The sequence below is a fragment of the Natrix helvetica genome (genome assembly GCF_964273705.1).
Source record: "Natrix helvetica genome assembly, chromosome: 3".
NCBI classification, from domain to species: domain Eukaryota; kingdom Metazoa; phylum Chordata; class Lepidosauria; order Squamata; family Natricidae; genus Natrix; species Natrix helvetica.
In genome coordinates, this window is record NC_138549.1 from 470 (window position 1) to 569,344 (window position 568,875).

Consider the following 568,875-nt stretch of genomic DNA (forward strand, 5'->3'; position numbering starts at 1 on the left):
CATTGTGGAATGAAATTCTTCCCTAGCCTAGGATTGAAGTAAAGGATAAACTGTATTTTGAGTTAAGCTTGATTCCTGGTGACCATCAAAGCAAATCCATGTAATTTTTCTGATGTGATAAAACACCCTTCTTCAGTCGTGCACCACAGTGCTGCAGCAGGCAGTGATAGGCAGGTGTATCTCAACAAGGACTGAATAGGTGAGGATGGAAGTGCCAGCTTCCCAGTTCACACCCACAAGTTGTCTGCAAGCTTTCGAATGAAGGCACAGTGATTAGAATAAAAGAAGCAGGAGGCATCTATTTAGGGCATTAAATCCAGTGCAGGAGTCCAAATTAAACTACTCCCAACAGGTATCTAGTTTTTCAGCCACATCATATTGTGGATTATGGATAGCGCTGGTAGCATAAAAGTTCAATTTACCTCTGAATTGGTGATAGCTTGCCTCCAAGTACCAATTTCAGGGAGCAATTTTACCTCCTCAAGTTATATTTAAGAACCAGTTTGGGTATCAATATGCTTAATATAAACATGGACATAATGCTTTTGGTCCATACATTTTCCTACTATCACGATCGTAAAGAAATTTGTTCTATCAGAAGTCAGAAACAAAGTTGTACAACTATTGGTAAAAGGTATTCAATGGCCAAATGCTAATGCAAAGTGCTTTTATTTGCATTTTTTCTTTATATTTATATTTCCAAAATGTAATTGACATTTGTTCTGAGGCATGACAAGCTAAGAATTACTCCATGTAGTCCAAAGCCTCTTGAAGTGACATCAACAATTCTATTTATAACAAAAATGGGTATATTGCATCATTTTTATTGCTCTCTATATAGTATATTGTACTATATATAAATATATATTGCACTAGCCAAATTGGTTAGTGGTTAAGCATCAGGCTAGAAAGCAGAGGTTGTGCTGACAGTTATATACAAATTATAAACATGTTGCTAGAATGTATAAACTTTTGTTGAAATTTGAGACAGAAGAACAAATCTATAATAAAATGGGCTAAAGATGCTGGTTACAACATACAAATGGATCGATGGGAAAATGGACACAAACACACAGTATAGTTGAACCCAGAGGCTTTTATTTTGGAATTAATGGATACACAGCTAGAAAAAAATACACAGAATGACAGCCAGATTATTATATGCTCAAAAATGGACAGTTTCAATACTACCCATTATGGAAGGAATACTTGGTGAAGATGATTGGACTTTCAGAGATGGCTAAATTGACTTCCTTGATCAGAGAAAAGATCACATCTGCGTTTATGGCTTATTGGACACCCCTGATCGAGGTTTTGCATGATACAGAAAAATGCACTTACCATTTGTAGTTTTGATGATTAGAAAAAAATGGATAATAGAAAAAAGTTAGCTTTTCTTTTTACTAGAGATAACTGTGTAACTGTATTTGTATTTGCTGCAAAGAGAATCAGAAACTGCCTCTTTCTGTTCCTCTTTCTTTTTTTCCTGCAATTTGTCTTTTCTTTCTTTTTTCTTCTTTTCTTCTATATTAGTTTTTGTTAGTTTGTATCTTCTCTTTAAAACTTAAAAAATATATATTCTAGGGATTTGGGGATTTCAAGTTATATTCTGAAACACAGTCTGAAGTTAGGAGGATGGGTTAATACTTCTTGCTTTCCTCTTTCTCCTTCTATATTTTAACTACAGGTATTATAGAGGACTTGGAATGATGTCTGGCATGAATGTGCAAGGCCAAAATTTTAGTCTCAGGGGAAGGGAAAGGAACAGGATGCTCTTTTGCCTTCAGGCAAACCGCTAATCTAACTCAAACTATGGAGGTGGGAGACAAGCACCTCTTTGGCTTGGATGAGGGATTTCTCAGTGGGAACCACCAGGTGAGGATCCACTCCGACACCCTCCCAAGAGTCCTCAGAAGAAATGGTGGATCTAGAAGTTGGGATGGTGACATAGAGGCCAGTCCCGTCCACTTGAAATGTCTGAGGGGGGAGGCAACCCCCGCTGGTCCTTTGTCCGATGATCAAGGCTCTGCCCAGCCTCTTCATGATAGACACAAATTGTTCAGCAGTCCCAGCAGTTGCAGAGCTGGTGAGAATGACCACGCTCTTTCCAGAGCCATACCTTTGACCTTGAAGAGACAGGAGAAGATGCGGAAAGTCACCCACAATCTCACTGGACGGTAAATTTAGAACTCATACTAAAATTAATGTCCCTCTATGAATTCATAGAACGAGAATAAATAATGTAATTAATGCTATGCATACACTGTACAGAGCAGTGTTCCTCAACCTTAGCAAGTATATGACATGCGGACTTCAACTCTCACAATTCCCTAGCTAGTTAATATATACCACACAGGTAGTCTTCAACTTACCACCATTCATTTAGTGAGTGCTAGAAGTTACAATGTAATTGAAAAAAGTGACAATCGTCTTTCTCCCATACGATCATCACAGCATCCCCATGCTTGTGCAATCAACATTTGAGCACTAAGCAACCGGCATGCATTTATGATGGCAGTAATATTTGGGGTGGTGTGATTGCCACTTGGTACCTTTCCGCTTGTCTTCTGACTAGCAAAGTCAATGGGTGAAGTTAAATTCGCTTAACGACCCCATGATTCACTTGGCTGCAATGCATCTGAACCCTGCCCCTGTGTGCTGGACTGTCTATGAGGCCTCTCTCCATAGTCTGCACCATAGGTCCTGTCCCACATGATGAGCCCTGCTTCTAGGGGCCTGGTGCTTAGGAATGACTAATCTGCCTTTGGCTCTCTGTGTCTATTTTGCTCTGGGGTTATTCCAGTCCATCACCCATGTTTGCCATAGGTTAATATTTGATAGATTAATGTGCTATCTTTAGACACAATGTGTGGTAAGTGAAGAGATACATTCACAACTTCAGACGTTGTTACCTAAAAGTTGGGAAGGAGTCCAAAGGTCACTGGTAGTATTATTTGGTCTGTAGTAGACTTTGTCCAGTAGAACTGGATGTCCTTCATCAAAGAAGTAAGAGCACAGAGTTGCTACAGAGGAGATGGGCCCTCCAGTGTTGTACCTGGTGAGGTATGGAAGACGTTTTGAAAAGTAGGCACTGACAAGAAAACCTGACATTAGCCCCCCTCCCCACATTACCACAACTTCTCGTCTCTGAACCCCTCAAAGAAGTTTGAAAATGATCCACAATTAAATCTTGAAATGCTCAGAACAAAAATGTCTTGACTGCCTTAAGTGACAGCCATAAAAAAAACCCACAGACAGAAAATTATAACTCTTTGATTCCATATAACAGTCATATTACATTTTCTAGCCTGGATCTCATAACCCAACTGCAGTTAAAAAAGAAATTAGCTGTTTGTCTCACGCTTCCCCATACCTGTTCTTATGTCTTATCTGGTTTTTTTTTTTTTTTTAATTGTCTGCTTTATATGTAAAAAAGTCAAGTCACAATTAACCTAGAAATATTTGAAATCCTGCAGGCCAAAGCAAGACTTTGTGGTCTACCTAGAATAAAAAGTAATTAGTTTTATTATTCCAATATTCCTTTGGGAGAAATGAACTGTCAGATTTCAGCTGAAGACGTGCTAAGACTGTAGAGCTTTTAATGTGTCCAGAAAAAGGGCCTAGAAGGAGACGTGGCTCCTCCCTTTCATCCTGTGTTTTACATTGATACTAGCTGATCATCTACCATTGCCCGGGTATTTATAGACATCGGAGCGTTTGTCTGACAGAGAGCCATTGAGAAGGGCCTTTCTTCCCCTTACTCCCCTGCCCATCATCCCTGCCCTCTCCTCCCCCCCCCATCTGCTCCTCTTTCCTGCCCTGTCTACAATCCTGGCACTTTGCCCCAAATCCATCAGGCGCTTTTCCATCGGTCCACTCGAGGAGAACGTCATGGCTGTCATTCCAGAAGAAGCTGCAAAGGAACTGACATCTACAATTAAACAATTGCCACTCTAGGATGCCGCACTCGCTCTGCTTAACGGCCCAGGCTCTCCCTTCTCTCTCCCATGACATCACAAACAATTGCCATTGTAGGACGCCACACTTGCTCTGCTTAATGTGCCTGGTGTTCCAGAATATGCTGGAGCACACAGGCACACACACCAGAGGTGTCTCTCCCCCCACCACAGTATTTGTTTCCAGAGGGTGTCATCTGTGTACCAAGTTTGTTTGCAGAGTTCCAGAGCTCCAGAGTTATGTTGGAACACATACACACATAATAATATCATATCATATCAGGAAGAAGAAGGAGGAGGAGGAGGAGGCTTTCTAGAAACCTGTAGTATAACATCAGATATCCTGATGGTGCTAGGTGTATGTTTTGTGAAGGTCTGCAATTGCATTGAGGAAAACATTGCTGCATCTTCCCACTGATTTATTTCAAATTTAGTAGACTGGAGCTTCTGTACCTCGATCACACATATTTTGGGATAAATCCCAGGAGGTCAAACTTTGGGTGAATTGTTATTATGCCCTCTATTCCAGTACCCAACCTCCATCCTTGCATTTGTCTTTAAGGGTAGATAAATGCATTTCCTCCTGCAAGGAACCCATAGCTCATAATATGGTCAATGATGGCCTCTCAAGACACACCGCAATTATGTCAGGCCCAGGAATTAAATTTGACAAATACCTTTATAGCAAAGCCTATATTTTGGAAGTTTTATCTTTATTGCTTATTCTGCTTAGGGCAGATTATTTACCTCATGTCGATGATTAGTGCGTTAGTGTGGACAACCTTCTTCCAGATCTGTTCCACCATCATCTCAGAGAATTGAGGCCAAAGCTCACTCTCCCCAAATGTATCAAATCTGAGATAACCAACATTATTCTCAAACACTTTGGTTTGGAACGAAAACTTAATGCGGTCTTCTAACATTTCGGAGGAAAGAATCTGAAATATTTTTTAAAAATAAGTAATTAATTTTCAAGAATAACTCAAAAATTATGAGAATCCACCTTGCATTAAAATAACACATCTTGCTGCTAGAGAGTTGGGGTGATCAGGACTGAAACCTTTACTTAGTCTACATCATAGCACTATGGCAAGAATAAATAAATAAGTCAATGAAAATCACTAGAACTAAAGTTGATCTCTTCAATGGCCTTTCTAATTTGTATTTTAATGAAATGATTTTCAGGAACTAGTCATACTGGGCTTTCTGGGACAAGTGTGTTAATATTATTTTATAATTTTTAAAATAATCTTATTTATAATAAGGATACTGCTTGATTAAAAACAAAATCAGAATGTAGTACTATACCAACCTGTTAAGCTCTGTGCATGTAATTTCAATTTATAGGACAGTTAAGCATCAGCATAACATAAGTAAAGTTTCAAGTTGAAAAATAAGATTTAAAATGTGAGATAAAATAATAATAACACAATGAGAGTCCTAGGACAAAACTAGAGTACGGTTACCCATTATCAGTATCTAAAATATTACATTCAAGATTGTAAGTGTGAGAAAAATTAGGAAAGGCTGCATCATTGCTAATACTATAATTAGAGTAAAAGTGAGACTAAAATTCATGAAGCTACTGTTCATAATTATAAATACAATTATGATAGTAAAATCTGAAAATCACTATGATACTTACTAATTAACTTAGCTTCTAAATGTCTGTCCTAGTTTTCATTTTGCTAAAAAAATTAAAGACATAAAGACAAAAACCAAAACTACCTAAGGAAATTAATAATAAGATAATGTAACAAAACACAGTAAACTAAATAGTATTAACTGAGCTGTTAGAGTGTAAACTTAGATGAGTGCTACTTGAACAAATCCAGTTCTTGAGGCAAATCCAAAGGGATTTATTCCATCATTGTAAACATGAACTCTCCATTCACACAGGTTTTATGTCAGTAGCTAATGAAACAAGCCAACAGCCACTTACCTGCATGGGCACGATCCCTGGAATATGGTTGCGCAGGTGCTCGGGAACATGGGTTATTTTCAAGTGTTTATCTCCAGAAAGAGCTTTTAGGTCAGCTGCAATTTTTTCAGCAAGCTTCATTTCACAATTGATCTTCTGGTACGTGTCTCTTTTGACATCTTCAGAAAGTTTGTCTGCCACCAGAGCCCCAACATCAGCAAAAGCATAGTTGTCAGCCACCAGTTTGGCCACCGTCTGCAAAATGCTGGGGAGGTTGGAGCGCAAAGCAATGATGTTCAGGGCGGAAGTCATGGCTTCTGAAGCCTGATTGGTGACATGCGGCTGTACGCCAGACAGGCTCCACACTTTGCCCGTGACGGGACTCAGCACCACCTTGCTGGGGATGGAAGCATATAAGGGGCTGCTGCCTAAATGATAAACATTTGCAGACAGTGAGCCCCCCAACGTGGGCTCCCCAATGACCGTGGCCCGATTGAGATCCTTTAGAGAGCGAGCGAAGGCTTCTGCTGCTGATCCACTCACGTGGCTAATTAAGATATAGATATCCTTCACCGACCCATATCGTTTGCCAGAGATATGTGGTAAAGTCCACACCTCCATGCTTTGAGTGGTGCTGCGGTCAAAGAGCGTGTAAAGATGCTGCTGGGGCTCACTGTCAAAGAAATAGGAACAAAAGATGGGCACTGCGGTGGAATAACTGCCCGTGTTGTAGCGCATGTCAACAATCATAGCCTCTGTGGTCACAAGCTTGTCCCAAATGTGCAACAGTTGGGGTCCAATGGCCTTCACCGTCTCTGCTTCAGCCATCAGGTCAAAGCGCAGATATCCTACATTGCCAGGCAAAATGTCTACCTTGAACAAATCCTCAATTATGTAGCGGATCTCCTCAGGGGTCAGAGTCTTGTTAGGAAGTTGTTCCTGTAAGAAAGATTCAACATGGTTGTAAGATGTATGCAACTGGTGATCCCCAGAAGCTTCTTGAAGGTCAGTGGTCAACTGTGAGGCAAGCATTTCAAAATCCACTGCTGTGTGATAGCCTCCTTGAGCCAGCTTGGAGTTTAGTATGCCTCTTGCCCGTGTGGCCACCTCTGGTATGGCGTAATGTGCTTCAAGCAACAGCCCCAGTTCCTCAATCAGCGCTCCCATATCTCTGTGGAATACCAGCACTTCTTGGGCTTTCTCCAAAGCCTCATTGGCCAGCACGATGGCATCAGGCACCACTTCACCATCCAGCCAATATTCACCATGGCGGTCAATTAAGGTGATGAATGGCACATTGATAAAGAGGCCACAGCCTTCCTCTTTTTTTACCCTGAGTATGCAGAATTGGCGTGAGTGGGCCAGGCTGCCGGCAGTGATTTCACCAATCAGGGTAGCCCGGCCGAGGGATTGCATCAGGTAGGCAAACTCCTCTGCCGTTGTAGCTGTGAGGTAGCTGGTGAGTAAATAGATGCCACGCTGGGTCCCATAGGGCTTGCCTAGCAGTTCAATTCTACTGTTGTAAACATGGGTCTGGTTGGTGAGTCTGTTATAGGTGGCAAAGAAATGCACAGGAGTGGCAGAGGGATCTTGGAAGTAAGACAATAGGACTGGTACAGCGTCTGAAAATGGTCCACCCTGGTTGTAGCGCAGGTCAATGATCAAATAATCTGTTGCCTGCAACGGTTCCCAGACTTGATTGATGATATAGGGCTCCAGCTTGATCAGCACTCCAGCATCGGGAAACTGATCAAAACGCAGGTAACCCACATTTTCAGATAGCACTGACACTTGAAACACAGCAGCCAGGATTTGTTTGAGTTGTTCACCATCCAGCAGCTCTGTGTTCATGTCCGTTGGCTCTTCAGTTGCCATAACAATAGCCTCACCGGTTGTGGTAGTCCACAAGAATAATCGTGGGTCTTTGGAGACGCTTTGCAATTCAGTATTTAGTTTGAAAGCCAGATCTGTTACTGACAGGATGGCTGAATAATCGAAAGCAGAGAGTTGTTGAAGTAACGCCGGCACCTGTTCAATGATGGAGTAATTGTTCTGCAAGATATGCATCAAGTGACTGATGCTGTCAGGAATCGCTCTGCGAAAGGACAGAATGGCCAGGGCATCACCCAGGGCTTGCTCCGCTGGAACGGCCACACTTGGCATCACCCCACTCAGTTCCCAGCTCTGGCCACCGCCACTTAAGGGGCTGATAGAACATGACACGGGAACAGTCATGTAGAACTGGGAAGCCCCAATTTGCAATTTCTGGAGGTCCAAGGAGCCGCCTGCTGTCCTTTCGCCCACTATGATGACCCTGTGCATTTGCTGCAGGATATAAGCCACATCTTCGGCCACCCCAGAGGTGTGTTTACTAGTCAGCAAAACGACTTCCTTGTTCTTACCGTATCTCATGCCCAGCACTTTTGGAAAGGTCCATATTTCCACAGTGCTATTAGAAGGCCGGTTGTAGACAGTGTCCACGTGCAGTAGTTTGTCCTCATTGTACAAGTAGGAGATGATGAATGGAAGCCCCGAGATCTTCCCTCCAGTGGTGTAACGCAGGTCTAAGACCAGAGCTGATGTCTCCATCAAGGGCTTCCACATCTTTTCTACCAGGAAAGCACCAATTTGCTGCACCATGTTCTCCTCGATGATGTAGTCTATTCTTAAGTAGCCTACATTGTCATCCAGCACTTCAGATTTGACTGTGTGCTGGATAACCTCTAAAAGTGCTTCTGTTGGTAGAGAAGCATCCGCTTCTTGCTCAGGGACTGCAGGAGCCAAAGCTTCGTACGATACTACCAGCCGTGGATCGTTCAAAGTTCCTTGAAGTCCAGCTGTCAGAGCTGTTGCCAAGATTTTAGGATCTGAGATATTCAAAGTCTCCCCACCCTTGATGGCTTGTTCAATGGCTTCCTGCATTCCCACCAGATTTTCTGGAAAACAATAATTGTCCAACAGAATCTTGGCCATGTTCAGCACCAGGGTGGAGTGTGAGACACTCTCAATATGGATGCTACTAAATATAAGTGCCATTCCGAACAATAAATTTCTTCGTATTATTTTCATGCTGTTAGAAAAGTGCAAATGAATTCCAAGCGATTTACAGACTGTGAGAAATGTAGTTTCTTCCTACTTGGTCTCAGAAGTGAATATTAAATCAGAGAGATTGAATATCCATTTTAGCTGACAGTAATCTTTAAATCTAGTTCTAAGCCTTTAATCTTATTAAACTGGAGGGCATGTAGCAGGGTGCAGCTTTGTTTTGTAGTACAGCAACCACCTTATGAAACCATTGCAACAGCCTTCAAATTGTGACTAGACCCCTCAGTTATGTTTTCATAATGCTTCGGTTCATTAATTTCTGAGTCAAATTCTGCCTGCTAGAATCTGGATCAGACTGTACTTGATTTTAAATAATTCATGTGACTAATCTGGATATAGTAAACAAAAATAAATTAATACAATTAGGTTGTTAGAATGTTTCAGTAAGCCGTTGAATCTGACTTTTAGGTTAAAATGAATGTGTTGTTAGCTGTTTAAAACAATTAACAATCTTTATGTTCCACTGACATAAAGGAGCCCTTGTAGTACATTATTTAATAATATTGGCAGCCACAACAACACAAAGGTTCACACAAAACAAAAACATTCTACATAGAACATTCATTTTTGTCATTGAAATTCTCTTCAGCAATGGCAATTGTAAACTATCTTAATATTGTACCTCTTATAAGGGCGGACATTCATTTTCCAAGCTTGTGGGTTGGTTTTTGGATGTTTCGTTGCCGGATTAGGTAACATCTTCAGCAGAATTTAGGGGATATCAATTTCAAAGTTCTTCTGCTTATAATGACTTATAAATATAAGAAATAAGGTTTTTACATTAAATATGAAGATAGCTCTGTGTGTAGAACAAGACAGGGAATGTTAGTAATAATTGGAAAATTCTATTCAGAGCTTATACAAAGATCAAGATCACTCAGAAGTAACAACACCCACAAGAGAGGAAATGCCAGATATCCTAGTGGAGGAGCTATCAAGTGCCATAAAGTCAATGAAAAATGGCAAAGCTTTGGGAAATGATTGTGTTACATTTGAAATGCTGAAAGCTGGTGGTCATAGTTTACACAAGATACTAGTAAAACTCAAGATGCCTCAGAGAAGAAAAAATACCCAATGCATGGAAAAATTTTGAAGTGATTCTTATATGCAAGAAAGGGGCCCAAGATGATTTAAAGAACAACATGCCTTCTTTCAGTCATCTGCAAGGTTTTAACCAAGATAATAATAAAATAATATTGAGAACATTAAATGATGCACAGCCAAAGGAGCAGGCAGGGTTCAGCAGTGGCTACAGCACAATGGATCACATCCAGGTTGTTCAGCAAGTCACTAAAAAGCACGAGTATACCATGCCTCGGTGCATGGCTTTCATCGCCTATGAAAAGGCATTTGACTCAGTATTCCAGCAAGCAATAAATTAAGGCATTGCTCTTGGGGTGAAGTAAGACTAAGGTCAGGATGGACTTTCTTCTTTGGCCAACTAGTTTGTAACGGACCAGCGTTTCACCTGCACTTGTTCCGGGGACTTTTTCAGTGAGGGACATTTGCTTCATTACAATATTAGCTTGACTGATTAAAAAAACTAGATACATACAGCACACACCCATCATGTCATTCACTATCAGGCCAAGAAGCATTATGCCAAGATCTGAAGAAGAGTAAGAAATTGTATTTTATGATTTAGCTAAAAACTTTGTTATTACCACTGCTCCTGGCTGTACTCTGCACTATCCCCAGAATGCTGCTAAATCCTGAGGTGACTTTGATCTTCGTAACTGTAATCAATTAGGATTTACTTGAAATACCACCCCTGAACATATGGCTGCTGGTTTCAAGACAAATAGATCTTGACATACTGAAACCGTTGGCGTTATTTCACGTGCCTTGGATGCTTTTGCTAGTGATAGAAAGAGATAGAAAGAAGGAATCACAGCAATTCTGGCCAGAGGGCACTAGGTGGGTGCAGGAATGTGTTTTGCTTTTAGGGAGATGTGACGGCACAAGAAGGTCTTTGTCTGCAACCTAAGAGAGAGAAAATCAAATCATCCCTTCCTCTGCTGATCACATGACCCCAGTTAATCATGAAACACTTACCCTAAGCACAGGAGCCCAGCGGGAGTTCACCCATCTTAACCATTCCACCCAGCTTGAAAAGCAGCCCCCACCTCCTGCGGCTGCTGAAGTGAGTTGGTGGGCACCACTGGGAATTGGTAAAGCAAAATCCCCTTGTCTTTGGTTACAGCAGAAAGTGTGTGGAGGGAAGGGCATTTATGCTGTAAACAACATTATTTGTACTTGGGAATTTCATAAATAGTTGCCCCTGATTCCCTCGGTCTCCTTAGCAATACTTCTTTAGGTATCTGGAGTAAATCACAGAGACTGACTTGTAAGCACATTGAAAACTGTGCAATAATTAACAGCAGTCAGCATAGATTTGTCAAGAGCATGTCTAAAAACAGAAATAAGGTTCGTCGGACTAACCTTATTTCATTTTTCTGACTGACTTTCTTAATAGGCTGTGGGAATACTGTAGATGTTACCTCCATCTTAGCCAGGCATTTGACAAAGGCCCCCAGGTAGTTAAGTGTGGGCTGGATGGTTTGGCAGTTCATTGGATACACAACTGGCTTAAGAAGCAGCCCGTCCAGCAGCTGCTCTCGACTGGCTGGCCAGAGGGGTCAAGTGGGATATTGCAATACTTAGTCCTTGGCCTTTTCAGGCAGTTTATTGTTAAAAGGAATGATGATCAGCTATATAGGTAGTCCTCAGTCAACCTGATCCATGCATATACCTTTGTGAAGGAAGGCTATTTCCTCCGTGGGGAATCCTGGGGGGGCTTTTTGATCCTCATGTGAAGAAGTTGTTCCTGACAAAGGCCAAGATTCTTCTGGCCAAGATTCTGCTGGGTTGCTCAGTTGTGTACATGCACAGGTCTTTCCTGCTGATTTTAAGAACTTTATTCATTTTTCTTTTACTTTACTTTTTTTATAATTATCAATATATGGTGTTTGTGTGGGTGTGTCTTTTTAGTGTATTTTATATATGGCCATAAAAAAGATTGATTATTGAGGAGTGCTGATTTTTAAATACAAATTTTCCATGATTATTCTCAACTATTTTTGAGTAAGTTTAAAATTTACTTCTAAAATTTAAAAAAAATAGGTTGAATAATTGATTCCTTTTTCAAAACAGGAAGTGAAGGTTCAGGATAGAAAAGTTGTAGAACTACAGCTGGTCAGAATTGTCACTACAAACAATATTTTCAACCCAAGAAAACAAACAAAAGCAGCCGAGGGAAGCGCAAAACTCCACATTTCATATGAACGTAATTTTAATGTACTGCTTTGGATTCTTCTCGGTGATGTGGACAAGATATATGGAGGGAATATCACCTTTTCCCCACTACATGAAAGGGATCCTGGAGACTTCTCTTGAGACGGAGGAGCTGAAGAACTACAGCCTGGTCTCAGGCGGAGCCTTTGAAGCTAAAGTAATGGAAAAAGTAGGGGGCTCTAAATTCCAGATTTATGCTCAATCCTGGCACATCCCAGAAGTTATTGATCATTTGGACCCATTTAACTAGAGCTCCTGTATTGGCTAATAAGGATTTCAAGATTTATATTACGTATTAATATAAATATGTGACATTTTTAAGTTTTGAACTTCTTTTTATTATTTTATATTTTCTTGACTATAGGAAGCCCATGGGGATGGAAAGACAGGGTATCAATTAAAATGGAAATTAATACATAAAGTAAGAATGTGAGTCTCCCCATCCCTACTGTTTCCATTTATCAACACATTCACTCCCTTTCAGTGAGCAGGAAAAAAAAGGGGAAAGTAAATGGGCCCAAAGGCTCCGTAGTGCTCTCTGAGAGCCATGTGGCTAGTTTCCTTGCCAACGTTTCATTTGCCAGGTAGGGAATATCATCATGCAAGGCTATCATCTCTATAGCACCGATGATGTTGCCTAGTTTGGGTCATGAAACATCTGCAAGGAAACAAGCCAAGCTCAGAGGGCATCAAAGACCCCTCATTTCAACCCTGAGCTACAGTTATTCTCCTTTACCTTTACCTTTATTTTCGATTTTTATACCGCCCCCTCTCCCCAAAGGGACTCGGGGCGGTGTACAGTAAAAAACAGATAAAATAGAATACAAACATACAAACATAAAAACATAGAAGAGGAGGCAATACAACACTGTACAGGTAAAGCAAATAAAAACAGTATATCAGCAATCCTAAAAAATACCCAATTAAAATTTCCCAGTTAAAATATATCTGCCAGGAGGTATAATAAGGTTATGAATGGTCCAGGCCGGCTAAACGGAACAGGTGAGTCTTCAGTTTTCGTCGAAAGGAGGGAAGGTCGGTGGTGGTTCTGATATCGGGGGGGAGGTCATTCCAGAGGGTTGGGCCCATCACAGAGAAGGCTCTACTCCTAGGTGCCGCCCGTTGGCACTGCTTAGTGGACGGCACCCGGAGAAGCCCCTCCCTGTGAGAGCGAATCGGTTGTAGGGAAGTTTGTGGGAGGATGCGATCCCGCAAGTACCTAGGTCCTGAGCCATGGAGCGCTTTAAAGATGGTGATTAACACCTTGAAACGCACCCGAAAGACCACAGGCAGCCAGTGCAGCTCGCGCAGGAGCGGTGTTACGTGGGAGTACCTAGTACTCCCCAAAATAGCCCGCGCGGCTGCGTTCTGGACTAGCTGCAGTCTTCAAGCGCGTCCCAAGGGAAGCCCCATGTAGAGGGCATTGCAGTAGTCCAGCCGAGACGTCACCAGTGCATGAGTGACCGTGCGTAGGGCATCCCAGTCCAGTAGGGGGCGCAATTGGCGCACCAGGCGAACCTGGTGGAACGCCCCCCTTGCCACGGCTGCCACATGGTCATCCATTGACAGCCGGGCATCTAGGAGGACGCCCAAATTGCGCGCCCGTTCCACAGGGGGCAATTGCTCACCCCCTATGGTCAGCGATGGAATCAACTGACTGAACCGGGGTGCCGGTAGCCACAGCCACTCAGTCTTGGAGGGGTTGAGCTTGAGTCTGTTGTCCCCCATCCAGACCCCGACGGCTTCCAAACACCGGGTCATCACCTCGACAGCCTCGTTGGGGTGGTCTGGGGTGGAAATGTACAGCTGCGTATCGTCAGCGTACAGATGATACTCCACCCCAAAACCACGGATGATCTCCCCCAGCGGCTTCACATATGCGTTGAACAGAAGGGGCGAGAGGACCGACCCCTGAGGCACCCCACAAGTGAGTGGCCTCAGAGTCGACCTCTGCCCCCCTGCCAACACACATTGCGTCTGGTCGGAGAGGTAGGAGCCGAACCACCGCAAAACGGTGCCTCCAACTCCCATCCCCCCCAGCCGGCGCAATAGGATACCATGGTCGATGGTATCAAAAGCCGCAGAGAGATCTAATAGGACCAGGATAGAGGAACAACCCCTATCTCTGGCCCTCCAGAGATCATCGACCAACGCGACCAAGGCCGTCTCCGTGCTGTGTCCGGGCCGGAAGCTGGACTGGCATGGGTCTAGATATTCGGATTCCTCAAGGTGTCGTGGGAACTGCTGTGCCACCACATTCTCTACAACCTTCGCTAAAAAGGGAAGGTTGGAGACTGGACGATAATTAGCTAGCTCCATCGGGTCAAGGGAAGGCCTCTTGAGTAAGGGCCTCACCACCGCCTCTTTCAAGGCGGCCAGAAAGGACCCCTCGCTCAAAGAGGCGTTCACCAGGCCCAGTAGCCAGCCTCGTGTCACTTCCCAGGATGCCAGTACCAACCAGGAGGGACACGGGTCCATTAAACATGTGGTCGGTCACAGCCGTCCACGCAACCTATCCAAATCCTCGGGGGCAACAGACGCAAACTCCTCCCAGAGTGGTCTCACAAGACTCACTGTTGGCGGCTCCTCTGGTCCACTGAAGGGGGCCCATCCGCTCCGGATCTGAGCGATTTTGTCCTGCAGATATTCCCCAAACTCCTCTGCTCTGCCCTGTAAAGGGGCTTCCCGCGTCCTCTGTGATAAGAGAGAGCGGGTCACCCGAAACAGGGCGGCAGGGCGGTTATCGGCGGACGCAATAAGAGTGGCACAATGCCTACGTTTGGCCACTCTTAATGCCACAAGGTAAGTCCGTAAATAGGCTCTTACTTGTGTTCGGTCAGATTCGGAGCGTGAGGACCTCCACCTCCCCTCTAGGCATCTCCTATGGCGCTTCATCACCCTCAGGTCCTCGGTAAACCAAGGAGCCCGGGTGGGTCGTCGCCGCAGGAGAGGCCGCAAAGGCGCAACTCGGTCCAAGGCCCCAGCGGCCGCCCTATTCCAGGCGGCCACTAGGTTCTCGGAGCGAGAGCGGGTCAGGGCTACAGGGAATGGCCCAAGCTCCGTCTGGAACCTATCCGGTTCCATCAGGCGCCTGGGGTGGTACCAACTTAGACAGTTTGGTTCCGCCTCCTCGCGGTGGGGAGTAGCACCAGGGAAGTCCAGCCGGAGACATGAGTGATCTGACCATGACAGGGGAGTAATAGTTACATCCCCTCTTCCCAGATCACTCGCCCACTGTTCAGATACAAAAACAAGGTCCAGAGTGTGGCCACCTTCGTGTGTGGGGCCCTGAATTAATTGGGTCAGGTCCATGGCTGTCATGGAAGCCATGAACTCCCGAGCTACCTCAGATGCTTCCCCCGTCGACGGCAAGTTGAAATCCCCCATAACCACCAGCTTGGGGGTCTCAACTGCCGTCTCAGAGATCAGCTCGAGGAGCTCGGGCAGGGCTGCTGACGTATAGCGAGGAGCCAAGTATACAATCAGCAAGCCCCACTGCCTCCCTGGGCCCCATTTCACACCAAGGGACTCACATCCGGGTATCTGAGGAACAGTGAACTCCCTCGGCTCTAGACATTCCCGTATAACTACCGCCCGTTTACTTTATTGGTAAACGGGCCTCTCATGAGGGCCTCTCAAGGCACTTTCACGGATGAGCCATGGAAAGGCTCAGAATATTCAGAAGGTCAAAGCTTTATGGAGACTAGAGATAAAGGATTCCATCCCTCTGCAAAAGTCATGTAGTTCTGTATGTGATCACTCAAGCAGGTCTCATCAAGAGATAAAAATAGAAGCCAGATGCATAAGGGAACTGGAAAGAAGATACTGGCTGCTTAGTCAAAGGAAAGCACCAGCAAGAAAGAGCTCAGATGGAGATTCCTTCTAGGATTACCTGACCTGCAAAAATCCAGGTGACCACTAGATAGCAGCAAAGAAATGCCGAACGCAAATATCTTGGTTTTCTCACATAGTGATTGGCAGGGTTTTTGCAGCCCATTACGGTGGTGTGTCTTCTAGCAGCATGTTTGGGCCAACATAGATTGGTAACGCTGACAATTTGGGCTTTCAAATATCTGTTCTTTAAATCCCAGCCCCCAAGCCCCTTTCTATGGGATGGCTGGGCTCCTGTGTGGTTGGAATAATAATAATAATAATAATAATAATAATAATAATAATAATAATAATAATAATAATAATAATAATAATAATAATAATAATATTTAATGCTTCTAGACCGCCCCCTCTCCCGCAAGGGACTCGGGGCGGTGTACAGTTCATACAAAATATAACAGGATACAATAAAATTAAATTAAATATGTACAGTTGACAATTGACATGGAGGAGGTTAAAATGTAGTTAAAAGAACTGTACAAAGCAGATATAAAATAAATTCAAACCCCTAAAAACAAATACAGTAAATTAAAAAGCCCCTAAAATAACCAGATATAATACATTTGCCAGGAGGGACAGTTGAATTATGCCAGGCCTGCTAATCGGAACAGGTGGGTCTTCAGTTTTTGCCAGAAGGAGCGGAGGTCAGAAGTGGTTCTAATGTCGGGGGGGAGGTCATTCCAGAGGGTTGGGCCCATCACAGAGAAGGCCCTACTCCTCGGTGTCGCCCGCTGGCATTGCCTAGTGGACGGCACCAGGAGAAGTCCCTCCCTGTGTGAGCGTATTGGCCGCAGGGATGTATGTGGGAGGATGCGATCCCGCAAGTAACTAGGTCCCGTGCCATGGAGCGCTTTAAAGATGGTAACCAGCACCTTGAAACGCACCCGGAAAACCACAGGCAGCCAGTGCAGCTCGCGCAGGAGAGGTGTTACGTGGGAGTACCTCGTACTCCCCATCACAGCCCGCGCGGCTGCGTTCTGAACTAACTGCAGTCTCCGGGCGCGTCCCAAGGGCAGCCCCATGTAGAGAGCGTTACAGTAATCCAGGCGGGACGTCACCAGCGCATGAGTGACCGTGCGTAGGGCATCCCGGTCCAGTAGGGGGCGCAATTGGTGCACCAGGCGAACCTGGTGGAACGCCCCCCTTGCCACGGCTGCCACATGGTCATCCATTGACAGCCGGGCATCAAGGAGGACGCCCAAATTGCGCGCCCGTTCCACAGGGGGCAATTGTTCGCCCCCTATGGCCAGCGATGGGATCAGCTGGCTGAACCGAGGTGCCGGTAGCCACAGCCACTCAGTCTTGGAGGGGTTGAGTTTAAGTCTGTTGTCCCCCATCCAGACCCCGACGGCCTCCAAACACCGGGACATCACTTCGACAGCCTCGTTGGGGTGGTTTGGAGTTGAAATATACAGCTGAGTATCATCAGCGTAGAGGTGATACTCAACCCCAAAACCACGGATGATCTCACCCAGCGGCTTCACATATGTGTTGAACAGGAGAGGCGAGAGGACCGACCCCTGTGGCACTCCACAAGTGAGTGACCTCGGGGTCGACCTCTGTCCCCGTCAACACACATTGCCTCCGGTCGGAGAGGTAGGAGCCAAACCACCACAAAATGGTACCTCCGACTCCTATCCCCTCCAACCGGCGCAATAGGATACCATGGTCGATGGTATCAAAAGCCGCCGAGAGGTCTAATAGGACCAGGATAGAGGAACAACCTCTATCTCTGGCCCTCCAGAGATCATCAACCAACGCGACCAAGGCTGTCTCTGTGCTGTGCCCGGGTCGGAAGCCGGACTGGCGTGAGTCTAGATACTCGGATTCGTCAAGGTGTCGTGGAAACTGCTGCGCCACCACATTCTCTACAACCTTCGCTAGAAACGGAAGGTTGGAGACTGGACGATAATTAGCTAGCTCCATTGGGTCGAGTGAAGGCCTCTTAAGCAAGGGCCTCACCACCGCCTCTTTCAAGGCGGTTGGTAAGGATCCCTCACCCAATGAGGCATTCACCAGGCCCAGAAGCCAGCCTCGGGTCACCTCCCAAGATGCCAGGACCAACCAGGAGGGACACGGGTCCATTAAACATGTGGTGGGTCGCAGCCGTCCACGCAACCTATCTAAATCCTCGGGGGCAACAGAATCAAACTCCTCCCAGGATGGTCTCACAAGACTCGCTGTTGGCGGCCCGTCTGGTCCACTGAGTGGGGCCCATCCGCTCCGGATCTGAGCGACTTTGTCCTGCAGATATTCCCCAAATTCCTCTGCTCTGCCCTGTAAGGGTGCCCCCTGTGTCCTCTGTGACAAGAGGGAGCGGGTCACCCTAAACAGGGCGGCAGGGCGGTTATCCGCGGACGCAATAAGGGTGGCGCAATATCTACATTTGGCCACCCTTAATGCCACAAGGTAGGTCCGCAAGTAGGATCTTACCTGTGTTCGATCAGATTCGGAGCGTGAGGACCTCCACCTGCTCTCTAGAGTCTCCTGTGGCGCTTCATCACCCTCAGCTCCTCGGTATACCAAGGAGCCCGGGTGGGTCGCTGCCGCAGGAGAGGTCGCAAAGGCGCAACCCGGTCCAAGGCCCCAGCCGCCGCCCTATTCCAGGCGGCCGCTAGGTCCTCCGACCAAGCGCGGGTCAGGGCTACAGGTAATGGCCCAAGCTCCGTCTGGAACCTATCTGGCTCCATCAGGTGCTTGGGGCGGTACCAGCGTGGACCGTCTGGTCCCGCCTCCTCGCGGTGGGGGGTAGCGCCAGGGAAGTCAAGCCGGAGACATGAGTGATCTGACCATGACAGGGGTGTAACAGTAAAATCCCCTCTACCCAGATCACTCGTCCACTGCTCAGATACAAAAACAAGGTCCAATGTGTGGCCTCCTTCATGTGTGGGGCCCTGAATTAACTGGGTCAGGCCCATGGCTGTCATGGAAGCCATGAACTCCCGAGCTACCTCAGACGCTGCTCCCGTCGACGGCAGGTTGAAATCCCCCATAGCCACAAGCCTGGGGATCTCAACCGCCGTCTCCGAGATCAGCTCGAGGAGCTCGGGCAGGGCTGCTGATGTATAGCGAGGAGCCAAGTATACAATCAGCAAACCCAACTGCCTCCCTGGGCCCCATTTTACACCAAGGGACTCACACCCGGATATCTGAGGAACAGTGAACTCCCTCGGCTCTAGACCTTCCCGTATAACTACCGCCACCCCACCACCCTTACCCAGGGCCCGAGGCTGATGGAATGCACGGAAACCTGGTGGGCACATTTCCACGAGGGGTAAACCACCCTCGTGGCCCAACCAGGTTTCCGTTATCCCTGCAAGGTCTAGCTCCCCCTCAGAGATCAACTCATTAATGAGGGGGGCCTTGTTGGTTACGGACCTTGCATTGCAAAGCATCAGCCGTAGGCCCGGGCTCTGTAGTTCCTGGCCACCTAGGTTGCGGGGGTTGGTGCAAACGACCGGGCATAGCCAACAACCACGGTCTCCCAACCAACCTTGTGATCTTCTCTTGTCCTCGCATGGAGAGTGATCCACTGTGCCTGGACGGAATCGCTGCCTTCAGTAGTTCTCTCGACAGAGCAGAATAGTTTGATGGCCAGGGAGCTCCTTACACTTTTTTCAGATGGGACTTGGATGATTAGCAAAGTCCTTATTTTTCCAACAAAGTTTCTTCTCTTTTATATCTGGAGACCACTCAGTTAACATGCACATTTGGGCCGGGCTGGTCCTTTAATGTTTGTTTTAAACTGCTCATGTTTTAGGTGAAATGTGACAGGTTGACATTTCATAAATTCATAAAGCTTCCCTTTATTTCTCTCCTTGTGACAATGGAATAGCCCCTTTCCCAAAATATTCATTTAGTGCTATTTCATTGCTCATATTTATTCATTTCTTTATTACATTATTTTAGGGATGCTAAATGTTGGGTTCCTCTTACCCGGCCTTGGCATCTTTGGGGCCTGGTTACTCCTATCCTTTGTATCTTTTTGACCCAACCAGAATGTATAGTTGAACATTATGACATTTAGAGTGCTAAATCCCACAATCTAGAGAAGGTTTACTCCATGAAACAACAACTTGTTTGCAGTCCTATCCTAACTTCCTTCTTTTCTACCTACTTCTAATGCAGAGGTGGGTTCCTACCAGTTCGGACCGGTTCGGCCGAGTAGGTAGTAACTTGGTCGTGCAAGTGCCCGAACCAGTTCTTTGCTTTTGCGCATGTGCAGAAGCATTTTTTTACTTTTGCACATGTGTGCATAGCATGCATCAGGTGTGCGCATACCTGAAGCATGTCCCTGAGCAAACTGGCAGTAAAAGAAGCTGGAACCCACCCCTGTTCTAGTGTCCTCTGTCCTATGACAGGTGGGTGAGGGTAGGGAATGTCACAGATGCCAGTCTCACCAAATCTATGATGGGTTTTACAGTAAAATAAAGGCAACATATCGGACTCACTTTGGGATAAAGGAAGGTCCCAGAGTGCATTTCATGTACCAAAGTTGCTTACATATTATACTTTAATAATCTTTATAGTAATCAGATTTCAATATCATTTCTAAAATATTTTTTCACTGCTTGGAAAATAGTTACACTGCTAGAAAAGTATTTCATAATGCTTTTCTTCTACATATTTTTTCTATGATGGAAATGTGAAAAAAACACTCCCTCTCTTTGGGGGTTGGAGAAGAAGTTACAGTTCTGTAAACATATGTGGTATTGGCACAATAGTAAAAAAAAAAAAACAACAACTCCTGCCACTAGATCTACTGTGATGAGTGGTTCGTCTTCTGGAAATAGCTCCTGCAGTCAATAAGTCCCCACAAATATTTACAGTACAGTTGATGAGCACAGGCAGAGTTTTTTAATGATATCTTCCTAAAAATATACAGTAAGTATATCAAAGAAATGTTGCAGGGAGAGAAAGATCTATGTGCCGGAGATTCAGTCTAGAAATTAATGATTCCATTCTTAGTCACTGATTTACAACAAGTGCCATTCTATGAGAAATTCAAAGAGAAAGGGCTGCACTCGCAACTTCATGTTTAAAGTGAGTGAGAGGGCCTCTCATACTACCGGCAGCCACATTCTGCTACTTTCATCCCTTCGTATTCGTATTTCAGGGTGGGGGTTCCAGCCTCATCTTTATAAAGCATGGAGATGGCTTCCAGCTTCGTGGGAACACAACAGGCCTTGACAGCTTTCTTGGGGTTTTTGTAGTGGACCAAGGTCTGGACAATCGCATGCTTGGTTGGGGTGACATTGTCGGTCAGAGGATAGAAGCAGCCCCCTTTACACTGAAACGCCTCATAATCTGGAGGAGCAATGATCCAGTTCCAGCCGATTTCTTTAAAATTCACATGGAGGGTTGTTTTCCGGCAATGGTTGAGCTCAATACTTCGTTTACTTCTGGACAGGGAGTGATGGGTTCCGTGGGCAGGCCAAGAATTCCACCTGTGGGCAGCGTGGCCTTTCACTAAACTCTTCAGCACATCCTCCTGTTCATGTGCCACCATTTCCTGAAGTTCTGCGTGGTTTGCTTTGACTCTTTTGCCGTGATCATTAGAAAACACTATCAAGGAAGGCAGATGGTTTGAATCAGGAGCCACGCTGATGTTCAGATGCTCACAGTTGAAACCACTTGGATCGTAGCTCTTCATGGCGGTCTCCAACCGGTTGACAGTCCTGGTCTTTTCTGCCTTGACCCATTTTTTCACAGTGCTGGACACATCAAATGTCACCCAGCCACATCCCTGGATTTCTCTGGAGGCAAGGAAGTTCCTTACGCCCTCTGCTTCCTCCCAGTTATCTCCTTCATGCATATCATAGATTACTACATTCCCATGAACACTCAGAAAACACTCTGACTCTTTCTGACATGCAATGTGGATCCTCAGTTCAGCTTTAGTTACTTCTTCATGCCATGGGATGGAAACGTTGAAGAGCAAGATATATTTCTGATTTATTTCCAATGAAGACAGAGAAGAAATATCTGATGGAGAAAATGATAAACACTCTTATAATGATGATTGACTTTTTCTAGCAAGAAAGGAATTTCAACCTGAAGATTAGTACATCCAATGCTGAATCTTCAACATTACATTACCAGTATTACTAAAATGCTAATATGAAACAAAGTAAAGGAATTAAATTATGCTTATATTTAAGTAAAAGGTACTATTAGAAATATGGGGAAATGGACATATCTTCCAGCATATTGTAAACTGGCTGGAATCATTGATTGAAATGAGTGACTACAGAAATTGAATAAATAAATTAAATAAAGTATTGTTGATGAAAAATATGTTTAAAAATTTCTATATGTAAAAGAAAAACCCACCTGACATAGCGGTTAAGGTGCTGGACTAGCAGCTGGGAGTGAGTGTTTAGGTATGCAGGTTGACTTGGTGATTTTGGTCTCTAGCCTTCCCTTTTAGCCCCAACTCTACCCCACAGAGTGGCTGTTGCGAGGGGGGGGAATAGGGGAAGGAAGTACCAAGGGACTCTGCCCCCGCCCTTCAGTTTAAAAACATCTAGAAATTGCAGGGAAAGGAGTTTTGCACAATGAAAAATCAGACATCCTCAGAAACACAACGTTTTTCCAAATAAATAAAAAATAAATCAAAGTAAGTAGCTGTATTGTTCTAATGACAAGAACTTTGTGGAGAGGGCTGAGTTGACAGATTCTGCCTGTCAGAGAGTCACTGAATGGGCTACCATGACTGAGGGGGCCTCAGACCAGGCTTTCCTTGGTTCTAACCCAACACTTAAGCATTTTGCTACACTGGCCCTCTCTAAAAAGAGATTAGGGGATTATTTCAAAGAATGGGCAATTTGCATGGTTTGGGTTTAAACAATTAGTATCAATTGGGAAAGTTATCAGCCTAAAAATCTGCTATTGTCAAAAGGACAAGATTAAACTCGGTAGACTTTTATTTTTTTTTAAAAACCCTCTTAAAGGCTTCTTGGAGACTTTAGAACTTTATATGGGCTCCAAATCTATGTTTTTCAAAAGAGATTGGAGGCATTAGCTGGTCTCTTTGCCTAAAAGTGTGAATGTTGGGTTTTGTATTTTTGTTGATGATGTGTTCAATATTTTAACTGTAACTTTGAATTGGTGGGATGGAGAGAGGAGGCATTATCTAAGGGGGAATGGGAGATTTGCCCATCTTTTCCCCTTCCATATAATCTTGCTTAACGTATTTATTACATTTTTAAACCACCTGTAACACTTGGATGGCTCTATGTTAATTGATCAGTTAATATAATGCCTTTCAGAAGAGTTCTATGTTGATCAACTTTTGGTGACAATGCTCTCAAACCCTGCTTTGTCCTCAGTTTTAGGTGAATTGATCTGTTTCTGAATCTCCTCTGAAATAGCAATTGCAACCAAACAGTAGGATCCTAACATTTGTTTTTGTTTTTTTTTAAATTAAGTACTTAAAGACCTCTTCCTCCGGGAGCAAAGCTGAAAGCTTTTTACTCCACCTAGCAATACTGCAAAAGGATGCTGCTGATAGCCAAGACTGATCTATAGTTCAACCCTATTAATTAGAAAAATCTTGAAACATTGGGCCGTTATCAAAGCCAGATAGTTTTGTCTCAGGAGAACATGCAGCTCAGGAAGAAACGAAATAGCAATGGCTTTCTTTTGATTTTGGGACCACACACGCACGCACCTCTGGCAAATGTTTGTGACTCCAGAGGTTTCTAGAACACCCAGAGGTTACTCCCAGCCACACTGCATGCTTTAGCAGAACCATCTACCTGCACTTTAAAGAAACTATAGAAGTACTAACATTCGCCTGAGAAACTGATGCAAATTACATTGGTAATTTATCTTTCAATCATTTTAAATCTTACATTATAAAAGAAAACAAGTGGAGAATATAAAAAAATATTTGAGTGGAATTTAGGATCCCGACTGCCATCTCAAAATACTCTAGCTTACCCATTGAAAACTACTCATACCTTCAGGTCTAAAGCTGCGCACAATGTTGGCAATGGGGCTGGAGGACTTGTCCTGGGTGTATCTGTTATATAAATCAATCATAAACTGGGGTGGTTCCTCTTTGATCTTTTCTTGTGAAGGTATCTCTGATAAGTTCAAGTTCCTTAAAAAATCAGCTTTCAGATTCTCCAGAAAAGCCTTAAAGTTGAAATAGGCCTCTCCCTCCGTATTTCCAAGTTCACCAGAAGATTTGTGAGAATTCTCCTTTGTGAGTAAGCTGTGCTGGCTTCCCATGAGAGTTCCACTTTGTAGGACAATGAGGATGATGTACAGAAGAGTCCAGGCACCAAAATATAACATCTTGTTAAATTTCCAAGGCTGGGGGACAACAAATGATCCAGAATAGCAAAGTTTTGTGTGATGAAGTCTGAAGAACATGCTGTGAATTTAAAAAAAAAAGGCCTGTCCCTTTCTAAAGCTGGGTTTCTGCTGTGTGTTTCCCCTCCAGCCCTTTGTGGATCCTCAGATTGGTTGTCCCCTTGCCCTTATCTCAATCATTGATGTTCCAGTTGAGCCTCTTATCTATGGAGGCTCTTCACTAATGAAGATTCTATAAACATCAGGCAAGCACAGATGGCTCGTGGCATCCAGGAAAGAATCTATGTTTGTTTTGGGGTCATCATTGCCTAATTATGTTCCTTTATCATTTCCTTGCCAGCAACAATACATATTTTAAGATTCTTTGGGGAAGGCATATGGTAGACTGTTTTCTTGGTTCCCACACCAAGCAAAACCAAAATGAGAATGGAGGGGAAAAAATCATTTTGATTAGCTTTCATGTACACTTCACCCAGGTTGAGGATTTCTATCTTTTCCGTTACATGGTGCAACAATCCCATCGTTATGTAAATATCTGAAATTTCCCCCATTATCTTCCCACTGCAATTGCTTCTACACAGAAGGCTTTAAGCTGTCTTTTCATTCTTCCTTCGTTAATCAGTGCTGTGTGTGTGTATGCCAAGGCAGTTAACACCATGACAGTTTTCCACACCCACAACAATCGGAGCTGAAATACTGATGACCTTCCAAATATCTCCCCATTCTGCACCATGGCGTGGGGCCCCTTTTGCACAAGCACAGGCAGCATTGCATGGGTGTCCTTGGCGTGGGACCCCGGGACACACAAATGCTTTGAGGAAGGATGCTGTTCTTGTGGCTTCTCCAAAATGAAAGTCTCCTGGGTCAATTACGCCTGTGAAACCTTTGTGCTCAAGACAGCTTGAGTCTTTTCTGAGGCTGGCCTTCCATGTGTGGTGGATATTTCAGTTTATGACAAACCATGGAAAATCTGAATGTTAAAAAGAAAAAAAAAACATTTTGGGCAAAACCAGAACAGAGGCAAACAACAGCAACCCTTATCCTCTGTCCTTTGACTGCTATCACACTGTAGTTGCCCCCCACCCCCACCCCTGGACCAGAGGACGTAACCAGATCAAGCCAAAGTTGATTTGTGGGTATTATTTTATTTATTTATTTATTTATTCGCACTTCTAGACCGCCCCCTCTCCCAAAAGGGACTCGGGGCGGTGTACAGTCCACAAGCAAATAAAGGAAGTGTGTTGGCCCTTCCTTGGCTCCCCCCATATTCCTCTGCTCCCCTGGGCTTGGACCCTCCCCAAGCAGCAGAGGGGAGAACCCCCAGTGGCCCTCAATATCCCATCCAGGGGTGGGTGGGTGCCAGAGGAGCTGTCAGCCCTCAGTGTTAACCTTAACAAAACCCAAAAGAGATGACGGGGGACAGGAAACCTATTGATTGGGATGCTCTAGGTATGGGAGAGATATTGATTTTTTATTTCACACGGTCCATTAGATACAGGGGGACAATCCGTGCCCACAGATGTTGCTCCTTCCTTTGATTTATTCTCTGAGTTGGACTGAAACATCCACCAGACCCAAAAGTGTAATTTACAAAACTGTAAATTATAGTTATTTTGGTTTAAACAAATAGCAACACATTGCTTTTTTCCATAATTCAAGTTGATATAACTGTTTAGCACCTAAAATTAAAAACAACACACACTACTATACCTTCCATTTTGTAAAACAGTATGCTTGGTGAGGAGGACGCCATAGAAGTTTAATAATGAATAGAAATAAACATTTTTTAATAAAAATTACATTAAATGTTTTAACAGGGTGCCATTTCTTTCTCAAAAGCTCCTCACTCATTTGAACATCCTTAGAAGAGCAACTTGTCCTCTGACGTTTGCACGTTCTTGTGCAATGGGCTCCTTCAGGCCGTCTATTGGCCTCTGGGCCTGATTTCTGGTACACCCTGTGAATTTGAAGAAGAGAAAACCAAACTTTCCTTCTACCTAATTCAGAGTATGGACGCCTCATCCCACCGGTTGGAAGGAGAGCGATGAATTGGTTTTGCTGACAGCCTGAAGCTCCTTCCCTGACCTGCTTCAGGCAGCCAGTGGGAAGGAACAGAAGGACAATGACGAAAGGACACCAGACGACTGACTGACGGGAGGCTTACATTCTATTAGCCTCCGATGACAGTCAGAGCTGATTTATCAAAGCAGCTCAAGCAGGACAGCCCTGGTGCCTATCACGCTGGTATATTAATCAGGGAGAGTTAATCTGCGAGAACATTAATGAATACAAATTGCTCCCAAAGGCCGAGGAGGCATTAGATTCCCTCTCAGTAATCGTGGTTCCTATTATCTTCCAAACAGAGATTCCTGTCAGGCCACTCAAGGATGGTCAGAGATGATGAAGACAAATGATCCCGCTTTGGAGGAACATGCTTCCCTCAATTAGCATCTGAGTGCCCTTAATGTGGAGGATAGTTTCATCAGAGCTCCATCTTCAGAAACTGGACGCAGCTGCTTGCAACAAATTATTTAAATTATCTAGTTATAAGGGATATTTTTGCAGATACCTGTGTGAATATATATTATGTACTCACAAATATTGCATCCTTTATGAGACCTGAGGACAGCTAATTGGGGGGGGGGGGCTGGGGAGGGTTGTTACATTTTACAATACAGGGAATTTGTTCCTTAAGATATAGGCAACGAAAGACCAGGCAACAGGATGTATTGTACAGATGGGGCCCTGGGGATCAGAGGAAGGGTCATGCAAGGAGATAGGCCCCAGGTGTGGGTGTCATGGACATGAGAGTGAGGAATACGAATTCTGAAAAACATTTTCTCTTCATTTCTTTGCCTTAAAACGAACAATGAAACAGCTTTATTTCATTTTGCTTTTCTGCAATACAGGCATGCTAACTGTTGCTAATGGTATGGGGGGAGGGCTGTCGGGGAATGGGGGGGGGAATGGGAGGGCTGCACAGTCATAGCGAGGCAGACGCAAGCCACTTACCTGTCAGAAACCACTAAGCCAGGATATTGGAAACAAGAATAGCTCGCTTATAAGAAAAGCCTCAAAGCCTTCTAGCTAGAACATGAAACTAGAAACTGGAGGAAACTAGAAAATGGATTCGTAACTGGCTGACCAACCGCACTCAATGTGTAGTCCTCAATGGAACTGCATCTACATGGAGGGAAGTATGCAGTGGAGTACCCCAAGGCTCTGTTTTAGGCCCAGTACTCTTCAACATCTTCATCAATGATTTGGATGAGGGAATAGATGAGGAACTCATCAAATTTGCAGATGACACCAAGCTGGCAGGAATAGCCAACACTCCAGAAGATAGGCTTAAGATACAGAAGGATCTTGACAAACTTGAACACTGGGCACTATCTAATAAAATGAAATCCAATGGTGAAAAGAGTAAGGTTCTACATTTAGGCAACAAAAATGGAATGCACAGGTACAGTATAGGTGGTACCTTGCTCAGTAGTAGTAACTGTGAAAGGGATCTTGGAGTCCTAGTGGACAACCATTTAAATATGAGCCAGCAGTGTGCAGCAGCTGCCAAAAAAGCCAACACAGTCCTAGGCTGCATCAACAGAGGGATAGAATCAAGATCACGTGAAGTGTTAATACCACTTTATAATGCCTTGGTAAGGCCACACTTGGAATACTGCATTCAGTTCTGGTCACCACGATATAAAAAAGATGTGGAGACTCTAGAAAGAGTGCAGAGAAGAGCAACAAAGATGATTAGGGGACTGGAGACTAAAACATATGAAGAATGGTTGCAGGAACTGGGTATGTTTAGCTTAAGAGAAAGAAGGACTAGGGGAGACATGATAGCAGTGTTCCAATATCTCAGGGGTTACCACAAAGAAGAGGGAGTCAAACTATTCTCCAAGGCACCTGAGGGTAGAACAAGAAGCAATGGGTGGAAACTAATCAAGGAGAGAAGCAACTTAGAACTGAGGAGAAATTTCCTGACAGTTAGAACAATTAATCAGTGGAACAGCTTGCCTCCAGAAGTTGTGAATGCCCCAACACTGGAAGTCTTTAAGAAGATGTTGGATAGCCATTTGTCTGAAACGGTATAGGGTTTCCTGCCTAGGCAGGGGGTTGGACTAGAAGACCTCCAAGGTCCCTTCCAACTCTACTATTGTATTGTATTGTATTGTATTGTATTGTATTGTATTGTATTGTATTGTATAAACTTTGCAAGATACCGGTGACCTGGGGTGAGTGACAGGTGATGTGACATTTAGCTTGAGGGGGGCTGCAATACAGGTAACCAATCAATATTATATGTTATGCATTCCTTTTGGGGGGGGGAAAGGGGTGAATATGATCCACCCTTGACTATAAGAATTGCTGTAAAACTGTAATCAGGGCCTTGGCAGCTTTCAAAGCCAGGCTCCTTATATCTTGGTACCGAAAAAATAATGTATATTCTTGTATCACACCTTGTGTTTGGTGATCCCTCGGCTTTGACACCAAGCTAAGGCCCAGTTTTGGAGTCAACAGCAGCCTTGCCTTGAGAAAGGAAGGGGGCTTCTCACCTTTTGAGATAGAAAGAGGAGGACCGCCTCAGAAGACGACTGCCTTCCTTCCATGGAGGCTGTGGAAATTCAGAGGGAGGTGAGGTTACAGGTAGCCCTCAACTTACAGCAGTTTGTTTAGTGACCGCTTGAAGTTACAACGGCAGCGTCAACAGTGACTTACGACCATTTTTCACACTTAAGACACTTAAGATCCCCATGGTCACGTGATCAAAATTCAGATGCTTGGCAACTGACTCATATTTATGACCGTTACACTGTCCTGGTGTCATATGATCACATTTTATGACATTCGAGTCCCTTTCGGGAGAGGGGGCGGTATATAAATGCTAATAATAAATAAATAATAAATTCTAACAAGCAAAGTCAAAGGGAAAGATTCACTGAACAACCGCGTTACTAACTTAACAACGGCAGTGATTTACTTAATAACTGTGGCAAGAAAGGTTGTAAAATGGAGCAAAACTCACTTAACAAACATCTCAATTAACAACAGAAATTTTGGGCTCAATTGTGGTCGTAAGTCGGGTATTACCTGTATACATATAAAGCTATAATCGCCACATTGCTTGGTTAAAATGTCCAACCCAGACTCCAGATGGGGAATTTCCTCCCTCCTCCCTGGAGGATAGCGTCAAAGCCCTGCCCCTTCCATGGAGCCAGAGATGGCCAGTATGGGGGGGATGCTTACCGCTGGCTCTTCCTTCAATGCAACTCAAGCAGCGCCTTGTTTGACCAGAGAGTGGTCGAGTGGAGGAACTGCACTGTGTGAGGGAAGTCTGAATAGTTGGAGGCTCTCCATTCCCTTTGTTCTTTCCACAGTCACCTCAGTTGGACTCCTTCTCCCTCAGCTGCTCTCATGGTTACAGAGATTATTAAGGCCTCCATAGGCAATTAAGCTATGCAATTAAACCACCAAAAAGCCATTCGTGGTTCTGGAAGACCACTGCAATTATACACTAGCCTTACATCTTCTATTTATGGGGAAATGTTGGCTTATTCAGCTATGTTTGAATAACGGATTGCCTGGACCTATTTCAATAAATTCTTTACTTGGTTTTTGGACTGCTTTAATCATTAAGGTAGGTGATTTATTCCAGCAAATAGATGACGGGGAATCTGATCCTGTTCAACCACCCAGATTCTTATTGTTTTCAGCATCGTGGTCCTCAGTATCTTTCAGGACCACTTGACTGCGATGGGCCAGGAGTCCTAGCTGTGCAGGGATTCTAGTCCTTTCAGCTCAGAGGCACATAGAAGATGGTGCCGGAAAACTTCAAACAATGTAGGTGCTTGGCCCATTGTCAATTTCACTCTTCTGATACTAGAACTAGATTGGCACAAACAGGATCTCAAGATCTCTGATAAGTAAATTGATTGGAGGGAAAAGCTATTAAGAATGTTTGGTGTAGTAACAGACTAGTCTGCTTTCAAGTTCTTTGTTCCTGTCATCTTTTGATGTCTTTCAAATTCACACCTTCGTCCCCAAAGGTATTTCACCTCTACCAGAAACTGTAGGGCGGGGTCATTCAGAATTGACCTCTGGGAACAACCTCTCTCCAGCCCTACCACCTGACTCCACAGAAACGGCTGAAGGGGCAAGATGGCTGGGGACAAGCGGAGGTGAAATCCAAACGAGATGGAGATGCTGCTGGTAAATAGCACAAGGAGGTGGAGATGAGATGAATCCACTTCGCTTCTGCTTCTATGTAAGACTCTCCTCTCCTCAAAATGCCTTTTGCTGTTGTTTAAAACGCTCCCTCTATATTCTGACAATGTCTTTATTGCCCAATCTCACAGTTCAGAGATGAAAAGAGCCTGTGTGGACCTTAACCTGAGAGAGCCAAATGCCTCGTCTCTCTCACTCCAGGGAGAATCAAAGAGTGGAGCAGCAGGAAGTAGGTGGGAAGGAGGAAGGCAGTCCTGCAGTACCGTATCCTTGGCTGGGAGAAAGGGGGTCTTCCTGGGTTCTCTCGGAGGGGCCCTACCTCCTCTTCAGCCGACTTCAAGCAGCAGGACAGGTCCTCTCCCTGACGGCTGCTGATGCCATTTCAAAGCAGGAAACACTGAGAGTGACAGTGCCATGATCTGAGTGAGGAGGGCCGCTTCCGTTCATTTTAGAATGAAGTGACTTGACATTCAATGAGAAGCAATGAAAAGCCACATATGAGTCAAAATGACAGAATCAGGACTTATTTGACGGAGCCCTTGTTTTCAACAGCTCCTTCCAAGCCCTCATCCGAGAGTTTTATGCTGAAATGAGCACAGCTGACTGGGTGAGAAGAAATTTAATATTGTCTGGCAAGAACTGTCTCCCTAGGTGCTGTGACAGGGAAAGGCACGGTGTGCTCCCTGGGCCAGGCATCTCTTTGCGTTAACATCAAGAAGTGACAAATAGAAGAAAGCAAAGAACAGATGGTGGCACATTTCTGCACTGCCTCAGCGCTGGCAGCCTCAGGAACAGCAGCGCAGGACAACTTTAGCAGCCGTTTGTCTGTTTAACCAGTGACATCACCAACGTAAAGAAAGCCCAGGGGATGCAGATGTCAACAGGTTACGACCCAAATCAGGTATGATGTGCATAGCACCCCCTCACCCCCGATGATGTCACCAGCATCGTCTCCAGCTGAGTTCAAGGCAAGCCATTTTTAACTGCAAGTTCTAGGTCTAAGTTAAAGTTATTCAATTATTTCTAGTCTTCAGACGCTCAACTGGGTGATTGTAAAGGCTATTCCTACTCACACAACATATTTATTTATTTATTGTTATTTTTTTCATTTTTTAAGCAAATAGTTTTTTATGTTTTCCCTTTCAAATTTATTCATAGATATACATTCTTATAATTGCTATTTAGCATTTATCTATTCATCATTAATCTCTATACTCATTTTTACACACACACACACACACACACACACACACACACATTATATATAGAAACACCCCCACAGCATGAATAAATGTGACGATACCTCCCACCTACCAGACATCTAGAAAGCAGCCCTAGTCAACAAACGAGCCCCACCCACCACCCAGGCCATTACAATACGAAACAACAATAGACACACAGCCAGCACCAATCAGCACCAATCTACCAATCATGATACAACAACACAACCAATCATTCCACTTACTGAAACAAAGCCAGCACTCCACACACACACACACCAAGATTTATAGAAAGACGGCAGCTCCGATCACACTTTAAGGCCAAAACCCAGCCTGAAGATGGCGAGTGAGACCTCGCTGAAACGTTGCCAAGACAATCTCAATCTTACACGGGAAAAGACCCGAATACAACAAGACCAGCATATATATGCCTTCTTCTTTCTTCCTCTTCTTCCTCCTTTCTTCTTCTCCTCTCTTTCCCCTCTCCTCCTCCCTTCTCCTCTTTCTTACCATCTCTCCTACTCTTAATTCCCCACCCTTACTTCTCTGCTTTACCCTTTCTTCTTTTCCCTCATCTCCTTTCCGTTGTTGCTCTTATTTATTTTCTCTGATGGGTTCTCGAGGTTGCGTTTCAGTAATCCAAACTTTAAATTTTCATATAAATAATTTTCTATGTTTACATTTTATTTCTAATATTAGTTCCACTTATGTCATTTTTGGCTTGTATATTTACATTTTAATGTTTTCTTTTTTAAAAAAAACAAAGTTTTATTGGTTTTTTGGTGTTTTACAAAAGGAAAAGGTATGGGGAAAGTTACAAATTGTGGCAGCCGCAAACTGCGGTGTGTATACCCCCCCTCCAGACTCATGTTATACATTTGCATAGCATTCAAATATTACATTATAGCATATAGTCAGTGTGATAAATTCATTAATAATTTCAATCAATTTATATCATGTGGATTTTCTTACTTATTTGTGTGATCTGAGCTTTCTTGATGTTGCCCCGTCTCCCCCCGTTGGCAGTGCTCCGGCCCCTCCCGTGTCTTGTGCATCTACTGGGATGTTTTAATGTTTTCTTATTTCCCCTCCCCCTAATTTAATAATGTGTCACCTGAGTTATTTATTTCATATTTTGTTCCTTTCTCTTTCTATTTATATCCTTTTTCAAGCCAATCATAAAATCGCCCCCATGTTCTGTAGTACACTGATTCCTCTTTGTCCTTTATTCTCAGTGTTAATCTATTCATTTCTGCACAATCTAGTGTCTTCTTTATTATCTCCCATTCCAATGGGATTTTATCTGCTTTCCAATTTTGTGCAAATACAATTCTAGCTGATGTTATTATCTGTACAATCAAATATTTCTCTGTTAGAATACTCAATAAGAATACCTCTGGCTTAAACTCTACGGGTTGATGTATCATTTTCTCTAACCATGTTTGTATTTTAACCCCATAGCTTTTTGCATCCCTGCACGTCCACCACATATATATGATATGATCCTGGCAATTAATGACATTTCCAACATTTAGCTGATTTAGCCTTAAACACTTTTGCTTTCAGGTGGCATGTGCCATCTATAAAACATTTTATACAAATTCTCTTTGTATGCTGTTACCATTGTCAATTTATAGTTCCTTTCCCACAGTTGTTGCCATTTTTCTAGTTCTATTGTATATCCAAAGTTTTTTGCCCATCTTTTCATTGTTTCTTTAACCTCTTCTTCTCCTAAATTTATTCTGAGTAGATAACTATACAATTTTTAAATCATTTTTTCATCCGTTCCCATGAGTATCTTATCTAGTTCTGAATTTTCCATATTAAAATCATACTCTTTACTTCCTTCCCATACCCTGTTTGTATTTGCATTTGTTTAAACCATCCTATATCAATCCCTTGTTCTTCTAATTCTTTCTTCTGTTTAGTTCTCCCTGTGCTGTTAGTATATCTTTGTACCTAATAACCTTTTTCATACTATTAATATTTGGGTGTGTTAGAGCTTCCACCGTTGAAAGCCACATAGGTACTTCCATATAGTGCTTTTCTTTTCACTTTTTCCTATACTTCATATAAACCATTTCTTACATAGTGTCTCTGAAAGTAACCCATGCATTCTATTTGCAACTCTGGTTTCTCTTCAGATCGTATAAATTTTTCATCTTTTTCCCCCCAACTTATTTATTGATGTATTTATCAAATGTACTTGTTGCCCATCTTGCAATTAGGGTGACTCTGAGCAGATGCCCATGTATGTTTAGAACTGAAGGGTGTTGGTGGCCACAAACCCAAGTGCAAAAGTTGTCCCACCTCCCAGAATGCTGGAATATTTTTGTCACATACTTGACATGCTTCAAGATACTGGAACGAATGCAGATAACGGGGGGGGGGGGGGGGTTCCTGGTTCCAGACAAGACTGAAATTGTACCAAGACGAATGTGCTCGCCTGCTGCACTTGGACAGGAGGCTCTTTGCCCCCGTTTAATGCGGGGCACTCTGAAATCGTTAAGATTCTTTTCAGCATTTGGGCAGGGGGAGGAGCGGAGGGGGAGTGTGAATCTTGTGGTTTCAGCATAGGAAGATGGGTGGTTAAGCAATATGGAGTATGTTTGGGGAGGGAGGGAAAGAGAGAGAGCGAGAGAGAGCGAGAGAGAGCAAGAGAGAGAGATTGAGATTAACTGTATGTGCAAGCCATTTAATATCTCTGTAGAGTTCCTGTTTGGGAACACAGCAGAGATGCTAATAGATTTTCAAAGATAGTTATTTCAGAATAAAATATTTTGAAGCACTAAGAAAAATCTAAACATTGTCTCTGATAATTATCCTTTTTGAAATAAGATGCCATATATGCTGCAGGACTATTTTTGTCCTTTTTTATAATCCTGGGAGAAGGGGCATGCTTTTCTAAAGATATCTGATGGCCAGAGTATGGAGACGTGGTGAATCTTCAAGAGGAGATAAATATATTGAACAAAATATTGTTGGAGCTGCTCCTGTGCTTCCACAAATACACAGAGGGGGAACCAGATGGTTGCTGCTGATCGATTGATGAGTTAAGACCCAGGTCCTTTGAAACCACTTTTCCCTAGTGGTTCATGCTGTACACACACACCCTCCCTCGATGCTGAATGGCTTCTGAATCACAGTTAAAGGACCCCAATTCTTGGGAGAGGGCCAAGAGTCCTGAAATGCAGCAGTTGAGAATTGGGGGTGGGGATTGGGCTGCCAAAGACTTTCTGTGCCCTCTCATATTAAAATGGGCAAACAGGAAGGATTTCTTTTTCCTTCTTCTGAATAAAAAGTGCCCACACCCTACTTGTGGTCAATGATGCTCAGGGAAAAGTTGCACCCTTGGCTGTAGGTCAACCACAGATAAAATGGTATGCAAGGAAACAGCGACATCTGCTGGCTTGCAGTGTTGCTGAGAACTTGAAAATGTGTACATTGCTGTCACCAACAAAATGATGAATTACTATCTGATCGGGTGAGGAGATCCAACTTGGTGTAGTGATTTAGGCACTGGGCTAGAAAATGGGAGACGGTCAGTCCTAGTCCCGCCTTGGGCACTATGCCACCTTGGGCCAGTCACTCACTCTCAGCCCTCGGAAGGAGACAATGGCAATGGCCACTCCTGGAAAACCTTGCCAAGAAAACAGCAGGGGCTTCTCCAGGGGCAGTCTCTTAGGATCAGACATGATTGAATGGAGTAGGAAAAAATATTTCAATGTGGTACTGCTCCACAAAGATTACAGTTAGGGGAAAATTTCCCGAGGAAATTTGTTTCACAACCACTTCACTCAACAACTAAGATTCCAGTCACAACCGTGGGTCATTAAGCTTAAGCAAGGACTACCTGCAAATGGTTGCAAGGGTTTGGTTTTTTTTAAAAAAATTGAGCTTAAGACAAAGCCCAATCTCTGTCACTATAATTATCCTGACTATATTTAATTAATTTCATTGATTTAAGAATAAGGCTTCAGTTTGGGGTTTATTGTATTTGCTGACTGGCCAAAGTCAGTAATTAAAGTATATTCAATTTTATACAATTTTAAGTATTATATTAATTCAAATCTAGTACAAGAAGATGAAATTCTGCAAACCGGGAAAAACATGTTGCATCAAAAAAAACATAAGACATGCTTACATAATACAGAAGGAAAACACATCACAACCAAACAGTAACATTTTAAAGGTTACAGCATCAACTCAAGTTACAATAATCACCTAAAGACAAATCATACTTTATTTTCCAATGAAAATATGGGCCCTTTCATAGTTGCATTGACAGACGTGATCCTGAGACCAACTGAGAAATGTGATAACTCTTTCAATGTTTCCATCTTGTGATGTCCACATCACGTAGGATGTCATGAAAAAGGAAAAACTGTTTTATGATTGCCTTTTACAGTGACATCTAAACATGTCAGAATTGTAAATTATTCAGCCATAGTAGGAACATTATTTCTATGTAAGCCATTTATTGCCTCTGAAAATGCTACCATCTCTGCAGTGGGGGATAACAACCCTGATCTTACTTCTCGTGTATGACTGTTCTCATGTATGATAATACCACAAGGCTTTGTCACACCAGTGAACAAAAGCAGACTCAGAAATGCCTACGGGAAGCAGTAATAATTGTATGTGTGTATACAGGTTGTTTTTTTTTTGCTGCTCAAATATTTAAAGCCATATGGGATGAACTATTAATTTAGGAAGAGTAGCATGAAATATTTTTACTAGCTACATACCCTAATCAGCTGCCCATTTAGAATCACTTCCAAGTGGTGAAATTATACTTTTAGTATTCTCATAAAAATGTTTCAGTTTTAAAATGCTACCGTATTAAATTATGAAAGGAACTTTGAAACCGAAAGACATGAAGTTTTCATGAAAGAAAGAAGAGTTGCTTGAATCAAATCAACTTGTTCCTCCACTTCTTCCTTTATGCCTAAATAAAATATTGATTTAGGAAACACGGCTAGAAAGGGAAAGAAATTAGTTCATACATGGTTAGGACAGTATTTAAAAGCCCCCATTTGGAATTCAAACAAATTAGAAGAAAATTCCCTATGATTTAATCTTGTAGTTAAGATAACATTATTATCTAAGCTTTTGTTTGAGTTTTCTTCTATCTCCTTCTATCCTGGTGCAACTTGTTCTAACACTAACATTTATCCACACTCTGGATTTCAGAAGTCTTGTTTTTATCATTCAAGCCCAGCTCATCATCTTTCTTGAAGATTTTGCCTGCTTTAAAGGGTGAAATCAGAGCTCCCTTTTCTGGTGCTGAAAAAGAAATAGGCCTCATGTGGCCACGTGGTCTCAGAGCCCCTAAAAGATACACACACCCCTGTGGTTCAGCTGCCATTCAGACCCAAGGGAAACTACCGCATTCATGTTTGGTGCACCAAGACTCCCCACGACAGAGACCAGCAGAGCTGAATTCAGTCACAAGCAGCCTTGTTTATACAGCTAGCGCTCTGTCTACACGGACTTTCCTGTGTTGGGTGGATGCCTTAAGAGTTCGTGTTTTCAGACCCTGAGGTGGACCGCAACCCGGTTTTTACAGCGCTTCTCTTCGCATTTTGAGTTGCAATTAAGAAGATGAGTCTGAAGTCTTGGATAACTACAGGCTGTCCTTACTGGGAATCTCTACTCTGGATGTTCTTCAGAGCTTCAAGAGCTATTTCATAGCAAAACATGTACTGTTCCTGGGTAAAAAGAAGGAGAAAACAGCCAGTTACTTTCCCAGCAGAGGCTGAAGGAAATAGATAATCTATCGGGTTTCAGCACAGTCTCTGCTGAAGTAGAGTTATTTGGTGTCTGTCGTGGTCAAAACAGTGAGAAAGGGACCCTTTGAAGACATTGCAGTGCTGGTGTTCTAATAAACAAGAACTCAGCCGTCTGCTGTGTCCACTTTTACTTTGCTGCTTGTCTATTATCTGAACGTGTGCTTTTGTTCTCCCATACGAGCATTTTCCTCTGTATCCGTACGTATGTGTTATCCACTCTGTGTCTTCCCAAATTGTTCTCCTAAACTTCTTGGAGGGAACGGACCACTTGGCCTTCTTCCCTCCAGGCAGCGGCTTTGCTTGCTATGACATCTCAGCAGCTCATTGGAGGAACATCTTCACTTAAGCAGGGAAGCAATAGATAGGAGCACCTATCTCCTAGGTAAGGGGAGGGGGGGGCTGAGAGAGAAGTTCAGACCTGCTGCAAGGAGAGGGAATCTGATCTGCCTCAAAGGAAGTCATCAATTCGAATCTTCACACCTCTAAAGTGGGAGGTGCCAAGAATAGTAAGAAAATGGGAGAAGGCGGGGGGGGCTTCACCATCTCACCTCCCCCCCCCCATGGAAGTTTGGACATCTCAGAAAGCTAAAAGCAAGTCAAAATAATACAGGCATCTGGCGGAAGGAGTACACCTTCTCCTTCTGTCCTCATATCTGATCTGATGCTGTGAAGCAGACCGGCTTTGCGTCCCGTATCCACTTGGGTGGGGGGGATTCACTCCGATGGATTGAATCTGAACTAAAGCTCCCTTTGGCAATCTGGCACAAACTTGGGAGCTGGCCTATCCTTCCCAAGCATAAAATGTGGCCACATTTTGTATACTTAACCTGGCTTGTGCAAAAAAGAACCAGCATTCCTCACCTTGGTTTGGATCATTCCAAAGCGCTGGTTTCTCATGTGAGTCACTATCTGCTTGATGTCAAACTGCAGCATGAGGAAAAGAAAAAGGCTATTTGTTACGGGCATTGCATGGAGCGTCTCATTGTTATTAACAATTACATAGCAATTTCTAATTTGCAGCAATGTTTTAGTTACAGGGACAAAGTTTTGCAGATCTCCAGATACCTGGTCGGTGATGGTCCCTGAGATATTTGGGAAGAGCAATTCACACTCCTTTGAGAAAATAAGCCAACTTCTAAGTGGTTCTAAATGCTTTAGAAATGCAGAGCTCAGACCCAGAAGCAGGCATTGGGTTCAGATGAAATGGTGCCTCTTGCTGTTTCTATTTTAGAATCCTTTAAAGTAATCACATACAGTTCATATCAGCCAGGCAGAAATAGTTTCCAGAGGGCAGGAATAGCCTTGGGACTGGAAGGACAGAATGACAGAGCAGGAAGACTCCTTTGCTTGGGATTTTTCTCATCCATGTATTTATTTATTATGCACCAGGGGAAGATCTACTGAGAAATCTATGAATTGGTCAGTCTCGACCAATCAAGTTCACAGCTGAGCTGGTATATCTGGGGCTTAGTCTGGGAGGAACAAAATTAGAAGGTAAAAGGAAGGTCCTCCTTTCCCCTTGCATTTGATAAGGCTGCAGCCGGGCTGGCCAATCACTTGAAGGATGGTGGAGATTGTGTATTTCTAGGCCTGTTACATTTTATGCTGCTGAAGCTTTAAGAAGGAAACCCTCTTCCAATTTTCTCTCATTCTTTGCAACAGGATAAGCACAAACACGTTCGCTTTGGGACTTACACACAAATCCTTCTCTATGTAAATCAACACAATATCCACGCAAAGCAGTACCCCGCTTCTTCCAATCCCAGCACTGCAGTGAGCAATGACCGGGCCGGACTGGTGAGTTTTTCTCATGTAGCGAACAAATTTGACCAGGTGCTGTAACGATTTGGGAGTCCCATGGTCTGGCCAGTTCGTAAACTGGAGGTGCTGCACAACCCGCCTTTCCTGTGTCTGCAACAGAAAGAAACAGGGGCACATGGTCTGGCCAGTTCGTAAACTGGAGGTGCTGCACAACCCGCCTTTCCAATGTCTGCAACAGAAAGAAACAGGGGCACATGGAGGAGCACTCTTGGTGCAATTCCTAGAACCAGAGAGCCAGAAAGGATCTCAACACAGGCTCTGCTGGATGCTTCCTCTGGCAGGGGGCAATTGAGCCTCTGGGCCAAGATCTCCGGCTGAGGAGAAGCCCCCAGGTTGCACGGCATCCTTTTCCTCTGCCTGGGAGCCCCAGAGCTGGAAAGGTCCCCTTGCTTAAGAGGGAGCGCTTTTGCAATTGGACATACGTGGTGGCGCAGTGGTTAGAATGCAGTACTGCAGGGCTAACTCACCGCCCACTGCAAGGAGTTTGATCCTGACCAGCTCAAGATTGACTATGCCTTCCATCCTCCCAAGGTGGGTTAAACGAGGACCCAGATGATTGGGGGCCACAGGCTGACTCTGTAAATTGCTTAGAGAGGGCTGCAATGCCCTGTGAAGCGTTATATAAGTCTAAAGGCTACTGCTATTGCTATTAGCAATGTCATTTCAGGGACAGACTACACACACTGACAAGCAGAGCACAATTTTGTTACAGCTGAGCTACAAAATTATAAATGTTTTGCTTTGCCCAAGATTAGATTCATTTCTAAAATGCCTAAAATGTTTCTTATCATTGGCTGCCACGCTATAAACACATCTGGCCAGCTATTAATTGAAAAACCGACCGCTACGTTGCCAGTTGTCCTGTTTATTGCGTTTGGGGTGCCTTACCTGTTTGTGGATCATTTCTATGATTCTAATGACAAAATAATCCAAGATTTGGTAGTTGAGTAGTTGCAGCTGAAAGCGAAGTAAATCCAAAGAATTGTGAGGCGGCTCAGGCCAATATCGGTGGCATTTGGACACTCCGTGTTCCTGTTCCCTTGTGATCATCGCAATGACGTTGGAGTTGTTCTCCCAGACCATTTGCCAGAAGTCATGGGTGGTGGAAAGCAGCGGGCCCTGCGTGGAGATGTACCAGAGGTCTTCTGTGCCCACCGGCACATGGATGTAACTAGCATTGATGTAGCTCTTCGCCTCTCCAATGGGTACACGGGTGGCATCATCTAGGAAGGGAAGGGAGGGGGGGGAAAGGAGGGAATGGGGGAGGAAGGAGGGAGGAAGAAAAGCAACCCCAGTGGGCTATTTCTGTTTATTCAGTCGCTGAGGTATTCATACAGAGACATTGACAGAGAAATACAATATATCTGTTTAGATGTTTATATATAATGCTGTTTTTTCTGATTTTCCCAATTCATTAGTTGTCCTGGAAATAATACTATTCAAAAGCACCTTGTAAAAATTGTAAGGAAATAAAATGCTGCAACCCCTTCCCCCCCCCCAAATAAGATGTTATAAATTAAGCAACAAATGTAATTCAAAAACTTCTGGCTACTGACACGCAATGGTGCTTAAAGATTTGTGGATCCTTTTGAGATTTCAGTATTCCTGCTTAAATATGGCCTAAAATGTGATCTTAAAACTAGGCAAACAATAAAAAATGTGATACTTGTTCATTTATTCTTTTGAGCAAAATGATCCAAAGCTGCATATATTTGCGGCTATATAGGGCAGCAGCTCGGGGGGGGGGGGAGTGCATCTAAAATGGCAGCTGCAGAGCCCCCTTCTTGGACCCTTCAAGGCCACCGTCCTTCTGCCCTCCTATCCATGGCTGCTCAGTGGGGGAAAGAGCCAGAATCCCCCCTCCCCCCCCCCGTTACAACAGAACTGACATTGTGCAGTCCAATCATTAAATATGGAACTGGGCGGGTCTTATTTAACTTGGTCTCAAATTGATATTCACCAGCCTGTCACTGAGCTGCCAAAGCAGAAGGTGCTGGCCTTGCAGCAGAGCCAGTGCTGCGGCATGGATGCCCACTGAGATCAGACTGGCCCCTCTGGGTGGCCTTTAGGGACCCCCTGGAAATGAAGCTTTCCAAGCAGTCTTTCACAAACGTCATCCCTCCCCAAACCCCGGAGGTCTTGTGGCCCCTACTCTCCTAAATTGGTTTTTGTTTTCAGATTTGGATGGTGGTTTTTTTTTTCATCCTGTTGTTTTTAATTACCATATTGTAAACTTCAAGAGATTTCAGTGGGATGAAAATAGTATAAGAAACGAAAGAAGTATTTCTTACATGGAAGAATATCCCGGTATCTGTTCTTTTCCCGGTTTTCTGGGGCTTTGGCAATCTGGCAGTCATCCAGGGGCTTCAGGTGTTCTAAACTCTAACCCAAAGATAAAATCGGGTATAAGCACTTGTTTCTTTTAGTCAAAGGAGTGGTTGAAAGGGGTCAGACAAAATGGGGATTGTTTGGATTTGCTTAGCACACTATACAAAACCAGTGACTTATTCAATATGTTGCAATTAACAAAATATGCTTTAGTTTAGTTCCCTTGGAAACCTTTGATTGGCCAAAGCTCTTTGCTCAGTACAAACGTGGTGATAAAACATTTGCTTTATTGTTAGATACTTCCCCCTCTAGTTGTTGCAAGGACAATAGTAGTTTCCAGTCAGGTCCTCTCTTTTCAGGCGGGAACAGAGAGAGACCTGATTGGCTGAAGCACTGGACAGCTCCCCTTTAAAAAGGGAGCTGCCAGACCTCTCACTCAGTGGATGCCTGTACTTGACCAAATAAAGAGCTGTTGTTATCTTTAGCCTTTTGTGCCTTTCATTACCCAATCTAACATTTATCTTTGTATGTTGTATAAATTGAGCTCTAGAAACTGATACGATTCCCCCCTCCCCATTAACCTTTACTTTCAGGTGTGTGGTTTTTCTAGGTTCAAAACCAATCTAAACATACAACGAACATCATGTCCATTTTGTAGAATCTGATAGGAAGGAAAACCACAGCAATGAAATTGAGGAATTTGTATACAAAATGGGACCTGTAAGTCCATTTCCTGGAAACTGTTTCTGCCTGGACTGTAATAACGAATGTTTGGCTATGAGGTAAAGAGAACTCACCAAAAACTCCTTCAGGATCTCCTGTTCTTCCACTTGTCTTTGAATCTTCTGGATTAGTTGTCCGGCATTATGTCGCAGGCCACATTTCAACCGTGTTGGCTTCACCAGGGCCAGTTGGGTCAACTCCTCCTCACTGACCACCGACGGCCCTTCAAAGGATCAGAAAATGGTTACCAGTAGAAGAGGCTGAAGGGCCTCTAGAGCGCTATCCAGACCACGCTCACTTCCTTCTCCATTCACAGATTAAGCTTCCAAGGGCTGCTGGAGTAATAAAGAGCTAGGGTGGATGCACTACCCTCAACCGGCTCTCCCCAGAGGTCATTCCCAAAGGGCGAATGCCTGGCACATCAAGAAGAGCTAGGGTGGATGCACTACCCTCAACCGGCTCTCCCCAGAGGTCATTCCCAAAGGGCGAATGCCTGGCACATCAAGAAGAGCTAGGGTGGATGCACTACCCTCAACCGGCTCTCCCCAGAGGTCATTCCCAAAGGGCGAATGCCTGGCACATCAAGAAGAGCTAGGGTGGATGCACTACCTTCAACCGGCTCTCCCCAGAGGTCATTCCCAAGGGGCAAATGCCTCTGTGAGGGTTTCATCATTGGACCTGAAACCTGACTGAAAGAGGTCCAGGTAATCTGTTTCAACAAGGACCTTAACTGCCAGGCAACCAATTTGGGAAGGACAGACCAGGAATAATCCAGACAAGAAGACATTAAAATGTTAGAGTTGTGAATGAAAAAATATTGCAACCTTTTAACTTGGAATCCTAGCTGAGTAATAGAGATTGGAGAATTTATACAGGGATTTCCCATGGAGAACCAGTTCGGTCTCGTGATGAGGGCACCAGGCCAAAAACCAAGAATTCTAGCGCAAGTTAGGCATGGAAGCTGGCTGGGTAGCTTTTGGGCAGTCTCCCCACTTCCCCATACCCCCCTCCCTCCCTCTCTCTCAGCCCAAACTACCTTACAGGGTTGTTGTGGTGGTAGGAAAAAGGAGGATTAGGTAATCCTCCTTGATTTGAGTTATTTGTAAAATAATAAAGGTGGGAGATAAAGAAACAAGCAAAAAAAATTCAGATCCGTAGAGGGCAACTTGGCCAAACCCCTTCCTTGCTCTTGCCAAACAAAGTGCATGGTCCCAGGGGAAGACCTTGCTTTGAAGGAGGCTTTATCTTGACCTGCTCATTATAATCCAAAGCACACTTTCTACACGGGGGAGGAGGGAGGCCAGACGGAAGAGGGCTTATCCTTCGATGGCACTGAAAGATCCCCATAAGCCAGATACTAAGGCGGATGATACCTTGGGGCAGCATGGTCAGCCTTTGGACTTCATCTTCATCACTGCTGTCACCTTCTGTTCCTAGAGTTTCCGGCCTTCTTTGTGCCTTAGCGTAAACTCTCTGAGGGCTTTAGAACAGCGTTTTATTCATTTAAGAATTGCAGGTTATATTCAAACCCCCAGAATGAAAGCCACTCCAAACAAGCATTAGCTTCCCCCTCTCCTTTGCCATAAAGGGTTTTTCAGAAGGAACATAGCAATAAAGACCTTGAATATTGGATTCATTCATGGGTTAAGAAATAGGCCTGGCAGGGACTGTCAGGAGGATTCTGGCGCCCGAGTGTCCCAGTTGGTGAATGCCCGAGGCAAAGCACGTGCCATTTGGGGACAGCTTGTATGCTGGGGATGCAGCCTCTTCCGTTCATGAAGGCCAGTTGAGGCCCTCCATTTAGTATAGGGTCCACCCTAAAAGAGCTCTTACCGATTGCCTCGAGGCTTTCCCTGACCGGCAGAGGTAAGGAACTGAAACTACAGGTGCAGATGGTCCTTGCTTAGTGACCCCAGTTGGGACAGGCAGCTCTTTTGTAGTGTAGAGGAACCTGCTCTCTTGAAATCCCTCCGCAATCTCTCCACTTTGTAAGGACAGGGGTGTGGCAGGGGTGTGGGTGTGGGGGTGAGTGAGGGCGAGGCAACAGAGCCATCGCCTAAGGGAATTGCTTGCCTTGTCTCCGTCCTCCGCCTAGCAGAGTGGGGAGAGATTGAAGAGGAGATTTCAGGACAGGACAGTCGGGGGCTGCTTGCACAGTGTCCCTGTGGCTCCTGGCCCCACATGCCAGGGCAGCTGCGTTGCTTTTGATGTGTAAAAGAGCAAGCAGCTTTCTCTCTTATAATCCACCCACCCCCTCCAATCTCTCTTGATGCGCAAGGGGAGGGGGAGGGAGAAAGGGAGAAAAACAACAACCACAGGTCAAACACAGGACAACCCACACTGACCGCAATGACTGAGGAATGTCACACACGGTCATAAATGGGATGTACAGTTATCTTTACAGCACCATCGTAACTTTGAATGGTTTTTGAACAGATGGTCGTTAAGCGAGGACCACCTGTATAGAAGTGATGATTCTTCAGTTTGAACTTCTTGATGATTTCCCTCACTGGCTTCATACGGAGGTTAAGAAGGAGCCCAGTGACAGAGGTCCGATCTTTGTGTCCCTCCCCCACCGGGCCATCGCCTGGGACTCCTCCATGCAGGAGAGCATGACAGGGCCGGCAGCCGAAGGAGACCTGCCTGGCAAAATGGAAGGGGGCATGACTGGGGCTGGGCCTCTTTGCCTTAAGAGATTCTGCTTCCTTCTACATGCCTGAAGGGGAGCCCCTTTAAAAGGAGAGACTGCAGGGCATCTGTTGTCGGTGGGCTAGACGCACCCGTCAGAACCTCCTGGCCAAAGACAGTGGCGCTTGTGACATAAACAACGAACTGGCAAGTACAAGTCTGAGGGGGTGGGGTGGGTTATAATCTCGATGGGCTTTAAACTCCTACCTGTCAGAAATGTTTTCAGAATTCCCTGGGCAATCCTCTTTGGTTGCAGAGAAGGCTCGGTTATCTGTTTCCTTAAAAAATAAAGCCTTAATGAACAACCTTTAAAAAGGGCAAATGAAGACAATCTTAGACTATCAATATAGGCCCATAAACGGGATACTTGTAACTTTTCATCCAGCTAGCAAAATCTTTTATTTGTTTTTAATTATACTTGACTCCAGTTTTCCTTACAAAATATCCATGAAGAGATTAGGGCAGAGAGGTTAATGCTGGAACGGTGCTGAATATTTTGGAATATTTAGAACATACAGTAATGAAAAACAAAAGCTGTGTGGATCTTTTCAGATGCAGAGAAAGCTTTTGACAATTTGAACTGGATATTTCTGTTTTAAAATTTCATGAATTTTGGAAAGAATTGTACAAAACGGGTGAATTTGATTTATACTTCACAGACAACTTAAGTAATTGTTAACAAAGTGCTCTAAGGAATCTTGAGCTTCACTTCTGTACAAGTAGTTCAGAATACAGTAAAATGTATACGACTGCATGGATAGGATGCAGCAGCTTGCAGTTAAACCATGGGGTATATTTTAATTACTCCTGAACATAGCAAAAGAATGCATGTCCACATTTTGAAAATATACCGAATGGCAAAATTTAACCTATAGATTTTATACATGTCTTTTACTGCTGCAACAGTTTGGCTTTATGAACACTTTTCATCTAGTGCCGTTAAAGTATCTAAAAGCGTTCCAACACTGTGATATAAATGAATATGGTTGTTTCTCTTTTCTTACCTATGAAGGATTCCCATGTGCCAAGGGGCATTGCCTAAGGAAACTGACTTAATTGTTAAATTTTACAGTTTCAGGAACACTTCTTCTTTGTTCCAAATTTTTATTTTTTTAATAAAATAAAATAAAATAAAATAAAAAAGAAACCTGGAACGATTCCCTCATCCTTGAAATATGCACTCCTGCTGCTAGGTTCACACACCTTCCCTGGATGTCTACCATCCAACAGTATTAAGACCCATAAACATTGTAGGTCGTGGAAAGCTACAGTCCCATTCCTCCCTCACCTGATGGCTATATGGTTGACGGGTACTGTCCTGGTTTTGAGCAGCTTTTCCACGGTTTTGGCCGATTCCTTCCTGGTCTTGACTGGATCCTTCCATGTGATAGCTTGCTGCACTTCTAACATTCCCAAGCCACCATATTCATCTGAACAGAAGAATCAATATTGGGCACTCTGAGTGAAAGAAGAGAAGCTACAAGAGCTTACTGTGCAAAGCCTGAAGGTGTGAAGGCCTCTCACCTTCAAGTGACTTGAACGGAGCTGGCACAAGTGATGGGAACAGAGAAAACTCATCTGTATCCTGAGCAAAACACAAACAACTCACTCTAGAGAGGGACTGGGCTCCAGGCAGGCATGGACACCAGAGAGGTGGGAAGGGGGGGGGGGGGCTAATGGGGATGTCAGTATAGGGCGAATTCAGAGGGATGTAAGTTCCCCATCCTAGCTTGGGATGATGACAGCTGTATTCTAGCCCATCTGTAAAGCTGCGTTAACTCCTCTAGAACATGAATGTCTGCTTACAATAAAAGACATTTTCCATTTATGAGAAAAGTAATAATTAAAAAAAACCCACCATATTGACTTGGTGTACCAAACTATTGACAGTGTAGGTGAAATGAACCAAGTAAAGAATTATATTTTGTCCCTTGACTTGTTTAGGCCATTAATAGATCATTTATAATTAATTCATGCAATCTGCATTTCTGGCTATTAGCTTCAAAACTTGGCCAGGGCAATACACATCAACACCAAGAGCTATAGAAAAGGCAGAAGCTCATTTAATCTTCAGGAATTTAATTCAGATCGAAAGAAGAGAACAAAAACCCACCCTCAATATACGGCATTTGTGCTAGTTCATAGTACCCATAAGATGACCGGGTGCTCTGAGCCTTCACGGGGTCCGTGGAGCTGGCTTTCCAACTGCCATACTACGAGGTAGAACCCTGGGCCTCTGTGACGTCATCTTCGGTTCAGGCTGCAATTTTCTTTCCAGTTGCACTTTGGAAACTGCAAGCAGCGTTTAGCCTTTGCTAGAATTCTGTATTCAAAGATTGGCCCTTTAATCCCAAGATCAAAACCTTCTTTTTTGTTTGTGTTGACTCCTGGTGGTAATTGACTGGACAAGCCCCTGCCGTTTTCTGGGGAAGAATTCAGAAGTGGTTTCCTGCCTTCTTCCTAGGGCTGAGAGAGAGGTCCCAACTGGCTCTGAGCCTAAGGGGACTAGAACTTTCCAGTTTCTAGCCTGGTGCCTTTAAAACCATGGCACCAAAGTGGCTGCCCAAAACGACAGAGACATTAAGTGACAGGCTTTACAATGGGGGGCAGGGGGGGGTGTAAAAAGACAAAATTAGCACAAGTTTGATGAACTAAGGCTGAATTAGCAAAAGTTCCAAAAGCTTTCTAAATATTGAGGAATGCAGTAAATAACACTAAATATTGCTTGGGCAGTCATGCCAGTGAACAGATGCCAACAGGTCCTTCCAGGGGTTGGGACGAAGTGCTGAGTGACGCGCAGTAGAGCTGTGTTCGAGGCCTGGTTCTCTGCAACATATTTATGACATTTCAACTATTTATTTTTATTGCTTTTAAATTAATACCAAAAAAGCACTTTAACAAAAAGTGAAGGAAATACATATTTCATCAGTTATATACAAATTCCACATCTATAGGAAATCTTCTCATAATTCATCAATTTATTTATATTCTGAGGAAATTCCACTTCATATTTGGAAAATATTTTCAGAAAATAAATTCTGTTTATATAATCTTGCTTACCTATTGTCAATTATTAAATACTAGAAAACATAAATTTGGTTTAATTTTCTGATTTGGCCAATTTTGGAATATGCATATATAGCACCTTTGGTTAGATGGACAGCACTAGGATGTAAAAATATTTAAACTCTGGAAATAATTACCTCATTAGAAAGTTATGAATATAATACAAAAAAAGATTCAACTCCTTTTCCCATGCTAAATTGATTTATGGGGAACCCCAACTTTAAAAATTGGGAAAGAGATGCTGATATGGAAAAATTGGATGGAAGCAGGGACAGTGCCTCTGAACCAACTGATAACGAAGACGGGGTTTTTTTTTTAAACACTTGTTGTGTTAAGAGACAAATACCACCTATCAGATGTAACACAGTGTCAATGTTTACAGCTACATTTGCTAACAACATCATTGTTTGGACCAACGTATCTATGAATGACTTGAATGAGGAATTAGAAAATAAGATGATCATGATCATACCTGCAGATAACACAGTCAAGGTAGCAGATGGCAAGCAGGATTTAGTGGGATCCTGACAAGCTGGAAGAATGGGCAGAAACCGGGAAGATGAACCTCAGCAAGAAGAAATGCAGAGCTGTCCAGGGGGACCCTAGCAGGGAGCGCTGCACATGAAAAGATCCTGGGTATTTTGCTAGATCATAAGCTCAACAGCAGCCCACAATGAAGGTGGCTGCAGAAAGAGGAATTGCAATCCTAAACTATATTTACGTATATATTTATGAAACTAAGTTTTGTAGCCAGGTAGCTGACAGATAATGACTCTGGGCAGCTTACAACAGGCGTGTCAAACTCGATTTCATTGAGGACTGCATCAGAATTGTGCTTGACCTTGGGGGAGACCAAGGGGGTCATGGCCAGCTCAATGTTACTCATGTGATCAAATGCCACTTTTGCTAGGAGGTTGCTTTGCTAGCACTCTGCCAGCGAAAGTGGAGCGCATGAGGGCTGTGCACGGCCCTCCCAGGCTACGTTTTGGGCTGAGACAGTCTCCTGCAGCACTCTGGGCTCCATTTTTACTGGCAGGGGCACTGTGGGCCAGTACTTTGCAGTTTCCAGGGCGGCCTCACGGGTCAGATCTAAGCACCCCACGGGCTGGATCCAGCCTGCGGGCCTTGAGTTTGACACCCCTTACAACATTATACCCACAGAAATATAATGTCAAAATCAAGAGAAGCCGATTTTATCCTTCATTCCACTGAGGTCATACCCAGAATACTGTACAAAAACTCTGGCTTCAAATCAAGGATGGTAGAGAGAATAATTGAATAATTATGTCCTCCTTTTAAAAAAAAATATCTTTCATAAGAATCTCTTATGAAAATCTATCAGGTGCAAACGGGACTTCCACCTGTGTTTTTAAACATCTTGCGTTTTCTGGCTTGGTCCACCCAGTCCAGATTCCGCAGAGCCACGTGAATTGGAAGGGACCTTGGAGATCTTCCAGTCCAACCCCTGCTCAAGAAGGAGACCCTAAACCATTTCAGACAGCTGGCTGTCCAATCTTTTCTTAAAAACCTCCACTGATTAATCACCTACAACCTCTGGAGCAGAGGTCACCAAGTGGTCTGCAGATCACTGGTGGTCCATGAGAAAATTTTGGTGCTGCGTGGCGCAGGCTGGCTGAAGCAATGGGTATCGGCAACCCACATCTTTCTTCCCCCTACTGTGTCTTCCTGTTGGCTGAACCCGCCAATGGCTGGTCACGCACCTACCCCTCCCACCCACTCCTCGCCTGGCCTGAGAAAGGAAGTGCAAGGGATGGAGATTTGCTCCATATTCCAGAGTGAAACTTCATTTCTTGTTGGGTCTTGTGGGTGCTTCTTCCGGCACTTGTTGGGAGAGAGAGAGAGAGAGAGAGAGAGAGAGAGAGAGAGAGAGAGGGAGAGAGAGAGGGAGAGAGGGAGAGAGGGAGAGAGAGAGAGAGAGAGAGAGAGAGAGAGAGAGAGAGAGAGAGAGAGAGAGAGAGAGAAACAGGAGCCAAGTTAAGTGCCTAAAAGACCCCATCCTGCCACTTGCAGTCCAGGTGCTTCAGTGAGCAGCACACCAGATTCGTATTAATGGCCTAGGATTTAAAATTATGAATTTAGTGGTCCCTGAGGTCTGAAAGGGTGGTGACTCCTGTTCTGGAGGGAAGCTTCTTCCACTAGTTCAGTGGTCGGCAAGCCGCGGCTCGCAAGCCACGCGCGGCTCTTTACACATTTTAATGCGGCTCTTCTGCGTGCCGGGCGCCCGCTCCCCTCCCTCCTCTCGGACACTTCAAAACAAGCGCCCCTTTCCCTTTTTTCGACCCACAATGATTAGGGAGGATCCTGAAGTCGGGCGGGGACGAGAAGCGAGGAGGCAGAAAAAGAGACGGAGGCCAAGGAGCTTCCCCGCAAATACCCGCCCGGCTCCCCGGTTAGATTTTTACTGGGAGGGGGCGGGGGGAAGCTCCTTGGCCTCCGTCTCTTTTTCTCCCTCCTCGCTTCTTGGGGCTCCACCAATGGGGGAGCAAGGCCCGCCCAGCGCCAGGCTTTGGGCTAACACAGAGGTCTGCAAAGTTGGCTCTTTTAAGACTGGTAGACTTCAATTCTCAGAATTCTGGGAGTTGAAGTCCACCAGTCTTAAGAGCCAATTTTGCAGATCCCTGGGCTAATGATTGATGCCCTTGGTGGACTTCAATTCTCAGAATTCTGGGAGTTGAAGTCCACAAGTCTTCAAGCTGTCAGGTTTGAAGACCCTGGTTTTTTTTTTTCTAAAGGGTTGGGGGTGCGAGGGTCTTGCAACTTGACAGCTTTAAGACTTGCATGCTTCAATGCCAGAGTTCCTGAGCCAACATGACTGGAGGAGGAATTCTGGGAGTCCACAAGTCTTAAAGCTGTCAGGTTTGAAGACCCCTGGGTTTTTTTTTCTAAAGGGTTAGGGGTGCAAGGGTCTTGCAACTTGACAGCTTTAAGACTTGCATGCTTCAATGCCAGAGTTCCTGAGCCAACATGACTGGAGGAGGAATTCTGGGAGTTGAAGTCCACAAGTCTTAAAGCTGTCAGGTTTGAAGACCCCTTGGGGTTTTTTTCCTAAAGGGTTAGGGATGCAAGGATCTTGTAACTTGACAGCTTTAAAACTTGCGTGCTTCAAATGCCAGAGTTTATTGAAACTAAAAACAGTGTACCATCCTATGTATTTTCGGTTTTAAAAATGTGGCTCTCAAAATAAATTTCAATCGTGGTTTTGGCGAGATTTGGCTCAGTTGAAAAAAAAGGTTGCCCACCACTGTACTAGTTGATTGTTCTCACTCTTGGAGAAGTTTCTCCTTAGTTCCAGGTTGCTTCTCTCCTTGATGAGTTTCAATCCATTGCTTCTTTTCCTGCCCTCAGGTGCTTTGGAGAATAGGCTGGCCCCCTCCTCTTTGTGGCAGCCGCTCAAACACTGGGAGACTGCTATCATGTCCGCCTGGTCCATCCCCCATTCCTGCAACCAGTCTTCCATGCTTTATTTTCCAGGCCTTTAATGGTCTGAGCAGCTCTTGTCTCCACTTCTTCCAAAGTCCCAACATCTTTTTTGCAACGCGGGGACCAAAGCTGGAGGCGGGATTGCAGGGGGAAGGGGAGGGGGGCTTTAGTATAAAGAGTTTCTGTGGTATTTCAAGTGATTCTGATTCTGTGCCGCTGTTTATACAACCAAGGATGGAATTCGGGTGTTTTGGCCTCCTGCCTCACACGGCTGGCTCAGGTGGAAGTGACCGTGACTCCCCCCCACGCGGTCGCTGTTTCTGGGCCAGGTTTCGACCTTTTCCCAGGGGCCGCCCGAGTCCCACGCTACTATCTTAGAGGCCTGCAGGCCAACCCCGCCCCCACACACAACACCCCGCCCCCATCCCGGGGGGGGGGCTCCTGCACAGGCGCAGTTCGTGGAGATCCCCCTTTCCTCCCTCCCTCCCTCCTAATGCGGGACGCGAGGGCGGCGCAGCGGAAGGGGCAGGCGCAGGTGGCGCGCGATGACGTCAGGCGGGCGGGCGGGCCTGTTGGCTGGCGCTCCAGGTGCCCGTGGAGGGGGGAGGAGGAGAGGAGGAAGGGGCGGGGCGGGGCGGGGCGGGGCAGGGGCGGAGTCGCTTCCGCGGAGAGGAGGAGAGGCGGCGGCCAGAGGGGCCGCATCGACGGCAGCAGCGGCTCCTTCCTTCCTTCCTGTCGGCGCCGACCCGGAGGGCGCGGAGGCGGCGAGCGGTGCACCTGAGCGCCCGGAGGCTGCTGGGCCCGTGGCCGGAGCGCAAGGCCGAGCGAGGCAGGCGCTCGGCCTGTCTGACGTGGGCGAGGGGGTCGGCCCAGGTGAGGAGCGCAGAGGCGGCGGCTTCGGGATGCCCGCGTCCCGTCCTGCGGCTGCCCCCCCCCGGCGCCCCACCCCCGCCCAGCTGTTTCTTGGCCCTCCGGCGGCCTCGGCCGCCTCCTCCCTCCCTCCCTTCGCGGCTGGGCTGGGCTGGGGCGGCCGTGCAGGTGCCGAGCGGAGGCGCTGATCGGATGGAAACGGACTCTCCCTGCCGGCGGGGGCAAAAGAGGGTCCCTTCCTTCCTTCCTTCCTTCGCCCTGGAAAGGAAGTCCCCCTGGTTGTTTTTAGAGTCAGGTTTTGAAATGAAAAAGAAATCCATGCAGTAAAATGGTGGAGATGCAGATTGAATGGCTTCTTGGCCTGAAACATAAATGGTGGATTAAATGATTCCTCCTATTTATTTTGCAATCAGCGCGACCTGTGAATGCAGAGCTGATGATGATGATGATGAAAATAACGTTAAGCGCCAGTCGGTCCCAGAGTCGAATTTCTAGGCCAGAGTCTCTCCCTCACCTGAGGCTGCCTGGCCTCATTCATGCCTGGGGCTTTCCCTTCCAAATGTCACTGGCCCCTTGCCCGTTCCTGGCTCTTTAGCACAAAGTGGAAAGGCCCTTTGTGGGACCCCTGGCCTCCCATTAGCCAAGCATGACAGATACGTAAATGTACAATGTAATTCCTTTCATTCTTACCTGGAGGGGACAATTATCAGTAAACAAAGGATGTCAAATGATCTGAAACAGGTAAATAGATACAACATTGAAGGAGATGTTAAGGAGAATGTCCCATGGATGTACCCCCGGGTCCTCTGTTTTCCAATACTTACATTGTTAGCATAGGTGAAGAGTTAAAAGGTTTATCAGTTTGCATATGATACAGAATTGGGTTGCTTATCTAGTATTGTAAGAAAAACAGAAGCCAAATTCAAAATAATCTTGATGGATGAGACAAGTGAGCTGAAAGTAACAGTGATTTCTGTGTCCTTTGCATTTCCTTCCAGGTTTTGTCTACAAATTAAATTCACAGTCTAGAATGTGGTGTGCCTGCCTTGCTGAGACTATTTGTGAAAAAGATCTCAGAATAGAAGCTGATTGCAAATTGAATGTGAACGAGCACTTCAAAGATCGGTGTAGTTTAAGGCTGCACGGTAGAAGTTTGGGAGTCCTGGGCACTACATTTTAAAAGCAATTCCAAGGAAGGCCATAAAAGGGTCTAGAAGACCAAGACCAGAAATTGAAAGAATTGGAAACATAGCTTTGCCAGAGAAGGCTGATTAGAGATGATAACACTCATTAGATCTCTGAATGGAGTTGTCATATTGAAGAAGGCTGAGACTTCTTTTTTTATCGTTTCAGAATGCAGGACTTGGAATAATGGATTTAAGCTACAGGAAGGTTGATTCAGGTTGAATTTTAGTCAAAAAGAAGAATCACTAATGGTAAGAGTAGTGCAGCCAATTGAGGAATTTGGTAGATTCCTTTACTCTTAACTGTTTGTATATAATCAAAAACATAATTTATCTGTCGGGTAATTTGGATTCCCACATTAAGCATGGCATTAGGCTAAATGGCCTCTTCCAACATGGTACAATTTGAAATGGTGATGTGGGACAAGAGGCTTTTGAAGATGCTTGAAAATATTCAGTAGGGAGTTTGGTTCCCCCCCTTTTTTTTTTCTTTTTTCTTTGCTAAGTAATTTGGGGTGACCTGCCTCTGGATAGGGTAGAACTGGATGGGGGTCTTGTTTTTCCTGCATTGTTGCTTTGTGGGACTGTTACAGACAGGGCCGGATTGAGATGAAAAGAGGCCCTAGGCTATTCCACTTATGGGGCCCTTTCACCTCCCATTTTTAAGTTTGTAAATTACATGAGAGATAATAAAATACATCATTACTGTGATATATATCAATATATTAAATGAAACATGTTGTAATTGGTACTAACATTTATAAAAAATGTGGCACGGATAATAAATAAAAATAAAAGGCCCCTCTTGATCTTGAGGCCCTAGGCTGAAGCCTAGTTAGCCTATAGGAAAATCCGGCCCTAGTTACAGATGATTGGTTGCAAAATCAGGTTACATTACTCATAAATTCTTGACATGACTCCATGGATGTAGGAACAACAGGTTGGGATTGTAGAATCATTCATGTGAATGTGCAGTTTAACTCAGATTGGCTTAGAAATGAAAGCCAAGTTGTCTTGGAGTTGAACACAAAATAATTCTGCTCATTACTTAACTAATATAAACCATGAAGTATGTACCTGAGGTTCCTACGTGTTATTTGGTAATGTTCTTCTTTCATTCATGTAGTGAAGGAAAGCAGAATAGAATAATGTGCCATTTTATGTGAGTCTGGAAAACGTTGATTTATTCATTGCAGGTTGGTGTCTTTTAGCTTACGCTCTTCAGGCATCATGAGCAGAAGCAAGCGTGAAAATAACTTCTACAGTATTGAAATTGGAGATTCTACTTTCACTGTATTAAAGCGATACCAGAATCTGAAGCCGATTGGTTCAGGTGCACAGGGGATAGTATGGTAAGGCATTTTCCTCAGTGAAATAATCTCTTTTTATTGAAGAAAAGACAATCAAAGATGGAACAGTGTCGATTTTCTTTCTAGGAAGAAGTAGCCTATATAGCAGCAATGGCAAACCTTTTTTGGCTTGCGTGCCATGAGGGGGAGTGCAGGGGGGCCATGCGCGGGCGTGCCATACCCATAATACAATGTGCAACTCCCCCAGTGTGCATGCATGCATGAGCGGCGCTCCCCCCCCCCATTTCTTGCATGCTTTTTCCGCTCCAGAAGCTTTATAGGAGCCTGGGGAGGGCGAAAACAGCCTCCCTCGTCCCCCGGAGGCCCTCTGGAAGCTTCAGGGATCTTCAGGAGACTTCCCTGAAGCCTCTGGAGGGCAAAAAACAACCCTACGAGCAAACCGGAAGTCCGTTCCCGAACTTCTGGTTTGCCCATAGGGCTAGTTTTTTGTGCTCTGGAGGCTTCAGGGGAGCTGCTGAAGCCTCCGGAGGGCTTCCGGGGGAGGCTCTTTTCCCCTTCCCCAGGCTCTTGTAAAGCTTCAAGCCTGGGGAGAGCGAAAAATGGCTTTAAAAAAGGCTGAACACAGCTGTGCCCTGACAAATGGGTGCCATAGGTTCGCCATCCCGGCTATATAGGATCAACTCCCTGCTTGCCGTAAAGGATCCAGCTTTTATTCTGGCTTTCAGTCCCTTTCATCCAACATGCTGCCATCATTTTGACCACCCCTGCTTCAGAAGAGTGAAACTGTGTTTTCCCCACCCAGCACCCTTCCTGTGCATTTTACTTCTAGTCTTGTCTGGAAGAGAGGAATCTCCCTACCCCCGGCCGCCCAATTTCTCCACCAGACAAAGGAGCTTCTTCTTAGAGAGAACCAGAGTTTCAGATGGGAAGCAATAAAGAAGAGGAAATTCCAGCCCGTTTCCTGACAGATGGACTATCACTGGTCCATGGGAGGTGGCTCCTGGGTCTCTCTGGGCTCAAGAAAAGAGAGGAGATTCTTTGTTATGGGGCCTTTCATTCCAAGGTGGTTGTTTTTCCTCACATGAAGTTGCTTTTAATTCCAGATGGTGCTTCAACAGGGTGGTACATTCTGTTAAATGCTTTAAGTGTTACTTTTGGGTAGGGAAAAAGGTAGATGGCAGCAGCCATGTTGAATGGAAGCCATTGAGGATTGAAGAAGAGACGGGCTCTATTTTCTGGAAAAATCAGAATCCTTTAGTGCCATAGAAGAGAGACCCTGTCCCTGTACTCACTCTTCTGAAGAAGAACACAAATAATTATAGCTTATATTGTAGTAAGTGTAGAATTTACTCTGCCTGATCTGGCTTCAGATTTCCGCTTGGGTTCATGGCTAAAATTCATGCTTCAGCTCTTGTGTATCCCCTTATTGAATTCTGTAATTTCACCAAAACTGAAATTATGTACTGTGCTAATATAATGTTGATAAGTACCTTTTGAATCCATTTCTGGCGGTGCCTGGTTGCATGCTTGTGAGCAATGGCAGTTTTCTTTTATTCACAGTGCAGCTTATGATGCGCTTCTTGAAAGAAATGTTGCAATCAAGAAACTCAGCCGACCGTTTCAAAATCAAACACATGCTAAAAGAGCCTATCGAGAACTGGTCCTCATGAAGTGTGTAAACCACAAAAATGTAAGTCTACTTGTGCAGACTTAAAAATAATATCAAAATTGTACTTCAGGAAGTGATTCTTTGGCTGTATTTACAATTCAAGGGTAAATTAAGAAGACTAAACCACAAGGTATTGGATTTATAATTTAAATTGGTTTATTGCAAATCTGTCCTGCCTTTTTTGTTGAAGCCTAAAGTTGTTCCATTAGGTCTCCCTTGGTTTTATTTGCATCCTTAATAGGACATTTTTCAAAGATCATGTCTCTTTTGTCTGGGTGGATATTATAAAGCTGTATACCTGGCAATAAGTTGAATTAGGAGCCAGTTGAACAATTTTCTCTTAGCTTCTTTATGTTTTAGAAATTGTGCATAGTTAAGGAAGAGGGGGGCCCCTCAGATTTGCCTACATAATCCATTGGTTCTTTTGGGTATTATTTTTCTCACAACATACACTTGTCATCTGAGTTGTTTTCTGGTTTGTTTATTCAAGTTAATTTTGCACTAACTCTACTCGAGAAGGATTTTCTCTTTCCATTGTAGACCATCAAATTCTAAATCTGGGCGTTTTTCAACATCAAGGATAAAATTGATCGGTATTGTAACCTAGGTGTAAATTAGCAAACAGTATAGAAATTTTAGTGCTCTAAGACTAAATTAATCAGATTCTCCAGTTTTGCAGCTTACTTTTTATATAAGTTGTAATCAAAAATTGTGTGCTTATTACTGTACCTTTTTTTCTTTTTCATAGATAATTGGTCTGTTAAACGTGTTCACTCCACAGAAATCACTGGAAGAATTCCAAGATGTGTAAGTATGAATTTCGGGAAGCCTGTGTTAACTATAATAACGCACAACTGTCGATACGATGAGACCTTCTGCCGTGACTTCACTGCCTGTTTCCCCTCCCCCCCCTCCAAAGTTACATAGTGATGGAGCTCATGGATGCCAACCTCTGCCAAGTCATCCAGATGGAGCTTGACCACGAACGGATGTCCTACTTGCTGTATCAGATGTTGTGTGGCATCAAGCATCTTCACTCAGCTGGAATCATACATAGGGTTAGTGAGATCATTTCTGTTATTTTAGGTGTAGTGTGATCTTTTTAATCTTTATTAAGTAAGTAGATATTAATATACCTGAAAGAACACCTGGGCCAATTTTATTAGCTTCCTCTTAAATATAACACTTGACTAGTAATTGTGTCATTTTCTCTTAATTAACTGGATTTATTCTTAAATCATCTTCTCGGTACAACTTAAGTCTGGACATGGTAAATGTGACTGCATTCTAAGATGGATGCTTTTTAATCACTAAACATTCTGGATTTAATGGTGACTCTGCTGTGAAAAAAGCACATTTCATCTGTCTTCTGAATTAAAAATGTTCAAGAATTCTACTGTTTGTGCAGTTCCCAGAAGGAGGTGGTGCATAGCCAACCAGAGGTGCTCTTGGAAAAGCTAAGCAGGGTTGCATCCAATGAAGCATTTGGATGAGAGGATTAGGAAATATTAGGGCTCTGCCCTGAAGTCTACTTAGGAAACTATCAGACAGGATTTGCAGGAGCCTCCAGTGGGTTAACGGTCAAAGAAAGAAACTGAGGAAGGGCCCACCCAGATAGATCGAGCCAACTGAAAATGGTGGCAGGAAGGCTGAACTTTCAGGCTTGCAAGATTCTGTTAGGGTCCCCTTAGAATAAAGTAGAATGAGTTCATCTCATCCTGTTTTCTGTCTGGTTTATCTGGGAAGGCTTAACCCAGGGCTTGAACTCCTCCACAGAAGGAAGACTTTACTTTTTTGTATAACTTCCATCAGTTAGTGCAAATGTGTTGAATTCATTTCCTGGAGAGTAGGAAAGGACTGCTGCGTAGAATCGCTTTGGAAGCGGTTCCATGACTAATCCCTGTTCCTTATTAAATGAAAAATGCAAAAGGTGTTATATCTTGTCCTGGAACGGCCAGTGCCAGCAATGGCCTTTCCTGCAAATTTCAGAGCTGTGTATTTTCCCTCTGAATGGTGAAAGAAGAACATATGTAATAACTTGCACAAATTATTAAAGAAGAGTAATTTTGTGCTATTTTCACAGAAATGCTGCTGAACGCGGTTATAGTTGAGCTGATTTTTTTTGTACCCTGCTTTTGATATTTCTTGGAGGAGATCTTATATTTCACATCTATCTCTTCAAAGGATTTAAAACCTAGCAATATTGTGGTGAAAGCTGACTGCACGCTGAAGATTCTAGATTTTGGGCTGGCCAGAACAGCCGGGACCAGCTTCATGATGACTCCTTACGTCGTGACGCGCTACTACCGAGCACCAGAAGTCATCCTTGGAATGGGATACAAAGAAAACGGTTAGGAGTCTCACGTTTCGGTTCCCAGACAGCATCTTTTATAATTCCATTCCTTGGGTTTCTCTCTCATCTTTTCACGTGCCTCATTTTATCTTTTATTTAGCTGTTAAAACCTAATGCATTATCAGAATGTGCCTTGTGTTTAGTCTCAGGGTTTCATGTTGGAAGCACCTTGGGAAATGTTACATTGATGGTATTGGGGCAACAGTGCTTATTTTCTTAGTTTCTCTGTTCTTCAAATGTGAAAAATAACTTCTAGTTCTATAAAGTGGCTGAAATTAAGCTTAACTATGCGCAGGAAGTCCTTGCTTAATGACAGCAGCTGGGCCTGCGGTGTCTGGGTCTAAGTGACACGGTCTTAAAGGGCATGGTCACGTGATGGTGCTGCTTAGTGACTGCTGTGGCACCGTTTTTCGTTGCCATGGTGAAGCAGATCCTCTGACACCGTGACGGGCGGGGGCTGTCCCCGTGGCTCCTGCAGGCAGACGAGCAGGTCAGCTGCTGGCCCCACCTGCCGTATTGGGCAGCTGGAGAGGGTTTGGTTAGCGCTACTGTTAACGCTGCCCATTTTGAAAGAAGGATAGAAGAAGAAAACTACTCTATCCATTATTTTATCGGCCCATTACACGGAACAGACACACAGGATAAGGGGCCTTTTTATTTCGCGTGCTGCCTTTGAGCTTCCCCTGCTTTCATAGCTAGAAAAAAATACTTTTGACCCAATGCCATTGTTGTGGGTTGAAGGAATGAGGGGAAGATGTCTCTGTTTCTACTAGGGCTCATAAAAGGATATATATTCATGGTGAAGTTGTGTGCTAATTCACATTGTTTACAGACAGTCTTGGAGGTAAGCTTCAAAACAAATGAATTATTGCATGTGATGATCTGTCGTGTTTATTAAAAACTTTGCTATTAGGGAGGTTTGCTTTGCTTCAAACTCGTAAGTCAATAATAGTTTAATGCTCCAAATATCCCATTCAAGTTGATATTTATACATACATATGTTTACTCATACAAATAATGTAACATTTTAAATATACATTCTAGAAGAAGAAATTATAAATTATAATTATAATTTATAAATGTTTTTGTAATATCTGTGCAAATATATTTTATTTTAAACAAACCTATCCTACTCTGAGGTGCTTGGTGCTTGGTGCTCTCTGAACTACTGCTAGTTAAGAGTAATGAAATGTCTGCAAGAAAACAAGCCATCTCAGAGAGCACCAAGGACCCTTCATTTCAATCCTGAGCTACAAATATTCTCCTTTATTGCTACCTTCCTTTCAAGGTGGCTTCTAAAAGAGATTTAAATACTACACATGCAGAGAGGGAAAAGGCAGAGAATGGCTGAGGTATCGGTGCCAGAAGACTCCTTACATGTTCCATCTGGCACATACACACACACACACACACACACACACACACACACACACACACACAGGCGTTGGACTATGGAGTCTTGACTGTTGCTTAACGATGAGAATAGCAAAGGTGGGCTGCTCCCGGTTCGGCTGAGCCGGTAGTGGCGGCAGTGGGAGGGTCCGCCCACCTGCCTGGATGCTCCTGCGCATGTGTAGAAGCATTGCGAGCGCACATGCACAAGCAAACCGGTAGTAAACTGGTTAGCAATCCACCACTGGAGAATAGTCAAATAGGTTGACTTATTGCCACTCTAGGTATCCAGTGGAGCCCTTTTGAATACTTCTGAGGGTTAGTAGGATAATTACTTTGCTAACCGTGCTTTTATAAACCATGGAGACATGCAGAAATATACTTGAAAAATACTTTGAAGGCCAAGTTGGTCATCTTCTCCATGATTAAGTGCTACCATTTTTACAGCCATTGCTTGATCTCTCGGCTGATTTTAACAACGCAGACTGCAGTGTTTTCCTTGATGAGCTCCATGAATTGGGAATTGGGAATTGCCCTTTGCATGAAAGAGATTACAAAAGATGGTATTGGAAGGGTTAAGGTCTCTCTGGCATTCTCTCATTGTTTGCTTTCATCTTGTTTGTCTGCAATTTCGTTCTTTTTACTTTACTGAAAGGAATTTTGTTTTGATGAAATACAGTGTAGGAATACTTCTAATAGGTAAGTAAGTTATAGTATATTAGAACATTTTCCTGGTCCCCAAAGGATTTCTGCCCAAGGAATTGTATAGATGCCGAGAGGGGTCTCGGTGGATTGCCCTGTCTTTGCTCAAGCCCACCCTGCTCCCTCGGCCTAAAGCCGAATAGTTTTTCTGTAGATGAACCTGGATCTCCCTGGCTCATCCCTAAAGGGCTAAGCAGGGAGGGATCTGGTTAGTGCTTGAAAGGGAAACGCCAAAGATTCCCAGGGCTGCATTCTAGATTAGAAAGTTGGAGAAGGAATGGCAAACTCTCCTGGTTTTGTTGCCGAGAAAACTCTGTAACCCAGGAAGCTGCACTTGACTCGGGGCAATTGCTCGCAGTCTTTCCACACACATACTGTTTGTGTGTAAACCAAGAGCATTTCTGAACAGCCTTCTGAACGGGGCATCTAACAGGGCCACCTATATCACCACAGCATGGGTAACGGTTGCTTACCTCAGTGCAAGAAAAATAAAAGCAACATTTCCTTCACCTCAGTTTCTTGGCCCATGGTGGAAGTGGCTCATGATCGCCTCCTCCCAGGAGGCTTTCTCACTTCCCGTTTCAGCCCTGGAGGGAGGGGGAGAGTCCCCTTGAGGCAGTGGTGGGTTTCAAAAATGTTTGGAACCTACTCTGGGTGTGGCCTGCTTTGTGGGAGTGGCTTGCTGACCATGTGACTGGGTGGGAGTGGCTTGGCGGCCATGTGACCGGGTGGGAGTGGCTTGGCAGTCATGTGACTGGGTGGGAGTGGCCAAGACGATGTCACTGAATTCTTTGCCCCAATGGATGAAATCCAAAAGTATGAAAGAAAACACCAATTATGTAAGGAAAGATCACTAAAATGTATAAGGAAATATTATTAGTTCTTGATCATTATTAATGTGTAGATAACTGCGGGACATTACACATCCACACCCACACAAACTATAACAGTGCCAGGAAAACACCCAAAAATAAGAATCCCCCCCCCCCCAAAGACTGCCAGTGAAACCAGTTTTTTTCCCCTAACCCTAAGGACAGGAAAGACAAAGCTACTGTAATAAAAACCATCAAGGCATTGTAGGAAATTATAAAGGACAGTGCCAGGAACCTCACAGAACCAGCAGCCACCTCAGAATTACCTAAACAACCAGGGTGAAACACACTAAATCTGGCAAACTGCCTTGCACCAACCTGGCCTGCCCATAGAAAAGCAGCCACTTTGAGACACATAAACCTGGTCTGAACACTTAAAAGCAATATATTGCATCACAAAGAAAACATTTGCAAAAAGGAATAACATTTCTTGTAGTAAATATATTTTATCAAAAATAAAAAATAAAAATTTCCCTAAAAATAATTTAAAAAAAAGATATTCTATAAATAAAAAAATTCCTTAAAACCATTGTTAAGTATTCCGCACACAATAATTTATACTGTAACCATTTCAAGCTATTCTACCAGCAATAATTTATACTGTAGCCATTTCAAGGTATTCTACCAGCAATAATTTATATTGTAGTCATTTCAAGGTATTCTACCAGCAATAATTTATACTGTAACCATTTCAAGGTATTCTACACACAATAAATTGAAGTAAACCATTTTAAAATATTCTACATTCAATACTTTTCAGTAAAACGATTTAAAAAAAATCTGTGCACTACACATTTTAAAATATTGAGTATAGAATTTTTAAAAATGGTTTATTTTAATTTATTTTGGATAGAATCTTTTTTTAAATAGTCTAAGACAATTTAAAAAAAGAATCCACACACAATAAATTGAAGTAAACCATTTTAAAATATTCTACATTCAATACGTTTAAGTAAAGTGATTAAAAAAAATTCTATGCACAATAAATAAAATATTCTTTTAAAAAACATTAAAAGAATAAAAGAAAAGAAAAACAGGTCACTTACCAGAAGGCAGAATCAGCAGCTCTCCGATGCGATGGATGAAGCAGGGAGCAGGCAGGCAACGAGGCAGCAGAACAGGTAAACCTACCGGACTGGAGGAACAAAGGGTTGTCAGTTAGCTAGGCACGCCACCTGGCAGGCTTAGCCAGCCAGGTGAGGATGGAGGGTGGCGGGGGGCTTTCAACTGCGTGGTGTACACCAGCTCGCGAAAGCTAGCCTGCCGCCGCTGCCGCCCACCTGCTTTTGGCCATGCGGCATACGCCAGCTCGCGGCTTTCGCAAGGGAAGACCTTCAGACCTTCCCTCGCAAAAGCTAGCCTGCAGCCGCCGCCCACCCGCTTTCGGCCGCGTGGTGTATGCCAACTCGCAGCTTCTGCGAGGGAAGGCCTGAACCCGTGTTAGAATCTATTCGTAGCAAAAGCTGCAAAAGCTAGCCTGCTGGCACCACTGCCGCCGGGCCTACCCACTTTTGGCTGTGTGGCGTATGCTAGCTCGCAGCTTTCGCAAGGGAAGGGCTGAAGGCCTTCCCTCGCGAAAGCTAGCCTGCCGCTGCCCACCCGCTTTCGGCTGCGTGGCGTACGCCAGCTCGCGGCTTTCGCAAGCCTTCCCTAACGAAAGCCGCAAAAGCTAGCCTGCCGCTGCCACTGCCCACCCGCTTTCGGCCACGTGGCATACGCCAGCTCGCAGCTTTCGCGAGGGGAGGCCTGAACCCATGTTAGAATCTATTCTAAAAGAGACATGAAAGAGATGCAAAATGGGATCAGCGCAAGAAGACGTTATCCCACCACACTCTCCCTCCCTCCCTCCCCCCTTCTCCCTCCCTCCCTCTCTCTCTCCTGTTTTTCTTGCACAAAAGGTATGCTTGCCGTGGGAGTCCTATGTGTGTTCTAGAAATACATTCACGCCTTGATCTCATGATTCCTTGTTCCCTTTCGTTAATGCTTTCTTTGCCGTAAGATGCAGTCATGTCCTGCTGCTTCTTTTAATTTCCAGTGACAGTTTGCTTTGCTTCTTCTTTTTGTGCTACAAACATAGTGGATTTATGGTCTGTTGGGTGCATTATGGGAGAAATGGTTTGCCACAAAATCCTCTTTCCAGGAAGGGACTGTATCCTTGTGCTTCTGCAGCGGGATGAATTTTTGGTAATTAATTTCTTCTGGTAACTGTCTTCTCTCCCCCTCTTTTATTTTTTAAATGTTCCTTCTTGGGATGTAAGTTTGACACAGTGTTTGTTTCTTAAAGCCCTAATATTTATTTATGATAAATATAAAAATTAGAAATTGGTTCTGTTAAGGCTGCATCTAGCAGTAGGAAATAGTCTCCACTGGGATGGTGGCACATTTTCATCCATTTACGTCCCTCCTGCCTCCCTCTTTGTTGTCCCTGGCCGTTTTGTTTGTGTGTTTCCTTCTCAAACTCCCTTTTTTGTTTCCTTCCACTCAGTTAATGTCATTGCGTTTTGATTTCAGTTGACATTTGGTCAGTGGGGTGCATCATGGGAGAAATGATCAAAGGTGGTGTTTTATTTCCTGGCACAGACCGTATCCTTCCTGCGGCCTTGAACAGAAATCTGAGCAGACAAATAATCTCTATCATTTTTCTTTTTAACACAAATAGTAAGTTTTACACGCAGACACCCAAGATGGTGGGATGGCCTGATAAGTTTTATTGGCAAATATTTTTTCATACAATTTGGCATAGAAGAAAAATTGTCTTTTATTAAGAGTTCAGTCAGCCAAGAATACCTCGTCTGAGTTTGATCTTAAACTATATTTGGGCTTACAAAGAAATCTGTTTTTGTCCCTCAACATAATTTTCATCTTCACTTCTTTGCATTCTAGCCAAACTTTCAAGTGTTAGGCTTTCTTTTCTAATAATGTTGCTACCCAACATTTTGCTAATATTGTATGTGAAAACAGTTTTGATTGTTCCTCTTCCGGGGGGGCGGGGGGGCGGGGGCGCAGAGTCCTCCAAGTGTAGATGCCTCAGTTGTTCCCCCTGGATTTTATTCTTCTGACTGTTCGGCACGCCTGTTACCAGCTATTTTAATCATCATTTTTAATAGATCAATGTATTTTAATAGTCACCCCTGAATGATGGTGTCACAAGTTAAATTATTACATCTCCAAGAGACTGTTCAGCTGAAACTGACATGTCCAAAAGTTGATACAATTTGAATGGACAGCATCAGATAACACCATTTTACAAATTGGGATAGAGATTACTAATCTTGGCAATAAGTGTGGGAAGTTTATATGCTTATTTCTCATTCAGCAAAGACCCCTCACCTTTGGCACAATACACATATTTTGTACAACAAATCTTAGGTCCCACTGCGGTGCAGCATATAGTGCAGTAAGGGACATTTTCTTTCCTAAAACAATTCTTGGCTAAGGGAAAAGGACAAATTTTATAGAGAGATATTATAGATTAACATCAGTAGAAATATCTTCCTGATAATTATTAAATGTTTTAATTGAGAACTTTATAAAAACATGGTTAAGTTGCATAAGGTATGGCAGGCAAATGGGGGTGGGGGGGAACCCTCATCTTCAGTGGTTAGGTGGAGTTCCCTTGTACCAGGCATGAGCCACACAAGCGCCTGCCTTGACACCCCACCCCTGCCAGCCCTTCGTGAGGAGGAACCGCGATGCGGCAAAAGCACATTTGATTCACAGTTGAACGCCTCCTGCTTGGGTGGGGCAGAAAGTTTGTGTTGAAATCTTCCAAGTTCTCCAGCTGGCCCAAACCTCATCCCCAATTCTGGACCTCTTGTTTTAACTATTTAGGAACACAGCGAACCAGAAATATTTATCCTGAGTCTACCGGCTCAGAATTTGCCAACATCATTAGGATTATTATTATTTTTTTAAATGGCACACTTTCAATAAAGACACAACTTCTCATCACATTTTTTCTGTTTGTTGTTGTTGAATTAAAATTGAGAAGCCACTTTACAGTTGATATGTGTGAGAAATGGATGAGTTTCTTATATTCCAATTGCAAATGCTTATTTTTGCTCATATATGACTCTTCTACATTTCTGCATCCCAGACATGAATTTACTCTGCTTTTTGTAGACCAGCAAAACTAAAGAGTGGAATTGCTATGGAATTCTCAAATTCTTTTTTCTTGTTCTTCTCAACACTTTTTTTTGAGCGAAGGGTAGTTTTAACATAACCTTTGTTTGAACACCAAATACATAGATTTTCTTAGCTTCGTGATTTCAGATATCGATCAATGGAATAAAGTTATTGAACAGCTAGGGACACCCTGTCCCGAATTTATGAAGAAGCTGCAACCAACAGTGAGGACGTATGTGGAGAATAGGCCTAAATATGCTGGCTATAGTTTTGAAAAACTCTTTCCAGATGTTCTCTTTCCAGTTGATTCTGACCACAATAAACTGAAAGGTAAGATACCGTTAAATTTTTCTCCTGCAAATGTTGAACTGTCGTCTTGGGAATAATAAAAGTAAAAGACGCATTGGACTGCAGGCTCCTGTAGGTGGAATCCAGGGTCTTTTTTTTAGCATTGGGATCACATCTACCTCGTTAAATGTTCCCTATATTCTCCTATAAATAATTAGCTCACCTGAAAATCTTTTATATGTTTTATATGACTATTCCCAGTCTTACCTGTTGTAGAATAGCAAAAGTTCATAGATGAAGGCAAATGAGTTTCTGGCTTATAAAAAAGAACATTATACTTTCCTCACATTCACACTATTTGACTATTACATGCCACTACCAATATACCAGAAGTAAGTAAGTAAAACTGGTGGCCTGTGGCCCTTCGTTGAAGGAGTTTTCTCTGCTTTGTTGATGACATGGATGCCAAAAACTTTCCTGGCCCATCAAGTATTTTGCCTTTGGCCACCAACAGCCGCTGGAACCCTAGGCACAGACTAGCCAGCCAGCCAGCCAGACCCGCTTTTTCCCTTCTCCAAGACTTGTGAAGTTATCAGTGGTCTTCAGGAACAGCTTTTCCATGCTGCTCCGTGGCCATTTCAAGAAGTATCTCCCCACTTTCTGTTTGTGGAGGGAAATCTGCTCAGCCAAGAACCGGGCTTTGAGCTGGGCAGCGAAATGCCTCGAGGGAGCCACTGCAGCAAAAGGCCTGAGGCAAAAGGCCTGAGCGGGGGTGGGGGGGGTGGAGGGAGGGAGGGAGGGAGGGAGAGATTGACCCCATTCCCTGCAAAGAGAATCGCCAGCGCCACCTTGCCTTTTTTCTGCATGCCAACAACAAGGCCTGGCTTTTGGCAAGAAGGTGACTTCCCCTTCTGGGTAGAAGGAGCCCACCTGTGGCCAGGTCCTTTCTTGCCCTTGAGCGGTTTAAGGGAACTGCAGCAAAGCCAATGCCAAGCCTAGAGTGCCTCCCGCTGCCCCCCCCCCCCCGGGGCAGAGAGTAGTTGTGAAGTTGAAGAGGGGGAAATGTTACCTCCTGCTTCTGCTTGCTCTGAGCCCTGCTATGCTATGTGTGCCTTGAACATGGCGTTTGACCTGTCAGAAGTGGGCTCTGATGTCCTGTTGCAGAGCTTGGGTGATAGGTCATCAAGCTGTCATTTCCAATTTGAAGACGAGCTTTATAGACTGCCTGAAAATAGCCTTGGTGGCACAATCATGCTTTCATACTTAATAGAAACTAGGCAGTGAAAATGTTTGTGGAGTATCATTTAGACAGTTTGTAGGTTGAATTCAGTCACAGAAAGAGAGATTACATTTTCTCTCCCTTCTCCTTTGAGTTCGATAAACTCTGGTGCGATCCAGAATTAGATGCCTTGGGAGGTCTCTTGACCACTCTGGGCTTTTCATGCTTCGGTTGATGTAGGGGTTGCGGCCAATAGCTGCTTCTTGGTCAGTGGAGGTACAAGTTGATAGGACAAGAGAGGATGGTCTTATTTTGCCCGAGGAGGCAGAGCCAACAATCTTATCATGTTAGAAAAAGGAGAAGCCCTCCTCCTCCTCCTCCTCCTCCTCCTCCTCCTCCTTTTAGTGCCAGGGATGTGAAGAGGGCAGTTTCTTGGGAATGACTGCCACAAAAGTAGCCCCATCCCGATCTCCTCCCAGTTGTCCTCCCTGGCTGTATCCCTTCGGCCGATTCGCTCACACAGAGAGGGACTCCTCCGGGTGCCGTCCACTAGGCTGTGCCAGCGGGCAACGCCCGGGGGAAGGGCCTTCTCTGTGATGGGCCCGACCCTCTGGAATGACCTTCCCCCTGACATTAGAATGACCACGGACCTCCGCTCCTTCCTCCAGAAGCTCAAAACCCACCTATTTCAGCTAGCCGGCCTGGCCTAATTCAAGCTTTCCCACCTCAGTTTGTATTTTTAAATTTTACGGTTTGGTTTTAAGGTTAGGGTTTTAATTTTTATAAACTTGTACAGGGGTCTGTTTAATCCGATTTTAATTATATTTATTATCGATTGTATGGTTTTAATTTTGTACCTGTACGCCGCCCCGAGTCCCTTCGGGGAGAGGGGGCGGTCTAGAAGTCTAATAAACTAAACTAACTAAACTCCACTGGTAAGGCCATCCGCGGGTTAAGGGGCATTTCTTGTCATTCCTTAGCAAGGAAAGAAGGAACGGCGGGAGCTTCTGGCTCCCCTCTTGGCTTCTGAGTTTAGATGGATCAACCTCCTTGGGAGGCCAGCAGGGAGAAGGCCGAGGCGAGAGAGGGAAAGTGGAGCTGGCAGAGAGGTCACCGTCTGGGTTTTCCAAAGGTCTCTTCCCTCAGGCCCAGAGGTCGGGCAGTGCCTCTGATGCCACTATGCCAGCCCCTGCCACGCATGCTCCGTAGACCATTATGGTTGGCCACACACGGTCAGCCAGGGCTTCGGCCTGGGGTTGAGGTTTGCATTCCCCAGTGAGTCCTGGGATAGAGAGATGTTGGGGTCCGATGGTGCGAAAGGGATTGGTGCAGGGTGCGAGTTCTTCCACCTCAAGCTGCCTTTTGCCAGAGGAGGCCCAGGTGGGGCTCCAGATGCTTTGGGGTTTCACCTGTGACTGTCGGGGCTCCCTCTGCTTTCTTTTCCCACTTCTAGGGGTTTGGTATTTTGTGATTCTCTCCGGTTCTTTCTCCTCTATTCTGCTGCCTCCTGGCCGACTTTTTTGGTTTCCCTATTGACAGTTGTCACATTTGGGTGTTACGCGACAGGTGCTTATTTTGAGTTCCAAAGGCCCAGAGAACTTTAGCTTCTTCGTTTTCTATTACTTTCTCTATTTTGTGGTCCCACCGGTTCTTGCTCACAAGCAAACAGTATTTGTTGCAGCTATTCCAGTGCACCCGTTGCTCCTTTGTCCCGCTGCTGTTGTTTGCAGTCAGCCTGTGCGAGATCTTCCTGCAGCAGCTAACCAGGGGATCCAGTGTTTTTTCAGCTACTTCACAGGTGCTTGTCTTCTCAATTCTGGCTTTGCGGGCATTTCTTCTTAAGGGCTTGGTCTTGTGCAGCCAGAATTTTACCCCTCTGGCTCTTTCCTCAGCCTTTCCTTCTGCTCTTAGCCACTTAGCCCGGTCTTGCTGTTATCTATTTGCCCGTTATTTCTTCCTCATGCACTGGCTTTCTCTTCCTGAGCCTCTGTTCCAATCTCTGTTCGGTTTCCTTGTACGCCATATGGGTCTCTCCGGTACTCAGTCTTCATGGGTAGATGCAAAGAGGGGCACCCCGTGAAGCAAGTCGCCTGTTCAGCGGGGCTAACTGGTCTCAGTTATCACAAATGTCTCTTCGTGTTGTACCTGAGTCTATTATTTCCCCATGTTCCCCACCCCCACTGCCTCTATTTTGGGCTAAATAGACTTTTAATTTCTTTAACTGCTCCACCTAGGAGTTAATGTCCAGTCCCTCTTGGAACGTAGAAAAAGAGGGTTAGAAAGGACCTTGGAGGTCTTCTAGTATGACCCCCTTGCCCATGGCAGAAGACCCTAAACCATTCCTGACAAATGGCTGGCCAGCCTCTTCTGGAAAACCTCCGGGGGGGGGGCCCACAACCTCCAGGGGAGGCCTCTCCAATTTGCTCCAGTTTGCTGATAAGGTTTTTTTTTCAATTGCAAAGCTGGGCACAGTATTCCAAATGGGACCAAAGCAGAGTGGGGGTAATTGCCCGAATAGGATGTTAATACATCCTAAAATTGCCTTTTTTAAAAGCAAAAAATCTTATTTTTTTTAGAGAGAAAAAAAGATAAGTGGCATGACATGTTTGCAACTAATTCATGCTTTCATCAAAATTAGAAAGACTGGAAAAATAAAACGAATTTTTAATCAGTTGCCTATTATAGTCTTACTGTTCAAGTTTTAGAAGGTTAAAAAAATGAATGATAAGTACAAATATGTATAAACATAGTCTGAAGAGAGCTCAAGCTCTTTCTACTTCTGCTATGGCAGCTTAGAAGTATGTTTGTCTCCCAGTTTCTCTCAAAAAGAAGACTCTCTTACAGGCTTATTTTTAGAATTTTCTGAAAGAAGCTTTCCTTTTCCAATTAAGGCAGTTTTTGCATCCACATCCTCTTACACCTAATGGTTTCTTTCTTGCCCATGATCCCGTTCTTGGGATCCATCTCCTGAAAGTCAGGATGGATCCATGAACCACAGCAGTTGCTTCCGGAAGCTTTGGCTCCCCTTGGTCCTATTTCTCTTCCTCCTCTGCCCAAGGCCGCCCCCCCCCCCCCCGAGGTTCCCCTTTTTTCCAGCCTTCCCGACTTCCTCTAACCGGGAGCCCAGCGCACACCTTCGGCTTTTTTTCACCCTGGAGAACCCCAGCTTCAAAACATGGCCCCTCGGTGAAAGATCCCAGCAGAAAAGGCTGGATTCCTGGCAAGACAGACCGCACAGGGTCTCGGAGAAGGGATTTCGTGGAGTCTTGATTGACCCCCGGGCTTGGCCTGCTGCTGCTTGGGGGGGGGAGACGTTTTGAAACCTCTTTCCTATCAGATCCATTTCTCCACTGATCAAGAAGAGGACACGGGGGTCATGCTGAGCAGACCCACAAAACCCCCGCCCCTCCCCCTTTTGGGTGAGGGGCATTTGGTTTCCCCCAGTGTGTGTGTGTGTGTGTGTGTGTGTGTGTGTGTGTGTGGAGTGGGGTGGGATTTAGAGAGGTTCTCTTGAAACTAGCCAGCCATAAGTCCTCTCAGCCTGAGCTTTGGTTTTGAGGACGTACTGTGATAGCTTATTATAGCTGAAATCCCATCCTTTGGCCAAGGAGTTTCCTCCTCCCAGGGTGGAGCTGAGCTGTGTTGCTGTTGTTGGCCCTGCTTTCTTGAGGAGGAGAGGACTTAATTCTTTCCTGTCCTATCAGGTCCCCCCTTTGCTGACCAGAAGGATTCCTCCTGGCAAGTTCACATTTCAGTTTCCCCTTTTAATTTCATCAGCTCTAGAGTTCTGCTAAGAGATTACAAAGCTGATAGGTAAATACTGTGGGTCTTGCGTCTTTAATAATGTCATTTTTTTATTATTTTAGAGTCTCATTATCAGAAGTTTGCAACCAATTTAAAATTGTAGATCATGGGACTATGTTCCCCCTTGACCTGGTCTTGGCCTTGTTCACCCCTGGAACCTCAGGGAGAGCTCCAGCTCTCCCTGAGGTTCCCTGGGTGGGGGAGATTCTGCCTGAACCTGTTTGGGGGGTGGAGGGGGAGGGGCGCTTACTTTGGTCCTCCTGGCCACGAGCCCTGGCAGCCGTGGCTGTTGGAGAAAAGGAAGCAGCAATAGCAGCTCCGGTTGTCCAGCTGCTTTGCCCCCAGCTGAGAGGAAGCCAGACAGGAGGCTACTTCTGAGGCTGGACACCCAGCAGGAGCAGAGTCTCTAGTTGCCAGGGGTTTCCCCCCCTCCCCAACCAACTTTGAAGAGGAAGGGGATTCCTCTTTCCCACCTCTCTCCCCTGGGCATCTCCAGGAGCTCAGGAAAGTCGTGCTCCTTTTGTTCTCTCTGGAGGCCGCCTGGCCTCTTCTCTGTCTACATCAGCTTTAAATCAGCCACTCCTAAGAAATTGGACTGCAGCTCCTCCTGATCAGTGTCATCAGTTTGGGTGTCCCCCCCCCCCCCCTATTTTATATATTACTTTCTAAAATGTTTCAATGTGTTCTGTATTAAACCTTGCTCTTGCAGCTAGTCAGGCAAGAGATTTGCTGTCCAAAATGCTGGTGATTGATGCCTCAAAAAGAATTTCGGTGGATGAAGCTCTGCAGCACCCTTACATCAACGTCTGGTATGACCCCTCAGAAGCTGAAGCCGTAAGTCCGGCCCTTTGAACTCTGGGCCCTTGGTCTCTGGGAAGGAGGCTCTGGGATGGAAGAGGGAGGCAGACGGGACAGGGGTGGGGGCAAAGCTGCAGGGGCTCTTCAGGGTGGAAACTGGACCTTTGCTGTATAACTGAGGTGGGGGTGGAGCTTATCCGTAAAAGAGTAAAAGAGCCAAAAGAGAATCTTGGTCTTTTTAAATGATTGCTGATTGAATGGCATAGAATTACACAGTGGTGCCTGTCACTTGAGGAAGTTATTGAGCTAGGCTTACTGCATACCTGTTATTAAACTGGTTGCACCTGTTGTTTCGTTCAACTTCAGCTAAGTTGTTGCACCTTTCTTCTGTTCCCAGCCTCCTCCAAAGATACCAGACAAGCAATTAGACGAAAGAGAGCACACAATAGAAGAATGGAAAGGTGAGATATAAGTGTTTTTGGTGTTCAGCATTAGCAGAGTCAGATGCCAGTAGAGATGCAAGGAAGGAGGGTTAGGAGGAGTGCTGAATTGTGGCATTTTAAACATCCACCAACAAGGGACCTAGGCAGAGGCAGCAATGACTGGTCTGTGTGTGTGTGTGTGTGTGTGTGTGTGTGTTTTCACAGGTCTACTACCAGGTTGGGGAAGGGGGGGGGGTTAGCGCATGGAGGTGGACAACCTGCTACCTGTCCTGTAACCTCATTGCCTTCAGTGGGAGGCCTTTCTACTCTGCAGCCGTCCACACCAGAAAGAATCCAGGTCTTGTTTCCCTGCTTTCTGGGTTGAGTGTCAATTGAGTGATTGATAGTCAATCGTAATATTTTTTTATGAATAGCCATAATAACCAGCCCCTTTTGAAAGTGACATGAAACCAGATCAGCTCCCTAGGGTGCATAGTGTCCCAAAGACTGGTGGGAGAGGAAAATTGGGAGAACTGGAGACAAACTCCAGGGCCGGGAGGGGGGTGGCAGGGGGGGGGATCAGAAATCATGTGTTTGTGGAAGGGCAGGCCCCGGAGACATTGGCTGCATGGGCTTGGTAATGGCCTTTCTCAGTGAATGGGTTGACCTTCTGAAAGGAAATTCTGTAACTACCCCATGGATTATCTGGGACTGAAACAATCATCTATTCTATACAATTGTGTAAAAAGCCTGCAAAAATATTAATTATCGTGTTCTGCAGGTGCCAGCAAGCTTTTGTTCCGTATGTCCTGTTAGTCCCATTCATTTAAGTGGCTCCATGGTTCTTAAAGGAGAATGGAATTGAAGCATGGGCCTTGCTTGGCCTGTCTGATCTGTTCCTTTGTGGAGTTTCATCTTGCAGAAGGTGGCTCTCTTTTTTTACAGATGAAATTGCTTCTCTAGATTGCTTGAAATACTTTACAGATAACACTTACAACTGCTTATTTACAGAACTGATTTACAAAGAAGTTGTGGAGCTGGAGGAGAGGACCAAGAACGGAGTCATACGTGGGCAGCCATCTCCTTTAGGTTAGTTGCTACGGGTCTTCTTCGGTTAATGCCACCTGTAAGGAAAAAGGGTCGTTCTTGTCCAGCCTTGGTTCACAAAGACCCTATCTTGTCTGAATGTTGCGATTAGGCCTGCTTCTTATTCATGTAGGCAGTTACATAGCATTTTGTATGTGTAAATATACATGTTTGCCTTGGACATCAGAGTAATTGTATGCAATGGGAATGCACACCATTTCTCTGCAAGACTGTTGGCAATAATGTCTACCTATGGGAGAAAAAGCAACTCGGCGCAACTCTTTAGCTGGTAGGATCTGCTTGCATTTATTGGTCATCAGAAATGCTCCAGCTCTCTTTCCATTTCCCAGGCTGGAAATGTTATTTTCGCTGAGTTGTCAACAAGCTGGGAAATGTCCTAGTCCAGCGATGGCGAACCTTTTTTGGCTCGCGTGCCATAAGTGGGGGGAGCGCAGGGGGTCGTGTGGGTGCGTGCCACATCCATAATGCAATGTGCTCCCCTCCCCAGTGCACATGCGTGCACTACAGGCGCTCCCTCCCATTTTTTGCATGCTTTTTTGCCCTCCCCAGGCTCCGGAGGCTTTATAGCAGCCTAGGGAGGGTGAAAACAGCCTCCTCCGCCCCCCCGCCCTCCCCCGAAAGCTTCAGGGCCCTTCAGGACGCTTCCCTGAAGCCTCCAGAGCAGTCAAAACGAACCTCCAAGCAAACCGGAAGTGACTTCTGGTTTGCTCGGAGGGTCTTTTTGAGCGCTCCGAAGGCTTGAGGGCCCTTCAGGACGCTTCCCTGAATCCTCCGGAGCAGTCAAAACGAACCTCCAAGCAAACCGGAAGTCCATTCCTGAAGTTCCGGTTTGCCCGTAGGGAGCCCGTAGGGAGCTCATGAAGCCTCCTGGGGGGGAGCTCTTTTCACCCTCCCCAGGCTCCTATAAAGGCTCTGGAGCCTGGGGAGGGCGAAAAATGGCTTTTAAAAAGGGTGAACTCAGCTGGACAGCGCACCCATGCATGCTAACCAGCTAACAGGGCAGCGCCTCACGTGCCCTGACAAATGGCTCCACGTGCCACCTGTAGCACGCGTGCCATAGGTTCGCCATCACTGTCCTAGTCTCTGGTAATTTTTGCCCATCTGGTGCGATGTAACCCTTACGATTAGACCAGGGCTGAGAGTCGCCCAAGTCACCCGGCTGGCTTTATGGCTCAAGCAGAACTAGAACTCATGCCCTGCTGGTCTCTCATATGGCACCATTCAGCAGTACCTCAAAGAAGCTCTCAAAGTGTCCCGTTAGGACAGGGCTGAACCAAAGTATGCAGTTGTCCTCCCCGGCTGTAGGAAGAAGATTGTGGGTAATCAGGAACCGGCCAGCGGAAGAGAATCTGACCGGAGGAGTGGGGGATCTCTCTGTAACTGAAGTGGTGCTTTCTTTCTCATAGCACAGGTGTAGCAACCATCAATGGCCCTCGGCATCCATCTTCATCCCCATCAGTCTGTGATGCATCTTCACTGTCCACTGACCGGACTCTGGCCTCCGACACTGACAGCAGCCTGGAAGCCTCCGCGAGTCCCTTAAGTTGCTGTCGATGACGACGAATGGATGTAGGAGAGAGAGAGCTAGCAACAAAGATCAGTGGTATTATTTTGGGGTGTTTTTAAAAGTAATTGTGGGATTAATTTTCAGAGTGCTAATTTTAAAGTAAAATAGTAAATCACGATGCTATTCTGTAATTAATTGTACAGTATGGAACTTAATTTTTATTGTTTTAAAATTGCATGCTTTACTACTGTGATTTTTGATTTTATTTTTTCAGGATGCATTTATAAGATAGGTTTATTAAATGTAATATTGCTATTCAGTTTGTATCACAGCTTCTTTCAAGGTCTTTCAGATTTGTTTTTTTTAGAGAATCTCTATCAGCAGAGCCATTTTTCAATCTTTTATTTCCAATTGTTGTTACTCGTGCGATTATAGGCTATAGAATAATGCCTGGATAAGATCTTTGAACAAAAATGCTTCTGTAGGGTTTATCCAGGAAACGCTGCCTAAGCCAGCTGTCTCCAAGGAAGGCTGTGTATCCATTTGCCCATAGGGAGGTTACTGGCGAGGGGGGGGGTGAGGAGTGGGCATGCCAGCGATCCCAGGGGTGTGGCGGGCTGAATGTTGCCATCAGCCTGCCTCACCTCCTTTGCACGAGGCCTTTAAGATAATCCGCCGTTTATACCTGGAGTGTCTTCACTTCTCCACTCATTTGTTGCATTAAGCTTAGGAGCACTTCTACAAACCAAAATGTTGTTCCCCCGCCCCCCAATGACAGTTTTCCTCTTGACCTGTAGCTGATACTTCTGGATCCGTGGTAAAAGTATTCAATGAGTGTACTGTGTACGCTCTGGTGGGGTGTCAGCCTGTGCAATACTTTGTGATGTTGGGTATTAGAACTACCCAACAGAAACCACCAAAGGCATGAGGACTGCAACTAAGATCATGTTTTGGTTAATTTCCTTCCAAGAAAAAAAAAGTGTAGAAATGCTGACTATAATTAGAAATGGTTTTGCTTTCTGCTGAAATGAGTTTCAATACATATCTTTGAATATGTATTTCATTTTATTCCTCTGATTCAAATTCCGACTTCATTGTGAATTTAAAATTGTGAATTTAAAAAAATGCAGAATTGAGAATTGAGCTTGTACTATCTGCATTGTGTAGATAGAAGTCATTTCTGTTTGTTTTTATTTATTAAATTTGTATGCTGCCAGCTTTGCCTCTTGGCAGGTTATAGTAACTTAAATGTCCATGATTTGCATAATTCTACAAACAGCAAAACATACTCAGCAAATGTGACACTGAAGGAGCCATGACAAACAATAACATTAAAACAGACACAGCGCAGGAAGCCAGACCGATTCCTCGCAGACCTAAAACAGTCTCTGTTCCTCAGCCCAGGGACAGTTGCGCCACACCCGCAGATCTCAGTGACAAGAGAAGCAAAACTACATTTGGCTTCTGAGGGCAGTGGGAATAATTAAATTTTAACGTTTTCTGGAAAGCTGTCACTTTGGGAATGCAGCATAAGTGAGGCTGTATCCTTTGTTTGGGCCTTCCGGTGAAAATATTTTTTCCTGGCTTTAGCTGCCTTCCCATCCATTATCGTGGAAAGGTGGAGTCTCCCATTATATTTGGGGGGGGGGGGGGGGGAGAACTCAGTAAGAGAGAAATAAGAGAAAAATGGAGAATTCTGGATATCGAGGTGTAGCACCAGAAGTTATTTTACAACATAGCACCAGTTTCTGATCAGGCAATTATTTCCAAATCTTATAAAACTTGTCAGCACGGACAATTACATGCAAGGGCAGATACCCAGAGCATAAATTGAATAATTCACATGCCTTATTTATTGCGCCTACTGCCGCCTCCATTTTGGTTCAGGGATACGACGGATCTGAATTGGCCCTTGGGGAGAAAAGAAGCAGAATTCCCTCTGAGAATATGTCTGATTTACAGTCAAGGCAAAAGCTTGTGAGGGAAGATTATCCAGTTGATGATACAGAGTGGCAATACGAATAGTCCTAGCAAATACTTCTATGAAAGGAGAGCATTAAAAGGGCAACTGAAAAGTAATTTTAATTTTGCAGACCAGCCAAGTATTATTCTTCCATGCTGGAGAAGGATGATCCAGAGCCATCACCGCTCTTTGTCACCACTATGTGTGCACTCTATGCTGGATTTAGCCAAGCAGTTGTCGTGCTGTCAATGAAATCCTTTCGCCTCTTCCTCACCAATCTGTGATTTTCCATTTAGGTCAACAACGGTGATGTCCGTACGTAAGGCGGCAAAGTAGGCTCGCATCTTTATCTGTAGAGGGCAGGGAAAAACTGCTTGGCTGGCCAGTCGAGTGCGGAGGGAAGCCGCCCACCTTCACACTTTACCCCACTGACTCCCTGCAGTGATTCTCCCCAGTGTTGTGAAGAAATGCTCCATCTCTCTTCTTGAAGGAAGTGGTTTCTCTCCTCTGCGTCTTTCCTTGCCCGCTCAGAGTTCCTCAGCTTGATTTCCAGCATGGCCTGCTGCTTCTTCTCTTGGATTAGCTCTTCTTCTAGTCTTGTCACCAGCTTTTTCAGTCCTGTGCTTGCTTGTTCCCTTCTTAAAGGGGAAAGAGAGCAGGAGTTAATCACACAGCAGCAGGTGCATTTTTAACAGCTGTGTCGTCAGAATGCCTGCGAAAGTCACGTCTCCGTGTTAAGAGATGTAAGATGTTTTTTGGCCATCCTTCATTTCCTTTAGCCACTCTCTCCGCCACTTGGCTTACCTGGCGGCCCTTGGCTTGCATGGGCATCTCGCAGCCCTTGCTCATTACTCTGCTGGGTTTGGAAGATTGGCAGGTGGCTGTGAGGGTAATATTAAAGGCCCTCCTAATGATGATCATACTTTATCAAGATTATTAACCCCCACTCCCCCCAAATACACGTCCCAGAGCATGTTTGCTGAAGTTGATGTCCCGCACAATCCAGGTCAGGATTACAAGGTAGAGGAAGGTGAGCAGTAAGGTTTTATGGAGAAGGGCAAAGGGCCTCTAGGAATCTGCATTGTGTACCACAGTTCCTTGCATCACTGCCCAGGCAGCCAGAGAGAGAGAGAGAGAGAGAGAGAGAGAGAGAGAGAGAGAGAGAGAGAGAGAGAGAGAGAGAGAGAGAGAGAGAGAGAGAGAGAGAGAGAGAGAGAGCAATTCTGCCTTTTATTCTCGGCTGTTGCATAACCAACTGCCTTGGTCTCCTGCTTCTCTTCCCTTGCCTTTGGCTCTTGCGTACCTCCTAAAAGTGATCTCATATTCAGATCTTTGTTTTCGTAGCTCCACCTTCAGTGATGAGAACTTGCAGGGCTTCTGAGCAGTGATTGGCATCTCCAGAAGCAACAGACATGTTGCGTTCGTCCCTGCTTCTGCCACAGCCTGCCTCTGGCTCACCACTGCTGCTCTCCAGAGGTAAGGGCCTGCCCGGAGGGTGTCCCTTGGGAAGAGGTTCAAGGCCAGGCAGGCTCTCGTCTTGCACATGGCCTAGGGGGTGACGGAATCCACAGTGAGAGACAGACCACTGGAGGCAATGGAGCCCCTGGGGCTGGTGTTGCTACGAGCATCCTCCAAGAGAGGAAGGACAGGGACGTTGTCATAGGTGGAGAGCCTTTGGCAGGAGTCGGAATCTTGGCCTTGGCCTCCCAGGTGGCCTTGAACAGCCGACCGTCCACAAACCAGCCAGTTCTTGTGGAAGGAGAAGCAGCAGCTTCCCAAGATGGATCTCCTTGACGGGTGGTAGAATGGCCCAGCCATTCCTGAGCCTTTCCCAGGGGATGAGCCTTGCTTCCTAGGCTTGGGGCTGCTGGCCGGCTGGTTTCCTTTCTGGCTGCAGTCTTGCCTGTGAGGCTTAGTTGCAGAAGGCCTGAGAGGTGGAAGCGAGCAAATAGGGCTGCAAAGGCTGTTTTCTGTCTGGCCACTCTGCAAGTTCCAGCCTAACCAACTAGGTGGACGCTGGAGATCAGCTTCTGGTTGGACCGAATCCTGAATCCGAGTGGGATCAAATATCTTCCCATGCTCACTTACCAGTATAGCCATTAAGCCCCAAACCAGCGAAGTACCTGTGAGATAAACATTCAGACAGTCATGTTAGGGCAACCTGTTTTGCAGAGAAAGGCATTTACTCAACATGAAGGCATTAAATAACAAGGGATTCCTATTTCCTTGAAAGTCCAGCATTCCATGCCCTTCTGGTGTGGTCTGGATGGCTGCACAATTAAACGGCTATTCAAGTGGGGTGTGGCGGGGGTTGGTCCTGGATTTGAACTCATCATTTTCAATAATGATGTAGATGAGAGAGAGAGCTGAGGGAGTGCTAATCTGGTTTGTAGATGACCCAAAATTTGAGTGGGAGATCCGATACCTTTCCCTTTTCCGTGGAGTATCTTGAGTAGTGAGTTCAGCTCCTACCACAATTCGAGAGGGATTCAGCCAAAGAGAAACGAGTTCAGAAAATGGCAGTGAAGAGGATCAAGGAAGCAGAAGCTGAGATTTACAAGGAGAAAATGAAGAGACGGTTTGTTTCAACTTGAGAAGAAAACACTAAGCAGGGAATAGGGCAGCTTTCTTTTGAAGGACCTGGAAGGATATCACAGACAAAACAACAACAACACAGAAGGCAAATTTCCAAGGTGGGATATTGAATAAAGACAACAAATTCATAACTGCATATATTCCTATGGATAAGAATTAATCGGATGTATAGTTTGGTATTGTAAAAGCGAATCATATATACATTTTCTTCTAGGACTATGTGACCTTGATTTAAATCAGAAAACAGAATGAATGCCTTCCAATACAAATACACATTATTTGCAAAATAGTAATTTTTCTGAGTGAATTTAACTTTTCATATCAGATCAAACTGGAAACCTAAACTGAAGATTTGGATTAGAGTCTGTCCACACAGCCTGAGTCAAATCATCCACTCAACAGCCGAGGACACATTTGTTGGGGTTTTGCTTTCTGTCCCTTTGTAAATTTCTGGTATTCCACGTTCAATTCTTCTCAAGTATGAGCAACTGAATTTGCAGGTCCTGGTGTTGCCCAGTGGTGTCCATTTGCCGCTGGGGCTGGACTGCTGCCCTTTGGGGGTGGGGGTGTTCTGTCCAAGCCTCTACAATATATACGGATGCAGACTTGGCTGTCTGCCACAACTAAGGAGGGAGATAAGCAAACCCTTGGCTGGGAGCCCAGAAAGCTATCTCTATGAAAAAGACTTGAACTCATGAAATTCTCCAAATACGGTATTTCTCCATGGCTGGATCAGCAAATTGTTGTTTCCTGCAAAATTCCTCTCCCGTCGCCCCACTTATAAGCTCTCCTGGAGGGGCCAATCAGTAGCCACCTGTTCCTATTTCCTTCTGTGACCCTTTTTCCAAAGCTGCTCCCTCCTCCTTGCAGCCCTACGGTACATCAGAGACAGCCTCCCCCTGTTCTTCCTCATTGCTCCCTGACTCAGATGCCACTTGGTGGCCAACAGGCCTCTCTAGTCCCTGCTCTGACTCTGAACACCCCCCCCCCCAGAGTCTTCCTCAGCCTTCAGGGCAGTCCCATAGTATTCATCGCTGTCAGATTCCACCAACAGCTCAGCCGGCCGCTGTTGGGCCACAACAGAGGGTGGGGTGGGGGGACACAGGCTGCCTACCTTCCATCTGAGCCACAGGGTCTTCCATCTGAGGCCGAAGAATGTTTGGTTCAAACACCGTGGCAAGGTTCTGGATGCTCATCTTGTTATGGCTGGCATAAGACTGAACTTCATTGAGAAACCTTGAAAGCAGCCCTCCCTCCCAAAAAAAATCAATGAAAACTTTATAATCATCAGCAATTCTGTGGCAAAGACCAAGATTTCCAACCTTAACTATTGTGCCTCCCATGACCAAGCTATCCCCATGGATAGTTTGGACAATGGGCTCAACTCAGCTTCCGGAGATGCCTCCTTGGGGAGGTGGCCAATCAGGGTGGGAGTTGGAAATGCTGCAACCTGGCAGAGAAAGTTTTAAAGTTCCCCGATTTGCACAAATGAGCCCTGACCCAGACTGGGAGCCAGTCCTCTGGGTTAAAATCTTTCTTCTGACCACAACTGGCGGCCCAGCCCTGCTTGCGTGTGGCCCTACAATCCTATGCAGGTCCAGAAAACATACAATTAACACTCCTGTTTTCTGCCTCAGTCCTGACTTCTGATTATTGCCTGGGCAAGTCCATGCAACATTCTTGGCACCCTTTTCAGAAGTGCTTTGCCATCGCCGCCTCCTCCTTTTTGCTTCCTGGGGCTGAGAGAGAGGGAAAAGCCCAACGTCACCCAGCTGGCCTTCTGCATAAAGTGAGGCTAGAACTCCCAGTCTCCCAGTCTCCATCCCCGATGCCTTCACCACTGCACCAAGCTGGCTCTCAACACTATCACTAGATAGAATCTACGATTTAATATGGTTCCATTCTCCTGTTTGAAACTATATCTCAATAATTAAAATTAAATATATATTCTGGGTTGGGGTTAGGGTTTACGTCAGTTAGCTTTATCCCCAGTCAAAATAAAAAGGGAATCTTTTCTGATCAATTTTAAAACTTAATTGATGATACTAGACTTTTTCCATAGAATCTTTGTTAAATCACGAGCTTTGTATAATTCCTGACCAGATCTGTTACAGAGACAGCCCCATGCTTGTATTCCCAAAGGGAGACTGAGGAAGGAATACAGAGGTCAAGAAACCTGTTCTCAGATCATAAACCTTGTGATGAAGGTGCCTTTTATTTCTCTCCCGAAATCCCTCATGAGCCCCAGGGTCTTTTCTGGCAGAGATGCAAACACCCAGTGGTCCTCTTGGCAGCTGCCTCTCCACCAAACAATTCTGAACCAAAGAGCAGCAAAGGGCTTTTCCTTGACCTGCAGCCGTGATCCCCTTCCCTTCCCTTCCCCTGCCCTGGACTTACCTGCAGATAAACCTCAGGAGGTCGTAGTTCGCCTGAGGAAGGGAGCGCGCCTGTTTTGTCAGTTCCCGAGTTCCCTGAGGGATCACACAAATAGGAACAGCAGGTGCCGTTTTCCACACAACAGCTGAGCAAAGTGTGTGTGAGAGAGAGAGCAGGGGGAGGGAGGGAGGCTGCATTGCATCTCTGCCCTTGGGCCGAATCTCTTGAGAGCCTGCAGCCTGAGTTCAGGAGTTCCTCCCGGGTCCCAAAGGCTGAGGACGTCCCCCTTTTCCAACCCACGGAGACCTTTTTAGGGACCCCCGCCAAAGAGTCTGCAGTATGAAGGAGGGAAAGGCTGAAATGAGGAGGGAAGCTTTTGCTTGTGAATTTTTCACACCAAAAAAGCAGGATAGAGGTGGGCCCAATTCATTGTCAATATAGAGCTTTATTTTTATGAAACTTAAAAAAACATTTTAAAAACTTATAAATTAATAGCTATTTATAATTGTCAGTTTAAACTAGTAAAGCTCTTTCATCCAAGAACGTGTAACCTTTTCTGATACAAACTAGAAAATTCCTTGTTTTGATGCCCAATCTCCGATGCAAGATGAATGCCTGAATAGGATTTGGCTCCTTTGATCCAGTCTACAAGGGAGGGGCCAAAGGGCTTCAGACTTTGCACAACTTTAGCCATCCCCCCCTCCCCCAATCTTTAGACCGTTCTGCTGCTGCTGCCGCCTCAGCATCTTCCTCCTCCTCACTTGAAGGCAGCAGGAATGAGGTGCAACCTACAGCTGCAGGAGAGAAAGTCTTGGTAATTCCTAAAAGGAATGACGGGCTCGGGAAGCTCTCAGAGGTATCTCTTCAAGAGGGAGGCTATGGCATGGACATCCGTATTTCTGCAAGAAAGGCCAAGGAGGGGGTTCTGCAATAGGCAGACAGAAAAAAACTGCTGCCCTGGATAAAGATGGGATGGGACAGCTGATGCTGATGGGCTTCAAACTTCATTGATTAAAAAAAAACTTGTTGAAGGGACGGAATGATGACTGGAGTGCTATACTTAGGGGACCAGGCAAGGACACAAGCAGCCCCCTCGCACTCTAGGGATGGGACCCTGAAGTGGGAATTTCCCTTGGGCAGAATGAGAGACAGCGAAGGTGATCAGGAAACGGAAGTGGCAGGAATTGGGCACTCTTTCTCCCTCCTCCAGGCCATTCCCTTCCAGCCCAGTTAAGAGCAGCACTTGGGATATGCTATACACCCTGAGCTCCAGAAAGTGATCTTGCCTTGAATGCTGACAGGCAACCTCTGGAGTGGAACACTGCACGCCTCCCACATTAGTAAGAGCGGATGCCCATTGGCCCAGTCCCTAATTCATTCATCATTCCTTCTCCTGCTTGAGCAAGGGGTTGGACTAGAAGACCTCCAAGGGCCCTTCCAATTCTGTTACACCTGTAGAACAGTTACAAAAGCCAGTTTTGGTAACCAACCCACCACCCAGTGCTGAGGGTGTCTTATTATAGGAGCCTGTGCAGCTGGAATTGGAGGCGCAGTTTTGCCGTTGATCTGCTCCTTCCGGTGGGCGGAGGGGCCCAGTCCGTGGCTGTGAGGGAGGAGAGGCTAGCCTCCCTTCCTTTCCAGGAAAGGCACGTTTGTCGTCTCCCATTTGCCCTTTCAAATCTATGTCCTGCTGCTGGGTGAGGACACTCAATTCTCTCTTGCTACCCCAAACAGTAGGGGAGATGCCGCTGACGTCCTGCCATCATCCTCGGAGGCTGTTGGGGTCTGGATGGGGCCAAACAGATCGAAACAGAACCTAGACAAGACCCTATACTATTTCAGGCAGGTGGCTATCCAGTCTTTTCTTTTTTAAAAAATAATATTTACTTTATTTTTTATTTTCAAAACAAACACAACACATCCTTTTTTACATACTGTAGAAAGTGTATCAGTTGGTTACAAAAAGGCTTTTGTGCATCTCTTCCACAGTCAACAAACATAATTCATATTAACTCAAGTATTTTAACTCAGATATTTATACATTACCATCATCATACCTCCATTTTCATTTGACTATGATTGTTTAAACGTCCTTCATCATAAAATATACCAAGATTTAATACATAACCATATACTGGCATTTCATTTACTATTTCTAAAATCCTCCAATAACACGGAATCCTTATGTCCTATTCTACCTAAACATCCATAATATTTAATAACAAAATTTTGTAATCCTCCTTTCCAAATCACTGTTTACAATTTATATCCAGTTTCCTTATGTTGTATCCATACCTATATATACGTTACCATTATCCCTCCTTTATTTAACTAATAATCAAGACTTAACTGTACCTAACTTAGTTCTTTTTTATTAACCTTTATATATAATCCAAAAGGATTTCTAATCTTCCTTTCATGGGTGCCATTCAATATTCATATCCAATTATTACTTATCACAACACTACACATTGTATATATTATCATCATTATCAATTATTTATTTAACTATATCTATTGTCACTAAATTTCACTAAGTTTAACTAGTTTTAAATTATACTCTTCCATTTATCAACTTGTATCTTTCCAGTAGCAAAACAGTCTCATATCTTCTGCCATTTGTGGTGTCAGTCCTCTAATCATCTCCTTAATCAAATTTGTATGGACTCCTCTTAGCAACTCCTTGCTTGTAAAATCTCTCATGTAATTTCGACGCCCTTCTTCTGTTTCCTTAATCAGCTTATCTTTGATTGTCGGTAGTGTTATCAATGATATTGCTAATAAAATTTTTCTCTTTAAATCCATAAATTCTTTTGTTTTTTCTTCTTCTGTATTTTGACATCTGGGGTAGATTTCCCCTCCATTTAATTCCTCTTTCAGTATTCCACCCTTTCCATTTTTAGAGATAAACCAATCACCATAAATATCAGCAAATTTAATTTATTTATATTCATTTTCCTCTTCGATTTTTAGGATTTTAACCACTTTTTCCATTTGATAAACATCTCCAACTTCATCATATTTTGCTGTTAGATGCTCTAAGTCTTCCAACTTCTTCTCTATCCTCTCATATGTGTTTGATAATTTCTGTATTTCTGAGAATATCTTTTGCAGTCTTAAAGTTTTTTCTGCTGTTGAAATTGTGCCATTATCTCCAGCTAACAAACACTGCTGCTCTAGCTTGGAAGGTTAACAGGATTAAGCATAGATTCACAATAACGTTTTATTTTCACTTTTCTCTGGTTAAAGATATACTTCAAAGGGACATTGTATGCTTTTCTTCTTATCACTCTCTATAAACAAGCAGTGAGACCTTGGAGTGCCAAGCCAGGATAATCAGTGAGAAAAGTAAGAGTGTTTCGTTTCCAATACACAAATCTCCAGCCTCCGAGTAGCAGTGTTATTGTTGCAATTTTCTTTGTTTCTTTTTGTATCTTTTTTGTATTTCAAGTTTTTAAAAAAGTCCGATTCTTGAATGAGTTAGAAGAACACCCACAGTAATGAAAGAGGAGAATTTTAGTCCAGAGGTTACAAAGAATAATAAAAGGAAAAAAAATAGAAGAAAATTTAATCCATTTGTTTTAAAAGGCTGGCATAAATTCCATCCATGAAGATAGCATTTAAAAAGTAAGATAACCCACTGTCCCAAACCATTCCAAACTTAATTCCACCGCTTATTTCTTCTGTTCTCCAATTTAAATTAATTTAAAGGTTTTTGGGGGCAGTCTCTTTTAAAACGGTAAAAATTTCTCACCAGCTGGAAACACTTTCTCTTTCAGTATCCTTCCGTTTTAGAGCCGCCCCGACTTCATCAGCCTAATGGCTGGATTTTTTGTCGCCGGCTTGGATCGAACAGGGACTTTGCGATGTCCCTGAGATCAGCAAGACGTAGTCTTCCTGTTCACTGTCTCTGCGGGACGGTTTAGGTCCGTTTGGACCACCCAGTGGCAAAAGTATCGATGGTGATCTCAGAGCATTGAGATCACACGTCGTTTCGTTGTGACATTGGCTCCTCCTCTCCTGTCCAGTCTTTTCTTAAAAACCTCCACTGTTGAAGCACCTACAACATCTGAAGGCAAACTGTTCCACTGGTTGATTATTCTCACTGTTATGGAATTTCTCCTTAATTCCAGGTTGCTTCTTTCTTGATTAGTTTCCATCCATTGTTTCTTATCTTGCCTTCTGGTACTTTGGAGAATAGGTTGACCCCTCATCTTTGTGGCAGTCCCTCAAATACTGGAATACTGCTATCATGTCACCCCTAGTCCTTCTTTTCTCTAGACTGGCCATACCTGTTTCCCGAAACCATTCTTCATATGTTCCTCTAAGATGGCCCCAGGGCAAGTCACTAGAACATCAATTGAGAGCAAACCCCACTCCTTACTAACACTGATGATGTTATCTAGTTTGGGTAATGAAACATCTGCAAGAAAACAGCCAAGGTCACAGACCACCAAGGAGCTCACAGATGTGTATCTGTTACACAATGCAAGATGAGCCTTGTAGAACGTGACATCTTGGAGAATATCTCTCTGGTAGAAGGTAACACCCAATCAGCATGTTGAATGGCCACTCTGGCTAGAGGAGATGAGAGTAGCATCTAACCCACCTACACAGCACCATATTAAATGAAGGTTTGTATGGTTCTATACTTGTTTTATTGCCACGTTGTTTCACTCTTAATCTTCTACCACCCTGGGACACAGCTTGGGAGGATCTCATAATACCCTGTTTCACGGAAAATAAGACCTCTTCGGATAATAGGCCCAATCGGGCTTTTGAGCGCATGTGCTAAAATAAGCCCTACCCCGAAAATAAGCCCTACCCCAAAATATTGCAACACAGCAGCAGCCATGAGGTGACCACGCTCTCCGCCTCCTGCACCTCTAAAATAATAAGACTCCCCGAAAATAAGGCCAAGTTCTTATTTTGGTAGTCAAAAGAAAATAAGACCCTGTCTTATTTTCGGGGAAACACGGTACCCCTTAAGCCAGGGGTGGGGCTCCATTTCCCACAGAAAACTCCGGGAGCCACAAAACCTTTCCCGTGCCTGCCTATTTCCTGAGCGGCTACAAAACTAGCACATGTAGTTGAATTTCTCCTGAAACTTTTCTTTTCTTGGATTTATCTATGGTTGGCCTACTGGGGGTTGAAAAGCTTAATAAATACACGTGCCAGCGGATGTCGCACATTGGCGGTTGTGGCTCATATTTTGAGCAACAGGGAGCCGCAGCAGAGGGATGAAAGAGCCATGTGCGACTCCAGAGCAGCAGGTTGCTGCCCTAAGCAAATGAAGGAGCCATCCTGCAGTTCCCAGCGGGGCAGAGTTGGCTCCTAGTCTGGCGAGGGCCTTGCAGCTCCCTCAGCGGGTCCTTGGGAAGCGACCCGTGTACCTGTCAAACCGGGGCTTCTTCCCACCGTCAAAGGAGTCCTGGAGGTCCTTGACCAGATTGGCCTGGCCAGGTAGGCGGAACAGCCCCCCCCCCCCTCGGTCAGGCCACGCGCTCAGATGAAGTCCACACATTGTTCCACCAGAAGGGGCACCAGGTGCTACCCAAACCCCTTTTCGTTCCGGGTTCCAATTGCCATTTAGTTGTTTCATTTTGTTTCAGTAAATGTACATGTCATTGTGTTTAGTTATTTTTGTATACCACCGAGTTATGTTGTCTGACCATATAAATGTTCTCATTAAACAATAAACCAATAAATATTATGTACCCATTACATGTCCTGCTTAGGGACATACACAACAACCAAATAGGTGGAAAATAGAAAGGGCTCTTGTGATTATGGAATCAGTATGATTGAGTTTGAAAACATGGTTTGTATATCTAGCATGGTTTCTTAAAATGAGGCGGGGAATCCTTGACATTGTAGGCCATGATGAGGAAAGGGAGGCTGGAATCTCAAAGCATTCGGAAACAGGTCAACGCCAGGACTTTGGAGAGAAAGGGAAGGAATAAAAATCAACTTTGCTCCCCTACCTGGGCTTGATATCCTTCCCTGTGTTGTTAGGCATGCTCAGACTTTCTATCCCGGCCAGCTAGATCTTTCACTTGCCTTCTCCACAACACCCCTCTGGACTGTCCCTTCTGCCTTAGGGCTGAGGAAAAGATCAGTTGACCTGCTCTGACAAACTCTCCCAGGACACATCTGGGGAGTTGCTAGGGTGAAAAATCTCTCTAGGCAGGCTCAATTCCTGACATGTTTAGCAGAGAAGAAAGCAGGCCCGAGCCGTCCAGGGCCGGTTGAAGGCTTGGAAACTCTCGAACTCAGCACCTGGCTGGGTGACCCTGGCGTGAGGGCCTCCCCTTTAGCAGTGTCTGCTTGCAAATGTCCCTCAGACTGCCCATCAAGAAAGGAGAAAGAACCCAACGCCATCCACGACCTTTGAGGCCGCCCCAAGCTTCCCACCGATGCCGGGGGAGCTGGCCTCCTCAAGGAGACCCGCCTTCAGCCCCAGAGAAGCCGGTTCTCACGCAATTCCTGGCTGGGGGCGCATTTCCCAGCTCTGGTTTCTCCAAAGGAGAGCCGCGATGTCCAACGCAAGCCTGGTGGGAACCTCCTGGCCGATGAAAGGAGCCGGTGGGCCCCCAAAGAACCCTGGAAGCGAAGGGCCCGCCGGGTTAACCAAACGCCCCCCCCCCCCGATCAAAAGCGCGACGGCTGCGCCCAGAGGACCCCCACCCCCTCCTTGGCCCGGGTCGGAGTCCAAGGCGCCCCAGAGAGAACTGGCGGGCAAGCAGGAGGGAACCGCCCGCGTTGAGGAGAGCGGAGCGGGACCAACCCTGGCCGGAAACCGCGGCGGCCCTGGAGGCTCTCATCTCTGCGGGCGGCGCAGCAGCCAGAGCCGGGGCAGGCGGCCAGGAGGCAGCAGCGGCCGAGTGGGAAGCCGGGCATGGGGCGCGCGGGGCCGGCGGCCGGAGCGGGAGAGCAGCGGCCATCTCCCTGGCTGCGGAGGCCGCTGCCCGCCCATCCCTCTTCGGCCCCGCTCGGCGCCAATTAGGAGCAGCCGCTCAAGTAGGGGAAGTCTCTGGCGAGGCCCGTGGCTCCCCTGGGCAGGCCGCATCTTGCCCGGTCGCCACCTCCTCCTCCTGGCTGGCGGCGCAGGGGGGGCCCTCTTGCTCCCAGGTCCCGGCCGTCGCTTTCAAGGCTTCAGCCTTGCTGGGATTCCGCGCCCTGCTTCTTCCAGGGCCCCGTCGCCCGTCAGATGCCGGCTGCGGCACAGACGACGGAGCCTGTGCCGCCAGCGGGCCCCGCGGAGGTCAGGACTGGAGTCCCGAGAGGTTTCTTCGGCTGCAGGAGGAGGAGGCGCAGCGGAGCTTCCCCCCAGCAAATCTTCCCGGTGTTCTTTCGCAGCCAGCGCAGGTGCGGGCGGCACAAACGGCAGCTGTGGACAGACTCGGAGAGGTCCCAGCCGAGAGAATCCGAGCGGCGCCCCTCGGGCAACGGGACCGGGGGCGCCTTCAGTCCTGAGTCCGAATGAAAAGCCCGCGGCAGATTCGGGGATGCGCCGCCTCCCCACCGCGCGAGGCGGGAGAGCGAGGCCCCCGAGCGGCCCAAGGCGTAACGGCAGCGGCTCAGAGGTGGGCAGGAGGGGCGCAACCAAGTAGCTGGCCCTGGGCACGGAAACCCCTGGCTCTCCCTGCCCCTTTCCTGAATGGTTTCCTGTAGCCCCCGCCCTGATCTGGCTCAGTTTCTATTTTCCCAGCTTCTGGCTCTGTTCTGTTTTCAATGTCTTCCTCTGCCAACAAAGGGATGGAGGGACTGTCCTGCCCCATTTCTCTCCAACTTTCTAACATTGGGGTGGAAATGAGGGGGAAGAACAAGGGCTCTGTGCTAGCAGGAATTCTGATAAGTGAGGCTGCTTGAGGATTTCCAAAGAATGCAACTCTTAATTGTTGCTCAGGCTGCAGTGTTACTCATGCCGGTGTTTGCAAGCTAATTCCAGAAGTCAAGTGTATTCATCAATGCAGCTAATTAACCCTCTGCACATAATAGCTGGTTGCTGTAGCATTTAATGGCAAATCTACGACAGCCCTTCGTTACTGCAGCCGGCGTCTTTCTCATGTGGCCAAGAAAGGGTTGCTCACCTCCCAATTAGTTGATGCTCCAGGTCTTAAGCTGTCAAGGAAGCAGCTGCTCAGTAGAGTCGGTTAAGCTCAGGCAGGAGAATCATAGCAGCAAATGGCCAGACAGCCAGAGGGTGAAGCTCTTACATTAATGGGAGTGAGAGCAAGAGGCTCTCGCAAAAGAAGCCGCGGCCTTTCACAGCCGTTGCCAGAGTTATGACAATAATCATTCCGTCATTAGAGCAGGAAGGAGAAAGTCAACCGTTCTGGGGATTCCTTCACGTGAGAGGAACCAGCTCCGAGCACAGGCTCTGACCAGTGCCACTCCACACCAGCCCAGCACTGTCTCTCGAGACTCTGATCCAAGGTCTGCTCATCCAGGCCCTGCCGTCTTCTTAGAGAAACTGACATCAGGCCATGGCGCTTAGCATCCCACAGAAGCGGGGTAGTGGAGAGTTGTACCAGGAGTTGCCAGTCTGGGCGCAGAGGACAACGGCATTAATATTTTTGTACATTCCTGGAAAACTAAAGTTATCCCCCTCTTTAAGCTAATTGTCCCCCTCTATAATTTATCCTGTAAATTACTATCCAGGGACACATTTTGACCTGATGGATACATACACAGATGTCTTGTTATCCAGTTTGATGTATGCAGCATTACACAAGGCTCAGAAAAGGAGTAACAAATAGTCAGGTAAAAAAATTAAAGTATGAAATTAAAACAGGAAGCATTATACGACTAAGTGAGCAAAAGGCCATTTCTCCATAGCTGTCTTCATTTCTTCCAAACAAACTTTTAATTTCCCAGAAAAGACCATATACTGCTCTGAGCTTCCTCCCTGAAGTGTCAGGTGTAGTGATCACTGGCCTGGATTGAAGCTAGGCCCAAGTACAAGATAAGTTTCGCTTTTCCATAAGTTTCTATTCCTGAATATTTACAAGATTTCCTGTAAATCAGGTGACCATGAAGAAGCTATGTGCAGTATCATGTTTCTGTATATGTGGCAGTAGTTATCTATGCATACGCTTGGCTCTTTGACCAATAGAATGTTACTTCTTTGTGTAAGCTTCCTAATAAAAGGGGTCGGACGGAGCAATCTGTGTGCACCCCACCTCGAGGACTTCATGGTGTCGAGTTGGTTTTGAGTCAGGTGCCCCCGTGCTACGCACGCACCCTCGCGAGGGTCCCCGGAGAAGCAAGCCTCCCCCCGGTCCTTGCAGATGGTAAGGACCCCGAGCACCAGTGAAACCTCACAACTGGTGACCCCGACGTGATTCCTGTCCAGGTTTGCGTCGCCTCCACCCCCCCGTCTTACGCACCTGGCAAAGGCTTGATCATCGTAAGTATGGGGACCTCACTTTCAAAAGCTTCGTCAGTGCATAGGGACGAGCTTTTTACCTTGGTGGAGAAGGCAAATTGCTTGCAAAAAATCAACGGCACTACTATCTACCCTCTTTCCAAAACTTCCTTAAAATTTTTTTTTCAGTATTTGGAAAAACAGTGCCCGACTTATCCGGCAAAAGGCACCCTCCGACGTTCGTCTTGGGAACGCCTCGGAAAGTATCTTCATGATTATCCCCGTGCCCCTCCGGATATTTTAATTACATGGCGTGCTATAATGGCCGCTCTTACTACACTGTATCCTAATTCCACCGCCCCTGATGAGGCTTTTCCTTTTTCTTCTAAGGATCCCCCCCAATCCTCTCCGCCTCCTTATATCGATCCTTCTCCTCCTCCGTCCGCACCGCATCCTGCTTCCCAGCCTTCTCCTCCCCCTACCCCTTGTCGCGCCCCCCCTTGTTGCGGCTGCCCTTTCACAAGTTCCTTCGGAATCTCTTTCTTTGGATGATATTTCTGCTTTTCCTGTTTTTTGGCAGCGTCCTGCCGCCGGCGCTGGCGCTCCTGCCGGTGCCCCCCCCGTTCCTCCCCAATATGCTCCTCTGTCCCTCAAACTTTTGAAAGGTCTTAAAGAAGCTGTAACACAATATGGCTTGCAATCTCGCTATGTTAGGGGCATCTTGGGGTCTATTCCTCCCGGCGGTAGTGCTGATCTCCTTCTTGCCGATTGGCAGTCCCTTTTTCAAATGATTTTGACCCCGTCTCAATATATGGTTTGGGATTCCTCTTATAGAACCTCTGTTCGTGCTGCTATTCAAGCCGCCGCCCTCCCTGTCAATGTTCTTGCTGACGATGTATTGGGAGAAAACACCCGTTTTACCATCCAACAACAGACCCTGTCTGATAGAGCTGCCTTTCCTTTTATTAGGACTCATGTTTTAGCTGCTCTTGCCAAAGTGGATGAGGAAGGTTCCTCGGCTACGGCCACCTTTACAAAAATTGTACAGGAACCAAGAGAGTCCTATGCTTCCTTTATTTCTCGCTTGCAAACCGCTCTTGAGCGGCAAATTGACAATGTAGCTGCCCGTAATGAGATCTGTCTTCGCTTAGCTTTTGAAAATGCTAACTCTGACTGTCAGGCTGTTCTTCAACCCCTTGCTCATAAACCCAATGTAACTCTCCCTGAGTTTCTTCAGGCATGTCGTATTGTTGGGACGACTTCCCATAAGATGTCTGCTTTAGCTACTCAACTTTCTGCTTTTTCTACCCCCGCTACTGTTTCTGATGCCTTTCCTATCACCACCTCGCGGGGTAACTGTTTCAATTGCGGAAAACCTGGTCATTTTAAAAATCAGTGTCGCGCCCCGGGAGGTGGGGGCGCTCCGCAGGGAGGCGCGCGGGGACCGCCCCCTTCCGCGCCTCCAAATAAACCTAAGACAATTTGCCCGCGCTGCCGCAAGAGCTTTCATTGGGCTTCGCTCTGCCGTTCTAATCCGCCCCCACCCCCTCAGTCGGAAAACTGATTGAGGGGCGCGCAGCCAGCCCCACACCAAAGGCTGCTTTAACTCACCCTGAAATTTCTCTTTCTCATCTTGCAGTTTTTCCGGTAGAACTTTCTGAGGACATTACCTATGATGATCCTGGTTCCGTTTTTACTCTTCCTTTAACAATTACTACAATGAAACATATTCCGCCTTCATTCCCTGCTCTTCTTATGCCTAACTCCACCCTCACCATTGAAGGTGTGGTTGCGGCTCCCTTTCTGTATGACTCCTCCTCCTTGCATAATCTTTCTCTTGCCGCTATGGGCGATCGATGTTTTACCTTGTCAGCTCATACTATTATAGCTACTCTTATCCTTCTACCTCCTCCTGATCCCTCTCTTTTTGCCTTACAGCAATCTGTTCAACTTTCCAAACCCACTCTTCCTGTCCTGCTGAACGGCCGCTCCTTTTCCGGTCTCATCGACACTGGAGCTGACGTTTCTGTCATCCGAACTTCGGAGTGGCCCCCCTCCTGGCCACTTGCAGACACCCTTTCTGTTCAAGGAGTTGGAGGAGCTCAGGCTGCCCAGGTTAGCACTCAGTGGCTTGCCGCTTCTACTCCGCAATCTTCTACTACTGCCTATCTCAAACCCTACGTTTTGCCACTTCATTGTAATTTGTGGGGAAGGGATCTCCTTTCGCAACTTCATGCTTCTTTGCATATCCCTTAGCTATGTTTTCCTTTTCTCTCCCCCTTGTTCTTAAATCTTCTATCCCAATTTGGATTGATCAGTGGCCATTGACAAAGGAGAAATTAGATGTTTTACATGATCTTATTCACCAACAGTTAGCTGCTGGTCACATTGAACCATCTTCTAATCCTTATAACGCACCTATTTTTGTTATAAGGAAAAAGAGTGGCAAATGGCGCCTCCTACAGGATTTGAGGCGAATAAACGTTGTTTTGCAACCTATGGGACCGCTTCAATGCGGCTTACCCAACCCAAACTTGATCCCACAGGGTTATGACTTGATGGTTATTGATCTTAAAGATTGTTTTTTTTCTATTCCTCTCATGCCTAAGGATAGAATTTTATTTGCCTTTACTGTACCTGAGCTTAATAATTCAAGACCCACTAAACGTTATCAGTGGAAGGTTCTCCCGCAAGGGATGTTAAATTCCCCCACAATATGCCAGTATTTTGTGGACAAGGTACTTCAGCCATATAGGGAAAAGTATCCACGATTTTTAATCTACCACTACATGGACGACATTTTGGTCGCGGCTGAAGGACCCAAAGGTACAGTCAACAAAACCTTTCCTTATCTTACTTCTCTTCTTGCGCAGTCCGGTTTACATGTTGCACCTGAGAAAATTCAATCACAATACCCCATACAATATTTGGGTCACAAGGTATTGGCTTCCAGTGCCTCTCCTACCATTCCGCTTTTAACCCTTCCCCAACCTGTCACCTTGGTACAGCTGCAGCAATGTTTGGGTACGCTTAATTGGGCACGTCCCTATCTTTCTATTCCTACTTCTGTACTTTCACCCTTATTTCAAACATTGGTGGGTCTTAAACATCCAGCGGACTCTATCCAGCTCACTGACTCACAGCTTGCTGCATTGTCCGCAGTTAATTCAGCCTTGCAGCAACAATGGGTGGATAGAGCGCTATCTAACCACCCTCTTTCTTTTGCACTTATATCTACACCTGCTCTTTTTACTGCCGCTGTCATTCAGATATCTGATTCAAAACAACTATATATTTTGGAATGGATTCACCTTTCACATACTCCCAGAAGCTCCTTAACCACCCGAGCGTCTCAAATGGCCCAGCTTATCGAAAAGGGCAGGAGGAGGACTAAAGCCCTTATGGGACTTGATATACACACACTTTATTTACCTTTCAAGCTAACTCAATGGGAACCTCTTTTTCAAAATTCAGACGCATTGCAAGATGCACTGGAGGGATGGAATGGGATCCTTTCTTGTCACCTGCCCCCTGATTATAGACTTGCTTTATTTAAGACCATTCCGATTACCTTTACCACCCCTCTGGTGAACAAACCTTTGAAGGATTGCCTTTCTGTCTTTACGGATGGCTCAAAAACTGTTGGATCTTGTGTTTGGCAATTAGGCTCGGAATGGCACAAACGCCTTACCACACACCAACCCTCTGCTCAACAAGCTGAGCTGGCTGCATTTATATTAGCACTTACACTTTTTTCCAACCAACCCATTAATATCATTACTGACAGTCTTTATGTGGCACAGCTAGCTTTATGTATATTTGATTCATATATTTCCCCTGCGACCCCTCCCCCTTTAATGAATCTTTTTTTGCAGTTAAAAGATTTATTGCAACAACGGCGACATTTTCTTTTTATCGCCCATATTAGAAGCCATCAACACCTCCCCGGCTTCTTGTCAGAAGGTAACCATATGGCCGATGAAGCATGCAAGCTTCTTCCTATTCAGGCCTCAGATAAACTACCCCCCTTAACAGCGGGGGAAAGTCATACTTATTTTCATCAAAATAAAAAGGCTTTAATGAAGGAATTTGGCATTTCAATACAAGAAGCCACAGCTATTTTACAACAATGCCCTACTTGTAGCCTTCAATCTCCATCTATTCCTCAGGGTGTCAACCCAAGAGGTACTCAAGCCTGTGAAACGTGGCAAATGGATGTAACTCAGTATTTCCCCTTTGCCCCCTGGAAGTATATCCACGTTTCCGTGGACACATACTCAGGATTCCTTATGGCCACCTTGCAAAGGGGGGAGAATACCAAGCATATTATTAATCACTCTATTCGGTCTTTGGTAACGCTGGGGTGTCCTAAAACTTTTAAAACAGACAATGGTCCTGCCTATAGCAGCTCTGCTTTTCGAGAATTTTGCCACAGGTGGTCTATTGTACACAAATTTGGAATTCCGTTCAACAGTAAAGGTCAGGCGATTGTTGAACGACACAATAAAACATTGAAAAATGCTTTAGACCGATATTTGGGGTCCAAAGGCGCAAGCCCCCCGACTCTCCCTGTGTTACAAAACATTCTTAATTTGTGTATATATACTTTAAACTTTCTTAATTTGACGGGCACCCCCCCTTCAACCGCTGCTTCCCGTCACTTTTCTAAACCTCCTATTCACGATTCTAGGCCACTTGTTTATTATAGGCAACTTCCGGACCCGGCGTGGAAAGGACCTGCGAAGCTCATCACGTGGGGCAAAGGATACGCTGCCATACAATTATCGGATCGAACCTTGTGGGTGCCCGCTCGTTGTGTCCGGTCTTGTCATCTTGATATCAAAAAGAATGATCCTGCTAATCCTGATGATCTTCACTTGGACGTCCTATTCTCTGGCTGAATTTCAAGCCTATCCTTATGTTATTTTGCCCCCCCCTGGTGTTTCTGTTTATTTTTCCTCTTTTAACGATTCTCCTTTTGTATATAATTATCACTTGCAATATAATGATATATCTTTGCAACATTCTCACCTAATTTTTTCTTTATTTCCACTAACAATAGGCTCTTATTCCTGTTCGGGATCTTATAAAGAGCAATATTTTAACCACACTGTTTCTTTTTATTTTATTTGTTCACTATATACCTCTTCTTTACCACCTGTTTTTTTTAAATGGTATGTTTTTTTTCATAATTATACCACACGACATTTATCGTTTTTTGTCCATATAATTAGCTGCTGTCATGGTTTGCGTTTTCCTGTTTTTTGTTTGCGAGACCCCCGCACGGCTTTATATAACCAGCGGCCAGCTGGACTTTTATCACCCTTTTTTGCTAGAATACGGAGAGCATCCCTCTTTTTACTGCCTCCTCCTGTCAAGATTATTACTTTTATTAGAACCTGGAGATACCACAACGATGCATTTCCAGGACTAACTTCGCAGGTTTTTACTTGCTTTCAAAGGTCTCCAAAGACAAACCGAGGCACTATATGGAGGTGGTTTTTTAACAACACTCAAAGCCTATTAGACTCTTCCAAATATTCCATCATTTTTATTTTTAGAGCAACTCATTTACCTATAAACTCAGTTCAAACACTGGACTTTGGTATCTATCAATGTGAGATTATAAAAATGGCTAAGGGCTTTGCCACATCCTCTAGGTTGTCATTGCTTTTCAGACAGGCAAAAGAACCCAATCGTACCTTGTTTCCTGCTCCTTTCCAATCCCGCTATCAGCGAGAACTTAAAGACTTTCAAAACCACCACCGACCACAAAATTATACATGGACTATAAAGGACTTCCAAGGACACGTACTTTTCACAATTTCCAATCGTACTAATTGGCCATGGTTTCCAATCCTACAATTTGACTTTGCCGAAATGGCCGTGGGAGCTACAGCTTTTCGGAACAAAACCTCTTGCCGAGTTAGCCCGAAAGAACTATCCCGCCTTTATGTTTACTTTTGCCCCAAACCACGGTCGATATCCACCTCTGACCGATGTGGCGGAATAGCTGAGTCTTATTGCGGAAGTTGGTCCTGCGTATCAACTGGGGACATTTATTGGGACCCTCCTGAAAAGAATGACTATGTTTCTATTGTATGTTCGAAGGGCAAACCTACCCTGCCCTCCTGTAATGACTGGCACTGTTGTTTTCAAAAACATAATCCTTTTAACATTTCTTTTACACAAAATGGACAAACTTTACCACTGACTACGTGGATGAGGGGGTCACAATGGGGAGGAAGGGAATGGAGTAGCAAAGGGGATTATGGTAATGTTTTTACCCTTCAGGTTACGATCGCTCCTGTCAAGTCTCCCCCAGTAGGACCCAACAAGGATGTCATTTCTTCCTTTTTGCAGCCATCAGGGAAGCCAGGAAACCCTTTATTGTCTCTTATTTCCTCCTCCTATTTTGCTCTTAATAACAGTCATGCCTTTCCTAATGCTGATCCGGAGTGTTGGATGTGCCTTTCTTCCCAACCACCATTTTATGAGGCCGTTGGCTCACCCTTCCCCTTTGTAAATGCTACTTCAGATACCACATGTCGTTGGAGTAATTCTTCTATTACTGTTTCTTCTATTATTGGTCAGGGTTGTTGCATAGGCTATGTTCCCTCTAATTATTTACAATATTGTATTAATGCTTCTACAGATTTATATCATCAATGTATGATTTATTTGCCTAAATCTCGGATGTCTTCTTCTGTCCAGTCATCTGGTATTCATGGGGGTTGGGTGACTTTGTTTTCTTCCAACCCCACTGCTGATTTTTCAAATTATTTTACAGGATACTTTTTTATTCCCACCAATGGCTCCATTTGGGCTTGCTCTACAGGAGCCACTGCCTGTGTCCAAGGAGACATTCTTCAACAACAACGCTCCTTTTGTATCCAGGTCCACTTGTTGCCTAAGATATCTGTTTTTTCTAACTCTCAATTCATTGATGTCATGGCCCCCTCTCACTATTTTTTGAAAGCCAAACGAGAGATCGTTACAGCACTCACTTTGTCGGTCCTTTTGGGCCTGGGGGCAGCAGGAGCTGCCACTGGAATTGCTGGTCTCGTGGTTAACGATCAGCAAATTCGCCGCCTTAGCACTGACGTTGATGCTGACCTCCAGCGCATAGAAACATCCATTGTGGCCCTCCAAGACTCTTTGACCTCTCTTTCTGAAGTTGTCTTGCAAAACAGACGTGGGTTAGATCTTTTGTTTTTGAAAAGCGGGGGATTATGTGTTGCCCTAAAAGAAGAGTGCTGCTTTTATACAGACAGCTCAGGTATTGTACTTGACTCCATGGCAGAATTGAGCAAACGCCTTAAAGAACGAGAAAGGGAAAGGCAAGCCACACATAGTTGGTATCAAGGTCTGTTTACTCTTTCCCCTTGGTTGACTACTTTGCTTTCTGCCATCATAGGCCCCGTAATATTCCTCCTTCTTGTTTGTACAATAGGACCATGTGTGCTGGGAAGACTGCTTAAATTTTTAAAGAATTGCTTACAAAATTTGGATGATAATGTTGCTGAAACACGTAAAATGGTTCAATTTCTTAGTCATGTGGTTAAACATTCAGGTGATGATGCTTAAACAACCGCTTTTAAATTTCCTTGATAATGAGAGCGACTTAGAGGGGGAACTAGATGCCAAAGAGGTATTTGGTGAGAGCGGTAGGTTGGAACCGAAGGGTCTCAGCCTGCTACCTCAGACCTGCACTCTGGAGGCATCGAAAGCCCCTGGTTTTGAATTGCTTTAAGAAAATAAAAACAGAGGATATGTAGCGATCACTGGCCTGGATTGAAGCTAGGCCCAAGTACAAGATAAGTTTCGCTTTTCCATAAGTTTCTATTCCTGAATATTTACAAGATTTCCTGTAAATCAGGTGACCATGAAGAAGCTATTTGCAGTATCATGTTTCTGTATATGTGGCAGTAGTTATCTATGCATATGCTTGGCTCTTTGACCAATAGAATGTTACTTCTTTGTGTAAGCTTCCTAATAAAAGGGGTCGGACGGAGCAATCTGTGTGCACCCCACCTCGAGGACTTCATGGTGTCGAGTTGTTTTTGAGTCAGGTGCCCCCGTGCTACGCACGCACCCTCGCGAGGGTCCCCGGAGAAGCAAGCCTCCCCCCGGTCCTTGCAGATGGTAAGGACCCCGAGCACCAGTGAAACCTCACAGTCAGGCCTTAAAATTCCTCCACCTGTTATTTTCTTTAGTAAACATTAAGCAATATTTCCCTTACTTTAGCAACTTCCAGCTCTCTGGACTTCAACTGCCAGAATTCTCATCAATAGCTCTGCTGGCTGTGGAATTCTGGAATTCGAAATTCATTTAGCTAGAAATGGTTGAGGTTGGGATACTTCCACAGTTGCACCAAGGCAACTACAGTTGCATTAAGGTCACATTAGTTTATTTTCTCTCGTTAAAATTTATCAATGACCTGCATTTCTTATCCATTTTCTCTGCCAAATTAGTTTTCTTTCTTGGTCTTTGATAGATTAATCTCAGATCCATGCTGCCTCTCGTATCGTATAACCTAACATTTGCTGAAGATGGTTTGGGTTCTTAGCAGATGCACGCACAAATACAGAGAAATCCGCACCCTCAATCAACATGCCCCTATTACACAGTCAGTAAAGATTCTTTGTACCTTTATCTATAAATGCATGAAACAACCAACCAATGCCTGCTTTAGTGCTGAATTACATATTCCATTTATTCTTTTGTATACTTTGTATCCATCATCTATCAATGTTTCTGAGTTGAACAAGTTCCAAAGGATATCCAGTTCCAAAACTGTACAAAACCCAACTGAGGCCCACTCGGTCCCTTTATTGAACATTTCTTCTACATCAACAAACCGACATTTGCTTCTCCTTACAGGAGAATTTTTTTTACCAACCCACAAAACTTTCATCTTCATATCCTGCCCAGCCTGAAGCTCCACAGCTACTCACTCTGCTTTACTATGATAATTTTAAAACTAACTGACTCACAGAAATGTGATAAGAAACAAAATAAGACGGAAGGGGGGGGGGGGGAATGGATTAATTGAAAATAAAAAAAATATTCCCTCGGGATTTTTCTTAAATGGTTGCTTTTCAATAAAAGTTTATTTGAAAGAGAGCATTTTGCTAAGAGGGGATGTTTAATGTCCCTACCGAGTTGGACTCGCCCAGGCTCTCCATTTACTCTGAGCCTAACAGAGGTTAGGACTTCTGAGATTTTATTCAGAGGCTTAGTAGTTCTGCCTCCTGCTCCCCCCTAGAACGGCCCTGTGGAGTCTGAGGGCTGGCCAAGGATTCGAGGGGGGAGGGAATTTAAAGGTTAAGCTGAGCCTTTTGGCAGAAGGATGAAATAGAAACTTGGTATTAAAGTTAAGCAATCCTTTCTGAAAGGTGGCTAAAATCAGGCTCCTTCTGAAATCTTTCTGTATTACATTCCCCATGCAGTCTTTTTTTTTTTTTAATGCAGAATAGCCAAGAGGCTCAATTGCTAGAAAATGTTTGTTGTAATGAGCCTGATTAGCCACAAGATGTCAGGATTGTCAAACTGAAAACGTACTTCCTCAAATGTGAGTTAAATTGTTGCAAGAAGTTAGTCAGATGCTCTCTGCCCTGGCCAGAATGTCCTGCTTTTACAGGGAAAATGTAGTTGTAGGAAGCATTTACACACTTCTTACATGGTTCAGTAAATAAAACTTATAATCCCATCCTATTTTCACTTCTACAAAAAATCTGCCCACGCACATATTTGTGCAATGCAGGTAATATAAATGAGGAAGGGAATAGAGGACTGTCCCCCAGAAAGGCCTGATATTCATTCAGCTGTCATTGTCAAACATACAAACGATTCAGTGTCACTTTTGTTCACCAAAATACTTTGTTTTTCTTCTGTTCAATCGAGTCCAATATTTGGAGACTGACAGAAATGATTACCATTGCCTCCTTCCTAGGGCTGAAAGAAAGTGACTGGCCCAAAGTCACCCAGCAGTCTTCATGTCCAACCCGAGAATAGAACCGAGGAGTCTCCTGGTTCCTAGCCCGATGCCTTAACGACTACACCAGGGGTGTCAAACTCAAGGCCTGTAGGCCAGATCCGACCCATGGGGTGCTTAGAGCTGGCCTGTGGGGCCACTCTGCAAACAGCGAAGGACCGGCCCTCTGCGGTGCCTCTGCCAGCAAAAACAGAGCTCTGTTTTCACTGGCAGAGAGTTGCAGGAGTCCAGTGCAGCTGAAAACAGAGCTTGGGAGCTCGTTTTCACTGGCAGAGCAATCAGACCACCACAGGCATGGCCGACTTTGAGTGATGTCAAACTGGCCACGCCCACCCCAGCCTCCTAAGGTCAAACACAACTCTGATGCGGCCCTCAATGCAATCAAGTTTGACACCTTGCACTGCACCAAACTAGCTCTCAAAGTACTTTTTAAAAAACATAAAAATTGATACCACCATGAATAGGGGCAACTTAATTTTGTTAGATTGAGTTTTGAAAAGGTTTTATGTATGCAGTAACATCCTTCATGGGAATCTTACATTTCTTGCAGCCCAGCCTAAAGTGACTTAAAATGTCATCCAGCAATTGAGCCAGTTCTTCTTCCCTGGCCTATTCATGCCTAGCTGGGGATCTTGGGCAAGATACAGTTAAACCCGAGCTGCTAATGAGAGCTTTATAAAGCCATCTTACTGTAGCTGAATTGGCCTGGCGTTTCCTTGCCTAGCAGAGTCTGCAAAATCGGCATAATCCTTCAAAGCACTTCATTACACCGACCTTCAACTTGATGGCGCCATGAATCTCTGCTTTGAAATAGTTAGAAGCATTTGGGAAATTACCCATCTGATCGCCAAGGAAGGCAAGAGGTCTTCAGGTCAAGCAGATGCCCGTGACTTGGGAAACCCAGAGTGAGTCACCAAGCCCTGGCCACACACCCACACACAGGCCGAGTGAAAGCACCATGGATGCCTGGAACGGAGTGACGGACGGTGAGCTGAGAGCCTCCGTGCCTGAATTAAATGGGGAAGACATTCTCCTAGATCAACAGAGGAGAACTTTTAAGTTGTGAAACTGGGGCCCCTTGAAGGCTTGAATGCCGGCAGCGGCACGCGAGCAAAGCTTGGAGGTATCTTTTAATATAGCTGTCTCATCCTCCAGTTGCACCACAATTAGTGTCTTGCTCAAAATTTGGAATTCCCACTATTGTTTAAATTGATTCACACTCAGCTCACCATGGTACTCAGCTCTTGAACATTGCTCTGGACTTCTTTCTTTTACTTATAGGTCTGGCTTGCTAAAACTGCACAACTGAAATATTGTGTAATGACCACACTGTAAACATAATCTCCCATTTACCTGTAAGTCTTAGCAAGGACTCTGTTGCCCGAAGAGTGGCTCTTTTGCATCAAAATTCCAGAGACAAGTCCTCTCCTGCAGGGCTCAGTCAGCTCCACCGTCCAGGTGGAATCCATATCATCCAATTATTCTGAATCACCTGGTGCTGCGGGAGGCTGCTTTTCCTGTGTCAGAGAATTACCCTTGAGAAGGTGGTGAACTGGACTGCAGCCTTTCAGTACCCAAAAATTCACATCCAGAGGGTGGCATTGGAAGACTGAATGGTGGCACAGTGATTAGAATGCAGCATTGTAGGCAAACTCTGTCCACTGCCAGGAGTTCAATCTCAATGGGACTCAAGGTTGACTCGTCCTCCGAGGTTGTTAAAGAAAGGACTCAGATTGTTGGGGGAAACATGCTGACCTTGGTAAACCTCTCAGAGAATGCTGTGGAGCGCTATAGGGTGGCATGTAAGTCCAGGTGCTATTGCTATATTCTGAATATCCTAACCCAGGCCGTTCTGTAGAAAGGGGTGCAATTGGGAAGGATGTAACCATACATCATAATTTAGGTTTCAATATATTCGTTCTCCCAGCATTTTAACTAATACTTTAAAAAGAGATCAGATGGGGAAAGAGAGCAAATTAGAACAGGTGAAGGAAGTTAGAGCAGCTGATTGAAAACTATATATTAGTTTCTCAGCAAAGTAATCTTTTAGTGAGAAGATGACGATAAAAGTCTCCACCTTTCACAAGGTACTGTGGATAGAAGTGACCACTACTGGAGTTGGCAACTAACAGATTTGCTATTTGGGCAGATTTTGTGGTGCAGAATCATCCAGCCCCCCCTTTCCTTTTTTTCTCCTTCTGCATTTCCTTCAATGGGTAAGAAGAGTTATTTGCTTGGCTCAGCTGGCAGTCCCACGATTGTTGCACGGACAGGTAAATAATTACTTAGATAAAAATTCAGGCAGTGAATCCCTGCTATTGTGAATTCTAAGGTGATGGGCGGGTGGGCCTCTTTTCCAAGAAAGGAAACATGGCTGTCAAAAGCTCTGGTGCATTTCAAAAATGGAGAAGCTCTAAGAAACTCCCTGCCACAGTAAACAGATGGAGGAACCACTTCGAAGTGAAAGAAAGAAAATCCCAGTCAGAAAGATAGGACAGCTTCCTCTGAGAAAGCATCCCACACATTCCGTGGCCACAGGGCTCGGTTCCATCATTCGTTTCGGGGAGGTCAGTTCCGCAAAGCCTGGCCAGATAACCCCCTCCCCTCGTTGCCTTTTCTACCTCCAACCCAGCTCTGATCTATTTGTGCTTCTGAACTTCTGCTTTCGCCAGGAAATACGCACGGCTGCCTAGTCAAATGAATAAGAGAGGAAAGTTGTCAAAAACTGCTTTCCTTTTCTTGCTTGCTTGAAAATGCAACCAGCTCAGGACGAAACTTGCACAGGTATGTCCAAATTTGCAGATTTTCAGAAATTGCTGTCTCTGTAACGCTTGTAGAGTTGCTTTCAAACTAAACGTTTGGAAAGAAGCTGCTATTGCTGTGTAGAACAAGACACGTGGTTTTGTGTTGTTTTCTGGGAGGAGTTGAACTTGCTAGTTATGTGGAATTGGAGAGGTCACGGGCACTGTGGGTCCAACCACCTGTGTTTAGGTCTGTGTCCCTTCTGCTTGGTTAAAGCCTCTGGGGGAGGGAAGTGTGTGGTTGTGCTGTGATGAACATTTCTCTGAGGTAGGGGGCATTAGTGAGAAAGTGTGGGGATGCAAGAGCCCTACCTCTAGATCCGGCCCCAGAGCTCTCCCCTGCATCCATGACTATATACATTTCTGGTCACCACAATCCAAAAAAGATGCCCTAGAAAGAGTGCGGAGAAGAGCGAACAACAAAGACAATAAAAAGTCTGGAGGCTAAACTGTACGATAAATGGTTGTGGGAACTGGGTACATCTAGTCTAATGAAGAGAAGGATTAGGGGGGACATGATAGCAGTCTTCCAGTACTTGAGGGCTGTCACAGAGAAGTGTGTGTGGGGGGTGGGGTGGGGTGGGGAGCAGCGCAGTTTCAATTATTTTCCAAAACAGCAGAAGTCAAGACAAGAAGCAATGGGTGGTAATTCATCAAGGAGAGATCCAGCCTAGAACTAAGGAGAAATTTCCTGACAATGAGAACAATTAACCAAGGGAATGACTTGCCTCTAGAGATTGTGGGTGCATATATTTACATTTTAAGTTTATCTTGGCATTAACTTGGATTACACAGTCTCCTTTAAAGCCTTGTTTGCTCTCCACTAAAATAGAAATATTAGAGATTCCAAATGGCTCTTCTGCAGATATTTAAAATTTAAGTTTATCTTGGCATTATCTTGGATTACCCAGTCTCCTTTAAAGCCTTGTTTGCGCTCCACTAAAATAGAAATATTAGAGATTCCAAATGGCTCTTCATTTTGGAATTCTAGCATCCTCATGCATGTTCCTAAAATGTTGTGGTGATTCAGCATTACTTGCAGAAGAAAACAAAAGGCAAACAGTCAAGTTACAAAGACGAACAATTTGCCAGGGCCAATCAGGGTGCTGGAGTTTTAACCTGTAGGAACTTGTGTGCACGGCAGAAAGTCTTGTACAGAGCACAGAGCCTGTCCTTAAAGTGGGCTTTTGTTTCTTGGTTCTTGATGTTTCCTTGCCCTCCATAGTGATGTTAATGGGATGTTGTTGTTACTGTTGTTACTGTTTTTTAAACGTCTTCTTGTTTTCATCTTAGTTAATGTTAATTTGACTTTGCACAGATTCACTTGAGCAATTGCTGCCATGTCTGTAGTTCATTTTTTTGCCCAAATTCCAAAGGTAAATCGGAGGCCATGTTTAGCCATTTATACTGACAGTCTTTTGTTGCTGAGGCCAGAGTGGATCCGGTGATAATACATAAGGCAAGGGAGGGATTCAGCAGATGGTAAGTTGCAGGTAGCAGGAGGTCGGTTTGCAAGATCTTTAGAACATGCCTGGGGTAAAATATTAGACTTCAGCTGTGCTGATATGCTACTCTGCTTCTTCTTAGTTGTACTAAAATGTGTTAGGTGGAAACCATGATTTATCAAGCCATTATGGTATTCGTGGCCTATCTGATGATGTGTCTGGCACATGAAAGACCAAGTCTTGACTTGGAAAAAGAATATTTTTCTTGTGTGTTTATGAAATTCTGAGAAAGGGGAAGGGCCTACAGGACCAGCTCAGAATGAAACTAGTCTTATCAAGTGGGTGGGTGCAGACGCTCATGGAAACAGAGCTATTTGTTAGACATTAAGTTTTATATATCTCAAGATTTTTCAGAAGTGGTTGGCCACTGGCTCCTTCCTAGAGCCAAGAGAAAGTGACTGGCCCAGATGGGACCAGAACACATGGTCCTCTGGTTTCTAGTCTGATGCCTTAACACTTGCACGAAATAGGCTCTCTGTTATTATACTGTATTTGGTTATTATCTTTATATCCCAGGCAAAGGAATGTTGTGGGAAACCATAACTGAAATTTTGGCCTTTGGAAGATGGCCACGGTGCAACTGCTTCCCTATCCCAATATGTCTATTTCCCATTCAGAAACAATCCACTGCCAAATTTAGATGGCACCAAAGTGTGCTTTAATTATGAATGAAAGCACTACAATGTCTTAGATATATGAAGACCATGTCAAGTGTTGATATTGCTTTATACTGAACTGGTGAAGACACACTTGGAATGCTGTGTCCAGTTTTGGTCACAATGATTAAAAAAATGGTTGACACTCTAGAAAGAGTGCAGAAAACAGCAGTACAGATGACGGGGCTTCTGGAGGCTAAGCTGTACGATGAACAGTTGTGGAAAGGAGGCATACCTGACCGTTGAAGAGAAGGATTAGGGGCATCATGATAGCTGCCTTTCAGGGCTTGAGGGGCTGTCACAGGGAAGAGAGGTTGTTGGCCTGTTCTGCTGGAAGCAAGCTGGAAGATCTTTAAAGGGAGATGGAAACTTAACAAGGAGAAACCCAACCTAGAACTAAGGAGAAATTTTCTGAGAATGAGAACAATTAATCAGTGGAGCGGAAGTTGCCTCCGGAGATTGTGTATGCTCCATGACTGGAGGTCTTCAAGAAGAGACTGATGGCCATTTATCCAGAATAGTATAGGGCAAGAGGTTGGACTAGAAGACCTCCAAGGTCCCTTCCAATTCTGTTATTCTATGCTTTTGTTCTATTTTCTTCCAGATCATTTTGACCAAAGCATGGAACCTGTGCTAGAGCTACCAAAAGCATTGGAAGAGAAAGCGGACTCCCCAGATGAGCATGGAAGCCAGGATCCCACCCTTCCCGAAGGAGGCAATGGGACAGCGGTCAGAGAGAGTAGCAAAGAGCCTCCATGCCAGCAGCTCTCCTTACGAAGGGAGATTCTGGACCGACATGTCTTGGAGTACATGGAGGTGGCTCTTTTCCTGAGTCCAGAAGAACAGCAGAGGCGATGGCTTCCCATCCTGACCATTTTTTTGAAGGTTAGTTGGATTTCACATTATTGGGTATTTTCAATAGAAGGACGCCCAGTTGATATCCAAAGCAAAAAAGAAAAAAAGAGAAGAAAAAAAAAGAAAAGAAAGGAAATGGCCTACCTGAAAAGGTACCAAGGAAGGTGGGAAACCCTTTTGCTTCCATTTGGAAACAGCAGCTGCTTTCAGGTTGTGAGGTAGCTTCCTTCTGTGGATTGCTTAACAGCAGCTTGATGGGTCAAGGTCCCTCAGAGGCAACACTGGAAGTCTTGGAAAAGTTTAGCAGAGAGAGGAAACTGAAGCTGCTTGAAATGGTGTTGCAGAATTGCTTTAATTCCACTCCACACTCTTGTGATCTCTCATGTCATTATTTTTACTTCATTTATTTTAACAAAAGGCAACATTCAGGCTTCTTAAACAGAATGTGCCTATGTGTAGGAACATACGTAGATTTACTTCACCCGTGATTTGTGTTATGGAAGTGTCAACCTTTTGCTGAGGTGAAGCTGAAAACCACAGATTTTCAAGTCTGCTACATTTGATTATAAACTTTTTAAAAATCATTGTTCCTGTTAGATTTATTTGGGGACAACGGTATGATTATGGCGGCTGAGTTGTTGAGGAGCATGCACACTCAGCTCCATAACACCACAGAGGCATTTTTGGTTACAAATGATGCCGCGGATCAGATGGAGCTGAACAGGGGTTATTGTTAAGGGTTCATTACAGAGCGCAGCAGTGTTGCTTAGCTGTGGCTTTTAAATAGCATTGAAGGAGCAGTTGGCACCCCATCTGCCTAAACTCTCCTTTGCTAGCAATCACTGACTCACTCCCAGGTTCTTCTTTGTACGAGCACATTAAGCAAAGTTCCCTAAATTCAGCATGGGCCTAAGAGAAGACTGCGCCTAAATGACAGCATACAGGCTTTTCATACTGCTATCATTTCAGAATATTCTCCTTTTGCTTGTTCTGATTTGTGACAATTTAGTTTTGGTGTTTTTCTGTTGTAGTGTGTTGTATTTTTATACCGATGGCTCATAACCCAAAAAACAACCTGTAAAAGTACAACTGACCAGAACAGCAATTGTATTGGGAGTCACATGGCCTAGATACATGCAGGATCGCATCCTGCCCCATACATCCCTACGACCAATCCGCTCACACAGAGAGGGACTTCTTCGGGTGCCGTCCGCTAAACAGTGTCGGGGGGCGACACCCAGGAGCAGAGCCTTCTCTGTGATGGGCCCAGCCCTGTGGAATGACCTCCCCCGTGACATCAGGATTACTTCCGATCTCCGCTCCTTCCGTGTACAGCTGAAGACCCACCTCTTTCAATTATCTGGCCTGGCTCAACCGTAAATTTTTTCTTATTCCTCCTGACAGTCCATTCAAATTTTTTAAATTTTTAAATTGTGTTATTACTAATGGGGTATTTTAATGGTGATTTTTAACTGTCTAAATGTGATGTAATTTGTTACCTCCTCCGTGTATGTATGTCTTTGTATATGTGTATGTTTATGTGTTTGTACATATGTTTTATGTTTTATATGTTTTATTGTACGCCGCCCCGAGTCCTGTCTGGAAAGGGAGCGGCTAATAAATTCAAATTTATTATTATTATTATTATTAGATATCAATGAACTAAATACGTGTTAGGGCATATTTGAATTAACACCCGGTGCACATGGAGGAATGGGGTTGCATGTCTCTTTTCTCTTTATTGTCCACCCGTTAATGCTGTTCGATGGACACACTCCTTGTGAGCTGTAGATCCTCAAAGGTTATAATGATGAATTGGGCCTTCTCTGCCTTTAAGTTAAGAAGAAGGCCCTGAGAGGTGGAGAGCAGCCACTGGGAGGATCCAGGTGCTGAGCCTGTCCTGAGTAGGGATGTCCAGTTCAAGATGGCAGTTCGGATGACCTAGTTGGCTTCTATGGCTCCAGGAGAACCCATTCTGCTGGGAATGCAGTAGTAGTTAGAAAGCCACGGTAGTTATCCCACATTCCTCAAAGAAGGACAAATGTGAACGTAAGAACAAAAATCAGGGAAAAAGTCATTCTGATAGGAAAAATTACCAAGTCAATGCATTGAATGTCAATTTTTTTTTTACATGGAAAAAAAAAACATTTTAGGCCTGGGAGCAGTCAGATGGCAGCATCTATTTTCCAAATATTCAGCTTTTAGCAAGTGAAACTTCCAGTTTTCTGGTGAAAGAACTCAAGACGAAAATGAATGGAAATCCAGCAGGTGAACCTCTTTATGTATTTAACCTGCAGCCCTCTCTCTCTGCTTTCTGATTTATCTTGTTGTTGAGAAGATCTGTGCCAACCATGTCCAGCAGACATTAAAAAGTCTTGTCTTTATAGCTCTGTTTTGTTCAGGCCAGGTCAGGATACCAGTTCATTCCTTTAGGGTACGATGGAATGAATGATGAGGATACGGAATGGGAGAATTCTATAAAAATTGTAAGTGGCCACAGACTAATAGCTAAAACAGGGCGAGAAGATTAATATTGTACTAGGTAAGATTGCAGGGGAAATTCCCAGGGTCAGCAAGGACCCAGGAAATTATGCTAGAACGGCTGTAATTTAGTGGCTGCTTTATGCGGCAGTTGTTTCCAGGGTGCTGAATGGATTTCTGAATGGTTGCGTTGTAAGCACACAGCCAGAGTGTGAGGATGTTTCTGCAGCCGTGTTGTTCTTCACGTTTGTCTGGCTTCTGTCCCCATTGGCACCTCTGCCACCCACTGACCCTCTTGCTCTTTTCTTGCACGGTGTGAATGTCGGCTGCCACAAGAACAGAAGACGCTCGACTGCTTGTGTGGCAATTTCTGCAGTGGAAGGGAGAGCTGGATTCTGCCGGTTACCTGCTGCTAAAATCAATCTACTCACTTTCACTCTACACCTGGGTAAGAGAGAAAGGCCTTCCTCCTCCTCCTCCTTCTTCATGCATGTTGGAAGCGCCGACGTCAAGGCCGCCCGAATGCTCCGCTCACTTGTCTGACTCAAATCAAATTAAAGCCTTGATTATGGTTATAGGTCAGCACAGGAAGGGTGGAGTGGTCAATTAAAAAGCATAGAATCTACATCCCAGTCTAAAAGAATTGTGAAAAGTGGAATATATGCCTATATCTGTACCTGTAGCTATATCTATATAATCCTTCTTAGTATCTCTTTTTCTCCTTGAAAACTCACTTTTCCACTTCTCGTCCAAGAAGCTTCTTCAGCTCTGAAGAACGAAACTATTGGCTAGGCATTGAATAATTGTGAGTCCTGCAGATACATGGTGGCCACCTTTTGTCCTAAAGAATTTAAGGATGTGTATTTTCAACCACATAGTCCACGTAGGGCTTTCCTCCTGCTGACAAAGTAGAGGACTAACTCCCCAGGTGCTTGAAAATCTTATGGCCATCGAGGCTGCAAGGGTGACTCTTGGGGAAGCAACCATGGTTTCAGTTGTGTGGCAGCTGAGTGCCAGTTCTCCTTCCATCCATTCCTGAGGTCTCCCTCAAGGCCAATAGGTGCTCTGGAAGTACGGCTGCCTTGGCTGCATAGAGTAGGACTCGGCTGAGTCTTCTGGATTATTGCTAGAGCATTGAGGGGGGGAGGCAGTGCACAAGCTAGCAGGCATCTCCACACCGGGAAGAAGTAGATGGACACCAAACTTTAGAAAAAGTACCAAAGGGAAAATTGCAAGAGGAGGTTGATTAAAAAAAAAAACCCGAACAATTATCTGTACCCCTTTTCTCACCAGTCTTATTCTCCCCACTAACCATGCTCTCTGGGCAGATTCTGAAACGAGCATCAAACATCGTGTGTATTTTCTTTTGGGGCAGGAACAGGAACTCCGGTGGAATATAATCAAGTCTGGGCTGCCTGTGACGTTGCTGCAGTGCCTGCACCTCTTCTTTGTCTCTGCCGGTCCGGAAGTGGCTCCTTGGGACAGGGGAGAGGAGGAGGAGGAGGAGGAGGAGCAGCAGGCCCTGCGGGAGACCCAGGAAATGCTGGCGCAGGTGGGTGGGGGGGGGGGCAGCTGGGCCTGGAAGGGCCCAGTCTAAAAATAGACTAGAGCCGGATGTTTTTTGTTTTAAAAAAATATTTATTTGAATCAAATAGTGTTCTTATTGTTCTTGCTTACTTTCAGACAATGGTTAATATTTATGCAGAAAAACAAGGAGTGGAGATGCTTCTCACCTCTAGTCATCTTAAATCTTTGATCATAGCAAGATCCTCCCTCTGGGATCAAGGCAGCCCCGCTTGGAAGCAGCCTACAGGCCAAGTGCTACAGGCGATTTCAAAGGCCCTTTCTGAGACCACCATTTCATACCTGCAAGGTATTTATTTATTTATTTATTTATTTATTTAAACTTATTAGTCGCCCCCTCTCCCCACAGGGACTCGGGGCGACGTACACAAGCACAGTGTCGTACAGAGGAGGTAAAAAATAAATAAATAATTACAATACTAAAAAAGGTTAAAACCCCAATAACATTAATAGTTTAAAACTAAAATTAACAATTAAATATGACCTAGGGGTGGAAAAGTTGTCGAGTTATGCCAGGCCGGCTAGCCGAAACAGGTGGGTCTTCAGTTTACTGCGGAAGGAGCGGAGATCGGTTGTTGTTCTGATGTCTGGCCCTGATTTGCCCTGGCCTCAATTCATGGGCCTCAGTCCCTCATCCTTGCTCACTTAATGAGGTGTGTGTGTGTGTGTGTGCGCGCGCATCTTGCCAGGACATCCCCCGTTTTGATTCTTCATAATTACAAATGAGTCTTTGTTTTCTAATGGAGCAGGATTACATCCCCCTGTGTTTTGCACAATGTGTTTTTCTTTCCTTAAATGCACAGATCCTGTTTTACCAGCAAGAGCCTGATAATTATTTCTAAATTTTCTGGGCAAAACATTTTCTGTGTCTCTTGTTTTGCAGCTGTTACTTTCATCCACAGAGGCAGCTCCTTTGCTGGGCTGCATTCCCTTGGAAGTTGCTTCAGTAATCAGCTGATCTTGTTCTCTGCTCTTCGAACTAATAAAACCTCTTTTTAAAACAAATTGTTTCATCAGTTGAAATGTGGCCATTTCGGGTGGTCATTTTCTTTAAGGACCGTTGCAAGCTTGCAAGCCACAGCTGCAGGTTCCCCAGCCTCTCTTGCTGGTCTTTCATGTTGTGTGACCAGGGAGAAGTTTCTGGAGCCAGCTGCCACCCCAGGTGCTGGATTGGTTGACATTATTTGGCGTTATTTCTCCTTTAGCCTTGGGCTGCTGTCTAACTTTTCATAGGGTTTCCATTAGATTAATCCAATTTGAATAATCCAGCAGGTTGCTGGCCCTTTGCCTAGATTCAGTAAGGCTCTAATTATATTCTTACACTTACCCTTTCTAAACATTATTTTTTCAGATTCAAAGGTTATATTTTGGTATGCATGAAACATGATGTAAATTAATCTTATGGTGCCAGAAGAATAAGTAGAAATTTCTGTAAAACAGAGTGAGGATGACTATAATCTTACATGTGGAGGCTACTTACTACATGCGGTGTTTTTCTGTCTACAGATTGCATCAAAACTTCCATTCACAATTTGTCAGAGCTTGATGATTCCTCGCCCACTTGGGAAGTATGTGAATCCATCAATATTATCCTGCATTTTGTGAGGAATTCCTACCTGATTTCCCCAGCCTTGCTTTTGGAGTTTGAGAACAATGGTGGCCACCAGCTGCTGTTGAAAATTTTTTTAAGGCAAGTCAATTGATAGCAAGATGTGATGCTGGCAGATTTCTCGCCTTGCAGTTTTATTTAGGGGGGAAATACTTTCAAGTACCTTTTAACATTCATGTATCCTTGTAAATGCACATTTTTTTTTCCAGTGATGGAATTGAGGTGTTAAACCATTCTGGACAAAGACTACAATAACATCTGGCATCTAAAATATGCCGATTATTCTGTTTTCTTGTATGGACTTTCCCTTTGAACTCTGGCCAATTGCTCTTCAGGCTTTAATAACTTTATCTCACACTTCTTGCAAACATCAATCAAAGCTCGTGCCTTTTTCTAGGTAGGTTTGTCACGTTCAGGACAGAACAAAAGAGCACATGATTTGTAGCATCAATAGATCAACAACTGTAGGCTCATCCTTGCTAAAGCTGAGCAGTGCATCCCATGGGGCTTCCCCGTCCCTTCCCAGTGAACTGTCCTGATGCAGCACTAGGACTCCTTCCCCATCAGTGGCCCCGGGAAATCAGAGAATGCCAGCAGAATCCCTTGGAGAGGGAAACCGGACCCTTTGCCCCTTCCAAAAACCCCTTCAGGAGGATACCAACCCTTTCCCAAAACCCAGCAGCCGACTGACCAACCAAGCTTTAAGGAGAAAGAGGTATTCTTCTAGGGCTTCACAGATTACAAGAAGTGATAGTATCACTTTGCACCACACTAGTGAGGTCACTTGAATACAGTGTCCAGTTCTGGTCCCCATGATACAACAAAGGTGTTAAATCCAAGAAAGAGTGCAGAGAACATCAAGAAAGAGGATTAGGGGCAGAGGTGGTATTCAGCCGGTTCAGACCTGTTCAGGCAAACTGGCAGTGGAAATTTTAACTAGTTTGGAGAACTGGCAAATGCCACCTCTGGCCCTGGCCCTGCCCACCTGGTCTCCCGGTTGCTGCTCACCCTGCTCACTTGGTCGCTGCTTGCCCCATTCGCTCACCCCACCCGCTCACCCGCCCCACCCTGCCACTCTTCATCTTGCCTACTCGTCCACCATTGCTGCCTGCCTTCCACTGTGCCACTGTCTAGGCCACCTCAAGTCCCAGTTGAGTCGACTCCCGGCCAGGTCTACCTGCCTCCACCGCTGCTGCTGCAAGCCCCAGTCGAGTGCTGGCTCCTGGGCCGTCCTAGGCCACCACCTCAGGGTGGACACAGTGAGGCTCAGCTGCCTTTCAGACCCGGCTCTCGCCATCCTTCCACCCGCATGTCACCCACCTGCTCTCTCTCCGCCTCGGGTCACAGGATGCGCAAGTCCCTATCTCAGGCCTTCCCTGGGGCCTCTGCCTGCATTCCATCCACCTGCCCTCCGCCTTAGGTGTGTGTGCGTGTTTGCTGTGTGTATATTTGAGGCCGAGAAGGAGGAGAAGACTTGGCCAAACTTTTCTGCCTCCCTTTGCAGCGGAGCTGCTCGGAAGGCAGCTGCTGCAGTCTGTTCCTTTTAAGGTATTTTGACATAGCGGGGGAGGGGGCATCATAAAGGGACAGGCCACAGGAGCTGCCTTCCGAGCAGCTCCGCTGCAAAGGGAGGCAGAAAAGTTCAACCAAGTCTTCGCCTCCTTCACAGAGCATGTACATATCACACAGTGCCGGGACCTTCTGTGAGGAGACGGCGCACCTGGGTCAGCCCCTCCAACACCGTGAAATGTGTGCCTGTTTGCTCTGTGGGTATGAGGCCCGAGAAGGAGGAGAGAAGCAGCCACGTTGAATGCTGTAGCAGAGAGAAGCAGCCAGGTTGAACACTAGAAGACTTGGCCGGTTCTATGGACGTGGCTTGGTGGGTGTGGCTTGGTGGGGGTCATATGACTGGGTGTAGCCAGCTTGATGTCACTTGCAGCAAGGTGCCGGCCCACCTTGCCATGAGTGACATTGAGCTGGCCAAGCCCACTCAGTCGCATGACCCCTCCTCCCACCAAGTCACGCCCACAGAACCAGAGGTAAAAAAAAAAAAGAATCCTACCACTGATTAGGGGGCTGGAGGGAGGTTAAGGGAGCTAGGTATGTCTAGTCTATCAAAGAGAAGGATTAGGGGGGACACATAACTGTCTTCCAGTATTGAGAGGCAGTGCCAGCGAAGAAGGGATTGAGTTATTCTCCAAAGCACTTGAGGACAGAACAAGAAGTAATGGGTGGAAACTTGCTAAAGAGAGATCCAACCTAGAACTAAGGCGAAATTTCCTGACAGTGAGAATCAATGGAATAGTTTACCTCAGGGGTGAAATTCAGCAGGTTCTGACAGGTCCTGGAGAACTGATAGCGGAAATTTTGAGTAGTCCGGAGAACCGGAACTGGGCCCTGAGTGGGGAGGGAATGGAGATTTTGCAATATCCTTCCCCTGCCACGCCAACCAAGCCACGCCCACAGAACCGGTAGTAAAAAAAAAAAAAGATTTTCACCACTGGTTTACCTCCCAGGATTGTGAGTGTTCCATCAGTGGCGGTTTTCAAAAATTGACTGGGCAGCCATTTGACTGGGATAATATACTATAGGGCAGCAATGTGACTTCTGGTTTGCTCGTAGGGTGGTTTTTAGTCCTCCGGAGGCTTCAGGGAAGCCTCCCGAAAGTCCCTGAAGCCTCCAGAGGGCTTAAACCGACCCTCCGAGCAAACCGGAACTCCGTTCCCGAACTTCCTGTTTGCCCATAGGGCCGTTTTTTTGCACTCCAAGGCTTCAGGGAAGCTCCTGAAGCCTCCGGAGGGCCTCTTGGGGGGGGGGAGGCAGGGGGGAATCTTTTCGCCCTCTCCAGGCTCCTATAAAGCCCCTGGAGCCCGGGGAGGGTGAGAAATGGCTTTTAAAAAAGGCTGAACCCAGGGCTGAACTCAGCTGACAGGGCAACACCTCGCGTGCCCTGACAAACGGCTTGATGTGCCACCTGTGTCATGCGTGCCATAGGTTTGCCATCCTGGCTATAGGGTCTCCTGCCTTGAGCAGGGGGTTGGACTAGAAGACCTCTGACGTCCTTACCAATTTGGTCATTGTGTGATTTTTATGTTCTATGATTGCGTGTAAAATGATTCCTCTGCCAATTAAGTCTTCCAGTTGTGTTTCCAGATATGAAGGGCCACTGGACAAAAAAGAAAATGCCAGCATCAAAGAAACACTGGATTTAGTGACACAATTGACACTTTATGGGGAAACTGAACTGAATGTTTCATGCAATATAGTATATCCACAACTGCCACAGTTTAATGACAAGCTGCCACAACTGAATGAGAAACTGTCCCTTTCTTCTGGTAAGTAACTCAGGTAGGAGTGAGTTAGGATAAATGGCATACAAATATAATAAAATATGTCATATAGAAGATTTTAATATAGCCTAATAAATGGAAGGGAAGTGGGGAAATGGCCAATAATGCAAAATGCCATGTATTTTCAAGAATTGCAACATAATTTTGTTTCAAGAGAATTGATATTTTATATTTATTGCATTTACGTTTTCTGGTTTCATTGTTCCTTATAAAATGGAAATTAAAAGCTGAATGTTTTGGGATAGACTTGAGCAGAGATATTTTTATTATTAAAAAGTAATAATAAATACAAATGATTACTCTGCCTTGAGTGTTTATAAAAGTAAAAAATGGACATAAATTAGATAAAACAATAAATATCCTTTATCTCTGTCACGAGTGCTATCAGGTACAAACATACTTCTAACTAAAGATTTCCAAATTCAATTAAATTCTTCTTTAAAAAAAATATCACACAATTAAATAACAGCTTTTAGAATATGTTGCATTTATTGAACATGTAAGAGCTGTGGTAATGCAGTGGTGAGAATGCAGTATTGCAGGCTAAGTCTGCCCACTGCCAGCAGTTTGATCATGAACAACTCAAGGTTGAACCAGACTTCCAATCTTCCGAAGGAGGTTAAATGAGGACCCATATTGTTGCGGGCAACAGACTCACTCTGTAAACCATTTAGAGAGAGCTGCAAAGCACGATGGGACAGTATGGGTGTCTTTATTGCTCTTGCTCATAGTAAAGTGCAAAAGTACTTTCCTTCATGCTGTGTTTAAAGAGAATATGGGTGGGAGGGAAAATGGCCGGACGGTGTCCAAGAGACACACTATGAAGCCCCCTTGGAAAAGATACGCAGGCGTCACCTGAGGAACATTAAGAATGGCCATCAGGAGGGCCTCAAGGAAAGCAGACAATACTTTCTTTCTGCTCTAGAGATCTATACTAAGACAAACAGCTGCAATATAATGCATTTTCCTGGACTTAGCAGAAGGAAGGGAGCAAAAGTACTTTGAAAACTGTCACATAAATTGTTGATAGGATTATTGTTTCCCCAGGAAAAAGAATAAGGAACTTGAAAGCTTTCCAAGTACTAGAACTGCTTTTTCAGAAATCCAACAACCCGAATCTCTGCCAGTACATTCTGCTTGTCTTGAAATCCATCTGGACGTGGGACCCCATGAATTTCTTCCTGCTGGAGTGGTCTCTGCAGCCCATCTGCCAGTTTGTGGGGTTCATCCCCCATAAGCCCTTCCGGGTCCAGGCTCAGTTCTTCCAGCTGGTGGAGTCCGTGGTGAAGGACCTGTCTTATCTCCCTCACGAGATCTTGAAGAAGATCCAGTGCTTGATCAATGAGAACGCCCAGCCCTCGTGCAGCTCGCTTGCCTTGGGCTGCCTCCATAGCATCACACAGATGGACCCCCTCTTGACGGACATCTTCAGGGATTCCGGACTTTTAGGAATGCTGCTTGTTCAGTTGCGTAAAGAAGCCAAAAGGCTGATAAAGAAAGGTATCCTCCTCTATATTCAATAAATACACTAAATCTTTTCCAAACTCTTCATGCTGGGAATGGATTGCCAGCAGTTCCACCCCTTTCTCTGGTTGCCTGTGGTCTATAAGAGCCCCACCTGAAATTTACCTTTGCGTTGATCCCAAATTTGGCTGCAACTCACATCTGGACAACCTGTCCTGTAGGATGCGCTGCTGCTTCCTCCCGCTGGACCTTCTTTTAGTGCCAGCAGAGGTTGGACCTCCTTCCCGCTTTTTAGGGGAATGAAACATTTGCTAGGAGAAACGCTTCCTTCCTTCGCCTTTCCCTCCATCATTCATGATATATAAGCAGCTTTCTGTCACGGGTTAATCTGAGACATTACCCGCTCAGGGCTTCATTGGACCCTTCCCCCCCCCTTCCTCCTATTTTTGTTGTTTTCCCTCAACCTCCCCCCTCCCTCCTTATATAGGTTCCGTTTTAACTTCAACGCAACACACACACCCCAATCTCCTTAACCAAATCCTGATGTTTCTTCTTTTTCGCACTGTTTGTCTTCCAAATCTGTTGCGTCTCCTCACCTCCTGAGACAGCAGGTCCAAGTAAGCTCTGTCATTCTGAGACTGTATTTTCCTGTTTGTGGAAAGGACAGCCATCCATGCCCAGCACTACTCACGAGGAAGTCGATCTGGTTTCTTGTCATGCAGGAAGCATTCAAGCAAGCCTTCAAGTGTCGGAAGGGGAGGGTCTCCTCAAATGGATTCTGAAGATGGCAGCCGCTCTGGTGGTGGGATCTGTCAGGAACACAGGTAAAGGGAGAGGAGAACCCACCCAGTTTCACTGGCCCACAACTTCATCCGTTGCTTCTTCAGCCTGGAGCCTGGAGCCAGTGGATAGTCCAGTCACCTGGTAGATACATTTGCTTTCCCAGTCTTGCCACGGCTCTGGTCTGTGGAAGATTCGTGATTCAGGAAACTCTCCATGAAAATAAGAACCAGCCCTGGGAAAGAAAGAGAGGCAACCTTTTCCCCACATTGTTTTCTAAAGACAATGTCCTAACATGCGCAGTAACTTAGGGACCTGGCTATGGATTCAGAAAAATCTTACAATTTTAGAGAAGCTTTAAGACGATTGCAAATTAATTTGTGCAACGTAAAGCATGCTAATGTTGGGTTAATTCAACAGAGGAAATGCAATTTACTTTTCCTTTTCATTGAATCTTAAAGAAGGTCCAGATAACAGAAGGGTAGTTCTCTCTCCATTTGTGTCTTTCCCTTCATTTTTCAACATTTTCCTATCTTTCTTAATCAGAAAAAAAAAAAACTCGAAAGGGGTGGGCAGAACTGAAAACATTTTCATGGCCATTAGAATGGTCGTGACAGGCCCCTTCAGAGATGCGGCCCCATCTTTCAGTGGAAAGAATCCATAGAGTGAGACTGGAAGGCAGAAATGGGCTGCAGAGAACGGTGATCCTTAGGACCCAGGCGTAAATATTCTGGAATTATTTACAGGATGCATTTACAGCAGCATAAGGCAATCTGCACAGCGGCAACAGCCACGGTGCCTTACTCCAGGGAGGAAATACTTAGAGCAAAAGATTGAGAAGGAGACTGCACCAATTTTGGCACATATTAACAACACTGATTTTTCAGGGTGGGAGAATAAATATCTTAACATTTCACTTAAGCCATGGGCTTTACTCCTTTCATACAATGTTGCATTCGTTGTACTCCTCAATAAAATTTAATTATTTTAGTAACTGATCTCTGAACCTGGTCATATATTATAAAATAATCTATGAAATTATTATCATTAAGTAACCATCCTTCTGCTTGGAACATGGCTTAATAGCAGGTTATACGTGTAATTTCTCAGTGATTCTCAGGGACTACGGCATGGTGCCCTACATCAAGATTTATGTGGATAGTGAGCTGTACCGAAGTGAAGCCGTGAACATCCTGGAGCAGTTGTCCATCGTCAACCCTGAGGAATATATGAGCTCCATTGTTGGGGCTCTCTGCTCCTCTACTCAGGGTGAACTACACTTCAAGCTGGATCTACTTAAAGTAAGGAATAGTAAATGCCAGATCTACCTTATATGAAAAAGATGTTCCTCTACTAGGGCCATGAATCACAGGGAAGGTCTAAACTATGGAAATATCGTTACTTTGCCTCATAGGGAAATAATTTATTCAAATGTGTCAGCCGTCCCTAAAACTGACCTCTAACTGAAGACTGAAAATACAATTGGCCATGAGGAAGAATTACTTGGTCATTCTAAGTCCTGCCCAAAGAGTGGAAGTGATATGTCCGCCTTCCTTGGAAGTCTTTCCAAAGAGGATGGGAGGGTACCCATTCTAAAATCTTTAGTAGCTCCTGCAGGGATCAGGGGTTTGTACTAAGAGAGTTCTACTGCTTCTTCCAACTTTGTGAATGATGTAGATCTGTGTATCTGGCTATTGCTGCCCCTGAAGATATGGGCCAACATTGGATACATTTCTTGGCTTCTAAAAAGTTTCCTGCCGCTGCAATGGTCAATAACTACCTAAAGAAGGTAAATGGTCCATTAAAAGGATCAGGGCAGAAGACTGTTAAGGGTGATTATCCTTTTCAGTGGGCTCAGGAACAGCCAAGGTTTGGATACAGTCCTCAAGGACCCCAGTCTGGTGCTTTTATAAGGCCAAGAAGGCTTAAAAATAAGATGGGAATGATTATTGGAGTAGAGAGAGCAGATTTAGCTGGTGTGGCTATTTTTATTTCCATCATTATCTGGAGGTCTCCAGATGTAAAGTGGCAGAGAAGAAGAGGACGAGGCTGCTCTCGGGGAGATGACCTCCTTGTCCAATTTCCACAGGATCCATTTGGCCACCGTGAAGAACAGAATGATAGTAAAGAGGCCCTTTTATCTATGACTTGCCATGCCTGTTATTTGGCAGGATACTCTTTAAGGCAGAAGGGGTAGAAAGACAGGAGCAGCTGGTAACTGATTAGTGGAATCTTAGATTTTTAATATAATACACTATATTGCCATATTGCACTGAAAGCTATATGTAGAGATGGTTGTTCATAATAACAATTTGACTAGATAGTGAAAAGGGTAAGTGTGTCAGGCAAAAACAGAATTAATCAAACCAATCAAACTTTTATTTATAAACCGCGCCCTTTCCTAAGCAGGACTCGGGGTGGTGTACAGTCATTATTAAAAACCATATACATATCAAAATAGAATACATAGACATAGACATAGACATAGACGGAGGAGGTAGAAAATATACTGTACCATATTTAATTAAAATACAAATAAGATTAAAATTCCCTTAAAAAATCCACAATAAGATGTTTGCCAGGAGGTGAAAGATGGAGCTATAAATCGGCTAAGCCAGCTAATTGGAACAGGCAAATGCAAAACAGAATTAATTAACCAAGTACGCAGTAAACAATTTAGAAGTTAGATTTAACTTCCCATGTTTGGGATAAGAGCCATGGTGGCACAGTGATTAAAATGCAATATTACAGGCTAATTCTGCCCACAGCCAGGAGTTCGATCCTGACCTGCTCAAGGTTGACTTCCATCCTTCCTAAGTTAGTAAAATGAGGAACCAGATTGTTGGGGGCAAAATGCTGGCATTGTAAACCTTCTAGACCAGCGATGGTGAACCTTTTTTGGCTCGCGTACCATAAGGGGGGGAGTGCAGGGGGGTTGTGCGTGGGTGTGTTGCACCCATAATGCAATGCGTGACCCCCCCCAGTGCACATGCACGCATAAGAGACACTCCTCCCCATTTTTTGCATGCTTTTTTCACCCTCCCCAGGCTCCAGAGGCTTTATAGGAGTCTGGGGAGTCTGGGGAGAGTGAAAACAGCCTCCCACCCCCCGGAGGCCCTCTGGAGGCTTCAGGGACCTTCAGGAGGCTTCCCTGAAGCTTCTGGAGGGCTTAAACCAACCCTATGAGCAAACCGGAAGTCTGTTCCTGAACTTCTGGTTTACCCATAGGGCCGTTTTTTTGCGCTCCGGAGGGCCTCCCGGCGGGTGAGGCTCTTTTCGCCCTCCCCAGGCTCCTATAAAGCTTCTGGAGCCTGGGGAGGATGAAAAATGGCTTTTAAAAAGGCTGAATTTAACTGGCCAGCTGACAGGGCAATGCCTTGCATGCCCGACAAATGGCTCCGTGTGCCACAGGTTCACCATCCCAGTTCTAGAGTGTGCTGTAAGGTAGAATGGAGCAGTATATAAGTCTAAGTGCATTGCTATTGCTATAAACCAAATTTTATATGTATGTATGTGTATATGTATATGTATATAATTATATAATTATATAAAGACAATAGCACCTGTGGAAAGGAATTTTTCAAGAGTCCAATCATCCAGCAGGTTGGTGAAAGTAACTTACCTTAACCTAGAGACTGATGCTACTACCAGTCCATGATACCTACTGATGGGGAAATGATTTATACGTCCTAGGGCAAGTCTATTTTCCTGAGGAAATGTGAAAAGAGGCAGTTTCTATACAGAATCTCTTATTGCTGAATTATTAGTTCTGGGAGGGATTCAACCTCCAGAGTCTTTACTCAGAATAATTTGAATCCCATTGATGAACCTTTTTCTTGTGTGCTCCTGATTCTTTATTTTCATTTTTCATTTTCCCTAGAAGGTTGCAGAGGAAAAAATTAAAGCTATAGCTTCCGTATTAGAGATAGTGGAAGGATTAACCCCCCACCCCCACCTCATACCCGGATCCTCTCTGAACCCGCCACAGCTACAGCTATGCTAGCATTCTTCTTATCGCTAAGTTTGCTGCTTGCCTGAAATGATATAAAAACTAATGCAGCTTTGATGCCTAATTCTGACAAATTATAACTATATTAATACATAATACGAGAGAATGAATTTACTATCTGTAGCCTTTGGGATCATGATTACATTATGTTCAAATTCAGATTGATTTGCTAATTTATATTTAGCTGTTAAACCCCAAGTGCAAGTGCTAGAGAGTTCCAGAGCGGCAGGCGGTGGGCAATTATGAGGAATAACGAAGAAACCCATGCAGAAATAAATTCGGTTAGCTGTAACCTAGTTAGGGATTTCCACTCCAGGCAGGCCTGTTACAGATTAAAGCCAGAAGAATAGACAATTAAATTGTAATAGAGTTAGAGCCAGAAGAAATGCGGTTATGACTGACCTCTCCAGATTGTGTCAAAGCCATTCTGATACATCAAGGTCCACTTTATTAGGTTTATGCATCTTCAGGAGTTACTGCCTGGTGTGATACATTAGCATGCAAACTGAATGGCAGTAACTAAGTTTCCTCCTTGGGTCTCTGGCACACACCCTCCCCTCTTTTAGAGGATGAGGAAGGTAGGCGTAGGGGAGAAGAAGAGGCAGAATTGAGAAGTTTGCATAGGATGAAATTTTGAAATCATATATCTTTAAAAAATTAAAATCCCTCATACAGGAAACACATAGCTCATATCCTCCTAAGTTCACAAAAGACAATTTTCTTTTTTTCCCCCAATCAATTTTTTTTATTTTTTATATTCTTTATACATACCACTGCATGAATGGTATGGTATCTGGCTATCATACATTTCAGTACACATACACATAATCTTATTACTCCTAAATATTACATTTCATTTCCATTATTTCATATTATTTATACATGCCTTTTGTTATCACCTTTCATTTCTAAACCTTCTTTCTGTCCTTTTGTATATCTTAATGCATTAATATATAATTGCTATTATTCCCCTCTATTTTCTATCCCTATTTTAACTCCCCACCTTCATATCGCTATAATATTCAAATATGTGTTTTTCACCTATTTTGTTATTTATATTTCCTTAATTAAATCAGAATTGTATCCTTCATTCTTCCATTATTCAATATCTCCATATACAGTTTTAGTACCAATCACAATCATTTATACATTTAAAGTACTTCTATTCATAATCTTTCCAATTCTTCAATCCCTGTAATTCTACTACTTGTTCCTTGTCTGGCCTTTGGATGCTTTGAAAAATAGCTTGACCCCCCTCCTCCCTGTGGCAGCCCCTCAAATATTGGAAGATGCTATCCTGTCTCCCCTGGTCATCCTCTTCACTAGACTAGCCAGGCCCAGTTCCTGCAACCGTTCTTCATATGTTTTAGCCTCCAGTCCCCTAATCATCTTGGTTGCTCTTTTCTGCACACTTTCTAAGACAATTAAACAGTGGAACAGCTTGCCACCAGAAATCGAGGGTGCTCCGTCACTGGATATTTTTAAGAAGTGTTTAGACAGTCACTTATATAAATTAGTATAGGTTCTCCTGCTTGAGCAGGGGGCTGGACTAGAAGACCTCCAAGGTCCCTTCCAGCCTATTCTATTCTATACTATTAATACACGTGTGTGTGTGTGTATTCCATTTAGGTTGCCCTCATGTCTTATATTGCATCTGTATTTAGTCAATCTCTTTTAGCCCACTGTCCAGAGTTCATAACTTCAAAAAGCAAAACTTCCTAGTCACAATTTTAAATGTCTTATCAATAGTCAGTCCAATCAATTTAAATTCACCAGGAGATTATCCACGCCTCTTCAATTTACTTTATATGTTCAATAATATTCAATGATGTTCAGGGACTCTTAACTGAAGTCCTTAGTTAATAATCAAATCCTTAGTGGTCTTAGATTAGATCCATGTCCAACAAATATTTTCAGCCTTTTAAAGTAATTATTTCAAAGCTTGCATATTTCCCTTTGCATCAGTAGGTGGTGCTCTCGTTGCTGTCTGCTTCAGCCTCTCTTCAATGTTATTGACAGTTCCAATTTCAATTATTTTAAATTATAAAATTGATAATTGGGCAATATTTGTAAAATGGAATTTAGGACTTTAATTCCAGAATTTTAAAATACTCTCAATATCACATCTTTTAACTTTGAGAACTAAGTTTATATTTATCATTTAAAAAGCAATTTTTTCCTTCTTCAATTCTCTGGTATTTTTCCTATGTGCCCATTCGCCGCTTCAACAAATAGCTTTAAATATGCTTCCCCCTTGGATTTCTGGGGTCAACTTCCAATAAAAAAAATTTTCTCAACCAGATCATACTCCATTCACTTTCTCCACTCCAGCACAGTCTTGGGTATTCCGGCTGTCCCCTGCTTCATGGTGGCCATATTGGCTGCCACTGCTCCTCATCTTCAGATGAGGGAGCTTTCCAAGTCAGGGAGGAGAGATGCGGCTCTCCTCTACCTGCCAGTGATCCCCCTTTACTTCACCACCCCTTCAGGGTGGCTATGGTCCAAATTTGGACTCTTTGATGTGGAGAGGTCGGAGCCAACCGCGGAGCTCGTTGATCAGGCTTCGAAAGGTGCCAGAAGTAAAACCAGAAGCTCTAAATTCAGGAAAGACAATTTTCTGATGAAGTAAACTGTAGTTCACAAAAGATTATGCCTTTTAATAAAACATGTTACTCTGAAAAGGTGTTACCAGATGCCTTTTGATGAAAGGGTAAATCATTTTGTCTTATGATATGATAGCTGTAGCTTATGGTCTGACATTGTATGGCCCAAATGTCCTGGCTATAAAGACTCAAGCCATTACCCTCATGCAATTAGACTACTGCAATGCATTTAATATGGGGCTGCCTTTGAAGCTTGCCCACAAGCCATTGTTAGTTCAAAATACAACAGTCTACTGCTTGATTGGTCCTAGCCACTACAATCATAAAATTCCTATTTTAAAGCCCAAGATTGGAGCTAAGGCTTATGAATTGGTGGCCAATAGGTTTTCAGGTGCAATTCAAAGTGCTTGTTATTATGTATAGAATCACATGCAAATTAATATTTACTGTATGTAGCTGTTCCTATGCTAACCAGAGTGAGCCTGTCTGAGGGGCCCTTCAGGGAGAAGCTGCTTCTGGTGTCTAACCTCCAGGAACTGAGACCAGAAAGTGTTGTTTTTCTGTCATGCTACCCATATTATTAACAAAAGGGTAGGCTGAACCCTTCTGCAGAGACTTTCTGGAAACAATCAATTTGGAGGGCTTTAGTCAAGACCAGTTTTCTCTGGAGTTGGCTGCTGTTCTTTGCAAACTTTGTATATATGGTGATAAGTTCTTCTTTCCTTTTTCTCCAATGCTAGTCTCTGCTGAAGACCCTGGTGAACCCCAAGGGTCGCTCCGCCTTCAGAACCAGCAGTGGCTTCAATGGGCTGTTTTCCCTTCTGGCTGACATGGAAGGTGCCTTGCAGGACCCGCCTTCAGGTGTCTGGGCCTCCTTTGGCCACAGCCACATACTAGGACTGATCCTATGCATTCTCCAGACAATGGCAGCCGCTCTGTACTTGGACCCTGCCAATATGGGCTTCTTCCAGGAGAATGGTCTCTTTGAGAGGATGGCGGAGGACCTTGGCATGCTTGGCTGCTTTTCAGCACAAAGGTGGGGACAAATTCCTATGCAGCTCAACAAACCACGATCCTTTGTTGAGCTTTCAAATGCAGCTGTTTGCTCACCTGAGCTTTTCCCAACTCGGCTAAAAAGCTGCATCCAGATATTCAGCTTCCTTGATTCCATGGCCAAGATGAACCCCTTCGACCTCAAGAGCTGCTTGGAGGAAACAGATCCTCCCACATTGGGCATTCGGGATGGGACAGAAAATCAGCAAGAAGATTCTCCAGGGAATCTTTGGGACCCTAGAAAGTCTAGCGAAGTAGCTGCTGTCCAGCTGCCAGAACCCCAGAACAGGTAGGCCGTTGATGGTTATGATATAGAAAGTTGAAAGTACTAATTTGGATATTCTAATTATCCTATTTCTTACACGTCTTGGGGCCTATATTTTCATGAGTGTACACATTTATAGATCACTCCAGTGTAGGTTTACCGAGAATACAAGCTCAAATGATGTAATGTTAATTGCAGACCTAAGTATACCCTGTGTTAGTCACAAGGAAGGGGCACAATTATTTCAAGTGCAAAGGAGGTTATTGACATTTTTTCTTTGCTATCACTTGCCATCAGCAGTTCCTCTTCTAAAGTATTTTCCCATTCCTTTAGAGAAAAGTGGTTTGAAGAACACCTTGGATAGGACAAAAGGGTAGCCTGCAGTTTGCTTTAGTTTCTGAACACCATGGAAGTCCATTCCAGTTCATGCATATTTGGAAAATATAAATGTAAATGAAGCTCTGATCAAACTGACTGGCATTACTTCATAGCCTTCTGGATCTTTCTGCTTTCAAATAATGCTTAATTATAAGTAGAATTATATATGGATATCAGTCTAACTTAGTGTTCCTCACTTTGGCAAGATGTATGAATTTCACCTGCCAGAGTTCCCCTGCTGGTGGGACAACCACACATGATAAAGTTGCTAAGGTGGAGATTACCTGGACTCTCGGCCCCTCTCAGCCCCATGGTGTAGGTGAAGCCAAAAAGGGAAGACCACCCCACCCCAATCATTCCTGGAAGCCTGCCCAAGTTTCTACTAATTAAAATTAAAATGGGTTTATTAAGGGAGTTTCTTGTGCATGCTTAAGTCTCCAGAGTGTGCAGTCTTTTCTTGAACCCCCCCCCCTTTTTTTTTTTAAGATTCAGCTGCATATGTTATCTAGATATATGGGAAGTCTTTGATTGCATAGATGGACTGTTTGTTGACAAAATTATAGATATTTAATGTTGGATCTAAATTGCAAAATATGATATTTAGCAGCCTATAACAAGTCAAATAAGGACCAACAATTTATCACAGTGGTTCCCAAACTTTTTCAGTCTACCTCCAACTTGGTTCTACAAACTGATCCTCAGTGCCCCCCACCCAGTGGTGGAATTCAAATTTTTTTACAACCAGTTCTGTGGGCGTGGGTTGGTGGACATGGCTGGGGGAGTCATGTGACTGGGCGGTTTGGATGACGGAAGGAAGATAGCAACTGTAAAATTCAAAACTGTAACAATTAATTGCACATTTATTCAAAATCCAATTTAAAAAAATTTGTAGTTAATGTTAATTCAACAAAATTGTTGAACATGATCCAGTGATACCAGGTTTTCAAAGTCTGATAGTCATTTATCAAGAACCTTAGTAACTAGTAACATAGTAAACTTAGTAAAATCTAGTAACTACTTCACCGTTCAGTAAATTCTTAATGTGATGGATGGGCTTGATAAAGTGATACCAGTTTCCCAATGTCTGGTTTTAAGTCACTTAGCAGGAGTCTTAAATCTCCACGTTCAGTAATCTGGAGTCGATTTCTTTGCTTGGAGAGAAGTTGGATAACCACACTGAAGCCACGTTCCACCAAATATGTTGTTGGAAATGCAACAAGGAGCTTCTTAACCACTCTCCATAGTGCAGGATAGTGATCAGAAATTTCTTTCTGTAACCAAAACTCTTGGTACGATTTCTTGAACTTTGGCTTCAGCTCAATGTCACCAACATTTGCTTGAATTATTTGATGAGATTATTGCATGGTACCTAGGGATTCTCAATATGGAAAGTGAGAATGGGAACATTTTAACAGATCTATATGTTCTTGGGTTATAATTTTAACTAAAGAACCATGGGGAAATATAGACAATGGAGTCCAATCCCCTTCCTCAACAGTTTGGAAGCAAAGAATAACTCTAGCAAAATGTAGCCTTTTACCTCTTTGGGGAATAATCTTCTTCTTCTTCTTCTTCTTCTTCTTCTTCTTCTTCTTCTTCTTCTTCTTCTTCTTCTTCTTCTTCTTCTTCTTCTTCTTCTTCTTCTTCTTCTTATTATTATTATTATTATTATTATTATTATTCCCAATACAACTCATGCAAAGGGTCATCCACAACTACATTACATTTTCTACACTCATATTTGTGATTCCTTATAACTTCTTTAAGCTTAGTACATTAGTGACATATATATCACTAATGCAGTTTCCTATCTCTTCCATTGATGTAATCAACACCTTATGTATTGAATACAAGTATATCAAGTATAAGTTAAACATGAATTGAAAAACATCTAATCCAAATGTATAAACTGTGAATTTATTATATAATCACAGGCAAACATTGCCTAAGTCCTCTACCCATGCACATTATAAGACAGATAAAACTATCTTAGCTGGCTGTTGTAAATATCACTCTGCTAATTCAACAAAAAATGCTCCTGCATGAATCCTTAATGCAGAACACAGCTAAAAGTGATTTTAGCAATTTTCTTCCCAAGTTAATTCAAAATGTATAGCCAAATGTTCCTCTATTTTTTCCCCAAGCACTAGGGAGGATTGTATTCAAAACCAGACACTTTTGCTCTCTGTGTGTGTGTGTGTGTGTGTGTGTGTGTTTGCTTCTGGTTTCCAGAAAGAATTTTACCTGTTTTTCAAATTTTGGTCCCATTCGCATCTCTCTTAGGATTCAGCAGCCTTGCAAGGATCCCTGGCTTGCTTATAGCGCAGGGCTGCATGGCCGCCTGCAAGCACAGGCGTGGGGGTGGGGATGGTGGCGGGAGCTTACCTCCTAGGTGCTGGCCGCACCACGTAAACTACCGCCCGTCACCCCGGGGAGGGGAGGTCTGGCCGCCAGAAAAGGGCTTCTGCTGAGGTGCCCCGTGCAGGCAAAATAGCGAGCGAGCGAAGGAGGATCAGGCAGGGCACCAAGGCCCCTTCACCTCCCTTTGCTCCCACTTTGTCTTGATGAGGTCGCTGCAGCTTCCGGGCACAGACAGACAGAGGTAGCCAGAGCGGCCCAGGCGAGCGAGCGGGCGAGTGATGGAGGATCAGGCAGCTCATTCGCTCGCCCGCCCGCCTGGGCTGCCCCGCTGCTCTGGCTACCTCCGTCTGTCCGCGCTCGGAAGCTGCGGCGACCTCATCAAGACAAAGTGGGAGTGAAGGAAGGCGAAGGGGCCTCCCTTTGATCGCTCGCTCCCCCTGCCCGTCCGCACTATGCTAGCCCTGCCCACCACTCACTGATTGGCTGACTCACCAATTGCCCCACCCACCTCTAAGAGCCCTATCTATAGAAAGCCAAGTAGAAAAAAAGGTAACTGGGTTTAGATAGGGCTCTTAGAAGCGGGCAGGGCGATTGGTGAGCCAGCCAATCAGTGAGCAGTGGGCAGGGCTAGCATAGTGCGGATGGGTGGGGGGAGCGAGCGATCGAGCAGCTTCCAGATGGGTGGGGGTGAGTGAGCGAACTGGTTCTAAATGGCTTGCTAGAGGGGGCTACCTCCAGCACTCCTCTGCCGCACCCCTTGCCTCTTAGCGCCTCCTGCTGTCCCCTGCCTCTTAGTGCCCCCCTAAGCCATCCCACCGCCCCCTAGAGAGTGGTACCGCCCACTTTGGGAACCACTTATTTATCATAAGGAGAGGCACCAAACAGTAATATTTCTTTTTCTCTTTGCTATTTTTCTATCATCTTGGGAGGAGCCATAATTCATTCACAAAATTATGAAAAAAGGAGGCAATTAAAGTTTCTACTCATTAATTTTGTTATAAGGCGGTTTCAAATAAGTAGACACTTCTCAAATGTTGGGAAAACTGAATGCCTTTTTTGGTAACCTGGATGAAATAAGTCCTTTTACTCAGACACAATGAAATGCAAGCCAATCCTTACAGAATACTACAGAATTAGGGTTTCTCCCCCCTGCTTCAGAAAGGAAGAACTGAATCACAAAACATGTTCCTTCCCTTTTTCTCCCGAGGGAAAATGCCTGATGGAACTCCATTGTGGAGCTTTGCCTTCCCTGGGGGTGGCTGGGAGGGCCATCTTTTTCTGGGGTATCCTTGGCCACCAAGGAGGTTGCAAATTCTCCTCCCCTCAGAGTTTTCAGAAGCATTTGCTTTCCTGTTTTTATGCAAAGAATGGACGAGAAGGACTGTGACCTGGTTCCTACTCTTTCGTCTTGAGGTACACAAATGTACAGAAATGCCGTAGGTGTCCTCTTCTCTTTTCTCTGAAGGCCACAAGGTGAGGATTCAGTGATCGTGTGTCCTGGAGCCCTGTGTGTCATGGTGACACTGATTGGCAAACTCTACAATGAAGCTGACCCTGAGGTAAGTCGACAGGTGACTGATGCCCCCGAGGGAGACTCAACTTCACACAGGTGAGATTATATAGCATAGCCTAGCATACTCATTACTCCTTTCAAAATACCGTAAATAGTTTTATGCAAAAGAAAAAAGTAATGAAAGAAAATGAAAGAAAAAAAGAAAGGAAATCTATTCTACACCCATCCGATTTACAGTGCCCTCTTTCATCTGTATTCATATCCACTTGATACTAAAGCCACCCAACTGCAAAAAAAAAAAAAAAATAAGGAATCAAACATTAGCATCCTCATCTGCAGCCTAAGTTATATGCCAAGTATAACTTGCAAGGCACTCCCAAGTATGGAGTCTGCTGGTGAGGGGAGAGTCACCTCATAGGAGCAGCCATGATGGGGTGGATGGAACGGCGGACATGTTTGCCCTCAGACTTCATCCTGACACAAAGTTGTGGGCTTATTTGCTGATTTGTAATTGCATCTCCTGTGCCCCTGTCAGACTCTGGGAGGGATGTGTAGGGAAATCAATCCATAACAGCTGGGGAAACGAGACTACTTTCCTGTCACCATTAATTTTTTTCACTAAAACCCTTTTTTCCTGGAATGAGCATCTCTGAAAACGGCACATTTTATTCAAAACAAGGCAATCTCATTATTGGCAGGACTGCCGTCATAATACGAACAATCAATTCCTTGTACTCCATTATGGCTCTATTGAATTTGTGAGGGCAATGCGGATTTACTGAGCCAAGATCTTCACGGTGTCATTCTTCCCCTTAACCTTGCTTTTTTGCTGAAGCAAAATTATTATTATTAGGAAGAGCAATATTTAAGGTACAAAAAGCATTACTGTCTACTTAGAAAATCTAGTTGACTCTTTCCCAATTGCTGGTGAATTAGAGGCCCCAATTCATGAAATTCCTTTGCAACCCCGACTGAAGGGACCAGGAAATGGCCCTGAATGGGTCGGTCCCTTGGGTAGCTTTCGCTCATTCGCTCAGGCAGGTCTGAGCTGGCTTGGTGGTGGCCATCCATCAAAAGCCCATCACAGATGACAGATTAACTGGCATGGCAGACCTTCAGATATCTTTCTCATTACCTTGGTTCTCAAGCAGGATCGTGGCTCAAACATGAATGGACTGCTGATCTTTAGCTGAGCAGAGAAAAATGAGCCTGACCACCGTCTTGGCTTGGGTTATAGGAGAGCGTTATAGTATGTGTGCCAGACATCCCAGAATGTCACTGTTTTATTGTTCAGATTTATAATTTTAACAAACAGATTTACCGAAACTACTCCATTTATTATAGGTCTACACTACTTGACACAATTTTTATTTATGTACTAAATAAATTCAACTTGTTTTACCCCCTGTTAGATTAGGATGAAGAAGGTGGCCATAACTATCCCCACCTTTTCTTTAAAATGTGTATTCAGTTACTTTCTGCATATTCTCTACTTTCCCAAGTTTTAAATTAGCAATTCTTTCTAATTGGCGTAAATTACCCATTTTCCACTTAGCCATCAGAATCCCTACCTTTCTACAGCGGAAAGCATGCTCTGAATCAGGGGTGGGGGGAACCAAGGCCCCTTTATGACTTGTGGACTTCAACTCCCAGAATTCCTGAGCCAGCCATGCTGGGAGTTGAAGTCCCCAAGTCATAAAGGGCCCGTAAAGGTTCCCCCCACCCCTGATCTAGAAGATCCTCTTATGAAGCTGGATCAGTTTTAAGTCCTCTAAGCAGCCCAGACTGAGTCAAGGATATCGAAAGAATATAGACATAATCAATCACCTTTTTTCCCTCCTCCTTCCCTCCCCCCCCCCTCCGCCCTCTCCAAGAAATGTAGCAATAGGATCCAGATTTATCATATTTAGGAACCTAAATAAAATTTGGCTTATTTTTTTTAAATTTACTTTCGGTTTTTATCCTGCCTTTTTTCCATCTACAACTTGGGGGTGAAGATACGTAATGCTCTTTCCTCATGTAGTAGGTTTCCCTAGAACAACCCTGTGAGGTGGGCTGACAAAAAGCGACCGGCCCATTTGCCTGACTGATTTCTCATGCTTAAAGTGGAGAAGAACTCGCAGTCTTCCAGCCAGCAACTTAATTATTAATTAATCTTAATTTTCAACCTATCTAGCATCATTTTGGAGACAGCACACTACAATGGACATAAACATCCCTGAACATAATCTGCTGTTGTCTGATCACATTTATTATCTTAGCCTTTTTCCAATAGCCATTTCAGTTAAATTTTGCATTTATTCCCTGTCTGTTGTATTTTATGAACATTTATATCGTATACAAAATGCCCTATTTCTAATGTCTGATTGTGAACCTGTGTGCTAATATCAACCAAAAATTAAATGTTCAGCAGCCCACCTTGCAACTCTAAAATGCTCCAGTAAAATTAGTGTGCAATGGAGATAGCACACGAAGAGGCAACTAATTTCAATAATATCTAATATGGAGCAATGAATGAGCCTTTGGCAATTTTATATTATTTGTAAACTTATTTATTAACTGTGTGTTGTGGCTGGCCAACCCTGGGTTCCTACATCATTTCTTAAATTTTTGTTTAGAAAGCCAGACTCTGATTTCTGCAATGACCCAGGGCCACTCTGTGTCCATTATGGCTGCCTGTTACTGGTTGCCCTGGTGTTGGCAGCAGTCCACTCACGCCTGTTCTTCTTGCCCTGCCTTGGCTTGTTTCAGTTGTCCCTGGAAATCCAATTCGCTGTGGCTGACCATATTCAATCCTTGATGGTCTTGGAGAAGAACCGCCAAGTGGCTTGTGCAGCTGGCCTGCTGGGCAGCCTCATCAGCTCCTGCCCAGACGTTCTGCATGATGCACGCAGCCCCCTCCACCTGCCTCTGATCCGGCTCTTTGAGAAGCTGGCCTCCCAGTCCATTCAGCCCGAGGCCTTAAGGTGATGTGTCGGTGTATCACAACCGGTACCTGTTGGGCAACCTGGGGCTTCAGGACTTAGTGACTATTATTTTTGAGTGCTGAAGGTGGGGAGTGTAATCACCTCATGGCTGCTGCTGTGTTGCAATATTTTTGGGGAGGGCTTATTTTAGCACATGCGCTCAAAAGCCCGAGTGGGCTTATTATTCGGGGAGGTCTTATTTTGGGGAAAACAGGGTATTTGTATCTTGCCTGTTTTATTTTTACAAATAACTCAAGGTAGTAAACATATGAAACACATCTCGTACAGTAGTTTCTGTTTCTTATTTTATTTTTCTTCATTGTGAAGTACAGTATTGGTAACATGCTGCAGAGATGCAGCTGGTAAGACTCTGAAACTCCGCTAAAACCCGTGGCAGCATCTTTCAAGACTCCTGTCCTCAAGAACCGCTGGCCAATGCCTCCGGCAGCCTTGGGTTTGGGGAACACACAATGAAGATTTTGAAGCAATTCTAGGACCTTCATTCCCCCATCTTTTGCACCCACCCCCCACCCCCGCCATGCACCTCCTGCATAGATGCCTCATCCAGGTGTTCCTTTCCTTTTGCAATGGGTCATTTGTCCTTCGCTTGATCTCTTTCAGACAATTCCTGTGCCTACGGATGATGCCCCTTCCTGTTGCTCCCCCACCCCACCTAAGCCTCCCCCTGGCATCCCTAAGTGACAGAGAGGAGTTGGGCAGGGTCCAGAGGAGGGCAGCCCAGAGGAAGGTGGATCTGCAACCCAAACCCTGTGAGAAAGAGCTAAAAGGTCTGTTTAGTCTACAAAAAGATGAATGAGGAGGCATGTGGGAATAGTTTTCAAATATAATGAAGAATTCTCAGAGGGAAGAGGAGATGGACGTGTTCTCTGTTGCTTGAGGGGAAAAAGTCAACACAGGCAGATCTCACTTAACATCCATCTGTTCAGCAACCATTTGAAATGATGAGGGTGCTGAAGGAAGCATCCCACTCACAACTGTGGAATGCCTTGTTGGCCTTTTTCTTGTTACTTCTCTTCTTTATACTGTGCTTCTCAAAGTTCCCAGTTTGAAACCTGCCGTAGCGTCACTAACTTGGTATCTTTCTTGTATTAGGTTCTGGAATAGCTGCACGGAATGACACCACAAAGCAATCTCTGTTGGGCTCCGATCCCCCCGAGTGCTCTGCAATGGCTCTTCAAACGACTGTGACCCTCATTTCCTTGACAACCCCACGCAGCCTGCATCTGCACAGCCCCTGCCTGGCCCCTTCCTTTGTGGAGTTCGACATGTCCCTCGATGGATACGGGTAATATAGGATTGACTTCTGCTTCCCCTCGCAACATTCCTCATCTCAGCCTCCAGGTCCTTTGCCTTTGGTTCCATGGAGTCTAGTTCAATTTGTGGATAGTTCAAAAATTGATCAACCAATCTGTTATTTAGATGCCTAATGCTTTGTCATCTAAAGGAATATCATCCATTTATGGGGAGAATAATAATAATAATAATAATAATAATAATAATAATAATAATAATAATAATAATAATAATAATAATAATAATAATAAATATTTATTTCTTAGCCGCACCCTCTCCCGAAGGACTCGGGGCGGCGTACAATGAAACATATGAAATAAATATGGACAAAACAAACATATAACAGAGACATATACCGAGACATACACAAGGAGGAGGTCGGCTGATAAATAAAACAATTAAAATACAATATTTAAAAACCCCTAGATAATTAAATATAATTAAAATACCCAGTAAAAGCCCGTCAGGAGCGATATGGTTAGATCAAAGTTGAGCCAGGCCAGCTGCTTGGAATAGGTGGGTCTTAAGCTTAATACGAAAGGAGCGGAGGTCAGAGGTATTCCTAATATCTGGAGGGAGGTCATTCCACAGGGCTGGGCCCGCCACAGAGAAGGCTCTACTCCTAGGCGCCGCCCCCCGACACTGTCTTGTGGACGGCACCTGGAGGAGGCCCTCTCTGTGCGAGCGGATTGGTCGCAGGGATGTATGGGGCAGAATACGATCCCGCAAGTAACTAGGTCCTGAGCCATGGAGCGCTTTAAAGATTATTATCAAAACCTTGAAACGCACCCGATAGACCACAGGAAGCCAGTATAGCTCACGCAGGAACGGTGTCACATGGGAGTACCTAGTACTCCCCATAATTACCCGCGCGGCTGCGTTCTGGACCAACTGTAGCCTCCGGGTGCATTTCAAGGGAAGCCCCATGTAGAGAGCGTTACAGTAGTCCAAGCGAGACGTCACCAGCGCATGAGTGACTGTGCGTAAGGCGTCCCGGTCCAGTAGGGGGCGCAATTGACGCACCAGGCGAACCTGGTGGAACGCCCCCCTTGCCACGGCTGTCACATGGTCATCCATGGACAGCCGGGCATCCAGGAGGACGCCCAAATTGCGCGCCCACTCCACGGGGGCAAGTTGAATGCCCCCAATGGCCAATGATGGAATTAATTGGCTGAACCGGGGAGCTGGTACCCACAGCCACTCCGTCTTGGAGGGGTTGAGCTTGAGTCGGTTGTCATCCATCCAGATCCGTACGGCTTCCACACACCGGGACATCACTTCGATGGCCTCGTTGGGGTGGTTCGGGGTGGAAAAGTACAGCTGAGTATCATCAGCGTACAGATGGTATCCCACCCCGAAACCACGGATGATCTCACCCAGCGGCTTCATATATGTGTTGAAGAGGAGTGGCGAGAGGACCGACCCCTGTGGCACCCCACAAGTAAGGGGGCGTAGGGTCGACCTCTCTTCTCCTGCCAACACACGCTGCGTCCGGTCAGAAAGGTAGGAGCCGAACCACCGCAAAACGGTGCCCCGGACCCCCAGCCCCTCCAGCCGGCGCAGCAGGATACCATGGTCGATGGTATCAAAAGCCGCCGAGAGGTCTAATAGGACCAGGATAGAGGAACAACCTCTGTCTCTGGCCCTCCAGAGATCATCCACCAACGCGACCAAGGCCGTCTCCGTGCTGTGACCGGGGCGGAAGCCGGACTGGCACGGGTCTAGATAATCATTTTCCTCCAGATGTCGTGGAAACTGGTAGGCCACCACACTCTCTACAACCTTCGCCAAAAAGGGAAGGTTGGAGACAGGACGATAATTGGCCAGCTCCAAAGGGTCCAGGGAAGGCTTCTTGAGCAAGGGTCTCACCACCGCCTCTTTCAAGGCGGCCGGGAGAGACCCCTCGCTCAGCGAAGCATTCACTAGGCCCAGGAGCCAGTCTCGTGTAACCTCCCAGGATGCCAGTACAAGCCAGGAGGGGCACGGGTCCAATAAACATGTGGTGGGTCGCAGTCGTCCACGCAATCTGTCCAAATCCTCGATGGCAACCAAGTCAAACTCCTCCCAGATCGATACCTCAAGACTCGCCATGGACGTCTCCATTGGATCACTGACAGGAACCCAATCTCTCCGGATTTGAGCGATTTTATCCTGCAGATATTTACCAAATTCCTCTGCCCTGCCCTGTAGGGGGGCCTCCCGCGGCCTCTGAAACAAGAGGGAGCGGGACACCCGAAACAGGGCGGCAGGGCGGTTCTCCGCGGATGCAATGAGAGTGGCACAATATTGGCGTTTGGCCACTCTCAATGCCACAAGGTACGTCCTTAAATGGGCTCGTGCCTGTGTTCGATCAAATTCGGAGCGAGAGGATCTCCAACGACTCTCTAGACGTCTCTTGCGGCACTTCATCACCCTTAGCTCCTCGGTAAACCAAGGGGCTAGGGTGGATCGTTGCCGCCGGAGAGGCCGCAAAGGCGCCCCCCGGTTCAAGGCCCCGGTAGTTGCATTATTCCACGCAACTACCAGGTCCTCTACCCGGGGGCGGGTCAAGGTTACAGGAGGTGGCCCAAGCTCCGTCTGGAACCTATCAGGTTCCATCAGGCGCCTGGGGCGGAACCATCTGGAACTTTCCGGTTCCGCCTCCCCGCAGCGGGAGGTAGCACCAGGGAAGTCAAGACGGAGGAGTGAGTGATCTGACCATGACAGGGGAGTGATGGTTAAGTCCCCTCCTCCCAGATCACTCAGCCACTGGCCAGAGACAAAAACAAGGTCCAGAGTGTGTCCTCCCTCGTGTGTCGGGCCCTGAATCATTTGAGTCAGGTCCATGGCTGTCATGGAAGCCATGAACTCCCGAACCCCCTCTGATGCTTCTCCCATCGATGGCAGGTTAAAATCCCCCATCACTAAAAGTTTGGGGGTCTCAACCGCCACCGATGCGATCAGCTCGAGGAGTTCGGGCAGGGCCGCTGATGTATAGCGAGGAGCCAGGTATACTATCAGCAGGCCCAACTGTCTCCCAGGCCCCCATTTCACAACAAGGGATTCACATCCGGACGTCTGTGGCACAGTAGACTCCCTCGGCTCTAATTAGATAACAGGTGTAGTTCAGAGCAACTTTAGGAACAGAAGTTTCTCATTTCCCTTTTTCGTTATTGTTCATAGTTCTATAATGTGTAATGGGAAATATGCAAAGAAATATCCCTGTTGTTAAGTCATTGAGGAGATCCTTATATATCTAGTGCTGTTTACATACATGAACGTTCATTCATGTCCTTCTTAATGTGTTTTGAGCCAACATTGTTTAGTGCAGACCAAAGATGCACAATTGTATTTTTGAGTCTGGTCTGGGGAAGCCCCCTCCCCGAAAGGACACAATTGAGATGGATTGAATAGGGATAGGATAAAGTGTAATTTGACCTCATTTAAATTTTTGAACACTTAAATTTAAATGCAGTTCATATTATTTTCCCCACATACATATTTAAGGGGAGAACTACATATTTTTCTGGCAACATTTGGAGCACATGTGGGGCCCATTAAGGTGGAGGGCGAGTTATATTTAACCTCAGGGATGAAATGGTACCAAATGGATGTCAAATTATGTAGCCATTTGAATTTCATTTAAAGGTTGGAAACAATATTTTTTGTGGCTCTTAGGGTTACAGTACTGAATAACTGTTACTAAACAGCAAGGAAGTCAGTCTGCTTGTATCACTTCCTCATATGTTCTGATGCAATTATGCAACTTTTAATGCACATTTTGCTATAAAGGAGAACAGGGAGCATGGAATTGCAGAATTCAGAGAAATACAAAATAAATCTTGTGTCAATCTTTGAATGGTCAACTAGCTAAACAAAATATTTTAGGTTTGTTTCCTAATATGCTAGGGAACATATTGGTTAGTGCAGTTGCTGTTTATTTGGGGTGAATAGCAATCCAGCTATTCCTCAGTGGCTGAAGAACGGCTATGCTCCCATTTAGAGGCTTTCTCTTCTGAATGAGTGGAGGAGAAGCATATCAGTGGAGTCGGTGGAGCTACCCAACCTAGAAGACCTTTTCTCATGCCAAAGTGTGTGTGTGTGTGTGTGTGTGTGTGTGTGTGTCTGTCTGTCTGTCTGTCTGTGTGTCTGTCTGTCTGTGTGTCTGTGTGTCTCCAGCCTGGCTATGTCCAAAACATATTGTGGGCATGGTGGAATTCAAATAATTAACAACCTGTTCTCTGCCCTAATGACAAGTTTGGTAGGCATGACTGAGTAGTCATGTGACTGGCTGGTTACGTGACTTGGTGGGTGTGACCAACTTGACATCACTCACATCGAGGGCTGCTTCACCTCTCCCGGCCTCTCGTGACCGTGGAGCTCCTGCAACAGTTGTAAGTGTAAAAAATAGTCCTTTAATTCCTTGAGGAATTAAAATAGTAAAAATGCAATGATAACTATCAGCAGCCAACTCTTGCTCATCAAGTTAAATCCTTTAGCAGAGAGGTCATTTAAGCTCTCCGGAAAGTGCGATTCTGCTTCTGGTTGTTGAGAACGACGGATGTGTTTGTCTGCCCTGCGCTCTCTTGGTGGGCTCCCCTCGGCTTGGGGGGGGGCACAGGGTGCCTTGAAGGGGTGCCCTGCCTTAGGGGCTGATCGCTGGGGGTCCCCAGGATTGGCGGCGGCCGTGGGGGGGTCTCTGGCATTGCCCCAGCAGCCGAGAGGCGAGAGGGGGTGCGCGACGGAGCTTCTACGCTCCTGTGCGTTTTCGTTTTGAGGCAGCTGGATGATCGACAATTTGAAGGCTGCAGCTGAAGTGCGGTGAGATGGGAATCCTCCCCAATTCTCCTTTTGATATTTAAATGAAAGACCATCAGCTTTCTAAAAGACTTTCAATCTTCTCATGGGAAGTGTGATTGGAGGGAGGGGGATTTCCCCCCCCCCCCTCAGAAAAGTGGCTCTGGATTTATCTCCTCTCTCTCGGAGGAGAGAGAGTTTTAAAAGGAATCACACTCATTATAAGCAATGGTAAAATGACTTTCTTAATGCAATTGTGAAAGAAAAGTGATGATCTGACTTCTTTAAAAACTTTGAAAACTTTTGACTTGTTGCTTCCTGATCTCCGGGGCTGGCGAAGCAAGATGGCACATTTCCTTCGTCTTTATGCTCTTTGAAATTAGACTCCTCCTATGAAAATTGCTGGCATTATACTTTTGCCTCCGTGACTCTCAGAAACATCTCTTGCTACATAGTATCTTGGATTTGGAATAACTGAGTTAATTGACTTGACTTGAACTATATAGAAGGTCTCTATTCCTGTCTGGACTGCCTGCCTCGTGGTCTCTCTTGGTTGTGCTTTTCCACAGTCGCCATTTCTTGTATGGACATAGAAATCTCTGAGCTTTTTTTTTTTTCCTATATGATGGCTCCGAAGAAACCACCACCTGGGAAGCCAGGATCTGCCCCAGCATCTTCAACATCCAGCCAATTGGACAACAGTTACTAACATCGTTTCTACAACCTAAAGCCCCTGAAGAGGAATCAGTGACTCATCAGCTGCTTCAAAAGATTTTAAAAGGGCAGGATGAACTGAAAAATCAATTGAGAGAAATGAATGAACAACTCAGAGAAAATCAAAACCAAACTGCACAAAATAAACAAAGACTAGACGTTTTGGAGGAGGGGACAACTGAGATGAGGGGGGAGGTGAGGGTGGTCCAGAGAGGAAATTTAGAACTTGAGAACCACATGATAAAAATGGAATTTGAAAGGATGTCTTTTTTCCTTAGATTTCAAAACGTAATTGAGACTGACAATGAAGACGCGAAGGAGATCATGACAACAATGTTAGCTGAATATATTAAATAGATAAACAGCAGTTAGGATGGGATATTGACTTGGTTTATAGAGTTAATTCAGCTTATGCTAGAATACACAATGTTCCAAGAGAGGTTCATATTAAATTTCTTAGAAAGGCTACAAGAGATGAGATTCTGGGGACACAAAGGGGGCAAACGTTAAAATATAAGGACAAAGAGATAGCCATCCTGAAACAAATCCCGAAGAAAGTAAGAGATAAGAGGAAAAAATATTCACCATTAGCAAAAAAATTATTTGATAAGGGATTTTGGTTTCAGTGGCTTTTGCCAGAAGGTATGTTGATTTTCTGGGAGGGCACCAGAGTTAGAATTAATACAATTATGGAGGCGGAGGCCTTCATGGAAAAAAACAAAGCTCTCCTAGACAAAGCGGACAGTACACAAGAGATGAAGGAGGGAGGGGCTGAGGCTTTGCTGGCAAGCGGGGGGGAGGAGGCAACAATAAGAAAACTCAGATCACAAAAGTAAATTAGAAAAAACATTGCAATTGCTGATACAATGAATCTTTTTGTTAAATACAAAGTAAATGATTGAAATTATTGAAAGATATAATGTAAAAATAAGCTGTCAAGATTTAGTTAAGCAATAACATTCTGTTTATCATTTTGTAAAAGTTATGAGACTTGGGGGGAATACCATTTCCTGCACGATGTAGCTGTCAAAATTTGTACCCATACCCATTACCCCTTTCCTTAAAATTTTGTAAAACCAATAAAACTTTTTTTCAAAAAAAAAAAAAAAAAAGCTCTCCGGAAAGTGGGTGGGCACACTTGGGCTACAAAATGCTGAGCTAAAGAGATAAATTAACAAACTATATAGGGGACCCAGGTTTAAGCCTTCCAAGCTTGTCAAGATCACAATAAAATTAGTACATGCCAAGATATCTAAATAAACTTCAAGCCTGGTGCCATGTTACTAAGCCTTATTATCATAAGAAAAAACTAAAACGAATTGGAGGCTCCATACCCCTACCTCCTTTTCTTTTCAATCTTACTATCAGTGAGCAATCATGTGCCTTGGCCACTCCAAAGATGCTTTTTCAAGAGGCAACTGGACTTTCTGGAAACCAAGCATTTCTTCAAAATGCTGATCATTGCATCCCGCCTGGAAGAACTCCAACAGGGGAGTATTTCCTCCCAAGAGCAGTGTAAAAAGCTTAAAACAACCCTTACCCTTTAAGAAAGTCAAGTCCCTAATAAAGCAAAGCAAAGTACCAGTAAAGAAAAAAATCTCCAGAGAAGCTCAGGTGACTGTAAGTCTGGGCATACTGCCAAGAACCTTTAGCTGTTACAATGTAATAATGGGTATCTGGAGAGGCAGTTTCTGTAAGCAGGGCAATAAAGATTAGGCTAGAAACAACACCAGAATGTTTTCTTCCTACCTTCTCTACAGGATTAGCCCTGTAAAGTGAAAAAAAAAGCCACAAGAGATTTCTTCCAGCAACCAGTTCTCCAAACTGTTCAGAAAGTGAACAAACACTTCTCCTGAATAAGTACAACCCAGTTGAATCCCACCACTGATTGTTGGGCTGCCATAACCCCACCAAACCCTGAATGAGCTTTAGCATGCACCAAGTCCACCCACATCCAGGCAGGAGGGTCCAAACCCACCCACCCACCCACCCTTGTCCCTGTGGGATCCTCTTCCAGCTGCAGGTTCCGGGGTGTGCTGTTTACCTTTCGCACATCACTTTTGGCAAGTGCAGTGGATGTGTGCTTGCCTTCTCCTGACTGCCGTTGTTGCCAAATCTGGTCCAGAGCCAGCTGCAAGCTTGGTAGCTTTGGTCAGCACTTCAAGGGTTGGCCACATGCATGGAAGGGATCCCCCTCTGGACCATGGGGGCTCTTCTTTCTTGGGGATACCTTTGTGGGCTGAGAGGGCTTTGAAGCTGCAGAGCAACACAAGGTCTTTGCTTTGGGTAAAAACTGTGTGTGTGTGTGTGTGTGTGTGTGTCTGCTTTGAGAAGTAAATTGGGGTATTTCATTTAAAGTTTCACACCACCATTATCTGTGAAACTGTAAAGTGAGGAACTGCCACTCTTCAAAAAATGTATGTATTTAATAATCATAGGGATTACAAAACAGAAGGGGATGATTCAGGAGTAATTGGGAGAGAGATTTTGCTTGTAAGTTTGTAATCATTTATCTCTATTTCTATTCCTTTAAAAAGAAATGGGTGTCTTACTGTTTTTATTTTCTTGCGTTTGCAGCTGTTTGTTTATTCCAAGTATGGCCACCATTCTAGGCCAAAGCACTGAACACTCTGTCTTGGGAGGAACCGGAAAAGGTAGCTTTTTAAAATACTGTCTTCAAAATGTTGGCTATAATGCAATGGAGAGCAGTGCATACATGACTCAGACGTTGGAAGGCTTGAGGCCTATGTTATAATCAGATTGTGTATGTATAGATGAAAATCTGTGCATATGTGTATCTATGTATGTATGTATGTATATATATGCATATATGAGTGTTTATAAAGTCTATGCCTTTCTGGGTGTGGGTATATATGTAAGTTGTTCAGTGATTCCTCTTGAGATCATCCTGGAGAAGGAAGGATGGGATCAGCAATAGCCTTTGAAGATAATTCCCTCTTGTGTCAAGCCTGCAGTCATTTTCCTTTTAGGATCTTTGGCCTGCCACACATTCTATTATTTTACTATGCTGTTTCAGTAGTGGGGTAATTGGGAGGGGGAATAGTAAGGAGTAGAATTGTAGAATGTGTTGTTGTCAAAATAAAACATTCCTTTCTAGAAGCACAAGGTCATTCTTTCTCTCTGCACCTCTGCACCTGACCGGAAGTGGATGGGTGGAAATGCCAGTGTGACAGAAGAAGATTGAACCATGTGATGGACTTGTGGGTGTGGGGACAAGATCACGAACTTTCAACTGGGTGGGAAACCCAGGAAGCTTTCAGATTCGGGTTTTCCACAGATGTACCAACATGTCTCTCTTATTAAATTGGAACTTTGAGGAAATCTCTGTCATGGACTCTGATTTAATTCTGGATGATATTTGGAACGCTGACATCTTGGTCAAGAAAGGCCGGGCCTAAAAGCTTCTCTAATTCATTGTAGAGAGTATTTTTGATTCAAGACTTTGAAATGCTTAATTTTCGTTGAGTAAACTGGATGTCTCTATCATACACTCTGCTCTTCCTGTGGAAGTTGTCTGTTTTGTGAACCTACTCTTTCTAAGGGGCTCCATTGCTCTTGGCAGTCTCTGGTTTATCCCTTTCTCTGTCCTCTTAGGCATCAGGCGGTTCCCCCCACCAGATGGCCTCACTTTTTCCTCCTGGTTTCTGATCAATAAGATGAGTTCTGCTCGCGATTACCACCCACTACGTTTCCTTACCTTGATGCGTCACATGGCAAGAACCGAAGAAGTCTTTGCTTGCTTTGCAGTGAGGTTTTCTCCTGTAGAAGGTTGTCTAACCATCTCGACTGAGGAAGTGGCATTCGAAGATTTAGGTAAGGGTCTCAGGGCCAGAGGGCCTATGAACAGCCTCAGGGAAAGCAGGTTGACCAAGGCCTGACATGTAGAAAACTTAAAATCCTCAAGCCCCAGGGGTTCTTGGAAGATTCAAACCAACCTCTGAATTTGTGCCCAGAAAACAGTTCTTCAACACGGGCATACATGCACCAGGCACATGCTTTTCGAACTCTGTGTTAGATCTCCTGGTGGTTCTCTAATCAAGATATGGCCAAGCAAATACTTGAAACTTCAGTGAGCGGTGTGGTTAGAGAGCTTTTTTCCAAGTGCATTTCTGGAGTGCATGATTCTCGTCCTCCAGGGAGTAAATGAAGCCATTCCTGGTCATTGCTTAGATTGCTCAGATTGCCGTAATGCCCTTTCTCTGTCTCTCTCTCTCCCTCCCCTCCTCTTTCTCGGCTGCGTTGAGTCCTTTTGCAAGGTCCAGTTGTCCAGTTACAACTGTCTCTCTAAACCGTCAGAGCATACAATAGGCTGGCTAAAGTCTCCCAGGTCCTTTGGAATGAGTCCAGTTGCAAGCCTGACATCTGCCTCCAATCCTTTTAAAGCAGCAGCAGCAGCATCTGAGCAGCTGTGTAAAGAGTTCCACACAGGCGCTGATTTCATGCCTCTCCGTCAAGGTCCTTACAGGACTTGAATCCAAAGCGCTAGAAAGCCCTAGTACAAAACATGCTTATTCAAATCCCCTAATTATCTTGGAACTGAAAAAACGAAAGGATCATCTGCCCTCATCATGTCCCAATTTCCTCTAAATCCAAACTTGTATCTGTACAGAAGAAGTCTTGTCAGTGCCTGCTTTTACTTGGCAAGGCATTGCCTGTGATGTCTGTGTGTCTGTGTGTCTGTGTGTGCGTGTGCGTGTGCGTGTACGTGCGCACGCGTGCGCTTGTGCTTTGGGGCTGCCCTTGGTTGATGTCCAAAAAGTAGCCCTCCGGTGTTCAAAAGGATTTTTTTCCTAGAAACTCTGTAACCATCTTGCCCCAAACATTTCCCCCTGATCTTGTGGTGGAACGTTTCCCTTTGGTTTCACTATAATGTGGCAAATTATTCCTTTTTTTTTTTTTTGTGATAACAGACACGATGGTACCTGAAGATGAGACCTCTCTCCTGTGCCAGGTTCGGTTCAGATGTGCTCCACTGCTCGTGGCCGGACAGTGGCATCACCTTGCTGTGACGGTGGCAAAGGAAACAAAACAGATCTGCACCGTCTCGGCCTACCTGAACGGCAGCCTGGTGGGCTCTGCGAAGGTGGGACGCCTGCAAAACGCAGCTCTTTCTTCCTTTGGACTCAGTATGTAGGGTTCGTTTGTCTGAAGTTCTGCTCCGTGGCAAAGACCAGGTCTGAAAAAAGAAGGGTTAGCTCATTACTTTTCATGCCACAATATTTCTTTTCGGCTTGTCTTGTATGGAGGAGAGGGCGATTCAAGAAAATTGTGATATTCTGCAATATTCCAGTAAAAAAACCTCTAAAATATATAAAACTAGATGCTTGAAGAGAAGGTTCAACATGTATGCATACATTTCAGTACACAGTTAGTTCAATCAGAATAGAGCTGGAAGGGATCTTAGAGGTCTTCTAGTCCAACCCCCTGCTCAAGCAGGAAACCCTATACCATTTCAGACAAGTGGCTGTCCAGTCTCTTCTTAACAATCTCCAGTGATAAAGCCCGTACTACTTCTGAAGGCAGCTTCTGTTCGACTGGTTGATGGTTCTCACTGACAGGAAGTTTCTCCTCCGTTCTAGGTTGGGTCTCTCCTTAATTTCTCCTTGGTTTCCATCCGTTGCTTCTTGTCCTGTCTTCTGTGTCCAGGCTCCTTTTCCAGAGAGAAAGCACTACAAGGACCTCAGCCGTTCCTTTTTCTTCTACTACAGATGCAGTACATCCGGGCACTGCCAGGGAGCTTCACTTCTATGGACCCTGCTTCTTTTATCGATGTCTTTGGCTTTGTGGCTACACCACTGATGTGGAAAAAGAGGTCTTCCTTGTCTTGGCGCCAAGGCCCCATGTTCTTATTTGAAGAAGTTCTCTCCATGAAAACTTTGCAGCTTATGGAAAAACTTGGTCCGAGATACTATAGCAATTTCCAGGCTGTGGAACTTAGAGGTAGAACTTATAACTGCAGGGACTTGGCAAAAAAGCTCTTGTGTGATTGAGAACTCACTAGATCTGGTTATGTGACTATTCCAGAGGTGGTATTTAGCCAGTTCTGACATGTTCTGGAGAATCGGTAGCAAAAATTTTGAGAGTGGGGAGGGAATGCGGATTCTGCAGTATCCTTTCCCTTCCACGCCCACAAAGCCACGGCCACAGAACTGGCAATAAAAAAAAAATCGAATCTACCACTGGACTGTTCCTATAGTAAATTTGCCTTTCAACTTGTGTTGGACTCAGTCGTGGAAAGTTAGAGAAAGCAGATCCATGGAATTATTTTGACATGATATACAGAAGGACAGTGGCTTCAACAGTGTAGATGTGGAATTCTCAAAGCATCCAGAAAACAAGACTGTGAGATAGAAATGTTAAATGAAATAAAAATAGACTATCGTGGAAGAAAAAATTAGGTTTAATTAAGTCTGGGCAATAGGTCAGCCATTGACCTGCCAACTACAATTCCTTCCGCCCCCAAAGGATTTGCAACCATTAATATGGAATGGTTGAAATCAGTCCAAATAAATGTAGACACCTGTTTTTGAGGAAATATAATTTTGCTTCAGAGCATCCCCTGACTTGTTAAGTGGGGGGTGGGGGGAAGTCAAGCAAATCAAGGAGTTTGTTGATTTTTGGAACTGGAGATTGATTAGCTGAGAATTTCTGGCTTCCTCTGACCCCTTGCATTGTCTCTCTGTGTGCTTCCTCCTTCAGGAGAAGGCTCCTATGGCCATGTGCAGGTGGCTCCTTTGGTGGTACCAGAGAAGATTTCCTTTGGAATCAACACCAGATGCTCATTTTACACAACAGTTAAAGGCATAAAAGACAGCTGTGGTGAAGTGGACGGGCGCCTGGTCGCTAAAGAGGTAGGTCCTTTGCATCATTTGGTGCACAGAAAAATTAGAGATGTCCCGTTCCTCAGAGAGAAGTTGTTGATGCTAATGAGACCTGGATTCCTTCACTGAGTATGAGAGGATGGGCATCACTGGGGATGTATGGTTTGGCCTCAAATTATTTTGATTGCAATTCACAGAAAGTCAGCCAGATCTTGTCACTTGCTGAGATAAGATAGATAAGAAGAGGGGGGAGAGGGGTGTTAAAAATTTTTTTTGGGAAAGAGTGTTTCCCTAGAGATGACATATTTAGATTAAACGGTGCTTTATTAGTACAGCACAAGGCTAATCTAATCCTTGGTCTGAGGAACGGAGACTCACTGAGGCCTTCCTTTGGGCTATCCCAGTGGAGGTTTTTTTCCCAGTTGGAGATATTGGTGCTCAATGTCATAAAATTGACATTTTCTGTGAGAAATCTACACTTCTTCCCTCCCACTGACATGTGGCCATTACAAAAATCAGCTGTATCCCACCAACCGCAGCTTTAGTGGCGCATCCGTCTAAGGCTCAGGGCGCTTGACGAATGCAGCCTCCCCGCCTCCTCCTTTGAGCTCAGAGCTGGACACCTTGTTTAGGGCAGCTCTGCTGGAAAGCAGAATAGATTGTAAACATATAAATCACATAGCATAATATTTGAAATGTTTAAGAAAGAAATCAAAACATGTTTTGTGTTTGTTTGTCTTCTAATACACCATGCTTTTGCTTTCTTTAGCTGAAGCTGTCCTCTCGTGATAATGTAACACCTGTTTTTATGGCTCAAAATACTGCTGCAAAACTCCCTGGATGCTTAAGAACAATTGGTGCCATTGTGGTGGGCCATCACGGTAAGCCAAAATGCATCCTGAATTTATAATTCCTAATAACATATAATTTATAATAACATTTGTAAAGTGTCAAACATCCAGAGGCACTTTGGTGGGGTGGGCAGGGTAGAAATGCGATGAATGGATAGATAAATAAAATCTGTAAAATGAAAGAACAGAAATATAACAGAAATGCAGAGTTGCATCCTATAGAGAAATTGCAGCTTCTTAACATGTATTCGGTTTGGTTTGGTTTTATTGGACTTATATGCTGCCCTTCTCCCAAAGGACTCAGGGCGGCGTACAACGTGAAAACACATATAACAAAAGTTTAAAAAGATTAAATAGGCAATCCAATAACCTTCCATTTACAATTTAAAACAAATTTAGGATTAAATTAAAATTAACAATTTAAAATTAATAATTTAATTTATTCTATTCAGTCCCACGCCTAACCCTAACGCTCATTCCACCACCCGGCCTGCAAAATGACACAGAAGAAGTCTTTGCTATCAGGAAAGGATGCCTCTGTTCTGTCCCAAGCCTCTACAATATATATGGAGGCTTAGTTGTGGCTGTCTGCCACAACTAAGGAGGGAGATAAGCAACCCCTTGGCTGGGAGCCCAGAAAGCTGTCTCTATGAAACAAGGCTTGAACTCACGAAATTCTCCCAATTTTTCTCTACGGCTGGATCAGTAAATTGTTGTTTCCTGCAAAATTGCCCTACCGTCGCCCCACCTATAAGCTTTCCGGGAGGGGCCAATCAGTAGCCACCTGTTCCTATTTCCTTCTGTGACCCTTTTTCCAAAGCTGTTTCCTCCTCCTCACCGCCCTATGCATACATATGTCAGGGACAGCCTCCCTCTGTTCTTCCTCACTGCTCCCTGACTCAGATGCCACTTGGTGGCCAACAGGCCTCTTTAATCCCTGCTCTGAGTCCGAACATCCCCCAGAGTCTTCCTCAGCCTCCAGGGAAGTCCCATAGTGTTCATCGCTGTCTGATTCCACCAAAAGCTCAGCCGGTCGCTGTTGGGCCACATCACTATCCCTCATTGCAGGGCCCTTCCCTCGGATTTGACGCTCAGGGTGTGGCCTAGATGGGAATTGATCATGGAAGGCCAGCACCAAAGCAGGTGCATGCACAGAGGTCGCATCCTCCCAGGTAAAATCCTCCGTCCCATAGCCCTACCAATCAGTTATTGGAACCGTCCTTTCATCCATCGTGAATCCCGGATACTGGCAAGTTTGTACTTGGGGCGGCTCCTCATTGTCATGAGGTTCTGACTGGGGATGATCTGGTTGGCAAAGAGGACAAGCCTGCCGTTCAGGAACAAGGAGAGATCGATGAAAGAGCAGATGGACTCGCATCGAACGTGGCAATGTCAGGCGATAGGCGACCAGATTGATGACTGCTTCAACAGGAAACGGGCCAAGGTAATGGTGGTCTAACTTCTTGACCAGCCCGTCTGACAGAAGGTGTCTAGTGGACAGCCACACTCAATCCCCCACAGTCAACGCCAACGTCACGGTCCGAGACCTGTCCACAACTCTCTTATAATCCTCCTTGGCTTTATCCAGATATCATCGCACCACTTGATGGACCGCCTGTAGTTCCAATAGAAAGTCCTTAGATGCAGGGACTGGTGAGTCGATTGGTGTGAGGGAAAAGAACCGAGGATGATATCCTACATTGGCCAAGAAGGGCGTCGTTTGCATGGATGTGTGCTGTGAGTTATTGAACGCAAACTCCACCACTGCCAGGTAGTCCGCCCAATCATTTTGCTGCTGGTTCACAAAACAGGGCAGGTACTGCTCCAAGATCCCGATCACTTTCTCCGTCCCTCCATCGGTTTCTGGATGGTGTGCCAAGGACAAGCAGATTTTTACATCCAAGGCCTTCATCAGCCCTTTCCAAAACTGGGCTGTAAATTATGCTCCCCTGTCCAACACGACCCTGTCAGGTAGGCTGTGCAGCCTGAAAACATTTTGGATAAACATGCGGGCGGTGGTGCGGGCGCAGGTCTCTTCGGTGTCGGCAATGGCTGGAGCAGCCCGGGGGGGGGGGGGGGGCTCTGTCGCTGACTTGGCCTGCCCACACCGTACACAAGACGTGACATAAGATTGTACATCATGTCATAATCGGGGCCACCAGAAGGTATGGAAGAGCAGGTTCAAGGTCTTGAAGAGGCCAAAGTGCCCCGACGCAAGATAATCATGGCACTGGGATAGAATAAGTTCCCGAAGTGGCCCCACTGGCACATAGAGTTTGCCTCTGTACCACAAGAGTTCATTGGTGAATGTCCATGGGGAGGCAGGCCTCACCTCTGCCTTCCATTGTTCCACCCAATTGTCATGCTGCTGCCCTTCCCGTTTCTAAGGCCGTAAGTCCACAGGCTCCTGAACCACGGAGAAGGACTCTACGGGCAAAACTGTCCAGGGTGGAATCTGGTGTTTGGTACAAGAATACTCGGGTTTCTGCAAGAATTCATCTGCCCTTTGGTTGCACGCAATGGGGATGTATGTCAGCAGAAATTAAACCGTGCAAAGAAGAGGGACCACCGAATCTGGTGCTGGTACAATTTTTGTGCGGTCTTCCAAAATTCCAAATTTCTATGGTCCGTCCGGACTTCAATTTGATGTCTGGCCCCCTCTAAATTATGCCTCCAGGCCTCAAATGCCACCTTAATGGCTAGTAACTCCTTCTCCCAAATGGTATACTTGCGCTTGGAAGAATTGAGTTTCTGCAAATAATAAGTGCAAGGGAAGAGGGTACCGCCGGAGGCGTGAGCCTGAAGTAATACTGCTCCAACAATGATATCTGATGCATCCACCTCCACTACAAACGGATGCTTCAAGATGGGCTGTTTCATGAAGGCCTGCTTCAAGGCCTGGAACGCTTGTTGCTCAGGGGCACTCCAGTGAAATGGAACTTTCTTCTGAAGGAGCTGAGTGAGGGGCGCAGTCAGGGAAGCAAAGCTGGAGATAAAGGTCCGATAATTGTTGGCAAACCCGAGGAGTCGCTGGACATCCTTCACTTGCTGAGGAGGTTGCCATCTATGCAGAGACTCAACCTTGCCCAGCTCCATCACAATGCCTTCAGGAGAGATACAATGCACCAGGAACTAGATGGTGGACTGCCAAAACTGGCACTTCCCCAGTTTCACATACAAGCGATTCTCACAGAGCCGTTGTAGGACCAGGCGTAGGTGCTGCCGATGACTCTCCTGGGAGGATGAATAAATTAGAATGTCATCTAGATAAATAACGACAAACTGGTCCAAAAGGTCCCCGAAGATGTCGTTCATAAAATGTTGAAAGACGACAGGGGCATTGGTCAGCCCAAAAGGCATGACCGTATACTCAAAATGCCCGTACCTGGTACTGAATGCCATCTTCCATTCATCTTTGGGCCGGATTATAGGCTCCACGCAGATCCAATTTCGTGAAAACTGTAGCCTCTCTGAGCTGTTCAGGAATAAGGGGCAGAGGATATTGATTGCACACTGTGATAGAATTAAGTTTACGGTAGTCACAACATAGTCTAAAATCTCCGGTCTTCTTTTTGACCAACAAGACTGGGGCAGACAGTGGCGAAGACGAGGGTCGGATAAAACCCCGAGCTAGGTTTTTGTCCAAAAAGTCCCGCAATGCGGCCAACCCTGGATCTGATATCGAATACAAATGACCCACAGGGAGCGGCACATCTGGAATCAAATCGATGGGGCAATCATATGGCTGGTGCGGTGGCAATTGGTCTGCTTCTTGTTCACTGAACATGTCTGCAAAATCTGCTATGTCGGAAGGCAAGCACACCCCGGGTGGATTCAGCAGCTGGCCTGCACAGACTTGACGGGTGTGATCCACACATTGCAAGGCTGGAAAAGTGACAAGGTTCTGGGACCAGTAGATCTGTGGATCGTGCACCCGAAGCCAAGGCAAGCCCAAGACCACGGGGAAATGCAGGCCAGAGGTAATGTAGAACTGGATGGCTTCCTCGTGAGCCCCGATGACCAGGTGCAAGGGTTGCATGGCGGCCTTGATAGGCCCAGACAGAAGCACCCGGTCGTCAATGGTCTCCACAAGCATAGGAGGATCTACTCAACACAAAGGGACTATATACTTGGTCACAAATGCCTCGTCCATGAAGTTTGTTGTAGCCCCGGAATCGACCAGAGCATGTACCGGAATCCCCTGCGGACTACTGGACAGGACTATTCATGATGCCAATATCAGGTGTCAGGGAGGCCCGCAAGTCACTGTCTCTGAGCATGGCTCTGAATTGATGTGCGCCCGATCCAAGTTCTCCCTTAGATCGGGCTTGGGGCGTTTCCCGACAAAATGTTCTAGGGCTGCCATGTGCCCAGGTTCCCCACAATAAAAACACAACCCCCCCGACCGTCATCTGTTTTTTTCCGTTATCGACAAGCGGGGTTTGGCTGCACCTAATTCCATGGGCTCCTCCCATGGAGTTGGAGTTGGCGGGAACCACCCTGTTCTCCTGGGATGTGCAGTGACTTCCCCACCTCTGCAACTGAGCATCAATCCAGAGACACAGATGGACCAGTGTGTTGAAATTCAGTGGCCTATCCACACGCACCAGCTCATCCTGCAATTCTTCCGACAACCCATCCTGAAATGTGTCCATGAGGGCTGCCTCATTCCAAGCCGAATCCTGGCTAAATAGCCTAAACTTGTTGATGTATTCCTGCAAGGAACGCCGGCCCTGCTTCAGAGTCTTCAGACATTGGATAGCCTTCTCCATCTTAATGGGTCCTCATACATTAACCTGAGGTGGTCACAGAAGCCCCTGAAGTCATCCAGCAAAGGGCTAGCCTAGACCAGCAGTGGGGTAGCCCAATGAGCTGCGGAGCCAGAGAGAAGTCTAATCATAAACCCCACTTTATCTCAGTCCGTGGGGAAATCCTCTGCTCTCAAGCTGATAAACAGCTGGCATTGTCCCAAAAAAGCCGGAAACATGGCTTAGTTGCCATTGAATTTATCAGGCACTGCAACCGGGCATTTCCTCTGAGGTGGTGGTGGAGCAGTGTGAACATGGAGCTGAGCCACCTGGGCAGCCAGCACAGCTACCTGTTGCGTGAGCTGCACATTTTCTGCACGAAGCTGCTCCATTTTAAATTATATTTAAATCTGTTTTAGAGGGCAGGACACAAACTGTTCTGTACCAAGTCTCTACAATATATACGGACGCAGACTTGGCTGTCTGCCACAACTAAGGAAGGAGATAAGCAACCCCTTGGCTGGGAGCCCAGAAAGCTGTCTCTATGAAACAAGGCTTGAACTCACGAAATTCTCCCAATCTTTCTCTATGGCTGGATCAGTAAATTGTTGTTTCCTGCAAAATTCCCCTCCCGTCGCCCCACCTATAAGCTCTCCGGGAGGGGCCAATCAGTAGCCACCTGTTCATATTTCCTTCTGTGACCCTTTTTCCAAAGCTGCTCCCTCCTCCTTGCAGCCCTACGGTATGTCAGGGACAGCCTCCCTCTGTTCTTCCTCACTGCTCCCTGACTCAGAGGCTACCTGGTGGCCAACAGGCCTCTCTAATCCCTGCTCTGACTCCGAACACCCCCCCCCCCGAGTCTTCCTCAGCGTCCAGGGCAGTCCCATAGTATTCATCGCTGTCAGATTCCACCAACAGCTCAGCTGGCCGCTGTTGGGCTCAACAGCCTCTTCTGTGGTCAGGGACCTCTAGATTGCTGGCTGGTCAGGAAAGTTAAGATTGTCCTGATCTTGAGGGAGGCATTCAGAAAAAAAACAAAGAAGCAGCAGCAGCTGCTGTGTGGGTGAGAACAATATTTGCAAAAGCAGAATGTCATTCCCTTAATATAACCCACCTGGACAATTATGTGATCCACTACTTGTTGGGGTTTTTTTGTCTGCACCGGATCCTGTGAGGAAGGGTTGCCTCTGCTCCAGAAAGAGCTGTGAGTGGATCAAGAAACCCATGCTTTGTGCTTTTTAGGACAATTGTTTCTACTCCGCGGGCTTTCCCCCCCCCCCCAATGTGTAAAATCCTAATATGAATCTGACTATTTAACCACCAGCAAACAACTAGCCTGATAAAATGCTGTCCCAAAGACAATACAATACAATACAATAGTAGAGTTGGAAGGGACCTTGGAGGTCTTCTAGTCCAACCCCCTGCCTAGGCAGGAAACCCTATACCGTTTCAGACAAATAGCTATCCAACATCTTCTTAAACACTGGAAGTCTTTAAGAAGATGTTGGATAGCTATTTGTCTGAAACGGTATAGGGTTTCCTGCCTAGGCAGGGGGTTGGACTAGAAGACCTCCAAGGTCCCTTCCAACTCTACTATTGTATTGTATTGTATTGTCTTTGGGACAGCATTTTATCAGGCTAGTTGTTTGCTGGTGGTTAAATAGTCAGATTCATATTAGGATTTTACACATTGGGGGGGGGGAAAGCCCGCGGAGTAGAAACAATTGTCCTAAAAAGCACAAAGCATGGGTTTCTTGTTAAATGCAGGGCAAAAATTGCATCTTCCTTTAGCAACTAATCTTTCTAGTAGTAAGCATTTGAGGTCTGATTTGCATTACTGGTGTAAAACGTTTACTAGACTTATGTAAATCTGCAGGTGGCATGAGAAAATATTTGATTTTCTAAATTATTACTATTCTTATTATTTTCTGTTATTTCTACACATCTCTACAAAGTTTTTGGCTGCTCATTTTATTCTGGGCAGGCTTTCAGTGATAATTCAATTCCTGTCAGCCTTCTCTCTCTCTCTCTCTGTCCAGGGACCCGTGTCTTCCAGTCCTGTCCGGCTGTGGTCAGCCTGAGCTACCTTGGCGGCCCTTCTCTTCTGCTGGCTCTGCTGGCCAGGGCTCAGGATGACCACGCGGTTTATGCAGCCGTCAAGGTCTTGCAGACCGTCATGAGCTGCAGCGCAGTGAGTGAACGACTGATGGGGGATGAAGGCGATGGGTATCAGGTGAGACAGGAGGGTCTGTCTTTCTCCGCAGCTTTTAGAATTGGCGCTTAAATGGTTTTTCCAAACTCCTGATTCTTAGGCAGGCAGTGCTTGTGCATTGATTCAGAAATGCAGTACTTGAACAGCAAGTATGTTTGGCCACCTGATTTGTGGCTTGCACTGAAATTCATTACAAAAAAGTTGATTGTCACATTCTTTCAATATTTTCATACTCAAAATTAATATGAATATTCGTTCTATTGTTGGAGGAGGACATAAGGCGTTTTCCCCAGTCACCTTCAAAAGTTTTGGAGCTTGGAATTTTGAGTCCTTCTAATGAAAAAACCTTCCCCTCCCACTAGCAATCTTGGTGGCAAGAATTCCCTTTGTTTGCTTTATTGTAATCAGAAAGCCCAAATCTTTTAGTTCCTCCAGTGGACGAGCAAGTCAGACTGAGAAGTCAGAAGGCCAATTAGTCTCATTTCCTGGAACGGATGGATTTTCCCAAGTCTTTGTTTGGTGGCTAAAGCTCTTTTCTTAAGGAGAAAGTGGACAAACAGAGTTCTTGTCCTTTTGATCTTTGAAAAATGGGAATGCTTAGAGAATTCTGAATGAGGTTAAAGTTGACAAGTTTCATTACTTTCCATGTATTGTGACTACCTTGAATCTTCATAATGTGGCGGGTTTTCCATAAAATTAATTGTCTACATTTGCAATAAAATGGATTTTAATAGTTGGCTATTGATGGCTTATCCAGTGATAGAAATAAAATACTGTGGAATAAGCCTCCCTTTGTTGTGGCTTTGGGTGATATTCTTTTACAGATTCTGGCATATCTGTTGAAAAAAAAGGCCCACCTATTAAACAGCAGAATTCTGCATCTCGTTCTTTCCATTGGTGGCACCATGGAAGCTGGCTTAGAACAGCCGACAATCAAAAACTTGGAGATCTTCCAACATCTTGTCTGCAATTTTGAGGTGATGATGCTATTGTTTGTTTGTTTATTTATTTGTTTGTTTGTTTGTTGGAAGCAAGGTATGAGTAACCTGTGGCTTATGTGTTGCTTTTAGCCCCTGGAGAATACAATCTTCCTAAAATTTTACTTCCAAAATTTGATGACACACTCTCAATAAATGTAGAAAAAATTCCCCAATCTTTTTGGCAGTAAAAAAAATATTGTGAACCTGCTTACTTTTGAGGCATCAGTAATTAAAATTACTCTATGCCGTGGCAGTCAGCCTCTCAAAATACATATCGGAAGGGAAAAAACCCTTACTTCTGGCATGCAGAGATGTCTCCTTCCTAGAGAGGTAAGGGAAGAAGAGAGGAATAGGAGAGAGGGCAAGGAGGGGGGAAGAGGAGGAGAGAAATGAGGAGTTGAAAGAGGGGAGAGGAGAAGGAGAGAGGAAGGGAAAGTAGAGTAGGGAAGGATGACAGAGGGAAGAAAGGAGGTAGGGAGGGGGAGGAGAGAGGGAGAAGAAAGTGATGGATAAGGACAAATATGGTGTACGGAGAGCAGAAGAGCCAATAATTGTTTTTTTGAGAGTTGATGGTAACATTTAATTTACAAATGATGTAAACATTTAATAATACAAAACGATGCTGGCTATGTAATAGTATACATGTGATTACATGTTATGAAAATGAAAAAAAAAACTTTACTAAAAAGAAAGAGATGTTTCTTTCCTGGGAACCCCATTAGGTACATATGAGACAGTAGAACCTGAGCCAGTAATTCAGGTCATATTATATCATATATCATATTGTATATTATTTGTTAGGTTTCTCCGTCACGCATGTCATCGAGGCGACTCTAATGGAATGATCCTCTCTATAAAGAAAGCCCCTGACACAAAATATTGCCAGGAGTTCTAGATTTCCCCACAACCTGCCAGTTTCCCATGTGAAAAGAATCCTTCATGCGGACTCGTGTTTAGGTAGACCACGACTGAGCTGCAACATTTTGGACAACTAGAAGGCATTTCCTGTTTCCTACAATCTAGGGAACCCCCACATCTCTTCAGCATGCAGACCAAATGGCCTCTCTTTGTTGCTTTGCTTGCCTTTGGCTTTCAGCTGTGGTGCCCTGCCTCGGAAAACCTGGACCTCCCTCTGTTTAAACACCTCACGGAAGTTCTCCAGTCCTCCAGGTACAGAGAGACCTACTAAGCTAAGTGGGTCAGCAATTACACATATCCTGGGCTCACATGGCAGCCGTGCCGTGACTGAAACTCTAATTATGGGGTCTATAAATCCATAGGAATACCTTTCTCTTAAAAAAAAAATAACAATGACCCCCCCAGGCCTTACTGCATATTTTCACATTTATCCATATCCTCCTGCACGTCCTTATAGAAGCGTCATGCAGTGTCCGGAGAGTCCAAAATGGCCTTCCTGCCTTGTAAATGTAAAAGCCTGAAGATTGGTGAATCCCATTTCTTTTTGATTGAAAAACTCTCCAGGATTCTGATAATCCTGTAGTGATTTCTGTCAAAGCAGCACTTACTCCCTGTGCTGTGCAGCTCCAGGCATCAATTGTTTCTTTGATTTGAACTCTCTTTGCTGGCCAACCCACAAGAGAAGAGCCGAGTTGATGCAGAGCAAACGGTGGCCTGGCTGAGAATCTGATCTGGCGGCTGGCATCTTGAGAGCTGCCAAGACAACATCAGAAGCCAAAAGTTCAAAAGCAGAAATATAAATAATGTTGTGGCTACATTATCCTCAGGAAAAGAAAAAAAAAATCTTTTTTTTTAAAAAAACTTCTTTGTCTTTTGCAGAGGAAAGAATTTCACCTTGACCCCCGTCCAGCAGGTGCAGATGGTTCCCAAGCTTTTTCTTCTCCTTGGGGATCCTGGGATCCCAGCCTCTCGCGTCCGTCGGATCTGTCTCCTCCTCCACCATTCACTCCAGGGCCACTTCAGCATCCAAGATCTGTGCTGGTATTTCCACCCAGCTCCTGCAGCCCGTCAGTGGCTAGCAGCCCTGTGTTTATTTTTATTTATTTCTTGGATTTCTAAACCGCCCCCTCTCCCAAAAAGGGACTCGGGGCGGTGTACAGTCAAATGCAGATAAAAATACAATAATATAAAACAGTTAAATACATTTGGATGGAGGAGATAAGGCTGTACAAGAAATAAATATACTATAAAAACCCTAAAAACATCCCCAATTAAAATACCCAAACCCAATTAAGATATATCCCCGGGGGGTAAAACTAAGAGAGTGCCAGGCCAGCTGATTGAAAATAGGTGAGTCTTTAATTTTTGACGGAAGGAAGTGTCCCTTGGACGGAAGTGTCCCTTGGGCTTAAGCAAAAAGACTTTTCCTCACTGCACAGTTTGCTTTTCTCCAGCCACAAAACAAAGACTACGCCTCCCCCGCCCCTTCACCAGCTCAATCAGTGGCAGGGAGAAAGAGCAGAGGGACAGTTTATCCATGCCAGGTCAACCTTAGAGGAACCGGGATGGGAGGGGGGCGGCTGCAATGACTCTGCTCACCCCTCGGTTCCCTTCTCAGCACCCTTCTTCTTTCTACCAGAGTGTTAGCAACTTTAAAAAATGGGGACATTAATTCCTGCCTGCGCATTTCTAACAGCTGATGTTGGTGAGGATAGGAAGCCCTGCTTTGTGACATCAGAGGAGGCTTAGCTTCCCTTTATGACAGACTTCTTATTTTAGACTCATGAGTAGCCTCGTCTTCCTTCTTTGTGAGGATGCAGGAAAACATCAGTAGCAGCAATATTTATTTCTCCTGTGAGCCACCCGTAAAATATTATTTTGGGGTTCCTCCTAAGAGTGATTTGAAGGTCTTCATGTTTGCAATTAGATCTAATCGATCTATGTTTTCTTGTTCAGGATTGGCTTATTCTTGGTTTACACTTTATGTCCTGCATCTGTTGATGAAAATGAGACCTTCTCCAATAATATTCCAGAGCCATTTGTTCAAGGTATGAAACAGAATTGTGTGTTGCTAAAAAAATAGAATATTTTTATTTCCCCGTGTAATATGAAAATAAGGTACATAATGGCTTGCATCTTTGACATCTGGAGGTGGACAAGTGATAAAACATGCTTTGCAATACAGACTCAAATCCTGAAGTATTTGCGTGGGACATCACAATTTCATTGCATCATGCCTTGTTCTCAAGCAAGTCTGCTTGTTTCAATATCCAAATCTTAGTTAATGGATTGTCTAGTTTATTTTGCCGTGGACTGTTTGGGTTACATGTCAAGAAATAGCATGTGATGTAATACTACCGTAGCCCTGATGTCTCTCACCTTTGAGAGAAGAAGAAGAAGAAGAAGAAGAAGAAGAAGAAGAAGAAGAAGAAGAAGAAGAAGAAGAAGAAGAAGAAGAAGAAGAAGAAGAAGAAGAAGAAGAAGGAAAAGAGAGAAAGGAAGAGCATGAAAATGCCTCTCTGTCCAAACTCCTGTCTGCTCTTCCTGTTTCCTTGCTTGGAGTTTAAAAAAAATCCTCCTTGGAACCAAAATTGAAATACATAGAAAAAACTTCCAAAAGCCACTTGTTTCTTTTTTTATTATTTGCTGCTATGCTCGTAGCTAAGAGCGTAAAATGTCTATGTACAAAAAGAAACATTTAACTCCATTTTGCAGGAATGGAAAGAAGACAGAAAGTTCTGGTGCCACGAGAAGCTTTCTGCTGCTTGCTTTGCCCTGGAGAACCGCTCATTAAGCTGCCTGCCACGGGGAGGGGCCGGGCGCTTCCTCTGAGGGAGGGAGGGAGGGAGGGAGGGAGGCGGCCCCATTATTCCTGCCCGAAGAGAGAGGGCAGCGGTGCTTCACCTGACAGGAAACCCCTGGAGGCAAAGCAGCCTACTAGGGCAGGAAGGCATACCATCTAACAGTGGGTCCAAAGGCAGGCTGCATTGCCTTTGCCTCTTGCATGAAATCTGTTTGCAAAGAAAAGGCTTCCCTTTGGATAAAAAGGACATTTTATTTGAAGGTGGACTATAAACTTCAGAATAAAGCCTGATTACAGAGTGTCCATTCCTCCTAAGAGACCACGTATTAGCCGTACAAGATAAAATAAAACAAGGGATGGTCTCATATTTGAAGAGTTTCTTATTACCAGTCCACGTGAATGATCTGCTCAAGCTCACTTCATTTTGTATCGTGCATTTATTAGCAGTTAAATATATTCATATGCAGAATTTCACATTCATTCTTTGGATTGTCTGATTTTTAGACTTAACTCAGGCACCTGGGAAAATGGTCTGGCTTCGAAATCAGTTGTTGAGCATGCTGCTAGATGTACTACAACCAGACAAACTTCATTTGTCCTCTGTGTAAGTAAGAACGTCTGTGCGTCTGTGTGTATACAATCTTCTTTACAGCGGTTAAAAGTATAATGATAAATGTACTTCTTATTCTAAAGTCAGAACATAACACTTTTTCTTTCTATAATCTCTCCTGTCCACTAATCAAAACTATAAATCACTTTATTTAAAATAATTAACTGTTTAATCAGCAGAAAATGACACAGATACTGAAGTAGGGAAAGTTAAGGGGGGAATGGGAGAACAATATATTGCTCTGTTTTCTGTCCTGAATGCTTTCTGCTCTACAGTCTGTAATAAAGATAAACAAACAAAAAAGGAAGGAAGGAAGGAAGGAAGGAAGGAAGGAAGGAAGAAAGAAAGAAAGAAAGAAAGAAAGAAAGAAAGAAAGAAAGAAAGAAAGAAAGAAAGAAAGAGAAAGTTTGGATCTTATGACAGATCCAAACAGGATTATTATGAATTGCCCAGAGGTGTTAGAATTGGCAGTACATATTTTTTTTAAACACACACACACACCAATCCATAAAGGGCAGGACATTGGATTCCGTCTCCCAGCAGGATCCCTGAAGCTGCAAGGAAGCTTTTCCTTCTGGGCAATGGGAGCCAAATGAGGGATCCTTCCACTGCCGCTGCCTCCGAGGGAGCCGTGGCTGGGGAGGCAGAGCAGGAGTGATGAAGGCTGGGTCTTCCTCCTGGCAAGTCCCTCTCCATCCTTGATCCAGCGTTGGGGAGGCCTCCTTTGCTTCAGAGATGCGTGAACCTCAAAATCCATTTCCACCTTGGGTTGCTTTTACTTAATCAGAGGAACCTATTTCTATGGGAACAAGGTTAAGATTAGGCTGTAACTGAATCTTTGATAGGTTTGGGATAAGTAAGAGATTTTAAAAGCACAACAGCAGCTGAGGAGCTAGCAAATGTTTTCAGTTTCTGTTGTTCTAGTAAATCCACCACGTAACACAGTTACAACAAATAACATTTAAGAGTGTTTCCCTCACAGGATCCAAGAAGAAATGTTCCAGGCCTTGGGCCCCGACTGGTTCCTGATGTTTATGCAAAGCCATGTGCATAAAACCACAATTGTGCTGGCAGCCAAACTGCTGTTCCATTTCCTGCACAACCGCACACACCTGCATGAGTTCAGAGAGGGGATGATGGCAGGCCTGTGGCTGAAAAACAGCTTAGAGGGGCTGAATATTTTGACTGGTAGGCCCTCAATGCTTCTGGTTGGCTTGCAATGGGATGCTGAGGCTAGCTGTGGATCATGACTAATTATTTCAATAAATCTATCATCTCTCTCTCTCTCTCTCTCTCTCTCTCCCTCCCTCCCTCCCTCCCTCTCCCTCTCCCTCTCTCCCTCTCTTTCTCTCCCTCTCCCTCCCTCTCTTTCTCTCTCTCCCTCCCTCCCCCCTCCCCTCCTCCATCTCTATCTATCCTCTGTCTCTCTTTGATTTCTATAGAATTTATTAATTATTTTAAAATGTTTTTGCTTTTGTTAAAAATAGCCCTGACCAAATTTGAAGGAAATCTAGTAGCCCAGCTTGGATGGCCAAGGGATTGTGGATTGTGTACTAATATCACTTTCACCCCCTCCTCTTTGGGCCTCACCTTTCACACTTTGGGTTTTAGCTGTTTAACTGTTCGATCCAAAAGAGAGAACCATGCTTTTGGTGTCTTATTTGCTGGCCCATACAATTTAATTCTGGCTATTTGGTTGTTAAACCAAAATAAACCAGATCCTGGAGAATCCAGTCTCCCTGCTCCCCCCCTGCCCCCCATCTCTAGAAGCTTTTCTGCTGAGATCACCCACCCACCGACGACTGTGTTGTGTAGCCTTTCCTTGGGTAAATAAGAGCAGAAGACAGTCTGGTCCCTTCCTGGGGACTTACTTGTTCTTCTTTTATCCTGTAAGTCAGGAAGTTGGCAGGCAGTTCAGAGAGAGCCTGAGAAAAAGTTCCTTCTTCTTCTTCTTCTTCTTCTTCTTCTTCTTTGTTTTAGACAATTTGAAAAGTTCTCCCCAGTCGTTTGAATACCAGCCATATCCGCTCTCTGGATTAATGGGGCTAAAGATGTTCCTGAGCAGCTCATCCCACATTTCTGAGATTTGCCTCCTTCTCTCAGGACTTCTTCTGGACACACCAGGGTCTAAGCCACCTGATGAAACTCAAGTAAGCCACTGCATTGACAGGGTGAAGCATGGGGAAAGGGTTTGTAGAAACTGAAATAGCAAAGCGAAAGGACAGAAACCTTAACTGTGAATAAACCCTCTGAAGGAAATATTCACAGGAAAGGCAACAGAACGAGAAACGTCAATATTCAATAGAGGAATCTTCCTTAAGCTGCTGAGACTTCATGTCATAGAGAGCAGCCTCGATTATCCCCGGTGTAGCCCCCTTCCTGGGAATCAAATCTCTGCTGAAGCTCATTTTGGGGAAGGGTTTCAAAATTCCCATTGTATACGATCACAATTATTCTGTGTATTGTTTACATCTCATGCCTATCAGCCAGGGGTGGTACTGGTTCGCTGAGCAGGTGCTTTGCACGCGCACTGCTCTCTTCGCTCGTATGTGCCTGCCACACATTGTTTGCACATGCACAGTTGACTAAAAATTGTTCTGCGCATGTGCAGAAACTTGCCGGCAACAGCAGAGGAGACTGGGGAACCAGTTTGGGGGCGTGGCCAGCCTGGGTCGCTGCCAGTTCTTTGACCCAGGCCAAAATACCACTACCAGTTCGGCCAAACCGGGAGCAACCCACCTCTGCTATCAGCTATCAAAACCTTATTTGAAACAGGGCCAGCTCATACAGCTTAGAGTTTTAAAAGAATCACCATGTAAACCATTACGTTAATCTTTTGATACAGTCCCACAGTCACATAAAAACAAATCTGAAATATTTCTGTCTGCGTATATTTTTCTTAACTATCCTGACATGGTTGTTTTAGTTTTGGATATTGTGAATATTTGAATACTAATTTTATTGTGCTGGTTAATCACCACCATAAAGTAAGATATTTCCTGGTGACGAGAGATGTTAACCCGTAGAATTAATTGCCACATGAGGGAATAAGGTCCCCTTCCCCAAAGCAGGGCTGGGTGGCCCCCTGTCCTTAGGGTTAACAAAGGAAAGTTTTATTAAGGTCTGTGATACTATGCCACGCAATCCACCTCTCACAGCTAGTTATTGATTAAACTGCACAAAATCTCTCTCTCTGTGTATGTGTGTGTGTGTATACACATTCAGGTATATCTTGTGCAATTCTTTGGGATGACGATGTGCGTATATACATTCTTGCAAAATAAGCATAACAGAAAAAATGCTGATATAAATGGTCCTCACATTTTGCTTTCTTTGCTTTTCTTTTTCAAAAAGTGTATTAATGAATACTTTTCACTAACACAAAGAACCTTAAGGAAGAACAACACATTGAGAAGTGTTTTTTATTCAGGCTATGCACATCAAAGGAGTTTTTCTCAAATGTGTGTTGTGATATGAAGATGCAAGTTCTGCTCCTGATTTTTTTTTTAGTGTCATAAGAATTGGCATCTCAGTATCTTGATTCAGGTTCCCTCCTCTGCCCATATTTTGGATAGAATTTAGAAGTAAAAATCACGTTGTAACCTGAGGACTGTTTGGAGGTTCCTCTTTTTCAGAATTCTAGGCTTCCGGGCTGATAGTTTCAAGAGGAGCCACCCGCACAGTTCCTGCGTTGTTATTTAGCAGTGTGGGGAAGTTCATCCTGTCTTCTGTTTCATGAGACGTTCATTTTCCAGGCAGATTTGGGTGCAACGTTGGAGTGGCTGCTGTGCCACCATCAGACAGAGAGGGTAGTCAAAGCTGGCTTATGTGCAGAGGCCGCCATTCTGTTGCTGGAGATGGTCTCGTCCCTCACCAGTCAGGTGAGTCCTGTCCTGGGGATGTCGCAGGCTGAAGCCCCACAGTCGCTCGGGAGTAACGGAGGGGTGAAGCAGCCCCAGTGGCTGATTGCTCTCTATTTACACACACCTGAGCTTAGGCTGTTTTGAAAATTTAGAACAAAAGAAAAGAAAAAGGGTTAAAGAATGTGCCAGTAGACAGGGAACCTGGTCAGCAGGGTCACTCTCCGACTTGAGCTTCTGCCATGTAGAATCTATTTGGATGGGGGCACATTTGCTTAGGATGCCAATCCCTGTTTCTCCACTGGGTTTCAGTTCATTTGTTTTATTTAACCAATCTTCTTTTCTGCCCTTCTTGCCAAAAGTGATCCTTGACATTGAATAAAACGGAGTATAAATGTTGAAATAATAAAGATCGCAAATTTAAATTTCAATTAAAACTAAACTAAGGATGGAGACGGAGGGAGCAAAGTACCCAAGGAGGAGGAAAAACATCCCTAAAACAGGATGGAAATAAGGAACGAGAAAAGAAAGACAGATTGCCCCAAAAAGGGAAAAAGAAAAAAACAATCAAACTAGTTTTCAGTTCAGTGGCAGAAAGCCTTTTTTCCCAAGTTCTTCAAAGGTGTCCAAGCTTTTCTTTCTCTGCTTTTATTTCTACATTCCACTCATTTATTTTCTCTTCCCTCAATTGAAGTAAAACCTAAATAATTGAATGGCTGTTTGATAAAAGTTCATATTTTATGTCCCCCTTTAGATTCCCACAGAGGGAGAGGATTCCTGGCAAACTGGCTTCATACAGAATATCCTCCACTTCGTCCACCTGGTGTACCAGAGGTACCCCCAGGATCCCCTCTGGTCCAGCTCTCCCTTCCTCCAAGCCCTGGCCTTGGCTGCCTTCCCCTCAGGGCCACCCCAGGTAGGAAGGGCTGCTCTTCTGACCAGGTGGCCAATTCCATTCTGTTCTGTTCAATAGGTGGGTTCAGCAGGCAGCCAGCACCATAGAAGTCAAGATAATTGTGGTAATGGAACAGACCACAAGTTGGTGTAGAGATGGACAAGATCTTGAGGAATTGGAATACTTGATTTTTTAAAATTGGATAAATCTACGATCCAGACAATATTATTCCTCTTATGGCTGAATCTGAAATTTGATGTTCAAGGATGATATTCAAATCATACCAGACAATTAGATGACAGAAAACAAATTGATGCATAATCCCAATTGAACTGAAGTCTCCAGTCAGTCAAAAGGGAAATGAAAGAACTGCTGTCTTGGGAATCAGTTTGAAGGCAAAGATAGACTATAAAATTAATCAATAAATGATTCCTACTTTCAACTGTGCTTGGTCTAACTCTGCACCTAAGCCTGGGCTGTACTTTTTAGGCAGCATATAAATGATCTAGACATGTTAAGGCTATTTCTAATATATGGGGAAAGGGTCATTTTTTTTACCAGCTACATGTTGTCCTTCTAACCTGCCTCTCTTCCTGGCTCAGGGAAGAAAGTTGCCCACACGTTTGTCTCTCACCCTACAAGCAGCCTTTAATCTAAACCCCTGGGTGGGAAATGCCAGGAAGCCACCCTACAAGCAACAGGGGCTCAGGATTTCTAAAAGAGAAGCAGATTCTTGGAATAATAGTTTGTAGCTGAAACCTGAAATGTGTAAAACCATCTCAGAAATCAGGTGGTGGTGGTGGTGGTGGTGGTAATGATGATGATGATGATGATGATGATATACTTTATTCATTTAACATGAAACTCAGTCAACTGAACATTTAAAAAGGCATCTCAAATACCATTGACTGATGCTGATGGTTGATACAGGCTGCGCCAGCGTTAGGGTTAGGGTTAGGAACCTGCAATTTGTTGATGTATCTTAAAAAATTCTTTGACATGGTACCAAGTGCCCCAATGACAATGGGCATCACTGTTGCATGTTTCATCCATAATCGGGTAGTTTCGATGGCCAGGTTGTGGTATTTCGTGATTTTTTTCCAGTCCTTTTTCTTCAACTCTGGCATCTCCTGGTACCGCGATGTCAATAAATAGTATGTTTCGGTTTTCAACAACTGTGATATCTGGTGTGTTGTGTTCCAAATGATGATCCATCTGTATTCGAAAGTCCCACAAGATCTTCACCTTCTCATTTTCGAGAACTTTTTCCCCTTTATGTACCCATGACGTTCTGGATACAGGTAAATTGTATTTTTTACATAGTGACCAGTGGATTAATTTAGCAACTCGGTCATGTCTAGCTTTGTAATCAATTTGTGCGATTTTGCTGCATTCACATATTAATGTGAAACAGTTTTGACTTTGTCATTGCAAAGTCGGCAGTTTGGATTGTTGGTGGATTTTTGTATCTTTGCTTTCATGGCATTAGTTTGTAGTGCTTGTTCTTGAGTAGCGAGTATTAAACCTTCCATTTCTTTCTTGATGGTTCCCATCTTAAGCCATGTCCACGTCAAGTTGTCATCATGTTGTCCTTCAATGTTTTTCAAGTGTTGTCCATGCAAAGCTTTGGTTTTCCATATACTTAATCTGTCATCCAGCTGTTTTTCCTTATATTCTGCCTTTGTTTCTATTGTTTTTATAATGTTCTCCGTTTTCGCAGCCTGCAGCGATTTTTCTGTACTTTGGTTGTTGTTGTTGTTGTTGTTGTTGTTATATTATTCAAATGATGGGAGGAAGCGTGGAGGACAAAACAGGAAAACGTCACCGATGCTGCCCACTGCTCAGTAAGGACCCCCTTGCTCTCGCAATTGCTCTCCAAGCAGCCATCCGGCTGTGGGAACATAAACTGAGAAGGTCCTAATGTGCCCTTTGAGCCTGGAAAACCAATTCTGAGCGAGTCCAAAGTGGTAGCTGGGGAAGGGGCATCTGGATTTCCCCGCAAAGGACGAGCTCGCTTGCAGAGTGTGGCTCTGGGATACTCTTGTTGACAAAACCCATCTTTGTCTCTTTCCCACCAGATACGGTTTCAAAGGGCTTTTAATTTATGGCATCCTTTATTTCTGCCATTGCTCATTATCTGCATGCAATTTCATCTAACATCACGACTGCTGTTTTATTACATTTTAGCAATCTGTCTTATTTGTGGTTTTATGTTGATATTCCAGTTGTTGATCTATTTTTTCCGTATGGGGGATAAAATGTAAGTGTGGAAATACAGCAGAACCTGCCGGTCCCATGCTGGGATTGCTCATGTTTCCCTGTTTTTCCAAGATGGCGGAGGGGGAGGGTGTCCCATCCTCACAGCACCGCTGTTGCCTCCTCCCATGCAAATAACCCTGCTGGTCTTTGTGATTCTTGGTTTCAGCCTCCAGCCAGGAAAGACGTTTGGGACTTGGTTCAACTTCTCCTGATGGGAATAATGCTGCTGGACTGGAGGGACAAAAGTTGGCACCCCCTGGAGCTCATGCTTGAGGTCTGATGCATTTCTCTGCCCCTTCAGTTGTGGGGTGAGATGGAGGGAGGAGAGTCAGAAGCTCCAGGATTGTCCCTCACTTGCCACTGACGCATCCATCCTGCCCCTTGTTATTTGCATTGTTACTTAGGAAAACTCTGCAAGTAGAAACGTGTGATAAAACAGAGGGCAAGCGAATGCTTTAGCTCACCTTTTGCTGTATGTCCCATGCATTCCGGAGTTTTTTCAAGGTTTTGCGAGGTTAATTTCCTTGGGGATTTTACGATATACAAGTATGGCTCTCTGTGCCATACTACAGTCTGGATAGTGAACTATAGAGTATTACCACCAACCTTTTATTGAGGAAAAGGCCTGGTACTGGAAACTGCTGTCTCATTCTTATTCTCTCATTCTTTGAAAACATTATCTGAAAACCTTTTCATTCATAATGTAACCTTCCTAAGAACATGGGGTGGGGTGGGGGAGGTTGTTGCTGTTTGTTAATAATGCTAACCAGTAGCGTTCCCTGCAGACTCCATTGTTTATCTATTATCGCAATACAGGCCTCTCCAGAGAATGCTGCTATTGAGCAAAAGATGCACTTCCAGACAGAGCTATTGCTTTCCATTATAGAAATTGTCTACAACCTTGGCCAAAATTACAAGGAAACCTCCAGTTTAACAGGTAAGTGTCACTTGCAGTTCAGCCCTCTTCTATCTCAATCTACCTGACACGCACAGAACGTACTGTGAGGTCCCTGCAGGTATTGCTGAACTACAGATCCCAGCATTCATTTTTGTTTTGCAAACAGCCATGCTAAGTGTTGGAAGTGGCAATAGGTTCTAAGGCTAGGCTGTCTGTAACGTCCCCCTGCTCCAGTCTGGATCCCTGCGTTGAGCAGTGGGCAGGGTGGGGCAGAATTCAAAGGGTTCCCCCCCCCTTTGATCCTTGTGGGTTGTATTAGATTCTAGCTTCAACTACAGTGGTTTCCACCAAGCTCCTCTGTTCCAGCGGGAACAGAGGTTTAATCCCATTGGTCGAAGGGTTTGACAGCTCCCTATAAAAGGGCTGCTGTGAGACTCAACCTTCGGTGGATTGTTCTTACTTGTTATACTTTAATAAAGAGCTGTTGTTGCCTTTAGCCTTGTGTGCCTTTCCATTACCCGATCTAACACTGGCGACGAGGATGGGATTGGAAGGCAACTAGGCGAGCCAAAAAGAGCGTAGCAATCCAGCAAGTACATCCAGCCTGGAGCTCAGCGCAGCTTCGAGCAGCCATTTTTGAACGGCAAACTCAAAACGCCCTCAGAACACAAAATGGCCATGCACGCCCCACCGACTCCGTATGACCCAGTCACCGAGCACTGGGACTCGTATATGCTACGGTTTGACTGCTTCCTCGAGACCAACGACCTCATAGGCCTTTCTGAAGGCCGCAAGAAGAACATGTTCCTTGGATACTGTGGCCGGGAAATGTTCGAAACGGCGAAAGACCTTTCTGAACCAACGCCGCTACAATCGGTTGCTTGGTCCATGCTCCAGCAGACGCTGAGGACCCACTATACCCCCAAGATGTCTAAGCACGTTCACCGGCATGAATTTAATATTCGGAACCAAAAGGAGGGCGAATTGATCAACGAGTACGTTGCAGCACTATGAAAAGCTGCAGCGTACTGCGAGTTCAGAGACCTAGACGAATTTATTCTTGACCGCATTAATTTACAGAGGAGGTTACTCACTAAATCTAATCTCACTCTACAAATTGCCTTGGATGAAGCCAGGGCATCCGAATCGGCCGTCAAATCCACTGAAACTTTGCAGCGCCAAAGCGCTCCACGAGACACGCGAAAGAGTACACGCGTACATCGCAAGGCTGCAGAGGCCGAAAGCTCAGAAGGCAAGGAAGATGACCGCAGCCGGCGCCCAAATTCAAACTACGTCTCCCGCCTTGCGCTAGCTAGGGAGGAAATCATGCAAGATCGGCTTGTCATTTCTGCAATGCTACCTGCCAGCGCTGCAAGCAAAAGGGGCACATCGTCAACTGTGCCGGAGCGAACTCCCTGCTACTACCTGGCAGCCAAGAAGTGCACCAAACCGCCAGGAGAGGTCCAACCAAGGGGGCTGGCAGAAGCCACCACGGCGCTCAGAGGGTGACACTAGAGTCACTTACCACACCTCAATCAGCCAAGTCCGCACCAGGCAGCCAAAAAAGCTGAAGGTCACAGTCCTCATCGAGGACTCTCCATGTGAAATGGAGATTGACACCGGGTCATCACTGACCATCATGCCATGGTCAACCCTCAAGCAGCTATCCCTAGCCTAAAGAAACAGCATCTACGCACCCCTATCATCCGCCTTCGCGATTACCAGGGAAACCGGGTCCCCATTGTGGGCCAAGGCACCTTCCGGGTGAAATTCAAGCATTTCAGCGGCCAACTCCCAGTGACAGTGGTCAGCGGCAACCTGCAAAGCCTCCTGGGGCTTGACTGGTTCGAAGTCCTGGGCCTAGAAGTGACCGGTATCAACGCCTTGAAAGGTGAGGGCGCCGAAGCCATTTTTAAGGAGTTCGAGGATGTCTTTGGAACCAGTCTGGGTAAGTATGTGGGGACTCCGATCTCCTTTAATTTGGACCCAAATATAGCCCCCATAAGGCTAAAACCCAGGAGAGTACCTTTTTATTTTTATTTATTTTATTTATTTATTCTTCGCATTTCTAAACCGCCCCCTCTCCCAAAAAGGGACTCGGGGCGGTGTACAGTCCACACAACACATAACAGGTAATAAGTACAATATAAATATAAATATAAATATACATATACAGATGGAGGAGGTTAAAAAATTAAAAGAACTGTATAGAAGAATAAAATATGGCTCTAAGAGCCCTAAAATCAATTAAATTTAAAATACTACCCTTAAAATAACCAGTTGAGAGTATACTTCCAGGAGGTAGAAGTTGTAAATTATAATTATGCCAGGCCAGCTAATCGAAACAGGTGAGTCTTCAATTTTTGTCGGAAGGAGCGGAAGTCCGTGGTGGTTCTAATGTCGGGGGGGAGGTCATTCCAGAGGGTTGGGCCCATCACAGAGAAGGCCCTATTCCTTGGCGCCGCCCGCTGGCATTGCCTGGTGGACGGCACCTGGAGAAGGCCCTCCCTGTGAGAGCGGATTGGCCGCAGGGATGTATGTGGGAGGATGCGATCCCGCAAGTAACTAGGTCCTGTGCCATGGAGCGCTTTAAAGATAGTAATCAGGACCTTGAAATGCACCCGAAAAACCACAGGCAGCCAGTGCAGCTCGCGCAGGAGTGGTGTTACGTGGTGTTATGTGGGAATATCTAGAACTTCCCATGACAACCCGCACGGCCGCATTCTGGACTAGCTGCAGTCTCCGGGCGCGTCCCAAAAATTGATAGGGAAATTGACAAGCTCGTAGGCCAGAGAATCCTAGAACCAGTTGATCACGCACGCTGGGAGACCCCTATAGTGATACCTGTCAAATCTGACGGGTCTGTCCGCATCTGCGCGGACTACAAATGCACAATAAATCAAGTGTTGCAACAAAGCGCTTACCCTGTACCCATTCCACAGCATCTACTACATTCTTTAGGCTCAGGAAATTTTTTTGCTAAATTGGACATGGCGTAGGCATACCAACAATTGCCTGTAGAGGGTGCTATGGTGGAGGCCCAAACCATTGTGACGCACAGGGGTGCATTCAAATGTCATTGCCTGCAATTCGGTGTTAGTATGCCCCAGGACTGTTCCAAAGCGTTATGGAACGGCTTTTGCAGGGGATTCCAGGAGTTGTCCCTTATTTCGACGACATCTTGGTATCGGCTGCAAATGAGGCACAACTTTTCAAACGTTTGCGAACAGTTTTGACTAGAATTAGAGACAAAGGCCTCCGTCTCAAAAAAGAAAAATGCCAAATTAACGTTCCAAGGGTTGGATTCTTAGGTACCTAATCGATGGTTCTGGGACACACCCGACCACCCAAAAAATTCAAGCAATCCAAGACGTCCCTACACCTCGCAATCAAACCGAGCTGCAGGCGTTCCTCGGGCTCCTTAATTTCTACAGCGTCTTTCTTAAACAGAAAGCCACCGTTGCTGAGCCTTTACACTGTCTCCTGGCAAAGAACGCGAAGTGGTCCTGGGGCAGAGCTGAAGCTGCTGCATTTGCCGCAGAAAAAAGACTCCATTCGGCAGACACTTTTCTAGTACAATACAGCCAGACCCTGCCATTGGTGCTGACCTGCGACGCTTCTTTGTTCGGCGTCGCCGCCATCCTCAGCCACCGCATGCCCAATGGAACCGAGGCTCCCATAGTCTTTTACTCTAGGACCTTGTCTGCTGCTGAGCGAAACTACAGCCAGCTGGACCGTGAGGCTTTGGCTGCATGGCTGGAGTAAAGAGTTTCCATGAGTACCTATATGGCCGTGATTTTGAGCAAATTACAGACCACAAGCCGCTACTGGGTTTGCTTGCTGAAGACTGACCTACCCCAGTGTCATTATCACCGTGGATGACCAGATGGACCATCTTCCTAGCTGCCTACTCCTACCGTCTCATCCACTGACCAGGCGCCACTTTGGGGCTCGCCAACGCTTTGAGCCGCTGCCTGCTGCCTGAACTTCTTGCTGACTCTACTACCGAGATGCCAGTCCTCCTCATTGACTGCCTTGAGACTGGTCCTGTCTCGTCCAGTGGAGCCATTCCATCCAGCCTCCAATGGTCAGGCAGAGAGAATGGCGAGATCTGCAAAAGAGGCCCTCACTAGAATGGGCCTGGGAGATTGGCAAACATGGGTTGACCACTATTTATTAATGCAGCACATCACACCCAGTGTCACTACAGGGGGAAGCCCCTCCGAGCTTCTCATGGGTCGCTGGCTAAGGTCCCACTTAGACCAACTGTTAGGGTTCTAAATATCATACAGAAATAAATCATTGTCCAAGGCAAAACATCCTTAAAGGTCCAATTTATTCTACAGGCAAGTTAGCACCTCTATGGAAAAATTCCAACTCTGAATTACATCCTGAAATTCCACCCAGTTGAAAGTTCATGATCTATCCCCACACCCACAATCCATCACATGTTCCAATCATCATCTTCCACGCTGGCATCTACACCCCTCTGGTTCCAGTCAGGTGTCGAGGTGCGGAGACAAAAGATGACCTTGGCTTCTATAAAAGAATGTCAACAATACATTCTACAATCCTACTCCTTTCTATTCCCCCCTCCCAACTACTACACTATTGAAACAGCATAGAAAATTATAAGAAAGTGTGGCAGGCCAAAGATCCTAAAAAGAACATAACTACAGGCCTGACAGGCGGCCTCTCCTCAAAAGAAAAATGTTTCCTGCAAAGAGAATAACATAAAAGTTAACATAACAAAATTAACCACCTCTTCTCCACCCAGGGGAACCCTTTGACTTCTCGGGAAACTTCCCATTGAATTGCTTTACTAACTTCTCTACTTTTAGGTTCCCACTGTTCACCCAATTAGCTTCAGACCAAGGGTAACCCTTCCAATGCACTAAGTACTGTAAGCGACCCCTATTCAGCCTGAAATCTACAATTTTTTCCACCTCAGATTGTGTTTCCCCTTCTATCACTACAGGAGGAGATTGAGCGTGGGTGGATGCTCTTCTGTTAGACCCAATTACTGGTTTCAACAAGCTCCAATGAAATTCTGGGTCAATTTCCCCTAGACTTCTGGGTAGACTGAGTTGAACTGTAACTGGGTTAACTATCTTCACTATTAGGAATGGACCTAGAAATTTTGGACCCAATTCCTTGCTAGGCATTTCTAATCTTATGTATTTGGTAGATACAAAAACTTTGTCCCCCACATGGTAGGGGTTTAGGAGTGAGCGATGTTGATCATCTTGCTTCTGGTAGGCTTCTGCCGCAACTGCTAGAGCCTTCTTCGTATTCTCCCATCCTTGCTTTAGCATGTCCATCCATTCACTCAAAGACATGAAAGAAGGAGGTTCTCTAGGCAACTCAGGCATGGCAACCACTTCCATGCCACTGGTAATCTGGAAACCCGCTAATCCTGTGCTGCTGTGGACCGCATCATTGTACGCCACTTCAGCGAAGGGTAGAAAGTCCGACCAGTTGTCTCGCTGATAGTCCACAAAACACCGGATGTATTGTTCCACCACCGCATTGACTTCCTCTGCTGCGCCGTTCATGCTGGGATGAACCTCTGAGCTCAGTTCTTGTGTGGACCCAATGGATCTCAGGACCTCTCTCCAGAACTTGGCTGTGAACTGGACTCCGCGGTCTGAAATGATCCTCTTGGGTACTCCGTGCAGGCGATAAATGTGTTTCACAAACATTTTCGCTAATTCGTTTGCGGATGGCAATCCTGAGCAAGCAATGAAGTATGCCTGCTTAGAAAACAAATCAATAACAGTCCAAATTACTTTATGCCCACTGCTGTCTGGGAGTTCCATGATGAAGTCCATTGTGACCTCTTCCCATGGCCATTTAGGGCTCTCTGCTGCAGGTGCTGTAGGTTCTGGGCTCTTGGATTCAATCATCCATGGCTGGCCTTTTTCCTCCTCCGAGGCCTCCCACTCTTCGTCACCTGAAGTTGGGGATCCTCTTCCAGAGGTCGGTTGGGCATTTCCCCTTCTGAGGCCTCCCCCTTAGTTGGACTCTTTGTCACCTTCAGTTGGGGATCCTCCTCCGGAGATTGTTTGCCCTTTTCCTCTTCCGAGGCCTCCCCCTTGGTAGGACACTTCGTCACCTTAAGTTGGGGATCCTCTTCCAGAGGTTGTTGGCCCAGATGACTTTTCTGTGCTGGCATCTGGGGCCCTCTCTTTACCACCATGGCGATTGGTACACACATTTGTTCTTCGGCAATTCCCTCCTCCGAGGCCTCCCCCTTGGTAGGACTCTTCGTCACCATAAGTCGGGGATCCTCTTCCAGAGGTCGTTTAGGCTTTTCCCCCTCCGGGGCCTCCCCCTTAGTTGGACTCTTTGTCACCTTAAGTTGGGGATCCTCCTCCGGAGATTGTCTGCCCTTTTCCTCTTCCGAGGCCTCCCCCTTGGTAGGACACTTCCTCACCTTAAGTTGGGGATCCTCTTCCAGAGGTTGTTGGCCCAGATGACTCTTCTGTGGTGGCATCTGGGACCCTCTCTTTACCGCCGTGGTGGTTGGTGCTCACATTTGTGGCATTGGGGCTGGAGCCAAGCACTCTGACGCTCTGTGGCCAAGTTGACAACAATGGTGGCATTTAATTGGTCCCCACAAGGAATGGAACCTAGTTACATCTCTAAACTTAGGAACCGTTTCATCACACTGCCTTGCTCTCCAACTTGCAGCTTCCCCCTTGGTAAACCCTTCTTCCATGGTGGAGATTGCTTCTCTGTAGGAATGTGGGGTAAGAACCTTTTGGGGCATTGCAGATGCACCTTGTCCCGCTTCCCATCTTGCAGGCCTGGCTTTGGTAATCCCTTCTTCCATGTTGGTGATTGCTACTCTGTAGGAAGGTGGGGTAAGAACCACTTGGGGCCTTGCAGGCGCACATTTTCCCGCCATCCACACTGCAGGCCTCTGTTTGGTAATCCCTTCTTCCATGGAGATTTCTTCTCTGTAGGAAGGTCTGGTAAGAACCTTTTTGGGCCTTGCAGGGGAGACTGGAACCGGTGGGGAGGTCAATCCCTCGGTTGGCCACTGCCCAGCTTTCTGCTATGGTGCCACCTGCTGAGGGAGGGCAGGTGCCCACTGGCATCCCTCCCATCCATGACTTGAGGCTAAGACCCATCCCAGGGTTGCCTGCTTCACAGGTTGCAGCTCAACCAATGATGGCTGGCTAGGGGGGTTTATGTGCCAAGGACCCTCCTGCCGGCTTGGAGGAGTTATGGGCCAAGTAGGTGCCCTCTGCTGGCTTGGAGCATTTCCCCATGCTGATGGCAAAGGAGGTGGCCAGTAGCATCTCTTCCATCCAAAATCTGGGAAGAAAACCCAATCTGGTTTTGCTTCATTTACTGGTTGCAGCCCCATTTGTGGTGGCTTGCAAATGAAAGATGCTGGCGAAATCCCTTCTTCCTGCCTCGGTTGAAATTCCCATTTTGAAAGGGAATCTTTCTCCCAGTTAGTTGCAGGGTAATAAGCCATTTCATTTATTGCCGTCTGGAAGGAGCCCAAACCTCCGTTCTAGTGTTTTTTTTTCTCCAAGCCTTGCTTCCAAGCTGGGGGGAAGGAGGGGGAGCATGCACTCACGTTTTGCTGAAGAAGTTTGGTCTGAGACTTTCCTTCCTCTTGTCGGTTCTCCTCCTGCATTCCTCCAGATGCAATTAAACTGGAAGCAGCATTCCATTGCCTTTGAAGTTCCGGCACTCAGCTTCTTATCACCAAAAGCTTCTCATTAATTCTTCGCTGATATTTACGCTGTCCCGGTCAGCGTTGGGAATGCCGCGACCCCCATCACCAGCTCTTCCATCACCAGCCCCTCCCCCATTGAGAGGGGGAGGGTGCTAGTGAAATATTTTTAAAGGGGAGAGTTGGAATAATGTTAGGGTTCTAAATACCATGCAGAAATAAATCATTGTCCAAGGCAAAACATCCTTAAAGGTCCAATTTATTCTACAGGCAAGTTAGCACCTCTATGGAAAAATTCCAACTCTGAATTGCATCCTGAAATTCCACCCAGTTGAAAGTTCATGATCTATCCCCATACCCACAGTCCATCACATGTTCCAATCATCATCTTCCATGCTGGCATCTACACCCCTCTGGTTCCGGTCAGGTGTCGAGGTGCGGAGACAAAAGATGACCTTGGCTTCTATAAAAGAATGTCAACAATACATTCTACAATCCTACTCCTTTCTATTCCCCCCTCCCAACTACTACACTATTGAAACAGCATAGAAAATTATAAGAAAGTGTGGCAGGCCAAAGATCCTAAAAAGAACATAACTACAGGCCTGACACCGACTACACCCCAATTATTCTGCCTCATCGCCCCCAGACTCCACAAGCAGGATTTGGACATTTACCTTAAGGGATTCAGTATACACCCACAACTATGCCGGGGGAACTCTGTGGATTCCTGCCAGAGTGATAGGCATCACCGGGCCTCGCTCTTATCTTGTAGAGCTCGAGGATGGTCGGAATTGGAGAAGGCATATTGACCAACTCCGTGGCTGCCTCTCCAATTCCACTCTTAGACAATCAGAGATAACTCCTGCATGAGTTAGCCAAAGCCCTACCCAAACGGAGCAAACACTCACTCCTTCCACAGACAGCTCAAGCCCGAGGGTACCGGGAAACTTATCTGGTTATGTTGCAGGCCCACAGCAAGCTCCGAGCGAACCGGCTCTAGAAGCTCCAGCCGCGGCCTGTGAAAGGTTCCAGGAGCTTCCACCAAGCGGAGCTGTTGAGCAAACAGGTCCATCTGACCTGTCCAAAGAACACCCTCCAACTGAACTGTGCAGGTCTGGCAGAGCTACCCAAAAGCCAACCTACCTGCGTGACTACGTAACGAGTAGGATTATTCCATCCAAGAGGGGAGGCCTTCAACTACAGTGGTTTCCACCGAGGTCCTCTGTTCCAGTGGGAACAGAGGTTTAATCCCATTGGTCAAAGGGTCTGACAGCTCCCTATAAAAGGGCTGCTGTCAGACTCAACCTTCGCTGGATTGTTCTTACTTGTTATACTTTAATAAAGAGCTGTTGTTGCCTTTAGCCTTGTGTGCCTTTCCATTACCCGATCTAATAGGTTGTGTGTTCTTGAACATTTGTGTCTTTGACAAAGTACAGTGGAGCTTAGACAGAAGGAGGCTGTTGATACCTTGCTTACTCATAAATAACATAATAACTTCTTAATCCAAACATTATTTTTAGAAATAAAAGTTTCTTCACCGAAGGCGTACATTTTTCTAATAGTTTAGACTGCTTGGTTGTCGAATATAAGGACTAATGTTTATATTTTATTTTATTTATTTATTAGATTTAGCAGTACAGTATATTTATTAATAAATACAGTAACAATAAATATAAAGCACAAGGTAACGTTTTTCTCTTTTTTTCTTTCTTAGTTTGTATTTTGTTTTGTTTGGGGTGGTCTTTTTTCTATATTTTTTAAAAATTGAAGATTGTTCCAATAATTTTAGAAAAACAAAAATTAAGAAGAGACCACATAATGTTTTATCAGAAAAAAATCTGCAGAAATTTCCTTGTTTTTGATTGCATTTTAGAAGTTCAACCTTCTCTTCCCCCTTGCAGGAAATGGGGATACCAGGAACGTTTTGGAATCTGCCAGGCCTTATTTCCTAGTAAATGTTTGCTATTTTACTCGGAAGCTGGTAAGCAAACTTCACGAGGGAGTGCTGGTCGCAGAGCCGAGGAAGACCATCCTTTTCATCGCAGAGCAAGTGCAACTGGTAAGGGCTCCTCCCCCGCCCCCCCGCCCCAGGTGCCATTCTCAGCCATTTCTAGATAGCAGCAGATGCACCAAGTGATGCCACTGTACGCTTATTAGGGATGGTTTCCACCCCAGGGATGCTTCTTCTGTGACAACAAATAGTTACCCTAAATTCTCTTCAAAATTTAATTTCCATTATGAGGGGATTGACAGCTTGAATGCTCACACACGCTCATGCTTGTTGGTGAAGGAAAGTAGTTGGATGAGAGAAAATTTTGCACAAGGCAAATGGACATTTAAGAATCATTATTGCATATGCATTTCAGTGCACATTCTCACGTGCCACAGATTAAAAACAACAGAGAAAAAAGAAACATTTTCATTTGTATTTGCATGTGGCTGAATGTCTCGAAGTACAAGCAAAGACAAATTCCTTGAAAAACAGAGGAATAGACAGAGTTCCTCATTCTGCAACATTTTGTGGCAAATCTGGTTGCATAATTGCTTTTAAGTGTCTTAGATTGGGATTATTTTAAAAATTTTCATATTTTCGTGGACATTTTGGGTCATATCCCTAAACACAGTGCATTCTGAGCCTCTTGACTGTTTTTTGACAGGTAACAAGAAAGCTTTTTCTCCACAAAGAGTCAATTATGAGCAACTTGTACAACTGTTTGAACCACAGCATCTTGTACTATTTATCGAATTCTTCTTCTGGGCCCCAAAGTCTCCTAGAAGTTTTGCAGACCCTTCAGATGCGATGGGATGTCATCTTTGCAGTGCACAATTCTAGCCTGGATTTCATCGCAAGCTTTTTGTATTGCCTATTGCAACTGAACTCTATCAGGTACGGCCGTGTTTCCTTACTCTGGCAGAACTGTTAGGCAAGGGAACCGAAATTTACAGAAACTTATTTTCAGAGAAAATATGTTTCCTCAAGGAGAGGCATTTCAAAGGTACTCGTTGAATTGTGTCAGCATGGTCAGTGTAGATTTGATCTTGAAGAAACTCCAAGGGTTTAATCTAGAACAGAGGAACAAATATGCTGGATATAATAATAATAATAATAATAATAATAATAATAATAATAATAATAATAATAATAATTTGGATTTATTAGCCGCTCCCTTTCCAGGCAGGACTCGGGGCGGCGTACAATGGGCATATAAAACATAAAACATGTGTACAAACACACCAACATACATATAAACAAAGACACACATGCACGGAGGAGGTAACAAATTACAACATTTAGACAGTTAAAAATCACCATTAAAATACCCCAATTGTAAAAAACCCAATGTACAATTAAAATTTAAAATTTAAAAAGACAGTCAGGAGGAGTGAGAAAAATTACGGTTGAGCCAGGCCAGATAATTGAAAGAGGTGGGTCTTCAGCTGTACACGGAAGGAGCGGAGATCGGAAGTAATCCTGATGTCATGGGGGAGGTCATTCCACAGGGCTGGGCCCATCACAGAGAAGGCTCTGCTCCTGGGTGTCGCCCCCCGACACTGTTTGGCGGACGGCACCCGGAGAAGTCCCTCTCTGTGTGAGCGAATTGGTCGTAGGGATGTGTGGGGCAGGATGCGATCCTGCATGTAACTAGGCCCTGTGCCATGAAGCGCTTTAAAGATCATAATCAAAACCTTGAAACGCACTCGGTAGACCACAGGAAGCCAGTGCAGCTCGCGCAGGAGAGGTGTTACAGGGGAGTATCTAGTCCTCCCCATAATCACCCGCGCGGCCGCGTTCTGGACCAACTGTAGTCTCCGAGTGCATCTCAATGGAAGCCCCATGTAGAGAGCATTGCAGTAGTCCAGGCGAGACGTCACTAGCGCATGGGTGACTGTGCGTAGGGCATCCCGGTCCAATAAGGGGCGCAATTGGCGCATCAGGCGGACCTGATGGAACGCCCCCCTTGCCACGGCTGTTACATGGTCATCCATGGACAGCCGGGCATCTAGGAGGACGCCCAAATTGCGCACCTGTTCCATGGGGGCTAGTTGCACGCCCCCGATGGCCAGAGATGGAAGCACCTGGTTGAACCGGGAGGCCGGAAGCCACAGCCACTCCGTCTTGGAAGGGTTGAGTTTTAGTTGGTTGCCATCCATCCAGACCCGTACGGCCTCCAAACACCGGGACATCATTTCGACGGCCTCATTGGGGTGGTTCGGGGTGGAAATGTATAGCTGAGTATCATCAGCATACAGATGATATCCCACCCCAAAACCACGGATGATCTCGCCCAGCGGTTTCATGTATGTGTTGAACAGGAGAGGCGAGAGCACCGATCCCTGTGGCACTCCACATGTGAGTGGCCTCCGGGTCGATCTCTGCTCCCCTGCCAACACACGTTGCGTCCGGTCAGAGAGGTAGGAGCCAAACCACCGTAAAACGGTGCCCCTGACTCCCAACCCCTCTAGCCGGTGCAACAGGATACCATGGTCCCTGAGATACAATGACTTCCATAAGGACCAGTTTGCTTCTAGTCATGTTTTGGAGAGATGCCTCTCACTTTTGAAGCTTATTTCAAATCTGGGGAAGACTTTTGTGATGTTCCTGAATTGGGAGGGGGTATTCCAACATCATGTGTATGGAACTAAGAAGTCCCCATCACGAGAGAGTAAACTTTCAGTAAATATGTGATTATTCTTGGTAAATAAATAGTGTCACCTACTTACTGTCGGACCACAAATTTGGCCCATTTCTTGACCCCAGCTGTCTCTTGCTTTATTCTGGTTTTGATTCTTGGATAGTTTACTGGGCCAGTTTGCCATTTCCTTGCAAAGTCTTAACAACTCTACTTGGTCTTGGGCAGGAGAGTTTTATCAGACGTTTGCATCCTCCTGTGGCATCAGGAGGAAAGTCTAAAAGATGAAATAACACACATGGCAACAAAGAACTCTGCTAGCTAGGTAGAAGGCCATTTTGCCTTCTAGAAGAACCCAGAAGCTGTTTTCGTTTAGATTTGGGAAGCTTCTTCATCTTGGAAATGACTGCATCAATCCCTCACTGATGGAACAATAGCACCGCGTCTAGTTTAAAGAAAATAATAAAGATAAAAGGGAAAAGGGAAAAGGGACCCATAAATGGAATCCATCCTAGGGACATAGAGGCAAACACTTCTTGAAATGCTGTGTTTGGCCAAAGTAAATCCCAAATAGCAGATATTGGAGCAATTTGTCTTTTAGTTGTTGTTCTTGGTTATTAGAGTTCTTAAAAATAACCATGTATTTTAAAAAGTTCTTTAAAAATAAATATATTAGGATTAAGTCGCATTAAATCACCCACAGCCCACCTTTTTTTGCTCAGATGGTGGTCTTAATGAACCTGCTTATATTTTAGCCAGAGGTTTGTTTATTTTCTGTGTTACAGCTGTCATGAAAATGGTGAGGCAAAACGGATGCCGGTTTCGGGTTGCCCTATTTTTCTTGGCCCGAGGAAAGAGGAGGAGGGGATCGATGATCTTTCTGCCCTGAAGGATGGTAAGCATGACATGATGGCTATGGGAAAGCGGGTGGAATAGGGACTCATCAAGAGAAGAAAAGAAAAGGAGAAGGCTATTGTAGATGTCCTGCTTGGCTCTCAAAATCTACCCACTTCCAAGAGTCTATAGAACCAGTCCAAGAGCTCGCAGAGAAAGGACAGTGTTTCATCTGGATCTTCTAGGCTAAAGGAAATACTGAATTAATGGCTTCCAAGCAACAGAAATTACACCCAGGCCAATGCAGCCCACACAGATTATGACTTTTCTACTAAGGAACTAAGCTCAACACTCACCTACTGTAGACTCTTTAAAACATGGGTGCATTTTGTAATGTCGATATAGAAACCTTGTCACCCAAATTGTTTACAATTTATTGCCTGGAAACTAAAAAAGACAATTTTACATGAGATACTTGGAGAGATATGGGTCATTTATTATTTTAGTCATGTTTGTTGCTCTGACTTCTACATACCTTCTGCACAGGCAGTATCAAAATCTGGAGGGCTGCAAGTGATTTTGCTTTAAGGATAGACATGTCCTGGTTCCCATAGATATCCACAAAGCTACTGATCAGACTTACCTTGGCAGATCCTTCAATCCGGAAGTGATGCACGATGGCCCTTTTGTTGATGTCATACTTTCACCCCAAAACATACTTGCCTTTTATTTCATTCCAGTTCAGCAAGAGATCCAGAGGGCAGCCGAGGAAATCTGGCTCCGGCTTCTTTCTAGGAGAAGAAAAGATTTAGAGGATGCCTACAAAACCTCTTTATTTAAAGAGAAAGGCGATGGAGAAGAGAGAATGAAGATGGAGGACGTAGCTCCTCTTTGGGAAGAGGCCATGAAAAAGACCTGGCAGGCCTTTCTAGGTCTCTGCTCTTGAAGTATACGAAGTCTTTAAGGGAAGGGGCTTGGCCTTTGGGGTGATGGGTCCACTCAGGAGCCATTGTTAAGCACGATACATGCTACCAAGGGAGCGGTTGACAGGCCCCATCATGATCTAAGCTGCTTCATTCGTCTGGTGGACTGTAACCTGTGGTGACAGGTGGGGGTTCAGAGATGTCCAAAACACCACAGAACTGGATACAATGGAGATCTTGCTAGACAGCAGAAAGAGTCTTAGAGTTTGCTATTTGGAAAACAAACATCCAGGGCAGAGGAAAATGCAACTGGCTGGGATGCCAGCTTTGCCCTGGGCCTTGCCAAGCCTGGGCTCCTTGGGGGATAATGTTGAAGCCACTGAGGTGGCATCGATGGTCAGGAAGAGGGGTTGTGTGGCACCTGAAGCGATACAACAAAACATTAACTGCGCTTGTTGCTCCTTTCCTCTCTGTGGTTCCAGCATCGGGGGAAAAACCCTCCCAGAGGAAAATTCTCATCAATGTGTCCAGCAAGACGAGTCCTTTGAATGAGAGCCTGACTTCCGGCAGCAACCCGAAACAGGTGATAGACAAAACTGGCATAAACTGCCTTTCTAAATCCTTGTGGGAACCTCAGGTTCCCTCAAAAAAAGCACAAAGAACGCAGGATAATACCTTGAGCTTCCTGACTTGTAGTCCCTAGTCCTGCTCTATTTGCTGACATGCAACGTGTGGCCCAAATAAATGTTTCCCCCCTCCCCCCCCCCGGGAAGGCCAAGGGAAGTGAAGGGTTTGTGGACAAACTCAAGGCTGGTTTCGTAGCTGCTTTTGTTGGCTGAGAAAGAGATTCAGCCTAAGTAACCTCCTTCCAGGTGTGATGGGAATGCACGTTACTGTTCAATGCTGGCACCGTCTATTTGCCTTCGGGTCTGTTTAATTATTTCTTAAAATTAATTTTGATTATTACAGCTGATTACACATCAGTGAGCAAAGTAATTGATATTTGTTAATGTATCCCAAGGAACATTTTGTACAAGTTGTATTTGCTGTTGAAGGTTAAAGACTATTATTGGTTTTTCCCTAAATGTGCCCACATCATTAGTTCTCGTAGTAGGAAAGGATGCCATCTGGAAAAGGCCGAGTAGACGCATTATTCAGGCACAAGTGCATGAAATTGAGGTTTCTGCATCTTCTGTCTTCCTTTTCTAAAAAGAAAATGCTTGTAATTAAAGGAGAAGCCGCATTACAGGGGAACATTACTCATTTTGTGTTGTTTTCGGTAATGTCAGCAACCGACACTTCAAGATTTGATAGACGCTTCCCTGTAGTGTGACGTGCAACTGAGCCTCCAACTCTTGCCTCTCTTTCTGCTCCAGGCAATTGTATTTTTCCCCCCTCGTGCTTTTCAAGAAAATTAATTGTACAGCAGGCTAAATAACTGATAGGAGATCTTTGGGACTTCCAGAGCCACAGACAGACAGAAGGATAAATTCCTTATAGCAACTCTGGTGCACCCGAGGGGTTTTTTCCTGTGCACCTTGGAAAGAAAAGAAATTAACAATGTGGATGATTTATATTTCCGTTCCCTCCTAGATTGTTTCGTTTTCCCACTAGGCCTTCTCCCTAAAGGACAATGATAAGCAAGCCAGGTACAGAGGGGAGGGCAGGAGGAAGATCTGACCCCTTTCGGAGCCTTAGAAGATCAGCCCTGGCCAAAGCCTCCTTTAGGAAATGAACTTGGTGGGCTGCCAAGGGTCTTTGGAGGGCCTTGCCACCTGCTGCTTTGTTTCCCCAAACTCGGCCCGTACGGAGACAGTGGGGAGAGGAGGCGGGTGATGGAGGTCCAGGCAGACAGAGGTCAGAGGCTGACTTCCAGGGCTAGGAACTGTACAGGAGCTGAGCGGTAAGACAGAGCCACTCCCACAAAACCCAGGGCCAGGTTTATTGCCTTCTCATCTTTTTCTTAATCTAAGCAAGTACCGTTGATACTGCCAGAAACATTCCCAGTTAGAGGTTTGATCCCTGTGTTAGGCATCCCCTGCTGGAATAGATCTCAGGGGACCAAGATAGAGGGAAGTCAGTCATAGTAGCCATAAGATCATGTTTTTTTTTAAAAAAAAGAGATAACCCTTTATTATTAAAACCAATATATGGGTATTTTAATTAGAAGATATTTAACAATATTCTGACCCTGAAGAATGAACTGAGGTTGAGCAGATGTTGCCTCACATCTGACATTCCAACTGGAGTGGTTGGAGATGGCCTTGCCCTCAGAGAGGTTGGTCTCCTGCCCCAAATGTCTCTTTCTGGCTCCAACTCTTTCTGGTTTTCCTTTTGGCTCTGCCTCTTTCTGCCCAAAAGACGTGACTTTGCCCTGATCTTTCTAGACCTTCCCTCCCTTTGGACCGAAAGCTTCCCTGAAGGGTTTCCTCTCAGAATAAAGGCCTCTCCCCTGACAGGTCTGAATCAAGGCTTCTCTCCCGCTTTGTGGAAATCATTTGCCCCCAGGAGAAATTTTCATAAAGTTTCTTCTTTCACTAGTACAACCGATGGTGTATGAACCCTTAAGCAGACTAAGTACCTGCTTAGGGCACTAGGCCCAAGGGGGCACCACAAAGTTGAGGGGGGAAAAAAAACCAATGAAGATTTGTTCAGTGTGTACAAAGGGTGGGGTGTGGGGGGCACCAAGATTTGTCAGTGCTTAGGGCCCCAGTGAGCCTTAATCCGCCACTGAGCACAACCCTCAATATGGAGCATTTTCTTACAACTCAAACATTCAGCTATTCTTCCTTCTGGCAAACAGAAACATGGACTTCAAAGAGAAAAATGTCCACATTTACCTTTAAAAACAAACCGTGTTTATTTTCCCAAACAGAAAAGGGGAAATAGTTGTTTTTACCATCCAAGCAGAAATTCTTGTACATAGAGCTAATAATTTTCTGCTGACTTGCAAAGACATCGTAACTTTTAACCATTTCTTCTGCATACATGTTTTTAGATGTCTGCCTTACCAATTAGTGATATAATTAGTGAAAGGCTGCCTGAGTGTCATAGTTGGGCAAGTCCCCTTTGCCCACCCAAATAGATCAAAGGAAGTTGAGGCAACACAACTCACAATCACATCTACCTGCAACTCATTTATTTGGCTTGTTTTGGCTTGGCCAAAATATGGTGTCCCTGATCCGTTTTATACTGAGTTTTGAAGGAAGCACATAATGCTCCTGTGACATATGTGTAGTGCCCTCCGAGACGTATTTGGTAAAAGTCACAAGAATTTCCAGTGGCTGCTTTAGGAAGTTATCCATCCAGATGTGAGTTTTGCCTGCCATCCTTTTCACAGCCGGTGCTTCACCAGTATGTGGAGTGCACAATGTCAGTATCCTTTTCAAATCTCTTTATCATAATGCCATGTGTATTATTTCGATCAAACAAGCAAATTTATAATTAATTATATTTCTGCTAATCATTTGTGTAGCATCTTTATCTTCATAATAGAAAGATAATTAATACCACTGATTATCTAATTAAATTCATTAAGCATCTACTGACAGTGCTCTATGAAGCTGACATTATGTTCCATTGTCAACAAAAGTTTTGATTTCTTAGGAAGTAATTAAAATGTAAATTAGCATGCCATTAAATACACAGGGGGACTTTTGAATCTGATATTCATTTCAGAACTGCTCATGGCAATGCATTTTTTTTCTTTCAGTGCAACAGAGACAATTTGCTTTTAATGATATATATTAACTTTTTCCCCACTGCAACATGAATGTCTTTTTTGATATCTAGTGTAGTTCACAGCCAGAGTAGAAGGGACACTTCTTTAAAATTGCTGTTTTGCTGGTAAATCTGGGTGATTTCTGTCGATGCAGGAAGAGCTTTTCCGTCTGCATGATCAGAGCTTAGATCAGACCACAGAATGCCACCAATAACACTAAGGATACCATTGCATTTTCTTTTCTTCATCTGTTCCTTCTGCTGCAAATCGTGGAAGCCAAGGAAGTCTGCCAGTTGCTTTACTATAGCCTGGCACAGACCTTGAAGTTTGCCACTGCTGTGGAACAAATTATTTCTACTTTTTTTACATTCTATTCTTGCTGAAATATGCTAATATGCTAATGCTGCCTTCTTGAATTTGGGCCCCTGCTGCCACCTTTCAGCCCCATCTTCTACCAGTCTTAGCTCCTCTTTCTTTGGTTCTGCCTCTTTCCCGATTCTACTTAACCATCAACTGGTGGAAGAGCCTGCCTGCAGAAGTTGCGGGTGCTCCGTCACTAGGAGGTTTGCAAAAAGAGACCAGACAGCCATTTCTATAAAATACTATCCGGTCTCACGCTTGAGCAGGGCTACCAGTCCTCCAAGGTCCCTTCCAACTCTGTTATTCTGTTTTCTTTCATTCATTCGTTCATTCATTTTCTACCTTCTGGTCTTCGTTATTTCCCATCCCCCATCTTCGATCTTTCTTCTTTTCTATCTGTGCCTTCACTCTCTTGGAAGCACAGCCCCCCCCCCACCTCCCCTTGTTAAATAACTGGTTCTCCCAGACTGCCAAGGGTGGGGCCTTCAAAAGTTTGGTCCATGACAGAAAAGATTGCAAGATTCCCACCTCAAGACTCCTTAGCACAATTTTAAAACTCATTTAAGTTTTACTCATCAAAAATACAATAATACAATACAATAGTAGAGTTGGAAGGGACCTTGGAGGTCTTCTAGTCCAACCCCCTGCCTAGGCAGGAAACCCTATACCATTTCAGACAAATAGCTATCCAACATCTTCTTAAAGACTTCCAGTGTTGGGGCATTCACAACTTCTGGAGGCAAGCTGTTCCACTGATTAATTGTTCTAACTGTCAGGAAATTTCTCCTCAGTTCTAAGTTGCTTCTCTCCTTGATTAGTTTCCACCCATTGCTTCTTGTTCTACCCTCAGGTGCCTTGGAGAATAGTTTGACTCCCTCTTCTTTGTGGCAACCCTTGAGATATTGGAACAATGCTATCATGTCTCCCCTAGTCCTTCTTTCTCTTAAGCTAAACATACCCAGTTCCTGCAACCGTTCTTCATATGTTTTAGTCTCCAGTCCCCTAATCATCTTTGTTGCTCTTCTCTGCACTCTTTCTAGAATCTCCACATCTTTTTTACATCGTGGCGACCAGAACTGAATGCAGTATTCCAAGTGTGGCCTTACCAAGGCCTTAGAAAGTGGTATTAACACTTCACGTGATCTTGATTCTATCCCTCTGTTGATGCAGCTTAGAACTGTATTGGCTTTTTTGGCAGCTGCTGCACACGGCTGGCTCCTATTTAAATGGTTGTCCACTAGGACTCCAAGATCCCTCTCCCAGTTACTCCCATTGAGCAAGGTACCTCCTATTCTGTCCCTGTGCATTCCATTTTTGTTGCCTAAATGTAGAACCTTAAAGCACAAATGTTTTGTTACAGACATCAATTTATTAATAATTTTTGTTTTAAATCAGGATTTTACTTCATATTTAGAAAAATGCAGGAGAACTGGCCAAGAACTCTATGCAGTTTTATGCAAGGATCATGTTGAGGTAAGAAACGAAAAAGTCACCTTGGCATGGAAAACAGAACGTGGTTGGGCGCATCAGAGAAACATGATTGATTACATTGATTGCATTTATACCTGCAACCATCACGAGACTCTTGAGAAATTTACATTGGTAAAAATTGAGAAGGAAAGAAAACGTTAAGATTGAGAAAAGAACTCATTCACTACCTGAATTTCCTTCTAATAGGGGATTTGATATTTATCTGCTTAAAATAGAGTGAAGTGATGGAGTAATTGTTCTCCAAGTAATTACAGGAATAAGTACTTCCTCATTGAGAGAGCTAAGAGGATTTGACTCGCTCGGTGTCCCATTCTGCCTAGGTGAAGTTTTGCAGAGCAAAGTATTAAATGCAGTCATCTCTACTACCTTCAATTTATTTAGTTTCAATTGAATTTAAATAAAATCACAGGCGGTTTATGGTTCCTGGTAATCCTTCAAAAGCAATAGGCCTCCCTCGGTCCCAAAGGAATGGTCGGTCCCTGCCTTCTCACAGAAGGAATCCCGCCACAGGGGGTCCGTGGTGAGGTTGCTGGGCTAAAGGGAGGAAAAGCGCTGCCCAAGCCCATCCTTAGCTACAGGGTGATTGTGAGTTTTCCTCTCAGCCCAACCTGCCTCTTGTGCAGAAAAAAAGGGGAGGAGGAAGGGAACTCAGGCACCACCTGGAGCTTCTGCAGGTAACAGAGTATTTGCACACCTCTAATCAGTGCTCCCTTTCTTTCCAAGGCAGAGATGCAACATCTGGGTGGGAGCAGGAGCAGGAGCAGGGGGGAAGACTTTGCTGTCAGTGATTCTCTCTCTTTCCTGCAGAGGGCGCTGTGCCTATGCTCGAAGTCTGCCAAAGCCTGGGCTGAGCTGGAGGACCGGCTTTTTAGGGAGGGGGGCCTGTGGAGGCCCGCGGTAGCTTCTCCTGTCACAAGGTGGGTCCTGGATGCCTACGAAGGTCCTGCTCGGATGAGGAAGAGGATCCAGTTCAAAACCGCCCACCGTGCAGCGGAGCCGTTGCAGAACAAGGTAACCTGCTTTCGGGGCAGGAGACAGGAAAATAGGATCCGGTTTCCTCTTACCAGGACAGAGGAAAAGAGGCTGCTCTGTGTTACACAGGAGCCCAAAGCCTCTTGTTTAGTCTCCTGAGCTACAGGCTGGGAGCTTTGCTACCTGTTGATGATGCTGATATTATGTGAGGGGAAGCGGTTACTGCCGTTCTTGGTTTGCAACACAAAGGCCTAGGATAACCCTGTAGAATTTTAGGCCAAGAAAGGCACAAACCAGACCCGTCAACCAGTGACGTGCGGTGAAGTTTATGGCTAGTGAGGCAGCAATTTTTTTAGACTTGTGGACTTCAACTCCCAGAATTCCACAGCCAGGCATGCTCAGTTCCGATTTAAAGCAACAGCTTTAAACTTATTTAAATAAGTTTTCTTCCTTCTTTTTCTTTTACCTTCCCCTCCTTCCTCCCTCTCTCCCCCCTCCCCCCTCTCAAACACACACACACACACACATACACACACAAAGAGAAGTTGGATTATAGTGTTTAATTCCATGTAGCTGATTTCCAGGGCAAAGGAGGAGTTATTTTTGCCCTGTCCAATGGCATTTTCTTTGATAAAAGGGACGGAAAGTTGGTCTTTGGGTTCCCTCCTTGAATGAGAGAATCCGTTTTAGTCAAAACGTTCAAATGTAATAAAATGATCTTCCTGTCTCGATCTATTTCATTGGAAAAGATGCCCGCCTGAGGAAAGAGCCTTTCACGTCTCTGAAAGCCAGCCCAGGGTGGGATCTCTCCAGGATGGGCGCAAGACCGATCCATGTTCACCAGCAAAGGGCAAAACCCTCTTCCATGGCCTCATTTCCCACCCAAAGCTTCCCCGTTTCTTCTCCATTCTTTTGCTTTCCGCAAAAACAGGGACGCGCTTTGGGAAGGCGGGAGCCCAGAGGAGCCCACCGGCGCCCGCACCACCCGCTCTGGAAGCCAAACTGCCAGTCGGGACTTCCCAGCTCAGCTGCTTCCCGGGCGGGTGGCGCCTGCCAGACGGGACGACAGGAGGTGTGAGGGAGCACGGGCTCCAGGGGCTCTGAGCGTCCACCTGCCTGAGCTGTGCCGCAGGCGAAAGAAAGCGCTTTAGTCAGTGGGGTGTCAGGGGAGAGGATAGAATCTCTCCTCCTCTCCCCTGACACCCCGCTGACTAAAGCGCTTCCTTTTGCCCGCCTGAGCTCTTCCGCGGGCGAAAGAAAGCGCTTTAGTCAGTGAGGTGTCAGGGGAGAGGATAGAATCTCTCCTCCTCTCCCCTGACATCCCGTTGACTAAAGCGCTTCATTTCGCCCGCCTGAGCTCTTCCATGGGCGAAAGAAAGCGCTTTAGTCAGTGAGGTGTCGGGGGAGAGGAGAGAATGCTCAGGCATTCTCCCCTCCTCTCCCCCACACCCCGCTGACTAAAGCGCTTCCTTTCGCCCGCCTGAGCTCTTCCGCGGGCGAAAGAAAGCGCTTTAGTCAGTGGGGTGTCAGGGGAGAGGAGGAGAGATTCTATCCTCTCCCCTGACACCTCACTGACTAAAGCGCTTCCTTTCGCCCGCGGAAGAGCTCAGGTGGGCGAAAGAACGCTTTAGTCAGTGGGGTGTCAGGGGAGAGGAGGAGAGATTCTCTCCTCTCCCCCGACACCCCACTGACTAAAGCACTTTCTTTCGCCTGTGGAAGAGCTCAGGCGGGCGAAAGAAAGCACTTTAATCAGCGGGGGGTGGGGGAGAGGAGGGGAGAATGCCTGAGCATTCTCTCCTCTCCCCCGACACCTCACTGACTAAAGCGCTTTCTTTCGCCCACGGAAGAGCTCAGGTGGGCGAAAGGACGCGCTTTAGTCAGCGGGGCGTGGGGGAGAGGAGAGAATGCTCAGGCATTCTCCCCTCCTCTCCCCCTCACCCCGCTGACTAAAGCGCGTCCTTTCGCCCACCTGAGCTCCTCTTCCTCTTATATATATATGAAACTCCCTCGTGGATATTATTATTTTATATATTATTATTTCATGATGAGAGGGGAGGCTCTGCCTCCCCTGCCTCCAATGACCGCACGTCCCTGCCGTCAACTGATCCTGGGATGCAGAGCAATTACAGGCAAGAAGAGGGCAGGAAACAGAATTCCCTGCCGCTGGCTGAGATGACGTTGCAGTGACTTAGACAACTGCATGAAGGAAATAAGCTGATGGGATGGTGCAGTGGTTAGAGTGCAGCATTGCAGACTAACTCTGCCCATAGCTAGGAGTTCGATCCTGACTGGCTCCAGGTTGACTTAACCTTCCAATCCTTCTGAGGTGGGTAAGATGAGGAGCCAGATTGCTGGGGGCAAAGAGGCTGACTCTCTAAACCACCCAGAGAGGGGCTGTAAAGCCCTGTGAAGTGGGATATAAGTCTACAGTAAGTGCTACTGGCTGCTGGCTCCAGGTACACCCAAGTCGTTCCCGGGGCAGAAGCAGCCCGGCTCCATCGCCAGGTGCCACGTCTCCATCTTCTGTGCCTTGCAGCTCAAACCATTTCTTTTTCCAGGCCCAGCAGACACAGAAAGGTGCATCTGCTCCAGCTTGTGTGGGAAATCAAGGTAATGTTCCCAGATGAGAGGCTGGGGCAAAAGAGAAGGGGCTGGCCTGGCCACACGGACCACCCAGGCCTGGCAGTCTGTACTAAACCCAATATTTCCAACCCTCCCCTCCCCGCCTGCTGGCATGTTTTGTAAGAGCGGGCAGCAAACCCTTTATTTTTAAAAAGTGCTTTTATTTTCATATGGCAGAGTCCCTACGTTTTGTGATTAAAAACAAAGGTGATAGTTTCAGTTCAGGAACGGAGCGTCTAATATAGGACATTCTGCACCCTTTATGCCTTTTCCTTTAATGCAGGTGAACGGCCAACCCTGAGTAGAGAAGGAGAAGCAGGTCGGGATCAGCTGACCTTTTTTCCTGCCCTGGGTGAACATCTCCACTCGGAGGAATTCGTGGAATTTGTCTGCGTGGAAAGGAAAATTGTCCTCCAGGAATTAGTCCAAGATGAAAAGGTACAAGCAGAAGCAGCACAGCCGGTCTGTCCGGGGCACCTGGGCAGGGCTCTCTCCAGGCCCCAAATTCAGCCGCTTCCATGTTCTCCTGTTGCAAAATAAGGGGCCAGGCGGGAGGGTCCCTTCCCCTCCCTCCCTCCCTGCCCATTCCAGTCAGGAGGGAAACTGTTCATCAGGAAAGCAGCCTTACTTCCCCCACACAAGGCAGCCCGTTTCTGCAGCCCGTTTTATGGTAAGGATTAATTAACTTTGTAACTGACTCTGCTACTGAAGAAAATTATTTCTTATTATTATTTTAGTATAAATAAGGCTCCGTGAAAGAAGGAAGGCCGTTTAGAAACGAGTATTGCTCAGTCAATGAGTCTTAATTTTTTATTGGTAAAATATTGAGCACTGGAGGAAAAGTTGAGATGGCTGCACCATTCAGCTGCATCGCCATCTTCCCTGCTTAGGTTACCTGCCGGCTGTCCGTGGTTGTGATGGATGGACATGCAGCGTCGGAAGGGGCACTTCTCCTTGGCCGTGACCATTTCTACGTCTGCAAGCACTTCGCCCTGTCCCACCTGGGAGAGGTTTATTGCACCAGCCATTGCTTGTCCTGGTGAGTGGTTCTCTACCTGAGCGGCACTGGAGGCTGCCCGACCTATTGCTGGCTACTGCGAAAACAGGCCCCGTCCACCTGTGTCCACGTCCCAGTCCTTCCCAATTTGCAATGGGAAGGGGCAGAGGAAAGAGCCCCTGCCGAAGTAGCGAGAAGAGTCCCCAGTTCAGGCAGAACCGTAACATGTGAGGATGTTTCTTATTCTGGTTTGCTCTGAAGGGCTGACATACGTGCAGAAACTAAAGACACCTGGGAGGGAAAAAAACTAAGAGATACGAGGGTCAAGGATAACCGAAAGATGATCCTAATTTAAGTCGTTACATCACAGTCTGTGGGGATATTTCTACCACCAAAAGGTGCAAGATTTTGCAAACCCAATTGCGGAGGGATATTTTCCCCCCCTTTTACTTCTGCTTGATTCGTTGCAATTCACCAGGACCTGAGCACCAGGTCTCTCCTCTTGCTACCGTGATTCCTGAGAGATGGAGGGAAAGGAGATGCTGACCTCCCCCCAGGTGCGCCCAGGTCCCAAAGGGGACAGGCTGGCTGAGGCCTCAGGAAAGGGGCTTTTCCTTAGGAGAGAAAAGGCGCCAAATGGCTTCCTGCTTACAGGGGAATTGCTGGTGGCTTTTTTCTGACTCAGGCTGAGGTGGCCTGGAACAAGTTGTCCTCTGTAGGTTTTGGGGCAAGGCAGAAGAGGACAACTTAGGCCCTCCTTCTTTGCCACTAGTGGAGTCCAGTTAATGATGTCATGGTTTATCTAATGCCCATTTCCCATGGTTGCTTCTAGCATCAGAGAGCCATTCATTTATAACTTGTGCTACGCAACAGAGGCCACGCCTGTGGAGCCCACGTGTTCCTGCCATTCCTACAGGGACATTAGGGAGATCCGGCCGATGCGTTTCCTTCTGCAGGTAGGAGCCGTCTGTCTGTTTGGGCTTTCCTTTGAGTATGGGATGTCTAATGAAGACACACAAAGTTTTGGATGGATGCTCAGTAGGTTAGAATGAAAGAAATTGTCAACTATTATATAAATGCACAAACTGTTAAATGCTTCCTTGGATGGCAAAATTCCGAAACACCTGAATGAATTCCATACCTGTGTTTGAGTTGATGTGCTCTAAATCTTCAACTCGATTGGGGACAGACCAAGAGTAATAGCACCAATAGACCAGTGAAGTATAAACATTTTTTTGAAAAAACCCAAATTTGTATCCTGTCCGGGTTTTTCCAGGCTAAAGGAAGTGGTTTCTGATAGTTTGAAAGTTCCTCCAAGCTTGATTCTTCCTGTCAGTGAGATGTTTGAAGCAATAGCACAACTGGAAGCGCATCGATGAGCAAGCTCAGCAGAAACCATTGTTCTTTGAGCAGAAACCTTATAAGGTTTTCAACATCGGGATAGTCGATTGACTGCCTGAGCGGGGGGTGGGGGTGGGGTGGGGAAGTTAACCCGCAGCAGGGATGTGCCAGTGGTTCTGAGCCAGGAACCCTTTGGCCTTTGGGTGGGGCCTGCCAGAAGCCATGCTCCCAAAAGCAGTGGCCAAGTCCAGGAAACGATCCTTTCAGCCGGTCAAAAGAAACGCCCTTTCTAGATCTCCTCTCTAGTCGTATCCTTAAATGTAAAGATCAGGGGCAATTTTTGAAGATGCCCGGAGGACAAGCTTTATGTAACTGTCTGATCTGCACCCCCGACAATGAATCCTAGGGACAGCAGCACGGGGATCCTGAGATCCCTGGATCTAGTCCGGTTGGCTAGATGATTGCCGCTGAAGTCGCTTAGAGAAAGAAACGTTTTCGCCTTCCTCTTGCAAGCTGACCAGGGCCTATTTGGTTTGTCTTCACAGGAGATAGCCCTGGAGATCTTCTTAAACAATGGCTATTCCGTTTTCCTTGTATTCCACAACAATGACAGGAAAAAGTTCTTGACAAGGTACCTTTTGCATAAGCTATGAACATGCTTTGCTTCCTGCCTGGTCCCAAGAGGTTTTCTTCAGGAGTTCGCTAGAAGTCTTGTTTTTCCATAGACGGTGTTTGCCTCACTGCTTGCACTGTTTGAGAAACGTTCATTCTGTGCAACAGGCAACCATATGTCCCAGGTTGCCCCGGCACCAATGGCCTTTGCTCATTTTTGCATCATTGTTAAACATTCTACAAAGGCCCATTGGTTCATCTCCTTGTTCTAGCTGTATTAATATAACAGATAGATTTGTAGACCAGTGTTTCTCTTTTATCTGCAGAATACTAAGACAGGCAATTGCTAGGCCCAAACCCATTCTAAGTGTGAGCCTAGCAACTCGGCTTCCTGCCTTTGCCAGGCAAAATCTGGCAGGCTTGATGAATGGCTCTTTCTGACCTCCTTAGAGCGATGATAAACGCTGAAACAACCATGAGATATGAAAAATCAGGTGGACCTAAGAAATAAATAACTCTTGGAGAAAAGACCAATTATATTATCGTTTCCTAATTGTTTCCAACCCAATGGAATCCTGGAAAGAAATGATTTAAGAAGGTTGAGACCTGTTTATCAACAGATGCACTTTCTGTAGACTAAGTATAATGGGACCAAATTCAGTTTAAAAAAGGTCAGATTGTGCTGTAAAAAAAAAGTCCCGGAGGTAAATGCCCCCCACCCTACCCTCCGTGCACCCCTGGCCAGGCAAGAGCGGGGCCCTTCGGAAGGCCGAGGAGGCTGGCCATTGCTCCATTCAAACCCCCTCCCCTCCCGAGGTCTCTCCTGGTCACATGACCCAAAGTGGGTCCTAGGCAGCCTTGAAGGGTCTCCCAGGTAAGCAGCCCCACAGATGCACCCAGGTGCCACCTAAGCAGCATAACAGGTAGACCGCTCCTGGGTGCGGCTGATGAAGGATGGAGCGGGGAAGATCCCCAAGGACCCCTCCCTCTGGCTTTCCCTACCTTCTTTACTAGGGGTGGGGTGGGGGTGGGGCTACATATTTGTGTGCTTTTTTTAGAAATAGCATCCCAAAGTGCAGTGGTGAAATTCAAATTTTTTTACTACCATTTCTGTGGGCGTGGCTTGGTGGGCGTGCCAGGGGAAGGATACTGCAAAATCCCCCTTTCCTCCTGATCAGCTGGGACTGGGGAGGCAGAGAATAGAGGGGACAGTCAGAGGTGGTATTTGCCCGTTCTCCGAACTACTCTAAAATTCCTGCTACCGGTTCTCCAGAACCTGCCAGAACCTGCTGGATTTCACCCCTGTCAAAGGGGCTTCAATCCTATCAGTGGGTGGCAGTTACGATGTATGTCCATCACAAATCCACAGAAGCTTTCAGAATTAATTGTCTAAAGCTCTCACCTTTCAGAGGAATAAAGTTAACTGTTTTTTCCCCTCAGATTATGTTCAGTGAGATCAAAAGGCGTTGCAGACGAATCTACTAATATAAGGTATTTTTGCATGTCCTAATATATAAGAAAATGAATTAATTAAATGTTGTAGCCTTTTGTATTAGCACCTGCCTGACATTTACCTCAGAAAAACTGGATTCCAACTTTGGGGGACAGATACTTCTTTCTCTTGCAATCAGTTTTACTGCAGTTAAGTGAACCACACGATCATTAAGCAAATCTGGTTTCGCCAATTGACTTTGCTTGTTGGAAGCCAGCTGAAAGGTCACAAGTTGTGATCACGTGATTGCAAGGCACAACCGTTGTGAATGTGAGCCAGTTGCCAAGTGCCTGAATTGCCATCACAGGACGTGTGTGTGTGTGTGTGTGTGTGTGGCAACAATTATAACTTCAGGGGCAGGTTGTAAGTCACTTTTTCCAAGGCCGTCATATAAGCACGATTAAATAAACAGTCGTAAGTCAAGGACTACCTATACAGGTATAAAGTAAATTGATTCGCATTCTCCAGTGCTAGCCTTCTCTTCAGATTTTGTTCTTCCGTGACCATTTATTATTGGGACATATTAAAATAATATTTAAATAACAAATGAGGGGATATCCAGTTAATGGAGGAACCAGTTTGTTTGTTTGTTTGTTTGTTTGTTTGTTTTATTGGATTTATATGCCGCCCTTCTCCCAAAGGACTCATGCAGAGCATGTGGAAGCGTCTAAAGAAGGAAACAGAAGATGTTTCTTTCCAAACAGAGAAGATTGCTGGCCTATTGTCATTTAGAGACTGGTGTTCCTGCAGAAGAAGAGAACATTAATGGTTTCTATTGGAGATGATTACATTTCTCCTTTTTTATTTTTTATTTTTTTTAATAAGTGCTAAACGCAGTATTACAGTAACAAAAATATATGGGTATTCCAAGAAGAAAGTTCAGTGAAGAGAATTACCACATTTACAATGTTGTTCGTTTCTTAAACCAGCCTTTGATGGCCCCAGAGACTGCCAGATCTTTTACTACATACTACATCTAAATCCTATCACTCCATACATCATTGGAGCTGTAGGCTCTTGTCTTAATTTCAGCTATTTTGGGTGCCTTTGACCCTTGGCAACATCTGAGCAAATCCCTGCAGTTTTCATGGCAACATTTTGGGAGATCATTTGCTCTTGCCTTCTTCTTCCTCCTACGGCTGAGAGGGAGCGTCTGGTCCAAGGAGACCCTGCTGGCATGTCCCTCTCGCTCTCCTGGCCTGTAACTACTACACCCAACTAGTTCTCTGGCTTTAGCTATTAAGAACAGCTAATTCACGCTGTTTTGCTTGGAAACCTGAGCTTTAAAAGCATTTTTGGATTCAAAGCGTGTGGTTTACTTAAGATTTTTCTCCCTCCCTTCACTTCCTCTAATCTAATCTCAGGAACATAGTCTGCATTTGCTTTTCAACAAGTACTCAAAAGACTTAACAGAACATAGATTGCAGGATGCATGTGTAAAAGTAGAAGCATTGTATTAAAACTAAAATAATTTCCCAGCCAAAGGTGAGAGGCTTGGAGGGTGGCAGGGAGCAAAAACACCTCAAAGCCTTGGGAAGCCCAGGAAAAGACCATGCTAGAGAGATGAGCTTCTGAAGAGCCCTTCCTGCCAATCTTAACAACTAGCTAGGTTTACAACATGAGATCCTAAGCCATTTAGGACTTCCAGTGTTAGTATCTTAATATGACAGCACAGAGATAATATGATTTCCGTATTTGCACTACTTAGCAGACAAATTTGTAAAATTATTGGCTGAAGGTTTAAGTTACATTTGTCTCTTTAAAAGCTTTTGGGAAAGTATACATTCATCACAGCACAGAAGTTCATTGCTCCTTGAGTGATTGTTACAGTCCAATTTTTGACCTGTGTTCAGTGTCTTCTTTTGCCCCAGAAACCCCATGCTGAAGCAGCATCCCTGGTATGTGGGGAAGGAGTGCCTCATGTATTTTGGAACTCCCTGGCTGCTCCTTTGAGAGGATATTCTGTGGGGACATGCTCTCTGCAGGAGCGTCTTGGTTTTTACAGAAGACGATCAAATGCCCTGCATAAATGTGACTCAGAATCACGCATGTCCATATCAATAATCCATGATGCACACGAGACAGCATGCAAGCAAGGACTAAATGCCAGACAACTGAATGCTGGCACATTGTCGCTTTCAGAGAAGAGTTTTGTTGCTACCCAATAAACCCTAGGGCAGGGCTTCCCAACCTTTTCTCTGCACCACATCTCTAGAACGCTTCTGATATGTTATTGAACCCCTTAAAAAACAAATAATTATATGCATATAATTATACAGGTGCACTATAATTTTGAAATTCTAAACCCAAGTTTTCGCACTCCCTGGAATATCGCCCCACATCTCCGGTTGGGACCCCCTGCCCTGGGCCTATGAAATGGCTCAACAGGAGTAGGAATCAGGGATGACCTGGGTGGGAATATGGTAGAACCGAGGCAAAAGGGGCTGAAACTTTTTCAAGCTCAGGACAACAGGATAACACTTGGAAGCAGCTCTAGCAGACATCGTGTGAATTACAAGGAGGAGAAACAGCACAACTAGATTTTTGATCTCATGATGGCCAATCTCATGACCTGAATGCCCTCTTAGGCCCCAGGCGGTAAACCTCTTTTGTTCTGCTTGCAATGATGCACCTTCTGAGTTTCTGAAGGTTTTGTGTCCTGGCCAATGTTGTGTTTAAATGCTAGAGAAGGAACTCATTTGGAAATTCTCAATGTACTAATTCATCTGACATTGTAAGATACAGAGAAACTGCAAAACTCCATTATGGGTTGAGCTCAGGCATAAAATAGGACAATTTAAACAGTAATTTCCATGTGCAATTACCAAGGTTGCCAGCATTAACTCTTACAAGCACAAGGCAAGAAAAGGCCTAGCGCCACATCCAGGAACACTTCAGTGATTGATGTGATGCTGAAGGTTCACAGCCAAAGGGCTGCCCAAATACTCTTTGTCAGGTAAAACTCAAAATGGAGTCAGAGGTTTTTCCTTAGACCAAATACCTGAAGAGGTTTGAAAGGGGCCAAAACAACTGCCGCCCCGAGTCCCTTGGTGGAGAGGGTGCGGCATATAAATTAGATTAATAAAATAAATAAATAAATAAAATTGCAATTGTTGTTCACGTGTTGAGGTGCGAGATGTGATCTGTGGGCAAAAGAGAGACGTGCTGGAGCAAACAGCCTGGTTGCTCTCTAATGATCCTTGGGCCCTGACTGGATTAAGCCAGGAGCAAGAATTGCCAGAGGAATGAATTTCAGCCCTCTGTGATTTTGCTGGCTCTGGCTCCTACGTATTGGTAGTGCTGGAAAGGTTTGGGACCTAGGGGGCATCCTCGGCCCTTCTGCCCAAGCTCCGCCTGGAACTGGAAAGGGAAACTAGCCTGGTTCTAAAATGCAGAGTTGGCCCTTCCCTTTGGTGTTGGCAGCATCCCGCCTGCAACCATCTCGGGAACTTCTCTGCGAACCAGAAGGGAGGAGGAGGAGGAGGAGGAGGAGGTCTCCAGCACTGGGCTACCTTGGGATGCCTCCTGTGCCTGCTGCCCAAGGGCTCAGCCCACCTCTCTTGTATCAGAAGGGGGCGGGGGGGGGGAGAAGTCTTCACTGGAGCTGGGGTACCTACTGGAAGGTCATGACGTCTGCTTCCAGGGGCAGCTGGAGAGAAGGTGGGAATAGCAGATTTTAGAGTCTGATATCTTGCTGTGGGGAGGCGTGGTAGATTGACAGGTGTGTGTGAGAGTCATAGAGGTCCATGTGACCCAGAGCTGTTTTATTAGTTGGGCGGTTCCTAAGGAAGGGAGGCGAAGTCGCTCTGTGGGGGCCACACTCTGCACTGCTGAGTCCTTCGGCTGCAGATGGGCCTGCCGGGCTCTTCACCTCCACTCACCCTGGTTCTCCTTTGCCAGGGAGTTGGGGGTCATGAGGTTCGAGAAGTTTGGCTTCCTGAGGGGGGCAGGCACCGTGTTCTTCAGCTTGTTGAGCTTGTCCCTCTCTTCTTGACATTTCCTCAGGCATGGCGGGCAAAGGTCTTTCTCTTCTACCAAATAGAGCGTCTCAAGGCGTTTGATGTTATCAATAAAGATTTCCTCTTCGGTGGGTCCAGGAAATGGGTTCCTCTTGGAGTTTAGCTTCTTCAGTTTAGGGAGCTTTACGATGCTGTTCGGGAGCAGCGTCAGCAGATTATCGAACACCCCAACTTCCTGGAGCTCCTTCAAGGCTCCCAGGGTGGTTGGGAGATTGTCAATGTGGTTGAGGCCGAGATTAAGGTTCCGCAGGCTCTTGAGCTGGTTGAGCTCCATGGGCAAGCTGCGGGCGGTGAGCTTGTTGTTGGAGAGGTTCAGGAAAATGAGGTTCTGTAGGTTCCCTATGGTTTCTGGCAGCTTATCGATCTGGTTGCTGTGCAGGTCCAGCCAGCGCAGGTTCTGGAATTTATCGATCGCCTCCGGGATTTTCTTAATCATGTTTCTGCTGAGGTCCAGCTCATCAATGTCCTCCAGTTTCAGGATGCACCTGGGAAAGGTCGTGATGCCCATCTTGCTCAGGTCAAGGCGGCGCTTCCCGTCAAAGGTGATCTTTATGCAGGTCTTGGCGACCTTCAAGGTGACCTTTTTCCCCTTGGGGGGTTTTGCTCCTCCCTTGGCCATCTCCCTCACTGAAAAGACAGCAGCAGCTCGGGGGGCATGAAAAGGCGCTCCGTTGAAGTCAGCTTGATGTTGAACCCTGAAAGCACACAAAGACATGCAGGCACAGAGTTAACTCGGAAGGGAGGCTCTTTATGTGACCCCCCCGTCCCCCCCCCGTCCCCGTCTGCCATTCTGCAGGGCTGCTGAAACCTGGGCTGCAATGGGGACATCGGGGGCCCATGCCAAGCTGATCAGACAAGAATAGAGGGGCACCTGTTTTCTCCACCCGTCTGCGGGGAGCTGCTAAAATGGGTTGAACATCAACATGCTGAAACCTGGTCTTTGATATTGCTCCTCATACAACACTTTTTCTATCAATACACATTCTGTTGCTGCTAATCAGAAAGTGTTTACCATTTCAAAGCTGGGATTGTCATAGAACTAGAATAATATTCTTTTATCCTAAAGAATCTTAAAGGAAACAAAAGTTGTGCAGCCCCCAGCAGAGCCTGTGGTTTTAACTCTTCTTGCTTGGAACTGTTGGGACATGGAATTGACTTGGAATTCCAATGGCTGTACAACCTCAGGGAGGTAAGATTCATAGTTTATAAGGCTCATCCACTGGCTACTGCAAAGGAAGGCCATTTGTACCTAACAATATAGGAATGAAAATCGTATTCAAATAATTAGTTTTCAATGACACTAATTTACACATGATAGACTCTGACACCCTTTAATATCAGGTGTTTTCATGATTAATCTCTGTGGTTAAAGCAGCAAGTAGAACTGCTCTGTGCCATAAACCCATGGATTATAGCCAGCCAATAAAAGGATTTTTAAAAAAATTGTAGCAAAAAAGAGCTAGCCAGTTTGGTATATTTATACCAAACTTTTGAGGAAAGCATTATATGTTCCTTTCATTAGACAAATTCAGTGGGAGTGCCTACATTTTCCACGGAAAGGAAAAGTCCTGGCTCATGCTTCATTTTATATTCCTCCTGTATACACCGCAGCGGTTCAGGGCTGGTTTTTGCTCCCCATAGCACAGTGAGGAGACGCATCCAGAACCAAAGGATTTATAGGGGAAGCAGAAACCTGCATCACAGATGATGGATCTACCACTTGGGGAGCAGAGATAGAAACTTCAAGGTTTTCAAGGATTCTTTTTTAGAAATAGTATTACTATTAGAATAACAGCAGGCGTGGATACTCCGACAGGAGGAGGAGGAGGATGGGGCACTTGGACTACTACTGGCTCGGCTGATTCCTTGCCATGGCTCTCCCTGGCAGCGGCAGTGGCATCAGCAGCACCTACCTGGCCCTCCGGGGTCCCCCAGCCTGCTCCAATATTTGTTCCTGGGGAGGGCAAGGGAAGGAAGCATTTGTGAGGTCGTCAGTCAGGGCTGGCAAACCTCACAGCCACCTCACAATGCATCTCCTCTGCCTCCCCTTGACTAAGCTGTCCTGTTTTGGGTGATCCCCCCAATGAAGGAGTCAGAAAAAGTGCTCGGAGGAGGGATGCCCTAATCCTAATCCCCCCCCCATGGCCCCCTCACTCTCCTTACCTGGGACTCCCCCAGCCTCCCGCATGAGGATGACCCAGGCTGCTTGCTGGGATTTCGGTCGCCAAGCAAGACGGTCGTGTGACATCTTGCTTTGCGACTGCATTGCTTAGCCATCCCAATTGCTGCCATAAGGCAAGGACTCCCTGTATTCCCTCCTCCCCTTGCTTGCTCTCATGACAGGTGTCCTCCCTCCTCCTCCCAAGGCTGCTCTCTCTGCCTTCACCCACTGAAGGCCAGGATGCCTTCCGCTGGCTCACTCGCTCGCTCGGCCCTCAGCCTGGCTCCTGGAGGCGGCCAGGGCAGAGCAGTTTTCAAGAAGAAGCCCTCCCCGCCCCCTCCCCCTCCCCTACCCCCAGGACAGAAGGCCAGGAAGGGCAGGGATGGCTGCCGGCTGCTTTGCAAGAGCCGAGGAGGTTCGGGTTGGCTTAGCCCCAACTGATCCCCCTGCATTTAATTGTGAAGAGTCAAATCACTGTTTTGATAAATGATTGTTTGTAAAATAACATAGATGTGTTTAGAACGCAGTTCTCCATTAGAAGGCTTTCGTTACAAGCGCTCCGGGCTTTTTGGTTGCTCATTAATCATGTACGAATCCAGGGACATCCAGGGAGATCAGAGGGAAGTGCTGGCTCTCAGTTTCTCTCAATAACCCATTGGAACAATACACATGGCAGGGTGTGTGTGTGTGTGTGTGTGTGTCTGGGCCAGGTCCCTCCGTTCACCCCCAAATTTCTCCGGAGGAAGGAAAGAGGTGGCGAGGGCATTCTTGGGTCACCTTCTGGCCAGGGGGTGGCTCTTCTTGACTTTTCTGAGGAGCGAGTGGTTCACAAGTATTAGAAAATATTTTTTACAAGAGCCCCACTTCCTCTGAAATCTGCTATGGTCTTTTAATCGCTCACTTTTTAATCAGAATTAATAAAATGAGCAAAGAGAGTAAGAATTAGCCCAACTCCTGCCTCAGGGCTGCTTAGTGCGTTTAGGCAGGTGTAGATTAAGAGGAAACCACCGGGAGGAGGAACGGAGGTGCCCTGAGGCTAGGGTCAAAAAAGTCAAGATGCTTTCTAAAAGGAAGATTTCTGAATCGGGCAATAAAGTCTTTGGAATTTCTCCTTCGTAGACCTGGTTTTTGTTTAAATGCTAGAATCCCTAAGCCAGCCTGCAGCATGCAGGGGACTTTCCCGCAAGGCCCCATGTGAGCTGCCAGATCCGAAGCCCCGGAGAACTCTCGTCTCCAGCAGCTGCCAGGTTTTTCCTTCTTCTTGACGAGGGAAACGCACCTCCTCGAGTTTGAACCCGAGTGGCCAGAAAGGCTCCCCAGCGGCTTTCCTAGGGGGACACAGCTGTGAGCAAAGCCTCCACACCTCAGGACGACCAAGAAGGATGGGAGCCCATTGAGAGCCCCTGTCTGACCCCAGAGCGATATAAACCTCCCGCCGTCCCCTTGCGAGATTGCTGCCTCTGATTGACTACTGCGATGTAGCTGAGAAACTTTACTTATAGCTCTGCTTCCTAATGACCAGCTGCTTTAAATTAAATGGAGTCTGCAGTTCCCAATCCGGACTTGTAAATTCTACTGTACACAAAGAATCAACAAGAAAATGAGTATTTTTTTAAAAAAAAAACAGAAACTACATAACGTTGAATGGAATTGAACGCCAGCTAAATTACTACTATTGGGCCTGGCCCCACTTTTTCTTGGCAAACCCATTTTTCCAGGAATCTTCTCTGATTAATGGGGACTTTCTCTGCCAAAGTTTGTTTGTTTGTTTTGTTTGTTTTATTGGATTTATATGCCGCCCTTCTCCCAAAGGACTCAGGGCGGCGTACAACATTAAAAAACACATATCACGAAAGTTAAAAAGAAATTAGATACATATCCATATAAATTTGGAGATAAATCTTTGAACTGCATGGAAAACTCTCATCTGATTTTGCTGGCCCATCAATTCTAAAACCAGAACCACAATTTTAAACAACTGGCAACCTGCTTGCTTCAAGAGAGAGTGACTTACCCGGTTCCTGTGATATTGTAGTCGGCTGTTGTGATGCCGCCTGTGAAACTTGGTATCTAAGCGACAGGAAATTCCAAGCCCTTGGAGATCACACAACACGGGCCTCGTTTCCAATGCCAGCTCCACCTGCCGGGCCTGGGAAGGCAGCCCGGCCTATTCAGAGCCCTGGTGTTGCAACCGTTCCAGAGTGGCCTACAGGAAGCTCCACCACAGCCGTGATCATCGCGCTGCTCCGACACCAGTGACACAGCAGAGGAAGGTGCCTTCTTCTGTGTGGGACACGTGGCAGCAAGCGTGGTACTTTGCCTTCCATGCAAGCAGAGAGTCACAGGAGAGCCACTGGCTCAGGGCAGGGAAGAGAATGAAATCACTTCCACCCGTGGCTGTCCGGCTGCCGATGGGACCCCTCCTGGTGAGCTCTCAGTGGCATTCTTGTAGGCCTGTTTGATGCCACGTCATGCTGCCAACTCTCATTTACCTGGAGATGTAAAATCCTTTCCACACATTCAATTGCCAAGCCCACCCACCCACCCACCCCCTCACTTCTCCCCCATTTGTACTGCATAGATTTGCAGGAAGTCCTCCCTTAATGACCACAATTAGGACTGGCCATTCTGCTGCTAAGAGACCCGGTCCGTAAGCATGACATCACGTGACTGCAATGGACTTACAGTCTTTTTTTTTTATTGTTTTAATTAGACAAATAACACACACACAAAACACTCTTCAATACAACTGCCAGCTAGCATGTCAATTGGTTACATTTGAGTTCCGTGCATTACTACAATCATTATACTTCATTCACATTAAATTGTGCATTTTAAATCAAAAACGATACCCACATTCTCCTTTAGCTACATTTGTTTTGAGAGTACTTTTATCAAGAGACATTCGTATTTATATTATTCAATGGATAAACATTTTAACACCGACAACCATCTATGAGAGCTACCACATTCTGTTTATTTATCGCCTAGGATTCCTATTTCTTTCCTCCATCCACCTATACCATTTATCCCATATCTGATAGAATTCTGATTCTTCTTTTCCCTGGATTTCTTTGGTTAATTTGTCCATTTCGGCACAGTCCATCACCTTTCTTATTATTTCCTCTTCGCTTGGGGTTAGCTTGTTTTTCCATTTCTGGGCATAGGCAATCCTTGCCGCCGTTATTATATGCAATATTAAGTACTGGATTTCTTTTTTGTATTTTGTAGGCAGTAATCCTAATAAGAAAATTTCCGGTTTCCAATCTATTTTAAATCCCGTTATTGCCTCCAGCCACTTTTGGATCTTTTTCCAATATTTTTTAGCCTCCTCACAGGTCCACCATAGATGATAGTATGTTCCATGTATTGATTCGCATTTCCAACATTTTGGGGATCTATTTGCCGATATTTTGGCTAACCTTGTTGGTGCTAGGTGCCATCTGTAAAACTTTTTATACTGGTTTTCCTTATATGCGGCCGAGAGTGTCATTTTTAAGTTTGTTCCCCAAAATTTTTCCCATTTGTCTAATTCAATATTGTGTCCAAAGTTCTGTGCCCATTTTATCATTTGTTCTTTCACAATTTCCTCTTCCATTTTGTATTTCAGGAGAAATTTGTAAATTCTCCCTATTGACTTACAGTCTTGATAGAGGAGAAGGTCTCTAGCTCAGGGCTGAACCGAGGGGTTAGTTTTCTTGCAGACCTTTCATGACCCAACTAGGCCACATCATCAGTGCTGGTAGAGAGTGGGGCTTATACTGACCAAGTTTGCATGCAGATTTCAGACCCAAGCTGAATCAGGCCTTCTTTGAATCTCAGCTCTCCAATCAAATCAAGGTCGATTTGTACAAATCGGTTTTTGGTCCCATTAGAAAAGGAAATGTGAGTGATGCAATGTTAATTATTATTATTTTTTGCAGAAAACAATCAGAGGAAAAAAAGTCCTTGCTGTTGAAGTGGCAGGTAAAATCTTTTCTTGGTGCTGTTCCACTGAAATCAATCCATCCATCCATCGCTTGAAGCTATTTCCCCCACCCCCCTACCCCCATGAAATTTGGCCAAAGGGATATTCCAAAAGTCTTTGTCCCAAACAAAGTTTTCCTTGTTGGATTACAGTCCTGGGCCAATTTGTTTCTAATTAGTCACATTCAGATTAAATACTTCCCGGTTGTTAATATCTGCACTCCTCTGCCGTGGCTAGCAACTAAGGCAAAATTACCTTGGAGCGATGGAAAGACCTATTTTGGGGTGGCTTATTCAGAAGCATCTGCTATCATAGCAGGAGACGTCAATGCTTCGGTGAGTTCAAACTGCATATACGGTTTGATAGTCTATCACTGGATGGTGAGTGCTGGGGATAATTATACTTTGGCTTGGAGTCAAAGGATGGATTTTGTGATGCGCGGAAGGGCTACGCTTTGCCCAAATGGCAAATAGACTAGAGAAATGATTCAAAAAGAACAAATGGAGATGAACGTAGCCATCAGATGACACTGTATTCGGATTCAGTAGGTGTGTTTAAAGTCCAATCTTCAAGCTCCTAACTTGAACTTTCAACCGGTTGGTTCAAATCCAGCTTTATTTGGTAGGAAAGGGCCATCCAAGGCTTCCGTGGTCTTCCTTAAGCAGGAAGCAAGTTCGGTTGACTAGATTCAGGTTTCACCAAGTTAAGGTAGCAAAAATATCAGCCAATGGATCAGAAGCAGCTGATGAGCAACCTGATTCAAACCCCGTGGGATCCTGTATCAAGGCCACATTCGGAGGTGTTACAGACGTCCCACCTCCAAATGTTGGTTTGATCTTGAATGCAGGAAGACAAAAAAGCCCAGCTGCAATGCACAGAGGGGAGGGGAGGCTGCCCTGTTCTTCCACAAACATTGTGGACCACATCATAAAGCCTTCATTAGAAATAAAAAGATGAACAGCCTGAGAGAGAATTGATAGCAAATCATATTAGCTGTTAGGTTGAAAAATTCTGCCGATTTTTGGCATTGGATTAGGGGAGGCTTTGTTGTTACACAACGGACCCACAGTCGACTGTGGAATTTTAGCAGGCGTTTGGGAGAAATATTTGAGTTCCATCTTTGCAGCAGCTTCTGGAAATAAGCTGCTAATCGAACCTATTACCAGAACGGCCCCCTCTCGCCTCCTCAGAGGTAATTCAGCCTGTTTCCCAACTGGAATCAGGAGAACTGTTGGAAGCTCACACAGAATTGCAAGCCCCTCTCCTTACAGCCTTCTTCCACCCTGTGGACTATATGCCCATAAGACTGAGGCTTCTGACGAGCCTACTTAAAGAGAGAGAGAGAGAGAGAGAGAGAGAGAGAGAGAGAGAGAGAGAGAGAGAGAGAGAGAGAGAGAGCCCCTCCCCCCTCTATACCTGACTTATAGATCCTGGGTTATGAAAAGGGAAGGAAAAGGATCAAGCAAGGAGTTTGGGACCTTTGCCTCCCAAGAGAGAGAAGAGACGCTATCCCGCATGCGTTCTTCTATGCTTAGCCATTGGGTACCTTTCCCTTCCATTCGTCGAGGCTGGTGTGGGCATCCAGAGCAGGAAGGGGAATGAGGGAGTTTGCTTTTCTTCCCAAACCTGACTACAGGCATCCGTAGAAAAAGGCACAAAACAAAATGAGAGAAACTAGCTGAAAGTAACCCCCATCCTGGAAAAATATATATTTAGAAAACAAGGTAAGGAATGCATTCATTTTATGGGAGGCAGCCCAGCCACTGAGCCCATCTTCCTTCTTTTCATGGCCTGGCAGAGGAGAGAGATCAGCAACTTTGAGTACCTCATGTACCTGAATTCTCTGGCGGGACGGACACACAGCGACCTCATGCAGTACCCAGTGTTTCCGTGGGTCCTTGCAGACTACCAGTCCCAGGTGAGCCATTTCTCTGTTGGGCTGAACTGGAGCTTTCTTGAAAGAGAAAGTAGATAGGATGAGAGGGAAGTCCATAGAAAGTGGGTCAGGTCAGCCACTGCAATTCTTGCCCCAGGTGGTGGCTCACTCAAGGGATGTGCCCGTTACCTTCCAGACTCTGAACCTGACCAATCCAGGCACCTTCCGTGACCTCTCCAAGCCCATGGGGGCACAGACGGAGGGCAGGAAAGAGAAATTCATCCAGCGCTTCAAAGAAGTGGAGAAGACCGAAGGTACAAATCTCATTATCAGTAGGGTGTACCCCAAATCCCCCCCCCCACGTCTTTTTGGCAAGAAAGTCTAGAACAAAACTGGGAGCGGCACGAAGGTTGTCCCCACAAAACCAAGGGGAGAATTAGGAGCTGAGTCGAATGGGAGTGGGTGGGTGGGGGGTAGCCTGAGCAAGCAAAGCCCATTAGAACTGATCTTGTCTAGCACCTTCCTGAGTCCCCCGGTAGCCCTGATCAGGGGCCTGCTTTGCTTAAAGATGGGTATGAAAAGTTGCTTGATAAGACATGTTATTTACACATTTCAGGGATTGTTTGATTTTGAAGAAATCAAAACAAATTGATTTATCCAGAAACGAAGTCCATAAATGGCGGATTTTTCCTGTTTGTAGGTAACCTCTCGGCTCAGAGTCACTACTTCACCCATTACTCCTCCGCCATGATTGTGGCTTCCTACCTGGTTCGCCTGGAGCCCTTCACGGAAACCTTCCGATCTTTGCAGGTGGGCTGAACTTGGGGGGAGCCTACCAAACATGGGTGACGGCACCCTTGGCAAAGGCTCTGGTCAGATCTGGAGCTTTTGAGCTGCTCAAGGCCCTCCTTGGAGGGAACGTGGAGGAGTTATGCCCGAGGATTGCCTAGTAAGTTAGTGGAGAACCCAGCAGCACAGCAAGAGGAGGATTCATGTAAAAGTTATTCAGTCTTCACCATTAACTCTTAATTTCTCTGCCCCCTCCACCCCCCCCTCCCCAGTTGCCTACCAGTGAAAATACTGCACAAAACGTAAAACAGCCTATAATGTCCCTTAAAGCAACTGAACAAGGGCTAGATTTAGATTCACCTTCCGTGCAGTGCAGGAGTTTGAAAACGTCAGGCTAGTTCTAGGGCTCTTTCAAAAGAAGTCCATCCTTTGGGAAACGCAGGAGGATCTGTGGAGGCTCTGTGGGTCCAATTTTCATTGCTAAAATAACCATGGAGCACAAGGAGGGGGGGGGGGAAGGTAGGTGCGGAAATGTTCCTGCAGCTTCCTAAAGTGCAGCCCCCCACATCCCTCACCACGTCATCAACCAGATCATGGCATCAGGAAAGGGAAAGGAATTCAAAATGCAAAGAACTACGGACAACTTACAAAGGAAGGTGAGCTGCTTCAGCAACAGGGGGGGGGGATGAGGAGGTGCCATCATGAGGGTCAGCCCAGCAGGAGCAAAGGACCCGGGACCCTTCATCCCTCACGGGGGAGGGGAGCCCTTCCTTTGATCTGGGCCTTCTGAAGAAGCCAAAGTCAAGGTCAGGCAAACCCTTGCGCCAATTTCAATTGATAATCGTTACTGGCCTGGTCGTCTGGCAGCATTTCATTTCTGTACAGTTAAGAGGGTTAAAAAGGTTTAAAAGCATAAATGCTTTTAAAACTAAACAAATAAAAGGGATAATTCACTCCAGCACTATAAATGCAAAAAAAGAATCCTTGGAAAAAACCCAGGGACGCTTAAACTAATAGCAGAAATATGAAAGTACTTTATGAATAAAGCGCTCCTGTTAAATAAACTTCATTATGCTTTAAGTGTGAAGCTGGAGCCCATCGGTGGCGCATGGGTGTGCAGACGGAGGCAGAAGGGGCGCAAGTCGCCGGACGAAAGACATGAAAGAAATGGGCGACCTTCAGCTGCAGATCCCTCCTAGTCCTAGAGACAGACTTGTCTAAGGAAGGGACATAATACAATGGCATGAGCTACAGAAAAAGCCTTCGATTTCTATTATTGTTATAGAAAAAAGTAAAAGCAAATATTTTAAAACATTAAAAAACCGTGACAGGCGGAAAGAAAACAGAAAACAGTTTCTTTTTAACTTTTGGGGTGTGTGTTTTTTAATGTTGTACGCCACCCTGAGTCCTTTGGGAGAAGGGCGGCATATAAATCCAACAGAAACAAAACAAAACAAACAAAGCAAAGAAAGGGATGGCAGGCGAGGAAGGTTCCTGTGTTGTGGCTGGAGAATATTCCCAGCTCCATAATCCACAGGGAAGTGCTAAATCCCTGGAAGGAGCTTCGTCCAGCTGTGCTCATGAAATAGGCCTTTAGCAACCTGGGCTCTGCCTGGTTCAGGGAAGACAGGGAGCTCCCAGGCCCCAGAGAAGGGCTGGGGGAGGGGGTTGTTCCCGCGTGGGCTAAAAGCCTTGATAGCGCCCCCCCCCCCCATCTTTCCTGGGGAATCCTCGCATTCCCAGAGAAAGAAAGCTCACTAATTCCGATACAAATGTATGCAAATACAGTTATTAATATAAGAAATACTGCAAATCAGTTATTGCTTTCTTTATAAATAATACAGCCGTGCGTTTTAGAGATATTACTTTCTCCAAAATGCATTAGACAGCTGCGAAAAATTACATTTTTCTGGATGGTAATATCTTTAACCAGATTTGAGGCACTAACAACATTTTCTATGTAGATATTATTTTTATTTAATACAGGTAACCTTTTTATTACCAATCACATTGTCTCTCTAGAGATTGTCATCAGCTCTCATAAAAACGGAAAAAGCAGATGAGAACGTGTCAGTCTCATATTCTGGCCGCAATGTCGTATATATGCAGATCAAAGCCAGAGGGCTCCGGGGGGCTTCCGGAGGGAGGGGGACTCGTTAGCTGGCGCTTTCTGCAGAGTTGACTTGTCTTTGGAGTCACTGCAGTTTTGGCTGGAAAGTAGCCCCCGGGGTGAACCCAGCAACAATGACTTTGCAACACCCCCCACTGACCTGCTCACCGTGCCTGGCCCTTGCACAACCCCACAAGGCGGAGCAGAGAGTAGTGCAACTAGGGAGAAGGAGGCTGACATGAAGGAGGCGGATAACTCCCCCTGCGGCTTTCCAGAGGAGCGCATTGGGGACATGATTTGCTTCACTTTGGAGGGAGCGCCATTAATGTGCTGACGAGACTGTAAGTTCCAAGAAATCCTTAAGCGAACAGCAGCAGCCGGTGCAACTACCTTTCCGATTTGCAGAGCTGGGCCAGTTAAATCGGAAAGCCCCCTCCCTCACTGTGGGACCTTGCAATTGTTTACAGATTCCAAATAATGAAACAATGACTATGGAAGGTGCAACGATCTGAACCACCTTCCAGTCAATGCTGGTATCCTTCTTCTGGAAAAAAGAGCAGCGTGTAAATGTTTCCTCTGCCCAGCTAAGATTCCTCCTTGCCAAACTCTTCTCTCCCGGGAATGTTACTACAACCAGCTCCCTCTGCCTGTTTCAGTGCCGCTTTGAGGTCCGGGGATTTTGAAATCCATTCCGTGGCCCTTTCCCTTCCTTTCCTGGAAAGCATTTCCTGCATCAGGAGTTCTTGAAACATCCAAATTCTTTTCGGCTTCAGTTTCTGGGCTGAGGAAATATTAGCTTTGAGGTTATGTTGAAACTTAGGGAAGCCACACTGGCTTTCACCTGTACAATATTTTCTGTGCACTTCAGCACTGTCACACACTCTCTGGAAGCACAATAGAAGTGCCACCACGATTAATGGCTAGCAAGGAATTTGTTTCTCCGCGCACTTCACTCCTTTTCCTCCAAAGGTGCCTTGCATGGCGATGTCCAAACAGTCCAGAACATTTCCAAAGCATTTTGTCAAAATCACAGCTTGCCATTCTGGTGGATGTTGATTCCCTTTAGGCTGTGGCCTAAGGCTCTGGGTGGTGGCATGGCTTCACTCCTCCTCCTCCTCTCCACAGGGAGGGGACCTGGACGTTGCAGACCGCATGTTCCACAGCGTGAGGAGCAGCTGGGAGTCGGCCTCAAGAGACAACATGACGGATGTCCGGGAACTGATACCTGAATTCTTTTATCTCCCTGAATTTTTAGCAAACCACAACCACATTGACTTTGGTGAGTGGGCATACGCTGGGTTGGCTTTCCTTTCAGAAAGAATCATGGGCTCTCCACAGCCTCAGAGCGATGGGGATGGATTTACCCGTTGAGTGAAAGAATCAAAATTAAAGCATTCTAGACCAGAGATGGGTTGCCAATTTTTCTACTTCTGGTTCAGGGTTGCTCCCATGCGTGACTTTTCTGCTCATGCACACAGGAGCACAGTCTGGGCGGGTGGGCAGAGCCCCCCCATGCCACTACTATGGGTTCCCCCGATCCGGGCCAAACGGGGAGCAACCCACCTCTGTTCTAGATGAACCTGTGCTCAACCATGCAAATAATGTTGGTATTTTGAGCTGGCTGGATGTCCCATTAAAACGAATCTTTTTTTTTTTAACTTTATGAGAAAGGGGCTCCCGCCTCAACGCTCCTCTCTTCTAACCCCCCCCCCCCCCGGAGGTCTTTCTGGTTCTCCTCATCGGGAGATTCTGTCTAGAGAAAAACTGGAGGGGTCACGGTGGTCCCCAACTCAGCAGTTGAACCCACTTAAAGCCCACGTCGGATGTTTTGGACCTGGGATGGTCACCAAGGGTCTTGGCCCACCACTGTTGCCTTCCAGATGTTTTACTTGTTGCCAGCAGCTTCTCCCACCAAATCCCAGTTGTGCTCTGATGAGGGCTTCGGAAGCTTAATCTATACCGTTAGGTCCCTTTATAGGTATTTCTATTTGATCTCAGGCGGAGGAAAGCTTCTCTGTGTCAGTTCTCTTGGGCCACCCGTGTCTTCTCTTCCGTCCCTTGCAGGGTGCTTGCAGGATGGGACACGGCTGAATGACGTGGATTTGCCACCTTGGGCAGGAGGAAATCCTCACCGGTTCATTCGGCTGCACAGGCAGGTCTGTATGAAAAGGCCGCTTGGAAGGCCGGCAGTGCTGGGCCCAGGACCACACGTCAGAGATAGAAGTCTAATATTCTCAAAATATTTCTCTTAGTCTAAAATAAAGATCAGGAGAAATCTCTGAAAAGAAACAGGATTCCCCTTTTGCAGCCGTTACTCGGAGCCTTTATTGCAACAGAAATGACACGCGAGTCCATTGGGGATCCCCAGGCCTGTAGATTTCCTGGAGGGCCCCCGCCCTTGCCTAGCCCCCTCCCCACCCTCACCCCCTTGCCAGAAGGGACAGGGTGCCTCCCTGCTCCCCCCCCCCCCCCCGGGCGACTGAATGGCTTCGCTTGGGTTTCAGGCCCTGGAGAGCGACTTCGTCAGCAGCCACCTCCACCACTGGATCGACCTCATCTTCGGCTTCAAGCAGCAGGGCTCAGCCGCCGTGAAGGCCGTGAACACCTTCCACCCCTACTTCTACAGTGATCAGGCCCAAATGGGCAGCACTGAGGACCCTCTCGTCAAGAGCACCGTCCTGGGGTTCGTCAGCAATTTCGGACAGATCCCAAAGCAGGTAGGAGGCAACCAATGGCCCAGGTGCCCTCAAGCCACCACGGAGGGCGTAGAGATAGCAAGGAACGGGGTTGCTTTGATCTCACTTTGAGGTGCGCTGCTATTAAGGGATTTCTTGGGAAAGTAACCCGATTGCCAAAAGAAAGTTGGGTTGAGAAAGTTTGTTTTCATCCCCCAGCCACCTCTGAAGCAATATGGAACCTCTCCTTATTAATATCATAATTAATTCATCCAACGATGGTTGTAGGACTCCAGAAGAGGACGCCAGCCAGGGTGCAGATCCTGTCTTTGTGCTAACTTTTCTGATAGCCTCTCTGAGTTTAACACCATTTTAATAGATTTTGTTTTGTTTCGATAATTTGGAAATCATAGATCAGCTTTTCTTCACTTAATCAGTAATCAAGGTTATTAAGTGCTATTGCTTAATTCCTCAGCTCACTCTCCGGACTTGAATCTTTTCTCCTGCCAAGTTTATGAAGGCCTTTCCGTGCGAATGTTTCCATCTCGCTCTCTAAATCTCTCTACCTAAGGAGGAGGAATCCCCGTGTGGCGAAATCTCCGTGTGGCACGGAGGGTGGGCAGAGCAAGAGGGATCATAGAAGCAGGCAGGAATCTCCTTCCTTGCACAAAGATAAACCCTCCAGCAAATACCTCTACCATCACTCAACAACAGGACACAAATAAACGTTACAACGTAAATACATGTAATGGGTTCGAGTGTTCCGCCATGTTCCTACCGCAAGCGGAAGCCCTGACTGTGTACCCAGATGTAGAGGAGGGGGAAGGCAGGGTCCTGTAAGAAGGGCAGGCACCCGGAGTGGCTTTCAAGGGAGAAACGGGAGCTTTGGCTGACTCCCTAGTCTCCAAGAAGTCATTCAGGGCCCAAAGTCCAACCCTTCCCTCAGGTCTCATCCGGCCACCTGGGCTGCTTCTGTGGAGAACGCTTGGCAGTTGTGGGTTTAGGCCCGTTTCAGAAACGGCCTCCTACGCAGAGGGACTTTCCCGTGGGGTTCCTCTTGCGGTGACATCCTCTGCGCCGCTTCTCAGAAGCTCCCTGGCATTGAAGAGCCCCTGCTCTCCCTCAGGGACCCCTTAAAGGGGAGACCTGGCTGAGAATTAAGGTCGTCTGTGGAGACAAAGGGAACTCCTTCAGTCACGTGGTTCTCCTCCTGGGGAGCGGAAGGGGCTTCATCCTTGTAGCCTGTGTTAGCATTAAGGACCGATTCATTCTGGATAACTTTGGCCAGGAGGATGGCTAACGACCCAGAAAGCCAATAATACATTAATAGCCTCCAGGCCGTTAGTGCATTTCTCCAAGCAAACGGCCCCAAATTATCTGCTGAGGAGTCAGTTCTCTCTGCTTTGCAATATAAAGCATTGGCATCAGGAGCATTTTGCTTTGGCCAAAGGCAAAGGCAGAGCTGCTGGGTATCAATGCATGGTGCTCACCCCCCCCCCTCCCCCAAAAGCTCAGCTGAACAGAAGTGAAGGTGGTGGGGAAGCAGCAGGGGTGGGGGGGTGGGGGGGTGTCCGTGCCAGGCTATTCTCAGACCAAATCATGAGTCCTTCTCTGCTCTGTGCTTGACCAGCACTTGCTCGGGCTCTTTCTGTTCTTTAATTGTCCTCTTGACCCCTCTCGTGGCTCTCCTCCTTACTGGCCTCTCGGAAGGAAAGCAAAGATTGCCCACCCGTTCTCATCAGCAATGGAAGCTTGGTGTCCGTGTGTGCCCCCCCCCCCAGTGACACAATATAATTTTACCCTTTTAGGCATTTAGAGTAATTTTTTTCAGAGGGTTTTGGTTGCTCCCGTAACTTCTTTGCATGGAGAAGTAAAAGGTAATTTGTAAGAAAAGAAATATTTTAAAAACATGCAGTGGGGCTCCTGCTGCCTGTGTGTACGTTACATTACAGGATTCATTGATTTGCTGCAATTTGTTTGTTTGTGGTTCTTTTTCATTCTCAGCTTTTTACAAAACCACATCCCTCCAGAAATGCTGTCAGCCTAAGGAAACATTCAGTGGGGAAAAACAGCTTCCTCTTGGCTTCTCCAGCGCTCTCTGTCAGTCATCTGCATCACCTGAAGCGGTCATCAGTCGTTCCCAGAGGTATAGGCGGGCTAAACAATGCGCAGAGAACACCCTGATGCCTTGTTCGGGACCCCCCTTTGGGGCCTTCAGAGCAGCTTCTAAGCCTTGGCAACTCTAAGAGGGGAAGTGGGGGAGAAAGAGAATTCTAGACCTTGGATGAACACAAAACTTCCTGGAACAAATTCAAGTAGCAGATTTTTTCCCCTCTTTAAATGTGTTCTGAAGTTGTTTTCTTTCTTTCCTGCAGAGGCCCCACATGGGCCTGTTGGTCACATTGTATGTACAGAAAAGGGGATTTTGGCTGTGGAGAAGAAAAGTATTTTGCTTCCTCCACTATGGAATAAAACCTTTTGCTGGGGATTCAGTGACTTCACCTGCTGCCTGGCTGATTCTGGATCCGAGAAGGTAATCATGAACGATAGATTGCCACCTGTTGGTGCATCTAGTGATGGATAGGCAGGTGGGCGCATTTCACCCTTTGCCTATGTCCCGTTTCCTCTTTGGCCAGGGGGAGCATGCCTTCTGTCCGCCCCGTCCACCCCCCCCCCCACACACACACAGATGGAAAGGTCTGGGGAACTTAGCAAATGTACCGAACGTTCTGGAACAAAATCATCAATACATATGTTTTGCAACTTATATTGGACAGAAAGGCAAGACATAATTAAAAGTAATAACAACTTCAATCTGGATCTCTTTATACTTGAATATAATATATATATATATATATATATATATATATATATATATATATATATATATATATATATATATATATATATATATATATATATATATATATATATATATATATATATATATATAGGGAAGCCTGTCGTTTACTTTCTGCAGCATCCTTTCTCCTCGTGTGCAAAACAAAGATGAGCAATATAGTTAGCATTTAAAAAAAGTTACAGCCACAATTTTATCCGTGGAATTGTATGGGTCAAAGGGCAGAGTAAGCAGCTCCTTTTCTCCTTAGCTTTTCCTGCCGGAGAGTCCTGTCTGTCACTGTTCTGACTATATTAATATCTACATAATAAAAATTATGTATTTGACTACACTCGGTTTGAGCTTTCCCATAGAAGTTTGGGGTGCCGCACTCTCTCTCTCCATCCATGCTATTTCTTCTCCCACTTCCTGAACTAAATCTTGGATGATAGGAAAGGATTGTTGATCATTCTCTTGACTTCTTTGCCCTCTGAAATGTATCGTTAAAGAAAGTGAGAAATTTCCTGAAAGGACATTTGTTAGAATTTGTCAGATGTCGCGGTAATTAAAATTTCCAGTGAACTTTGATTTCATACCTCTTTGAAAGACCTGCTGTTTACCTTTGGAAGGATTCAGCAGCATTGTTTCTATTTGTGCCTCCACTTATTTCAACCTGAGGGGAGGGTCTCTGCCTGTCTTTGCCCCACCCAGTGCCCTCCCCTCCTCCTGTTGTCTCCTTCCAAGCAAGGCTCTGGAGGCTTAGGGGAGCCAGGATTGCCTCTGCCTTACAAGCTACTCCCGCCCCACCAGAGCCCAGAGAGGTGGCCAGTCAGGGAGGGACACCAGCCACTGTGTGGAGAGTTCTCCTGTGGGCCAGGTGCCACAGGTGCGAGCAGGAAGCCAACCTGGTTGTTTAAAAGGAGAAATGATGGTATGAAAGGCTGAAATGAAGACAAGTTACAATAAGTGAAAAATCTCCTTCCCTCTTTCAGCAGAGTAGAGCAGATAAGAGGGGTGCATTTTTCCGGTTAATAAGCAATATGAAACGTTCTATTTTCAAAGAAATATACTCATTATTATGAATTCACTAGCATTTTTATATTATAAATTGATTGTTAGTCACTAGTGTTTGTGACTTGGACAAAGAAGCCAGTATCAGTGGAGGCTGCAGGAGGAAGGCACAGACTTTATATGCAAAAATAATTGATAGACCGCATTTTATAGAAAGACTGGCAAAAAACCCCAATATTAAACTGTTTCAGAATTCATATTTGCTTTTCAACTTTTTTGTATTACTTTTTTTGAAGCCTATTTTATTAAAACACACAAAAGTATAAGTCTTGCAATTGTGGAAGTGTTGTATCCATTTCATTCCGCCTCTTCCCTTGCCTTCCTCTCCGCTCCCCTCCTGCCTTGGGTGCTCCTTGTTCCATGCAAAAGATAACTGTCCTGGAGGCTCCGGCTGACTGGGGTGACTGCCTCTGCGCTGTGTCTCCCACACCCAGCAGGCTCATCACGTCTGGAAGCAGCTCCGTTGTCTGCGTCTGGGACCTCTGCAAGACCACAACGGGAGCCATGGCCTTACGTCTGAAACAGGTGGGTCACCCCAATTCCTCTTCTGAAATCAAATGGTGCTGCTTGGAGCAATACCTGCAGAGGGTTAGCGGGAATCAGAGGTTGACTTCTTTTCCCCCGTATTTCTCTTTCTCATCTCCCCACCCACACCCACCCGCACCCCCAGGTATGCATGTCCAAAAACAACCATTCTAATTGTTCTTTGCTATATTCCATTAAGGGCTTAAATTCTTCTTCCTTAGCAAGAATGAAAAGGAAGAGAAATTGGTGGAGAAAAGAGAAAAATTAGCAGGATTAGCTCTGATTTAGGAACAGGGTTTACTTAACTATTAGTCCCCATGAGTAAAAGATAAAAGAACTACCCAATACTTTACCCAATTAATGAATTAGCTCCTTTTGAGGGTCAGAATGCAAGAAATAGTACAATTAGTTGAAGGTTAACATTAAGCAAACTTAATGTGTTGCATAAATGCTGCCACTAGATTTTTTGCTGCCTTTATTAGTATTGGAATCTTCTGCACACAAACCATCATGAATTGATGTGGTCTGTTATGACGATGATGATATTGAGGTAACAAAGACTCAGCTTACTGGACTGGCCGTTATGAAGGCAGTTGTGTGAAGTAGGTTTCAGGCTTTATATGTGTTAAATTGCTTTAGGAAAGAAGATTATGCACCATTGTGGAAGAAAGCCAAACAGGTAGCATATAAAATGATTTATATATAAAATGAAATCTGTAGATGCCAGATAGATAGTTAGATAGCTGATAGGTAGCCAGATAGCTACATACAGTGGATAGCCAGCTACAGTGACGTGCGGTGAGGTTTATGGCTGATGAGGCTGGTGACGTCATCAAATGATCATCATGAAGGGAGGACTGTGACGACTTTGATCTTTGCAAGCGTGCAAGCAAAATACCCCAGGATCACGGTGGTGGGGACAGCAACTCCTTCCGCTGCGCTGCGGAGAAGAGCCACGCTGTGCTCCTCAGCGCTAGCCTCAGATCAGCGCGAGCCACGGTCCCCTTCATGTTGGCTCAGGAAGGAGGGGAATGGGACCGCTGGATGGATGGATGGATGGATGGATGGATGGATGGATGGATAGATGGATAGATAAGATAGATAGATAGATAGATAGATGGATGGATGGATGGATGGATGGATGGATGGATGGATGGATAGATAGATAGATAGATAGATAGATAGATAGATAGATAGATAGATAGATAGATAGATAGATAGATAGATAGAGGCAGCTGGATGAATTTACATACTTTGGTAAGAAGTGGGAAATGGAGGAATTTTAAGATATATAAATTCTAATAGGAACAGGGTATGTGGACTGTAATATTGATCTATTGCAAGGATTTAATATTTCTTAAAATTATGACAAATGCTGTCTGTGGGAGCTCTTTGTCAAGTGACGGAGAAAGTTGGGAATGTTTGTGTGGGGGAGGCAATGGGGGGGTGCTTCTTCAGAGGTGCATAGAGTAAAAAGGGGAGAGAAGGGGAGAAACATTAACAGGTGGGTGAAGGTGGATCAAATGGAGGATTCATGTGTACTGAAGTATTTGGGTCATATAGAGAGATTGAATGACCCAACTATTAAAGAAAGAATTAAGGATGAATTGGTTCAATGGACTTGATAAAATATGTACAAGAAGAAGCGGTAAAAAGAATAAATGGTAGAATACGACTGGTTTGTTAAAACAGAAAGATGTGGAGTGGAATAGTTAATATAAACCGTATTTGGTTAGATCACCTTATCTTTTGCCTTTCTTTTGCTTATCTTTATGTAATACCACTCATTATGAAAGGAAATAGCATGGTGGGTGCATGTACATGCATGTTTTATTGCTTGTACTAATTGTATTTGATTACCCTGAGATCTATTGATCTGAAGAATGAACTTTGAAATAAATGCCTATAACCTTCATGAATATCTGGCCATTAAGAGCCTTTTCTTTCACGAAACTATCTAATCCCCCTTTGATGCCCTTGAACAGCTGTGCCAGACTGCAGCTCCTGAGCTCATTTGTTGAATTGCCAAGGTCCCACGGCAATGGCACGGCCACGTGGGAGAGGGAAGAGGACAGGCAAGGCCCTGTCCACAGCAGCCACCCAAGAGAGGGAGGGAAACGGCCTTCCTGGCATCCCTCTGGCCCCGATCCATGTGGCTAGGAGCCTTCTTGCTGGCAGAGGGGCCAAGAGGGTGAGGCTGGCTGGCTGGCTCGGCCCAGCTGTTCTTCAACCGGGGGAACCGGTTCCCAGGTGGCCTGGAGCAGAGGCCCCTGCTGCGCTTCCGGAAGGCTCTCCGGAGGCCGTTCAGATGTCCCCAGCCGGCCTTCAGCAGTTGCTAGAGAGGATTTCCTTGGACTTTCTACACCCACCAGTCAGTGCAGAGGTTGCCCCTCGCTGGATGGAGGATGGGGCCAGAACTAAGGAGGGGGTGGGTGGGTGTCCTTGTGCATCAGGGAGGAGTTCTTGACTTCACCCACCTGACTCCCACGGCTCCTCCTCTGGAGGGCTTTCAGTTGTATTTGGGTTTCTCAGCAGGGCACCTGGAAGCCCCCCGGGATCTTGCAGACCCTTTCGTGGCCCTTCTCAGACCTCTTGGCTTTCTTTAGAAATGTTTATACACGATTAAAACACGGGATGCTCGCTTGCCTTACAGCAGAGGGTCCTACCTGATCTTGGCCACCCTTAAATGAGCCCCAGAGGGAAAGGGTGGCCGTTGGCAGACGGTCCACTTCCAGATAGGGCACCGTGAAGCCCCCCCCCCAGACTTTCTTCCCTCCAGCCAGTCTCCAAATTCCAGAGGTGCCCAGCAGTGCAAATGGTTTTGACTTCCGGGATCAGAATATTTTTACCCCTCTCTTCCAAGGGACCCTACAGAGTGTAAATGGGGCCAAGGTCTCCCTCCAGGGAAGGGCCAGGAGAGCCTCGGATTTCTTTCCCTGGGCACCTGCTTAGTCGGCCTGTGTTTTCCTGCCCTTTCGACTTCACTGGCCTGGGGAGAAACGGAGGAAACGTTGCCTATTTCCTTCGGCACAGGCACACCCTTGTTGTATCTTTACCACCTTTTTTCATCTTCCAAAGTTGCCCAGAGTGGCCGCCTTCCTCTGCCTCTTCCCAGCGTCGTCGTCACACCCTTTCTGAGATGTAGAGACCAAACATGAGTGAGTGGGACTGGCGACCGTAGCCGCCAACTAGCCAGAATCAGGCAGGCAGCAATCTCCATTTAATCCTCGCCCTTGACTGACGTGATTAAAGAAGCCGGTAGTCCTAGAGCAGGCTTGGTCATTCTGTTATTTTCTTTTAAACTGTGTGGCTCTAATATTTTATTTATTTATTAGGCTTATAAGCCGCTCCCTCTCCTCGAAGGGACTCGGGGCGGCGTGCAATAAAAAATACATATCACATATTGCACGGAGGAGGTATAAAAACTCACAACATCAATTATCACAATTTATAAAATAACACAATAATAATAGAGTTAAAAAACATTAAAATACCCTAAAATTTAAAATTGCCAGGGGGATTAGAAGATAGAGCTATAGTTGAGCCAGGCCGGCTAGTTGGAACAGGTGGGTCTTGAGTTTCTTGCGGAAGGAGCGGAGATCAGTAGTAGTCCTAATGTCGGGGTGGAGGTCATTCCAGAGGGCTGGGCCCATCACAGAGAAGGCCCTGCTCCTGGGCACCGCCCTCTGGCACTGCCCTCTGGAGTCCCTCTCTGTGTGAGCGAATGGGTCGCAGGATATGTATGGGGCAGGATGCGATCCCGCAAGTAACTAGGTCCTGTGCCATGGAACGCTTTAAAGATGGTGATCAACACCTTGAAACGCACCCGGTAGACCACAGGGAGCCAGTGCAGCTCGCGCAGGAGAAGTGTTATATGGGAGTATCTCGTACTCCCCATAATTGCCCGCGTGGCCGCATTCTGGACCAGCTGTAGTCTTCGGGTGCATCTCAAGGGGAGCCCCATGTAGAGAGCGTTGCAGTAGTCCAGACGGGACGTCACCAGCGCATGAGTGACTGTGCGAAGGGCGTCCCGGTCCAATAGGGGGCGCAATTGGCGCACCAGGCGAACCTGGCGGAACGCCCCCCTCGCCACGGCTGCCACATGGTCGTCCATAGACAGCCGGGCATCTAGGAGGACGCCCAAATTGCGCGCCCGCTCCACGGGGGCCAGTTGCTCGCCCCCAATGGCCAGCGATGGAATCCACTGCTTGAACCGGGGGGCCGGTAGCCACAGCCACTCCGTCTTGGAGGGGTTGAGCTTAAGTCTGTTGCCTCCCATCCAGACCCGTACGGCTTCCAAGCACCGGGACATCATTTCGACGGCCTCGTTGGGGTGGTTCAGGGTGGAGATGTACAGCTGCGTATCGTCAGCGTACAGGTGGTATCCCACCCCAAAACCGCGAATGATCTCACCCAGCGGCTTCATATATGTGTTGAACAGGAGAGGCGAGAGGACCGACCCCTGTGGCACCCCACAAGTGAGCGGCCTCAGGGTTGACCTCTGCTCCCCTGCCAACACGCATTGCGTCCGGTCGGAGAGGTAGGAGCAGAACCACCGCAAAACGGTGCCCCTTACCCCCAACCCCTCCAGCCGGTGCAATAGGATACCATGGTCGATGGTATCAAAAGCCGCTGAGAGGTCTAATAGGACCAGGATAGAGGAACAACCCCTATCCCTGGCCCTCCAGAGATCATCTACCAACGCGACCAAGGCCGTCTCTGTGCTGTGCCTGGGTCGGAAGCCGGACTGGCGCGGGTCTAGATAATCAGTTTCCTCCAGGTGACGTGGGAACTGTTGGGCCACCACACTCTCTACAACCTTCGCTAAAAAGGGAAGGTTGGAGACGGGACGATAATTAGCTAGCTCAGTTGGGTCCAGAGAAGGCTTCTTGAGTAAGGGCCTCACAACCGCCTCTTTCAAGGCGGCTGGTAAGGACCCCTCACTCAACGAAGCGTTCACTAGCCCCAAGAGCCAGCCTCATGTGACCTCCCAGGATGCCAGTACAAGCCAGGAGGGACACGGGTCCAATAAACATGTGGTGGCTCGCAGTCGCCCACGCAGCCTGTCCAAATCATCGGTGGCAACAGAGTCAAACTCCTCCCAGAATGGTCTCTCAAGACTCGCCTCGGACGTCCCCCCTGGCCCACTGAGGGGGACCCATTCCTTCCGGATTTGAGCGATTTTATCCGGCAGATATTCCCCAAATTCCTCTGCCCTGCCCTGCAAGGGGGCTTCCCGCGGCCTCTGTGACAGAAGGGAGTGGGTCACCCGAAACAGGGCGGCAGGGCGTTTGTCTGCGGACGCAATAAGAGCAGCACAATGTCGACGTTTGGCCACTCTTAATGCCACAAGGTATGTCCTTAAGTAGGTTCTTACCTGTGTTCGGTCAAATTCGGAACGGGAGGATCTCCAGGACCAGTTTGGTTGCAAGGCTCAAGTTCTGATGCCCTGATACTGAAGGGGCAATCCTTCTTCTCTGCCTCAGGAGCTTTTATTTCAAGCCCTTTGGGCATTGCCTCCCTGCCAGGGCCTTCCCGAAGGAGGAGACAGTGCCTGGCTGCCTTCTGCCCCTTGCCAAGTGGCTCTCCTCCCGCTCAGCCCCCCCCGGGCACCGGGGAGCAGGTGGGGAGGGGTCCTGCAGGCCTAAGGCTGCCCTGGGACTCGCTCCCCACTCCCCTCGTGTGTGTGTGTGTGTGTGTGTGTGTGTGTGTGTGTTGTGCTCATTGCTTGCTTTGCTCCCCAGCCTCTGTACGGACACATGCAGCCGGTGACCTGCCTGGCCGCCTCTACGGCTTACAGCCTCCTGGTGAGTGGCTCTGCGGACGGATCCTGCCTCTTCTGGGACCTGAACCGGTTGACGTGCCTCACCAGGCTTCCTGCGCAGGAGGCAGGCCTCTCGGCGGTTGCCATCAATGATTCAACGGTGAGGCCTTCATTTATCATCCTTCTTCTGACAAATCCATGAACATTTCATGATGACTTAATGGGTGCGCTTCTGCGTGAGAAACCATCCCGAGGCGCGACAGATTGATTTTTTTTCTTTTTACAGAGGTTTTTAATAGGATCCTGAATGTTGAAAGAGGGCACTAAAAGCAATTTCTGAGTCAGAGGAGGAGGAGGAGGAGGAGGAGGAGGAGGAGGAGGAGGAGGAGGAGGAGGAGGGCTGCTATCTGTGAGAGCTTTCAGCTTCCATGAGAGTTTGTGTTCTGGTGTGTTTGGTTTCATGCAATCCTCCAGATGCCGTTGTTAGATCCCAGTTGGTGAAATGGCAAAAGCTTCTCCCCTCCCCTCCCCTCCCCACCCACCCAACCCCACCCAGGGTTATCTGGCGTTGTCTGCATCACCCAGGTTCATCTTGGGTGACTAAAGTCGTCTCCTAGCTTGCTAGTTTCTGGAAAGCAGCAGACACCCCCCCCCCCAAGAAATGTGTAAGTTGAAGCAGGGAAATATACTTGCAGGGAAATGATGAGGGTGCACAAAACAGCAGGTGAAGGTCAAGGCAGAAGAAGAGGAAGAGACTTTGGAGCTGGGAATGAACAGAAAGGGGAAGAATTGGGCCACTGTTCTTTCCATCCGTCCATCCATCCACCCACCCGCTGGACCTCTCATTCCCTATCAACAATGACTGGGACCGACCATGGAGAAAGGAGCCAAACGAGCCCAAACTCTGCTGCCCAGACCCAGCTCCAAACCCCACAGCCTGCCCCAAAGGATGTCCTACTCAACGGCATCGAAGGCCGCTAAGAGGCCAAGGAGAGTGAGGGTGGGTGCGCTGCCCTTCTTCCCAGGTGCCACCAGGGCTGTTTCTCTGCCATCCATAGCCCAAATCCTGTCCGGAAGGGACTCGGGGCTTCATCCGGGACCCCCTGAAGCAGCCAGGCACCCACTTTGCCCACCATCCTCCCTGAAAAGAGAAGATGGGCGAGACTGGGCAGACTTTGTTCAATCGCTCCATTCATTTTGAGTTTTTGCTTTGGTGCCCCTCCCTCCCTCCCTCCTCCGTGTCCCCTGCCTGGGCTCTTCCTGTCTGACCAAGCCCGCTTTCCGGCGTGGGTCCATGCTGGTTGTCTGACTTCACTTGTGTGACAGAAAGGCCTGAATTGTGCTTGGGATGGTTTTGCAGGGCGAGGTGGCTTTGTGTGCTGGAGGGACCCTGGGCCTCTGGACGGTCAACGGGCAGCCTCTGGCCAAAGGAAAGGCCCCCTTAAGACCTGGAGGAAGGCTCTCCTGCTGCTGCTTCTTTGAAGTGAAGGATTGGGATGCGCAGAGTCTCATTGTCACGGGGGATACGGATGGCTGCGTGCAGGTAGGACCCTCCAAGACGGACAACCCACCCACCCCCTCCAGGAACTCCCTGTTCTGTCCCAGGAGTGAAGATTAGTCCACCTGTGGGGCTACAGCAGGGGCTGGTTCTCAGAAGGCTTTGACTAGGGCGCCTCGTGCAGACGGAGGTTCCCGCCTTCTTCCCTGGCGCTCTTCTCTTCTTTAGGTAGGCAGGCAGGTGGGTGGGTGGGTATTCAGAAGCAAAAGACGAACGGGAGACGCTGCCTCCATGGGGAAATAGTTGGCGAAGAATGGATGAAACGGCCTCCTCCGTCACATCCCACCTCTTCTCCCCAGTGAGGGAATAGCACTAGCACTAGCCCTTAGACTTATATACAAACGCTTCACAGTGCTTTTACGGCCCTCTCTAGGCGGTCTACAGACTCAGCCTCTTGCTTCCAACAATCTGGGTCCTCATTTGACCCACCTCGGAAGGGTGGAAGGCTGAGTCAACATTGAGCCTGGTGGGATTTGATCTGTCAAATTGCAGGCAGCCGGTAGGCAGAAGAAGTGGCCTGCAGTACTACACTCTAACCACTGTGCCACTGAGGCTCAACGTGGAAACGAGTGGTTTCAGCCACCCAAGGCCGTGTTTTTCAGGGGAGCCTGCCCAGTTCCAATCGGCTGGGTGGGGCTCATTCTCCCATTGCCAGGTGGGAGCTCTCTATAGAGCCTGGGGCTGAAAAGGCCGTTGATAGGTCCCCTCCAGCGTTTAGTAAAACTGTGACTTTAAAATACAAGGCCACAAGGGAGATCTTCCTCCAAGGGTGCAGGGGTTTGAGGTGTGTGAGGACCAGTTGTAAAGGACCCTTTTCAGTGCTGGTCAAACGGTGGCTAAACAAATGGCTCTAAGCCGGAGGATTCCCCCCGAGGGGGGGTGTTACTTAACCCGTCCCCTCCTTCCTCCTTCCTTTCTCCCACCTGGCAGTATTTCCAGCCAGAGGCCAGAAGCCCGAGGCCTCCCGGCCGAAACAAGCCCCAAACTCTTGTCTGAAAACTGAGTAATCTATTGGGGTTTATGGAATCCACTTGGTCAGATTTCTCCCCCCCCTCCTCCTCATGGACCCTTCTGACTGGTTGTCCTGGACGTTTCAGGTCTGGAAGCCTGAAGCCGCCTCGCCTGGAAGCCCTGGAGAGCAGCCGCTGGGAGAGGCTGAGGCTGGAAAGCGGCAAGCCCAGCGGAGTAAGCACACAAACCAGGCTTGGGAAGCATAGAAGGAGAGGGCTGCCGGCCTGCAAGCAGCCAGCAGGGGGCTCCCTCTGCAAAGTTTTAGCCCACTCCATCCTTGGCTGTTGCTGCCAAGAGAAAGGCAGAAGTCCAATTGGTTTCCCTGGGATGAAGGCAGCAGCCTTGGCCCCCCCTCAGGCGCCTGGCCAAGAGAGCAACAGCTGGCTGGATTTGGGGATCTGCACATGTTTCACATGCAGGCGTCTGCCTATTTGGGAGATTTCTGTACACATACCAGCAAGCCTTTTCCCTCCCTTTGCAAGGCAAATTTACAGGCAACACAGGCATGAGGATATGGTCAATTGGAGATGATTCCTTTTACGGTCTACCTGTGCGATTGCCAAGAGTTGCCACCGACCGGGTGACACGCAACCCTCAATCACGATTCATGGACCGTTCTTCAAGTCCGGCCCTTGTTTATAAGAGAACCTCATTTCCCCACTTGTATATTACCTCCAGAAGGCCAGCCATGGTTCAGAGGGGGAGCTGCGTCGGCTGGGACTGTGCCTTGCATCCCTCCGGAGGCCATCCATCCTTCCTGGGACTCCAATCCAAAGATGGCCCCGTGCCTCTTTGGATAGCAAGCGGAGCCTCAATCCCAGCAGCCTCCCTTCCCTCCAAACCAATTGGTTCTTGGGGTCTTTTCAGCCGCAGCAACAGCCAGAGATTCCTCTGTTTGTTTGGTAACACTGGAAAGAAGAATTCATCCAAAACAGCAGCCCCCCAAAAATAAAGCTGAAGTCACCGTGATTATTTGCACCGTATTCTTGGCATTTAATGACTGATTGTAGAAGGAGGAGACTGAGCTAGGCTGACTTGAGGCCGTTTGTTTGAAGCAGGCAATGCTGGGCTGCCTTCCATCCCCACGGCCAGGGATCCCGGGAGCTCTCGTGGAGCCCTGGAAGAGGAAAGGCCGGTGAGGAATTCTGCTGAAGCAGGCAGGCAATTTAAGAAAGCAATAACACACAAATCCAATCCAGCCACAAATGACAGAACCACCACGCTCAGCACATGGCCACTATCCTAGGGCGGGAAACCCAGGTGGGAGCGGCGGCCCTTCTGGCGGCCGGGCAGGCGGGGACGGCATAGATCAGGGGTGGGGAACTGTGACTCTTTTGCGACTTGTGGACTTCAACTCCCAGAATTCCTGAGGCAGCTATGTTGGTTCTGGAATTCTGGGAGTTGAAGTCCACAAGTCGCAAAAGAGCCACAGTTCCCCACCCCTGGCATAGATCCTTTCTCCGGGGAACGAATTCTAAACAGCCGCGTCCCCCGCGCTCCTTCTCCCCTCCGCCACCCTTTGACGCTCCCTCTCTCTCCTCCCACAGGCGGCCGAGGGGAGGAAGCGGCCTTGGTCCTCCGGCGGGAGCTGCTGCTTCGCCCGAGCCCCCCCGAGGGAGCCCCCCGGCCCGCCTCGCCCGTCACAGCTCTGGCAGCTTCCAGGTAAGCCTTCCGACTGCGCTACCTACTAAGCTCGCTAGGGGGCGCGCGTGCTACACCCTCCGCAACTCCGCCGGCTCGGAAGCTGCGGCTGTTCCTTCCCAGCCAGGCCGACTCCCCCCCCCCCCTCCCGCAGAATCCTTTTAACAAGGGGTTTCCCTTTCTGGAAGCCGTCTGTAACAGTCGTTCGATGGCCCCGTAGTCTCCCGGTGCAGGTTTTGTTCATAACCTAGGGAAGGACCCAGGATGGGCAACCCCCCCCCCGCCCCCGGTCCTGTCTCTTGCAGCAAGAAGACCCCACCCAGCCACCCCGGGTGAAAGGAAACCCACCCTGACTGGGATCCCTTTAAACTTTGGTGCCATTTGAGCTGAAAAGTAGAGGGAGGGTTTTAGCAGCAGTAGAAAAAAGAAGGTAGAACTTTCCAATGCAGTCAGTCTGCAGTCTGCAAGCCCCCTCCCACATTTCATTCATTTGTTCAGCCAATGTATCTGGCCACCCATCTCACAAAAAGTGACCTAACAGTTGAGGGCATTTGAGCCTCAATCGGCTGAGAGGGCTAGGCAGGGCACTCTTTGCCCAAATCTTTCTTCTTTGGGGGGGGGGGGGGGGGGTTGCCCAAGTCTCCTCTGAGCAGCCTTCTCAAAAGAGGGGCAGACATTGGGAGCCGGGGCAGGGGAGGGAAACCGGGGTCCTTCCGTCTTCCCAGCAGCCTTAGGATTAACGTACTGGGGATCCCCAGGAAGGGGGACTGAGAGGGGACTGAGAAATCTGCTTCGGAAGCAGTGATCTCTGCAACCAGGGCCGGATTTTCCTATAGGCTAACTAGGCTTCAGCCTAGGGCCTCAAGATCAAGAGGGGCCTTTTATTTTTATTTATTATCCGTGCCACATTTTTTATAAAGGTTAGTGCCAATTACAACATGTTTCATTTAATATATTGATATATATCACAGTAATGATGTATTTTATTATCTCTCATGTAATTTACAAACTTAAAAATGGGAGGTGAAAGGGCCCCATAAGTGGAATAGCCTAGGGCCTCTTTTCATCTAAATCCGGCCCTGTCTGCAACGTTAAGGAAAATCATGTTTAGCTAGAGATATTGTGAGTTTGGTTTTTTAAATTTTATTTTATGTGTCTGCTTAAGCCTAACATTTTGTCGGTATTTATTTTCTCTGTTTATAATTTTTCATTATCTTTTCCCAATCTAGCCTGTAACCAGATTTATGCTGGTTAACCATGCAAGTGCTAAACAGATCTAGCCTTATTTAACTTTTTCAAAATCAATCAGATGTCCAAATTAATGCATAAAGTATTAATTGACCTGAAGGGAACCACTTTAGAACACAACCATATCCTATTGTACAGTTTCCATTCAAGGTGCCACAGCACCCAAATGATCTGAAACCTTCTAGTTTCTCCTTAGAAAGACATGTAAGTAAATTATTGTCATAAAACAAAACAAAAGGCAAACCTAGTGGCTTGGAAGTCCTTGATCACGGTCAGGCAAAAGGCTAAATATGTTTCAGTCTTTGAAAGAAACACAAATGATGTATGATATTATGAGACCTCATAAAAACACCAGTTTACAAACACAATACTCTCACATAAAGTTGGGAGTCCCCCATCTCTACAAAAAGGCTACCACCTCTCAGCTGCATCTCTGATTAACCAAATAAGCATTTTCCAGACGGACTGGATGAGAGTCGGGATATAAAATAAGTATGGAAGAAGAGAGGGTCACCTTGAGGAGGAGAGAGATAACAATCTAAAGGTTATTTCTGTTAGTATTTCCTCCAAAGCTGTTCCAGGAATTTTCAGATATGGATCTGACTTTAAAATGTGATGGATAGCATCCCCCCTCCACCCCCCCCACCCCACCGTAATAATTATTTTGGGCAGAAGCATTGGGTGTGATTGCTGTGCTCTCAACCATGTTATTCCTAAAACTCTTCCTCCTCCTCCTCCTCCTCCTTCTGTCTCTAGGAATTATTCCAAGCTTCTGGCTGGCAATGAAGATGGGAAGGTCTGCTGTTGGTCAATTGAGGAGTAGAAGGAAGAAGTACGATGTAAATGTAAATCACCTCAGCCCTTAGCTGAGCAAAGGATGGGATGGGTCCGTCTCGCCTTAGTTGTGGGGCCCTGAAATGATTAACTCAGGTGGGGCAGATGGGAGAAATTTTCAAGAATATTTGGCCCCAAAGTCTCTCCTCCATTGTCTTGCAAGGCTGAGGTAGCAAATTCCCATGGGCTCTTTAAGAAGCGCCCAGAGCGGGATCTGTGGGGAGATTAGGAAAAGGCAACTAAGATGGGGGGCGAAAATTCTCCTATCTTGGAAAGCCTCATTCTGCCATCACCAGCACCAAGGAACAAATTAATATATGAAAATGTTTAGCGCACCTCCAACTAGTGTTACCTAAATATTATCGAATAATGCGTTATTTATTATCAATATTTTGGCTTTCCTGAAACTTTAGCAATGGAGGATTAAGTTTCACAGGATTCATCCTGATATCTGAATTTCTGGCAGTTTCTTTTGTCCCTCCCACTTTTTTTAAAATGCCACTAACTGACTAACGGTAACCAGGGTGGCTGCTGTGGTTGTCCGTCAGCCGGTCTGAGTTGATTCACTTCTCCTGGACCAGAAGCAGAGTCCAAACTGAATGGTGCCAGAATTGCTCTGGGGAAAGAGGAGGCGGGAAACCCACTACCCTCGGGGGTTCTGGGGTCACTCCTACTTTGGTCTTGACATTTCCATTTCTAGTTCAGCCCCCAGGGGATAGCTGCCCCTGCCTTTAGGGCTTGGTGCAGGGCGTTTCCTCAGGATGTTCTCGGCAGAGGCTGTGGGGTTGCTCTTTTTGCTAAGGAAAATAAACTTCGCTCACAGGGTCGGATCTGAGCTGCCTGTAGATGAACGAATGATTTGGTCAGCAAAGGAGGTTGAGCGAGAATGGATCATTCCCATATTCCTCCGTATGGAAAATCAAAGGTGGCTCTTTCTGCACAGGCACCTCAGAGGCACGGAAAAGAAACCAGGCCGTGGCCCCACCTAAAGCGGCCATCCGATGGGCATCAGCAGAGGGTTTTTTGTTTTGTATTAATCTCTGCCACGAGTCCAGGTTTCGGCCGTGGCCATGAGACGTCTCCCTCTCAGCAGCCGTCCTGCAGACAGGGGTCTGGCTTGACCCTCAGCCTCCCAGCAAGGCTTCTGCCTCAGAGCTCAGGGGCACTAGAGGCCGCATCATCCCCTCTTTCTCCTGCCTCCCCGGCTGCCTTCTTGCATTAGCTCAGTTCTGCCGCTGGCTCACGGCCAGGCCTTCTTGCGGGATCTCCCTGGAGCCCTGCTGAGACAGCCGTGTCCCTGGGATCCCCCTCAACTCCATCTCCCCATGGAGAAGTAGGAGGCCCACAGCTGCCCATTGGTCCCTGCTTTCCTGGCCGTTCGTCTGGATGGTGGCAAGGGCTGAACAGCCAGCCAGCCACCGACCTGCATCGTTCAACCACTGCAGGAGGGTCCTTTATCATCTCCGACTGAAACTCTCAGTCACGTGGTGGTGGTGGTGGTGCTGCTGCTGATGCTGATGCTGATGCTGATGGCGGCGGCGGCCTGAGTAGAATACAGAGTGGCTACTTTGCGTCTCCTCCTACACAAACACCTCTGCGTGTCATGGCCTGAGCTGTGATAAGTGGGAGTCAGGCTGGTGGAAATCTACCCGAGCCTGCCTAATTGTCCCAAACACAACGGTTCACTAGAGTGGAAAATAGTTTCCATCTATCTAAGTGAAGAAGATAATGACCTTTTAAATAACAGGAGCAATTTTATCTCAATACCGCAATTACTGTGAACTCTCAAAATGCCAAAGTGCCGGGCACTTTCAAAATAACTTAATTTAGACATTTATAGCTCTTAGACACTGCTAGTTTCTTATCTAACCTAATTACGGGTTGTTCAGGAAATGGCAGAGCATGCCAATTAATGTTATTTTTTATAGAGATAGATAGAAGGGCCTTTGGCTCCCTCCTTCCTCAGGCCTCCTGCCGTCCTCCTTTGCCAGCTGTTTTTCCAGCCCCTCCACTAAGGGGGCAGCCAAGCTGAGTAGTTAAAAGACACGCACAGATCCCCCAAAACAGGCCTTGGTGTTTGCGAGAAGACAGGCGTCTTCTGTCCATTGGCCCTCTTGGCAACCAGATTCTCTGCCAAGTGGTGGAGCACCAGGGGCAGGAGCCGGCCGTGGCCACCTCCTACCGGTGACCTGGGCTCTAAAAAGGAGAGCGGGGAGGAAGGGGCCACAGCTAGGATAGCCGTTGCAGTTGAAAGTGAAATGATATGGGGCCCTGAGAAACACCCCTCTGGCTCAGGGTGTAAGAAGGGGGCCCACGGCCACCTGTGGGGTGCCGGGTGGGGGGGGAGCGGAACTGGGGCTCTGCTCTTTGCACACAAAAGGCTGCGTGGTTGTTGTTGTTGTTGCCACCTCTGGGTTCAAGAGGATCCCTTCTGCCTTGGCCAGGAGCCCCGGAGGACGGGAGCTCCTTACAGCAGCTGGAGAATGCAGGAAATCCCCCCTCTCCCCCCCCGATTTAGGAAACAGGGTCGCCAGACTGAGTGCAACCTTTCTCTCCACTCTCACGCCTAATATTGGGAGTCCTGGACTTTTGGTTGCTCAGCCAGCAGCAGCCCATCAGCCCTAATTGTTCTGCTGTTGGGCATGAAATGAGAATCAGAAGAGAAAACAAGGCCTTGGTGCCTGGGGAAGCAATGTTGCCGTATTCATCGCCATTTTAATTCCCTTCCGCTTTTCTTGTCTCCTCAACAGCTGGATCCTTTTGAATCCCAGGTGCTGATGGGAGCAGATTAGAGCTTGTGTCGTGTTAGAGATTGCATTGACTATAACCATCTTCCTGCCTGAGCCGACATGCTGAGTTGACGTCAGGCTTCCAGTTCTGGGGAATCTCCCCCTCTGGAGCGGTTCTCTGAATTCATGGCTTCCGTAGCTATGAGCTCAGCTCCAACCACCTTTGACTCACACGTTGTGCCATATTCATACTGATTTGGTCTTTTGTTTTGCAACTCATGCTGTTTGAATGGGGTGTGTGTGTGCCTTGTTTCACCTGTTTACCATGGACAACCTATTTATGGATTGGGTTGAAAGACTTTCTCTTCTCCTGCTGAACTCCTTACAGGTTGTTGGCCCTTTTGAGAGTACGGGGCAGAACGGATTCCTCGTGTTTTTAGCAAATAACAAGAAACATTTCTTTGAATGCGGCTCCTGTGGCCACTTGCGTGATTTAAGAAGCCATTGCCATCTAGCCCATGTTAACAACTGTCGGCTGGTCTCCAACTATTCTGGATTTAGAGAAGCCGGTGAAGATGGTGGTGCAGCAACACAATTAACATTTGGATAAAATCAATTATCTCCAATCTTTCTACTAATTTTTACACCCACATTTTGCACAGACACGGCTTTGACCCCATGATGAATGGCCTTTCCCTAGAAGGAGATAGAAGATGTGAGATTTCTAGCCTTTGGATTAGCCTTCCTTGCTTGCTGGAGAAGGGGAAAGGTGTCGGAGAGGCAACTTTAAAGGCTCCACCTCCCTGGGATGGGGCTTCTCTTAGCTGAGGCACAGCCGTTTGTCTCCCTCTTGTTTAACCTCTGTGGGACTTTGTTGGGGAGGCTACTCCACCTACACGGAGCTGGTTGCCTCAGTCCAGAGATGATCCTGGAGGCCTTTCCTGTGAGCCCAGGATTTGGTGTCCCCTTTTGGTATTTTGGCATCTTCAAGCGGCTCGGCTGGGGCTGCCTGTAGAAGAAGGATCAGGCAACTCAGCTATCCCTCCATCCGTGAAGACTCAGACCCTTCGGAATGGTTTTTTACAGGCCAAATGTTATACAAAATGTAACGGCCTCCTAAATGCTGAGAAGTTCTCTGCCTCCCCACCTCCTCTTCTCCCTCGGGCTGGCCTTTACATGGACAAAAATACCCGGCCTTTTTTCCATTATTTTTATAGGTGTTTTTATCCATAATAAATGGTTAGGATCGACAATCTGAGAGGACAGGTTTCTTGCCGAATCCTATCCTTGCTCTTGCGCTATGGATTATTATACTACAAATAGTATAATTATACGTGTTTCAAATGTGTATAATTCACCCTTTAGATATATAATGTAGGAAAACTATATCAAGATCGATACTTAAAATAAACTCCACATTTAACTGGGCGAATTCTGAATCATGTTTCATAAGATACTTGCTTGCTGTAAGTTAATAGAGGCGACCCTGAGGAGGCTAGTATTACGGTTATCTAATAAATGAATAAAATACTCTTACATCGACCTCAAAATGGCTCCCACACCTAATGAACCTATTAGGCAGTTTCACAACAGAGTAGTTTTTATGCCAGGGATACCTCCTCTCTCCCACAGTGCGAGCGCGCACACGCACGCACACACGCACACACACACACACGTAACTGCTCATACTGATGTGATTGAGAATGTTTGCAGATGGTGGTAAAATTTATTGTGGAAGAACAGGCCATATTTAGCAGTAAAAGGTGTCCAAGGCTGAACTCTCTAAATGGCGGGACACACAACATTGACAATAAGGGCCTGACTGGGAGCAGCTGAATGGAGCTCAGTACCCCTCCGCTCTTTTCCAACGGCAGACGCAGCACAACTTCACCGATTGCTGAGCTGTCCTAGAGAAGCCGCTCCCCACCCCTAATCCTAATCTATTTAAGGCTATTTAAAAATACAGCTGTCCAGCCTTCTTTTTGCTGGGACGTGGGGGTCAGGATGCCTGGAGGGCCAGGAATTCATGTGGCCGGAGCCAGGAGAGCTGGTCCCATTTCGTGAGAGCCAGTCATCCCAGAGCTTGGCCAGAAGTGGGAGAGGGGCCACCTGCCCAGTCTGGGCTTTCATGGAGCCCGGGAACAAGATGGGGGTGGGGGCTCTGAACCGGGGGGGGAGAGCTACAGCTCCCCTCTTCTCATCTGCCACCTGACTTGGCCCTTGTCCCCCTTCTCAGCTAAGGAGCCTCCACTGCCCTCCCCAAGTCAAAGCAAGGCTCCCCTCCCCGGGGCCCTGATGGGGCCCTCTTGGCTGACAGCCCTGAGGGGCCGTGCTGAAGTCAGACACGAGATTGGTTGAATCCTCTGTTTCTGTTCCCTCCCACTTCAGCGTGTGATTGGCTGATGGGAAAAACATCCACCAAAGGGTGGCCGAAGTCTGCTGATCACAAAACAATTTGACACCCCCACCCTTACCCCCACCACCCCCGTCCAAACCTTTCTTGTGTCCCTCCACCTTCTTTGATGGAGGAAGTGGCCAGGTGAGAGGCAAAGGCGGAGGCTGGGCTGCCAGAGCATCCCCCAAAGAACAAAATATCCGTTTCGAACAATGGCAAGTGGTGATGCTCAGAGAAAGCTGAACAATGTAGCTTTTCTATGCAAGAGTCCTAGCATTAGTGGAAATAAGCATTTTGTCTTATTCCGTTATCTTTCTAAACTCTGATCTTATCAAATTGTTGAATTGATTATGCTCTGCTCTGCTGGGCAATGACCACACTGAAGATTTGATTGCTGGAGGGCCCAATTATCCTACACATAAACCAGCACACACACACACACACACACACACACACACACACACACACACACACGGCAACAGTGTTTTGTCTTCCTGCAGCTCCACCTAGTCCTAGCCCATCACCCATAACTTCTCTCCCCCCACTTTTCCTAGGGCAGGGGGCATTTCAAAGCAAAATCTGGGCCATAACTTTTATTGCCCTGGTTCTTTGCAAAGAATTTGCTTGAAGACTGCAAGGAAAGCAGAAACATCTCGCTAGCCTCACAAATATTGTTAATTAAATTGTTGAAGTTGGATTATTGTTTACTGACCCTTAAAATTAGTAAATACAGTACACTGGCATCAGGTACACCATACCAATAGTTGGATCCTCCTCAACTTAAAAAAGAACCTTCCTGAAAGTGACAGAAAATCTAAGGGTTGTGGACATGTAGGTAACATTTGTAAAACAGTGATTTGCAAGCTGAAAGTTGAGCAAGAGAAAGTGGCATCTGGGAGGATGGGGCCCCTCAATTTGGTCAAGATCTGCAAGAGTTAGGTTTTCCCAATATAAAATTAAATATTCTGTTAGGTCAAAGAGTTTGTCCAGCAAGCTTGATGTTAAATCTGCAAAACATGCAATTATACTACTGAAAATTTTGTAAAGCTAAGAAACTTCTCTGCAAGCATTCCTAAATTACTCTGAGACCAGCTTTTAATTCTTTGCTTGGATGGGTCCAGCTTAGAGGCTACTATGTAAGCTGCTGGCCTTTTAAATGTCACTAATATCAGCAATCATATGTTATTTTTCTACATCTTTGCCTGTATTTGTTATTTTCTGTTTTAAATAACAAACCTGATTAATTACTTCTACTTTCATACTTGTTGGGATTAGTCAAAATAATGACTATTTTGGAAGGATAAATGTACACAGCAATAGGATGGATGAGCTCAAGTTACTTTAGAAGACTGGAAGGAAAGAAGGAAGATGTGCCAACCATCCATCCACGATTTGCAAGATTGAATTTCATGTCTATGTGTGCACAATATACATGCCAATAGTGAAATTATATATTTTGACAGGAAGGAAAAGAACATCCTTTTCTGGAATTAAACTTCCTGGGATATATACTTACAGGTTCCCCATTTTTATAATTTTGGTTCTGCGTGGATTGTTAATAAGTTGTTAACTTTTAGGGCACCTCCAAACAGCCAGGGTTTCCCCCTCTACACCTCCACCCGGCTGATTCCATTTTGAAATCTGTCTGACATTGATCAGATAAAGTGCTCCTGAAATTGATCTCTGCTGATTGACCATTTCCATCAGCAGGATGTGACCCCCGTGGGCATCTTTGCATGTTGGGAGTCAACAGAGGACCAGGACAGAGACATCTGCATTTTCGTTCTTTTGCCAATAGCTCAGCATGCAGTTGTCTCATACAAGTCAGCTTTGTGGCTTCTTGTATCTTTTCAAACTCATCTCCAACATGCATCATTTCCTCCTCCTGACAAATGTTCACAAATAAATTCACTTGAACAATTCTGCTGCTTCTTTTTAAGTTGACATCTTGTCCTTTTTGAGCAGAAACTCTGCATTTTCCTTTTATTTTGAATAGAGTGTAACTAAAGGAGGCCGTTCTGTATTCTTAGCATTCCTTCGGCTCATTCAGTTTTTGCTTAGCTTCATCAGCTCCAAAGTGTTTCCCTTTCACTAAGTTACTTATGTTGCCTTGTTTGGTTTTCCCTGCTGGGCCTGCAATTTAACATTTGTTTTCCTGGACCTCCCACCCTCTTTCAGGGTCCTTGTCCCCTCACTTCTTCTGACGTGGAATTTGACTTCAATATCCATTTCTTTGAAGTCCAAGAAAACCAAAGCCCAGCACTGGGTCATCACTCCTCCCCACCCACTTCCTTCCATGAAGCCGGTTGAGTTTTCCAAACAAATCACTCTGCAAGGCTGGAAGAATAAATGTGGGCAGAATCTGACCCATGGGAAAAAATGGACTGTTGTTAAGGGCCATTTGCCGACATTTGGTCTGTTTTCAACAAAGGGCAAAGGAGAAGACTTTGGGCTTATTTAGTCAAATTTTGGTTGTTGTTTTATTTGTGACACTTCCCAGCATATATTTTTTTCCCTCTTTCTCCTTTTAGTTAGTTTGATATAGTCTTTATTATCATAAAAGTTCTTAAAGTTGTGTTGAACCATACATCAACTATTTGGAAATGTGGGTCTATTGTGCAGGGCCCATAGTTTAAAAACTGATTCTGTCAACCCTACTTTAACATCCCATTGAAAATACATGTTCGCTTCCCATGTAGAAGCCTGTTTAGATCAACGCAGTGGGAAAATGGGCTGTTCCCTTTCTGACAACCAAAGCAATATTGTGGTGTGTTTTTTTAATAAAAAAAAAGTCCCATGGGCTGCAAAATGCCAAAGACACCGACAGAAGAGACTGATGGAAGGCCAGTTTTGGAAGCCCTGGGAAGCCATCTAGGATGTTCCTGACCAGCTGCTAGGAGATTCTGTCAAGGCTAAAGAAAACCAGGAGTGGCCCTGACACCGAAGCCGACACCTCTGCCGGTGGTCCTGTGCAAAGAGCCCCCAAGAGGGGATCAGAAAGTTGGCGGGAAAGAAGGGCTGTTTTTATCAGGATGTGAGCAGGACCATGGATGGCAGCGGGAGGAGAGCCCCCATTTATATGCACAGATCACAGAATCATTGAGTTGGAGGAGACCTAAGAGCTCACCAAGTGCAACTGCCTGCGTACTGCAGGACTCTGCTACAATTTTATGCTATAAAACTAAGAAATCAGCCTTTTTTAATGGAAACATTTATTTATTCAAAAATACATCTTCATGGTCTTAATAACACGGAAAAGGAACCAATGTACATTTCTTACATGCATAGAGTTTTTTTTTAAAAAAAATCCTGGGTCTGTAAAATTGCCCTGTTTTATAGTCACATTCATCTTCAACTTCAACTTAGAGCTGTTTCCCAGCCAAAAAAATATTCCATATTTCCACGATCAAGTTCTGATGTAAAGGCACAGATTAACCTCCTGTTTTCTATTAATTCTTATTCCTCCAGTTTTTCCAAATGTTTATTACGCCAATCATCCAAAGGAAAGATGTTATGCTTTTCCTGTTGGTTCCTGAGAATGTTTTTATTCACCTAAAAAGATTCCCCTGAAATCTTTCAAAACAAGCTGTTTCCACAGCCTTCAGTGTCCCATTCCCACCCCACCCAACCCCCCACCCCCAGGTCAACAGGCCCCATCTCGGGTGCATCATTTACACGTCGTTCTCCTGAAAGAGGATCTGAGCGTAGACGGTGGTGGACGCCACGCCTTTGGCCTCCTGGTGAGGCTTCAGCAGCTCCAGCTCAGCATAGGTCAGGTTCTCCTCTCTGCCCTTCAGCTGCAAAACAAAAGGGCCACCTGAATCCATCGTCCGAGGAGGGACCGGCTGCCCTTCAACTTGGCCCAGGGAGGCAAGAAGGAAACAAGGCCAGACCAGAAGTAAGAACATAAGCCCAAAATGCCCCCCGAACAGGCTTTCTCCAGCACAAGTGGAACCAGCTACTAAAACATTGAGGCAGGATGAAGAAGCGGGAAGTGCCGGGAACGGAAGGCTGGGGGGGGGGGAGGGAGAAGAGTTTTCCCCTTTGCTCCTGGGAGTCTCTCCTTGGCACAGGGGGGCACCGGTTGCCTCTATGGAAAAGAGGCCCTGAGTAGAAGAAACGGCCCCAGAAGGCACCCAGGCAACCTCTGAAGTCCAGCTCTGAGGCCTGGAGCCGATTGGCCAATTTAGCCCTTCACCTGGGGGGCATTTCTGCTTCCCATCAAATAAAGCTGGCCTTTAGTTATAATTCTCATTCAAATTCCAGCCGAACCATGATGAATTCTGAAATGGCACAGCAACACCCAGCTCATGTAAATTTTAGAGCTAAGATTTATGAAATTACATCGTCCAGGTGTATTATTATATTATCTGGAAATTGCATTGTTTTCTTGGGTAGATTATATCTTTATTCCTCCTTTATTCTATTAAGTTTGGATATGAAAAATAACCCTCGATTCCTCCAATACAGGTCACTGGGCAGCCCTGGCTGATGTGTTACTTTCATACATTTTTATGATGTTCCTATAGTAAACATAATTTAATAAAGCCAAAACACACTAAATAAATAATTGCATCTAGAAAAGCAATAAAAGCAAATAAAATTAGTACTTTCATAAGTGGAAAAGGTACTTCAATTACTGCTACAAGCAACGGCACACCATAAAATGTGTAGAATAATTTCCCTTATGCATATTTCCAGTATGTAATAATTTGATTGAAAATATGAAGAAACACACAGGAGGTTCAGAACCACTGTGCACATACAGTTCTCAACTACATATAATAACTGAACGGGATTTTCCAAAGTCCGCTTCCTAAGCAGAAATCTCAGGCTGGGCCCCATTCCGCTTCCTGGGTTACCACGGGCAAGTTCAAATAGCTTAAAAAAGAGCTACGCATATCAACTGTAAGGAAATCCTACATGCCTCCTGCATGCTCCCAAGCCCGCAACACTGAATGTCTCCAATTGCAGGGCATTCCGCCTATTCAGCTAAAACAAAATACTGGCCCAAGGTAATATTGCTGACAATTTAAGGCACTGGGGGAGTGAAGAATTTAAGAAGAAAAGTCTTAAAATAAGACAGCAATACAGTAAAAAGTAAACATTATGGACACCGCTGTCAAATAGCGCCATGATTGACAACCGATGATGCTGTAGCTGTTCTTGCTTCGACCCCTGGCATTACAAAGCACATCTGCAGCTGGAAAGACCCCATCTAGGGATGCAAAGAAGAACAGCTAAACTCATCTCAGCCCTTCCTCTTCCTCTCACTACACTTCGTACTAGCAACAACCACCAAGACCGTTTGGTATTTTGCACTAGTATTATTAATGAAAATCTGCATATTAAAGTATGGACATAAATGAAAAAGGAGAGACAGAAGGGAAGCTAAGAGGCACCATCGCTCCCCCAGGCGACCTTTGGGCTTCGGGCACTAGGAGCCGCTCCTTCCACTTCCAAGGCAGGTCAGCATCCGGAAGGGCATTTTTTAGGCAACTGGGTGAGGTCATGAAGGCCCGTAATCCACCAGATGGAGTTCTCACGAGGGCCTCTAAGGAAGTTCATGCTTCTTCCTGGAGGAACCATTGTGGGGCGAGAGTTCAACCCTTTCTTTCCACAATAGTCCCAAACATGATTTAATAGAATTGAAAGAGGTGGATCTCTTTCTTTCTTTTTCTTTCTTTCTTTCTTTCTTTCTTTCTTTCTTTCTTTCTTTCTTTCTTTCTTTCTCTCTTTTCTCTCTCTCTTTCTTCTCCCTTTATCTCTCTCTCTCTCTTCTTTCTCCCTTTATCTTGCTCTCTCCCTTTCTTTTTCTTTCTTTCTTTTTCTCCTTCTTTCCTTCCTTCCTTCCTTTCCATCCCACCTCTCTATAATTTCATTTTGGAGATGGCTTTCTTACCTTACATTCTGACAGAAAAATACATTTTGAAAGATCCTCAGTCCCCATTCTCTTAAACAATCAAATGATGACCTCAATTTTGTAATTTCCCAGTGTCTCTAATTGATAATAATGGAAAGTTGGGAGCTAGGCTGCTGCCTTTCTCCTGGAATTCAGGGAGAGAAATTGCAATTTTATATTATGCAAAACAAGACTATCCCAAAGAATTCTTAAGAATAAAAGTTCATCTATAAAGGAGTAACCTTCACTTGTATAATGAAGGGATGAAATGTCTTATGCCGATTCTCTCTCTGAGAGTCCCAAGGAGGTGTTCATTTGGGAACTGCCTCTGGAGCTCACAGGTGGGAGTCATTTTTCCGTCTCTCCTCTCGAGAGTTTGCTCCTGGAAAACTTAAATGCAACAATGGAAAGAAATGGGATCCTTCCTTTCCCATGACACGCGCAGTCCCTCTCCAGCTAGAAGAGCGATAGGACCCGGCCGGGAGACGAGGGAAGCTCCCCAAGATTTCCCAGGGGAAAGGGAGACAGAAGCTTCAGGGAACTTCTCAACACCACAAGGAGGGCCCAGGAGGGCCCCACAGCAGCAGAGAAGGGTCAGAGCCATGACCAGGGGCCACGTGTGTACAAGCAATTGCTTTCTGAATGCTTGGAGCAACACTGATCACAAAAAGTGGAGAACCTTGACATCGCCAAAATTATAGAAACCAAGAAAAACAATCTGTAAATAAGAAACCCCAACAGGATGCTATGAAAATGAAACTGATGTTGAGGCTGGTATACGAGAAAGCAATAAAGTGTGTACAGTACATGGCCTTAAACTCTTTAGATGAAAAATGGACAAACAAGGAGCAATTCAGTTCTGCAGGAGCTTCCGCGGACACCAAGAGTCAAAGAAAGGACGTCTAGTATGCAGACACACACCCCTCCCCCAACCATCCTGAGAGAAAAGAAAGAAGAAAGGGAAGGGAAGGGAAGGAAGGATAAGAGGGAACCAAATTCACACGTTAGATAAGCCACAGAAATTAAGGACAAATCTCTACAGTGCTACTCACCAAGGTGACCTTCCTTTGTGGTTTCAGAAGTTTAGGCTTTGAGAAGGCGTGGGATATTGGTGCTGTAAAAATAAGGACACATCATTTGCCTCTTGCTGCAATAGGGATACAGGTAAGAGTGAAATGCACAAATACGGACATCTGCCACTCATTCAGCCCCCCTGCAGCTGGCCAGAGTGCCCCTCCATGCGCCTTTTGCATTTCCCAAGATGCCTCTGGATCTCATGTGCTTCCTTGGCAGTCCAGAACCTCTTTTCTCCACCCGTGGCCGTGGCTTTGGTGTCTTCTCGGGAATGTAAACTCAGTTGGGCGAAATGGAAAGGCTTCATCCCAAACAGCTGCTGATCGTCCATTCAGGGCAATTTGGAAATCATATATAAATGAGGAATAAAAGTTCTGGGAGATGGAAAAGAGAACAGGGCAGCCCAGAAGAACGCAGCCCCTTACCTACAACGAGAGAATGAGGATACAATGTAAGGATTGGATCTCGGGAGACCATCCAGCCCAACCTCCTGCCAAGGCAGGATTCCTCTTTGCCAGCATGCATGGCAAATGGCCAAACGGTCAGCGCAGGAGGGAGCCTTCCTTTGGGAAACCCCAGTCAGTCCCTCAGGGTCAAAGTGCTCGTAACCTCGCAAATACCTTTGGCAGGAACGGCTGGGGGTGCCTCGGCCGCCTTCGCCCCTTTCCTCTGGGTGGGGGGCCCTGGAGACCCAGCTGCCTTGCTGGGACTCCCTGCCTCCTGCAAGCTGGAAGGTGAGAGAGAGAGAGGGAGGGAGGGAGGGAGAGGGGGGGGAGGGAGTGGTGTGTGCCAGGAGGACTGATGATGTTCGGGTTCTCTTCTATTTGCTGTCTTTACCAATTCATTTGATCTAATTAATTCATTTATTTATGCATTCAAGCAAATAAAATGGAGAGCGTATGTTTGCAAGGGGGAGAGTAATCAAAATCATTATAACTGGGATAACAAAAATATAGCCTGGAACAGGATAATTAGCACAAGAGTAATCTGCATTCACTCCAAGCCTCTGGAGCGTTTTCAGCCTTTCCCTCTCACACACGGGAGGTTAAGTCCTGCGAGGCATCCCCAGGCTCCACAGAGCTCCACAAGGAGCCTCCTCAGCCACCACACCTCACCTGAGGTGGCCCAAAGGATGGTTCCGCCTCACGAAACACGATAAAGGAAGGGAAACTGTGCCACGCCTACCGTTGGCACTTCGACCAGGGCAAATAGCAATAACCATGCTTAGCTATGAAGACTCACTCACTCTCCCACCTAGGTTTTTGTTTTTTAATGTTGTACACTGCCCGGAGTAACGGTATCTGAGTTCGGTGGCTATATAAATTTGTTTAATAACAAATAAATAAAAATATTTCAACAATGGGGACAATGAAGAGCCTGAGGAAATAGGTTAAACAGGGACACACAGGTGGCCCTTATTCCACAACAATGGATGGTTATTATTCCTCCTTCATGGATTTTATGGCATTGATTAAAAGGCACTCAAAATAATTTCCAAGACTTAAAATATATTTTTCTCAAGCTAGGAGGACAACTAAATGTCAATGACATTTTTGTAGGAAAATTAAAGGTGGTAGCTCTCAAAAACAAGCTCCTTTCCTACCTCTTCCGAGGAGATTTCACCAAGTTACGTTTCCCTGTGAAAAGAATACAGAAATAAGAAAAACTGAAATTAAGAAACATATTGCTGTGTGTAGTAATTTTCACTTGCATGTGATTTCTGGAGGACTGATGATCACTTTGTTTTCTTTGTTCGTTTAAAACACGGAAGGACAGCGTCTAAATTTTCTATGCAGAACTTAGGAAGCTCTGTTTATGCACAATTCGGTATATTACAAATAACTTATCAAATTTAGATACCACCCATCTCAGTATCTGAGCCACGCTGATGCAGTGGTTAGAGTGCAGTACTGCAGGCTACTTCTGCTGACTGCTGTCTGACTGCAATTTGGCAGTTCAAATCTCAGCCTTCTGAGATGGGTAAAATGAGGACCTAGATTGTTGGGGGCAATATGTTGACTCGGTAAACTGCTTATAGAGGGCTGTAAAAGCACTGTGAAGCGGTATATAAGTCTAAGTGCTATTGCTATTGCTAAGTGACTCCGGATGGTTTACAAAGGTCAGTTTGAAACAAGCAAAGTCAAAGATCTCTTGATCATTTAATATTAGATACAATATTTTGAGAGTAATCGAAGAGAAATTTACAGAACATTTAAAGATAGAAATTGAATAGACAAATAGACTAAAATGCAGAATTAGTAAATTCAGTGGCAATAAATTACAGATGAATTACAGAAATCTTTTATATTGACAATGGACTCACCGTTGGCTCGTTTCTTGTTGCTCAAGATCTGGCAGAGGATGACCAGAGTGAAGAGGAGGATACTCAGGATCCCTGCCGAGCACATCAGGACCGCATAGACAGAGAGGTCTGGAGGGGAAAGGCGAGTCAGCTGGGAGACCTCCTCCTCCACCCACTCCATCTCAAAAGGTGTGGAGGTTCAGTGGTGGATCACGTGTCTACTCCCAAGTGCACAGGGCTCTGCCACTCCAGGCGCACCCCAATTTCTGCTGCGGAGCCAATTGACCAACTTAATGGTTTGTATCTTTCCATACATGCATAATCTGTTAATATTTTACACTGCTGATTTTTAATGTGTCCTGATCTTTGATTGCAAAAAATGTTACTGTATTTGTCTGACTTCATCTGTTTGGTTTCTCTTGTTTTTCCCGTCTATTCCAGGGAAAAAAATAATTCTCTGACCCAAATGCTGCTGGTAAATCAGTGTATTAAACTGAAATCAGAATGAGGGAAGTAGCAATCTCTTGATATAAGCTGCAGTTTTTACGGTTTTGTAACTTATTGGAGGTGAAGATTCTTGTGTGCGTGTCTTTGTGTCTGTATTGTAGCTTTGATCTCTCTCTTCTCAAAGTCCACTTAGCTTAGTCCATTTAACTTTTTAAAAAAAATTCTCTTTATATTTAAACGTTTTAAACATGTATTCCCTTACCAATACCTTGTCTTTTTATTTTTAAACTTTTAAAAGTAAATGTGTTTCACTTTATCAGTTTACTGATTTTTTCCATTTTTTCTTTTCTCACAAAAATACTGGTTTTGCTTTTTAGACAAGCAGTTTTCATATCCATGTTATCTTTAATGGCCTTTTGGGATGTTAATGGCCAGAGAAGGCCAAGAGGAAAAGGATCTTTTCCAAACTGAGTGATACAACATCTGAATTTCCTGGAAGTAACCCATAATCTTCCTGATAAGAAGTTTTTGTTTTTAATTAATCAGAGGGCTAGGCTAAATATACAATTGCGGTAATTGAAACCAGCTAGAATAATGATTATAAATAATAAATCCCCAAATTTCATTACATCTGATACTATTTTTAAATATTGATTATTATGCTCCAACTAAGGGCAAACCAGAAGTTTTACATATGGTGGTGCTGAAAAGTTTCTTCTTCACACAAATGTAGCTATGGATCATTTTTTCAATAAATAAAAAAGTACAATATTTTAAACTAATTTGTTTAATTGGTTTCCCTTTACCAAGTTTTAGAAGGTGTGGAGAACAGATGTTTTATTTCATATTTATGCAGAAATATTGAAAATTCAAAAAGGTTCACAACTTTTAAAGAGCCCTATAGATATTATAGGGACACCACGGTGGCTCAATGGCTAAGACGCTGAGCTTGCCGATCAGAAAGGTCGGCAGTTCGGTGGTTTGAATCCCTAGCGCCTCATAACGGAGTGAGCTCCTGTTATTTGTCCCAGCTTCTGTCAACCTAGCAGTTTGAAAGCACATAAAAAATGCAAGTAGAAAAATAGGGACCACCTTTGGTGGGAAGGGAACAGCGTTCCCTGCACCTTCGGCATTTAGACATGCCGGCCACATGACCACGGAAATATCTTCAGACAGCGCTGGCTCTTCAGCTTTGAAATGGAGATGAGCACTGCCTCCTAAATTCGGGAACGACTAGCACATATGTGCGAGGGGAACCTTTACCTTTTACCTTTATAGATATTATACCCGCCTTTTGAGAATGAACTGTGAAATTATGACATGATTTTAATCAAGTTTTGAATCCTTTGCATGACCAATCAAATACTGTTCCAAGTAAACAATGAAATGTACTTCAAGCTTATTTACAGAAATTTGTTGACTGTAGTAACACTTTTCTCCATATATATAGGCACACTATAAAATCAATATAAAATAAAAAAAACTGGCGAAGAGAAAAGGACAGGGAAGCATGGTCCCCCTTGCTCAATTTCTTCACCTCTCAAACATTTACCTGTGATACATAAACACTATTTACACTCACGCTGGTAATGGGAGAGGCAAAAAACCGACAGGGGTCCAACTGGAAACGTAATGGCTAAAAGCATCCTTGTCAAAGACCTCCAGCCACACAAAGTGTTGCCCTTGTCCCACTAGCAATTCACACATTCAGCTAAATTTTGGGACAAGCATCTTGGTGTTTTAAATTAAAGCTGCACAAAACCAGGTTTTACTAGATCTGTGAAGAAAAACAAAAGAGGAAAATTATACTTAACCTTCAAAAAATGCCCAAGCATTGTGTTTTTCCTCATCCAAAAAACGGGATGGAAACACTGAAAAAGAAAGAAGGAAGTGATCACCTGCGCAAAATAGTTTTACATCTAAAAATAAATCTAATATCGACTTTCACTTAATTTGGAAACTCTTTAGAGATTATAATTCTACATATAAACGTCTGCCACATTTTAAGTCTGTTTCTCACGTAACACAAGGTTTTAAAACATTAGATTATTTTTGGCTGATTTTAAGGTTAAAGATAGACCTCTTCTCTTGCTAATCCCTCTTATTCTGACTGATAATTCAATTTGGCTGTTTTCGTCACTTTCTAGTTTGACTTGTATAAATAACCATTAATTCCAATTTAATGACACGTGTACAAACAATAGTGGGTGTTTTTTCTTCTTTTTCCAACATTTTGTAAATTCTCCTGCAATTTTATATTTTGTAAAGTTTTATTCTTTTTCTCTTTCCTTTGTCCCTTCTAATTCTTTTCTTTTTTCAATTTTTCAATTCTTTTACATTAAAAGGATGTCATAATAGAACCTGAAATGTTTCCAAAAATATTAAAGAGAATCCATATAGCATCATCAAAAAGAACAATTGAAAATAATCAAGGAGACTAATCAACTAATCAAGAAACTAATTAAGAAACTAATCAAGGAGGGAAGCAACCTAGTGCTAAGGATAAATTTTCTGACAAGTGAGAACAATTAAGGAGTGGAACAGCTTCCCTCCAGAATTTGTGGGTGCTCTGGAGGTTTTCAAGAAGGGACTGGACAGCCATTTGTCCAGAATGGTGTAGGGTCTCCTGCTTGAGCAGGGGGGTGGACTAGAAGACCTCCAAGGTCCCTTCCAACTCTATTGTTCTGTTTAAATCTGTTTAAAGGGGTATAAGGGATATGGAATAGATTTGATATAGGGGCAGGGTATTTTCATGAACACTGTTTGAAACTGATTTCAAGAACTGGAAAAATACATTCAGCATGCTACAAATTTTATCTCCTTTTAAAAATCCCAAACAATACTGCAGATCCTAAGTTGCTTATTCCTGTTGCTCATTAACTGAGTCCTGGGCAGGCCTGCAAAAGTGTGTGTGTGGGGGAATTCTCCCCCAGAAGTCTGCCAAATTCCTGAAAGATAAGATAGGCAGGTAAATGGGAACAACAACCCAAGGATACCAAGAAAGGACATCTGTGTTGTCATATACCATCCCCAGGGACAGCAGGGGTCATCCCTCAGCAAGAGAGAAAGAAAGTAATAATATGTCACACTAAAATCCGTGACATGAAATTGCATAGAGGTTACAGCTCTACCACATACAGTCATGGGCTTTTTTTTTTTTTTTTAAGAAAAATGACCCCTTTAGAGTAGAGTTGAAGCCGAGAACCCACCAGCGATGGGAGAGCTAGAGAAAGTCAGCTGGTGGCTGAACTGGGCTTAGGGAAGAGAGAGGAAGGTGACCACATATATCATTTCAGTTGTGAAGCATGTAATTTTCCTCCTCCCCGTTCTTATAATTGCTTCCACCATCCTGAAATTAATGGGGGAAAACATTAGTCATTTCTGAAAAAACAAACCCTGCATAGTTTTGCATTTTAAGTCCTCTTAAGTCACGTCTAGAGGAGTAAAAAGCAATGTCCACCTGATGCTTACTTGCCTGTCCTTCACTGAGGATCTTATGCGTTTGACCACAAGGGTCAGCTCATTCACACGGCTTCACACTACATAGTACCTCATGCGTTCCTATCAGACTTTGACAGACAACTAAGCAAAAGTGAAAAGACACAGAATTTTTATTGAAACACAACTATTAGGGAAGTTCAGATATGTATGCACCTATTTTTTTTTAATATTTGTGAGATTTCACAAATTCTCTAATTTTTATTTATTTTTTGGCCAGATGCGGGTTGTGGTAAGCACATATCCAACCTGTATGTATTTTTCTGGCTCACAATGAATATGAGTACATATATGAATGTATGAGTCTACAACTGCAATTCATTTTTTTCTCTCTCCATTTGTTGAAAGTATTGTTTGGGTGTATAGATAGTCAATCATTTTGCACAACAATCTGTTTGTTCTCCTTTCTGTTTGAAACTTCAGGAGAAAATAAAGGCTAACCATTCCAGTCAGCCAAGACAGGAAACACGGTTTGCGGCTTGGCAACCCAAAGAGACAATCCGTCCCTGGGACTCAGCACAGACAAAGTGGTCGCCTCACTCTTGTATAGTTTATCTTTATTGATTAGTCGGTTGACCAGATCTACTCTCACTTTGTAAATATGTGGGTGTCAACGCAGGCCCCAAAGGATTGGCCCTTCCACTGGGACTCTGCTACCACCACCTTGCCTGTTTCAAGGCCTCTGCAGAGAAAGCTCAAAGGCTGATTACACAATTTTTTGTTTCATAAAGAGGAAAACCACCATCACATAATGAGGGGGAAAAGATGAGGTAGATTCAGAAATGGCAGAATAGGAGCTCATGGCGCTTCTACTTCATGGACCACAGGGAAGCCTTTGGCTGTGGAAAAGAGGCGGCTAAAGTTTATGAGAGAACGCCCGAATGTCCTCCGGGGAGAACCTTTGTCACAAACAAGAACCTCCCAAAAGAGGCGTCTCTGGAGAACAGAAGAAAGGGGTTCAAAATAAAAATGGAAGAACAGAGAGAAGCATAAGGCCCACCCTTACTTTTTGTAAGATGGGAGGACATATACAAACCATAAACAAACAAACAAACAAACAAACAACAGTTTCCTTAGCAACCGTTTAACATCTGCAGGGAACCTGTAAGAATGGAAAGGATGCAAGTCAAAGTTTGAAGATGTAACAATGCGACCTATTCAGGGGACACAACTTCACTAGCTAAAAGTTAGGAACTCCTAGAAATGCTACTTGTGAAGGTAAAAAGTGAAAATGAAAGTCTAGTACAAGTAGTCCTCAACTTACAACAGTTTGTTTAGTGACTGTTCAGATTTACAACGGTACTGAAAAATGTACTTATGACTGTTTTTCATAGTTATGACCTTTGCAGCACACCACTGATCCTACTGGGATCAAAATTCAGATGCTTGGTAACTGGTTTGTCCTTGTGACCCAAGGAGGCTGCTGTGTCCCAAAGTTACGTGATCCCCTTTTGCGACCTTTTGACAAGCAAAAAAATGGAGAATTTGGATTCACTTAACAACCGTGTTACTAACTTATCAACGGCAGAATTTCACTTAACAACTGTGGCAAGAAAGGTCATAAAACGGGGCAAAACTCACTGAACACATGTCTCACTTAACCAAAGGAACACTGGGCTCAGTTGTGGTCGTAGGTCAAGGGCTACCAGTATATCAGGTGTTAAGAGGACAAACGGAAAAGTCGATCATGTTTGGTGAACTTACAGTTGACAATGAAGAAGTGGATGTGGAAGGTAAGTTTGTTTTCTTGGGCTCAAGAATAGATAAAGATGGACAGTTTTGTGGAGAAGTAAAGAGGACACGGAACCTAGGGAGAAAGACAAGGACACATTGAGATAAGAAGATCACGGAAGATGGCCGAGACTTTGCGGAATAGCATAGCATGGCATAGCATGGCATAGCATGGCATAGAATAGAATAGCATAGCATGGCATGGCATGGCATGGCATGGCATGGCATAGCATGGCATGGCATAGCATAGCATAGAATTCTTTATTGGCCAAGTGTGATTGGGCACAAAAGGAATTTGTCTTTAGTGCAGATGCTCTCAGTGTACATAGAAAGACAAGATACAAGATGCAGCCTTCCATACCGACCATTCAGCAGCCCACTGATCTCTCCCGCATAAAACCTAGCCGTCTTCCAACAGCTGACAAAGAGTCCAAGGGAACAACGCTAAGCTCCCTTTCAATTTCCAGCAATTTTTATTAGCCCCCTCCCTCATCACAATAAATAAATAAATAAATAAATAATGAATCCTCCACACGGTCTTTGGTCTACAAATCTTAGGCCTCAGGGAGTTTCTTTTTGAGGCTTCCAAATTCCAGTGTTATACAAAGAGAGCAAATACTGACAACAGCTGTTATCAGTGACAATGGATTTGGATTGGATTTATTGGATTTATATGCCGCCCTTCTCCCAAGGACTCAGGGCGGCGTACAGCATTAAAAAACACATAGTACAAAAGTTAAAAGGAAATTAGAAACAGTCCAAAAAACAAACCCAATTTATATAACACTCACATTTTAAAAATTAAATAAAATTAACAGGCCAGGCCGGCTTGCTGGAAAAGCCAACTTTTTAGGGCGCGTCGGAAGGACCGGAGGTCAGGGATTATGCGAAGCTCCGGGAGCAGCTCATTCCAGAGGGAAGGCGCTCCCACAGAGAAGGCTCTCCCCCTGGGGGTCACCAGCCGACACTGTCTGGCCGACGGCACCCTGAGGAGGCCAACTCTGTGGGATCGTACTGGACGGTGGGAGGCTATTGGTGGCAGTAGGTGGTCTCGCAGGTACCCTGGGCCTAAGCCATGGAGCACTTTAAAGGTCATAATTAGTACCTTGAATCGCACCCGGAAGACAACCGGTAACCAGTGCAGGCCGCCTAAAAGGGGTGTAACATGGGAGCACCTAGGTACCCCCATGATAACCCGAGCAGCCGCATTCTGGACCAGCTGAAGCCTCCGGGTGCTCTTCAAGGGCAGCCCCATGTAGAGAGCATTGCAGTAGTCCAGGCGAGAAACGACGAGGGCATGAGTGACTGTGCACAGAGCATCCCGATCCAGGAAGGGGCGCAACTGACGTACCAGGCGAACCTGGTAAAAGCCCCCCCTGGTCACGGCCGTCAGATGTTCTTCTAAATTAAGCCGCGTATCCAGGACGACTCCCAGATTGCGAGCCTTCTCTGAGGGGGCTAAAATTTCTCCCCCTATCATCAAAGATGGAACAAGATGTACAAATCGGGATGATGGAAACCACAGCCACTCAGTCTTGGAGGGATTGAGCCTGAGCCTGTTCCTCCCCATCCAGATCCGCACAGCCTCCAGGCATCGGGACATCACATCGAGGGCATCATTTGGGTGGTTTGGGGTAGAGATGAAAAGTTGGGTATCAGCATATTGATGAAACCGTACCACAAAATCACGGATGATCTTGCCCAGCGGTTTCATATATATGTTGAACAGTAGGGGTGAGAGAACCGACCCCTGGGGCACCCCACAAGTGATGCACCTGGGGGTCGATCTCTGCCCTCCAGTCAACACAAACTGCGACCGATCCGATAGGTAGGAGGAGAACCACCGTAAAACGGTGCCCCCCACTCCCAACCCCCCGAGTCGTCGCAGTAGGATACCATGGTCGATGGTAGCGAAAGCCACCGAGAGGTCTAATAGGACCAGGACAGAGGAACAGCCCCTGTCCCGGGCCTGCCAGAGATCATCGACCAACGCGACCAGTGCCGTCTCCGTGCTGTACCCGGCCTGAAACCCGACTGAAACGGATCCAGGTAGACAGCTTCATCCAGGTACTGGGGAAGCTGACGTGCTACCACACTCTCGACAACCTTCGCTACAAAGCGAAGGTTGGAGACCAGACGATAGTTGGCTAAAGAAGCTGGGTCCAGGGAAGGCTTCTTGAGGAGGGGCCTCACCACCTCCTCCTTCAAGGCGGTGGGAAAGAACCCCTCTCTCAATGAAGCGTTGGTAATCGCCTGGAGCCAGCCTCATGTCACCTCCCGGGAAGCCGAAACTAACCACGAGGGACATGGGTCCAGCACACAAGTGGCAGCACTGAGTCTCCCCATAATCCTGACCGTGCCCTCGGGGGTCACAGGGTCAAACTCATCCCAGATTGTCTCCTCAAGATTCATCCCCGTCGGCTCACCCGAATCTACCCAGTCAGAGTCCAAGCCTGTCCGGATCTGAGCAATTTTATTCTGCAGATACTGCAATAATGACAATGGCAGTTTATATGCCATGAACCTATCCTGTGCGTGTGTGTCCCTCCCCCCCCCATCCCTCTTTCCTAAGCCATGAAGCTCCTGGCACAGTCCTTTTCCTTCCTGGGGAAGGGCTTGGTGCTCTTTTGATTCCTTACGGGGCTACATGGCAATTTTATCATTGCACATTTGAGCTTTATAACATCTAGCCTCTCTTTTGGCAATCATCTACAGAGCTACCCAGTTAAATTGAGGTAAGTTATTTGCTGTTTATTTTTCCTGAGAGAAAGGCCAAGGGAATTGCTCTCTTTTATGCTTGATAAGCCTGATTCTACTGCTCCTGATTAGGTTTAGAAGCTGAGCAAGGTGGGTGCTGAGCCAGGAAGCCCCTGGGGAAACTAAGGCCTTCAGAAGGTCTGTGGAGATTCTCCTCCGTCATCCAGGTCATGACCGTCCCAAAGGTGCTTTTTCAAGCGGCAACTAGACTTTCTTTGCTTTTCCTTGAAGACATTAAGTTTCTCATCGAGAAGTCAGCCGTCTTCAAAGAAAAAAGCAGAAAGTCCAGTTGCCTCTTGAAAAAGCCCCTTTGGGTTCCCCCTGCAGACTAGACCGGTCTGGGAGTAAAAAGAGAAAAAGAATGGCAAACTCAGCGGAAAACCTGAGAGAAAATACGACTTGGCTCCGTTTCCAGATGCAAATTCCTAGCACCTACACAGACCACATGTGCAAGTCTCGAGCGTGGCTAAAGGAGGTGGAAGATGTTTTCCCTTCTGTGGAAGAAGGACGCTGGCCAAGCGCTCCCTTCCGGCCTCCCCACTGAAGTGAGATTCACGGCCCTGCGAGACGAGGCTGCCTGTTCATTTCTAAGAGGCTGCCGGGGGGGGCGGGGAGGAGACCATCCAGGCATTTTTCCTTCGGTTGTCCCAGAGCCAAGCAAGGCTGGAGCTCCCAGCAGACGTTCCCACTTCCAGCCGCTGCTGCAGCTGCACAGGTCTCCCGGGTCCAATTCTGCCTGGCAAGCAAGGCTGGGCTGCTCCCTCCCTGGGTGGGTGGGCTGGGTGGGTGGGTGGGCTCATCTTCTTGCTTGGGAGAAGGTGTGACCTTTCCGTGGCATTCTCAGAAGGAGCCGCCCCTACGTGACGTGGCCAGAGGTTGGCCTGGGGTCTCTTTCCGCCAGAGCAGCCCGAATTATGGAGTGTGGTCAGCTCAGATTGTGAGGACAGAGCAGCTTCTTCTCTAGAAGAGCTGAGAATAGAAGATCCATCTTCCACATCTGATCTGCCACTGAAGGAGACCCCTCCCCTCATCTTTCAGACCCACAAGGGCAGCATTTGGGTCACCATGTGATCTGCTCATGCCGCCCTTATTTCTGATGCCCCTGGACTCCTGAGGCCAGACTCGGAGAGGGGAACCCGGCTCTGGGGCCACACGCCCCTCCCCAGCTAATAGGCCCCCCACCCCCACCCCTGTCCTTGCATGGAGGACCTGGGTTGCCTGAGCCAGTCTGGGCAGAGGAGGGGTGCTGACATCTGCAATTCTGCCAGGGAGCCAGATTTTCTGCTGGTCTTTAAAATGCTTTGCTGTGGGAAAAGGAGATTTCACGTGGCCGGGACTGGCTGGCTGGCTGGCTGGCTGCGCTGCCTATTTTTACAAGTAGCCACGAGGGACACACCCACATTGAGCTTGCATTGCTGGTGTTGTAGAGGCTGCTGAGAAGTTCAGGTATGGATTGAAAAGGCAGAAAGTGTCGTCCTGTGGCTCTCCTTAGGATTTCTTCTCCACATGCAGGTTCTCTCTCTTCTTTCTTTCTTTCTTTCTTTCTTTCTTTCTTTCTTTCTTTCTTTCTTTCTTTCTTTCTTTCTTTCTTTCTTTCTTTCCCTTCCTTCCCTTCCCTTCCTTCTGTAATAGGAAGCAATTTCGTTTTTATTTGTGATCACACCGCTAAACCAGAAATCAAGTTTCAAAAAATCAATGTATCCCTTCCTGGGCTTTTTGTGCTTTTTTTAAAAAAAGTATTCCTTACTGGTGCTTTTGCAATCATCTCCTCTAAAAAAGAAAGAAAGAAAGAAAAACTTGGTAGATTGATAGCAATGAGCTGCTCACTACCAGACACTTTTGTAGCCCTGGGATGAAAAACTAGGAAATCAGGGTTTGTTCTGAGTTCCCATGATTTCTCATAGCCAGAACACCCAAAACATTTTGTTTTCTTCCACACAGAAGAGGAAGCCTCCTATGTGTTCTGGGTTCTTTTTCTCCTAATGCAGATGTTTTACCCCTAGCGTAAAACAAAACACATGTTCCATTTAATGCGCGTTCCTATTGCAACAACAACCCAGTTGCTCTGTTATTTGTTCTGTCATTATGACGTTTGTGGTTCTACATTTCACTCATGCCAAGACCCCCCCCCTGTTAGATATTAACATATATCGGGATAAGTCTTCCCTCTGGTCCGCTCCTACAGCGGGAAACAGGTATTCCTCTGATTGGTCGAGGGGCGTGCCCACTCCCTATAAAAGGGGAACCCTCCGACCTCAGAGTAAGCTGGATCACTATTACTACTAATAAAGAGCTGTTAAGTCACTTCGTGTCCGCAGTCTGTCTCTCGTTGCCCAGATCTAACATTGGCAACGAAGGTGGGATTGAGAGACAGATAGGACGAAGAACGCTACCTCCAGAATCTCCGGATTTGATCCAGCCCAGGAATTCAGCAGAAATTCCGACAGCCATCTCAGATCACCGCAGCGCGGCAAATTCAAACAGAGAAGATGGCGATGCATGCTCCCCCCGCTCCTTTCGACCCAGAAAACGACGAATGGGAAGCCTTCATGATTCGTTTCGAGTGTTTCCTCGAAGCAAACGAATACACGGGGATCACCGATGCGAGGAAGAAAAACATCTTCCTCGGCTACTGCGGAAAAGAAGTCTTCAATACGGCCAGAGACCTCACCGCGCCTACTCCAATACAAGCAGTATCGTGGACAACGTTGCAACAGACTCTGCAAACCCATTACGCGCCAAAACCTTCCCGCCATGTCTGCCGCAAGGAATTCAACATGAGGACTCAGAAGGCGGGAGAATCCGTTAATCAATATGTTGCAGCCCTACGAAAAGCAGCAGCTCACTGCGAATACAGGGATCTGGAAGAACACATCTTAGAGCGGCTCATCTGTGGGATAAGAGACATTTCGTTGCAAAAGAAGCTGTTGGCAAACCCGAGTTTAACCCTACAGACAGCGTTAAACGAAGCAAGAGCGTCAGAATCAGCGGAGAAATCATCGGTGACCATACAACGAGGGGCCAGCGTAAACCAGCCAGCACCGAGGCAAACCAGAGTTCACTACGAGGACACAAGCCCCGACTACGAGAATCCCGAGTTCGAGGACAGTCACCTAATGCAGAGCAGTCACGTGAGGCCTGGGGGGAGACCCGGATCCCGTTTGCCGCCCTGCGCAAGCTGCGGAGGGAATCACCCCAGGTCTACTTGTAGGTTCAGGAACGTTGTTTGTTCGCATTGCAACAAACTTGGGCACATCGCACGAGTGTGCCGGAGCGGAGTCCCTGCCTCACGGCAGCCACCCATGTACCGCCAACAGAAGCCCAACCCAGGGGCTTGGCGAAATCAAAAAGGGTGCCCAGAGAGAAATCCACAAGTGTTTACCCAGAGAGAAAATTTCCAAAGAGCTGAACGAGCGTATTCCCAGAGAGACTACTCACAAGGAAGTGAGCGAGCGTATCCCCAGAGAGAATACACACAGAGAGCTGAAAGAGCGTTCTATCAAGACGCTCAACAAGAGTATTTTCAGGATGTTGACGATGAGATAGAGTTGACCCAGAGAGAGGAGTTGCGAACGTATCTCACCACGATACATCAGGTCCGCCCTAAGCGGCCCAAAAGGCTGAAAGTCACAGTCCTCTTGGAGGGCTCACCCTGCGAGCTAGAAGTTGACACAGGATCAACCCTGACGATCATTTCATGGGCATCCATGAAACAGGCTATCCCTAGCCTCAGAAAGAGCCAACTGCGTGCTCCAGACGTCCTGCTACGAGACTACCAGGGGAACCAAGTCCCCATCGTAGGCCAAGGCACATTCCGCATCCGTTTCAAGGACATCGAAGCCCAGCTGCCCGTGACCATCGCCAGCGCGCCATTGCAGAACCTTCTGGGGCTTGATTGGTTTGAAGCCCTGGGATTAGAAGTCACCGGAATCAACGCCGTGAGAAACAGCAGCGCTGAAAAGATTTTTAAGGAGTTCGAGGATGTGTTCAGCCCCGGTCTTGGTAAGTATGTGGGCAAACCAATATCATTTAATTTAGACCCAAATGTGGCGCCAATCCGACTTAAACCGAGACGAGTGCCTTTTGCACTCCGCCCAAAAATAGATAAGGAGATAGATAAGTTAGTGGAACAAGGGATCCTTGAGCCGGTAGATCACGCGCGCTGGGAAACACCTATCGTGACCCCAGTCAAACCAGACGGATCAGTCCGCGTCTGCGCGGACTATAAGTGCACAATTAATGTCGCGCTACAACAGAGCGCATATCCTGTGCCTGTAGTACAGCACTTATTGCACTCGTTGGGGCCAGGAAAGATATTTGCAAAGTTAGGCATGGCACAAGCTTACCAGCAACTGCCAGTGGATAGCGCCACAGCGGAGGCCCAAACTATAGTGACGCATAGAGGAGCATTCAAATGCAACCGGCTACAATTTGGCGTAAGCATTGCCCCAGGATTGTTCCAGAGCGTCATGGAACGGCTTTTGCAAGGGATACCAGGAGTCGTCCCCTATTTTGACGACATCTTGGTGTCCGCTGCAAATGAGGAGCAATTAAACAAAAGAGTCAGATCTGTTTTGGCCAGAATCAGAGAAAAGGGTCTCCGCCTTAAAAAAGAAAAATGCCAAATTAACGTGCCTAGTGTAGAATTCCTGGGTTATAGAATCGATGGTCAGGGAATACACCCCACTTCAAAGAAAATTAAGGCGATCCAGGACGCCCCCACACCACGGAATCAGACCGAGTTGCAGGCCTTCCTCGGATTACTTAACTTCTACAGCGTTTTTCTGAGACAGAAGGCGACCGTTGCTGAGCCTCTACACCGTCTACTCCAGAGGAACGCACCATGGAAATGGGGACGAGCCGAAGCTGCAGCTTTCGCCGGGGTAAAGCGCCTGCTCACCGCTGACTCACTACTTGTTCAATACAGTCAGACTCTACCGCTAGTATTGACCTGCGACGCATCGCCTTTCGGAGTTGGAGCAGTCCTCAGCCACAGGATGCCCGACGGAAAAGAAGCACCCATTGCTTTCTACTCCAGAACTCTTTCATCGGCCGAAAGGAACTACAGCCAAATGGACAGAGAAGCGCTGGCTGCCGTAGCGGGTGTAAAACGTTTCCATGAATACCTCTACGGCCGCGATTTTGAACTGATCACAGATCACAAACCGCTGTTGGGACTTTTGGCGGGAAACCGCCCCACTCCGGTCTCCCTTTCTCCACGCATGACCAGGTGGACTGTTTTCCTGGCTGCGTACTCCTACAAGTTAATTCATCGACCGGGCTCCACTCTAGGACACGCAGACGCGCTCAGCCGTTGCCCATTACCAGACATATTGCCAGACCCCACTCCAGAAGTACCGGTATTGCTCATTGACTGTTTGGATTCGGGACCGGTTTCTTCCTACGATGTTGCAAGGTTCTCCTCTAAAGACAGCTTAATAAAGCAAGTGCAAACTTGGGTATGGAGGGGGTGGCCGAAGGGAAATGTGGACCCGGAATTCAAAATGTTTTGGTCGAAACGGGACGAACTCTCAGTATTACAGGGATGTTTGTTGTGGAGGGATCGAGTTGTTATTCCTTATGCTCTACGAAAAAATGTATTAGATGCTTTGCATATGGGTCACCCGGGGATCGTGAGAATGAAAGCGTTAGCGAGAAGTTACGTGTGGTGGCCAAACATGGACAAAGAAATAGAGGAGTGGGTGGCCACTTGCGACCCATGTCAGGAGTCGAGACCAGCACCCCCGGAAGCGCCCGCCACAGAATGGGAGAAACCCAAGGCACCCTGGTCACGTATACACATTGATTTTGCAGGGCCATTCCAGGGTCAAACCTTCCTCATAGTTGTAGATGCTTATTCTAAATGGCTAGATGTAGTCTTAATGACGTCAACCACGGCAGAGGCAGTCATAAAGGTTCTTCGGCGGCTCTTCGCCACCCATGGTCTACCAGATCTTTTAGTATCCGATAACGGGCCCCAATTCACGGCCATGCAGTTTGAAACATTTTTAGCGGGTTTGGGAATCAGGCATGCCCTCATCGCGCCATTCCATCCAGCATCCAATGGTCAGGCAGAGAGAATGGTGCGATTCGCAAAAGAGGCCCTCGCTAGGATGGGTCCAGGTGATTGGCAAACACGCATTGACCATTACCTCCTCATTCAACACATTACCCCGAGCGCAACGACGGGTAGGAGCCCCGCTGAACTACTCATGGGTCGCCGCCTACGGTCTCACCTGGACCGGCTCCACCCGAATTACTCTGCCACGGCTCCCCCAGACTCTACAAGTAAGGTCCGGTCTTTCAGAGTAGGGGACTCAGTATATGCTCACAACTACACAGGGGGGACATTGTGGATGCCAGCAAGGGTCATTGGCATCACGGGTCCTCGATCGTATTTGCTGGAGCTAGAAGATGGGCGAAATTGGAAAAGGCACATCGATCAACTTCGAGGTCGCCTTACACACTCCAACATCAGGGATGAAGGCGAAAGTTTCCTGTCTACAGAGAGCCAACCACAGGAAAACTCCATCGCAGGGAACAACGACACCGGCGAGCTAAGCGTAGAACAGGACAACACGCACGCAGCTGAAGAACCCCCAGTCAACGCAGCCGAACTAGCTCCTGAATGCCCAAGCAACGAAAGCGAGAGACCTCCAGAACGGAAAAAAGGAAATGCACCCGATCCTGCAACTACTTCGAACCAACATGCACCCGATCCTGCAAACACTTCAACCCAACCTGAACTACGACGTTCCGCCCGAGCAAGACAAACACCCACCTACCTAAAGGACTATGTCACCTACCGTAACGTCCCATCTAGGAGGGGAGGGGTGTTAGATATTAACATATATCGGGATAAGTCTTCCCTCTGGTCCGCTCCTACAGCGGGAAACAGGTATTCCTCTGATTGGTCGAGGGGCGTGCCCACTCCCTATAAAAGGGGAACCCTCCGACCTCAGAGTAAGCTGGATCACTATTACTACTAATAAAGAGCTGTTAAGTCACTTCGTGTCCGCAGTCTGTCTCTCGTTGCCCAGATCTAACACCCCCCTCCTTTCATCCAGCCTGCCAGAAGAGGGATGCCCACAATTCCAACCAATAGTAAAATTAAAAGCTCTCTGCCCAAAGTACAGTATTATGCCTCAAATATTAACTTCTCCCCTAAACCAAGCCTTTGATTGGTAACATCCTGCTTGTCCAAAGAATGTTTGCATGGACACACACACACACACAAACCTCCTGTTATGCAAAGGCGTAGGAACAGATTATGGATTTTATGAATTTATGGAAGTTGCTTTTATGTAAATATACAGGAAGATGAGGATCTTGGCATATGTACATTTGTGGCAAATAAAGACATAAATATGGTTGAAAGATATCATGGGAAGGGGCTTTTCCCCTTGACAAAGAGATTCATTCATTCATTCATTCACTCCAGGTATCTCAAGGCCCAAGTCAACCCACCGTTACTAATAAAGAGATCCTACAAAAGGTAAGGTTTTACCTTCTTTGGCTTTTTTGGTTTTTAAATAATGGATGGTAACCGTCTTCCGCCAATGGGGTCAAAACCTAGGCCTTCCGGACTAATGCTTTACTCTTCCCTGAGGTGGTAGTACAGCTAGGCAACCATCCTACGTAGGCCGCAAAGCAAGACCTCCTGTGTTATTTCCTCACCTTGGACTTCGGTCGAGGCACTTCCGTTGGACCAGGAAGTCCACTTGTTCCTTTGCTTGCCGATCTCTTGCACTTTGCAAATATAGTGTCCTTGTTCGACTTGCTGGATGTTCAGGATCAAAAATGAGTACATCGTCCTGTGTTTCTCCTCAAGGAGCCGAAGCCTTCGCTTGTAGAAGCGGCTTGTGTAATTTCCATAGTACTGGACGACCCCAAATTTGGTCATTTTGATCATCAGGTATTCCTGGGCAGAGGGGAGAGCAAAAACCCACCGGACAGCCAAAAGGTTTTCCCTTCGCCTTTTCTGGGAAACATGGCAGAATAAAGTAACATTATCTCCAATGAGATGCTGTGTCCTGGGTCCCGGAGAGACGGTCACGTTCAGAGCTTCACAAACATCTACAGAGCCAAAAACAAACAGGTGCATCTCAGCAGTGCAACACCGTATGACCCCTTTTTTAGGTCTTAACCCCTGCGTGACAAAAGTGTAGCCCTCTTTTTTAAGAACATGAGTTTTTAAATAAATAATACGGGTTATCGGAGAAAAACGGACTCAGTTTATTTATTTATTTATTTATTTTTTTGCTTATTACAGACATGTTTATTCCCAAACCTTTGTATTTTCCCCCTAAGGTATCACGTTGAACCTTCTTGGACTTTTAAAAATTATTCCACTGCATTTATGCCTAGGTAATTTTACTCTCCAGTGGGGGTGTCCAACCTTGACGACTTTAAGACAGGTGGGCTTCAACTCCCCAAGTCATTCACCTGTTGGCAACTTAGGATTCTGCGCTCCTTTAAGCTCTTTTAAGCACTACTCAAGGATGGCCACAGGAAGGCATTTGACATTTGGATAAAAGCAATATATAGATGATAACAATGGCTTGGTCTAGTTGGGTGTAGTTAAGGTGCTGACCTAGAAAGCAGGGCGCCGTGAGTTCTAGTTCTAGTCTTGCCTTAGGCACGAATGTCATCAAGGCCACTTTGGGCCAGGATTATTAGATACGTTTGCCACCTTAAGTTACTTACAAAGTAATAAAGGTGGGGTACAAACCAAGTGAACAAACCAATAGTTATGGATAACTATTGCCAGGCCTAAGCAGTTTCAGAATGGTCACAGCAGGCACACTGGATACGCAAACGGGCCCATTAACTGGCAGCTGCAGGCAGAGAAGCCAAAAGCCTGGCTAGGAACATCAGCCCCCACCCACCCACCCCAGCATGGAGGAGACCTGACACAAAAGGCCAGAACTGCCACCCTTGCAGACTCTGCACCTGCGCCAGCCCCCACCCCCACCCCACCCCACCCCACCCCAGTGCTTGATGCTCCTGAAAGCCGCCCAGCAGCTCCAAGTCAACCAGTCAAGTGGCAACCCCCATCACCCCCGTCTAGAGCTCAGGGTAGCTAAACAATTAACTAGTTCCAATTTTCCATTCTGGGCAAAATCCTGGCTACCTCATAGACCCCCATTAATCAGCAGGCTCCCATGGGCCAGAATTGCAGAATTCAGAGGAAACGGGGGCTCCTTTCCTGTCTTTTTCTTTCTTCAGCAGGCAGAGCAACTGAAGCCACCAACCGTGGGAGGCCTCCAGGGATGCAGAGCAGATCCCCCTGGCCCCCAAAGCCCAGTCCAGATCTAGAGCTGCCCCCCACCCCCCCAAACCACCAGCCTTCCTCTTGCGCCCGTGTTATCCCTCTTCTGTCCCCCTTCCCTCCCCCTGACGTCCAAGCCCAGAAGGAGGCTCTGCTGGCCTCAGAAGAAAACCCCCTTCTGCCCCAGAGACCCTCCACCTGTTTTCCAGGCCTCCCCTCCCTCTCCTTGCCTTGGTTTCCCATTAAAAGAAGGGGAGGTCTGGATCTAGAAAGGGGAGGAGGGGGCACAACCCCCCCTCCCCTCCTGTCTCCTGAGTGCAGGAGGCTGACTTTAACAGCCCAGCATCTTCGCCCCCAACCGCCCGCAGGGCCTTGGCTTCCTTGGCTTTGGAAAGTTCTGTGGCTTCCTGGCCGGCAGCGTCCCCGGGCCCTTGGCAGGCAGCGCTCGGGAGCCCGCGGGGTCCTTTTCCGTGGCGCCCCGGAGCTTTTCCCTAGAGGACCATTCAGCACCGGTGCTTGAAGGCGCCGCTTTCCCATTTGGAGGCTGCGAGCGACGTTCCCCGGACGTCTCCCAAGCCTTCGCCTCAAGAGCCGCCTCCCGGAGGGGCTCTTCCCGGGCAATCGCTCTACGCTCCAGGCTCAGCCGCGCCGCCCTTCTCCTCCGGAGGGCCCGGGGGGGTCTTTGGGGCCCCGGCAGAAGAGGCTCTTCTTCCCCAAAGCGCCTCCGGGGCGGCGGGCGGGCCGGGGCTGAGGCCAGCGCTGCTCCCCGAGGAAGAGCTCCGAGAGCCGGACCCCTGGCCCTCTCCGCCGGGGCGCTGCTGGGGGCCAGGACGGTCGCGGGGCTCCAGCCGCCCTCCGCTCCGCTCCCGCTTACCTGCCCAGGGCGCGCCGGCCAGCAGCACCAGCAGCGCCAGCAGCGGCATCGCCGACGGGCGGGCGGCTGCCAGGTTCCCGACCGTCTCTCGCCACGAAGCGGCCTCCCTGCCCGGCCGCGCCACCCCCGACAGCCTCGCCGGAAGACCCCCGCTGGCCCGGCTGCGCCCACAGCCGCCGCAGCGCTCCAGCCGCCGCGCTCTCGAGGAAGGCGGGCCGGGCGGCTGCGGAGGCCGGGCGGAGGGAGGGCAAAGCCGGCAGACGCCGCCTTCCGAGCCTCCCCCGCGCCGGCCGGCCTGCGGCATCCCGTGTCCCGCTACACAAGCCGAGCGAGGCTCCGCGAAGGGCAGCGGAAGGTGGCAGCGGCGGCCGCCGGCTGTCCTGGCGGGGCAAGGCGGGGCTCGGGGGCTCTTTTCAGCAGGCGGATTGGCTGGCCGGGACCAGGGATGCGCCGCTCCCTCCCACGCCGGGGATGCGGGCGGCCGCTTCCAGGGGCGGCTCTGGCGGCCAGGTTGAGCCCCTCCGCTCGGGGGGAAGGGGGGATGGCAAAGCTCTGCCCTCCCGCTGCGCCTGCCCTGATTTTGGCCCCGTGGGGACTCGACTGCCGAAGCGCCGTCACCTCTGGGCGCCTCTGCCCTCTTTGGCTGACCCCCTGGGGGTTTCTGAGAGGGGAAGGCCGCCCGCCCTCTGAGGTCCCCCGGAAAGCCTTCTGGGTGGGAAGGAGGCCCAGGTGGGGCTCCAGGGGCCTTGGACAAGAGAGAAGCAGCCAAGGGGCGCTTTCATGCCCAGGCCATTGTCGAAGCCTGGCCGAGCAGGTCCAGGAGAGGCTGCCTGTGTGCCTGGAGGCAGCCTGGCTGGGCTGAATGCAGAAAGCTCCCCTGTTGCTCTGGGCTGCCCTGTGTCCGTGGTCTGAAGCGGCCCAGAATTGGACCCCTGGTTCCTTACATGTGATGGACGTGGTGAATCTTGGCCACGGCTGCCCACCTGGCTTCCGTGGCACCCACTGCAGATGCTCCGACTTCTCTTGCCTTTCATAATTTCCTGGGATGCAACTTTTTCTTCACGGACAAAACTGAACCCTAATTGTCTATTTCCGCCGTTTCTTTGTCCCTTGCTAGCATTTGACCTTCTTCACTGTGCAGATGGTATATTAATTGCTTTGTCCGTTTGTTTGTTTTGAGCATATCTGACTGAGTTCACCTGAGTTTTTGCTCTGCAATTCTGGGATCCTTGTTTGTACTCTTCCTATCTTCCTTCAAGTCTTGTTTCTATTTCCTGAATCTGTCTTTCAGAGCTTCATCAAATTCTTCTACCTGTCCAGAGTTTATCAAATATAGTGCCAATTTTATTTCAACTGTGGAAATGTTTCTCTGCCAAACAAATGCTTCTATTCAAAGCCATCGCAATGCTTTTAGCTGAGCTAATGTTTATATTGGGGAAGACAATATGAATGCTTACCTTTTGGAGATAGAGTCTGCGTTTTTCTTACAAAATAGGAAGTTGGACTGAATGGCCCACATAAATCTGTCTGAACAATATTACATGCGGAATGAAAAGAGTATTTCCTACAAAGCATACAGTATGGGATTGTTAAAGCGTTGATTGGAACTAGAGGTATCAAATTCCATTCTGGTTGATTTGGGGCCAGTGTCTCTCAGCACAATTTATTCCACCAGTTTGCTAAGGAATAAAATGTGGGGAGACCCACATGGACCCAGCTTGAGCTGTCAGAGAAGAGATGCCATCAGTAAAGAAGGACCTGGTTTTCTGTGTGTCCAAAGAGGGCTGTCGGTGAGCATTGCACAGTTTTTGTTTGGGCTCAGAGGCTTTCCTTAGCACACCTGATATATCATTGATTGATATTATTATCACATCACCACTTGGCTAATACCTATGCTGATGACAAGGGCTGGGAAGCTTTGCTGCTTTCTTAAAAATCTGGAGCATGCTTTAAAATCAATTACTCAATGCTACTTCAGGGTAGGAAAGCACTACAGAGAGAAAGAATGGGAGTAAAAATAGTAGTCGGAGAGTTTGTTTCAGCAACTGCACAACACACATGTGTTTCTCATCATGGCCAGGAGCCGACTCTCTTTTGGACTGGGCTGTTTCCAGCATTCAGTTGAAATCTGGCAGGAGGGCCCATTAACTCCATACTTAAACGACTGACTCACCAAATTATGCAGGATGCCATTAGATGTGGGAGATGATTTTCTCAGGCTAGCTAGACCAAATCCATCTGGAAGAGAGAAACGGGTGGGAAGGGGGGGGGCTAAGGAAGCCCAGGGGGAGGAGTCTGGATCACCCTGCCTGCTTTTGTTGTGAAGGAAGAGCTACAAATGAAAGTAGAAGGCAAAAGAAGGCAAGAATAATAGGCGCCTTGAGTGCAATCCTAGAACAACTGGAGCATCACTTGAACACCTTCGGCCTTGGCAACCTCCCCCTTGGCCGTTTGAGAAAGGCAGCTGTACATCCTGTTACACCATGAAACATCTGGCTCTCCCAGATCCTTGGGAAGGACTCCAAAGGCAGACAAAAAAGCCAAATCTGGTCTGAACAACTGGCTGACTGTGCAACCAGCCACGGAATAGATTGGCAGCTGCAGCCCCACCCCAAAGGCAAAGATGCAGGCACGGCCAATGAACTGGCTGCCATCTTTTAAAACGAGGCTCCTATTTTAGAAATTTTGGTTGCCCCGTCAGAAGACCACAGATTTAAAACTTGCTTCATTCAAAAAGAATTCCCCTTCAAGCGCCTCTCGGAAGACCCTCGGGGTCCCTGCTGTGTTAGAGCCCCATCTTGCTTTGACACAGATTTTATTATAGTACAAAAGGACCGTCCCACCCCCACGCAGGTTAACTGATCTCCAGTGCATTGAAATGGCTGCTGCAACAAAAGAGAAGCCAGGAAGGCCTTCTGAAAGCAAAGGAAAAGGACTTAAGCTCTTTATTTCTTTGGGCCATCAAATCAGTTTTTGGCTCCTGCCGACTGCCTGGTTTTTTCGGCAAGCTTTTTCCCCAAGCGATTTGCCATTGCCACCTTCCTGGGGCTGAAAGGATGGGACTGGCCCAAGGTCTCACGGCTGGCTTTGTGCCTCAGAAAGTCTGATGCTTCCTGGCCGTCGGTCTCACTGTCTGCCTCAGCCGGGCTCTTCTTTATTGACCCCGGGAGCCCCTAAGCTGGGCCAGAAGGAGGACTTTCAGTGGCTTCTCTCTGCAGGAACAGGGGTACAAATCAAGACCTTTGCACAAAATGTTTCTTTGTCATTTATTTATTTACTTTCAGAATAAATTGGCTATGTGTCTAGCCTTTCTTTGTCGTTTATAAGTGGTCGACCTACATGATTTCTTTCACAAGGTTAGTCTTTACCTTTGGTTGATTACATTTGCCCTTTTGGATGCAAGATTACATTGCTTGTATTTAATACAAGGTAGCCCACCTAATCCTATCGTGGTCAGGAGTTTCCTACAGCAGGTTCGTAGATAGTTGGTCAGTTTCGCAAGGAAGCCGGCAAAGAGACAGGGAGATTAGACCGCCAGGTGCCTAATTTAATCAATTCTAACTTTTGGTGACTTGTTTCTACCTAATTTGATCAATTCCTGGATGATTTGGCATTGAAGCATTAATGGGCTCCTGGCCTTAGGAGTGGGATTCCTTTCCTATGGAAGTTCTCGCTTTGTTGCTGAGCCACTGGGATTTAAAGAAGCCTTTCCCTGTTTGGAAGGGAAATGGTTTTGTACTCTTAAGCTCTCATCACGGATCGTCTTCCTTAAGGTAGGGGTTTGGATTCAGCCTCCTGAATGCCAGCCTGCCAAGTCCTGGGAGAGCCGTGCCCAGTGGATTTGCCTAGGAGAGAAGGCCTTGGCCGCCTCTGGCTCCCTCGGGAAGCCTTTTCCCTGACTGGCTCCCGGCTCCACCTCGGAGGTTAAGGGCCTCATTTCACCCATGAAACCCCGGAGAGACCCAGGAAGAGAATGCCTATGGAGGTTGTGGGCTCCAGAGTGGCTGCCCTGTCCACCCCCCACAGCCCCATTTCCACCGTGATAGTCGTGTGGCCCCTCTAGGAAGCTCTCTGGAGCGGTCGCTATTCAGAGGTGGGTGAGCCAAGGGAGTATTGTGGCACCTCTTCTTTTTAATTTCCACGGGTCGGCCCATTGATCCCCCCTCCCCCCCCTCTTTCACCTTCTGTTCAAAGGGAAAACTAGGAATAAAGGGTAACAAAACCTAAAGTCCTAGTATTTGCCTAACAGCATCCTAACTTCCATAATTGCCAAATTAATGGGAATGCTGTGGAACAAACGTGTACTTATAAATACCTCGGAGGGCTGTTCCAGATTTCGGAGAAGGGTTTTATATCTGGCAATTGTTGCTCGGTGTAACTCCTCGGCTATTCTGAGGTTTTTCCATTGGAAAAGAGTCCACTTTATCCCTGCAGCTTGCAAGGTTTTCCTGGCCAAGGTTATCGCCCAGATTTTCTGCAAGTCTGTCCTCTTACAAGACTTCATCTCCTGGAAGGAGTTCAGCTCCAAGCCTTTCGGTCTTCCAGGCATTCGGCCCCAAGAAGCAGGAGTTAAAAATCTGTCCTTTTGCTTAGAGATCACCAGTGAAGTCTTCACCAACTTTATTTTGTTTAATCTTTGTCTCCAGTGATTCTGGTTTCTGGGTCTCACAGAGACCTTATTAAGGCAACCTGGCTGAAATAAGCTTCATTCTTTAAAACCATCTTTAGAAAGCTTCTGCCAATGGGGGCTCAATCGCACCACTAGCGCAGCGTCCTTAAAGGGTGGAGGTGGTGCTCGCATCAGCTGACCCCTGTTTGATACCTGGGGTGGGGGTGGGGGGGTTGTGGTGGGTGCCAAGAGCACCGACAGGCAAGTGAAGGCCGCAAGTCACAGATTGGGGGTGGGGGGTGGGGTGCACAGTACAGAGGGCAGGCAGCAGGGGGATGGCAGCTGCTGTGGAACACGCAATCCTTGTGATGCACGTGTGTAAATATACACAGATACAAGAAAAGAGCAAACACACATCTCCGCAGACGCAAGCCATCATTTCATTGCATGTACCAGATGTGTTCATTGCTGGTAAAGAGGTTGGAAAGAATTCCATAAATTCTTTGCACGCTTCTCCTAATTCACGAGGTTCCTGTTGAAAATGTTCAAAATAGAATTTTGAAACCTTTTTTGGCCATGTATCAAACAGGACATCTCCACTCATATCTCATGGAAGGTCAGCAGAGAAGTCCTATCTGTCCTCTTCCAACTGCAGCCTCAAAATTGCTGCCTAGCTTAATCTCTGCTATCCTTCATTTCTCCCTCTGCTGGGGAGATTTTCTCCCGAGGATGGGCAGAGTCCAAAAGCTCAGAAGGCTAAACCTCTTGTCCCGGTGACTGACCCAGAGTGGATCCTGCAACGTTATCCTGGAACACACAGGTTGATATTTCTGCCCAGTAGCATCCAAAGGAGGTTGTGCGTGCGCGTGTGTGTGTGTGTGAGAGAGAGAGAGAGAGGAAGAGAAAGACTTCAGCAGCATCGAAGGACTGCAACATAAGCTCCCTCTTTTCCCTGTCCTTCCTAGCCAGAAGTGACAGGATCCCACAGGAGTGGCTGTTTCTGCTTTCTTTTTCCTCCCTGGGAAGGGAGGAGCACTTAGAGGCAGAAGTGGCTGGGGGTCTTTTTTATATATATATTTGTGTGCCTGCATCTTCCTTCAACTTCCAGAATGGAAACCTTAATGAAAATGCAGGCATAGGAAGAAATCCATTAATAGGCAGAGTTTAGCCTTCACTAGGAGCCCTCAGAACTGCTTAACTTTGGTAATTTAATGCATTAGTTAGCCTATGATACCGTAATAAGCTCCCATATAATTGAACTGGGAATCTCTGCAACTCAGACTAACACAGCACTTCGCTTTTCAGAGGAGGGAAGGGTGAAGTGTAATGCAGACAAAAAATGGGTCTCAATGGGTCGTCACCCCCCCCGGTCGGTCGTGCGTCTCCTCAGAACGTTCCTTCCACCAAAGCATTTGCTTCAGTTCCAAGGGAATCGCTGTGAAACCGTCTCCCTGTAAAATATGAAGATGGCTGCAGCTATTTTAATTAGTCGCCTGCCGCTGATGCCATCCGGCTGGGGTCCTTGGCACAAAGTTCTCCTTCACCTGGTGAAGGGCCCTCCAGTGGTTCCCCAGATGGTCCAGCGCTTGTGACTCAGGAAGATAGGGACCCCTGAAGATCACCTTCGCCCCCCTTCCCCCCCAGGATTTCTGGGGCCCAGGTGAGGACAGGAGAGTCACCTGCCTCACAGCCCCCAGGGTACATGTTGCTCGTTGGGTCCTCTGGGGTCTGGGCTGGAGGGAGAAAAGCAGCAGGACCGGATCAGCCTTTGCCCAGGTCATCCCTTCCTCGGAGGGAGGTAGGGAGGACAGGGAAGAGCGGCTGCAGGTCGCTTGTTTTAAGGAACAGATGTGTCTGACGGTACTGACCGGACTCTGCTGAAGTGGCTTGCCAAAGAGGGCACAAACCTTCAGGCTGGGTCAAGGTCAGGATGGGGGCAGGTGCCCTTTAATTCGAGCCCCTATGAGGAAAAAGGTCTCCAGGCAGGAAGGAGGGTCTTTATAATTGACTGCCCCTCCCAACGTCTGCAAAGTAGGATGACCATAGATTGGCTCAACTATTTCCTTGGCCTCAATGTATAAAGTGGATGATTGATTGATTGATTGATTGATTGATTGATTAGGGAGCACTACTGCCTCATTGTGGAAGTACAGGTTGCTTCCTTGATGATTCTTGCTTCTCAAGTCAAAGATGCTTCTGGGTGCTCCACAGCCCCTTTTGCCACAGAATCCAAAGCATGACTCCATCAGAATTGCGAGCGCATTTTCCGTTCTTGCTTACTGTTACCCAAATAAGATAGCAATTATGCCTGAGCTACAGCTTTAATCATAAGGACTTTGTAGGATTGCAAAATGAAAGACTTGTTAAAAATACCATCCTAACTAAATTTTAATTCATCTGCAAGAATTGTATCTCAGGGTCCCTGGCCTGTCAGCCTGAAAGGCTGTGTTAGGCAGGGCACGGCTCTGAATACCCTTGTGTGAACTTTAGCCAAGCCGCCCAGGGTGGCCTGGATTTCCTCCATTGCCCCTGAGTCTCAAGGTCTCCTTTTTCGACCGTCCTCACTCACCTGTCCTTTTCTCTTAAACTTTGTCTTCAGTCTCCACTTCTTATATGCCGATCTTGAGCTTTGTGTTTAGTGTTCCAAGGATATACAATAGGAGGCATGTGTTGTGGCAGAGCTGGCAGCCAATTCGGACAGTGATGAGGTTGGGGAGAGACATGGGCCAGTCCTGGAGTCTGGGGAAGGCTCGGATGAGGGCTCTGTGTCGGAGGCAGAGAGGGGGCCAGGGCCATATGCCAGCTGCCTTCAGAGTCGGACATCAGTGAGGCAGACAAACAGCTGGAGCCTGTTCCCAGTGCGCAGAGTGGCCAGACGAAGGGAACAGCTAAGGAACAGTGGTTGACTTGGGAATAAGGCCACTGGTGGACGATGAATGGCGCCTCCCAGAAGAAATAAAAGAGGAGTGAAAGGGGAGTGGAGTTTGCAGGTTCACTCCTGCATTCTTGCCAAGCATTGCAGCGTCTGAAAGATATCGCTCTGGCCACTCTCCAAGCCTGATAAAGGTCAGTAATTGTGAACTATCTTGAAAGACTGTCGGCCGGGACATTGCTGGAGAGGAATTCACTGTAAATTAAATAAAAGGGGTTTATCGGGATGAAGACGTGGCTTCATGCTGCTGGAAAAGCCTAGGTCGGATGTATGTCTATCATTAAAGCAGACAGATCTCTACTGTAATGAAACTAAGAGCAAAAAGGACACAGGATGAATTGACAACATAACCACCATTTCAGTCTTTGGTGAACTGTAGGAAGAGCATATTTGGGCTTCAGAATGTGCATTGATCTATGGCGGTACTTCATGTCTTGGAAGGTTGCTATTGTGTCTCCCCGTAGCCTTCTCTTCTCCAGGATAAACAGACCGGTCCCTTTAACGGCTCTTCATAGGAGTCAGCCTCCCAGCCCCTTCAGGTTCTTCCCTGCGCCTTTTCCAGGTCCTCAGTCGTCTTCTTCAAGTGTGGTCCAACATCAGGTGGGCATGTGGGCATGTGTGGATTATGGGCAAGTAACTGAAGGCGCAACTCTGGCTCTTGACCTGTCGTTATGGATTCCATAGATTCCTCCTCACTGCATGGCAGGAATGAATTGTTGCCAATTTGCACAGATTCAACACCTTGACTAAAAAAGGTCACAAAATAATGAGATCTCAGGACTGCTCTTCCTGTGATGTTGCCACCACACTTCTTTCAAACCTTGGGCGGACAATATCAAAGAAAGAATGCCCCTCGCCTCCCTTCTATGGAAACAAACCCAGGTTTTATGGTGGGGGGGGGAAATCTGTCAATAGCAATAGCCCTTAGACTTACATACTGCTTCACAGTGCTTTTACAGTTTACAGAGTCAGCCTCCTGTCCCTGACAATCTGGGTCCTCATTTTACCCACCTCCAGAAGGATGGATGGCTGAGTCAACCTTGAGCCGGTCAGGATCGAACTTCCGGCAGTGGGCAGCTAGTCAGCAATGCTGAATTCTATCCCCTGCGCCACCAGGGGTCTTGTGAACAGTCAATGGTCATAGGCACCTATTTTGAAGGAAGCCCCACGGCAAGCTCAAAGCACAGAGGGCCTTCAGCTGCCAGCCCTCTTGTGCCCCCCCCTCGAACCGAGCCTTCATTTACCTGATGGCGAGAAGACTTTTAAGTTGTTGGCTGCAGTTGGGAAGAGAAATATTTCTCCTGCCTTGGGCAAAAGGGACACCGGGAAGTTTCCGAAGCCTCTAATTTCAGCTGCCATGAAACTTCATACGTTGCAGTAATAAAAGGAACTATAAACCTACCTCATCATTAAAGCGAAGCAAAGAATTCCTCCTTGGAACATCATGTGCAAATACTGGGGTGACTAATAAAGGCGGAAGAGCGTAGGGGCACTTAAAGAGCAGCTTTTCTGTCTCCACAGTTTCTCTCTCAACTTTGGAAGCATATTTTTATTAAGTGCATGTAAGAGGATGATCTTAAACATCAAGAAGAGAGTGCATAATAATTGTGTCTTCCTCTAATGCTCTCCGAAGGCCTATTCGGAGTCCATTCTGGAAGACAACAATATATCACAAAGTTCTACAAAGTTCCTCCTAATGAACACATGCCAATTTGAGAGCAAGAATTCTGGCCTCCAAAGACAATATAACCACTGCTCTTAGTCTCTGGGTACTTCGCTACTTTATTTCAGAGCGATTCAAAATCTAATTAAATTTCTAAACTCTAATGAAATTACAGTAGAAAAATCATTTAGGACTATATTATGCACAATTACTCATGGCTGGAAATTACTGCTGGCCTCCTTCACCAAGAGAAGGTCCCCAGAGAGAGCCTGGCTCTTCTGACCACAAATAAATCCAGCGCCATTCGCTCGAATTTACAGAGTGAAGGTAAAACTAGAATTAATTGCAAATATATATCCTGCTGCTGGCTGGGGAGTTGGGCTGCACAAAGGTTCAGAGAGCAGAGCAACCCCAGGCCCTTCCCACAGACGGAAGGGATCCTTTGGCTTTTGTTTCCTTGCCACGCCAAGAGCAGAATTGGGAGAGAGGCGAGGCCGAAGCAGATGGGAAGGCATCTCCCAGCCAGGGCAAAGCTTCCGTTAATATCAAGACCAGTTTTAGGACTAAGCCTCATAACTCCAAGTTGTTCCACAAAATTGCATTGTAGGAGGAAAATGAGCAGAGACAGAGACCTGCATCTAAATACACAACTCGGATCTCATGTTTTGTTTTATGAACTCTCTCGCCTTGTGACCAAGATTGAATGCCTCTATTTATTTGTCTAATCATGTTATCCATGTGCATAATGCAGAGAGGCTCCTGGGCGCACACTGAGGTGATCACCCATAAAGGTGCATCCATAGTGACCAGCTGTGCTCTGGCCAATGTTTGACTGACTGGGACCATTCCTGGAGAGGGACAAGAACTGGGCAAGCTCTTTCCTCAGCTTCCTCATTGGGATGGGGGTGAGGGTCAGGGGCAAGCAATGGGGTGGGCAGAAAAGGGTGAAGCCTCCCAGCTACAGTCACTCACAGCAGAAAAAACATAATCTCCCATTGGCACCAGTGGGCATCCCTCTCTGCCAAGTCTTCACACCTGAAGCCTTTTCCAGCCCCGCCCGGATAGATGAGACCAGAAATCCAATACCCAATAAAAATTCTCTGCATGGTATTATTTAAAATTCTCTGATTTCCCCCCCCCCCCATAATTTCAACAGCTACTACAGGAAGTACAAGGAAAGCACATGCACGATTTGAGTGTCTTGGTCACTTCCGCTGAACCTGGGTGCCCACCCGGATGCCTGGGCTCTAATCAAACCAGTGGCTTAATAGGCTTTGTGTCAGGGGGGGAGGGCAAGGGATTGACGCTTCGGTGCTTCCACTTAGGTCACTTGTTAAGTTCCCTTTGGGGGAGCCCCACCTGCATTTGGATCTGGTGCCCTTGCTGGAGGCGAAAGACGCCAATTGCTTTTCACAGCAATTCAACGGGATGCCCAGGAGGCAGGAAGCATCCTCTGGGGGAGCTTGTTAGGGACTGCAATCCTAGAATCATCAGCCTTCAGACGTATCAAATAAGAAACCTTGGGAATGCCACAAAACAGAAGCCGGCTTAGAAAGGAAAGAATGTTGTGATACTCGGAGAGCCAGCAGAGACCATCGGGGCTCCCCTCCCCTTCTAGCCTCCTGCTCGTCAGCTGGGATCCGTGTGATTACAGCTGTCTAGATTTAGATCAGGTTTCCTCTGTCCAAGGGCAGTCCCCAGAAGACAGTTGGGGCGCTGGCCCTGCAGGCTGTAACCCCAGCGCTTCCCTGGGCAGTCAGAAGAGCAGCCGCCTCTCCTGGGCCAGGAAAGTCCCCCCCTCCCTCCCCCCCCTCTCTCAGGGTGAAGACGGTGGGAACTGGGTTGCCTTTTGACTCACTCCCAGCAGTGGGGAAAAGACGGAGGAACCGACCTTGGATCAGGCCGCCTCCGTGTGTCGTTCTGACATGCAGGACTGGGAACCCCAAAGGGCATTTTCCCCTGAGCCTCATGGGAAAGAGTTTGAATGCCTTTCCTTCCAGGAGCAACACTGTGGTTTTGGAAATACGACACATCTGATGCTAAAGGGGAGGAGGAGCAAACATCAGCTCAGGCCACCCAAAAGTTTAATGCTTCTATTCCTTTGTGCCCTCTTTTTTGGCACTGATGCACACTTTGAGGTCCGGGAAGTGGCCCAGAAGTATTGGGCTGTCATTCTTGGGGGGCAGGCAGGACTGAGGCAACCAGGAAGGGTCACTCTCCGTGCCTGTTGGCCCTTCCGAGGGCTGCGCCGGGTACCAGCCTCTTCCCTCCACCTGGTCTCCCCCCAGATGCTTGGCTCCTTTCTCTTCTCACAGACCCTTCCCTTGCCGGTTCAGAAATGGCACCAGTTCCTCATCCAGTCATTGGTGCCGCAACTTCCCTTTTCTGGAAGGTTAGAAATGACCTGAGTCATATCCACAAAACTCCCTTTGAAACCCTCCAACCCCTGAATGGCTCCTAATTGGGGTCGTGGATGGTGGGATACGGAGGTTGCAATGAGAGACAACAGTAACTGCCAAACTTGGAGTCTGTCTGTGCAATAAAAATGCCCTCTGAAGCCCCCTGAGGGTGAAGCGGTTCATCATGGCATCATTGGAGGCAGCTGTGAGTGGGCATGGGAGGCTGGCACGTGGGCAGTGCCTGTCTATTGAGAAGTCAGTCTTGATCTACATCGTTGACCTTTTTTAAAAAAATAAATATGGGCAGCTTTGTGGGACAAATGTGTAAATAAACGTCTAGGAGTAAATCTCTCGGTGCTTTTGTGAGAGGCCTTGTTGCGATCGGGACCAACCAACAGCAGGAGGAGAAGGAGGTGCTGACAGGTGCGGGGGCAAAGGTCACACCCCCCCCCCTGCAGCAGGCCATGACACTCCCGCACGGCTCACTCCAAAGAGCTGAAGCCGCCGCGCTCACTCAGAGTCCGGAGGCCCACCTGATCCGCCCAGGGCCGAGCAGAGGGTGGGGTGCGGGGGGGATGACAGGAGGGCGAGTGTGCCAATGGGGACGGCTGCTGCCACTCCGAGGGAAGGTGGCCCAAAAGGGAGACCTCAACCTATTTAAGCCTTTTCTTTTTTCGACAGGGGTCATTTTCTCTGGCAAGTCATCCTTCTTAGGGGGGCAAAGTTGCTGCTGGCCTGAGCACTATCTCCTCTGCTGCTGTGCCTGCTCCACCCTCCTCAGGACTTCTCAGGGCAGAGTTTCTATATGGGGGAGGGCTCTGAATGCTCACCTGGGACTGTTGGTGGAGCAAAGATCTCCATCCTCAGAGTTGAGTGTCCTGTTGTGCGTACCCAGAAAATCAACACAAGGGGGGGTGGGTTGGAAGCTGGGCAACTCATCCACATGCGAAGAGCAAAGCCCCAGGAATGGCCTGCACTTAATTTCTTTTAAATCAAGTTGGTTATGTTATTCTGTTTGCAATTCTACTCCAAGGGCTAAAATAAAGTTTTATAAAGGCCCTCTAATCCTGCATTTCCAATCGTCAAATCTCTGTTGAGTTCTTCTTCATAGCTCTAGGTTTAATTAGTTTTCATTGCAATATTAATGACTTGCATAACCCAATGTAACATTCCTGTTGCACAGCTGGAATTCTCTTATTTAGCATTCTCTTCCTACAAGGGAATTAGAAAGGAAGAACTTGCTTTTCCCTACATTGTTTCACAAATATGCATTAAAATCATTTTTTTACAGCATTCTAGCATAGATTCTGTGAAAGAACTCTTGCAAAACAAAGAAAAGTTTTAAAACATTCATGCCCATCTCTTCCAAAACAGTAGTGCATATGGTTCTTTATTAATTTAACAGGGCTCATATAGGAAGCTAATATTTGCAGCATATGGACAGCTGACTGACAAGAATAAAAATAAAGCTGTCTTTTAGAAAAATGCACAACTGGCTAGCAGTAAAAACACCATTGGCTTTCAACCTTTAAGGTAAATCTGAAATCTTTTAAAATAACTATTTCAGTTCTCCACTAAACCTTAAAATACCTCATAATGTTGTAATATATTGAATCTTGTGGTTTACCCCTGTCATTCTAGTTTCAAAACTCTCTAGGACAACTTTTTGCTGATGAATGTAGACAGCTGATATTTTTACTTTTCATAGATTTGCTCTTGATGGGGGAACTGGAACAATGTGACTTACTCTTGAATAAACCTGGATAAGATTGTAGCCACAAAAACATCAGTTTTACAGACTGCATGGGAGCAAAAGACACACAGGCGTCTATCCCAAAGTCCAGAAAAGTTTCATCCAGGGAATTTCATTATTTGTAGAACCACAAAATCTGCATACTTTACTGAGGTTTCCACCATAGTACTCAAGATCACGCACACTGAGCTAAAGAGAGAGAGAGAGAGAGAGAGAGAGAGAAACCCTGACATCGAACCTGTAGTATGAAGATTGCAGGACTAACTGAAGTCCAAGGAATGCTATCCAAAAAGCTAAGAAGCTGGGTGGTCAGTGGTGGTTTTTGCTGTGGGTTCAAAAAGGGCCTCCCCTGGAGCAGAAAAAGGGCTACTCCATCCTCCGTCATGGGGGACCCTGGAGAGAAAGGCTTAGATCATCGCTGGCTCTCTTCACACAACCTGGAGGAGATGTAGAGAACAGAGTTCCCAGGACCAGGCCGACGGATCGAGGCTGATGACGAACTCTTGACAGTTTGAATAAGTCCTGCTCCCCTTTGCCCAGGCGCTGGAATAATTTTTTAATCTGAAGTTTAAGTTAAAAAAATGGAGGCAATTAAATGAGGCAAACCTATCCTGTTAGCCCTGCTAGGGATCTCCTGCAGCCAAATGGCTTTTCCCTCCTGGGGGGTTCAGCTACAGACAGGTGCCATAAAGCAAGGGGGACCCTGCTGGCCGGGGGAGTCTCCGGAGGCGGCTGCCAAATTCCCCAAGAGCAGCCAAGGGGCAGGAGAGCAAAAGGAATCCGGCTGGTGGAACAGACTGACTACTCAATGGTGCGTGAGAGAACGGAGGTTTTGCAGATGCTTCTTGTACCCGTCTAAGATTTAGAAGAGAAGTTGAAACTGCTGATTGTCCCAGAAATAAATTATTTCAAAGCGCTCTTCCTCTTCCAACATAAAAAGAGATATTATTTTGCAAAAATTGTTATTATTTCTTATATCTTATTAACAAAGTCACTCTCCAGCTCAGCTTAACTGGCAGTGGCTTTATGGAGAGACGGCCAAGTAGCTTTAAATGATGCACATTAGGAAGAAGGTAGGTGGAATGCTGGAAGAATTCCGGACACACAAAAGGAATTATTTATATACAAAGTGCAATTATAGAATCCAAAGATCTCATTATTCTTGTGGACCACAAGTTAAACTTGAGCTAAAGTGTGATGCAGCCGGTTTTATTTTTTTAAAAAAAATCAAACTCCAGATCCCTGGAAATGATGGTTGTTAGATTCGGGCAACGAGAGAACAGACTGCGGACACGTAGTGACTTATCAGCTCTTTATTAGTAGTAGTAGTGATCCAGCTTGCTCTGTGGCCGGAGGGTTCCCCTTTTATAGGAATCGGGTACGCCTCTCGACCAATCAGAGCGATACCTGTTTCCCGCCGTAGCGGCGGACCAGAGAGGAGACTTGCTGCGATATATGCTAATATCTAACACCCCTCCCCTCTTAGAAGGCGCATTACGGTTGGTTACATAGTCTTTAAGATATGTTGGTGTTTGCCTTACACGGGTAGAACGTCGCAGTTCTGGTTGATCTGGAGTGGTTTCAGGATCGGTTGCTTTCTCTGCTTCGCGTTCGGGGGTCTGCAGACTTTCGTTGCTTTGGCGTTGTTCGGGTTCTCTTTCGACCTCTTGTTCTACCCTGGGCTCGTAGGTGTCGTGGTTCTCTGTGCTGGGGGTCTCGATTGGCTGACTTTGTGTTGGCATGTAGTTTCCGTCGTCAGCCCGCAGGTCTGAGTGTGCCAGGCGACCCCGTAGTTGATCGATCTGCCTTTTCCAATTCCGTCCATCTTCGAGCTCTAGCAGATACGATCGTGGACCCGTGATGCCAATGACCCTTGCCGGCATCCACAATGTTCCCCCTGCATAGTTGTGGGCGTATACTGAATCCCCTATGCTAAAACTCCGAATTTTGCTTGTAGAGTCTGGGGGCGTTGTGGCAGAGTAATTAGGGTGAAGACGGTCCAGGTGAGACCGTAGACGGCGGCCCATGAGTAGTTCAGCGGGGCTCCTACCCGTCGTTGCGCTGGGGGTAATATGCTGAATTAATAGGTAATGGTCAATGCGTGTTTGCCAATCACCTGGACCCATCCTAGCGAGGGCCTCTTTTGCGGATCGCACCATTCTCTCCGCCTGTCCATTTGATGCCGGATGGAATGGCGCGACGAGGGCATGCCGAATTCCCTGACCTGCTAAGTACGTTTCAAATTGCATGGCCGTGAACTGGGGCCCATTATCGGAGACCAGTAGGTCGGGCAGGCCATGAGTGGCGAAAAGTCGCCGTAGAACCTTAATGACTGCCTCTGCCGTGGTTGAAATCATTAGGACTACTTCTAGCCATTTGGAGTATGCATCCACAACTATAAGGAAAGTTTGACCTTGGACTGGCCCTGCGAAATCGATGTGTATTCGCGACCAGGGTGCTTTAGGCTTCTCCCATTCTGTGGTGGGCGCTTCCGGGAGTGCTGGTCTCGATTCCTGGCATGGATCGCAAGTGGCCACCCATTCCTCTATTTCTTTGTCCATGTTGGGCCACCAAACGTAACTTCTTGCTAATGCCTTCATTCTCACGATCCCTGGATGCCCCACATGTAATGCCTCTACTACATTTCTACGTAACGCATACGGAATAACAACTCGATCCCCCCACAATAAACAACCTTGCAATACTGAAAGCTCATCACGTTTCCCCCAAAATAACTTGAATTCCGGGCCCACGTTTCCCTTCGGCCACCCCCTCCAAACCCAGGTTTGAACTTGCTTTATTATGTTGTCCCTAGTAGAGAATCTAGCAACGTCGCAGGAAGAAACCGGTCCTGAGTCCAAACAGTCAATTAACAACACCGGTACCTCGGGAGTGGGGTCTGGCAAGAGATCCGGAAGTGGGCAACGGCTGAGTGCGTCTGCATGTCCTAGAGTGGAGCCCGGTCGATGAATTAGCTTATATGAGTACGCGGCCAGGAAAACAGTCCACCTGGTCATGCGTGGAGAAAGGGAGACTGGTGTGGGGCGGTTTCCCGCCAAAAGTCCCAACAGCGGTTTGTGATCTGTAATCAGTTCAAAATCGCGGCCGTAGAGGTATTCGTGGAAACGTTTCACTCCAGCTACAGCAGCTAACGCTTCCCTGTCCATCTGACTGTAATTCCTTTCGGCTGATGAAAGAGTCCTGGAGTAGAAGTCGATGGGTGCTTCGTTCCCGTTGGGCATCCTGTGGCTAAGGACTGCGCCGACTCCAAATGGGGATGCGTCGCAGGTCAATACCAGCGGTAGCGTCTGGCTGTATTGTACTAGCAGCGAGTCAGTGGTGAGCAAACGCTTTACTGCGGCAAAAGCTGCTGCTTCGGATCGTCCCCATCTCCATGTTGCATTCCTCTGGAGTAGTCGATGTAATGGCTCAACAACGGTCGCCTTCTGTCTCAGAAAAAGGCTGTAGAAGTTAAGTAGTCCGAGGAAGGCCTGCAACTCGGTCTGATTTCGTGGTGTGGGGGCGTCCTGGATCGCCTTAATTTTCTTTGAAGTGGGGTGTATTCCCTGACCATCAATTCTATATCCCAGGAATTCTACACTAGGCACGTTAATTTGGCATTTCTCCTTTTTGAGGCGGAGGCCCTTTTCTCTGATTCTGGCCAAAACAGATCTGACTCTTTTTAATAGTTGCTCCTCGTTTGCAGCGGACACCAAGATGTCGTCAAAATAGGGGACGACTCCCGGTATCCCTTGCAAAAGCCATTCCATGACGCTCTGGAACAGACCTGGAGCAATACTCACACCGAATTGTAGCCGGTTGCATTTGAATGCTCCTCTATGCGTCACTATAGTTTGGGCCTCCGCTGTGGCGCTATCCACGGGCAACTGCTGGTAAGCTTGTGCCATGTCTAATTTAGCAAATATCTTTCCTGGCCCCAACGAGTGCAATAAGTGTTGTACTACTGGCACAGGATATGCACTTTGTTGCAGCGTGACATTAATTGTGCATTTATAGTCCGCGCAGATGCGGACTGACCCGTCTGGTTTAACTGGGGTCACAATGGGAGTTTCCCAGCGCGCGTGATCCACCGGCTCAAGGATTCCTTGCTCAACTAACTTATCGATTTCTTTATCTATTTTTGGGCGGAGTGCAAAAGGCACTCGTCTCGGTTTAAGTCGGATTGGCGCCACTTTGGGGTCTAAATTGAATGAGATTGGTTTACCCACATACTTACCAAGACCGGGGCTGAACACATCCTCGAACTCCTTAAAAATCTGCTCAGCGCTGCTGTTCTCCACGGCGTTGATCCCGGTGACTTCTAACCCCAAGGCTTCAAACCAATCTAATCCTAGAAGGTTCTGTAACGGAGCGCTGGCGATGGTCACGGGCAGCTGGGCTACGATGTCCTTGAAACGAATTTGGAACGTGCCTTGGCCCACGATGGGGACTCGGTTCCCCTGGTAGTCTCATAGCAGGATGTCTGGTGCGCGTAGTTGGCTCTTTTTGAGGCTAGGGATAGCCTGTTTCATGGATGCCCATGAAATGATTGTCAAGGACGATCCTGTGTCAACTTCCAGCTCGCAAGGAGAGCCCTCCAAGAGGACTGTGACTTTCAGCTTTTTAGGCCGCTTGGTGCGGACCTGACTTATTGATGTGAGATACGTTCGCAATTCCTCTCTCTGGGTCAACTCTACCTCAGCATCTGTATCCTGAAAATATTCTCGTTGAGCGTCTTGGTAGAACGCTCTCTCAGCTCTTTGTGTATAATCTCTCTGGGAATACGCCCTTTCAGCTCTTTGGAAATTGTCTCTCTGGGTAAACACTTGTGGATTTCTCTCTGGGCGCCCTTTTTGATTTCGCCAAGCCCCTGGGTTGGGCTTCTGTTGGCGGTATGTAGGCGGCTGCCGTGAGGCAGGGACTTCGCTCCGGCACACTCGTGCGATGTGCCCAAATTTGTTGCAGTGTGAACAAACAACGTTTCTGAACCGACAGGTAGACCGGGGGTGATTCCCTCCGCAGCTTGCGCAGGGCGGCAAATGGAATCCGGGTCTCCCCCCAGGCCTCATGTGACTGCTCCTCATCAGGTGACTGTCCTCGAACTCGGGATCCTCGTAGTCGGGGTTGGTGTCCTCGTAGTGGACTCTGGTTTGTCTGGGCGCTGGCTGGCTTATGTTGAATCCACGTTGTATGCTTTCCGATGATCTTTCCGCTGACTCGGATGCCCTTGCTTCATTTAGTGCTATTTGTAGGGTTAAATTTGGGTTTGCCAACAGTCTTTTTTGTAGCGAAATGTCCCTTAACCCACAAACAAATTGAGCCAGGATATGCTCGTCCAGATCCCTGAACTCGCAGTTAGTTGATGCTTTACGTAAGGCTGCAACATATTGGTTGATTGATTCTCCCGCCTTCTGGTTCCGCGTGTTGAATTCCTGGCGGCAAACGTGGCGGGAAGGTTTTGGCGCGTAATGAGTCTGTAGAGTCTGTTGCATGATACCGCTTGTATCGGAGTAGGCGCGGTGAGGTCTCTGGCCGTGTTGAAGACTTCTCGCCCACAGTAGCCGAGGAAAATGTTTTTCTTTCTTGCATCTGTTATCCCCGTGTATTCGTTCGCTTCAAGAAAACACTCGAAACGAATCATGAAAGCCTCCCATTCGTCGTTCGTTGGGTCGAATGGAGCGGGTGGAGTGTGCATCGCCATCTTCTCTTCGTTTGAATTTGCTGTGCTGCGGTGTCCTGAGATGGCTGCCGGAATTTCTGCCGAATTCCTGGGCTGGATCGAATCCTGAGATTCTGAAGTAGCTCTCTTCGTCCTATCTGTCTCGATCCCACCTTCGTCGCCAATGTTAGATTCGGGCAACGAGAGAACAGACTGCGGACACGTAGTGACTTATCAGCTCTTTATTAGTAGTAGTAGTGATCCAGCTTGCTCTGTGGCCGGAGGGTTCCCCTTTTATAGGAATCGGGTACGCCTCTCGACCAATCAGAGCGATACCTGTTTCCCGCCGTAGCGGCGGACCAGAGAGGAGACTTGCTGCGATATATGCTAATATCTAACAATGGTGGCTTTCTGCTTCTCTCTACCCAACATCCCCTTTCTGATGGGCAAATGGGAGCCAAAAGACCCCGTTCATTTCAGAAGGAAATCTTACAGGACAGCCTCCCCCGCCTAGGGGATCTTAAAGGAATGCTTTAAAAGGTCATGATAAAAAAAGGAAAAATATACCCAATGCTAAAATTCTAAAAGTAATGCTTTTAAAGGAACAGATCCGGCTTGAAATGATCCCTGCCAGACTTACAATTCTACACTCCAGAGTAATATGGCTGAGGGAGGAAACAGGCCGTGGTTTGTCTCTGCCACAAGAGGAGTGGACATTCTTGCAAAGTTGTCGATCATGGCTGCCTGCCTCTGACCAGAACACAGATGGGTACGTCCATCATGACAACAGTCCGCGCAGCGGTTGCTGCTTATGTCAAGTGGACTCTGGGAAAACATCCAATGTGTTTGGTTCCAATTATAGCCTCCCTCTCGCTGGCTGCACTTTCAGGCCGGAGGAAAAAGGCTACGGGTGTCTTTGGATCCTGGCTGCTACCTCTCTCTCTCTCTCTCTGCAGGTGGCTTTCAACGGGATTTTCCATGAAGAAAGAAGCTTGGAATAAAAGTGTAATTTACCTAATTTAAAAATATTTTTATCACATGGTGTAAGAGGATTTCCAAAGTGATGTTTTTTTTTATTTCTTCTGTAATTTTAAATCTCCTGTGAGCTATTTCTATTGTGTAGTACACATATACACCACATCGGTACACACACCCTCTCTCAGCCCTAGGAGGCAGGTAATGGCAAACCCATTCTGGAAAACCTTGCCAAGAAAGCTGCAGGCTCAAAGGCACATAGGGACATACACACATTTCTTCAATGTTTGCCCATTATGAGAGATTACTTTCTATGGAGAAAAATGACAACACAAGAATTTTGACTTTGGATTGTAAGAAATAGCGCAAGATTTACTGAGATGTAATGGATGTAATTTTCTCAAACCATTGATAACACGGTTTGGCTCTGGTTTCAGTTTGGCTTTGATTTTGGTCACAATGATGCAAAGGGCCACATTTGGATCTGGGCTTCTGCTCTCCTTTAGGCCAACCTACCCCTGTGACTTGTGATGCATCGTGTCCCCTTTAAAGAATTTATGGGGGTGTGAGACGACCACATCTGTAAGATTACACATTTCAAAATGCTAGATGTAATGCAATATCCAAAACTCCTAGTGCAGACAGATATAACGTATGGTGAAAGTCACTCTAATTGTTCCCATCTGAAAAAATTGTCCTTGTCTAAATCTTAATCTTTCTCTCCTCCTGTTGTACCAACTAGCTGAATAAAAGTCTCAAGGAATTCAGTATTTTGCACCTTGTCCACAATGAAACCAGCTCATAATTACGTATCAGGGTCGTTGTCTTAAAACAAACCAGGGCTTGTTGTAAATGTTCCACAATGAGAAAGATAAACAACCCGAACGATTTCCAGAAACAGTCCAGAGGCCAAGCGCCTGCTCGGAATTCATGGGAATAACAGGCACAGTCAGGAGATGGAGTACGGATATAGCCTTCAGCAATGACTGCTGGAAGAAGCAGAGCCCCTGTGGGCAGCCTCCAAGCTCGGACTGAAGCTCAGACTGACCATCTGCAAGGAACCCCACCCCCCTCCTTCATTCCCCACCAGGTCTGTCTTCTGTCCCCTAGCTGAGCTGAACCTCCCTTTGCCTGCTTCCCTGGGAGCCAATAGAGGCCAGCTGCTCTTTCAGGCTCAGGCGCTGCACTTCAGCCGGAGCTGGACCCGAGTTGAAGGTGGCCGCTTTCCTGGGGCCCCTGAATTTGGGTCGATAAGGCCCTTTTTTTGTTTACTTCATCCTCCCACCCCTCCTGCTGACTGTCGCACAAGAAGGCCGTGGGATGAGGCCATGAGCTGGCATGGGGTCAGCTATCCTCACTGATGGGCTGATGATGCTCAGCTGGGGAGGGCTGGAATCTCACTCATCACTCATGCCTTGGTCATTTCATGTATGGACTACTGCCATGCACTGCAGGTATGCCTGCCCTTGAAGACTGTTTTGAAGCCTCAGCTGGCCCAGAAAGCGGTAATGGCATTGGAGGACACCTGCTATGAGCTGCTGATGTAATGCCTCCACTTTGCAAACTGCACAATAAGCTCCCGGGTGCAATTCGTGGTGGATTATCACCTACCAAACTTTAAATGCCAGAGGGCTGATTATTTGAGGGGCTCCTAGTGTTTCTGCTCTGATCCCACAGTCAGCACAACCTGGTTCCCATCCAATGAGCATCCTCTGAGGGGACCCAGGAAGCCTGATCTCCGTCTGTCTCATAGAAGCAGCTCACCCTCTTTTCCTTTGGGTCGGTCTTGGGGTCCCAGCTCGGTCTCCAGACTCCAGGCCAGCTTGGGACATGGCATTCCTGGGGGGGGGCTCCTTCATGTCTGTTCCACTAAGATGACCGTCTTCCTTTTTTGTCTTCTTGTCTTCTATTTCTCTGGCTTTAAATGTATATGTCAACCAGAGACGTCAAGAGGTTGGGTGACTTTTGAAATATAAATTATGATATACACAAACATGCTCTGAGCCCTGTGTAAAATTATTGCTGGTGTCATTATAGTAGGAGTAATTCTAACTTCTGAACCAAGAGGAAGGCTCCTAATGGCTCCTGATGGGATCAGCTTTGGAAGCCTCACCTTCCCTGGGCGATGGGGAGCAGGCAAGGTCCCTTCCTGTTCTGGCTAACCTCTGATGCCACGGGACCAACCCAACGCCTCCTTTCTCCACTCTTGTGAAGCAGCTGAATGCCAGGCCCTCCGTGGCTTCGACAGGGACAATCAAGCAGCTGGCCCAGTGAAGGCCTGGGAGCCATGGGGAAAGCATGTGGCTGGTGTGTCCAGTGGCCTTGAGGTAAGGTGACCAATTGTCCTCCTTTAGGGAGGACAGTCCTTCTTTTGTAAGTTCTGTCCTCCCTCGAAAAGTGTCCTCCTACATGTCCCCCTTTTCGATATTTAAAGACTAATCTGTTGCGCATTATGTGATGTATTTGTATTTAACATGACAATTCGTCAAGGCTTGGTATAGTGCAGTATAAGACGCGATTATGAGACGCATGCGCTCCGCACGGGAGACCTTGAGAGGGAGTGCCGCGCGCAAGTGGCTTTGTTTACTTCTTAACGAAACACGACACGGCACATACGCACGCAGTAGACTCACAGCACGTCAGCAATTGAATGACTCACGGTAATTACTTCTTTCTCAGTGAATATTCAATTATACAGAGGTAAGTACAATTCACGTTTTATTAATTCATTATCTATTTAACAATTTCCAAATATGTATAATTTTATTTACAAGTTTATACAACCCTGTTGTCAACAGAAGTGTAAAATAATTTAAATTTTAGTGGTTTATTTGCTTATGTTATTAAAGTTTCAGTTGTAATAATTAATTTTATTTATTCATAATGTGCTTGCATCGTTCGTGTAGCTTTATATTTTATTTTTAATTTTTAATTTCATTTAGGGATGGAAAAATAAAAAAAGAGGAAATGCCATTTCAACGATCAATTGAAAAAGGAATTTCCATTCCTCATATCAAAGAAAGTGTTAGGGTGTAACCAACAAGTTGGGTAGACAATATATTGCACAAGGCATGTTGTGTATCTTTAAGAGAGGAGATCTGCTAATTAGTAGATTACAGCATATAAATTGCAGCTGATGTTCTCTCTCTCTCTCTCTTGCCTGATGTATGATAACTGCTGTCTAACTGTTATTACTGTTGCTACTACTTACTGTGTGTAAGTTATTGGACTGTTTTTTTCTGTGTATGACTTTTTGGCTGTGTTTATGGATTTTGCTATATTCTTCAAAAAGTAAAGTTTATTTTGTTACTTTACTATCCATTATTCAGTGTGGTTGCTTTATCTATCGCACGTTGCGTATACTTTACAGGGTTGCTCTGTTATAACCTCGACCTGGGGTTCATTGCTAGTGCTTAATCGCACCAGTACCTATCATTGGTTATGGGCCCAGACACCCTGCCTTAATATTTTATTTTTTAAGCACCACTTTTTGGATAGTTTATTTTTGTGAATATGGCACATGAACAGTCTGCTGCACTCTCCATGATTACCCGGTTTGATGGAACCAACTATGTTTCCTGGTCCTTGAAGTGTTCCCTACTTCTGCGTAGAGAAGGACTGTGGTCTGTGGTTCAGAACCCACCGGATGTTACAGGTTGGGATCCTGCTGATAATGAGGATGCGAAGAAGATTGCGCAGTTTAACAGGGACAATGAGAGAGCTCTCTGCATTATTGGACTAACACTGAATGACCAGCAACTGGTCCATATTCGTGGCGAAGAGTCTGCTGCTAGGTGTTGGAACACATTGCGGAGAATTTATGTTCGGGACAGTGTGGGTGCTCATATTCATCTCACACGGAAACTGTTTAGAGCCCGTTTGCAAAAAGGTAGTGATATGTTGGCTCATTTAGACTTCATGAAGAAAACTTTGCAGGATTTGCAAGAAAAAGAGTTGATTTTTTCTGAGCTTCAACAGGTGTATATTATGCTATCATCGCTTGATGAAAGCTACGACTCTTTTGTTTCCTCATTGGAAGTTCTTTCACGAGATGAACTGACATTATCTGAGGTTACCGGGAGATTGCTTGATGAGTCCAGACGAAGAGAGGATAGAGTTCAGTTCAGAGACAATCAATCACAAGAAGAAACACAGTTTTCAACTGTAAATTTTGTTAAGAAATGTTATTCTTGTGGTGGTAAGGGGCATATTGCTAAGAACTGTAAAAATAGCAAGAAAAGGAGTGTTGCTAATAGTAAAAGAAAAAGCAACAATGTTACTGTAACTGTAGCTAAGGTAGATAAGCCTGTAAACCATAGTTTCTGGGTGGTTGACAGTGGCGCATCCCATTCTATAACTAAGGTTAAAGAAAGGTTTGTTACTATGAAGGCTAGCAAACAGCACATTTCCTTAGCAAATGGTTGGAAAATTAAGGCTTCAGGTGAAGGTACAGCTTATTGTCCATATATTAATGAAAAATTGGAAATGTTATATGTACCTAAAATGAAATTTAACCTATTATCTGTAAAAGACCTTGTGAAATGTGGGTTTACAGTAACATTTAAGAATGATAGATGTATTATTGAAAAGGAAGGTAATAGTGTTATTGCCAATTTGGAGAATAATTTATTTATTCTACATGAGAACTCTTTAAATATTGTGAGTTCTGAACCTGGTTATAAGAATAAACAGCCCCATGATAACTGTATACATCTACTTCATAGACGTTTAGGCCATGTAAATTTTAAAATGGTACGTCAAACTGTTATTCTATCTAAGGGAATCAATTTGAAACCTTGTTCAAAATATCTTAACTGTAATGCCTGTAACCAGGCTAAAAGTAAGGTTACCCCTGCAAACCGGTTTCAAGGATTCAAGACATCTAAACCACTGGATGTAGTGTTTGCAGACCTAATTGGCCCTAAGAAACCTAGCTTAGGAGGTGCCTGCTATATACTCAGCATTATGGACCATTATTCTAGGTATGGTTTCTGTTATGTAATGAAATCAAAGGCAGAAACTTTCCAACATTTTACTAAATGGTTAAAGTTTGTTGAACGTAAGATGGATAAAAAAGTACTTTGCCTAGTCACTGATAATGGGTCTGAATTCACTAATCATAGGTTTACATCAATGTTGGAGAATGCTGGTATAGAACATAGGCGTTCTGCCCCCTACAGGCCAGAACATAATTCATTTATTGAAAGACGTGGTCAATCATTGCAGGCTATGACCAGAACTATGCTGGTTGATTCTGGTTTGTCAGAAAAGCTTTGGGGTGAGGCTATAATGTGTGCAAACCATATTCTGAACATAGTAGTTAACTCAACTACTGGTAAGATTCCTTATACTCTTTGGCATGGTAGGAAGCCTGATTTGAGTTATTTACACACATTTGGTGTCCCTGCTTGGGTGCATATTCCCTCACAGACTAGACGGAAGGATCAAAGCAGAGCTAGGAAGATGGTTCTTGTTGGGTACAATTCCAATCATAGATCGTTTAGGTTCTGGGAACCTGGAACTCGGAGAATTATGCACAGTGCTAGTGCTAAATTTTCAGAACATGTTGGTTGGGAGAAGCTAGAACAAGAGTTTCACAAGGTTTGTGATGATATAGATGTTGATCGTTTGGTTAATCACGATACACCAAATGAGCAGTTAGAGAATCAGGATAGTCCATCTATTACTCTGAAAGGGGAGGAAGATGTAGATGTAGAATCTACTCGTGAGGTGGAACAGGATGATTCTGCAAGTCCTGTATTGCCTAGGAGGTCTACTAGGGACAGGCATCCACCCGACAGATACCAAGCCAGTGTAGTATTGCAAGTTAGCATAGAACCTTCTAGTTTTGCAGAGTTAAGGCTGTATCCTGAAAAGGAAAAGAAATTGTGGAAAACAGCTATGGAGAAGGAGTTGAAATCCTTACAGGAATTGAAGGTTTATGAAGTAGCTAGGCTCCCTTCAGGGGAGAGTGCAATTGGCTGTAGATGGGTGTTTAAAATTAAAAACGATGCTGCTGGCAATGCCATTTATAAGGCTCGTTTAGTTGCTCAAGGGTTTTCCCAAACTGAGAGGGATTACGATGAGGTTTTTGCTCCGAGCTTGAAAGCCTCTACGTTGAGGGCAGCATTGGTGTGGGCTGCTAAGTATCGGTGTAATGTTACCCATATTGATGTTGAAACAGCGTATCTGCATGCTCCATTGCAGCATACCATTTATATGAAGATGCCACCAGGTGTGGATTCTAATGGCCAGACTGGTTGTTGGAGACTTAAAAAGAGCCTTTATGGTTTAAAACAGTCCGGTTTTGAGTGGAACAGATGTATAGTAAATGAACTAAAAGCTATGGGATTTATTCCAGGTTTGGCTGATCCTTGTTTATTTAGACGGGTGAAAAATGGTTTGATCTCGTTGTTGCTTTTGTTCACGGACGATATAGCTATTATTACTATGTCTGAACAGGAAGCTATTGACATTGTTTCACAATTAGAGAGTAAATTTAAAATCCGGAATTTGGGTGAAATTAAGCATTATCTGGGCTTAGACGTGGTTAGAACCAGTAAAGGTTTTAAGCTGTCGCAGGCTGGTAAAATTAATCATTTGCTTAAGAAATATAGCATGGAGCTATGTAAGACTGCAAAGACACCAATGGCATTGGAGTTTAAACCTGAGGTTACTGAGGGTACTGGTTTTGATAAGGGAATCTATCAATCTTTGATAGGTAGCCTAATGTACCTAAGTAATTGGTCTAGACCAGATATATCATTTAGTGTGAACCAACTGGCTAGATTTAATGATAGTCCTTCAGAGAGGCATTGGCAAGCAGCAAAGCGTGTGCTGCGTTATTTGAAGAAAACTATCCACTATGCATTATATTTAGAACCGAATAGGGATTTAGTTTTGACTGTTTATGCTGATGCAAATTTTGCAGCTGCTATAGATAATAGGAAGTCAACTTCCGGCATAGCCTTTATGCTAGGTGGTGTACTGATTGGATGGAAGTCGATACGACAGAAACACATAAGCTTATCCACAATGGAAGCTGAGTTTTCATGTTTGTCGTTGACATGTACTGAGCTGATATATTATAAGCAGTTGCTTATAGATATGGGATTAAGTATGAATGAACCCTTTACTGTTTATGAAGATAATCAGGCAGCAATAAAAATGGCGACTAGTTTAGCTATAAAAACGAGGTTGAAGTATACTGATTTGAGGTATCTTAATGTTCGACAAAGCATTAAGGATGGCCTGATAAAGTTGGAATATTGTTCAACTGAAGACAATTTAGCAGACAACTTAACTAAGGCACAAAGTTCAGTGAAACATACCTCAGCATGTGAAGGTTATCATCTTACATTGTGAGTGGATATATTGATCTACCCAAAGGGGAGAATGTTAGGGTGTAACCAACAAGTTGGGTAGACAATATATTGCACAAGGCATGTTGTGTATCTTTAAGAGAGGAGATCTGCTAATTAGTAGATTACAGCATATAAATTGCAGCTGATGTTCTCTCTCTCTCTCTCTTGCCTGATGTATGATAACTGCTGTCTAACTGTTATTACTGTTGCTACTACTTACTGTGTGTAAGTTATTGGACTGTTTTTTTCTGTGTATGACTTTTTGGCTGTGTTTATGGATTTTGCTATATTCTTCAAAAAGTAAAGTTTATTTTGTTACTTTACTATCCATTATTCAGTGTGGTTGCTTTATCTATCGCACGTTGCGTATACTTTACAGGGTTGCTCTGTTATAACCTCGACCTGGGGTTCATTGCTAGTGCTTAATCGCACCAGTACCTAACAGAAAGATGCCATTGTTTTCTGCAATATTTGCAGAGGAGAATTTTGTATTGCAGTTGGGGGCAGAGCAGCTATAACAAAACACTTGTCCACCAACAAACATAAGCAATCATTAGATGCATCAGCTTCCAGTCATAAAGCAACAGTTTTTTTAAAAACTTCAAATTATTCTGAAGATGAAAAACAGTTAGCTGTAATGGAGGGAACATTTGCATTTCATATCATAATTCAAAGTTTTCATAGTATGGATTGTACAACTAAATTATTGAAAAAGTTTCACAATGCTAAATTTTCATGTGCCAGAACAAAATGCGAGGCTATTATTAAATCAGTATTTAAAAATTACTGTGATAAAATACTTACAGCAGACTTGAAAATTGCAGCATTTGTAACGGTTTTATCTGATGCATCAAATCATAATGAAACCAAATTGTATCCAATACTAGTAAGATATTTTAATGTTACCAAGGGGATTCAAGTAAAAATTTTAACTTTAGAATCCATTGAGGGTGAAACTGCTGAAATTTTGTCAAACCATCTATACAGAGTAATAAATGAAAACAATTTGAAATCCAAAGTTGTTGCACTAACAGCTGATAATACAAACACAAATTTTGGTGGGCGAAGATGCAAAGGGGTGAATAATGTGTATGTAAAATTACAAGATTTACTCCAAAAGAAAATACTAGGAATAGGTTGTAATGCACATATGTTGTCAAATGCAATCAACACGGCGTCATGTTTATAGTTATAGTTATAGTTATAGTTTATTTAATTTATAGACCGCCCCCTCTCCCCGTAGGGACTCGGGGCAGTGTACAGACCATTCATAATCAAAACAACAGAAAATAACATAAGACATAGAGCAAAACAACACACACACACACTGTCTGTATATAAAATCCCAAAACCAATTTAAATACTTAAAAAACAATTTAATGTGCCATGCCAATTGATGTAGAAGTAATAATAACTACAATTTATTTGCATTTTAGTCGCTTTACCGTTCGTGTGGCTACTTTAAAACAATTTTGTGAAGAAGCAAATGTTGAATACAAAAAACTTTTAGGATATTCAAACGTTATATGGCTTGCTCCAACACCTGCTGTAGAGCGTGTTCTATAATTATTTGAGCCTCTCCGTTCATATTTTTTAAGTTTAGACAAATGTCCTAAAATCCTGGAATCGTTTTTCAATAATGAAATATCTGAGATATTAATGTATTTTGTACATAATCAAGCATCTATTTTTCACAAAACGATTCAAAAGATTGAAGGCGAACACATTTCAGCTACAGAAGTTAGTCTTATTTTGAATGACTTTATCCTTCAATATAAATCTCGATTTGAAGATAAATTTCTTCCTTTAATTATAAAAAGAAAATTGTCAGATTTAGAGGAATCAAATCTGGGCATAACGGAAAAGTTTATCAAAGAAGTGCAGAATTTTTACCAAACATGTTTTCATTATATCGAAGAATGGTCTGAAACAAACATCACGGGAAATAACAGTTTTCAATGGTGTTTTTTGACTTCATCACAAGTATATTGGACAGATATTGAATATTGTGTTGAGTTTTGATCTAAAGAAATGCCAGACATTAAAATAGACGACAATTGTTTCTTTGAAGAAATTAGAAGATTGAATGTATATTTAATTTCTGAAAAATTAATACAATGGGAAAATCAACAAGTTGAAATTGATAAAAGATGGGTGGATATTTTCAGCCATTTCAAAAATGAACATATTCCATGTGAAAATTTATTTATACTTGTTCAATTTACGTTGTGCTGCCCTGGAACTAATGCAGCAGTTGAAAGAGTTTTTTTCAATTGCCAATGATTTTTGGACAAGTGAGAAATTGAGATTGAATGTTGATACTCTAGCTGCAGCACTTGCCGTAAAATTCAATATGAAGGATATTTCTTGTTCAGATATTTCCAATATACTGTTAGAAGATGATACATTAACAAAAAATATTAATTCAATGGAAAAGTACTCATTTAAATAATAATTAACAGGCATGTAAGCATAATTACAATATAAAATGTTACAAATCTTTTTATTATGCATATATCATATTTTAGTGTATTATTGTTGCAATGAGTAAAATATTTCTTTTATTTATGATATTTTTTTCCAATTTATTTGTCCTCCTTTTCATTGTAAAAAAGTTGGTCACCTTACTTGAGGGTTACTGTCATTTGCCCGTAGGCCTTTAAAAAGATGCACTCCAGGATTGTCATGTTCACAAAACTGTGTGTGTGTGTTTGTTTTTTTATTAAAGGAACCCCGTGATTGCTTGTGGGTTGCCTGTGGCTGCGGCTGAGGCCGAGGGAGGCCAAGCTGCTTTGCTTTGAGAGCCTGGCCTGAGGCCTCCAGAGACAGGGCGGATCTTCTTGCGACCTGTGCAGAGAAGCGATCCAAGCCCTCTTGGCCTCACAAACGGCACAATGGCACCTCGACTGAAGTGTGAGATTACTTAGCCCTCCATTTTTCAATCAACAGCACAATAAGACTGTTGAGTCTGTCATCTGCCCTCGTCTTTATCCTCTCGGGAGCTGAAAAGCACCTTGTTATCGTGGGTCTCAAAATGGAGATTCTCAGGGACGTCCCAGGTTGCCCCTGATCCTTTGGCACAAATCTCCTCAGGAGTAGAGAGGTAGATGACGGGTCCTGCCTCAGCCCTCCCTCTGGGGCAGAAGAAAGAAGGGCCTCTGCGGACCTTCCCAGGAGCAGACGGGCCATCACGGACTCCCCCATTCTCTCTCTTGGGAAGCTCTGTTTATCTCCTGGCACCACATTCTGCTCTGCACATCCTGCCCCTGAGTGAAGGCCAAGAGAGTGCAAAACGTTCCTTGACAGACGACGGTGATGATGATGATGATGATGATGATGATGATGATGATGATGATGATAATGACGACATATCTTGCCCTTCCAGTACCAGCCATGATGTCCTTGATTTCGCTGGGCCAATATTGATAGGACCGACATTTATGAGGAGGGTCTTTGGGATGCAGCATTGAAGTTAACATTCTTCAAGGATCCAAATGCTTTTTCATCCCACCTGAGCAAAATTCCAGCTAAGCCACCAAGAGTCATTTCGATTGTGACGGGATAGAAATGCAGGCAGTAGCAAAATACTGTAAATAATAAAATAAAATGGAGACGAAATCCAGCTTTTGAGAGATCAGGATTTTGCTCTAAATTAATTCTTTGTTTTTCCAGCAGATTTACTTTCTCCATCTGAAGCAAATATAAAGGCAAATCGAATCATACAATAGCATCTACTGCAAAGGTTAGGATGTCCCTGCCCCACAGCAGTTGAATTCCCATTGGTGTAGATGGAACATGGGGAGCTGGACGTCTTAAATAAAGTAACTCAGTACTGAACAAGGGTGAGAAACCCACCGAGTCATCTGGGCTTTGGAGGGCTTCCTTGGTTCTCCGGGTCTCAGGAGGGTATTTTAGCGATAGTCAGAATTTTTGTACCAATGGTTCCATCTGAATAAGGGAGCTGCTATACAAACAAGGAAGAGGAACGGTTCAGTCTTCTCACTTTGCTTTCAGAAGCAGACTCCACTTTGTTGTTGTTAGTCGTAAAGTCGTGTCCGACCCATCGCAACCCCATGGACAACGTTCCTCCAGGCCTTCCTGTCCTCTACCATCCCCCGGAACCCATTGAAGCTCAGGCCAACTGCTTTGGTGACCCCATCCAGCCACCTCCTTCTCTGCTGTCCGCTCCTCCTTCTTTTGCCCTCCATCGATCCCAGCATGAGGCTCTTCTCCAGGGAGTCCTTCCTTCCTTCTCATCAGGTGGCCAAAGTATTTGAGGGACTCCATTTGCTAGAGCCTAATTCTGAACAGGCAGGGCCCTGGCCAGCCACCCTGGCTCTAAGACCAGGCTCTCCACGGCCGTTTGCAGATTCTACACTCATGTACGGAAGTGATTTGGGCTGAAAACTTAGGCTTTTCTTTTCAAACGAAATCACCACGTATTCTGCTGCCTTCTATGTTTTGCTGCTGCTGGATCCTCTTCCGTCAGTTGTTGTTTTTCCTCCTATCACTCTTTGGCAGGAAAGAAGCAACTCTAGAGGCACATGACAAATGGCACTATAGGACTGGCACAAGGTCATCGGATCCCATACAAGAATGTCCCCTTATTGCTCAGAGGGGGAGGGGCTTCCCTTTGACCCCCGATTGTGTATCTCCTGATGAATCTTCTTTAATAACAAAGCAGAACTCGGGGACAGGGTCTTGCCTGCCAGTTAACGGATATTTTATTGTATTATTAGAATTGGAACCGGGTGTTTACTTGTCTTGGTCATGGGCCATTCCGCTTCTATTGGCTCCCAGAGCAGGGGAGGGGAAGGGGGAGGGTCGCCCTCTTCCCTTTGATAAGAAGCATGACCTGCGTCTGTCCAGCCCCAGTGATGACATGCGCTATTTATGGACTGTCACCATGAAGACAACGATGTGTATAAGTCACGGGCGCATCTTTGGCCATTATTTTTCATGGTGACTTTCGTTCAACCCTTTTCAAGCTGTGGCTAACAGAATGAAAATGCAGGGATTATAATCTGAATCAGCCCTGGGCTCTGGCCAGTCACTGAACTTCGTCTTCTGTCCTCCTCGGTTTTGTTTGAAGCACTGCCAGTAGCCAAGTTGGAGGTAAAAATAGCCCATGAGAGGCTGCCTGTTACTCGACACTGCGTGGTTCTTCTCCTACGTAGCTCTGCTCCTTCCCCCCCAACTCTCCCCCCCCCCACTGGGCTTCTGCTCGCCTAAGAGAGATTTAAGTGCGTTTTACGGACACTTTGGGTTTCTCTCCTCCAGCTCCTTTTTGCCTGCTTGGGCAGATCTTGGCAGGGAAAGGTTTGGCTGCTACAACTTTGACAACCACAGCTCTCCTTCCTACTCAAAGGAAAGAAGCCCCCCAAGGATATAAATTACAGGAAGTGTCGTGGTTAAGCAAACTACTGAGAAATTGACCGTGCCTGGGAAAACTGGATTGGCTGAAGGCAGCACCATGCTCTTCGGGCCCTGACTGTGAGAAACACCAAAGGTAAGACAAAGCAACCATGGAGCCTGAGTTGTGGGTTGCGTGGCTGCGCTCACAAGAATAATAGGAAAGCCTCTAATGGAATACGGAACATAAACCATCGTGTGTTGTTTTAGGTAGGCCTCTGAATTATCCTTATCTATATGATTCCAATCTCTAAATGGCACTGAAACTTTAATTTTCCATACACATTTCTCCTCCAATTAAGCCAAGTATTGGTAAATAGATCTATGCACGATCACTTGGGATCTTGGAGATCAAGAGAACCCATTTCTCAAAAGCATGTACAGAATGGATTCTTCAGTTTATTAAAATATATTTTATTTAGTGTCCTGGCCTAAATGCTGTTTATCTCTGAGGTTGAGGGACCTATTTGACACATATTTTTGTCAGAACAGAAACTTATTTTCACTGAAATACTCTAATTCACGAATAATGTGAAGGAAAAAAATTATGAGACTGTTAATTATCACATATCAGTAAAAGTATTCTCAATAGATTGAATTTCTCAAATCCAATTGTCAATGATTTTATTTAGTTATGTCCTGAAACAGTTTAATATAGAAGTAAATGAGCAATTTCTCATGGTTTTGAAACATGCTCTATGAAACTATTATACGCACTAATATCGTTCACAAACACGGGTATATAAAATATACTTGTGTGCTGCCGCCATAGGAATTGCTTTATTCAGGGCAAAATAAATGAACTGAAAATGGAGATGCCGTTTGCTTTCTTGAGACTGTATCCCCACCAAACGAAATAAACTCCTTGGGCCTTTTGTGAATTCACTGAATCTAATCCACCGCAGGGCCCTTCTGAGTCCTCTGCCCGTGCTTGCCCAGCACCTCACCCATGAGCCCACGGGTTGGGCCTCCAGCAAGCCGTCCCTTCTTCTGCCCCTCCTGCTCACCGACCCGGGCGGGCTTTCTGGTGGGGCTGCCTGCCACCCTTCCCCAGCCAAAGGAAAGCCTCTCTTGAAGGCAATGAATGAGGCACCAAGTCTTGTTGCCCATCAAGCGGGGCCCTTTGCAGGAGCTCAGTGGGAGGAAACTCCGATCCCAAGAAAGTTTCCTTCCAGCCTCTCAAGAATAATATATTATTAATTTATAATTAGATGAACATTATTTGTTCCTTAATTAACTTTCATCGTGCATTTATTCCCTGCATTTATGGCCTGTTTAAGTCTATCTACAAATGAACTTGTGATGTTATTGCACAGAATAAGAGCAAACAAAATGCCACAAAACTAGCCATCACGCAACCCGCCCGGAGGGACTGCAGTCCACCAAAGTCGTAGTAGCAACCGAGGAGGGAAATCTTTGAAGTGGGAACCACCCTGAAGAGAAACCAAATTCATGAATGCTCCCGTCTCCTACTAGAGGTTATTAGTCTCCTGTCTGTGTCCGCTTTGGTTGGTGCCAATTACAGCTGAGCGAAGGTCTGCCGAGAAGGAAAGTCGGTTCCTGCCAGAACCCAGTGATATTAAGAGCTGCAAAGCATGGCCCACTCACAGCTTAGCTTAATTAGTAGAGCAGATTCCTCCAAGTATAAGTCAGTGCACCTTTTAGGCCTTTATGCTATTTGTGTCTTTGTGCGTATGGCCTTTCATCATTCATCAGATCTAGTTCAGTGGGCATCAAAACAATGCTGTCACCAGTCGCTAATTCTGTGAGTCAAAGACAAAATAATGGCTAAGCCAGGAAGGGAAATCCTCCAGCTTTCAGGCTGACTGTGTCCGACCAGGCGCCTCGCAGTGTGGCCTCCATCCTAATCACCCCCCTCCTTGGCCATGTAGTCTTCCCCAGGGCTTTGCTGTGCCTTCCCAGCAAATTCTCTTCCTAGAAAGAAATGCTGAAAAATAGAAGATAGAATATAACAGGGTTGGAAGGAACCTTGGAGGAACCCCTTCTTGAGCAGGAGCCCTTATTCCATCCCAGACAAATGGGCGTCCAATCTCTTCTTGAAAAATCTCCAGTGATGGAGGACCCACAACTTCTGGAGGCAACCTCCATTCCACTGGTTGACTGTTCTCAGGGTCAGGAAATTTCCCCTTGGTTCTAGGTTGGATCTCCATCTGATGATCTTCCCTCCTTTCACTTCTTGGCCTGCCTTCAGATGCTTTGGAGAATAGGACCCGCTCTTCATTGTGGCAGCCCCTGAAGTACTGGAAGACTGCCATCATGGGACTCCTGATTCTTCTCTTAGGCTTACACATCTAGCTCCCACAACCATTCATCCTCCAGGCCCCTCATCAGCTTTGTTGCTCTTCTCTGCACTCTTTCTAGGGACTCTGCACCTTTCTTTGGTAACCAGAACTGATAACCAGAACTGGACACAGTAGTCCAAGTGTGACCTGACAAGTGCAGTACGAAACAAGACTAACACCTCTTGTGATCTCAATCCCAAAGGTGCTTTTTTCAAAAGGCAACTGGACTTTCTGATTTTTCTTTGAAGATGTTTCACCTTTCATCCAAGAAGCTTCTTCATCGATTGGATGAGAAGCGAAACGTCTTCAAAGAAAACCAAGTCCAGTTGCCTCTTGAAAAAGCCCCTTTGGGACAACCATGACCTGAGAATCTCCAGAGACATGGAGATCTTGATAGGATCCCTTGCTGATGCAGCCCAGGACTACGCCGGCTTTTTTGGCAGCTGCAGCCCAGGGCTGGCTCATACTGAAGTGATGGCCCACTAGGAAGCCTTGAACTCTCTCACAGTTGAACTTTTCTCTGTGTTGAGGAAATCCTTGCAGCATCTGTCCCTGTGTCATTCGTGAAGGAAGGATCATTTGTATTTTATTATTACATGGGGAAGATAAGGGATGGATAAGCTCCAACAACTCAAAAGTACCATGCTGCCTTAAAGCCACCCTTCCCTCAAGGGTCCATCCACACCCAAGCTTTCAGAATGTGATGGTGAAACGAAGCTGGCTCTGGGGGGAGGGGGGGGCTTCCTGACCTGCGAAGGAAGGATGAGCGACTGCTCCTGTTTGCCTCTTTCCAGGACAAAGTGACTCCAGGCAGAGAGAAAAACGAGGGAGGGATGGAGGGAGGGAGGGAGAGGGTGGCACCATTCACTCTCGAGAGAAATCTCACGATGGGGGGGGGGCGGGGGACTGTGAATTTAAACACTGCAAACTGCACTGGGGATTGTTGCTGGGGCTTTTTGTTTGTTTGTCTTGGTACCCTAAGGGTATCTAGTCTACGGAGTTGTACATGCACATCTTTAAGTCTGGCTAACACCAGAGAAAACCAAGTAAAGGTTTATAACAGCAATAAATGAAGAGAGCAGGACTGAGACAAATAAAAAGTACAGAATAAAATATTTTAATTGCCTTTCATCCCCCAAGGCCATATACAATTTTAAGAACCATCTCAAAACTACCAATTTAAAGCAGAACAGAACAATCTTAAAACATCAAAGAGCTGGCTTTAAGAAGAAATTAAATGAAACAAAAGAAGTTTTACAGGCCACCTGCCGGGCCAAAAAGGGCCGAGTTTAGCTCCCTAGGTAGCTAAAGTGGAAAACGCCTGGTCCTCCTTGGTGGCGGCACTCAAGTGTCCAGGCAGCAGGGAGAGAGGCCTTGTTTCACGGAGCAAACAAACCTGCTTCCATTTGCCTTGGATGTTGGCCCAGAATTCCCCCCGGAAGAACACTCTCCTCACCAGCTAAAACAAGTTGATTAGATCTGCTTGAAATACATTGTGATCGCATGCAGCCCATAAACCATGCCCTGCTGGACTTGAGATCTTCTTCCTTGGGGTGCTTTGCCTCCTGCCCCAAATTGCTAAGCTACCTTCCATGCATTTGACAGCATGGGACTTTCCTGGTTCTCTCTCGGAACCTCTTTTCTTTGTCATTCCCCAGCTTCTCCCCATCTTTCTACCTCTTTCTAACCTGCAACCATCTGCACTCTTTCACTTTTCCCAGAAACTTCTACTGGTCCTTTTCCCCACTCATCTTGTTTCACTTATTGTCCTAAAATCCAGCAGGGTGCCGCTTTTCTTGTCCCCCCCCCACCTTTTCCAATCCCCCTTTCCTGCACACGTGTCCCCTTTTTGGAAGGAGGCCCAGATAGCAGATCAAGGTTAGTCAGGTGCTGTGCCAGCCTGGAAGTTGGACTGTGCTCATTTCTCTGTGTTACTTTTCACACACACAAAGGCTTCTGATTCTCAATTGTTGACTATGGTCAGTATATTATGTCTTAACTATGTCAAAGGTTTCCAATGGGCTATGTTATTTTCCAACACCGATTCTTTCTATGAAGCAAATTTTAAGTTTAAATTTCCAGTTTTTAAATCTCTAGAGCATAAACTGCAAGGAGTAAATTGTAAGTTGTGTTACAGGTCGTGCTCACAATTAAACCATTGTTTATTCAATTAACTCAATACTCAAGCTCCACCAATAATCAATACGCAATCAATACCCCCCCTCCCCAAGCACAAATCCTATTCTACGATGCAGAAGAAAATACGGGCGTCTCCTGTGGCCACGGATGGGGAAAAAGGGTCCAGATTTGCTCTGCATGTTTCCCCATCTTCTTTATGAGGGCGGCTGCTTGCTGGTGGTCTCGCTGCTCTTTGAAGACAGCTGGGATCGCTTTTTCCCTATATTCCCTTGGCTGATGTCACTTAAAGTATCACCCTTTTTGCTCCTATTGGCCGGAACTGCAGGCAGATGGAGAAAAGGAGCAAAATGGACACAAATTCAGCCAGCCCTGAGAAATCACATTGAACAGCCACAAGTTCATTAGAATCATAAATAAAATATGCTTCATGGATGAGAGTTAATTTAATGCCAGGCCTCGAACGGGGCTGGACCTGAAATCGGGGCTGAATCGAGAATCTCTGTAGCTCAGGGTTGAGCTGTGGAGCCCACGGGGCTCTCTGGGTTTGGTTCTTTGCTTGCAGGCATTTCATTACCCAACTAGGTAACATCACCAGTGCACTTCGGGTCTGTGCGCTTGAGCACACCGAGCTTCTTTGGAGCCTCCTCTTCCATATATTGGCCAATCCGGTGTCCTCTATGAGGTCATTTTGTCTTTTCTTAAGTTGCAGAGTCATTTTCTTTGGTTGTTCTCCGTTTTTTAAATCTCATCCTAGTCTTAGGAGTCTTCCTTTTCTCCCTTCATCCTTTTCTTTCTGTGCCATGTGATTCCGTGACTGCCCTGGGGGCTTTTCTTACAGCTTTTGGTCCCTGCCTCTCTTGCTCTGGGACCTCCGTGGCTTCTTTCAGTTGCCCTCCCTCCGTGCTGTGCCCCTTCGTTCTCCTGCTGACACTCAAAACAGCTTCAACATCAGGACTGAAATAACATCAGGACTATAATAAATGGTATCAATTGATCTCTTGATAAGTGCAACGTAAAAAAAAAACCACCTTGTTTCTTTTACCAACTTTGCTTAGTGACCTAGTTGCTGTCCTGTGGTTGCTGAACAAGGGCTGTCAGTGTTATAAAGTATTGTACCTGTGCCAACCAAAACGCCTAGATTATCAACAGATTTCTTCAACTTTTCATTTAATTCATTACAATTAATTGCAAGAAATCCCCTCTAATATTTTAGTATTTTTTGCCTCTTTTTTTATTCTGATTCTCTCTCTCTTGAAGTAACTCTCAGCTTGTTGATCTATTGTACATACTTCTCCCCTCCCCTCTTCTGCGCAGCTCCAGGTGGGGAGTCTACCTGGACAGGGGCAGAGGGAGAGTCGGGCTCCATCGCCCCCTCCTCCATGAGAGGAACCCAAAGGCTGCTGCTTAAAACGCTTCAGGGGTGTTGTCGCCCCCCCCCCCGCCAAGCCAAGCGCAGCGCAGCTCACCGGGCGGATCTTTCGGCCTCGCCCACAGCCGCAACCTCTTGGCCCCTCTCCTGCTCCGCCGGCCCCCCCGGCTGCTCGCCGCCTCCTCTGCCTTGCCGCCCCCGCCGCTTTCCCCACCCCAGCCAGGCTCTTGCGCTCGCCTCTCCCCGCCATCCTTCCCGCCTGGCTGGGCGGGAAGGACAGAAGGGGCTCCACCCCACCCCACCCCACCCCACTTGTTCGGGACAAGAGAAAGCGGCTCTTTCCTCCAGGGCAGCCCTTGGCAGCCTTGGAAACGACCCGCGGACCTCAACTCCCCGGAGAGGCCCGGTAATCCGCGCTCCTGAAAGATGCCCCTGGCGAGGTCGGTGGGCCCAGCGAGACGGGAAGCGAAGGTTGCACACCGCAGGCAGGTTCGGGAAGGTTGAATTGCTGCCCTGCGACAGACCTGCAGAAAAGGGTCCCTGGACCTCCTCGCCCCCCTCCCCCGCTTTCTAGCCAGCCCCTCCTCCGTTCCTCTCTCTCTCTCTCTCTCTCTCTCTCTCTCTCTAAAAGACAGAAAGACCCTTGTTGCTGGGGGGGGGGTATTGGAATGCCAGTCACTATGCCAGCTATGACTTCCCTCCCTCCCCTGCCCAGTTCGACACTTGCATGGCCAGCCCTACCTGGAATCTTTGTAAAGGTGGCGAGAGGAGGAGGAGGCAAGGCTGAGCCACTGCTGCCCTCTTCTCACCAGGAGCCCGACTGAGCTCACTTTCAAAGGAAGGGAGTCCAAGGAAAGCTTTGAGATCTTGAAACTTCCCATCGCATGGAGGTCGCCAGGCAAAAAAGACTTTATGGCCGGCGGGAGGGAAATGGGAAGCAGGCTTGAGCAGGGAAAAGGCGGCCCAGGGCTGGGCAACGGCGGGGGAAGGCCGCCACCCTGGCTCCTGAAGAAGAAGAAAGAGCAGAGCTGTGCTTTGCCCTTCTCTCCCTTGCGGCTCCCTTACTTAAATGGAAACGTGGAGTTTCTTTTCAAGACAGCAAGGGATTTTTCTTTATTCTGGGACGGTTGGAGCCTTCCCTCTGCAGGCCTCCAGAAAACCAGTTTTGCTCTAAAATGCACAAAATCCAACCAGGTGGAGAAAAAGGAAATTGGATGCTTGTAAAGTGCTGTTGTGTTGTGTAACATGCCACTGGAAACCCGCTACGTCTGCCGTTACTCTCCTTTCCCCTGACCAGAAAGCGCTGCTGGGCATCAGCTGAGTGTTGGGCATCAGGCCCACTGAGGGGCAGAGGAGGACCATGGGCTTGTGGGACGCAGGCAGTTACTTTGCATGGCATAAGTTAGGGGAAGCAGGCAGAGCAGGGATTCTTTCAACCTCTTTAAATTTGCTCTACTCCAGGTCACGTGACTGGGAATAAAGAGGGAGGGGCTGAGAAAGGAAGGGCAGGCAAGGGGCTGAGCCAAGCACTCTCTTCCATAAGGGGTGCGGGGGGGGGGTAGAGCGGATTTCTTCCTCTGCGACCCCCAGCCCTGAATTAGGAGGCAGGGAGTAAATGGTCCCCAATTCCTCAAAGGGAATTTATTTCGTCTTCAAGAACTTGTTTTCTATCTGCCAACGCTTGAAATACAGCAGAGAAAAGGCAGTGTGACTTCCAGAAATTACAAATTGATTTGTTTTCAAGGTATTACATTTTCTGGCATAGACGTTCCACTGTATACAATCTGATGGGCCAGGTCTAACACCCACGCCCCAACCTATGTTCTACCTGTCACTACCTAAAAGGAGTGACAGTGGTCAGAGTTTAAGGGTGAAGTGGAGTGGAGATTTATTTTTACCCAGCCGCAGCCCTAGCCAAGATGTCTACACAATGCACCACCCACCTCCTGGAGGCGGAGGGCTGTAGATTGAAGTTGTCACTGAGAGATCCCCTGTCCCAGCCGTGTCGTTGCCAGCAGCCTGGCCAAGGTGCTGCAGACTGACTGACCTTCTACTCTATATGGATGGTATATCAGGTGTTAAGGAAAATAATTATAGCACACGAAGCATAACTTCCATCCACCACGTTTCATGTGTTCACCAAGTGAAGATGCCCAAAATGGCTAAGCATGAAGTTTTCAAGTCCCCTGCTTCGATTTGCAAGATTTGTCATCATCTGCTAGTCAGCATTTCCCATTTTTATTGAGAAACGTGTTAGAAAAACAAAAATGTCACAGCGATTAGATTGGGTGTGGAAGAACCAGGTGCAAATTGTTTCCCTTTTTGATCTCAAACAGCTGGTGCCAAAGAAACCTCCGTACCTGAAGGCAGATGTGTATGCAAATACAGTTCATGCAGGAATGAGAACCCAGAATAATAATAATAATAATAATAATAATAATAATAATAATAATAATAATAATAATAATAAAAAATTTGGATTTATTAGCCGCTCCCTTTCCGGGCAGGACTCGGGGCGGCGTACACTAAGACATATATAAACATACATATATACAAAGACATACATGCACGGAGGATGTAATAGATTAAAACATTAAGACAAATTAAAACCATTAACATACCCCGTCTAATAAAAAACCCAATATACAATAAAAATTAAAATTCAAAAAGAAAGACAGTCAGGACACAATAGACTCTATGCATCCGGGAGCAGAGCCGAGAAGGGGGACAGAGACTCCCCTTTTCCTGGGCGAGATTCCACCCATCACTAGGGGGTTCTGGGGGTTTACTACACGCTGCGCTACGTCCAGCAGTTTCACTGCCCAAACTGGTGGAACTGGTGAGATGGGGCTCAGAGTCACGCTGGGTCCAGCCTCCCTAGAGCTGTGATGGCGGTCGCACCAACCACCTCTTCTGGCCATTATTATCTGCACCTGGGCTTTGAACTGACAAACCTCTGTCCAGCGGCCAGAACCGATTCCCTCTCATGGGTGGGTCGTCACCACCTGATTAGGTTAGAAAGGTTGACTTAACCCTGAGCCTCCCCGCAGGAGCTTCGGCCTGGCTTTGGCGGTCAGGTCTTCTGGAGTTGGTGGAATCCCAGAATTTTCTGGCGGGTTGGTTTCTGTTTCTCCAAACTCCCCTTGGAGGCTTTGGTGCCAGACTGGCATTTCCTGTTTTCCCACACTCCCAGCCTCCTTTGCTGCAGGATAGCCACTGCCACCTTGTCAAGCTCACGGGTTCCCTGAGCACGTTCAGGCCGTGAAACTGGCTGGCAGATGTCTAAAGTGCTGGAGGCAAAAGTCTAGGGTGAATATGACCGAGCAGGCAGCTTAGATCGCCGTCTACTCTGGGGAACGGAGAGCAGGAAGGAAAAGGGGTGGGTGTGGGAGGGGGTCTTCTTCTCAGTTACATCTGCTGAAAACTCCTCTTGGGAAATATTCGGAGTGGTTGGAGCTTGAATGTCCCATGAACCTCCAGAGGTCAAGAAGATGCCGAGACCTTGGCAAAAGGGCAGAGAAGATGATAAAGGGCCTGGAGGCTAAACTGAACAATGCCCAGTTAAGGGAGCTGGGAATGTCTACCCTACCGAAGAGAAAAATTGGGGGGGGGGGGGCATGAGAGCAACTTTCCAATACTTGAGGGGCTGTTACAGAAAAGAGGGGGGGGTCAGCCTCTTCTCCAAAGCACCGGAGAAGCTGTGGGTGGAAGCTCATGGAAGAGGGAATCAACCTGAACTTCTCAGTGACAACAATCAAGATTTGGCACACAATTCTCCAAAAAGAAACCGTAATGGAGACACACTTCCAAGTCATCTATATAAATATTTTCAGTAATGTGAGTTTATCTAGAAAGAAAACTTTAGTTCAACTCAGAGATACCAAGAAGATGTTGAGAGTTTTAAGAAGGGCATTTGTGTTCCCTGAAGTGAGGTGACAATGTCTCTTTTGGGGCTGTTTATCAATTTTGTATTGACTTATTTGTTAGATTTATCTTCTGCCTGTCCTTCAGGGCCTCTGTATTCCTCCACAACAACTCCCCCCCCCCCCCCGTTGAGGGAATTTGGACAGGCAGAGAACGTGATTGGCCAAAGAGCTGCCGAGTGGACTTTGTGGCAATTGTTCCGGAGAGCATCTGTGCTGCTTTTTCTCCGGTGTTGTGGATGAGACGATCTGGCTTTTATGTGTCCTCTTGTGTATTCTTAACTATAAGCCCTCCTAAGCTTTAAAATGGTCGGCCGTCACACCCCCCATCTCTTATTACATGCAGCTTAGAAAGAGGATCCATCCAAGAGCCTCTTCCGCAGCCCCGGGGCAAATGGCCTAACTCCCATCACTCATGCTCCGAATTGTACATTCAACCAGGATGCTCCCTTACTTCCAGTCATTTGCCTCCAACCTCCTCGTGATCAGGGGGCAAGGAATGCTGACCCACAGGGAGAGGCTTTCAGTAGGCTTTTCTGTTTCTTAGATCAGTGTTTTTGACCTGCAGAAGCCTGAGAGGAGCTGGGCTGCTTTAGTGAATTTAGCGAAGGGTCCTGGGGTCCAAAGCAGCACCCGAATTAATAAGGTCATGTCCCACCGCAGCCATCGCTAGCAATTATTCCTGCAGCAACTGCATGTGTGATTGCATGAACTATGATAAAGAAAAGTGACTTGTGGATGGGTCCTGCATGCACGTATCTCAGAAGCATCAGAAACAAAAATGCAGGATGAAGACGGGCCAAGAGGTCAGACCACAATGTTCATTCACCTGTTCCTCTGTTTGTACAGTCATAGGAGTTTCTTTCACAGTTTCTGTAGAAGCAGAGTCCACTGCAACGAACCAGTGAGAGATCTGAAAGGAAAGTGAAGCAGCGGGAAGCTGCTTTCTGGCTGAAAATCCCTTGGCCAAGAAAAGGAGGCTGCCTAAGGAAGGAGGGGGCCTTGATACCCTGATCCTTCACCTTTCCTACCTCAGAGATGGTCAGCTATAATGTCCCCCCCCCCGCCAACATCAAGCCCTGGGCAGGGAGCCCTTGCAGGGGGGATGCCAGAATGAATGAATTGCAGTCAACTGCAACTGCGACTCGGGGGGTTGGGAGTGGGGGGCACCGTTTTACGGTGGTTCTCCTCCTACCTGTCGGATCGGTCGCAGTTTGTGTTGACTGGAGGGCAGAGATCGACCCCCAGGCGCGTCGCTTGTGGGGTGCTCCAGGGGTCGGTTCTCTCACCCCTCCTGTTCAACATATACATGAAACCGCTGGGCGAGATCATCTGTGGTTTTGGGATACGGTATCATCAATATGCTGATGATACCCAACTTTTCATCTCTACCCCAAACCACCCAAACGATGCCCTCGACGTGATGTCCCGATGCCTGGAGGCTGTGCGGATCTGGATGGGGAGGAACAGGCTCAAGCTCAATCCCTCCAAGACTGAGTGGCTGTGGTTTCCGTCATCCCGATTTGTACATCTTGTTCCATCTTTGATGATAGGGGGAGAAATTTTAGCCCCCTCAGAGAAGGCTCGCAATCTGGGAGTCCTCCTGGATACACGGCTTAGTTTAGAAGAACATCTGACGGCCATGACCAGGGGGGCCTTTTACCAGGTTTGCCTGGTACGTCAGTTGCGCCCCTTCCTGGATCGGGATGCTCTGTGCACAGTCACTCATGCCCTCATCCTTTCTCGCCTGGACTACTGCAATGCTCTCTACATGGGGCTGCCCTTGAAGAGCACCCAGAGGCTTCAGCTGGTCCAGAATGCGGCCGCGCGGTTTATCATGGGGGTACCTAGGTGCTCCCATGTTACACCCCTTTTAGGCGGCCTGCACTGGTTACCGGTTGTCTTCCGGGTGCGATTCAAGGTACTAATTATGACCTTTAAAGCGCTCCATGGCTTAGGCCCAGGGTACCTGCGAGACCACCTACTGCCACCAGTGTTAGATCTTGGAACTGAGGAGACGGAGTCAGCTGGTTGCTTCAACACGTTTATTAGGCTTAACAGAACTGACAGGAACGAGCTCAGCAAAAGCCGTCTGACAGCTATTTATACATGTAGCTGTCAGATGGCGAACCAATAGAAATTGGGTATTTATCCCGCCGGCCGGCAGGCGCGCCTGGACCATTCAGAGGGTTTCTCTGAACGTCATCTGCTGGCCAGGCACGCCAGTACACAACACCCCTTTCCCCTGGATTGCACAGGCGTAATCATCAAGGTAAGATGGTCGTCTGCGCGTGCGTTGCGAGTGCCTTGGTAAAGATGGCGCCTCGCCCAAGGAAGGAGGAGTGTCGGCTCCGCCCTGGTGACGAGTAGGCCGCGTTGAGTCCTCGACAGGCCCAACCCCCGGCAAGGCACCAGCATGCAAAGGTAAGGCTGCTAGCGCACCGGGACTGGGTTGTGCGGACTCGGAGACAGAGGTGTTTGGATGGTGGGCCGGCAGGCGGCGTTGTTAGGGCCTGGTTGTGTTGGTGTGGATGGTCTGTCCTCAGGCCTCTCGGTTGATCGCCGTCGCAGCTGATCTATGTGCCGCCGCCAATGTCTCCCATCGCGGAGGAGGACCCTGTAGGAACAGGGCCCCGTAATGTCAGTGACTCGTCCAGGTAGCCATTTAGACTCGCCCGTAAAATTGTGGGCGAATACCCCCTCCCCCACCAGAAAAGACCTTGGGGGGGGAGGAAGGGAGTACGGAAGGAGGGGAGTAGAGAGGATGGAGGCGGTCAAGAGTTGAACGGAGACGGCGGCCCATTAAAAGTTCAGATGGGCTTTTGCCGGTGGTAGGGCAAGGGGTAGAGTGTTGGGAGCGGAGGTAGGTCGTAAGGCGGGAAGACCAAGGAAGATTAGACATGCGAGCAAAGGCTTCCTTGGCAGAACGGACGGCCCGTTCTGCCAGGCCATTGCTAGCCGGGTGATAGGGAGAGACTGGGGCATGGCGAATGCCTAGGGAAGACAGATAGATTTGAAATTCCTCGGAGGAGAATTGAGGGCCGTTATTGGAGACGATAACGTCTGGCAGCCCGTGGGCAGTGAACAAGGAGTCCAGGACACGGATAGTGGCTGAGGAGGTGGAGCTGGACATAGGGAACAGCTCGACCCACTTGGACCACGCATCCACAATGACAAAGAAGGAACAGCCATCAATGGGGCCCATGAAGTCGACGTGAAGATGACTCCATGGGGCCATAGGGCATTCCCACTCTCTGGCCAGAGCGGCCGGAGGAGCGGCCCGTACTTGCTGGCAAGGGGTGCAGCGTTGTACAAAGGAGGAGATGTCCGCATCCATGGACGGCCACCAGACATATCCGCGGCCGAGGCTCTTCATGCGGACAATGCCCGGGTGACCGCCATGGAGGCGGGACAGCACCGCGCTGCGCAGGGAGGTAGGGACGACAACTCGGGTGCCCCAGAGTAAACAGTCCTGGAGGACTGAGAGCTCCAGGCGGCGGCGGTAGAAGGGAAGCATCAGAGGGTCCATAGACGAGGCAGGCCAGCTGCGACTTACGGCGGCCATAGCATGAGAGAGGAGCGGGTCGGCCAGGGAAGCCCGAGCGATGTCAGAGATGGACACCGGAAGGCTGAGATCGTTGATGAGAGAGAGAGAGTGTGTGGGAGCAGGGTCGGCAACAGGCAGGGGTAGAGGGCAGCGGCTCAGAGTGTCAGCGTGGGCAATGTGCCCACCTGGCTTGTACGAAAGGGTGTACGAATAGGAAGAGAGGAATTCGGCCCATCAGGACATGCGGGGGGAGAGAATGGGTGGAGTGGGGCAGTCACCGGCAATGATGCCAAGGAGGGGCTTATGGTCGGTGACAAGGGAGAAGGGCCGGACATATAGTTAGTGGTGGAACCTTTTTACTCCCGCAACGGCAGCCAGCGCCTCCTTATCAAGCTAGCTGTAATTTCGCTCAGGCTTTGATAAGGTGCGGGAGTAAAAGGCGATGGGCGCCTCTGAGCCGTCAGGGTAGGCGTGGCTGAGGACAGCCCCAACGCCGAAGGGGGAGGCGTCGCAAGCGAGAACTAGAGGAAAACGCTCATCATATTGAGCGAGGACAGGAGGGGCAGTGAGCGAGCGCTTGACAGCCACGAGCGCATGCGCCTCGCGGCTTGTCCAAATCCAAGGGGCGGAGGCATCCAGGAGACGGTGGAGGGGTTCAGCGAGGGAGGCTTTGTGAGGGATGAAGGAGGAGTAGAAATTGAGGAGACCCAGGAAGGCTTGGAACTCGAACTTGTTGGAAGGGGTGGGAGCAGACAGGATGGCTTCCACTTTGGAGGGGTCGGGGTGGATGCCTTGAGCATCAATGAGATACCCCAGGAAGGTGACTGCAGGGACGCCCAGTTGGCATTTGGAGGGCTTGAGGTGGAGTCCGGCAGCGCGGAAACGCTGTAGAACGGACCACAAGGTGGCGGCAAGGCCTAATCGATCCGGAGCGGCGATTAGGACGTCGTCAAAGTAGGGTGTGACCCCGGGAATGCCATGGAGCAAACACTCCATGAGTCCTTGGAATATGCCCGGGGCCACACTGATGCCAAACTGCAAACAGCAGCATTTGAAAGCGCCACGGTGGGTGACAATAGTTTGCACAAGCGCGGTGGCATCATCTACGGGCAGTTGTTGGTACACCTGCGCAAGGTCGAGTTTAGCAAAAACCCGGCCTTGGCCCAAGGAGTGCAAGATGTGTTGCACAACGGGCACAGGTTATGGGTGAGATTGTAATGCCTTATTTACGGTCGATTTAAAGTCCGCGCAGATCCTAATGGATCCGTCGGACTTTAAAGGGACCACGATAGGCGTCTCCCAAGGCGAAAAATCAACAGGTTCGAGGACACCCTGGGCAATAAGTTTGTCGAGCTCCGCGTCCAACTTAGCTTTAAGAGCGAGGGGCAGGCGGCGAGCTTTGAGGCGTATGGGGGCCACGGAGGGATCGAGATTGAGAGAGATGGGCGTGCCAGTATAGCAGCCCAGGGAGGAGTCAAAGACGTCAGAGAATTCAGAAAGGAGGGAGGAGAGAGATGGGAGGTAGGAAGGAGGGGAAGGAGAGAGAGAATGGACCCTCGAGATAGACAGGCCCAAGGCCTTGAACCAATCTAGCCCCAGTAAGGAGGCAAGGGGGTGCTTCACAACTAAGAGGGGTAGGACGGCTTGATGGGAGCCGTAGGAGATCTGGAAGTGTCCACAACCTAGTAAAATAATGGAGTTGTCCTGGTAGTCCCGCAGCCGGCAGTCCAGGGGGGATAGGTGTTGGCGGCGGAACCAGGGCAGAAGGGAGTGAAGGGTGTCCCAGGACATAATGGATCGGGCTGATCCAGTGTCCACCTCCATAGAGCAAGGAACACCTTCAATGAAGATAGGTAGGTGAAGCTTACCTCGACCCTCCATAGAAGAAGAGGCCGAGTCAACTAGCCATTCAGGAAAGGCATCAGCAGGATCTCCCACAGAGAGGGAGTGTTGGCGGCGCGACGGCAAGTGAGCCGGAGTGCGGGGCAGCTGAGGCAGCGGGGTTTGAGAGCGTCGGTCAGGCGGAGCAGAGCGGCAGACAGCAGCGAGGTGGCCTTTTTTGCCACACTGGTGGCAAAGAGCGGCGTGGAAACGGCAAGTTGAATGGAGGTGGCGGCCGCCGCAGCTGAGGCAGGGACGCCCGTCCTTCGTGGAGAGGGCTTGAAGGCGATCGATGGCCTGGTCGACGTCAGTGCGGAACGAGGTAGCCACTGACGGTGCATAGGTTGAGGGCGTAGCATAGGCGGCGTGCGGAGGCTGAGTAATGTGGCTGAAGTCCGGGGTGGACTGATCAGCCATTTCGTATGCCCGGGCGTCATCAACAGCAATCTTTAAAGTTAGTTCAGGTCGGGCTAATATGCGGCGATGAAGTTTGACATCGCGGAGGCCGTAGATAAATTGCTCGAGTAACGCCTCCTTGAGGTCATTGAATTCACAATGAATAGCCTTCACGCGGAGGGCGGCAATGTATTGAGCGATAGACTGTCCTTCTTTTTGAATGCAGAGGCGAAAGTACTGGCGCTGGGCGAAGCGAGAAGGAGTGGGCTCGTAGTGTTGCTTCAGTTTGAGCAGCAGCTGACCCCATGGCACCGTGTGGGCTGGATCAGGTGAAGAAAGAGCCCTCGCTGTGGCAAACATTTCTGGGCCGCAGTAGTTTAGGAATATGCCTCATTTGCGTTCGAGGGAGAGGCTTGTGAGGTCATGGGCGATGAGGAAACATTCGAAACGTTCCAAAAACGCGTCCCATGCCTCAGCCTCTGGCCGGAAAGGCGAGAAAAAGGAATTAGTGGCCATTGGAGGCACGATGTTAGGATCCGTGTCGCCCATCCTCGTCGCCAGTGTTAGATCTTGGAACTGAGGAGATGGAGTCAGCTGGTTGCTTCAACACGTTTATTAGGCTTAACAGAACTGACAGGAACGAGCTCAGCAAAAGCCGTCTGACAGCTATTTATACATGTAGCTGTCAGACGGCGAACCAATAGAAACTGGGTATTTGTCCCGCCGGCCGGCTGGCGCGTCTGGACCAATCAGAGGGCTTCTCTGAATGCCCTCTGCTGGCCAGGCACGCCAGTACACAACAACCAGTAGCCTCCCACCGTCCAGTATGATCCCACAGAGTTGGCATCCTCAGGGTGCCGTCGGCCAGACAGTGTCGGCTGGTGATCCCCAGGGGGAGAGCCTTCTCTGTGGGAGCGCCTTCCCTCTGGAATGAGCTGCCCCCGGAGCTTCGCATAATCCCCGACCTCCGGTCCTTCCGACGCGCCCTAAAAAGTTGGCTTTTCCAGCAAGCCGGCCTGGCCTGTTAATTTTAACTCATTTTTAAATGTATTGTCTTATAAATTCGGTTTGTTTGTTTTTTGGATATGTATTTAATTTCTTTTTAACTTTTGGGATGTGTGTTTTTTTAATGTTGTACGCCGCCCTGAGTCCTTTGGGAGAAGGGCGGCATATAAATCCAATAAAAACAAAAGAAACAAAACAAACTGATGAGACTCCCAGGAGACCCAATTGCCACGCAGGTGGTCTCCAGTCTCTTCCCCCTCTGGGCCTAGTTCTCAACTCAGCAACCCATCGCTCCAACACGACGCCTTCCCACGTAGCTTTAGTGGCCCTTTCCCAACCTTTGCCAGGCTCAGAGCGTTTAAGAAGGGAACTGCGTGGCCGGGTAGGAAGCGCTGGCTTTTGCAACCACTTATGGAGGCTGAGGGAGGACCGATGCAGGCCAGAGCAAGAGACGCAGCTACCTATCCTCTGTGGCTTCCTGGGGTGGCCATGTTGCTTTGCAAAACGGCTTTGGGGAGTTGATGGGACTTTTATGTGAAATTGGCATCTTTTGAGGACCTCTGGCTTTAAAAGAGAAGCTCGGGCATGTTGACAACTTAAGAAAACAGATGTGGGTTCCTGGCAATCAAAGCAGGATGAGAAGAATGAAGGGTTTTTTTTTTTTAAATAACAAGCCTTATTTCCTACAACTTCATCTATTTCTTTTCTTTATTCAGTTGCAGAGTGAAAGGACCTACAGAACATAATGAAATATGTAGCTTGGAAAGGCTTTTCCAAAACATTATTTCCACTCCTCCTTACTGGTGAGCCTCAAAGGGGCAATCAGAATACGAGAAGATCAAAACTTCCACGGGGTCTGTTAACACAACAGGTAAGAGCAACCTGGGTAAAAATATAACATTGCCTAAGAAAGTGCAAGTTCTCAGTTTGTAGGCGACAGTCGGGTTCTTCCAACAATATGCAAAGTTGATCCATGAACTTCTCCTAGGCAGGCAAGCGAGGAGGAAGGAGCCCTTCAGTGCAGGGATCATTTTCAAGCAAAGCAAATGCATTGAGCAATTCATGGTGGGAAAGATTAATTTTCAATTATAGAAATTAATTTTAGCACTTTTCCCTATTAAACTTCCCTACTACCAGCTTTGGTTTTGGCCAAAAACCAGCTTAGGAATTAGGCATGAATCTCATCCAGCACATGTTTTCTGTATCCAACAAAACATCCAGACATACAAATAAAGAGTACAGGACATTTCATTAAGCCTATCCTGATTAGTAATATGGGGGAAAATATGTCACAGTCTTGTGTTCTATGCCAGGTAACTGTCACTTTCTTTTCTTGCAAAGAATTTCGAGGCCAAAGTCATGGCGTCCTAGGTGTCAGAAATGGCCCCTTCAAGGATGGTCCCAAAAGCAGGCTAGACAAACTGCTGAGAGAAAGCCTCAAAGGACCCTGTCTGCAAAGCCAGAGAAGTAGCTCACCCAAAGGATTCTTCTCCCCCCCCCCCACCTCCAATCGGTTCAAAATCTCCCCACCCCACCCCCCACCCCCCAGTTCTGAATCACTGGAAGGGCTCCTGGCCCTGGTTTTCTTTCCCTCTTTCCTTCGTCTTTGCCATGCCTGATTTTATGCCCCTCCCCCAGTCATGTCCCCACCCAGGTGCCTTCGGTCCAGGGTAAAGGGGCCTCCTTTTCTCCTGGGGAAACTGTTGGGGCCCCCTGGTCATTTCCTCAGGCCTCTGCTGCAACTTTCCCTGCTGTGTTATGCCCTTTTGCAAGGTTGACCGCTGTATACAATATTTTCATGTGTAATTGTGCTATGCGTGTAATTGGAAGTTCCTTCTAATTGAAAACCATCATTAAGTGTTTTGGAGTAAACTGGGTGAGAAAGGGGTGACCTCTGAGGTCCAGGTACATCTGGGTGCCTCTGGGCCGATTTCAAGCAAGGTTTTGTTCAGGGTAAAGGGATTTTTTGGCGAATGACTCCCAGGGGAAAACAGATGGTTCTTCTCAACCTCTCAGCAGCCATCTTTCCAGACTGAGTCCCTCTTTTGCAGGACCTTTTTCTGGCCCTTCCTGTTGGGACTTCCCAGCCCAGGAGGTGGTGCCAGAGGCCCACTGGTTCAGTGTCCGGGTTCTTGTCTTCTTCCGGGCTCCACAACACAGCCAGGAACTGCTGAGGGAGAGGATTCAGAACTTGGAGCAGGAAGCCCTGGATGTGGGCTTAGGACGCTGAGCTCTACTGCTCCCTGCTGCCCAACTCTAAAGACACTACCTCAACACCTTTACATATTTCCCAATCTCAGTAAGGGGAGCTACGTAATTGAGGGAACACAAGTCAAATCAAATGAAGTCCGAGGTTGCTGCACTTGGTGCTGGAAGAACCAAGTTTTAAGTCTCCTCTCTGCAAAAATTTCCCTCCCCTCTCAACCTAGCCTTCTTTGTCTTCTCTAGTTAAGAGGAGATACCACTCAGAGAAAATAAATGAAAATGTCACCTTGGCAATCCTTTTAAATACACCTAGAAACAGGAGGCAAACGTAAGCATTCCTGTTCCCACCTCATATCCTGTAGCAAGAAAAGTCATTTCTTGTGAAACATTCTCTGCAGTATCCAATAAAAATGATTTATAAGTAACAATTACAGATTATTCTCTTGTTTCAGCAATGCTATTGCTTTATGCACTAGATCTATCACCAACTTTTAATTAACCTGATTAAGGAAATAAAAACAGCTAGAAATGGTAATGACAGATGATTTCAAAAGCGTATTCAATCCTTGTAAGTGCGCTATATTATTGGAGCAAGGAATATTAAAACCACTAAAAAGTGTTAACAATGGCAGTGAGTTCCTTCAAGTACTAATATTGTGACAGGGGAAATAAGGTATAAACATATTGATAAAAGGAATGATATAAGTAAAAGAACAGTGGTTAGTAAGCATGTATGTATAATTAATGACAGATGAAGAACAATACTGATTTAATTGGTTTAATAAACCAATTAACAATTAAATAATCTCTGTTTAAAACAAAAATACTTTGAAAATATGGAGAAACAAGATGTTATTAGTTTAGAATTAGAAAAATTACATCAGGATTTAATGCAGGTATTGAACTTTTGGTAGGTGTACATCAACACATGAATGTAAACAAAAACACTACTAGGTCGTAGGAGGAGGAGGAGGAGGAGAGGAATCCAGTAAATGTAGGTTCTTGGACCAGTGGTTCTCAGTCTGGGCAACCGGAGGGTTTGTGGACTTCAACTCCCAGAATTCCTTAGCCATGATCACTGAAGAATTATGGGACCTGAAGTCCACATATCTTCAAAATGCTCAAGACCTAGACTAATTTGCGGCATAATTAGGAATTTTAGCAAATAGACTAAATAAAGCAAGATCTACTCTACCCTTAGTCACAATTGACAAATGAGAAGTAAAGTTGAGAAATTACATTGTAATATTTAAAAATAAAATATAAAGTTTTTTTTTAGTGAGTATTTTGAAATAATGGGAAACAAGTCCAATAGGAAGAGAGAACGTGAAACTAATGGGGAAGGATGAGAATGAGAATGAACAGAACATGGACGGAAATGTTAAATTGCAAAAATTAATAGATCAGCATTTATTTATTATTCCTAATAAAGGCAAATGTCACACAAAGGGAGCCTATACAATTTGTTGAAATGTGACAACAGCCACTTGTGTTCAACTTTATTTCTCTCTGCACCTTCCATTGTCTTGCAGTCCGTTGAAAGGCTGAACTGATCACCTCACCTGCAAAGCTCATCCTCTTGAAGACAGCAACTGTTTAGGCCGGGCTGGGGGCGGGAGGGAGGAGGGTGTCCGAACCAGGGCAAGAGGGAGACTGGTGGACTTCATCTCCCAGTCAGCATTTCTATCCTGACTGCAGATGAAGCCAAAGCCAGCCAGAAAAGAGAAGTCCTTGTTTTTGCTCCTTCCATTAGAAAATAATCATTCATTTGCCAGTCAGCTAAAAACATTTAAGTAGCAATGTTCTGAAAATATCTTTATAATGATTTATAGGTATTTGTCATTTTATTAAAGTCACGCAGTCACTTTTTGTGAGATAGGTGACCATATAAATGTGATTAACAAATAAAATCAATATAGAGACGGAGACAGACGTATATTTTAATATTTCCTTTCCTACAAGCATAGGTGCATCTTCCTCTATCTCTCGATGTCTCCTTTCATTTGGTCAATATAGTTTAAATTGTTTATATCTTCTAAAATTATAATTCATAGGAATTATAATCACTATTTCATAGATTCTGAACAAGCAACAAAGACAAAATTCACATCTTTAGGAACACTATTGCCAATCGGCAAAGCGTTTGATTTTTGTATACCTGGCATATTTCCCATATAACTATACAATCTCAACCAATGTCATGTTTTTACAATCCCTTTAAGAAACACCCAAGTATCACATGATGGGAACAATTTGTATTGCGGTTCAGGCCTGGGCTTTTCCTGGGCATCACCAGTTCATCTTATTAAACACTCCAGGGGTTCCAGCACCAAATTAAATATTAAAGGAGATAATGGAGATTCGCAATGCATCCCATGTTGGCGTGGTGGCTTTTTTGTTTGTTTGTACAATTTTGCCTTTATAAAACAGAACAAAGGAAAAAGAATAACAAAAGGAAAGAGAAAGTAAGAGAAATAAGTTATAAAAATTATGCATGTAGTGACTTCTTATGAATGAATATAATTTTGGTATTACAATTTCAATAAAGGATGGCCATTATTTATAGTAACCGTAATCATCTATATGTAATCTACCTCTGTAACCAACCCATTTGTAAGTCAATGTAACCTCAGGTCTTCCATGCACTGAGGGAACGGGGGGGGGGGGGGGGGGGCGCTATGATTTTATCTCTCCTGTGTTGAGGAGAACCCCTTCCTGTTGCCCAGGGTAGGTACCTAGTTCCAAAGAATATAGGTGTCAAATATATTAAGCCTGATATATCAGGCAAATTCAAATATGTAATAACTTTCCCCAAAAATTTTAGGACATTGCAGAAAACATGAAGTTTTATACTCATTGCATCTCCCACATGATTCCTTTTTAATCAATGTGATAGATAATACAAATAAACAAACATCAGGAAAACTAACAACAAACCACTTGTTTCACACATGCACTCCAGCCCAATGTCTGCGGGAAAGAGCTACGTTTTAAGAGCCACTAAAGGCTGTGTTTGCGTGACACTGAAAAAACTACAATGAAATGAAGAACCGTGAAGGCTTTTGAGGAAGGAGGCAACGCTGCCCCCATCCTTCTCTTGGCCAAGCAGGTCTTGCTAGTTGGACCCAACAGTAGATTGGCCTTCACCAGCCAGGTGGGGTGGGCTAAGCAGGTGGCACCTAGCAGACTTCAGTGTCCTGCCTACTCCTTCAGGAGGTTCAGTGTCAAAGTTGCCCCAGGCAATCACTCAAGATCCTGCTTTCATTCACCTGGAAGGACTTGCTAAATTAGAGCCCAACTCCTAGCAAGTCCCAGCAACTTTATCTTACCATCACACCTTATTCAGAACACACAGTTAAAGACAGAACACTTTATGCAAGAAAAACCAATTCAGGTGCAAAACTACACAGACTCTTGGACGGAGGTTTCTATTATACACAGAGCATGTCAATCACAAATGACTTTTTCCAAAGAAAGATGCCAAGCATCCGGGGGGGGAGGAGGAGGGGGATGAGACATTCAAAGGAGACATGGCATCATCATTGTTGAGTCATGACACGGTTCCTATTATAGAATCCGGAGCATAAAAGTATATATATAGAAACCTGCAAAGCCCATCCGGGGCTCTGCACCCCCTCTGGGGTTCTCCCCATGGCTGAGCTAAATGAGGAAGAGATTCTACAAGGCCAGACCAAGTAGACTAATAACAATACAACTCGGGTTTTCAGAAGGGAAAAGAAAAATTGGCTTTTAAAAAAGAATTTCTGGAGAAAGGAAGGGGGGAGAGTTATGAAAGTTTAAGCACCATTTTTTAAAACTCTTCATTTCTCTCTTAATTATATTTCTGGGAGCTATTCTAGTTCAAAACTATTTTAAGTATATATCATGTATAAATATTTTAATACCAAGTAATTCTAGAATATCAGGTTAAATTGGGGATCAATGGGAAATTAAACAGCAAAGGTCTATGTGCGATTGAATTGTATTATAATAAAATAATGTGAACTTATATATGTTCAATTTGCAGACTGTGCTTCCTTATGAGAAATGAATATAAAATTGCAGATAGCTCCAGAAGTCAACCGCCCATTTCATCCATGACTCCTATGGACCATGCAGGGGAATAAGAAACACGCAGACGGGCAGAGCGACTCCTCCAGCATTGGAAGCCTGCTGGACGACACCGACAGAGAGGTGTGCAGCCTCACCGACCGAGCTTTCAAAAGTCTGTGCGTGGCTGAGCTTCAAACACCTTACACAGATGTAGACCCTGTTGTAGGGCCACCCAACACCTCCCACCAGTTCTCTAGCAAATTCTTTCACGGCCCCTGGGATTATGCCCTCAGGAGAAACACCAACTTCCACAAGCAACTCTCAAAAAAGGAGCACACAACATTCCTACTTTCCAAAGTTTCTACTAACTCCAAAACCCATGAAGATAAAAAGTATTATATAGTCAACCCAAGCATAGGAAGAAAACTGGATCTGCCACCGTCTGATCTGCACAACTGTACACATATCTCAAAAGTGTCTTCTTTGATCAAGACCTTCGATAAGGTGGACAATCAAGTCTCCCTTCTGCTAACCAGGCAGCCAGTCAACCAAAGTTTGACAGAATGTCCATTAATATGTGGAGACAATATGGCTTTCTGGAGTGGCAAAAGAATTGTAAACATCCCAAAGGGGATCCCTGAGCTTCCTGACCCAGGCCCAGATCAAGGAAATTCAAGCGACAAGTGCAAAGGATATAGCAAAATAGATCTGGTCTATCAAAGCCTGCCTGCCTCTCATCCTTCCCAGGCAAACGTTTCGAATACACCCAAGTTCAGCATCTCTAACAAGACGGTGAAAACCAGAAGTGAAAAAGCGAAAGAAGCAGCCAGAAAAAGCAGCTTTCTCCACAGTGAAAACAGCGCATTTGAGTCATGGAAGGCACACCATAAAAAAATAATTGAAATGGGAGAGACGATGCCCACAGAGGGCAGCCTCGGTTCCTTCGAGGAAACGCCTTTCTTCACGAGGCCTTGCATTTCTGAGCCGAAGCCAATAGGTGCCTTCATGCTAGAAGGAAACTTCTCTGGGGACTCTTTGCCAAAGTCTCTCTCCAAAGCCTCCCTTTCTTCGGTGCCTCTGGCAGAGGTGTATTTTCCTTCACCGGCCGATGCAACACCTACCCTTGCCCCACAGCTCTTGCCCCAGGGACTTGCACCTGTGTACGAGAGTCCTTCTCCAACCTCCCCAACATCTAGCACGCTTTTCCCACCAAGAATGCCCCCTTCCATTCCAGTGTCCAAGGCACCACTCCCCCTGTCACCTTTCCCTCAAACCTCTCTCCCTCCAGAAGCAGCATTGCACCGCACTGAAGCGCAGGGAATGCTGATGCCGCATATGACTGAACTAGCAGAGAAAGCCACCAAGCCAGAATTTGCACTTAGGGTAGGAAATGGCGGCCCACCACCCTGGAGGAAACAAAAGGCTACTCTTGGTAGAATGAAACTGGCAGAAATCAGAGCAGCTGAAGTGCTAGAGATAAAAGATTCCCCGTACAGAAAGTCACCTGAGGTCGCTTCTTTGGTCGAAAGAGCTGCGCCCGTGTCACGATTGATCTTGCCCGATCCTTCTTTCAGCATCTCGGCCCTCCTGACTCCGGTCCCAGCCCTCAAGCCTAAGAATGAAGGACCACCAGGAAACCGGCTTCTAATGGTGACTCCATTCATGTTGGAAGCTGGAGCAACCAAAGAACCCGAGGAGAAGGCATTCTATTCTCAGAATGATTACAAGTCTAAAGCACCACGTTTACTATTTAACTTGAAGGACATCCGAAAACGTGTGAAAAGCACCTACAGCCCCTCTCCTCTCCTGAGAGCCCTGGAAGGCAAGAACAAGAGGGAAGGCCATCTGAAAGCAGCTGTTATGCCAACCAACGTATTGGGTGACAACAATAAAAAAACGCTTGGTGGTACTGATAAAGTTAATATATTTGAACAGATGGACTACTTTCAGGAAAAGGACAATTTCACCAGTTTAAATGAGAATTTTATCAGCGATGATGTACTGTTGAGCTTATCTAAGTCAAGGGCAGGTATTTTAAAGTACCAAAATAAGAATCATTTGCAGCAAAGTGATTCCGTATCCACGGAGGATGCTGAGATGGTTTCTGAGCATGAACGCAGTAAAGCTCAACCTGCTCCTTCACCCGAACCTCACCTGACGGATGTAGCAGCCGTACAGCAAGAGGTCGTGCAGGAACATAAATATAAAAAAGTCACTTTGGGTCAAGATGCCGATGGAGCATCTAGAAATCTATTTTATCCAGCTGAAGAAAACGCAAGGAACCATGGACCTCAGGCCTGCTCCTCAGCTGGAAATGACCCCCAGGACAAAAGAAGCCCCGATTCTTCTGAGCAATCTTTTGTCACCACGGCAGACCAACCGTTTCCTGAGACAGCCTGTTCCCTCATGCAGCTTTTCCAGAAAGCCTGTCTCCAGGAGAGCCAGCGAAGGAGAAACGACGTGGATGGAAGAGAAGAGAAGAGCGACAAAGAGGAAGAGGAAGCCAAGAAAAAGGATTTGCGTGGCCACCTTCTTGGCAACTGTGACTCTGCTATGGATGAAACCCACAAGGAGAAGACAGGAAAGGAGGATGTCCTGCAGGAGGCTGCGTTGGAGGAGAAGGAAAAAGACGGCTGGAAAAGCACAGACCGCGAAGTTGAGGGCAAGCCGGGAGAGCCCCTCACCCCAACTTTATCAAGTGTCTTGAAGCCCACTTTGTTCACGATTAAAGACAACACGTTTAAGTCACCCCCTGTGACCAAAGCGATCAAACTGCCTCTGCTCAGGTCTTTGTCCTGCGAAGAAGCTCCTCCAATCGCCCAAGAGAATCCCAGGGATGCCCAGGAGGATGGGTGGGGGTCTCTCCAAGGGAACAGGGGCTCTCAAGTGGCTGACAAAAGCAGTCTAGCAACAAAGGACAGCTTTAGCGAAGGATTAGATCATTTTCCTGTGGGGGCAGATTCTGAGGAAACTGAGTGCTTACCAGAGAAAGAATCAAAAGGCCCTGAGAAATTGGCTATTTCCAAAGAGAAGATCAGAATTAGAAAATGGAGGTCCAGTTCTGCCATTCAGCCAAATCTAGACTTTGAAAGTGAGCCAAGACAAAGTGAGGAAAGGTCCCCTATAAGAGAAAGGCTGCATTGTATGAAGAACCGTGCCTTAACTAGACAAAGAGGTGGTCCTTGCATTAAAAAAATAATAAGCCAAGAGGGAACGTCCCCCATAGTAGCAGAAAATCACGCTTGTTCTCCTGTTTCCAGTGACGCCGTCGGATACACATCATCTCCGTTGAGCAATTCAGCAGGTTCTGCCCTACAAAGTCCAAGGTCAGATTCCGTGGGTCCATTGTCAGATACAACTGCAAACATATCACAGAGTGAGAAAGCAGCAAATCACCCACCACACAAAGCAACAGGAAGTCTAGATCAACCTTCCACAACACCCACGCTTGATCCAGAGCAAACGGGTCAGCTCCCTGGAGATGCTGACAGTCCTTTGGGGATGAATGAAAGACTCCAGCTGGTGAGTCAAATGGGAAGGACAGCAGCCAAACCCCCAACGGTGCCACCCAAGACAGAAAAGGCATTACGGCGGGCAAAGAAGCTGGCAAGTAGGAGGAAAAAGATGGAAGCTCAACAGAAAAAGCTTCAGGATGAAACTCTAGCCCAGAATGAAGACACTTCATCCCTGACACCCTTCCAATCTATGCAGTCTCTTGTCTGCCCTGATTCTCCCTTGACTAACCCAAAATGTGATCTGATAAAGCACCAACCTCTGCTCTCCGTAAGTCCCACCCCCTCTTTGCCTGCCACTCAGCGGAAGCTGCTCCAGGATCCGGATTCAGGGGAGTACTTCATTGTAGATTTACCTCTTCGGTTAAAGACATTCTATGACCCAGAAAGTGGTCGATATATCCAAGTGTCAGTTCCTTCCTGCAAGAGGAATGCGTCTCAAACACCCTCTTCAGAAATGTCCTTTTCACCTTGCGCCTGGGGTCCCAGCACTCTCCCATCCAGGGTGGCTTCTGTTCCAGCCCTCCCGTCATCAGCTCAGCTTCCTGAAATGTTCACTAAGGCCTCGGGGTTGGTTTCAGACGGGCAACCGGGGGCCGCCTCTCCAGGGCCTTTAGATGGTCCGCCCTGCCCAGATTCATCTCTGCTTGATACTCGTGGCCAAAATGTTGATGGATCCCCCTCAAACTTTGAAAAGGATATGAGCACCTCTGCTGCTACGGAGAACGTTTCCATGGGTTCGGCTGAAGAGTTTGTGGCTGAAGGCATATTGTGAGAATCTTTGGCGTTTGCTATTATTTTAGAAGAATTAGTGAGCATACCTGAAAGCACAAATGGTGAGGATTTCCACTTGCACAGCAATTATGACAAAATAATATCACTTCTCGGCCTTTTTGCTAAGATCAAATGTAGAATAAGAAAATATATTAATGAGAATTCACTTTTTTGTTTACTCTGAACAATTCTAATCTATTAATGACCTTTCTGTACATTTGATGTACGACACAGAAATACCTCAACCTGACTACCTAAGGTTTGGGTTGGAGCGATCTGAATTCATACCTCACGGCTCAGTTATTCATGATCAAAAACATAATTCTGAGTTCAGACATCAGGTTTTATATGGTTTGAAGAGAAATTGGAATATAACATCAGGTTTTGAAACTGAGTGGTTGAATTATATTTGGTTGATATATTTGAAATGAAATATGTCCACATTTCACATTTCTGTTTTCCATTGCCAATTATGATGGCAACACAGTGGTGAAGAAAAGCTAGATTTTTTTTTAAAGTTTACCTGTACATTTGCGAAAGTGCTAAAAAAAAGAAAGACCAGGCAAGGAAATAGATCTAGCTCAGCTCTGTGTACCCTCACTCTGATTGGCCATGATCTGCCATCTGATCTAAAACTCCAGGAGGACACTAGGCGGTCAGCCTCTGCTGATGAAGCTGGGGCTTAAGAAAGAGGAGCAGAGGTGGGCTACGGGTAGCCATGGGGCCCCTCCCTAGCCTTCCAAAGGCCATTGACAAAAATCAGTTGTGAGGTTTCTGGCTGTTTTAAGACAGGAAATCCACAACTTGTATCGTAAAGTCTTAAAATAGACTTTATGCAAATAAAACCCACAAATTCTACTATGTCACTTTAATATAGACTTTATATAAACTCAGATACATACAGGCACAGGAAAATTCTAGAACTGGCCACTTCACATCACCATCTTGTGAACCGGACCTTGTCCCCCCACCCCTCCAAAGAATACTTTCCCAAATCTCTAAAGATAATTTCCAACTGTTAGTTTTCTGCCAGGGGTATAAAGTAGCAAGACGGAAAGAAGACTGGAGAATACTGATCTCTTCCCTCTTCCATGTGTCCCTGTTTAAACCCCTTATATCATCAACCAGCCTAATCCCCGCCCCCCTCAAGATGGAGATAAGATACATCTCAGCAAACAGGACTGGAGGGCTGAAACTCTCTCGGTCAAACTTCTCCCACATCTCTCCATTTGCTCTCCTTCCTACCCCAGATCAGGAAAACTGGTTTCCGAGAGTCTAGAAATCCCCTCCTGCAATGGGACCCAATGACTGAAATCAGCTCTTGTGGTGAGCTCCACATTATGACGACTCAGAGCTTCCGTTAATTGCTGGCCACATTCTGGGATGTTTTGCCTCCAAACAACAGAAAAGCTGACTTAAACAAAATAGTGTTTTTTTATAGCGCTGAGAGTCTTGTTTGTAACTCTGCAGGCCTTTCTTCCCTGTAGGAGATTCCTCAGGTAGTGAAACCAAGATGGCCTCAAATATTGCTTCTACATCTAACTGAAATAGCTAGCATTCTCCAAAGAGGTTCCTTCTCGGGGTGAAATCAGTTTGAATCCTACTAGCCACATGCTGCTGTTCAGGAGCCTAGGAGTAGGGGGGGGGGATCAGCGCAATAAAAACGGCTCTTTTCCTTCTGTTGTTTGAAAGAAGGACAGCCCAGGAGTCTGGTCCCCAACAAAGCCAAGAGATCTAGATCATTGTTTTGGATATCTGTTGGCTGTTAAAAAAACATTTAAGTTGGGAGAGCTCCGCGTGTGCCCACGGGTCTTATTTCAAGCCACCGTTTCCAGAGTTTCAAATGGGAAGGGCACAAGGGCAGAGCTGACCCCAGAGGCCTTCAGACAGGTCACTTGGGACTTCTCACAAAACGGAGCTACCTTCGGTTGTCTGCCTTTTGTCTTTTGACTGGTCTTGCCTGGTGAAAAGTTCTTGGATTTCAAAAGCTTGCAGACTTTATAACACTTCAATAAGCCAAATAAACGTATTGCCTCCACGGAATTTGGATTTTTATTTCTCATGCCCAATACGGCTACTACCTTTTTAAAAGATCATTAAAGCATATTTTATTTTTAAGAATTTTCTCGCTTATGGAAACAGGGAAAAATAGACTTTAAACCGAAGATGCAGAGCTGATGCAGGTGATATACTATCCTGCATCTGGCTGAATACCCAGAAGCAGAGAAGGAAGAAGACGGAGAGGGTGACCACATAAGGCGGGACGTTCCCACCACATTCAGTTCGTTATTCTTCCTGAAGGAGCCGGTGGGTGGGGGGGTGTTGGTGTTGAAGGATTCCCCTGTCAATTGTGTCCGACTCCAGGGCCCATTGCTCACCTCCGTTTCTTGGCCGGAGGAGCCTGCATTATCCAAAGACCATTTCCATGGTCATGTGACCAGCATGGCTCTATGCCAAAGGCACTTGGAAAACTCTTACCTTCCCAGGGAAGTGGTACCTATTTGTCTACTCACGTTTGCATCCCATTATCTGAGTCGGTGTAAAGCTTAAGGCTAGAAACCAGCAGAGCGGTGGCTCCAGGGAAGAAACCAGCCCCTCTGTCTACTTGTCTCAGCATGCAGTGCCCTATAGCGCCATCCCAAGGGGAGGAGATGAAACCGTTTATGTCCAGGATGTGAGGGGCCTGCAGATCTCTTCTCAGCCCTCCTTCTGACCTGTGCAATATATAGGTGGTCTACATAGGCGTTCCTTTAAATTTCATTTCATTTAAAATTATTAAAAAGAATTTTAGCAAATTAGCATATCCTTTGTCAAACCTAGCTAAAAAGCAGTTCAGATAAAGTTATATGATTGCTACTATATATTTGAACCCTTGAAAAAATACCCTCTACCATGTTCCAGTTTTAAATACATTCCCAAATCTGGGAATATCGTCTCCTTTCAAACAATCAAGATTAGGAATAATTTTAGGTCCAGGGTAGTCTTGTAACTGAGTTGTTACAGATAATTTATAGGAATAAATGAACCTGTTTCAAACCCATTTTAGTTATTTAATAAAAGTCCATTTGTTCTACGTTAGCCAGCGTCTGTGCTATTCTGTATCTTTCCCATATTCCAGCCAGTTATGTTATGTTTGAGACTTAAGGAATTTCTAAACTCTCAAAGATGTGCAGTAGAACAAATTAAAGGTGGGAAAACAGAGTAAGGTGAAGATATGATAGTGCCATCGATAAATCCTTATTATAACCTGCAATTATAATTTAATGTTATATTATATATAATATAAGCTAAATTTACACAGTGCATTAATCCAAAATCTGGTTTGCTTGATTGTGATTTATTCTTTAAACCACGGTTAGCCAAGCCCAGCACGGCGTGAATTCCATCCTGATGCAGAGTCTCTCTCTTCTGGAGGGCAGAGCGGTGGGCTGGGTGGCCTGGGGCTCCCTCTTTATTTGCAGCCTTACGGGGAGGACCTCCAGGGAGCCGAGACTCTGCTGGGCCGGCGGGTGGGAGAAATCAATCCTGGGGCCACAGCTGCATTTGAGAGAGGAAATCTCTGGTGGGAGGAGAATGCTGACATTTAATAAAGAATATTTCACAGGCAGAAGGATTCATAGGGAAACAAGTTCAGATGGCAAAGCAGGTCTAACGTAATTAGAAAACAAAGTTAGGTGCGTGGAACCAAGAATTAAATATGGAATTCCCATCTGTACCTGTTGGGATCACAGGGTCAAACCACCACATGCTACATTACCTGGCTGCTGCTGACCGAGTCCTCTGCGCACCGCAAAGGAAGCGGCGTCTCTGAGTCATGAGGCCCATGACCAAGCCTTAAAGTCCCCTTGGCTCTCTTGCTTGGAGCTCAAAGTCTTGCTCCGTCTTCAGGGGGGAGGTTAAAAAAATCCCTCTCGTTGGCAACCCCCCCTCCCCCTCCCCCGGTCTATTATCTAGCTGCAGGATGAACATTTAAGTCCTGAGAGCTTCTGACTGGAGGCATTGATTGCATCTAATTCCAGCACCAGCCTGGACTAAGTACAGTCATAATACGACTCAAATACTTTTCTGAATCCTGGACTTATTCATTTATTAATGAGAAGGAGATTTGTCTGAGAGAGGGGGGAGGGAGGAGGGAGAGAGAGAGAGAGAAGGGGAACTCAGATCAGGAAATCAGAAGAAATAAATAAATAAATTGGAGTGCATCATTTGCACATGAGAGAAATCAAATCCCTGCGTCTGATCCCGACAAGCCGAGGGGATTGTGATAGCCAAAACCTTGAAGCAAAAGCCTTCCTTCACTGCACTCTCACTTATTCATACTAATAAATTAGTCACCTTTCTTCTTAGGAGAGCTGAAGGAGATCACAGGACAGACTTATTCCATGCAGCCAGAAGGCGGTTGCTGGGGACAGTTCGGTGTGGTTTTAGGCATTTGTCACAGGTGCAGCAGAGGTGTGGGTGTATTTCTGCCCAAAAATACATGAAAACAATTGTTTTTAGCTAGGTCCAACCTGATGCCACTCAGCTGAACCATTGCCCCCCCCTCCCTCCCTCCCTTCCCGTTTCTGCAATTCTTGCACACCCGCAAACATGCAAATGTATAAACATGGCTTAGCTTAGTCCCAGACAAGATTTCTTTGGTTAATGTTTCTAGGATCCCACAGAGGAAAGATGGAAAATAAATCACCGCCAGAGATCTTGGAGAATTAGTGTCAATTATAGCAAACAGCCCAACTCGGTGGATCAATTCGAAGCAGGAAATTCATTCGGGCAGAGTGACGATTTTCCAACTCACCTTCTTAGATTAGTAGTTTGTCAGAAACTCAAATAGGCCTTGCATCCATTTACCCCTTGCTATTTCTCCCCTCTTTGTGAAACCTCTCCTCCCCAGGAATGCAGCTGAGATTCTGCATGAGTCCCATCATTTAGGTGGTTTGGGTCAATGGTGCCTTTAGGATCAATTGGAGCAGCTCTGAAGGAGTCTGGCACGCAGCTGTGTCTGTGCACTTACACACACACACACACACACACAGAGAAAGAGAAAGAGAGAGAGAGAGAGAGAGAGAGAGAGAGAGAGAGAGAGAGAGAGAGAGAGAGAGAGACCTGTGCATACACCTTTACGAAATCAGTCAGGCCAGGGAGAAACGAAGAGAAAAACAGACAAATAATACAGAATTGTCTTTGGAGTCCTTTTTTTTTCTGAGTGTACTTTTTTTTATTAAAGCAACAGAAAATCCATCATGCGGAGTATTTCATATTATTATACAGAGAATCTGCCAGGCAGCTTTTGCAGCTCCTTCCATCAGGCAGACTTTGTGATGGCCTCCAGTTTTGCACAGTCACTAGAGTGTCGCACCATGAATTATTAAATCGGTGCTTCGTGGTAATACATAATTTCTTATCAATTATTCATGCTAATGTGTGTGTAGTTTACTTAATTGTGTTATTGACGATCAAAAGTAATTTCCTGAAAATCCTCAAGGACAGAAAATTTAATCAGCATAACTACTTTTCAGATGCAATGCTGTTAAGTGTTCTTAATTTGCTCAACAGTTCACTTATTTATGTACCTTTCTGGTGGAAAAATGAGTTTAATCAAACCATTAGAATGAAGAGTTAGTGTATGTAACGGGCAAATTCACCTGAGTGATCGGTAATTATGCTGCAACGGAAGCAAAATTGCTTCTATTTGGCAAAACGTTCTGATGGCGGAACTTTTGGAAAGAAAGAAAGAGGATTAAAAAAACGAGCGTCTCCCGGTGGTGATTAGGAGGATGGCGGAAGGAGGCCGGGTGGGTTCCCTTTCTTCCTGGACCGTTTGCCCAGCTTCGTTGGCAGGGAGGGCTGCTCTTGTTGCTCTTCAGATAAAAACCCTGTGATGGCTGGGGGTGAAGAGGAGTTGGATGCCTGGCTGCAGGCTAATGTGGGGAGGGGAGGGGAGGGCAGCTGTGTTTCCTGCCTCTTCTCTTTTGGGAATGCGAGGGAATCACAGAGATCAACAGGAAGCTCAATCCGGATCAATTGTACAGAGAAGAAATAATCCTTTTGTAGTTTGGGGAAGGGGGGGGAGATAGGTGGGATCGCTGGCCCCATCCTCTGGAAAAAGGCAACACTGCAGGGTTGTTTGTCATCATCCTAAAGAAGACAGCGCAGAACGAAGCTTCTGCCTTTGTGCCAGAGAAATGCTCTATGCATGTGTGGTCGGTCATATTCAGCACTCTTTGGCTCACCAAGCTATTTCAGGAATGCAGGTTGGGAAAAAAACATCTCCATTACTTATAGCGTCTCTGTTCATCTCTGGGTTACAGATCCAGGACTATAATTCTACTTGTTAAAGTTTCTCCCAATAAGACACACTTCCGCTTCCTGTACTCTAAACTGCCATAGGAATCAGAAGGGCGCTGACTCTATTTGTGATGGGTAGCTAAGGTGCAAAGCCACCGTACGTGAACCCATGGGCTCCTGAGCGGCTCCTCCGGACACCACGGGATCTTTGCCAGGGCAGAAGAGGAGCACATCTTCGCATTAATGGGTGACTCCTAAAAAAAGGTGTGTGTGTGTGTGTGTGTTTGTTTGTTTGTTTCTGTTTAAGCACAACTGGTTTCAGAAGACACCTAGAGAGGAATTAGGACGAGGCAGGAATTGGATCTGGAAAATCTGCAGCACCACAACTTCCAATTAATTACAATCATGAATCAAACTTTGGTGGAAAGTGATTGTTCCGGTGGCCGTTCTGCCTCCTGCTCTGCAGACGAGAAGGAAGGGAGGGAGGATGATGTTTGTCTTAAACCTCTCGGGGGGGGGGGATCTGGAGGAAGAACCAGAGGCGTTCATTTGTGTGAAATTTACAGTTTGCCGCAGCAAGAATCAGATTCAAATTGAAAAGGGATTCTTGATATGGGAAGAGAACAGAGCAATCCCTCTTCATCAAAGAGGGGATCTGAGAACGGATTCATTTGCAAAACTCTTTTTGTTATAATCCTACAGACATTTACCTAGAAGGAAACTCCACCGAATTCAGTGAAACTTATTTCTGGAAATACATCTATGGAATTGTACTGCCAATGTCCCAAAATTAGATATCATTTACAGTCTGGCCTAAGGTGTTTGTTTTTCCAAGCTTAAAAAAAATGTCCCTCGACCCATAAAACCTTTCAAACAGATTACACTATAAATGGAAGGGCTGGGTCATCCCCCCAAACGTTCCCTGGCTGGACCCCTCCTAGGCGCCACCGCTGATGCCCTTGTGGAACTTCTAAAGGAAGGTAGGTACTTCTGATTCCCATAATGCCGGCCCAGTAGGCTCCTGCTCTCCTGACAGGGACAGAAATTCAGTATCATCGGTACAATGAGGCTAAGCCTATTAGCAGGTACGTGATTTTGGCTTCCCTTTCTGCACATTACGGATCATTGCCGAAGTGGCGGGGTCAATCGGCACATTCCAGCCTCCTGAACCACACTCATCATGTTCTCATCATCTCAGGTTCTGCCCACTGAGATGCGGCTTTTCTTAAGGAAGAGGCTCACAGGTGCTACGCTACAGGAGGCCTTGGGAGACGTCCTTCTGTCTTCCGCCACAGGGGAGATTCCCTGACCTAAATCTCCTTTCAACTGGGCTAACGGCAGGAGGTGCCGACAGATTTAGTGAGAGCGATAAGGAACCCGAGGGAAGGGGAGCTACCAATCAGAGATGGCCGAAACAAGTGAGCGCCTGCGTCTTGCTAATTTCCAGCAACCGAGTCTTCTCCCAGTTGTAGAACAACCCGAGGAGTTGGGCTTCATTTTGGTTTCGGAGGGCGTGAGGGGTCCCTGTGGGTGGGAGGTGGGCTCTCAGACGCTCTTCTCACTCTCCTTCTGCTCCAGGCTCAAGGGGGGCTTGTTGTCCAAAGCATTCTCGGAGGTCGGCTTCGGCCCAGAGGCCGGGCGGGGGCTGGGGCTGCCGGAGGTCAGGAGGTTGGCCGACTGCAGGACGGCTTCCGAATGCTCCCGTGCCTTCATGCGCAGGGCAGCCACGCTGGCCGTGCGGTTGCTCTGACAGCCATACGTGGGGAGGAAGGAGAGGCCCATGTGGTCAGGGACACAGCAGGAGCACAGAGGGCTACCTGAGGGAGAGAAAAGGGTGAACAGACAAAACCACCAGGAGGCTGCCCGGAGGATCACAAACGAGAGAGCAGAGATCGTCTCTGGACACCAGCCAGAGGAAGCAGCAGAACCCGGTGCAGTTCAGAGGCCACTTTAAGCAGGGAAGCACAGAGGGCGGATCCCAGTCTGGCAGAGATCGTAGCTCCAATGGGGTGGGAAATAGTTGCAAAGCAGGGGCAGAATCCAGGGCTATCAAGGACGTTTTGGACTATTTCCCTCAGACCATGGACTGTCCGGCAGGAGCCATAAGGCTGGATTACAGCTGCCCTTTGAAGGCTCAGAGCTGGGGATTTCCTCCTTTGTCCCCGTGCCCTACGGACAATCAACAGGCAACACCAGGCAGTGGGACATTCCTTCCCTCCAAAACCTTTACCTAAAACAAGGAAGACCTTACTGGCCACGCAACCTGGCTCAGCCCTGGACTTATTTCCTGCACCCTTGATGCCAGGACCTGAAAGCCCCTGCGCTCTTTGGCTACAGATTAAGACAAGGGACGCAAGGGGATAACATGTGCAGAAACAGCTAGGAAATGCTAAAATGGGAGAAACGTTAGTTTAGTTAAAATCAATAACAACAAGTGTTCATAATAAACCACAGCATGCCTTAAGTTCATGAGCCCAAGATCTCTCCGCTGAATTTTATTATGACAGAAGTAAATAGTAAGAAGTACATAACTTAATTTCTCACCATAAGGAGAAACTTCCGAATGGTGAGAGAGCCATCAACCAGTGGAACAGCTGGCCTCCAGAAGTTAATGGGGGCGCCATCACTGGAGGCTTTCAAAAAGAGACTAGAAAATGGCTCGCCTGAACTGGTCGAGGGTCTCCTGCTCAACAGGGGGTTGGACTAGAAGACCTGCAAGTTGTTCTGTGCTCTGATTTGCTGCTTCAGCTCCCCAACTATCCAGCTTCCACGGGAGTAGCAAAAGGCCAGGAAGGGGAGTGACTTGCACGAGATTCCCCCCAGTGCAGAAGGGCACAGGGAGAGGAGAGGAACATACCACATCTAACTCCCAGATCTCTTTTGGAAGCCCTTGGACACGCCAGAGATTCCTCTGCTGGAATCTGCTTTCAGACTCATCAATAATGGCAGCACAAATGTTCCTCTCTCTCGGAATAGGGAAAGAGGTGAATGATGCCTCTGACAGACCTAATGCATGTATTTTACTTTAAAACTGATAACTACATAAATAAACAATTGGAAAAGGGAGGGCTGGCATTTCTATCCCCCGAGGAAGCATTACCACCAGGCACCAACCGCACTAAGATGGCAAATGAATATATAGAGATATATAGGGTACCTATAAAAGCCATTGTCCCCTGACGTAACAGGGGCCGTTCATGGTAGAAGCAGCAGGTGGCAGGCTGCCGCCTCTTCCAGCAATAACTTTTTCATTTTTATGTAGACCTACATGCTGATGATCCCTTAACAGACGTCTGTTCCCATTAGGGTGGAACCCATAAATCTTGCGTGGTGAATTGAAACCCCTTTTGCGGACTGAGGAGGGCGACGTGAGTTTTAAGGAGGCCTCATAGAAACCTTTCCGGGGAGAATCCCCAAGACAAGGAGTCTGCGCTGGGTGGAGCCTCCTCTGGAACAGACTGAATTGCAGAAAAGCTTTCGGTCTCCGGAGAAGAAGAGCGGCTCAGGCTCCCCCACAAGTGCAGCTCCACAAAGACAAGGTCAAGGTGGGCTGTGGCCGATCTCATGTCCACGGGGCCCCTTTGCCTTCAGCCCTGGTCTCCCTTTCAGCACTGACCCAGTTGGCTAACAGAGTCAACCTCCAACCTTGGGAAAGGGATCTCAAGCAAATGACTTTGCCCTGGTCCCTCACTGGAATTACTCCCGGGATAAGATGAAGTAAGTCACACAAAGCGTAGCCTTCGGTTTACATAGGGTGGATCAAAAGACATCTTCTCCTACCAATAAATCCCCTTGTGCAACTTCCAGCCTTGGAAGTGCTAATACTGGAGTCTTTCAACTTTTCCTGTTCCCCAGGTGCCCCTTTAGTCTCTATCAGCCAACTATTCTCTGCTAAGTCAAAGGTTAAGCCATTTGTATGGGAGCTCATGAGGCTGACCACGAAAGCTAGCGGGAGAACTCCACTGCCTTCTCTCCCTCCCTCTCCCTCTCCCTCTCTGCTGAGATGTTTTAGGAACCGTTCAGCCTGGGCGTTCCTGCTGCTGATGAGGGGGAGTGAATGTCCAGTTTTCTGGATACGGCATCAAGGGATGTGCCGGGGGAGAGGGGGGGAGCATAGCTGCCCCCCGTCTTGCTTGGAAGGAAAGCTGCCTTTGGCATAGCCCCGGGATGTCCGGGTCACAACTGTGCAACTGAAGCTCCTGCTTCTGGTCATGGCAGGTATAAAGCGGAGAGGCTTCACCACTTGGTTGTGGCTGCCATCTTGACCCAAAGCTGCTTTTTCCAAAAGAACCTCCGTGGGGTCCTTCCCCCCCTTTGGAAACGTCTTGCTTCTCATCCAAGAAGCAACAGGCCTCCGGGATTCTGCTAGTAGCTACAAATTCCCAAATTTGAAGTGTAAAAGATGTGCAGAGGCCGTTGTGGCACCCGAGCGAGTGTAGGAAGCGAAAGGCCAAGTAGCTGTCCTGGAGGACAACAGGCGCTGGAGCTGAGTTTGGGACTCGGCCTTAATGATTCTCTGGTTCATAATAACCACAGTTCTTGAGCGGCCCTCCGGGTCCAATCCTGGCCGTCTTGTGCTGAGCCACAGCAACCCTGGGGGAGCCTGTTAGCCCCTCTTCAGAGCCCCCCCCAACCGAGCCTTCCTGTGTGCAGAGCAGAAAGTCGCCTCCTCGTCCATCTTCAAAGCAACAGGGAAGGCTCTGGTGGCTCAGCGGTGGGTCTGTGTGGAGCTCCGTCCTTTGCCTTCTGCCCAAACAGAACGGCTTCTACTAGGCAGGGAATTGGCCATTATTTTAATTTCCCATGGTTTATCAGCTGCTTCTTTTCTACGAGCTAGCCCAGCAAACTTTTGTATTAAAGCCCAAACACTCTTGGGACTAAATGCCCTTGTAGTGGCAGATTTTGTGTCTGGTTGCACATTTAATTAAAAAGGACCTGTTAATATCATCACAGAAAGAGGCTTCTGGAGATTCTGCTGCCTGAGCAGCACAAGCCAGATCTACCCAGACAGATGGACTGGATCTTCAGCCGTCAGAGTATTTAGGGTCTGTTGTCAGAATCTTGATTTAAATAACAAATTGGAAGGATGAAAAGAAAGGGAGGCTTAATCTTGGCCAACCCAAAGGAGACTAAGGAAGAAGACCAGGACGATTGCTGAGGCCTAGATGTTCTCCAGATGTCCTCGGAGAGCATCCTCCGGGCACTGAAGCCAAGGGCGAGGTCTTCTCGGGGAGTCTGCCCAGGGTGGCCTTGCTTTCCTCACCTGGCATCCTAAGGTCCAGCTCTTTCCCTCGATAGTGGGCTGCTTTCTGATACCTCTAATCACACCTTTGATTGGCTCCACTTCCATCAGAGGTCGGTTTGCTAAGGTGGGCTTTCTTTTCTTTTCTCATCAATGCATTTTCATTCTTTAACTGGGTTTGTTTAATTCTTTTCCACCCTCATTTTTACTCCTGCTACTTCCCTTGAGCCTCTGAACACACCCAATGCACACTTTCCATGGCTTTGGCAGCCCTTGGTCTGAGCCCAGCCCTCAACCCTGCTCTGTAGGATTAGTAGTAAGGGCTCAGCGTCCTCCCAATGCCCTCTTTTAACTTCCATGGTACATCGGGGAATCCTAAAAAACTGGGAGGGGGCCCTTTCAGTGCAGGAGGACAGGAGAGGAAGAGAAATAGCGACATAAGTAAGTAGACCGGTCATTTTCCCAGTCTTTAAAATCTTCTGCTACTGCAACCATCAACTTGAGCTGCTACATTTTCCTCCCCCCAAATCCAACCCATCTGGGCTACGGCAGCCCCGTGTCGCCTGCCCTCCCCTCCCCTGGGCACAATAACGCCGGGTGCCTCTCTGGTTGGCCTGACAGGTAATATTTCAGCGGCTTTTCAGGCGCTGCCTTTTATTTACATGCATTCGATACTCTCGAGAGTTGTTTTTTGATTAGAAACCATGTTAATTGATCTGTTGCATCGCTTCAGAAAATTGTTAACACAGGACAAAAAAAAAATAAGAAAAGCATTAAGAAAATCAAATCCTACCACATGTTAGGCAAAGCCTAAGCAATATTTGTATTTCACTTTTAAGTCCAGTGGGATACTAAAGTAAGGCGATAAGTACACCTCAATTGTCCTGGTCAGGTGCTGCCACTTTAAGTAAACACACCTGAAGGAACCCCCACACAAAATACACACTATAGTGAGAATAACAGCCTAACTTCGTTTTGTTACTTTTGCCTTATAACCGATGGACAGACGACTATGGACCCACCACGGCCTTAGTCAATTGAGACTCTCACATCACCTTCCTTTTACTCTACAAAGAGAAAATTAGACCACCGGCTTCAGTTGGACCCTCGTCAATGCCGCATTCCTTGCTACGCATAAGGCAACGAAGCCCTCCCTCGGGTTCCTCTGGCCAATGTGCCACAGACACAAACAGCATCCTATTTTATCCCAAATATCCCCACCCTATCCATGAAGTAGAGTGCCAGGAGCGCCTCTAATCTAGAGATGACTTTGCCGTTTCCCACATCCCTCCTCTCCAACTGAGAGATGCCCCTCATAAGCAGGTAGATCTTCTACCAAACTTCTCAGCACACCCAGGAATGCTTGGAACAAAACGTATTTGGAGGCCCAGTCTCTTAACTGGGCCTTTGCTCATCCGTTCCAAGAATCTGCCATCTCCCATATTCTAAATTACAAATACACAATTAGTTTTCCATTAGGTTAGAGCAAATTCTGCAAAATTGATCTGGAGCACCTACTGTTGCTATATTACATCATGCTTGAAAGGCAGAGCTCGGACATAAATACTTAATGTAATAAATACAGTCTGAAACATTTGATCCACTTGACAGTTTAATTGATCTGCGACAGACAGACTGACAGGAAAAATTAAATTAGTCCTGCCTCATTTCTGCCAAAAGCACATTTTGAATCGAGGTACTTGGATTATAGTTTGGTTCACAAAATATCCCATTTATACAGTTACCACTCAAGGAGAACAGGAGCAGCTCAAGCAGGTCAGCTCTGGGTTTCAAGAGGCCCCTTGCGGCCGACCCATTTTTCCTTTCGGAGAGTTTGGGGCAGGGAGGACAAGAGAAGCCTTTTCTGGCTCTCAAAAAGGGGGGGGAAGGGAAGGCTCAGAGGGAGGGGGCTTCAGGCAGCAAGAGGGGCGCGACAGGCCTTAGAGGGGTGAGTTTTTTAAAGGGGTCTATGGAGTGATGAGTTTGGGATCCCAGCCCCCATGTGGTTCAAGAACCAATGGGATTTCTGCGTTTCTGACTTAAAGCCTTTTGGGATAAGGAGAGCTTTGAGTGGCAAAAGTCCTCCTGGGGTTACAGTTTCCACCTGAGGCCTAAAAGGCAGGGAGCAAACTGGTCCCCAGCTGTTTCATGGGGATTGCTGGTTAGCCAAGCGCTGCCCTGTTCCCTCAGAGGGAACCGAGCTGCTTCCGATCAGCGCTCTCTCGTCCTCAGGAGGCAAAGCCGGATTTCTTCGGAGGGAAGCTGAAGGGGCTGGAGGGTCACTCAGCCCACAACTCTGGCAAAAGACAGGCAAGGAGGACATCGGCAAAAGGCACAGTCTTCACCTCAGGCCCTAGTGGATCAGAGCGCCCCCTCCCCCCCCCCCCCGCCGTCATGCTTGGGGAATGTGAAGTTGAATACTTGGCCTGCCCAAAGGCACCAGGGATGGGATCCTATGCCCAAACAATGACAACCATGTCATATAAAGGAGATCCGGTTCCTTCCTTCCACATACCACAGGGTGTCTCTACTAGGCAGTCAAGAGAACCATTCAGTTCCGGTTGCTCCTCCTTGTATTTATCCATCTGACACCAGGCACAGAAGGACTGCCCACTCACTTTATCGCAAACAGACGTCCACTGGACACTTCATTCCAAAATTACCCACTGCCTTTTCTGATATTGGCCAGTTCCATCTCCACACATTCTACCTGGAAATTTCATCTGTTCTGAAAAGTTTCTGTGATGTTTCCTTCTAGTCAAGAGGAAAAACTCCGTTTCCCAAATCTGGCTTCTCGTTCAAAATTGCCTCTTATTCCACCCAAGTGGGATATTTTCTGCAATGCTAAATTAGGCCCAACTAATTTAAAATTAAATTAAAACTGCAGAATAACAGTATATTCCATTTAAACCCTTCCTGAATTTGCAGTTTGGTCCTGAAGCCTTGCCTATATCTACAGTTCCTAGAGTATCATCAATATGGAAACGTGATTTAGTTGTGTCCAAACCTTTTATAATATACATTATTATTACAATTGATAGTATTCATCTTTTAAAACTTTGGAATAAGGAGGTAAAATATTCCATACAAGTAAATAAGGACAATACATTTTTAAAACAGGAAGTATATTATGCTACTAACTCAATTAAAGCTTCCACGTCTACTGAACTTTTCAGAGAATGTCTGAAATGTACCATTTTGTAGAAGGACAATATGGATGAGGCAATACTTAAAACATACGATATTAGTTTGTTCAATTAATATCCCTTTTTGGTTTGACATTCATAAACATGTTTTATGGTATTGCAAAGATGTGAATTACATAGTGAAAATGGAATGCATTATTGAATGAAGAATTAATATCAAGCAAGGGGGATAACAAAGAAGATAATTAGTCAAAAGTAGAAAGGATACTACAGACCTTCAATCTGGGATTACAGAATGAAGAAGCTGCACAGCAGACAACTGGTGAATAACATTTAGTATGTCAAGATTTGTAACATATTCTTTTTAAAAGTGGCTGAATGTTTTGTGCGTGTGGGTTTTTCTTTCTTTGTATTTTGCAACGAAAGAAGTAATAAGGCAAAAACGTTTTTAAAAAAACCAAAAAGAGGGTAACTGCCAAATATAAAAAAATTACCAAGTTAAAGAAATGCAGATCAATATATAGAACTGGAAAGGACATACGTATATAGGACCAAAACGTATTCAACTATTTACTTAATTAAACATGTGCATGCAAATAAAGGTATTCAATGTTTCATTAAGATTTAATTTTGTATTATTAATTTTATATTATAAATTTTATATAGCATGTGTAACTCTGCTGGTTTGAATGGAAATGCTCTGCCTGCACTAAGCCAAGAGCTGCACAGCTGTTCAAGCAGCTGGGCTGAAACATGATGTTCACAACCAAAGCAACCACATGCTGGCTTAGCGTGAAGTAGAAAACCATCTTGTGGCTTACTATTTTTATAATTTGCTTCCATTTGTGGCAGGATTAGATAGCTATGATAACCGACTTTCTTTTGCAAAACAGAAAGATGAGCCATCACGCTTCATAAAATACTGTTTCTTTAAACTGACACCACTTTCCTTTCCACGTCTGTCTGTTGTTTCAGTGGGACTCCTGAAAACAGACCAGGACTCTGAATCAAAGGCTTTAGCAACAGCCCAGCTGGGAAAAATGGATCCATTCAGAACAATGTCTCCATAAGGATCAAGAACATAACGAAGGCCTAAAGATGCTCTGAACGAAGCAGCAAAGAGTGCGAAGGAAAACCATGCCTATGAATTCGTGAAAAAACTTCCCACCCTAAATGTTTTCTTTTTCTTGGCCTTCAAGGGAGCCTTAGCTGGAAGACCATAAAAACTCTGGCCAGAAGAAAATCTCCTGCTTGGTTTTGCCCGCCCAAAATCACCCGGAGCCCCCCAGGATGCCCCTGCCTGCAAAGAGTCGGAGGAGTTGACAAAGTCTATTAATCCGGGGTAATTCACAGCTCAGCCTTTCCTCTTCCTCAGAAGCCCCACAATGGAGCCTCCAGCAGCCCTTCTGCAATCCCAGCAGCTCCCCAGCCCTGAATGGCCCTGATCGATCCCCACGGCTGCTTTGATGTATAATGCAAAAGCTACTTTCCCATCAATGATGGAGGAGGAGGAGGAGGAGGAGGAGGAGGAGGAGGAGGAGGAGGAGGAGGAGGAGGAGGAGGAGGAGGAGGAGGCTCTACCCAGGAAGGAGAAGCCATGCAAAAGAAAGGGAGCAGCCGCCACGAGGTTGGGAGGGAAGGGCTGTGGAAGTCCTGCCCTGAGCCAGGAATTCTGCTTTTCCCTCCAATTCGCTCCAGATGAGGAGCGGGCCATTCTCCGAGAACTGAGAAACCAAAGGTTCCTACTGGCCTCCATTAATCATTTTGCAATTAATGAATTGCCTCTGTCCATTAAGGAAGTGCGCTGGGCACTTGCTTTTAAGCCTGCTCGTTTGTTCTGCTAAGGCCACGTCTCTGCCCAGAGCATAAATAAAACAAGGGGTGTGAGACAAAGTTTCTCAGCCTCAGCGACCTGAAGGCGCGTGGGGTTGAAGCCCGCTCAGCCGGGGAACTCTGGGACTCAAAGTCCACCACACAAAGTCTTCCAGGGGCTGAAGCGGAGGAACATCGGCACAAAGGATTCTCCCTTTGAGCAGCAACAGCCACGGTGCCTGGAAGAGGGTGAACGTGGCTCCGTGGCTTTGGGAGACTAAGCAAACACTTTGGCTCCACACACCCACACTCACCTGCTCTCCGTGCCAGGCTGTTCCTCTCCAGGGAGAGCGACCACGTCATACAAGGGATGGCAAAGAAGGTCAACTGCTAAGAGGAGGAGCTGGGCGGTGTCAGATATGAAAAGGGGGCATTCCTTTGCTTGCTGAGCCCCCCCCCCCCCCAGGACCCTTCCCTCTGCCTCCCATGCTTTGGAATCCACGCAGGGCCCTTCCTTCCACCAGGTGCAGCACCGGCCCCCTTTCTCAGCCTTCCCCTTCCCCTTGTTCCTTTTGCAATCCGATCCCAATCCAGGCTTTCTTTGGGATGGAACCCCTTCCCACTGGGCCCCCACCTCTGCATTTCACTGGCATGCCTTCTGAGGAAAAGGAACACCCACGTTTCACATAAGGGCGGACCTTTGTGTAGTCACACTTTTGCTGGCTTGATTTTGTTGGTCGCCCCACCCCCATTCCTCAGATGCCCCAAAAATGTTGGGCCTGGACCTCCTTGGCTGGCCTCAGAAGCTAAGCAGGACCAGGCCAACCCTCCCTTGGAAGAGAAAACCTGAACTGGCCGTGGTCACAGAGAGAGGAGGAGGAGGGCACCTCGTCTCCTCAGAGCGGAAACCCCCTTCCAATAAAGCACCATGGGGCTACGTAAGTGAAGGATTGCAGCCTTAGAACCCATTTGTTAAATCCTCCGTTTGCATTCTACCCGGAGGGAAGTCCCCATGGGACTCTGCTGAGAGAAGAAGCAGGTGGCTGAAGGATTAAGCAGCCCCCCCCCCTCCTTCCCTGCCACCCTCAGCTGCCTCTGCCCCCCCCCCCCCCACAAGCAGAGCTTTTGAAACCAGGCCCAATCCATTCCTGGACAGGTGTGGACCTGGGGCCTGGCCCTGGCCCAATGGGAAACGGCTACGGAGCTCTTCCCCTGAAGGCCTCCCCTCCGGAGCCTTCCAGGTCGGCCAATCCCTTGGAAGGACAATGCCGGAATTAGGGAAACAGGACAGACTTCAGCAGGATTTGCTCAGTCCAGCTCTTGCGAAATTCTGGGGATGCACAAATCAGCTCTTTTCTAACCTGGAAACTCATCTGGTTGCAGCTTTAGGTTGTGTTTTTAAAAAGGGCTAAGAAATATGGTCATTTTGGCCCTGCCTGGATCCCTGCAATGGACCATCTGTGATAGTCATGGGAATATCCCAGCCTGGCCCTGCTTCTCAGCATTAATCCGCCCCTAGGCTAAAAAGAAGAAGGAAATTCTTGATGTAAATATTAAAATAAATCTTTGGGAAAATGTAACCCTCTCACACATCACTCCCACCACTTCAAGCACCTCTACCCCCATCAATGATAACGTGTGCCATCCAACCTCTGCCTATAAAAGAGACAAGATGCCTTCAGTTCTCACTGAGGGATTTTTTGTTGGAAAGGAAGATAAATGGAGGCCAACTCCTGAATCCATCAACTTCTAAAACTCTTTCTGAATAGTCGACATTTGAACAAGGCTTCTCATCTGCCCCATCTCTCCACCCCCACCCCACATGAGGGTCCAGGGCCCTGAGTGGCCACTAAAGCAGCCCTGGCTAAAAACACCACACATCTTAATCAGCCTCAATACCAGCTACATGCAAATATATCTGCAGCAACAGTTTAATATATCTATATTTACATTTTTAAAATACCAGCTTTGTTCAAGATGCATCAGTCTTAGGAAAGTTTGGCTAAAAGTACAGTCTGAATCCCTCTCTCCATTCTTTCTTTATGACAATGTTGGATAACAACAATCCTACAAAACCAGACCGGCCCGCACCCTGCCCGGCATCAAACATAGTACCGCCATAGTACTATCCTGCCATAGTACCGTGGGCCACTGAAAGGCTGATGCAACCTCTACGCTGCATCACAGTATGGATAGAATGCTGGGACTTACGTGTGTGCATAAAATTATATTTGAAAAAAAGTATACGCTGTTCTACTTTTCTTTTATTTACCCAGAAAAGAAGAGCCGGGGGGGGGGGGGGTGAGCTAGAACCAGCATGAACTCCTAGCACTGCTGGCGTCCATCATTCAGCCGCTCTCTAAATCCCGGCCTTCTCTCTCCTTGTGGGCAGCCATCAACTCTATTGACGGTCGGAGGCGGCCAGCACAGCTAATAGGAGTTACAGACCTGGAACTCGATGCTTGGATCCCCAGAGGGCACCAAAGCGAGACTGGAGGCCAGAGAGAGAATTTCCTGGATGAAGTTCTCTACTCGCATCCTTGAAGTCAATTTGAATCGCATCCTCTGAATCCGGCTGACTCAGGCCAGATGCACCCGAGGCAGCAGGATCAGGCCGACCCCCATAGATTCAGCCACGTCCAATTTGATCCAGCGCTTTGACTCCATTTGCCATTTCAATTCAGGTCTTCAAAGTGAAAGCAGGTCTCCCAATCAAAACACTGATGTCTTGTGGGTGCGTTCTCTAAACACAAGCAACACCCCCCCCCCCACTCTCATGTTGCAGAAAGGGTGCCTAACGGGGAATCAAATCCACAAGTGACTTTAATGCAAACAACAACCCATCTGATCGGACTTTAGCAATGCCTTTAATCTAACCTTTAACTAACCCACCGGTGTTTATCAACAGTAAAACTATGGGTGTCGGTCACATGTTGATGCAGGAAGCCTCCAGACCTAAAGTGAGCTCTTCCCAAGAGCAAAGGCGGCTCTTATCTAGCTATCAGATGTGCAAAGGTTTATAAAAACAAGTAAGGCAAGCCAGGAAAGCCAGAACTCCGGAGCTTCACAAAGAATGAAAATGCAAAGAAGTTAAAGTGGCAACCCGACAACGCCCGTGTGCGTGAAAGAGCAGCGCCGGCTCCGGCCATTCTGACTAGCGGCCTGAAGAGGCCCTGCAAACCTCCGTCAGAGATACAACTTGCATCCTAAGGCATAGAAAAGTGACCGAGAGGGTTGCATCCTGTGGAGACAAAATAAGGGGAAGGGGCATCCCCAGGGCAAACCCCAGGGCTGCACCGGCCATGCTGAAAAGGGGAAGCAGCCGGCGGGAGACGCAGGGAGCCGGGTGGAAGGGAGGGGGCTTCAACTTTCAGCTTTCAGCCCCCTCACCCGGCAGGACAGGCACTTCCATTAAAGTCCATCAAGAATGTTGCTAAGCTGGCATCAATAGGGAGGGGGGGGGGACCCTAAGACTATGATTTTGGGATCCTTCACAAAAATTGTTCTTTCTGCTACTTTTGTCACAAGGAGGCCAATTTATTCCATCGACTGAACAAGAGGAAAAACTCCCCTGATTCAAACAGGCTGGAAGCTCCCTCCGTCCCCACATAGGAAGGCAACTGTTAAGGCTTCACACCCATCTGGGCATTTCCCTGGAGGCTCAGGCCCTCCCTCCGGCCGCAGTCTCTGCTCGACATTGCTGGAGCGGAATAGCTTTTGGAAGCTATTCTTCGGCCACAAAGAACGTTTTCCTTCATTCAACAAACGGCAACATTTTCTTGAAACCTCTGAATGGGAGGAAACATTTTCCTACTAAAAATTATCATTTTTTGTCTCTCTCTCTCTCTCTCTCAGTATATTTTCTTTCACATTCTCTCAATTTTCTTTTCCTTTTCTTACTCTGCTGCTCCGTAGTTCTCTCTTTCTATTTTGCAACTTTCTTTTGTGCTTTCCCTCTCCTATCGACAGGGGGCAAAACAATGAAAGATTGGGAGTCGGTGGGGCCTTCCCCAACTGTCTGACACCAGCCATAAAAACCACCTGAAGCCACTCAAAAAATATCCAGAGGTTACGGGAAACTGAGGACCTTTCGAGGGATCTATTGTACAAGCCTGCTGGGGGGAAAGGCCAGGCTTCAGGTGACTTCCTAGATGGAAGAAGAGCTCCCAGGGGAATTCCCTCAGAGCCCTTGTCAATGATAAGTTGCGGGAACCTCAATTCCCAGAATTCCCCAGCCAGCATGGGCAGAATTCCGGAAGTTGAAGTCCCCACATCTGAAAGTTAGCAGGGTTGAGAAATGTGGGCTTAGAGGAATGATGAAAAAGGTGATTTTTCGAACAGTTTGAAGAGAAGCAAGAAAGAAGCCGGGGAAAGACATCCACCAGAAACAGGGCACGGAGGGCCAAGTTCCTTTGGAGAAAAATTAACCTTTTACTGAATCAAAGCTTCTCCTGAGGCCACAGGTACGCTTGTGTGTCCTGTGATTGGCCAGCCCAGCCTTTGGGCTTCGCTTCTTCCTTCTGCACGTCCAGCTTTGCCCAAAGAGAGGGCAGCAGGTGGGCAAAGGGAGATTAGCTGTGCCGGAGAACCTTCATCATGAAAATCCATTTTTGATAGAGGGGAAGTTTGCCTTTGGACAGGATTTGTCTGGAATGGTATAGAGGGGAAGAGGAGGAGGAGGAGGAGGAGGAGGAGGAGGAGGAGGATAGCCGACCCCCCCCCCCCGAGGCCCTTCTCGGCTCTGTCATTCTGAGGGAGAGCATGAATTCAGAGAGGGGAGTGGCCCCGCCAGCCTTTTCAGCTCAGCACTGATATTGGTCCTTTCTCAGCACATCTTAACCAACAGCCTAAGAATTCTAACCCCGGTGGGGCAGGTGAATTGTCCCCCCAAGGCTTGATAGGATTTCTCCTTTTCAGCCCAGGGTTTAACTGGTTGCATCTCAAACCAGCCTCCGTTTCCAAGAACCCATTTCTCTGTAGGCACTTAGCCAAATATAGTAACAGCATGAATGTTGACTCAGAAGGAATAGTTCTATCGATTTTAATTGTATCTCCTCCCAAGTAAGATTGCATCTTAAAAAATTAATAAAATTTAATTTCATTTAGAGTTGGGTCCCAAACATACAATAATAAAATTGAACATTTAACCGTGAAGTCAGAGCCTGATGTTCAGAAACACCAGCTCTGCCAAGAAAGCCCAGCCAGCTCCATGCCACTCCGGGAGCGAAACTCCAGCTCAGCCAAAGGGTCAGGTGCTTCTTATTGCCGGAGGGGACGGTGCCCCACTGCGCATAGAGCCTCTTACCTTTGAGAGATGCTACTTGGGACAAGGCTTGGGCATAGGTGGCAGTGTTGAGGAGGGTCCCCGGCAGACAGGAAGGGAAGAAGGATCCAGAAGGACCAACCGCTCTGCTGAGACTGCAGTGGGGGAGGGGAGAGGGAAGATGACAAGCAAGCAGTTCAAGAATGGATCAATCCACTGTCCTCTCAGCATTATCCGCCTGCCTTCAGGAACAGCAAGAGCCTGAGAAATGGTTGCCTGCCCCTGGACGGAGGTTGACCATCACATTACTTTGAAGACCTCGTCCACTTGCTAGTGTGGGTTGGAATTTCACTCAAGGTGCCGGTGTTGACCTTTCAATGCTCAATGGCCCAGAACCAGAGCACCTCCATTAGGTGTCCCCTTGGGGCTTTACAGCCAACCATTAAGTTCTTCTCCAGGTCCCATTACTCAAGACAGGCAGGTCCTCTTCTCCAAGAGCTGGACTTTCAGGCAAGCCTCTTTCAAAGCCAAATGGTAACTTACCAATTCCATTAAGCTTTTGGAAGATAATCGGCTAATTCCTCTTCTTTGGGTTGCCTGTTGCTAATAATGTAGTGCTTAATTGTTTGGCCTATTTATATGTTTGCAGGGGGATCTACGAAGAGGCTCTCTTTCTCTCCAGAGTGCAGGATATGGAGTAATGGATTGAATTTGCAGGATGGCAGATTCCCGTGCTGAAGTGTCCCCAAGAGCAGTTTCCCTGTAGTACTGGAGAGCTAGAGCAGGGCTTTAAAACTTGTGGACTTCAACTCCCAGAATTCCCCAGTCAGAACGGGGGCTTATTTTTTCTGTGCAACTCTGAAAGAGGCCATTGTCCCTTTCATTCTGATCTCCTCTCGGTTATTAGCTGTTTTTATGTTAGGGCAACTACATGAGGCCCTGTGGCATCCATGTACTTTATACGCCTTTGGTATCTCCCCATGGGGCATAAAGTATCCAGTCAATTTGTCCCCTTGGTGAGCCAGGTAAAAAGCCCGCCAGGTGTGGCAAAGGCACCAAACACTCCAAGACAGACAAGGAGACAGGCACGGGCACTGAGTAAAAGTTGAGACGGAAGTTGTGAGAAGCACAGATGAGGAGGGGGAGAAGCATCTGACTTAAGAAGGGAGGTTCTTAAGGAAAAAGAAGGACAGTAAGGAAAGAGAAGGCTGTTGTCAGGAGGTGAGCAACAGCAATGACAACAAAATGAAGTTCAACTTTAAAAGACATTCCAGAAGAAGAAGGAGGACTGGTCCTGCCTCCCACTTTCCACCTGTGTAGGAACATGGGAAGGATGAGAAAGTATGTTGAGCCTCATCGATTTCTTCCCTCTGTGCAACCACAAAAGACTTATGCAACACAATTGCAAGTCGTCTTATAGGAAAGCCAGGAGAGAACCCATCCCCGGTGCTTGGAGAAAGGACTCGGAAGCCCACTCCTGAGCACAACTCCCAAATCCCCCACCCCACTCCTCCTTCCATTTCTGTCTAGATCCCTCTTTGCATTAATGCTGCCCTCTTTTACTCTCTTGCCCCATAGAAGCACGGGGGCTCTTTTCAATTTCTTCTATGTTTCCAGGACTAAAAAGCTCAGCAGAGAATAGAGTTCTATCTTCATTAATGTTGCCTACTTAGTATGACCTTGTGCTGGAGCCATCTGAACACCTTCTTCTCTGTTATAGGACACTCCTCCTTTTAAAGCTACCTGACATCAATTCATTCACATTACTTGCCTCCCTTAGATTTAATTCGATGTTTGGGACTCAGGAAGGCTAGAAGGACCTTGGACAGCTCCCAACCTTTCCTGCTCTGCCTAGGAGCCCTCCTCCAGAAGCCTGCAGTTGACCCCATGCCTGAAGCAAAGCTGGCAGCAAAGCTTACCTCTGCTGAATCTCCAGGCTCTCCTTCTTATTCCTAGGTTGGTCAACGGGGGAGGGGGAGCTTAAATTTCTTCCAGGGGGTGTCACTTCTGTCACGGCCTCCTTAGAACCTTCTGGATCTGAAGACCCTCTCTCTGTTTTCCTCCACTTAGCTCTTCTGTTCTGGAACCAGACCTGAATCAGGTGGGAGAGAAGCACCGAGCATCCTTGTGTGAACATTAAAAAACAAACCACACTTGTGGATTTGTCTTCTTTTGACAATCTTCTAAGAAGGCTGAGGTTCTAGGAAAAGCTCGTGCTCATGTGCCCTAATCATCTCCAAAGAATAGGAGAAAAACAAAGAGCATATATGCGTGCATGTGTGTACATGTGTCTATGCAATTATAAGGCCACCACAACTGCAAAATTAATTAAAATGTCTGCAAAAAACAGGCTGAAATGTAGTTTGAATCCCTTGCTACTAAAAGAACCAGTCCCGCAAATCAGAGTGCGATTATTTTAAATGGAGAATTTGGCTTAACTTGGTTGTGCTTTCATTGCGCTTATTACTGGCAATGGAGCTTTCTTAGTTATGGGCCAAGGAAAACCACCATTTAAAAGATGATTACAGTGTGCTGAGTATCATTGTTCTTATTATCACCCCATTTTTATTTAGCCTGCTTTTAATTGCATGTATCAGCAAAGGCTGAATAATGATTTTATCTGCATTCCAAATTTAGGAGTTAAACGCAAAGCCAATTGCAGACACTTCCTTGTGCCTTAATTGAATGAAGGTCACAGCTATAACAACATTTAATTGAGCTATTTTTCATTATCATATTTTAATGACTTTGCAATGACAGTTTTCCGGCTTCTGAAGAAAAGGCCTGATGAAGTCGTTTATTTTCGTATTTAGTTTTTGTTTGACAACATCATCTTCGATTAAGGCAGGGTCTTTCAGCCCATTAATCACATTTGAATGAGCAGAGGGCAGGCGTGTAAACAGAGCTTCTTCTCAGGGTGTCCCAGCATGAAAGCTGACGCCCAGCTCCATTGTCTGCCTGCATAAGACTCGGCAACAAGGCTAAACGCTGTAATTGTCACCGCCCCTATCTCGCCCTTGCACCTTTCAGGGAGAAGTTATGATCTTCCGAATGCTCCGTAATTATCCCATTTATCTCAATTTGCAGCACAGTCTTTAGGCACCAATTGCTAAAATGGTGGGAGGGAAAACTTCAAACCAACGTAGCTCCCATGTACTGGCAAAAGGGAGATTTCAATGTACAAACAATAATAATAATAATAATAATAATAATAATCAGTTTAATTTCCCTGCACATGACCAGTGATTCAGGTTCAAATTTAATAATCATGGTTGCGTAATCTGATTATGGAAGAAATAATTTGTTTACAATCCCCAATTTACTGCAGTGAATTCCATTATCTCTCCTCAGACATTGGGTTTTAAGAGATACTAACATGACCCAGGGGAAGGAGAGGCATGCTATTATATTTCCTACAATTAGATCTTTGCATAATCCTAACCCCAAGCACCTACATAAAAAGAAGACAGAAACAGCAGGCAGGAAAAGCCCCATAAATAACATATGTGCGCATTAAAAAAAAACTTGGCTCTTGCTAAATAAGAGATGTGTGTGTGCGTGCATTTTTGCGCACGCGCCTGCAGATGTGGAGCTATTAGGCACCTGGTTCCCTCTTCCGGGGTCTTTGCACATGGAGATGTCCTCCCTGAGAGAGAAGGCCCAGCCAGATGGGTGACAAGGGGAGGGAGGGAGCACCCTCTTAAGCAAAGCTCTATCTCTTCAACTCCAGGGTTAGAAAGGAGAAGGCTAAATTACATCTTTTGGCCTCCAGAAAAGGCAGAAAGAAAAACAGGTTCTTCTGGGGAAACCTTCCCTGGTATTCAGGCTCTTTGGTGCCTTGATCTCAGAGGTGGGGCAGTTAAAGGGAAGGCTACCCCTGCCTGAGGCAACCCAAATTCTGGAATTTTACACTAAGAAAACTGGGAGGTTTTCCTGCCATGTTCTTGCTGCATATCCATCCCTGGTTTCCCTGAAGGAAAAAAACGATATTAGGCACCCAGAGGCAACGAGGCCCCTGTGGCTCCGTCCCTAGGAAGACTCTGCTCCACCCATTTGAATGAATGAAACCATTCTCCCCGCCCCCGCAATCCCCCCTCATACCTTGCTTGGCCCAGACCCTTGGAAAGACCCCGGGCCCTTCTGCCCACCCAGGTTTTCTGAGAGCGGGACAGCCAGAAACCAAGGGGTCCATTTCCTCACAGGACTTAAAGGGAAGCCTGCACACAACCTCGGCTTCTGCGTGTCGCCCAGGACGTGGCCACCTTTTTCCCGCAAGCGAAGACCCGAAGCGCTCCTAAAGAGCGGGCGTTTCTGCAGCGAGAGGCGCCCGAGAAGGGATTCGTACGAGTCATTCAGAGAAACGGCTTCTTCCCGCATCCAAGGAGAGAAAGCGGCAAGTCCACCGCAGCCAAAGCGCGCCCAATCCAACGAAAAAACAACGCACAATTCCACTAGTCGACAAGCTGCTGCCGGAGACTTTTGGCTAAACGGGGCTCTAATTTAACGCATTTCATTCGTTCTGACACCCAGAAAGGAGGAAAAGCCAGTAAACTTCCGCAGAATTGATAGAGAAACAGCCTCTCTCTGGGTGTGTCTTCTGGGTGTGGAAAAAATATTCGCCCCTTCCCCCAAAAGGATGAAGGGGAGCAGAGGAGCCCGGAGGCGCAAGAAACGGACCGGCTCGGATCGAGCGAAGCCAGAGAGCCTCGCTGGGCGAGAAACGGACCCGGGGCGTCTCCGGAGGAAGAGCCCTTCTTGGTGCCCCCTTCATCCAGATCAGGGCAAGGGGCTTTTACCATGCGGTCCCCTCCCCGGACAGCAGCTCCGCCAGAGCCCGGAGAGCCTCTGCCCCCCTCCCCCCATTCCCCGGGGCCGCCCCCCCCCCGCCCTCTCCCAGGCAGGGAAATGGAGGGGCGCTGATGTAATTTAGTGCCTGAGAGACACGGACAAATTAGTGTAGAACATTATCCCTGGTTAATTATGAATGACCGATTAATCAACCTAATCTAATATTCCACATTATGTTGATGTTATTAAAGTGCATCGTGAAAATGACAGATCGGCTTCATTTCTTTCCTTGGGCCAAATGGGCCGAGGGGGCCCCTCGCGGGCGGAGGCGGCAGGGAAAGGGGGGAAAGGCCGGGGCGCCTCTACCTGCACGCGGGCCTCGGTCAGGTTGATCTTCATGGCCAGCTCTTCCCGGGTGAAGACGTCCGGGTAGTGAGTCTGGGCGAAGACCGCCTCCAGCGCCTCCAGCTGTGGGGAGACAAGCAGCGCGTCGGCGAGGCTCCCGGGCGGCCCCCGACCCACCCCGGCCAACGGCGGCCCCCGCGGAAGGGCGGAGCGGGACGGTACCTGCTGGAGCGTGAAGGTGGTCCGGTTCCGACGCTGCTTCCGACGGAGGAAGCCGTCCTCGAAGTCCGCCGTGGAGGGCCCGCCGAAGGCCGTGGCACCTGAGCCAGGAGAAAAGGCAGCTCAGACGGAGGCTCCCAGGCGCGCAACTGAGCCTGGCCTTTCGCGGTCGAGGTCCCGACAAAGGAGCCGCACCCAGAAAGAGGCGGCGGGGCCGGCCTCTCCATTGGGCGAGGCGCGCTTTTGGGAAGGAGCGACAGGGCTGAAATCGCCCGGGAGGGAAGCCGGAACTCCGCGATTCTTCCCCAGGCGGAATGGCCAAACGGGCTGCGCTCCGGCCCAGGGCGGGTGGCCGATCCTCGGGCCAGGGGAGCCAGGGGGAAGGGCCGCGGGGGGAGGGCCGAGCAGTCACGCTGGGCGGCCCTGGGGCGATGGTTGAAGCCCCACCAACAGAGCCGCGGCGCTTGATGCGGACTGGGGGCGGCCGCCGGCCTCCTTTGCAGATGCTCCAGCGGTGCCTGCGAAGGAGGCCCGGCCCAAAGGGGTCCCGCGGGGAGTCGGGGAAGCCCCACCGGGCGCCCGCTTAGAAGGCCGGGCCCAGCACTGGTCCAGGGAGCACTTGAGCTGCCCACGCTCGCATCTGTCCAGCCGCCAAGTCTAAGCGGACGGAGCGGCTGGGCTTCACCCCGGTGTCCTCTTCTCTCCGCGAGGCTCGCCTACACGGGCAACATAAGTGCCGTTTGCCCCTCCCGCCGACGCCTCTCGGGAGACGGGGCACTTAGAGCCCCAGGCCCCTTCCCGGAGACCCCCGCCAGCCTTTCCCACCGGCCAGGATTTTCGGGATGGTTGGAAACCGGCGGCCCCTTCCTTCCTTCCTTCCTTCCTTCCTGCGCCCGACAGGCTTCAGGGCCGGCAACTTTTCCCCTTGGACCCTCCCCCGTCCTTCTGCCGCCAAGAGAGAGCCGGAGGGCTCGCCTTCCTCCCGCGGGAAGCCTCCCTCCCCTGCCCGGCTCCTTCCCAGCCGGCCCCAGAAGGGCAAATTTATGTCGCCCCCGGGACAGCCGCCCCAACTCCGCCGCCTCCCGATGACAGGCGAAGCGGGAGCATCTGGGCGGCAGGAGGCGGCGGGAGCCTCCGGGCTTGGCCTCTCAGTGCCCGCGCTCCGCTCTCCGGCTGCAGCGGAAGCAGGTGGGCCCCTGGCCGCCAGACACGTGCGAGGCCAGGCCGGAGCGGCAGGCGAGTCCCGTTCGGTCGCGCTTCCCCAACGGCCTCGGGCCCAGAGGCCCCGCTCGCTTCTCCTCGGCGGCCGCACCCAACCCTCCGCTTGAGGCCGGGAGCCTGAGCGTAGCCCCGGCCTGCTCTCTTCCTGGGCCCGGTGGAGGGGGCCTAGCTGCCGCCCAGGAGCGCTTTGCCAGCCCCAGAAAGTTGCGCGCCTATTTACGGTTGGGATCGCGCGCGAACACTTACCCTCCAGCGGCGGCGGACAATGGAAGTAGAACATGCCGAGCGGGGCTGGGAGCTGCAGGCGGCGGCGGCGGTGGCCGAAGTGGCGGGAGCTGCGGAAGAAACGAGGGAGGTTGGCCCGACGGGACGGCGCCGCTCCTTGCGGGCCGGGCTCGCTCGGCAAGGCGACCCTGCCGGCAGCAGAGGGCGAGCCGTTCCCCGCAGCTCCTCGGACCCCGCGCTCCGCTCCCCTCCGCCTCGCCTCTGCCGGGCCCTCGCTCCAGAAACCGTGGCCCGAGAGCCGAAGCAGGGCAAAGGTGGGCGGGAGGGAAGCCTCGGCCTCCCTCGCCCCGACGGCTACTCCAACCTGCCCGGGATGGGTTGAACTGAGCAGTCCGAGGCGCCGCCACTCCGGCTTCAGCCCTCCCAGCCCGAGGCTCTCCCAGAGCTGAGGCCGGGAAGCGCTTCCTTCCCTCGCAGAGCTTCCACCCCCCGCAGCCGCGCCCCGAGCCTCGTGGGCGGACGGGACCTCTCCTGCCGCGGCGTGGCAAAGGGCGCTCGGTCCCGTCGGCGCCGCCAGATGCAGCCGAGGCGGCGACCCGGGGAAAAGGCCCTACTAACCGGCACGGAGAGGCGCGGCGGCAGCTGCCGGCGTCGGGGTAGCCGCGGGCGGGCCTTGGCGGAGCCGTGCCAACGGGCAGCTGCCTTGGCGAAGCTCTCTCCAGCCCGCTCAGCCTCCCCGCCCTCGCTTTTATAATCTCACGCGTAATTGGCCTTAATCGGATTATTGCCGGCGCTGCGAGGAGTGAGGAACTTGGATAGGTCTAGTGGGCCTTCCCAATGACCCACGTGGTGCGTGGCGGGGGGGGGGGGGAACCGACGTCATTTCTCAGTCAGCATCCCGAGCCCCAGCCGTGGGAGGGAGGCCAACTCCGCCGCCCCACCCGAGCCCAGGCCTCTTCGACACGCACGAGGCTCTAGGGCCCGCGGGTCCCTCCCGGCCCGCCTCCACCCCTTTCCTGGGGGGTGGGGGTCGGCCTTGGCACCGGTGTTTGGCTGGCGCGCTCCTTCCCGGGAGCGCTAATGGGCCATTCGGTGGGCTTTCCAGGAGCCGCCTCGCCTTTCCGCGGCGAGGTTTGATTTTGTTCGCAGCGAGGGGTCTCCGGATTGAAGCTCGCTTCCCGTCTGCAAATGAGAGGCGGTGGGACCCTCTGCAATTACTTTTAAAACGCATTGGAGACTCGGCGGCGAGAGAGATGGCTCAACCCCGAAGCCCGGGTGAAAATGACGCTCGGAAGCCTCCAGCTGAACATGTGAATTCGGGGGGCGCCGGATTGGATGAGAAGACATCAAACGGAGGAGCGGGGGAGGGGATGGGGGGACATAATAGGCTCCATAATATCGGCACGCCAAGATAACGGCTGCCGATGGGCCCCCGCCCTATTAAGAGCTTCCCTGGCGCAAAGCCTTGACAGCGTGAAAGGGGGATCTAATGATATTTGGGTTATTAAATGCATGTAATTAATTTATGCACCACTGAAAATAAAGTTGGTTTTTTGACCCTCTCAAGATGCATTAGACGATGCAAGTCAAACAACTGTTGATAAATGTATCTGACTCTCCTCTTTGATTGGCAACAATCCCCCGTCGGAAAAGTTAGAAAGGCGAGACTGCCACAAAAAACCGGCTTTCTGAAACGCAGAATCGAAAGCCTGATTTGAAGCCCGGGACGAGGAGAGGGACAGCAGAAGCGTCGGAAAGCCCAGCCTGAACACCCGGGAGGCTTACGAAATGGAGGAGGAGAAGGAGAAGAAGAAGCTCTTCATTCAACTCCCTTCATCCCAGCCAAAAGATTAGACGTGAACTACACCCACCCACCCACCCCACCCATTTTGCCAGAACTGGTCCTGGATGCCGGTTTCTCTACCCGCAGCTTCCCGCAAAAACTGAAGGAGAAAAACTGTTTTGCTCTCGACTTGTAGCCCGAAGAAGGAGCAGGTGGTTCAGGCCAGAAGCGGCTCCTCGGGATCGCCAGCGCCAGAATTTGGGGAAGTGGGGGGGCAGAACGGATCCCGTTTGGCTGAGCAAAGGCCGGGGCGGTGGAGGCCGCTGGGCTCCTTTTCCCCGACGCCTGCCCGGACGGCGCCCTTGCAGGGGAAGACGCCCCCTTCCCTTCCCTGGCGGAGGCGGGGGGTGCTTTCCTTTCCTCGGGGCGCTCTTCGGGCGGCTCCCGTCGAAAGGGAGGCGAAGCAGAGCCTCCTGGGCCGCTTCCACGTCTCGCTTCTGCTCTTTGCGGCTCGCAGCTCGGAGAGGCCGCAAGTTGAGCGGGTTCCGCGCGGGGGTCCGCTGGCCTCCTTCGGGCAGAGGCGTGGTAGGGCCCTGTTCCGGCCGGCGATGACCCGGGCTCGGGCGTGACGTTGAGGCCAGGGAAAGCCGTGGGCTCCTGGAGGGGGACCTTCGCAGAAACTCCGCCCGGCTGGTCGCCAAGCGCGGGGCTGCGGGGGGAGCGGGAGGCCCAGCAGCCTCGCCCCCCTCCTCCCCGTCCCCCGGGCCCTCCGCTCCGGATTCAGCACCAAGGACAGAGGCCTCGGGAGGCTTCCTCGCAGGCGGCAGGGAGGCTCAGCCGCGGGGGGGGGGGGGGGGGGGCGAAGCGCAGCGCTTTCCTGCCCCTGGAGAGCCGGGCCAGGGCTGGGCGTGGGGTTCCGGCCCTTCCCGAGGCGTCTTGAAGACCCTTCCCTGCTCAAGGAGTTGTGGGGCCAACTGCACCGGACGAAGCTTCCGCTGGACCCGCGACTTCTGAAGCGCCTTTCGGGCGGTCCCGCCGCCTCTGCTAAGCTGTAACAATCCGGGCGGGGGGCATGGAGGGCGGGGCGCAGTCCGCTTGGCCCAGGAGCAGCGCAGCTCGCAGTCCGGTCCCTGAGCCCTGCTCTCGGGGGTGGAGGCGAGGGGGGGGTGTCGAAAAAAGGCGCGGTATCGGTCGGGGCGCTTGTGGGGAGGGCGCAGCCAAGGGAGTCTTTGCCTTGGGCGCTGCAAAGGGGCCCCTGCGAAGCCTTCGGCTCCGAGAGCGCCGTTGCGGCGGGGGTGATTAAGAGGCTTCCCGAGGGAGGGGGCGCTCTGGTCCCAGAAGTCGCAAGCCAAGCCGCCCCCTCCCTGAGCTCCAAGGCCTCGTCCCGAGCCGGCCGATTCTGCCGCCGGTGACTCAGTCTCCGGCCGTTGGAGTCTGGCGCAGCGGCGGAGAAGCGGATTGTTTACGACGGCTATTATTTAGGGCTTTTTATTGCGGCTTTTATTTTCCTATTATTTAGCAGCGTCGTTGACCGCCAGAAGTAGCGACAAAGCGTTTGTATTTTATCTCGATCCGTGCGCAGTAAAATATACTTTCCAATTAGTCAAATTTGCAGATTTGCCCCGCTTGGACTCGCTTATAATTTATAAGAGAAAGATGTTCTTTCTTTCTCTAAAGACCAAGGTGACTGTTCTTCATTTTCTCTCACCTTTTTTACACTTGATGTTCACCAGACTCATAATGTTAATTGGCTTCATGTACGGATCATCAGTTTAATGAAGGAATCAATCCTAGGTTTTATTCTTTATGACCCTCTGCCTGAACAGCGCGGGCTTTAATGGCGAATGGAACAAGTCCCCAAATTAAAGGCGCCAAAGGCCTCTTGCAGGACTCCCGGGAGGCGGCGGGAAGGGAGGGGAAGAAGGGGCATCCCACCAGCCCCGCTCCCAACACAGACGGGCCAAGGCGGCGGCGGCGGCGCTTCCTGGGTGCCCTGGATGGCGGTTGGAGAGAAGCGGAGGGGCTGCGCGGCGCTTCCTCTCATCTTCCTCCCTCCCCACCCCGGAAAGCGTCGCTGGGCAATGAGCCAGTGGGCCAGCAGGGATGAACAAGTCTGGCCTTGGATGGTAAAGGGAAGGAGAAGAGGGGAAGACGGAAAATGGGAGGAAGAGGAGGAGACAGGAGGAGGAGGAGGAGGAGGAGGAGGAGGAGGTGGAGGAGGAGGAGGAGGAGGAGGAGGAGGAGGAGGAGGAGGAGGAGGAGGAGGAGGAGGAGGAGGAGGAGGAGGAGGAAAGCACCTGCCCACAACATACCTTGGTTTCAGGTTAAAGTAGGAAGGATGCCTTTCTTTTTAATCTCAGCCAATAGATGCTGAAATGTAAGGGACAGTAACCAGAGTAAGGCATTGGCATAATGGAATGAAGTTACTGGAATAAAAATGTTCCGCGCACTTAGTTAGTATCTCAGCTTCTGCTCACTTTCAGAGCAAGAGTGGTCTTCATTGTGGCCTCTACCTTGTAGGCTCTCCTGGGCGGACACTGACTAAACAATGTTCCCAGTTGCAAACAAAGCTCATCTATTTAACGTGCCCCTGGCGATTACTCTCTGGCCCTTCTTTGCTTTTGGGCCCCCTCCATCTCTTAGGAAGAAAGGCAGGATCAAAGGCAGCAGGCAGACAAAATCTTTGCTCCCTCACTGAGTCAGAGATGAGCCGTTTTACATCTCCAAGTAGCATTTATTTGAGCATTATTACATCTATGCATTTAGATCTAAAACTTTGGGAAGACATAGGAATGCTCATAACTCCTTATTCAGCAGAAGAAATCTAAATCACCATAGTAGCAAGGGAGCCTTGGTAGTGGAAGATTAATTTATTGTTGTAAACACCTACACACCATTATTTTCTTCAAACGATCCGGAGTAAGACATATATATTGAAAAAGGTGTGGAGGCGGCGGCTTTGGAGCTGGACTGGAAGGCAGTCCCAAGACCCTCCTCAACTACGGAGTCCACTCTGGGCCAATTATTCCCTCTCAACAAGCCCACCCACCCCTGATTGTTATTGGCAGTGGCAATTGTGAATTGGGCAAAAACGAAGAAGGAAATAAGGCTGGGTTCTGGGTTCCTGTTCAACTTCACTTGAGAGTAAATCTTATCAAATACCGAGAGATCTTGTCTAAGTAAACAGGCTGTGGCACAATTACTGTAGGAAAAAAAATCTACTAAATCGGTAGCATTTATGCCAGAACCAATCCGGAAGGACTTGGCCACAAGGGCCGTCCTCCCAAGCACCCTCGCAATAGAATCAATGGAAATGGCTTCAGAATCAGGGAGAAACTTGACCACTAGGCCAACTCCAAACATAGTTATCAAATTATAATATCTATGAAGACAGAAGGAGGAATTATTAAAAATATAATTGAAGAGCAGTCATACTGATTACATTTAACTGACTACACTTAACTACAAATATAAACAAAGTGCAATTTAACTGTTGTCCTGGCTCACTGTTATTTTGGCATACGACCTGGAAAAAAAATTGCAAATCCTAAAACGGGGGCACTTTTAGGATCAAGACAATGAATGCTGTATTACTCATCATTAACGTTTGTCAAATAAATTTAGCTGTGAATTTCAGTGACATAAAGACAAATCAGTTAAGATTTAGAAATTGCACTCTTCCTAACATTAAGAGTAATTAATGGGAGACATCAATGCTATAGATATGCACACACAAAAAGAAAATGGTCACCACAATATAAAAAAAGATGTTGAGACTCTAGAAAGAGTGCAAAGAAGAGCAACCAAGATGATTAGGGAATTGGAGCCTAAAACATACGATGGACGGTTGCAGGAATTGGGTAGGTCTAGTTTAATGAAAAGAAGGACTAGGGATGACATGATAGCAGTCTTCCAGTATTTCAGGGGCTGCCACAAAGAAGAGGGGGGGTCCACCTATTCTCCAAAGCATTTGAGGGCAGGACAAGAAGCAACGGATAGAAACAAATCAAGGAGAGAAGCAACCTGGAATTAAGGATAAATTTCCTGAGAGAACAATTAATCAGTGGGTCGACTTCCCTCCTGAAGTTGTGACTGCTCCATCATGGTTTTCGAGAAGAGACTGGACAGTCATTCGTCTGAAAGGGTATATAGGGTCTCCTTCTTGAGCAGGGGGTTGGACTAGAAGACCTCTAGGGTCCCTTCCAACTCTGTTATTCTGTTCTGTTCAAATGAAACAGTATGAATAACCTTCACATGAAGAGGAAGAAATCAGCTGCCAAGTCAGATCCCACCCTGGCATCGTAGGACTTTCCTCCTTACCCAATCCAGTTCTTCAAGATCCTGATTTATTGCTCCATTAACGATGCATCCACATTTTGGATATTGAGTTTAATTCATTTCTTGTATTATTAGGAAATGTTTATTGGATTGTTTTTATTAGGATGATGTAGTTAAAAGATTTTTTTGACTATTACTTTATATCAAAAAGATAGAACTTCTTTCTTTGGGGGGGGGGAATGAACCGTAAAGTGGACTACAAAAAATATGGTTTTATATAAGAGAAAATAGAAAGAATGGAATCTTGAACCCGCTAGGAGACAAATGGGCACTACTGTAATGATTTCAGGAGGGGGAGAGTGTAGAGCGGAGCAGTGGGAAATGTGCAAATATAAGAAGAAAAAGAAAATGGGAATAGAACTGTGATGCCCAACCTATGGCACTGGAGCCGTTTCTTAGGGCATGTGAGGCATTGCCGTGTCAGCTCCAGCGTGCATGCGCATACAGGCCAGCTGATTTCAGCCTTCATTTTCGGCTGCTTTTTGCCCTCCGGAGGCAAAAAACAATCCAACGTGCAAAATGGAAGTTCGGGAACGGAGGTCCTCCGGGGGCGGGGAGAAGCCATTTTTGCCCTCCCCAGGCTCCAAGAAAGCCATGCACGCATGCACGGGGCAGAGGGATGGAGGTCACGCTTGCATGTGCAGGGGGCATGGCATCGGGGGCATTAAGTTATGGGGGTGGGCAAGCACCCTCGTGCTTTTGGCACTTGAGGTTAAAAAGGTTCACCACCATCCCTGGAATAGAAGAAGGGAAGCAGAGAAGACGATGTGAAGAAGGATTACTCTGCTGTCTTCAGCCTCAGTCAGAGCGACGGCACTGCCCCTCACCCAGGAAAGAAATCCAGTGGGCTCAGGCTCCCCTTTGTCCTCTGCATTGCACATAAAAAGGTTGTATAATATACTGATAGAAATAGAAACAGAGTTAGTTAAAGACAGTATGATAAAATGGGCACAAAATTTCAAAGAGCCAATAATGATGGAAACATGGGGAAAGATTTGGGTAAGAAATGTAAAATTTACGCAAGCTCAGAATTTGAGAGAGAATTTTTATAAGATGTTGTATAGATGGCATTTAGATCCCAAAAAGTTATCTTGTATGTATCCGAATTTACAACCTAAATGTTGGAGATGTGATTGTGTTGATGCTACGTATTATCATATATGGTGGACTTGCAAAAAAGTCAAAGCATTTTGGATAAAAATATGGTGGGTTATTCAAAATATACTTAAAAAGAGGATAAAGTTCCCAGTTGTTTTTGTTAGGTATAATTACAGACTATACAGTTATAGAGACTAATTTGATTTTGAACTTAATGACGGCAGCAAGATTGTTGGTGGCGCAGTACTGGAAGAGGGAAGAATTGCCTACTATTCAAGAATGGACGCTAAAAGTATTAAATCTAGCAGAGATGGCCAAAATTACAGCATATTTGAAGGACCATTCGGATGAGAAATATAAGGTGGAATGGAGAAGATGGATTGACTATATTCAAAATAAATATCGGACTAAAAAACTTCAATTAGCTTATGAGTGAAGGCACAAAGAATGTTACAATTTACCTAAAGTTAGCTTAACAAAAGAGGAATTAAAGCACAAGAGGAGGTAGGATGTTAAAGTCAGTTAGCTTATGTTAGCGTATGATTGTTAAATGTTTATACCCTGCATTTTGCTCTGGGAGGTTGGGGGGAGGGAGGGAAGGGGAAGGGGAAACATTTGTAAAATTTATTAAAACTTTTAATTTTAAAAAAAGATATCCTGAGGACTCGGATCCTCCTGGAGTCAGGGAGATCCTGACATTCTGGTCATGGAACTGAAGCCCCCGGAAGTTCATCATTTGCCCGAAAGGACCCTCCAATCCCTGCTTGAAAGGAAAGGGAGGCCTCCTTATTCCCGGGGAATAAATGGCCCTTCTTATTAAGGAGCTTTTCTCAATATTCATTTGCTTTCCTGTGTCATTTTGTCCTCTTGTTCTTTTTCCTCCCTTGGGGGGGGGGGGGGGAGTCTGGGGCAAGGGGGATCCTTTTTGGCCTTTGTCTTTAGGGATTCCATAACCTCTGATGCCCCTATCTACCCTTCCCTCTTCTCTTCTCCAGCCAAGCATTTTCCTTTTCCTCTCTGATCCTCTGCCTTCCCCTTCTTTAAATCTGTTTCACTTTCTGTGAATCTTTCTGTTCAATATGTAAATAGAACGTAAGTTTCCCTTCGGTCCGGACTGGGAGAGAGATTAGCATCCAGGCAGGCTCACTGCTCCATGCAAGCGGAAGGAAAATAAAGCCATGTCAATGGCTGGGCTGCTCAACAGGACCCTTTAAAAAAAGGGGGGGGGCAGTGTCAGCCAGCCAGCCGGTTCAGCAATTCCTCTCCTATGGGAAAATAAAGATGCCGAAATTACTTAACGGAATCCTGCTGCTTCTTCATTTACACACACACGCACACACAGCCCTTAACACTTCCTTAAAGGATCATGATGCCCCAGGAGATCACGGGTGATCAGCAATCTCTTCATATGAGAGATAAAAGGCTCTAAAGCCACGTTTCTGGATCTTAGCGCCTTTGAGCAGGGGGCTTGGGGGGGGAGTTCAAGGGTCAGCCTTAAAGTTGCTTAGGTTGGGTAGGTCGTCCTGAGGCCGCCTTTCTCGGCTGGGGCTTCTCAGGGCTCCAGTCCTGCAGGAGGTTGGGAAGGGTTCCAGGCGAGATGGTGACTCAAATAACCAACCTCTTTTTCTGAAGACCCTTCGCTGCCCACCGCTATCCCTCAGCTCAGCTGCTCAGGCCATGAGCTGTAGCTCTAGTAAAACACAAGGGTCGCCATGGAAAGCGGGAGCTCCAAAGGGCAAAATTTCACGAAATATCCATAACTACCAATTCATATTTGTTGGTTATTTGTATCAGATATTAGACTGCAATAAATCATAGAAAACAGGCCCATTCCATTCGCTCTCTGAATGAAGGGGGGGGTGGTGGAAACATCCCGACTGCCCAGAGGCAGGAAGCCCCTGGGAACAGCTCCAAGCAGCTCCCGTCCAGTTTTGACCCACCCGCCAGTTCTGATCCTTCTTTGCGCTGTCGTTCTCTCGGTGGTCCAGATCCAACAGCACTGAAGCCTCTGCCACGACGCTTTCCAGAGGAAGAGCTGGCAATGAAGAAAAAAAAAAGGAACCCAGAAGTGGTTGCACTCAGGGAAGGCCGTGCTCACATCCAGCCCAACTGAAAACAACAACATTGGCCGGACTGAGCAAGCAAAGCCTCCAGGCCTTGGCCGCCTCCCACCCAAGGAGGAGCCGCTCAATGGGCAGCCTTTTGCCCTGGGGACAGAGGCCACCAAAGGCTGCAATCCGATTCACCAGCCCTGAGGACGTTACAGGGAGGAGATGCAGTAAAGGCATCCTTGCAGAACGGAAGCCCCCAGGAGCCAAGGTGGAAAGCCTCCCCTGGCAGGAGCAGCAGCTCCGCTGCCGAAGGGCCTGAGATGCAGGGGAATCAGGCGGAGCTCAGCTGCCTTGCCAGGGAGCCCTTGGGGGGGGGCGCAAGGGGCTCCCCAGCCTCGCCTGCCCCACAGGATCCATCGGCCGTGGGAAAAGAAGTTGCTGGTAATTGGGTTCATTTAAATTAATCTTGACTTGAACATTGGGCACTATCTAATAAAATGGAATTCAATGGTGAAAAGAGTAAGGTTCTCCATTTAGGCAAGAAAAACGAAATGCACAGGTACAGTATAGGTGGTACCCTGCTCAGTAGTAGTAACTGTGAAAGGGATCTTGGAGTCCTAGTGGACAACCATTTAAATAGGAGCCAGCCGTGTGCAGCAGCTGCCAAAAAAGCCAACACAGTTCTAGGCTGCATCAACAGAGGGATAGAATCAAGATCACGTGAAGTGTTAATACCACTTTATAATGCCTTGGCAAGGTCACACTTGGAATACGGCATTCAGTTTTGGTCGCCATGATGTAGAAAAGATGTGGAGACTCTAGAAAGAGTGCAGAGAAGAGCAACAAAGATTATTAGGGGACTGGAGACTAAAACATATGAAGAACGGTTGCAAGAACTGGGTATATGTCTAATTTAATGAAAAGAAGGACTAGGGGAGACATGATAGCAGTGTTCCAATATCTTAGAGGTTGCCACAAAGAAGAGGGAGTCAAGCACCTGAGGGCAGAACAAGAAGCAATGGGTGGAAACTAATCAAGGAGAGAAGCAACTTAGAACTGAGGAGAAATTTCCTGACAGTGAGAACAATTAACTAGTGGGACAGAAGTTGCCTCCAGAAGTTGTGAATGCCCCAACACTGGAAGCCTTTAAGAAGATGTTGGATAGCCACTTGTCTGGAACGGTGTAGAGTTTCCTGCCTAGCAGGGGGTTGGACTAGAAGACCTCCAAGGTCCCTTCCAACTCTGCTATTGTATTGTATTACATTGTATTGAATCCAACCAAAATATAACTTAACTGGGATAGTTTTGATCAAGACATTATTCTGTGCCACTCGTTACCTTGCAATTATAATCCAATAGTTAAGTCACCAGAAAGAGGTAGTACAGGTAGTCCTCGACTTTCACCAGTTCACTTAGTGACCTTTGAAAGTTACAAGGGCACTGAAAAAAGGGGCTTAGGGCCCTTCTTCACAGTTGCAACCTTTGCAGCATCCCTGGGGTCAGGTGATCAAAATTTGTATGCTTGGCAACTGGTTCATATTTATGACGGTTGCCGTGTCCCGAGGTCACGTGATCCGCTATTGCAACCTTCCGATGAGCAAAGTCAATGGGGAGGTTGGATTCGCTTAATGACCAGGTTATTAACTTAAGAACTGCAGTGACTCATTTAACAAATATGACAAAAAGGTTGTAAAATGGGGCAAAACTTACTTAGCAACCGTGCTGCTTGGCAACATAAATTTTGGGCTCTATTGTAAGTTGTAAGTCAAGGACTGCCTGAACAGAAATGAAGTTGTTGCTTTCTAGAGCAGAGCAGTTTCTACAAAAATGCTGGCATGTGCTAAACAGGCTTTTTTAAAAAATCTACTTATCTTCAGTGTAGTCTACAGTTAATAAATCACAAAACACATTGGCAAACTCACGAAGATTTTTTTTTTAAAAAAACAAGTTTTAAAAAAAATCAGATAGTTGCAAAAGAGGGACACGTTCTTCCCAATTCACAGTAATTTTTTATTTGAGGAACGGGGTGATCGGTATCCTGACCGAATTTTGCCCTGGCCAGCCACTGAAATAGGTGCCCTGTGTTCTCCTGGGGAGTTCTCTGCTTTTGTTCTCACAACTGACTTTATCTTGCTTTTATAGGAATAATGGACTCACATGGGAATGGAGGGAATGGGGAAAATAAGGAATTGAAAGAGAAAGGGATTCCGTTAGTGATTTATTCCATGATGATAATCCGACCAAGGGAAATGGATTAAAAGCTGTGCTAAATCAGAGGTCCTCAAACTTTCTGAACAGGAAATTTGTTTTGCTCCTGGAGTGTTTTATTTGCTTTTGTTTGCATGTTGCTCTTGTGGTTGCCTTTTCTTTTTACCAGATCATTTTTTCAGTTTAGGAGCCTAGTGGCCCACATGAGGAAACCCAGTTTTGCAGCAATTCAGCCCCAAGGAGCTTGAGAAATCTCTCTCTGTCTCCCTCTCTTTCTCCCTCTCCCTCTCCCTCTTTAATCTATCTTCTGGAGGTGGGGGAGGTGAAAAATGGGCCGTTTTCGCCAGTTTTTTTGGCCTCCTGGGGCATTTGTATGCCCCATTCCCCCCCCCCCCCCCCCGAAGCATTCTGCAAGCCAAAACCACGGAAAACTGCTCCAGATTTTGGGCCAAAAATGGACAAGACTGGCCCATTTTTTGGCCTCCTGGGGCATCTGTGCTTATTTTGGGGGCAAAACTGAGCCATTTTGACCAATTGTTTTGGCCCCCTCGGGTGTCTGTGCACCCTGTTTTTCACCCACCCACACACACACACACACCTCCAGAAGCATTCTGTGGGTCAAAATTGTTGGCCTTACCTTTCCGTTCCAGCCCTTGGGGGTTGCAAAGGTACAGTAAGCCTTGCACTCGGCCGAAAGGTGAGCAGGGTGATGTAGGCAGGGCAGCCTTGTGGTCCTGAGCGGGCTGGATTAATGACTTTGGTGGGCCGTAGTTTGAGGACCCATGTGCTAAATCAACCACTTGCCAGTGCTGTCAATTAGAACAAAAACAGACGTCTTCTCATACGGAAACAGTTCCGGAATATGAGAAAGGCAGGTGACAGAGCTGCTAACAAAGTTGAGTGTCAAGTCATTGGATTGTTCTTTGGAAGGCAGGTGCTTGGCCACCTGGAGCAGCTTCAGGAGAGCTTTCTGCAGCTCCCAGGCTGCAGAAGAAAGAAGGGGAAAGGGTCTTCCTGGAATATCTGCCTCCGTCTTATTAGCCAAAGCAAAGTGAAGTTTCTAAGAGGGGTGAAGCTATCAGAGTTAGCCAAAGAGCAACCAGAAAGAAGACACCTTACCATTTCCATGTATTAGGAAGCCCCAACGGATGGGTCATCACTCACCTTCCCTTTCAATTCCCCCCCCCCCAACACCTTCCATTTTCTAAGTTTTTGGTTCTCTTCTTTCTTTTCTTTTTTTAAAAAAATGTATTTCCTCTTTAATTTTTCCTACCTGCACTTTCCTAAAAACTTCTGAACTGATTCCTTCCAGTTTGCAGAAGTTTGTTCCTTGGAACTTGGCTGTGAATTAATCACCATGTTTTATTTTGTTCCTTGGGCTGCAGAGCCAGCCTGCTGAAACTTATAAATAGCTGGACTGGTGGAAATTTAGGTGGGATGTTTTTCACCCCACTCCACCATTATTATGGACTTCATTTCCTTACACAGTTCAGGATAAACAATTCCAATATATTTTGTTTTAATTATTAGTGTTTAATGGGGCATATTGAGATGATGCTGTGTGGTGCATGGAAAAATGGTAATTTACAGTGTGCTGTTGAAGGTTGGAACTTGGCCGTGAATATTTTGTCTAGAGAGGGCAAGCAAGTGCTTCTATAATAATATTATATTTATAATCGACATGCCTTAATTGCAGCTATTTTCCCCATTCCTCTACTCCTAGCTTTGCAGTAGACAATGAAGTCCTTGTTAAAAAAAACACCCTAGGAGGAAAAAGGCCAGTTGCAGGCAGAGGAACGTTTTTTGCCAAGACAGATGTTTATCCCCTTGGGAATTTGGGCTTTAGCAAACCTGAATTAATGCTACAGTACAGTACATGAAGCCAGACCTGCCATATTTTATATCATGATATCACTCTCAAATGATGAAAAAAGTCTATTTTTATAACATAAATACTGGAAACCAACATTCAAAGATCCGTACGTATAAAGCGGTTGCATTAGTTTGGGAGGGGGGCATTACTTCATACCCCCCAGATCTGGTTCAGAGACAACAACAACAACAACAACAACAACAACAACAACAACAACAAAAGAGGCAATTCGGGTAAGTGCTGAAGATCTCAGTTCAGGAGGAGATACTGTTAGAGATCTTGAACATAAGTAGGGTGCCGAGTAATTTTCATCCCATTAATATACTAATAAGAAAAATGAACACATTTGCCTTGGAAGCAAAGTATGGTTGATGCCAATGGATGCTATCGTTGCTGTCCAGGAATGGCAACATTGATAGTTTTTGAAATAGAAGAACTGTGTGAAGAGAGAATAACATACTTTGGTCTAATAATGTATACCTTGAAGAGAAGAAATCACGAGAGGGTGGGGGGAGGAGAGAGAGAGAGAGAGAGAGAGAAGTTCCCTTTACCTTTTAAACCCAGGGACCCATTTAACTCACAAGAGGCCAGGAGGGAAGAAGACGCAGAGGAGACCTTACCCTCTACTTCCCACCGTGTGCCCTGGTGGTCAGGTGGTCTCATGCATGGGGTCGAGGTAAATCTTGGTGCTCCCCACACAGCTTGTGCTCTTAATGAGCCCTTCGAATGGGGCTGTGAAGCATTGCTGCCAGCTGTACAGGATGAAACTGAACTGAAAGATGCGACACTGTCTTTCACCAACTGTTAGCAGGGTGTCTTCTGTAAAGGTACGTGGGAATGGGGGCCTTGGGAGACAGGCAGAAGAACCGCAGCAGGAACGGGGTAGTAGGGCAAATGATACAGAAGGGACCCTCCCTGGTATCTTGGGCTGCAAAGACAAGAGTGAGAGAGATGGACGTTGAGATGTACATCACTTCCCATCTGGACTTAATTTTAAGATGTAAGAGATGCTCCCGCGGCAGGAAAATGTAGACAACATCAAGGAGGTTTGGGCTTTGACTCAAAAATACATCATTGTTTTGTGAAGTTCTTGAAAAACTTTCTCCTCTTAACATCTTCTGTCCTCCTAAAACGCCTTCTCCGGAATTGCAATGCAGAGGATAGTTGGTCGGAAGATAGACAAGGGGAGGAATCCACAAAAGGATTATTAAACATAATAATTATACATATGATGCTCCTGATGCACTGAGAAAGCAGAATTATTCACCTAATGCTTAAGCTTTCAGGAAAAAGCAACTCAGGAAGAAGTCTTATTCTGCAATTAAATATTGGAAGGCGTGAATTTGCTCCGATCTGAATCCAGTTATTGATTGTTGATCATCAATCTAATCCAATTTAAGCATTCAAATCAATTAGGAAAATCGAGGCATTTAATTCGATTCTTTGATCCAAATAGCTGACAAATGTTGACCAAACCCTTCCCAATCACTGACTCAGATTGAGGGCACCTCCTTTAATACAGCCTTCAATTTGACTTTCCAATTCAGTTAGGAGAACAGATTCAATTTGGAACTTCAAGCAAATTGGTTTTAAATTGAATCTCAGAATTAAAGTTTCTTGCAGTCCTAGTGAATATAGGCAGTGTTTGCTGCAAGATTTTGAAAGGTTTTTTTTTCAACTGAAATGCATAACTCTATCTGGTGCTGAGTGTCAGCTTTTTCACAAAACCTTCAATTACATCAAGAATATTTCAGGTGCAGCAATTCTGTGACTTTTCTGAAAACAGCAGATTGAGGCAGGCAGGTCTGTGGCCAGAGATATATCTATGTTTTCGTAGATTTTCACGGGTGCTGGTCTTGTTGTATTCGGGTCTTTTCCCATGTAAGATTGAGATTGTCTTGGAAACATTTCAGCGAGGTCTCACTCGCCATCCTCAGGCTGGTGTTTTGGGCTTAAAGTGTGATCGGAGCTGCCGTCCCTCTACAAACCTTGGTGGGAGGGTGTGGAGTGCTGGCCCCATTTCAGCAAGTGGATTGATTGGATGTGTGGTTGTATCATGATTGGTAGATTGGTGCTGATTGGTGCTGGCTGTGTGTCCATTGTTGTTTCGTGTTGTAACGGCCTGGGTGGTGGGTGGGGCTCGTTTGTTGACCAGGGCTGGTTTCCAGATGTCTGGTAGGCGGGAGGTATCGTCATGTTTATTCATGTTGTGGGGGTGTTTTTCTATTTCGATAGCTTCCATAATTATTCTCTTGTTGAAGTGTTGTTTTGGAGATTAACCTGGTTCCTTCAAAATTAATTTCATGTCCTGTAGCTTTAAGGTGCCGGAAAAGGGACAAATTCCTGTTACAAATCTTTCCTCTTGAAGGAACTCTCAACCGACCTTCATTAAAGAAACTTCAGCCTCCCCGGTTTCCGAGGGCCTGATCCTGTGGGCCAAAGAGCCGGAAAGCGAGAAGGCGAAATGAAACAGGGGCCTCCTCCGAGAAGTCCCAGGTCTCATTGTCTGCGTGGCGTTTCGTCTTGGACATTTCACATGCGGCACTTGGGGACATTCGGAGGAAAGAAGAGCAGGACGGATGGGACTCAATGCCCCCTCGGTTACATAAGATGGTTTTCCCTCTTCCAATGCCCACAGCCCAACAGAATTAAAAGCAAGGTCTGCACAGCTAGTCCTCAACTTACAACCAGTTGGTTAGTGACCATTAGTATTCAAAGGTACCAAGTTCACTGACAAAAGTAACTCGCAGCTGCTCCTCACCCTCACAACTGTTGCGATATCCCCTGCAGCCACCTGATCAGAGTTTGGGTCGCTGGGCCACCCGCAGGGGTCTTTAGGGCAGTCGCAGCCTCCGCCTCCCCCCCCCGGATGTGTGTGTGGGGAGTGCTCAAGGGGCTGCCCTTTGCCATCTTCCCAGCCAACTTCCTTTCACAAGGAATTCGCTTAACAACTGCAGTGACTCACTTAATAGGGGCAAAAAAGATCATAAACCTGGGTGTGACTCACTTAACAACGACCTTGCTTAACCACAGGCATCCTGGCTTTCACTGTGGTCATTAGCTGAGGATTACCTGTGCAGTCGTGAACCCATTTCCAGGGGCCACACTGCACACACTACTAAGTCCCTTTACAAGACAAACTCTACAGCTGCTCGGACGAAAGGAAGGGCCAGCCAAGCTGGGGTGGGTGGATGGAGGCCAGGAAGCCCTCCTTGCAGGGTTTAAGTGTCCGCAGTCAGCTTGGTGGGTGGGAAGAGCTGCCTCCTGCGGCCCCAGGGGTCTCCAGGCCTTTCTTGCCTTTCAGCTGAATCAGACCTTCCTCTCCCCGCCCGACTTGGCCATGTAAATACTCTCTCATCACACACAGTCCTTAATTACATTCGGTCCCATTGATGCCAATTACAAATCATCCTTGATTAAACATGGCCCCATTGTTAATTGCACATTATCCTTGATTACACACTGTTTTCACCCTGTTGACTGACGCAGGGCTCCTGATCCTTCTCACGGAGGCCACTGAGCAAGGCCTCCCTGGCTTAAGTCTCTGCTTCCGATTCCTCCAGGGCGAATCACACCATTTCCCCCACTGAATTTAATCCTGTTATTTGCACCCAGCATTTTTAACCGACTGAAGGAATCTGGAATAACTCTGTCTTGTATCAGACCCAAGTTTAGGTCAGCTGCAGATGTGGTTGGCATTTCTTTACTCCTTCATCCAAGCCATGAATAAAAACATAGGCAAACCCTGTGGCAGGCCTCCCTGGATCCGGGAGGAACCGTTGGATGAGAGTTTTATTTATTTATATCCTGCCTTTACTATTTTTATTTTTATAAATAAGGAACGTATTCAGGTTCAAATGTGTGAGTGCCGAGACAGGGAACCTTATCAGACAGTTGAATGTAAACCTTAGGGAGGCTCCACGAATCCTCAAGGTCACCGTCAGAGACCTTGTCAAGGGAAGGCTTGGGGTGACTGGGACACCAACCACAATGACAACACAGGATTTCATGCCTTTCGGGAAAGGACTGGGTCAGATCCAGAAGGCAGGCGCCCACTCTCCGGGCAAAGACCTGGCCCTGCCAACTGCTCCGGGGGGGGGGGGAAGGTTGTCCAAGAGCAACACACATGGGGTGGGGAAGGGTCATTTGTGGGCTGAAAGCCCACCCTCTGCCTTTTAACTTTGCAATTGTTCTCTTTAACTTTAATCTGTTTTCTAACTTGGTTTTTAACTATAGCTCATGTATAATTCTATTATTTTATCTGTAAACCACCAAGGCACACAAGCGTGATGATCAATATAGAAATATGATAAAATAAGAATGGAAAGGAAGACCCCAAAAGAAGATAAACATTCAGGCCTATCACTCATCTTTCTCAGCGGAATGCCTGCAAACACGAGATGTGAAGACTTCTTGCTGTTCATCCCCGTTTTTGCAAAATCTCTGGGACTTAGCAAAGTCTTTTCTTAATGAAATCCTTGTTAATTCTCCAATCCCCAGCTGCATGAAGATGAGAGAGATGCAAATAGTCTGTCGTGTCATTCAGAACTGCTATTCCCTCCGCCCCAAGTATTTCAACCGGCACTGTTCATCGCAGGGATAAAACTGCCCGGCTTCTGGGCTGGGCCTTCATTTTATCTGTGCGGCACAGAAGCGTAGAGGGCTGCCTACAGGAGGAGCGAGTGATCTCCTTTTCTTTTCCTTTCTCTTATTAGGCGTTCTGGAATTTTCTTTGGGTGGGTGAAAAACGTATCAAGAGAACGGATTCAACCTCTCCTCTCTGCCTGGAGAAAATTCCTCCCAGCCTTAATAGGAAGGCGGCCGAGGGGAAGTCAGAATCAAGAGAAGAGAAGCTTGTTGTATTGTATAGGTTTACAGCTGAAACTACTGCACTGAATGTTATCCTGTAGAAAGCAACGTAATCATTTCTTAAGGTTCCCTCCGGGAAAGGCTGCCTCTTGTAAAAAAATAAATAAAAAATCCTCCTAAATAAAACTGGATGAATGTGCCGAGGGGGCCCCGTCTTCCATCTCCACCCTGGGCCGTCCTGCCTGGGGGCTGCAGAGGTCTGGACTGGGCAGAACAGGGCCATTCCACCCTCGTAAGGCGGGAGGGCTCTGGGGTCCAGGACCCCCATTCCTCAGGATTCTCCACCTCTTGTCCTGCACAGGGGGTGGCCTTGCAGAACTGGTGTACAATTTGGGGGTCCCGTTGGAAAATCCGGCCCAGCCGCCACCCTTGGAGCGCTTTGTGCCACCTGGCGGCCCTGCCTCAGCTGCCGCCTATTGTGCTGCCCAAGTCTCGCAGGCTGCCCGCTTGCTTGAGACGTGCAGCCATGCAGAGCGAGTGAATGGCTGGCAAACCCAAAAACTTCGGCAAGGAGAGGGGCCCACAACCCAGGAGCCAGCAGCAGCAACCCAACACACACACACACACACCCCTGTGCTGCTCGCTGCGTGTTTCCAATGAGCAGCCTCGGGAGCTGGAATCTAGAGGCCACAACTGGGCAGGTGGGGAAAGGGCCAAGGAGAAGGTGGTCTGAAACTACAGCCGGCGGGAGAGGTCCATTCTGCCCAGCAGACAGACTGGGCTCTACTGCTTTTTACAACTTGGTACAAAATTCTGTTCTTTTTACAAGCAGGACACAAACTCTTAAATATCTAGAAGGTCCCAAAAGGCTGAGAAAGTCTGCTGTTATTACAAGTTCAAAACCAAACCAGGTGACTTGGGAATTTCCACTTTCTCTCTGGCCAGAATCTCTGGCATACAGGCGGCGTTTTTATGGGACGCTGGTGTTTCTCGACTCCGAAGGCAATTCTTACTAAGGCTGTTGATGTATGTGGCTAATCCCTGGAATGTTACTTTAAGGTATTGTTTCTTTAGACACACTGCTCGCTCTTCCCAGTTTTTATTGCATGATTTACCAAGCTTACCAGAAACCCACTTTAATGCTCCCTTAAATAAGGAAAACGTCCGGCTGGTTTCTATTCCTGCTTTATAAAGTCGGTGGCACCCTTTGTGTAGGAGAGGACACGCAAGTGCCCTAAGACACAATGTGCTACTGAAAAGCCCCAGCAGGAGAGTCAGGTACGGTCAGGTGAATTCTGCTTTGAGCTTCCAAAGCCCTTCCCCTCCCGACTGCCTGTGGAAAGTGCAGAGGTTTCTCAGAAGTTCCCGGAAGACGCAGGACTGCTCCGTGGTCAGTTTGGACCCAAATTCCTGCAGGATTTCGCGAGTGCTGGCCTGGCCTGGCAACTGGGCCTGGAAAGCCATGAAGCTCCGGATATCCGAGAGCAGCTCATCGTGCTCTGTGGCTGTGGGGGCCCCGGGGGCCCTGTGCTGAAAACTCCCTTCAGCCGGATCCGCCCTCTGTTGGGATCCAGTCAGGTGGTTCCTCTCCCTCATTTTGGCCAGCAACGAAGAGGAGTCCAGGGTGCTTGAAGACGCCTCTCCATCGAAGTGAGAAAGTCTGCTACAGGCAGGTTCTCCCCTCTCTTTCTCACCCTCCTGCAAAAGGAAATCAGAAGGGTGGGAGGAATTCTTCTATCATAGAACTTAAAACAGTTGAAAGTTCTTTCCTGATTCGTGTGAGATGCCAGTATCCTAACAGCAGCGTAACTCCCTTTATAATCCAGGAAGCTATTTTTTGGGATGTGATCATTATGAATTCTTCTCAAAGCACTTTTGAGAATTTATTAACCAATTTATTAAGGAGAACATTGTGAAGGACTCTGTTGAAGTCCCACCATGCCACTCCCCCCCCCCACTCCCCGGTCTACTAAGGGAGCAACAACCCCTGTCAAAGGAGGAGAGCTGCTCAGCCTCACCTTAAAGGAGACATTTATAAGGCCTCCTTAAATGCCGCTCAAAACGCTTACTTTTGAAATAATGGGGACAAGCACACACTTCAAAATGTAATTTTGTAATATTATGCATAATCAACGCAACTTCTGAGCGGAAGCCATGGTTCTGCAGGCCTCCATCCACCCTTCCGTCCTCATTCACTCCCACAAATGGGTGAATCGCTCAGAGCTGAGCGATTCCTGGCCTTCCTCTGCTGGTGCGGATCTTAAGAGGAATCCACTTATTCGCCCAAGTGGAGAATGACTTCCAAACGACAAGAGTAGTTTTGCAATGGAAGTAACTGCCAGAGGAGGCACGTCTACCGTTCTATGGAAAAAGAGCCCTGAATTGGTGAGGCCTTGAAATAGGGATGCAACGGCATCCCTATTTCTTCCGTGAAAACCCAGGCTGAAGAACTTGTCTTTGCCATTCCCTCCCTCCCCTCCCACCCCCTCATCCACATACATTATATTGCCAAAAGTATTCGCTCCCCCATCCAAATAAAACAGAATCAGGTGTTCCAATCACTTCCATGGCCACAGGTGTATAAAACCAAGTCCCTAGGCAGGCAGGCTGTTTGTGCAAACATTTGTGAAAGAAGGGGTCGCTCTCAGGAGCTCAGGGAATTCCAGCGTGGAACTGTGACAGGATGGCCACCTGCGCAACAAACCCAGTCGTGAAACTTCCTCGCTCCTAAATATTCCACAGTCCACTGTCAGCTGCATTATAAGAACGTGGAAGTGTTTGGGAACGACAGCAACTCAGCCACGAAGTGGTAGGCCACGTAAACTCGTCCAACATCAGTGTGTGACCTCACAAATGCTCTTCTGGAAGAATGGTCACAAATTCCCATAAAGACACTCCTGAACCTTGTGGAGAGCCTTCCCAGAAGAGTTGAAGCTGTTATAGCTGCCAAGGGTGGACCAAGGCCATATTGAACCCCATGGATTAGGAATGGGACGTCACTTACGTTCATATGCGAGGGAAGGCAGGTGGGCGAATACTTTTGGCAATATAGTGTATATTCCACTTACGGGTACGCCTTTTAAGATACGTTGGATTGTATTCCAGGTTAAACCCCTAGGTAGGCCTTCCATCAGACCACCCTAGGAAGGCTACCTGGGCCCTTCCCGCCTCATACAGAGGCGGCTCCTGGGGGGCTCTTGAAACCTGAACATGGCTTCCAAAAGGTGGCCAAGGTGTGGTGAGCCCCTTAGGATGTGACCAAGGAGACGTAACCCCATTCATCAAAAGGCCCATCTAGGAGGCTCCCCCTGTGGAAGTCAAGAAGGGATTAAGCGGAGGGCAGCATGCAAACTGAGATCAAGACTGGAACTTGTCATCAGGAGGCGGCTGGGCTGAGCTGCTTCTGTATGTACGAGGGGAGTCTCTGTCGGGGGACGTCTTACATTCACTATGAGTTGTTCATGTTTCAACTTGCACTTTTTTCCTGAAGCCTGATTGGAAGACGATGATATCATGAAATTTGGGTTCCTCTTCTGGCCAAATCTGCTTCTGAAATTAAACAGAAACCAGAGGTATATTCTTCACAAACTGATCGCAGGGCATCCCAAGGCAGATACATTTACATACAGACTGATCATAGAGGGCCAAGTGGCAAAGCAAAACATGGGAAGGCTTTCTCCATGTACACCTCCTGCTGGCCTCCAACCACAAATTAACTCGTCTCTTCTCCCCCCGCCCCAAACTTCCCGAGTGCCATTTTTCTATCTCATTCCCATTTTATCACTGCTTGTGGGAATTGGGTATGTCTAGCCTAACAAGAGAAGAACAGGGGAGACATGATAGCAATCTTCCAATATCTGAGGGGTTGCCACAAAGAGTGTGGGGGGGGGGGTGTTTTCCACCTATTCTCCAAAGCACTTGAGGGCAGGAGAAGCAGCATCGGATAGGAACTCGTGAAGGGGAGAAGAAGCAACCTGGAACTACGGAGACATTTCCCGACAGTTAGAACAATTAATCAGTGGAACGGCTTCCCTCCAGATGTTGTGAATGCCCCAACACTGGAGGTTTTTAAGAAGAGATTGGCCAACCATTTGTCTGAAATGGTACAGGGTCTCCTGCTTGAGCATGGGGTGGACTAGAAGACCTCCAAGGATCCTTCCAAACCTGATATTCCGTTATTCTGTAACTTATACATAACATTGATTTGGAACTGGGAATATTTAAGCTTTTGGCAAGCCAGTGTCCTCGTGTCCTATTAACTTAGTCAAGAAATAAGAAGACATCACCCACCTCAAAAATGATTGTTTTTATTCCGGTCACTGACCAGAATTTATCTCATAAAACAATGCAAATGAGAGGAGGGAAATCTCTCTTGCCTAACAGCCAAGGGGAATTAGGGTGGCTTCTCCTTCAACATTTTAGGAGACTTTCCAGGCGTTCTTTTCAGACACTGAAGCCCTGTAGCTATTTCAGGATGGCTGAAGTACAGAATCGGCCCTCACCCTTCAGCAAGAGGCATGGATTTGCGACTGGGCCGGCCGGCCGCCCACCTTCTCTCTGAAGAGGTTATGCCTTGAGATGCAGCGGGCGACCCCATCCGCCATCCTGTGAGAGAAACCACCCTGAGAGAGCCAGGACGGAGGGCCAAGGGGCTTACTTGAACCGAGTGGGGGCGCTGTTAGCCCAAGGAGAAGCAAGTCCCCGGTAACGTTGTCGAGAAGCCTTCAGGGCTTGGAGGGCATCTCGAGCCACACGATCGGCCTCTGCTTCCACCAGCACATAATCTGGACTAGAAGCTTCCATTATGGCGTCGTGCTTCATTATGCTGTGTATGCCTGGGAGAGAAAGGAATGAACGGCCTTTAAAAAACCACAATCCCCCCATTCCTCCTGCCTGCACGTGAAACTCAACCACTGGCCTGGAAGGGCTGAGCCAGAGTGAACCTGCTTCAAGCTTGGCTGTTTTGCTTCTAGAAAAGCAGGCTCTGCATACCAACTTCTAAAAATAAAACTGCTAATTGCCCCAGAAAAGAAATGGGGAGAATGACACAATCTGTCCCAGCCAATATCTCCTTGTCTGGGGAATTCTGGGAGTTGAAGTCCACACTTCTTCAACTGGCCCAGATTGAGAAAACCCCCAAGTGGGTTTACACAGTGAACTCTGAAAAACTCTGTGCATAACAGACTTCCTTGCCTCAACCAATTCACCATTCTAGGTAGGGTATTAGCTCCTCTTGGTGGATTGGAGGGAGAAGTCAAGTGGGGCGGTTCTACATTTGTATTAATACTGGCTAATTTCAATAAACCCCACTGGCGAGAGCCAGATCGATCACCCTCTAGGCTCCCGAAGAAACTGGCGGTGGAGGTGATACCCCGGCTGCTGTCCGTAGTCGTTTTTGAGAGCCTGGGGAGGGCCGGTGCAGCCTCAGGAAAGGGGAGGGCTGTTTCCAAAAGGGGAAAGAGGCAGGAGCTTCCCATTGGAGGGCCGTGCTGGACAAGAATTGTCCGAGGGTTTTGAAGAACAGGGTTTCTTCTGTGATTCAAACAGTCAAAGCTAGACATGGATCAGGTAATATTTCTGCAGGCAGTGGATTTGACAGCTGGAATGAATAGTTTGCATAAAAGTTTCCCAGTTTCTGGAGGCAGAAAAACATTCTGATAATTCTATAAGTAGTTTACATGTGCTACATTAGCTCAATTTGGATTTCCAAAATGATTTATAAAAGGGGTCCAGATCTTGCAGGAGTCTGGATCTCTGTCACACTTGGAATTATTTTTAAACAAAATAGAAAAGAGCAGAAGAAAGTTACCTGATTTTTTGAAAAGCTTCTCCAAAACGTAATCGTCGCTTTTCGCTGGCTCTTGCAGCTCCTCACGATCTTCCTTCTGGCATTTTCTCTGCTTCACCAGGTGGGGAACCGGCACCCCCTCGAATCTGGCATCTCGAGAACGTTTGGGCCTCTTCCACCGGCCCTTGCCAGGCCCCGGGGCTGAAGTGGGCTCCCTGGGGTCAGTGAGCAGCCGATGATGGTCCTGCTGTTCCCTGGAAGGCAGCCTCTCCTGGCTTACCCCGCCTTCGCTGACCGGCATCGCCTGGCCCTTCCCCTTCAGTGCTCCTCCTCCTCCTCCTCCTTCTTTCAGCTGTGGCGGGGGCCCCTTCACCACCCCTGAAGGCTCCCCTCCGGTCCTCAGAAAGAAATCTCCGTGGGCAGCGGGAGTTTGGGTGGGGTCTTTTGGAAGGGGAGGAGGAGACGTTTCTGAGTTCCCCTCGACTGCCTCCCCTGCTGCGAGGGCTGCATTTTCATGTTCCCTTGCCAGGAAGGAATCGGCCTTAGTGGAAATCAGCTTCGCTTGGCATCTTTTGGAAAATTCAGAAAAGTTGGCACTGCGACGCTTCGACGGCCGCTTTGGTGCTGGGACATCAGAACCGGTTCCTGAAACGCATTATCACACAAACCGTCACCGGCTGCTCATGCCTCTCTCCACCTTTCAACATCACCGTCCCTCCGCTGGCACACCTGCGAAGATGGCGCTGGTTTCTGTCCCCTGGGCTCCGTCCGGAGTGCTCAGGGTGAAGAGCTCGTAGAGGTCGTTGGATTTGAAGAAACGCCTCTGCTTGGGGTCCTTCAGGATCCTGTTTGTCAGGAACTGTTTGAATATTTGCCTGGGAAAATAAAACATGTTGTGATGAGGGACGTGACGTTCTCTGTCCCAAACACACGACACGTTTTTCCTGCTGCATCTAAGGTTTCTTCTCTCTCTCTCTCTCTCTCTCACACACGGACAATTCCACTATGCATAAACATACTGCAGAGCCCAAGACTTAGAAAATGTTTAAGGAATCAGTGGAACAAAATAAACAATTTCAATAAAAGGTAACACCTCTTGCTGTGTTTAAATTCAGAATTATGCTCAATTTCCAGTCCCTGGCTTTTGCCTCCTGCAACCGTAACTCAAAAAGGTTTGCCATCAAATGATCCACTCCAAAGCCTTCCACCCTCCCTCCACCAAGGCAAGAAGGGGCCTGGGCAGCACAACCACAAGGGGGAAGGGCGCTGGCAGAAGGCAGGCAAAGGAATCCGGCCGCAACATCCCACTGACCTGTGGTAAATCTTTTCCTCAATGGTCCCTGCGGTGAGAAGCCGGTACACAGTCACGTCCCTGGTCTGGCCGATCCTCCAGGCGCGTTCCCGAGCCTAGGACACAAAGGGCGATGCTTTGCTTTTCAGGCGATACCGAAGGACCAGGCGGGTTGTTGCTGGGCTTAAACGCGGGGAGCTCCGGAGGCCCTTCCTCACTTCCTCTGGGTGGCCCTCAAACCGTTGGGAAGCTTCCCTTCCTGCTAAGCCCCTCCGGGTGGCATCCATTCCCCAGGGGGCAGAGCAGACGAAGGGCCACTTTCCTCCTGCAAGTAAGAAGGGGGGAGGGACACTGGCTCTCTGCAAGGTCCTTCCCCCCCGCCCCCGCCCCCTCAAGCCTGCTCTGGTGAAAGGGGGAGACCAGGGCGCCTGCAAAGGGCTTCCTTCTTTCCCAGCGACCTACCTGGGTGTCCGTGCTGGGATTCCAGTCAGGGTCATAGATGATCACCCGGTCGGCGCCTGTCAGGTTAATCCCAAGCCCACCAACTCGAGTAGTAAGGAGAAAGACAAATATGGAGGGGTCCTGTGAGGATTTGCAAGACAAAGGAAACATTTGGAAAGATCCACCTCACCCTTTCAAGGGACACGGGAGACGTTTCTTTCCAAAGGGAGGGATGGGAGCGTCAAGGTTTTCCTGCTATGTAACTTTATGGCCCGCTATTCCAATCGTGTAAACGGCTTAGAGGGGGCCGTAAAGCCCTGTGAGGCAGCATCCAAGTCTCAGGGCCGTTGCTCTAGAGCCGTGATGGAAAACCTATGGCACGCCTGCCACAGGCGGCACACGGAGCCCTTTTTGCTGGCACGCAAGCAGCTGCCCAGCTCAGACCCACCGCGCATCCCCACGCCCCACGCCAGCCAGCCGATTTCTGAGGGCCTGGTGTTGGCGGGAGACCCGTGTGAATATGTGGTGGGTAGAGGGAGGTCTTGGGAGCATGTGGGGGGGAGGGGGGGAGTGAGCATTCAGGGGGGGGCAGCACAGCTCTCCCATGCCCCATTTTTGGTGCTTCACACCCCCCCAGGCATGCGTGGGCAACCCTTGTTTTGGTTCTAGCAGGCCTCCCTGTGAAGCCTCCTGGCACCAAAGGCGGGGATGGCTTTGGCTCTCTCCTAACGGGAGAAGTTCAGCACTCAACCTTGACTTGAAGTGGGGAGCCGCTCCGGATTTCATTCCCCAAACGGGTTTGCCCCACTCAAAGGGGTGGGGGGAGGCCAAAAAGAGAGCGCCAAAGCCATCCCCAAGCTGAAATATTCCAAGCGCTATGAATCACATGTTCCCGTCGAAAGAGATTGGGAGTTCCCCCTCCCTTTCCATTGCAGGAGAGGTGGCCAGACGGGCGGGCTCTCTCAGCCGCTGCCGCTGCCGGGTGAGGATAACTCTCTAAAAAACCCTCTTCTTCCCACCCCCGAGGGGGAATCGCCGAGAAAGGGGCCAGGAAAGTGGCGGCGCTTGGCTGCAGGCACGTTTGCCAGCTGCCTGAAGTTGAGCCGGCCGCCTGGCGATGCAGGTCCAGGGAAGAGCAAGAAGGGGGGTGGGGGGCTTTTTCTGGAAAGAGGGGAGGGGGGACAGCGGCCATAGCTCCTTCACACCTTTTCCCTTCCTGGGTGTGCGTGTGCCTCCTAAGCGCCTTTGGCTTGAAAGATGGAAGCAGGCGCGATGATCTCCACCGGCTTCTTTTCAAGTGATTTTGGTCATTAAGACGGGGCACCATCAGCTTTTCTTGCCCATTTCCTCTGCCTTCAAGGGCGACGTGGGTCTGTATTACGGGTGTGGGGGCTCATGCATGAATGCAGTTACTGAGCTCGGCAGAAATAGCGCACAGGGTGCACAACTTTCCAGAAAAAGCCCCCCACCCCCCTTCTTGCTCTTCCCTGGACCTGCATCGCCAGGCGGCCGGCTCAACTTCAGGCAGCTGGCAAACACACCGGCAGCCAAGCGCCGCCACTTTCCTGGCCCCTTTCTTGGCGATTCCCCCTCGGGGGTGGGAAGAAGAGGGTTTTTTCGAGAGTTATCCTCACCCGGCGGCAGCGGCTGAGAGAGCCCGCCCGTCTGGCCACCTCTCCTGCAATGGAAAGGGAAGCTGCCTGAAGTTGAGCCGGCCGGCCGGCGATGCTGGTCCAGGGAAGAGGAAGAGGGGGGGGGGGGTGTTTTCTGGAAAGAGGGGAGGGGGGACAGCAGCCATTGCTCCTTCACTGCTTCCATCCCGCTGCTCCTTCCCCTAGCCAAGTTGGACTTGCTTGCTCCCAAGCACACTTTGTTGCGCTGCTTGTTTCCATTTAGCTGCCACCCGAACGCTTCAAAGTCCAACATGGCTAAGGGGAGGAGCAGCGGGAGGGGCAGCAAATGCTGCCTTGCTCCCTTGAGCGCCCGAGCCGGCCAGTCACTCTTGCCTTTCCCCCTGCCGCTGCGGCTTCCCTTCAGGGGCGGCAGAGCTGCGCAGGAGGAATGCCGGAGAGAGAAAAGGAAGGATTAGGAATCCTTGTGCGCAAGGCCGCCGCCTCTTCTTTACCACCCCCCTCCCTCTGCCCAGTTTGGAGTGAGTCTGAAGTGGTTTGTGGAAACGGGGGGGAGGAGAAGCGAGGCCCCAGAACAGCTGCAGACGGAAGGGCTGCTCGGGTGCACGGGAAGCCAGGGAGGGAGGCGGACATGACCGGTCGGCTCCTCCTCCTCCTCCTCCTCCTCCTGCCAGCCTCCAGCATGACACACTTAAGGGGTTTTCAGGGCTGAGTTTGCACACTAGGGTGCATGATGTGGTACCGTGCGCGTGGTGAGGACACACGGTTGAGCTCAGCTCAAGCTGCTCTGAGATTGCAAGCCACCGCGCCGTTACTTGGGAGGCTGCTTTGTTCACGGGCCCTGCAGGGCAAGCCAGCTTGCGGTCCCCGAGAGGGGTGGGCTGCATGGGCAGAGCATTTCTGTAAGGGCGGCATGCCAGCAGCAGTCTGGGCGGCTCGCTCCTCCGCTGTCCTTCCAGCTGGCATGGCCGGCTGGACAGAGGCTGCCAGGAGGAGGAGGAGCTGCCGCCGCCAGTTGTACCCGCAAAGGTTGGACCAAAACGGGGGGGGGGGGGGTTGTTAGCCATCCCTGCTCTGGAGGATGACCAAGAAGAGGAAGCCCAGAGCATTACCTGAAATAGGCGTCCGTATTGGGGGGGGAGTGAAAATGGAACAGGCCAATCTGACAGCCCTGAGCCTCTCCGTGGTTGGGCCCTGCTGCTGTTAACCCCTGATGACAGGTATGCATAGCTGCTGCTCAGGGCATCTCAGGGTCTTAGCACGACTTCCTCACCTCATTGAATCTCCCAATCAGAGGCTGCCTCGAGGCCACGGTGGTGGTGCCGTCCATTTTGAGATAGGAGTAGTTCCTCTGCTTTAAAAACACTTCAAGGATGTGCAGCATCTGCAGCATTGAAGGGGGGGGAGGGGGAGGGGGGGAAACAAGCCCACAGGCGCCTCTGATCATGACCTCTGGCAGCACAGAGGAGAGGAAGCAAAGCACCTTCTGGCACAAAGCATGCCTCCCCCCCCCCCAGGCCTCTCGGGGGGGGGGGCATTCCCCCTTTACTCCATGGCAGGGGGGGGGGCACCGTGTCTCTGACGCTGACCTGCCTGGACTGGGTGAAGAGCAGCACACGGTGGCTCTGCTTGTGCCAGATTTTCAGCAGGGACTCCACCACTATCAGTTTCCCAGAACGTCTCCAGAAGCCGAACTGGTCTTCCTCCTTCAAGTCTTCCTCGGGGGTCCCCTTCAGAACCTTCGGTCCGCCGGAGAAGATGTCGGGGTGGTTGCACATTTTTCTTAGGGCTATCAGCCCTGGGAAGATCTGCATGGGAAACACAGGCAAGCAGAGTCCTCCTCCTCCTCTGAAGCCCCCGGCAGGCAGAGGGAGTCGCAAACCAATTTATACATCGCTATTCCGAAAAACAAGTTCTCATCGGAGCCCCGAGAGGCAGGTGGGGGTTACCTGGGGAGCTCCACAGCAGTACCCACACTTTGCCCCCAGAAGGGCAGGTCCTCCTCCGAGTAAGACCTGGGAGACAAAGTCAGCGGGGGGTGGGGGTGGGGTGGAGAATCCTGACTCCCGCAGAGGAGGCTCTGAGCAACTTCTGAACACGAAGAAACACGAAGAAACCCACCCTCAGCCTGGGAAACGGGGCCTTGCAGGTTTGTTTAAAAAGGTAAGAAGCGGGTGACAAAATTCTGTGCACTTTAAAGTACCACCTGAACGTATCTAAGAAAATGAGCATTCCAGAAAAATGCAGGTGAAAACTTACACATTTTATAGAGAGAAACAGACAATTGGAGACAACATAATGAAAGAGACCGGGAAACAGTTAAAAGTTTTAAAAGGTAGTGAAACTGCAAACCCTCTTGATGGAAACGTGTGTGCCGGAAGTAAATGAAGAAGAGCAAAGGTGGTGTTTCTGGAGGGCCCCCCCCCCAGGTCATCTAGTCGGCTTACGTGCCTAAGGCAGGACTCGAACTGGAGTCGCAGGGGCAGAACTAGTCTAGGGGCCTTAAGCACTGGAACAAACTGGCACACTACTGAGAAAAATGAGCTGCAGCTGGCAAAGGGCTCCCATCTTCTCTGGATTTGGGAGACGGGACCCTCATGCTGCAAAGGAGGAGCCGTCTCACAGTCAGTCAGCCGGCCTCTGAATTAGCAGCTCCCCCCCCCCCCCCCCCCTGGCCCTGCCGGTGATCAGCGCTTGCTTTCTCTTTCTCCCAGCCTCCAGATATGCCCATTCAGACGTCTGCCCCATAAGCGATTCCCCTTGGAGGGCCGAGGGCAGTTGTGCATCGTTGTCTCACCTCCCGGTTCCTTCCTAGAGAGGCTGTTTAAAGCAGGGGGGAACTGGAGCCCTCGGATGCCTGATCTGGGAGCTCAACCGTTCCTCCCCTGGATCCCGAGTGGAGTTTTCACCCAGGGAGGAGGGACGTCTCCTCCCTTCAGAGGCTGGGGGAGACACTCAGAGCCCCGCCAAGAGGCGAAGGAGGACGAAGGTCCCCTGCCCACGTTTCCCGCTGGAGGTTATAGGGGAGAGCAACCCAGGCAATTCATCTCCCAGGTCCGGCCTTGGAGCCCGAAGGAAAAGGGCAGAAAAGTACGCAGATCTACAGTGAATGGTGTTATAGTGTAAATGAGTTCCGTTTTCTTTTTTCCTTCAGTCGCCTGCCTCAATTTATTCTACTGCAAATGGCAATAGCGTTATCCCTTTTCCCTGGGTAACCTCTTAAATGCCTTGCTTTACTGCCTGTTACCTGCATTTCTCTATTGAGGATCTGATAGACTTCTTTGGAATCAATGAATTTTTTGTATAGTTCTTGCTGTTCAGCCGTCAAGCGACAAAATAAGACCTAGACAGAGACATCGGAGAAATGACTACACTCGCATTGTACCGTAAGCAAATATTATAGAGCAACAAAAGCACAAATGCACCTCTTCTGCCAAAGACCTGACACCGCCTGGCTTTCGTGACTGGGATCGGCCTCTCCGCAGTGCCCGTCTCCAAACCCCTCGGCTCATCCAGGAGAACCCGCAATATGTCAGGCCCATCTTGCAGAAGGAAATTCCCACCTTATCTGCAAGCGTAACTTTTAATTAACGCCAGTTTGTGAGATGAACCCCCCCTCCCCCGCCTTTGTCTGGGAGTGCCCTCCACCAAGCAATATGGCAATCTCCTACCAAGAGACGCCACGACTCTCAAATACCTCCATACACGACTTGGTCTTCGGGGCACCGGGATTTTAATTTTAACCTACGGTTTTAAACTTAACTACATTAAGTATTAGAAAACTGGGTTACAAATCGAACAGATTTCTTCTCTCCTAACGCAACTATTGATAGGCATTCACCAGGCACTCTAAATTTCCTCTGATATCTGGCAGCAGATTGTAAACCTACAGGAGAATTTAAATGAGTGAAAACAACACATCAGAAAATTGTTTTTTATGTTTTATGAAGTAAGCTACCCAGAGAAGCTGCTGAGGAGAGCAATTATAGAAATCAAACAAACAAAGACTCCGTTTTCAGGTTTCTTGGGAGGCGTTTGCAAAATAATTCATGCCGTATAATAAATAACGGTGCTGTACGTTGTAATTCAGTGTCACCTGCAAGCACAGCTCAGTATGTTTACGAGGGCGACCAGTGGGATTTTCTTCAATTAAGACTGGTTTCCAGGATTATTATCCCCTTGAACAAGGGTCAATCTGTCTGTAAGAGGTCTGATCTTAATTTATTCCCAACTTCAACGGGGGGAATGTTTTATTCTGCTAGGCCAGAATCTCCTCAAAGGTGGCATCTGACCCAATGGAAGGAAGAGGTTGTGGGTGTCCCCAGGCACTGGTCTCCTTCCAGGGATGTGAAGCTCAAAGCACTTCTTCACGTTGGCGTGTCAACAGGGAAACTGTACAAAATTAAAGATACCTGTTCATTTTTATCTGGCAAGGAGAGGCTCATCTGAACATCTGCCTTCATTCTGCGCAGCAGGTAGGGGTTAATCGTATCCCGTAAAATACAGGCACACTTGTACGCAGTTTTCACCTTTGGGGGGGGGAAAAATGCCAGTGACTTTACTAAGAGTTTCTCATACTTTTCTATTCCAGCATGGAAATGACGTGGAAGGAAGGAAGGATAAAAGAAACAGCGAAAGGTAAGAAAACAAAGGAAGAAAGTTATCTAGGGAAGTGACTCCCAGTCTTCTTTGTAGCAGCTACAAGCACAGCAATCGCCTTCTCCAACTCCTCCGCTTCTGCCTATCAAAGTTCCCTTCTTCCCATAAACTCCAACCACTAAGTCCCGAAATCAGCAATGCCTTCTCACGCCTTTTACCAACAAAAAGCGGAGAGAGGCTTTCCAGAGGGGGTTGATAGACCTACAAAGGGCCTTTCAGGGGGACCCTGCTGCTCTTTACCTGGACCGGAGAGGCGTTGGAATATCCCCCCATGGTTATGGGGACCGAGAACTGCTCCAGGAAGACAGGGAGAGTCCCCAACTTCCCTGGAAACACAAAATCAAAGAGAGACCACAGCTCCTTGAGGTGGTTTTGCAGGGGAGACCCGGACAAGATGATCCGATGAGGAGTGGAGAACTGCAACGGGAAGAGAAGAAATTGTGATGTCCCATCGAAACAAAAGACACAATTCTGCTCAAATGATGGGATACAGTGCTGTGTGAGATTAAAATGAACTGAAATCATCGCAACAGCTTTGCAGAATTGCTCCACTTAAAATGATTTTTCTTTCTGAGATTCTGTCTATTTTTCAAATACTCGCAATTCCACTGCCTCCTCTGCAATTTCATACATAGCAAATAATTTTCTCTTGATTTATAGCTTACTTGCTAAATACTCATCCTCCACTATGAAACTATGTGATCAGGCCTGATAAATCGACACTTACAGCTTGAAAATGAATGAGTACTTACCATCGGCCTCTCCTCTCCCCTGCTCTCCCTCAGGCTTGCCCCACAGAAGCCTCCCCTATCCTCTCCCCTTCTCTCCCTCAGGCTCCCCTCCAAACTCCCAGTCAGCAGGCCGGATGAGTCACACACTGGCCACGCTCAAGTGGCAGTTTGAACAGAGATCTTTTCAGGTGGGGAGGGGGAGTAGAACTCCTTAGCATCAGAGCGTGTTAATAATAAAATAAGAAATCCTAATGATCTGATTGTCATTTCGAAAAATCCTTTCTAAGTGAGCACCTAGAAGTCAAGATGAATATACGTGCCACATTTCAAGTTTGTAGGTTTTACCATTCTGGAGATTTCATGAGCTGGCGTGAGTGGTTTTTTCTTTATATATATATATATATAGATTAAAAAACTCTTTCTGAACAAAGCCACATTAGAATTAGTAGGATTGAGATTTAGACCTACCAAATTCAAAGCATTATTTTTATGTTATTTAACGAAACCATTTCCTAACATTCAAATAATCTGTACAGATACAAAATGAATTTATCACTGAATTCCCTCTGAATAAAGCAAAATATTCCTTGAAAAGGCTGGGGAAGCCAGCCGGGGTCTTCTTCTCCCTCAACCGGCCTTCCTTTTAAACATGAGGATAAATTTGTTCAATGCAAAGAAATAGCGTCATAAAGGATTTTATAGAAGTAGAGATAAGGACGGAAACCTGGTTGTTGCTGAATGTACTTTGAAAAACTTTAGTTGCAGAGATTACTAGGACTCATTCATTACACTCATTAACCTCACTAGGGAAATGAACACATCCACTTTATGTAAAAATCCCAGGGTTTCTGCTACGTCTAATCTATGGTCTCTATATTCTTTGGCTCCCAATTATGTACACGTATAATCCAGGTATGATAACAGACCTTGCTTGGACCTTAATGAATGGAGTGCTGTAGAGGGAGGAGGCCTCTCAGCCAGCAGATAACAATCCAAGGCCATCCATGCTTCCCACCTCTTTTTGTTTGTTTGTTTGTTTGTTTGTTTGTTTCAAAGAATCCTACCTGTTTGCAAGCCAGTGTAACTGCAGCCTTGGGATTCCGAATTTTATGTCCCTCGTCTAGAATCACGTAATGCCAGTTGTACCTCTGAAGGTTGTCTTGCAACAACCGAATGTAAGAATAGGAGGTTATCAAGATTCCATTGCAGGCCACAATTTCACGAATCAGTTTTACCTGCAAAAAGATGATTTTAAGATTATTAAACAGCGAAGGCTCCACAATTTTCTTGCATAGCTAAACTAACTGAACAGTTGCCCCGTGTTAAATTAGAAACAAAGCGAGATCTTAAAAAAGAACAAGGATGACATTATGGCAATGACAGCACGTGGACCATAAGTCACAGGGAACATGATCGACTTTTCTAAATGAAATGTCAAATGTAGACGTCAGAGGCAATCGTCCAAGGGTGACACCCAGCAGGCTCCCCATGTTACCTTCAGCTAGGGTTGGGCGATGGATTACACATTGCACAAAGGCATACGCTGTGGTTTCAAGCCACAACTGAAAGAAGTGCGAAGAAAATCCAGCAAGAGAAGGAAAGAGGATGCCACACACACAAGATGACGCCCGGGGCATTTTACCGCTGTTTAGCGTGGCGTGCCTCATCTATCGAGCGATGGACAGATGGCCTTACATGGCAGAGGCTGGTGAAGAAGCCAACAAAGGAAAGACTTCTGGGAAAACAGAAATCTCAATTTACAAGTAATTCTCAGGCACAGAAGAAAACCAGAGCTGTCAATGGAGCAGAAAATGGTCCATTTGTGAGGCCCAATTTAAGAGAGCTGTAAATGTGCATTCACTTATTTGCCAGTTAAAGACAAATCTGTACCTCTATGGACGCACAAGCGTATACAATGCACACACAGGCAGAGCTTTCCACGAATGGCTGCTGCCATCATCGTAGGTTGTATGTTTGCTGACCTTAAGTGAACGGGGCCAGAAATATCGGGAGAAGGGAATTAACTTTGCCCAACTTCCAAGTCAAGGAGGAGCCAATTACAGGAAAACTCCCCTTATGAGGGCAGCTAAGGGCTCTTTACCTCTCAGAAACTTCCTGGCCGTGTTAACAGGAAGGTCCCGACCAGCCATTCCGTAAAACAAAGCCCTCTGCAAATCAGTCCGAGCTGCCTGGTTGCGTTGAGGGGGGCATCTTCGGCTTCTTCCCTCTCTTCCTTCCCCACCCACAAAGGAGAACCAGTTGGATTCTCCCTTAGCAGATGAGGTGGCAAGAGGCAGGCAAAGCAGGACTTAATGCACTAGAGACAGGCAGTCCCTGACTTATAACAGTTCGTTTAGTGACGGTGCAACAGCACTGAAAAAAGGGACCGATGACCTACGTTCCCTCTAAGCTGCGCGGCTGCGCTAGCGCGCACTTGAAAAGCAAACGCCGCGCAGTAGCTTCCAACTTCCGCGCAGTGTTTTTTAGCATGATGAATCCAGAGCCAAATCCTCAGCTCTGCCAGCTGCCTTCCTCCCCCGAAACGTAACTACCCAGCCGGGGAGAGCAACGAAGCCGAAATGATACCATTCAATTCAGGACCAAGAGGAATCAACAAGCTGGGCAGGTAACCCCCCCACCCCACCTGCCGCCGCCACCACCGACAGCAACCCCTGTCTCCGTTCAAGCTTGTCGCGGAGTGGCTGCCAGTTCTGTCTTTCAGCAGGCCCAGCCAATCACCGCATGAGCAACTTAAAGGCGGTCATGAATAATAAGTGTCTCCCGGGCCCTCGGGGATAGACTCGGCCTCCGCACCAGGACTGCTTTTAAAGCTCTGAGCGTGTAAGGCAGGCAGCGAGTCCGCAAATTGTTTTCCTGAAAATAATCTCCACTTAACGGAGAGGGGCTTCCTTGTGATAACTGTGAACAGGACCACCGGCCCCGAAGGGCTGCTGGAAGCACATTAGAGCACTCTGCCTTTGGGGAAGCGGTTGGATTTCAGGTTACCGATCGGTCTGTTGCACATATCTATTGGAAAGTATAGGCGCGTAACACACACACACACACACATTTAGTCTGGGAGGGGATTTCTTTCTGTTTGATTCTGAAAGTGTAGGGTCATATACCTCTTTCCCTTATCTATCAGGGGAAGGCTTTGCTGACACTTGCATGCTGTCATTATCTATTTTCTTTTTAAATGCTTTGAATTAGTCTTCTGTTTTTTTTACCAATGGCACCAGAGAAGAAAGGGATAATTTTCAGGAAACAGAAAACTGACCTAATGTATTGGTTTGCCTCTTTTATGCATCTTTGTCTGAAAGTCTGAAAATTAGTACTTACAAATCAACATTTCATCACACATTCCATGCATTATTATATCATTTGCGTATGAAAAGGCTGTATATTAAATGAGCCATTTAATATATTGAAAACCAACTTTATTTTCTGTTGGTTCATCCTCTCAAAGGTGACTGATCAGATTTCTTTAGCAAGTTCAAATTGGCTAACCTCCATGTAGTTTGTTTTGGCAGTTTGTTCTACTAGTTTTGGGGGGATCGGCCATGGTCAGCTAGGTGATACCATCCATAGTATTGATACAGCAAATGGTTCCAGTTCTTGGATCATCATATAAAAACAAATGGTTAAATATATTTTACAGCCAGCCAATATATAAATGTTGTATACATGCAACTCAATAAATAATAGGTTTGTTTCTTTATGTACCCCAATTGCTAATCTACATCAATTGGTAATTTATTCATCACTTGCTAATATCACTGCAGACTATTGGATAGTAAGGGGGAAAGTATGAAGCATATAAAGTAATTCATAGTATGAAAATGTGGATAGATCCTTTTCCCATAGAGAGTCATCCATTGAACTTGAATACAAGTAGTCCTCAACTTACTATATATATTACATAGTCATATATTATATAACAGTTTTAATTAAGCGGGTATCTTGAATAAACATAACTTTGAATTTCAAATAACACTGATTTTGTTGTTGTCTTGGGTGACATCTGTGAAAAAAATTCAGGTGCTCAGGCATGAAAATGTGCCGCTCAAACACTCTACTTTTCCGCTCACACTGAAAAAAAATTAGAGGGAACATTGCCAATGACCATTTTTACAGTTGCAGCTGCTGCAGCCTCCCCAGAGTCACGTGATCAAAATTCAGGCTCTTGGTAACTGGCCGGATTCACTTACCAACCATGTCCCTAACAACTGCAGTGCCTCACTTAACAACTGTGGCAAGAAAGGTCGTAAAATGGGACAAAACTGACTTAATAACAGAAACGGTGGACTCAATTTGTAAGTCAAGGAGTAAGTGGTCTAAACATAAAGATGGATGAAAATGCAGATACCACTACGTGTATGCACTGGGAGGGATTCTAGAGACCATCTAGTCTGACCCTCTCAATGGCAGTACCCACTAGTACGCCATCCTTAAGAAAAGGCCCTCCAGCCATTTAGACACCATACTTGCATCTTCTGCTACCAATACTCTTGAAGGCAACGCAGGACAATTTGCAGTCTGCGCCCTCCCAAAAACACAACATTTTAAATAAAAGCAGGGGATTTGCTGAAATCCTCCCCACTGAATGGGTTCTCTCTGAATCCGTCACCTGCTGCAGGGGACACAGATCAGCTTTATTTATTTCTTGCTCCTCCTCCAGAGCAGCACCAGCTCTGTGAATCATGGCCTTTCCAGAGGACGACCCCGAGTGCCGGCCAATGAAGGAAGGCCCGTCCCCCACCAGCCGCGTTCTGGGCAGCCAGTCTCCCCTCCCCAGGCCCCTAATTCAGGGGAGAGAAAGGGGGCCCTTCCAAGCCCTCCCTATCTTGCTATCCTGGTCTCTGGCAGAAGCCACTGAAATCTCTGCTCAGACCTCAGAACAAACCATCTGAGGCGAGTTCAAATTAAAAGCTTGTAAAATGCGTAACCTCGCCTAGATTTTGCAATTAATAGGGCATTGTCTGCAATTATCCCGACTCGGAGAGAGAAGGCGGCTGCACCGTTGTCATGAAAAGATGTTCTGCGGAAGGGCGGCTGTTCTCCTCGCAGAGGCTCCGGAGACCAAACCCTCCTAGAGGGCAATCAGAGCGGAGGTAGGAAACAACATCCATAAATCACACTGTCAGCGCAGGAGGAGGAGGAGGAGGGAAGAGGAGCAGCCCGGACGGCCCAGGAAGGCCGCTCACGGCAGGCAGGCAGGCAGGCGCAGCACAGCCGAGGCCCAGGGCTCCAGCTTTTACTCAAGCTGTAATTAATTAAAATTTCCTTCAAGCCAAAACTTTATTAAACAAGGAGTTGTGCTGACAATGAAGGAAAAGTCGGGGAGGCAATTCATCACGGCCACTTCTCCACTTCAGCTTAAGGTGATGTAAAACTCCCCATAAATCTCTCCAATCCTGGAAAGGGAGAGCGCTCCCGGGGCTCCCCCAGGCGTTCCCGGCCTCTCTCCCCCTTTTCTGCCCCTCCTTTAAGGGAAGTTCAGTTCTGCCAGGTTCATTTCTTCATTCAAGGTCGCTCCACAACGGTTGCAATGCCCATCAGAGGGAAGGCAGGCAGGACCCTCCCAAGGAAAAGGGAAGACCCATCCCCTCAAACCTTCAGCATCCATCAAACAGTCACTAAGTGGGGACCGGTCGCTAAGTGAGGACTACCATTAAAATTCTGACTATTATTAATACACTGGATGTTCAGGGACCATTGTCAATACAGGCGCTTAAAGCTATAAGATGCATAAGAAAATACTGCAGTAGAGGAATATTTTGGACCTCTGAATCTACAGAAATCTAATATCATTTGATAATCCCAATTAAAATGCTCTCTACATCTGCTTGACCAACTTCCTTAATATTATTATCTTGATTTGATTTAGTTCTAATGGAACTTTTTTTAAAAAAATGTTGAATATCCTGTTCTTGCATTTTCTTCCCAAATATGAAACTTGTGCCTTTTTCACTGGACATCTGGAAGAGAGCTGGGAAGGAGCTATCCCCAAATGCCTGCAACAAGGTCTCAGGGGGCAGCCCAAGGAGGGGGGGCTGACTGGCCCTGAAAGCAGAATGGCCGAAGCAAAAGGGACACATTTCAAAACGGTGGAAAGGCCCAAACGTTTTGTGTAGCCTCCGAGGGCTGTGAAATTGAAACCAAAGAGTCCAAGCGATGTCCCCTCCGCAAACGTGAGTGGGGAGCGAAGTGGGAGACGGATAAAAGCCGTCCCTGCTAGCCTGGCTTAGGCCGTCTGGGCAGTGAGCTCTTCTCCACGGCCTCCTGGGACATTAGGCAGCCCACCCAAACGGCCAGCCCCACACCTCCAGGTCAGAGGGCTATGACTTTACACCTTCCCCCTTGGAAAAAAGTGACCACTTATGGTGGTTAATATTCACAAGCAGCGTCCAGGAATGACGACACAATATTTGAAATGAGGAGGAACTGCTGGGATATTTAATAAAGGCAAGGGGAGCTCGGGAGGATGAAGAAAAAGCAGGTACCTTTTTGTCAGCGTAGGAGCCCGTCTCGTGTAAAACTGCAACTCTAAAGGGCGGCCACCAGGCGTGGAACTCCTTCACCCACTGATGCATGACGGTGGTTGGACACACGATCACGGTGGGGCCCAGCCCTTTGTGCCTGGGGCAGACAGGAGGAAGGAAGGCAAGGGTTGAGAAAGGCCTCCGCCGCCTCCGCTAAAAGGTTGAATGACCACTTGGGTGTACTAGAAGGAAAGGATGATGATGATGATGATCTCCTTATGACGTTGGTCAGAGACAGAGGGAGCTCTGATGGTGCTTTCTTTCACTCAATGTTTTAGGGGAAGGAAACACTCGTGAAAAGCTCCGATGCCCCTCCGTCTCCTGAAAGTCCCCCCTGAAGGACAGCAGGCCTTCCCACAGAGAAAGCTGCGGCTGAGCCTGTTTTTCTCAACCGCAGCAGCTGCCGCTTGGCCCTTGGAAGAGGAATGCAGGCAGGGGAGGCTCAGTCCTCCATCACAGAAGGAGCATCCCTGAGGGTCACCTCAGAAGGGCTTTTTTCTTCCAAAGGCAACTGGGCCGTTCTTTTCCCTTGAGGAGGAAGAAGAAAACATTTTGCTTCTCGTCCAAGAAGCTTCACCAGTTCTTCATCAGGTGAAAAACAAAACTCCTTGCTCTTCTTCCTCAAGGGGGGAAAAAAAGACACCAGTCCAGTTGCCTTTGGGAGAATTAAAAACACCTCTGAGACAGCTAAATGACCCGGATGGCTGAGGGTCTCCACAGGCACCCAATGAGAAGACCCTCCAGAACGAATACAGTTCCTGGGAAGAGAGCCAGAGCAGGCCAGGGGCCCAGGGGGAAAGCCTGCCTGCCTTCCTGGATCTTGCTCCCCATCCTACTCCTGGGGGTCAAGGGTAGAGATCCCCAAGCTTTACACTTTGTGCTGCACTGCCATTTGCTGAAATCCCCCGGGAGGGAGGTGGAACCGCTCAGGGCGGAGACCCTCATCCCAAAGCCTGACTGTGACTGGCAGCCGGGGTGGGGGGGAAGGGGGGGAGGGGATTGGGCCTGGGGAGCAGAGGTCATGCGGAGGGCGGATCTCTCGGCTGCCAGGTATTCGGGACCCTTTTTGTGAATGGAAGCTGAAAGATATCAAAGCCCTAAAACTGGAAAGAGGAGGCTAAGATCCAATCCCCGTCCAGCCAATGAATCGAAATTAAACCATCCCCAACAAAGAGCCTTCCAGGCCCTGCTTAAGGGCCTGAAGGAAGAGGGAGTCGGTCCCAGGCTCAGGGAATTGGTTCCACAAACGGTGTTCCCTCTCAGGGAATGCTCAAATCCACCCGCAACAGAATTGGGAGAAGAGGCGGCACTTCAGCGTCTGAGGGAGCCCAGCAGCCCTTCCTCCGTTAGAGCAAAGGGAGGGATCCCCAGATCGCCATATACACAGCTCGTATCATAGGGGCTACAATGAGACTTAAAGACTGAGAAATGGAGAAAATGACACCCTGCTCATCTGGGGTGGAGAAAACAAGTTTCAGGGCCTGTAAAAGCTCTGGGACTGGAGGCTGCTTTTTTTTTAAAGAAATTTTTAAGATGAATTTCTCTTCTCAAAACTTGCTGCAGTTTTTTTTTCAATTCCATGCTAAGATATGATGCTTGCAATTTGGCAAAATACTAAATGTGTAGTTAAGACTATGACGCAACAGTCACTATTTCTTCCCCTGGGTGGAAACCAGGCTTCTATTTATGCAAATTATAATTGAGTTTGTTCTCTATTTTCGTTTTATTATCCAAGTCACATCAGACACTGTTTGTGTCCCACAACGGCAACTTGCTTATCCAGCCATCTATCCTCCCCGCAAAACGACGGTTGACTTACCTGAACGGTCCTTCTTTGTGCGCTGTGAGGAGAATCCAAGCATGGGGTTAACTTTGTCCTTTAGCCTAGAGACTGAGTTATGAAATTGTTGACCACCCCTCCTCTGACTGGAAGAGTTCAGTTTTGTACGAAGGCTCAGCACGAACTAAGAGATGTAGACTTTGATGTCAGGTCATAATATAACAGAAATAGTCCAGAATTGAAACAGTCCGATCCTCAAGTCAAACTCCGAACAGGGCAGACCGGAAATACCAGTCCCAAAGCTCCCTGGACCAGCCGAAGCGAGGGAGGATTCTCCTCGCAGCGCACATAGGAGGACCGTTCAGGTAAGTCAATCCAAGCATGGGACACGCCAAAGCAATGACGCTCAAGGGCGGGAGCCAGGCTGGTCAGGGGTCTGAGATGCCGATAGAACCCTCTGAAGGACCCGCCGCCCAAATGAGGCCTCAGCCGAGGCAAACACGTCTAACTTATAAATGTCTGACAAAGGGCGACGGGGATGACCAGGTCGCCACCCTACAAATCTCCTCCACCGAGGCTTGAGTGGCCCAGGCTGCCGAGGTGGCTGCACTCCTGGTGGAATGAGGAGTGATGCGCCTGGGTACAAGTCTAGACTGGGTCTCGTAGGCAAGGGCAACGCGTGCTTTCAGCCAACGTCCGATAGTGTTGGAGGACACCTTCTGGCCCATGGTTGATGGCTGAAAGGAAACGAATAAAGCTTCCGACCTTCTAAATGAAGCGGTTCGTTTCACATAACGACGGAGTGCCCTGCGAACGTCAAGTCGGTGCCATTGTCTCTCTCTCTCGGGTGTGAAGGTCACGGACAGAAGTCCGGGAGAATGATCTCCTGCGCCTGGTGAAACCACGAGTTGGCCTTGGGGAGGAATGTTGGGTCCAGCCGAAAGACCACCCTGTTTGGTTGGAAAATACAGGGCTGCCAGCTCCGATACCCTATGAGCTGAAGTAATGGCTACGAGGAAAACAGTTTTAAGAATCAACAATCTGAGACTAACTGTGCAGAGAGGCTCGAAGGGCTTTGAGGTGAGAGCCTGAAGTACCACTGTCAAGTCCCGCGTGGGATAGCGATGGACGACCGGGGGCTTAAGGTTTGATGCCCCTTTGAGAAAGGACCATACCCGCGAATGTTGAGTCAGGGAGCGTCCGTGACTGCCGACAATGACCGTCAAAAGAGCTGCAATCTGGCGGCATAGAGTATTGGGAGTAAGTCCTTTATCCATACCCGTCTGCAAAAACTCGAGTACTTGCGGCACTAAAGCCGAGACAGGGTTAACATTGGCTCTGCGGGCCCACCCACAGAAGGCCCTCCAGGTGGCCTTGTAAATTCTCGTTGTGGACGGATGCCGAGCTGCCTAGATCATTTTGATGACCTTGATAGAAAACTTTTGTTTCATCAAGATATCCCTCTCAAGTGCCACTCGGCTAATTGTAAAACTTGGGGGCTCGGATGATATAGCGCCCCCTGTGAGAGGGATATGTGATCGTCCGGAATTCTCCAAGGGCAGGATATTTATTTATTTATTTATTTATTTATTTGAACTTATTAGTCGCCCCCTCTCCCCACAGGGACTTGGGGCGACGTACAAAAGCAACAATCAAAACAGTATCATATAGAGGAGGTAAAAATAAATAAATAAATTACAGTGCTTAGAAAAAGTTAAAACCCCAATAACATTAAAAATTTAAAAACTAAAATTAACAGTTAAAAAATGACCAAGGGGTGGAGAAGCTGTAGAGTTATGCCAGGCCGGCTAGTCGAGACAGGTAGGTCTTCAGTTTCATACGGAAGGAGCGGAGGTCGGTTGTTGTCCTAATGTCTGGGGGGAGGTCATTCCAAAGGGTAGGGCCCACCACAGAGAAGGCCCTACTCCTGGGCACTGCCCTCTGACACTCTCTGGAGGACGGCACCCGGAGGAGTCCCTCTCTGTGTGAGCGAATGGGTCGCAGGGATGTATGGGGCAGGACACGATCCCGCAGATAACTAGGCCCTGTGCCATGGAGCGCTTTGAAGATGGTGACTAACACCTTGAAGCGCACCCGGTAGGCCACAGGAAGCCAGTGCAGCTCGCGCAGGAGAGGTGTTATATGGGAGAACCTCGATCTCCCCATAATTACCCGCGCGGCTGCATTCTGGACCAACTGCAGTCTCCGGGTGCACCTCAAGGGGAGCCCCATGTAGAGAGCATTACAGTAGTCCAGGCAAGACGTCACCAGCGCGTGACTGACTGTGCGCAAGGCCTCCCGGTCCAAAAGGGGTCGCAATTGGCGCACCAGGCGAACCTGGTGGAACGCCCCCCTTGCCATGGCTGCCACATGATCTTCCATAGCCAGCCGGGCATCAAGGAGGACGCCCAAATTGCGCGCCCGTTCCACCGGGGCTAATTGCTCATCCCCGATGGCCAGCGATGGAATGTGCTGGTTGAACCGGGAAGCCGGAAGCCACAGCCACTCTGTCTTGGAGGGGTTGAGCTTGAGCCTGTTGTCACCCATCCAGACCCGTACGGCTTCCAGACACCGGGACATCACTTCGACGGCCTCGTTGGGGTGGTTTGGGGTGGAAATATACAGCTGAGTGTCATCAGCGTACAGATGGTATCCCACCCCGAAACCACGGATGATCTCGCCCAGCGGCTTCATATATGTGTTGAACAGGAGAGGCGAGAGGATCGACCCCTGTGGGACCCCACAAGTAAGGGGCCTCGGGGTCGACCTCTGCTCCCCTGCCAACACACATTGCATCCGGCCAGAGAGGTAGGAGCGGAACCACTGTAACACGGTGCCTCCGACCCCCAACCCCTCCAGACGGCGCAATAGGATACCATGGTCGATGGTATCGAAAGCCGCCGAGAGGTCTAATAGGACAAGGATGGAGGAACAACCCCCATCCTTTGCCCTCCAGAGATCATCCACCAACGCGACCAAGGCCGTCTCCGTGCTGTGACCGGGTCGGAAGCTGGACTGGCGCGGGTCTAGATAATCCATAAGGATTATCTAGATAAGGATATGGACAGATTCAGCAGGTCGGCATACCAAGGATGCTGCGGCCACATCGGGGCGACTAGCAGGGCCTCCGCCCGTTCCGCCAGTATCTTCCGAATGACATGCGGAATTATTGGGAGTGGTGGAAATGCATAGAGCAGGCCCGGGGGGCATGGGCTGGGTAGTGCTTCGATGCCCTCCACTCCCGGCACCTGGAATCTCGCAAAGAGAGCGAGAGGTGAGTGTTGTGGGGTTGCGCAGGAGGTGAGTGTTGTGGGGTTGCGTCTAGGTGGCCGAATCTGCGGGATAGCTCCTGGAACAGAGCCGGGGATAGACGCCACTCTGACTGATCCACCGTTTCCCTGCTCAGCCAGTCTGCTTGGACGTTCACAGTCCCCAATATATGCTCCGCCCGTATTGATAGGAGATGTCTCTCCGCTCAACAGTGGAGCCTTTCCCCTTCCAACATCAGTGACTTGGATCGTGTGCCTCCCTGGCAGTTGACATGCGCCTTGGAGGCCACGTTGTCGGTGAGGACCAGCAAGTGACTGGCCCTGACCAAGTCCTGAAAGTCGAGAAGTGCCAAATGGATGGCGCGCAGCTCCAGCCAGTTGATGCTGTTTCTGAGCTCCTGTGGATTCCAACGCCCCTGGGCCACCTGGTTGAGTGAATGCGTCCCCCATCTGAACAGGCTCGCATCGGTCGTTACCACAATCCGGTCCGGCTCCTTGAAGAGGGACCCCTGGCTCAGATTGGAGGACTTCCACCAGTGGAGCTATGTGGACACCTTGGGTGAGATTCGCACCTTGATCTGAGAGGGGCTGGTGTGAGCTCTCTGGAATGGGAGAAGGAACCACTGGAGGGGGACGAGCATGGAAACGCGCCCAGGGGACAAGATCTATGCACGACATCATTTTTCCCAGAAGCTGGGAAAGTACAGCTAGCGCTATTAGTCTCTGACTTCGAATGTGACTCACCAGCGACAGGATGCTGCTACGTCGCTCCGGAGACAAAGCCACCTCGCATGTGACAGAGTCTATTAGAGTCCCGAGATGGAGAAGCCTCGTCGTTGGCTGAAGGTGGGTTTTCGGAAAATTCAGCCGTGGCGCTGCAGGGTGTCGATAGTCATTTGAAGATCTTGAACTGCCTGGGAGCCCGATGAGGAGAGAATCAAGACATCGTCGAGGTAACAATTTACTCTGACCAGTAGGGAGCGCAGATATGCAGCTATGGCTGCCAACAGTTTGGTAAAGGTTTGCGGGGCCGATGAGAGGCCGAATGGCAGGGCCTTGTATTGAAAATGGCGGCCCGCAAAGTAGAACCTTGGGAATTTCCTCTGTGCCGCGTGGATGGGCACATGTAGATAGGCTTCTTTTATGTCGATTGATGTCATCAGGTTGCCTTGTCTGAGGCAGATCAGAATGTTCTTGAGAGAACTGCATCTTGAACCTTTGGTATTTGATGTACAGATTCAGTCTCTTCAAATCTAGAATGGCTCTCCATTCCCCCGAGGACTTGGGGAGGAACCAGGAACAAGATCGAGTAGACTCCTAGCCTTTCCTGTCCCTGGGGCACTGGTTCTATGGCGTTGACGGATAATAGGTGTTGGATCTCCTGGTTCATGAGACCCTGTTTCACCTGACACCTGGGGACGGGGCACTTGATGAAACGTCTCGGGGGAATGGAGAGGAACTCTAGCGTGAGGCCTAGCCTCACGGTCTGCACAACCCAAGCATCTGAGGTGGTTTCTGCCCATTGGCTTGCAAAGGCTGACAATCGCCCGCCAATGGGCCCATCCCTTTGGGAGTCACCTATACCGGCGAAAAGACCGGTTGTTGGGTTTTCTCAGTCATCCAAAATGCCTCATGTCCCCTGGCCTTTTCCAAAACTAACTGGAATGTCTTACACAGGGATGGGCAACTATGGCGACTCTATGATCTGTGGACTTCAACTCCCAGAATTCCTCAGCCACCAGTAGAGTACGCGTCACAAGGCAAGAAAATGGCCTTGTAAACCATAGAAAACCTCTTTGCGTTAACTATCTACACAAGTTAGCTGGTCTGCCGTGCCCAATGCACGCCATGCATCCCCCCCCCCCCCCGGGAAATCCTCTTCCATGAATTATTAAGGAATCTCCAGTTGCGCTTCACTCTTCAAGGGGACGGAAATGGGGGAGTTAGAAGGGGGCGGGCAGGACAGCGGCAGCAGGGGACTGATCAGCAACGAATTGCTTTGGAGGGTTTTTCATTACTACTTGTTTGATTCCACATTCACGTCTCTGCCTCGAGGCCCAGCTACTGAAAAACCCAGGTTGTTAAGCTGATAAAAAGTTAAAATCACTCATCCATCCCAGCTGAAAAGGTCTAGCTAAAGGGGAGCGCCTGGTTTCCTTCCCTGGAGGCCGAAAGAGCTTGGCTAAGCCCAACCTGCGAGGGAGGGGGAGCCTGTCTGCCCAGGAACTTCACTCGGGCATCCCTACTACAGGCACACTGTCGTTCCTACAGGAATTTCACAGTATATTTTATTGTATATTCATTCAAACTTGCATTTATCAAATGTACTCTACCTTCTCACCTAGAGCATGCCTATCCACGCGTGCCTACCCAATATCATAAATGCCAAGAGGGTATTTTACATGTAAGCAACAATGTGACCCCTAAAAGCGTTACACCTAACTGAAGAGCTCCTAGTATGTAAACTATTAATCCTGCAAGCAACCTTGTGGCGCTGCCTGGCCTTCCGAACAGATCTGACCCACAGTATCGGGTGAGGCTCAGCTACAAAACGAAGCCTTGATGCCTGGAATTCATTAAGAGTGTTACATGCTTAATTTTTCCTGCCCTCCAGCTCCACCGTCTCATAAAAAAATGGCTTTGATGTTCCCCAGTAAGAATTAAAGAAATATTGTAATTGAAATATCATTAATAATGAATGCATTTCTTCTCCACGGCAATACATCCAATGAAATATTAATCGGGTTTCACAGACTGAGGGTCTGCAGAAGAGCACTTGCCTGTAATTTGTGCCACGAGTCCTGATCTTGCTGTAACTCAGGCCTGCCAAGAAGACAATTATCTGGATGGTCTTGCCCAGGCCCATCTCATCTCCCAGGATGCCTCCTACCTGCTGGCAGTGCAGCTCCCACAGCCACCTCACACCTGTCTGCTGGTACCTGTAAAGAGGGAAGCCGCAGAAGTCAGGAGAGAGAGAGCGAGGGAGAGGGAGAGAGGGAGAGGGAGAGAGCATAAAGACGGGCTGGGTGCACGTCTCCTCCTGCCCCACCTCCTCCCACCATCACAGCCAGGTGGCTCCTGAAGCAGGGCCACAGCCACACGTTAGAAGGGATCTGAATTCCACAGACATTTCTTTGAAGGGCATTTCATGTTTCACACGAGGGTTAAGCCAACGGCTCCCGCCTTTCATCAGATCCGCAGGGACCCACGTTTTTAGCAGCCTAGGAAGGGGGGGGGGGGGAAGGTGTTGAAACACCACAGCGGCTTCCTAGTAACCAAATGGTCTGTTCACAGGGACAAAAAGGATTTCTTCAAATGAAGATGATGTTTTATTAATTGCACTTCCATGGCAAGATGACGGCCAGGTTCCAGATGGAACCTATTTTTGATGGATTAAAAGGAAGGGGGTGGCAAACAGGTGACAAGGACGGCAGGGGATTGCTGAGATCGGGATGGGTTTTTCTGTTTTTCCTCAGGGTTTTATTTTGGGGGGGGGGGGAGCATTAATATTATCTTATTTTAGGTACAGTAAATCTAATTTACAATGAAAGAGCCATTTAACCCATTTCTTGCCTCAAAATGGCAGGAATCCAACAACCCAACAGTTGAGAGTGTCCAACCATATGCTAAAACATGACCAAGTAACTATAGTTTATGAATAAAATTGAATCCACACATTTTGCTAGGTCACACTAGGTTTATTTGGCCTTGGCTAAGCTTTCATCCAGGCCCTGCAGTATATAAACCATGATTTAGGGCTTAACATGCTGTGTAATTTCAGACAAGTGTAGATTATCAGCAATCATGGTTAGGAAATCAAGGTTTATGAACATGAAACTTCTCCTTGGAGGGTTGGGGGTGAGAAGAACACTGATGTAAGTATGGATACAAGTTCCAAATCAGTTAAGTTGAATTAAAATAAGCAGAAGCAGGAGCCCCCCCCCCCCCACCTGGTAAATAAATTACAAGGGAAAATTCACCAAATAGAGGCACTTCTCCAGATTAAAGCAAATAAATAATTCCAAATCCACTATCAATTAATCAACTGGCACTTGAAAACACAGCTCGGTTTCGTAGTTACATAAATGTCTCCCCTTGGTGATCCTCGTGTTAAGCGGGAGAATGGTGCTGACGGTCTCTGCCCTGGGGGGGCTCAACACTGAAAGCACAGGCCGCCCCCCCGCCCCCCGCTAAGGAAAGAGGGGAGCCAGGCTCAGCGTCTCAAGTAGCGTTTCTCACAATGGCCACCTGGAAAGGGAGCCCTTCACGGGGCCAGATGAGGCAGCCGTCACCAAGCAAGGACCAGGGGAAACCGTACAGATTCCTAGCAGTGGTGAAGCAGGCAGCTGGGACAAAGAGGGAGGTTCAAGGAATTCTGCCCCAACCCGTCAGGAACAATTTGTGGGAAAAAGAACAAGAACTTGGAAAGCCTAATTTGACGACTCTGAAGGGCAACTGCTGTGATTACATCTCACAGCTTACTGGGGGGGGGGGGGGGGGGGGAGGGGGGTGTTCAAGAGAGGTCAGAAGGACCCCATTCTCTGAAAGCACAGGAGTCGGGGGGGGGGGGGGCAGAGGGACTTGTAGCCGCTCACGCCTGCCAGGGACTCCAAAATGCTCTGCTTTGATTTCTTGTAACTTTTTTTCACTCACCGATACTCTTTTCAACATGTTCCCAAAACAGGAAGGAAGGAAGAGGTTTTTAAAATAAGCCATTTAAGAACAAGAGCTGGTATGTCTTTTAATATACCTACTTGTACAGTTTCTTGAAGATGTAACCTGGAACTTTAAAACCCTCAAGAAATTCTGCATCGCTTTCGTCAGACTCTTCGGCCGTGCTCTGACGCCCTTTTTGGTCTGTTAGTTGCTGTCTGTGCCACCTCCTGAAATTACAGTAAGAACCGCCATGTCGTTACTGAAAGTAGGAAAGCTGATACTGTGGGCAGCTCATAGGGAAGAAAAAGTAAATGTGAAAAGCATATTTTACGTCCTGATCATCCGTTCTGAGCAGAGCAGGGTTGCTCTGGAAATGGACCAAACTTTAAGCCAAACAAATCAACACTTACAATATCCAGACCCCCAATAAGCAGCCCAATAGGGAGACGTTGCTGGGGAATCCATTCCATCCCAGGCTGGCCCTTCCTTGAGCTAAATATTCTGCATCAATCCACGTTCAGCCAGGCCACGCATAACGTGGTCGAGACAAATCCAGCCAATGCGAAGGGCGGGGTTTTCTCCTGCCCCATCCTCATCCAGATCCAGATCCTAAGGCTGGGGCCACAAGGCTTCCATTCTCCAATTCATCCCATCCTGTCACTCCCTTCAACCTGACCTCAGAGACCGGCCGTTTAAGGGACCCTGGTGGAAATTCTGCTCTGAGCGAGGCAGAGGAGCAAGAGAAGGCAGCCTTGGCTGGGGATACACATTCGGTGCCTCGGGCCCAGTCTTGACGCCCGGACGTTGCCTCCTAATACAAAAGTACTCTCTGCATAGGAGGGGTTTGATCTTATACGAGGAACAAGAAATAATTTCTCATAAAAATTCAAATTAATTTGCTGTGTGGAAAATAGAGAGTTCGTGAAAGAGCAGATTAACATTCTAGTTTTATTCATAATATGCACAAATTCCTGATACAACCCCCCCCCGCCCCCAAGCGTTACGCTCTCTAGAGACTGAGGAGAGAGGGTGCCCTCTGGTGCGTGAGAGACACATCTCCCACCTGCTCCACTTCTAGGGTCTGAGCTGGCTCTTCAGCAGGGAAGAGAAAGAATTCAGCCTTTTCGTCCAAGGCAAAAGGAGAACATTTGAAGGAAGACAAAAAGCAAACAGGTTTTCGGCTCTGAAATTTTGAGTCGCTGAACTTTTTAATCACTGAAAGTGTAACAACATATGGGGATTTTTTTCAATAGAAATTTGTCATCTTTTAAAGGCCACGGCAATTCCCACCTGCGCGTGGCCAAAGTGTGGCTCTGTGGCTGTAGGGAAGGCAACCGTCTTCCAGAGGGAAGAAGCCCAGAGGACCTAGCTAAGAATCGGGCTAAGACAGCCCTCCTGGGAACTCTCGCCCACCCACGGAGGGCAAAGATTCAAAGGATGGATGGGAGAAGAAGCAAAAGCAAAGCTCTGACCTGTCCCCCCCCTCCCCCCCCCCCCGCTCCTAGCTAAAATAAACAGGAGCAAAATAATAAAAGGAGAGGAAATGGCCACTCTAGCAAGCCCCCACCCTCCTCTTAAAACAGAGTTCCTCCCTCAAGCCCCGGAGATCAGGAACTCCGCTTGCAATTATTGCTGATGGCTCAGGGAAATTAAGTCTGCTGGGATTTGTTTGGGGATGTTGGTTTTACCACGGTTTTACCAGAATTCTGACGCATAAACACGCAAACAAAGTAATTCATGTTATGACATTTGTGTATTTTGCACCCACCCACCCGTGTTCCTCGAGTCTCCCTAACTTAAGAGAGCTGAGGACCTTCTCCTTAAACTCAATGCTACCCAGGGATGCAACTGTGGCCATCGGGGCCCCCTGGGCTTGTTCTGCTCTCTCTGCCCACTTCTTTGTGCCCACTGCAGAGAGGCTGAAACCTGGGGCTTTCCAAGGGCTCCAAGAAGCAGCACCAGAGCTTATCCCAGATCCTGGCATGTTCTCAGCAAGGGCAGAAACAGAGGGGAGGGCCCTGCCTTTTGGGGTGGAGACCTCAACTGAGCCACTGGGGTTAAAAACGGTTTCTCTCTGTAAGGAAGGAAGGAAGGAAGCAAACAAACAAAATGCTTAGGTCAGTTAGGAAGTAATTGATAAGATGCTTTTTCTTTCACTGCGGATTCCACACTAAGATTATAACATCTTAGAAGTTTGAACCACCAGGATCTCCAATCTGGCGACTTCCTAAAGAGCCATCATTTTCTACTTCATGTTCTTGCTTTATAGGATTTAACATTTCTCTATTATTATTTCCTAATTTTTATCAAAACAGCGCTTTGTTCAGTAATGATCAACTCTTTCTTATGGAAAATGATATGACAATTGCTGCACTTAATATTCTTCAATCAATAGGGTTTTTTTTTAACTGTAAAATATTTCATAATTGTGTACAATCAATTTTAAACTCAAAATGTCTTTTTAGTTTCAATCATTTTCCTAAACCTAACCAGAAGTTGAAACAGCTCCATGTTTAAGCTTGGAATGCGCCTAGATGGAACAACATAATCAGTATAACTGGATGATTTCTTTGGACTCAAAACAGCTGTTTTAAATTTATTTATTGGCCTTATCGGCCGTTACAATCAACTGAGCACTATACAATTGTGTAAGTCCACAATTTCAGTTAAAATACGTAAGTACCAAAACCATAGATGATAACTCAATCATTTATATGCCAGGAATCGAAAATTCCAAAGCCACAATTAAAAGTAATTAATCATTATTGAAGCTGATTCCTTCCTTCCTTTATAATACTTTCAGTAATCATCTTCAGTATCTAACTTCCACAGCTGTCTATTTTCATGTGATTAGACACGTGGTACTAAACAAGAAAAAGCATATTATTTAGTCAAATTGCTATAAAAGGATAGAATTAAGCAAAATGATATTTTTATGTGCCACAAGAACAAGAGAAAGACGAACCAGTTGATGTTTCAAAATATACCCAGGAATCAAGCTGGGTTTATATATAGTTTATGTTTCTAGAAGACAATATTTTTTTATTTTCAAAAAGACAAGAATCCCTTAATGATCATTATCATTTTGAAAACCGAGAGAACAGTTTATTCTTCAGATCTGTTTATGACTTGTGCTAAGTCGGTCTAATTGCTGCTTCCTTGGCAGTTGAGATGATGCTATCAAAATTACACGTCTTAGCAAATAAAGAAAAACTGACTGAAAATTAGGAAGGAAAGCTGTATTTGAATTCCTATTCAGAGTATATGTTCCCTAGTTTTACGAAGCTGTTAGTATTTTGGATTACCCTGTGCTTAAAATGCAACATTTAAATGCCTCTTGAAAGATTGGGTTTGTTTTAAAAGAGGTTCAAAAGAACTTTCAAAAGGAGATGCATTTTTTGAAATAATAGAATTTTATGAGAGGCTGGGATAGTGGGCTACCTATTCACACACGTATTTCCTACTACTTAAAAAAGACACTTTTCTTCCACCAGAACATGTTTTGGGCATCCTCTACCTTCTTCCACAAAGGGAAGACTGCTTAGCCAAACAGCACATTTATGTCCAGCCAGCCTCTTAGTGGCTCTCTTGACCATGGCAACACAGCAAAGGGAGTTTCTTAGCCCAGGATGGAGTAAGGTCTCCTGCCTTGGGCAGGGGGGGCGGGGGGGGGGCGGCGTTGGACTAGAGGATCTCCAAGGTTCCGTCCAGCCCTAGGATTCTATATTCACTATTTTGCAAATCATAAAGCAGGCAGTCCCCACATCAGACCTACCGCTAAAGCCAGTGGCTACTCTTATGCATAGCAACAGAACCCTGCCACCCCAATCTATCCCACCCCCTCAAGTGCCACCACCACCACCCCTTCCTGGCCACGGCTGCAGACAAATGGCTCTTGCCAGAACTAGTGGGGAGTTCTCCTCGCTCGCCTCCCACCTCTCTCTGGAATCACACTTTTTTTAATTGGCCTTGTGCTTCAGATGTTCAGAAGAGACACCCCGCCCCCCTCAAGTTGGCTGTCAAGCTTCACCATCATCATAATCTTTTAATCGTGATGAAGAAACCTCTCCCAGCACAATCCTGAAAGCTTCTCTGTGGGAAGGAAAAGTCATTTTCTTTCCCTCTTTTGCGGGGGGAAGGAAGTGGGATTCCCCACACAGCCAAGTGCTCAACCCAACAACCCAGGAGAAGGAGCAGCCCCTATTATCTGGCAGGGGAAGGGGAGAAGCAAAGCCACCCTCTTTCAGGGCAGCAGAACAAGAATCAGCACAGTTGTGGGGGCGGAGGCTTTCACTAAAAAACATAGTGCTCTCTCCTAGATGAAATGGGGGATGATGGTACACAAGAGATGAGGGGGGGGAGGGGGGGGCTGAGGCTCTGCCAATAGACCTGGGGGGGGGGGGGTGGAGGATGCAACAACTAGAAGACTCAGATCACAAAAGTGATTTGAAACATTGTGGCAATTGTTGTTATAATGTACCTTTATGGAAGTGATACAAAAAAATGATTGAAACATACTGATGACTTAGTGTTAAACTTAAAACTGCTAATATCTATCCAAATGTTGATGCATTTCTATCCTTGTCTGTAAAAGTTGCGAGACTTGGGGGGGACTGCTCTCCCCCCCGCACGATTTAGCTGTCAAAATTTTTTATATCCTTTTTAACTCTTTTTCCCTGAAAAAATTTGTAAAAACCAATAAAACTTGTTTAAAAAAAACAACAACAACAAAGCCACCCTCTTTCCATCCGGTTGTTTCCATCAACTAAAATCAAGAAATAAAATGCGAGTCTGAGGAAATGAGACTCTGTTGGCCATTTCCCTCCGGTTTCCATCTCCTAGGAGCATTTCCTTCAAGGGGGCTCACCTGGGGAGGGGTAGGACAAACACTGACAGCCGTAACAACCTGTGTGTCTGTGAAACTTCAGATTTAATGTTTCCTTAGCAATTATAGTTAGTGATATCTCTAAAATTCATTCAGGCTTTTATTGTAACTTCAGCAACTGCGGGAAACATATAATTTTACAAAATTACAGTCTTAATGTTATTAAAAAAAACTCGCTGGAATGGATTTAAAATGTGAATCATATTAAAACTTTCAATCAAAATAAATTACTCTTGATGAAAACACTGAATTAAAAATGATTTAATATTGAGCTAGCTTAATGAAAAAAGCTAACTTTTAATAAAATAACAAATATCTTACATTTAACATATGTATTAGTTCCTTGCAATGTCTCTCAAAAAGATTTTTGTTTTCTTAAGCCACAGGTATTTCTTGGTTTCTTCTCAAAAACCCAGATTAGAGAATATTGTTCTTTTGAAAATAAACATTTTAACATATTTTGAGCTAAATACTCAAGGCCAATTTAGACCGTTTAGTCCCAAAATGTGCAAAGGCAGGATAGGTTGGTTATTTGTTATTTTAGAAGGAATACTGAACTAAAACATTAAACTTTATCTTTTGATTTTATTTTTTAAAAATGTCCAGAGTGTAACTTCTCAATTATCTATCAAGCTGGACTTAAATTCCAAAGTTGTAAACTCCAATAATCTTCTAATAATTGGAATTGGAAATAACCCAAGTATTCAAAGAAATGTTGCAGTCTCTGAGCAAATAAAGGCAAGAAGGGTAAGACATATAATAAACATGGCAGGCTTTGTCTACATTTTTGAGATAGAAGCATACACTAAAAATATTTGGTGTAACCTGAAATAGAGACTGGAGAGAAAGGATTACAAGAGACCAACAGCACACAATCTCTTTAAGCCATCTTTCCTCTGCCTGACTAGATTGTCCTCACTGTCCCATCCCCCCACAGCAGAGATTGGAGATGAAAGGATTACAAGAGAGTAAGCAAGCACACCATATCAAAAGGAACGTCCTAGCCTGGGCTGTTTACCAGATCATTCAGGGCAGGGAGCTGCAAGGGGATTAGGCAAATGGTCCTAGCGCATTCCTTCAATCCGTATTCCCCACTGCAGTTCCTTCCTTTCCAGTGGATGCAAATGCAAACATTCATTCCCTTATTATGCTAATTATCCCAGGGCTGGGAAGGGCATTTCGTGGGGTGGGAGAATGGGGAAAAAGGAAAGCTGAAATAAAATTATAAGCACACTTGAGTTCTCATGATTTTCCACTTAGCCACTGTGTCGCCAGAGCCAACTGTGGTTACTAAACAAAAGCTACCTGTTATTTAACCTGGTTTAATCCCATAATCTGGACCTTCCAATGTATAAACATGTGCTTTACACTGACCTTAACCTTTGCTTATAGTAATCTTCATTGCCATCGTCCTTGTATCTCTTTATTCTCCCCCTTCTAATGAGGCCCTCTCCTTCTTTGTCTTCGTCTTCTTCAGAAGAACTTGGGAAGAAATCCTCATCCGAGTGGTCTTCTTGCTTCAATGGGTCTTCCCAGGACACGGGATGATTCACACCCAGACCCTCCGGAAAAAACTCCTCCTCCTCCTCCTCCGAAAGGCTGAGGTCTTCACGAGACCCCCTGCATCCAGAGGCCTCCCAATCCTCCTGCTGCCCTCTCTTCTCTGATTCCCCGGCCTGGGGAAGCTTGGCTTTGGCCTGAAGGCAGACAGCCTCCTGCTGATGCTGATGCTGCTGCCACAGACAGCCAGCAGCTGCTGGTGGGGCTTTGCCCCTCTTGCCTTTGGTGAGAGAGGCTGGGGATTGGGCCTGGCTACCCTGCGAGGGCGCTTTCCTCTGGGCCCCCTTACGAAGCGGGGTTTTCTTCCTCTCGGACAGGAGCTTCGCCTGATCTGCCAAAAGCTTTTCAAAACCCGACGTTTCGTTCAGCATGATCCGACGGGGCTTCCTCTCCGCTTTCGGAAGCATTTTCGTCCCAAAGGGAGTCATCTGGCCAGTTCGGATGAGCTTCTCCCATTCGGTCTCTTCCTGCGCTGACATAAACATCCTTCCGAGGGACGAAGGACCAGGAGCTAAGAGAGACACGCAGGCTTCTAAGTACACTGGAAAAGTCAACCCAGAATTTTCTTTTCCTAACAACAACAATAACCAGTGCAAATAAGAGTCGTGTGTGCAATTTGACCATGTTGGAAAAGCGTTCTACGTAAAAATGTAGAAACAGAGCAAGAACTATTCTCCATCATCCCAGAAAACAGGCTGTAAAATAATGGATGTGAGTTGCACAAACGCAAACTCCGACTAAATGATTAAAAAATATTCTACCAAAAAGAAAAGTTTAAAGGAGCAACTAATTACCCCGAGAAATTACCCCCTTCCTTTCCTGACTCTGCTCAGCAGAGCTAATCACCTGTCAGTGATATTTCAAACTGGATTCTTCCCGCCCCACATAAGAGGCCTAAAAGGCCCTTTGCAACTGTAGGATTCCAAGTTTTTCAGACAAATTGTTCATCCCAACAAACCTCCTGCTGTTCAAACCTTCCGTTTTATTTTAACCGTTAAAAAGGCAGTCATATTTTCTCTGCAGGTCTCCAGTGGGTCTTTGGAATTTCAATATACATATATAACCACCAATACTCAAAAGATGGCTTGCTCCATTAAAACAATGTTATTCTACTCCGCATAATTTTAACGGCTGACAGATAATATTGCAATGAAAAATACATTTCAATCATGCTTTTTGTCAACTTAAACATTTTCTGCAGCTCCGTTCATTTGATTAACACTTGCAATTGATTAAGACCAATGTTCCAATCTCCAGGGGACCAGCATCCCTTCTGAGCTATCTGGAGAATTACTTTCATTTGTGAAAAATTCCCACACGCCTACTCAGAGATCCCATTTGGCAGGTGTGCAAAATTAAAACAGTGCTAAACCTCTCTAAAGAACAATCCACTGAAACATGTTAGCATCTTCATTTGAATTCAACTAGCGAAATTTCATTTGAAGGAAACATCTACCCAAATGGCCTCCATCCCTGGATTCCTTTGCTTCGTAGTCTCCAACAGCAGCAGCGGCAGCAGCAGCTCCCACTGTCCTGTCTTCAGGATCTTCCTCTTCCCCAGCATTTTGAAGGTGCTTTTGTTTCGTTTTCATTTTTTTAAACTCTTGCCCCTGAAATGATTGGGAAAAAAATAGTAAGAGCCGAGTAGAGAAAGCCTCTTTCTCTACACGGAGATCCTGCTGAGGTTTTGTACTTCAGCAATGGGAAATATACAGTCAAATATACAGAAATTGGAATCATTCCAACAGTAAAAACAATTAAAACAAATGTCATAGACAAGTAATAACCGTCCGTTACTTTGTTGCAGTTTTGTTCTTTTGCAGAATCCAGTTTTCCACCGATATCCTCCTTAGCAGTAGTCTGAGATCTAATTTGCTCCGTATGGTTTGTAGCAGATGGTTTTGGAGAGGATGCACATGGTCTGAAAATGAAATTCAATAATAATAATTGGATTAAAAAGCAAATCCTAAATATATTAATAGGAAATACAAACATCTCTTTATTTCTGGGGAGCCACAGTCTGCCTTAAAATGTTGATAACTGAGCTCTAGCAGCGAGACTGGAGGGTGATCTGCAAACTTCAATTCACAAAATATGTATTATCATCCTGAATTCAATGCAACTTATCCGAATCAGCAATTCCACCTTCATACTTTCACAATGCCAAGTGAACTAAGTGGAACTACTGTGTTCTCAGTATTCCAGGAGGTGGCATTTGATGGCTTGAAATCATTATTTTCAGTAGGATGGAAAAAGGCTTTTCGTTCCAGGGCTGAAATGAAGCCAGGAGTCACTGCAGGCCAATTATAATAATAATAATAATAAATTTGAATTTATTAGCCGCTCCCTTTCCAGGCAGGACTCGGGGCGGCGTACAGTAAAACATATAAAACATAAAACATATGTACAAACACATAAACATACACATATACAAAGACATACATGCACGGAGGAGGTAATAAATTACATCACATTTAGACAGTTAAAAATCACCATTAAAATACCCCATTAGTAATAACACAATTTAAAATTTAAAGAATTCAAAAGGACTGTCAGGAGGAATAAGAAAAAAGAAATTACGGTTGAGCCAGGCCAGATAATTGAAAGAGGTGGGTCTTCAGCTGTACACGGAAGGAGCGGAGATCGGAAGTAATCCTGATGTCACGGGGGAGGTCATTCCACAGGGCTGGGCCCATCACAGAGAAGGCTCTGCTCCTGGGTGTCGCCCCCCGACACTGTTTAGCGGACGGCACCCGAAGAAGTCACTCTCTGTGTGAGCGGATTGGTCGTAGGGATGTATGGGGCAGGATGCGATCCTGCATGTAACTAGGTCCTGTGCCATGAAGCGCTTTAAAGATCATAATCAAAACCTTGAAACGCACACGGTAGACTACAGGAAGCCAGTGCAGCTCGCGCAGGAGAGGTGTTACAGGGGAGTATCTAGTCCTCCCCATAATCACCCGCGCGGCCGCGTTCTGGACCAACTGCAGTCTCCGAGTGCATCTCAAGGGAAGCCCCATGTAGAGAGCATTGCAGTAGTCCAGGCGAGACGTCACTAGCGCATGGGTGACTGTGCATAGGGCATCCCGGTCCAATAAGGGGCGCAATTGGCGCATCAGGCGAACCTGATGGAACGCCCCCCTTGCCACGGCTGTTACATGGTCATCCATGGACAGCCGGGCATCCAGGAGGATGCCCAAATTGCGTACCTGTTCCATGGGGGCCAGTTGCACGCCCCCAATGGCCAGAGATGGAAGCAACTGGTTGAACCGGGAGGCCGGAAGCCACAGCCACTCCGTCTTGGAAGGGTTGAGTTTTAGTCGGTTGCCATCCATCCAGACCCGTACGGCCTCCAAACACCGGGACATCATTTCAACGGCCTCATTGGGGTGGTCCAGGGTGGAAATGTATAGTTGAGTATCATCAGCATACAGATGATATCCCACCCCAAAACCACGGATGATCTCGCCCAGCGGTTTCATGTATGTGTTGAACAGGAGAGGCGAGAGCACCGACCCCTGTGGCACCCCACATGTGAGGGGGCTCCGGGTCGATCTCTGCTCCCCTGCCAACACACGTTGCGTCCGGCCAGAGAGGTAGGAGCCAAACCACCGTAAAACGGTGCCCCTGACTCCCAGCCCCTCTAGCCGGTGCAACAGGATACCATGGTCGATGGTATTGAACGCCGCCGAGAGATCTAATAGGACCAGGATAGAGGAACAACCCCTATCTCTGGCCCTCCAGAGATCATCGACCAATGCGACCAAGGCCGTCTCCGTGCTGTGCCCGGGTCGGAAGCCGGACTGGCGCGGGTCTAGATAATCATTCTCCTCCAGGTGACGTGGAAACTGTTGTGCCACCACACTCTCTTCAACCTTCGCTAAAAAAGGAAGGTTGGAGACTGGACGATAATTGACTAGATCCGTTGGGTCCAGGGAAGGCTTCTTGAGCAGGGGCCTCACAACCGCCTCTTTCAAGGCGGCCGGCAGGAACCCCTCACCCAACGAAGCGTTCACTAGGCCCAGGAGCCAGTCGCACGTAACCTCCCAGGATGCCAGTACAAGCCAGGAGGGACACGGGTCCAATAAACATGTGGTAGGTCGCAGACGTCCACGCAACCTGTCCAAATCCTCGATGGCAACCGAGTCAAACTCCTCCCAAAGCGGTCCCTCAAGACTCGCCACGGGCGTCTCAACTGGACCACTGAAAGGGGCCCATCCCATCCGGATTTGAGCGACTTTGTCCTGTAGATATTTCCCAAACTCCTCTGCTCTGCCCTGTAAAGGGGCTTCCCGCGGTCTCTCAAACAAGAGGGAGCGAGTCACCCGAAACAGGGCGGCAGGGCGGTTATCTGAGGACGCAATAAGAGCGGCGCAATATTGACGTTTGGCCGCTCTTAATGCCACAAGGTACGTCCTCAAATAGGCTCGTGCCTGTGCTCGCTCAAATTCGGAACGGGAGGATCTCCAACTCTCTAGGCGTCTCTTGTGGCGTTTCATCACCCTTAGTTCCACGGTGAACCAAGGGGCCAGGGTGGTTCGTCGCCGCAGGAGAGGCCGCAAAGGCGCCACCCGGTCCAGGGCCCCGGTAGTCGCACTATTCCATGCGTCTACCAGGTCCTCCACTCGGGGGCGGGTCAGGTCCACAGGAGGTGGCCCAAGCTCCGTCTGGAACCTATCTGGTTCCATCAGGCGCTTAGGGCGGAACCATCTAATACCTTCCGGTTCCGCCTCCCCGCAGCGAGGGGTAGCACCAGGGAAGTCAAGCCGGAGAAGTGAGTGATCTGACCATGACAGGGGAATAATAGTTGGATCCCCTATTCCCAGATCACTCGTCCACTGGCCAGAGACAAAGACAAGGTCCAGCGTGTGGCCTCCCTCGTGAGTAGAATTAATTGAGTCAGGTCCATGGCTGTCATGGAAGCCATGAACTCCCGAACCCCCTCAGACGCTTCTCCCATCGACGGCAGATTAAAATCCCCCATCACTAAAAGTTTGGGGGTCTCAACCGCCGATGAGATCAGCTCGAGGAGTTCGGGCAGGGCCGCTGATGTATAGCGAGGAGCCAGGTATACTATCAGCAGGCCCAACTGCCTCCCTGGGCCCCATCTCACGACAAGGGACTCACACCCGGATGTCTGTGGCACAGTGAACTCTCTCGGCTCCAAGTCTTCCCGGATAATCACTGCTACCCCACCGCCCCTTCCCTGGGCCCGAGGCTGGTGAAATGCTCGATAACCTGGCGGGCACATTTCCACGAGGGGTAAGCCTCCCTCGTGGCCCAACCAGGTCTCAGTTATTCCTGCGAGGTCCGGCTCCCCCTCCAAAATTAGATCGTGGATGAGGGGGGCTTTATTGACAACCGACCTCGCAGCACAGGCCCTCCTTTTGCAAAGTTTCAAAGGAAATTGTCTGCTGGCGATACAGAGACTTTGTTCTCCAAAGTAGCCGCTTTGTTTCATTCTGAACTTTCAGAGAAGGCGCCTGCCCAAGTGTGCCCCAGGCAGGCAGCAAAAACCTCCTTTCACTTACCCCACACCTTCCAACTCAGCTTGGCCGCCTGTTTCATCAGCAGCATCATGAACTGGATGCCCTTCAGCGGCTTCACCCATCGCCTTGTCTATCTGCTGAAGGACTCCATGCTCCAAGACCTCTTGGTCGTAGACCTCGACTCCCAGCAGGCCTCTGAGTTCAAGCGCTTGGTCCTTGGGGGCCACGGACCGAATCTGCTGCCGGTCAATTAGCAGCGAGGGGCCCTTTCGGAGGGCCCCCAAAGAAGCCTCTGCCGATGGTGCTTTGTTCTCCAAGGCCTGGCCCTCCCCGTGGTCCCCCATAGGATATTCACGGGGCATCCAATCATCCCCTGGCTTATTGGCTTCATCTGCTCGGCCGTTACTCGCATGGCTGCCGCCGCCGACATCAATTTCCTGGGCTTGAAGGCTTCCTTCTGGCTGGAGCTCCTGGGCAGGCATCCTGTGTTTAACCACAAAAGGAAAAAGCCATTTTGAACACTGAATTTTAGGAATTTGCATTTTGAGCAGCTCTGATTTTGAATTTTCATGGAACAAGCCAAAAATCAGATGATACACTGACTCACTTCAAAACCTTCTATAATCTCCAATTATAATCAACAGCCACTACAGCATCCTATTGCGAAGGTTTACAGTCTTGGTATATGCCATTGTTCTGCAGCCTTAAGCACAAACACACTACCATCTGCTCTCACAGAATTGCTATGATAAGTTAATATTTTGTACATTAAGATGCACGGGGTTATTTGTACATCTAAGGTTTATGGGAAATTTTATGTAAAGGACAAAACTCATCAATTTAATTTTAAATAATTAAGAATATACCACAATACACAATTCACTCCAGAAACATTACTTTCAAGGGACCAAACGGAGCTTCCTATTCATGCTTTAGTTAGCTCAAGCAACAGATGAATTTCAGATGCGAGGCTTGGAATGAGAATCTGCTTATGCTGCTGCCAAGATAAGGTGCAGGCCAAATATACACAAACGACAAAAGTTTTAATGTGGGAAACAAGCTCTCCGTATTTGTTCTTTCGGCATTTGGCCTAAAAAGAAGAGATGCCCAGATAATGGGTCAGAAGGTGCCTCTTATTTAAGCCTGTTCTTTGAAAAAAAGAAAGAGCGTCACTCTTCAAAGGGAGCATTTATTTAGGAACATCTCCGGGACATAACGACACGGCCCCCTCCCCCTCCTGCCATGTGACAGAAGAGCCCCTCCGTCCTTCAATACCTGGGCTGCAAAACCAGGCGGCTTTGGCCCTGCAGGAGAGGCTCTGCCTCCGTGGGCAAGTCCCCACAGGTCCCTTGGCGGCAAGATGGCAGTTTCTCCTCTTCCGCTTCCTCCTCCTTCCCTTCAAGAGGATGGGGAGGATCTTTCTATCCCACCTGGACTCAGTTCCACTCTGCCTTGCCCAAAGTCTGTGGCCCTTCTTAAAACAAAAAGACCGTGTTTAAAAGCCAGCCTTCATTAAAAAGCCCCCCCCCCTCCTCCTCCTCCTCAGAGCCTGTAACTCTGACAGGTGAATAAACGGTGGCTACGGGCAGGTTCTGAAGGAGGCCCCGCACAACAGACACACACCCCCGGGGGGGGGGGGGCGACGGGCTTCCTAGAGCCACCTGCCCTCCTCCTCCTCCTCCTCCTCCTCCCGATCCCAGCCGCAGGGACAGGCAGGGGCTGCTGGGCGAAGGTAGCCCTGCTTGGCGGCCGCCATTCGGGCACCGAAGCGGGAGGCGAGCCGAAGATCGAGGCGGCCGAGAAAGCGGCACCTACTGAGAGGCGGAGGAGCCCCGGGACGGAGGCCGCGGGAGGAGGAGGAGGAGGAGGAGGAGGCGAGGCGCCGGCAACCTCACTCCGGGGCTGCTATCGACCTGCGGCAGCCCTTTGCGCATGCGCCCCTCTGCTCCCCGACTTCCGGCGGGTCCGGCTCTCCGGCCACGGAACGCCCAGAGCGCCTGCGCGAAGGCCGCCATCTTCCGGTCTGCCGGTGGACCATTGGCTGGAACTGGGCCGCTCTCAGAGGGGCGGGCTTGAAGGCCCGGGATGCTGGGAGTTGGAGTCCACCCCGTCTTAAAGTTGCCGCGGTGGAGCAGAGGTCTTCAAACTTGGCAACTTTAAGACTGGTGGACTTCAACTCCCAGCTGGCTGGAGAATTCTGGGAGTTGAAGTCCACCAGTCTTAAACTTATCAAGTTTGGGGACTCCTGCGGTGGAAGAACCACCAGCAACGTTACAGTTTCTTAATCGTTTTATCCCAGCTTTATTGTTTTTATAGATAACATATATGACACCCCTTCCCCTTCTTATTGATGGGCAGAGAGGGACCCAAAACAGCACAAACAACATCATCAATAAAAAGCAGCACAGAGCTTCATAAAGGAGAGACGTCTGGGCCTTTGGGGGTGCCTGGAAAGGGCGCCCCCGGTGGGGGTGGCGGGTTCTCCCATATGGTAGGGCAGTGGAAAGATAGGGAGGCCCGTTCGCCAGAGCGCCTGGTGTGTTGGGCAGGAGGGGCAAGGGAAACAGTGGGGCCTCCTGGCCAAAGGAAAGAACCGGAGAGCCAACAAAGCAGCTCAGAGCTGGCTCCTGCCTCTCCAGGACGGGTGGGTGGATGGATGGATGGGCATTCACCATTTGCTGACCCCATCATATTAGGGGGGGTGGGGAGAATGCAATTTTAGGAAATTGCCCATCCTGGGAACAATATCAAAGGGCCCATAAGATGAAACAAGATAAATGTTCCTCCTGCCAAGGAAGGTGGGATCATCAGCTTCAAAACACTGATCAGCAGAAATAGAGAGAGAAGTTGTCAGGTAATGAGATGACTCAAAAGTATCTGCAAAGGTTGCATATGCAGAAATAGTATGGAAAGGAGGCTCAGGTCTTTGTACAGAAGATCTCTGGAGTTACGGGATCAGCATAAGTCAGGGTGAGCTATCCTATCAGCTATGATTTTGGAAAAAGCCATGCAAAATGTAGAAATGGCTCAGCCTTCATATTTAACAAAGACTTTCATGGATTAGACATAGACACAAGTTTCATCTGTATAATAACTTTAATGAAGAGGAAAATGAACTTCAGCTGCATGCGATGTCACCTGTAGTGTGGCCAATATGGAATGGAGTTGCCCCACAGCTGGCGGCTGTTTCTAAGCTATTTTTGCCACATGTCTAGAACTGTTCCAGAAAAGTGACAAAGCCCCATTTTAGGTAGCCTGGAGAAAGTATTGGATGGCCAGTGGGGTGAACTGAGATTTCTGCAGCTTAGCGTATCCTCCTGCGGCCCCAGGGTCTCTTGGCTCTAGTGGCCAGCCAGCAGCTGCTCTCTGCTTCCCTTCTCTCTGAGTCCATGGTGCAGCAGCTCCAGAGACTCAACAGATAAAGAGTTTGGTTATTCTTGCTACTTTCACAAGCGCCTGAGGTTCTGCTGGCAGATTGGGGTGGGCTGGCTGGAGCATAAGGGAGAAGCTGAAGGCCATGGATGGTCTCCATGAGAGCAGAGACCTGGCAGGTACAAGACAAGGCCAGGTGTGGGGTTGGAGGACATCATTATTTGACTGCCAGTTAACGCAGCAGCCCTAGAAAACTTTGCTTGGGGTTAGGGAATGGTAGTGGCAGCCTAAAATGGCCAGTGAGAGCTGGGTGAATCTCAGTCCTAGAAAGTGTCATCAGCCACCTCCTGGGTGAAGCATCTTAGATCGTATTCGTGGCCGGAGCTATGTTAGGAGAAGAGAGAGAGCGCTCCTTGTTGGGCTGAGTAGCGGAAGGCTGCAGGTTTGTTGGGCTGGAGAATGGAATAAAGGCAATGCCTTGAGGACCTGGCCTTTAAGAATGGTTAGCAGGGCATCTTCATGTGACGATTAGGAGGAAGACGAGGTGGCACCTGTCCATTGTTTTAAGACTGGACAGAAGAGGAGGGCCAGCACAGCTTTGTTTTATCCAAAGGTGTAGAGCAATGGAAGCAGACTTCTACCTTTACCACTCTGACTGTTGTATTCCTCGTAGTAGGAAATACTTCTATAGGGAGAAACCAGCCTAAGTTGCTTTCCTGAAACAGTTAAAAGAAATTTGCAGGGGGTGGGGGTGGGCTGCTGACAGGATTTCTGAGCTGGGGCTTCTGGAGCCCTGCAGATCTCTGCATTATTACAGTAGATTTTTGCTTAGAGAAAGGAAGATTTCTCAAGGTGCTTTTTAAGACTTCCTGATTTGTGCTGGCAAGTTGTTAATCAGTCTGTGGCAGCATAAATAAAATTAAAGAGTTTAATTAAAACTAATGAACGAGCGAACAGAGAATAGATAGCATGTTTCACTGTCAGAATCCTGATGTTCTCAATAATTAAAGTGTCAAAGAATAGGAGATGGCTTGAAAATGTCAGAAATATAGAAGAAAGAAAAGTTTTTAAAAAACAGGCCTGCCATTTCTGAACAGCTTGAGAGTTTATGTAAGCTCGGTAAATATAAAATCCCATTGAGCATTTCCAGACAAGCCGCATTCCTTCAAATGTTCTTTAGTGTAATTCTTTTGTTCTTCTTTGTCTATTAATTTTCTTAATTTCCACCTGGAGATGTTCCTGATGCATTATTGTTGCATAAGTATAACAGAGCTCCGCGTCTGGGGACCTGATGGCACACCTAGGATTTAGGACAATGTCATGGAAGCTCTGAAGCATAACTGGGGGAAACGATGGATGGACGGACAATCACAGAGCAAGGCTGAAGGTTGTCATTACTCTGGTTCTGCTACTGAAGAAGCCCACGGGGTCCACCCCAGCATCTTCCAACCAACGTCTGTAACAAGCTGTAAACTATTAGAGATCTTTGAAGTTTGGCCGCAACGAGAGATAAATAAATACAATAAACGCCAGGGGTCCCTGAGTTATTAATGAAAGCAAGACAAGAGACTTCTAGTCACATACAGGTAGTCCTCGACTTACGACCATAATTGAGCCCAAAGTTTATGTTGCTAAGAGAGACATTTGTTAAGTGAGTTTTGCCCCGTTTTACAACTTTTCTTGCCACATTTGTTAAGTGAATCACTACCGTTGCTAAATCACTATGGTTGTTAATGGAATCTGCTTCCCTATTGACTTCGCGTGTCAGAAGTTTGCAAAGCTCCCCCTGGGAGGTTGCCGCCCTCATAAATATGAGTCAGTTGCCAAGCATCCGAATTTGGATCACGTGACCAAGGCATAAGTGTGGGACATGGTCATAAGTCACTTTTTCCAATGTTGTAGTTCCGTAAAAGTCACTAAGAGAACTGTTTTAAGTCGAGGACTATCTGTATATAGAGAGTTAAGATGAGATGAGTATCACGCTCTTGCCTGCCAGCCCTGGTCTCCCATAGCCCACCCCCTCGGACACCAGCATTTTATTTATAGCACAAACATATTTTATTAGTGGTAGAAACAGAAACCTCAGCAACTCCAGATGCAGGAGCCATTTAAGTGGAAATTCCCTGCACGACAGGTACAAGCAAACACAAACTGATGCTTTCTACACAAATGGTTATAAATAAAAGCCAAAATTTTGTCAAACTGATTGTGTGAACGTAACGTATAGGCCCCTTGGTATCGTTTGAAGGAAATTAATGTGGGAGGCCGAAGAGATGGCGTCTGCAGTATGCAATGCTCAGGAGAGTTGCTGTGATTTTGTTCTAGTACAGCAGAAATAAATGCTCTTGCAAAACCTTAAGGGGGAAATGAGACATATATGTAAGTAAGATTAATCTGTAAAGCTGATGTCTGTCAGGAGTCAACTTTTACAGTACGTTGCAGCAGGTTGGATTGGTCCAACTGCCTAGCCAGCATACTCCTTCCTGTCTTCGGCCTTGGCGTACATCTAAATATTTAAGAACTGCAAAGTAAATCCACACAAAGGAAGTATTATTTTGGCCTTTGACCACAGCTACATGAGGAAATAATATGGGAGGTAGAGTCCTTGATTATCCTTAACGTTACTGGCATTCCGTAAAGACCTGAAGGACAATATAACACCACTGCTTAGTATTTCACTAAACCAGCACAAATTTGTCATCCCTTTCAGATGACCCCAAAGGATACGGGTTAGAGTTCTGCTACAATCTTGAGGTAAACATAACGGGGGAAAGTAGTAGTTTGTGAATATGAATTCCAGGTGTTAGAGGCTTACTATAAACCTCTTAAATACAGCCCTGATCAACTCTGAAGGTAGATCCTCATCAAGTAATAGAGAAGGAGGTGTAAGAGAGCTAAAAACACAAGCCATAACTATAAACACTTGGCTGTCAACATCCAGCAGTAACAGAACATGATTCTCAGAAACAGTTTGGCTAACTGAAGGTCCCAACCAGCAGTGAAATCGAATGACATTTCGATTCCCATGATTCCCTCACTAAACTTTCACATACCTCCTCCTACTGCTTACAAAATAAACCCACCATATCACTTCAAGTGTTAATTAATGTAGGTTATTTTTGACCCACCCACTAGCCAAAGAGTCAACTGTTGGGAACTCAGTGAGAGCAGATGTTCTTCCAGAATAGATATCAATCAACTCACCTGGGGGGGAAAGTAACATTTCCATCCAGATTAAGACTCACACTCACTCACACTCACTCACTCTCTCTCTCTCTCTCTCTCCCCCTCTCTCTCTCCCTCTCCCCCCCTCTCTCTCCTAAACTACATATTGCAGGGGAATGCAGGGACAAACGTATCCAACCCCCATATATTGTACACAGGGCACCGATCCATTTCCCAGCAACCACCAAGGATCCAAGATTACGGGACTCCCAAGTTTCTCCTCTGACCCAGCCCTGCTCTTGGCCTACTCCCCCTTAAGGGCCTTCCTTGCTCCAGCTGCCGCTCATGCAGATCGAAGGATCTGAGTCAAGACTGGAAGGAGTGGGGCCTGCCCTAAGACGACACAACACGCAATGTCGAAGTACATAAAGTATCACCCAAACCAAGACAGCCCCTTCCTGTTCCCTGCTTAAGGGGGGACTATTTTAGCATGGGAAGTGCTAGAGATAAACCTTAGAGGAATCGGGGATGAGATGAAGGCAACGTCATGAGGACGCGGCTGGAAAGAAGAGTTCCACATGTTCTGGCAAAGTGCAAATATGGAATAAAGCTCCAGGAATAAAGAGTTTCATTCTGCCTGGCAACACCAAGTTCTTCAGATGGTTTACGCAGATGTAAAACGCTGATATCTCAGGAGTGATATATCTCTTAGCACATGCATCCTTTCTCTAATGATATTTGCAGATGAAGACAAAATTCTTCAGGGGAAATTCTTTCCATTTTTTCTCTCCTTCAACCATAACTCAGTATGGTTTCCTAGGAAACAAAGAAAGAAAGTAAAATTATAAAATTTGTTGGAACAAACCCAAATGATTAAAACAAAGCCGACATAGAATGGTTTTCAATCCATTGTGCCTATCCTTTTTACTTCCTTCACACATCTGCAAAAAGCTAATTTAGCATCCCCTTCCTTCAATGGGGGACTGCTGAGTGGATGGGCGGTGGGGTCTCCAGCCTTATTGGGGGGGGGCTCTCTGCTGCCTTGATCACAACACGTGACTCGACAATTGACAGGTTCAAATAAACCACAAGCATTCTGGAGATGTTTAATCTTCCTAACTTCCCTTTTAACCTCCTCTAATTAGTCCATTCGCTTCCTAAAGTCTTTCTGAAATTCACAAGGTGATCCTGGGCCCCTTTACGTCAAAGAAAGATCCCACTCTGCTTAGTAAGTGCCGTGCCGATAAGAAGAGGGAGAGGGAGACAGAGAGAAATGCAAACTGTTATATGTTGCTCAAGTATAAATCTATGTGGCAGGGATGCAAGGGAATATAAATTTCAAATAATCCAGCAAATGAGTGGAAATTAGGTGAAATTAGTAGCACCACGTAAATACAAATTCAGTATTTTACGTTACAGAAATATGTAAACAATCATGTGATTGCTTATATACTTTAAAAAAATATTTATTACATATCGTAAGGTTTGGATTTAATCATATGATTCTCATTATTTGCAGGCTGAAGTGGCCCACCTGAAGATGTACAAGTTCAATCAGGATCGGCTAAAAGTGTTAATTAGATGAATACTCCCAGGCATTTTGTTTGTTTTCACTGTGACTGTTTGTACCAGGAATTCCCCTTCTAAGTTGCATTTAACCTCAAGGGATACGATATGGTCATTTCCTCATGCGCCGTCTTTGAGCATCAACATTCAACCCATGTTGTGCCAAAATATCAATAATGAGGATAGGCTTTAAAGAATTTCGGTGAAGGCTGGGCCATGCTATGAAGATTTAGCATCTTCCCGGAAAACAGCCTACAAGAGTTGCTGTCCCTCTCCTGGGGACAGGGGAAGAGGAGAGCAAGCGGATCATAAAACATACAACAACAGAATTGGGAGGGATCTGGGAGTTCTTCTAGTCCAACCCCCTGCTGAGGCAGGAGACCCTATACCACCAGGGGGATTCAGCCAGTTCACGCCTATTCGGGAGAACCGGTTGTTAACTTTCCAAGCAGTTCGGAGAACCGGTTGTTGGAAGAAATCTCATTTTGTTTTGTTTTTCCCACTTCACAGGGCTAATCCTGGAAGGAAGGCTGGAAGGAAACATTCTAGTGTTGTTTCTAGCCTCATCTTTATTGCCCTGCTTACAGAAACGGCCTCTCCGGTTAACCCTTATGACACTGTCACAGCTAAGACGAAGCGCTCATCAACCTGAGTGATGTTGAGTTGGCCACGCCCACCAAGTCACATGACCACCAAGCCCCTCCTACCCAGTTAGAGCAGAGGACCGGTTGTTAAATTATTTGAATCCCACCACTGCCCAATACCATTCCAGACAAGTGGCTGCCCAGACAGATGTGGGAAGAAAGAGATCAGCAGCATCAGGGTTAAACTCGGTGTGCAGGTAGTTTCCGATTAACAGATTCAATGTCTCCGGTAACATTCACAAACACCCTTTCCTATAGAATTTGAACCTGAGCGCTAGCCTTAAGTATAAGTGCACCACATATGTTTACCACTAGATGGGGGTGTTCTCTCAGTTGTAAGCTGTATCCCTAATCAAGCACAGATTATTTATAACTTCGAAGTAAGTAATTTATGAAACCCTTTCTAATCCAAGTAGATTTCTGAATGGAGAAATGGTTCCTATGAAATAGAGTATATGTGGAGAGATAGAAAAATTATGTGTGTGTAATAAATAGAGTTAGATGCACTCTGGATTCACAAAAGGTATTTTTTTTTAAATAAAAGCTTATCAAGAAAAGATTGGACCTTCATTTGTCCAGGATGTTATAAGGTCTCCTTGTCTTGGGCAAGGAGTTGGACTAGAAGACCTCCGTGGTCCTTTAAGCCCTGGGATCCTGTGATTCTAATTTTGCTAATGGCGGGTTTCCCAGTTGCAAAGGGATTGAGACTCACCCCTCCACTTCTCCTCGTTGTTGTTTTTGAACCACAAGTGGGGGGGGGGATCCACTTGCTTAGATCTGAATCAGTACCATCAGAGAAAAGGGGGGGGGGGTTCCTCCCACCATGTCTGTTCAGTTTTCATAGAAACATAGTCAACTGACAGCAGAAAAAGACCCAGTCAGCTACCAAATCTGTCCTTTGAGTTTTTTGTTTGTTTTTGTTTTCTGTTTCATTTTTTTTTTCATTTTTGGCGCCTCTTGCATTGCAGTAGACAGCAGGACAAAACCCCCAAACATCCAGAGACACGGGGCCTCGAAGGTTTGGTGCTGAATGTTTGGGATTATAGTTGAATAGCTGGGAAAGTGAATATTAATTAGCCCATTATTAGCGTTTCCTGTTGCACAGCTGAGCGGGTGGAGTTGACTAATTAATTCAAGTGGACGTTTTGGGGGTTACAATTCCATCTGCTGGGTGAGTGATTGGGCTACTTGGCTCCTTTTTTGTTATTGTTCTCACCATCCCCGGACTCCTGCCCAGGTTCTGGTTCAGAGCATCCCAGGAAGAAGGTGACCGGATCATGTTCCATTAGCAAAAATAGAATGTGAGACAAAGTGCAGGAAGCTTGGGAGGTTTTCTGAAAACAAGGGACCATTTCTAAAAACACAACACGGAAGAAAAGCAGACGGAATTAACAAGGCCCAGGATGGGCAGCTGCATAAAGGATTCACATTTAAGACTTACGTAGAAACGTGGGGAAAGTGGCAAGGCCAACGCACGCGTGCTGTTCATAGCTCCCGGCCTTTTAAATGAATACTAATGCTTTTTATTATTTTTACAATATTTTAGTATTGTAATTGTAACTTTTTATGATCTGATTCTACTGTAGGCTGCCAGAGCCACACCTATGAGATGGGCAGCTAAATAGATAGGAGGAATGAATAAACAGAATGAGAGAATCCTGAGCGCCTGTCCTGGATTCTCCCTGACCCTTATTAGTTCCAAACAAAATCAAGGAGGAAGTCTTAACCGCTGGAGTTCCTTTGTCCCCCTTTAGTTCTTCTGAAGAGAAGAGCTGGGCCCGGGTGAGGGAGGGTTCTGAAGCACATTTTCCTGAAAGGCACCAGCTGCCCTTCCGCCCTGGACTTCTTTCTGGGGTCCCAGAAGCTGGGAGGCAGCAGCTTGTCTCAGATTTTCTCAGAAGGTAGAATCTGAGTGATGCCTCAGACTGGAACTCTTCTCCAAAGAATGACTGACTCCATATTTTTAGCAAATGTTTTATTTAAGACAAAATTAAGCTGGTTATCATTTGGCACTTCCCAGAATCGAAGTACCAAAGAATTTCCTCTTTTCTCCTGCTAGGATGAGATGAGCTGCCCCAGTTGGACATTTTTTAAAATGATGGAAATTACCGTATATTTGCTCTCTTAAGTATTTCAGATAGGAAACACAAAGGTGTTTTTTTCTTCCCCCATTTTCTAACATTAAGTCACAAAGTAATACATTTGAACTAACCAATTGTTTTCTGCAACTCACTAAGCCCACGTCTTTATGTGAAGGAGTAACCCAAGGAATGAATTCAATGGATTCTCAATATATCCATGCCAATCAGAATATGTGCACCTTGGGCCAAGGGGTTACAGAATAAAAGGGCCTTGGAAGGGACCTGGGAGGTCTTCTGGTTCAACACCCCCCCCACCCCGCCTCCGCCTCCGCATAAGCAGGACGGAGTTTGTTGCGCTTTTCCACAAGGCAGCTGGACTTCCTTGGTTTTTTCCTTTGAAAACGTTTCACCTCTCACCCGAGAAGCTTCTTCGGTTCCTGAGTGGTGGGGGTGAGGGAGGGAAGGCTTCCCTTAGAAAAAAGGATTGCAAAACTGGAGGAGATTGTTGACATTTCTCTTTTCACAAAAGCCTTCCCCGTTTGGAACATGGAATGGAAATATAACATAACGTAAGGTAAATGTCATGTTTTACTTTTAGACAGTTTTATTGCTTCGTGCCTCTCATGGACCAACAAAGCAGCAGTGGCAGCCTTGGTTGTTATCATTGTAGCGGAAAGACTATATTAATTGGTGACTAAATACCAGAAGTTTAGAAATCCGCAAAGGAACAACTGACTTCTCTCTTTTTACCTCTGTTCTGAGGGTATTTGGCCTCCTTGACGTGCACAGGGCCCGGAAGGGCAGGTAGGGCCCAGTGTGGGAAGCCCTGGGCCTGGCAGTGGCGCTCAGGAGGCTGGAGATCCAGCAGGCAGCTGGGGGTAGGCAGAGGAGGAGGAGGAGGGGGCAGGACTGAGGGGGCGAAGCGGATTGAAGCCTCTTCGGGGGATACTTAGGCTGAATTAAGGTTTAAAACTGCAGCTCAGCCTCTTTGGGTGAGAGATGGCCTAGGATCGCAGGAGGTTGTCTTGGGATGCTAAATATAGACGGAGGGTGATGTGTTCCTGACTAATGCCTTCAGTCTGGGATTTTCGTTTTGAGGTCTTCATTTTTCCAATTTTTGGCTGCTTTCTTACTTCCCCCTTCCCCCCCCCCCGTTTCTTTTTCTGTCTCGCCCAATAAAGATCTCCAGAGTGTGTCAAAGCTCTCACTAGACTTTTAGCCAGCTTATATGGAGCTAGTGGAGATACTCTCAGATCACGGAATTATCTCGCATGGCTGAGCAACGGTGACACCCCAAGGATTAAAGGCCTCCATTATTGACTGATTTACATCAGTCTCCCTCTGCTAAAGCCGAACGAAGCCCGCAGGTATCTCAGCCCTGCTGTGGCCTACAACATTGTCAGTTTTTACCTGAGAGCTGAATAAATTATTGCAACATCAGCCGCCTTCAGCTGCATTGCACTAAACTGCCTTTTAAACATTGCAATAAGTAAAAAAATTGTAAATAAGCAATTAAGTAAAAATGCATCGAGCAATAAATCTGACCACTGATTTAAACAGTAGCCCTCATCAGACCCAAATTAGAATTCACAAAACCTCTCAGTAACGGCTTATTACCGCAGACACCAGGGAAGCCAGCGCTATCTCTACCCGGAGGCGGGATCCTACCGCTTCGGACCAGTTTGGGCGAACCGGTAGCTCCGATGGTCAGATGGGCCTTTCCCCCCCCCTGCGCTATTTTCCCGCCTTTGTCTTCCCAGCTGATTCGCTCATTGGAGCAGATTGCTCTATGTTACCCCTCCTCCGAAGAAGAAACCCGGAAGTGAAGAGTTCTTCAAACCGCTCACTTTTGCGCAAATCGTCCAATCACCAAGCTGGTTGTTAAACCGGGAGGATCCCACCACTGTCTCTACCCCAGGGACTTTAAGTTGTATGAACCTGGTTGGGGGATTCTGGGACTTGAAGTCCATAAACGTTAAGGTTTCGGTATTTCTAAATCCTGTAACAGCTCTTCAAATCGTATCCCGCCATGCTTAGCACAAGGGCGGCAGTTGACACAGGAGCCACGGCCCTTGGATGAAGCAGAGGACTAATTTGTGAGAGGAAGAGGCTGAATTGTACAGAAGTGTTAAAGAATCACAGAAGGATTCCTTCACGGTAGAGCGCCGTCCCATTGTGCATCTTTGGGCTCTTTAGTGCTTGCTTTGTTTGGGCTGACTCTCACTTTTGGCTGTTATTTTATGTGATTGTAATTATTCAAGGGTTTTTTTGTTTTTAAAGAGAGAGAGAGGGGGGGGGAAGGGGATTGTTAGCTGGCTGGTCCTCTCCCTCTCCATTGTCAGTTGCCCAGAGTGTAAATATGCCTGGAGTCTCTATGTGAGGTTTCCAGCCTTCCTAACAGCTCTTTGGTGGCTCACAAAAGGAACATCTGAAATCCATAACATGAAATTAATAGCATGTGTTTCACTAAGGCAACTGCTGACCTTTCCCTTACTTTATCTGAGCATTTGTCCTACCCAAATTTAAGTCTTAAAAACATTTTCTTCACAATGCAACTTTAGAGGAGAGAAAAGCTGAAATGCGAAGAGCAGCAGCGCTGATTCAGACAGGAACCACGGCCAGGGTGCATGGTGACCAAGGAAGGTTTTAAATTAAGGGCCGAATGCGGGAAAGCAATAAAAGGTTCTTCATTAATCTAAGCATGAAAAGCATCTCTGAGCTAACCGAGTTTTGACACTTGCAAACAGAAAATATGTAATTGCTATTTTATCAGCTGTTCAAATTTAAGTATTTATCCTTTGGACCAATGACCACTGAGCAGAAGGTGTATTCGATAAGATTTCCCACTGTTATAGGTGGAGATGTAGAAAATATTTTCTACCAATAAAAGAGAATATTTGTAGCTCAGGGTTAAAATGAGGTGCTCCCTGAGCGCGCTTGTTTTCTTGCAGATGTTTCATGACCCTAACTAGGTAGCGGCATCAGTGCTGGAAGGAGTGCTGTTTGTTGTTAGTTTACATTCTGGTGCCTTGCCTGCCTGGGGGAGGGGGAGGGGGGGAGGGGGCCAGTCTTAGGGATTCTTTGGTTGGGCTGTTTACTGACGGCTCTTTGGCTGTTTTTTTGATTGGGCTGTTGCTTACTTGATTGTTGGTCTTTTTCCTTCTGGCTCTGATACGGTTTTGGATTTGGTATCAAATGCCTGAGAAATTATATCCTGAAAAAACAAAACCTTTGAATTCCAGAGTTAGCTAACATGGAAGACTCAAGAATAAGAACAGAAAGATCCGCTTGCCTATTTTTCTACTGCTATCTCCTTAATGAATTATATAAATCTATAACATCCCTAGCTAGCTGCTGCAACAGCCGTCTTCTAGTCCTTATGCCAATCTGGACAAATGACTGTCTTGAATGTTCCTTAGTCATCCAACTTATACAAATCTAATATCATCAGGATCTGGAAAAGAGGTGGGTTTTTTTTTTTTTTAATTAGTGGAAAAAGAAAAAGAAATCACTTGGAGAAGTTTGAATAAGGGGCAATGGCACCGAAAGGGAGGTTAGCTCTAAGCTTGCATTGACAGCCGAAGGAAAGAAGCTTTTGCAGGAAGGAGGCAGCCTCCATTCTCCAGCTCCTCAGGGAAGGTCTATCAGGTCCTGCAAAGGAGGCCCTCCTCCCGCGGGAACTGGCAGAACTCTCCCTCAGGAAGACCCTCCAGCAAAGCTGGACGACGGGGAACAGAGGCCAGAGGCAGCCGCCGGTGTGTGCCTCTTTGTCGTTGTTGTGGTAGTCGTCGTTAATTCCTTATTGCATAGGAACATAGTTGCTAAATACAGCACAAATAATGCCTTAGCCAACTTTTTTCCAGACATATCCCCATCAGGCTCCCCTTTGGCCTCAGCTGTCCAACGCCTGCTGGCACCCTGAGCGGTAATGGCATCGAAGTAGCATTTTCCCACCGTATTTCAAGGCCAGCTTCAAGATTCATAAAAACAGGATTTATTACTTTGGAAGTGAGTCAGGTGATTCGGTAAATGAAAAAAGAGGCAAGGTGGACAGATATTAGCAGCGGAAGGAGAGAAATTTATGGTAATATAATTTTTTGCCAACTTATATCAAACTTACGGTATATACAATGCAGGGGTGGGTTGCTGCCGGTTTTACCACCAGCTCTCAACCCTTGTGCAGGCCAGGCAGTCGCTAAAAGCCAAAATGGCGGCAGCGAGGGAACCGCTGCCGATTCTGGGACCCGGGCCTGAATTGCACTGGGCTGAGCGACCTACCTCTGATACAATGAGCTTTGGGTAGGGAAGAATTTATCTCCGTTCTGGAGAAAGAGGTTATTCTATACCCGTGGAAATGAGAAACAGTTCTCATGCCTTTTGAGAAGAAGGTTGTTTTCATCTACCCTTCTAGCCCAGAGATGTTAGCAGAGAGGAAAAGAGGAAAACTGAGAATAAACAGTTGAATCCCAAAATGGGGTCTCTGAGAGAGGCTTCAGTTCTACACCGGAGTTACCTGGAGGAGGGAATATCGGAACGTGAGGATGGAAAAGGGTTCAGCAGTTTGATTAAAACGTGGTGAAATTGATCAGGTGGACTTCCAACTGAATCTGGTGTGCAGGTCAGAGATAAGAGGACATCAGACAAGAACTGGGAGAGGATTGGGAGTGCAATGCGTAAAGAGTCCTACTGAACCACTGAATAGAGAAATCGAAAAGAAGAGCGGCTCCTAAGGTTCACTGCCGCTTTTATCTATGCAGCACAGTTCAGGGCCTGGGAAATAAACATAGGTGGGTCTGGACTCTCACAGCAGAAATGGAGATAGGACGGAACCGGTACGGCTGAAGCCCCACGAGTGGAATATGACAATCCACATATACAACTTGTTCAAAAGGAACAGGCAGCTGAGGAAAGGAGGAGGGCTTGCAGCCTGCATTCAAAGTCTCCACACCTGCTCAGAAATCCAACAGAGTGAACTTGGCAGTGGTGTGGAGTACATCTGGCTTAAAATAAGCAGAAAAACAAATGGTGTTGGGTTTGACTTTCGCCCGCCCACCCAAGGAGAAGTGGATGAATCTTCCCAAAAGCAAATAAGAGATCCCTGGAAGAGGCATGAAGAGGTTGGGGACTTTAATTATGCTGACATATGTTGGGAGACAAACTGCCAAGCGCAGCCATTCCAGAAAGTTCTTCACTTCTCCTACTGACAACTTTCTCCTTCAAAGTGGAAAAAGGAGCCTGAGCATTGCCAGATGAGAGGATGGCAATGAAAACCTCGCTGGCACCGCTCTTTTCCCAAGAGCATCCTATAAGGGAAGGCTGCCATCGGCTGCCCCCAGTCAGGATGAATCTCCAGGTACCCTACGGTCTAGCTAGCTGGAGAGATCTTCCACCAGGAAGACATAACACAGCAGCGAAAGGTTCCTTTCTACCTCCCTGATATCTGCGTTCCCAACCACGGCAACATTGAGATGGGTAGACATCAATGCCCAGAATTCTCTAGCAGCATCTGATCTATGGTAGGTCGGTCACTTTCTGAGCTTCTCCCATCCTCCAGTTCTTTTAATTCTAATCAATCACGGCAGGCACTTCCATCCAAGGTCCTTGACTACACTTCTGAGGATAATTCAGGACAGCTGATTCCCTTCTTTCTTCTTCCGCTTTCTGAGAAATAACTGTCAGCAAGGGTGTTAGACTTCTGCTGGGCTTCCTACCTCCAGCTGATTTGGATATTGGGATAGTTGAGATACTCCATTACTCCCAGGGTTTCTCAACCACGTGGTGGCTGGGGGAAATCTGGGAGTTGAAGTCCACGCATCTTACCATTGCCAAGGCTGAGAAACAACGGCCTATCGTTTTGAGAACCTGACACCACTGATCCTGAAAGTCACCATCCATCCATGCTCTCTGCCTGGGTGGGCAGGCTAGTAAGGAAGACTCAGAGATGGGAAACAACTTGCTTCCACCATATTTTCTTGCTCCCTGTGAAAAGCAACGTCTCCCCATTTCAACCAGTGCAAATTGTACCATGAAGTGCGCCTGCAGTGCGGTGTTTCATTTTCTTGTAGGCAAATGCCCAGTCCAGGTGTGTAGTGGCAGGAATGCCCCCTACCTCTGGCCACTGGACACTTTCCCCACAGCCCCACCAACCTGGGCTGAGCTCATCTCTGAACTCTTTGAGAAAACCCTTTGATGATGATGGCATTAAGTGTGTGTGTGTGTGTGTGTGTGTGTGTGTGAGAGAGAGAGAGTGTGTAACAGAGAGAGAGAGAGACAGACAGACAGACATTTCCTGGCATCATCTATCTGTTTATTTATTTAAAACAAATTGGCCACCCAATTGAACCGAGGACCAAGATAATTGTGGGAGGCTTCAGAAAATTAAACAAGACCTGACAAACAGATTACAAAACCCATGGAACAGAAACCAGTAAACGATAATAAAACAATCAATCAAATAATAAAAGGTCAGTCCAATCCATCTCAGGCTGGAGGAAGAGCAAGATCTGGGCAGCCTTTCTGAAGCCAGCACAGATGGGGCTAATCCTGTGACAGGGGGGGCAGGGGGAGATCCTTCCAAAAGAGGGGCCGCCTCGCCCCCCCCCCCGAAGGATCTAGCAGCTTTCTGTTGCCCAACAGAGTTGAGTGCACGTCTTGGTGAGGCAGGTGGCATTCTTTGACTTTCTCCCGCTCTACTACGTCCAGTTTGATTTAATTTCTCCAAGGAGAAGGAATCTTTTCTGATGAAACATGTTTTGCATGAGGATAACAGAAGAACAGGAGTTGGAAGGGATCCTGGAGGCCTTCTGGTCCAACCTTCTCAAGGATGGTGGACAAAGCATGCAGAGGAGACCACGTTCTTCAGTGGAGTCTGGGCCACTTTGGAGAAACGTCTGAGATCCACAGTGTGTGATTTTTTTAAAAAACCCCAAGATTTGGTGGTGATGTAGCAAGCAAGGTTCTGCTTGGAGTTTTGTTCTTGCATGTGCAACACATGTTAGAAATAGGTGGGTCTTTGATTAGACCATGACTGGTACCATCTTGAGGTTTCTCTGCCGTGACTTGTAGAGCTCCTTGTCATCACTGTGGAAATTAAGCAACTGATTTTCAACTTACACCTAGATAAAGACCGCAGGAGTTATCTACTGAACTGCTTTCACTGCTGAGAATCTCTGCAACTCCTTTCTCCATAAAATTGTCTTTTATTTCTGTTCATGACCCAAGAAACGGCCCCCAAGGAGGGTGAGTATGAGCACCTTACACAGCATATTATGTGTGAGCAAGTCCTCTGAATGCTTGCTGAAAGAGGCAAAGCCATTAACTTTAAAGGTTAATTAAAGGTTGCCAAAAGGGAATGTAAGAATTTTTGGATTAATTTACTTCTATCTTTTTCTTTGTTTTTCTAAAAGTGACTCTGGATGTGCTTCCAGCTTTATCAAATAGGATTCTATTTACACAAGTGTTTCTATGCTGCATATGTGTTACATTTTCGGTCCCTTGTCCGTGGGATACAGCTATGAAGCTAAAGAATCTAGACGTTTTTGACATCAATGCTGAAGTTTTCACAGATGGGCAAACAGTGACTCTGTTCTTGGCCAGAGAGAAGAGCAAAGGACCATCTTGAGAACTTTTACAAAGAATTATGTGCTCTGGTAATAGTCATAAACATTATAAAATATGTGTGATTGCGGCATGAATTCAGATCATTGAGATTTTATTAAAATAGTCCTAGATATCAATGCATTTATTCTATGTTGAAACAAATAAGAAGCCCTCCTTCTGAAAGAAAGAATTCCATTCATCTTGCAGATCGTAAAGTTAGGAAGGAGAGAAAAAAGTTCTCACTAACAGACAAGAAAGACCAGCCTGTTTCTTCCCCATAGACCCTCCACCCCCTCCCACAATGGCAGCCCTTGTCCTTAGCAGAAGGATGGCTCTCGACATCACATTCCGCTGTGGAGAAGGACATGGGCATGGCGCATCCCCAGTGGGGGCTATCTAGCCCATCAAGTCTATCATAGACCTCTGGCTCTGTCCAGCTGGAGGACTCCCTTCCTAGAAGGACCCTGCTTGGCCCTGGATATGGAAGGATCCTCTGCATACTGCCTCCTCTTGATGGGATTCTCCAGTGATATACTCCCTCTTGGTCACTAATGCTCACTATGCTCCGTGCCCTGCACATGTTCAAAAGATAAGGAGCCGGATGGTGACCCTCCAGTCGAATGTTCAGAGCTTGGGAGAAAGACCAGAGTCTCCGAAGAAGACAAAGCTGAGAAGGTGTCAGCCCTTCCAACTAGTTCAGGTCAGGAAACAGAACACAGAAGCAACCCGGGAACTCTACTTGACGTAACCTTGAGGGCCTGGCAGGCTTTTCCCTCCCTCCCTCCCTCCCTCCCTCCCTCCCTCCCTCCCTCCCTCCCTCCCTCCCTCCTATACCCCAGGAGTTAAGGCAGAGCTAGCTTGGGTTTCTTTCTAATGTTTTCTTCCTGCCCTGGACTTAAATCATGTTTTGCTAACGGCAATGACTGTAGTTTCCCCAAGGTCATCTCAGTGGCTGTTTGCAACAGGGGAGGAGAGGGCCACCTCCTACTCTTAATACCTCTAAATTCCCAATGACGTGGCCCTCAATGAAGGTTCTGAAAATGGTTTCTTTTACATCACACTTTCTAGGAAATATAATCCTATAAGGAAATGTAACCTAGTCACAGGGATCTTGTAAGTCCTTATGGAAGGTGGGTATTGACTGGCGAGCCTGTTGCCAATTTCACTGAAGCCAGGAAATCCAAGGCTTTAGCTTCCTCTCAAGCTATGGAAATGTTATCATGGCTCTGGATATTTTCCCCCCCCCACTGAGGAAGCATGTCTACATGGGGCCCTTCTTTGAGAAAAGGCCTGGCCACATGGGAGCCATCATGGCAAGGAGGGCCAATCGTCCGTTCAGGAGAATCAGCTCAGAGCCAGGCAATTATCTATGTCAGAGACAGTGGACTTCAACTCCCAGAATTCCTGAGCCAGCCCAGAGGCCGCAAAGGGGCCGTGGTGCCCCCCCCTCCCGCCCAAGGCCTTCTCCTGCCAGCCAGATACAAGATGAAAGAGAAACTGCTGTCAGCTGTGCGTCCTCTCAGGGCATCCCTGCCACCTGTCTCAGGTTAGCTAGCAGAAAGGGGTAAGCCTGCCTTCCAGGCTCTGCTCCGTATCCACAGCCCTGCAGAAGCAAAGGCATCTTATTGCTGCTCACAAGAAAAAGAAAATGTGGAATATATTTCAGCAACGTGATTTTTATTTCCTGGGAAATGGACAGAGAGGGACTCCGTGTTCGAAACTGACAGCGTCCGTTCTGTTCCTAGGTGTGTCTCTGCATTGCTGCCCATTTTGCTTCTCCTGGCGTTTCCTTCCTGCCGATATTCAGCTGCCCTTTCTACAAGGCCACCCGCCTTGCCCCAGGTAAGCAACCTCCTCCCCAATCACAACCGGGTGACAGCACTGCGCGTCCTACGGAAACCACAGGTCACAGCAGCGCATGGTCCTACTGTGGGCCAAACATGGTCCAGGAGGGGAGAGAAAATAAACACTTTGTGGGTCCAGCAAAGAAGCGGAAAACCTTGCTCCCTTCCCACCCCACGGCATGGCTCTCTGCGTTCATGGGGTCAGCACTGTATCCACGAGGACCCCAGCCCCTGTTAAGAAGAGGCCCTGGGCCAGGCAAAGTTTTTTCCCCCCCACATGAGAGCCACTTCCGTCTTGGCTTCCCTTCCCCCCCTCTGTCCCTTCCAGAGGCCCTGAGAAACCAGGGCCCACAGCCACGGCTGAGGAAGTGCGAGGGGATGTGTTCAAAAGGAGGAGTGGAGCAGCCCCCTTGGGGATGCCCTCCCTCGACTGGTGCCTGGCCCCAAAGGCCCAGGGGAGGAGAAGCCGAAGGTGCTGAAGATGGCCAGGGTTATGGAGTCTCCTGCTCTCCTTCTCCGTCTCCCTCTTCCCAGACCCCGGGGAGGGACCTTGCTTCCTGGCACTTCTCTGCTCCAATCAGAACCTGGGGGGGGGGGGGGAAGAGATTTCAGAGGATGCGGAGATCCATCATCCTAATTTTGGTTCCTGTCATTCTGCTATCTCTGCACCTTCGTTCTGGGACTCTGGGATTATCCCATGGCTTGGCTTTCTGATTTACTCCCTACTTCTGTTTATATTGGGACTGTTTGTGAGACCCCTGGACTGACCCCCGGGCTATTTACAGACTCGCAAAGGCTTCCTGATTGCAAGCTCTGGCAGAGACGTTTGGTCTGGGCAGAACTGCCTCTCTCGGCCACCCACCCTTGCTTTAAACCCCCACCCCCTGACCCTCCAAGGAGCATGTCTGCCAAGGGTGGCCCCAGGGTAGCCCAGAGGCTCCTGGGGGCAGAGGGAGCCACAGAGGCCTTTGCATCTGACCTCCCACCCGCGGCAGGAACCGTTAGGACCCCCCTCCCCTTTGAATGGCCATTTCTGCTGCAAGGAGGGCCAGCAGTGGGAAGCGAGCAGGGGTGGGGGGGCTGGAGGAATTCCTGCCTCCTGAGAGGACGGCTGGAGATTTTGCACAGCAACGTAAGCCCATTCATGCAGAAAGCTAAACAGCCGGTCGCTTGGGACAGAAAAGATTAAGAAGCAAGCAAACAAATGTTTTTCCATTTGAAGATTGGGGAGGATGGAGGGATGATGGATGGAGGGATGGAGGGGCGGATACAGATAAAGGAGAGCAAATAAAAAGAGAAAGTTCTGAAATAAGGTGGTGTAATTTCAGATAGCCCCTGCAGATGGCAGTATCTAGCCAACGTTGGATGACCTAGAACAGGGTTTCTCAACTTTGGCAGCTGGAAGATGGATGGAGAAGGACGGCTGGGGAATTCTGGGAGCTGAAGGCCACATATCTTCAAATTGGCAAGGTTGATGAAGCTGATCTAGAAAGACAAGGAGGTCAGATCTGTGAATCCTTGGATAAGAGACGCCCGGGAAACGCCAGAGGAAGGGACAAAACTGGCAGAGGGAACCAACGTTCTCAGAGAAAAGTGGTGGCCAGATTCTTCTGCATTGACCACCAAGCGAACGTCCTGGGTGCATCCATGAAAAAGCCCCAGCCCTCAGGCTGGCCTCCAGGGAGAGCTCGCTTTTTCATGAACTTTGGACGGGAGATTTGAAAGGGACTCGGCCTTTCAGGATGATGAGGGGGGCCCAGTGGGAAATTGCCATCCAGCGTGACAAAGACAAAAGGATCATTATGTACAAAATATGATGATGCCGGAGTGTGTCAAGACAAATAAACAAACCCTCTGAGCTGCTTCGAAATGGATCTCGTTTGAAACAAAAAGTACCATTTAATTGGAATTCAGAGGCAACCTGCCAGTTTGGTAGTGACTCTTCCCTTTTATATATATTGGATTTCTTGTAATTCATCTGGTGCGTGGGTGGTTTTGTCTGTGAGTGGATAAAGGAGGCCCAGAGAACAACATTTCCCACTGTGCTTATTGCAAAAACCCTCCCTCCTCCTTCAGGCTGCCTGCTGGGATCGTAATAAAGAGGGGCGAAAGATGATGTGTGATATCCATAGGACTAGAATCTTCCATTTTAAAATGAAAAGGAGCTGGCGGATGACAGAAGTCGGATAATCCCTCTGCACCTGAAGCCCCCACCCCAATCATAACCCGAGGGGTTTTGCTCCAGGCTGAGAAAAGAATGCTTTGGAAAAGTTCAGAGGCCCTGATTTGCATGCCACCGTTATTGTATAAAAAATGGACTCTATTTCAAGTGGATGCGATGCATGAAGACGAGAGGCCCAAGCCCTGCAACAGTCCTAAAAGGAGCCCTTGATTTTTGCCTTTGTGACTCTGGTCCTTTTCTGCTGCACAGCTTCAGGTCTTCTCTTTAACCCAGGAGCTGCTTCTGGGGTCCGATGAGGTAAAAAGGGACACCTTGACCCTTTCCATTTGTGAGATGCAATTGCAGTGTAACCGTTACAGTTCCAGACCTCTTTCTAAAGCAATTTCCCAGGAGGGGATTTGCCTTTTTTCATAGCCTCTGCACAGAGTCAGCCTCTTCTGCTGTGACCCCCGTGGATCATTTTCTTAGCCTATAAAATGAGGCAGTTTTGCCCCCGTAGGCCTTACACTTTTATTCAGCCTCTCTTACATTAGCCATTTTGTTCACCCAGTTCCAAGAGATCATTCTGGGACTCTCCTAAACCCTTTGGCTGTTACCATCTGGAATAGTTTAGGATTATCTGGAAACTCTGCTCACTCCGAATACTCCGAAGTCCAGGTGGTTTATGCGCTGGTTGAAAAGGCCCTGGTCCCAGCACTGAAGGACCGGCAGCCTTGCTTCCTTCCCTCCGCTGAGAGAATTCCCAACTCTTCCGTTCTGCTTTCCCACCGGTCCTTGCTCCATGCAGGTGGGCAGGTTCCCTTATCCCACCACCCCTCGTTTCCTCCAGAGGCTTTGATCCGCCAACCCCTTCTTGAAACCCCAGGATCAGCAGGTCTTCTCTCCCCTGCTCTGCCCCACCCGTTGGCCGTGGGATGCGGGAATTACCTTTGCAAAATCCACCCTGATTTCTCTTTGGCCACGCTTAGTCCTCTGCCTGCCTAACGATTCTTCCCCTGATTAGCATCCCAGCCGGCCTGATTTGGGGTTTTGTTCTTTCTGGATCTCCCCTGGTCCTTTTTTTAAACACCGACCGTCACGTTGGCTCCCTCCCTTCCCATCCTCTGGCGCCCAGCCTGGCTTGAGAGGCCAGCTACCTGCCAAGAGCAGTGAGCAGCCTCCCATTTGTGTTCTTGGACTTCTCCTGAGCAGATGCCATCCAGGCCGAAGGATCCTGTCTCCAAAGACTCCGGTTTCCCATAGTTTTTCCAATTCCTTCCCTACAGAAGACAATGGTGGGATGTGGGATCTGTCCTGTACCTTCATCGGGGAAGTCAGGTGCAAAGAATTAATTCTATTTCTCTGTAAAATCCCATGTCCTCCTTAAGTAAAGTTTGGATTCCTTCGCCACCTAGCCACTCCTCCAGTTGTAGTTCTGCTTTGGATATAATTTTAACGATTCTTATTGTTACCCCACGTGCCTCTTTTTGAACATAAATAATAATATCCATAGTACGAAAGACAAAAATATCTGGAGAGGGGACAGAAGAGAAAGAACTGGAGAAAAAAAAACCCAAAGTGCAAAATCCTGCAAAGGAAGTGGAATGACTGTGGCAAAGAAAGCAAAGATATTGACCACCTCGGGTCCAATCCCAAAACATCTGGAGCCCCTCTTGAACATTATTGGCACTGGCAAATTCACATCTGTCAATTGCAACAGGCAGCTTTCCTTGGAACAGGAAAGAGGCCTTAAAAGACCATCAAAGCGACACAACTGCCCATCCTGGGTCCTTGGCAAGGGCTGGATAGGAGGACACTAAAGGCTAAATCCTTTCTAAACATCTGTCTGGTTGTGCCATAATGATTCCTCCTCCTTTTTGCAATCCTTATTGCCACTTTATACTTTTTAAACAGAGGCTGCCTCCTTTCCCAATCTCCTTAGCAGAAAAAGTTTCCCATCTTCACGTTTCCTCCCTGAAATTTTACAGTTTTCTGGGAATTATTACAAAACCACACATTTCTGCCCTGTGAAATGCATGCTGCTGCTGTGGAATAGCACCCTTGGCTGTGGTTTCAACTCGCAGCAGGTAAGATACTGATTGGGCCCATCTGTTTCGTGATGGTCTCCTTGTCCATTCTGGCTGGGTCATCTGTGTGACTGCGTCCCTCACAGAGGGGTCCTGCCAGTCTGGGTTGAATCAATCCCTTCCTTCCTTCCTTCCTTCCTTCCTTCCTTCCTTCCTTCCTTCCTTCCTTCCTTCCTTCCTTCCTGGGATCTGACAAATCTCCATCCTTTCCCATCAGCTGACAAATGGGCACTCCTTGCTCTGAATGGGTGTTTAAAAAAAAATCCAAGGACTTGCACTTACGGAGTATTTATGAGGCTGTTCCTAGGCAGGAAATCAAATACACCGTAAGGCCTACCAGGGTTGAAGAGCAAGCTGTTATCTGTTCGTTGGCACATTTGCTTTTCAGAACAGCCCCAGTAGTAAAGCTTACATTTCTTTTTTTCTTTCTTCTGTGCAGTTAATTGAACATAAATGTGTAACTGAGAAGGAAAACATTCGAGACTCCTGCTTAATCTCTCCCACCAAACACCCGGGGCAAAAAGTCCCGTGGACTCTCCCGATGGACTTGCCCTCTGGAACCCGCCTCCTTGTGTCCCAGCTACAGTCTCCGCTCACTGAGCAGGAAGAGGTCACCTACGATGGGCAGGGAGCCGCCTTCAGAATCCAGCATTCGGCTGGATTCCTGTTCCTTCCCTGCAAAACCTGAGCAGGCCTTGTCCGGCGGCTGGGTTCCCCTGTTCCTTAGACTCCACCCGCAGCTCTCCTCTCCTCTTTCTTCTGCCCGCATCGTCCTTCAGAGGGATGGCCCTTGAGAATGCAGCGCTAACCAGATCTGCCGGAGCTCTTCAATGTCATTTCTCATTGCTTAGGATCTTCCCCTCTTCCGTTGCGTTTTGGATCCCTCAGCAAAGCCTCCGGCAGCCTCTCGTCCCGCTCTGGCAAAGGACATTGGTTCCCTTGACGGGCCTAGAGGGGCAAAATCCAAGACGGGAATAAGCGGGTGTGAAATCTAATCTTATGCGCGATGCTTACTCAGCTGGAATTCATTTCCTCTGTGGAAATTTTGAAATGACTCTACATTTTCCCCCTGCTGCCACCTTCCCCCCATTCCTGAAATAATATAACTCTAAATTTTTGCTTTCCTTGGAAGTCTTTGCTCCCTGCCTCATGTGCCCAGGTGTTATGGTCTGATTCTGCTACTCCTACTATTCCCGGAGAGACAGGAGCACAGAGGAGGGAGGGACACGTTCCTTAGAGCCTCCAAGCACCGATGAGGGGCACGAAGGACGGACATGAGTCCAGTGGGCCTTGGGGCTTCCTTCTGGAACCCAAGGCCTCCATTTCACGGGGGACATGGCTTGCGTCTGGGAATGCACCCGGGGGGAGGGAGGGAGGGAACCTGTGCGCAGCTGTCACAGAAGGGGCCATTGAAGCCTTTGGGTCCAACCCCCCCCCTCCCCCCTTGATGCCTAAATGGTCCAACCGAGTTGTTTTCGATCGGAGCCTGCCTTCCTGTAATCCTGAACCCATTATTTCAAGTTCTGCTCTTTGGAATGAGAGAAAACGGGTCTCGGCCTCCTCCTACATGACCCCATTCCAAGGAGTTCAAGAATGCTCTCCTTTCTATTAATATAGCAATCCTGTGCTATTAATATCAATTTAATGACTAAATAAATAATCTGCAGAGGAAAGATGTATCACCATCTTCAAATGCAACTTTCCAGTATCATGCCATTCAGCCAGTTTCTAGCTACACGGTGGTTTGATAAACTCCGCTTGCGCACACGGACGCAGGCACCCACGTGTGTGTGTGTGTATGCATGAACGGTTGCGGGATTTGGGTTTGGCCAGTCCAGAGAGAAGAAGGACTAGGGGGGACATGATTAGCAATGTTCCCGTACTTGAGGGGCTGCCACAAAGAAGAGGAAGGTCAACTTGTTCTCCAAAGGCCCTGAAGGCAGGACAAGAAGCAACGGATGGAAGGGGATCAAGGAGAGGAGCAAAGGAGAAACTTCCTAACAGTGAGAGCCGTTAACCAGGGGAACCGCTTCCCTCCAGAGGTTGTAGAGGCTTCATCCCCTACAAGAGACTGGACAGTCACTTGTCTGAAATGGCATAGGATCTCCTACTTGAGCAGGGGGCTGGACTAGATGACCTCCAAGATCCCTTCCAGCTCTATTCTGATTCTGTATGTATGTATTATGTATTTACAGTGTATATACACACATCTCTCATATTTCTTCCTTTTTATTATCGTAAGCTGCCTATGGTAACCCTATGGCAAGATAGGCAGCAAATAAATTTAACAAATAAACAAATATGTCTACAACGTTCCCATACTATCTACTGCTCAACTTAGCTATGGGGGGGGGGGGCGGAAGCACAAGGAGGTCTGGAAAATGTGTTCTTGACAAGCTCTTGTTGATTTCTGGTAAACGCACATTCTTTTCCAAAGTATTTCCAGAACTCTTCCTTTAGAATCAATTCTAGAATCTTCTTAAGTATCACCAACAGAAACGGCCCCTCTGTCAACAGAAGCCCAGAGTGAGCCAGCAAGTCTGAAGCTCAGCCACTTTCTTCTCTTTCCTACAATGGGATCCACTGGGTCCTCCTGGGTTTTTCAACTCCTTCAGAGGAAAGGTCCCTGGCTGCGTTTTCTGCCAACCTCCTGCCTGTGTTTCTCCTGGGGCTTCACCTGGGGCTTTTTGCTGGAAAACTCTGGGCCAAAATAATTCTGATGTTTCATTTCGCTTTCCAGAATGTGAAACGGGGAGTGGGGGGGGGAGCACAAAAGTCATTAAAATGTAATGAAAAGGAGAGAAAAAAGTACACCGAATCCTTGGATATAAAGAGCCAAAAAGAATGCCTATCATAATTACTTCTTTATTCCAGACTGTTGCCTTAAACCCTGGGAGTGACCCAGCTCTGAACTAGAGACCAGTAAGTGGCTATCAATCTCAGGGGCCGCTCTACCTATTTGTCTTGGCTGCCCCTCCGCCTCAGCCCTGCCACGTCAAGCGAGGGGAATGAATTATGGCAACAGGGCCATAAAAATCAGGCAGCCGTTTCTGCAGGGTGTCTTAAAGGTAAGGAATAGCATTCCGACCACCAGCGACTTCCTCCTCCTTCATCTGGCCTGGAGCTGTGAACTCATTCAAGGGCGGCAGGTTATATTCCTATCAGGCTGAAGTAGAAATCCTGCTCTTGGGCTCTGCTTGAAATCCCCGTTTCTTAAATCTTGCCAAGAAAATTGCAGGAGCCGGCCCAGGTAGCCATCAGGTGTCATCAGGTGTACAAACACACACAAGCCCAGGGATGGCTGATGCCCAAACAGGGAAAGAAGTCAGGGATCTTCAAGAAAGAATAAGGTGCAGCAGGGCAATTAGCAAGCATTGATACCGCAAGGCATGCTTATGATTTCTAACCCCTCCATTTCAATTGACTCCCACACCAAACTATGTTCAGGTGGCTTACCCACTTTAGGGAGGAGTCCCTCCGTGGCCACCCCTCCCTCTCTGGGGTTGACCATTTCCATCAGTGGGCTGGTGGCCTCCAGTCTGGCTGCTCCCCTGAAAGGAGACCCTCCCTTGCATGCAGAGTTAGCTGGGAAAGCCCCCTCCAGCCATTCCAGCTCTTGCCACCTTTTGAACTCTGTCCTTTGTGCCTTCGCCCTGTGGCAGTTTTTGACCCACAACCTGGCCAGAAGTTGTGAGGAATCAGCAAAGCCGGCCTGCCTTCAGCCTCCCCTTTCCTGGCCTGCTGGCTGGCTGAATCGACACCCAAACAGCTGACAAACGGCCTTTTGGAACCACACTCAAAATATAATAAATACATTTATTCAATATAATAAATAAGCTCAATATAATGTCAAACAATGAATATGGCTGCTTTGCAAACCACCACTGAAGGAAAATCCAATACCTTATTGATGTATGGCGAATGTAATGGGTTTTGCATATGATGGGGTTTTTTGCTCCGAGCTGAGCAAAACAGCAGTGTAACAAAGATAAACACGCCAAAATGAAGCTTTCTGGCAGATTCATAAGACTCTGATAAAGAGTAATGGGCGTATCGGGGAGAATTAGCTTTAAAACATGAACAATAACAGCAGCCGAGTGAGGAAAAATGTGTCAACATCAGATTGGCAAAAAACCAGCAGCTGTAAATGCATAGAAAGGGACTCAACTCCACAGAGACCAGAAAATAAGCCTTCTCCATATTTGGTCTTTGGAACAGCTTGGAGATAAAACATCGATTGGGCTTAAAGAAGTGTAAATATTTATTTCTTGCACAAGGACAGAAAGTTGCTAGGATTGCACATCAAAATGCAAAAAAGGGAAAGTTTGCTCCTTTATTATGCAATTACACAGAATCCTCCAGAGAGCGAGAATACGGGAAAGAGGGTGTAAAATAAAAACGCACTATTTCAAAATCCATCAAGAAAACATGAATCTAGTGCGTTCAGCAGAGAAAGAGACCGAATAAAAGCACAGAGGAGACATTTTACGTTCAGAGCCTTTTTATAGGCAAAGCTCTCAAGTGCCCGACAGGCAGAAGAGCCGGCAGCTGTTCCCACGCAGGGATTAATTCACGGTAGAAACGGAAACAAGGAGCCGCCGGGTCTATAATTCTAATTCAGATGACAATCGATATGAGAATGATATTACCAGGCAGCTAGAACGGATCCATTCCTCATTGAAAGGCTCTCAGCTCAGTCTGCTGTCGGACCTTATTGGACTAGGGGCCGAGGGGCTTAGAGACCGCAACCCATCGCAAAATGGACACCCTTCTCACCAGGCCTCGTCATGGCAGGGAAGGGCAAAAGAGCAGACCAGGCATCTGACCGATGGATTAGCAATGGCAACAGCCCTTAGACTTACATACCGCTTCACAGCCCCCGCCAAGCAGTCTATGTGCCATCAAGCCGCCCTTGACTCTTGGAGACCACACGTGCAGAGATTCTCCAGGGCCACCTGTCCCTTCGGTCCTTCCGAGGGAGCCCTCGTCGCTGCTCTCCCAGAGCCCCTCGGCTGGTCGTCCTCTTCTTGGCTTCCCTTTCGCCTTCCCTGGCCTGAGAGCCTCCTCTGGAGAATTCAGGCTTTCCGCACAGGGAGTCCTCGACTTACAACTTGTAACTGAGCCTGGAATTACAGTCATAAGTCATCTCAGTTAGAAGCAGAGGAATCACCTGAATTGACCTAGTTTTTGACCTGTTTTGCAGTAAAGCAAACGCCATTTATCATTAAGGAAATCCATTTTTCCCCAGTGGCTAGTTCTGGTTTCTTGCCAGAAATGGGAAGCAAATGCCAGAAAAATGGCAAAAAAAGTAAATAAATTGCAAAGTGGAGTCAGGTTGCAAATAGGAGGCCGCAAACAACTGTAAAGGTGAGCCGATTGCCACGCGCCCAAAATGTCACCACGTGAGCGGAGGGGGGAGGTTGCCACTATGGTAACTTTGGGAATTGGTTGTAAGTAGCTCTGGGTTGTCTCTCATAACGTCAAAGGGTCATAAGTTGGGAGCTCTCTGTAATGCGTCCGAAGGAGGATAATTTGAGCCCCGTCATTTGCTCCTTGGGTGTTTGTGATGTCTTTGTTGGTTTTGTTCTGGGAGGTTTTCTCCCAATAAAATTCAAAAGCATCAAATCCCCCCCCTGACCTGCTTCTTCAAAGTCCACCTGCCTGGAGGGCTACAATAAGCTGAAGGCTTTCCACAGAGAGGCCGCCTGGAGCCCTTTGCAGAATCTTCTCATCTGATCTGCGGCTCTGCCTTTCCCATCACCCGCTCCAAAGGATGGGACTCCGCCTCCCTTCCCTGCCACAGGGACTCCTCCTCCTCCTCCTCCACCTTCCCAGTGGGGGCTGTAGCGTGGATGGGTCCATCCTTCCTAAATGGGCTCAATCGCAGAGAAGAGTTTCGTGGCCCCTGCTAAGCTGTTTCGTTTCCTTTGTCCATCATCTGCTCTCCTTAAAAAAGATCCTTAACCTTTTCCAGTCCTTTCGGCATGGAGGCCGCTTGTCCGCTTCAGTAGGTGAAGCCTTTCCAAAACCTTATTTAACGGAGTTCTAACATGAAGCAGAGAAATCATTTCATCAAAACGACGCTTTAGATAGAGCACTGCACACCTGGAGAAGTAGACACGAGGACAGCTTTTTCCCCCCAAACGCCATCACTCTGCTAAACAAATAATTCCCTCACCACGGTCAAACTATTCACTGAGGCTGCATTGTTATTACTACTATTACTATTAGTCTTCTCATCGTTCCTATCACCCGTCTCCTCCCACTTACGACTGCAGGACTGTACCTTTGTTGCTTTTATCCTTAGGATTTATATGGATACTGATTGTTTCCTGATTGCTTATTTGTATCCTATGACTATCATTAAGTGTTGTACCTTAGGATTCTTGACGAATGTATCTTGTCTTTTTATGCACACTGAGAGCATCTGTACCAGAGACACGTTTCTTGTGTGTCCAATCACACTTGGCCAATAAAGAATTCTATTCTATTCTATTCTATTCTATTCTATTCCTTATTCTAATCGACTCGACTCTATTCTGAATTCAATTCAATTCAATTCAATGCTATGCTATGCTATTCTATTCCTTATTCTACTCTATTCTGAATTCAGTTCTGTTCTATTCTATTCCTTATTCTACTCTACTCTATTCTGTTCCTATTCTATTTCTAAATCTAATTCTTTTTCTATTCTATCCCACGGCCATGAAAACAGGAGGCCTGGCTGCCGGCTGCCTTCGTCTGCTGGGAGGGAGGCGTCCTTCTGTGCCCCGTCTGGTGTCACCAGCTGAGCTGCAGCCGGAGGTTGCCAGGCCACCAGGCTCTCCCACCTACCTGGCCTCCCCTTCTTCCATCCCTCTCTCCTCCTTCCCTCGTTCGGTGAAATGAGCGATCCTCTCGTAAATGAAACGGGCACGTCTCCGTCCTCGGGGAGAACCAACAAGTTTCCCTTTTGAGACTCGCCCCAGAAATACGAGCCCCTGTTTCTCTGCAGTGCGGAGTGATCCCAGATCTGGTCATATCACCAGAATGATGGAGCAGAAGAAGAGGAGATGGGCAAAGAGGGCGAAGGAGGGCAGCAGTCCCCTTTTTATTCAGGCCCCTTCGTGTGGGAGGTACAAAAGGGCATAAACTGCCAATCAAAGTCACCTGCTCCATACGGTAGGAACCTCCCCCTCCCAAATGCTGGCTTTTTATAAGGCTGCAAACAGACGGTTGCCTGCTGTGCGCTTGCGTAGCGCAGCCTCTGCAGAGGAACTCATTCACAAAGAAGGTCCATTGGATGATCACCCAGCCAAGCCCAAAGTCTCCCATTGTGGCTATTTAAACAATTACACATTGTGGACGGATTCACCAGTCCGTAGCAAAGGCCTCTATGGGGAGCCGCTTTTCTTGGGGGTGCCCTGGGCTCCGTCCGCCTTGCACCATATTTCACCAAAGGAGACCTGGGACAGCCAGCGGGCACTTTGGTTTTCTGGCATGCAGGGTGGAGAGGGCTGGTTTTGGGTGCTGGAGCCAGGAAGGGTGATGTGATGGAGCAGAAACCCTCAAGGAACCACCCTGGGTAGCCTCCCCTTGAAAACGGAGCTCATGGGGGGGGGGTAAAAGACACCCAGCTGAGAAGAGACCAAGTCATTCTGAAGGTGTTTGAAGGGAGGGTTTCATTTAACTGTACTGACCTGAGCTACCAATCAACTATCTTTAAGTCCCTCCAGTGTAGCACCAGGATTCACTCCCCATCATCCACTAACCCCACCCAACCTCCGTCAGTGATGATGACGATGATGACGACGACAGAGGAGGGCAGGTAGAGTAGCCTGAATGGCTCAGGTGCTCCTGGGTGCAGCTGGACCTCAGTGAGTGTTCTGGCCCTCCATCAGCTGCAGCGCTGGCTGATCCCTTGGGGGACCCTGGCAGGAGGAAAGGAAAACCCTGATCAACGTGGAAAAGGTGGGGCTGACTGCCTAACCCTGTTGAGCCCCAAATGACCCCAGGATGGAAGGCTTAGGCAGAGATCTTAGGGAGTGAGGAAGAGGAAGGAATCTTTCGCATGCCCTTCACCTTGGACCTCTAGATGACCTGGATGCAATGTGCCTTGCCTGGATCACTGCTCTTGCGTGGTGTGAGGAGAGGCACACTTGCACTTGCCTTGTCTCCCAGGCCTGGGACTCGGTCATTGATAGGCGCTGCTCTGCAGGGAGGTGACACTGGAGGGGCCTGGACCTTAAATGTCTGATGGCCCACCATCAAGGCAGGCAGACCTCAACCGTCGCTTCCTGATCCGTAACCTTGGGAGCCACGTGAAGGAGGCCTTCAGGAGAGGGGAGGTGGGGAAAGCCCCTGCTGCTCCATGGGGTTAGCCCTAGGAAAGCTCAGCTCTACGTACAGTCTTCCCTAGAAGTGCCGTAAGACTGCAGAATATTCCCAGCTCAAAGGGGATGGACGCTTGACCATGAGCAAGCCAAGCCTCTCCGGAGCCATCAGAGTGCAGAAGAATTCGGCCTGGTGATGGACTCCGTCCTCCTTACTTTCTTGTTATGGGGGATTCCAGCCTTCCAGGATCACCGGCAAGATCTCTGCAGCCTCCAAAGGCCTTGCTTTCCCCTGCAGGGCAGGGCGGTGGAGGAGGAAGCCCTGGGCCACGCTGGAGAAAGCGGTCAAGAGCACTAATGAACCTGCATGGGAGCAAAGGGCTCGCCTTCCCCATCACACTTTTTGGAAACGCAGGGGAAGGAAAACCAAATGCACGGGGCCAGTAAAGGCAGCACTGTAAAATATTAAGTAAACAGAAGAGGTCATTTAACCACCCACCCCCGCGGCCCCGTTCCTTGATGGCTTGGATGCTGGGCCTTCCCCGTGCACAGCCTCCCCGCAGGCCACGCCGCGTAGTCAGTCCGGAGCAAAATTTCCCAATCTTGGCAACTTCCACGCGTGTGGACTTCGGCTCCCAGAATTCCCCAGCCAGCATCTAATTTAATCATCTTACTTAATTGTCTCATTATGGCCGAGGAATTTGGGGAGTCAAAGTCCAGGCATCTTGCAGCTGCCAAGGTTGAGAGAGGCTGTTGTAGAGGAAGGGGCTTGGCTGGGTTTTGCAGGAAGGGCAGAGACTGGGCAAGGGCTCCCTCTCCTTTCCTTGGCAGCAGCTGCCCCTTCCCCCCTCCCCCCCTCCCCAGTGTTGAAGGAGTACCCCCATCGTCCATGGAGCTGAAGGCCCACAGCAGCTCTGAGAGGCTGATGGGGGGTTGCGTTACAAAGAGAACACATTCAGGCTCTGAGAAGCAGAAGGATCCCTGAAGCTGCCTTAATGATGTAGCATTATTATTATTATTATTATTATTATTATTATTATTATTATTATTATTATTAAATCTTTGTCGTTACAGTATAAAACACACCTACAGGGATTCTCTTACCTTCCACACCTACGTCCAGAAAGGTCTGAGCAGACAGAAACACCACCTGGCCAAACGGCTGCTGAAACCTCGGCATCCGGGGAAGGTCCCTGAGATGCAGGCGGTGCCCAGGTGCTCAGAGCCGCTGGGGGCCAAGCATCGCCAACGGCTTCCGAAATCTGAAGACAGAAATTCATTTGGCAGCCATGAAATAAGTGGAATAGTAGCTGCCTTTTATAATGGGAGTGAATGCTGGGTTGGAGCCGGAGTTTCGAGGGCCAGATTTAGCAGAGGATTAATGGTTAGTGAAGGGCATATTGGCCTCCTGGTTTAACGTGCCCAACCTGAGCAGGATGGTGTCCTTGCGGTTGGCAGAAAAGGCAGCAAGTGGCAGGACTGTATCACTCAATCGGGCAGCCTGCTCTAGTCTGATTTAACCTCCTAAGAAAGTGTAATGGGAAAGTCTTGGTTGATCAAAGGCCGATATTCATCTACTGATGGCCCTAAAGGAGAGGAAGACTCTGACCTGGACTGAAAGCGTATAAATTAATAAATACGGTGAAACAAAAAAGTTTGCGTTTGTGAAACTAAGAGAGAGGAGAGGGACGTAATAGCAACGAGTGACCTTGTAGAGTGGAGTGGATGAATAGAAGTGAAATTATAGAAAGAGTTAAAATCTATATCAGCAGAATATGAATTGCTGTCATCTTGACAATTGTGGATAGTAGGAGATTGTGGATTGGTGATACATGGTATTCTCTAAGGAATAATTAGAGAGATAGAAAGATATGAGATAGAACTAGACGGAGAGAGAGGGGAGAGAGAGTGAGAAAGAGAGAAAGAGGAAGAGAGGAAGAGACAGAGAAAGAAAGAAAAAGAAAGGAAGGAAGGAAGGAAGGAAGAAGAAAGAAAGAAAGAAAGAAAGAAAGAAAGAAAGAAAGAAAGAAAGAAAGAAAGAAAGAAGGATGGATGTGGATACAGCTTTTGCTTTGCCTGGAAAACTGGGTTGGCACATGATGGCATGAAGTACAATCCAAGGTTTACCACCCATGTGCGAAGGGAACCGCTTCTTTAGCTCCTCACTGCTTGTTCCCACTGTAACCCAACTAGCCATAGAAGGTTAGTGAGGGATAATAAGCCAGGATGCATTTATTGGGGGAGTGAGGTTAGAAACGGGACTAGTTAAATTTCAAATTAATTAGTTCCTCTTCAATTACACTGTTCCGCTTATAGATGGAGTCCATACGTTACCCATAGGTCTATGAGTTCTCCTATTCTGTGCCTATATTTCAGTGAACTTTCTGGGTTTATGTTTATGCATCGGAGTGAGATACGCTGGCTCCTCTTTATTTGCGTAAAGCCAGTAATTTCTGACTTTTGCCTGGTGAAGCCCTGGGCAAGATCCCCCAGAAGGCTGCTCCCCTCCGTGTGTGTTTCACGTTCCCTCACCTCAGTGTTCCCAATCAGTCCCAGATGCGATTCTGCACATCCACTCATTGTACCCACAGCTTTGCCTCTTTGCCTGTTCCAGAGGACTATTATTTCCAGCCCCCTGTGAACAAGAGAGATGTTTACGTTCTAAAATGATTTTTAATGCTAAGAATGGGCAATTATGGACTGAAAATATGACACAATGCAGTATTTCTTTTATGACATCTAGGAATGGCCTCCATAAAAATAATTCCTTGGAGACATTCAGATTTAGAGACTCTGGAACTTACGGCTCGCAACGGTAAGACGTGAATTAGGAAGGCGCATTCTGGAGCCCTGAGGTCATTCCATTGTTTCAGCTCTTTTAGCAAACTACCTGATTGCCAGGCCTTTATTTCCTCACAGGAAGTTTACTCCATCCCTGTCCTTGCTTCGTGGCCTTCACCGTTTATAAAAAGCTGTCCTGCAGAGGCCTATGGTGCCATTCCTCAAAGCCAGAACGGCTTCTTAACAATTGGTTCAGTATTCAAGAGAGCCCCACCCCACCCCCCGGTCCCCACTCCGGGATGTGATCCGCCGCTCTCGCATGTGGGTTTATCTAAGATCTTTCCCCCATATGGGCTGCCTCAACAGAGGGGTAGCGTCAGGATCGGGGGGGGCGGGGGGGGAGGGATAATAGTGGTCTATGCCACAACTGGTGAGTCCCTATTCGGAACATGGCACCACAACACCAAAAAGATTCTCTGGTGTGACATTAAGGAGTTCACAACACATGGACTATACTTTCCCCTAGGAAACTCTGAGCACCCTAGATCAAGCCTAGTCCAAAAACACCAGAGAATTCCTGGAGGCACTCAGACAAACCAGCCATCAATGGGCACATAAAATAAACAGCATCTACACACCATTCAAAAGAGACAATCGAAAAGCCCCAAAGGAAACAAAAACACCGAAAGACCTTTTCGTCAGTAATCAATGACCAGAAATTGATACCAAGTTTAACACTAGATTAATAATCTAGAAGTAAACAATACCCCAATCAAGAAACTACTAACAAAGACAGACAAGCTAACAGTAAACAACAGTCTAATCAAGGAACTACCAAGGTCACTCCTACTAATAATACTGACAGGGCAAGCCACTGGTATATAAAATGAGAGCAATGCCCACCCACCCTTCTTGCACTGATGACGTTACCTAGTTTGGTAATGAAATGTCTGCAAGAAAACAACCAAGCGCAGAGAGCAACACATTTTCTCTTCTATCGCTAATTAATCCAGCCTCAGACGACCGTTATGGAAGCCATTAAGAAGAACAATCTGGCTAGGCAGAAACCTGGTTCCGGAGGGCTATGACTTGCTTGGACACTGTGGGAAGGAACGGAGTCCAAGGAAGGGTGAAAGTGATGTAGACGGTTTAGTCCTCTTCCATCATTATGGGATTGCCAACACTTCTCTGCAATCTGTTTCTTCTCGGGAAATGGGAGAGCAAAAGTTTTTCAGAGCAAAGCAAGCTGTAATAAAGGATGCCGGAGACAGCACAGCCGAGCTCCACGTCCGTCTGCTGCTAACATCTACAGGCCCGGAGTTGGAAAGAGGGTGAAAAGAGCACCTGGGATTGTGATGGGAAAGTTCGGGCGAGAAATCTGTGCATTCGTGGTGTGTGGGCTGCGGTCTACTCTGGGGCGTTGAGAGACGGATTGCATGCTCTTCCAATGGGGGGGGGGGGGACGACTGCTGAGCCTGCACATAACCGAACAGCCTCATCAATAAACATTTGCTCGGATTTGGGGGCTCAGCTGTAGATTTGCAATTTGCTTCTCATCCATGGTTGCCTTCCTGAAAGCAGCATACAAATATGTCAACTGGCCCGCTGCACAAATAGTTCCCCTTTTTGGCTCTTTGGTTCCAAACTTCTCCCAGGAGCATTAATTCGTCTTGTCAGGCGCCTGAACCAATTGGAAGAGGCGCTTTAGTGGTTTCAGGTAACTGTTGGTGGTTTTGTCTGGGGGGGGGGGAGGCACCTTGCTCATTCTCACAGCAGGCTGCTATTTTTAAAGCTGCCTTCAGATCAAGAGGGAGCCAGGAGGGAGGAAAACTGCTCTCCGTATATTCAAGGTTCAAGCACAACTCCTTCTGGGAGACTGAAACCATCGTCCCAGGAACGAGAACTCTTCCACCAGCCTAATCCTTGAAGCACCTTTGAGATTGCAAAATTCACCTTTCCCTTCCCACCCAAAGCGACTTTGACAGTTCAGTCTTACAAAATGAGATCTAACAGGGACAAGGGCAGAATTGTTCTCTTGGGAAAGAAAAGCCAAATTCTCACATATACACCTGGCTTGTGTGTGTGTGCAGAGCAGGCCCCTCGATGGGATTCCGTGCATTGATCCCAATTGCTGCCGAGATGATCACTGGTTTACCCACTGAAAAGGAAGGGATCAGCCCAGAGGGCACCCCCTGTTCAAGGTCCGGCTTACCCCTTTCAGGAAACCTGCCACGGAGGTTGCTCAGGCCATACCTCTTAAAATCGCTGAGAGACACTCAAGGAGAGTAAGACCTCTCCTGTGAGTAAGTCATACAGTCTCGGCAAGGAAGGCAGCAATTATGAACTTATCTTCCAGATACGCAGGGTGGAGATAGGACTTAAATCTTTCAGCAGATCAAAGTTTGTGTGTTGGATTGTTTCTAAACTCCCTGTTTCAGATCAAATAATGTCCAGACAAGGTTCAGGAGGATCATACCTCATTCTGTGGTGGTATCATAGAAGATCTGTAGCTCAAAATGGAAGTGTGAAGTTTTTGTGAACTTGTGAACTTGGTTGTCTGCTTGCAGATGTTTCTTTACTCAACTAGGTAGCACCAACAGTGAGAGTGTGTGTGAGTGGGGTGGGTGGGATTTGCCGCTCCCTGTGTATATACAACCGCTTGTCCTGCCAGTGTGGTTGGAGGTGTGGTTTCCTCCTTGGGGCTTCCTTGATTAGGACATTGTTCTCTGCCTGACTGTTTGTGCCAAAAGGTCAAAGTTATTGGGAAGCAATCAAAGGTTAATTTCAACCAAATTGGAATTTACCTTTAAAGTCCTTAGTGATTTGGAGCCAAGTTAGCTACGGGAGCGTCTCTTCCCAGTGGCATCGCCTGCCCTGTTAGATCCAGCAGAAGATTCATGCTTCCTGCAAGGAAGTGGCACCTGGCAGCCTCCTATAAGGCCCATCTTCTTCCCAAAGACCAGGCTCAGGCTCCTCCTGGAGATGGCTCGCCCCCAGAAATTGTGGGTGCTCCACCACTGGAGGCTTTTAAGACGAGACCAGGCATGGCACAGGGTCTCCTGCCTGAGCAGGGGGTTGGACTAGAAGACCTCCAAGGCCCCGTCCAGCTCTGTTATTCTCTTCTGTCCCTATTTCCATGTAATGTAATGGAGATTGGAACACACCTATTTAATGTTACAATTTGTGCAACGTAGAAGAGTAGAATAGCATTTGTTGTAATACTGACTTCCCCTATAAGAAATTGGCAGGAAGCTTTGTAAATGACCATCACGGGAACACAGCTGACTGGGTGGCGCATGGCAGCAGCACTGAAGTGGCACAACGTTGCCAAATTTCAATCCCATGGGCATTGTGGGTCCTGAATTCTTTAAGCCCTTTTTAGGTACTTGGATACAAACATTGTCACCCTGTGGTGCACCATTTTGCACAATTGACGGTTACGAACAAACATATGTGAGGATTTTAATGGTATATAGTTGTAAGTTGAGGATGGCTGTATATACGTTTCTTCTTCCGCAGACAAGACCAGGAAGCCGATTCTACGGGAAGACCAGGACTGTCCCTTACGAAGGGGACCATAGGAGAAGCCCCCAAGAATGATTAGGCTCCCCCTCCCCTCTCTGCCTCCATCCAGGGAACCAGGGAAGATTCCGTCCCAGGGGCTTCCGGACGCCGCCTTCCTTCCCGAGGCTTAAAGCACCTCCGGTCTTCTTGGCTCAGGCGGCAGCTCTGTGGCCCAAAGAGCTCCAGCCCAGCCTGCTTTGGGTCCCAGAATTGGATGTCCTCAGCCTCACAGGGGCCCCACCGTGCCATGAGGCCCTTTGGAAAGAAAACGCTATCCCTGCAGGATGGCCGAAGTCGGATAGGATTGCTCCCTTCTGCCACGCAAGGCACCAGGAGTGCAGCTCACCCTCTTTGAAGAGGGCCCGCTCGGCTTATGCCATGGAACATGGTCAGGGCGGCCCTTGGGAACCGCTGCTTGGCTTGGCTTGGAGTGCCTCATCTTCTCCTCTGATCCTTGGTGGGAGGGTGGGAGATGGGGGGAGGGGTGATCTGTTGTGTTAGTTGGAGCAGCTTCTTTTGCACAGAGACCAAAAAACAAGGAAGCTGGAAAGAGCAGAGTGAGAGAGGTTAGCCTTTTTTTCTTTTCCTTCCTTCCTTCCTTTCTTTCTTTGTTTTTTTCTTTCTTTCTTTCCCTTTTGCTGCAGCTGTTTTGCATTTGCTTGAGAATGGGCTCCTCCGCTGCAGGGAAGGCGCTTTTCTGTTGCACATGCCAGCGATGTATGGAAAGAGCATAAATATAAACTTACTTGAAATGTTTCTGCAACTTTGAAGCTTCTGCTGATGAGCTGTTCAACACTTGGACAAGCCAAGTCTTCCTACGAATTTGAGAAGTCGGCTTGCCAAATATAGTTATTTATTTAGACAATGATATGCCACATACTCCAAATCTGTGCTTGTAGACAACCTATCGTCCTAGGTACATTTTCTTTTACATGCCTCCCGCCAAGATTTCTCACAGTTGAAGAAATTTCTTGCCAGATTTGAAGTCTCGGATTTGCTCCGTAGATTTAGCAATCCTCACAGGAAGTGTGGCAACGTAACTGGATCATTTATCTCTGATGCCTCCAACTAAGTTCTACAGAAATTCAACGGGAATAAATCAAATTAGAAGAAAACTCTACAGACCGATACTATTTTTGCAGGTCATATAGGCTTTGATATATGGATGCCAGTTTCTGCTGAAGGATCATATTTGGGGAAAGATTATTGGCAGAAGCATTTCGGTCTTTTTGTATGGACACAGAGGGTGGTGGACCTGTTCAATTTCAGCCTCCACAATTACACCAGGAGGTGAATTTTGGAGAAACACGAAGTTCAGAAACAATGAGCCAAGAACCTAATTTATATAAGCATCTAAGAGCAACAAAACTTTTATAGCTGATGAAGTGTGGATTTTTCAAGCATGAGTAGACATTGTAAACATCTCATATTCTCATCCTTAAAGTTGTCGTTTATCATTGTACAGAATCCTAGATTGGAGGGCATGAATATTTAGGCTGTTGTGTTCAAGTCCCTGTTCATTGCAGGAATCCATGTTAATAGCATCCAATACAGGCAGCTCACTATCCTCTCTTAATGCATCCAGGGAAGGGAATCTCACCAGCTCCCTTTGTAACTGGGTCTCCTGTGACACACAGGGAGTCCTGGAGATGTGACAAATCACGTAATCCTAATCCCTAACCCTAACCCACTTTGTTTAAGGAGAGACCAGACGGCCGTTTGTCTGGAATGACACGGGGTCTCCTGCTTGAGCAGGGGGTTGGACTAGAAGACCTCTAAGGTTTGTTCCAACTTTGTTATTGTGTATTCTATTTAGATATAATTCACTATAACTCAACTGTGAATTACCCAGATGTTTAATATATTTATATTTTATTAGAAAAAGGATGCATGCAATGAACTGCAGATATTTAATTCATTATTACACTGGTGTCCTTTCCTGGATAATTGGTCTTCAGTGCAAATTCTCTGTAATCAACAGTACTTAATTTTTTTTATCATTACGGATATTGCTTTCAGTCCTGACAATGTTTTATAAATTCAAAGCAGTATTATGATTCTCATTCTTGTTCACAAAGAGGAATATTTAAAACACAGAATACAAAGTGCTTTAAGTGAAGAGCTCCATTTAGAGGCAGCCTCAACTCACTCACATTGCCTCATCAGTTGGATACCAAGAATGCTCAAGGAAAGCCCCCGATCATCTATATTACAAAAATACCAGAGGTTTGAAGCAAACTCAGAAAATCAGTTTCATTTACTGCAAAACAACCACGTTCCCATTTCCAGAAATGGACCGATGGAGTCAAATTTCTGGGTCAAAGATTTGGGGAGGAATAAACAAAGGCTTTATAATGGTGTATCAGCCGTTTAAGAGAACCAGATTTGGTCTGGGGTGGGGCTGCCCAACCTGGCCAATTTTCAGACTTGTGGACTTCAACTCCCAGAGTTCCCCATGTAGTCAGCCCATGGATTAATTCTTCTCACTGCCAGGAAATTTCTCCTTAATTCCGGGTTGGATCTCTCTTTGATCGACTTCCATCTGTTACTTCTTGTTCTGCTCTCAGGGTTGGAGCCCCTCTTCTCTGTGACAGCCCGTTTCACACACACACGGGCACACACACTCACACACAAATACACACACAAACGGTTGTATTTTCCAGTTATTTGCCAATTGAAAGAAAGAAAGCAGGGAAAAGGCCAGGCTAATGTGAAAAGGAAACAGGCAGGCAACCCGACAGATGAGACCTGGCCTCTCTCTTTGCAAGCCAGGTGCCCTTTGGAAGGACGGCATGACAAAAGGAAGGTTGTTGCAAGCTTCACTGCATGAAAAGACTGCCTCCATTCACCCTGCCTCCCCCCCCCCCCCCTCTCTCTCTCTGTGTCGCAAGAGACACATGTGTACAGGTTTTGTACAATGGCTGCAGGTTTTCTTTGGCATGGCATTAGTGAAAACATGTCACCTTTCTTTTATGGTTGGCCCATTATGCCACCTTCATCCCCCCCCCCCCCCCACAAGACAGACAGAGTGAAAATACACCTTCCCTGCTTTCCCAAAGCTTCCAATATAGGCTAAAGGGGCAGAAGGGGGCGAGTGATGGAGGGAGATGGATAGGTGGAGATTTATGGCTCTCAAGATGAGTTCAGTCACTGGGGGGGGGGGGTTGTGAAGTTGCTGGTGACATATTCCAGGCACAAAAGCCATGGGACTCTTCCTCCTTGACTAGAAAGGGGCACGGTCCATTCATCCTGCAGTTGGGAATTAGGAACAGAAGGCAAAGCTGCCATTTGGGCCTGTTCCACAGCTACATTCCTGCCAGGATAAAACTGCTGTTAATAAAGTTCCAGCAACTGGTGCCAGTTAATTGTCTCTCAGGAACTCCTGGCATGCAAAAGTGCCTCCCCTTCATTTGCTGTCCTTTGCTGTTTGGGCCCTTCTTGAAAAGAAAGTGATTAGGCCCACATTTGGGCTTCTTGCTCTGCCTGGCCAACATCTATGTGACAATTCAACAGGTGGTGCTGTTCCTAGAAAAGAAACGGAGGAAGAGACAATAACCACAGCCCACCTCTTTCTTGCCTCTTGGAGAGCAGGATTAGATAAGAAAACTCAAGGGTTGGCTTTGAGGTTTGAGGATTAGATCTGATTTAACTAGAGAAATATTGGGTTTTCTTTAAAATATATGATTCATATTTGACCATTTGAATTTAAGAATATCATGTGAATATTGATTGAGTATTTATTAGTAGTATTTTAAGATACTTTAAATGTCAAAAATTCATTTAAATTAGTGGTTTGTTGCATTATTATCTCACTACTGAAATAATTCGGAGATCAGTTTTGTTACATAATTGTTTGATGTATTTTTATTCAATTTTCACCTCTCCAGTCCCCTTTTTCCTCTTTATGTTAGTTTGTATTTAATGTCTGCTTTTGGAACTTAATAAAGATATTTGTTAAAAAAAAAAATAGAAGCAGCTTCACCTGTGGGATGTTGTGTAATGCATTTGCCTGTCTCCATTCCGGATGCATTCAGTAGTATAAGAATAAAGTTTATTTTCACTGTTCCAGTCTGCTTTTCTGAGTCAGCCCTGTAAATGATCCTCTCAAAGACCAGTTGCAAAACAGGAGGGACGTGTCTATCTTACATACTTATATAAAAGTGAGAATTCCCCAGCATTTCCTCAAAAGCTTCATTTGGAACATCCTAAATCTATTAAGTCTATTCGAGAGACAGAAGACGTAATCCCCACACGTGTAGCTCTCCCACGCATAGTCCAAAATATGGATCTGGTATGTAGATGACACTTTTGTCATAACAAAAAAGGAACACTTGAAGAAGAAACATAAAAATAAGCAACATTTTCAAAGGAATAAAATTCACAAGGAATTTTGTAGAAGAAAACTACGCCATATGGCCCTTGCTGGATATCCTCAGCAGAAGAGGAAATGGCAGCAAATTAGAAACACAAAAAAATAACCCACCCCCACTAACTAAGTGTTGCATTACCAAACTAACAACCTAACCTTCCACAACAGGAGCTGTGCAAGAACATTATTCAACTGAGTACAAACGCATTACAGCAACCCAAAACATCAGAAGAAGAAGAAAGAAGAAACCGACTGGCCTCTGCCCATTACAACGTCCTCCAACAAAAGGGGTACCCACATAACTTCATCTAAAAGTCCTTGGCTACTGAACCCACAACAACACAACCAATATGGGCTATGAAAACAGGATCATGAATCCAAAACTTCTCAGAAATAACCAAGAGGGCATTTACAACCGCACAACATCACCATAGCACAGAAACAAAATAAAATGTCTTAAGGAAACCAGAAGATCCAGTGGCCCCAAAAGAAGTCAAAAAACAGAACTCATCTACAACATGCAACGTCAGGCTGTAACAGCCACAGTGTAGGACAGGCAGGCAGAAGGCAAGCATGACATTTCCATGAACACCACCTAGAAGTCCGAAGACATGATGAAAAGTCCTTTGTCTCTCTCTCTCTCTCTCTCTCTCTCTCTCTCTCTCTCTCTCAACACATGGACAGACTCAACTGCAAGTTCAATTGGGAAAATGTGGTCATCCTAGACCACGGTAAATCCAGAAATGCCAAGGCATCTGAAAGCTTGGGATTCAAACAATCAGCTATCAATAAACACATAGAAATGAACCACACGTACACACTATTCAAAAGAGACAACAAAAACTCCCCTCAGGCAGCCCACACCCAAATAAGCAGGGATTAATACCAGACAAACAAGCAGAAGACAATGCCCCAATCAAGGAGAAAACCATGCCCTCATTAACACCGGCAGGGCAAGCTACTGTGTACAGGCAGGGTGGAAGCCCCACACTTCTTAGCACTGATGATATTACCTAGTTGGGAAATGAAATAGCTACAAGCAAACAGCCATGCTCAGAGAGCACCATGGGCTCCACTGATTGATTATGTGCCATCATGTTGATGTCATCTCTTAGCGACCACATAGATAGATTTTGTCCAGGGTGATCTGCCCCCCCCCCCTACCATTGGGGACCATTTCTGTAGATGAAGACTAGGAGGGGAAGGCTCCTTTTTTCAACCATGACACGGCACTCAAAATGTTACAAGGGAGGCGCTTTTGTTTTCCCTACAGTATTTGTTGCTCCCTTCCGATATCCGACCATATAGACATTTCATATTAGCCACTAATTACTTCTTTCAATCCAAAAAAAATCTGCTTAGGAATCAGCCCTACACGATGGACTAAACCTGGAGAGATTCAGGTTGAAATCACTACTCTACCAAGCAAATTCCTGGGTGATTTTCCAGGAACTGTTGTATTGCAGGTCGATTGACAGGGATGACATGGAGAGAAATTTTACGCTCTGATTTTCCTCAGGTTTTCTCAGGGATGCTACAAGGAATTGATTTAATTCTTCTACACTAAAAAGTAAGGTGTTTGTGGAAAACTGGTGGGCCTTCTCCAGTATGGTTGGATGGAGATAGTATAGACAAGAAACAAAGCAGTATACAAATGTCATAACTAAACAAACGGACAGGTAAAGTTAGAACTTGTTAATGTGGACAATAATTGAAATATTCTAAACCTTTTCCCACGTCATTGTCTCTGTTTTGTTTTCCTTTGGAAGGTAATTTTGAGAATTTAATTTGGCCTAAGTGACATTTAGGGATTTCTCTTAACCCGTCCCAAAGCTTGCAATCAAAACTCTTGTTTAATAGGAATTGTTCGGAATTTTCTTGATGTCCAACAATGGCCATATCCTTTGTTGTTGTAAATTGTTTATTCTGCAACACTGTGAATTGTTTACTTTCTTGAAAATGTTTATTCCGAACTGAAAAAGTCGATTGTAACATTTTCCACCTAGGAAACAAAACTGCATAAATATAGAATGGGTCAGGAGAATAACAGCCTTCAGATTAACACGACTGCCGTAGAGAGAGATTGGATAACTGAAGGGCGTTGTGGTTATAAAAAGACAAAGGCAACCATACATTCATTCATGGAAATATAATTTCTGAATCACTGGAGATAATTGCCAACTTTATTCTACATCCCAAATATTGCATCCGGTTCTGGACCCGAAACTTTATGGAGGATTCAGAGAAATTGTAATCTATCTGGAGAAGGGCAAGAAAGATTACCAGGAAATAAGGAAATAAGTCCTATGAAGAGCGTTAGAAGGAACTTCATCTCAGGAAAAGAAGGGACGGAGAGGGGAGGTGAAGGTGTGGCAGCCTTCTTCAAACCTCTGGAAGGACGGAAGGAAGCTCATGGAGGATCAACACGTGGAATAATAATCCCAGGGGACATAAAATGGATTTAAGTTGCAAGGAGGCAAATTCCAACTGAATGTCAGGGGGGAAATCCAATAAGCAACTATATTCAAAAGCAACAATAACCCAAAGGTGAGGCTGGTCTCCCGTTCGTAAGGTGGATTCAAGCACAACCGCCTCATGGGAGCGAGCGCTCAGGCGTGCATTCCAGCCCTGGGCAGGTGGCCTGGTTTGGTGGCCTCCGTGGCCTCTCCCACTTCTGAGAGAGCCGGATGGTTTTCCTGAGAGTGAAGGGCAAAGAGCTGTTTTCCTGAAAATTACAGCTGCCTGCCTTGGAACGCCGGGGGCTTCTTGTGCAGAGTTTGGTTGAGTTTCGTTTGGTGTTTACGGAGCTGCTCTGGTGAAACAGTGAGTGCTTCTGCCTCCTCTAACTATTATGACAGGCGGGGGCGGAGGGGAGGGGTCTAGCGGAGTTAGGGGGCTTTATTCAAGTGACAGAGATTACACGAAGGGCAAATTGATTCAGCCGGAAGAGTTGGGCTCATTCTGTACACACATTTTAAGCGCTTAAAATCTGACACTTCCAGCCAATGGACGGAATGTCCTGGAAAAGCAGAATTTATGGACATTGAGATTGAGATTGAGATTGAAAATGCATTTTAAGGTTAGGGAAACGACTATGCGGAGAGCCAGGCCAACCATTGGCGCTCCTGCTGTGGAACCAGTGAAGCCAAATCTCATGGAGGAGCCTATAGAGGAAAAAGACAGTGGCCAGAAACACTGAATTATTATCATAGGAGTCCTCCACTTATGACCACAACTGAGCGCAACATTTCTGTTGCTAAGCGAGACAATTGCTAAGTGAGTTTCACCCCATTTTACAGCCTCCCTCGGCAAAGTTATTAAGTGAATCTCTGCCGTTGTTAAGGGAATAGGGCTTCCCCATTGACTTTGCTTGTCAGAAGGTCACAAAAGGGGATCACACTGCGACTGTCATAAATACGAGTCAGTTCCCAAATGCCTGAATTTTGATCCCGTGACCGTGGGGGATGCTGCAAGGGTCGTTAAGTGTGAAGTGTGGTTGTAACTTTGAATGTCACTAAGTGAACGGTTGTAAGTCGAGGACTAGCTGAACAATGAGCAAAGGGTGGCTTTTCTTCTGGGGTTGAGGAGGCTTCTTGGGAGATCCAGAATGTCTCCCACGCAACAGCAAACTGCAGAAACCGGGTTAGGAGCGAGGGCAGGACCTCCAGGGCTCCAGTCTCCCTGCAGAGAAGATCCTCCGCGAGGGAGCAGGGGAGGCCCGTGGTGTTGGGGGAGAATCTGCAGCCGCCACGGGAGAACTTTCCCTTCCCTCCCAGGCGTTTTCTCTGCTGATGGGAAAACAGGCAAAGCGTGAGTGAGGATTCGTTGTGGGCAGAGTTGCCCCAGAAGGTCTTCTGAAATGGGCTCTCAGGAATTACTATTTAGACGGATCCGTTGCCTCGGTTCCTTTCCTGATAGATTATGGGATGGCTTCGCTCAAAACTGGCCCTAACTGATCTCTCCTCCAGCACGTTCTCCTCATGAAGGTGTCCGTGGTGTCATTGTGGTTCTAGCGGAGGAGGAGGAGGAGGAGGAGGAGGAGGAGGAGGAGGAGGAGGAGGAGGAGGAGGAGGAGGAGGAGGAGGAGGAGGAGAAGAAGAAGAAGAAGAAGAAGAAGAAGAAGAAGAAGAAGAAGAAGAAGAAGAAGAAGAAGAAGAAGAAGAAGAAGAAGAAGAAGAAGAAGAAGAAGAAGAAGAAGAAGAAGAAGAAGAAGAAGAAGAAGATTACTAATTCCCCAAATAGAGAAATCCACCTAATTCAATAGAGGTCAAATGAAGAGTATTTGACGCACAGGAATGAACCTTTTTCAGTGAGCATTTAGTTTACCCAATGTTGGCCAGAAACACTGAATTATTATCATAGGAGTCTATAAGACAGTATTAGGCACACCTTTTTCCGTTTAAAAAGTGCACATTGTTGGCTCTACTAGATCAGCCCAATTGATTTCTGGGTCCCTGGCAGAGACATTTCTCGGCTTGGGGAGGGGGGCATTGTTTCACAAATTCAACTTAACTGTGGCCTGTCACTTCTTGTTCCAGTTCCAGGATTGGAAATGTCTGCCGAAACAAGGCATGCTTACATTTTCTGATTTTCCGTGTTTGTGTGTGTGCACATATATACCTACATGCATACATATACATACACACACACACCATGTTTTTTAACAATAGAGGTTAAAAATACATTTTAAATTCTTTTCTCACAGTTCATCTTCTAGTCCAGATATTTCATGAATTTAAACTGATGTATGAGGATCCTAAAATGATTTATATAGAGAATTATAATTTTTCACTAAATATTTTAATTTTGTGAGATGAGCTTTCCTCTACTTAACTACAGTTAATCTTTTGGATCCGCTGGCAGAGCACAAAGTAGCCGATCTTATTTTAATCTCCGGCTGAGGTTTAAGTCTCATTTGGCATTTCAAATCAATGAGACCGAGCATAAATCTGCATTTTGGGGTACTTTAACTTATAGGACATTTTATGACACTGGTCTCCATGAATGCAACCCTCCAAAGAGGTCAAATTGTGAGGATTTTGAAGGGTTTACCCCACAAGTGAGGTGAGATGTGGTTGTTGATCTCCAAAGAGGCCAATCACCTGAGGCCAATCACCAAGAACAAGGCCCGAGTGACAGCCCTGCAAGAAAGCCCAGCTGGGCCCTGATGGACTATGGTGGGAAGGTTTTCCCTAGCAGTAGATAAGCGGGAGGGGAATGGATGGATTCTGGGAAAATACCCAATCCTTACACTGAAACCACCTTAAAGCTCCAAGGACAGCTACTCTTCCTGGCCTTGTGGCCGGAACTCTGTGAAACGTGGCCAAGGGGCAACCCAATTCGTGTGGAGAGGCCTTTCTACTAATTCAAGGTTAAGGTAACTATTGAAGGACCAGGGGAGACATGATAGCAGTCTTCCAATATCTCAAGACTTGCCACAAAGAAGAGGGAGTCAAACTATTCTCCAAGGCACCTGAGGGTAGAACAAGAAGCAATGGGTGGAAACTAATCAAGGAGAGAAGCAACCTGGAACTGAGGAGAAATTTCCTGACAGTTAGAACAATTAATCAGTGGAACAGAATTTGCCTCCAGAAGTTGTGAATGCTCCAACACTGGAACTCTTTAAGAAGATGTTGGATAGCCATCTGTCTGAAACGGTATAGGGTTTCCTGCCTAGGCAGGGGGTTGGACTAGAAGACCTCCAAGGTCCCTTCCAACTCTGCTATTGTGTTTCTATTTCTATAGTATTTCTCTCATGAGGATACAGCTCAGCCACGAGAACTGGGGAGACTGGCACACCATCCGCCCCAAGAGAGCTTCTACTTATCCATCGGAGTCCTTCCACAAGGATTTTAGCTGAACAGGAAGGGGTCTATTTTCCTGACTCCATGGGGGAAAGGAGGGGCTAAAATGAGAGAGAGAGAGAAAGAGAGAGAGAGAGAGAGAGAGAGAGTAGGAGAGAGAGAGAAAGACCTTTCTTGTGCGTTTCAGCTGCAAGATTTCCACATTTGGAAATATTTTGGGCTTGGGTTACCTGTGAGAAGCATCAGGCCCCATCTGTGTCACAGCATTGTCATGTTCCTATCTGTGGCCCTTTGCGACGCATGATATCCCGGTACCGGTTTTTCTTTGATTTTCCCTCACTCTCCCCTGGCTCCTGAATTGGGCTCAAGACTGACTCTATCCTGACTCTTACTGAACCCCACAAGTGAACGGGAGCAAGAAGCACCTCTAACTTTATACCGGCCACTTAAGTAAGTCTGGGGAAAGTCTGCCTCCAGAAGGCCTGTTCACACTGTGATTTCTGCCAATCATTAAACCTTAAGAGTCTGCAGGGATTACTCACCCAAGGGGGTCCCTTCTGGGGAGAACCAGCATGGAAGAACCGTGCACCTACACAGACCTAAATGCTCTGAATTGTATAAAGCGAATTCTCTTTCTTTCTTTCTATTATTATTATTATTTTAGCTCACTCTAATAAAATGTTCCTTGCAACTAAAAGACCCCCATTCATATTTCACAATATTAGACTTGGCCTTTGTTTAGCAACAGATCTCCCCAGTCCGAAGCACATGGAAATCCCCAAAATTCTTCCTCTCATCAGTTGTTCACCAGTCCTTTGGATGTTTCAGGAGGTTGGGAGATAAACGGCCTCTCGTCTCTGGGAATAAGGAAAGCGGGACTTGCTTCTGGAATGACATTCTGATGCTTGGCCAAGCCCCCCCCCCAACCTCTTACCACGAAGGTCTTCTAAAGAAGAGTGCTAAGAATTTCTTGCAACACGGATTCCAGGGAAGAGCAGCCAGCTCTTAGAGATTGATTAAATGATCAACCCAGGTCAGGCAGCTTGATTGGTAAATCCTATCTGGGAGATATCAAAATAAACGAGGCTCATAAGGTTCAAGGATGCACACTAACTGTCTGTAATAAAAGGCTCATTGCCGTTACACTAATGCTCAGATTATGGGGGATAAATGAGATTAGTGTGAGCTTTTATTATGGGAAGGATAATTATGATTTCATTGCTGACTCCCATAACTGGAATTTAAAGAGCCAATCCATCAAAATGAACAGAAGCAGGGGGGGGGGGGGGAGGCTCAGAAAACCACATGTTGAAAATATCCATTCTTGCTCAGAAATGCAAATACGCTTAACTGAATTAAAACTAGTGGTTAAACAAATTAAGAACAGGGGGCAGTTGGTGTTTAGGCAAAGATGTATTCCAAAACTGTAATGGCTGTCAAAACAGCATGAAGTTATAGAGTTGAGGGCTTAATTTCCCCCAACCTCTCTGGGAGGAGAAAGCCAGCCAAGGAAATTCCTGGCCTCTGCCTTGCTGACAGCTCTTTCCTTCAGCCATCCAAGAGGATTGGCTGCTATCTGTGACCCTGTCAGATGCAGAGCGATAAGGGACATCGCATTGTTAGGTTGCTTCAGATGTTAGACTGGCTTTCAAAAACCTTCCCCGTGGGCCAAGAGAAGCCATAACTTACCTTTTGCAAAAGGCATGTTTTTCTTTGGGCAAATAAAAAATAAATTTACAAATTTCACAGCGACAGACAAGCAAAAGTTCAGCAGGCTTTTTCTGGTCCCCAATCCTCAGGACGATGGGGGGGGGGGGGGGAATCACTTTATTGCTGTTCTCTGCTGTGGATATAAAATGATAATGCAGATTCTATTTTTGTCTTCAGTACAATGTCTTATTTTTCAGGCCCAAAGAATCTGGCAACCTGTGTGGTGTAATAAACAAGGAGAACATTTATAACTGCTGTTACTGCTGCCAGCACCAATTTTCGAAATCAACCAAATGACTGTGGACTCTCTCTTCAGCATTTGGGTAAGAAAAATGTATCATTATTCCTCTTGAGGTCAGAAAAGTCCTCTAATAAGAAACACATTTTGGAATCAACAATCCTGCTATTTTGACAATATAATTTATAACCCCAGAGTATACGGTACATGATGCTATACAAGTTCCCATTTGCCAACCTTCCTCCTCCTTAGGCTGGTTGTTAACTTAGGAGTGCTACCTAATACCCTCTATTTTAATTCATGGCAATGTTTCAATTTTGGTGCTTTGTCTGCAGTTCTCCCCCAACATCTTTTAGTAAAAGATGTCAAACATAAATCTATTCTTTCAGTGTCAAAATAGTGCATGTCAGGATAACCAACAAATGCTCCTGTCACATCTAGCCCAGATCCACGCAATAATCATGACACAGACTGAGTTTGTTTAGCCGGCCCTTTTCAGAAATCATAAAGGTAGCAGACCTGGCCTGCAAAAATCCAGGCGCCCCTTAGTTGGCCACAAAAGATACAAAGAAGTTTCCATACTTTGTGATCATCTTCCAGCACACCAAATGTGCCACCCCCTAATTCACCATTTCAGGAAGAAGAGGAATGGCAAACAACAAACGGTGAACACAGAAAGAGAGCCTGTTTTTGTAGGCTTGAAATATGCTTGGATCCCAGGTCTTGTTCTGAGATCTAAATATGATGATGAAAAGAAGCAGGTCTGGGTCTGGATGGATCCCAAGTGAGAGATCCATGGGGATTCTCATCTGAAGTATTCCATGGTGAAAGAAAACTAGATGACAAAGGCAAAATATCTCCATTATTAGGGAGAATTTTGGACAGGAGATTTTGAAGAACTGAAGACTTTGCTAAATAGTAGATATACCTTCATCAAGGAATTTTCAAACTGACCAAAACTTGAATCTTTCCTGATGAACAGTTGCCTTCTCTCCTCCACCCTCAAGAGAATGTCCAAAAGGGAAGGCGGGGCTGATGTCATGACAGTACGATGTGCCGTCGATATCTCTGTTGCTGGACGGTCTGTTTGGACCTAAACCGTCCCGTAGAGACGGTGATGGAGAAGGGCACATCGTGCTGATCCCAGGGACATTGCAAAGTCCCTGGTAGATCCAGGAGAAGCCCTTTTTTCCAGCAACAGAGAAGCAGCCATTGAAGCTGCTGAAAGTTGGGACAGCTCCAGAAACGGAAGTCAAGCTGGAGAGAAAATGTGTCGAATTGGTGAGATAATTTTTATTATTAGATGAGAGAACACCCCAAAAGATTAAAAGTAAAGTTAAAATTGAAGACAGAAGAGGTCAAGCGGCGAGTTTACGCCTGAGTCAAATTTAGTGTGTTATTTTTCTTTAATTCTTTTACTGCTGGAATTTCTACAAAAGCTTCTTATTTTTTTAAACTGGACTGATTTTATTTTAATTTTTTTTAAGACTTTCATTCTTTTTCTCTTTTCAACGCCCTATTTTCTTTTTTAATTTTTTTTTCTTTCCTGGAATATAAAGAGGGAAGTGAAAGTAGATGAAAAGAAATAACACTGCCACTTAGAGGCTTGGAGGCTTGGAAATATTGTTTTTCTTTTCTTTGTTTGAGCATTTGATAATCTTCTGCAAAGTAAGAGATGATATTACATTTCAAGGACTCTGAGCTTGTTTATTGAAAATGATAGTGGGAAGAGCATGGATGTTTATACAGGTGCTTCTCTGGGTACTATCAAAGTGAAAAGCTTGGAGTTGAAAGAAAAAAGATTGCACTGAACTTGGAAAGAGAACAGTTAACTTTGTTTGGAAAAGAGCCTTGGATTCTACATAGTGGCAGTGTTTACTATCCAAAGGAAAAGATCAATACATATGATGTTGCAGCAGGAAAAAGAAAAGGAAGTGGCATTGCAGATGATTATGCAAGAAATTCAAAAAATACAAGTAAACAGAAAACATTGCAAAGAGAATAGAGAATATTGGACAAAAAACAGAAAAAAACAGATGAAAAAATTGAGAATATCCACCAAACAATGATGAAATATGAGGACAGATTTCAAAAAATTGAAGAAAAAGATGAACAAAGAGATAAGAAAAATGGAGATATTGACAGCAGATTTAGCATGGTTGAAAAAGACAAGAGTGGAATATTAGAATGGGAGATCGACAGACTAGAATTTTACCTTAGATTCCAGAATATAGAGGAAGAAAAGGGAGAAAATTTGGCAGAAGTAATGATAGAAATTCTGGCAAAAGCATTTGTGATAACTAAAGGGAAGATGATGGAAGGAATGGATGAGGGGTTACCTTTACAAGATAATGCAGTGAAATATAAGTTGCCAAGAGATGTCCATACAAGATTTACTAAAAAAAGCAATTAGAATACAAATACCACAAATGGCAAGAGATAAAAGATTGTACTACTATTGGATGGATATAGGATGATGTAATGAAATGTTATAATAAAAATTAATTTGAATTTATTTAAAGTTAGACTATTTTGCGTAAAATTAATAATAGTTATAGTCAAATAAATGATTAACAATGATAATATTGTATACATATATATATTAGATTGATAATATGAGATTTTATATAATTTGTAAGTGAGGACTATGGAGAGGGTGCACAAAAGTTTTGTAACCAAAGATAAACAATTTTATAAAACATGGGGCTCATCTTATCAATGGTTAGAAAAAAAAAATATGGAAGCGAAATATGCTAGAGAATTTTATAAAGATGTATTACTACTGGATGGATTTAGGATGATGTAATGAAATGCCATAATATAAATTTACTCAAAATTTAGAATATCTCACATAAAATGAATAACAGTTATAGTCAAATAAATGTCTAACAGTGATAATAATTGTATACATATATATCAGATTGAAAATACGAGATTCTATATAAATTGTAAGTGAAGACTATGGTGAGAATGTACAAAAGCTTTGTAACCAATCGACCCACTGTACGAAACTGGAAGATGGTTTTATGTTTTATGTTTGTCTGTGCTCGTTTGTTTAAAAACAAAAAAATGTTTTTTAAAAAAAGAGAATGTCCAAAAGGACATCGTAATCTTAGTCTCTCTGAAAGGGATTCTTCACACATACCCCATCCCATCCCACCTAAAATGTACTGAGCGTCTGAGGTAAGAAGCAGACTCGGAGTTAATGCAACCGATTTATTACCAACTAAGCAACAAGAACAAGACATTTTCTTTTATACTCCCAGCTGTCAGCGCTTTAACCAATGACAACCCTCCAATTTCCCGCCTGAATGCAAAACACTCCTAGTCCAATCATCCTGCGACATGCTTGATTGACAGGCTAGGGCGGGACATATAGGGACGTAGCACCACCCATTTCTGCCTTTAGAAGGAGCAGAGGGAGCTCCTGTGTCCCTGGGAGCACTGAGGACTCTTCTTCACACCTTCTGAAGACCATGGAAAGAGAGCTTAAAGATTTGCTCCTTCTGGTATGATGATCACTTGAGCCTCAAATGTCTATAAACAGGTTCTTTAAAATGTAGTGACATTCCTATCCTGCTGCCCATTCAGTGTTTAAACATGAGGACGCTCGCAGTTCTTGGATCTCCAAGCATTTGACAAGAGATTAAAAGGACCCCTGGGTACCATGCATGGCCTCCGAAGTCAGAACTCAGCCTCTCTTCTCAATTTTGTCCTGGGTGCCTATTCAGCCATTGTTCTGCTCTCCAAACAGAAATAGAGGACGATGATGATGATGATGGTGGTGTCCATTTGGACCCCTGGTGATTCTATGGGCCAGGTCTCTCCACATCTAGACTACCAAAGTGGATGGAGTCACTTACAATGGCAATCAGTGCAGTGTTGGAAGACCTGAAGGATCATGTTGGGCAGAGGTCATCACGGAAAAGAACTTACCTATGTAGTCAGTAAGAGCTGACAGTGGCTTGATGGCACACAATCAACCAATCAATAGCTTAAGAACATTTCCTTGTTCGTTTCTCACTCAAAATACAGCAGAGGAGCAGGCAACGCTTATCGGAAGAGATCTCTTGCCAAGAAGTGTTGAGATTAGCCAGATGTGAACTTAAATCAATTCAAGAACTGCTCTAAGGGCTCAGGATCCATTGTTTCCATTGCTGGCTACTCAATGGTCAGTTTGCACTTGTGGGATAACTACAGATCTGAATGTTCCAAAATAAATGCGTTGGATTGTACTAAGCAGCATAAGAAATGCATTGCAACTAATGAATTTGTTTTGCTTTATTAAAATAAAAAAGCAATACAACAAAACAAATATATCAGATACATTTCAAATGTTATACAATGTATGGTTTACATTACTGCCTACTACATTGTATGCATGTGTAACTAATGAAAATAAAAGAGAAAAATAAGAAATGAATTCTTTAGTGAACTTGCTACAATGGCTCAAACATTTTCAGAACTATAATTGCAAAACTTAAGAGCTTCTAAATTCAAACAAAAAATAAGACAAAAAGCTTATTGATACATATTATGACAAAAGTCTAGCTAGGAGTGAAATAGGACATCGGCCTTTGACCTTACAAAAATGCTGAGACTATTTTCACATTTGAAGAGAACAGGATGAACAAAGATCATTTTATTTGTTATCCACCCAAGTAACAACTCTGAAAAAGTTGTTTGCACTTTGACCATCCACTTATTCCCAGGATATTGCACTTCTCAGGGAGTGCAAGTAAAAGAAATCAACCATTTTATTTAATGCTTGCAAGAGGGTGTAGGAAGTTATCACCCAGCCCTCTCCCAGAAAAATGAAATATCCTAGGAAATATTGAAAAAGCAGAATATTATATTTTCCTGGATATGAAAAAGGGAGAAACACATTTTAAACACAAAGTAAATTCCTGCAGCTTCCAGCCCATCCCCACTTTGTCAATGGGCCATTAAGAAGGCCAAGCTAGTCCACTTTACATAATAAAGAGTTCTCCTCTTCAACTCCAGAGTGATGGGATTAAGGCAGGATAATATAAGCCTTTATTCAACTGACCACATGGCATCTGAACTCAATCAAACCTGGATTCAAAACTCACCCTAGAGGGTTGCCCTTGCATGGGCCCATGGGAGTCTGGCAACCAATCAGAATATATTTCTTACACAGGAACAGGAAACAGATAGGTGGGACAGAACAGATTATAAAAAGCCCTGCAAGCCCTTCTTCTCCTCTCCTCTCTTCTCTCTTCTGCTCTTCTCTTCCCTTCTCTTCTTCTCCACCAACATTGAAGCATGTGATCACCTTTTCTGTTCAGGACTCAAGCCATGCGGTCCTGTCCACCATTAAAACCATCTTTCCAAGCAGCCTCCATGTCTCCAGTGTCTTTTTCCCCACTTGGAGAAGAACCCAGAAGGACATTTCTTCCAACAAGGGTTACAATCTACTCAAGACATAAAGTGCTGGGAAACCCCAAATTAATCCAGAGTTGTTGAAACAACTCCAAGAAATCCTTGCTACACAAACAGTCCCACTTCTTCCTGCCCTGAGCCTGTTCTGATCTGGAACCAATTATAGACCGGGAGAAGAGGTCACCTTTGCCGAATGTATTTTGTGGAAGCCTAGTTATCCTTCAGTTGGGGATATTTTGATTTTGATTCCTACCCTGGATTTGGTGGCCGTAATTGGCCTTTCAAATATAAGATCCTATGAAATCCCGCTTGAACAGAGGAATTATTTGGACATAATTGAAAGCACCAGCTAAAGCTCTGGAGCAAATGTAGCTATCAGAATCCTAGCAAGCATTTAATACCAGGAATGTTTCTAATTTGAAACACCATTTTGTACTCAGAATAGGCTATTTCAATGGGTTTGAAGGGGTTTCATACTTGAAATTGTGTGTTTAGAGTTCAGAACAGAGTTGTTTTGTGTTTGAAACACCCCAAAAAACATCAAGGCAATGATCAAATCTGAAATCTTGCAAACTCAGAATGGGGTAGTTTCAATTTTGAAATGATTCAGACTCCAAACAGTTGTGCAAATCACTGAAACATAAGGAAGGCAATCATTTCAAATTTGATAAATGTACAGTAGTGATATATAAAGTGAGGTTATGTTTTAAAAACATAAAATAGTGTAAATGTCTATTGAGATTCTCAGTCATCCATCTCATGGGAGGTGCCCCTCAAAAGGCAACTGGGTTTTTCTTCCTTTTTCCTGGAAGAGGTTTTGCTTCTCACCCAAGAAGCTTCTTCAATTCTGAAGAAGCTTCTTGGATGAGAAAAGGGGTGGGGGAAAGTCTAGCTGCCTTTTGAAAAGCACTTTTGGGATAACATTGGGTACTGCTCAAGCCAGGTAAATTATACACTTTTTATATCAATCAACTGAAAGTCCATCAGATCAACAGGCTCATGTCCACACTTCTTGGAGAAAGAGGAATAAATTGTGGTTGTCAGGAAAACCCCTCTGATGCCCTTGGAAGTAAACTTAGAAAAAGAAACCCTCAGCTGGTCATGAAGAATTATAGCTACAGTACAGAATAAGACATATAATCTCTTTACATTATCCCATAAATATTGCAGGCAGAAGATATGGAGTTAACCTTGGAGAGGTTTATTTAGGCCACCAGCCAAATTAAAACATTCTCAAAAATACTCAGCCTAGACTGCGTCAAACCTATAGCAGAGTAGTAAAAAGAAGCCTCTTCAATCTCTTTAAGACAATTACCAGATCAAAAAATAAATAGCTTAGACTGCCCATCACCACATTGACTTGCTCTTCAGGAACGCTTGCGAAACGGAAGCCTGAGTGGCAGCTGTCCCGTTGCCAGGCCCGTCTAAAAAGATGGAGTAACCTGTACTAGGAAGCCACACCCACCATCCTGGCTACTTGGGCCCACACTTTCCCCACCGATGCTGCTTTCCTGGAGACTGAAAGTCACTGAGAAGGACCCCCTGCCAATTCCTATCTGTGTCCAGTTCCTCCACCTGGACTCCTAGCCTTCCATCCTGGCTTTCAGGGCTTCTTTGAGGAAACTGGACTTTGGCATTAAAGAAGTTGGACTGAAAATAGAACTTACGTCACGCTTCCTAATCATATCGCAATAAATTAAATCTTGCTTTATTATTTATTTTTGCTTCATTGATCAGTTGATCCACTGATGCTTCCCTTTCACTTTGAATGTCTCGGTGGAAGCCCTTCCCATTTTTCACCCACCTGGATCCATTCCCAGCCTTTGCTTTCCTGGCTCATTCCTCCCGTCCTCAGCCGCCTGGGTCCGCCTTCTCCTTGACCAGGCCCGTCTTTCCAATATGTCGGCTTTCTTGTCTCCGGATCTGCATTAAGCCCATTGTAACTTTGAGCGGTCACTGAGCAAATGGTTGTAACTCAAGGATCACCTGTACCTTTGCTTTCTTTCACCACTGTCATTCTACTCCTCTTTGCAGGCTTTTTATATTTTATGACTTCTCCAATTCTTCTTCTTCTTTTCCTTTTGCCGTCTCCAGATGTTACAACGTCTGCTATCCAGGCCTTTTTCTTTTTTGTCTTTCTTACCTATTGTTTCACACAGGGTGTTTTGTGATGCTGCTATTATAATGGAGTGATGATGCCATGCTCCATACAGCGTGGGGAAAATGCTTGTTTGGTGCGAGATTCAGAGTTTGTAAAGCACTTTAAACATGGTAACCTTTATCTGGAAGCTTAGTTTTAGCTTTCTTGTTTCCTATCCAAAATCCCCGGGCTGAATTTCTGTAGTTTGCTACTGAATCTCAGCCCTGGATTCCCAGAGGCCTCCAGGGTCACATCCAGCAAAAGAGTGACTCGCTTCTCCCCTCTGGGATGAAACTAAAATAAATGAACTAACCCTAAACTTTTCTAAACCATCTGGAAAAATTGGTCCGATGGAACAATAGGGGGTTTGGTTAATGCCTTGTGTGGAGGAAACCTCCCCCCTCTGTTTAGGCTAGTGGAATATCCGAGCGGGCCTTGCTTTCTAAAATGATGGGTGATGAACTGGGAATTAAATGAAGCTTAGCCTGTGCTACACTTGCTTCTTTTCATGACATATTGAAGCAATCACTTACTTTATTGTTTCACAAGATCAAAATATGTGAATCTGGCCATATCGCGCCAGATGAAAAATATGGAGCAGGATGATGAGGGAGGATGGGCAGGTTTTTCTTTTGGCCGAGAGTCAGAAATTGTTTTGAGCTGGAGTTTCCCAGGGCAGGAATGCTGGACGTGCCAATGACTTACCTTCCATTTGCTACAGAAAGGCATAAAGCAGGTTTAATGTTAAGCCACGGGAAGGAAGGGAGGGGGGCGTACCAAGCTTAAATTCAAGGGGGTCTAAGAGATGGGTTGAGGTCCTGACTGTCAGAATGGCTGGAAGTGATTGGAGGTCCGGTGGTCTGATCAGGCTGTTTCTGGGAAGCCAAAAGCACCATGAGAGCCATATTTAAAAGGAAACATTTCACCTCCTGAAGACTTGGGCCCAATACTGAGGCAGTGATGCCTATCAGAAAGGGTGCATCCAAACTTCTCCCCCTGCGTGGATTTAAAGGAAAATGGCTGCCTTAAGACCAGCAAAGATCTTACGAATTTTCAGTGTGGTTTTCTTAACTAAAAAATAAAAGACCAAAAGTCTTGCCCGCAAAGTTTGACCCTTCAGTTTGGGGCTGAAACTGGGAGGTCACATATGGCTTGAGGCTGTCCAGCTTTCCTCCAAGCATACAGAAGACCAGCAAAAATAGTCTGCAGACATTTAGTAACTTCTGACCTGCAGGAGATTATCTTAGTCCTTCTGACCTGGACCTCTGGGGATTGTAACTTCCTTGAATCCTTCATGGGTCGGGATTAGACAGCTATCCCTAATAATAAAAAAATTGAACACGTTAATTCCTTGTTTGGAATGCTGGAGAGCAGAAGGCAGCTGGAAGTGCCAGAGGAGACCTTAAGCTCCTGAGATCTACACTACTCTTTCTTCCAGAAACCCTTGTCTTAGGATGCCTGGGAAAAAAGCAAACAAAACATCTGCGAGGAAGAGAAAAATAATTTGTCTGGCAAATAGGCAATCTCACCCAGGGTGTCCCGTAAGTAGAATGGCCCTTCTCTTAAAGCAGAATTACAAATCTGAAGCAACAGATCAAATTACGCCTTCTACTATCCAAGGGTTCGGTTGGGAAAACATTCCTCGTGTTTGAAATAAGGCTTTATTTTCTTCTGAGTAATTCTATCGGTCCACCTTTTGTTGACCTATTTCAACTTTTATTTAAGATTTTCTTGTGACGGATGGCACAGAACAAGAGAAAATGATTCTGTTTCCATTTATGCCAACAACTAGTTGAGCGGTTCAGAAGACCGATTTAAAAAGAAGGAAAGATATGAAGAGAGGAGAGAATCTGCCACTGAAGCGATAATTGAGACCAAATCCATTTGGGTGTAGTTTGATCTCCCTTTGGCCTCTTAGTTTTTCCCTGGTAATTCAATCCTGATTTCACAAAGAGGATCTGAATGTCACAGCTTGTCCCTCGGTGGAAAGTCCTGACCTGTGGTTCCTGCTCTCGGCTGGACTCTCAGCCTTCTGACTTTTTACCACTGAAATTCCTCCAATGAACTTGAGTTGCACTTCTAGCCAGAAGTCAGAAATTTTGCCACAGAATTGTTAAATTCCCAACAGTTTTGCAATTCCTTGTGGTGATCACACACACACACGCTTAAATTGAATTCCTTTGCTGTTTCCTGAGGACCCCTGAGAATCTTTTAGTGTTGAGTCTGTATTTTTATTTTAACTGGCCCTTGTGCCGAGGGCGCTTCCTGTGGTTTCACCATCCAATTTCATTTTCTTACCTATCTACGGTTGAGGTGAGGCCCTCTTGGATGAGCCTGTATCGGAAAACCTTCAGCCAGACCCGATCCATTTTATGGGGCATGGTAAAAGATGAGGTTTCCACTCTACAGCCTGAACCTCAAGTAGGAATTATTTGCTTGCAACAATTAAGCTATTCAAAGCTAAAATGATTAGGGTTTTTTTCCCCTTGCTACATAGTGTGGGTGTAAGGATGCTTAGAGAGGATTTTGGACTCTCAGTTCAGGAAGACATGAATTTTTGGTTCCTAAAGAAAATTCCCGATGCCCACCGCAGGCACATGGCGAGCGGTGTGTGTGTGTGTGTGTGCTCAAGGGGGCTGGGACAGGGGCCGAGATGACATTCAGAGCAGAGTTTCTTTTGCTTACAGGATGTTCTGCACCCAATTTTTGGTCTCTGGAAAGGAAACCTCCTGATGCTTCAGTAAGTGAAGGGCAGTGGCTCCTCAGAGGAAAGAATTTAAAAGTGGCCAAGCTGTGGTCTCCTTCTAATTGTGCCATAGTAGTTTCTAGACCTGATTACTTGCATTCTATAAAGAAACAGAAGTCAAACTATACCTATAACAATAAAACTGAAAATATGAAAAGCTATAACTCCCACTATTATATGCTAGCTGAAATCTGGACAATCTTAGGATTTATCCTCCCCGTATAAAAATAATTTCATGGTCTGGTGAAATAACTTAAAAGGATTAACATGGTTATACCTCCAAGTACTCTTATCAAAGCAGAAGTATTTTTTTCATTTTATAAATTTCCCTTTCCTCATAAACTTACTCAGATTTTAAGTCACCCATTTAAAATATCAATACTGGACAAGGACATTAGATGACACCTTGCACGATCAGGAGAATATTTACCAGACTGCAAAATCAGAATGATGAAATCTCATCAAAGGAAGTTGGAAAAAAGTTGTTCCAAAAACCATTATTATAGACGCCCGATAACGTGGGAGCTAAGAAAATAACCCTATATATAACTTGTACCATTCAATCGGATGGCCAGTGGGACAAGCAGCTCTTCCTGTTTTCATAGGTTTAATAATATCTATTATTTCCTGAAGAGATAACAGTGCAGCAACAGCTCAATTATCTGTAATGTTTGGAAGAAGTGCATTATTTTAAAAATTATCAAGTTTTTGTTCAGTAACATTTGATTCAGGATCATAAAGTTGACAGTGTGTGTCATGTTTGTGATTTATTAATTGAGGGTCCATTATAGACTTCTCCCTGCATCTTAATGACAGTAGAAATAATATTACTTTGCTGATGAGGTTTCATTTAGGAGGCTAATAAAGGATCAGACTTTCCACCTCACACCTAAGATCTGTGTCACACACTATATTAAGTGTGTGTCTAGCTGATCCCAGCTAGACAACCAAGTCTTAAACTGGTCTTTCCAACACTGCACCCATCACCACTGTAACTGAGACTATCCACATTACTACTACTGGTCCTCCTCCTCCTCCTTCCACCTTTCCCAGCTGTAGAGCTTCTCCAGAGAGCCGGATCTCCACATAATGTGTCCAAAATAGGATTATTTGAGCCTGGTCGTTTATGCCTCTAGTAAGAACTTTGTGTTGCTTTGTTTGATGAGCCATTTCTTTGTCTTCTTGGCTACCCACAACATTCTCTAGTGTCTAACCCCAACCTAAAGAGGAAAAGCATCACGTCTCTTTCCTGCTTCTGAAAGTCCAACTTTTCCACAAAGAATCTCATGGTTTGCGTGATACTGATCTTTGGGACTGTAGTTACATCACAGCATAGAATAGAAACCCATCTAATTTCACATGTCTTATCATATTGAGAAGATTGAATCTGGCAGGTCTAAAATACTCTTGCTCAGGTGTGTTTGTGTTGTAATGAGTGTGACACTTGACAATCAGCAGTACCTAAAACACCAACTTGAATGTCTGGATGACCTAGGACAGGTTGAGACCCTGGTTATCTTTGTTCTGACATTATTCTCAAACAGAGTAACAGGAAACAGTTCTGTGTTAAAAGTTGTCCTATTCTCGGTAGAATCACAGAAAAGCGACTTCAAGACAGATCTCGCTATTTGAAAAATAGTATCTTTTTGGGGACACAATAGATCTTCAGAACTTCTGAAGGGAACAAAATGGGTCATGAAGTGGCCCTGTGTGGCAAGAGAAAAATGTTCTGAAGAATTCTTTGAATTGAACCACAAAGATGGAGGGCAGGAGGGGAAAAGACCCCTTGCAAAGCACACTTGAACTTTCTGCATCTTGGACCATCCTGAGGGACAGCAACCCACAACAGAGTCAGCCTAAGGTTTCTGCCCTGGGGAAAATCCTCGCCAGGCCCTCAATGTCCCATCAGGACAATAAACGAAGCCAAAAGATTTGGGACTCAGGAAGCACTGAAACAATGTCAGATTGTTTGCAAGGCCGCTTGGCTTTGTGCTGCGGTGCTTGGGGCAGACTGAGTGGAAGCTTCCCAACCTCTTACAAAAGACTTACATCTGGTCCACTCTGGGGAGAGCGAGAATTTTACACCCAGGAGCCAAGCGGACTCGGGCTGAGGGAACACCTTGACGGCTGCCCTGTCTCCTCGCCACTTACTCCTCTCTTTTACAGGATACAATTATAATTGTATTTTTAGAGTGACTTCAGTGGCAAAGACTTCTGCAGTAAGAAACTATATTTACACTCTACATTCAACAAATTAATTTCCAAATTAGAAATTTCAGGAAGGCTCCTACTCGGGCTTCCTCCGAAGAGGAAATAAATATACACGATGCCCTTAGAAGGGAAAAACGAGAACAATGCCTTCATGTAAAGAATCCCTCCCTCCCTTTTTATATAATGCATAAGAATTTTAACAGAAGGGACGAGGCTCTGATTTACGGCTGTGGGTGTATGAATTGTAATGAATGACTCTGCTACTTGCTCCCTATCAGAAAAGGGGGGGGGGGAAACACTTCACTTCCTCTCTCTTATTTTAAAATTATAATAAGTCTGGCCTAATTTTACCTCAAGCCTGTACTCAGTCACGTAACCCATATAACAATTAGAAATCTTTTCTCAAATTGTTGCCCTTTTCTGTCACTATTCATTATATATTGATGGGGAAATCTGTGCTTTATGATCTTGCTGTATTTCCCATTTGGGCTTCTGAAAACTCAAGATGGATCCCAGTTTTCACAAACTATCTTTCCACAAGGACAGAAAAAAATGCCAATAATGGACATTTTTATGCCGCCTTTATTAATAACTCAAGACTTTTCCCAGAACAAAAACCCTGTGAATGAGGGGGGCTGAGGGAGAGGGGTTGGTCCAAGGCCACCTAGTTTTTCATGCCTAAAGTGGGACTAGAACCCACCGTCTCCTGGTGCTTGGCCCCCAGACCCCCCCAGGTGGCTTTCATGCCCTTGGAAGGGAAGCGTCCTTCTGGGTTCAGCTCCAAGGGGGGGGGTTGGGGGGAAAGGCTCTGGAGACACGGAGGCTGCTTGGAAAGATGGTTTAATGGTGGACAGGAGGACCACGGGGCTTCACCAGATGCTTCCAGATGTTGGGTGGAGAAGAAAGGGGAGAAAAAAAGGGGCTTTTATACTCTCTGTTCGCCCCCCACACCTCTCTGTTTCCTGTCTCTGTGTAAGAAATGTATTCTGATTGGCTGTCAGGCTCCCATGGGGCCATGCAGGGGCAACTCTCTAGGCTGTGCCTTGAGTCCAAGTTTGGTTGAGCATCACTTCTTCCCAGGTGCCCTGTGGGGAGATGGGTAAGGGGCTAATACTGTCATGCCTTAATCCCATCATCCTGGAGGTGAAGGGGGAAGATCTTTGTTATGTAGAATAGACTGACTCAGGCCTTTTAATGGCCCATTGACAAAGGTGGGGGCTATTAAGAGTGAGTCTGCTTCCTGCCTAAAAACATGGTTCTCCATTTCTGATCTAGGGAAATATAATATTCGGCCTTTCCAATATTTCCCAGGATATTTCATTTTTCTAAGAGAGGGATGGGTGCTAACTTCCTGCAGTGCCTAAAGTGGGACTAGAACTCACCCCCTCCCGGTTTCTAGACTGCTGCCTTTGCCCCTAGACCAAACAGCTAACAAATTGCTCAGTTACACGGGTGGCTCAGGCTGAGGAGCATTGATCCGGTCTCCTGGCAGTTCCCTCCCCTCCTTTAGCACTCAGTGCACGCGCTCCTCGTTCACTCAAGGCCAGCGAGTCTCCCCGATGCAGGAAAGAGGAATGAATTAAGCGCCTTGACCGGCACACAAAGCCCCACCGGGTGCCAACACTGGAAGTCTTTAAGAAGATGTTGGATAGCCATTTGTCTGAAACAGTATAGGGTTTCCTGCCTAGACAGGGGGTTGGACTAGAAGACCTCCAAGGTCCCTTCCAACTCTACTATTGTATTGTATTGTATTGCTTCCATGTGTCCCTGCCTCACGTCATGCCCAGAACAGGCGGGGAAAATCCAGGCCACCATTAAGCCAGTCAAGAGAGGCCATTTGCTAACCTGCCATCTAGTGGCCACATCTGGATTCTCCTGCCCAAATGGGGCAGCCTTTGCCTTAACAAAGGTGGTCGGCCGTTCAGGAGGGCTGTTTTCTTAAGGTATCGTATGACGAGGACTTTGGCCCAGGGTGCCTGAAGAATTTGGAAGACCTCCCGCAGGACTGGCTTTGCGGTCCTATTCCCTCCCCTGGGGGTGGGGGGGGGAGAGAATTTGGAGCCCCTGTGGAAGGGGAAACGCTCCTGGCCTGATTCTCTTAGAAAGAAACATCTAAAGAGTTTTTTTTTTAAAGGAGACGCTGTTGTGGAGGCCGCTAAGCTTCACTTGAGTGGCTGCAAAACAGAGAAATGTTTTCCATCAAAAGCTTTTGCAATTAGCTTTTTATTTACTTAAGCAATTGCTGTGCTAACCATGTTGTGTTAAGTTTTAACTGATTTATATGTATTTTAATTATGGTTGCCTGCCATTCGGCCTCACTCAGTGTTATCTGCGATGACCTCAGGTTGAAACAATAAACAGTGTGGCTGATTGACAGGGCAGTGCCGGCTCCAGTCGGAGGCACCATGGAAGAACCATGTCTCTTTGCTGGGGGGGGCGGGGGGGGGCGCCCTGCCTGAGTCGGCTGCTGCTGCAGAAGCCCTGGCAGTTTCCCTGGGAATCTTTTCCTCTTCCTGATTGGGAAGGAACAAGGGAAGAGAGAAACATCTACCATAAAGCACCACTAGATGGCAGCAAGCGGTTTCGAGGTTCTGCATTTCTTTGCTGCCATCTAATGCAGGTCTGGAGTTTCCCCACCCAAACATTGTATGCTTGAAAGAGTTTTTGGGGAGACAGCCAGGGTGTGTGTGCTGCAGCTGTGTGAGTGGGAGGCCAATGGCTCCTCCCTCTCTTCTAATGATTGAGCAGGAAAGGTGAAGAGTTGCAGGGGAGGTCAGAGGAGATCAAGCCAGGCTCCGGACACTCACAGCCACCGCTAAGGAGCGGCTGTAAGAGTCTCTTCCCTTTATGCTCCCTCTGGTCCTTAACTAAGCTGGGTGGGGAGAGGTCCCTGAACTCTTCCTCACTGGGGAGCCCCACCTGTGGAATTTGCCACCCGGTCCAGCAAATTCTGCCGATGTCCCAGAGCATCCCCAGGTTCTGTTCCTATCAACCCCCAGGCGGAATCCTCTCCTTCTCCCACCAGCTTTCCTGGCTGACCCATTCGGGTCCTCCTTCGCAGAAGCTTTGCTCAGCTTGAGCTCCACCTCTGCTGACTTCACCAATATCTCCCTTAGCAGAGCAGCTTGTGGGCTGCCTTGCCAGGGCCTTCGAGTAGCTGCTGCCACCTGCTGCCACCTTCTCGGGAGACCAAAGTGGGAAAAGAAACTTTCGCCTTCTCTTTGCTGTCCTTTAGTCATTTTTCCTGAGAGGCAGATTCTCTTCCCCCCTCTGGTTTTGATCCTATCTGAAGAATCTGAAGGACTTTTTGGTTCTTTGTAAATTTTATCAACCTTAAATCACCTTCAACTCTACCGTCGTAACACCATCCCCTTTCTTTCCCTCTTCCTTGGGTCCTGGCCCCCTGTCCATCCTCCACGCATGCTGTTTTTGGTTTTGTTTTCTGGCCTTCACGAAGCTCTAAGTGTAGCCATGTTGGCTTCTTCTGCTGCTCTCCATTATTTTCCTTACTGTAATTATTTCCAATTGTTCTCTTAATACCTTCTCTCTCTCTCTATTTCTCTCTCTCTCTCTCTCTCTCTCTCTCTCTTGAAATTATTATTTAGCTTGGACTCTTTTCACCATTTGTTTCTTCCAAACAATCCTAATAATTATTGCTATGGGTTTATTAAACTCTGTTTCCTTGAGGTCCAAGTGGCTTTTAGCTGGCATTCTTTTTTATTGAAGCCACATATAAATTTAAGTAAGCAAATAAATAAATAAAATTCGACTATGTTCAATTTTATTTTCTCTTCATATGTTGACTGTGCCTTCTGTATTAGTTAAGATCAAGTTAAGAATAGTTGATCCCTTCGCGTCTTCCTCTCTCCTCTGAAGGATTTTCCATGTCTTGTGGGAATGGGAGACATTTTAGATAGGAATTTGTACTTCCTGAATCTGCATCAATATCTGAGTTAGAGGAAGTGATAAATAACAATATCTGTGTTTGAATTATCTCCCATGAATTTTGCTCTGTGTACTTTATCTACTTGTTTATCTAGTAAGAGTTTTCCCAACATTAAGTTTTTTTAAAACATTAAAGCATTAGAAAAAGGCCAGCAGTGCATCGTAGAGCCCAAATGTTATGAAATGTCAATATTCTCCCATTCTCATGAATGTGCAAATCTTGCAAATTTGGGGGGGATTACAAAAAATACATTGTCATTTGAGATCAGGAGGGGGAAAAGGTTGGGGACCTCCTGGGCCCTACTTAATATTGACCTAAATGTCAATATTTCTGACCAGACATTTTCCGGCAGTCATGGCCCTTCAGTCTCTGACCCAAGTAGAGGACAGACAGAACTTCACTGTGTGTCCAATTCATAACCAACAATTCTATTTTAAAGAGAAAAGGCAAATTCCTATATTTTCAGGTCCAAAATTGGGTGAACTTAATCGTACTTTTTAAAGTCTTATGAATCCCAAATCACATTCTCCCCCCACTCCATGACTTCAGGGAAACATCTTTCGAGGGGCATCGGAAGACAGAAAACTCAGCGCCAGGACAAGAGAGAGGCTGCAATGGATCCAGGCTCCAAAGGTCTCCATCGTCTTCCACAGGAACCTTTGCTCTCTTGGCCTCGTCCGACGCCTTTACCTCTACGTTCTCCCCAAGGACGTTTCAGTGGGGGAAACCTTTGTTTTCTGCTGACCCAAACTTTGAGCTGGAAATGAGGCAATTGCCAAACTCTTGTGAGTTGTGAGCGGGAGGTCCTTCGTGCATGTCAACAATAATTATGTGGTTGTGATGGAGACACAGGAGACTTTTCACTGGACACCACATTCTCCTTTTCAGAAACGAATATTTCACAGTGTTTATTATCCTGTGACCAAACTGGGGCTGAAATATGTGACCGGTTCCCCTCCTTTAGCCATTCGCATCGGAGGCTCCGGGAGGAAACTGTGAAAATAAGCATTATTTTAAAAGGAAAAGACTTTGGATTTTGCCCTTGGAAGACCAACCCAGGGATCGCAACGGCAGCATTAGTTACAGGCAACTAATTCATTGCAGATGTAATTAGCAGGATTACAATTTTAAAAATGAATCCGCTGTTCAAGGTAAAAGGCCTTAGAAGTGTGATACGTGGAATCATTTGTAAAAGTAGCAAAGGAGGGACACACCTGAAGTAAAGCATAAATAAAATAAATAAAACTGGATGTGGAGAGGGCCTGGGGCCGGTGGCTTTGCTTTCCTCTGTTTTTGCCACCCAAGGATGCTGCCTGGAAGGAGGGGCTGCCTGCTTCTCTCACTCCCCAGGAAGCCTTCCACTTAGGGCCACAGCTGGGACCCGAATTGCCATTGCTAAGGCTGGCGGTGAATTGAGTGAATCACACCCAATGTGGTGACCATTTTTGCCATGGTTTGCCGAGTGAGCCTGGCTTGCCCCGTCGGCTTTGCTTATCAGAGGGCAACTGCCTCCCGTCACCCTCGGACGCTGCAACCCTTGTAAATATACCTGAGGTTTGATCCCAGGGGAGCAGTTGTAAGGGCGAGGAGAGCAACCTTAAGTCACTTTGTCCAGGGCCGTTGTAAAGTCAAACGGTTGTCAATGGACGGTCATAAGTCAAGGACTACCTGCGTCCTTAAAGGGCTCAGAATGGAAGGAGCGCCTGTGGTTGGCTTTGGCAAGAGTTCTGCTCGTTTTCTTGCCCTTGAGAAGGCAGCCACAGCGTTTCCAGTCCACGCTGGAGCAGAAGCAACCATGCACCGGGTTTCTAGAAAGGTGACTCAGTAGAATTGCTACTCAGTGCAAGGAGAAAAGATTTCCCCCACCCTCTATGAAAATGAACTGGAGTTGAATCCAAGGATTTCCCCACTGACCAATTATCAGTTAGGCCGGTGTTTCTCAGCCTCAAAACCTTAAAGAGGCTTAGTCCTTCGAGAGTTGGAGGCCACACATCTTAAAATTGCCGAGGAAAGATATAATTCCCAGGCTTCTCAGCCAGCGGCCGTGTCCTCCCCTGCAGGAGGAGGGTTCCCGGTGCAGGGAAGAGAGCGGTCGCCCACTCTGCTGTCATTTGAAGATCTGTCTGGGGGTCTCCAGGAAGCAAACAGAGGTGAATAAGGCGGGTCCATTTAGGAGACGGATAAAAATATCCAAGTGCAGCCGAGCCATTAAAGCTGAGATTTTAATCCCCCACTGAGAACGTGGCTCGGTGCCATCTTTAAAATCTTCAGAGACTAGAAGAACATCAGGGCGACCGTAGCTGTTCTGAAAATCCCTTCCCCACGTCCACTGGGAACCTTCCCTGAAAGCTCCAGTCCAGGGCCCTTTGCGTGCCAGGAAACATTGGGAAAAGGGGGAGCACCAGAGTGGTGACGTCTAGGCCCCAAATTAAATTTGCTCTGGGCTCTGCTACCCCTGCCCGACCTGCCCATGAAGCGAAGGGGGTCAGAGGCGATGCAGAGTTTTCCTGTTGAAGGGAATTTCGTTCTATCTCCACACAGACTCTGTGCTCCTCCTGGGTGAAATTCACCGGGTGTCTTCAGAAGCAGCCTGGGCAATCAAGGCTGAGACGGACGGAGGGCTCATTCCAGCTCTATGATTGGCCGGTGGTAAGTAACTTTATTGTTTCTTTATTAACTTGGGGCTAAAAAAAACAAAAATCTCCACCCCTTTGGAATCAGTGATGGAGTGAACGTCTCAAGAGCCTGGCCCTCAGCGCACGCAGCGACCCTAAATGTACCCAGAGGTCAGGAGCTCCAAGGATCCCGGGCTTCTCTCCCGCTTGCCCTGGAGTGGATTAGCTTCCTTTGGAGCCACAGTCTGGTTTGCTCAGATCCAGGACAGCCTAAGTGGCAAGGGGAGACAAAGTCACAACGGCCCCTTCGGCCCTCACCCCGTGCCTCCCTCCCTCCCTCCCTCCCTTCTCCACCCCCTCCAGCCCTGCTTTGGACCCCCCCCCAGGGCTCCTCCTTTCCTCCTCACCCAAGGATAAAGCTCCATTGCGGATGCACAGAAAAAGATAACAGCCACCTTCAAAGTTGCGGCCTTCTCGGAAGGGCCCTGGGGAGGAAGGGGGTGGATGGAAGGAGGACCAGGCCACCTTGATTTGTTCCCTGCGAAGGCATCTGGGGGGGGGGTTTAACCTTGGTTGCTCCTTCACCCGCCAGCCTTCTCCTGCACAGAAACCGGGCTAAATTAAAGCCTCTGGGTCTATTTGTTCCCCAGATGTTGCTGTCAGCATTTTGCTGTCCAAACATGTGCAAGCCAAAAGCATCAAAAACAAACAAGCCGGAGGCCCCTTCGATGGACCTTAGAAGCAATATGGGACTCTGAGGTGTAATTCCTTCTTTTGTCCTTTTTTCTCAGCTGTGCAAACAGGAGCGAAACGGCCGTGCCCTTGTGCTACCTGAGGGAGCCCACTTCCTGTGACGAAGCTGATCGGAGGTAAGGAAAGAGGAGGTCCTCTTGGCTCTCACCTGTCCACGAAGACGGTTGTTTTCTCAACATTGCAAGGGGAGCCAAGCGAGAAACAGCTGCTTTGGGTGGGAATCAGGTGTAGGGTGGGTGGGGGGCACTAAGGGTGGGTGCTGCTGAATGACAGGCTAGCAAGTTTGAACCTTTGGAGACATTAAGTTCCCTCTCTGCTTTCGAAAGGACGCCCCTCTTTCCCCAGACTTTCAAAGGGAAGAGAGATCTCAGTGGGTTGCTTTACCTCAGGGGGGGGGAGAGGAGGAGGGGGGGGAGGAATGTCTATTGAGTCCAAGCCAGAGTTGGAGCTTTAGTAGAGCCATCAGGCTGTCCAGGAAAGGAAAAAAACGAATTGCTGTGGTTGGCAGAGAAGCTGGTTGCAGAAACCCCAAGGAGTCTGGGGACAAAACACATGAAACTCTGCTGGGGTTGCATCTTCGTCCTGGAAACGAAGGCTGTGGGGGTGGGGGGAGAATTCTGGATGGGGAATTTGAGCCCTGTTCTCTCAGTGCCTACTACTCCACAGCCATGTGCCCTGGGAGCCAGCAAAATCCAGCAAAGTCTTCGTCCTTTGAAGTGCTCAGGGAGGTCTTTGTTCTTCGCTCTTTCTTTTTAAAAGAATGAAATACAGCCCCCTCCCCCCCTCACTGGGCTGGCTTAGACCCAAGACCGGAAGTGAAGCCAAGAAGGTCCCAGCAGAGACGGATTGTAGGCAAGGGGCGGAAGGAGGGAAATGGGTGCACAGGACAGAAAAGGCCTTAAGAAAAGCACTTGAGTGCAATGACCTAAAGCCACCTATGAAACCAGCTAACCCAGGCAGGCCCTCCTGCTTAGGCTAGCCCTGGCTAAGGACTTGCCTCTTCTGAGGAGCAGGGATGGCTTCTTCTAAGCATGCCTGAGTTCTCATCCACCATCATTCCAGAAAGAGGCAAAGGCAGATTGAGCAGCAAGCAGAGGGCAAAGTCCCTTCTCCCAGGTTCAGCTGATGGGAAGCAGGTGCTGGAGGAACAGCTCTTCTGCCGCAGCCCCCCCCCCGCCCCCCCCAATCCCTGCTCCTGCCCTGAACTCTCCAGGGTTCTGACAAGCGCCGAGACACCGTTTCACTTGGGCTGGTCTTGCTCTTCTCCAGCCACCTCTTCACAACCGGCCCCCTTGTTAGGTCAGGAGGCTGGTTTATGTTGCTTATTTAATTCAATGTTGAGGTTGCCCCAAATGACTCTGGGGGGCCTTTGGTTCAAAGAGAAGAGCAGGGTTTTTTCAGCTACCAACTGGCTGGTTCTGTAGTTAAGATTCTTCTTTTCCCTTCCTTCTTTTTGCAAACTGGAAGGACGTTTGTTCTCCTGGGCTCTCTAGAATCCCTCAGTCATGATACATCAAAGACTTATGATATATCTCTCCCTGATATTCATGGCTTGGCCAGGCCATCCGCTGGTTGCTTCTGAATTCTGAGAGGAGATTCATCTGGTCTTGGAGATTCGGCCATGGGAAGCGTTTCCTGCCTCCCTTCTTCTCCCCAACGGAGGGCTCCACGCCTGCTCTTTCCTTCCCCCCCCCCCTTCCCAGGCACTGGGTGGGATTCATGGTTTTGGCCTTTTTCGCCTGTTGCCCTGATCAATAATTAAATACACGGCTTATTAAATAAGCGATTTAATAAAATCAAATAAGAAGAAAAATAATTAAAACAATAGTTTAATTAAAAAGGGAAAGGGGAGAAGCAAAACAGCAAAAACTAAAATAAGAAACGATAAATATATAGTATATGTAGGTAAAATGTGTATATAAAAATGTTCACCTTAGAAAACTCTGAACAACCAAAATAGGAGCTGAGTAGTTTTGCTGTCCTGAGGTAAGAAGAAGCAAATGCAAGGAGAGGCCAATTGCTGAAGGCTTCACCCTCAGGAACCGTCCAAGGGTCAGGCTTAGCTCAGCTTTTGAAGAACCTTCGGACCAGCCGAGGGCTGCAACCTCCTTGGGCTCCCCTTCGACAAGGCTGGGATGGCTGCGGAGAGCAGAGCTCCAGATCTGACCAGGTCTTTCCCTGGCGCCATTGGGGGGAACCCGGCTCTCCTGTCTCTGCAGCTTGGGTGGTGCTAAGCTCCTTTTCTACTGACTGCTACTCTTAGAGGAGACCCGGCTCCTTCGATCTCACGCCCCAAATGTTGTATTTAGGGCACTTCACACAGGCCATCTTTCCTCAAACACCAACCATTCAACACTTATTGCAATGTGATGAGTGGATGACCTTAAGGGAGAAGGGGAAAGGGTGCTGCCCAAGAAACAATCAGACAAGAGAAGGAAGAGCCCCCAAGGACTTAATGGTCAGAGAAAGAAAAGGGATCAGGCAGTTAGAAGTGGTGGTGGGAAGTTTGTACTTCAGACTTGCAAGACTGCGTTAATGTATCCTTAAAGCAGATTTAGCTCATCTTGTTGTGCTTCCTGTCGGGTTCACACGGGAGGGCTAATATTTATTCAAGGTTCCACTTCAGCTGCACAAAACGGGTAACCACTAGATGGCAGCCAAGGGATTTTAAAAATAATGTTTAAATCTTTGCTGACTCCTAGTGGTCAATCAATAATAAAATGTAAAATGTTCAGTGAGTAATAGGAAGTATTGTATTCGGGGGGGGGCACAACATGGTGCACAGAACACACTGCATGCCAACTGAAAGAGGGTTTTCACCCAATGGTTGATGTTGAAAAGAACTGGAGTTCTTTTCAACTATTGAAGCTTTTTCATATCCAATAATATACAAAAAGGAACAAACAGTTAGATATGGTGAAATATTGAATGCAGAGGGTGAACTTAAATCTATGCAAGAGTTGAAACAGGAAGGAATAGGAATGAATTGGTTTTCATATGTGCAAATACAATCTAGATATGACAAAGACCGGAAAACGGAAGGTTTCTATGATAAAACAACTGAATTAGACAAACGTTTGACAGGTACAGATGACAAAGTAATTAAAAAATTATATGGACACTTACTAGAGGTTAAGTTAAAGGAAGAACAAGTTAAAAAAAACTATGATAGCTTGGGGGGGGGAAATTTGGACATGGATTGAACTAGAGAAATGGCAGAAATGGTGGTCTCAAAATTATAAAATGACAATGTCAACAGCATACAAGGAAAATTTGTAGAATATGATTTACAGGTGGCACCTACTCCCAAAAAGAATAGCAAGAATGTTCAAGAACAAGTCGGAAAAGTGTTGGAAATGTCGTCAGACACCGGGTTCATATTACCATATGTGGTAGACTTGCATAGAAGCTAAAAGATACTGGACTAAAATCCACACGTGGTTGTAGAAAATGATACAAAAACACGTAGACTTTAAACCAGAGATTTTTTTATTGGGAATCATACCAGAAACATATAATAAAGATCTGAAATATTTGATTGTAAATGTTTAACGGCAGCTAGAATTGTATTTGCAAAAAATTGGAAAAACGAGAAAATACCAACGCAGGAGGAAGTTATTCGAAAAATAATGGAAAGTGCTGAAATGAGTAAATTGACATTCGAAATTAGAGAACAAGAAGATGAACAATTTTTTCTCTGGGCGGGGAAGAAACCAAGAGTGAAACTTAAAATAATGCAAGATATACGGGAAAGAGGAGGTTTGAAAATGCCCAATTTAAAATTATATTATGAAGCAGTAGTTTTATCAACAATTAGTGACTGGATTAATTTAACAGAGGATAGAATATTGAATATTGAGGGATATGATTTGGTATATGGTTATCACGCTTATTTAATATATGATAAGAAGGTGGATAAGATTTTTTAAAGCCATATATTAAGGAATGCCCTATTGCTTGTCTGGAAAAAATACCAATATAGGTTAAATGATAAGATACCTATGTGGGTAGAACCCAGAAACGCGATAGAGAATATAAGTATAGAACAAAAACAGGATGTAATTACATACAGAGAACTTCTTAATATAGAGAGAGGTGTACTACAGTTAAAGCCTTTGAACGTATTAAGAGAGGAAAGGGTAACTCAAACCTGGTTCCAGTAGGGACAGTTACAAGCTAGATGGAAAAAAGACCAGACAATTGGTATCACGCAAAATGAGGATAGTTTGGTAAAGCAAATTAGGGACCAGACTCAAATGCATATAAAAAGGTTGTATAATATACTGATAGAAATAGATTCTGAAACAGAGTTAGTTAAAGATTGTATGATAAAATGGGCACAAAATTTCGAAGAGCCAATAATGATGGAAACATGGGAAAAGATTTGGGTAAGAAATGTAAAATGTACGCAAGCTCAGAATTTGGGAGATAATTTTTATAAGATGTTGTATAGATGGCATTTAGATCCCAAAAAGTTATCTTGTATGTATCCGAATTTACAACCTAAATGTTGGAGATGTGATTGTGTTGATGCTACGTATTATCATATATGGTGGACTTGCAAAAAAGTCAAAGCATTTTGGATAAAAATATGGTGGGTTATTCAAAATATACTTAAAAAGAGGATAAAGTTCCCAGTTGTTTTTGTTAGGTATAATTACAGACTGTACAGTTATAGAGACTAATTTGATTTTGAACTTAACGACGGCAGCAAGATTGTTGGTGGCGCAGTACTGGAAGAGGGAAGAATTGCCTACTATTCAAGAATGGATGCTAAAAGTATTAAATCTAGCAGAGATGGCCAAAATTACAGCATATTTGAAGGACCATTCGGATGAGAAATATAAGTTGGAATGGAGAAGATGGATTGACTATATTCAAAATAATATTGGACTAAAAAATTTCAATTAGCTTATGAGTGAAGGCACAAACAATGTTACAATTTACCTAAAGTTAGCTTAACAAAAGGGGAATTAAAGCACAAGAGGAGGTAGGATGTTAAAGTCAGTTACCTTATGTTAGCGCATGATTGTTAAATGTTTATACCCTGTATTTTGCTCTGGGAGGTTGGGGGGAGGGAGGGTTGGAGGGTGGGAAGGGGAAGGGGTAATATTTGTAAAATTTGTTAAAACTTTTAATAAAAAAAAAGAAGATGATGAACAATTTTATAAGGTATGGGATTTGTTCAGTGGTTAGATAAAAAAACATGGAAATTAAAATTTTTGGAGAAGTCTTTCACATTGTAAGAATAATAGAATGAGATAGGTGATATCATAAAGACATATTATTATTAAATAATTTATAATGATGCAATGGAATATATATATATATATATATATATATATATATATATATATATATATATATATATATATATATATATATATATATATATAATGTTTTCGTAGTTTTTGTCTAATGTCTAATTCTAATGTCTAGAATATTTGTTTAAAATGAAGGAACAACAATTGTAGCTGAACGTATGATCTACAATGATAATAATGTACCTATAAATACCTGATGGACAATCTATGACTTTATATATAATTGAAAGTGGCGATGCACAAATGCTTGTAACCAAACGACATGCTATATGTGTATGTAATTGATGATGGTTTTATGTTTTATGTCTTGTTTGTCTTTGTCCGTATAAAAATAGAAAACTTTTATACAAAAAAAAAAAAAAGAACTGGAGTTTTGGTTAAGTGATCCACCAATTATGGGCCTCAGAGCATCACATTAAACCTGTAGAAATAGCAGCATAACATATACCATCCTCAATGGGTAAGAAGAACCCATTCTGAGAGCAGCAAGATTTAGGGCAGCAGGAGTTTTGACAGCTTCAGGATAGGGACTAAACAAGTTCTGCGGATATGATGTAGACCAGGGTTATTTTTTTTCAAATTTGGCAAATTTAAGATGTTTGGGCTTCAGCTCCCAGAATTTCTCATCTACCCTTGGCTTCCATCAACCATGGGAGATGAAGCCCACATATCCTAAAGTGGCTAAGTTGGGAAAAACCTGGTCTAGCAACTCAAGGAAATTGTGGTCCTTAAAAATGCCCTTAAAAAGTGGTGAAAAATGCACCGTCTTGTAGCAAAAACAGAGTAACGTTATCCTTTGAAGAAAGGTTTGTCTATAGAGATCTGACACAGAGACGTAAACAACTTCAAGGGCGAGAACACCGAAAACTGAATACAAACTTTATTAAGAAAATTAACAAGTGCTTACATATTTTGCAAAAATATATATTTACAAAAAAAGTTGCATGAAGTAGTTAATACATTTTTCTTTTCACGATGAAAAGTCTTTCACATTATTTTGGGAAAACCTGTGGGCCTGCTAACTACTAGACCCTCCATAGAACGATAGCATGAATCACTGCTTGCCCTGAAAACGATCCAGGCGTCAAGGCCGGATCTGATCTTCCTCCAGGCTGAGAGAGCTGCCTTCTCTTAGGGAGTCCTTGCTGGGGTGCCTCAAGATGGGGCGGAGATGGGCCACGGGGCCTCACCTGAGCCTCTCTCTCCCCCCCCCCTTCTCTCTCATGCCTCCTTTTTCTCTCTCCTAAGCAACAGCAGGGCAGGAAGGCTAACTAGTTTCTTACGGAGGGATTTCGGAACTGCTGCCTGAATGCAGCCGAGGGGCATCAGCAGGAACCCCTCGTAAGCATCACACACGGCGGGAGACTCCAGGTGGAATCTGCGTGATTTCGGCCATCCAGCAATCAGCCGGTTCTTCACTTCCTCGAAGGGTCTGCTGAAGCCTCTGGCCTCCTGCAGTTTCCATGCCTTTTTAAAAATAGGGTTACTGAGAAACAAAGATATCTTTGGGGCATCTGGAATTTGAACCCTAACTCTCGTGTGTGTCCCTCAATGGTTTTTGAACGTTAAATTCATTTCCTCTTTAGTAAAAGCGTATATTAAGAATAGGAAGTATTAATTAGCACTCCCAATATGTAGCATAGCCTCCAAAGGTAACAAGTTCCCAGCAAGTTCCTGTTATTCATAGTATCCTACAAGATCCGAAGGAAGGTTGGATTACTCTCAGTTGAACAGTGTTTAACTTTGCGAAGGGTATTTAGGAACATAGCATAATATGCAGAATACTCTTATTATATCCGGAAGCATGTCATTGTGCGTGGAATGGATATGACTAGAAGGTTGTGTGTATGTGATGCGCGTGTGCCTGCAGTGTTAGATATAATTGAACCCCCAGCAGTCCACAATGATACACCCCCTCCCAACGTCCCATTATTTAAGTTATTGCTTCTCCACCTTGTCAACTTTAATCTCTTTGGACTTCAACTTCCAGAATTCTCCAGCCAGTCATGTTGGCTGAGGAATTCTGGGAGATGAAATGCGGTGATCTTCAAGTTGCAAGTGGAAGAAGCACGGATTTAAGTCATTGCTGGGCAATCTGGAGCTGCCTTGATAGCAGTCCCCCCCCCCCAATTATAGCTACTGAAAGCTCATGGCATCTTTTATTTTGAGGAGGGGGACGCACAAAACTAAACCATACTAGCAAAACATCTTACGATCCTTCCAATAGTAACAAGCTGCTATGTCTCGTCTTTGGTACACTGAATTTGTAGATGGGAAAATATATTTGAAGAAGCCAAATAAGACAGGCGACCTAGTACTAATTGGAGTTTATCTTTGGCATTTCAATTTGAACAAGAAAGTAAATCTTTTTGCATTCTAGCTGCATTTAAAGGCCACCGGAGTCCTGAGTCTCCACTCTTGTATCCTGGATGGCAATTTGTTGTTGCTATTTGGGTGATTAAAAGTGGGAGAAAAGATTGGGAGAACCTCTCTGTTCGCTGTGGTGCGGATTGCGTTAGGAGGTGCAGCGTTTCCTTTTTAAGGGAAGGGAAATGGCTGGGCAGGCAGCTCGTTTTCCATTTAACGTAATAAAGTCTGATTTTCCAAAGCTACTTTTTACCACAACAACTAAAAAAAAAATGCTCTGCTATTTGGACCAGGAGAAAACTCCACAGGGCTCACCTGTAAAAGTCTTTATAATAATTCATAGTATCCTAGAAATGATCACAAAAAAATCTTTTAAGCTTGTGATTCATAAAATTTGGTCCCTTACGGCACAGATAGGGTTCCCTGAGAAGAAATAAAAATATCTGCCATGCACTCCTTCTCCCGACTCTGAATGTGGAGACCGGAAATCCTTTCCATCTCTCTCACTCTCTGAAAATTATCTTTTGGCTGCCTGGAGGCCTCCCTCGCTGCCTGAAACCACCGTAGCATAAGACAGCGTTGGCCATCACACACACAGACACACACACACACACATACAGACACACACTCACCCTTTGAATAATTCTCCCCAAAGTCTCCCTCCTCCTCCTCCCTCCTTCTGCCCCATGCAAACGTTTCAAGGGGTCACTGCCCGGATTCTGCACAGCAGAAGAGGATTAATGCTCTGTTCATACAAGTTGCTGCTCTTGAAGTTAGTGACACAAAAAATAAAATGAAAAAACCAAGCAGTCCCTGCTACATCAGACAATATTGGCAAAGACAAGGCGTTTCTGTGCAAATAAGGAATTCGGGGGGCAACCGTGGAGCCTTGGGGGGCGCCAAGAACTTCACCGCGGAGCCCTGAGCCCCAGAGGCTCTCCTCTGCCGAGGACCGGGGGTGCTGGTGGCTGGAAGAGGGTGCTGCGTACGGAGCCATTTCCTACGTGGGGGACGGAGGTCTCCGGCTCCTACGGAGAAGCATCCCGCAGGCAGCCGCGCTGCTCCTCGCTTACATCTTGACTCTCCTGTAGGTAAAGAACAGAAGGGGACTCCATTAAGCTCCAAGAATCAAGACCACGTGAAGTGTTAATACCACTTTATAATGCCTTGGTAAGGCCACACTTGGAATCCTGCATTCAGTTCTGGTCACCACGATGTAAAAAAGATGTGGAGATTCTAGAAAGAGTGCAGAGAAGAGCAACAAAGATGATTAGGGGACTGGAGGCTAAAACATATGAAGAACGGTTGCAGGAACTGGGTATGTTTAGCTTAAGAGAAAGAAGGACTAGGGGAGACATGATAGCAGTCTTCCAATATCTCAGGGGTTGCCACAAAGAAGAAGGAGTCAAGCTATTCTCCAAGGCACCTGAGGACAGAACAAGAAGCAATGGGTGGAAACTAATCAAGGAGAGAAGCAACTTAGAACTGAGGAGAAACTTCCTGACAGTTAGAACAATTAATCAGTGGAACAGAAGTTGCCTCCAGAAGTTGTGAATGCCCCAACACTGGAAGTCTTTAAGAAGATGTTGGATAGCCATTTGTCTGGAACGGTATAGGGTTTCCTGCCTAGGCAGGGGGTTGGACTAGAAGACCTCCAAGGTCCCTTCCAACTCTACTATTGTATTGTATTGTATTGTAAGCCAGGTCTCCACGGGACGAGGTTGGAGCTATCAAAACGAACATGCCAACTCCAGGCCCACGGGGGGCCCATCAGCAGGAAGCCAGCTTGCCACCCCACTTACAAAATAGGAAGCCGTTGCTCGCTAAGGTCGATTCCAATAGTGTTCATAGTACAAAATCAGAATTAGGCTTGGGAATAACTTAGGCCGCTCCAGAGGAGGACACAGGGGCTGTGTTCACACAAGACCCTTAAATCAGCTAATTAAAGAGCTAGCGGATATATATATATACATATACATATGTCAGAAACATATATATATATATATATATATATATATATATATATATATATATATATATATATATATATATATATATATATATATATATATATATATATATATATATATATATATATATATATATATATATATATATATATATATATATATATATATATATATATATAAATCAGAAACCAGGTCATTCAACATTTAAACGAGGCTTAACCGTTGAATGAACCTAGCTTGCTAGAAAGCTCTGTTTTAAAACTGTATGTTTCAAGAAGCTTTTCCACCTGGTTTTACATGTTGGGAACTTCTACAGACAAGGCCTTTGTGTGCCTCTTATTCATTTTAAGTTGTTTTCTGCTGCCTTTCCAAACTGGAGGGCTTCTTTACGGAACCTTCCAGACCTAGCTATGAAGACCCCCTCCGAGCAAATATGGCCAGTGCACGCCAGGAGGGCAAAATGATGCACGATATCAAAGCGAAGAGTCTTTCATGCCTTCCCATCTGGTAAAGTGAAGATCCTCGGCTGATCCTGTCTGGTGCAAAAAACAAAGATAAGGAGAGTTCGACCTCTTGTAGGTTCCAGGGTGAATACTGGACTTAAAGTAGCAGCCCAAAAGTCAAAAGAAAACTGCTTCCATATCTAGAAAACCATCTGGATGTGTCCTTCAAGCCAACCAGAAGATGCGCTCAACTCAAAGAAGTTTCTACATTTTGGGAGGTGATTTCAACTGTCAATGAAACCTGGAAGGAGTTCTAGCCTAACAGGACATCTAATTACAACAGAGAACCAGCACAACAACAGGGGCCTTTCTGGGAAGATAGCATGGAACTGAATTCTAACCGTGGCCAAAGTTTTATTTATACCGCTTGCTGATTTTTAAGTTCTGAAGTATAAAAGCATACCTTTTTTTAAAATTTTAAGTGAGGAAAGCAAAGCTTTTCCTTTGTTGGGATTTGGACTTTGTGGTATCCTGGGTCATTAAAACAGGAGTGCTTGCCTGCCTAACCTCCTCCCCCCCCCTTCCACACACACACACACACAATGGGAGTCCAATGTTGAAGGCAACAAAGTTCCAGGGAGGAAGAAAGAGGCTCCTGAAGCAAAGAGAAGAAACTGCGGAGAGGAGAGGAGAGGAGAGTTTCTGGGCAGGGACCCCACTCTGCCTGCCTAGAGGCTTTCTGGAAGCCCTCCTATCGGCACGGCTCACCTGGGACCTTCCTCCCACGGAGTGACACAGGACAGCCATTTGCCCTTTGCCTGAGCCTCCCGGTTCCTGTGCCAGGGGAAGGGCTGCCAGGCTCAAGGGGAGCCACCTCAGGAGGGCTTCGCCTCAGCTTGGATTCCCTTTTATTGCCGGCGCTGCTTTCTCACTTAACAAGGGGGGTTTGTGGTGCAATGTATACAAAGGTGAAGAATAGCAACAGCACTTAGACGCACATACCGCTTTGCGGTGCTTTTACAGCCCTCTCTAAGCGGCTTACAGAGTCCGGCTGTTGCCCCCAACAATCTGGGTCCTCATTTTACCCACCTGGGAAGGATGGATGGAAGGCTGAGTCAACCTTGAGCCGGTTAGGATCGAACTGCTGGCTGCGGGCAGAGTCAGGCTGCCATCCTGCATTCCAGCCACTGCGCCAGCAGAGCTCTTCACAATATACAGAATAACAGTAGAGGAACCACGGGAAGCTAATTTAATGGCAGCCAAAGAATCTTAACGTAATACCCCCAAAAAGCACAACCACACCTTCTCTTCCTGCATTCAGGGGCAACAAGCACGTATGTGATTTACTTGGATTTTTAACCCACGACTGTCTGAGAAGAAAGCACATTGTCCTGAGCAGCAAAGTCCCCTTGACATTAACTAGCCAAAACCTGTTGATCTTGGTGCAATCCCATTCACCTCTCTGAGACTTGCCAGGCCAAGGGCTTCCTTAACTGGCTTTGTAGATCGTTATTAACGTTATTTTGAAATACGCAGCTGACCTTTTTGCATTTTTCCAGGCATGGCTCTCTTGTGATCTTTATTTTGAACCCTGGGATATGTAATAATGGAGGCGAAACAGATACCCTGGCCCTCCTGGGCCGTTGGGGCCCCTGTTGAAATCAGTGCAGCCCCAGAGGCTGCCAACTGGATCACAAGGATAACTTGGAAGCAGAGAGGGGGGGAAAAACACATCGGAGTCAGCAGGTGCAGTGATAACTCTTATCTGGGATTCTAATTCAGTCCTAAAATGTTCAGAAGCCGAGCCAAAGGTTTGAGCAGTTGCCCCTTTCTTTCTGCCACCGCCTCTGCCTTACGCCTGCTGTCATTCAATGTGGCTGTTTTTAATGGGACTTTTTGGAGCATGAAAAGACTTAGGGGGGGGGGAGGTGTTAAGCACCCACCAGAGTCCTGCTGTCACCCTGTTGGAATCACAGCTTCACAAAGGGCTCCTGGCACTGACCACAAAGTCTCTTGGGAAAAGCTTCAGTCCCAACGTTTTCAGGATTTGCAGAGGTTTATTGGCAGCTCCAACTGAACAACAGCAGTAGCCACAGCTACGAGGCCAACTGGGAGGCAGGTGTAGGAAAGGTTGGCAATCCCCTGTTGCTCTGAGCAGCAGGACAAAGCGGCTGAGACTGTGGAGCAGGGGAGGTGAAACCATCTTCCCCTCTCAGCCACCGTACGGGTCACCCGGTGTGTGGAATCGGCCGCAGTTCATGTGTGCCGTCTGCATTATTTGGGGTAACAGGGGTACTGCTATGGGTTAACGGGATTTGGGGTGGTGCAAAGGGCGTAGATTAGGAGACTCCCCAGGTCACTTCCAGCCCTCCAGGATCCACGGGACGACAAATTAAAATGGAAACTGGTCACCCCCAAAACAACCTTCATCCATTATGCAGCTATTTAATAACACAACTTAAATGGTTTAGCATGATCAAGAACCGACTGTGGCGCTTTCACCTAGTTGTGGGTGGCTGAATCTGTATTCTTGGCACCCTGCACCCACAGCATGGAAAAGACGGAAGGAAACAGGCAAAAGAGATTAGTGAGCAATGAGCTGATATTTTAGCAGGAACCCTCAAGACTTCAAAATAAGTCTTGAACTTCCCAAAACTGCATCCTTGCAACAGCCCAGTTAACAGAAAGAAGAAAGCTGAGAAGATGAAACAACTGACAACATCCCATCTAAAAAGAGCATAATTTTTATTATTTAAAAAGCATTTTTTAATAAATTCCCATATACAGTAGGGCTTTTATAGTATTAAGCTAGCCATTTTTTTGCATGTACAGTACATAATATATGCAGTACACTGTTAGAGCAAGTGAAAAGTAGATAGGCTGCTACATTAATATAGATTTAGATATTCGCATTACACCTGGCCACCTGTGAGCAAGGACGCCTTGAAGCAGCTGAGTTAAATGGCTGCAAGGCAGACGTAGAACATTGGACAGAGAGCAGGAGAGGATCTTACTTGGGCTTGGCTTGAAATGTGGCCTTAAGCAGAGAGGAAAAATAGATCTCCAGGGTGCATGGGGGGAAATTCAAAGGCTCAGTTCGGCAAGGACAGCTATGGGGGCCAACTCTTGGAAGCCCAGCGTCTACAAAGACCCTATAGTTCCAGTAAAAACATTCACATGTATAAGATTGCTGCCAAGAGGCTACCCTCGCTGTGTCTGGGGTCAACGTCTTCCTTGAACTGCTCAAAATGAAAAGCCTGGAAAAAAAACATATATAAGCAGAGACCATCTGAACAGATCCAGGAGCACAGGAATAAAGAGCTTCCAAAAACTGGCTCTGGGGCAACTTCAGAAGAATGTACAAAAGGTCCAGGAAATCTTGTGAACCTGACATTCACAAGTCCTCCACTTGTGGGAACTACTGTGGGGTAACTGACGGGCACCTTGTCACCTGGTCCACCTGAGTCTTATCTCTTTTGGCCCAAAAACTGGGAATCTCTCTTGGTGACAGACGTGAAGCAGCCTCCAAAAGCTGAGCTGAAACCAAGGCCTCAGCCTCCGCCCGTCTCAGTTTCCCCCAGGGTGGTTTTGTGGTGAGTCCTTTAGGGTCGCGGCTTACTTTTGAAAGTATTTCTCCAGGTACTCCTGAATCCACTTTAACTTGGAGTCGATGCAGATCTGCTTACTGCTGTTTTTCAGTCTCGCGCTGCCGAAAAATAGAGGAGAGGGGGGGAAAAGAGAGAGAATAGAAAATAAACTCACGTACATAAGCCAAACCAGAATTTGCTACTCCAGCGTTTGTGACAAGGGACAATAAAGACATCTGCTCCTTATAACATTACACAATGAAAGAAAGTTTTGCATTATTATGGTGAAATTAAAACCATTAAAAACATTTGTGGCTATTACCACAAATTGACACAAAGCAGTCTACTTGAGCGATAGCTGGGCCACCTTCAAACCAAGGTCACGGTGGCCTGAAGTTAAATGCCTCCAAAGCTTTTGAGTTGCCTTCGGAAGGCGTGCGGTAAGTTACACTGTTTTTATTTTCATTTGGCCAATTTGGGAAATTTTGAACCTCTTCCAACCTCTCTATGAAAACAAAACAAAAAAATCTCCTTACACAGAGCGAAGAACAATATAGGGCATAGTTTTGTGAGTGACACTTCTAGCTGCTAAGCAGAAAACGCCGGAGAAGGGATCTCAAATTATCATACATTTTGGAGGTGAACTGAAAGAACAAACTCAACAACATTTTGTCCTCTCTGACAGCAACGATATTCAGCAACTCTGCAATGGGAGAAGAGCCTGAGAGTCAGCGAATGATCAAGCAAAGGGAATTGCTTGTCTGAACTCCTTCATTTGCACCAAACCATCTTTAACAGGCAAGCACGTCTAGAGGAGTGGAGGTGTAGAACGAAAGGGCTTTTCTGACATTTGCTGAAGCCCTTCCCCAGAAAAGGCTATTTTTAATGAAAATTTCACCCAGAATCTGCTGGTTTCCTCATCACAGGAAATATCCCAAATTCTGATACATGTAGGTGGTTCAATCTACAGACTGTGTCTCAGCAGTGAACTGATAAGGGAAGTCCGAAAGTGCTTTTTGTCTTAAGTCCTACACTCTATAATGAGTGCTTCGTTACGCTGCAGGAAAACGTTTCATTAACGTAATTAATCTGTCTTTCTTAATCTTTTCTATTTAGCAATCCAAGTTCTCAGGCAGACTTCGCTTTATAAACAATGTAAGCGGAATAAAAATCAATTTCCAAAACCTACCCGTTGAAAATGCAAATATGAAACATTTCATTTTCACATATTTTACTCTTTTCCAAGAAAGTGTACTTTTGCTTCATTTCAACCAGATTTGATAGTAGAATAGAAAGAAGTTAATTATAAAGCTTCTCTATAAAATCACCCGAGTTGAAGTACTTATGACTAATTTTAATTTTTCTTCAAATACACAACTATTCTTATAAATAAACTGTGGCTCTGCTTAGCATAAGGGAAGCATGTAAGGTTTTGCCCCCTCTTCCTGTGTAGTTTTAACGCTTTATCTTGTTTATATTAGAGGGATGTTTTAAGGGGAAAGGATAATGAGGATAAAGGAGATGACTTCTTCTGCATTTTGAAGGCCCGGGATAGAAGCAGGATAGCAAGAAAGCTCACGCTTCTGAACTTTGGAGTTGGAGAAGATTCCTGGTAATGCCACAGGCGGCCACCAAAGTAAACAAATGGGTTGTTGAACAAGTCAACTGAAAGAGTTCTCGTTTGAGACACGGATGACTGGGCTCAGGGGATCCTACTTTGCTCAACTCTCCTGCTGGGAAGGGTGGAAGGAGAGGAGACCAGCATCAAAGTCCCCCCCCCCCCGTGCCCAAATCATGAGTATCCATGGGGATGATGCTATGGCCAGGCCATTCACAAGTCGTAAATCTGAACAATCGCTAAACAAGTGGTTGGGAAGGAAGGTCTAGAGTACAAAGGGCATAAAGCCACAAAGCCCATCCCGCCTCAAGGACAAACCCAGCCCCCGAGAACAACTTTTCTACTTCTCCACCATCAGAACTGATTCCGCCAGAGCTGAGAGCATTGAGTGCCCTCTGGAAGACTGTGGAGGGGGGCTGCCCTTATCACCCAGGCAAACTGGATGGGCAACTGGCACCCGGAGGCTGGTGGCTCTGCAGATACCAAGCTAGGCCCAATAGATTAAAAGCAGCAGTTCCCCACCACCACCACCACCGCCGGTGAACTTTGCCTCTTTTGATCCGTGGGAACAAAAACTCCTTAGGACCATCTTAGTGATCTCTGCCCTTCTTTGCCTGCTACCCCCTTTGCACCGCATCAATCACCAAGCCCTTATCCTGTTCCAACCTCTGCGACTTCTGGGGTCCCTGCAGACACCACCACAAACGGTGCCGCTTTTTAGGCTCGGGCCTCTTCCCCACAAACACCGCTATTTTAAAACCCTGAAAACAGGAAATCTGAGGTGAAACTTAGGAGGCCGGGTTCTTTCAAACATGTTTGCCAATTTTGATCCATTCTGCCATTAAATCTGCCAAACAAAATTTACAATTTCCTTCGTAAAAGAAGAACAAAACCAGAACTTAGCATATTGGAAGAATTAATCTGCTCAGAAAAAAATGGCTACTCCTGACAACGTGATCCAGTCCTGTCAAACCGGTAAACAAAACGTAAGTAATGCCTTATTTCCAATTAAGAGTCGATGGGAGGCAGGGGCTCGGATTTCGAAATCACAATTAGAGGCTAAATTGAATCGAGAGGCTAATCTGAGCTAGAAAATGTCATTTTCTGAATTTGTAACTCAGTGTTTGCTAACTTTAAGGTGCCGGCTGGGGAATTCTGGGAGTCCTAAACACATCTTAAAGTTGCCAGGGTTGAAAAAGTCTGCTGCATCTCATGGCCTAAACTAGGGCTTCTCAACCATGTCACTTAACATGCATGGACTTCAACTCCCAGAATTCCCCGGCCAGCTGTAGTAGGCCTGTAGTAAGTCCACCCACCTAAAATTCACCAAAGTTGAGAAACCCCTAGCCTAAACCATCCATAAATTATAACTTGCGGCCGAGGCGTAAAACACTTCACCGAACAGATGCAAGTACTTATGGATTTGTTTTTATAGCTGCATCATTTTTATTTTCCTGAAAACCCAGGATAGTTTACAAAAGGAGAATTATAAATGAAAAATAAAACAAAATCAAAATATAAACAGCAAAATACAATAAAATAGAAAATAGCAGCAAATACAATTGACTCAAGAACCCACAAGATAAAAGCTAATAGAAAACAAGCCTTCAGACTCTTCCTGGGGGCCTCCAAAAATAGAAAGATTTGCCCACCGGAGCAGGCAACGGTTGTAAGAAAAATGGGGCTACCAGGCACCATCGAGATCATGAAATCAGATTCTGAAGGCTGCATTCTAATTTGCCTCCATCAAGTCTGTTTCTTGTTCTTTTTTTTTCTTAAAAAAAATCTGTTTCATATAAAATACACCTTGAAGCACAAATGAAGAATTCAACTGATATTACCAAGGATTAACCTGTAAACTAGCTAGATCAGAGAAACATAGTTTACTCTGTTTTTACAGTAAATAGAGAAAAAAAGAGAAAAAAAGCAAAAGAGAGGAAATATTACAGATGTTAACCACAAACGCTTATCATTATTCACAAGGGAAAAACGCATGCAAAATAAAAGACAAAATTTTTACTGGAACAGCGACAGCAATTGAGCCATTATTGGCCATTACCAAGACTATAATTTTCCCATGCAGTTCTTTTAATCAACTTCTTGAATTAAACCTAAATTTCTAGACAACATAAAGCATTTATGCCAAGGAGCCACAAGAGGGCAGAAAAACTTCTCCTGTCCCTTTTCTGATAATTGTTTCTGTTTACATTCAGGAAGATTTCATTGGAGCTTCATAAAAAGCAGGAGGATTCGGGGTCTTTTTTTAAAAAAGTGGACCGCTGAACTCACTCCAAATCTCAGTCTCTGCTTCCGCCATTTCAAAGACAAAGACTGTTTTTCTAGACTTAACACCATTCTCTTTTCCAGCTAGATTAAAATCACGTTTCCTAAAAACACTGCAACCCAAAATAAAAATCATACCAATAGTAATGTTTTTAAATCATAAACACCACTGAAAATAAACAGAATGACCTCAAATTTCACAATAGCTGGCGGGAGGAGGAGGAGAACGTGCTAATCAGGTCTAGAATGAAAACTGACCTACTTTTCCACTCAGATATTAGTTTACATCTTTTATTGCAGACTAATTAAACACCGTATCTCAAACTCTAGGCAGAGCGAGCGAGCGAGCGCTGGCCTTCGGAGGAGCTTCCAACCGGCATCCCAGGTGCGAAGGAGACACTTACATGACCTGAAGGGGGCATCCAGGGACGGTCAAGATCTTCAGGTGCTTGATCTGGGACTTGGACACGTGGCTCTCAAAATACCTGCAAGGGCAGCGGTAAGTCAGGCTGATGGGTTTCCCTGCAGGGCAGAAGAAAGGAGAGGCCTCAGGTACCCTGCCTGATGGGCACAGATAATCCCAGCCCTTCATTCTTGTTGGTGGTTTTTAGGAGACAAAAGTGGAGAGAGAACCTGGAACAGGCATTAGCGGATTTTTTAAAAGGAGCCAACTAATTGTCCGAGTGACTGGCGGCAATTACCCAAGATAAAGGGGGCAGCTGAAAGGCACTTGGCCTCCCCAGTGTTATTCCTGCTAAATAATTTGACCCCGGGGCCGCATGAGAAGGCAGACAAGAAAGAAATCTCAATGCAACACCCCCCTCCCCACCTATGCAGAGCCTCCTGGGCAGGGAGGAAGGGCCAAGAGAGGGGAGGGGAGGGCTGGGAAGGACCCTTCAAGCTTGCAACCACAAATCTTAGGGGGGGGGCGGCAATTACTGCAAACTGGGCTGCAGGTAGAGAACGGTTCAGCCTCACCGCCAATTAGTTTTCGGGGCAGCTGTGAACGTTTGAAGTTTTCACCCCCTTTCTCCCCCCTCCCCCCTCCCAGCACTGGCAGAGGAAGCCTGATGGTCCCAACTTCTGCTTCAGAAATCACCATCAAAGATAGGATGGATACTCTTACAAGTCGGTTTCTTTGAACAAGGAATCCTTAGGAGCTGCTCCTTCACTGCTACAAGCTTTGGAAGTATCTTCCTCCCGGCTGCCTCGTGGCAGAAGCAGCAGATAACCGGTTCCTCCCACCCACCCTTATCAGTCAGAAAACCTGGCTCGTTTTAAGGTCAAAGGAAGGAATTCCTTAGGAGAGCCCAAAGCTACCAGCAGCACAAAGGAGCCCAAGTGAAGAGAAAGTCTTGGCCATAATGCAACATATGATAAAAGAGAAACACAGAAGCAATAGAGAGTATATGTGGCAACCCAGAATGCGAGAGACTGCAGAGTTTGCAAGCAGCCCCTCCTTATCTACAGGGCAGGCAGCCTGTTGCTACGTAAAAGAAGCTGCTACAATGTGAGAAGTAGCTGGCTGCGACCCACAAACAAAGCCACAGGCGTGGGATGGAGAAGCGTGTGGCATCGTGTCATTGCATAAATAACACAACTTGGATTGTTCGGATCAGGTTGTCTTCAAACAGGTCACTTCCTTATGGGCTGTACTGGATGCCTATGAAGGATTGCGCAAGGGGGGCTGGAATATGTATTAAAGGGGGCGCAGTACGTTTATTAGAAAGATATCTTATAAAATGCACAATAGATTTTGTCTGGAAGGACATTTTCTGACCTCATTGTTTTTCCAAAAGAGGAGGTGGGGGAGGAGGAGATCAAACCAGAGACAGAAACATGGAGCCTTGGCCTTGGTTTCCAAAAACCTTTTTAACATCCTGATAACTCTCCTTTAAACTTTCCCCGTGAGCAAGGGGCGTGGTGGGGTTTAAAAGGCCGATGATGCAACGTTGGACTATACGAACAGGGGTGCTGCTGGCCCAAATCAGGTGAAGAGAGCCGCCATGCCATTGTCAATGGCCCTGGGGATGTGGGGGCCGCTCTTTCAAAGGGAAACAGGGTCCCTCCGTCCTTCCGTGAAGCAGGTTTGCAAAAGCCCCCCTGGGGGATGAAAGAGCCTGGGAGGGTCTCGATTGCAAGAAAGAGATCAGCCGCTTTCTAAAAGGCTGACCTATGCAAGGGAGGGGGCTGTTTTGTGGTGAAACAGGACAAGCAGGACAGGGGACCCACGTGGTGTAATTCAAGCAGGGACTTCAGAGGAATTATTAGGTCTCCCCAATCAAAAACAAATGTTGCAAATCAGGCCTCTTGGATTTGCCCCAATGCTGGAGCTTGCCAAGGTCATTTGGAATTGCGATTCCTTCCCCCCCCCCCCCAGGTATTAAACGTTCCCCTCCAGCTTGCAATCCTCTGCAAATTTGATAAGCAACCTTCTGCTTTCCTCCAATGGCGAGCTGCTTAAAGGGAGCAAAGGACCAGCCCTCACCTGGTATCAGCCAGCGGGGGAAGGCAAAGGAGCTGCTCTTCAGCAAGGACACCCAGGGTCTTGTCACCCGTGGAGGCTCAACGGTTACTTACAGCTTGTAGCTGTTGGCCCAACCTACCTTGCAGGGTTATAAGGACGGGAGAGGAGGGAGTGGTAAATGTGCTGCCCTGGGCTGCAAATAAATAATCTTTCTTGGTTTGGAGAGTTGAATTTGCTAAATGTGGACTCTTGCAGTGCTTTGATCGATTGCAGCTCTCTTTGCCTTCCTTCAATCACGCCAGGAAAGGAAAAGAAATTCAGGCAATGCAAACGAAGTGTTCAAACAATTTTGCCTTTCCTCATTTTTATTTCCCTCCCCTTCTATACCTTTCTTACAGCACCCTCCAAAAAATTCCTTACCTCTTCTGAGCTTTAGCTTTTTTTGACTCCAACCCTGCCAGGCTGCTGTGGGTTTAACCCCTTCTAGTCCTTAGTCCCTGCATCTATTTCCTTGGGATTAATCTATTTGAACATGTTAATAGTGCAAGGAGTTTAAAACTTTAATAGCCAATAACTGAGGATATCCAACCTAACATTTTACATTAAACCTTCGTGATTTGGCTAATGCGGGGGACCCGCCCTTGGTCTGGGTGTGAAGGTCCCTGGGGAACTCTTGGAGCAGGCATGGAGGGCTGGTTTTACCCAATGCCCTTTCTGCCTCCCCCCTCCTCCCCCCTCCCCCCCCCCACACAAGGCTCTCTGAGCCATCTGCCCCCCCCCCTGGCCTTAAGAGGAGCAGCACAAGGAATGAAAAGAAGGGGTGCACTGGATTCATCTCCAAACTGAATTATTTTTTAAACCATAGAGAAGCACTGATTGTCCGTCCAGGTTGAAAAAAATGTATCCTCTCAGTTTGTTCTTTAATGCAACTTTGAGACATGCAAACAATTTTCAAAACATGGAAGAATTTAGCCTTCCGATACATGAGGTGGGCTGCAGATAGAAAATAATGGGATGCCCTAGAGCCCAGCTTCTTTCAACCTTAGCAACATCAAGATCTGTGGAGCTCAACTCTCAGAATTCTGGAGGCAGAAGTCCACAGATATTAAAAGTTGCGGAGGTTGAGAGAAGCGCAGCTCTCTGGAGTGCCAAAATTTATACAAATCTTACTTGCACCTTTCCTAAAAAGCGCTCCCCCTTTATAGTTATGCAAAGTCTTTTCCACAAGCACCATGCCAGATCCGTTCAAGATGAACTCTTCAGAAAAAAAATTTGGATTAATTAATTAACGTAACAAGAAGCAGCCGTATTTAGTCCTCTTTTCTTACTGATAGATTATTATTCAGCTATTTTTCCTAATGCCTAATTTCCTAATGAAAAGAAAAGCTCCTTTGGAAAAAAGTATGCCTAGAGAAGCATGGCTCATCCATTGTTAGGGAAAGTCTAAAATTAAGGATGTAAGCTCATGCAACTTAATCATAATTATAGCCTCCGCTGGGTTGGAAATCCTGTGCAATCAGGATTCCTAATTTTGCAGATTACAAAGTTAATCAGGCCTTCACAAGAGGGAAGGGAAAGAGGGACGGGAACGAGGGGGGGGGAGAGGGAGGTGTGAAATGCTCTATCTGTGTGCGACCTATTAAAGCAGGTCTGTGTCTATTTGCAGGATTACACAGTTGTGGCTTCTGCATCTTCTGCACATCCAGAGACACATTCTTGGGAATCTTACTGAAGCACGGCACACAACGCTGGAGGGTTTCTCTCTCCTCCGTAGCCAGTAGAGGCTGGAGGTGCAGAATAATTCAGGGAACAGGACTAAATGTTCCTCTCTGGAGTAAGACGTTGTGGTTCTGCAGCCACATTCAGCCAAAAGGACATTAAAATCAATTCAGTATTAGCATTATATATTTGTCACATATAACATAACATTGAAAGTGGAATCATTTTTAAAGGTGGTTTTATGATGCAAACCATCTGCAGACCAAAGAATATTACGCCTCTGTTTTTCAATCCTGCGCTTTTTATCCTACCTTTGTGAGAAGGGGAGGCACAAGCGACCCCCCGCCCAAGTGAGCCCCTCTAGAGGAAGCGCCGGGAGTGAGAGTGTCCTCTTCCCTGCTTCTTCCTCTCCGCAATTAAAAAGTGGAAGGCCAGGTATTGCCTCCTCTTCTATGTTTTTATGTTTCCATGTTTGTAGTCTATTTTATCTATTTCACTTGACTGTACACCGCCCCGAGTCCCTTTGGGGAGAGGGGGCGGTATAAAAATCGAAATAAAAGGTAAAAAAGGTAAAGGAAGGAGCTTTCTCATCTATCTTCTACAAAGGGTGGGTCTAAAATCCAGAACTGATTGATCCTCCACATTAACATTAAATCTGATTTGCCCTGTTTTCTCCTAAAACTCTAAACAAGTCCCTCCCCCCTTTTTGTAGGTCGGAGCTGGCTCTCAAGCTGTGCCCCTGCCACATCGGTGGCGTTTCCTGAGGGCACCCATGCAAAATCCCTGTGGAATAATGTAGGAGGAGGAGGAGGAGGAGGAGGAGGGTGTGGGAAGGAGACAGCTGGCAGCTTCGAAATAACTTCATCCCGAGACTGCCATTCAGAGCAAGAAATGCAAAGAAAAGTTGGGTATCTTGTGTGCAGGTGTGGAGTGAAATTCCTCCCAAGAGCCTCCTGAGTGAAGCCGGTCACCGTATTTCAGAAATGAACATGGATCTCAGCTGGAGGGCTGAACCACCTTTGACTGGGACCCCTGGAAGACCCTCCCCTGGAAGCAGGAATCCTCCAGAGTGAGGGGGAAAGGAGTAAAAACAGAGCCGAGGGAAAGGAAAAGGGAGAAAATGTTCCCTGGATAGAAAGGAAGGGGAAGCCCCTCTGAGAAGCGTCCAAGGGGCCTCCTTGACTCTCAAGTGCCAGAGCTCCCGACCCGAAGACCCACCACCACCCAAAAGAGGTCTCCATCCAAGCCCAGACCCAGAAGGAAGCTCTCTGGAGGGGAGCGGGAGGCAGAGAGCTCCCACCCTTTCTGAAAGGGGAGCCCGGTCTCACACACACACACAGCAGGGAGCCCCTGCACCCCGCAGCAGAAGCGCCGAAGGCTTCCAGAGCAAAGATGCCAAGTCTTCCCAGGGCCCTCGGGGCCTCTGCCTGATGCCGGCAGCCCCCAGACGGGCTTGCGAGAGAAGGGACCGAAAGCCCCTTCCTCTGCATCCTCAACCCTCTTTCCTCAGGGGATGGGGGGGGGGCTGTGGCGGAGCTTTCTGGGCAGAATAAGGGGAAAGCCGGAAAGGCAGGAGCCCCTCAGAGGCCAAAGCACCGGCAGGCCAAGCGGCTCTCTCCACCCGGGGCCCAGCTAGAGGAGGGGGGAGCCCGGCCAGGCACTTTCTGCCCACTTCGGCGCTCAGCAGTCCCCGCCGGAGCAATGCGGAGTCCAGCGGCTGACACACACCCCGGGCTCCCCCTGCGGGCTCAGCCAACGCGCGGAAGAGCGCCACCGGCCCGGCTCCAGCTCTTCCCTCGCCCGCTGCCCCTTCGGGGATCGCCGCAGCGGAAAAGTGTCCAGCCGCTTCTCGGCCCACTTCGCGCGGCTCCCTCCCCGCCCGCCTCCCATTCCCCCCGCGGCGCCAAGCCTTCCCACCCCACCCCGCCTAAGCAGCCGCGGCAGTCCCTGCCCGGGGGAGGCCGGTCCCCGAGAGCCCCGAAGCAGCCGCGGCGCGTGGCGGGGAGGCGGCCGTGGGTGGCGGGAGCGGCGCGGGGGCTCCGGCGGGCACTCACCGCGGGTGCCGTGCAGGGCGGCGAGCAGCAGCAGCAGCAGGAGGGCGAGCGGGCGGCGGTCCATGGCGGAGCTGGGCTGTGCGTGGCCAGGCGAGGAGACCCTCTCTGGACGGCCCTCCGCCCGGACGGCCTCTATAGAGGCTGGGGGCCCGGGGGAGGGGGCTTCGGGGGGCGGGGAAGGAGGCCGGGGCGGCTGCCTCCACCAGGACCCTCCTGCCTCCGAAGGGGCGGGAAGGCAGCAACCCCCCCCCCCTCGCCCGCCCTCCCGCCCGCCTTCCCCCGACGGCTGAGGAGCCGGCCCGATGCCTCCCCCCTTGCCCCCCCCCCGGCTTCTGCTGGCGCTGCTGTCCCGGCGGCCGCCTTGAACTTCGGGGGCTCCTTGCCTGCCTCTGCCGTCCGTCCGTCCGTCCGTCCCCACGCTGCCGCAGCGACCAGGGACGGAGCGGGGGGAGGCCCGGCGGGGAGCAGCGCTGCAGCCCCCTCCCTCATCTCCCGCCGGGCAAGTGCCGCCTCGGGGCTCCCTGCGCGCCTCCTCTGGGAAGGGAAGGCGGAGCGGATCCCCAGTGGGGGCCGGGAGAGGTCGGGGGTTGCACTCCGCGCCCTCCGACGGCTAAGGAGGCGCAGGGCTGGCTTGGGGCGACCGGCCTGCGAGGGCGAGCCACGGAGCGGCTGGAGGGAGCCTGGGAGTTGTAGCTGTCCGGGGGCTCCCGCTGCCAAAGCCCCGCTAAGGGCCACGGAGGGTCTTCACCAGCCGTCCGTCCCCCCAGCAGCCCCGGGCTCCGGTCACTGGAAGAGCCGCTGGCGGTGGCCGGCGCTGCTGGGGGGACGCGGGAGGCAGGGCGCCTTCCTTTCCATTTAGAGCCAGGAAGGAAATCCTCTCCAGGGCTCCGGGCAGCCCGGCTTCCCTCCGCAAGGCCCCTTTCGGGCACCTGACAGCCTTCCCGACCGCAGCTCCTAGAATTCCCCAGGAGCTCTGTGGTTGTTGAGAGCCCCCCCCCATCCCCCATCCTAAAGCCGCCAAGGCTGAGAAACGCTGGGTTACCTGACGGGGGCTTATTTGGGGAAAAGAGGAACCGTGGTCCAAAGGCCCCTGCAGGTTCAAGACTCTTTGGAAGAGGAAAACTCCCCCAGAAGGAAAGATGGAGTGAAGGGAAGCAATGCTGAGGCTTCCGGGATCCCCCAGGGGGCTTTCCACCCATCAAGGTGAATGACAGGCCTTCCAGCCCCCTCCCCACCCACACACACCATGGCAGCAGAAGAGAAAGGGAAAGGATCCTGAATCATCCTGGTGGAGGAGGGATTCCTAAGGATTTCTCTGGAATTGCTGGGTGGGGAAATCCTGACCACTTTTCAGAAACCAGCCCAGAATTGCAGCCTTCAGGGGGCAAAGGTCATGCGTGCTACGCGGTGGCCGCTTTCATTTGGAGGCCTTTGGTGAGGCTACATGATGCGCCCCTGTGGCAAGGAGAGGATTCTGGCTCCCTATAGAAGACTTTAGAGACGTTTGACGCAGCCAAATCCCAGCGATCTGAATGGACCCATTAGAAGCCTCCACAGCCAGCAACCAGAGTCAGTGTGCAGGTAAAGAGGAAGGTTATTCTGTGGAAATCCCTGGGGTCTCCCTTAGGTTGAGGCTGGTGTCCACCTGCAGACCTCTGGGCAGCAGAACGGAAGTGCTTGGCCAAGGCCAGACCCCTCTGAGATGCCCCACTGGCCACCTCTGAATAGAATCTCAGGACAAAGCTATTGGGGGGGGGGGGGGCGAGAAAGACTAAAGCTTCAGGAAGAAACCCCAGAGAAAAAGAGGGAGCTTCACTCCTGCTTAGCTTTTCCGTGGGAGCCAAAGCTGGCTAGCTACTGGTCTCTAGGGAGGAGATGCAAAAATTGATCTCTCAGGAAAAAAATAGCAGAATTATTATTATTTTTGGACTAATTTTATCCACAAATGGGAACCTGTCTTGTTAGGGTACCTGGAACTTCACCGAGGGCTGCAGAAATTGGGTAGACCCATTGATCTCAAAGAGGGGTGGTCTTCCTATTAAGCCCCCTTGCTGAGATGGACCAGGAGAGTGTTCTGAGCAGATGAAAAAGGCAGAGAAGGAGGAGGAGGCCCTCCGGATGGACTCTCGGCCATGACTTTGCCTAGGAGGGAGCCAGGTGGGGCACACCTGCCAGGAGCCAGAAGGGAATCTGTGCAGCCCGCCAAGCACGTCCTTTGGGAGAGAGCAGGAGAAGCAAAGCTCCCCCTTCTCCCAGTGGGGAGAAAAAGCCCCACCCCCCACCGCCCGTCTCCCAGTCATGGAAAGGGAGTCCATGGAAGTGGCTTCAGTGCAGATGAATCTAATCAGAGTCCAGTCCTGGAAGCCAGGAATCGAAACCGGAGAGTCAGTCTGGGGAGTCCCAACAATGGGCCTTAAGTGATCCAACTCCAGGCAATCTGAAGGATTTGGCAGGCCCAGGCGGAGGTGGCTGTAAACAAAAGGGAACCAATTAAAGGGGAAAGAGAGGGAGAGACAGAGAGTCTTGTTTATATAGGATTTGGGGGTCTTAAGCACAGAATTGGTCTGGGAAATGGTCCACCTATTTGGCAGCCTCCCCCCCAGCCCCCCAGAATCACAATGATGGAGATCACACGTGAAGCACCTTTGTTCAAGAGTGCCAGAAAATGTGAGTCATCATTGGTTTAACATGGCTGGAAATGTGAGCACCTCTCAGTGGTGAAGAATTTTGGGGAACGTTGGGGGGAAATGGCCATGGAGTCCAAGCTAACCGGAGCTGAGCTGTCCTTCTCTGGAGCACAGGAGGAGATGCATTTCTCTGTTGTAGATCATCCCACAACGAGTGGCTAGAGGCGGCAGGGAGGGACCTTTTCCAAGAGGCACCGTTGTCTTCCTGGTGGAGGCTGGGAAAACGCTGGGCGGGAGATGGGCTTCCAAGGGCCCCCTGCGCTCTCCGCCGAACAGCCTTGCAGAAGGAGTGAGCGGAGTTCTAAAAAGGGGGATTAAAATTTAGGCAGGAGGGATCAGGTGGCAACGTCATCCCATTGTCTGTTTGCACACCGGACTGTTCCACAAACACCTACAGATTTTGCTGCCTTTTGTGTGAAGGTTCAGGAGAGGCCGAGGAAGAGCCACCTGGGCTCCGGCTGAAGGAGAAGCGAAGCTGGTAGAACCTCAAACCTTGGACTGATTTGCTGCCGTTTAGGAAGAGCTGCAGGATGCAGAATTGAATGGAAAGCGAATGACTTGGGAGCCGAAATGGTAAACGGCTCCATCTTAAATGCCTGCCCCACATGGTGGAATGTCAGAGGGGCTGATAGAATTTGAACCGGGAGACGGAGCTGTGGTCTTCATTAAAGTCAGACAAATGAAATGCCTGGCAGGAAGGAGCTTACGCTGGGCAGAATCCATTGGAGGAGCATACCTATGTACATGCGCTTTAGTCCTGCTCTCAAGGGGAGAATGCGTTAGGGAAAATGGGGAGGGGGAGATGGGGGGGTGACTTTTGTGACCCTCCTGGAGCTCTCATCCTAGCTGTTGCACCCTGCAGTGGTGGAAGGAGTGGAGTTGGAGCTGTCCCTTGGCAGGGGTTCTGCTCCTAACTCTCTGGGCCAGGTGAGGAGAACCTTTGCTGATCCCCCTTGGAATGATCCAGTGGGGCCCATAAGCTCCTTTGGGCCTGGCCTTCATGAATAGGATTATGGGCAGGAGTTATTTCGACATCATAAGACACCCGTCCATATCAACCTCAGCTATAAGCTTCCCTTGGACATCTCTCAATAACCCCAGATTGCAAAGGCCTGGATGGGGTGGAACCAACCCAAGGCAGAGAAGAGGTCAGTGCTTCCACATGAGGTTTAGAGAAAGGCCTCTCATTCTCTCCCTGAAGAACGAGGCTTGTGGGCCCTCCTGGGTCCAGACTCCGGGCTGGTCAGCTATGTGACGATAGCCAGGAGGACTTTTGACTAGCCCCAGTAGATCAGCCAGATGCCTTGTAGCTGGAGGAGAGACCGGCCAAGGTCTAAGGCAGCGTTTCTCAACCGTGGCAGCTTTAAGATTTGTGGAGTTCGGCTCCCAACGCCTGGGCATAGTTCCGGCAGGAGGTGGGTGGCTCCTCCTCAAGATGCCACGATGATCCCACCTTAAAGAAATTGTTGGTTGTCTTCTGAACACAACTACGGCCACTCAGGAGGTTTGCAAAATGCTCCATGGCCAGTTGCAGGAGGAGCAGCTGCTTCACTGTCTTCCTGGCACCCTTTGCTCATCAGTGGGCACTTAGCGTGGCATCGGCTAGGGGTACTTTTAGGACTGGCGGTTAATTCTGATTTTTCTATGGCCACGTGGTGGGAAAGAGGCTGCTGGAACCGAAGGAAGCGCCCTCTTCATTATTTATTTATTTAATTAATTAAATGTATTGGCCGCCCAGCTCCAGTGGGCTTAGAATATATTACTTTGCTTACTCAGGCCTTTTAACCATTTAAACTGTTTAAAATTTAATTATTTAAAGTGCATTGTTTTATGGCTTTAATAAAGTTTTAAGGTTGTTTTTACTGTAATGATATTTCTGTGGCTTTAATTGCATTTCTGCAAGCCGTCCTGACCTGTTAAGGAAATGGGCAGCAGGCCAACCTTCAAAACAAATACATGCGTAAGAAATGTGGCTGGAGCGGATATCAAGCCTGAAGAATCTGACCAGAGAAAAGAAAGAGGATTTTACCTGCAATTCATACGTTCAAAAGTTTCTTCAGTAACAGAAATTGTTCTCCCTTTCAGACTGAACTCAGATAAAGGACATGGGGCTTGGCTGACGGCATAATTTTTTTTAAATGCTGAATTTAAAGCTGAAGAAGCTTCTTGGATGCCAAGTGAAACGTCTTCAAAAGAAAAACCAGGAAGTCCAGTTGCCCCTTGAAAAGAAAGCACCTTTTAAAGGTCTAAAGTCGCCTCCTGAGCTCTTGGCCTGAATCTCCCCAGACCTTCAGATTTCCTCTAGCTTCTCTCCTCCAGCCAGACGGGCCTCCCATCCCACTTGAGAAGTTGGGGTCTGCTACGTAAGGCTTCCCCTTGGTTCACATCGGGGGCTTTGGAGTGGATCCCGAGTCTCGGAATATGCAGAATTCCACTGTCTGGCTGCAAAGGGGACCCTTCGGGCTTTCCCTTGCCAGGTAGACAATCCCGAGGCTGATGAGATCGAGGGGCCCTTGGTTGGTGCTCTCTGAGCATGCTTGGTTTCTTGCAGACATTTCATTACCAAACTAGGTAACGTCAGTGCTAGCCTCGCTGATGACACCAGCGCTGCTGCTGAGGTTGCCTAGTTTAGAGTAACGAAACCTCTGCAAGAAAGCAACGAGAGGTCCCAGAGAGCGCCAAGGGCCCCTCACTTCAACCCTGAGCTACAAATGTTCTCCTTTATTGTACATGGAATCGGTTAGAAGTGGAGCACAACTCAATAAAGCATTGAAATAATAAAAGCCATGTATTTGCTCGGGAGGCACGTGCAGAAATAAATGAATGGCCAGGATAAGCGAAAAGGGAAGGGAGAGAATGGGGAGAAGAGCTGGGGATGGGACTACGACATGCGTGGAAGCCATTTGTGACACTGGAGGCCTGCTGATTGACAGCCCAGCTGAAGACTTCATTTGAAAGAAATGGGGGGGGGCTCCTAGTAGAGAGGGAAAATGAGGTCTCCTCCTTCCTCAGGGAGAGGGGGGTGGGCACAGCCTAAGTGGAGATCTCAGCCCTTGAACAACAACTGGGAAAGATTCAGAGCCAGTTCCTGGAATGGCATAACAGCGCCCCCTACAGCATCTAACTGAAAGGCCTGAATAAATGGAATTGAGTTTCTCCAAAGGGGAAAAGTGCTCAAACCGTCCCAAGTCTAGCAAACTACCAATAAGGAAAAGTACTCTGCACCTTCATCTTTTCACTAAAAGTCACGAGGAAAGTAGCCACGGGAATAATTTTTTTTAATTCTCCAGCTCAGGTCAGGACATTCTTTCAAGCCGTATAAACTCAGGGGGAAATCCAAAAGCTGGCTCAAAAGGGAGTTTCTTTAGCTAGTCCATGTTTCTCAGCCTTGGCCATTTAAGATGTGTGCACATCGACGACTCCCAGAGTTGCATGGCCAGCACGGCCGCCTGGGGAATTGTGGGGTTGACATCCACACACCTTAAAGTAGCCCAGGTTGAGAAACCCTCAGCTAGGCTGACCAGACTCTTTCTGTTTAGAATTCCGTGTGTACACCGGTTGCTTTTTTTATATTTTAACGTATGCTTCCTTTTTTTTCTGGAAAACAGGAATTCGGCCTTCCCTCGGAATCCCTCCCCTGGATGCCTGGTTACAGAGCTCTCCGGATTGAGGCAAGCGAGGTCTGCGAAGCTCCCCACTTCCCCCTCTCAAAGCCTCTTCCTGTTTTGCCAGGGCTGGGGTGAAGGGAGGTTGGGGGGGCTGCCTGTCCTAACAGTTCCTCACACAGAAGGGGCCCTCCAAGAGGGCCTGGAACGATCCCTCCTTCCAGATAGTAGCATTGAGACAGAATAAGGAGTTTATCCCCCTTGTAAGAACGGCAGCTGATCGCATCCTGGAAGAAAAAGAGGTTTGTGGAACCCCACGGTAGGGAATCTGAAGGTTTAGTCTGTTAGGGGAAAAGCCGAGAAAGACAATATATGTAGGTACCTCTTGCAGTTTTATTGTGTTCGATTCTCTTAGGTTGCAGAAACTCGGCTTCTCTGAACATCCTTGTTAGCGGATTCTGACTCAAAGGTTCCCAGTTCACCATCAGGGCAAAGAAAATCTTCAGCCAAGACCCACCGAGCTGACCCAGCTGGACCTTAGCAGAGGTATAAGTGAAACCTCCAAGTTCTGTCTCAGGAGAGGGGAGGGGGAATCATGTCAGAATGTCCCATGCAGTGATCCAAAGGAGGAGATCACCAGAGATTAAATGATTATTGACGCAGCGGAATAATTTGTGTATACTAGCAGCCGGTTGTTGCGCAGAGTTTGGTTTGATCTGGTGAAAGTGATTTGCTTCTGCCATTAAACCAACGGTGTGCAATTTCTGCTTTTGGTTTGTGCATTTAGAAATGTTTGCTTTCCTCTCGATGTAATGTATATTTTGATAGTCAGACTATAATTTTTGTTGAAACAAAGCTTGTTAAACTTTGGATGGAGGCAGACACGTTGGATATATTAGTCCAAGGCCTGCAGCTGGGGCTTGATTCCGAGGAAGTTTTAGCTTGGAGTTCGCTGCTATGACAGCTGCGTAAAATCCTCCCAGGACACCATAAATTTTGAAAAACCTACTCAGGATTCCAAGAGAATTACCCATACGGCACTGCTGAGAAGGTGGAATCAAAATGCGAAGGTATCAGTAATTGCCCCTCACAATAACTCGACAGCTTCACCCTTTTCCTTTAGTTTATTGCAGAATCAAGTAACTGCAAAATATGAAGAAATGTTTTAACAAGCCAGGAACCTGATAGGAGTATTTAGATTCAGGCTGAGAGTTTCCTTTTCCCCCCTTTGCAGGCCATTCCTTGGACCCTCCAGCTGGTCTGTGTTTACTGAATGATTCATTCTGATCCAAGGACCTTCGGTTCTCACCTTCCCGGCTCCAACTCTTGCACAGGGAAGGGATAAAAACACTGGAGCGCTTGACCACAAATTTATAAATTGCAGGCCTTTCCAGGAAGCATGAAACAATCACGACGGGGGTCTCAAATTACCATGCAAATTGCTGGGAGATAAATTCTGCCAACAGGGGCTCTCCAGAAACTCCCCTCTCTCTTTTCTGAGAAGGGCTGAAGAAGATGGCGGAAGGGACCGAAGGATGGGCATGGGGGCCACTGAGAAGTGCAGAAAGGAAGGTGGGGGTTTCCTGGCAGTGAGAATTTGTGGTCAGACTTTGGAAGTCCAAAAAGCAAATTTCAGGCCGGTGAGAGTTGAGAGTTCACGGCAGAAGAACTGGGTAAGTAAAAGAAGTCAAGAAACTAATGGAAACTATTTCACATAAGGATAAAATGAAAGACAGCGGAAGAGCCAGTATGGATGAGAAAAAGCCAAAGGACATTCTGATGCTATCCATGCAGGAGAGGGGTGGGGACCTGTGGACTTCAACTGCTGGCTCGGGAATTCTGGGAGTTGAAGTCCACAGGTCATCAAAGGGCCACAAGTCCCCACCCCCGATGTAGGAGGCGAACAGAGGAAAGTCTGGAAAAGTGGTGTCAAGGAAGACTTGTGTTTGGAATGAGTTAGGATTCAGCAACGATGTCGCAATCATCATCAACAACAACAACAACAACAAAGTCTTTAGAGTTGCTCAAAAATAAAAGGAAGGTGACTCTGAAGACCAGGATAACGGGAGAAGTGTCCGTTTTGAGGGTCAGAGAAAACTTATTTATCGTGGGACACTGAAGACAGTTCCTGGTGTCTGGCCAAGTTACTATACAATGTTTGTATTCCCACAGCTTCCTTAACCAGGTGAGTTAAAGACACAGCAGCTGTGAGCATACAACATACAAAGCTCAATCTATTACTACTATAAATGTATTACTAAAACTCCCAGTTCTGTCTGTCTGTTTGTAATCTTCAATTAGGGGAAATGGTCCATTGTGGGGCAACCATTTATGAACCAAAATACTTGAAATGAACATAAGTTTTAACTTATTTTTAATGCGGTTTTTAAGCTATGTCTTTATTCATGTATTTAGATGGTTTTATGATGTTGGTGCAAACCTTCCAGAATCTCATAGGTGAGATGGTCAGTGTAGAAATTTAACAATAAATGATTATCCCAGATTTATTGTAATCAATGTCTGCAGAGCTTTCCATTTATTCTAATTTTCCAGATTTAACGGTTGGCCTTCCATTACAATATGAAGTGTCAACATGAATTGAATGAAAAATAAAATCTATTAAACTATTATGAATTTTCATATGCATTCTTTCACATCAGTAAATGATGATGATTATAATGATTCTGGGATATTAATTTGGTAAAAGCCAGGGCATATGCAGCCAGGCTGTGGGATTTATAGGTTCTAATGACATAATTGGAATGGAGGGAACTCCGTATTATAAAAGCAATTTAAGGATTCCTAGTATTGTTTCCCTGATTCCATTAATCATGTCCATGGGTATTTACTTGGTCAACTTGAACATTTCCATACATTGTGAGACTGTGGGAAGTTTCAAAGGGTCGCTCCACTTTGATGGAGTTTCCAAAAGACTACTTCTTCTTCTTCTTCTTCTTCTTCTTCTTCTTCTTCTTCTTCTTCTTCTTCTTCTTCTTCTTCTTCTTCTTCTTCTTCTTCTTCTTTTTCTTCTTCTTCTTCTTCTTCTAGTCCACATGATCACTAGCAGAGGTTCCTCAAAACGGAGGTTCTCTGGAAAGAATCTCGCAATTGAAAAAGACATCATCTTCCTCAGGGTGGAAAAAGTAATTCCAGATACAAGTAAACCTGGGCACCTTTTTCCCCCTGTCATTTTTGTGATGGATGCCAAAAAAGGTAAACAACTCCCATGTCCACCTTTCCCTGCCTTTGTCCATGCCCTTCTTTCCCTGTTCAGACACCCAATGAGCCTAAAAGGAGATTTCAGCCCACAAATTTTATCTTCCCCTCTTCTCCCTTTTTCCCTCTGAATTTTTTCTCCCGCAAACCACCCTCTCTCATCCTCACACTTTCTCTCTTTTGCACACACAGACAATTTGGCACACGTCGTTCAGAGACAAACTCATACGCCAAACTCAAACAACACACACACACACATGCAAAAAACAGATTCATGTTTTCTCACACACCACTCGTTTTCTTCTTCCCTACACACAAACACATACTCACTCACAGACACACACACACACACACACACACACTGTTTCTCCCACAAAAATCAAAGGCTTCTTTCATTTTCTTTCTTCTTCTTCTTCATAATCTGGGAGGGATCTTGGTGGTTTTGCTTGTTTTCTTTCCTTGGCTTTTCCCCAACTTTGGGGAGGATTCAACTATTGGATTGTACTTTATTGGACAATAGTGCAGGGTCGGGGTTGTGGGTTTTGGTTTTTTGGTGTTTTTTTTTTTTTTGCAATGTGCTGTTTATATAAGAAGGCATGTGAAGGTTGTCTGGATCTGATGGCACCATTTTGTGTTTAATTTCTGTTTACTTATACAGGGATCTTGGTGGCATTTTCATCTGATATTATACCTCAGGGTTTTGTTGTTGTCACTAACTTTATTTTTGTAATAGAAGCCATTGTGGCTTATTTCACGGTGTTCGCCAAACATTTGAGGAGCAGCAATGTGGAACGATACAGCAAAGATAATCGACATGGCCAGTAAACAGGATTTAATTCACTCGTCAAGAAAGACTGAAAGATTGATTATAGTGATATGTGTCTGCTTTGGTCCATTTGTAGAATGCTAGCTAATTCGAGAAGCAGGGAAGTTTCTGTTGACTGACAGTAGCGTCAAGGCCAGGACTGCCCACAAGGTGTGGTCAAAAGAGGCAAGATGCCAACCTGTGGAATTTCAACTAGGCCATCGCAGTTGCCCTCTTGACCTTTTTTTAACCAAGATCGAACATGGTTTGATTGGATACATCTACGTCATAGATGTAGTCAGTTCTATTTATTTCAAAATCTGGTATTCTGTCATAGGGCTTTAAAATATATTTAATAAAATAATAAGGTATTTTCACAACTATAGGTTGTAAAGTTATTAAAATGATTTATTTAGCTAATACAGCCCCTGAGGCTTAATGTAAGTTTAGGATAGTAAAACTCCATGTGTAGATATACAATTAATTGATTTTATTTGTCCAAAAAAGGCTGTAGACTATACCAGCTATAAATGGGATTGCAGTTTATGGTTATTAAAATTGTACTTGCATTTTTGTATGAGCTACTCATTGTTTTCACAATGGGTCTTATGAATAAAATCCAGATAAAAACGGTGAAATCATTGCTTTCAACACTAAGATGTAACAATAGACAATATTTTTTTAATGCTTCCTGCTTTTGAATGTCTCGCTTTTCTTCTAGGCAGCGGATAAGTAAGGCTGAGTATAAAAATAATGCACATGTTGAAATATGGAGAATGCTAACTGATTTTGTTCAGTAGTCAGCATTATTAATTTTAATTGAGCTGGAATGAAAAAGACTGATTTTTAAAAATATTGTTTAGACTGCGCATACTGCAGCATCATATAACATGCTGATTCTTCCAAAGATTAGGCAGAGAGAGATATTTGCCTTGACTGTTTTCTGTTAAAGAATATGTGGACAAGAAGGGGGAAATTCTCTTTAATATTTGTAAATGATCATGACTTTAGATGTTTATTATTTTAATTTTCTTGTACACCACCAGAATCACTTGCTCGTGAGATGGGTGGCTCTATAAATTTGATAAGTAAAATAAAGATAATAAAAATTTCCTGCTGCTACCATTGTACTTAACTACAGCTGTGCCGCTTCCAGAATGAGGCCCGGAAATACGGATGAAAGTGGAACTGAGTTGATTTATCAATTGCAGTCAGGAATAATCCCAGCAGTGGCATATATAATAGGGATCATTTTTAATTGGGAAAAACAAGTTCAATTTTTAGCAAGCCACCATCAGCTGGAAGCAACGGTCTCATTTCAGTTCCTCTGTTTATAAAACGTGACATATGTTGGTTGCAGATAGATTAGAGAATATTGTTAACCAGAAAGGAAAGGAAAATGGAGGTTATGGTACCTGAGGAGCTGTGGCAATAATGCATCGTGCATAGAATTTAAGAACAAATTATGCTGCTAATAGGAAGTAGAAGGAAAGGAAAGCAGCAGCAAGAAAGCCTCGGAAGACATGAAGGAGCCGGTTAAGAACAGATCATCATGGAGAAAACCTATCCATGTAGGCCAGGGGTGGACAATTGATTCCCCCAAGCAGCTACACTAGAAACTGGGACTTTTGGTGGGGGGGGGGGCAAACACATGTAAACTGGGGGGAGGGGGCAATAGCAGTCGCCTTGAAAGCAATGCAGTTTTATTGTGTCCATGGCATACACCTATTTACATTTGATGTATAATTTCTGATTGACCTCATGCAGGCCATGCAGGGACAGCCAAAGGGCCAGATGTGACCCGGGGGGCGTAAAATGCCCAAGTCTGGTGTAATCATTAAGGGCACATTACAGCACATAACGAATGTACCAAAGCCAACACAATCCTAGGCTGCATAAACAGAGGGGTAGAATCAAGATCACGTGAAATGTTACTACCACTTTATAAGGCCTTGGTAAGGCCACACTTGGAATAACTACATCCAGTTTTGGTCGCCACGATGTAGAAAAGAGGTTGAGACTCTAGAAAGTGTGCAGAGAAGAGCGACAAAGAGGATGAGGGAGCTTGAGGCTAAAACATAGGAAGAACGGTTGCAGGAACTGGGTATGTCTAGCTTAATGAAGAGAAGGACCAGGGGAGACATGATAGCAGACTTCCAATGCTTGAAGGGCTGCACAAGGAAGAGGAGCTCACCTTATTTACCAAAGCACCTGTAGGCAAGGCAAGAAACTAGGGATGGAAGCGAATCAAGGTGAGAGTGAACCTGGAATGAAGGAGAAGCTTCCTAACAGTGAGGAGAATGGACCAGTGGAATGGTTTGCCTTTCAGAAGTGACTACGGGCTTCATCACGGGAGGCTTTTAAGAAGAGACTGTACAGTCCCTTGTCTCAAATTGTATAAAGGTCTCCTGCTTCAGCATGGAGTTGGACTAGAAGACCTCCAAGGTCCTTCCACCCCTGTTGTTCTGTTACCTGAATAAATCCATATATATACAATATAGTCATATGTCAAAAATCCAATACCACGTAAGGATAAATCTTCATGTTCCATTCATGTCATCCATAGTCACCCTAACGCATAAGGACTGTACGTACCACACACGTTTCCTAGACACTTGCATTGATACCTATTCTCTGCATCTCCTCCCCAGATTCTTACTTATTAGCTCACAAAACCACTTTTGTACACCAACACATCCCACAACGAATTACTAACACCAGCATCTGCCATATTAATTTTAAAGTAACTTTCTGGAGAAAGGCAATTGAAAGCAGAAAAGACGTTCTGAAGGAATCTCAAAAGTCAGGAGACACTTAAAGAGCTTCATCTTTAGAATCTGCTTTTAATGAAAACGTAATTGTCCCCACCCCACCCACCCCCCGAAAAACCCCCCAAAAGAGTGGAGTTTAAATTGAAACTGCATTGTTTAAAAACCTGGAGGTAAAAGGAATCATAAAGTCATAGAAAGTATATACAAGTTGGAAGGAACCTCAGATGTTATTTGATCCAACTCTCTGCTCGGCCCAGGAATCCGCTCAACCTCCCCAAGAGATTTGCAATTTTGTCTTCTAAAACAGGGTTTCTCAACCTCAGCCACTTTGAGATGAGTGGACCCAAACTCCCAGAATTCCCCAGCTAGTCATGCTGTCTGGGGAATTCTGGGGGTTGGAGTCCACTCACTGCTGCAGAACAAGGATAACCTGGGGGTCTAAGAAGACTGTGAGGATAAAATGGGGAGGGGGAGACAGTGCAGCAAGAAAGCCCCTGCCAAGAGAAGGCAGGAAATGGGATCCCAGCCCTTTGCAGTGCAGAGGTCACCACCCCACCTTCTAGACGGATCCCACTAGGAGCCCCTGGGAGAGAGGCAAGTTTTGAAAGCTTGTCATCGGGAGGATTTCTGCTTGGAGCCTCCCAGCCTTTCACCCCCATCTGCTCACATCAGCATCCCGGCTGTTTCCCAGATTCCTCAACTTCTTGGCAGCCCTCCTTTCTCCCATTCTTCCAAACCCATCCAACTCTCTCTGCACCCAACATGGCCTTCCTCCTCTCTCTCCCTCCTTCCCTGCCTCCCTCCCTCCCTCTCTCTCTCTCTCTCCCCCAGCGGCTGTTTACAGCTCTGTGGTTTCCCGTTGGTGGAACCTGGAGGTCTGGCGAGGGTCTTGTGAAACCGGGGAAGCCTCCCAACAATCCTGCGTGGGGCGTCTGGCGAAGAGGCAGAAGAAACGCACATCCTCCTTCTCCTTATCCGCTCTTGCAGATCTGCCGTCTCCTGCCTCTCAACAGACCGCTGAGGCTGGTTTGCAGCAGCCAGATTAGGCCTCCCTGCCACCAGCCCGTTTCCTGAGGGGTGCCTGGGTGGGGGTGGGGGTGGGGCGGTATTTCCTTGCCCTCCTCAGGGCAGAGGGCCCCCTCCTGCAGGAAAGCCCCCTCATCCTTGGAGACAGAGGGAGATGGGGGAGGTGGGAGGCCTTTCCCCCTTCCCTGGCGGGGCCATCAGCCACAGCCCCCACAAGGCTTGCCCCCCCCCCCGAGACGCTTGTGCTTCAAATGGGCTGCACGACGTTGCTGGGATTGAATCAGCTCCTGTCCGTCAGGTCCAAGCCATTTCCCCCCAAAAGTACAAAAATAGGGAGCCTCGGGATCCACCCCTCAGGGCTGCCAGGAGCAAAACAGAGTCCTCACTCATGGCAGGATCCAATCTGGGTGTGTCACCGGGAGCAGAGGTTTTGCTTTTGGACTCATGCCGGAGCCCATCTTCAGGGAAATTCCCTCTACCGGTGACCCACCAAGATTGGATTCTGCAACGTTATCCTGGGACACATATACTCTCCTTCACTCTTTAATAAATTTATCTAGAGCCCATTCTGGACTCTGGGAGGCTCCCAACGACATAAAGGCAGACCTGATAACATTACAGACAAGGATCAAATAAGTTAAAGAGCAGAACTCAACCGGGAGGGGGGGGTGGGGGTCTTCTTTAATCCACCACCTCCCTCCAGCACGGAATGCCTCTCCTCCGGAGCCCAGGCCAGCCTACAGGACCCTTTCGGAAGTGCAGGAGGGCAGAGGAAGGGCTCACCTCCAGGGACACAATGTCAATCTAGAGGGCAGGAGCCACAGCAGGAAAGGCCCTGCTTCTCCTGGACCTTCCTTGGCCAATGGGGTCCTCGGCAGGCCCCTTCCCAGCAGCAAGCGGGGAAAAGGTCCTCCTTGCCCTACAGCAGTGTTTCCCAACCTCAGCCACTTTCAGATGGGTGGACTTCAACTCCCAGAATTCCCTTGGGGTGAGACGGTTCCTCGGGTAAGTAGAGATTTCCCTTTGATTTACCTACGAGTCCAGGAATCTGCATCAGAAGGTCATGGTTGTCCTCATGTTATGGCATGTAGACATCTTGGGGGAAATGTAAAGGGACTTTATAGGAGATTTAGTATTTTCTTTTATGCAGGTTTATACACATACTGTATATCACGTTTTAATGGTGCCTCAGCCTCTCACTTCTAACGGGATTGTAAAACACCAGCAATTCCCAAATTTATCTCACCTTTCTGATCTCCAGCAGTTTTACAGTTGTGGAAATTGCTCTTTGTGTATCCATGGAGCATGAAAAGTGATGGGTTCCAAAAATATGCCTGCTAAACATTCTCTATTGGGAGCCGTCCAATAAACTATGATAGCATTATGGTCTGTGTTGAATAATGCCCCTTCATAAGCAATATAAAAATATCTGCTAATCTGGGAAATACAGATATAAATTATCTTCAGGAAAAAAACTTGGCCATCAGACAAAAAAAAAAAGAATAGAACAATCTTCAGCAATATACAAACAGTGAGATAAATAAAAGTTAAATTCCAAGAGGATTAACTTTTTTGCTCTTTGATTTTTCCAAGCTTGTCTTTGGGTTGGTTCTCATTAACTTTTCTTAAGCTGCATGGAATCCAGCTTTGATTTTTTACTTTTTAAATGGTTAAGCTGTTTATCTGACCCTTCTGGTGGAAAGAAATATATTCTGGCCCTTGGAGCTATTAGAATTCCAGTATAATGATTAATGGGGGAATAGCTGTTAGCTGCTGTATATTTATTCCCAAGCTTTGTGTTTCTAAGTCACTTGAAGAAGTTTCTTTTAATTTCCAGCCCTAAATCATTGGAGCCCCTGAAAGCAAAATGATTCTGATTTAGTCAATGACTGTATCCAGGTGTTCCTTGACTTACGGCCACAATGGAGTCCAAACTTTCCGTTGCTAAGCAAGACAGTAGTCAAGTGAGGGGTTTTGTGGGGGTTTATTGACCGTCTCAGAGGACTTGGCCCTTCCTGCCCCTGAGAGGCTGGCCCAGTTCTGCTCTTCTGCCCTTAAAGAGCCGAATAAAGAGGAAGAGCTGCGTCCCCTGCAGGTTACCTAGAATTACATAGAACCATAGGACTGGAAGGGTGCTTGGGGGTCTCCCAGCCCACTCCCCAGCCCAAGGCAGGAGACCTTCCACCATGCCAGCCAGGTGGCTCTCCACTCTCTTCTTGGAAAACTCCAGCGGTGGAGCCACCACAACTCCGGGAGGGAAGCCCTTCCGCTGGCTAATCGTCCCGACCATCAGCCCAGGGCTGCAGTAGTGAAACAATGGAAGGATAAGCAGCGGCTTTTGCTTCTCCCCCCCCCCCTCACAAGGAGAACAGGACAGGACTGGCAATGGAGCCGAGAGCGTCAGCTTTCCGCCAGAATTGTTTTCTGCTGACTGGAGGTGAGGGAGAGAAGGCGCCTCAACCCAGCTCAGACTCAGGGCAGGGAAAGTCACCTAAGCGTCGATTGGGGTGGGGTGGGGTGGGGTGGGGTTATACCTGACTAGTTAGGGCTAAGCGGGGCCTCCCCACGAGCATGGAACACGTCAGGGCTCTTCCTTTCGTTTCTTCTCCACCACCACCACCAGCCCTCCGGTTCTTTAGCTGAGGAAAGAGTTGAAGCAGTCACTCCTTTCTGATCCCCTTCCCCCCCACCACAAAATGTTCAGGAAACAACATCTTGGCTCAGCCCAAGATTACAAGGCAGGAGGAGGTCAGAAAAGTCAAGATGGCAGCCACAAATAAAGCCGTTTTTGCAGACATCTGGACTCTCTGAGCCCGGAGCCGTTGTCTTCTGTAGGCCCCTTGGCGTCTCCAGGGAGAGGAAGAAGAGGGTAGTTCTTGGTGAGAACAGAAATCTTTCCTAAAATCAGCTAGATTAATAAAAGCCCAGGTAGATTTAGACACTTGGAAATAATAATTATAAAAGTTAGAATTAGAAATCGGCAATGTAATCATGACCCTCGGCTATGGCCGATCAAAATTCTTTGGGTCATTCTTTCTCATTAGTGGGAAAATTAGCTAAGATTATTCTTCCTTAAAATTGCCAATTTCATTATCTATCATTTGATTCTGTACATGGTAAAAGATTTATTTCTATACTTGTACATAATTATAAAAAGTCTAGGATTAAGGGTATCATAATTAAAAGAACATAGAGGTGGCAACGGAGATACCAAAACAGAAACATTATTTGGATAGTTTTTAATTAATTAATTTGATCTTACTTAAACCAATTAAAACATTGTTTGGAACAGGAAAGACACAACTCAGTGACCATTAGACTTTGCGGTATGTTTGGGCTACACACCCCTGAGATGAAGAGGCCCGTTTCCACTATCACAGATCTGTATTTACAACTTACTGTATCTTAGAAGTTTATAAAGAACGGAGATAAATACTGGCTCCTAATCTTTAACATCTCCCATGCTTTAAATAGCTGGATACTTTCATTAATTAGTTAAAGAATGAATTGGAGATTTGAATATCAATGGGAAAAATCTACCTCTGCATTTTACATAAGAATTGGCCCCAGCTTTCAACCTGGCTCAAATGAATCATGAAATAATGGTACTTTTCCTTCCCATTGCCTTTACAGCAAGTCCCTTTTGTATTTTTACTTCTTTGGGGTTTTTCCCCCTATATATGTATCTTGGATTAATGTAGTTACCTGATATTGTTTGTTAAAATACAATACAATACAATACAAAAGTAGAGTTGGAAGGGACCTTGGAGGTCTTCTAGTCCAACCCCCTGCCTAGGCAGGAAACCCTATAAACCGTTCCAGACAAATGGCTATCCAACATCTTCTTAAAGACTTCCAGTGTTGGGGCATTCACAACTTCTGGAGACAAGGTGTTCCACTGATTAATTGTTTAATCAGGGGGCAAAGGGGGCAAAGTATTTGGTATAATATTTGAAAGTGAATTTTTGTGGGGGGGTTGGGGGGGTATAGCATTTGTATGAGATTTATATTGTATGGCGGGGGGTGAAAAGGGGGAAAATTGTTTGTACAAAACTCTTTTAATTAAAAAAAATTGTTTTAACAGTCGGGAAATTTCTCCTCAGTTCTAAGTTGCTTCTCTCCTTGATTAGTTTCCACCCATTGCTTCTTGTCCTGCCCTCAGGTGCTTTGGAGAATAGTTTGACTCCCTCTTCTTTGTGGCAACACCTGAGATATTGGAAGTCTGCTATCATGTCTCCCCTCCTCCTTCTTTCTATTAAACTAGACCTACCCAGTTTCTGCAACCGTTCTTCATGTTTTAGTCTCCAGTCCCCTCATCCTCTTTGTTGCTCTTCTCTGCACTCTTTCTAGAGTCTCCACATCTTTTCTACATCGTGGCGACCAGAACTGAATGCAGGATTCCAAGTGTGGCCTTACCAAGGCCTTGTAAAGTGGTATTAACACTTCACGTGATCTTGATTCTATCCTTCTGTTGATGCAGCCTAGAACTGGGTTGGCTTTTTTGGCAGCTGCTGCACACGGCTGGCTCCTATTTAAATGGTTGTCCACTAGGACTTCAAGATCCCTCTCACAGTTACTACTACTGAGCAAGGTACCACCTATACTGTACCTTGCTCAACAGTAGTAACAGTAATAAAAGTAGTAAAAATAATAAAAGTATATTTTTAGAAATTACATTTAGTCTCCTGTTAATATTATCAGAATCTTGACAGTGCTGTAAATCTAGCCTGAGCTGAACGAATACCAAGAAAAGTATTATCGTTTATAATTATCAAGGTTAAAGGCATGTAATTGGAACCTATAATAAGATCATTATCTGCCTTGAAACAGAGCATAATACCAGCTCCTACAGAGACCCAATCGTTGCGTTTTATTCAGGTTTCCCACCATTTTCCTACTTCAGGCTGAGTCTTGATTCTCTGTAATTCAAGAATCTCCACTTCATCCCTATGTTGGGTTTTTCTGAACTGGTAGCTTGTTCAAAATTTGTTTCATAAGATGCAAAATGGTTTGAAGACTGATCTAAAAGGCACTCTATGGCTACAGTTAAAATCCTATCTGCATTTATCAAGGCAACAGGTCTACAACAGGCACGCAAATGAGGATCAACTCATGGCGTAGGAAAAAAAAAACCCTGTAATATACAAGTAATCTTTCTTGATACTAGAAGTTAAAGAGTTTTTTTAAAAGCATAAGTCTACACTTCCAGTAAAATAGGAGACAATAAACTAACGTATATTTTATCTCAGTGAAAATTCATTGAAGCTATAAGCCTCTCCAATTTTATACATTTCATAGGTGGAAGAGTACTTATGTCTGCTTGAAAAGAGAGGAAGATAGTAAGTAAATCCTGGAGTAGCTATGAGCATCACAAAATCTGTAAAAATAGATCCATCTCATCCTCCATTGATGAGAAATTGGTGTGATACCATTTAGAATACAAATTAAAAGGGATTAGAAACTTGACCAGACAAAATGCCTTTGATAAAAGAGGGTTGTGAAATTTGAAATACAACCTAGTTGTATCTTTACCTACTTAAAGTAAGTTTGGTCTTAGGCTCTGGGAACCTGCAGAGGTTAAAAATCCAGAATACTGAAATGATAAATTAGCGCAAGGGATCCTGTTTTTCTTTTTTTTTACTGAGAGCACAAATGATTTTTTTTTCCTGGCCAAACAGATGTTGAACAAACTGACAGCGTTATCAAAATCCAGGGAAAGATGGAGAACCAACAGAATATGTTCTATTATCCACATTTCTTCTGCCTGTAGTTTTGACGGAAGATCGAATGTTCTGAAAGATCATTGTTGAAATTCATTACAAATTCATTATTGATCATTATCTACTACCTCTATCTATTCTCAACTCTGGCAAGCTATTTTTTTGTAAGGCCAAACGCCCGGCCTCCCTGATAGCTCCACGACCTTTTCCTAAACAAAGAGGTGCTGGGCAGGTGGTGGGGCTCTCTCAGACGTGGGAAGATCGTTTGATCCCGCTGGCCATTTTTGGCCACGTGGCCTCAACATCAGACTTTCTCCAGCTGCAGCACTGCAGGGAAGTCCTTGCGCTGGCCTCTTCCGCACCCGTGGAGGAAGCTGCTCCTGCTATAAATGCCACAGGAAGATCTTAATTTAGGTAATTTACAGCTGGGATTGTCCCAAGGGAATATTATCTTTCTGGTTTATATCTCTAGGATGTCCTGGGCATGTTGTCAAAGGCCTCGTAACAAGAGGCAGTTAAAAAGAGGCTCCTTTGATACAGGTGAGGTGAACCAGGTGATTTGGCCTGCGGCTGAGATCCAGGTAGGTAGCCATGGCTTTTGTTGAAGGCACAATAAAAGATGCAGCTCTTTGTCTTTACTTGCAGATTCGCCTGGATGCCAGATATGCTCCTGCCGGTGGGGGTGGGGGTGGGGGGGTTTGCTACGCTTTGAGGAGTTTATCGGTGCTGCTCTGCTTGGGATGGACAACCTGAGATGGGAGGAAGAGGAGCAAAATAAAGCAGCAAGGTTTGCGTTTTTAATACTCGGAGGGAGAGTCTCCTTGCCTGAAAACAGAGACAGGCCATCATTCACCTGGGGGGGGACGCTCGGCAGCAGGAAGAGGAGGACGGCTGCCTGATCCGATTTCTCTTTTCTGAAACGGCTGTTATCCAGGCGCTGGAAACATAACATCATGCCTGCTTTTGCTCTCTGGAGCATTTGCCTGTTGACAACCTGATCCTCTGCATCCCATCAGGAACAAGCCTACTGTTGTGAGTGCTTCACTTCGGCGGCAGGCAAGCTGAAGGCCTACCTGCCGTTGACCCCTGGGGCCCCTTCAGACACACCCAGAAAGGGAGAAGGAGAGAGAGAGAGATCAGCCTGCCTGCTCCCAACGCCAGCCGGGCAAGGAAGGGCGGCTTTGGCACCAAGTAAAAGAACCTGTAACTGGGAGCCGGTTTACAGATGTGGCTGAAGTACGGCTTCCAGATTCCCTCCTGCTGAGCTACGGAGGGCCAGATGTGGAATCCCGTGGAACATCTGGGAAGCCAGACACCGTTCAGATCAGCTACAGCCTATCTTCAAGGACAACCACAGATCCAGATCCGGCTAGCTGAGGAAAGTCAGAGGTCGACCCACCTGCCTCCTTCCTTTCTCCCCTGCTTCCTTCCTGTCGCGGGAGGATTGGGCAGCTGCCAGGGAAAATGGGCACTTGCTGCACGGATGTTCCCCCAATTAATGGAAAGCGAATCCTTCCTGCTGCAATGAGACCAATCTAAGAACAGTAACACCTGAAAACACGGAATAACAAAGTTGGGAGGGACCCCGGAGGTCTTCTAGTCCAACCCACTGCTGAAACAGGAAACCCTACATCATTTTAGGCAAATGGCTGTCCTATCTCTTCTATAAAAAAAAAAGCACCCACAACCTCTGGAGGCACCTCAGCTCACTGACTTGTTGTTCTCACTATCAGGAAATTCCTCCTCCTCACTTCCAGGGTATTCCCCCCCACTTGGTTAGTTTCCATCCACTGCTTCCAGGTGTTTTAGGGAATAGGTTTGGCCCCCTCCCCTTTGTGGCAGCCCCTCAGTTATTGGCAGGCTGCCCTCCTGCCCTGCTCCAGCCTCCATTCTAGCCCAGCATTCTATAAACGTCAGGTCCTTATTCCTTTTTAGTGACTGGGCTGCCTCTGAGATTTCTGTCTGAGTCATTTTGACTGGGAAGAAGTTGAAAAGTTCTGCCATGTTGTCTTTGGGAAGGGATGGCCTTGACCTGAAACTCTGAAAGTCCCTGGAAAGGAGGTGGGGGTGGGGGTGGGGGTGAAGTGGGCCAGCAGCCCGACGCAGCCGTGTTTGTCTCCGAGCTTCCTCGGAACAATGAGCCCCACGCTGAGATTTCTATGAATGCCAAAATCCAAGGAAAAGTCCTGAGTTTTGCAATTCCTATGCACACCAAGGGCCACTGCTGCCCCCTAGTGCCCAGCTCTAGTGCTGTTTCTTTTAGTCCAATCTTACTGAATATTGCAAGAACTTTGAAGGGATGTAAAACAAAAAAATCAAGTCATTTCCAAGTCCAGCTTAATATCTGAGGACCAAATAGACAAGTACATTCAGTTGTCTTGGCTACGTTAGCCGTGTGGTTTGCCCTTGCCTTAATTGGACACTGAAAGCTTAAATACTCTTCCTGAGAATGTTGTTCTCTTTAAAAGCAACCTGTGCCTCAAAGATCTCTGCCACCTGTCAATCACCACCTTACCTGTGTACCAAAGAGTCCCAAATTAATGACCCAAGCAAATTTGATTCCCGGATTTGTGGAGCATCTTTGCAAATGAGCGTACAGAGCCTGGCAGGAGTTGGGATGCAGGTCTTTATAAATGTAGGCGTATTTATACGCCCTCATGTTTTCACTTCTCTTTGTATGGTTAAGAAGCAAACGTTGATCTTGATTGACACAAATCTCAGAGCCCGCTGACTTTTCCCAGGGTCCTTGCCCTGCATCTGTTTTAGCTCTGAAAGTCAGCACAGCTTTTGAGGGCTCGCAAAGCAGGAGAACTTAGAGGACCCCGGACAAAAGGCTCCCAGCTTTTCTTGAAAGCCTCCAGCAATGAAGCACCCCCAACTCCAGGAGGAAGACTGTTCCCCTGAGCCATTGCTCCCCCTCTGAGAAAATTCCTGGAGGGTTCCAGGTTGGATCCCTCTTTTTCCACCTGTTTCTTCCTCTCCTGCCCTCGGATGCTTCGGAGAATGAATGAACCTCCCTCCTCCCCTTTCCTGGAAAGCAAGGAAGATTCGCCCTGTGAGTGCAAATGTAAGTTCCAGCTCAGTCATACAAATGAAGGAGGCAGGCAATGCCCTGGAGAGTATGGGATTGCAGGAGCAACTCTCCCGCAGGAGCCTCCTCCCTCCAGCCAGGCCTTCCCAAGGGGTCGTGTGGACTGAGAGTGGTGAGAGATTCTGACTATCCGGACACAAGTGGGGAGGTGGTTCTGCTAGGTAATCCCCAAATCGTTTGCTTAGCCTGCCTGACCCTTCTAGGAAGCTCCAGGCTTATTTGCTTAAGAACTTTCCCCCTCAGAGGAGCAGCCGCTGCCCTGGACACGAGGCCAAGCCACGGGAAAGCCTTAGCAGAAGACACGGGAGGAGGAGGAGGAGGAGGAGGAGGAGAAGGGACGTTGGGCAGGTGACCATGAATTACCAGAGCTCCTGATTTTGGAGGACAGTCAATGTATAGGATCATTTATTTCTCCTCCTCTTTCCAAAGTCTGGAAGTTCCCAAGCAAACTCAGAGAAAGGAGAATTCTGTACGCTTATTTTCTCCTAGAAAGCCACACTGTCTGATAACATTTGATGCAGCAAAGATATATAACGGGAATTGCTTTCTAGAAATGTCCCTCTGCCACCTGTATCTTCCTCTGTCCAAGCAGAAGCCTCCTCGGCCATGTTATCCATTGCTCGGAGTGCCCAATTTCTCTCTCCCGTGGCTGTCAGAGCCGTTACCTGCATGGCTACCACGGAATAATGAAACACCACGGAAGAAAAACAGTCCCTCCTTTTGGGAGTGAAGGGGACAGGTGGCGAAGGGAGCGGCCAGCCGGGATCCTTGGCTGTTGGCCATTGCAGAGACCCCTGGGCCCCCTTGGACTTCTGCTGCAGGAGAAAGGAGAGCTGCTGCTTCTTCAGTCACCTGGGGCTTCACTCCTGGGCAGAAAGGATGAGGGCCGTTTCCGATGTGCTTTCCTTGGCCAAGCCCTCCGGCCCTCCTCTGAGAGGCAGCACCGTCTCCTCTGCCTGCTCCTCGGTGTCAAGGGGCTTCCTCACGGACACAACACCTGAGGAGGCCAGGAAGGCCATCGGCCTTTGGCAAGCGTGGAAGAAGCTCCTCAGAGAGCCAGCGGGGGAGCAGACTCTACGGTGGGAAGAGGTTGCTTGTCTGCTCCCATCTTCGGCCGTTTCATCCATGACTCCATCACCAGGGTCACCGCTCCGTTCCGGGGGTCCATTTCCTGGGTCTTCTTTGCGTTGCTTACTCAGCAGGAAATAGGCCAGACTGGAGAGGATCAGCAAGGTGCCTGGAAGAGGAGGGAGGGAGGAAGGAAGGAAGGAAAGTGAGGCTATCTTCATTAGGATAAAATACATAGCAAAATATAGGAGGAGACCCATGGCCCCCATCTAGCAGCTCAAGCTACTTGCTTCTCCAGACAATCATTCTGATCTTGGATTCCCTCCAACAATGTTCACATAGTCTCCTTTTTAAATCAAGACTTCCTGATGTTTAATCAGCTAATTCCTTCCATCTGTTTGCAGGACACGTGGAGAGAAAGCCATGCTCAGGGCTTCTCTGCCGTGGCAGTTTGAAGATGTCTGGACTTCAACTGCCAAGAATTCATTCCTGGGCCTGGCTCAAGCCCCTCTCCTCTGACCATCTAGGCTTCCTTCCTATCCGCCAAGGCCATTCCCTCCGCCCGCTGACCGGGCTGAATTTGGGCGCCTTCCTTTTGGACAGGAGGTCTTTGAATCCTCCCCCAATTGCAGCAGCCCTTCCTGGTTTCTGCCCCTTCTCCCCCACTTACCTGGGAAGACCACCTGCCACATGTGGACGGGGCTGAGGAAGCAGGCGACGGAGAGCAGGGCGTAAGCCAGGAACTTCTGGAAAGCTCCTTGGCGTTTGGCTCGGAGCCAGCAGGCGTCCATCGTGGATCCCCTCCGGGGGCTGCCAAGAGGGAGAGGGGCTGAAGCTGGGAAGGTTCCCCCCCCCCACCCCCGGCTATCCTCCCTCAGCAAAAAAATATTGTGCATTATCAAGGGGGGGGGGTGTCACTCAGAGAATGTGCATTGGAGGGGGGGTTTCCTCTCTCCCTCCCCCCACTCATTCTTTCCTTAGCCTTTTCTCCACTGTCCTTATCCCCCCCCCCGATGCCCCCCCTGCATTTCTCGAAAGATGGATTACCAAAACAGCCCCTGTCCTTGTACTGAAGTGCCTCCAATGCCTAATACTGACCGATCTGGTCACTCCCGACCCTGAATGACCCTTTGCCTTCCCCCCACCAGCACCTCAGGCCCTGCACCTCATTGGAAGGACAGGAAGGAAACTCACGCGAAGCAGGAGGTGAAAAGGAGGCTGGCCAAGAACGCCACTTCCCAGAGAGAAACGGCCATCCCTGAAATACTAAAGCATGGAGATTCGTTAAGACATCCTGGGGGGCAAGCAGAAGCCCCCTCCCACAACAGCCTCGGCTTCTGCTGGCCGCTTTGGGCTCTGCAAAGGCAAGACAGGCTGGATGCCAGGACAGGAGGCCCCGGGCTCCCCGTCTCTGCTCACCTCCTAGGGGGGAAAGTTCACATCAAGGGTCAGAAATTAAGCATGGGTAGTCCTCCACTTACGGCCATAATGGAATCTGCACGAACAGGACAGTCATTAAGTGGGTACTCCTACTTCAGCTTCATAACCTTGAGTGGTCGTAAGTTCAAATGGCTGCAGAACGAGCTCTTTAAAGAGCGAAGCAACCTCTGGAACTAAGGAGGAACTCATGGCAGGGAGAACCATCCGCCAGCGGAAGAAGAAGCCTTCCCTCCAGACATTGTTCTGGGAGCTTCGTCCCTGGAGGTTTTCAAGAAGACTGGTTGCGCTGCCATTTGTCTGGAATGGCACATCGGATCTCCTGCTTGAGCAGGGGGTGGGACTAGAAGACCTCCGAGGTCCCTTCCAACCTTATCATTCTATGCTCTATCTATGGTCACTAAGTGAGGACTATCTGTTGCCTTTATCCACAGGGGGTGGGGGGAGGATTAAGCTTTCTTCCTGTCCCTGGTGTTGCACAACATGAACCTTTGCTCCTCCTTCTGAGGACAGATCTAGAGAAGACAGAAAGAGAGAGAGGGAGAGAGGGAGAGAGGGAGAAGGAGAGGTGTCTCCCCGTCTTCCCATTAATCGAAGGCTGCTTTTACAGTCTGGATAGCATCACACACAAACTTTTAAAATATGCTTTCACATGAAATCCACAAATGGATTCCCACAGCCATTTTGAGATGGGGGTCTAATGTAGCACCATTAATATAGCTAATGGGGAGGGGGAGTTAATGCATTGTGTCCAACATGTATAAGTTCCACATTTAATCAATCTTGGAAGTCAAGGTGGACCCCACTCCCCCACCTCCGGTGATTTGGCCACCCCCCCACCCTTTATTCTTTCAGAAGACCCTCAAGGCCTGGATTTTTACAAAGCCCCCCACCCACCCACCCATCCATCCCGGGTAGGGTAGGGTAGGGTAGGATGAATGGAATGAGGGTATTTGAGTTTGCTGAGGGACATCCTAAGGGGAAGATTACAAAAAAAACTGATTTTGTTTGATTGTTTTATGTTTATGTTTTACAGTTATGGTTTTACTGTTCTTGTGAGCCGCCTAGGGTCATTTAAGGTGGGCAGACACACAAACCTTCTAAATAAATAAACAAGAGCTACACTTGTTTAGTAACAAGGCTGCTTCTGAGCTTTGGGGGGGGGGGGGAAAGCCGTGGCAAAGTCAGCCGTTCCTTTTCTACAGATCACAGAACGTGGGAACCGAAAAGGGGCCTCCTTGGCTCTGGGAGTGGAGCAGCACATAAGCTTCACCAATAAAATGAAAATAAAATACATTTGGTCCCATCTCTGGACATTCCAGGATTAAAGGAGCTGGCTGAAATGGATGTTATTTACATAATCTTATGAAAAATGACATTTCATGTAAATCAATACAAGTTTCTTAAGTAATGTGAGATTTCAGCTCACAATGAGGTTAATGCAACATAATTTTTATTTTGCTTGTCTTATTTTATTTTAATTACTACATTTTGGGCTCGAACCCATAAGAATATTAACTTAATATGAGTTCATTTGAGATGCATATGTTCCATTTGGTTACACCCCCAATGTTTTCAAACTTTCAAGACGTCAAATACTTTTCATGCCCGGAGGAACAATCAGTAACATTTATCACTGAGAGGAGAAACCTCTATCACATTCATGGCAAGGGATATTTTCCTCCTCAATATTTACACCAGAGCTTTTGCTTTGCACAACACAAAGAGGGCATTGGGAGGTGGTTTTGTTAGTGATCTTGTTTTTTTCTTTGCATCTCTTAATTTTGATGTTTAGTTATATTGTTTTAGTTTTCTCTTTTGATGGTATTTTTAAAAAGACAAAGAATGTGGAACGATCATGGCTGAAAGCTTTAGAACAAAACTCTCTGTTCTTATGTAGCAATCGGCTTATATTTGATTAATTTATAATAAAGCACAGAGCAGTTGGAAAGATACTGGGGGTGGGGAAGGTGCTTCCAGGAGGAGGGGGAAGCACAGCCAGTCCGGCCTAGTGGTTAAAGGGCTGGCCTCAAAACCAGGCGGATGTGAGTTGTAGTTCTGCTGCTTCATCACGCTGTGAGGTTGGTGGGGGCTGCCTAACAAGGAAGGGGTGATGGAGAAAGAAGGCAGGGAGGAGCGGGAGAAAAACCCCACGTGTTAGAAACACAGAGAACAGTTTTTGAAGAAAAGAAAGAGACCCAGAAGGCTCTGCTGAGAGAAAATAGCTGTCTTCCTCTTGTGAGATAAAAGCCCAATTATCAAGTCCTCACATATCATTTCCTTCACTCTTGGGCCCCAAATGATTTGCAGAACTTGTGTAAAATCCTTGCAAGTAACTTCTGCTCCCTTGGCTGTGTAAAGAACCTTGGGAGTTTTTATTATTCATGGACATAAAAGGCGAAGAAGGCCCCGGATGCTGTTAAGGGAAGCCAGGTAGATTCATGGCGTGAAGCCCATCAATGGCCATCCCAGGAGCTGGATGGAACCTCTGCCTTCAGAAGCTCCCCATTCCTTTCCAGAAGGCCAGAAGGAGATGGGCCTTCTCACCTTCTGGGCTTTGGATGGAGGCTCTGCTGTTAACAAACACCCAGAAGATAAACCCTGACCTAATTCAGGAGGGACCCTTTCATTCTCCATGCAGCGGGGGACTCCGAAGGCCCTTTTGGTTTTCACTGGGTCATAATTTGGAATGGCGAAGGGCGTAGTTGGGCTACACTTCCCAGGAGATGCAGCCAAGCCAAGAGAGGGAGGGGGCCCGCAGCCCAGCTGCAGGTTGCTCAACAGCCCCGCGAGCTCCCCTCCAGAACCCATGGGGCCAGGGAGGAATTCCAGAGGGGCTCAGAGCCGTGGGTCTCCCCTCCGATCTGGCAGCCATTACTCACAGGAGATAAAGGGCCAGGCTCTGGAACCGTCCCTGCAGAAGCGTGTCGATGCCCACACCAAGGAGCACTGCAATGCAAAAGAGACACAGCCGTTGGAGCAGCCTGGGAAAGGCGTCACCTTAACCACGGAGAAGTTGTGTCATCCATGCTTTCGCGGAGAACGAGGGGAGCCGCCTGTGGCATGATGCCACGGGGCAAATAACACACATTGCACATAACCCGGATTGTCACAGCACACACACACACAGAACGTTTACTGCACCTCACACCAAACTTTGCACGTCACATTTCAGCTGCAGCCATGTTAGCCTTTAAACTCCCCGGAGAAGCATTTCCAGAGAAAGGAACGTTTGTGTGACGTCACTTTGTCCCCCAGATAATTGTGTCTGTTTCAGAGACTGCAGCGTTCTTGGCAAGGTTTTTCCGAGGGGGTTTGCCATTGCCTCTTCCCCAGGGCTGACAGAAAGTGACTGGCCCAAGGTCACCAGCAAACGCCACAGTCCTTAAGCGAATCCATTGTCCGGGAGGGATGTGTTTTATAACCACATAACCACAGGATGCTGCAAACAGCTGTAAGTGCAGCCAAAATCCTTCCCTTCCCTCCCCCCTTTTCCTTTTCCTTTTCTTCCCTTCCCTTCTTTTCTGAATGCTTATGTCTCTTTCTTACTTCAGCCCCAAAAGTTCCTTTGTGAAGCACCAGTGAAGAGAAGGGGGCAATTCCACTCCCTGCCCTGCCAACCCTGAATTCCCAAGATTTCCTGGGTGTCTGGCAGAATCGTTCCCAGTTTGCAGAGACACATCCTGACGGGTCAGGGTGAAATCAGCACATTTCAATTACTGAGCAAGTCCAGGAAGGATCAAATTTTACAACAAATCTCATTATGCAGCCACATTCTTCTTCACTCAACACCTGCAAAAATGCCATGAATTAACCCACCAGATTTGGGAGTCAAGTCCTTGGCCTTCCACCCGCATTCCTTTTTGCACTCTTGGTGCTCACAGTTCATGGACGTTCCCATAAAAAGGCTGCCATGGAGGGTACACAAATCACTAATTTACAAGAAGAGAAATGGCTGAGGTCACTCCCTGCCATTCTCCCAAGACCCCTCAGCCAGATGTTCTCAACTACCTCCCTTTCCTTGGGTCTCTTTCCTGAGCAGACGGGCACAATTCCAAACAATGTGTTCGACTTAAGCCACGGGTCATCTCTCCTTTCTGAAAAGGCCTCTGGAGCCGGTGTAGAACCGAGAGGCTATTATGGAAATAAAGTGCAACTTAGCTCTGCAAAGGCAGGTTCCATTTATCATTGTTTCAAATAATAGGAGGGGAGGGGAGGGGAGATAAGAGAATATAGAAGAGAAGAGAAGAATAGAAGAATAGAATAGAATAGAATAGAATAGAATAGGAATAGGAATAGAACAGAACAGAACAGAATATAGTAGAACAGAACAGAAGAATAGAATAGAATAGAACAGAATAAAGTAGAACAGAACAGAAGAATAGAATAGAACAGAATAGAATACGATAGGTTATATTTCCTTCACTTTTTTTCTAGTAATTCTTTGTGTCTAAAGATATGGTTCTGTACACTTTTACATTCAGTGACATTGCTTTTCTTTTCATTAATGAGAGGTATTTCCTCCTCCTCATTTCTGAGTATGAAAGGGCAGAAGAATTTAACTATTTAACTTAGGAAATCCCATAGAACTGTGATGGAAAACCCATGGCACATGGGCCACACAGAGGTGGCATGCAGAGGCCTCTCTCTGGGCAGGCAGGCGGGCCGTCACCACCTGCTCTTTGGGCTTCTGGCACTCTGGTGCGGGTGAAGAGCAGCTGGCTGGCATGCGTGTGTGTGTGTGTGTGTGCCAGAAGCCCAAAGACCAGCTGGCTTCAGGTTTCGGGGCTCCGGAGCACACGTGTGTGCAGACAATTGTTTTTGAAGTTTGCACGCTGGTTGATCAATAAATTTCCTTTTGGGAGGCGTCTTTCAGGCACTTGAAATGCCATCCATATTGTTTTCCCCTCCAGCTGCCTTTGCTTAAGGTGAAATAAATTAGGGCCGGGCATGCTTCAAAAAATATCCCAAAAAGGGGGGCGGGGGGTGGGGGCTGCAGCAGCACCCGTCGAAAGGAGCAGGGACTGGACAGGGGCTGGTGCGCATTTATGACGGTGACCCTGTCCTGGGGCCATGGGATCACCGATGGGTCACTTTCCCAGACGGCGTATGACAAGCAAAGTCAATGGGGGGGGGGGAGCTGATTCGCTTAACAGCTGCAGTGATCTGCTTCACAAATGTGGCAAAAACGTCATAAAACGGAGCGCAACTCACTTAGCAACTGAATGGCAATTTTGCCCACAGTGGTGATCGTAATTTGAGGGCTACCTGGGAAGGACATCCGGAGAAGGATATCTATGAAAAAAACACCTAGAAAATGGGACCTGTTTGTTGATGAAGAAAGTCTAATAGTGGGGGAAATGGTCGGTCCTAAGAGGGATGAGAAAGGAAGAAATGGAAGAGAAATACTAAAAATTAAAGAATGGCAATTGTGTCTGAGAAAATGATTTTAATCCTAGCCTTTCAGTTCAGCACTAGATTACAAATCACCTCACAACTATAACTTTACCTTCACTCGCTTGGCTTGGCAGAAGTTTCACAGGCACGGCACAGGAGGAGAAAAACCGTTATTGCCCTGGAAGAACAAAGCCACACTAAACCGTTTCTTGCCAGGGATCCTTTTTAAAAAAGCCTCAGAGGTCCAATCTCATGGCTTCCATCTGCCTCCCTTCTGAGCCCACAGAGCCCTGGCTTGGTGCTCGGTGGCCTGGAAGACAGCCGGGCTCTTTGTTGACATGGTGGCCAACCTGAGCCTGGGAACTGGTGGAGCCCACCTCAGCCCTTATGATGGGGTCGGCCCTAGTCCATGCCCCTCTTTGGGCGAGGACCAGGTGGTTTCTGGTGAATAAATGTGGGCCTCAGACAGGACAGCGACTCTGCCTTCTCTCCCAAGACATCCGTTCCAGCTACTGTAGATGACCGTTTATGATGGTTTATTTCTCTGTGTTATCTTTGGTTTAAGCCATGTTTAAAGATGCTCATTGAGAAGCACTTAATACATGGCAACCCCGCAGTGCCGTAACTCCCGCTCCAAGCAACACAACCTGCTGTATTGGGGGCACTCAGTTTTTACCTCCGTTTTTACCTCCGTTGACTAGAGGTTGCCTGGAAATTCTCTCTTACAGGACGAGGTAGGCAAGAGACACTATCTACCCTCCTTCTTCCAATGTTTTCCTTCTTCCAATGTTTTATCCACTTCCAAATTTGATCCAAATTTCTTAAAGAAAACTGGTAAAAAGCACAAAAAACTTAAAGAGGGCAAAGTTAATTGCTGTTGCTTTGTTCCTTCCCGAGAGCCAAGCTCTCCTCGTGCCTATGAGACCCAAGAGAAAGGCTCTCCAGTTGCGCAAGGAGGAAGAGAAGAAGGGAAGCTGCCCCCCAGCCCCACTTCTCACCTGCTCCGGTCGAGAGGCCCAGCAGTCGGCAAAGATATTCCAGCACCTTCCAAAGCACGGTTCGCTTCATGCTAGGAAGGCCCTTGGAGATCCTGTGGTGATCCCTCTGTTTAGGGGATCTGAGGAGCAGCGGCTGGGGTTGGGCTGAGCCTCCTCTTTAAAGCAACTAAAACCATATGAATTCCAAAGATCCCCAACCAAGCAACACCCTTGAGCCTCCTCGGACTGGCTAGAACCGCATCTGGGGGGCTCCTGGTGACCTCTTTGTGCTGCCATTTATTCCGCTTTATTTCAGAGGGCAATTAATAATTACCGAGCAGAACAAACACACCCATTAATGCCTAAAGCTCTTTGGGTGGCATTGCAGTGCAGGGCAAATCTACCCGGCATGCCAGCGCCTGGTGGCTGTGGAGCCCAGAACCAGGCAGATTAATTGCAATGGGAGGAAATCAGAGGCTTAAGCTTTCTCCCCCTCTGGCCCAATCCGTTGCTATGTAGCTGAAAAATCTACTGTGTCTTTAGCAGGCCACCCATTCCGCTGACTAATTCTTCTCACAGTGAGGAAATGTCTCCTCATTTCCAGGCTGGATCTCTTATCTTTAATGATCTTCCATCCCTCATTTCTTCTCCTCCCTCTGGTGCTTTGGAAAATAGGCTCAATCGCCCCTCAAATGTCAGAGCGTTGCTTTCCTGTCACCCCATCTTTCTCTTCCTTTGGCTGGACGTGCCAAGTTCTGAACCGGAAAGGGGCCGTTTTGCCTGGGTGACCAATGGCAACCATTGCACAGGTTACTAGCTGGGCTCGAGGCAATTCCAGCTGCTGCTTGTGGCTTGAAAGACTTAACACAGCTCAGGACTTGCGTATCCTGGAGACCCCTGAAAGGCAGGGAATACCTGCCTCTCCAGCGGGTTCTGGAAGGGATTCCTGCGGTATTTCCCGGGTCTCCTCCGGGGGTGGCCGCATCAAGGCGGGCCCACTCAAGGGGAATGAAGACAAACGCACGGTTTTCCTCGGGGCCAGTGAGCCCAGAATGTATTCTGAACCCCCCTTTTATTAAGAGCATATGCGGAAACAAAAGCATTCTGAATTGTCATTGGTTACATACAATACATATGCCTAATATGGTTATGTTAGCTTCCTCTAGCTCAAGCGGTGCTTTTGGTGTTAATATCTTATCAGCTTGGACTATGTGTTCCCTAGGCTGCTTTAGCCTGGAAAGTCTCCGGTATGCATTGTTCTGCAAGCTATTACTTTGAAGACACAGCTTTCTAAATGGGGTCCTCCCAGTGGGCATCCATCTCAACCCGCGTTCAATACTCAATTTATTTCAGTCCCAAACTCCGTATATGTGTTCCAATCAGGAAAACTGATCTGCACACATACCATGGCGACCTCGTTCCCACAGATTCCCTTCAGGGTCCAGCTCCAAAGAAGGGTCCTCCTCCCCCACAGCCACCTAAAACAGGATTTCTCCACTGTTGGCCCACTCCTTCTGAGCCTGCCCAAATCAGACTAGCGCTACCTCTGTTGAGGTTTAGCAAACGCCTGAGGCCTGGTCCTTCCAGAAGAGCCCCTGATGTGCTCGGAGCCTCTCCTGCCTTCAGCTAACAGGATTTGCATTGATTTGGGGATTTGCACTTCTTTGGCAAGCTGTGATGAGAGAGAACGTTGTGGTTACGTTTGCCGGCTTTACTGTTTTAATCCTTTTTCCTGTAAACCAGGAGCATGCATCACTTAGAACCGATTGCATTGACATTTAGGGCTGTAATCCTAAATAAATAAGGATAATTTGATATCCATGAAGTCGCTCAAAGTCAAGCTTGACTCGAAGGAAGCTTTACTTTTGCCAAACACTGAAGGGTCTTCTTGCTTACTTCCTTCACTCTGTGCACTGGTGTAGATAACTAGACGGTGGAGTTTACGTGCACCTTCCTGGGTTTTTTTTTTAATTAGACCCCTTGAAAGCCACCGTCCATCTTTCTTTTAAAGCTCACGAGCCTTTATCTGCCCCGCTCACGCCGGCTTTGGATCTCCACCCTCCAGGCCCTCCTCATTCGGCTTGCCGAGCTCCAGCCAAGCAGCTTTTCAAGATGGGCCGTCCTTCAGAGGCATGCCAGCAATTATTCATCATACAGAATTTGCAACCTCTGCTCTCAAATGCTCTTTCTGCAGCAATAAATATCTAGCCAGGCTTTGCCAGGTGATATTGTTAGCTCATCATTCCCACACGCCTCACCCGTTTTATGTCCTTCCACTGTTTTCCTCTCCCTTTTTTTAAACCTCTCCCCAGACCATAAGGCCTCCTACTAATAGATTTATTATTCTTTGAGATAACACAGGATTATTTTTACTGCAAAGACAAACACGGCAACTCCCTGGGAAATTATTTATGGCCGGCATTTAAAGGAATCCTGTCTCTCCCTCGGCGACCTCTCTCCTCACCTGTTAGATCTGGGCAACGAGAGACAGACTGCGGACACGAAGTAACTCAACAGCTCATTTTATTAGTAGTAGTAGTGATCCAGCTCAACCTGTGGTCGGAGGGTTCCCCTTTTATAGGGATGAGGCACGCCCATTGACCAATCAGATGAATACCTGTTTCCCGCTGTAGGAGCGGACCTGAGGGAAGACTTATCTCGATATATGCTAATATCTAACACCCCTCCCCTCCTAGATGGGACGTTGCGGTAGGTGACATAGTCCTTTAGGTAGGTGGGTGTTTGTCTTGCTCGGGAGGAACGTCGGAGTTCAGGTTGCGTTGAAGTACTTGCAGGACTGGTTTCCTGTTGGTTTGAAGTGGTTGCAGGATCGGGTGCTTTTTCTGTTTCTGGAGGTCTTGCGTTTTCGATGCTCTTTTCCCTGGTATCTTGTTCGGCTGCGATGACGGGGGGTTGCTCAGCGGCTGTGATGACGGGGGGTTGCTCAGCTGCGTGCGTGATGTCCTGTCCCCCGCTTAGCTCGCCGGTGTCGTCGTTTCCTGGGATGAAGTTTCCCTGCGGTTGTCTTTCTGTGGACAGGAAACTTTCGCCCTCATCCCGTAAGTTGGATTGTGCTAGGCGACCTCGAAGCTGATCGATGTGCCTTCTCCAATTCCGCCCATCTTCAAGCTCTAACAAATACGATCGAGGGCCCATGATGCCAATGACCCTCGCCGGTATCCACAATGTCCCCCCTGTGTAATTTTGAGCATAAACAGTGTCTCCTTCTCTAAAAGATCTGACCTTACTTGTAGAGTCTGGGGGAGCCGAGGTAGAATAATTCGGGTGGAGCCTGTCCAGGTGAGACCGTAGGCGGCGACCCATTAGTAGTTCAGCGGGGCTTCTACCCGTCGTTGCGCTCGGGGTAATGTGTTGAATGAGGAGGTAATGGTCAATGCGTGTTTGCCAATCCCCCGGGCCCATCCTGGCGAGGGCCTCTTTCGCGAACCGCACCATTCTTTCTGCCTGACCATTGGACGCTGGATGGAATGGCGCGATGAGGGCGTGTCTGATTCCCAACCCTGCTAAAAATGTTTCGAACTGCATGGCCGTGAATTGGGGCCCGTTGTCCGATACTAACAGATCTGGTAGACCATGGGTGGCGAAAAGCCGCCTAAGAACCTTTATAACTGCCTCTGCCGTGGTTGATGTCATTAGGACTACATCTAACCATTTAGAATAAGCATCTACAACTATGAGGAAGGTTTGACCCTGGAATGGTCCTGCAAAATCAATATGAATGCGTGACCAGGGTGCCTTGGGTTTCTCCCATTCTGTGGCGGGCGCTTCCGGGGGTGCTGGTCTCGACTCCTGGCATGGGTCGCAAGTGGCCACCCTCTCCTCTATTTCTTTGTCCATATTGGGCCACCACACATAACTTCTCGCTAACGCTTTCATTCTCACGATCCCCGGATGACCCATATGTAAAGCATTCAATACCTTTTTTCGTAGAGCAAAAGGAATAACAACTCGATCCCCCCACAACAAACATCCCTGTAACACGGAGAGTTCGTCCCGTTTAGACCAAAACATTTTGAATTCCGGGCCCACATTTCCCTTCGGCCACCCCCTCCATACCCAAGTTTGCACTTGTTTTATTAAATTGTCCTTCGAGGAGAACCTTGCGACATCGTAAGAAGAAACCGGTCCCGAATCCAAACAGTCAATGAGCAATACCGGTACTTCTGGAGTGGGGTCTGGCAAAATGTCTGGTAATGGGCAACGGCTGAGCGCATCTGCGTGCCCTAGAGTGGAGCCCGGTCGATGAATTAACTTGTAAGAGTACGCAGCCAGGAAAACAGTCCACCTGGTCATACGTGGAGAAAGGGAGACCGGAGTGGGGCGATTTCCCGCCAAAAGTCCTAACAGCGGTTTGTGATCAGTAATGAGTTCAAAATCGCGGCCGTAGAGGTATTCATGGAAACGTTTCACACCTGCAACGGCAGCCAATGCTTCTCTGTCCATTTGGCTGTAGTTCCTTTCGGCCGATGAAAGAGTTCTGGAGTAGAAAGCAATGGGTGCTTCTTTCCCGTCGGGCATCCTGTGGCTGAGGACTGCTCCAACCCCGAAAGGCGATGCGTCGCAGGTCAATACCAGCGGGAGGGTTTGACTGTATTGCACAAGTAGTGAGTCAGTGGTGAGCAGGCGCTTTACCCCGGCGAATGCTGCAGCTTCGGCTCGTCCCCATCTCCATGGTGCGTTCCTCTGGAGTAGACGGTGTAGTGGCTCAGCAACGGTCGCCTTCTGTCTCAGAAAAACGCTGTAGAAATTAAGTAGTCCGAGGAAGGCCTGCAACTCGGTTTGATTTCGTGGTGTGGGGGCGTCCTGGATTGCCTTAATTTTCTTTTCAGTGGGGTGAATTCCCTGACCATCAATTCTATAACCCAGGAATTCTACACTAGGCACGTTAATTTGGCATTTTTCTTTTTTAAGGCGGAGGCCCTTCTCTCTGATTCTGGCCAACACAGATCTGACTCTTTTGTTTAGTTGCTCCTCGTTTGCAGCGGACACCAAGATATCGTCAAAATATGGGACGACTCCCGGTATCCCTTGCAACAGTCGTTCCATGACGCTCTGGAACAATCCTGGAGCAATACTTACGCCGAATTGTAGCCGGTTGCATTTAAACGCTCCTCTGTGCGTCACTATAGTCTGGGCCTCCGCTGTGGCGCTATCTACTGGCAGTTGCTGGTAAGCTTGTGCCATATCTAACTTAGCGAAAACCTTTCCTGGCCCCAATGAGTGCAATAGGTGCTGTACTACGGGCACCGGATATGCGCTCTGTTGTAGCGCGACATTAATTGTGCATTTATAGTCTGCGCACAAGCGGACTGATCCGTCTGACTTAACTGGGGTCACGATAGGTGTCTCCCAACGCGCGTGATCTACCGGCTCAAGGATTCCTTGTTCCACTAACTTATCTATCTCTTTATCTATTTTTGGGCGGAGTGCAAAAGGCACTCGTCTCGGTTTAAGTCGGATTGGCGCCACATTTGGATCTAAATTGAACGATATTGGTTTGCCCACATACTTACCAAGACCGGAGCTGAACACATCCTCGAACTCCTTAAAGATCTTTTCAGCGCTGCTGTTTCTCACGGCGTTGATTCCGGTGACTTCTAATCCCAGGGCTTCAAACCAATCAAGCCCCAGGAGGTTCTGCAATGGCGCGCTGGAGATGGTCACGGGCAGCTGGGCTTCGATGTCCTTAAACTGGATGTGGAATGTGCCTTGGCCCACGATGGGGACTTGGTTCCCCTGGTAGTCTCGTAGCAGGACGTCAGGAGCGCGCAGTTGGCTCTTTCTGAGGCCGGGAATGGCCTGTTTCATGGATGCCCATGAAATGATCGTCAGGGTTGATCCTGTGTCAACCTCCAGCTCGCAGGGTGAGCCCTCCAAGAGGACTGTGACTTTCAGCCTTTTGGGCCGCTTAGGGCGGACCTGATGTATCGTGGTGAGATACGTTCGCAACTCCTCTCTCTGGGTCAACTCTATCTCATCGTCTATATCCTGAAAATACTCTCGTTGAGCGTCTTGGTAGAACGCTCTTTCGGCTCTCTGTGTGAATTCTCTCTGGGGATACGCTCGCTCACTTTCTTGTGAGTAATCTCTCTGGGAATACGCTCGTTCAGCTCTTTGGGGAGTTTCTCTCTGGGTAAACACTTGTGGATTTCTCTCTGGGCGCCCTTTTTGATTTCGCCAAGCCCCTGGGTTGGGCTTCTGTTGGCGGTACATGGGTGGCTGCCGTGAGGCAGGGACTCCGCTCCGGCACACTCGTGCGATGTGCCCAAGTTTGTTGCAGTGCGAACAAACAACGTTCCTGAACCTGCAAGTAGACCTGGGGTGATTCCCTCCGCAGCTTGCGCAGGGCGGCAAGCGGGATCCGGGTTTCCCCCCAGGCCTCCAGTGACTGCTCTGCATTAGGTGACTGTCCTCGAACTCGGGATCCACGTAGTCGGGGCTTGCGTCTTCGTAGTGGACTCTGGTTTGTCTCGGTGCCGGCTGGGTTTCGTTGACCCTTCTTTGTATGGTCACTGCTGATTTCTCCGCTGATTCCGACGCTCTTGCTTTGTTCAATGCTGACTGTAGGGTTAGATTCGGGTTGGCTAACAGTTTCTTTTGCAACGAAATGTCTCTTACCCCACAGATGAATTGCTCTAAGATATGCTCTTCCAAATCCCTGTATTCACAGTGGGCTGCTATTCTTCGTAGAGCTGCAACAAATTGGTTAATGGATTCTCCCGCCATTTGAGTCCTCGTGTTGAATTCTTTGCGGCTGACATGGCGGGACGGTTTTGGCGCGTAATGTGTTTCCAAGGCTTGTTTCAGCGTCGCCCACGGTACTGCTTGTATTGGAGTAGGCGCGGTGAGGTCTCTGGCCGTATTGAAGACTTCCTTTCCGCAGTAGCCGAGGAAGATATTTTTCTTTCTTGCATCGGTGATCCCCGTGTACTCATTTGCTTCGAGGAAACACTCGAAGCGAATCATGAAGGCTTCCCATTCGTCGGTTGCTGGGTCGAAAGGAGCGGGGGGAGCATGCATCGCCATTTTCTCAGTTTGAATTTGCCGCGCTGCGGTGATCTGAGATGGCTGCCGGAATTTCTGCCGAATTCCTGGGCTGGATCAAATCCGGAGATTCTTGAAGTGCGCTCTTCGTCCTATCTGTCTCTCAATCCCACCCTCGTCGCCAATGTTAGATCTGGGCAACGAGAGACAGACTGCGGACACGAAGTAACTCAACAGCTCATTTTATTAGTAGTAGTAGTGATCCAGCTCAACCTGTGGTCGGAGGGTTCCCCTTTTATAGGGATGAGGCACGCCCATTGACCAATCAGATGAATACCTGTTTCCCGCTGTAGGAGCGGACCTGAGGGAAGACTTATCTCGATATATGCTAATATCTAACATCACCCCCTTTCCTTCCCTCCAACACCCTAATAATCGCATGTCTGTAAAATGCCCGTTTCTCTCGGGGCTCCTTGGCACCTCAGATAAACCAGAGTATCGGCTACCAAAGTTTAAGTGCCAGCAAAATCAGGCCACGTCTAAGATGCCACCGCATGTTTTGATTTTATCTCTGCCTCTTGCAAAGCAGGAGGAGGCTGGTTCTAACGTCGCGCTTGAGTTTGTCTGCAGGCCGGGCTGGTTCCGCGTGCAAAGGGTCCCCGTGGAAGAAGCAGGCCGGAGTTGGAAGTCCAGAAGGCAGAGTCATTAACCAGGCAAGGCCGAAGGTCAGGGAAATAGGCCGGCCATGAATGAAATCAAAGTCGAAGGCTCCAGAGAGAAGCAGCGTCGAAGGGCCAGGCATCGGACCCCAGGGCAGAGTCCAAGGAACCGGAGCGCCCGGGGCAGCCTGGACTCCTCCCAGCCCCCCAGCCCCACCCCGGGGCCAGATGGAAACTACCCGGCGGGGCTGCTTTTCTCCCCTGCAAAAACCATCCGGAGAATCCGCTCTTTTCATCGTTTAGATTCTATTTCACAAGAGGAGGAGGAGGAGGAGGAGGAGGAGGAGGAGGAGGGAGCGCGGGCGGCGGGCCTCGAGCTCGCTTCTCTCCCGTCTCTCGGGGAGGGAGGGGGGGACTCCGCGGGGCCTGAGTGCAAACTTTGCCTGGAGCTCCTCCCCTCGGCTCTCCTGGCCGCCTCCCGCTCCGCCTCCCACTGCGCGGCGCCCGAGCGGAGCCGGGACTCGCCCTCCGCCGGCGTGCAGGGAGGATCTCCGGGGCGGCTGCATGGCGGGCGCCGGGGCCGCGGGCGGGCCGCGGGTAGTGGTGGTGGGCGCGGGGCTGGCGGGGCTGGGGGCGGCGCAGCGGCTCCTCGGGGGCTCCGGGCGCTTCGCCCACTTGCGCCTGCTGGAAGCCTCGGGGCGCGCCGGGGGACGTATCCGCAGCGCCCGCTTCGGTGAGCGGGGACGGAGGGAGGGAGAGGCGCGGGGCTGGCTCCGCTCCAGGAGGAAGGCGACCCCGGCAGAGGCGCCTCCCGAGAGCCGGGTCCCTCGGCTGCCCAGCAGGGCTCCCAAGAGGGTGGGGTGGGGGTCTTGCTTGCAGGGTCTCAACCAAGAGGAGGGGGAGGAGGGGGGCCAAATCCTGCTTCGGACCATCATGCCATCACCGACCCTCCCCCTCCCCGAATGCCGCCCCCTCCCCTGGGTGGGAGGCCGAGCCCGCCAGCTCCTCTGCAACCTCTGGGGGGGGGCGCCCTAGGAGGAGCTGGGATGAAAGAGGGGCTGCTGCTGCTTCCCCCCCCAGGAAAGGGCGTGGTGGAGGTGGGGGCGCAGTGGATCCACGGCCCTTCCAAGGAGAACCCCGTCTTCCAGCTGGCATCGGAGGCCGGCTTGCTGGACGAAGAGGCTCTGTCGGAAGAGAACCAGCAGGTGGAAGTGAAGGGGCATCCCCCAGGGCCCTTCGCCTGGTATTCCAGCCAGGGCCGGGAGCTGGACTCCCAGCTGGCGGATTCCATGGGGAGCTTCTTTTCCGGGCTTCTGGAAGAAGCACGCGGCTTCATGCACCTGGATGCACCGCCAGTGCCCAGCGTGGGGGAGTTCCTGAAAAGGGCCATCGCCCGGGAGCTGCAGGATTCCCCGGAGGAGGAAGAGACCAGGCGCCTCAAGCTGGCCATCCTGTACTCTTACTTCAACATGGAGTGTTGTGTGAATGCGACCAACAGCCTGGAGGAGTTAGCGCTGGGGCCCTTCGGGGAGTACACCATGCTTCCTGGCCTGGACTGCACCTTTCCCAAGTGAGTCTCCACTCCCAGGCCCAACTCTCTCCTTTTAAAAAGAATTCACGAACTTCCTGTTCTCATTTCCACCCCGACTTTTTCCTGTAATCTCTCCTCTGGGTGGAATTTTAGGCTTTATTCCCCTCCCCTGTTCTGGTGTTTCTCCTCCTTTCCTATAGAGGGCACCTTGGACTCTGAGCCTCCAATGCAATAAGAACAGATGGGCCCCGGAGTCCATTTCAGGCTGCTCACTTTTGTGTGTGTTCCTCCTAGCGGTTTTCAAGGCCTCACAGACCACATCATGGCGTCTCTACCCAAAGGCATTGTGACGTTTGACAAGCCAGTGAAAACCATCCATTGGGGAAGGTCCGACTTGGAGGAGGGCTCCCCAGGCCGGCTCTTTGGCGTGCAGGTGGAATGTGAAGACGGAGAGAAGTTCTTGGCAGACCACGTCATCGTCACGGTGCCTTTAGGTAAATCTCCACGGCGCTCTCTCCACCTGGGCTTCTGGCTAGTGTGGGTCAACCTTTTTCTGCACTACGACACAACAGATTTACTTTTGTTACCTGGCCAATGTGTTGCTGCCTGGTTAGCAAGCAGTCAGCTGGAGAAGGCCATGGGAGAAGCCCCTGAAGAGGAAACACTTGGGACACTCTTTTACTTTAGCTCTCAAATTTGACAGAGTCGAATTGTAGGGTTATAGAATTATAGGTTTTTACAGTTTTCTGTGTATCTTGACTCAAAATGTCAGGGACCGATGCCATCCGTATTAAAACTGAGTCAGTGGACCACACAAAATGGAATTGGTGCAAAGTTAGTCCCTGACATGTAAATTTTCTTTAAAAGATTCAGAGCTTATTTAATGTTGCTTTATTTTTTTAAAAATGTGCATAAGTAGCTTGCTTATAAAAGCATGTTCAGTGTATAACACAGAAACATTTCTATAGAAACAATAATTGTAAATGTATTTGTTGAATTTATTTTTAAATGGCTGTATGTATGCTTATGTTTGGGGGCCTGTCTGGTGCTCTAAGCTGCTGATCTCTAAAGTTATGTTTTCTCTGTGAAATCAGGCAGAAAAGAAGTTAATGTTGAAGCAGAAGTCGCCATCAGCACAAGACAAATGGAACTTTGTCTTCCATTTCATCAAATGAGTTCTTCATTCCTTCTCCTTCTATTTTGTTTTTAAATTAGAAAACAGAGAAAAAGAAGGCAGGCGAATCAAAATACTTATTTTTCCACGCAAAATCGTGTTTAAGTCACTCTTATTTTTGATATCCAAAGTATTTCTCTGGCCTTCATAATCAATGAATCCTAAAACACTATCAGAGAAACAGTAGCTCATCACATTTCCTGGACTTCAGCTCCTGTGTTGTCCTTGAATGTTTCCTCAATAAATTTATTCAATAAGGTTTGGAGGCATTTTCCTCAAATTCTGGTTTGTTCTAATCTCTGCTCTGTCATTTCCCTCTTTGTAGGTTTCCTCAAAGAACGCCAGGAATCCTTTTTTTGCCCTCCTCTCCCATCCCAGAAGCTGGAAGCAATACGGCGTTTGGGCTTTGGGACTTCCAATAAAATTATTTTGGAATTTGAACAACCGTTCTGGAAGCCAGACACTGAAATAGTTGAGGTGGTGTGGGAAAACGAGTCGCCTCTGGAGGAGCGCCCAGCTGATTTGAGAAAGACCTGGTTCCAGAAGATTGCTGGCTACGTTGTTCTCCAGCCACCTGAGAGGTGGGCTGGGGACTGAAACGGGCTTCTTGGGGAGGGAAGCTCTCATAGGAGCAAAGGTTGGAACATGCCTTGAAGCTCAAAGCAGAGGGAGCGGCTGGGCTTGGAGCAGGAACAGCGAACAAGTTTCAGTACTCCGTAACCCATAATGACGTTTGCAAGCTTTGCAGAGTTGCTATCCATCTGCTGATGCTGTGTTATTTTTACTATAGATCTTACAATTGGGAGGAGAAATTTAATTTGTTATTTATTCTGAAATTTATTTTTCGCCCGCCAGTCAGGTGAAACTAAAGGACCTCCTTGGATGGGAAGTGAAATGTTTCCCCCCCAAAAAACCAACCCAAAAATCCAGTTTCTTTTTGGAAAAAGCACCCTTGGGACTTGCTTTGCATAGTTTTTCCTCCTGTCTTTGAATTTACAGGCACGGCCATATCCTTTGTGGATTCATCGCTGGGAGAGAATCTGAGTTTATGGAAACCCTGTCAGATTCTGAAGTTCTTACAACTTTGGCTCAAATATTTCGTAAAGCAACAGGTATGTGGTCTTTCTGGGCAAGTGCCGCAAATGATGTGCAACCATGCCTCAGTACTACTGTTATTGTCTATTAAATTATATGCCAGCCACTTCACGGTTTGAGGCAGCTCTGGGCAGCTAGCTGAGGATTCTGCTAGAAAGGTGGGCCAGAATCTTCTACCCAATTTGGGAGGGAGGGGAGGGAGGATTGGAGGAAGTCCCACTCGTCCTGCCTTCCCTGAAGGTGGCAATTTCCTAGTGGACTCTGTGTGATCAAATTGGCAGAAAAGGTAAAAGTGTAATTCGAACGAATTCCAGAGTAGAAATTAAAAAGATAATTTGCTCTGCGTTTGTTTTGGTCAGGAAATCCACAACTGGCTCTTCCGAAGAATATACTGAGATCCAGATGGCACAGTGAGCCTTACACCAAGGGATCCTACAGTTACATAGCTGTAGGAGGCTCTGGGGATGACATCGATCAGCTTGCTCAGCCTCTCCCTGAAGACCCCTCCGACTCCAAGGTAACCATGGTGGTCAGCCATGAAAATGTTACACTGGGCCACGAAAGGGGTTTTGATGGATAGAGAATTGGTTAAGGTTTTATGCCACCTTTGTTTAAATAACTCCGGTATGGTGGACGTACCTAATACTCCTTCCTCCTCCTCCTCTCCCCACAACATCCCTGTGAGGTGGGTTGCGCTGAGAAAGAATGACTGCCTCTAAGTCACCCACCTGACTTTCATGCTTCAGGTGGGACTAGAACTCCCAGTCCCCTGGCTCCTAGCGAGCTGGTTCTCTGCTTGAGTTTGACAAGCCAGTGAGTTGATTGGCTGATTAATCTCGTCAGTGTCAGGGCCGAGCGTGTCGCTCAACACCGACCCACAAACACTTCTCCATAAATAGAAATGGAATGATTAAATAATAAATGAAATTGAGGAACCAACCTCAGCACCACCAGGAAACCCATCAGAGAGCAAAGAAAAGGCTTTGGACTTGGTTCTGTGCCCTGAAGTAGATTTCTGTTTGCCTTCCAGTGCGGTACTTTGATTGGTTGATTGATTGATAGCTGGAACTGGTCTACCTTTGGACCTGGCTGGTCTGGAGAGGCCCAAGAATAACTTTGCCCTTCCTCCTTCCTCCCAGGTCCTACCCCAGCTCCTCTTTGCGGGGGAGGCCACCCACCGCTCCTTCTTTTCCACCACCCACGGGGCCTTGCTGTCCGGCTGGAGAGAAGCCAACCGCCTCCTCCACCTCTACGACTCGCTCCTGGAGGCTCCGCGTGAGAGGCTGGAAGCGGGCAAGTGACAAAGCAGCGCCTTTTTCTGGGCTTCTTTCCTCACCGAAGATCAAGAAATGGTTGGGAATCCCTTTAATTCGTCCAATAAAGGTCCAGGAATCCTTGCACCAGAGTTAATTACTGTCCAAAGACAAGACAACACTAATATCCCCAACGGTGTTCATTATCCCATTTAAATAGCCACCTGCTTGTGTCGCTGTTTCTACCCCATCTGTTCCTAAAATGCTCCTGAAGCCACCAACCACCGTGGAAAATGAGCCTTCAATTGCACTGGCTAAATTTATATTAGGCCACAAATAAGGAAGCCATATCTTGGCTTACCGAGTCACTGATACAAGCATTTTAAGCCATTTTGGGAATTACCTGGCTTTGACTTATTACATGAAAGAACCTAGTGTCTGTTTGTAAACCTAGTTTATAGCTTGATCTGCTATACCAATGTGATGATGCGATAAGCTATGGATTTGCATCCTGCACAAACCTTCCTGTCTTAAACATACTTTTTCTAATGTTCCCCCATTAACTGCTGCCGAGGCCCATCCTTCCAGAGAGCAAAGAAGTCTCTCCGCAAGTTGTCTTCTCACACTGTGCTGAGCAGTTTGTGTGTGTGTGTGTGTGTTGCTTAACCCTCTATGAATCCAGTCATTTTAACTACGATCTGTTTGAAACATCTTCATGGGTTATTAAGCTGATTTGTTTGAGAGAAGCTTTATTTAACATTAGCCATACTTATTCACCAATACAAACGGGGATTATTAAAATCAGGTGTTCCATGTCCTTATTGCTGTATAGCAGGGGTGTCAACTGGACTTCTTCGAGGGCCGGATCAGCACTGTAGTTCTCCGCCGGGGGCGGGGGGGGGGGGGAGAGCCAGGACAGATGCCTCCTGCAGCACTCTGCCGGCCAAAAACAGGCCCCACGGAGGCCTCCTGTGGCCCCCGCACAAACAGTTTTCGGCCTCCAGCAACACTCTGTGAGGCCACACAACCCATTTTGCCTGGCAGAGTGCTGGTGGAGGCCAAAAATGCCCCCCCCCCCCGGGGGCACATGGCCCGTTTTAGACGGCAGACACCCTTGCTGTACAGGAACAAAAAGCCTGGAAATCTCACTTATCCACTGCCAAATAGTTTCCTCAAACCAATATTCTGATTTCATTCAGTTCATCCTGAACATTAAATTAACCACCTTGGTGAGGTTTACACAACTTTACTAGAATCCAGTGTGGCTGCCTCTCTACGCTCCTTCCCCTCTCAACTTCTGGTGACTTCATGGAAGGATCCTTGTAGTCTTCTTCGCAACAGGAGGAACCCAATGGTTGACCGCTGCCTTGGGAGATGCTTTTAGGGGCTCTTCTCCTGGTATTGGAATCCCCTGCTGCTCTCCCATCCAAGTATTAAGTAGGGTTCTTACAACCTCTGTATAGACACACAGGCTGCCTTGGTCAAGAAAAGACACTCGGTCCACAGAGCTCCATTCTTCTTTCTCATTCAATGTAATCTCTTCTAGCAAAGTTGATTGAAAGAAAATGTGTTCAAATGCTATAAAACATTAATATCTGAAATATGCTTTCATTGCTTTCCCCAAAACGGTCACGTGATTTGAATTTTATAAGCCAAACCCTTGTTAGAAATTCTGGTTTTCAGAAACTCAGTGCTGGGTGGTCATAATCCCAGGGGCCATGTGCTTCAAAAACCATTTGTGGTATAAGATGGTGACAAATATTCATTAATCACTTTTTAAATATTTTATGACACTGTCATTGCTGAGTTGATCTTACAACAGTGATAATAAAGTCATTGTCCACTCAGACTTATAAATATGCAGGGAGAAAAATCTTTTTATGCAAGGCTCAAATTCTTCAGAGTGTCCTGAATGAAGTTTAGAGCATATTTATGGAGTATATTCTTCTCATAGAGAGAAAACTGAGAATCCTCTGGCTGTTAGTCTCTTATCGGTCCTTTTGCAGGGCAAAAAGTCTTCGGATAGTTCTACGACTCCAGTGTTGGATGAGATGTGCCTTAAATATTTGCCCTGTCACTGTCTTACATTTCTCAGCCTAACCATAGCTGTATTCATAAGACACGCTAAGTCGCATTTTTGTTTGTTTTGTGCAAAATCAGCCCGGAGTTTATAACCCACATAGCGCAATGTGTGAATCCAGGAAGTTGGATTTTCTATTACTCAGCTAAGCTAAGCTAAGCAGGCTTAAGTGCACAGTGTGAAATATAGTCAGAATTAAAAGCAGTAGAAAGAATCTCCACCTGGCGATTTCAGGAAGCACTGGATGATCAAAGCAAATTCAAAAAACAAAACCAGGTTGGATACAGTACCAACACCATCCACTCTCAGAAGGTGGCTGGGAATTAGGAAATTATGATTAAGTTAACCAAGCAAATTGTACAAGCACAGCCTATGGTGTGTAAAGCCAGTCACGCCCCACATGGTTTAATAACAGCTGCACATCTGGAGCCTGTTGGGAGACGGGTCTTGGAGTCCTTCCAAGGCAGCCTGGTGCGCTGCCCGGTCCAAGAGCAGCTAATACCAGTTGGTGCAGCAGATGAGGAACCGGGCGTCCTCCAGCGGGGCCAGGAGCCAGGCTTGGCAGTAGCTCCTGGGGTGACCGGCCTCCTCGGGGGGCATGGGAGGCAGCTGCCCAGGGCTGCAGTCGGCATCTTCCTGGATGGGCTCCTCCTCCGGGTGGGTCTTGGTGGGATCCAGCTCAGCGGCTGCCAAGGGGTCTCCTTGGTGGTCGTAGGAGCTCATTGCGAGGGGCTGGGAGGAGGAAGAGGAGAAGGGGACTAAGGGCAGAAGCCCCACCTGGACTCCACGGGGGGGGGGCGGTTTCAAGCCCAAAGGCAATCCTGAAGGGGATGGGGGCTTTGCCCCACCTTTGAAAGATGAGACAGAGATGATGTAGGAAGGCGGTAGGAAGAAAGGAAGGAAAGAGACAGAACTATATTGGATGGAGATAGATAAGGATAGATAAGAGATGATGGATGGATGGACAGACGAGAGAGACAAGACGGGATAGAAAGGCAGCTCAAGGGGGAAATCTCTCCCACCCACCCCCACGAACCCTGCCTGGGCTGGGGGAGGCGGAGTCCCCCGAGGTCATCCAGCCGGGGGAAGGCCTGCTTGGCGAGGCTTCCGGGGGGTCTCGGGAGGGCAGGTTGGGGGGCGCCGAGCTCCCCCGTCAGGCGAGGCGGGTCAGCCGCCTTCTCCGCCAAGGCCGAGGTGGGAGAGCGGCCTCACCTGCTGGTCCTCCTCCCCGGAGGGATCCTTCTCGGCGCCTTCGGGCTCCAGGGCTGCCGAGCGACCACAGCCTCCGCCTCCGCCTCCTCCTCCCGACGGGCGACTGAGCGTCACAAGCGCCGCCTCCGGAGGGAGGGGCTCCGCAGACGTCATCCGGGGGCGCCCGCGGGGGCCTCGCTGTCGTCACCCGAGCGCGCCGCCTGGGCCGGAGCAGCCTGCGGGGTCCCCGGGCGGCGGAGGATGCGGCTGGCGGCGCTGATGCTGAGGGCGGCGGGGGGAAGCGGCGGCGGCGGCGGCTGGCGGGAGCGCTTCGACTGCGGCGGCCGCGACGTGGCGCGCTGGTTCCCCGGGCACATGGCTCGAGGCACGGGGCTGGGCGGGCGTGCGGGCGGCGGGCGAGGGGCCTCCGTCGGGCGGGGCGGCGGTTGCAACGGCGCCTCTTTCCTCCCGCAGGGCTGAAGGACATGAGGAGGAGCCTGCGCGCCGTGGACGGCCTGCTGGAGGTGCACGACGCCCGCATATCCTTCGCTCAGGAGAGGCTGGGGAAGCGGGGGAGCCTCCTCGGCCCAGCACCCTCTACCCGAGCCTCCCCCTGGGGCGCCCCAGAGAACGGAGCAGGGGCTCTGGAGTGGAGCCGGCACAAGGCGGCCCTTCGTCTGGGCTGGTATAAGGGCTCCTGGCTTTGGGGCTGGACTAGAGGACCTCCCGGGCCCCTTCCAGCCCTAGGATCCCAAGGCTGCCTCTGCAGGCCACACGGGGGAGCCTGGAAGTCTCTGCTTGCAGACCCTCTGGGGGCCTCCTGTGCCTGGAGGTGGGCGGCGGGGGGCTCCCTCTCCTCCCCCATTGCTCTGTCTGCAAGGGAGACCGGCCCCATCTGGTCTGGATTGTCCTGCCTCTCAGCTGGAGAACAGCCACAAAAGGGGCAGCCCTGCCATTGGAGCCCAGGAGATTACCTTCCCCACCGGCATCACCTCCCTCTGCCCCTCCCAGATACCCTGGATTGTCCACATGGAATATTTGGGGCACCAAAAACCTCCCTCCTCTCCCAGAGCGCCTGGGCTGCCTTAGCAGCAGGGCGGCCATGAGGCAGAAGCCAGGTCAGCAGAAGAGGTTCCTGGTAAACCATAGGTAGCCCTCCTTATTGCTGGGACAGGAGACTCCGTCTATGGGCTCCCAGTCCAGCCTTTTCTTTTAGAGAGACTGGTTGCCCCTTTTCACGGTTTCCACAGCTTTTTATGTTGGTGAGGCAGGATTTGCCTTTGTAAGATCCACGCTGATTTTCTTCAAAGAAACTCTTCTTCAGTAGGATTGCAGTAGTTGCTTTCTTCCATTGACTCCCATTTCCATCGCCTATAATTTCCTCTGACCTCCTTCCTAAATTTTGGATTTGAGGATGATAGAAGTCGGGCTCCCGGGCTCCCTTCCCCTACCAGTCTTCATGGTGCAGGTAGTAAATCTGTGCTCCCCGTTGTGCATCTGGATTCTGGGTCTTTGCTTCCTTAGCACATGCACATTCCACTTTCCGGGCGGAATCCTGCCTTGAATGAGGTCCTGGGGATCCGTCCACATTTGCTGGTGTTGAATAAAATGGATTTGGCAGATCTGACCCACAAGTCGGTGAGTGGGGAGCCTTGGCGGTTTTTCCTCCTTCCTAGATTGTAGCCTGAACCAGAGTTTGGGAAATACCCTTAAGGGTCCAAGCAAGGATATGTAGGATGGGGAATAGTCCTTTTAGTTTGGATTGCTTGTGAGAATGTTGGTCCTGTCAAACAATTCATGCTAACTTTACAGTTGGGAATTTGAACTCTTGCTCTTGTTATTTGTGTCTGATTTCAGATCTGCTTTTGCCTGTTTGACAACACCTGGCTTCTCCATCAGACTCTTGCCTCGTTGATTAGTTTAATGATTAATCAGCCTCTTGCCTTATTAATACATTTAGTTACCCTGGGCGGCTATAAAGGATCTAAATTATAGCAACAGTACTAATACTTCCTACAAATCTCTGATCTGCTTTTAGAGAATTCTGGAACTTTTGGAACAGCAAGGTTTGCAGCACGTTGTCTTCACCGATTGCTTAACAGATGAAAATGTCAAGAAGGTGAAATTCCGATGTACAAAATTATATAAGCCTGGATGACGGGAGTTCTTTATTCTAGAACCAATCTTCCTATTCACTGAAGGATAAAGCAAAGCAGTTGGTGCAAAGGGGTCGTGAAGTTGCCAGCCTTTTACGTTTCTTGAATGAATGAATAATTGAGCTTGGCTCTAATCAGTTTTATCTTGCAGAAGAGCTGTGGGGGAGGGGGAAAGAGAGAGAGAGAGATAAGTAGGCATGGAACCTTAGTTCCCCCTATCTGAGGTCAAAAAAGAGCCGCAGTTCCACTGAATCCATCTTGTCTTTTCTTGCAGCTTGTTCCCATTCTCACAGGGCTGATCAAAAACAGTCAGCGCTATCAGAGGGCGGAGGTGAGTTAAATTGGACATTTTGGAGAACAAAAAGATTGCTGTGCTTTTCCTTCATATTTAAACAGCCACTTGGTTAAGAACAACCAGGACCATCCTGCTCTTTTCTGTGGCAAAGTTCCTGAGGTGTGGAACAGATTCATTTTTAGTGAGCTTGATTGGGCACTCCATTAGATCTGCCCCATGTACGTGTGTGTGTGTGTGTGTTTGTGCACCTTCACATCGGTCTTGGTGACCACCCTGGACAAGTCCCTGCTGCTTTCTTGGCTTCAAGGTTTTTCAGAGGAGGTTTGCCATTGCCTCCTTTCCAGGCCTGGGAGAAGGTGGCTGGGTCAGGTTCACCCAGATACATTTGGGCCTAAAGTGGGATTAGAACTCCCAGTCTTCTGGTTCCTAGGCTGATTCCTTAACCACTCTGCCAAACTGGTTCTCTCTTATCGCCTACAAATTAAAGAAAATGGCAAATAATTGCTTGGACAAAGACAATAATGAATCAGGGCAGATGTTCTTTAGAGGACCCATCCTCTCTGTGTGTATACTCCTATTAACAAGTTCCTCAGAGAAATTCTAAATTTTATAAGGTTAACAAATAATTGAGCATTTTCCTGCATTATGCTTTAAAGCAGTGGTTCTCAACCTTCCCAATGCTGCGGCCCTTTGATGCAGTGCCTCATGTGGTGGTGACCCCCAACCATCAAATTATTTTTGTTGCTACTCTATAACTGTAATTTTGCTACTGTTATGAATCATAATGTAAATATCTGATATGCAGGATGTATTTTTATTGTTATAAATTGAACATAATTGAAGCTTAGTGATTAATCACAAAAACAATATGTAACTATATATTGTGAAATATTTATTTCTAATTACAAATAAATGACATTTTGTCTGGAAAGTTTAAGAGCAGCTCCTGGCTCTAAGTGGAAAGAGTACCTTTCTTTCAAAAAGAGAAAAAGGAAAGAAAAAACAAGACAGCCACCAATTCTTCCTTTCTTTCTCTTTCTCTTCCTCCTTCTCTCTCTCTCTCTCTCTCTCTGTGGCTCTTTGTCTCTCTCCTCCCTTCCTCCCTCTCTGTCTCTCTGTGTAATTCTCTCTGTGTGTCTCTGTCTCTCTCCTCCCTCCCCCATCTCTGTCTCTCTGTGCCTGTCTCTGTCTGTTTCTCTCTCTCTCACTCACACACACACACACACACACACACACACACACACACATACTGTGGTCACCTCACCTCCTGTTCTTCTACACAAGCCCACGTGGTGTGTGCTGCCCTCTTCTGACAGTTGCCTCGTTTCCAATGGAGGGGGTGGGAAATGCATGCGTTTCCCTCCCTCTGCATGGATTTCCCACCCCCTATTGGTCCCGTTGCTTTTGCCGACTCCAGCATGGCGGTGGGACTCTTGCCATCGGTTTAGTGGCCCGCCTTCTTTGCTCAGGCGGAGGAAGAAAGGAGGCTTATGATAAAGCACCTTTGCCCTTGACTGTTGCATGACTCCTTTCTCCACCCGCCTGAGCTAGCAAAGAAGGCGGGCCACTAAACCAATGGCAAGAGTCCCACCGCCAGGCTGGAGTCGGCAAAAGCAGATCCAGCAATAATGGGATCAACACTCTCCCCCCCCCCCCCCAGCCCAACACGATCTCCTTTCATTCTCCGTCTGCCTCATTGGGGGGGGGCTTTCTCGCACGCCACTAAACCGCCCGCTCGCCTGCATTCAAACCAGCCCGCCCCCTCCTGTCTTTCGGCATAGGCTCTCTGGAGGGGGAGGGAGGTTCTTTCCAAAGACTGGCTTCTTTCCTTCCCTCCTGCGGCTGGAAAACAGACATTTTTACAGCGGTGCAGAAACAGTCCCGGGGAGTCGGTTCCGGCTCCCCCTTCCCCAAGCATGTCCCGTTGCCGCTTGAGCCACTTTGCTGAATGCGGTGCGGCGGCGGGACTCTTGCCATCGCTGAGAGCTTCGCTGGCAGCCGCTTCTTGCCTTCGGAGAGCTTTGGAAAGCCTCGGAGAGCAGCTTCTGCAGAAGCCCGGGCGACTGAGAAGAATTTCCCGCCATTATGAAGTCTCCGAGGCTGTAATAATTGTACGGGGTGTGAGCGCGCATGGCCAGCGATGACTCCGGAGCCCATCCGCGGGGGATTTCGAGGAACGCCAGGGGGTTTCTAAAGTTTAGAGTTCCGACGGTCTTAGCGACCCCTGTGAAAAAGTTGTTTGACCCCCAAAGGGGTCGCGACCCTCAGGTTGAGAACCGCTTCTTTAAAGGATGGGCCCCTTTGGCTTCCGTCTCTTCCACCCCCGGGAATATCTCTTTTTAGAAATGCAGCTTTCATTAAGGACAGATGTTCATGCCCAGCAGATGTTCAGAGCACAGGCTCCAGGGCATGCGGAGTGGGCATGTAGGTCGCTCCTTTCCAGCCTTACAAACACCTCAACAGAGAGAGGAAATGTTTCCGAGGGGTTGGCCCAGGTCCAGGTTTCAGCCATCATTGGCCTGAAATTAATGGGACTATGGATCTTGAGAAGGTTGTTTCCATACATGTCAAATCTTTCTTTTATTTCTTGCTTGCACCAAGTGTGTTTTCAAGGTTACTTTCAACTGTTTCTGATTGGTTCCAGAACGTGGATAGCAACATCATGGTCATTGGTGTGCCGAATGTGGGGAAATCCTCAATCATCAATTCCCTGAGAAAGCTACACCTCAGGAAAGGTATTTCCTGTCGCTTCTGGTCAAGCAAACGGGTACATTTGAACAGAGCATCCAGTCGAATAGCAGAGTTGGAAGGGACAATAGCAGAGTTGGAAGGGACCTTGGAGGTCTTCTAGTCCAACCCCCTACCCAGGCAGGAAACCCTATACCGTTTCAGACAAATGGCTATCCAACATCTTCTTAAAGACTTCCAGTGTTGGGGCATTCACAACTTCTGGGGGCAACTTTTGTTCCACTGATTAATTGTTCTCACTGTCGGGAGATTTCTCCTCAGTTCTAAGTTGCTTCTCTCTGTCAGGAAGTTTCATTGTTGTTGGAGAGAGAGAGTTTTTCAGAAATCTGTCCAGCCATAGTGGAAACTGGGTTGACACAGTTAAACGTGGGGATGGGACATCCCTGCTCGGTTGCCAGAAAAGGACTGGTGAGCCAAGATCTCCTTTTGATTATGGTTGATTATTGGCCTGAAGCCAAAGGGACTATTAGTTCCTCAGACAGTGACAACATGACACGCTAAGCGCTGCTGTCTTCAATTGCACATAATTGCCTTTTTCTTTTCCTCCTTTCCCTGCGACAAAGGAAAAGCCGCGCCGGTTGGTGGGGCGCCAGGTATAACCAGAGCGGTTCTGACCAAGATCCAGGTAATCTGAGAGTTTACAAGTGCTCTCATTCGAAATAGAGAACCCTTAAATAGGTAGGGGGGGGGGGCTGAGGGAGCCGGTCCTTTTCAGATGCTCCCTTCTCCCTTTTGACTGACTGATAATAGGGTGGTTGATCTTCTTAACTGAGCGGCTTCCTCTTCCACTCTCATTAGAGAGGACTGCTTGGGAGGGATAATGGGGATTAATAGTGTGGCATAGTCCAACCCCTGACAAGTCCACGTAATTTTAAGATTAAATTCAGCTATATTTCAGGCTTTAGTGGAAATAAAGAATTGCAACCAAACCTAGTAACCAATTGTTGCATTATAACAGTTTTTAAAACAATATGTCTCAAACAATTGTGCCTTTATGTCCCAAGAGCCACTTTGATAAAGCGGTTAAAGATTCTAGATCAGTGATGGCGAATCTATGGCACACATGCCACAGGTGGCACGCGGAGCCATTTGTGAGGCGCTGCCCTGTCAGCTGACTTCACCCTTTTTTAAAGCCATTTTTCGCCCTCCCCAGGCTCCAGAGGCTTTATAGGAGCCTGGGGAGGGCGAAAACAGCTTCCCCTGCCCCCCCCCCCCCCCCCGGAGGCCCTCAGGAGGCGTCAGGGAAGCCTCCGGACGGTCCCTGAAGCCTTCGGAGCGCTCAAAACGATCGTTTGCTCGGAGGGTGGTTTCGAGCGCTCGGAAGGCTTCAGGGACTGTCCGGAGGTTCCCTGATGCTTCCTGAGGGCCTCTGGGGGGGGGGGGGGAGGCTGTTTTTGCCCTCCCCAGGCTCCTATAAAGCTTCTGGAGCCTGGGGAGAGCAAAAAAAGCATGTAAAAATGGGGGGGGGAGCGCCTGTAGTGTGCGCATGCGCACTGAGGATCGCGCATTGCATTATGGGTGTGGCACGCCCGCACATGACCCCCCTGCGCTCCCCCCCCCCCACTTATGGCACGCGAGCCAAAAGAGGTCCGCCATCGCTGCTGCAGATGCTGGGAGTTTAGTCCTGTTTTAGGCATAAAAGTTGCCTGAGCAACCTTCCGTTTTGTTAGTCACGGTGGGTAACTCTAAAGAAAATGTAAAACAAGTTGATGTCTTCAATCAGCCCATGTCCTATAATTCTCTGGGGCAGTTTTTGAGAGCATAAAATTGAATCTGATACCTTCCTGTTCCAGGTGTCTGAAAAGCCCCTCATGTACTTGCTGGATACTCCTGGGGTGCTGTCTCCCCAAATTGAGTCCGTTGAGACAGGGCTGAAGCTGGCACTATGTGGTGAGGGGACTCTGCGTAGTCTTAACAATATGGGATACGTGGCTGTACACCAATGGGGATCCTCGCTTTGAGGTGACTGGTAGACCAGTACAAGGTCTCGCCTCCACCCCATCTACTCACTGGGGTTTTTTAGCCATTTTAGCCATCAGTGTTAAGGTTTTAGCTTTTAATGCCTGATGATGGTTTAAGGTTTGAGTGCTATCATTGTTTCCTTCGTTACTTAGAGCAGTATAAGCCACCCAGGGTTCCTTGGTAGAGGGTTGGGTGGCAGCCACATTTAATAAATAAATGAGATTAAGGACTTGGACCAGAATCGAGGCAACTAGACCAAAGTCCCTCCTTCCCACTCCCCATCCCACTTTGCCAGATGGTAGCAAGGGTCAAAGGAAGGAAGACACCCCTGAGCCCTTGAAGAAAAGGCAGGCCGGGCAACTGAACATGAAAATGGGAACGATGGGGTCGGTGGGCGAGGGAGCCTCCGGGTCCTGTTGGATGAACACAGAAGGGCCCTGGAATCGGTCTGCTTTGCCAAGGAAGGAGGCCAGTCAGCAACCGCTTTGCCCAGCAGTTTTGGCTTGGGCTTCTCTTTCCCTGCCACTCTTCACCTGCCCCTTTGTGCAGCCTGTCACTTCCGTGTGTCACTTACTAGTCGAGGGCGACACCTGCCGCCTCCACAGCCTTGAGAGTCTAATTCCTGCACCGTTTTGTCTAATGTCTGCAGAGTTTGGGTGTGTTGCATCCTCTCCAAATTGGCATCCACCCTTAAGTCTGATTTTCTGGCTCTGCCGCTCTGTGTCTGGAGCTGTTTTGGGCAGCAGCCGTTGTGCCGCTGCCTGACCTACTTTGCCAACAGGGTACCTCTGCATTTCCCCGCCCTCCTTCCTTTACGCAGGAGCAATTCTTGATCACCTGGTGGGAGTGGAGGTCATTGCTGACTACCTTCTGTATGTGCTGAACCAGCAGCAGCAGTTCAGGTGAGAGGGCCCCGGAGCTTCTGTGTGGGCCCAGGGGGACCCTCCACAAGCCTCAGGCCTCTTTCTCCCCCCTCCTATTCTTCAGCTACGTGGAGCGTTACGGGCTGAGTGGCCCCTGCGATGAGGTGGAGAGTGTCCTCAAAAGCATAGCACGGCACCTGGGCAAGGTGCAAAAAGTCCAGGTCCTGACGGGCACAGGTGAGTCCTTGTCCTCTGGTCACTAGGAAGCCCCCTGGCCACAGGTCACCCCACGGGAGGGGGGCGGGAGGGAGGGGGCTTCTGAGCAGGGAGGGCAGATTCCAGGCGGGGGGGATGGCAGAGCCCAGGGACGGACGCTTAACGGAGGGCCCGGCTTTAGCAGAGCAGGTTCTTCTGACCCTACAGGTCTGGAGGGCTTTGGGGGTCTCCCCTTTTGGGGAGGAAAGACCCCCCCCCTTCCTGGGCTGAGCCCTGAGGCTTCTCCTCCTGTCGGCAGGGAATGTGAACGTCTCAGTCCCGAATTACAACGCGGCAGCCTGTGACTTCATCTACGCCTTCCGCAAAGGGCTTCTGGGGAAGGTGATGCTGGACGGAGGGAGCGAGGGCCTTGCCTGACCTGCCCTGCCCTTTTCCTCTGGGAAGGAGCCCCCGGGGGCCTTTGTGGAGGCCTTTGCCTCCTTCAGAAGCTCAGCTGGGTTGGGCCTTGCAGCGTCCAAGGGGCCATTACAGCCGGGCCTTTTGGGGGGCGCGAGAGGTGGTGATGCAAACTCCCTTGGAAGGGTCTCCCCTTGGACCTCTTCCACGACTCATCCTGGATCACTTCGTACCTGTCTTCCCATCCTCCGCTCCGTGTCTTCAGGGGACGGGCACCGGCTTCCCTTGGATGACGAAGCAATAGCTGGAGAGATCTATTGTTTACCTCCTATTTGAAAAGAACTTTGGAGGCCGATTGCATCGCTTTGTGATCTGTTCAAAACACCTAAGGCCAGGTTCACAAATGCTGCTGTCCTAAAATGAAATGAATGCACTGTTGCAAGTTAAACTACTGCTATCCCATGTTTTGTAACAGAGCTGTATCCCATTGTTTGGCTTCCCCATTTTGGATATTATGAATAAACAATTTTAAGATTGCTTTTCCATTGGTGTTGCACCAACTTCCCTCCTGCCAAGGAAGTTAAAGAAAGAACATCAAGGATGCAGAAGACGCAAAGGATAAAAGCAAGAATAAGATGAAGATGTAAACTTACTTATGAAGGAGAGAAACAACCGAGAACAGAGGACAAACTTCCTGACAGTGAGAACAATCAACCGGTGGAAATGGTCTAGGGTCTCCTGCTTGAGCAGGGGGTTGGACTAGAGGACCTCCAAAGTCCCTTCCAACTCTGTTGTTGTATCCTATTTTCCAAATTGCAGCCATTTTTATCTCTGATGAAGTCTTCATTTGTGTCAAGTCAGCTTTTTGATTGTCTTGTAATCAACAGTGAAATATCGTAAAAGTTGCATAAAACAGATGATGACTTCCCTGTCATGAATCCTTCCTGTCCACCTCTTCAAAGTGTACAAATAAAAAAAGAATCGAAATATCAGGAGAAGCAGTTGCTGAAGTCACATCCCAAGGTCCTCCCTCAGAGTTGGAGTCCAAGTTGAGACAGGCTGGTTTTTTTCTGCCATCCGGGTGATCTCCTGTCCTGGCTCCTCTCGGCTGCAGAAGACAGGGCTCTTCTGAGGAATGTGGGGGAGCCCCCCAAAAAGCAAGACCCCTGGGCTCCCTCCACTGCTGCTGTGAAAGATCAAAGGGTTTTTTTTTCCTCCCCAAAAGGCAACAGGACTTCCTTGGTATTTTTTCCTTGAGGACGTTTCGCTTCTCATCCAAGAAGCTTCTTCAATTCTGAACCAAAGAAGCTTCTTGGATGAGAAGCGAAACACCTTCAAGAAAAGATAAAAGCCAAGAAAGTCCCGTTGCCTTTGGGGGGGAAAGCCCCTTTGGGACCACTGTGACCTGCCTGACTGAGAATCTCCACAGGCATCAAAGGGCCGTGGTGGAAGGAGGGTCCCTGGCTGAGGATGCGGATCGTGAAGAGAATTTGGGCATCCTCCCTGATCAGAAGCGGAATACAAGTCCACAGGGCTGCCCCCCATCGCAGTGGCAAGCCCCTTCCGCAACTGCAGGGATGCGTCCAGGCAGCCGCCAGTAGACAACAGTTCCCACTAGGGCACACCACCTGGTGGCCCTGCCCTCATGCCCTTCCTTCACCCTTGGAAGCAAGACCTGTGCCTCGTTTGTCCCCAGAGCCTTACAGTCCAAAATATCACACGTACGCCAGGCGGTTGTAAGGACTTTTATTAAAGGAGCTGATCACCAGCAGGTAAATGGACGTCAGGAACCCTTCCAAGTTCTGTTTGCACCCAGACATTGTGGGTATGAAACGTATGGAAACGTATGAAGATGTTGGAGTGGATACATGAATCAGATAAACGAGGGCAAAGGTCCATTTGGAGCAGCATTGCGTGTGACACGGGATCCGTTCGGCTGCATGGGGGGAAAAGTTCATAGCCAGGGGAAGCCGCTGTGTTTTCTCTCTCTCCGCTGGCCTTGAAGACGCCTCTCTTGTATGTAATGCAAAATTCACGGCCATCAGGTCTAATAGCTCCACACATTTGTCTAATCCATTTTATAATCTTCTCAAGAGCCGTCATAATATCTGAGGGCAGCAAATGTCGTATTAACCGCGTGAAGCTGTTTATGGGGCCTATATCTCCCGAGAGAATTTATGGAAAAAATTGGCAGGTTTTCAAAACCCCGGTGGTCCGGTTGAACGGAGACGGCCGACCCAATTAGCTGTTTCCCCAAAATGAATTTTTAGTGGCCTTTGAGGACAGAAATCTCCCAGCCGAAAGGCGAAAAAGGCATTTTCTGTATCCCCCCCAGCTGTTGCGAGGGCCTTTGAGAAGATTTCCCCCAGGACAACAACAATGGCGGCCTGCGCAGCCCCGCGCCCAGCCCAGCCCTTCCTGCCCTGGACCCTCGCAACCTTCTGCCTACTTGGAGAACCCGGCTGCCTCCGAGGGGTCCAGCTGTCTGCACCAGTATGGCAGCTGCCCCCTTGAGCCAGTTCAGGACACAAAGCAAGACGGCTGCTTGTGTGAGGCAGGCTGGGTTCCCCCCCCCCCCCCTTTGGCCCAAGGGAAAAGCCACCGGCCACAGGCCAAACTCTCTCAGGCCAAGGCAGAGAAGGAAACGGGATTGAATGATAAGTGATTTCCCCCCGTAGCAGCCTTGGACATGACAGAGCTGGTAATGTTGGGCTTTGCTCAAGGCAGCAGACGAGCTACTGTCCAATTCACTTGAGCCTCACGGCCACCTTCTGGGCTATAACTCGGCCTCAAGAGAAATGAGCAGCCAAGTGTTGTCCCTGGTAGAGTCTGACTTGCGTCGGGCTCTTCCATGTCCAGCACCTTCTCCACGCTGACCTCCGAGCTCCCGCCTGGGTGGATCTCGTGAGGAAGGACTCCAGAGTTAAAAGCCCCTTTGTTGGAGAAGGCACCGGAGGGAGGAATTCTTCCCTAGAGACCCACTGTACAAAAGTAGCAATAAATGGTTGGCGGGAGGTCTTTATGTCTTCACCATTACAAAAGAGCTGCGTAAAGAGTTTGGCCCACCTGGAGGAGGCAGCTACAGCCCCTCTCAGGATGCCCACCAGCAGACACTGGTCCTTCATTAGCCTTTGCGTTGGCCTTAGGGTGGGCAGCCTGAAGAAATAACTAAAAACCGGGGAAACCGGCCGGGGGGCAGGAGTGGCTTGTCGTGGATTTTGGCACCATTGAGTAAGTCGTCGCAGGGACAGTCCCCGTCCGTCCCATCCCTTGGGGAAGAGGCCCCTCGGCTGAGGGTCAGAGGGCCCAAGGCACCAGGGCCACCCACCAGAGGGAGGCGGAGGCGTACAGGAAGGCCCAGGGACCGGGGTGGGGAGGGCTTCCTGCAGTGCTGTTGCTCGGCTGTATCTCTCCGTGCTGGGGGCCATCCGGGCCCCCCATACGCATCCCGGCTGCTGCAGCTGCTGCCGCGGCTCCTCCTGCAGCAGCAGCGGCCGCCACACGCAGGGCTGTCCCGGAGGAGCGGTAGCGGGGGGCAGACTTGGACCTCCGGGAGGTGCCCCGAGCGCTGCCCCGGGCTGACCCACGAGCTCCACCCCGGCCCCCTTTGCAGACAACTGCCTCCATGAAAATGGCCAGCAGGAAGAGGAGGGTCCAACAGACTGCAGGGCTGCACTTCACCCTCATGGTCTCCAGGGAGGGGGCCCAACCTGCAAAATCAAGAGGAAAGAGGGGTCAGCCTCCCACCCCTGTTGCCTGGATTCCTCTGCTTGTAGATTTAGCCCTAGGAAGCCCAGCGTTTCTCTGGCTTTGGGTAGAGCTGGGATAAAGCATGGGGATTGCTGTTGCTTGGAGACTGCTTTGCCTCCAGAAACCATCTAGGCTACAGCTATGCAGTTTCCCATCAGCCAAGGATAGACGGAATCAGACTGGGAAGGGGCCCTTGAGGCCTTCTAGCCCAGCCCCCTGCTCAAGCAGGAGTCCTCAGTCCATCCCAGACCAATGGTCGCCCAAAAGCTCCAGTGAAGGAGCAGCCATACCTTCTCCAGGCGAGCTGTTCCCCTGGTATCTTGTTCTCCCTGCCAGAAAATTCCTTCCTTCTAAGCTGCTTCTCTCCTTGGGGAGTTTCCATCCGTTGCTTCTTGTTCTGCCTTCTTGTCCTGCCTTGGGGTGTGTGTGGGGGCTTTGTAGAATAGGTGACCCCTCCTCTTCTTTGGGCAGCCCCTCAGATACTGGAAGGCTGCTGTCCTCCCCTCCACTCCAACCACCGGTCCTGGGCTGGGGTATGTTTCAGCCCCCTAAATCCTCTGTGCTGCTGCTGCTCTTCCCTTTCTAGGACCCCTGCCTCTTTCCCCCTCTCCTTGGGACCAGAAGTGGAGGCCGAATCCCCCGCGGGGCCTCTTCCCACCAGCCCTGCCCAGGATCTGGCACCCTAACTGGCTGCCCTCGGACTGCAGGGAGCTTGGCCTGCCTGCTGAGCTCTAACACGCGATGGGGTTTTTTTCCTATGCAACCTAAATATGGAGGCTTCTTTCTTTAGGGCTTGCCGTGAAGGGGGAGCCCACCTCCGGGCAGCCTATGGACGTCGCAGGCAGAGACCCTCAACTCGGGGGCTTTCACGAGAATCCGCCCCCGACGCCAATTTCACCGCATTTATTGCCGATTTATTCTAGGGAAGCCCCCGCCCCCCGAGAACGAGGGCTGAGGGGGGGGTCTTCGGGAGAGTCTCCCCCGTCGCTTTCCCTGAAGCAGCCGCGGCTCCCAAGTCAGCCCCCGACTGGTTGCCCTCCCCGGGCTCTGCTACCCGGAGGG

General features: G+C 46.8%; 18 protein-coding genes and 1 long non-coding RNA gene across 25 annotated transcripts in view; 7 read left to right on the plus strand and 12 right to left on the minus strand.

Annotated features, from left to right (window-relative positions):
- Positions 1 to 1,800: 1,800 nt before the first annotated feature.
- Positions 1,801 to 8,913, minus strand: RBP3 (retinol binding protein 3; the record flags this gene model as incomplete). The annotated part of the gene is made up of 4 exons (XM_081948155.1): positions 1,801 to 2,126; positions 2,913 to 3,055; positions 4,704 to 4,894; positions 5,899 to 8,913. The coding sequence occupies 4 exons, from the start codon at positions 8,911 to 8,913 to the stop codon at positions 1,801 to 1,803; spliced, it is 3,675 nt and encodes a 1,224-aa protein (XP_081804281.1).
- An 11,778-nt stretch (positions 8,914 to 20,691) lies between these two features.
- Positions 20,692 to 24,574, minus strand: GDF2 (growth differentiation factor 2). Its single transcript, XM_081947603.1, has 2 exons — positions 24,132 to 24,574; positions 20,692 to 22,152 (listed from the first exon to the last, which is right to left on the minus strand). The coding sequence occupies exons 1-2, from the start codon at positions 24,547 to 24,549 to the stop codon at positions 21,233 to 21,235; spliced, it is 1,338 nt and encodes a 445-aa protein (XP_081803729.1). The 5' UTR covers positions 24,550 to 24,574; the 3' UTR covers positions 20,692 to 21,232.
- Positions 24,575 to 37,579: 13,005 nt separating this feature from the next.
- On the minus strand, positions 37,580 to 53,207 carry PTPN20 (protein tyrosine phosphatase non-receptor type 20; the record flags this gene model as incomplete). Its single annotated transcript, XM_081948156.1, has 11 exons — positions 37,580 to 37,651; positions 38,594 to 38,656; positions 39,428 to 39,643; positions 40,442 to 40,776; positions 41,845 to 41,935; positions 42,679 to 42,827; positions 43,978 to 44,084; positions 45,500 to 45,570; positions 46,581 to 46,695; positions 52,577 to 52,878; positions 53,184 to 53,207. The coding sequence occupies 11 exons, from the start codon at positions 53,205 to 53,207 to the stop codon at positions 37,580 to 37,582; spliced, it is 1,545 nt and encodes a 514-aa protein (XP_081804282.1).
- MAPK8 (mitogen-activated protein kinase 8) lies at positions 52,448 to 75,740 on the plus strand. Of its 4 annotated transcripts, none has more exons than XM_081946588.1 (13): positions 52,448 to 52,672; positions 54,023 to 54,105; positions 55,050 to 55,205; positions 56,724 to 56,853; positions 57,581 to 57,639; positions 57,752 to 57,890; positions 59,017 to 59,182; positions 64,229 to 64,300; positions 66,424 to 66,606; positions 72,297 to 72,421; positions 72,783 to 72,846; positions 73,819 to 73,896; positions 75,326 to 75,740. In XM_081946588.1, exons 3-13 carry the CDS (start codon positions 55,084 to 55,086, stop codon positions 75,469 to 75,471), a joined length of 1,284 nt encoding a protein of 427 aa, XP_081802714.1. In that variant the 5' UTR covers positions 52,448 to 52,672; positions 54,023 to 54,105; positions 55,050 to 55,083; the 3' UTR covers positions 75,472 to 75,740. The 4 variants fall into 4 exon arrangements, with proteins under 4 accessions (XP_081802714.1, XP_081802712.1, XP_081802713.1 ...); XM_081946586.1 differs by lacking the exon at positions 64,229 to 64,300 and adding an exon at positions 64,663 to 64,734; XM_081946587.1 differs by lacking the exon at positions 64,229 to 64,300 and adding an exon at positions 64,663 to 64,734 and having other exon boundaries at positions 55,065 to 55,205.
- Positions 75,741 to 76,744: 1,004 nt separating this feature from the next.
- On the minus strand, positions 76,745 to 88,736 carry ARHGAP22 (Rho GTPase activating protein 22; the record flags this gene model as incomplete). The annotated part of the gene is given in 13 exon segments (XM_081948157.1): positions 76,745 to 77,866; positions 77,869 to 78,022; positions 78,688 to 78,932; positions 79,473 to 79,507; positions 81,094 to 81,215; positions 82,377 to 82,450; positions 82,656 to 82,710; positions 83,117 to 83,205; positions 83,209 to 83,254; positions 87,749 to 87,842; positions 87,845 to 87,860; positions 87,864 to 87,905; positions 88,560 to 88,736. Coding segments are annotated over 13 exon segments (1,218 nt in total). The 3' UTR covers positions 76,745 to 77,797.
- Positions 88,737 to 88,771: 35 nt separating this feature from the next.
- Positions 88,772 to 94,016, plus strand: LOC309389606 (uncharacterized protein; the record flags this gene model as incomplete). The annotated part of the gene is made up of 2 exons (XM_081948158.1): positions 88,772 to 89,941; positions 93,664 to 94,016. The coding sequence occupies 2 exons, from the start codon at positions 88,772 to 88,774 to the stop codon at positions 93,979 to 93,981; spliced, it is 1,488 nt and encodes a 495-aa protein (XP_081804284.1). The 3' UTR covers positions 93,982 to 94,016.
- A 10,102-nt stretch (positions 94,017 to 104,118) lies between these two features.
- On the plus strand, positions 104,119 to 234,566 carry WDFY4 (WDFY family member 4). Its single transcript, XM_081948944.1, has 64 exons — positions 104,119 to 104,289; positions 104,395 to 104,506; positions 107,289 to 107,569; positions 109,693 to 109,807; positions 110,362 to 110,468; positions 111,396 to 111,572; positions 111,704 to 111,893; positions 113,111 to 113,294; positions 116,367 to 116,548; positions 117,611 to 118,063; positions 118,750 to 118,851; positions 119,918 to 120,108; positions 126,160 to 126,761; positions 130,942 to 131,035; positions 133,741 to 133,955; positions 134,577 to 134,743; positions 135,069 to 135,261; positions 143,337 to 143,413; positions 144,375 to 144,593; positions 145,691 to 145,863; positions 146,489 to 146,720; positions 147,480 to 147,631; positions 148,371 to 148,482; positions 155,240 to 155,433; positions 156,237 to 156,389; positions 157,489 to 157,562; positions 158,190 to 158,351; positions 159,267 to 159,358; positions 160,618 to 160,717; positions 161,706 to 161,911; positions 162,704 to 162,873; positions 164,479 to 164,604; positions 165,338 to 165,499; positions 167,904 to 168,011; positions 168,554 to 168,674; positions 178,233 to 178,390; positions 178,989 to 179,218; positions 181,748 to 181,857; positions 182,537 to 182,728; positions 183,202 to 183,302; positions 188,196 to 188,273; positions 189,099 to 189,302; positions 191,822 to 191,873; positions 192,169 to 192,323; positions 192,776 to 192,924; positions 193,715 to 193,838; positions 194,769 to 194,854; positions 196,276 to 196,326; positions 206,431 to 206,473; positions 208,273 to 208,392; positions 208,547 to 208,664; positions 209,051 to 209,160; positions 212,375 to 212,528; positions 213,314 to 213,405; positions 213,754 to 213,966; positions 215,929 to 216,070; positions 216,300 to 216,457; positions 218,204 to 218,359; positions 224,104 to 224,283; positions 225,484 to 225,666; positions 226,779 to 226,866; positions 228,240 to 228,354; positions 230,338 to 230,413; positions 233,166 to 234,566. Exons 2-63 carry the CDS (start codon positions 104,476 to 104,478, stop codon positions 230,402 to 230,404), a joined length of 9,546 nt encoding a protein of 3,181 aa, XP_081805070.1. The 5' UTR covers positions 104,119 to 104,289; positions 104,395 to 104,475; the 3' UTR covers positions 230,405 to 230,413; positions 233,166 to 234,566.
- On the minus strand, positions 199,431 to 201,022 carry LRRC18 (leucine rich repeat containing 18). The gene has a single exon (XM_081948945.1). It carries the CDS (start codon positions 200,963 to 200,965, stop codon positions 200,195 to 200,197), a length of 771 nt encoding a protein of 256 aa, XP_081805071.1. The 5' UTR covers positions 200,966 to 201,022; the 3' UTR covers positions 199,431 to 200,194.
- A 4,590-nt stretch (positions 234,567 to 239,156) lies between the features above and the next one.
- VSTM4 (V-set and transmembrane domain containing 4) lies at positions 239,157 to 263,697 on the minus strand. Of its 3 annotated transcripts, none has more exons than XM_081945998.1 (8): positions 263,396 to 263,689; positions 260,928 to 261,326; positions 247,079 to 247,135; positions 244,839 to 244,946; positions 244,119 to 244,152; positions 243,136 to 243,242; positions 242,494 to 242,555; positions 239,157 to 239,336 (listed from the first exon to the last, which is right to left on the minus strand). In XM_081945998.1, exons 1-8 carry the CDS (start codon positions 263,442 to 263,444, stop codon positions 239,211 to 239,213), a joined length of 942 nt encoding a protein of 313 aa, XP_081802124.1. In that variant the 5' UTR covers positions 263,445 to 263,689; the 3' UTR covers positions 239,157 to 239,210. The 3 variants fall into 3 exon arrangements, 2 of the variants coding, with proteins under 2 accessions (XP_081802124.1, XP_081802125.1); XR_014174815.1 differs by having other exon boundaries at positions 239,249 to 239,336; positions 242,494 to 242,940; positions 263,396 to 263,697; XM_081945999.1 differs by lacking the exons at positions 239,157 to 239,336; positions 242,494 to 242,555; positions 243,136 to 243,242; ... (1 more) ...; positions 244,839 to 244,946; positions 247,079 to 247,135 and adding an exon at positions 254,485 to 254,873 and having other exon boundaries at positions 263,396 to 263,697.
- Positions 263,698 to 295,992: 32,295 nt separating this feature from the next.
- LOC309390139 (cardiac-enriched FHL2-interacting protein) lies at positions 295,993 to 325,629 on the plus strand. Its single transcript, XM_081949225.1, has 3 exons — positions 295,993 to 296,258; positions 313,441 to 313,595; positions 318,957 to 325,629. Exon 3 carries the CDS (start codon positions 319,043 to 319,045, stop codon positions 323,267 to 323,269), a length of 4,227 nt encoding a protein of 1,408 aa, XP_081805351.1. The 5' UTR covers positions 295,993 to 296,258; positions 313,441 to 313,595; positions 318,957 to 319,042; the 3' UTR covers positions 323,270 to 325,629.
- A 5,469-nt stretch (positions 325,630 to 331,098) lies between these two features.
- DRGX (dorsal root ganglia homeobox) lies at positions 331,099 to 352,463 on the minus strand (the record flags this gene model as incomplete). Its single annotated transcript, XM_081948629.1, has 7 exons — positions 352,433 to 352,463; positions 351,836 to 351,924; positions 350,372 to 350,469; positions 350,171 to 350,272; positions 346,936 to 347,108; positions 345,059 to 345,171; positions 331,099 to 331,370 (listed from the first exon to the last, which is right to left on the minus strand). Exons 2-7 carry the CDS (start codon positions 351,867 to 351,869, stop codon positions 331,099 to 331,101), a joined length of 792 nt encoding a protein of 263 aa, XP_081804755.1. The 5' UTR covers positions 351,870 to 351,924; positions 352,433 to 352,463.
- Positions 352,464 to 365,214: 12,751 nt separating this feature from the next.
- On the minus strand, positions 365,215 to 414,615 carry ERCC6 (ERCC excision repair 6, chromatin remodeling factor). 2 transcript variants are annotated; one of them, XM_081948418.1, is made up of 21 exons: positions 414,512 to 414,615; positions 412,739 to 413,179; positions 409,005 to 409,128; positions 408,664 to 408,817; positions 407,022 to 407,718; positions 400,861 to 400,989; positions 398,887 to 399,045; positions 391,019 to 391,154; positions 385,580 to 385,750; positions 384,025 to 384,201; positions 383,538 to 383,654; positions 382,373 to 382,468; positions 380,715 to 380,933; positions 380,399 to 380,509; positions 377,516 to 377,635; positions 377,075 to 377,169; positions 376,492 to 376,637; positions 375,784 to 376,407; positions 374,632 to 374,809; positions 373,418 to 373,523; positions 365,215 to 371,672 (listed from the first exon to the last, which is right to left on the minus strand). In XM_081948418.1, exons 2-21 carry the CDS (start codon positions 413,176 to 413,178, stop codon positions 371,259 to 371,261), a joined length of 4,413 nt encoding a protein of 1,470 aa, XP_081804544.1. In that variant the 5' UTR covers position 413,179; positions 414,512 to 414,615; the 3' UTR covers positions 365,215 to 371,258. The 2 variants fall into 2 exon arrangements, with proteins under 2 accessions (XP_081804544.1, XP_081804545.1); XM_081948419.1 differs by lacking the exon at positions 414,512 to 414,615 and adding an exon at positions 413,972 to 414,112.
- A 63,708-nt stretch (positions 414,616 to 478,323) lies between these two features.
- LOC309388572 lies at positions 478,324 to 486,957 on the plus strand. The gene is made up of 4 exons (XR_014174811.1): positions 478,324 to 478,436; positions 483,023 to 483,088; positions 483,846 to 484,021; positions 485,301 to 486,957. It is a non-coding gene; the product is annotated as an uncharacterized lncRNA (long non-coding RNA).
- A 3,039-nt stretch (positions 486,958 to 489,996) lies between these two features.
- CXCL12 (C-X-C motif chemokine ligand 12) lies at positions 489,997 to 507,867 on the minus strand. Its single transcript, XM_081947615.1, has 4 exons — positions 507,640 to 507,867; positions 501,804 to 501,921; positions 497,531 to 497,617; positions 489,997 to 492,583 (listed from the first exon to the last, which is right to left on the minus strand). The coding sequence occupies exons 1-4, from the start codon at positions 507,701 to 507,703 to the stop codon at positions 492,568 to 492,570; spliced, it is 285 nt and encodes a 94-aa protein (XP_081803741.1). The 5' UTR covers positions 507,704 to 507,867; the 3' UTR covers positions 489,997 to 492,567.
- A 23,094-nt stretch (positions 507,868 to 530,961) lies between these two features.
- TMEM72 (transmembrane protein 72) lies at positions 530,962 to 539,579 on the minus strand. The gene is made up of 5 exons (XM_081947071.1): positions 539,461 to 539,579; positions 535,948 to 536,014; positions 532,823 to 532,894; positions 532,299 to 532,438; positions 530,962 to 531,797 (listed from the first exon to the last, which is right to left on the minus strand). Exons 1-5 carry the CDS (start codon positions 539,528 to 539,530, stop codon positions 531,421 to 531,423), a joined length of 726 nt encoding a protein of 241 aa, XP_081803197.1. The 5' UTR covers positions 539,531 to 539,579; the 3' UTR covers positions 530,962 to 531,420.
- Positions 539,580 to 547,652: 8,073 nt separating this feature from the next.
- Positions 547,653 to 554,508, plus strand: PAOX (polyamine oxidase). Its single transcript, XM_081947069.1, has 7 exons — positions 547,653 to 547,836; positions 548,184 to 548,673; positions 548,929 to 549,128; positions 550,134 to 550,389; positions 550,808 to 550,920; positions 551,263 to 551,420; positions 552,043 to 554,508. The coding sequence occupies exons 1-7, from the start codon at positions 547,668 to 547,670 to the stop codon at positions 552,202 to 552,204; spliced, it is 1,548 nt and encodes a 515-aa protein (XP_081803195.1). The 5' UTR covers positions 547,653 to 547,667; the 3' UTR covers positions 552,205 to 554,508.
- On the minus strand, positions 554,058 to 555,616 carry MMP24OS (MMP24 opposite strand). Its single transcript, XM_081947072.1, has 2 exons — positions 555,449 to 555,616; positions 554,058 to 554,968 (listed from the first exon to the last, which is right to left on the minus strand). Exons 1-2 carry the CDS (start codon positions 555,599 to 555,601, stop codon positions 554,732 to 554,734), a joined length of 390 nt encoding a protein of 129 aa, XP_081803198.1. The 5' UTR covers positions 555,602 to 555,616; the 3' UTR covers positions 554,058 to 554,731.
- MTG1 (mitochondrial ribosome associated GTPase 1) lies at positions 555,534 to 564,161 on the plus strand. Its single transcript, XM_081947070.1, has 11 exons — positions 555,534 to 555,812; positions 555,902 to 555,965; positions 556,960 to 557,065; positions 557,466 to 557,546; positions 557,858 to 557,914; positions 560,523 to 560,613; positions 561,190 to 561,251; positions 562,420 to 562,516; positions 563,409 to 563,490; positions 563,576 to 563,688; positions 563,966 to 564,161. The coding sequence occupies exons 1-11, from the start codon at positions 555,689 to 555,691 to the stop codon at positions 564,082 to 564,084; spliced, it is 996 nt and encodes a 331-aa protein (XP_081803196.1). The 5' UTR covers positions 555,534 to 555,688; the 3' UTR covers positions 564,085 to 564,161.
- A 995-nt stretch (positions 564,162 to 565,156) lies between these two features.
- The window catches only part of SPRN (shadow of prion protein), a 3,974-nt gene continuing 255 nt past the window's right edge, over positions 565,157 to 568,875 (minus strand). Inside the window, exon 2 of the mRNA XM_081947073.1 lies at positions 565,157 to 567,773. Within this exon, the coding sequence (XP_081803199.1) occupies positions 567,361 to 567,750 (390 nt within the window). The 5' untranslated portion in view covers positions 567,751 to 567,773 and the 3' untranslated portion in view covers positions 565,157 to 567,360. The remainder of the gene's footprint in view (positions 567,774 to 568,875) is intronic.

Excerpts from the sequence above, each read along its gene's own strand:
- GDF2 (XM_081947603.1), bottom strand. The coding sequence starts at position 24,549 with ATGTTCTTCAGACTTCATCACACAAAACTTTGCTATTCTGGATCATTT. Across the intron at positions 22,153-24,131 it reads GCGCAGCTTTAGACCTGAAG|ATATTTCTTCTCTGTCTTCA; the intron begins GTATGAGTAGTT and ends TTTCTCCATCAG.
- MAPK8 (XM_081946588.1), top strand. The coding sequence starts at position 55,084 with ATGAGCAGAAGCAAGCGTGAAAATAACTTCTACAGTATTGAAATTGGA. Across the intron at positions 57,891-59,016 it reads CAGCTGGAATCATACATAGG|GATTTAAAACCTAGCAATAT; the intron begins GTTAGTGAGATC and ends ATCTCTTCAAAG. Across the intron at positions 72,422-72,782 it reads ACCCCTCAGAAGCTGAAGCC|CCTCCTCCAAAGATACCAGA; the intron begins GTAAGTCCGGCC and ends TTCTGTTCCCAG.
- WDFY4 (XM_081948944.1), top strand. The coding sequence starts at position 104,476 with ATGCAACCAGCTCAGGACGAAACTTGCACAG. Across the intron at positions 213,406-213,753 it reads TCATTCGGCTGCACAGGCAG|GCCCTGGAGAGCGACTTCGT; the intron begins GTCTGTATGAAA and ends CTTGGGTTTCAG. Across the intron at positions 216,071-216,299 it reads GTCATCAGTCGTTCCCAGAG|AGGCCCCACATGGGCCTGTT; the intron begins GTATAGGCGGGC and ends TCTTTCCTGCAG.
- LRRC18 (XM_081948945.1), bottom strand. The coding sequence starts at position 200,965 with ATGGCCAAGGGAGGAGCAAAACCCCCCAAGGGGAAAAAGGTCACCTTG.
- VSTM4 (XM_081945998.1), bottom strand. The coding sequence starts at position 263,444 with ATGCCGCTGCTGGCGCTGCTGGTGCTGCTGGCCGGCGCGCCCTGGGCA. Across the intron at positions 242,556-243,135 it reads CCCAGCCGTTCCTGCCAAAG|CACCAATATCCCACGCCTTC; the intron begins GTATTTGCGAGG and ends TTATTTTTACAG. Across the intron at positions 239,337-242,493 it reads CACAAAGGAAGGTCACCTTG|CTGAAGGGCAGAGAGGAGAA; the intron begins GTGAGTAGCACT and ends TTTGTTTTGCAG.
- LOC309390139 (XM_081949225.1), top strand. The coding sequence starts at position 319,043 with ATGCAGGGGAATAAGAAACACGCAGACGGGCAGAGCGACTCCTCCAGC.
- ERCC6 (XM_081948418.1), bottom strand. The coding sequence starts at position 413,178 with ATGCCTGCCCAGGAGCTCCAGCCAGAAGGAAGCCTTCAAGCCCAGGAA. Across the intron at positions 399,046-400,860 it reads ATCTTCAAGAAACTGTACAA|GTACCAGCAGACAGGTGTGA; the intron begins GTAGGTATATTA and ends CCCTCTTTACAG. Across the intron at positions 377,170-377,515 it reads ATCCCAGCACGGACACCCAG|GCTCGGGAACGCGCCTGGAG; the intron begins GTAGGTCGCTGG and ends TTTGTGTCCTAG.
- CXCL12 (XM_081947615.1), bottom strand. The coding sequence starts at position 507,703 with ATGGACCGCCGCCCGCTCGCCCTCCTGCTGCTGCTGCTGCTCGCCGCC. Across the intron at positions 501,922-507,639 it reads CGCCCTGCACGGCACCCGCG|GGAAACCCATCAGCCTGACT; the intron begins GTGAGTGCCCGC and ends TCTGCCCTGCAG. Across the intron at positions 497,618-501,803 it reads GGATGCCCCCTTCAGGTCAT|CGCGAGACTGAAAAACAGCA; the intron begins GTAAGTGTCTCC and ends ATTTTTCGGCAG.
- TMEM72 (XM_081947071.1), bottom strand. The coding sequence starts at position 539,530 with ATGAAGCGAACCGTGCTTTGGAAGGTGCTGGAATATCTTTGCCGACTG. Across the intron at positions 536,015-539,460 it reads GGGCCTCTCGACCGGAGCAG|TGCTCCTTGGTGTGGGCATC; the intron begins GTGAGAAGTGGG and ends TTTGCATTGCAG. Across the intron at positions 531,798-532,298 it reads GTGGCAGGTGGTCTTCCCAG|GCACCTTGCTGATCCTCTCC; the intron begins GTAAGTGGGGGA and ends CTCCTCTTCCAG.
- PAOX (XM_081947069.1), top strand. The coding sequence starts at position 547,668 with ATGGCGGGCGCCGGGGCCGCGGGCGGGCCGCGGGTAGTGGTGGTGGGC. Across the intron at positions 550,390-550,807 it reads GTTCTCCAGCCACCTGAGAG|GCACGGCCATATCCTTTGTG; the intron begins GTGGGCTGGGGA and ends TTGAATTTACAG. Across the intron at positions 550,921-551,262 it reads AATATTTCGTAAAGCAACAG|GAAATCCACAACTGGCTCTT; the intron begins GTATGTGGTCTT and ends TGTTTTGGTCAG.
- MMP24OS (XM_081947072.1), bottom strand. The coding sequence starts at position 555,601 with ATGACGTCTGCGGAGCCCCTCCCTCCGGAGGCGGCGCTTGTGACGCTC. Across the intron at positions 554,969-555,448 it reads CCGGGGAGGAGGACCAGCAG|CCCCTCGCAATGAGCTCCTA; the intron begins GTGAGGCCGCTC and ends TCCTCCTCCCAG.
- MTG1 (XM_081947070.1), top strand. The coding sequence starts at position 555,689 with ATGCGGCTGGCGGCGCTGATGCTGAGGGCGGCGGGGGGAAGCGGCGGC. Across the intron at positions 555,813-555,901 it reads CCCCGGGCACATGGCTCGAG|GGCTGAAGGACATGAGGAGG; the intron begins GCACGGGGCTGG and ends TTCCTCCCGCAG. Across the intron at positions 557,547-557,857 it reads CAGATGAAAATGTCAAGAAG|CTTGTTCCCATTCTCACAGG; the intron begins GTGAAATTCCGA and ends CTTTTCTTGCAG.